At 35.5% G+C, this 576,369-nt stretch overlaps 3 protein-coding genes, 4 long non-coding RNA genes and 1 pseudogene across 39 annotated transcripts; 3 read left to right on the top strand and 5 right to left on the bottom strand.

Moving 5' to 3' along the window:
• Positions 1–44,011: 44,011 nt before the first annotated feature.
• CSRNP3 (cysteine and serine rich nuclear protein 3) lies at positions 44,012–221,266 on the bottom strand. Of its 10 annotated transcripts, XM_072961098.1 has the most exons (9): positions 199,221–199,307; positions 182,024–182,185; positions 178,689–178,777; positions 127,099–127,163; positions 125,852–126,198; positions 109,182–109,352; positions 60,485–60,744; positions 47,517–47,813; positions 44,012–45,520 (listed from the first exon to the last, which is right to left on the bottom strand). In XM_072961098.1, exons 6-9 carry the CDS (start codon positions 109,327–109,329, stop codon positions 44,465–44,467), a joined length of 1,761 nt encoding a protein of 586 aa, XP_072817199.1. In that variant the 5' UTR covers positions 109,330–109,352; positions 125,852–126,198; positions 127,099–127,163; positions 178,689–178,777; positions 182,024–182,185; positions 199,221–199,307; the 3' UTR covers positions 44,012–44,464. The 10 variants fall into 10 exon arrangements, with proteins under 10 accessions (XP_072817199.1, XP_072817193.1, XP_072817194.1 ...); XM_072961092.1 differs by lacking the exons at positions 125,852–126,198; positions 127,099–127,163; positions 178,689–178,777; positions 182,024–182,185 and adding exons at positions 201,310–201,648; positions 202,820–202,950; positions 221,136–221,266 and having other exon boundaries at positions 199,221–199,391; XM_072961093.1 differs by lacking the exons at positions 125,852–126,198; positions 127,099–127,163; positions 178,689–178,777; positions 182,024–182,185 and adding exons at positions 201,310–201,648; positions 202,820–202,936; positions 221,136–221,266 and having other exon boundaries at positions 199,221–199,391.
• Positions 221,267–222,621: 1,355 nt separating this feature from the next.
• LOC140696607 (uncharacterized) lies at positions 222,622–224,830 on the bottom strand. Its single transcript, XR_012073108.1, has 2 exons — positions 224,534–224,830; positions 222,622–223,973 (listed from the first exon to the last, which is right to left on the bottom strand). It is a non-coding gene; the product is annotated as an uncharacterized lncRNA (long non-coding RNA).
• Positions 224,831–230,260: 5,430 nt separating this feature from the next.
• LOC140696608 (uncharacterized) lies at positions 230,261–244,313 on the bottom strand. Of its 2 annotated transcripts, XR_012073110.1 has the most exons (3): positions 244,214–244,313; positions 239,521–239,679; positions 230,261–230,478 (listed from the first exon to the last, which is right to left on the bottom strand). It is a non-coding gene; the product is annotated as an uncharacterized lncRNA (long non-coding RNA). The 2 variants fall into 2 exon arrangements; XR_012073109.1 differs by lacking the exon at positions 230,261–230,478 and having other exon boundaries at positions 239,347–239,679.
• Positions 244,314–244,461: 148 nt separating this feature from the next.
• On the top strand, positions 244,462–251,364 carry LOC140696606 (uncharacterized). The gene is made up of 2 exons (XR_012073107.1): positions 244,462–244,666; positions 250,999–251,364. It is a non-coding gene; the product is annotated as an uncharacterized lncRNA (long non-coding RNA).
• Positions 251,365–260,500: 9,136 nt separating this feature from the next.
• LOC102528082 (sodium channel protein type 2 subunit alpha) lies at positions 260,501–533,034 on the bottom strand. Of its 8 annotated transcripts, XM_072961091.1 has the most exons (33): positions 532,796–533,034; positions 521,079–521,258; positions 459,652–459,756; positions 418,845–418,971; positions 390,232–390,351; positions 387,523–387,679; positions 381,074–381,201; positions 343,992–344,309; positions 342,974–343,092; positions 333,970–334,059; positions 333,089–333,217; positions 332,427–332,518; positions 331,271–331,543; positions 328,401–328,464; positions 326,718–326,859; positions 326,374–326,580; positions 324,817–325,104; positions 319,925–320,272; positions 316,083–316,215; positions 311,530–311,768; positions 305,855–306,028; positions 303,606–303,962; positions 297,221–297,700; positions 287,451–287,571; positions 284,020–284,174; positions 282,253–282,426; positions 278,136–278,258; positions 276,870–277,151; positions 275,386–275,439; positions 272,472–272,609; positions 272,004–272,108; positions 268,223–268,493; positions 263,116–266,707 (listed from the first exon to the last, which is right to left on the bottom strand). In XM_072961091.1, the coding sequence occupies exons 8-33, from the start codon at positions 344,256–344,258 to the stop codon at positions 265,512–265,514; spliced, it is 6,021 nt and encodes a 2,006-aa protein (XP_072817192.1). In that variant the 5' UTR covers positions 344,259–344,309; positions 381,074–381,201; positions 387,523–387,679; positions 390,232–390,351; positions 418,845–418,971; positions 459,652–459,756; positions 521,079–521,258; positions 532,796–533,034; the 3' UTR covers positions 263,116–265,511. The 8 variants fall into 8 exon arrangements, 3 of the variants coding, with proteins under 3 accessions (XP_072817192.1, XP_015093067.2, XP_072817190.1); XR_012072636.1 differs by lacking the exons at positions 342,974–343,092; positions 343,992–344,309; positions 381,074–381,201; ... (4 more) ...; positions 521,079–521,258; positions 532,796–533,034 and adding exons at positions 260,501–260,673; positions 262,111–262,373 and having other exon boundaries at positions 263,176–266,707; positions 333,970–334,054; XR_012072639.1 differs by lacking the exons at positions 342,974–343,092; positions 343,992–344,309; positions 381,074–381,201; ... (4 more) ...; positions 521,079–521,258; positions 532,796–533,034 and adding an exon at positions 261,853–262,373 and having other exon boundaries at positions 263,176–263,268; positions 265,219–266,707; positions 333,970–334,054.
• On the top strand, positions 442,139–522,466 carry LOC102526612 (sodium channel protein type 3 subunit alpha). 14 transcript variants are annotated; one of them, XM_072961082.1, is made up of 27 exons: positions 442,154–442,417; positions 447,748–447,866; positions 449,364–449,453; positions 452,320–452,448; positions 453,126–453,217; positions 454,012–454,284; positions 454,489–454,552; positions 459,427–459,568; positions 460,654–460,860; positions 464,863–464,872; positions 467,280–467,566; positions 472,991–473,287; positions 474,342–474,474; positions 475,811–476,049; positions 483,306–483,479; positions 484,515–484,871; positions 486,667–487,137; positions 497,841–497,961; positions 499,069–499,223; positions 500,002–500,175; positions 513,237–513,359; positions 515,648–515,920; positions 516,769–516,822; positions 517,661–517,798; positions 518,827–518,931; positions 520,252–520,522; positions 521,033–522,466. In XM_072961082.1, exons 1-27 carry the CDS (start codon positions 442,154–442,156, stop codon positions 522,226–522,228), a joined length of 5,958 nt encoding a protein of 1,985 aa, XP_072817183.1. In that variant the 3' UTR covers positions 522,229–522,466. The 14 variants fall into 14 exon arrangements, with proteins under 14 accessions (XP_072817189.1, XP_072817183.1, XP_072817180.1 ...); XM_072961079.1 differs by having other exon boundaries at positions 472,991–473,338; XM_072961074.1 differs by having other exon boundaries at positions 472,991–473,371.
• LOC102526349 (ATP synthase membrane subunit K, mitochondrial pseudogene) lies at positions 510,636–510,992 on the top strand (annotated as a pseudogene). The gene has a single exon (XR_001458834.3). The product of XR_001458834.3 is annotated as an ATP synthase membrane subunit K, mitochondrial pseudogene (transcript).
• A 761-nt stretch (positions 533,035–533,795) lies between the features above and the next one.
• LOC140696605 (uncharacterized) lies at positions 533,796–562,084 on the bottom strand. 2 transcript variants are annotated; one of them, XR_012073106.1, is made up of 5 exons: positions 561,882–562,084; positions 551,671–551,791; positions 547,977–548,038; positions 536,996–537,032; positions 533,796–534,153 (listed from the first exon to the last, which is right to left on the bottom strand). It is a non-coding gene; the product is annotated as an uncharacterized lncRNA (long non-coding RNA). The 2 variants fall into 2 exon arrangements; XR_012073105.1 differs by lacking the exon at positions 551,671–551,791.
• Positions 562,085–576,369: the final 14,285 nt, after the last annotated feature.

The following is a 576,369-nucleotide window of genomic DNA, read 5'->3' as shown; positions in this document are numbered from 1 at the left end:
ATTTTCAGATATAAAGGTCTCAAAAAATGTGTGCATCCTGAACCCTTCCACAGGAAGTTACTGAGTGGTATACTCCTCCACAATAAAGAAGTAAACCAAGAAATAGGGAGACACAGAATCTACAAAACCGGACACCCAAGGTTCTTATCCTCAGCTTGCTTGGTGTTTCCCGTTCTGGAGACCCTCTCTGTTTTATCCTCTTCCGTGAGTGAATTTCTAGGCTTCTGCTTGAGTGTAAGAGATGATCCAGTGGTCTAACTGCCGGGCAGATAGACTTTTAGCCAGTCCTCGTCTCCCAACTCCATTTGCTCCCTCATTTCCAGAGGCAGGTGGTACCACCAGGTCTTGGTCCTCTCAGGGGCCTTGCAGTGCAGAACGGATTACTGCTCTGCTTTCTCCACTCCCAGCTTTGAATTAACCTTCCTCCATTCTGTTGACACTCACTGCTAATAGGCCTGCTTTCCAAACTCCGAAAATTTGTCAACAAGCCTCTTCTCTTTCCTATGAGTTTATGGATTTTCTCTGTATCTTTAGTATCATTTTCATGGGATTTGGGAAGGGACCAGAAGAGAATGAGGGTCAAATCTGGTTTTCTTAACAAAAACCTTTCATTCATTCTTCAATGACCTCCAATCTATCTTTTGTCACTAACAACTTCCAAGTTGCCAAAGCCAATATCCCTTTTTCTGTTCTCGTACTTCTAAGCTCCACAAAATTTGAAATGATTGACTACAACCTCATTTTTGAAACTCTCTTATCTTGGAGCTTTTCTGGTACCAGATGCTTCTATCTCCAGTCTCACTGCCTTTCTCCAAACCATCTCACCATATATATCTCACATGGACTAAGATGATCTCTTAACTAAATTTCCCTGCTTTTTTGGTCATTCCTCCAGCTGAATTTTTTTCACGGCAGCTAAAGTTAGCTTCTTAAATAAAAAACACATTGCTTCCTTGCTTTTGTAATCTTCCAAGGGTTTCTGGTTGTTCCCAGAATAAAATCCATGCCCTTGGCCACAGCCTCCAAGATCCTGGGTGGCCCAGCCCTCGCCTCTTCTCCAGCCTCGTCTATGACTACTTGTTCCCTGGCTCACTGTGCTCCTGACATACAGGTTGTCTCTTCCATTTGTCTCATGTCAAGCTTGCTCTTGTCTCAGAGCCTATGCTTTCTTTGTCTGGATGCTCTTCTTAACAGTATCTTTTACATGTTTCAGGTCTCAGATCAAATAATCTCAGAAGAAATTACCTATATAAAGTAACTCAATCACACGGCATCACTCTTTTTCCTCTATTACATTTACCACTACCTGAAATTATTGTCTGATTTTGTGTGTAAACTTGTCTTTTTTCTCCACTAAAATGTCAGCTTCACGGGGGCAAGGAAGGAAACCATGAAATTCATGTTATGTTACAGTTTAGGTAATGTGTACATCTTCTACATAAAACAACTCTGTATGTTTTAAAGAATATTTATTCTAAACACAGAATGGGTGCCAATGGGGAAGGGCTCCCATTGGCATGGAGGATGAAAAAGAACAATGGGAAAAAAAAAAGAGCAACAACAAAAAGGATTTTGCTTGGACTGATGAAGAAAATACAAACTTTAAAAAATCTTGATGGGAAAAATTATGAGTCTTCTTCAAAAGAGAACATGGACTTACTTATAAAACCCTCCAGTACAAAAATAATAGAACAAAAAATAAAAGCACTAGTTCACATAGCAAACAGTAAGTCTCTAACACTCATTACCTAAAGAGTTCATATAGGAGGAAATTTTGAGTAGATACAAAATAGACTCAAGAAAATTGATGGCTGATAAATTCATAATTGATAAGGAAAGGTAAGATGTTTAGCATGTCCCCAAGCTTTCAGAGTGGCACAAAAGATGACAGTATCTCCCCAAACCTATCCTCTGAGCACTAGATCAGTCACAGGCAGACACTTCCTGGAATGTTAGCTATGAGACTATTTGTTTCTATTGAACAAGTTCTTAATTTTACAGTATTCCTTTAGAATCTCAGTGATCCACTGTGTAAATTATTACAGGAGAAGTCTAGTTTTTTCCAGTGGATATTTTGAAAATGTCTCCCTTTTTAAAACATGACATTGATTGTGAAAAACACTTCTTTGAAAGCATGAGTGAAATCTAGGATGTTTTTAAAAGTTGCTTTCAAAGGCTTAAAAATACCCAACCAAATAACTACTTATTTGTAAAATTTTTGTTAGCTAGAAGGAGTATTATTTTGCTATTCTGTATTAGAGTGCTTTCATTATTTTATTTTTCCATCAGAGTTCTTATTTCCAGCAACAGAAATTAACTCAGGATGATTTCGATGGAAAAGGAATTTGTTGAAAGGACACTGAGTAGTTGACAGAATCATTTGGAACACTGGAGAAAAGGCTAGAAAAATGGGCAGGAGAAAGCGAAGCTTTGAAGCGAAAATTATGCTGCAGAGCCATCTGGTGAGGATACCGTTTCCACTGCCACCAAACGCCAAACCAACAGTTTGTCCCTCTCGTTTGCCTGGCAATGGCACCGCGCACTGCTGACACTGGCTACCCCATGACCCTCCTGCTGTAGTTGTGACTCAACGCTCGAAGTTACTGCCGCCGCGGATGCCAGGACGCATTCCCACTTCCTCACCAGCTCCCAGGTCAGCATCCAGGCGGACTGCAGACTGACTGCGCCTGTTCGTGTGCCCCGCCCTCCGGGCAATGGAGCCTATGGAGGTGGGCATCTGGCTTTGGGGGTTCTGCAGCAGAAGGCAGAAATCTTAAAGGCATAGGAAGGGAGTTCAGATGCCAGGGATATAAAAAATAAAAAAGACAAATGACTTTAGTACAAATCCTAGGACTTGTAAACTATATCGTGACTTGCATTCTTTCCTCATTACCTTTTCCTTTAAAATGTAAGGCACACATATTTAAATGACTGTGCATATAATATGTATAAAAATGCTTCCACGTCATCATATTGCGGGCACTGCTTCACTGTCCTTTTTTTGCCTCTCAATTAGGTCAAATATATTTTATTTCAGTACTGTGTACAGCTAGACAATTTGTTTTCTCCCAGCAGCAATTTTTAGTTTGTTTTAGAAAGTTAATTTTTATTGAGATATAATTTATTTATAATAAAATGCACAGAGCTTTTGTTGTTCATCATGTTTTTGAGATTCATCCATGAAGTTTTATGTTATCCATAGATTTGCTTTTTAATTGTTGAGTAATATCCCAGGTGTGGATGCACCACGATTTGTTTATCCATCTTCCATTGATGGATATTTCTCTTGTTTCGAGTTTTTGGCTATTTCGAACAAGAATGCTATAAACATTCACATACAAGTCCTTCTGTGAATGTATGGTTTTACTTCTTTTAGATTGACTCCTAGGAATGGATTCATAGATTTGATGTATGTTTGACTTTAAAAGATACTGTCAAATAGCTGGGTATTTTTTTTTTAATGGTTGAAATATTTTATATTCCCACCAGCAGTATGTGAGAGCTCCCAGTGGCTCCACATCCTCACTAACATTTGGTATTTTCAACCTTTTTGATTTTAGACATTCTAGTGAGTGTGGAAGGGATTCTTATGGTGGTTTTAATTTTTATTTTTCTGAAGAGAAATTATTTTTGAACACCTTTTCATGTTCATGTTGGACAATCATATTTCTTTTTTGTAAGGTGTTTAAGTCTTTCATGCAGATTTATTGGGTAGATTTATTTTTCTGTATATATATTTTTATTGAAGTATAGTCAGTTTACAGTGTTTTTTTATTGATCTGTAGAGATCTTTATATATTATGAATACAAGTCTCCTTTATTTAAGACATTATTTTCTCTCAGTCTGAAGCTTGATTATTTTCTTAATGATACGTTTTATCCACAGAACTTTTTAATGAAATGTAATTTATCGCATCTTTTAAGTTTAGTGTTTTGTATACTCTAGGAAATCTTTGCCTGTTCCAAGGGTTTGAAGATATATTTGTTTCTTCTAGACACTTAATTTTTGTTGCTTTTATTTTAGGTGAATAATTTATTTTGAAGTACTTTTAAATATGGAGTGATGAAGGAATCTGAAATTTACTTATTTAATTTTCATAAGGATATCTAGTTGTTTCAATACCATTTGCGAACTTTCTCTCCCCAAAGAATTGCATTGGTGCCCTTGTTAAAAATCAGTGGACTCTGTTTGTCTATTTCTGGGCTCTCTAGTCTAGTTTTTTGAACTACATGTCTTTCCTTATGGCAATACTACCCTAGCTTGATTACTATAGTTCTAGAGTAGGTTTTGAAACCCTGTAGAACAAGCTGCCCAACTTTATTATTCTTCTGCAAAATTGTTTTGGCGATTCTTGATTCTTTGCATTTGATCTTATGTCCTGTATTTGCCTTTGCATTTATCTGGCACCCTGCAAGCTTGCTGAACTTGTTTACTAGTTCTAATAGTTTGTGGAATGCTTGGGATTTTCTGTACATAAGACTGTGTCTTCTCTGAAAAGAAATAGTTTTACTTCTTTCTTTCCAATCTTAATGCCTTCTGTTTGTTTCTCATCTAGTTGCCCTGGCTAAAACCTCCATTACAATGTCCTTTCTATGCTTTGAAAGATTTAATTTGCCAATATTTTGTTAGGGATTTTGTATCTGTGTTCATCAAAGATATTGGTTTAGAGTTTTCTTGTAATGGTTTCATTAGGTTTTCTAATCAAGGTTATGCTGGACTCATAGAACTGTTGGGGATGTTTCCTCCTTTATTTTTTGAAAGACAATGTGTGATAGAAATATTATTTCTTCCTTAAATGATAGGATTTATCAGAGAAGCCATCTTGGTCTGGGCTTCTTTTTTTTTTTCCCCATTTTCCCATCCCCATCCTCCACTTCTGACAACACCAATTTGCTTTCTGTATCCTGGAATTTGTTTTGGATTCTACATGTAGGTGAAATTGTACAGTATTTCTCTCTCTTTGTCATACTTAGTTCAGTTAGCATAATGCCCTCAAAGTTCATCCAAATTGTTGTAAGTGGCAAGATTTCCTTCTTTTTTATGGCTGAATAATATTCTTATGTGTGTACACTTTCTTTATCCATTCATCTGTTGGTGGACACTTAGGTTGTTTCCACGTCTTGGCTATTGTAAATACTGCTGCGATGAACATAGGGATACAGATATTTTTTGAGATAATGATTTTGTTTCTTTTGGATATATATCAAGAGATGAGATTGCTAGAACATATGGTAGTTTTAATTTTTTGAGGAACCTCCATACTGTTTTCCATAGTGGCTGCACCAATTTACATTCCCACCAGCAGTGTACAAGGGTTCTCTTCTCATCCTTGCCAACACTTGTTATCTCTCATATTTTGATGTAGTCATTCTAACAGGAGCGAGCTGATGGCTCATTGTGGTTTTGACTTGCGTTTCCTTAATGATTACTGATGTTGAGCACATTTTTCATGTACCTGTTGGCCATTTGTATATTTCTTTGGAAAATGTCCCCTGCCCATTTTTAAATCAGGTTTTTTGGGTTTTATTTGCTTTGCTGTTGAGTTGTATGAGTTCTTTTATATATTTTGGAATTTAACCTGTTTTTAATGAAGGGTTAATTTAGTATTCTTTAGGTATTCCAACTTTTCTTATATCAATTTTGCTGTATATTTTTTCAAGGAATTTATTTTCTCTAAATCACAAATTTATTGGTATACATTTGTCTAAAACATCTCCTTTATCATCCTTTTAATATGTGAAGAATTGTTAGTGATGTGCCTCTTTCATTCCTGATACTGGTAATTTGTACTGTTTTTTTCTTTCTCTTTTTTTTTGAATAGTCTTGTTATATGTTTATCAATTTTATTAATTTATATCAAAGAACCAAGTTTTGACTATTTTTTCTATTTTCTTTTTCATGTATTCCAATTCTTATTATTTCCTTTCTTCTGTTTAATTTGGCTTTAATGTGTTCACTTTTTTTAGTTTTTCAAGGTGAAAGCTTAAATAATTGATTTTAAACCATTCTTGTTTAAAAGCTATACATTTTTCCTTTAATACTTTATCTGAATTCTACAAATTATGATGTGTTGTGTTTTTACTCAGTTCAAATTATTTTCCAATTTATCTTGTGACATTTTTGACCCATGGGTTCTTTCTAAGTGTATTGTTTAATTTCCAAATGTTTTGGGATATTCTAAATATCTTATTACTATTGAATTCTAGTTTGTCTTTTGGTGACGAGATACCATACTCTGTATGACTTCAGCCCTTTGAAATTCATTGAGACATTTTATGGCTTAGCATATGATCTATCTTGGTCAATGTCCATGTGCTCCTGAAAATAACATAGAGTTCTATAATATTGATTAGGTCAAGTTGGTTAATGATGGTCAAATCCAATATAGCATTGCTGGTTTGGTGTGGGGTTTTTGGTCCACTGTTTTCCTGTGTCCATTCTACTGTTAATCAAATTAATTATTTTGGATATTGAATTTTTCATTTTTCATATTTCCATTTGGATCTTGAAAGTTTGCATTCTTCTCCTGAATTTCCCAACTTCTGATGCATGTTTTCCACTCTCTTCACATATTTACTTTAGCTGTTTTAGTGTGCCTATTATTTTCAATATCCATCCACTCTCTGTGTCTACTTCTATTGACTATGGGTGACATGTTTCTGCTTCTTTGTCTTTCTTGTTATTTCTATATTTTATGCTAAGCACTGTATATGAAAGAAAAATGAAGCCTGAAGTGATTAATATTTACCTGAAGAAAAGGGCATGCTCCTTCTTTCTAATTGCTGGAGTGGGAGACTTGGTCAATCTAATTTGTTAAATTGCATCTGAATTTTGTTACAACTTTAATAGGATTCAATTCAATACTGCCTAAAAATACCCTGAGGGCAGGATTAGGGTCTTCTATTTAGCAGAGCTTGATGTTTCATCATCAATGAGATTTCAGAGATCTCTTTACACTTTACAGTGCAGGCACCTGTTTTTCAAATCATGAAAACGCTCTCCCTACTTTATAGCCTGACTCTCAACAGTTTGCGTCACAGGGAGTTACATTTTCTCTCTAGCATGGCCCCCGTTTTCCGCAACTTGAGTTACCTGTCTTTGGCCTGCGCCCAGTTTTCAAAGGGCAGCTGCTGAAGCCTAGCGCGCTCAGAGGGACTTCGCTCAGCACACCTGTCCCGCCCCCACACTCATATCTGAGCCGGCTGCAGGTTGGCTCACTCAACTCCACTTCCAGTCTTTGATGTACTGCTGCCAAGCACTTGGGGAAACACCTTGCCCGCGGGGGCGGGAGGTGCCCTGCTCAGCTCTCTGCCCCGCCCCGGCCTTCACTACGCCCTCAGCAGCAATTTCTAGGACTGAAGGGCTGACTTTGCCTTAATACATTATTTAACTGAAAACCACTAATTCTTTACTTTCTGTCCTTGCCAGTTATTTCTACCAGTGTCTTCCAGAAGACGGCAAGGACTTCTGTTTGAAAAAATAGGTGTTCTCTGTCATCTTAAAAAGCACAAATTAATATTTTTACACTTGTGTTGTACATACTAGGCAACTTCTAGTTTAAAAAAATCACATCAGTTTTAAAGTGCTATGATTCTGTGCTCTTTGGGCACTTTTAGATGCTAAGTATGAAGAATTTGTACATTTTCCTTTCATAACCTATTTTCGTAACAGATTCCTTAATTGAACACATTTTCATCTATTTCCTTTGGAGATAATAAATAAAAATGTCTGAGAAATATCTTGTTTTTATGCACTGTATTTTTTGAACTGTATTTTAGTTGAATTTAGTTGCATTGTATTTTCTATGCTTAAAATATTTTTTAATTACTAACGTTCAGGCTTGAACTCATTATTTGCCTACCTAAAAGCCTGTAATGGTTTTTCACTCTTAGATAATGTCTAAAGACCCAGTGTGGAAAGATTTGGCCCCAAATTGTATTTTCAGGCAGTTCTTTTCCTCACTATCTTTCTCCTAGTCACACAGATCCAATGTATTGACTTCATTATTCCCTGAAAATGCCATTTCCTTCTTGTTCTTCTGACCTCCTCAGCCCCCAGCCCACCTCCAAGAGAAGGGGAAGGAAAAGGAGAAAAGGAAAAAGAGGTGAAGAATAAGAGAAAACAGCCTCCTGTTTTTTTATAAGCACTTCTTAAAACAGAGAATAAAGTATTTGAAGCCAAACTAGACCACTTGTGTTTTATCAGTTTTTTTCTGTTTCACTGTAGTTGAGAATAGAAGAAACATAGAGAATGCATTTTAAAAAGCACAAGTTATAAAGGCCATTCTGGTAGCTTTGCAAAGATTCTGTATATTACAACAGCTCAGCCATAAAAAAACAATGAAATAATGCCATTTGCAGCAACATGAATGGACCTACAGATAATCATGCTAGTGAAGTCAGAGAAAGATAAATATCATATGATATCACTTATATGTGGAATCTAAAAAGTGATACAAATGAATTTATTTATAAACCATAAATAGACTCACAGACATAGAAAAGAAATTATGGTTATCAAAGGGGAGAGTTGGGGGAGGGATCAATTAGGAGTTTGGGATTAACAGATACACACTACTATATATAAAATAAACAACAAGGACCTACTGTATAGCAAAGGGAACTATATTTAATATCTTGTAATAACCTATAACGGAAAAGAATCTGAAAAAGGATATATACATGTATATGTATAACTGAATCACTTTGCTGTACACTGGAAACTAACACAACATTGTTAACCTGAACTATATATACTTCAGTAATAAAAAAATTCTGTATATTAAAAATTGGGAAAACATTTGCAACATGTGTGTCAGTTTCCTATTGCTGCTATCACAAATTACCACAATCTTGGTGGACTGAAACAACAAATTTAGTACCTCACAGTTTTGGAGATCAGAAGTCTGAAATGGGTCTCCCTGGACCAAAATCAAGCTGTTGGCAGGGCTGTGTTCCTCCTGGAAGCTCTAGGGGAGAACATGTTTCCTTGCCTTTTCCATCCTCAAGAGGCCGCCCACATTCTTTGGTTTGTGGCCTCATTCCTCCATCACCAAGCCAGCAGTGTAGCATCTTCAAATCTCTCTCTGAGTCTGATCCTTTTTCTGTCCCACTCTCCCACTTTTTTTTTTTTATAAGAACCTCTATGATTACTTTCAGTCCATTGGATAATCCTTGATAATCTCCCTAGTTTAAGGTCAGTTGATGAGCAACCTTTGTTTCCATTTGGACCCTTAACTCCTTTGACACGTAACACAGCATATTTAGAGGTCCTAGGGACTAGGCCATGAATGTTTTGCGGGGGCCATTATTCTGCCTCACACAGTATAACACAGACAGAATTTGGCATCTTTAATTATAGAAAAAGCTCTTACAGATCAGTAAGAATAGTGTTCTAACAAAAATAAGCAAAGAATATTCACAAATAATAAAAGAAAAAGTAAAAAATGGCTAAAAAATTTTAAAAGATTTACTTATGCTAGTAATTTAAGAAATGTACATTAGAAAAAATATAGAAGACAAGTTTTCACTAACCAAATTGGAAGAAAGGGTTTTTTTCCCTCCATAATTACACTCAGTGTCGGTGAGGACTGAGCACAAAGGACACTCACATGATGCTGGTGGGAATTGAAATTGGCATAATTTTTCTGAATGGTGGTTCAACAGTATGTATTAAAGGCCTTAAAATTGTGCAAACCATTTGACTCTGCAATTCTATTTCTAGAAATTTATCCTAGGATGAAAAGAAAGGTATTTGTAACATTTTAGAATGAGAATATTCATCAGAATTTTATTTGGTGACAGATTTGAAAAATATAAATGCTTATTGGAAAAAGATTGCTTGAATAAATTTTCATATATCTATAATATAAAATAGTATATTTGTATATAAATTTTATAAGATACCTATGGTATAAAAAATAATGAAAAAATATTCATGTCTTTAAAGTTATGGCTAGACCCTTCACAAATCCAATTTTCCCTGCCCTATAAAAACACCCACTTTTCTGATTTGTTTATTTTATTTTGTTTTTTATTATAATTTTACTACACATGTGTAGATTCGTATACAGACAATAAACATTCTTTCTTTTTAAGTGTGTTTATTGAAAGCTGTTATATTGTGTGTGCTCTTAAAGATAAAAGCTATTTGGACTACAATGGAGGTTTTCATATCATGTTAACTATTTACTTAATAAAATAGCAAAACATCTAACAACAACAACAACAAAAAAGAACTGTATTTATTGAGATGGGAGAACATCCAGGACATACTGTTGAAAAAAATCTAGTTAAAAAACAGTATATTCAGGATGATCCCATTTTTTTGTGGGAAAAAAGTTAAATCTGAGAGGACACACAGCAGTGTAACATGGTTAATTCTGGGTGGTGAGGTAATATAATCTAGAGATCTTATTTTTACTAATTTTTATTTTTTTGATTAGTAAATCAGTAAAGGTGCTTACCGTCATAGAAAACTATAGTTAGAAAAGATTCACCTTCTAATTATAAAGTAAAAATAACTTCTAATTGTGCTAGAAAAAAATAGGAGGTGATTAAATCATATGCGTAAGTAGTGTATATATTTATACACTCGTGTTTGACTCTAGGCACAACTGAAGGCAAAAATGTATCTGTAACATCTTGATTTCGTGTACGTCACTGTGGAAAGTTCTCCTTACCTGTGCCAAAGACAATAACTGAAATATCAGCAGAAGATGTGATATGCCCAAAGCCAGGAGAAGGCAAGGAGAATTCACAGAAGCACTTTAACAGGAGAGATACCCGCCCCCCAAGCCCCCATCCCTAATAAGGACAGGGTAGCAAGACCACACACCACACATTCTGCCTCATGCTTATTAAGTCTTGCTATTTAATTTCGGTGAAATGTGTATGCGTCAGGAAGTTAGACAAACACTAGATGGCTAAATGAGTGAGATACCGTCTGCTCCCTCAAGGAGCGTCCAGTTCCCTGGGTGACTAAGCAGATGATTGCAGCTGGAGTGAGAGTCAGGGATGGAGGTTAGCACAGAGTGCAAAGGGAGTTAAGGGGGTGACCTGCACACAACAGTGGGCGTGTGTCAGGGAAGTTTTCCTGAAAGACAGGACCGTGAGCTCTACTCTAAAGGACAACCTAGAATTAGCCAGGTTGACTGCCCTTTAGCTCCCCCCAGGCATCTGGAGATTATTCTTTGGATCAGGCAAAAGAGGGCGCTCTTTCACCTACTTTTAAAAGCAGGAGGTGGGCCACGTTGAATTTAGAGGCAGAGAAGGCAGATTTGGCCCCTCTTCTGACTCTATTCTGACAGACCTCCAGCTCCAGACTCGCCCCCCAGATGCCCCAGCTTGGGCAGTCCCTCTGTCCTAGTCTGTGTCCTCTGCTTCCCTATTAGTGACTTTTGTAAACTCCCGGGGAAACTGGAGCCACGCTGTGACAGGGAGCCTCTGCCGGCTTATCTTCTGGGAGCTGCTCTCCATCAGGAGCAATATTGACCTTTCTCCTACTCAGAGAGGCTTGTGATGGCCACTGAGGTTTTAAAAGTAAAACTATGTATTGTTATAGAGATAAACCATAGGTAGAAAAACTCTAAAGAGCAGCAGAAGTCAGTGATTCTCACTCTTTCGGGGTTTTTTTTTGGGGGGGGGTTGTAATTAGGTTTATTTATTTATTTTTGATGGAGGTACTGGGGATTGAACCCAGTCCCTTGTGCATGCTAGGCAGACACTCTACCACTGAGCTATACCCTCCCCCAAATTTCAGTGATTAACAAGAAATTCAGGACAGTGTTTACTTCAAAATATGGAAGGATGGGGCCGCGACTGGGGGGGAAACACAAGGACCGTCTAAGGTACAGTCTATTTCTTAAGGTGAGGGCTCAGGTGCTCATTTTATTCTTCCTGAAAATGAAGACTTTTATTTCATACAGTCTTCTGTATGTATGAAGCAAGCATTTCATAATTAAAAGAAAAAATGTTTCGGTGAAGAAGGCAGGACAGTGAGGATGATGAAGGTGGGGGGCTGGTGGAGGTGGGCAACACATCACAATGGTTTGCTTTTCTTACCATTATTTTTTCATTTTCTCTAAAATGGCCCTGTTGTCTCTAACATGTCCTAAAGCATTCATGAGAAAAATTTATTTATCTGTATAAAAGGCTTTGCTAAGCAAAATGCTCAGTGAATTAGATGGGGAACATAATACTTCAGAAGGGCCTACCGGATGTGAAGGCTGTGGAGCCAAAGAAATGAGCGCTGAACAAATGCAGGATAAAAGGATTTGCATTATGTTCCAACCACAGAGCAAGTGCATTTGATGGAGTTCTAAGGGAACCATGGGAATTGCGTGTTTATCTGAAGTAGAGTTCAAACGGAGTTGCCACCGTTTCCGTTAGGAAGGGCTTTGTGGAGGAGCAGGATGGCTGGAGCCATTTAATAGAAGCAGGAGAGTTTGAGTTGGAGAAGGGGAAATGGTTTCAGGCTTTGAATTATTTGTGGTCCTGTTGCTATTTTGACTCTTCGGGAGCAGGAGCTGCCTGCATGGTGATCTCCCCAGGCCTGCCGTGGGCTGTCCAGGAATGCTCCACTGTGGCTTCCACGTCTCTCTGGCAGTCCTTTCCCCAAACCACAAAACCCCAATGAATGTGCTTTTCTTCTAAATGGGCATGGCTTTGAATATGAAACCAAAATTTTTAGTTCGAGGAGAGTCAACATTTTGATGGCATTTATATTGCTGGTGTTTATTTTTCAAGTGTAGCAGCGACGATGAGCTGTCCTCCTCCTCCACGTGTGCTCCTGTCTCTCTGGAGTCAGCTGAAAAGTGCTGCTCATCCTATTTATCACTCATTTTGGGTTGCTTGGTACTTAGGTTTATATGCATTTCTCCCCACGATGGAAGTGAGCCCGCCTGTTGGCATTCAAATTCACTTTGTGATGGGAGAAGAGAAAATGTTACCAAAAGCCTTATGAGTCTGTGTTCAGAAAGATTTCAGCATCCTCTCACTGTTTTAAATGCTTCCCTTTTACTTGTCCTTCCTCCTCCTCCTGTGTCCCAGCATCCTCTGGTTCTTCTACCTTCACTCTAGCAAAAGGAGATCCAAACCTGATCCAAGTTCCTCTGAGAGATGACTGAATATAATCTATCACTCCTACCCTGTTGTCCATCACAGAGGGTTAAGAACATACTTATACAGGGAAGTTTAAACCATTGCTTAAAACTGACTCTAATAAAATTGGAGTCAATTTATTTTTTAATAGAAATTTGATCTCATCATGGTAGAGTATGAAGAAATTATTTTTATATACTCTTTGTAGAAAATGACATTAAAAATCATCACATGGAGAGAGTATGCAGCTAAAAACTGCAGGAAAATGTATTATAGAAGCATGTTAGTTAATTAACCTAATTTATTTTTATTGATTTGATGACATAATTATGTCAGCTTTTAGAAATTTATTTGTTGAGATTTCAATTCTCATTTTTATTGATATTTGTACCTAGGTGTATGCACTCTATGTTCAGGATTCTGTTTCATCTTCATAAGCAGCAGCCCCAAATTGTAAAACACTGGGATCTGCCCTTGGTGCTCAAGAAAATGAAAGGGTGCAAATGCGAAACACAAATAATAGATGGAGACTGATTTCCATGTCCAGTAGGAAGATGAAATCTAGCTTCTCTTACATTGTATTTATGATGGTTCTGATTCTGCTTTTTAAACCATTAGAAAAAAAGGATTTCTGCTATTGTGTAGAACCATTTTTCCAAATTGTCAAGTTCATGTTACACTTACTTTTCTCAGAGCATCAGCCACCCTCTGAAATCCGAACTGTGCATTTCCATTTACTGGGAGCCTGCCCAGTGGGCATTGCCCTTGTGTACCCATTTGATAGAGTGCTTCCACGAAGTGCTGTTTAATAAATATTTAATAGGGTGTGTTCAGCTAAATTAGGTCAGCAGCTAAGGTGGGAGGGAAACTTTTTTTTTTTCTTTAAAAACACTGGAGCCTCTTTGGATGTCGAAAAGCATTAGAAAACAAAGGCTGTGACAGGGTAGACAATAGTTATTGACCTCTTTTTCTCTTCAGGGGACTCCAGGAGCTGCTCCCAACTCCCGAGGAGATATTTCAGTCAATAGAAGCTTGGGTCTAATGCTGATCTGAAAACCCAGGGAGGGAGGCATTAAAACCCTCCATCCTGTGTGCTTCAGAGGGTGTAGGGGCTCCCCCAGAGAGGATCCAAATCCCAGGGGATCCACCACTGAAGGATTTAGTAGTGAAGAGGCATCATTTCTGCAACTTTACTCAAATGATTCAGGAGGAAAAATATCTGTTAGAGAAAGCAAAGATGGTAAAATTTCACACTTGAGAGATCTGGGTGAGTGGTAATGTGGACATTTTCTGTACCACTCTTGAAATTTTTCTATAAATCTGAAATTATGTAAAAATAAAAAAAAAAATAAAACAACAACTACAACAAACTAAAACAGAACAAGACAGGAACAAAGTAACCGTGGATCTCTGTTTCAACCTGATTTTTTTCCCTTAGTATAAAGAAAACACTGACACAAACAATTTAAATAAAGGAATGGGCCCATCTCTGTGGGATATATTACAGGAAGCTGGGCATTACTGAGTTTTTGGTGATTTAAATTTTAAATGCTATCCATTTGAGAGAATTGGAATTATATGTGAATGACCTTTCAGACCACACGTAACTACTACAAGGAGTGGTACCCCTTAAGTTTTTTTGAAAAGTGGGATAAAGTTAGAGGTCCTAGCATTCCTGCCTGTGTCTTGATTTCACTGTCATCATTGTTCTTCTCTGTTTTATATGCCCTCAATCATATAAGTGTGTGTGTTTGTGTATATATATGTTGGGTGACAGCCTTTGTAAGACAAGGTAGATGCCAGTGAAATGGTAAAAGGGTTATAAATGAATTTAAGGTTTTCCAGCTAAACTTAGCAGAGATTTTTGCACTGTGCTGAAGAAACAAGGGTCTGTACTCTAAGTAGAGGAGAGCTTTGCCTAGGGGAGGGCCAGCCGACCTGTGGTGTAGCTAGAAGTCCACGTAGACCAAAGAGGAGGGGTTCAGAAAAAGCAAAGAAAGATGCAAAACCACTTTCCTTATGGTGAACCCTGCATTCAGAAAATAAGAGGAAACACACTTCCCCTTTGTTTCCTCTTTTCTTGCCTCTGGTGTCTTTTTCGTTCCTTCTCTCCATGACCTATTTCTAGAACTTCAGATAGGTCTACTGACCTGTTCTTCGGCAATGTTATTTTAAATAGACATTTTATATGCTGCAAATATCTAAAATTGTTAACTATTTTCACCATTTACTACATCTCCTAAAAGATATTTATGTGATTCTAAGCAACTAATTCAGAGGAAACTTTCAGAACAAAGACTGCAAACATTGTGCATTTTTACTTCTGAATCAAAACAACTCTTCAGTTTTGCACATACTCAATTAGGTACACTATGGAAGAGGAAATGTGACCTGACTGGGAAATTGGACTCCTAGATTTCATGTTCTACATACAACAGCATTTGATGAAGTGTGTCCCCAGAAAATCTTTGCCTTCCCTGTGCTTCATACAATCGATCTTTAGCAGCTCATTCTTACAGTCCTGATGAAAGTTCCTATTAAATTATTTAGCATCATTTCTATCCCAGCAGTTAAGCCAACTGTCTTCAGACTATCTTTAATGTTCAACTTTGAGCTGTTCAGTCTTTAGGCAAAAGAAATAAAAGATCCAGCATCAATTCTGTATACTTGGTCAATCACTAGGATCCTTGAAGAGCTTGTTAAGACACAGATCTCCAGATCTTCCTACCGGGAAGACCAGAGCTGATTCCAGAATCTGCATTCTCCAATAATATCTCCTTCTCTCGCTAAGTTTGAGAAACAGCACCAAAAGAAAAAGGAAATTGGAAAGTCTCCAAATGGTACCAGATCCCCAAGCCACTCATGCAGTGAAAGAGCTTTATTTATTTATTTTTACTGAAGTATTCTTGATTTACAATATTATGCTAGTTTCAACATAGTGAAACTAGAAAATGTACAGCATAGTGATTCAGTATTTTTCTAGATCATACTCCACTTAAAGTTATTATAAAATATTGGCTGAATTCCCTGTGCTGTATATATATCTTTTTATCTTATTTATTTTATACACAGTAGTTTGTACCTCTTAATCCCTTATTCTTATCTTGACCTCCCCTTCATCTGGCAACCACTAGTTTGTTCTCTATGAGTTGGTTTCTGTTTTGTTACATTATTCATTTATTTTTCAGATTCCACATATAAATGATATCAGACAGTATTTGTCTTTGGCAGTAACTCAAAAAGTTATACATAGGTTATCATATGATGCAACAATTCTACTTCTAGCAAAAGGAATCAAAAACCTATTTTCCACACACACACACAAATGGTGCACAAACATTCATAGCAACATTATTCATATTAGCTAAAAAGTGGAAATAACCCAAATATTTCTTTACTGATGAATAGGTAAAAAAAAAAAAAGTGATATACTCATATAATGGAGTATTATTCAACCATAAAAAGAAAAGAGATCCTGATACATTCTACAACATAGGTGAATCTTAAAAACATTAAACTTAAGAAGTCAGCTACAAAAGACCACTTATTAGATTATTTAATTTACATGAAATAGACATATTGATAGAGAAAAAATTGATTAGTGTTTGTCAGGGGCTGAGAAAGTGGAGGGAGAATGGGGAGTGTCTATTAATGTTTACAGGGTTTCTTTTGGGAGTAATGAGAATGTTCTGGAATTGGACAGTGGTGATTGTGGTACAACTATGAATATACTAAAAACAACTTTACAATGGTGAATGTTATGGTATATGAAGTATATTTTCAAGAAATATGTTTAAAAAGGCTATTACTTCACTTAGATGTAAATACTGAAGTTGCCATCTGTAAGTCAAGGAATTGAGAAGATTTTAATTATTGAAGAAGGAAAATATTTATCTAGACTGACAAAACAAGTAATTCAAGTTCATTAGTTATTTATTATTAACAAGTTGCTGAAATAAGTTAAACATAATTCATAGAGGTAGAACTTGAAAATCCAGGTGCTCAAATTGGATTAAACATCTTTAGTTATCCATTCCTGTCTCAGTACTATTTTTTTTTAACTTTTTTTTTTTTGTGGGGAGAAGTAATTAGGTTTATTTATTTTTATTTTATTTATTTTTTAATGGAAGTACCAGGGATTAAACCTAAGACCTAGTGCATGTTAAGCACACATTCCACCATTAAGCTATACCCTCCCCACTCAGTATTACTTTCTAGATTATCTACAAGCCCAAGAGCTAATCAGATCATCACACTGAGGAATAAATAGACTGGCTGGGGAGTCTTCATCTTGATCTCTACAGAGCAGCTGTACTGACGCCACAAGAGTTCAGAGGTCAATGCACATCTGATGCTAGTTAGCTCAGGAAAAGGCAAGACTTGACCTTAATGGACTTTAACATTCAAGAATGTGAGGACTTAAGGAAGAGGGAAGTGTATGTGCTAAGGTCGTGAAACAGAAATCATGGAGGTTATTCAGAGGGAAAAACAAGTCTACTGGTTTGTTCGTGCACAGGAATAAGGATACAGGAGTACTGGGATAATGTGGAAAAGGTTGGTTAGACTAAGGAGTTACACACTGAATGCCAGGTTAGAGAGAGAACTAAACTAAGAGAATTCCACTTTTGTCCTGGACTTTTCATAAGTCCATGAGTGAAGTTGAATAAATTACTTCACTCTTTGTGCTGAAAGTCATTTTTTCTATAATGGGAAGTATTTTTAAAAATTGAAGTATAGTTGATTTACAATGTTGTATTAGTTTCTGGTGTACAGCATAGTGATTCAGTTGTACATGTATATATTCTTTTTCATTGTAGTTTATTACAAGCTATTGAACAGAGTTCCTCGTGCCATACAGTAGGACCTTGTTGTTTATTTTATACAGAGTAGTTTGAATCTGCTAATCCCAAACTCCCAATTTATCCCTTCCCACCTCTCCCCTTTGGTAACCCTAAATTTGTTTTCTACGTCTTAAAACAAACCACCCCTGGGCCCCTTTCCTAGAGATTCTAATTTAACAGGTTTGAGAAGGGTCCCTGGCATTTGTATTTTTTAAAAAGACTCTTCAAATTATTCTAAAGTGAAGCCAGAATTGAAAGCCACTGAATTAGGGCATCTTAGATGGGTCCAGCCTGCGTAGTATGTAATAGTTACTGGTCATTATCATGTTTTTCAACATGCAGTACAGTTAAGAATTCTGTTTTTGCTTGTATGTAAAGCTCATTCAATAGTGGTTTAAATACATGGCACTCATTTTAGTGATAATTTAGGTTTGGAAGGGATTTTGGAAACATTCTAATGATACTTAGTAGAAAGAACTTGGGCTTTGGAGACAGACTTGAGATGGAATGAAGTTTGGTTCTTCCAATTCTTGGCTGAGAAATCTTAACCACTTAACCCTACTAAGCTTCAGTTTCCTCATCTGTACAATGTGCATAATAAACCCTAATTTATGAACTTGTTAAAAGGAATAAATGAGATTTAAATAAAGCCTAGTCGTGTTAGTAAACACACAGTAAAAATTATTATCCCCCTTTTCATAGAGAGGATAAATTTTAGGCAAAAACTTCTGTTGTGTGTCTTCCTGTCTTCCTTAAGTAATACAGTTAACTAGCATAAACTCTAGAACTAGAACTAATGACTTCTAGTTAGGATGTGGTTCTTTTGCAGAATCACAGTAATGTGACGAATATATTATTTAGAAACAGTAACATCTTTCCCCTTTGGCTGGCTGTAGGTGATTACACCTCGCTGGGCTTCAGTGTGATTCTAGAACCATGCTGTTCAATAAAATCATCCTAGCCACGTGTAGCTATTTAAAACAAAATTAAAATGAACTAAAATTAAACAAACTTTCAATATTTAGTTACCCAGTTATACTGGTCACATCTCAAGTGCTGACTAGCCACGTATGGCCAGTGGCTACGGTGTTGAACAACACACACATAGAACATTCTTGTCATCACTGTAAGCTGTATCGGTCAGCGTTGTATTAGACGACCTATATGTTGAGGTTGCTCTGTTAATAACTGTTAATTACATAACTAGAAAATGGGGAAACAGATGGGCTGTGATATACAAGTGAGCTGAGAGGAAGAGTACAGGTAAAAAGAGAAAATAGTTTGTCTGAATGGATGTCTGGAAATTGACAGTTCAAGCAAGAATAAACCGTCCCCTAGGATCGAAAGCAAAAACACCCTGGCTAAAGAGTTCATTATGAAAGGCTGGGGATGGGTACACCGTCTGATACTAAGGTCTGGCAGCCAGTGCGCCTACTGGACTCCCAGTGGGTTCCTGCTGCCAGCAGTCACCATGGCAACGCTCAAGATTAAGGCCGGAGCTCTGAAAGCAGCTGCTCTCCCGTCGTTGCCTCTACCCTCACACTTATCCTGAGTGGCCCAAACCACACTCTTATCAATCAATCACTGTGAAATCCCTGGAGAGCTCAATTTAAGTACAATTTATTGCAGTAAAAAGTAAGACTTGGAAAGAATTTCAGGCATTAAATCTAATCAGCAAATGTTAAACCTCTTTCTGTTAAAAAAATCAAAACATAAATTTCACTGTATCTTGTTGCTATATTTGATTCTCAGGTGGGAAGCACTGTCTCCTTTTCCTTACATTAAGATAAAGTCCCCCATTCAGTGCAAGTATGGTAGCTATTGGTGCTGCTCACCAGGGTTGGCTCTCTTTCCAAGCACACAGTAGGATGGCATTACCCAAGCCCCCTTTTTCCATGAAAAATTAAAGTCTCTTTGTTGGGAATCAATTAAGACAATAAGAAGTAGAATGTAATTCTATTTCTGTCCATGTGATTTATTTTCGTCAATGCAGTGATGGTGGAAGTGATGTATTACGTCCAGCCATAAATCTTTTTTTCTTTTAGAGTTGTCCCTTCTTGTCATTTTTTTTTAGCATTTTTTTATTGAGTTATAGTCATTTTACAATGTTGTCAAATTCCAGTGTAGAGCACCAGCCGGAAATCCTTAAACAATGCATGGTCAACTGCCTTCCTCCCGCTGCCTGCAATGTTTCAGATGCTGGAAGACCCCATCAGTTCAATACTTGCGGAAGGACACCTTGGAGCAGAGTGCCCCGCCTATTTAAGATGGATGTGAAGTTCATTTGTAAATAAGTTCTCTTTTTTTTTTTTTTTGGTGCCACATATAAGCAATATCATATGGTATTTTTCTTACTCTTCCTGACTTACTTCACTTAGAATGATAATCTCCAGGTCCAACTTATCTACAGAACAGTAACTCACATAGAGAACAAACTTATGTTTACTAGAGGGTAAAGCAAGGTGGGAAGGGATAAACTGGGAATTCAAAAATTTGCACCTTTTGGGGAGTGATGGAAATGTCAGCTATCTTGACTGTGGTGGTGGCTTCATTGGTGCACACATCTATCAAAATTCATCAAATTGTACATCTGAAACGTGTAGTTTACTGCAGGAATCATATCACAATAAAGGTGTTTTTTTTTTTAAAAAAAAAAGAAAAACTTTGTCTACTGAAAAAAAAAAAAAAGGACCTGAAGTGAGACTAGGTTTTAAACCACTGAGATATAGAGGCTTATTTGCCTCTAAATATAGGATCATTTAGAATCTCTTGACTAACAGAGTGGATATACTAAAATAAAAATAAAAGAGTGAAAAATCTAATGAGAATGAATAATTTCAATGTAAACTATTGATCTTAAGAGTAGCCTATCTACTGCGGGATCAGCTTAAATAAGAAATACAGTTTAATAGTGTGATTATTTCCATGCCAATATCATTTGTCTTGCAAGCAAAATTTATTAGTCTTGGTTTAGATTAAAGTAAAAAAATTAGTTTTGTAGTAGCACCTGAATTGGTCTACTCAGACTTCTTGACAACAAATGCACATAAAGGTATTTGATGATACTATATATAGATATTAAAGAACACTTTCTTAATAAAATTTTAAAGTATAAGTCCTTATGTTTAAATTTTAAAAAACATATACACAGCCTGTGGGAAAGGTGGGTGATATATAGTTGGTAAATTATTTGACAGTTTTAAGATTTTTTGGGGAAAATACTAGGGAACAATGTGGAAGACATTTTATTATTCTAGATGCAATTGTTCAACTTCACTAGTTCATTCATGATTCAATGTAGTTGATTCTGAATGATTTATGGATGTTACAAAATGCCAAATAGATTTCAAAGCATTAATATTTGCCACTATTAAAGCTATTCTAGACAGTAAAACAAAACAAAACAAAATTCAAGATTTCTTTGAACAGTGACAGCTTTCCTTTTGCAGGTGGAAGGTCTTTCTCAAAATTCAGCTTGTTGAGATGTATCTATCCTGACGTATGTTTCTGTGTATATGTCATCCATCACCTCAAGTAGTTTTTGAAATTAGATGTAATACATAAGTTTAAAAAATTAAAACATTTAAAGCAGTCACATTATTGTCTAATCACAAATCCTAACACCCAACTTGAAACATCCCCTGATGATAATGAATATAAGAATCAAAGAGTAATTCTGGAGGGTTTTATAAATGCCATGGCTGAAATTTCCCTTCTTTTACTTTGATACTCAGAAAATAAAATCTATTTAGCAACATTTCTTTTGTTAATGCAAGAAACTTCAAAGTTAAATAAGATGCCTCCCTGGCCTGTATGTCCTCCCACTTCTCTTCAGAATCTAGAACTTCTGCCTATTGGCCAGTAGGGGGAGCCATCACAAAATAATTATTAACGCATACACATGACAACCTTTCCTCTTAGAATGAAAGCTTGTGAGGGTTTCTCTAACGTGCATCTTGCTGTTCTGTGAATTTTCTAGGTCATCACTAACCACGTTTTGTCTTTTCACTCCCAGGCTGTTAAAGCAGCAGGCCCTCAGAGAGTAAATGCTGTGGAAAAGCTCAGGTGCTGTGCTGTTTCTTTGGAGTCCTCTCCCCATGTCCCATGCTGTTGGAAAAAGCTTCTATTACACAGGATCCAGGCCAAAGGCTCTAATCTGAGTCCTGCTGCTGCTTTAATGTCTGCCCCTACTCAGGTCTCTTTATTAACTCCTCTCACTTCTGCAATCATAAATGTAAATTACACATTTCTTTCAGGTCCACCTACCCACTTCTTTCAGGAAAAGCCATTTGTTTCCCTGCACCTGGAGCTAATTCTCACTTCTTGCATCTTATCCACTGAGCCGACTTCCTGCCCTGCCGCCTCCTCCCAGACTCCCCTCGATGCCATTTTACCTCTTCTGAAGGCCTGAGCTCATGTGTTTTCGGGTTGGCCCCAAGTGAAAGAATTCAAGCTTTGAGTTTTCCCAGGTATGGTGTTCCTCTGCATTGTTTCCCATACCTAGAGAGACAAGGTGTAGCTCTCGAGTATGGCACCCAGCCACGCGTGGATGTTTCAAGAAAAGTCAATAATGCATCTTACAAAAATGTTTTGGTGACCAAACACAGCCTCCCAGCTATCGGTCTCCCCTAGAAAAGTGAGGCAATTATCTCAATCAGTCAAGTGAAAAGGTCCATTTATGCTTCAATTCTCTGGCTAATTCAGGCAAAAGTAAAATTTTCATCTGAATGATCTCAGTAATTGGCTTGCTGCTCTGCTTTACCAGTGAAAACTTGACAAAGCAGCGGAGGCTAGGCTGTTCCATACCAACGGGGTGGTGCTAATCACAGGGAACTCGTGCATAGCAAACATCTATGAGAAAGCGCATTAGCAGAGACTTTGTTGAGAAATTTCAACAAAGGTAGCTCCTAATCGCAGCTTATTAGGTGAGCCTTAGAATTCAGTCTTTCTTTCCCTCCCTTTCCCTTCCCTTGTCCACCAGTTACTCCTCTTTTAGTGCTTCCAGTCTAGAGTACGTGTGGTGCAAATCAGGGAATCAGTGTATTATCCTTCACTCCTTCCTCTCCCTTCACCTTCCTTCAGCCTTTTGACATATGTTTTGAACAGACTGCCCCCCTCTCTGTTCCCTCGGCCATCATCTTGGTGCAGGCTACTGTTGGTACCTGGCTCGAGCATTCACTCAATAGTTACTTACTGAGGCTTTTCCATGTGCAGCTGCAGTGCCAGGCACTGTAAATATAATGATGAGCAAGATAGACCTGGTTCCATCGATCGTGGCCACCCTTAATTGGCTTCTCTGCTTGCTGTCCTGTACACCTCCCCTAATTCATTCTATTTTGCTTTTGGACTTACTCTTTTAAAACTCCAAGTGGCATAAGCTCACGACTGCCTAATAGTCAAAGTCTTAAGTGTGACATACAAAGACCTTGATGATCTGACATTGACTTCATGTTTATTCTCCCTTTTTGCCACTGTTGAGGTCTTACATTTGGCGAATCTGAACTTTACGCAGTTGTCTGAGATAGCTGCTTTGATCAGAAATGCCCCTTCCCTCCTTCAAGGGGCTAATTTACAGCAACATTGCTTTTTTACTTGGTTTTAATTATTAAAATTATTCTCTCCATATTATGAAAACGTCTACCTTCTTAGACTTTTAGCTATTAACTCTGCAGGGAATAATTTCAAGCCTCTTTAGGCATCTGAAGAAAACCTCTCTTCAGTGTAAACATCAGTTCTTTCACTAGGTCTCTCCTGTGATAGATGTTACCCCCTTTACACCTGATTCCTCTCCTCTGAACGCATTACGTTCCAGAAGTGGAGAGTCTTCTTAAACTGTAGTAACCAGAATTGCACTCAGCACTCCACAGGGGTGGAGGTACAATGGGAGAGTCTATCGTGAAGGACAAATCTTGTGCAGGTCAATATATGCACATTTGTTAAGCCTAAATTCAAGACTTTACCTATAGCTCTTAACTGTTACATGTCTTCAATTCCTTCTTTAGAATCTTAAATCTGATGGACATGGAGATGTACCACCCCAGTTCTTTCCAGGGCTGACCTGTTATCTCTCTTTCAAGGATGGCCTTAGCTACAGAGAGATGCCTTGCTTAGAAGTGTGACCAACCTGGGGCACTTACCTCCAAGGACTGAGCATGGCAGGCTTAACTACCTGACATTCTTGGCTCACTAGGTGACAACTCCAATGGGCCACGTTGGCCTCGGAGCCCCCTGTGGGTAGTGCTGAAGCTGCATCACAGTTTGACTTATTCCTCCATTTAATTGTTTCTGCCTCTTTGCTCCCACAGGTGTTGACACCTAGTAAATACCCTGCATGCCAATCTCCATTTTAGAGTCTGTTTCTAGAAAACCCAACCTGATATTTGGTACCAAGAATGGGCCAAAAAAGCAGTCAATATGATAGAATTTTGGAGCTGCACTTGCCACTTGGCTGGTAATGTGTACCCCATCCCTGATGGTGTGTGGAGCACAGATATTTCTTGGTCCAAGGTGGCAGTCCAGTGGGGCTGGTAGAACTCTAAAATGGTGGAGGAGAACTGGTGGCATGTAACTGAAAGGGAGCAGGACCCTGTGGGACACCCCCCACCCCTGCCTCTTGTTTATAGAAAAGCTGAACTCTCCCAGGCCTCCCTGAGTCATAGAAGAACAGGCCCCAGCAGCTGATTAGGACAAGCCTGCAAGCATTGGGGGAGACAATGACTCTGACCACCTATCTCACCATTAACTGAGATTATTCTTCACTTCCCTTTAAAACTTTCATGGCTGAACAGAATCTTTGGAGATGGTTTTTTGAGGGGATGCTGGTTCCACCAGATTGCAGGCATTCTGGTTAAAAGCAACTTTCCTTTTTGTTACCAAGGCTGTTACCCCCAGGATCGTACCTCTGGTTCTCCCTCAAATAGAAACCATTACTCTTATCTAAGTCCCAGGAGGCAACTGCAGAGAAGAAACAAGAACTGCTTAGAACCCAGTCCAAGATGGTGGAGGATCTGACTTCCAGTGGACTTTGAGCCTCATTATACGCTCACTGTAATGTATTAACATGTTAAATGACACACCCACCAGCACCATGGCAGTTGATGATTGCCATGACAACAACCAGAAAAGCCCATACAAGGACTGAAAAACTGGAACAAGAACCAGTTGGCCCCTTCACACCTGGAAGGAGGATATGATGGCCAAAACCTCCAAAAAAAGTCCACGTGGCCCGACCCAGGCCAGAGCCATCCCTACCACTCATCTTGCCTGATGGCTTCCCGCTTGAGCACCCCTGCTTCCTCGCTCGAGTGCTTTCCTTCCATTTTCCCTTCTGAGCAATAGAGGAGCTGTTCACTTCCTCCCTCTGCCTCTGCTGTGCAAATTCTTTCACAGCCAGCAGCAAGGACCCACACTTTGGTGGGCTTTGTAATTTAGGGGTTCCTTCATCTGCTAACATGACTACTAAAAGCCAAGAGGATGCAATTATCATAATAAGCAGCAAAGTCAGAGTGGCAGTGAAGGGGTCCTGACCCACAGAGAGTCATGGAAATGGTTAATAGAAACTGGTATAACTAGAGAAAAAACAGATAGGCAGCCAACATGGGTACTGTTCACTTTATACCATTATAAGAAATGAGGATGGATAACCAGGAGCCAGAAGGTAATCACAATACAAGATCATAATATCCCCAGTCCTTCTGAAAAGTGACCTACAACCATTTACTTGAATCATTGGCACCAGGAGAAGGGAAATACCCTAACATTTAAGGACTGTCTGACACTGGATTAGACTTGACAATGACCTGGAGAACTGAAGCTCCCTGTCCAAGAGGAGACATGTAAGCACCAGGAAATAAACAGTCCTGGTCAAGGGCTGGCTTAAGTCCACTAGTTCTGTAGACCCACGCAGCAGCCATTTCCCCTGTCTCTGATTACGTAATTGAGATCCGCATATTTGGTATCCATGCAATCCCCACATAGGGCCTTTGGCTCATAGAATAAAGGCTCTAAGACTGAGGAAAGACAAGAGGAGTCTCTGAAACTGTTCCTGTCTCCTGCCTCCAATCAAGGTAAAATAAAGAACAAGTTTGCATTCCGGGGAGGGTAGTGGAAATTAGTGGTACTGTTGCCAAATACAAGCTTGTGTTCCCGATGCACAGTGAGGCCACAAAATACCAAAAGGTCAGGGTTTGGAGCAGCGGTTTATTACTGGGCCGAGCAAGGGGGTACAGACGGCATGTGCCCCAAAACCCCAAACTTCCCCAAAGGGTTTCAGCTGAGCTTTTTTAAAGGCCAGCTGAGGGAGGGGCAGCCCAGGGTATGTGATTGGCTGTGAACAATTCTGATTGGTTGGTGATCAGTCCTTAGGCACCAGAAGCTTTGGAGGCTACATGCTCATAATCATCAAGTAGTTAATTTCTTCCATTTGGTGGTGGTCCTTAGCATTTGAAAAATTCAGGAAATATGCATGCGATACTGTTACCTGGGTACTGCAGAGGAGCTACAGCAGAGGATGGGGGGAGGGGTCTGTCCTGGGAAGGCCCCACAGGGTCCTGCTCAGTTACAACTCCCCCCTCTTCTGTGATACTCCTCAATCTTGAGGAGAACAGGTGTTGGACAAGAATAAGAATGATATTTTGGATAGAGAGGTTAATCAAACTCAGCAGAGGAACTCGATTTCAATTTCCAATCCCATTTCATCCCTCACCCAGTCTTTCAGGGAATGGGGCAATGACTGCTCTGGCTAATTCCTGCTGGAACATGGCACAGTCCTACCCTGATCAGGGGAATGGACACTGAGTTGGAAATATTCCTGAGTTTCAAATCCTAGATCTGAGTCTTGTATGATTAAGACTTCATTCCCTGAGGAATTCGGGAGAATAAGCCTGAAAACCAGTCTGAATCTGACACTTTCGGGGACACTTGTAGACAGGTGGCCAGTTATCTACTTTTATCTCAGTAGGTTTTAACTTCTGATGTGATGTGACAGAAGTTACACATATGACAAAAGTTATTGGCCACTACACATCTGTCCTTTTTTCTGCTAACATTTGATCTAAAGCAATTTTATAGTCTACAAATTTAATAGTTACAAGAAGAGATCTTGAGATAGCAGTGCCCATCTGTCAGCAGACACCGCTTTGAAAATGGCTGGTTGCATCCCAAGTATGACACAGACCAGAAAATTAGAGTCCTCAACAACACAGGAAAGTGTCTGAAATCATGTCCACAATGACCACCAAGTTTTGGCTTGGATGTCTGAACCACAGCTGCTGCATTGTGACTTTCAAATGCATTCCCCTCCACAAGGCCAAAGCAGATGTGCAATGCATGTCGAAAAGGCCTTAAAACAGGCCACTTTGGTCAGTGAAGTTTAGTCAAACCAGGCATGAGCTAGAATGACTTCCTCATACCTCAATATGTGTGGATTTCTCCCCGATTTCCCCTTTTGATTACTAACTACTAGAAAGCATTGATGATCAAAATCTCTGTCCCTCGATGCTAGGGTGGTGGCTCTTGCACCAGGATCAGACCATGTCCCTGGTGCTAGGCCTCCTTTATATTTGCCTAATTATTGAAGTTGGGGGGAAACTAGATTAGACAGCAGCCTCAGGGAGATGTTAATGGGGAAATACTTTATAGGCCATTCATTTTATCACTGATATCCAGGTGCTACACAAGCATCGTACATGGGTTTTAGCAACAGGCTTGCAGCAAGCATTGTTTATACATTATGAGTAGTTGCACTCTGTGACAGCTCCATTAGGGAATTCTCTTTTCTAAACATTGGGGGCAATACTGAAAGGGAGACAAATATTTGGTAAACAGTCAGTTAGAAAACAGATTAAAAGCCAGTAACACTTCAGATAACCCCCCCAAATTATAATATTCACCAGTTCACTCAATCCTATGCAGTCAATCCCTTTTGCTAAGTCTTATGAAATCAGAGTTTTCATTAGACTTCTTGAATGTCTTACCCAGCTCAGCAGTATAACCGAAAAGAAACTTGCACCCGTCAAAAAGTCCTTTTTATGAGTCCTCCTGAAGCTGAAGCAGTTCCCCAAAGCATTAGCTGAACTGTCCATGAATGGCAAACCCAAAAAGGCAAGGCAAAAGACCCGATCACAATTTTTTTTTAAACAGCTTAAAGAAGCTTAAGTTGCTGTGATAAACAGCATTCCAAGATAACAGCCAGAAATATGACTGATAGCATTATACCAGGACATACCTAAATTTTAGAAACTTTATATAATTTCTAGAACGTCCATACCAACAACATTCACCCATACCATGTAATCTGAGACTTATCGCCCATTTGACAGTGCATTCGGTGTCATTCAGCATTCCAACAATCCTAGTTGGTTTGGTATTTTTTTCTCTGAGATGTCTCAGAGCCCTCTACAGCATCCCAAAGTTAGCTGAAGTCAAAAGAACTTTAATTAGAATTTGATAGAAATTTTGTCAAAAAACATCAAAAAGTTTCACATCATCTGTTATCAGAAGCATTCTAAGTAAACTTGTTCTCTGAACAGAGGAACCAAACCCAGTCCTGTACCAGCTCACTTTTAATAACAAAATCCATTTCCCGAATCAAGTTCAATCCAATCTCAACCCGGCCATGCACAGAACTCCTTTTTAGGTCTCCTTTTCTACAAACTTTCCACAACTTTCTCTAGCCATATTAACTTGTGCCTTATTTTCCCATTTTGAAACAACAAGCTCTAGGACCAAATCATTTTCTTTTTTCTTAACAAAATGCAATTCTATTCCTCATAACTTTTGTTGTTGTTGAAGTATAGTCAGTTCACAATGTTGTGTTAATTTTAGCATAGTGAATCAGTTATACTATATATATATTTCTTTTCATATTCTTTATTATAGGCTAGTACAAAGTATTTAATATAGTTCCCTGTGCTATACAGTGAGACCTTGTTTATCTGTTCTGTATATAGTAGTTGGTATCTGCAAATCCTGAGCTCCCAATTTATTCTTTCACCCCTCCTTTCCCCCAGGTAACCAAAAGTGTGTTTTCTATGAGTCTGCTTCTGTTTTGTAAATAAGTTTATTTTTGTCTTTTTTTTTAGATTCCACATATAAGTGACATCATATGGTATTTGTCTTTCTCTATCTAACTTACTTCACTTAGTATGACAATCTCCAGGTCCATCCATGTTGCTGCAAATGGCATTATTTTATTCTTTTTTATGGCTGAATAGTATTCCATTATATAAATATACCACATCTTCTTCATCTAGTCATCTGTTGATGGACATTCAGGTTGCTTCCATGTCTTGGCTATTGTAAACAGTGCTGCTATGAACACTGGGGTGCATGTATATTTTCAAATTCGAGTTTCTTCCAGATACATGCCCAAGAGTGGGATTGCTGGACCATATAGTAAGTCTAGTTTTAATTTTTAAAGGAATCTCCACATTGTTTTCTACACTGGCTGCACCAAACTACATTCCCACCAGCAGCATAGGAAAGTTTTTCTCCACATCCTCTCCAGCATTTATTGTTTGTGGACTTTTTAATGATAGCAATTCTGACTGGTGTGAGGTGATACTTCATTGTAGTTTTGATTTTTCTCCGAGCATTTTTTTCATGTGCCTATTGGCCATCTGTATGTCTTCAATAGAGAATTGCTTGTTTAGGTTTTCTGCCCATTTTTGGATTTTCTTTTTTCTTATTGAGTTCTATGAGCTGTTTGTATAGCCTAGAAATTAAGCCCTTGTCAGTTGCATCATTTCCAAATATCTTCTCCCATTCCATAGGTTTTTTCATTTTGTTTATAGTTTCCTTTGCTGTGCAAAAGCTTATAAGTTTAATTAGGTCCTATTTGTTTATTTTTGCTTTTATTTCTATTGCCTGGGTAGACTGCCCTAGGAGAACATTGCTAAGATTTATGAAAAAGAATGTTTTGCCTGTTTTCTTCTAAGAGGTTTATAGTGTCTTGCCTTACGTTTAAGTCTTTAAGCCACTTTGAGTTTATTTTTGCATATGGTGTGAGGGGGTGTTCTAACTTCATTGATTTACATGCGGCTGTCCACTCTCATACCTTTTACATGCAAAACATATACCCTACTTTCCCACTGTATACTGAAGTGTTTCCCCCATTATTTTTTGTGACTTCAATTATATATTTAAGTTAGAATTCTCACTGCTTAAAAATTTTTAATTTCTAGTGAATATTTCAGTTTTGTTTGGGAACTAACTAGCTACTCAACTATTCAATAAACTTCCATCACTTAACTTAATGTAGTACAACTCTAAAATTTAAGTCACCAAATAACTGGAGAGATCATTTTTAAGTAGACATTCCTAAAGCTGTTATCTCATTTGCATTCAATTCACCTATAAGAATTTCATCACACCCATTTAATTTTTTTCTTTCTGCTGACAAACTCTGCAAAAGAAACATGAACTTACCGATCTTCAGTAAACCTAGGTACAATAAAAACGTGTCTGTATTGATTACAAGCTTCAGCTAGTTTTAATATCTGTTATCAATTCAACATTGAGTATTTCCTATATTACATAAACCTGAGCTTTATTCTATATGGCTACTTTTATACTTAGAAGTGTTTAATTTGTAAGCATTTAACTTTAAGTCAATTAAACAGAGCTCATCCACAAGTTAGTTTTTTATGTAAAGACAAACAGAACCAGAGATCTCAGAGTTTTACTGAGTTTAAAAAAAAACAACTATTTTTTTTCATTGAGAGTCCAGGTAGATCATCTACATTTAAAAGACTCAGGAAAAGAGATGCAAATTCTTCTTCTAACTGCTTTTACAAAACCCAACCATCTTGGCTGTTTTCAGGGTTTACTTTTTCCAGCTCCCAAATATCCACTTAAGTTTAAAGAAACAACAGTAATAGATAATTTTATATATATGTATCATTTGCACATATTCACATGCCTCACTTTCAGCAAAACCAGGGAGACAGAACAGGATTTGGACTCAGGTACCAAGACACCCCCCCACACACACAAGGTAAAAGCTGGAGCAATTGCAAATGTCCCACTTTGACATAATGGCAGAGCTATTAGGGGCCATTGTTCTCCAGCTCTCAGGGAGTACTGAGCCTGCAAAGTGTTACAATAAAAAAAATAATTTTCTTTCATTTATGGGCGCATAGCTGAAGATCTCCCAGTTTGCAAAATATATGCTAGGGGAAGATGGAACAGAGCTCTGATCATCCATACTTAATTATTCACAGCTGATGTTATCAAATTATCAGGCAAACAACAATTCAAAAAGGTCTCTCAGGGTCCCAGCTCCCTAGTCCCAAAAAGGAGACTCCCAACCAATGCCCCGTCAACACAAAAGGTGAGAACCCCAACAAATGCCCCATCAGAGATGAAGCTGAATGAACGACCAAGGCTAGTCCTAAAAGGGAAAATCCCAACCAAAGGCACGAGGCAGCGCAATAGGAGTGTCTTCACACGTGAGCCCAGTTACTCACCAAAGACCTCTCAACAGGCCAATGCAAGTGTTGATACACACACACAAACAAAATGTCAGAGGAGGTGTAGTCCCAAAATTCCACTTCCACAACCCCCCCCCAAAAGGGCCTTCAGCTTCCGAAAGAGAACATGCCCAGAGTGGCTCCCAGTGAGCCCAGAATGGCTTACTTCCTGAAAGGGAACGAGCCCAGGTAGAATGGGTAGAACTTCTCCATCCTGTGGAAGCAGGAATGGCTCACTCCAAAATGATACACACAAAAACACAAACAACAAGTAAGCTATAGTTGCATTAACAGACAATCAGAAGAGGTAGAGTCTAAAACTTCCACTTCCACTCCCTGACAGAGGGCCTCTAAACAGACTAACCTAGCTCTCGAAAGAGCACAGATCCAGAATGGCACAAAATGAGCAAGGGAACGAGCCCAAATGGAGTGGAGAGAATTTCCAGCCTGCACAAGCCGAGTGACTCACCCCCAGGCAATTCCAAAAGTGGGACTGCAGCTCCCAACAAGGACGTTTCTCAGCTCCAAAAAGCTTCATGCCCTGGGGCAGCCAGCGCTGGTCCGGACGAGTCCCTCCCACTTCCTCTGAGTGAACTGAGCTCAGGCAGCTGCTGGGACCCAGGGAAGTGGCTGCCCCTGGGCGGGGTTGGCTTGACTGGCTTTGCCAAAATTGTTACCATGTGCCCGCCACAGAGTGAGGCTCCAAAATACCTAAATATCGGAGTTTAGAGCAAAAGTTTACTACTGGGCTGAGCAAGGAGAATGAGTGTCACGTGACCCCCAAACCACAAACTCCCTCAAATGGTTTCAGCTGAGCCATTTTAAAGATCAGCGGAGGGAGGGGCAACCAACGGTATGTGCTCAGCTGTGCACAATTCTCTGATTGGTTGATGGTGATCAAGCCTTAGGTGCCAGAGGGTCTGGGGGCTACGTGCTCATGATCATTAGTTAATTTCTTCCATTTGGCGGCGGCTTTTAGCACCTGAAAAACTCAAGAAATATGCGTGAGATATTATTACCTGGGCACTGCACAGGGGAGCTACAGCAGAGGAAATGGGGGAGGGGTCTGTCCTGGGAAGGCCTCATAGGGTCCTTCCTGCTCAGTTACTGCACCCTTAAGGACCTAAAGGATGCAGGGGTGGAGGACCCATCATATCTCCATTTAAGTCACCTTAGCCCTGGCAGAATGCAGATGGATCCTGAAGAATGAGGGTGGATTACTGCAAATTCAACCAAGTGGTGGCCTTCAAGGGTTCTCCTTCAAGGAAGGAGTTTCCCAGCTTCTGAGTATGCTCTCAGCACACAGCCTCCAGCTTTGGGCCCTTCTCAGGTATTTCTTCTACGACAGAGCACCAGCTCGCCTCAGAGTAGCCCCTTCCCGGGGGCAGGACCACATCTAGTGACTAATTGTGGAGTGGCTATAAAGGCCTAGCCATTTTCAGCCCCCAGGCTCAGAGGAACCCTTTATGTTCCTGAGCATCCCAGTGGGGCTGGCCAGCCAGGGTTTTGTTGCATTGTAGCTTTATTTCTCCCTTGTCCGCATCTGCGTATTCCAGCAACAATTCAATGTCCAAAATGAACACATCTCTTCCTCCTGAATCATCCTAATTTCTGTTAAAGATACATCTTTTTTTCTTAAATCCTTCCCCATACTCCACTTGCAGTATTTTAAGCTCATCATCTTTTTGCTACTCAGTGCCTCACAACTAAGTAGGCCTTCAAATGACCAACCTTTTCTTTGCCATAATCATCTTGACCTCATCCTTGTTTGTCTGGAGGGGACCTGTCTGTCTCGCTCATTGCTGCATCCCTGGTTCTCTAGCACAGTGTCCTAAACAAAGTAGGTTCTTGAAAATGATTTCCTGAAGGAGGAGTGATGGCAGTAGCCACGAGGAAGGAAGACTTTTACCTTGGCATTCTCATCTTCCAAACTGTCTGTGTCCTGCAACCACTCTGATTCCACACCACTGAACATCACTCTTATTAGGTTGAACTTCCTCTTCTAACACCTTCAGGATTTCTCCATTTCCCCAAGAACACAAGTCCCACTCTCTAAACTGATCTTCTGAGCTTTGCAATCTCTGAATTGATTCTCCTCCTCTGATTGCTCATTTGTTCCGGAAGGTAAATCATCTGCTTTTAGAAACGTCTGCGGGGGGCCACTCATGACCTGAGGGCTGCCGAGCACAGAAACTGGGCCTAAACTCCCAGAGTGCGGGGCGCCAGGCTCTGAGGTTGGGACTGCCGAGCACAGAAACTGGGCCTAAACTCCCAGAGTGCGGGGCGCCAGGCTCTGAGGTTGGGACTGCCGAGCACAGAAACTGGGCCTAAACTCCCAGAGTGCGGGGCGTCAGGCTCTAAGGCTGACTGAGCAAAGACAATCTCTGTCCCGCCACCCCTTTGTTAGAAAAACAGCAGGTGCATTTGGAGTCGGAAAAACATCCTGATGCCATTGAGTTATTAAGAACAGGGGCTTCTGGAAAGAGAGATACAGGTCACACAAGTTAGTGATCTTAGTAACAATCACCTGAGTTACCAATACACAAGTTACATATGTTAGTGATCTTAGTGACAATCACCTGAGTTACCAATACACAAATCACGATGTTAGCCTAGAGGAACAATAACAGTTATCAATGATGTTAGCTCATGGGGAACGGTTAGTCTTGATTGATGAGAAATATAAACAATAATGATGTATGTAACTATGCACAAGTTACTGCTTTTAGTTCACATTGTTAAGAGATCATAAAAACAATACCGTTACCTACGATACTGTTGCCTATGGGTTAAAAGCATATAAATTAACTGCTGGAAATAAACACGAGGTCCACTCTTGACCTAGCGTCTTGCGGGCTAGAGTGAGACCCTCTCCCCCAGCTTTTAGTCTTGTCTTCCTTTTAGTCTTGTCTTTCTTTTCTCAGTCCTGCAGCACAGATTTCTGGACCTGATCGATTGTCGGCTGGCTCCGACAAACGTCCTTCTGCCTCGCACAGAAGGGGATGATTTGTCCTGACTCAAACTTTTCCTGAAGCTGTTCCACATGTGGAATACAGAATGTCCCCTACCAACTGACTTTCTCTCTCACCCTTTCACCAGCCAGACTTCCCTCGTCTGAACCCCTGCAAATGCACACTGATTTCTGTACTGCACATACATCAGTAAACATATTTTAAGCCTCTAATATGTTCTAGGCACTAAGCTGGATGCTGAGAAAACAGAAAGTAACAAGACACATTTTCTGTTCTCAGGGCATCCCATAGAGGGAGTAGTTGTTTACATGTATTAACTTGATGAAAGGGTTGACTAGAGGAAGAAAATGTTATTAAAAATCTCCACTTAGAGATCAATCATAATAAAGTTAGCACATCTTTGAGATGATTACATAATGAGCTATTTCACAGGAACTGGATTCACACACAGCTTTTCAGGAAAGTATCTGTTACACAGAAGGAGGGAGGTATTCCTGTGTGTATGTGACAGCTCAGGATGTTGAGAACAAAGGATTTACACAAAACGCAACAAAAATGCAACAGCAGAAACAACTTAGAAACCGGTTTTACTCTGCTGCAAACAAATGGACAAGGTATTGTACAATATATAATAAAAAGTACAGCATAATACAAGTGCCACTAATAAAAGAAACTTAAGGATAAGACTTAAAAATGCTTATTTGTTTTATATATATATATATACAGACTGCAATAAAAAGCCACAATAAATACACAAATTTCCATGTCAGTTATAATAAATACTGAAAATATAAATACAGAAGGCTACAGCTAATATGAATAAATCATTACAACATAAGGTCCAGGTTAAGTTCTGTTGAATATTATTGTAGCTTATTTTATATACCCTTTGGCATCTTTGATGTTATAACTTATACACAAGAGAAATCAATCTGGAAACTATGGGACATACAACATGACATCTTAGTGTAAAGTGAACGTATGTATGAATTGCAGTTTGATTTTCTTCCCTTTCAACCTCTCTAAGTAGTAAGATTGAACATATCAGTAATAAAATATGGAAATACTGTTGAAATTGAGTCAAAGTAATAATAGAAATCAACTAAAAGATAAAACCAATCACAATGTTACAAAAACATTACAGTGAATTGATCTCACTGTTTTTAAATTACTTTTTTTGTCTTGCCAGCAAAATCCAAAAGACAAAACAACAAAAGAAAAAACCCACAAAAGACTTCCCTTGTGTAAAGACCATTCTCAATGTCTGAATGTTTCAACTGAGACTGAAGAATAACACCCAAGTGCTTTGGATCATTTGATCAGCTATTAAATTCAGCTCACTACGTTTCACCAGAATTTGCAAACATGCCAAATCTCTATGGCAGCAGGAAAGTGGAGACACAGTTGATATCTAGGACTATGATCAAGATAAAGATACTGCAAAAGGTGATATGTGTCTATGCAACCAATTATACATGTATATTTTAAATGGGGAAAATGCAGTTTTGACCAATGTCAAATGACCTTTTCCTATCAAATTTTTATACCCTGTGACATTAAGGGAAACACATTGAAATAACAAAGTGCCATTTTTTGCATTAACAGGCATTAACCAGCACATGTATTAATAGTTCTAGCTTAAGAGGCTATTACACCAGAAATGCAATTAACTAAAACAAAAGCAGATCAACTTTACTAAGACACAATAAAGGCTGAGGTTCTTAGGAACAGAGTTGTAATCTACAGGTTTTTTTTAAATCTATTTCTGTACTGTAAAGGTCTAGCGTTTATTTTACATCACACACTTTGGAAACATGTTTCACAAACTACGCCTCAGACTTATTTCCATAGAAGTGTCTAGAGTCAATTAAAACATGGGCCAAATGATTCAACATTCTTTACACAAGCATTCTATAGCCTTTTTTTTTGTTTTAAAGCAAAAAGGGTTATTTCCCCTAATGGTTGTTTGTAGAGAGCAACCACACTGATGTGGCCATCAATTCACAAGTGCATGTGAGTTGGGGGAGATAAGCAGTTGTACCTAGATTGAAAAAAATCCCATGGATAAAGGAAACACTGGTTTTGAGGGGTGCTCCTCATCTTCGGTGAGTTCTGACTCTGAGTTGGAGGCAACTCTGAGCAAACAGAAAAGGCTCTCTGCAGAGGGTGTTGGGGCCAAGTGATGTCATCAGAGAAAAATCACCACCCTCCCGAACTCCTCCTTCCGTTTTCAAGGTGACAAAGTCTTAAATCATTTTGCTGATCCCTGAGAAGACAAGCAGCCACTGTTTGGATAACATGGAGCAAAGGCTGGGGTCACATGGTGGCTGAGTAATTCTCTGGAGTCTTTCTATGCCACACCAGACTCTCCACAACAGTTCACGTCTTCCCCAGAAAAAGTGGAAAAACTTGAGATTCTCACTTGTCATTTAAGGGTAGAGTAAGATTAATGAGAAGGTACTTATTTAGAAGCAAGAAGTTAGAAGATGCTCACTTCTTATAACTGTAACTTCTCAGAAAATTGGACAGATTGAAAGTTGATTCACTTGATCCTCGTGCTGATGTTTGTCCCTGGGAATCTGAAACAGTCAATTTTCCTGACATCATAGCAATGGTAAAAACAAGCAAAAAAAAAACAACAACAACAACAACAAAAAACCCCAACACTAACCAAACAAAAAACTACAGTCATATTTGTTGAGAGGAGGTCAAGTTACTGAGTATTGTCTCAATACCCATATCTTTATTTTTTAAACTCTAATATCTTAGGAGACTTAAGGAATTATCAAATGTAACAAACATCAAAGGTAGGGGAAACCCAACTTTATTTGAGCCCCCCAATACAATGGCCCAAATCACCACAACTGTTGCCAGGTGCCTAGCTCACAAAGACTGGCCAAGATATTTTCTTATTGTGAAAAAAAACCTAAAAGAACTGGACTGTGTTGCCGAGGAAACCGCCTTCCCTAGAGATGTTAAGAACAGATGAGTATCTATCCTGTAGAGCATGCCTGAGTGACAGTCCTCCCTGGAGGTAGATGGATGAACCAGATGACCTCTGGAGATCTTTTCTAGTCTCAGGGCTATAAAATTTGAAGAATACATAAGAATTTCAAACTTTCCATTATTCACACACAGTTGGCCATTGTGAGTATCTTTGAAAAGATTAAGCAATTCTGAGATACCCGTTTGGCATGATTAGTGCCTAATGAATCAAGATTCAGATAGTAACCTTTGACAGTGGACCCTATTTGATTATGGTACAAAGGAAATGACTTTGCCAACTACTAAAATGTAAAATCCATCAAGTTTAGATATCACTTAGGTATTATTAAACCATCCAAGGATCAACACTAAATTAAAAAAACAAAACAAAACTAACTGCAAGCAATTTATTTTCTAGGTTTAGGTATTTAGGTTTTTCCTCTTTAGGAGGATTCAGATTTGGATTTTATTTCATTTCTTCATTCTCTTTCATATTTAAGTATCATTTCAAAATGGTATATAGATCTTTGGATTTTTTTTAAGGACAGGGGCTTTACTTATAGCTAAGGAGGAAAGCTTGGTGGCTAATATAAAAAGGAGGAGCAAAACAAAATTGTATAAATATGCTACAGATTTAGAAATTTCAATCTCATTTTTTATAGGTTCCCTATTTAGAGACAACAGTAAAAGCATGTGAGGAGTCCACACCCCTGACAAGGGGGTTCAGATCTTACCTAAGAGTGGTGGTAGGACTTGACGAAGATCTCTGGTGAATGAAGCTATTAGGTAATTTATAAAGAGATACTTTCCAAATCAATTTCCTTCCAAATACTCATTAATAAATAACTTGCAGGATACTGCTAGGCCAGATAAAAGGAACTGTGAGAAAGCCACAAGAGAAAGTAGAGGAATACCTCACAAAGAATTCCATAGTTACAACTAAAACCATTCAAACAGGTCATAAAAATTAAGGTAGACAAAGGCAAAGCTAATTTCTACCATAAATTTGTTTTCTCCTAAATCCTTCTAATCAATATACATTATCTTAAAAATATTTAAATGGTCTCACACATGCCACTAAAAATAAGAGTCACTGAGCTGACTTGACCATCACCATGGTAATGAGTAATGCTTGGCACCACTAGCATGTTGAATACAAATAGTGTCCCAAATAAATTCTATCATATTCTTTTGAAACTTTAGTTCTGCCAGGAACTTTTGTGAGATGAAATCAAATGACACACTAGAGTTAGCTTTTCTTGAATTATAACCAAGTGTAAAGTACCAAGTACAAACAATTACCCTGTATAGTGGTATATTTATCATAAGTGAAAGAAAGTAGTCAACAATCTGACTTAAATTCTTTGAAATGCATTTTCCATGAATGTAACAAATACCTGTATTGTACTAAAATCTTGGGATATACGTTAATTACATTACAAAAATTGCATATAAAAAACCACACTGGTTTAGGCTTTGAATCTGGTTGTATCTTCCTGCTTCCCATCATTCTGTCTGAATCCCCACTGTCAAGACACATAACTCAAGGCATTATTACACTTACTATCCAGACAGCACAAATTAAACTAACACCAGGGCTACTCACCAAGTACAACCCAAGTCATATCAAGCTTTTGAGTTTGGACTTCTGGTAAGAAAGGAGAGAAAAAAACACCTGCATTGGTTAGAAAGGGGGAGTCTCATGCTCCCCTTTCTATGAGAGGAGTTGAAATAAAACTTAGAAGTGATTTTTTTAAACAGTCACATTGAATGTTCAGATTTGGCAGGCAAATACTTTCATTTCCATATTCATTACTTTTGACAAGTCTATCTGTCTTTTTAATACAAAATGTGTTTAAATCTTTAAAATAGTTTCTTTAGCATGCTGTAGCTCTGTGTTTTTAAAAGCATCAAATGATTTTTAGATGGTAAGGGATAACTGATGGGGATGGTGCACTGCAGATGTGAACCAACAGGGCTGTGAAGGTATGCACACTGTAACTGACCCTTGTGGGTTTTGGGCTGCCATTTGTGAATTTAGTTCTTCCAGCATTATAAAATTCTAGTTTTTCAGCTTTGGTGAAACTTTATGGGTCCCAGGAGACACCACAACTTATTAAGCTTATATTACATCCTTGCCCCACCCTGACACTTCTAAAATTCTAGTGAATTTTTCAAATTGCTGATATTCAGTTAAATTAAGTCAATTAAATTCTTTAACACTACAGAAAACATCTGATAAGCTGTGCTATTGGTGCAAAGCTGTGGCATTTGGCTTAGGCATTTAAGTTACTCCAGCACAAGTTAGCAGATCTCAGGAAGAATAATGTCATCAGTAGTTGCAAATCTGTGTTAAAATTAAGAGTTAAGGCTTTAAGCTTTTGGTGGTGGTTGTGGTAAGGATACACAGATAGTTGAAGCTTCAAATTATACTTAAGTCTTGCCTTTGAAAGCACAAAGGTACTTCCCGTTTCAGGCTGGTATTTTATCCACTGACTATAATAGTGATACTCTTAACTCTCTTCCAGACCAGGAGCAGGTGCCATTTTAAAGAGAAAGAGCCAGTCAGATTTGGAGAAACGAAGGCTCATGGCACCTCTGAAAAAGGCAGTCTTTCAACGTTTGAGAATGTCAGTTTTCTACCTGCTAATTCAATGGTTTGTCATGCCAGGTAAACGTGAGGGTGCCGAATGACCTCTCTGTTTGCTACAAGCTGCAAGGCAATGTCTTTAGAACCTGGAACTCAGGCTTTGCTATTTTGATAGGCTGTTTATAAATAGAAGCAAGAGTGATGGTGTTCCACATTATAGCTTCAAAGGTTTCCTGAAATGTTTCCTGGGTTATATGTGAGTCAACCCGCCTCTGAAACTGTCTGGTAGGAGTTTGCTGGTATAAATTTAGCATCACTTACATAGGCCTAACACTGAAGAAGCAATTATCTGGAAAATCTCTTTTTCATTGGATTCAGTTCTTCTAGCTGAGTCCAGATTTAATTCATAAATTTCAGATACAGAGAGAGAGGCCAGAAGGAGGATCCAGTGAGTTCCATTACTTTAGGCAAAGGAAGTGTCTTTTTAGTTGTAGTTTACATATAATTAGACAAGAACTGATGCCACTTTTTCTAATATCATGTTATAACATCACAAATTAAATGGATTATAATGAGGCTTGATTATTTCATGTTACTCTTCATCGTCATCATAATCCCTTAGAATCTGTAGTGTTTTCCTCCTATTTTTAACCACCTAGGACAGATCTCCTATCATTGTAAGTATTTAATAAATATTTGCTAGAAGAAAGAAGTGATATTTAATAAATCCTAACTATCAAGACCAAAGGACTTTAACTTGTATAACAATCTCATAAGTTTAACCAAAAAATCAGTGATACAGCAATTTATTTGAAATTAATCACGATATATTTTCCTATTTAATAAGCAAACCAGAATTTTGCCTAGAAGTAATCTTTTAGGGTATAAAATTTTCAAGAACATAATCACTTGTAATCTCCTTGTTTCTTGATTAATTTGTGGCCAGTGTTCTGTAATTCATAGTTTTTTATTGGGGGAGGTATTACTAGGCCATATATGATTGTGAAGATTTTTAATAATAAAATTAATTGATAAGTGTTCATTTCACATTTATATGTGATTGGCACTCTGGGAAAAATATATTTTCATCACATAGAAAAGACCAACTTTTGAAAAGTAAGCATATTATTCAATTAACCAAAAGACAGGAGACAAAGGGATTTTTACTAATGTCTTAATGATCAAGAGATGGGGGGAATAAAAAACTTTAAGAAAATCTCTTTCATTGACTTCTTTCTCCCAAAAGAAACCTAGAATGACAAAGGATATGCAAGCTGCTCCAGCCACTTGACTTGCAAATCAATTTGGCCTGGATTATAACTGGGAATTAAGCCCTAATAAAAGGTAGAGGGGCTGGTGCTAAAACAACAGGGACCAAAGCAGAAAGCTTTGCCACTGACGGTGAATGACTAAAAAGCTGTGTGCCAAAAAGACTATAATTTGGCTAGCTATACTATGGGGCAATATAACAGCTGCAGGTCAGGCTATTGTGTGTTGGTATAAAGATCCTAAGTGTCCATAGGCTGCATCTAGCTTGATCCCCATTTTAAAAAGCTTAGAAAAACTGTAATGCTTTCCTGGCATGTGGGCATTTTTTTGTTGAATAGAAGGCCTATTAATGGAAAAAAAAAGTCAAATGGCACACTGTGCTCTCTCAGCTTTTCTGGGAAAGGAAGTAACAATGAAGTGATTCCACCAGTAGTATTATTTGCAACTTTGACCTAATATTTTAAAACTACAGCTTTAAAAATGATCTTCATTTCTAGACCACATTTTTAGATCATAAAACACAACCAGATTCTAGGGTGGGAAAAATTCAGTACCCGTTATTGGCCATTGCCTCAAATCTCTCCTTCTTCGGTGTGTGGTGTGTGTTATACATCTATTGTGTGCGCATGTGTGTGTGTGCGCGTGTGTGACTGGTGGGGGTGTTTTAATAGGTAATCTGTATATGTAGTTTGTGGGAGATATTTAGGGGCTACGTTATGTACAAGAACATTGGAATGGAAGCTGTCGTGGCTGCAAGGTTAATCAACTGTGTAGCAGTGACTTTCAACCCCAGTTGAACAGTCAGGGGGAAAATAGTTCTGTTTTTGTTTGTTTGCCTGTTTCTAGGTTGAGCATCCTTTTGGAAATAAAGCTACAAAACAGAGACCCCCCTCCCCCCTAGCCAAACATAAACAAGTAGGCATCAACTTTCTTGTGAAAACAAATCTGAACTAAATTAAATATCTATCCTTTCAGAATCCAGACTGGCATTCTACCCTTCAACTCTGCCCAGCCAGAGCCACCTCTGCCCTACTCTGCCATACTGCGCTCCAGGAGCAAGCTGAGTGCTCCACAAGAACTGCCCCAAGGACTTCTAACAGCCCAGGCAGTACGGCACGCACTGCTCTCTCGCGTGCTTGAATGAAGGAACAATGGCCTCTTGTCGTTTTCTCTTTGGGCCCGTACTCTTTAGGTTGTAATGCTAGGGGAAGAAAATTTGGAGATCAAACACTAAAAACTGTAACTTTGTAGACAACATGCGATATACTACTGAGATTGGAGCAAAACCTCAATCTGATTAGCCCAAAGGACTTGTCATTCAAAAGGAACATCCCTGCCCTCATTGCTGCTCCCTCTAGAAGGACAAACCCAAAGCTGCTTTAACCTTAATACTAACGGTTCTAAATTTGGCCCAAGTGTGGGGTCGGGCAGGGGCAGGAACCGACTGCACAGTGGAAGAGCTGCCAAGTAAACATGTTTTCCCCAAATCAAGTTTTAGTAGAAACTTTTCCATAGGAGGACATTCTCTAGATCAAACATTTTTAAGTTCAATTAAATAAAAGTGTTTTTTTAAGAACTTTAGATCTACAATATATTTGCATCCACATTTCTAAACATCCAAGTCTAAAAGACATAAAAATACGTAGTGATGCAGTCACCGAATAGCAAGGCATGTCCACATTTCAAAGAGGCATAAAATGTGAAATGATATAACAATAGAAGGTCAAAAATAATGAAACAGATTTAGCATAGTCATATTGCATTGGGGGGAAAAAAAGGTAGAACACACTATTTAGTTACCTAAATTAATTTACAGGGAAACGGGATCTTAGAAGTCCTCCGACAAACCAAGTGCAGATAATCTAAGGGTGGGGAGTGCATGTTTTATTTCTATCTGTCCCCTTTAATAAGAGAACGTGAGGTAATTAGGAAGTATTCAATGCATTCTGGACTGTTCTGCTAATTGTCCCAGGCAAGGGAAATCGAAATGCTTCAGAAAAGTAAGGCCTAGTTGAGTATCTGGGTAGAGACCCCTCTTCAATCAGCTAGTGCCTAAGGGGAAATTTCGTTACACACTCACTTTGTAGAGATGGATTGATCATGCTGTAGAAAAGGCTGGTTGCTGAGGCTGTGTCTCTTCCACGTTTCCTCAGCCTCCTCTGCTGTTACCGAGTTAGGTCTTCAGAGTGGCGAAGGAAAACAGGTCATTTTTCCTTCATAAATTATCATTGGATGATTCCTCTATTTAATTCTATGAATCTTATAATAGTTACAGATTTTAAAAAAAATTTTTAAAATTTTTCATTTCAAAGAGTTCTCAGTCCCCACCCCTCACAAGGTACCATGAAGGGGCACTAAAGTGCATTTTGACGTAGGGGAGTAGAGTTTGAAGGTGCTGTCCCAGCTAAGAACCAAGAGGATGCTGTTTACAAAAGAAAGGCAATTCCTTTTACCTCCATCTCTGCAGTCAGCTGAGGGAGGGCAGTGAACTCGACCCTCACCAGAGGATTGTCCTAACTCTTAACTTTAGAGAAAACTGTGTAAGGACCTGCACATATAGACTCATTTATTTGTCCAAAATAGCAAAAATAGGCCTATTTCACCCTTAAGAAAGTATTTGCAAATCTGATCAGTCATGATCATAAAAACGTGAATAGATTCCAGAGGCAGTCCATGTGGGCATGCTCGGTGGTGCTAACTAGGCATCTTCAGCTTAAAAGAACATGCTGCTGTTCATTTTCATCAAAACATGACTTCTAACTACCATAAATAAAATACACATGGAACGATTAAATCTTTTTCTTACAATAGTTACTTTTACATTAAAAAGTCACCATCATCTTCAGATATATCGAAAATTAGGACTCTAAATCTTATCATTTCCCAGTCTTAGTTAACAATCTTGCACAGGCCCGATAATCCAAAACTTGGAGCTCTGATCGACACAGCTTGGCAGGTTTCACACAGTTTGACAGGTAGGCAACTGTGAGATATACTTTTTTAAAATTAGCATTTTTCTATCAAAACAGTCTGAAATCGTTTAAAATCCTCATAGAGACTGATTTGTGCAATGGCACAGTCACACAGCTAGAAAGGAGAAAACAAAATACAGTCTGGAAGATTCATCACAGTCCAAGTTCTCTTGGTCCTCAGTTTACACAATGATGAGCCCAGGAAATCCAATTAAATACAGTGCTTTAAATAGGAGACCAGTCGGTACTGGAATAAGTTGAGCTACTAAACAGGGACAGTCTCCACCACGGGTGATTTGATGCACTCTTCGTGCAATCTGCTCTTTTCTGCAAGACTCAAAGAATTTTCAGCAGGATGCTCTGAAATGTGACTGTCACCGTTTAACGTCGAGACAAACCCTTCCGGGGAGGGGCCTTTCAAGTAGGAGTGAAATTCCACTTGGGGGTGACTGGACCTGTGTTCGGGATATAAGCTATTGCAGGGCACACCGCTGTCATTCTCCGCCGAGGAGCAGCAGACGATGACCGAGGGGTTGGCGGCTGGGTAGTGGGCGGTGCTGTAGGCTTCTTCGGCTTGGCGGGCATAGTCGGCGAATTGCTCCGGGGTCATGGTGTAAGGCACCAGCGAGAGGGTACCATTCTTGACAGTGTCTCGTTCCGAGTAGTTCTCGGAGATTGGGCTAGGCGCTCCAGGAATGTGGCTATCTATTTGGTAATATAGGGTGGAAGAGTTGGCATAAAAGGACGCATTTTTCGCGTGGCTTTCATGGACGGCAGTGCCATCTGAGTAACAAAGGACGGAAGGAAGAGGGACAACTTCGGCGTGGGGCCCCAAACCTTCCACGAAGCTGTCCCCTTTCTCATCATCGTCCTCCTCCTCCTCCTCCTCCTCCTCCTCTTCCTCATCTGACTCGCTCGGGGCCAAGCTCTGCGTGCTGGAATCGGTGACCCCGCTGCAGAAGCTGCTGCCGTCCTCCTCCTCCTCCTCCTCTTCCTCCTCCTCCTCCCCTTGGCAGTCTAGCTCCTCAGCCGACTGCAGGTGCAGCACGGCAGCCTGGGGCTCAGTTTCAATCTCAAAATTGTCAGCGATAGAATATTCCACGGAGTGAGCGACCGGGCCCATGGAGCTGCTGTGGGCCCTTATCTCACCGTGGCAGCCGTTCAGCGTGGGGATCTGCTGCTCTCGGTTTTTCTCCAGTTCAAGCTTCATGATTGTGTGCAAAAAGTGAGTCCGGACACGGATAGGATTAAATTCAATTCTACCTGCTGTGTTACTACATCCTTCTTTCGTGCACCCACACGGGAAAGACATTCGATCCACCTTGGGAGGAGAACACAGATTAGCCCCTGGGAACTCTCACACACTAAATTAAAATCCAGGACCTCATGGCAACCCCTTTGACTCTGGGAGGACTGCAACCCACTTAGGCCAGAACAAATGATAATCGAACTGCAAACAGGAATAAAAAGGGTAAGGGAAGGCTTAAAACGTAAGAGTTCACCTATATTCAAAATAAAAATGAGTTACGGTGTGTAGTTTTAGTTCATTCATCCCTCCTGTGCTTTCTTCACTCATCTCCGTTTCCACTTTTGCCCGCTCCTCTCCATCCCATTAATTTTGCTCCCGTTTTTTCCAATGCTTCTGTCTTTTCCCAAAGCTTCCTTTTCCCCTGCTGCATACCAGCTCACATGCCTAATTTTAAAAAACTTACTGCCCTCATCTCCACCTGCTAATTTTAATCTAAATTACATAACATTCCTCATACTAGATATGAATCTTTTTCTTCGCTTATTATAAAATGAACCTCTCCGCCAGAGGAGTCCAGATGGATACCACTTAGTGTCAGGCAGCCTGATAATCCACTCCCATTGGTTCCCCTCTCATTCCTTTGGATCCTTGGTACCTGATGCACGTATGTGTACTGCAGGGCCATGGTGGGTACGCACACTGGTGACTGTGACTGTGGCCTCGTGTGTTTGGCTGCCGGCTCTCCCCCCGCCCCCTCCCTTAGACTACAAGCTTCCCGAGGGATGTTCATCTAGTCTAAAGCCTACGACTGTTTGAGGGACTGGACTCTGTAGATAGAGTGACTGGGCTCAGCAAGTGTTGCTGAGACTGAGCTCTTCACACAGGTGGAGAGTGGAATTCTGGGCAATCCGAGGAACTCCTACGACATTTGCTAATTGCCTCAGATGCCACAAACTGACCTGAATGCGACCAGAGCACAGGCAACCATAGAGAACTTGCCCTTCCTGCCACATCATTCCAGCGCAGGGAACTTTCCATGCTACAGAGGAGAAGGCAGATTCCACGGTTATCCTGGTCCCAACAAAAAGTAGTGTCAGAGCCAGAATCCATAGGTGCTTCTTACTCATGAAGCCCTTTTCTGTGAATCCACCTCAAGCAACTGCTCAACTGATAAGAACTGTCCTCTCTTTTTGTCTGCCTAAGGGGCTCTTATTGAAAAGGTTGTTTCTGCATAAATAACACCACCTAAATAATCATGGAGCACCAATGATATCACAGATGGGCAAGGACCTAGGAATCATCTAGTCCAGGGGTTGGTAAACTCTTTTTTTTTTTTAAGGGCCAGAGAGTAAATATTTGGGGCTTTGTGGGCCATACAGTCTCTGTGGCAACGGCTCAACTCAGCCGCAGAAGTGTGAAAGCAGTCGCAGGCAACACGCAAACAAACAGAACAAACAAACAAAAACATGGCTGTGCTTCTGTAAAACTTCACTTACAAAAAAGGTGGCAGGCCAGATTTGACCTGTGAGTTTTAATTTGCCAACCCCTGATGTAGTCCAGCCCGTTCATTTTAGAGATTGGAAAACTGAACCCAGAAAATTTACCTGACTTGTCAACTTCACATAGCAGTGAAAAGCAGATTCAGGAGGAGAACTCAGTTTTCTTATGTCCCAGGCTAGTAGTTTTCCCGCTAGTCTACACTACCTCTAGCCAGTCATCATCTTATACCCCACGGATGGATCAGAAAGTACAAACTCAAATGTTAGGGATGTCATGATCTCTCTGAATGCTTGTAAAAAGCCAAAATAAGCTAATATAATAAATGAATTGAAGAAAAAATTTCAACTGACAACTGCAGCTTAGATTGCCTTTCACACTATATCTTATATAATAAGCATATTATAAATATCCATAAATGTCCTTGAATTGGCATTTCTCTCTTCTTGAATCACATGCCCCATAGTTTTCTTCTATGGGTGAGAAACTTCATTACATGTAACACAACCACCTCTTTAGGGGATGGCGTATAATGTCTTGTCTTTGGATTCCCCGAAATCCTGGTCCTTACCTGACACTTAATGCCTGCCAGGCTGCAGGTACACGTTTCTGGGTCACAGAACACCCGGCAGTCACAGCCACAGTCCTCTCGAGACAGGCGGATGGCTCGCAGCTCGTGCTTTTCCTCCACATCAATCTTTTTCACTCCAGAGGCCCGCAGCAGTGCTCTCCGTTTTTTTGTTGGCAGGGGTTGTAAAAAGAAGTACTCGTCTACTTCTGTGTTGTCTAAATCAATATCATCATCAGAAATGTCGTCCACTGTAAGAGTGCTAGCTTCTTCCGATTCCACGGTGCCGTTCTTTGTCATCTAGAAATGCAGAGCAGCAAACAAGAGACTTAACTGGGCAGGGTCTGAAATCCCTACTTTTGCACGTGGTAAGGATGAAGCTATTACATAACATCATGTCCCCATAATCAGTAAGTGTTTGTGGAAAGCTGAGGGAGATTAAGAGAAGTAAATTTCCAGTTACAAAAATAAATGATTCATGGGGATGAAGAAAATGTGTGTGTGAGGCAAATCGTTTTCTTTTGAGAAGTCACAGGAAGGAAAGTGAAGGCATCAAAACGATGGGCTTTTAAATGAACTGACTGGTAACAGAAGACTTGTTAATTGGAACTCTTAACCTCCTAATGTTAGGAGCCATAGTTGTTGGAGCTTTTAGCCAGCCTGATGTGAAAAAGGCCAAGGGTTACAGATACCCATCAGTGAAAGCTATCTTTAGACTCAGTTCGTGACGGGCAGATCTGATGCTGGAATAAACGTGTCCTTGTTCAGAGGTGACTGCATCTTAGTGGAAGCCACTGCCACCTAAATCAGCAAACATGTCCTTGAAATAACAACCCTGTCTTTTGGGTTCTAGAAAAACCATGTACTAGGAAATAAAGTTGTGCTGCATTGTGCTGTTGGGCTTACAAACATGGTTTCCCTACAGAAAGTTCCATGAGGGCTGGATATGAAGCCATCAGTCAGGTCAGTGTGCTCTCAGTAAGACAAGGAGCAGAGGGCAGCCCGGCAGGCTCTCACCAATGGGCAACCTCAACAATGAACCGGCCCTCAAAGGAGTTCACAGGAAACCACCCAAAGCAATACCTTCTGCATAACAGCGCATGTGGACAACTGTCTCATACCCGTGACTACGCTGCTTCTATTTGTATTTCTTTTCTAAATTAATTTTATCCATCAGGAAACTCTGAGTCAGTATTTCACTTCTTAACTGCTATACCACCACATAATATGTTTTCTTCATAAAAAGCATTTAGAAAGAGACATTTTCTCTGAATATGAGCAAGAAATATATTTTGAGAAGCAGCACAGGAATAAATGCAGAAATTCAGTACGGGATATTCAAGGAAGTTCTAAATAGGGAAACTATTTTGATTCTTTAACTTTTAAATGTATTACTTCATAAATTTCATTAATTTTAATTATTACAATGCTTTCTGATCTTAACGACTATTCAGTTATCAAACTGTTAAATTACTCTGGTGACATCAGACATCATTCTCTCATCTTCATAGGAAAAAGTCTGACTTTTAGATAAGAATATTTATTACTGACCCAAAATCCCAATCTGGACAACTCTGAACATACTGAAAAACAAATAGAAGATTGGTCTTTGCGTTCAAGTAGAGGAAACAACATAGTAGCAAGTGTATATTAAAATATATTGCAAAGGATCCCTGAAGTATATTTTCAAAAGCTACTGATTTATAAATTGTTTATACTTTAGAGCTCAAATCTGTGTTCTCGCAAAGATGGGCATTTCCTTTTATTGGGTTTTGTTTCTTGGTGTGATCTGCAATTCATTTCCTCCCTTGCAATTTCTTTATAAATGTATTGGTTAATCTGCTTTCATTTTTCTGCGATGTCTACTAATGGGATGTTACTGTGATTGGTTGCCGTTATCATTTTTGTTAATTCTTATTTGCCAGCAGAAGCATCTTTCTATTTGAAAAGATTTGATTTTCTAAGGAATTCAAGTGTGTAATTATTTAACATATATTCAATCCTCTGTGATAGGGAAAGCTTCATTAACAAACAGGAAGAGCTACCTTTCCCATCTTGTCACCTCTGTGGCATTTAAATTATGTTTTCACTAATTCTTGGCTTGTCTATGTGAACCTCATGAAGCTTCTGACTCCACAGCCTATGTAGAACACCCAGGACTTAGCACGATTTATTTCAATACTTCCTTCCTACTTAATCTCTGTGCTCTAGGATATTTATGCTTCCTTGTGTAACTGGTAATGTCACAAGAAGAACTAAAAAACTTCATTTCATATCCACAAGGTTTGATTTAAAAAAAAATGGCTGCTGTCATATAATATATGAAATCTAAAAGTCAACAAAAAACTAGATTTCAGCAAACATTTAAAAACATGACAATTTTAGGGCAACATGAATAACCAACTGGCATCTAAGAATTAATAAGGAAAAACAGTATCTCGAATAAACTACAGATGATGCTTATTCCAAATATAAGTTAGTGCCCTTAGAAATAAAATCTGCATCTCTTATTCCCATATACTTAAAGTATAAGAAACAATTTCATTTTAAAATAAAAATTCACTTAAGAATCTTAAAGTCCTTGACATAGAGCTGCATACTGTTTCACTCTTGTTCAAAACCCCCCAGGGGCCCTAATCTAGATTTTCAAAATCTCACACTATCATTGAAGTGACCTGGAAAGGTTTTCTCCTCACCTCCCCCAATATTGAAGTCTAATGAAGACTGGCAATATTCTAGTTCATCCTGGTCAACTGGCTTATCTCCTCCTCCTCAGTTTCTGGTTTGGCATGTAGCCACTGACAGATACTATTCTCTGCTGTCCCCTCAGAAGTCCTACCCAGTCTTCTCCTCCAGTCTATGCCCATTTGTTCCTTTAAAAGTCAGGCCAAGCCTACTGAGCTTAAATACTCTTTTAAATCAGAGTATCACATACATTATTTTCAAATGCCCTTTTCTATATTAGAGCAATAGGGAAATAAGTCCAAGAACTCCCTATTTCTGTCCACAACTCATGTTTTATCATGCTCTCAAGATCTCGTGCAATAAAACCTAGGGAGTCTTCCAAGATCTCCTCATTTGTTTTTGCTGACTCCTTTACCCTATGACCCATCTTTACAAGAATATTTATTTTGTACATTTTTTTCTCTTTGACAGGAGTGATACTTTTAAATGTCTTTTTACTAACTCAAAATAAAATCACTGAATTTTCAGATGTTAGTTCATCAAATGCAACCTCCTTATTTTATGCATTAATGAAGCTCAGATTAACTGTGACCTCTCCAAGACATGCTTATAGAATCTAATTTCATGATCCCTATTCTAGCATGCGTTTCCCTTTATCAAACACATAGATTCCAAGTTTCTGATGGTGCCCAATGCAGTACTTGGACTATAATGTGGATTAAATGCAATGTGTCTAAAAAGCTATTTTGTTTATAAAACAAATGCATATAGGGTAACCAGCACATTCAAAGGAATGCTCTCCTTTGAAGTAGACTCTTCAGAAGACAATCTGGGACTTCGACCATTTCTAGCTCAGTGTTCTTTTCCCAAAGAATGTTGCCTTTCCAAGAGCACAAAGAAAACTTGCCAAAAATGTGGTTTAAGGAGACCACCAAACAATACTCACCCTCAAACCTGCTTTTGTTGTGTGTGTGTGTGTGTGTGTGTCTGTGTGTGTGACTGTGTGTGTATAAGTGTGTGAAAAAGAGAGAGACTGGAGGTGGGGGTGCAAGGGAGGTGAGAGAAACAGATATGAGATGACAATCGTAATATTAATAACAAGAGTTTTGAATCTGTGTCAGACACTACTCCAAGCACTTTACCTGCATTAACTCATTGAGCATCACGAAACTCTCATCAACTAGACATTAGCACTATATCCATTTAGCTGGTGGGGAAACTGAGGCACAGGAATGCTAAATAACTTGTCCAAGATCACAAGCAGTGAGGTGTGTGGCCCATCACAATCCTAGACATTTAAATCTACAGCCTGTGCTGTTAGCTGCCTTGGTAATTACATAGATACACTGTTTTTATCTATTTAATGTACATTTAATAGTCTTTTGTGTTTATTTTGTATTAGGCTCTAGGTGTACAGGTGCAAAAGACATGAGTCTTGATCTCAAAGGACTAGAGTAAAGAGAAGAGGAATCTAGTCATTTTAATCCAGTTTATAAGGATTTTCCAGCTGAGGGGTGACACAGGGCATTGGAGACTGTGTAGAAGGGGCTCCTAGAGGTGGGGCTGGTCATGGGTGAGGGGGGTAGACTTTCACATCTAAGCTTAAATCTAAAGATGGAGTGGCAGCTAGAGGAACAGGGGGAGGCAGAAGGAATTCCACACTGAGCAACAGTAGTTTCAAAGGCCTGAGATGGGACACAGCATGATGATTTTACTGGCCTGCAATTTATCTAGATTGGCTGAACTTGTGTGGGATCCCTTCCTGTCTTGGTCCATAAGCAAAGAACAAAAAGGTAATAAGCAGGTTTTTACAAAGTAGCTCCTTCATTCCCCTGCCTCGGCCATCTTACAGGTGATAAGTAATGACTTCACTCATAATTCAATTTAATGATTTTTATGTTTATCCCATATATGTGTGCATTTATTTATACTGCATTGGAAGTATTTCAAGGGATGTGTATATGTGTGTGTACATGTGTGTGTGCTTGCTCTGCTCTAATGGTGATACTTAGATGAGACTTAGTTCTTGAGCCACTGTTAAACTTATCCAGAGTTACTCTACAAATGAAAGGACTATAGCTTTTCTTCAATAGAACTGAAACATTTTACTTTTGCAAATCTGTCCCATATGTATCAATAAATTTGAGTAAACAGTTCCCAAACCTCAACAGAGTAAAACCTTTGTCCATCTAAATGCACTTGAGGGATGAACACCTTACACAGGACTGTTAGAATCAGTGCAGTGATTCTCAGATTGCCCTGGGTCAGGTACCGGGAGGGGGTGCGGGGTGGGGGCTGTCAAACCAGCGTTCAATCTTTTTTTTTTTTCCGCTGTATCATGTAGTGGATGTATTCCAGTACAAATTCCAATGAGATTAACTTTTTGGTGAATTAAGTGCTAGAAAAAACCTAATTCAATGCAAAATGATCGTGGAGAGGGAAACAATATAAAAAATGTGGATTGACTAAAATGTTAAAAACAAAACAAAACCCCGCAAAAATAAAAACACTTCCTTTCAATGGTTGAAAGGCATTCTTGGTAATAAAATCTACTGGTTACTACAAAGTTATTAACACATGTAAAAATTATAGCAGAAATAAGTGTGAAGAAAAGAATTTCACAAACATGGATTACTGCCTATTAAAATGATAATGATGTTAAGAATGACCCAAGTTATCATATACTGAAAACCAGGTAGTGAACTAAATACTTTACATTGATTATCTCACCTAATTTCACAACAAACAATCTTAGGAAGTTATTTTTTTTTTAATAGTTGAGAAAATTGAAGCCTTGAGGAGATAATTTGCCAAAGTCTAGCTATATAGATAATTAGTGACTGTACTGAGAATCAAACTCGGGTCTATTTGACCCCAAAGCTTGAGCCAGGCTCACAAGACCAGTTTGGAGTGAAAATTCTTAGAGGAATAGAAAACCTGTATTGAAGGAAAGAAAAAGATATGGTTGCAGCTATGCTCCAAGAACTGATCTCAGCACTGAGGGGCAGGAGGCAAGACAGCAGACAAGCTTCCTTAGATTAATCTCTCAGAAATTTTATATATATATATATATATTTCATACAGAGAACAAGCTTAGAAAAGAAAACAGGAAGCCAGTTGAAGATAAGACTTTCTCACCAGTTAGCATTTCCTTTGAGTATCTATCTTGTGGGCCTGCGGAGGTGGCCTTTCTAATAGATATGCCAGCAGAAGAAGGTGGCCCAAGTGATAGCTGCTGCTGTTGAACTAATGTGTTGCTCTTGATTTTCTCAGCTGGCTTTTAATTCACTTTCTCTGGCCTGCATTTAATCAGCATAGCTTACTAGCTATCTAATTTTGTAGTAATATATTTGTTCTGGTGATTGGATTTATGTATATCTCCCCCATTATAATGTGAATACACTGAGAACAGAGACCACATCTGTCCTGCTCACCACTGTATCTCCAGCACCTTGTTAAACTGCAGCCTCCCAGTAATTGATTAATAAGTACTTTTTAAACAAATGAATGAATATCCTTAATCATTATGCTATAATGCCAGCAGCTATGCTAGGGATCAGGGTTTACTGGTATGACAGTTCTGCCATGTAAGGAGCTTACAGTCTGCTGGGGAGATGATCATGTAATAAATATGACATATGTGGTAAGTGCAACAAAATACATGTGCAAGTACAGAAGCAGCAGGGAGGAGGAAATAACTGACAGACAAAATCTGAGCTAGACACAAGGACACAAAGCAAACTATTTATTAATTCTGATTCCATAGTCTCTATCAAAGAGAAGAGCCTTTAAACCAGAAATGGGAGAACAGATATGTTAACAAGGAGTTCATGTAAAAAAAAGAGGTGGGAGACAGTGAAAGAGCTGTTTCGTGTACGAATCCCCAGGCCTAGATGATGCAAAAGCTTAAAGTCATGATTGCTCAGTCTAACATCTGTGAAGTCATGGGGAAAGGAATTAAAAGATAACCAAAATGGGAGTGAACTGTTTTAAAAAAGTGCTGATTCTAGATAAAATTCCAGAAGAGACGATTTAAACAGACAGTTTCTGAACATGTGAAAACTGGGAGCAATGACTATCAGACTATTACTTGGGCTCACTAGGGAGAGAATGTCCATTTGTCAAGTTGAAGTCCATGCAGAATCTTAACATATAAAACAAAAGCAAGAGTCAGGTACACAGACCCCATGGAACACAACTGGAAAACCAGAGATCTAGTCCTGAGATTCCCTAGCAACATTTCTTATGTTGTACACATGGAAGGATGGAATATGAGCTGATTAATAAGGGTATGGTTGAATGCATGGATTTTTAGTTAGCTGAAATGTTGAAAGAGCAGTGATGCTCTTTTTGCACCACCAATGTGGAATGTGGCTCACATACATCCCAGCAGCAGCAGTGGCCTGCCCTAGCAAGGAGTCTCCACGGGGGTCATGGGGGGTGGTGACACGGGAGGCTCCCTCTTTTCCTCTTGAGGGTCACTACTCTGAGAGGGTACTTGGTCCAGTCTTGTTAAATATAGTTTTTAAATCATATCTCAGATGAATGCTTAAAAGGCAGGCGTATCCCATTATCAGACAACAAGTTCGAGTTCATTCAAATAAAAAACAAAACTTTATTGCTTGCCCTCTGCACCCCAGGTCTAGCATGAAAGAGGATTCTTGCCCAGGAGACGTTAAAAAGTTTTAATTTACATGATGATGCAGACCTGATTTACTTGGGTTTTGTGTGTTGGCTTGCTTGCTTTTTGTTGTTTTATTTACTGCCAGTGTAATTGGAACAAACAAATTGACCAAGGTCAAAAAAGCTATTGTACCTTCAGCGTACACCCATGGATAGAGTATCCATAACTTGGGAGGGGGTAATGTAACATTTTCCTATACATTGAACAAATCCCATCTGGAGTACAATGTGTATATTTTGAGGTAGATATTAATAAACAGCATTATATCCAGAATAAGGAAACCAGGGCTAGACAGTTTCTGAAAACCATGCCCTGAGGGATTAGTGAAAACAACTAGGGACATTTAATCCTATAGAGAGCAGAGACACACGGGGCCCATGTGAACTATTGCCAACTATTTACATGCCTATCAACACTGCTTTCAAACATCTGGGGTTTGGAGAGCAGAGACAAGATTTATTCTATGTGCCTAGAGCCCAGAATTAGGGTCAAAAGGTATAATTAGATGATAGAAGGTTGATCAATGTAAAGAAGAGTTTTCTAACAACTAAGCTGCATAAATGGAATGGGCTTTCTCAAAAAGCAGTGTGCTTTCGGTTGCCAGAGATATGCAAGAAGAGGCTGAATAGACAAATCTGTATTTGTATATCCAAATACCCACAGGATATGTGTTTGAGGAAAGGAATTCCTGGTGTCATGGTATGAGCCAGGTGGATCACCGGGTCACTGAGGTCTCTGGCAAACCAAAGTAAAACATTCATATCATTTTGATATTCAATCAAATCTTACAGTATAATTCTTCGATTCATTAGTTGTTAATTGCAGGTGGCAAATTGGAACTGGATTAAGTATGCCCTTGAAGAACCAGAAACGTTTGGCTGTTTTGCCAGCTGATAAGAATTTCAACCACCTGAATTTACAGTAAGAGTCCCTGGTTTACATATCACCACAAAAAGTCACCAGAAAAGATGGTAATATCAACATATAAGACATAAATTTTTCAAACATTCCTTTATCCTCCTTTCTGGTTTAGACAAATATTGCCTCTTCTAGCAGCAGCTAATATGCTAAATGAATCCAAGAGTGTGCTGGTAAATATTTAACTGGGTCTCTGAAAAAAACAAGGTGGGGGGAATTTTTAATTTGTTGGCTAGTTTGTTGTGTTTGTCTAATTGTATTGTGTGTGTTTTGTGCTTGTCAAGTCTTGCGGTGTGAGCACTCCCATCACAGGTGATTTCGAGCTACCCCGGAAGAGATGAGCACAATGCACTATAGTGAGGAGTTTTTACAAGCTGGCTCCAGCACACGTTTGAATCAGAAGAATCAGTTCGATGGATTTCTCCTGAACTAGGAGAAACTCTCAGCAACTCTTTCTTTATGCGGAAAGAGAACAACCAACTGTTACTCAGGGAATACATGACCGAGAAGTTGAGAAAAGTGTATAACCCTGGAAAGCCTCCGGAAATGGTAGCAGAGTAGAAAGCATCTAGATCTTAGAAAGGAGAGGAAGAATAATGAAAGTTGAAAAAAACACTGAGAAAGGGAGTCCAGTCAGAGCTGCAAAAGCCAAGTTAGATTTCCTACAACAAGGGGTAGAATCCAGTAGGATATAACCCCAGCGGCAATCTGAATGCCAAGGTTCTTTTGAAACATATAAATAGCTGCCTAATGCATTTTACAGATACATGTGAGATGCGAATAAAGGCTAATGTAATTATTTCAACAATGTGATGCAGAAGATGAAATCTAAGCACTTAATTTGGAAAAAAGTATAGTATTAAGATGACTGCATTGATTACTGTGAAGAGTATGACACATCTGAATGGGCTTGACAGGGAAAAAGAACTGTGCTCTGTAATTTAGAAATCTGAAGCTGGTTATTTCTTCTAGAAACATGCACTTTATTCAATAAGCTTTCTCTATTAATTGTTTTTAGACCGTGTTTGGAACACCAACACCACCAACAATAAAGACACACTTGAACTCCCCTCCACCCGGATAAGATTGGGTTTGTTCTACAAACCTAATTGTCTGTATTTTTTCTTAATCTATCAACTCATAATTTGATTAAGATGATTCACTAAATAAGAAGACATTTTACAATGAAAAACTACATTTCTATTTTATTTTTCTAAAATATTTATTATAAAGAAATTTCAAGATGCTATGTCTGTGTTCTTTTTACTAATCTTTCACTATTAAGGCCCCACTGAAGGAGGTGTCAGTGTATAAATGGGTTCACCGCTTGGATCCTACAGACAGAGTCACCCTGGGAAGCCACACAGGTACAGTGGAAAGAGAAGCTTCTCCTAACAGATCCAAGGCTGTTGGTTCTCAAATAAGTAGGAAGGAAACCACCCAGTTCCACGTCCAATGAGTTTCCCGGGGTGTTTTATCCAGACTCCATAGTGAGGGCTTTGGATAGTGTTTCATCAGATGCTGCTTCTCTTTCCTTACTCAGTAGGAAGTTCACTGTCACTCAGAGGACCACCTCCAGGTAAAACCAATGTGGAAAGTTTGTCTTTAACAATCCTCCTCTCCTGCCAGTGACCCTCTCCTGCTGCCCCAGCCAAAGAATGGAATCAATTTAGTCACGTTTTGCTGCTTATCCTGGAGGAATATTTCAAAACAAATAACGTATTAAAAGTGAAATTTCAAGTATCAGAGTGAAATTTTGGGATAGATAATGCTTTTGAATAGCTAACTTTAGATTTTGGATGGCTAAACCTTATACAAGTATAGTCAATGATATTTTAAAAATCATAAAAGTGTTATGCTGTACACCAGAAACTGACACACTGTAACTGACTATTCTTCAAAAAAAAAAAAAAGTCATGTCCCTTAAAAAATCATAACAGTTGATAGCCTAGAAGAGTCACAATTAAAATATACAAGTTTTCCTCCATTAATTCCCCTCAGATTTTTTACCCAACAGGTCCACACTGTTGTGGTCTTTTATTAGTTTTATGTGACACGTGTTTCTGAGTTTCAGAGTACTTTCAGTACAGTGTGGCTTAGATCAGTTCACCTTAAAAAGCCCATTATCTTTTTGCTTGATATTCATTTGGAAGGAGTGATGATATCCAAATGCCTTTCATTTATATCTTCACCAAAAGGGAAAGCTGCACGTTTTCAGTTATCAATGACACACCAAGACATGACACCCACTCAGATGACTGCCACTCCAGCATCTACCACTAAGTACAATGGAAAAAGTGAATTAATAGTAGAAGCCTCTTTTTGCTTCTTCTTTAGCTTGTTAAAAAAATACAAGGGAGAAGTAACTGACTCCAAATTACAGTACCAGAATATATCACTGCCTGACATGGAGGAAGGTTCCAGGAGGTATATACCCCCACGCCCCAACAGTCATCACATGTACAATGTGCTTTAAAGTTCACCACAATAAATCTTTTGGTTCTCAGATAGAATTACAGTTTCCCAGCTGTTAACAACCATTGCACACAGTACCAAACCCCAGAAAGGGACGACTCCCTGTAGGTACAGAGATTGTCTTTCTCAACACCTATAGGGGATAATCAATTAATTTTAGAATAGGAAGTTAACAAGATAATAAAACCACTTTTCTGTTGAGTGAGCCAGTTATTTAGAACCATGTGCTTCTTTAACTTCGGTTGTACACATGGTCTCATCATTTACCTATCCCACTGGGTTTTTGTAAGAATTAAATTAAATAATGTTTATAAAATGTCTGGCAAATAAAAATCACTTGATGAATGCCATTAACTATTGCCATCAGTGTTGTTCTGCCAATATCTGAGTTTGAGAATGACTTCACTTTTTGGATGGGGGTAGAGTTGGTTTGCAGTGGGTCAGAAAGGCAGAAGGTGCATTTCAGAAGTAAATCTGAGAATTATTATTAAATTAAGCTACCTGCAAAGCAATCATGAAAAACAACAATAATAGTGGCTTGCTACCAACAAATCTTAAGGGACTTTCAATGAAATCTGTCAAAAATACCACCAAAGGAAATCTGAGACATGCTCCAGGCTAGGTGGTGTCCAGCTTAGTTTCAGCAACTGCCTTGATGTGAAAATGGAAACAAAGCACATACATAAATTGCAAAACACATAAAAACAAGCTGTTTGAAACACACATCATACCTCTGCCAACCGACTTTTTACTGGACCCTAAAGATACAGGTAACACAGGTGTGCTTATGGTGCTTCTGCTATTTAACCAGTGACCCTTTATGTTAAATACCCTCGATTACCTAAGAAAGATTTCCTTTGTCATTAGATAATGATAGGAGAGTATTTTCTATCTATTGACAGGCGGATGGATCAAGGCAAATACAAAGGGTCTCTCTGGTTGATGAAAAGATTTTCTAAGCCAGGCTTCTCTCCACTTAATCTCTAAGGTGACACAACAAAGGTACCTCCACCTGGATACCTCCCCGACATCTCTTCAATAACTCAAAAGCCTCTCAAAATCAGCATGTCTAAAAATGATCTCATCACCTCCCCCTCCCCCACCAGCCTGAACCCACTTCTCTTCCTGGATTCCTTGTCACAACCTCATCATAGAGAAAGGTACTATCACCCACAACCTGTTCAGTTTTGCAAGCCAGAAATTTAGGAGTCATTCTTGACAGTCCCCTACTTCTCCTTCCAAATCTAACCCACCATCAAGGACTGTTGATTTCATATCCTAAATTACTCCTTCTGTCCATCTCTTCATCTCCCCTACCATCAGTCTAATCTAACCCACTATCATCTCTCTCCTGGACTATTGTAATAGCCTCTTAAGTGGTCCGACTCCATATGCTCCCTCAACATGGCTGCCCCTACCCCGAAATTGTTCTCACACCATAGCATGAATCAGATCATATTATCCTGCCACCCTGAGCCCCGTACTTAAAACTCCTGGATGACTTCTGATAGTGTTAGGATGAAGAGGGAAAAAACAAACAAAACAAAAATGCCTTAACAGGATCTACAAAGCCCGCACCGCCCCACCCCCCGGGCCATTCTACTCTTTTCTTCTCTGCTCCCGCCACACAAGCCTTTGTGCGCTCACAAGCTGCCCACAAAGCAGCTCCAGCTCCCCCTGCTGCCTAAACCACTCTTGCCAAACTTTCCTGCTGAGTCATCTGTTCAGACTTCATTTCAATTGTCACTTCCTTGAGGAAACATTCCTTGACCTCCAGACCACATCGATTCTCTGTTACATACTTTCATAGTACCTTGCAACTGTCCTTCATAACATTTAATGAAGCTGCGATTTTGTCTACATGATTAATATTTTTGTTTCCTATTGATTATGTTAAGTTCCAGGAGAAAAGGGACCACATCTATTTTTCATACCAGTTAGCCCCTGCCTAAGCACAGTGTCTATGATTTAGCAATACTCAGTGATAAATATTTATCAAATAAATAAATAAATGATGTCACGTTAAGTTTCCCACACTGCTTTCAGTGAAGAGACTATACCGATTTCACTTTTAAAAGCCACCACAGACAGTCTGTTGTGGAAAACGCCTAGTTTCATCTGTGGATTTAAGTATGAAAATGGCGAATTCAACCAAATCGAGGTAAAGATAGGGGATTTGGCAAAAAGTGAGTTTCTAATTTTTTTATACCTTTAGTTTTAAAGAATTCAGTTTTTCCTCCCTGAGGTGTTCTCTCAACATCTCCCGGTGGAGCCTCTCCTGCTCTCTGGCAAACTCGCCCAGGGTGTACTGGCGCACGCTGTTGTGGCGGCTGGACATGCCCAGGGTGCTGCCGCCCTGACTGGGCACGCTCGTGAAGCCCTGCCTCCTGGTGAAGTAGTACACGGTGACACAGCTGAAGTGCACATTCTTCGTCCTCAGACGCTTCTCCCTTTTGAGGATGGAGGAAGCTGAAAGAGAAAGCGACAATTCAATGAGCCAAGGCAGCAGTTTTGAGATGAAGCAAAGAATTAGAAAATGCCACTCGACGACCTTGAATCTACGGTCGATCTTTCTGGCTGGGAGACACTAAAAATGTTATCAGAGTTGGCACAGATCTTTATTTCCTGTCTTAAATTTTCTTCTAGCTGTGATCGAGTACACTTTTAAGTCCTTCTCTAATGGCAGTCTGGGCAAACTTTTAGAAGAGTTGCCAATAGTCTGTAAATCAGTGGCAGAATTTAATTTCTCATTTCTCCTAACCTTTTAAGTTTTGGTTTTATGGTTTTCACATGAGTCATATCATACTATAATCAGAAAAGACATACTACAAACCCTCATACTTTGGCTCTTATTATGATAGGGAAGGCACTTGGCATGAAAAAAAAAGCCTATTTTTGAATTTCAGAAAAGTCCAAAAAGCAATAAAAATTCACACAAAGGCGCAATGACACTTTTTAGATATTTTTTATAATCTAAATCTAATCAAGCTTTCATTTGTTGAAAACTCCAATTAATAGCATTATGGACAGTGGAATTTTAATCCAAGCATATGTTGAGAAAATTGAAAATGTCATGAGATACATCAGAACCTTTATTATTGGTTACAAGGACATTGAGATGCACAGTGCACCACAGAAGGTTGAGATACACACTGTAGCTGAGAGACAGAGAGTGACACATTATAATCGTAACCTTTTGGAGCTGGAAGACATATAGACATCATCTAGCCCAGTCTTTTTATTTTATAGTAAAGTAACTCAGTCTTGCAGAATTTGAGTGATTTCTTTCAATGAAACAGACAGAATCATTGAACTCCTTGGACATAAATATATATATATATATATATATATATATATATATAGATAACATTTACGAACTATGAAAAGAACTTTACATGAATTATCTCATTTTATCCTTACAACTTCTTGTGTTGAAATTACCTATGTCTCCATTTTGAGGAAACCAATTCACCAAAGTTTAAATAACATGGCCAAGGTCATATAACTGGTGGTGAAACTGGGATTCTTTATTCAAGAGCCCAGTCTTTAACCATCATGTCCCAGTAGAGAGCTGAGCTCACGCTAAGGGAGCTGAACAAGGCAGAGATTTGGTGTCACACTGCCTCAGGCAGATGTGAACTGCTGCAGACTCCCAAGATGGTTTTTATCTGGAAAGAAAAGTGACCATAGTATCAGTTTGGATTTATATAAGAATATTCTTCCAAGGGAGTTCACATTCATTTGTCTCATTTTCCCCCATAAAACATTCAAGCCAAATACAGAGAGGCTGCTATGATACAACTCATTTCGTGGGTTTATTTATTCAATAAATATAAACCAAGGACCTATTGTATGCCAGATATTTTCTAAATGACTGGATATATTGGCGAAAAAAACCCAGATGGTGATCCCTGCCCGCATGGAACTTTCATTTCCAGTGATGAGAAACTCAGACAATAAACAGACTCAAAAGATTATAGAGCAAGAGAAGTGTGACATTTGGGCAAGAATTTAGCCCTCCCTACTTTCCTTCCTCTCTACTGTCTTACTTCTCCAGAAGAGACTGCCAGCAAGCGAACGCTTTCAAACGTATGTGTAGTTTTCCCATTTATTTATGTATACACTCACGGCAACATACTTGTACACCTGGCAGCAGAGACAACTTTCAACTTAGATTTAAAAGCGCTGATCTGCTTCATAACTGTATGTTTACATCATCTCAAAACAGAGAAGAATTTGTCAAAATGTAAAAGATCACCATAGAAAGCAAAATTCAACAGTCTGCCCAGCAATCTGCTCTTGTATCTGACCTCATCCGTCACCACCTTACAGCAGGCTAGAGCCTCTGGTTTTGGGGTGATAACATCCAACCTTTTTCACTATTGACATCACAAAAATTATGCCCTGAAGACATTATCTTTCAAGGCCACAATTTACAAATACAGTTAAAATATTTTAATATACTCATTTAAGATTATTATTATAAACAGCTCTGACAATTGTATTATTTATTTTTTAGACAATTCTTAGTACTTTAGACACATTTCCTTTTTAAAAACTTATTTAGGTTTTTTTGTTTGTTTGTTTTAAATGGAGGTACTGGGGATTGAACCCACAACCTCGCGCCATGCTAAGTATGCGCTCTACTTCTTAGCTATACCCACCCCCATTTAGGTTTTGTACCTGTATTTTTAGATAAGAAGAGTTCTTCAACTTTTTGGATGAATTTATTATACCATCCTTTCTCCAAAAGCTAGATTACACCTTCCCAAAAAGACAGTTTAGAGATGATTTTCTAAGGCTTTGAGGAAGACAGGAGTCACAGAGAGCAGGAGCCTTTTACCTGGGATCTTGGCATTTCTAACACGGTCAAGGTGTGCTAGGCTCAATGCTCCTGCTACCCACTGCGGTTTATGATTCAAACATGTGCTTATACTTGTTTTAGTATTTGCATATTGTAAGTGGCACTGTAGCAACAATGATCAAAAAGCCTATGGAATATATTTAAAAGGAAGGCTTTGATATGCTATAAGATTAGCCTTACGAAGGATATTTTAAGTGTGGCTTTCCTAAACTTAGGAGCCACCCAGGTCTCTTTTCTGATGATTGAATTGGAGCCCTAGAATGGGCCCTTGTGGGCTATCACCTGCCTCCAGGCCCCAGTTTGACTAACATCACAGAATGAAGTTATCAAGAAAGAGTCTATGTTCTTCAAACCTGGGAGAAACAGACTGAATTCACTTAGCACATCTGCCTTAGGGAATCTGAAACCTCCCTCATCCACCTATCTAGTAATCATGCCCGTTACAGAATGACTGAACTCAGCTTTGTGTTTCTGCAGAGTTCAATGCTCACTTTACTACTGTGAGGTCAAGAGCAAGAAGAGAAGAGGAAGGAGAGGGTGGCTTTCATCACTGCTTTGAAAAATAACTAGTATGTTTTCATACTAATTTCTTGCTGTCTCTCGGCATCTTTTCTTTTCTCCTGTTCACAGTTACTGTCCTGAAGCAGAAGTGCCTAAATGCAACAGGGCTGTATATCCTACCCAGGACATAGCCCTGGGGACCACACATCGGGGCATACTGGCGTTGCTGTAAAATGATCACATGTTATGAAGATAATATTGATCGTTGTAAATTTAAGGAATAAACAGCACAGGGTAACTGATATTAGCTATCTGCAGAAGCTACCCACCCTTAAAAATGCTTTTAAAAATGAATGGAGACGAGAAGTGAGAAATTGACTTATTCACAATGCCAGGGTAAGAATGCAGGAGATAAAACAAAATGAGCTGTGTCATACATCACATAAAGAGTTCAAGACCAGAGTGGATTAAAAATGAAAGCCAAGACTAAGAATTAAGACTGTGTTTTCAGAACCATCCAGAAGAGCCAGTGCTCTGAGAAGACAAATATTCTGAATGTTCTGATCCCACAGAGGGGGTGAGTATATCAAAGTATCAAAGCTGAATTCATCAAGTTCCAAGAAAATTCAAATGATTTTACTCCATTTCCACACTCATAAACCATCCTGTTTGCTCACACTGGAATATACCTTCATATCGACAAGACCATCTGGTTGACTCGTCAATTTTATTTCTTATTGAAAATAATCAAATTTGCTTTCAGATTTATACATCAGCCATTTGTGAATGTGGTCAGTGTGTGTCATTACACCTGAGTCTGCCTTCTCTGCCTGCACAAAGACCAGATTCTGGACCATTGATTCCACCATAGTGCAGCCACTCTAGGGCTAATGTTTCAGCAGCAATCCAGTTACCCACTTAAGGCATACTTGGTTTTTGTTTTTTTTTTTTCAGTGTCAACAACCATAAGCAAATCCCTGTGATAGCTGGAAAGGCAGAAATCAGTTAACAGAGCTATGTATTTTGACACTAAACTTGGCATGTGGAAGTTGAGAGTTCATGGTCCAGTCTGATGTTAAACAAAGGGGAAAATATTAATTCTATCATTTGGGCATGAGGCTAATAGTATACTTATTCTCTTATGCACTTTGCTCAACAGGGAAACCCAGATGATTTGTAAGTCAGTATTTTGAGTTTATTTTTCATTTCTTTGGGGGAAATTTAGTAGAAGCAAAGTGAGAGAGCTGAAATTAGTTTATCTTCGTAAATTCTGGGTGATAAATATTTGTGTTTTAAAATCATACAGATCAAATTAATCAGGGGCTTGGAAAGTGTGCATGTTGTTTCTTACCTTTTGAAGCACAAATCAAGATCAAATCAGATATGAAGTCATGAAGCCTAGCTTTCAAACAGAAAATCTAGTTTCATCAGAAAATATTTTGCATAGAAATTATCATAACAGCTTGGATAGTAAATCAATTTCCAATGGTTAATGTTATTAAGATTAAAAAAAAAAGTCCTCAACTTTTACAAGTGACTTCTGCAAATTTCCTGTGATCATATTCTTAAATCTTCTCCAGTTTGACACGATTGTCAAGGTTTGCCCCTCTTGATCATGGTGTCAACCACATGGTTTCCAATGTCAACCACAAAAAAGGAGTAAAAATGGGGATCTAGCAACCAAGAAACATCAGAGCAGTCCTTTTGAAAATGAAGCCAAGCTTGCTATCAAAAGCAATCCTTCTTGTTCTAATTGTCCCCTTTTATTCCTTTCACTCACATTCTTAAGTTTCTCAAATACACTTTTCCCAGCTGTGGGTTTTGTTTTGTTTTGTCTTTTTGTCATTTTGTTCAAGTAAGGTATTTAGGGCAGTAGTAAACCATTCAAGTGGGATCAATTCAAACATTGATAATAAGGAAATATCTTAGAGCCTAGGTGAAAGAGAGGCGGCAAATTGAAAGTAAAGAGTGATTAGGAATATCTTCTTTCCAACCACGAACAAAATACAAAGTACCTTAAGTATGTAGTGTAAAGTGATCTACTACCAATGGCCAAATGAATGTTACATTATTTTATACTCAGTATGTTATTTTATACTCAGTTATGAAGGATATAACACATGCAAAAACAGTAACAAGCAAAAGGAAGAGACTCTCCCAAACAGTGGACATGTTAGAGACACTATGGTGTATTCCCAATATATTGGAATTAAAAGTGCTTTGTGTTTCCAAAAAGGTTATCAGAACTGAGAGTCAGTAAATGTAAGAAAATGTCAGAATCCAAATCAGGGGCTTTTTTTTTCCTTTCACTATTGTCCTTATTACTATGAAAGCAGCATTCAAAAACAAAAATCAAGAAAAAGTAGCTCCCGCATGAAGTGATGTTTGAGATATCAAGTTCAAGTTTGTATTTGGTTTCCTTTAGATGTAGCACATCTCTCTCCCCAGCTCCTAAATGCCATTCTTCCCTATTTCAAACCAACCAACCAATCCATGTACTAGTAAAGTGGCAAACAGACTGGAGAATATAAAATATGATAAACATACCTAAGAACAGTCATCACTCTGATGTCTTTCTGTAGAGGAGGAACAGGTTTATAATTCACATAACTCATAGACAAGATTAGGTAGTTTAACCATTTAGCTGTAAGTGTTTTTCATTCTAATAATAAGTGAAAATATTCACAATGGATGGCTCTCAAGACTAACAATGTCTCTCATGCATTGCAGCTTCTGAGTGAAATAATTTAAGATGAGACCCTTTGTTTAAATCATTAGTTTACAAAAACAAAACAAAACAAAACCCTCTCACATAGAGTTATGTGAAATAATAAGTTTTCTATCAAGATATGTATAAATACTGCATTAGCATTTAAGCAAAAAAAATTAATAACAAGAAAAATAATATAAAAATACGACCCTTGAGGCTGGACGACTAAAGCTTTGTTTTGGGTCATGAACATGCCTGTCACGCCCGCATCCATTTAGTCTGTCAGCTACGTCCACACCAGCAAGTGAGAGAGCTGCACGGAGGGAACCCGCTCTCTCCGGAGCTCCTCCTGACAGTGACAGCCCAGCCGCTCAGCACACCACAAGCTGAATTTAACACGATAGGGGTGGTTTAAGAGTGCAATCACCTACTTGCCACTCTCCACCTGGGGAAAAAAAAAATCAGGTTTCCTGCCCAGGATTTTGATGTGGATTCTGAAAGCTGCATATAAAAACTGAGTGCAAACTCTGAACTTCCAGCTTTGATGTCATAAATAATTAAGAGGATTAGCTCACAAAGAGTGGTCATTTTTCAAAAGTAGCTATTTTCCATCCACACATTTTTATTTATTTAAGATGCCCCCTGCACTTTCTCCCTAATTCTTGTGAGTAATCTAAACAAATAAGGAGGGGGCCATTTGGTTCTCATACTTGTTAGGACAAAGCGAATAAATACTATATTTTAAAGTTATAAACTTGAAATAAAAAAATTGAAAGAGCAAAAGTTTAACAAAGAAATCATGCTCTCTTTTATATGTAATCATGTATAACTGACTTAGCACAGACCCTCTTCTGCTTACATTGAACTCATGTCCCACTGAAAATGTGATGTGACTTAGAACATCTTAGCCATCAATATCAAATGCAATTAACACTGGGGATGGTCACTTGTTAAACTAAAACAAATTTAGATTAAACCATAGATTAAAATAGTACCACTAAGTGAGTGATCTACCAAGTTTCACTGTAATTTTCCTTTTTCATTAATTCATCCATCAAATTTACAGTACTAGGCATCATGAATCTCAGCGTTTCAATTCTATATTGGAGACGAAGTCTTCCTTCTGGTCTTTATATGATAAATTGTGTCTTTATATGATATATCACTTAAAGTTTATACATTGAAATTCTTCAGTAAAATATTTGAAACACAATGTAATATTAAAATGTTTTGCTAAATCTGGGCCCTGCATTCTGTTCAGTTTTACCCAAAATGGCCTGAAAGCTGGGAATTTTTTTTTCCTGATCCACATATTCAACTAGCCATCTGATATTATTACTGGTAAGAACAATTTCTCAGAATTTTGATCAATGTTATCAGCTCTTTTCTCTTTTTACACTATGTATATTCCTTTAGATAACATTAAAATTTTCTAAGGAATCTAAGATTTCTGCAGAACTAATACTAATATTTACATAGGGAACATACATTCTTACTGAGGTATTTATTTGTCTTCTCACTTTCGAAGGATGCTTCTTTATTGTGAGCTTATCATATTACTAATGAATTAGAGGAAATATTATCCTATCCTGATACCTGGAAAATAATAAATTATCAGATAATGCAATCAATTCAAAATCTGAATTCTAAACTTGAGATCCATTATACAGATGACATTAATGGAATCTGCATTTCTCAGTCTCCTCATTAGTATTTTCAGAATTATGTTTATCTACCTCACAGGAATATTATCAGAAATAATTACCTTTGTAAAAAGCCTTAAGAATCACAGATGGGAAGCGTTACATACATATGCAGAGTACTATCTTAGTGTTGCTGTTAAACCAAAGAAGAAGTGTGTTTCTTTACTATCAGTGAGAAAATAAGTACCACCTACTTCCCAGCTTGTTTCCTTAATCTCTCATATGGGCAATTAAACCCTACAACTTCATGCTTGAGAAATACATTTCACTGCTACTAAAGTAACAGCCATTTCCAAAATATATAAACTTAAGCTCTCATTTTATTAAAATCTCAACATGGATACCATCTCAAGACCATACTGTTTCTTATTGGGAAAAAAGGTAGTCGTTCCTAAACATAAATATTCGCAGTTCTGGCTGCAGTCCAAGTTGTAAGCACTTTCCTCTGCTGTCTCAGCGATTCTCCTGATGTCAAAGACACATTAAAATAAATGGGAACCATATGGCTCCACAGCAGAATACCCGCGCTCTTACAACCGAGAGGGCAATGCAATTCATTACCACCATCGGAGAAATATTTTGGGGACATGGAATATCTCAATGCAAAATAAAGCTGCATGCGGCAGGCCATTTGATTAAAATGCTCACACAATGACAAAAGGAGACATTTGCGATTCTTGGGCTCTACCAACCTGTTTTGCTGCTTTTTACATTTTCTCAGTACCACCATGAGCCTCTCCTGTTTGAAGGATTAAACAGCACTTTCCACCTGCTCACTGACTTTCCCACACAGTATTTCATCTGGCACAACAATACAGTCTCATCAAGCCTAATATATCATGATAATCCAGGTCAGAACATCACTGAACAACAATAACAACAAAACAAAACAAAATCTTCAAAAACAACAAGAGCAACAGAACTCTTCTAAGATCAAGTCATCCTGGAGAACAACACTGGTCAAACATAATACACTTGAACTTTGAACCCTGCCAGGAAGGATGAAATCTGAAAGCACAGATTGGTTTTTTTTCAATCCTTAAGCCTAAAAAGCCTTTACTATATTTACTGCAAATAAAAACCCAAATCATTGAAAAACACAAAAGGAAGAAATTCATCAATGCTGTATTCCTGGCTCCATATGTCAGAAATTCTAAATTTAAAAAAGAGAGTCAGGGCTGCAGAGCTGGGATTAAAACAGAGGCTGGGAAGGCAGCTGGGAGAGGGGCAGCTGGGGTTACTGAGCTACCTTCTGCTTCCTGGCTGTCAATGAGTGGTGTGGGAGGGTTGTAAACAAGAAAGAAAGGAGGGAAAGGGAGAGAGAGAGGAAAGAAAAAGAAACACTTTATGATATTTTCTACAAACATACATATTTTTTGATTGAGCATATGCTTCAAGTTCTCATAAGCTCCTTGTTGTCTGTTTTAACACTTTTAAAAACTATGAATAAAGAAATTGCTTAAGCACCATGTCTGGCATAGAATTATCACCCAATATCTACCAGAAACATAGAGACTCAGCTCACATGTCGATTTTAGGAGGCCTTTCATAGAATCCCTAAGATGAGGTAAGTGCTCTATGCACACATTTCTAGGACATCGCTGCCTTGGTATTGATAACATGAGTGTGTGTGTGTCTCCACCACTGCCTTGTGAGGACCTAGGGAACGTGGGCTGCATTGTGCTCCCTGGGGAACCCTCAGCGAACAGCACACGGCCTGGTACTGAGGACTCGCTTGATAAGTGTGTGTAACTAAATCAGATGAATGAATAACAACTATGGGCTAAATAAGTAAATATTTACATTTCCTCAATTTATTGTCCTTAATTTTAAATGGTAAGACGACATTTTGAGTTTTCCCCCAAAGCCTCGTGGTCAACATGTCTTCCTTTCTCATCAATTTCTAGTCACTTTATTTTCCTGAAGTACCTTTCAATGAAAAACATTATATATTGTAGAGAGGACATGCCACCCTCATGGCTTGAGGGTACACATAACTTTTGTGTTACAAACCATTTGAAATACACTCTACATTTCAGAAGATCTAACATAAAAAACAAACTCTGACACCATAATAAACCTCTAAATAATCCATTAATAATGGGCTTGTAAACCCATCTCTAAAAAGTAAGTAGCTGGTAGGAGAAAGAGTTACCTGAATATTATAACATGATGTGAAAGAGAAATCCTGCTGATAAAATACCACTAATTGGTACTGACCTCTAGTAAAAACATGACTGCAATTCCTGCCTTTAGCAGTTCATTAGTGATACATCTACACATGATTCTGTCTCTTAGTGTGTAAATTGTTATCTTTGCTTTAGAGCAGTGACTAATCTGTAAAAATAAAATCATATGGTACAATATTAATTTCCTATGAAATTTTGTAATATACAGCCATGCTCTGAGACATCAGATTTTTGTCTTTTTACTGGTAGTAGTGATGTAACATAACGAAAAGCCCTAGTTGATGAGCTCTTGAGACAAGGAGTAGAAGTCAGCAAGGATGATTTTAAATTTTCATTGAATCTCAAAATAAGATAGAACTGATACAATACGGGCTAGAATGTCAGTTGAATGAAGGCAGAGATTTGTCTTTTCTGGGATGATTTTTACCTTGAAACTGAAGAGTTATCCTGTTACTGTTTCACAGATGGGGCAAAAGACATGAGACCCTGACATGGGTCAGAAGCAAATACTTCATTGTTCACAGTACAGCAGGGAGCATGAGCATCTTGTTTCTGTGGGTACTCCTTGCCCCCTGAATTCTACAGGGGCAATGTGGAGGGGCCAGATAAGTGCCACACACACAGTAGGTCTGCATTGTACCAAAAGCATAAAGAACTTGGGAATCCACTTTTTTTTTTTTTTTTAGCAAGCAGTAAGTAAGCCTGTTCTTTGTCATAGAAGGAGATATTACCTCACTCTTCAGGGTTGCTTGCTACAAACACAACACAGAAATGGCCCAGGTAAATAAGAGACAGGGCAGTGCCTTCTTGGAATCCTCAGAAAGACATGTAGGAATGACAAAACCCACAGCTAACGTCTTCCAACAATTTTTATTTATCCCTTTTATCCATATATCCTAAACATCTAGAATAGTGTGGCATACAGTAGATATTCAATACATAGCTGTTTAATGGATGAATGGAATTTATTGATAGGTTCCTACTTTTATTAAACTCTGTAATTCTTATAAAATGATAATTTCACAAGAACCTATGCCATAACTATCTATTGCTTAGTATGTGAAAGCAATATTCAAAACACAAAAAGAAGCAATCTTTCACTATAAAGAATCTATGAACTAAAGAATTTCCTGAAGAATGCTTAATGAAGTATTTTTATTCCTATGAAGTATAGCATTGTTTCTCTAGGTTTCTTCATAGCTCACAGATATTTCCCTTTGCAAACATCTTGCTGTAGAAGAGAATCAGTTGAAAGATCTTGAGAATGATTCTGGCAGCTCCCAGGAGTGGTACCGGCTACAATTTGCTATCACACCTATTGGGTATGTAGGCGAATACAGGTGTCCCTCAGTATCTATGGGGAATTGGTTCCAAGACCCCCACAGATACCAAAATCCATGTATACTCAAGTCCCTTATGTAAAATGGCGTAATATTTGCACATAACCTCTGCACATCCTCTTGTATCCTTTAAATCATCTCCAGACTACTTATAGCACCTAATATAATATAAATGCTATGTAAATTATTATACATACAAGGTAAATACTCTGTACATAATTGCCAGAGCATGGCTACTTCATGTTTCTCTTTTCGAAACTTTATGGAATTTTATTTGAATAGTTTTGATCTTTGGCTGGTTGAATCCACAGATGTAGAATCCGTGGAGATGGAGGGCTGACTGTGTGTGTGCGTGTGTGTGTGTGTGTGTGTGTGCACGCGCATGTATTCTCAGGTACCTCTGGATGTATAGAAACAGTCCCCAGGGATCTCTGTTTTCCTTATTCTATACTACTTTTAGAATATAAGGGCTGTTACAAGAAATATTTTTCCCAAAGCTAAATGCAACCTCAGGTTTGGACTGTGTAAGGGAGAAGCAAAGGTGTATAAAGGTTTCTTTTCCTTCTACATTTTAGGATTTTGTGTCTCTTGGGATGCAAGAGAAAAAAAATGAACAGATTGAGCATACTGCATTTTATAAAAGCGGAATTCAACCTCTTCTATCTTAAAGAGCACCACTTCTCAATGATTTCTGTTTCCTTTTTCATCCAGAGCAAACTCAAATTACAAACTTTGGTTCTTAGCATTCTCCATTAACCAGTTCCTCTGACCAGCCCCCACATCATGTACATACAGTCTTCAATGTCTCTAAGGCCAATTTTAAAGTGACTTTCACAAGGAAAATATTCATCTCTGACCCTTGCCAGAGACCAATTCATTCCCCAAAGGGGCTCCTAGACTTTAGAGTTGGAAAAAGGAAAAAAAATGAAAAGCGGAATCAATTTGAAGTAGACCCTGCCTTGACCCCAACTTCTAGCCTTTGATCAAGGATTCAGCAGGGATAATAGAGGATGTTTTTTGAGTATGAATAATCTTAGGAGAGTTAAGGGACTATTATTGTTCCCAGATGGTAATGGATATAATTACTTTCCTTCAGCAGAAGTTACCCCTTTCCCTTTAGTAAGTCATTGAAATTGAGAAAGACTGGAGGAGACCATAGGTAGCTTTGAGTGAAGAACTCTTTGGGGAGGAGAGGTCTGGACACAATGCTCCAGGGTGCCCCAGGGCAGCTTAGGGGCATTAAGGAAAGATAAACCAGGACTTGGTGGACCACTGCTGTAATCTAGTTTAAAATTTCAAGCAATCTATTGCTACACACTTAGATAATCTATATATAAAGTAGGGATATTTCTACATATGCCAATTTTAATGATAGAGGTGTATAATCCCAAAAGAGATGAAATTGCAAAAGACAGAATTGGATAATTTTGCTTCTATCAGTGAAGTTTTATTCGAATGTTTACTGTGTGCCAAGGACCTTTCTTGGTGTTTTATAAGCATTAATTTATTGAATCCTCACACAACACAAGCATGGTTTCAGTAGGTAGAACTGTTCATTTTATAAATGAAACTGAGGTCCAGTGAGGTGAAACAGTTTACCAAAACCTCACAGTTGGGACCAGAGCAGCCGTATCTGAATGCAGACAGCATCAGTCCAGAGCTCAAGCTGTTAATCTTGACAATACACGGCCTCTCTTTCTTAGTTCTGGGATGGACTAATACTTTCTTTGTCTTTCTTGTACTCCATGAACATCTGCTCCCTGGACTCAGGAAAAAAATCTAGAATTATGTCAATGATAATCTAGCTGCATTACTAAGAAAACAGGAAGAGAGAAAACGCATGCTTGTGTTTTAGAAGCAGTCAGAAACAACCTAAGTAGTAAACCATTGAAAGCCCCTGCTGTTTTATTACCAGAATGCTAGCGGCCTGGAGCTATAAATTCCAATGACACAGGCTTCGGAGTCAGACACACCAAGTAGGTTCATTGCCAACTTAGGTCAGTTACTTAACCCCCGTTTCCTTATCTTGAATATCCCAGGGCTGTTGTGATGAAATAGAGGTTATAAACATGAACTCTGGAGTCAAAGTACTTAGTTCAAATCCTGGGTCTGCCATTCACTTGCTGTGTGACCTTGGACAAGCTACTTACTCTGTGTCTCATGTATAAAGTGGTTCCAATAATAATACTGTATAGTGTCATTACAGGGATTAAATAAATTAATATTTGTAAAGCATTAAACAATGTGTAGTGCATAGTAAGTACTATGTAAGTGTTTGTTAAATAAAAATAAAGAGATCAATAAATCATTCATATAATCTGAATTCACATAGATCATTTATATAGAGCAGCAGAGTGTCTGAAGGGGATGATCAATATGTGTTAACTATTCATTGGCAGGGACTAGTTCCATATCACAAAGGTTTTACAATGAAAATGCCTTATTCTGGACTTAATGTACTATATTCTAGACTCCAAATACATTTTTTGTTCATTTTTGGCACATTTTGGCCATCAAGTATCTGACATACACATATTGGACAGATAACTGACATGTATATTTTGGGAAGTATGCAAAGTCCTAGTGTTGTAACTATGAATAAGAGACAAAAGGGACCCCTAAGGGACATTTAGTCTAAAGAGGATATTTTAATCTTGATTTTGTGGAGGAGAAAAATGGAGGCTCAGAGTGGTTCTCATCCAAGGTCACAGGCTGGTAAATGAGACTCACATTCAACTCTGTCTGGCTCCATGCTGGCTCCATGCCCTCCACACTCCCCTGTTTGCTCCTTCTCAGGTGTCAGCACGCTGGCTTCACCGTTCTCAGTTTTGCTCTTTCCTTGCTGTGGGAATGGCGATTCCTGTCTATATTTCAAAATTACAGGATTTAAAGGACACTTTTCTTTCTATTTGTTCCCTATAACATGAATCAATTTGTACTTACTCGTCCATTCATTTCTTTAAGCACTCAGATTTACCACCATTCTTCTCCTGTGGCCAGATCACTAAGACACGAAAACCCAGTCAATCCTCATTATTCACTGATTCCGGATTTGTGAATTCACCTACTCACTGAAACTTATTTGTAACTCCAATCAATACTTAGGACACTTTCATGGTCATTCAAAGACATGTCCAGAGCTCTGGCTCAACAAGGTGACTGTCTGTCTCCCCATTCAACTCTCCTAGTGTAAACCAGCATCCTCCACGTGGTATGCACCTTTGGGCTTTTTGTTGGTCATTTTGCTGTTTAAACTGGCCCTGAAGTATAGTGCTGAAATACTGTCTAGTGTTCCTAAGCACAAGGCTGTGATATGCCTTACAGAGAAAATACACACATTAGATAATTATTTGAGTATGAGTCACAGTGCTATAGGCCATGAGTTTAATGTTAGTTAATCAATAATAAATATTAAATAAGGTGTCAAAACAGAAACACACTAAACAAGGTATGTACTGATTGGTGGATGAAAATGTTATGACCAGAGGCTCCCAGAAACCTAACCCTGTATTTCCTAGGAGCTGAGGTTCAGTATTTGCTAATTTAGTGTTTGTTGCAAATTTATAGAACATAACTACCATGAATAACAAGAATCGGATGTCCTTTTTCTCTGTTCATGGGCAATTTTTTCTAACAATTGATTGGATGAGCAAAGTTAATAAATAGAAAGGTGACAAAAATGATATTCAAATGATTAAAATATATAAAAAGTGTTCAAACTCACTAATAATCAAGTAAATAAAAAATCAAAACAATAACAAAATACAGTCTTCTCCCATTTAATTTGGAAATAATACAAAATTATAACTACCTTAAATTGTGGTAATAATAAAAAGAGATGTGTACTTTTCCTTACTACTGATGGGTATATAAATGATTACAACACTTTCAGGAAGCAATTTCTCAATGTAAACCAAGAACCTTAGAAAATCTTCATCTTTTTTGAATAAAAATAATTCTGAATCTAGGAATTGACCTTAAGGATATAGTAATCAGAAATTTAAAAAAACTGCTTATGTCCAAACATGTTCATTAAGTTATGTATAATAATGACAAATTGAAGACCACCTAAATTCTTGACACTGTAGAAGTGGCTGAGCTAAAACAGGGCTTTATCTATATGAAAGGAGATTTCTGTAGCCAATAAAATTAATAATATTTTGCAGCTGTTTTAGCAGTACTAGAAGATGCCTGATATAGTATTCAATAAAAAAAAAGTAGCATATTAGGAAAAAATGTTCAATAACATGTAGCAACTATAAATAATACATGAAAGAAATATTGGGAAAATGTATAATACTAATATTGATCATCTGGAGTATAGGATTATTGTTTTTTTAAAAAAAATCAATTTCCTTACCCTGTTTTGAATTTTTCAACTTTTATACAATGAACATCACAAAAATTCTGTAAATTCTTCATCTTGTACTTTAAGAACACTTCTATAGCTTTCTGAACATAAGACCGTAAAACTGTTTAATGCATTCATGAAGTGGCATTACTATAAATGAGTCATCATATACACTAGCACTTACGACTATATGTTTCACATTTTGAAAATTCCATTAAACATAAGCACAAGTACATATACACAGAATTCCATGTAGTATCTTTAAGCGCATAAACTACTCCATAATGGTTATGTGCCATTCCATGCCTGTCCCATCACAGCCAGTTGTGAGTACTAATTCAGAGCCAATGAGAATGAGCCTGGAAATATATTAATAGCTTCATCTCCATTAGCCTGCCAGGTATACAATTAGTCTGTTCTTCCTCGCCGGGCATAGTCACATCCACTGGATAGCAGCATTTCTGCCAAACCTCTATATAAAGACCCAGACAGCCTCACTCTTGGTTCTGAATTTGCATTCCACTTAGAACAGCAGCTTTCCTATCCACAGCTCTCATCTCATTTAGCTCTTTCCTCCTACTTGGGACTTAGTTTTATTCCTTTAAGTCCAAGCTATTTTATGAGTTCCTGCTATATAGCCTTGTTGAATCAACCTAGAATCGTAGCTCTGTGGCCTGCCTAGTTCCTTGATTCCACACAATATTTTCTGCCACATTTCTTTTCACCATGTCAGATATTTAGCTAAAAACAAGAAACAAAAAGTTGTTTCAGAACAGTATGCCATGATATCTATGCTACTGTGAATAGGACTGCTGATTGTCTTACACAGGGGTCAACCCTACTGCCCAGTCACTGCCCTCTGTCCCAATCCATCAGCCATAAACCAAATCTCTGTGTGCTCTGCTCCAGTACTGGTAAAAACCAAAAGAATTTTCAGGTGATGAGTCAACTAGTGCTTAATTCTCTAGTTATTTAAAAAATGATAAAAATGTAGCAGAATTAGCATGATGGAATGGGTGGGAAAATATCCAGAGTCTAAGTTTTGCTAGAATTCAAATATACATGTACTTACATATACAAATAACATAGATGGATATTTTTATAGTCATATGCCCATTTATGATAAGAATCTGGTTGATCTTCTAATTTGGTCATACATGATAATACTAATCACTGGTAATCACTGGTCCTGTCTTGTACATCAATGCTGTTAGTTATGAGAACTAAATGAGAGAGACAGATTTGAATAAGGCAAAGACATGAACATTACTGGGAAAACATCTCAAGACACATGTCGTATCGTTGGAATTAGAACGGTTTTCCTCACACACAGATTTCTAAACACACACAGATCATCTTCCTATGTTATTCACTCTTCAAAGAGTTCTTCACATATACAGTCATAATCTTTGCACCCAATTATACAGGCATGCATTCATATTTATTCATTCCCTGAATAAACATATACTAAGCACCTATAACCCAGGCAATTTCTCAGTGGTTTCTGCATAGTCAATCTGCTTACATATGAGTTCACCACTGGCCACAACTAATAAGAACAAGGAAGTTCACTTGAGCCAATGGAAGACATTGTTTCTCTCAATGTTCATAGGAATGCTCTTAAAAGACTGTCACGTGTTTACATAGATTCAGGAAACTGGGTTACAACAAAAACCAGGTTTCTTGACCCTTTAGTCTGCTACTCCTAAGCTGCCTTTGAATAAATTTGAGAGCAGAAGCTGGAGGGAGCTAAAGGGATTTGTATAATAAAAGGATGTCGCTTGCTGGGCTCAGGGGAGCAATTTGGAGGGAAAAGTAATGGGTACGCAGTGAGGAAGAGCAGAGCCAGGGAGGGGCGCAAGGCTGCGCATTTTGTCATGCAGTGATAACCTATGAGTCTGAAACAGATTTTCAATTCTACAGAGTCCTGCAATTCTCATCTGCAATGCTGGAGAGCTGCACTGGACCGTGGCCACCTCATCTAGATAACTACTGTCATGTCATACAAGATCTAGACCAGTCTAGACTCATCGTGCCATTAGGTGAGATACTGTGTGTAGATAAGACAATACTGTCTCATATGTATATGATATAATAAATAAGGTTAGGGATCTAAAATGGGCACTTGTCCTGTGTGTACCAGCATTCTAGGATGCCAAGTTTCTACCTGTACGAATTACTCCTTAGCTCTTTCTCACTTGCTCTCTTCCTTTCTGTCTTACCAAACGCCAGCCTCCTTATTCAAGCAGCTGATTATCCCAGAGAGTAGTTTCAGATGTGCCTCTGAGAATAAGGGTAGAGGTTTCTGAAGACTTTGGAATTTAAAGTTGCCATTTAAAATGACTTCTTTTCCTAAAGGAAAACAGAGGCAGGCTTTTGTCAACCAAGAGCAATCAAACTGTCCCCGGTGGTTCTGGGGTACATTTTTGATATATATGTAGAGAAAAGAGTAAGAGTTTCTCTAGATTCCGCCCACTCACCTCCCCTGTGATCACAGTCAGCTTTTCAAACAGAAAGGAGGAGGATGACTTCACAGGCGCCCCAGCGGACAGGGCTGGCTGCACTGCTTTGGCAGCTCTCCCAGCATCAGATCCGCTGCCGTGGGCTCCTCAGTGTGGACAGGGATTCACAGGGGAGAGCCACCAGCTCCCTCAGTGGAGAACACCAGATGGGAGCTCCAGGAGGTTCCTCCCAGAGCTCCAGCCTCAGCGCTGAGATGGCCCCGCTCGGATGGCACTGGCTGAACTGGTGATGGGCCTGGGACGCACCGGGGACTGTGAGCACACTGGGGGCTCCAAGATCAACACCCCACAATGCCTTCCTGGACAAGGTGACCATGTAGTAAGGAATACACCTGAAATAGCAAGGCAGCCTCACTGGCGCTAGGATGGCCTTCCTCTACAGGTTGTCTTAGTGTATTTTCCAGACACTAGAGTGCAAGTATTGTCACCTAACAGGTGAGTTTCTTCATGATGTGGAGAAAAAGGAGCAAGCTTCACTGGTCCTTACCTTCTCAGTCCCTAACACAGGCCTCGTACTTCCTAACACTTCCTCCCTGTATGGAAGAGCCACCCATCCATCATTCTCCATTTCCTTTCCGTCCTTTATTTTTTGTCAGAGTCCATATCAGTGCCTGATGTCAAGCATTCATATGTTCGTTAGCATTATGACCATCAGAATATAAACTTTTTCAGAACAGGGCCCTGATCAGTCTTTTCCACCACTGTATCTTCAATGCCCGGAACACTGCAGAATAGGTGTTCAATACATATCTCATAAGTAATATTTTAAAACAAATAAAGACTTGTAGAATGAGTGAATTGCTTTACTACTGTAACAGATGTAGGGGATGCTATGAAAACTCCAAGGAGAAATTAATCTTGGCTGAAGGATCAGGAAAGGTTGCAGGGAACCTGAAAGTGTGGGTAGGATTTTAATGGTTCTGAAAAGAACCCCAAGGTGGCCAGGGCAGAACACATTCGGAGCCACAAAGAGTGGGTGGTTGCAGACGAAGTTCTGTTTATACTTTGGTTATCCGTTAATTTAACAGATATTCATTGAGCACCTACTAAGTGCCAGGCACTATTCTCATCACTGAGGAAATGAACAGAGGAATTAGACACAAGGCCTTGTATCCAACATGTAACAGGAGAACAGACCAGCTTGGTCTTAAACTCTAATCTTGTGATCAGGAGACTGGATTTTATTCTGTTCTCAGTGGGGAGTCTTGGAAAGCCTGTGAGCTGAGGGGACTGAAGTTATTATGTGGAAAACAGAGAAAGGCATTAGACTGTTGAAAAAAGCAAGACTAAAGAAGCTGCAATTCTCAGAAGAGATTTTTGTCTTTTAGTAATTAAAAAGTAGGTATTTCCTGGGCAGGTTCATAAGAAATCCTAGAAAAATAACAAGACCGAAATATTATCGAGGCCAGAATCTAAGGCTTCATGACAGACCATTACATTCTTTCTTAAAGATAGAAATTCAAAACCTGCTGACTCTGGGAGGTTAATGATCTCTATTTCAACATAGTTAAAGGTGATTTAAGTGATAGAAAGAAACAATAAGAGACAGTCCTGGCTGCCTTCCTTTGAACAACATTATTGCATTATCAGTCCTCTGGAGTAGGGCATCCCCAGGTTTAAATCACTTGAAATGGAATTATCAGGTAATAACAGAGATAAAGGCTTTTAGAGACATGAAACAAGCTTAACCACACAGTCAGCGTCTGGTTCACTTGGGTGGTCCTTTTGCTACGTTTAAGGTGACAGGAACATTTACATTAAGTGTGACATGAAATAATGGTCAAATATTATTACAGAATGTATCAAAAAAAAAAAGGGAAGGAAAATAACATTTCTCATATGTCTACCACAGTGCTAAGGGTTTTTCAGGTTTTCTCTCATTAATTCTTGGCACAGCCCTACACATAAGATAAAGGGCGTCTACCCTGCAGATAGGCAATGGAAACTGACAGCTGCTAAGTCACTTAGTCCACGTTGTTCAACTAGACTGGGGAGTGCAAACTTGGCTAAAAATAGCAGCAAAATTAAAATGTGGGTGAGTCACGGAGTATGCCACAATTATATTTATTCGAACTATCCCATGAAGAGATACTCATTTAATACAAGTTTTTTTTTAAATGAATCACAATGAAGTATTCTGCTGGAGAATTTATTAAAACATAAATGGTTTAGAATTGTTGACTTCTAGAGTTAGATTTTAAAAATATAAATGCAAGATTTTGAAGTCCCATTGCAGGGAGACTGTTGAAAAAAGAGAAAACATTTGGTTTTTCTTATTTCACTTTTTTTTTCTCAGCAGGATGATGGGCTTGTAGTGTTGATAAGAAAATAAAAAAGAACATTTTCTCACTAAATTCTGAATTAGCTAGGCAGTATTCTAAACACTCATACAATGCTTAATGGTTTTCTACTATTGTGGGGATGGTCATATATCATTATCCTTTCTAGGCTTGGCCTCACAGCACAAAAATTGTGAAAATACTCCAAGCACGTCTTGAGTCAAATGCTTTAAATGCCAATGGTATTTGAACCCACCCCTTTGAAATAAGTTCATACACATTTTCTTGCAAACCTTTTCTGTCTAGGGCCACATAATAAACACTTTGGTTTTGCAGGCCATTCTATATTCTGCAACTCTTCAACTCCGCCATCAGAGGACAAAGGCGGTCGCAGACAATGTGCAGTATGGAAATGGACGAGGATTGGCTGTGTTCTAGTAAAACTTTACTTATAAAAGCTGATGACAGGAGAGGTTTGTCTTGCAATGACTGTAGTTTGTTGAACTCTGATTTACAAAATAGGTTATTGCTATATAAATATCATTGAAACACAAGACACATTCTGATTGCCTAATTACTGATTTGTGTGACTTATCTGTTTCCACTTCTGCTTCTTCTGCTGGATTGAGGTCTTTTGGGGCATGGAGTGCATGTATAGCTTTTCCTTAATATTCCTACTACATTAAGGACAGGACAGCTGGGTAGTTGCCAAGGGTTCCTATCCATAACAGGGTATTAGAATATCACTGGAGTAAATAAAATACAAGTGCCAGTAAAGCCAGATTTCCAAAGGAGACTGGTAACTTGGAAATGGTCTTGTTACCAACAAAGTAGACAGCTCTCATGAGTGAGAATATACCAAAGCCTTCACTGTCACCACTCATTTTTGCTGAGGATATGTGCAGCAGGAACACTAAGGTGATCTTTGCAGGGACAGGGAGAGCAACTTTCCTGCACGTGCGCTGCCCCCAGCCCCTCGTCAGTGGCCTAAAGTAGCAGTCACTGGGAGCTGAAATTCTGAAAGTGCCTGATGCCTGCCTGGCATACCTGCTGTTTACCAGGAACATGTGATTTATTTTATCATTTAAATTTAAAACCCTCTTACATGCCTCCTCAGAAGTTATCTGGTTCAGCAAGTTTCAACAGCAAGGCAACTATGTTTAAGTTATAATGTTACATAATGTTTAGTGCAGGTAATAAATCTCTCATTTTGAACATAATAAAAAAGGTCTACAAATAATTGAAAACCCTGGCCCTAGTAAGAGAATGCTGAACAAACGATTAGCCTCCCTGGGGCATCTGCATGTCCCCGGATGTCCCCGGGTAGGCTTTTAATAAATGTTTGTTGAATGAATGAGGGCAACATGCCTTTGCTCCTCCAGCTTTGAAGAACTGAAGAGCTGACTTTGAACATGTTGAATATTAGCAATTTTATGAAATGAGAAATAAAGGAATTCCTGATAAAATGCCCACTAGAGAATAGCTAACCAAGGTCAATGTCTCCTAAAATGGTGCTCAAATTCACAATGAGGGAGAGAGAGATCCATGTACGGGGAAGTATAAAGTGTCTACTTTGTCTTTCATCTGATATCTGGGAGAGAAAGAGATGCAGTGTGAGAGCAGTTTTGGAGAGGATCCTGGGGACCCAGGCTGGAGAAGTTGTAGGTGTCCAGCTGAAGGGACAAAGCCCCACAGCAGGCTCTTGTGGGTGCCCAAATGTGCCCATTGTTCACCACAGTTAATGCACCAGGGAGGCCGCGGGCTAAAAAACAGGAGATAATATGGTAGATTTCAAAGTGATTGAGGAGAAGGCATAACAAATGGGTAAAGCAAGAAAGGCAACAAAGCAAGGTGAATAAACAGTGGAGGAAAGGGAGTCAGATTTAGGGACAGAAGAAGTAAAAATTGCAATTCTAAATACTGTCTTAGTAGAAAACAAGAAGACCAATCCAAAATACGTATGCATGATTAAGATTAATACACTGTTCCCTAAGAAAACTAGATTTTAATTTTTCAGGCAGAAAAGGAGACCAAAAGGAGCTTTTTCACTTCCTCAAAAATCTAAGAACAGGCACCCTCGGATGGTGCACCGTGGTCTTACTTCAGCCTACATACAGACACGATGGTTAAGCTTTTGTATAGTCTGTTGAGATTCTTTGAAAGAAAGATTGTTTTAAACAATCAAGCCCATCTGACTACAAAAGAAAAGGCTGCAACCTTTCTTTTAAGTGGTTTAGAACCAAACCATAGGAAATCAGCTTGGCGTCTTCTAGATCTGAGAGAAGAAAGTGTGCTGAATGCAGCAGGCAGGACATCCGGGATTAAGAGGGACTCAATGAAAAGCAGAGTGCAATCTGAAGATAAATAAAGGTGAAAACTTTTAAAGGGAAGAAAGAGAGGGTGATCGCATAGGATTAACACTCAGCTGCTGCTTCAGGTTTTCACAAACATCATTAAGTTGATGGTTCTGGAGTTCAATGTGTACTAATTCCATTTCTGAATCAAGCATGTCTAGAGATATCTTCATTTCTCACTGAGTAGACTCTATTATGGGAGAGGATTACACTCTGTCTCCAACTCTGCCCTCTCTCCTAACTTGACAAGAAACCAAACCACCTTATGATGCTTCACTACTTCATACAGATAGAGAGATCATAAGCACATTCCTGAATGTACAGCATTTTGGGGAAAAATCATGGGACCTCTACCTGTGAGAATGAGGTGAGAATGAGACGCATGAACCAGGGAATGAGAAAGCATGGCTCCTCCGAATTAAAAGGATGTGGGAGAATTCCAGGGCCACAGAACCTGCTGCTGTTGCATATTACTGAGTAAGTCAGGAGGGGGCAAATAGTGAGTGCACACAGTAGTCCTCTCTCTGTCCCTGGGACGAGGAAGGAGGGAGGACCGTCAGAAGAACCACTTGGCAAGCACCTGAAGAAGCAGATGAAGCCTCCTGAGCAGAGTCACACGTGATCTACAAAGTGTTCTCAACTCTTAACGTGTATTAAGCTCTGATGTGTATTCATAAAGTGAACAGGCTGAGGCTGAATTCTCTTCAAGAATTCCACAATGGCTCCAAAAGAGTGTTTTGTTTGTTTGTTTGGGCAAGCATTGTGAGGCATGAAAAGCATCAGGACAATGTGCTGGGCCAAGTATTGAAGGGCACTAGAGAGGTAAGGGTCTACAGAAGAAAGGGTCCAAGTGGCAGCTCTCTGCTTGCCGGCTGTATGCTGGGAAGCAAGTTGCAAAACCTCTCTGGTCCTAGTTTTTCATCTACGAAAAAATGAGAGTCATGCCCTGACCATGTCTCTGGGTGCTGAGGATCAAATAAAAGAATTTGTTCCGTCAAATTTACTACTGGGTGGGGCAGTATTTGTGAAAAGTAAGGTGTAGGTTGTGCGGCAAGTGGAAGAAAGAGTTATTTACTGGACAGTCTTCTTTTAGGTAGAAAGTGGCTATAACTAATAGAGAAAAGTGCCAAAAACATGGTTTGCATGTGGTTCAAGATATTGGTATGATCTGAAGGAAGAAGATGGGCTTCAAAAAGGAGAGAATATCAGTGTGTTCTTCTAAAGGAGGGAGAAAGGGCTACTTCTAGCAGATTGCCACACATCATTTCTCCGTAAAGGTAGGCTATGCCTACTTTAAGGGTCCAGAATGAAAGAGAAGAGAACTCAGGGAAGCTACCTGTGGCCATCACAGACAGAGCAACGAGTGCAAAATGGCTTGCAGGGGAAATGGCAGAGGATTTCAGGTGATGGAAAGAAAAACAAACCAGCCCAGCACAGATGATATAGAAATCAAGAAAATGGAAGAAAAATGATCACACCTGCTAAAGAGAAGAGATGGGTGGGCTTGTGTCAGAGGGAGAGGTCTTCTCAGGTAAGAAGGAGAAGGAAAATGTCGGGGTGGAATATCCAGCCAGTCAAGTGTCTCCCAAGGTCTCAGCATTGTCAACTACTAGGTGAGAAGAAGAGTCTTTAAGAGACTATCTGAGATAACCAGCAGGGATTAAAAGAGAAAAACCAGGAGGTGAGGAGGTTCAAAGGATGACGTGAAGAACCACTTCTCTAAAGTGCATGGCGGGTGCAGCCACTATGGAAAACAATATGGAGATCCTTAAAAACTACAAATAGAGTTACTATAAGATCCAGCAATCCCACTCCTTGGCATGTATCTGGAGAAAACTTTAATTCAAAAAGATAATGCACCCCAGTGTTTGCAGCAGCACTATTTACAATAGCCAAGACATGGAAGCAACCTAAATGTCCATCGACAGATGACTGAATAAAGAAGCTGCGGTATAGATATATGGTGGGATACTACTCAGCCACAAAAAATGAAATAATACCATTTGTAGCAACATGGATTGACCTAGAGATTATCATACTAAGTAAATCAAAGACAAAGATCATATATTGTCACTTATACGTGGAATCTAAAAAATTATACAAATGAACTTACTTACAAAAGAGAAACAGACTCATAGACATAGAAAACAAATTTATGGTTACCAAAGGGGAAAGTGGGAGAGGGATAAATTGGGGGCTTGGGATTAGCATATACAAACTACTATATATAAAACAGATAAACAACAAGGTCTTACTGCATAGCACAAGGAACTATAGTCAATATCTTGTAGTAACTTACAGTGAAAAAGAATATGAAAAAGAAAATATATGTTATAACTGAATCACTGTGCTGTACACCAAGAACTAACACATTATAAATCAGCTACACTTCAATTTAAAAAAAAAAGTAAAATGCATGAAAGCATAAAGCCAAATAAGCAACATGTATCACACCAGAAACAAGGAGACCAGAGACGCATACTACATGATGGTGAAGAAAATGCTACTGGAGAAAGAAAAAAAATCTGCTCATTGTGTTCATGGGTAAATGGGTTGTGATGGAAGGTATGGAAAACTAGAGGCAGGAGTGGGGATTTTCTCTGGTTTGGAGACAAACAGAAGTAACTTTATCCTATGTTCAAAAGCCTGGCAGAATCAAGAGCTTTCACTCAGGGGAGAGACTGGTCCATGCTGGGGTGAAGCCACTTGGCCCCTGGGTGCAATGAGGAGAGAGCAAGGCAGTGAAAGGTGGCAGAATGGGAGGAGGCAGCAGCAGGCGGTCCGGGCTGACCTGTTTGGAGGGTCATGAAGAAAATGCACATCATAGTGGTGGAACAAAATAGGAAGTTTTTAGATGTGTTCAGCTCTCAGACATGCTTAGGACAAGGAAACACTAAGTGTTGGCAATATATGAAAACTTTGAAGGGAAAAAGAAGACATTTATGTACCTGAAATATACCAATCCATATACACTTGTAAGATAACCATTACAAGCTTTTGAGTTAGTTATTACTAAATCTAGCCTTTGGCCCTTGCAATTTCCTTTTGCCTGGAATATTCTTATCCCAGATTTCCATGTTGCTCCCTCTTCTACTTTGGGTCTCTGCTTACGTTCACATTTTTGTAAAGGTCTTTTCTTCCCCTCTTTCACACTCTCCTTCCCCGTTTTATTTTTCTTTAGCGTGCTTACAACCACATGATATATATATATTCATTATCTGTCTTCCCACTAAAATGTTGGTTCCTTGAGTTCAGGGTAATGTCTATCTTACTCATGGCTGTGCCCTCAGTGCCTAGAATTGTGGCCAGCACATAGGAGATGCTCGGTAAATTATTTATTGAAAGAAAGAACGGATAATTGGCTCCATGTTACAGGTGAGAAAATGAACTCAGAAGTTTATTGACTTGGCTAGAACACAGACCAAATGATGGAGTCAGGATTTGAAACTGGATCTTTTGGACTGTCATGCTGTTTCAATTACTTTGCATGACTTTAAAAACATAACGTGACAAATACGACTGAAGGGCAGTGTGACAGAGTGTTGGCTTCAGAGTGGGACTGGAATTTCAATCCTGGCTCAGCCACTATTTCGTTTCCCACTGTTCTGAGGCTTTGTAACCTCCCTATGCTTGTTTCCTCTTTGTAAAATGAGAATATCTATCTCACTGGGTTATGGAGATTAACAAGTATAACATCTGGCACCTAAGCAATTCCTAGTGAGTGGTGGGTGAGACTACTGGAGTGGACAGAATAAATAAAGGAATGAGGTGTTAGGAAGGAGGAGGAAATAGGGAGAGGCTGAGGAAGGAAAGGTGAGAACCTCAGTGTATTTGGCTTTCCTTGAGGTCTGTAGGATGGAAAGAAGGCTACTTAGTTAAGAAGAGGAAACCAGGCAGCTTTTGTGAAGAGGGGAGGACCTCTAAGGGGAAATTTATGAGGTACCAGTTTAACAATGGATGAGAGCAGCTGGCCAGCCAGGAACTCCGTAGGAACCACGATGCCTCAGAATGGATGAACCTTTACAAAGCTGCACAGGATGAATGAGCCTAGAGAGCTACGTACAGCATGATGACTTTAGTTAATAATACTGTTTTGCAGACCAAAATTTATTAAGAGAGTAGATTTCAGGGGCTTTAACCACACACACACACACACACACACACACACACACACACAGAGAGTTGGTAACTATGTGAGAAGATGGATGTATTAATTAGATTTACAGTGATCATTTCACTATATATGTGTATTAAAACATGTTGTATATCTTATATATACACATTTTTTAATTTAAAAATTTAAAAATAAGAAAAGCAAAAATGAAAGATGTATCTTGACCCTTCATGATAAAATGAAGAAAATCAAAGTAAAATTTTAAAAATACATCCTACCTTGAATATGGTATATTTTAAAATGTCTTTATTTTATGTGAATTTCAACTCAATGAAAAAAGAATACAAGGAGAAAAAAATCGAGCAAATCCACAGAAAATTTGTAGACATTTAAGTCCCTGAAAGAGAGGAAATGGTCGGCTTACATCAAAGGAAAAAAAAAAAAAAAAAAGGCTGTCTTTGGCGGATGTTTCAGGAAGAAGAAAGGACGGCGGGACGGAAGCCCTCTGTGTGATGCTGCCGAGCAGGCACCGGGGCCTTTGTTCGCTCCCTTCGGAGGCTCATGGAACCAGGATGGGGTGTCTATATTCCAAATCCCAGCCTGGCCCTGTGATTTGATAATGATTATTTTACCTTTAGCTTCTGAATATATATGGAAGAGCTCAAGATAAATAAAATAGTTAATAAAACTTCTTTATTAAAAAGCCAAAGTTACATAAAATGACTGTTTTCTTTTTCCCCCCTAAATTCCTAGATGGCTTTCCTGAATCACCTTTAGGGCACAGGATGAAAGAATAAACAAGGTAACTGAGCTGGTGTCACGGCACAGGGTTAGCTGGGACTCTTGTTACTATTTGTCGGGGTTGGGGGCGGGGGGCAAGAAGCTCCAGAGAAGAATGCAAAAATGAGCCCAACAAGGAGACCACGGCTTCTGTGGAGAGGAGACAGGCAGTCACTTCACCTGAGATTGCTCTAATGTGGAAGGGGAGAGGGAGAAAGGCCAGACCACAGCCACCTGTAAGAGGACTCTGAGGCTCCACAGTGGAACTCGGAAGAGGGGAGGGAGACCACCAGTGACCGCACAGCATCTCAGTATCTGCCTGCTGAAGACTGCTGCACAGGGGCGTCAACAAAACAGTAAGCGCAGATGTACAAAAGCCTGATCATGTCAAAAGGCGTCGGCATGGACACTCTTCAGAGGGGTGGAGGACAAGTGGATTTAAAGACCAGGGTCTGGGTGGGAGGAGAAGAAAGTGTGATACAGGAGTGTAGATTAGCATAGAGACTGGTAGTTCTTTCATCAATATCTTGACTTCTCTGCTGATATAACTGTAAGCAGTCACCCAGCCTCCCCAGCAGTCACCTGGGTCATGAAGTGACTAGCTTCTGACCAACGGGTATGAGTAAAAATCCCACGTGCGATTTCTGGGTCTTGCTTTTAAAAGAGGTATCTTTCCGCCCTCCATTCTTCCCTTACCCCTTACCCACTAGAGAGAATGTGAACACCGCGGCAGGAGACCAAATAGTCAACCCGGAAATTGTACATAACCTGAGTTCCCACAACCAGGGAGCTGTCATATCAGCAGTGAGTGACCTATATTTTAGGGAGAAACAAATTCTACTTTCTTTAAACTACAGGATAACTTTAACCATAATTGGTACTATGGAAGGAATTGATGATTGTGAGATTATTATTTATTTCCTGACTAAATGAATGATACATTGCCTTAAATTTTATTTCAGCAATCTAAAGTAGTTAAAACAATTTCTTCAGGGTAAAAAAGAATAACCTTAACCATAAACTGTAATCTATAATGTAGCTAAAGTGGCTATTATTTTGTTACATCAGCCAAACACATACATAGATACTAAAGAAAAGCTATTTAAATATATGCCTGTCTTTAATATATTAACTATAATACATTAATATTTATTATAATATATACTATATATAATTATATATTATAATAAGTATATATGTTGACTCTTACAAAAATATACAGACCCAGAACTAACCGATCAAAAGATCTATAAAGCCAGATGAGAATTAAGGAGGCTTAGCTAGATAATAACATGGTGGAAAATACATGTATAAAAGAAGGAAATGGGTCGCTAGAATCACAAATATTTATTTGCAAGGAAGAACTTTTTGAATTCAATTTGAGACATACTATCTTTTCTGACCGCCACAGAAATTTCAGAAATTATTTTTCAGTGTGGAAAATATGGCAGAAATATAGTAAGATGCCTTACTATAGAAAGGAGACATTTCAAAATAGAATAGAAAGACAACCACAAAGAGAAGTTCTACCTGCATTTCAAGATTTGTTAAGAGTAGGGGAACCTGTTAAATGATCCAAAGAAAATTCTCCATATGGTAAAGCTGATGGCTCCAAAGAGCAAAACAAACATTTGAATTGTCTGTGGAAACATTTAGTAGCACACATAGGTAGAAATATCAAGTGGGAAGTCAAATAGCAAGAGTCAAGGAGAAAGTGAGGCCAAGACAACAGGGGAAGAAAGATAAATCATGTTTGTGTTGTATGTGCACATAAGTACATACAGGTATAAAGACTAAAATGTGGTGAGATTAAGTTTTTTCAATGGTACAAACTGTATTAAGAACAAGAAAAGATAGAGAATTTGATGAGAATGAATACTAAGTTATCCTTAACAAAGAAAGGTAGGGGGCTGGTAATAGCTCCGTGGTAAAGCACATGTTTATTAGCATGCATGAGGTCCTGAGTTCAAGCCCCAGTACCTCCACCTAAAAATGGTAAAATAAAATTAAAAAAAAAGCTAAAAAAATGCTATTATCTGCAATTAAATAAAAACAAAACAGCTCAAATATGCCCTCATTCTGGGTCCATACCCTTTTACACAGTAATATTCTGCTTCTGTGCTGCATCACAGAATTTCCTTATTCCTACTGACTCATTTTATGCTCTACTGAATACTGCCTGCATCTTCTTTTTCCATCACTAAAACTAGGAGTTCCTTGAGGGCCAAGCTATGTTTTATTTTTTTGTGCCTTCCATTCTTTGCATATCAAATGAAAGAATACTTGAGGACAATTTTGCCTGCTGGGAGAAAAGTGAGATGAAAAGCCAGAAAAGAAAGCGGGAGCTGGCATCGACAGTATTACAAAAAAGGGATTGAAGGAGGCAAGCAGAGCACAAATAATAATATTTTGGTAGGACGCCTGCAGGAAAAGCTGCCAGGAACAGCTGTGGTTGGACAGGACTCAGCACAACAGCCAGGACTACAGTCATCCAAGACTATCCACCAAGGCCGGGTACTGGTTTGGTTTAGTTTCTGAATCCCAGCTTAAGATGTATCACATGTGACCACAGCATTATGTTCTTTTACAATGGGGAAATAAATGAAAATAAGGTAAGGAACGTGAAGTAATTATATAGTGGTCATTGCTCTCCTAATGTGTAAGTTTGAAAAAAAGCAAACTAGAGAGAGGTCAGCTAAAGAACAGATCTATCTACCTACCGACCTACCTAATCCATAAATCATTTTATATATATAATGATCACACACACATATATGAAAGAGAAGATAAAATTGAGGGATGGTAAACAAAGCTTGAGGCCATTTAACCCATAGGCAACATTGACATTTTGGTTGTAGAAAAGGGATTATAATGTAATATCCCTTTTAATATCAAAATTACCATTCCTCACATTATCTGTTAACTGGGAAATACATACACAAAAAGCCACTTTAGATTTGTAATTACTTTAAGTGAATATGTTTTATTTAACTGTAGCAGCATCTGCATAGATTTGACAAAAAAAAGAAAATTAAAAATATTCACTTAACAATATTTCATTCTTTTTTTTCTCTTTTTTTGAACAGTAGAGGACCAGATAACTTAGATCATTTTTAGAAGGTTTATATGGCATAACTCTGGCTGAATCAAATTGATCAAAAAGAAAAACTGTAAAAAGTTAAAGTGCTTATATGCTTTATCAATAACACTTATAGAAAACCATGTAATAAGTAATTATTAATTACAAGGCTCTTTTAATTCTACTTTTTAAAAAATGTGCAATTAAATATTTTTGCTTATGTGATACATAAAATCTTCTAAAAATAAGGGAAGAAAAAGGTTACATTTCCTTGGAGTGCCCACTGCAGAGAGATATATGCTCTTCATCTGAGAATTTGTATTTGATTTCTAAGCCTTGCTCCTACTAAGTCTATTCTTCCAATCAGAGTAGCAAGTTTAGCCTTATTAATAATCAAATGCATAACTTAACTAAAAGTTTGAAAGAACTCTCTAAACTCTTTATCCCTGTAATTTCTTAGTCCCTCTGTTATTGGATTGAGCCAGTAGGGAAATACCACAGGTCGAAATTACCTATAATAGGATATCTGCCAGTGAGTAAGCTACAGGATACAAGGCAAGAATGTCTAAGGCTCCAACTCTTCTCTTTTTGATAATGCTTTACATTGTGTGTGTGGAACTTTATAACTGATTTTAAAAAGATATATTCTTTCAACATTTTTGCCACCTTCTTGATTTTGTCAGCATCCACGAGGTACAATATGGAGGGTGGGGGTGGGAATCACATGTGGCCCCCAACCACCTAACTCAACAAGAAGCACTATTTGCTCACTAACCTCACTCCTAATGTAATAAAATATTCTGTGGTCACAAAAAGAGTCAGTATGATTCCATAGTATTTAGATTGTGTGAATCTGAGTCAAAAAGAGTTTTAGTAAGAAGAAAAAATACCTTGTCAGTTTCCATTTCACAACTCCGTAAGTGGAAAATTAGGACATAGAAGACACAATTTTAGGTAAAATTATAAATTAGGAGAGATTTGCTCTTTTCCCTGATTTTATTGTAGTTCTGCGATGCAGAACACTACTGGGACTCCATGCACCTTCTATTAGAAACCAAGTCACTCACACGACATTGGCTGTAACTTAGGGCTCTATGGCTTGAAAGCCCTAATATTAACCATTCCCAAAGAAAGAATGCGGAGGGTGGGTCTAAATGAAAAGGAATGTGTTCCTAACATGTTACAACACTTCTGAACAGCCTCCCAACCTCACACCACATAAATAACAACATTCATAAGGATAATCCAGCAAAATCCTGCTATATACTTCTTTTTCCAACCTCTAGCACGTTACCAAATCATTCTTTTAGCCCAACTCAAATTTAGTTCTTCTAATAAACCCTTTACAATTAACCTGAGAGCATTTCCTATCCCTACGAAGGCTATTATTTCTAGCACTCCATAATCCTTACACATATATAATTTGCTCTGTGTGGGCTGCAGACAGGGTGAAGAGATGAATGGATAGCAAAAATGTCCTAATGCTGGCTTCGCAATTATATGAAGTGGTGTAACATGTGTAAATGTCAATATGTTTAGTTCTTGGTTCACACTGTCTTCCTGTTGCTATTGCTTCTCCATAACAAGGGTGCCTAACTTTGTGAATTTCAGAGTCCAGTTCATTAACAGTAGCGTGCTAGTGTTAGTAAGTAATAGCTAACGTTGATGACAAACAAGGGCTATGTTACTAAGATAATACACTTCCATTTCCAAGAGGGGAAAAAAGACACTCAGTTTTTCAAGCATCTGCTTAAAGACAACACAGCAAAAAGAACTGCTACTACTGTGTTGAAAAGTCGCAGATGGAATATTTTTGTTGGTGTATAATATACGACTACAATCTGTGTACAAAGATCAGAGAGCACCACACATTCTGAACCATTTGTCTATTTCTGTGGTACATTTTCAATTGCTTATTTATCTTCTAGCTAGTTACTGCAGAATCAAAGAATAGACAGTGTAGCTATCTGATCAAAATTGGGGCTAGCCTGTGTCCATGGAAGAGAGAGAAGTTGATGCAGTGGGCAGTCTGAAATTGTGCCTGATATCCACACTCAAATTCTAACTGAGCTAACTGATCACAAGTCAGACAAAAGGTTACAGCATAAAAGGACTGGAAATGGGTTGAGAAACTTAAGAGAAAGGATGGATTATTTTTCTTAAATACTTAAATATCTACAAATTAGTACTCAAATTCTGTTTTCATTTTATTGTAATGAATGGCTTTTCCTCCCAATTCTTACAGTTTTAAGAATTTGTAATGAGTCAATATTTATGAAAATTAACGAAATATCATGTTATCAGTTAAGAAACACTAAAATTTTATGCCCAGGGCATTCAAAAGAATAAAGGAAAAGTGCAAAAAATTTAAAAAACACACAAAAAACTAGTGGGTTTAACAATAATCATAGAGCTAACTGATTAGTTAACAATTGGCTCCCCAGAAAAATGCATAAACTTATTATAAATTTTATTTATATGAAGAATGCATATCACATGATATCATTTACATGTGGAAGCTAAAACAATGTTACAAATGAACTTATTTACAAAACAGAAATAGACTCACAGACATAGAAAACAAACATATGGTTACTGAAAGGAAAAGATAGTGGGTGGGATAAATTAGGAATTGGGAATTAATAGGCACATACTACTATATATAAAATAGATAAACAACAAGGACCTACTTATAGCACAGGGAACTATATTCAATATCTTGTAATAACCTATAATAGAAACGAAATCTGAAAAAGAAATATACATATATATAACTGAGTCACTTTGCTGTACACCTGCAATGTTGTAAATCAACTATACTTCAATAAAAAAGAAAGAGAATTCAAAAGGTACCGGCTTAAAAAAAAGAATGCATAGTGCACGATTTGCAAATAATAAAATATAAATACTCTATTGTAATTCCATTTAATCAACTGATTTTTGCCTAATTTTATATCCATTGTCAACTCTGGTTGCAACTGATAAATGAATTAGTCAAGATATTGGTTGCCATTTTCATCAAAGTAAATGAGTAAAAGGAAAATGAAACATCAAAACATGTTGAAACTCCACTCATTCATCAGTGATGTGAATGACTTCTCTGCTAAGTAGGATAATAATTTTTGACTAGAAAAATATTTATTCAGCTTTTTGTGGTATGCACAATGTAAAAGCTGCAGAAATGACATAACTTTAAGTTTAATTTGCATTATTCAAATTTTTTCCATTGTTTTCTTAAGTCTACATAATCTACAAAATAAATTGATAGCCCTGATGTGTGGTGTTTGCCAGTTTCTGTGGTGTAAATGACCCCACCATGGCTGGTGAGTTAATACAATTTTATGTCAATGTAATATTTATGGGAATAACTCAAAGTACAAAATAAACATAAAAGCAAAAGAGCTATTATGATAACCATCAAAACAGTGCAAAACAATATTTTTAGAATTTCACCATTTTAATGGTTATGATGATATATGTAAGATCATTTAAAAATGAAAATGGAGTAACTATAATTCAGCATCCAAAATGGAGCCAGATTATTATTGTGAATGTGTTTTCAGACATATTCCTGCATCACTAAGAACTTAAATTTTCTCTAAACTGTGTCAAACTCAAGGACACCACCAGCCATTTTCAAAACAGTATCTGCTAGCAGGTGCTAGCTGCAACCCTGTAGTTTCAAAGCCCCACCTCGACCTTTGCAACTATGTCATTTCAGACACCCACAAATGCTTGCTTAACAAGCACCCTTACTTCTTGCCAGCTCCAAAATTATTGACAATGTATATACTCTTGCAGTTTTTTGCCTTTATACGCCTCTCTCATTCTGTAGTCCTGGGGCACACAATTCAAGTGCTTCTAAAATCTGTGTATCCCAGGCTGCAGTCTTAACAAACCTCAAATAAATGCCTCTTTATTTCAATCTAGTCTCCACTTCTGAAATTTTGGTCAACCAATATTTTCACCCACATGTCCTCAAACCTTTGGAAAAATGAATGCAAATCATATAGCACTCTGACACAGACTCCTTCAACATGCACAGTTCTATTATCCAGGAATTCTAAGGTGATCAATTTTGCTACTCTATACAAAATACAATTTCGCAAGTTGGAGAACTGATTACCAAGAATAACCACAAAAATAATGTTAGAAAACTTTGCATATGGCAAATATGCATTTAATACTTTGGCAAGCACCTTGTGGTTTTGTAACTATTATGGAGACAATATAAGGTAGTCTTTATTTTAAAAAAAGAGTTAAAGGCAAGAGCAAATACGGTAAAGTATAAATGTCTTTATGTTTTAGGCAATACAAATAAAAGCTGTACAATGAAGACTTTGGGAATAATGATGTTATTTTATACTTAGAAAATTAAATCACACCCACAAAGATTTCTGCAAAGGTTAAAATCAAGCCTAGATTAAGAACTGTAAATCAGAGAAGAAAAGGGCTTTCATTGAGCAGGTCCTTTGAAGCTTCCATAGAAAAGCAAAGATGTATGGTTCAGAGATCAGGCACAAGGTTTGAACGTGGTTCCACCACGTACTAACAGTAGGACCCTGGAAAAGTCATTAACCTCTGAATTCCAGTTCCTTCATATGCAAAATTAGGATTAAAAGTAATAGTCATTTCCTAGGATTGCTGTGATAATTAAATGTATTAATGCATGTAAAGTATAGTTGTAAACATCATTTTTTAAAAATCTCACATCTCTTTTACCATTCAAAAGGAAACCCACCCTTATTAGGTTGCAATAGATTCTGTCTCTTAACTGGAAACTTCAAGAAATGCTAACTGGAATAGCAGCCTTTGGTTTTTTTAATACATATTCATATGCATTAAATATGAATATTATTGCTTGCTTGCTATCTGTGCTGTGGACCTGAGCCAAGTACAGGCCGCCACACTGTGATGCTTTTCCTGCTTGCTACCTTTCTTCTTTTCCTAATCCCACGTTCTGAGTATCTAAGTATACATTTTCAGTCCAATCAACTGCATTATCTTCTTTCTCCCTCTCTTCCTCCCCTGCCTTCTCTCCCTCTCTGACTTTTAAGCCTCAAGTTACTTATCCATTTCTTTTAGTAAATTGTCCTTGATAAATGTTACAGAAAAATTTCCAGAAATACCTATGCCAAAACTTATTTCTCTGTCCTGGTATTTACACAAAAGTCACACTTTATTGATGTTCTGATGGTGCCTAGAATTCAGGAGAGTAAGTCCAAAAGACATCAAACACCTGCTGTGACTATTTCCCACAAATCCTCTCTTGGAGTGCACTCGTGAAAGCTCTCACGTTTCCATTAAGATGTTCTACAAGAGAGCTCTGCAAATGGCTGTTGCTAATGAGCCCACAGATATTTTTAAAGCCTGATGTGGTCAATCAAATGAGAGGCAGCTGCCAAGACACCCTCTTCTCTGCAGCTCTGAAGTACTTTCTGCAGGGAAGTGGGCCTGGCTGGGAGGTGCCACAATGCCCAGTCTTACACCTTCAATCATAACAATGTCAGCAACTCTTCCTCTCTGCTCCCTTTACTCTAAAAAGGAAATATCACTCAGAAAAAGACGAAGGGGTTCAGCTTCAGAAAAATCTAAGAAGACAAGATTCTATCAGCCCTGGAATTTGTATACAAAAGAAAGAAGTAGTAAGCAAATACAGCTTATTCACTTTGAACTCGACTCATGTAATATTTGAGCTTCTTTCATTTGAAATGGAATCTATGTTCTATTTCATTAATTAGCAGTGGACTTGACTATATTTTTCTGAATTGGATACTCAGTTGGAACTCTTAATCATGCACCTTTACCTTTCTATGGAAGCCTCAAAGCACCTGCTCAATGAAACCTTCTTCTCTGATATTCAGTTCTTAATCTAGGCTTGATTTTAACCTTTGCAGAAATCTATGTGGGTATGATTTAATTTTCTAAGTATAAAATAAAATCATTAATTGCAAACTGTTAAGATGTTTTCAGAAGTCTGAGAAGTGATGAGAAGGATTCATAATGCTGTTTCCAACAATAATTATGGGAAAACAATATAATATAATAATATAGAAGTATAGGGTCTAGAGTCACACTGACATAAAGATCAAAAGCTGGCCCTACTACATATTAGTTTTGTGATTCTGGACAGCTGCTTAAAATGAGCATCAGATACTTCATAGGTTATGCTAATTAAGTCAGATAACACAGGAAAAATGCAAGCGCAGTCCCTAGCACTGAATGTTTAATAAAAATTCAATAAATGCCAGTTATGCTGCTATGATTATTATTCTGAACCCTTATGGCATTTTAGGACTACCGCCAGGAAGAACGGAGAGTATACTCTGGAAATTCTTACTTCTATCGCTGTTGTGTTGAATCTCATCATGTCCCCTAAACAATGTTCCAATGCCTAGACCAGAAGTAGCAAACAGGCAGTGAGTAAACTGTATATAGCCTCAAGAAGAATTTCATTGGCAGAGAGGTTTATTGTCATCATTAAATATAAAGCCTTTCAGGAAGGTCTATTCTAGATCTGCCATGCATTCACATCACACATCTGGCTACTTTCTCACAGTTCTATGACTTGCCTGGATCTGAAGATATTTGGATTTGCCTCTCTCATCTAGACCTTTTCCAGACTTCTCTTCTACTCTACCAAAAACACAGCTATCATACATCTCTTTCCTCTGGAGAGCAATTCTCCACGTAGGTTGTGCTCCAGAATAACCATTAATAAAATTGGTGTTGTCCCTCATTGGAACCATCATCATCATCATAGCTAACACTTCTTGAGCACTTACTAAATATCAAGTACAATCTAAAGTATTTTGCCTGTATTTGCTCATTTAAGCCACCATAAAATTTATAATGTAGATATTATTTTTATTGCTATGTATAGATGAAGAAACCAAATGTCAGAGATATTACATTACTTTCCTCTGAGTAGAAAAATCTTTGATGAGAATGTAGGCAATTTGAGTCTAGACATTACATTTTTAAGTACTAGAGACTAGATAGGCCACTGACATGTGGATTTTAATAGCCATCCCAAAAGAGTCAACCCAAAGTGATGACATTGATGGTGGGAATTTCAGTCATGTGGTAGGAGATATTTTAGGGCAGAAAAGCCTCTTAAAATATATTGCCTCAATGCCTGTACATTCTGTTGACAAGCAGGGTTGACCTCACCAATATTAAAACACAATTAGCACATAAGTGAGACAAATGTAGATATTTAGTTTCATAAGTAACATTCCATGAAATCAAATGACAATGCGTTTTAGACATATTCCAGATAAATCATTCCTTCCAACTCTTCACTCTTTTGTGGTTTTCATTAGAAATTTTCAGTTAGAATATTCCTGTGTGGTAATGAGATATTCCAGTGTTCACTCATACATTTCAGCTAAAGACAGCTTTGAAGATAATTTTTTAAAATTGTCTATGTACATGAATATTCTATTTATTTCTCCAATATTTCACTGTCAATGGAACAACCTTATTCCAATATCACCACTTATTTTTACTCAGTCTTTATTAAACTGTCCTTTTTACAGATCTAGTGTATGATACCTGGAGTGCATTATCTCTTTAATCAAGGCATCTCAAAATGTAACCAATATAACATAATTCACATGATTTTCTTTTTCTTCCTTTTATTTCCTGGTGTGGAACCTACAAACTAAAAGCACCAAATGGAATATTCTATTGGACTTATATATAGGTACGCTAATGGTACACAAGTATAAAAATAAACACTGAAAACATATAGATGCTTTCAAAGAAAACATATAGATAAACAACTAAAACTAAAGACCATCAGAGGCATAGTATGTTTGGAGAGAAAAGGAATCCTATGCAATTTAAACTACCTTGAAAATCAATCTAATTTCACATTTTTCAAACGAAAAAACAGGATATAATCATGGTCAGAGTTACCAGTAACAGAACCAAAACTAGACTGAGAATCTTCTAGATCCTCAGTCGTGACTTTTTTCGATCATAAGAAACTGAAGAAATCTGCAGTAGAGTTTCACTCTCACAAATTCAACTGATGCATAGGGAAAAGAAAAATCATAGCAAACCTAAATATTTTTCTTCTACAACAGCTTCCAAACACAAGCAGCTACTTTGCCAATAATCAACTAAAAGAAACAATATTTGATTTTAACACCATAGAGGGGAAGAGGGTTATGTGGGACTTACTGCATATAGAGTATAAGAGTGTAGTGTATTTTATAAGCACGAGAAGCAAATTCCAATGGTGGTTTTTCTAGGTATCACTGTGCAGCCTACAGCCTGACACCTGGGAAAGAAATGGCGCCCTACATTTTAGGACACAGGCAATGAATGTCTGTGAAAGGATTTTAGGAAAACATTTGACAATGTCACTTGGCTATCACATGGACAAGAGGAAGGCTCTGAAGAAATATATTCAATTTAGTTCTACTTAATGACTAAATTTGGCCTGGAAGTTTCTCATGTGCCACAGGGCTCTTCTGCCTTTCCCTATTAGGAATACAATGATAAAGAAAACTGACACACAAAAGTAAACAAATACGCTATAAAAGAGTCGCAAATTGTGGCATGCGCTATGAAGGAGAAAAAAAAAGGTGCTGAGAAAGAAAATAATAGAAATGGAGAGAGTGAGGTGATCCATAGACTTTCATCCCAAGAGCAAGATATGTACAACTTGTTAAAAATTATAAAATATTTCAAACTTCCAGATGTAACATGTACTCACCATCCATATTTAATGGATGTTAATATTTGACATATTTTCTTTAGATGGCTCCTTTTAAAATATAAGTAAAAGTGAGAAAGTACAGCTAACGCACCCACCACCCATTCTTACACCCTTCATCTCCAGAGGCAACGATCCTCACATTGTTGTCTGTCGCTTCTTACATATGTTTTTACTTCTGTAAAATAGAGCGTTGGTCTGTATTTTAATTATGTAAGTACTGTCTTATTTGCAACTTGTGTATTTCACTCAACTGTGTGTGTGTGTGTGTGTGTACACACATGTAAATGTGACTGTGCAGTTCAATCTGTTACCCAATTCATCATTATAGGAACAAACTACAGCTTATCCAATCCTATTCTGAGGGACGATTAATCTTTCTTTTGATTTTTCACTACTGGATTTCCTAGATGGTTGAACCATCTGACACATACACTTGCATTGTAAGAGCTCCGTTTCAATGCATTCTTGTTGATACATGATATTGTCAAACTTTAAAATTCTGCCAACCTGATAATGTGTAAAATAGTGCCTTCTTTCCATTATAATTTCCCTAATAACTAACAGAATTGAACATCTGTTCATAATTGTATTAGCCTTTTTTTCTGTGTATTGTATGTTTACAGTCTATGGCTATTTTTTTTTTTTTACTAGATAGGCTCTTTCTTATTTTTCAGGAGTTCCTTTCCTGTTGAAATAGTAAGTCCTTGTCAGCTAATGAATTGCAGATATTTTCTTCCAGTCTGTGGCCTATCTTTTCACTTTTCTGATGGCCTATTTGGTCATATAAACAAGCCTAATTCAATATACTCAAATATATCATATTTTCTTATGCTTTGTGTTATTTGTATCATATCTGACATAAAGACATTCTCCTAAATTTTTTCTACAAGTTTTATAGTTTTTTTATCCTTTTTTTACATTTAGTTATTTAGTTCATTGAAAATTTATTTTCATATATGGTATGAGGTAGGGATGTAATTTTATCTTTCTCAATGTGGCAGGCCAGTTGTTAAAAGGACATTCACTGGAACAGTCTCTCCTTTCCCAACTCATTTGCAAGTCTCCTCTGACACAAACTAAGTTGCCATTTAAATGTTGGTCTGTTTCTAAGCTATTTGTTCCATGTGCAGTCATGTGTTTTAACTATTATAGCATTTTAAGTATTGAGATATGTTAGGGTAAGCACACCTTCCCCTTTTCTTAATCTTTTTCAACATTTTACTTGGTCATTTTTTTAGCCCTTGATCCTTTCACAGAAATTTTAGGATAAGTTGTATCTACATATTTCTTAATATGTAAAATTTTAATTAAATAAACAAGTAGAGAGTGTATTTTTTTTAAATCTCATTTCATCGACCTCTTTCTTTTTTCTTTCTTTTTTTTTTTGCTGGGTTATTGGAAAGTAACTACAAGACAGCTATCATTTTTTCTGTAAAAACCTCCACACATATCACTAAGCAATGAAAACTCTGAACCTGCATGCCTTGGATGGGGTGATCAGAGACAGCGACATTAAAGAGCAGATATTTAAGCTGGAGCCTGAAATTTAAAGAGTCAGTCATGGGAGGACTGTTCCAGGAAGGATCTTAGGGCAAGAAAGGTTTCCTACATTCAGAGAACTGAGTCAAGGTCAGTGTGGGTGGAGTTTGGAGACAGAAGGAAGGTAGGAGGGGAAGCTGAGGAGGAGAGCACAGGCTCAGCCATGGAGTTTTGGAGGCCGAGGTAATGAATACAACTGAAAGCAACCTAAGGACTTAATAGGAAAGTAATGTGATCCAATACACGCCTGCATCGAGAAGAGGCTGAGCTTCTAACAGGAGAGGAAGCACAGAGCAGCTGGAAGGCTCCTGCAGCAGTCCAGGAGAGAGATGGCAGTCATAGGTACAGGGAGGGGAGGTGGGGTGGGGTGCAACACAGATGGCGGTAAGTGGACAGATTAGAGATATGCTATATAACATGTGATTGTGGGGGGAAAGCAAATAAGAAAAAGCAGAATTTTTGCCAAATCTCAATAGGCTGAAATAAAGAGCTCAATCTAATAAGTTACACTTATTAAGGCTAAATGTGAGGTCTTGATTTTAAATTTAAGCCAAACCAAATGACAACTAAAGGAACTGTACTTATGTCAGTGATTTGACTGGGTAATCTTTTCTTTCTAGCCGATTCAAAGGGTGGTGAAGGTGAAAGCAACATGGATTCTCTCAAGTGTGTTATACAGCTACTGCCTAAACAGCCACACAGCGTCCAATTCAACAGCGGTGTGTCTGCCTAAGAAAGCTGTATAAAAGCAAATGAAATCAGACAGGTACACGTGCATGTTAGGAATACACAATTACTCTGAGACCCTATTTAAAATACAGTTCACCATTATACATATTCAGATATGATAACCGAGAAATCAGGATTCTGATATATCACAATGACACCCATCAAAATCATAAATTACAGAGTTAGCTTGTAAATTGGTATTTATTTCCACTAATGTCCATGTCATTATGAAGTCCTACAACAAATGCATCTTTTTTTTTCTTTATGCAACTTAGTTGTATTGAAAAAAGAAAACTCTTTACAAAGCTAAGTGCTATTTAACAAGTATTTAATAGTAGCTGAACCAGCACCAGTCTCAGTGCTGAGAAGACTATGTGCTTAAGCTCTATAAATCTCCAAAATGATAAAGTATGTGCACAAATAACACTAATGTAAAAACAGAATGTGATAAATTTTGGAGATGGGCTGAAGAGCTATTAGACTGTAAGTTTCTACAGATACTGGATCATATGTTTACTTTTGTATTTCCAGCTCCGAGTACTAGTGCACTGAATGACAAATGGTAAAGGCTTAATTAGTGTTCATTCATCCATTCATACAGATACTTAGTTAGTGTTTACTATACGCTAGACATACAAGGACCTAGGTCCTGCTTTTGATGAGCTTACACTCACTCCTTTAAAACTCATTTTGAGCGCCCTGATAAAAGGTGGAAGTTAAGGACATGTGGATAAGGACAAGTAGGAAGGCAAGGTGATCTGCTGACTATGAGGTAGGAGGTGGAGGGACATGATGAGTCTAATAAATACTCAGTGCTTTGAGATATAAGAGAAACTGACTGGGGGCACCTTAGGAGGATGGTTGTGTGGCAATTAGGGGCAGCCAGGTTTGAGAACACACAGGTTTGTCATTTTTTCCAAAACTTCTTTAAAAGTGTTCAGATGTTTTGAAAAAAAATGGAATATGAAGTAAAGGATATGGGAGGAAAATGGTTAACAGTCCAGGCCACCAAAAAAAAAAAAAAAGCTGAAATAATGGAGCAAATGTAAAGGATGGAAACTTAAGTAAAGACAAGAAGTGAGTGCTGTGTTGGGGAAAACAAGAGGATGCGGTTAAAAAAAGTGGGTAGGGGGAAGAAGGAAGTAGAAGGAAAAGGGGAAACTTGATATTTCAGTAGTAGAGCTGCATTAGTTTATAAAACTCTTCTGGGTGAAGCTGTGTACACAAGCAGCTAAATGAAGTGGAGGTAAGGATGTGAATGGAACAGAAGACTTTAGGACAAAGGTGCTCAAAGAAATACGAGGCTAATGGTGCAATGAGCCAACACAATGCTACTGACATCATGGTTTGGTGGGAAATGCTGGGATGGAAAGAAGATAGAAAACCACTGCTCAAGGTCTTGAATACTGGTGAAATACCAGGAGATTTAGGCAAAAGAGATGAGTAGAATGAGCGACTTAAAGTTTTCACGGAAAAATATTTAATATGAACCTTGTAGCAGGTACAGAACTTCACTGTCAAGAGATTGAGAGGCAAAAGAGAAGACATTTCAGCCTGAAGGATGGTCTAAGTAAGATCACAGGAGGCAGCAATGACTATTTCTGATTCATCGTCCTGAATCTCTCAGATCTCTCAGATGAAATGATCTGAAAATAACTCCACTGTATCAGTCAATAGCCTTTATCGCATATTCAAGTGAGTACTTTCCAAGAGGATCACTAACTCGTATCTATCTTCCTCTACTCATAATTGTCCCAACTACTTAACTCCCATATTTCCACTAAACTAAACTTAACATTTAATGATTCAACTCATCCATGTCTGGTGTTCAGATAAGGACATTAGCTGGTATAACAGACCTGCAACTGGTTGAAGGTCTGATCTCACAAGGCCAGGCAAACTGTTTCTTTTCCAATATAAGGAGATGCAGAGAGGCTGAGGATCTCAGTTTAACAGTAGCTTTTCAGAGGTGCCTTGATCTATGCTGCTTATCTTTTCCTACTTGTCTCTGATGTAACTTAAGATACTTTTTTGATCCTTGTTCTTAGAACCATATTACCACAGGGTAGAAAGGAGCTTTTGAGGGTTGTGTGGTCCTATGTCCTGTCCAAAGGCTTCCCTAAAATTTTTGTGTTCAATTTCTGCCTAAACACTCCTCCATTGATTCAGGGGTAGATTGCTATTTGTCTTTGCTATAGTAAGTTGTCAAATTACTGCCACAATGCTGAGTAGACATGATCTGTCACCAAATCTCCGAGTTATATTTATTACTTGCAGTCTATCCTTTTGACATGTCTGAAAGCAACTACCATGGAGCAGGTAATGTAAGATAAGCTGTATTTCTTGAAAATGGATCTAAATTTTCAATGCATTTTAACTGCTTGGTAAAAAGAGTAGGTATGTTCTGGTCATAATTCCAGCACAAACTTTCATGTCAAGATCTGATTTTTATTGATGATTTATCTCTAATCCCACTATGAAAAGTGCAGTCAGTGGGAGGGAAATGACATTGGAGAAAGACTGTGACTTGCATGCACATGGTAGCATATTTATGCCCTATGTACTCAGAGAGAAAGGGAGGGAAGTAAGAAAGGGAGGAAGGAGGGAGGAAAGGAAACAAGGGTTATAATCTCAGCTCTTGGATAAATTAATAATACCTCTCTGAATGTTAATTTCTACTTTTATAAGATGAGCACAATGGCTCCTAATCACACAACAGTCTTTGGATACCAAATAGGTCAAGAATGTGAAAGCATCTTGTAAATCAGAAAATCTTATTCCTATGTAAGGCATCCACTACCTGTTTTCACGTGCAATTTAGACTACCTATCATTTTACCTTTTGATAGTTCTATTTCCTAAATACTTTACATTTACTTGTAGAAACACTCCATTTCAGGAAAAAATATGACTTCGTTTTAGAGGCTGTTTCATCATACAGCTTCTCATTACTTGCGTGAAGTGCCAAGAACCTTGGAGGGCAGAAAAAAATCATTCTCTCCAGCTTCTCTGTAGCTCTCCTTTTGACAGCCCTCAAGCACAGGCTGATTGGCTGTAGAGCCACAGTGATTTGATGAAACAAAGCGCTCCACAGCAATACAGAATCCAGCTGCTTCTATCTCAAGGGAAGTACAAGATATGACCTTGGTTGATCGCTAGTAAGTATGCTAGTTGCCTAGCGAAACTCAAAAGTCCAAGGAAAAAGGCATAATGCCTTTCCTGATTTTAATTTTGAAGCTTTTGTTTTCATAATGTGATGTGCTGCAATTTGAATATCTTTCCAGAAGGCTTAGACTAGCATGGAATTTTCTACCATAGCTGCTAACATGTACCACACACTCTTATCAAGTCTTAGATTTGCAATGATAGCAAAATGCTATATTACACAATATATTAGTGCTTATAAAGCACTGATTGCATGTGACATTTTAAATTTGAAAGATGAGCTCATGAAAAGTGTGATTTAAATAACCGTATTTTAAAAGAGCTCAATGTGAAGCTAAATTTGGTTTCCTAATACTACACAAATTTGATTGTCATCAAAAATCCTTCTTTACTCTAGGGTAATTCTTATTTTTGAAAGTAGGAAAATATATTAAAGAAATAAGATTCATCAATAACAACATTTCTAAAAATTTATGTCCACAGATTCACATGTAAATAAGACTGCAGATAAGTACATACTTTAATTTAGCTGAAAAATAAATGAAGTATCTTATAAAAAGTTCATGCATCAATTTTTAGACTATCAAATAATCTGAAATACATTTCCAGAAACAAGAAATCCTTTTAGCCATTCCTCTCACATTGGTTAATATGCTCAGATCTTTTACACAGCAAATATTCTGGAGAGAATTTGTCTTTTTATTGCTTTTTCCTCCTTTAATTATCTTTAAAAATCATGAAAAACCTCTGCTAGATTTCATTTAATACAAAGTTAAATCAGCAATTAGTAAACTAATCACTGCCAACTACCACTGATAATAGATGATGAGTTGAAACATTTCAATTACCTCTTGGATATCATGAAATATGTCTGTTTTCTTCAATAGGGAAAAATTAATAAATATGAAAATTCATCTATTATTCTAACATGTCGACAAATCAAATCACTTTCAGTTTTTAGAGTACCTGACCATTTACTGCCCATGATGCACAGACTTCCCTTGACGGTGTAAGTAAAATTTTGTGTTCTGCTTTTCTGAACATTATCTCTTAAGTCTTCATAACTCTCATGAAAATAATTTTATAAGCTACCATAACTTAATGGCTGATTTCCCCACTCTTAGACATGTCACCTTCCTCTTCCCTGCCCCAACTCCCATTTTTTGGTACTATCCATTTCAGCAACCAACATTTTCAATTATGCATTTTCCCCTGTGTTTTTGGTGTTTCCCCCTGCAGATAAGTTCTCTGAAGTACAGAGAGATGAACATTACTACGGCTCTTACCACTTCCAAAGTGCTTTCTAAATTTCAGTGCCATCAACATCAATATGTATGATCGCAAAATTTGTACTGTGACCTTCACCAGCACTTAAGTATTATTATTTTTTATTGGAGGAAGGAGTGCTAATTTCTATGGAGATGAAATTTCCATGATTTTATACTAATGAAATCTTATTAGTATTATTTTAATCTTTGCTGTTATTACTATTGTTGTTAATTGCTTTAAAATATTTGCTAATCATATTTCCTATCATGTGGATTATCTTCAGGGGTGTTTTTTAAATGCTGTTTAGACAATAGTGCTTCACTGTATTAGCTGCAAATTTTTTTTCCCCAATATAGATTGTTTTACTTTCACTTTGGGCTTTTTTGGGGGAGTAGGTATATTTAATATTTTTATATTATTAAATATGTTAAGCATTTTGCAATGTGACTTTTTTCTGTTACTTCAAAGCTCTGCTATTTGTTAGAAATGTCTAACAAATAGCAACTTCCCCCAAAATTTGATTAAAAAATATTTTAGCTATTTAATCCATCTGGAATGTATTTTGGCATATGTTGTGAGATGTGTACCTGAATTTCTTCTTTTTCAAACTCTAATATCTCAACCATTTATTAAATATTCCTCTTTCCCATTGTTTTATAATGCTTTCTTTATATATACATGTATATATAAAATTCTTATCTATAGCACATTGAGATTTTCTTTATTTTCCTAGATCTAGCACAGTATCAAAAAAGTTACATTATATAGTTTTCTACTATAGTTTGCTATCAGAAATGGCTTTTCAACATTTATAGCTTCTTTTAGAAAATACCCCTTTATTCTCATTAGCTTATGTTTCCAAATAAATTTTTATCATTCCATCACCTTCTGAGAAAATCCAGCTGAGGGTTTTATTGAGATTATACTTTTATATTTATAAATTAATTTAGGAAGCTTTAATGGATTTACCTTTATATCCACAAACATAACCTGTCTCTTCATTAATTCAAGTTTCTAACTCACAATAAATAACATTTAAAAGCCCAATATTATATAATTAACGGGCAGAATGAGATAATGGAAAAGGTGAAGACTGTAGAGTGGGACATATAAATATATACACATATATTTATGATACACATATATATGTAAGTCTTGGCTTAAATCCTGTGTGATCTTGGGCTAGGTGCTTAGCCTCTCTGAGCCTCAGTTATTTCCTCTGTAAAATGAAGGTAGTGGTACTTCCAAGGTTGCTGTAAAGTGTAGGGATTATGTATATAAAACTACTGCAACATAGCATGTACCCAATAAAAGTTAACTATGAGAATAATTTTTAATATAACATGTGCTTAGTACTTGACATTTTACAAAGTTCTTTCATGTGTATTCTCTCACTTGCTCTTCAATCTTTACAAAACCCTATTAGATGATCATGTTGTTGCTATTATCACTGTTAATATTAAAACTAAATAGGTAAACATGTATCTTCTTTCGAATCAAAACACAAGCCCATTTCATATCATCATGACATAGTATTTGTAGATCACCTACATCACACAAAAACCTTGTTCCTGAATATTTTACAATTTTTTCCTGTTATAACTGTAATTGTCCTTTTATTACATTTTCTCTTACTTTCATTTGCTTAAGAAATGCCGTTGATTTTAGTATGTTTGTTTCATGTTCAGCAGTTTTATTGAGTTCCTTATTAACTCGTAAAAATATGGTTAATTCTTTTGGTTTTCTGGGTTGTCACATTTCTGTTCTATGTTATGGAATCATATATTAATAAAATCAGCTACTAAATTGAAAAACAGAAAAACTAAGACTACTTATCTATCATGATATCATGATATATTAAAATCTTCCTGTTGGAAACATAAATTCAAGATTATTTAGCTATTACTAGTCAGTTTCCTCTAGTCTGTAGATTGTATTACCTTATGACATTTTCTCATCAGTCCTTCAAACTTCACAGTACCTTGCCTGACAGGAAGGGATGATGTTACCGTGTGGCAGAAAAAGGAAAAAGAGAAAGCATACATCTTTTTTTTTCTTTGTGGGCTTTAAATATTATTCTTAGAAATAAGAGAAGAAAGAGAAGAGTAGAAAAGAGGTAAAAATTGCACTCACTCGCCCACTTGGGAGAGTTTTGCTGCTTTTCCACCTTTAAATGCACGGTTGGCCATGCTCATTCTCATTGTTACCTCGACCTCCCACTCCCAAGTACATTCTTTCCCCTTATTTTCTCCTAGAGTATCATTTCTGCCATAGTAGGATGCTTCCTTCGAAAAGTAATAACAATATTATATTTTCATTGAATCCATTGGTTAACACTATTAAATGCTTTAAAATATTTGCTAATCATATTTCCTATCATGTGGATTATCTTTGGGGGCATTTTTATATGCTATTTAGACAATAATGCTTTACCATATTAACTACAAATATTTTTTTCCAATAAGATTATTTTACTTTCACTTTGGGCCACTGCCAAAAGCAGTCTAAACAAAGGAATTCACTGATGCCTCAAAAATATTTCATTTTCACTTAATCATGTTTTTTTTTCAGCTCAATTATAAAAAACAAAACAAAACCAGTAATAGAAGTTAAAAAATGACCTAGGTGATACAATTGCTTTCCCTGTAGAACCAGACAATCAGCTTCAGGTATGGTTTCCTTACTCACGGGGAAAATGATTAGAAGTGGACGGATTGACACTGTCCCCGCTGTCAGCACTTTCACTGCTGGAAACTTCATCATCGGATTCCCGCACAGAGGAGCAGGGTGAGGAGCCGTCAACTTCTTCAAACTTCCTCTTTAAAATTCCACTCATCGCTGCAGCACTGTCACATGTACCTGTAACAGGAACGGGAGCAACAGAGCATTGAAACATTTGACCGCTGGATGTGCAGCCAAGGTCGCCGGAGTCATTTTTATGTAGCTTTTTTTACACGAGCTGAGCTTTCCCTTGAAAGGATCACTAGTTTTTTTTTTTTAAGTTTCAAATTAACAAAAATGAAATTAAATGAGATATGAGCATTTGACAATTTGCTTACCAAAATGTATCATTTTTTAAAAATTATTCATTTTAATGTAATACCTCTATTCTTTTTTGTTGGCAGATTGAGAAAATCCACCTGAGTCCATAAAATTCTTTAACAAAAACAAATGCCAATGTTCCCCAAAGGCCTAAATGATTACTGGAAGGAACACAGATAAGTATGCAAAAATTTCATACTCAAATTTTAAAATGCAAGAAACCTAATTAGTTGAGCACAATGAAGCATATGAAATCAGGTCTAAATTTGAGATAGTTTCCATTTAAGTATTACAATATCCCCATGATTCCTGGTTGCTGAAGCGGTTGCTGTTTCAGAAACCTCCTAAGGCTATTTAACTGGAATGTAGCACTAATTGGGTGGGAAGACTAGTGTGGGGAGTGGGCATGGTTTCTCCTAAATCCAGTCTCTAAGATAAATGGGCTTTCCCCTCTGCTTGAGCTGCCCTTCTCCACCTTCCCCATTTACCCTGACATGTGCACAGTCAGCTGATGGGCATAAACTTTCCTTGCAGTATAAGGATATTTTCAGGAATAGCTTACATATAAACTAGCCTGGATATATGCACATGGTCTCACATTGTTAAATTAACTTAGCTGAAAGTATTACTAAGTTGATTCCATGCATTCTATCTTCCACCTCATTTACATCAGCTGATTTTAACTTCCATTTGAGTTCTTAGTTACATTATCTAGGTACTATCCTCAGAAATCTCTGAAATCACCCCTTCTCTGTGTAGATCACAGGGGGGCAGTCTGACCAGATCCCCTCAGTGGGGCCAGCTTTCCAAATCTAACTCAGTAGTTTTCAGTCGGCTACTTGGGTTAGCAGCATCAGTATCACCTGGGAGGGAAATGGTTAGAAATGCAAAGTCTCAGGCCCCATTCCAGATCTACTGAGTCAGAAACTCCCAGGGGGTAGGACCTAGCACTCTGGGCTTTACAAAGCCCTCCAGGTGCTTCTGATGCATACTCAAATTGGAGGACCACTTGTCTAATTTCTATTCTGTTCTCCAGCAGCTCCCTCCTTGGACTTTTCCTTCCTTGGGTGTGTCCATACACCAGCCCTGAAGAGTTATATAACCCAACACTCAATTCCCAGTCAAAATCTTCTTTGTCCATCTCTGGTGTGATTTTTTGTAAAATCATAATAAATGTCTCTTAAGTATCATTAATTTCAATTTGGAGTAAGGGATACAAAAGGGAGTAGAATGTGTTACTTGCCCTCAAGGAGCTAACATCCACTATGCTGGGCTCCATGGAAATGATAATACCCCCAGATTCTTGTTCTGCTTTGTTTTACTAATTCTTGTCTTTTTCATGACTTATATTAACAATGGAGACAACTGATAGCAATAAGATACTATGCTGTCCACTCTTTTGAGAATCAAATCTCTACTCTGACACTGATTTTACCACTATTCAGATTAGCACATTATTTTTCTCCATCTTAAAGAGTGTGAAATGCATAAAATGTTCATGCATATCTGAGTAGGATGGAGAGAAAAAAAAAAGATATTTTAAGTAAAGTTCCTGAAATAAAAGTAGGACAGGATATAAATTTTAAAATGGTTCACTTTAAACAAGATGCAAAGTAATTCATGAGAGAGAGACTCCAAGACACAAAGTAATACAAGATGGAAACCCATGTTTAAAAAGTACATTTTTATAACAAGATATTGCAATGGGAACAGTTCAAAACCATGTCCTTGAGCTCCACTTTCTTATCTGATCTTCTCCAGCTTCCTTAGGAAAGGCAGATTCCTTAAGAATCAAGGACACTTAATTGGACTAAAGGAAATTATGTTCCAACATGGTGAAATGTGGTACTTGGTTCTCTTCTCTTCCTCTCTCACTGCCTCAGGAATGAGGGGGCGAAACTTTTGGAGGGGTGAAAAGGGAATTTAGTAGTCTCTTTTTCCTTTTGTTACTACATTCGTACTGGCAAGACTGGAAGCCATGGAGCTGAAGGTTGGCTGTAATTTCCACCTACATCTTTAGGGCTGAAAGAGCCTGAGCTAGACCCAGGTCAAAAGAAGGAAAGAACTGACTGTTCAAGGTGGTATTAGTTTGTATGCTGAAAATTAAAAATTCAAATAATTACAGGAGGCATAACCTTAACATATAGCCATGAAACTAGTTAAATGCTAACGTGCTTGTGCAGCAACCAAGCATAACACTTGTCTAGTTTCACTGCCTTTGAAAAATATTATGTAAACATAACAAGATATCGTAACAGATTATGAGGGCCAAATGACCCATTGCTTGCCAGTATATAAACTGTGATCGGGACCCAATAGTAAAGTTGTAAAGGGAGCATGTGGTTTTCTCCTACATCATCTATACTAGCTCACGAGGGAAGAAAAGAATGCAAGAATTTAGGGAGAAGACCCTGTTATACAAGGGGTTGTATATACTTGGTTTGCTTGTACCCAGTATTGGTTCTCTTTGAATCTGAGGGCAATAATATGTGACTAGCTAGTTACAGATGCAAGTGAGTAGAATTAACATTTGTCCTATGGCTGCTAGAGTTCCTTAAATAGCCACTTAATATATTTTTGTTCCTAAAGACGAGGCATAATTAAACTTGGTAGATCCTAAGCCAATGAAAAAGTGGTCAACATTTCAAACTGGCTTCATACAGCATCAAATCTCAAAGAACAGAAGATAAATCTGGACAGGCATTAATTTACTCTAAATATGAGAAGCAGAAAATCTAAGTCTCATTAACAGAGCCATCTTAACCTAGCTACCATTTTCCCATTCATGAAACACATGCTAGGCAAGAGCATCACCATTTCTCACTTGGAGTAGGACAACCACCTCCTAATTATTCTCTCCCAACCACTACTGCTTGCTTTCAATGTGTTTTCCAGGTTGGAAGGAGAATGATAAATTTAAAATGCAAATGTGATCATGTCAGTCTATAGCTTAAAACTCTTAAGTGACTTTGGATGGCCTTAGGATTCAGTTCAAAATCCTCCAAATGGCTTATAAAGTCCCTAACAATCTATTCTGGCTAACTTCTTCATCTTCATTTTGAGCCACTGGCCTTGTTAACCAATATTTCAGCTCTAACATTCCTTCAGTTTCTCCAACCCATTTCCTCTCTGGCCTCTAAGCCTTTTGATATACATACTGTTCCTTCTACTTTTAAATTTCTTTTCCCATAGGACTTACCGCCTTCTAAATCTTTATTATTTATTTATGTATTTTTAGGTTTACTATTTATTTTTTCATCCCCTGCTGAAAGATACAAGGGCAGGGATCTTCGTTTTCTTTACTGATGTTCCAAGGGTCTAGAACAATGCTTTATGTATAAGTGCTCAATAAGTATTTGTTTGAAGAATGAATGAAACCCTTGCATTTCCATACTTTAATTGCTTTGTCAGTGTCTGTTTTCTCTGACAGACTAAACGCTCCAAAAAGCAGAAATCATGTTCATCTCATTCATCACTCTATTTCTCCTAACAAAATATCTGGCATATTTGATTGAATGAGAATCAAAATGAGATGAAATTGACCTCAAAATGTCATACAATTTTTTTGGTTTGCAAGAAACCCAGAAGCCAATTCTAGCTAACTTAAGCACAAAGACATCTGTTGGAAAAATCCTGAACTAGTTCATGCAATCTAAGATAGAGCTGAAATGCAAAATTGAAGAACTGCAGGAATAAGGATAGCTTCTAGGATTATGGCTGTGGAAATTTCTTGCTCTTTTATTTTTTTATTTTTATATTTTTAGAGCACCACTGTTACTAGTTTTAAGTCTAGCAACTTCTACATCTCTCAGTTCAAGTTTAATGTTCCAAGGGGTTTGTGACCTTTCAGTCCATCTTGGGTCAGGTGTCACCCCTAGACCATTCGACTAAATGGCCAGTAGGCAAGGAGCCACCTAATTAGGTATCATTCCAGAGAATCTCACTCAGAGGCTTCAGTAAGTTCACCTGCATTCCAAACCCAATATTCTCTCCCTGTCTACACTGATTAATCTAATTTTTTCATTTATTAACATTGTCTGTGAACTCACCCTTTGGCCAGGTTCTCAGCTTGGGATTCCTCTGTCCCTATACCCAAGTGCCCTTTATATTGCCCAATTCAATTAAGAACTACTTTATTTTAAAACTCTAATAAATATCTTGTGATCCTGAATATGTTATTTTTAATTAACATACACTATTTATTTCATATTTGTGTCAGATGTAACCATTGCTCAGAAGCCTCTGAGCACATTTAATAAAAGAGTAGTAGAAAAATAAAATGTTTCCACTTTTCTCCTCAAGAAAGATACTGATAAAACTACATTAGATTTTCTGTGGTTATACTTACAATTATTTTATTTAACATATTGCTAGAAAAAGTATCGGGAGCCAGAGGATATAGGGTGAAGACAAGTGGGAAAGCTTGGCTAAGAATGCCAAATCAGGAGGTTGGATAAAAATATACATTTTAATGCCTTTGGAAGAACAGCTGAAGCTAAACTTTGGTTATTTGTTGGAATCTTGTTCATATCACCCTCTTATGACAACTTAAAAATTTCACAGCTTTCCTAGGTAACTCATTTATACTTACTATCCCATTTATATTCATCTAACATTTAATCCCTATTTCTTCTTACATTCTGGTCCCTATTTCCTTAAGTTTTGTTATGTATTGTAAGGAAATGACCACAGAAAAATATTCCTTAAGAATATCATCAATCTCCTTCTAAGAAGCAAGTTGTCTGATTTGCAGAAGAATCATTTTAGGGTTGTCAGATTTAGCCAATTAAAACAGAGGGCACCCAGTTACATTCAAAGTTTAGCTTAAAAAATAACATTTGGGATATAATTTTACTTATTATTTGTTACTTATCTGAAATGTAAATTTAACTGGGCATTCTGCATTTCTTCTGATACCTAACTGGTGCTCTTGGCTCTTGGTGAGAAAGCAAAATGAGGATGAAATCAACAAAAACATCTATACACACACAAAAATGCCACCTACCAACCAGAACTACCATACATGAATATTCCTGTGCTTTATCATTCAGATGAAACCCAGTAAATAAAATATGTAAGGTCATTAGGGTGACTCATGAGTTTATCCAACAACTGGGAAAAAGGTGAAGGGATGGGAGATGGTTAATCAGTTAAGGACTGGCCTGGTCTATCACTGATGCAGGAAGAAATGAATTTAAAAGGAAGCAATTCTGGCATGGCAAGAATTTCCTTATATGGTAATGCAGAGGTCTTTTTGGTGAGATACTGTCTCTTCTCTGCCCTGATGAAAGAGAAGGTGGTGAGCTGCGAGTTCCTGGTTCATTTGACCTGGCAGGCTTATTCCATGGAGGCTGCCTGCACCAGGGGATTTCCATGGTCCTTTCTCAAGAACAAAGGTGAGTATCTAGAGCCCCTCTATTCACTTTTACCTGGGAGTCTGGGTATATCCTTTGGATTGCTTGCTTGCTAGTTTTGTAGTTAATCAAAATGAAAGTAACCTTTAACTGCAAAGGTCATTAACAAACACTCTTCTGCCTTGGTGATGTGGCATACATCAAAGGTGCATGTTAACTAGCATTACAACCTGGCATGAAGGACAGTTCTTCATTACTTGTCAAGGAACAAAATCATTTATTTTGTGTCCTCATCAAATTCTTCCAGCAAGTACAAAAAGCTAAGAAACTATGATAAACTTCTCTCCCAACGAAATGATAAGCTCAGGCTGCTTGCTGCAGTCAGCAATGGGCTCCGAGCCTAGGAAACACCAGTGTCAAGATTAAGTTGCACAGAAAAAGAAGCTTATTCTTCTTTACTTTCATGCAGAATGGAAAGCAATTTTGATGCTTCTTCTGGTTGCTTCACCAAATTCAAATGATGAGATGAGAAGCATTGCAAAAAGGTTGATGAAAACACTGGCGTGTGGCTCATCTGTGATAGCAGGTGGGAAAAGCTTAGCTGGCAAAAGCAAGATTATTCACAATGTCACACTACATCAACCAGATTGTCTACAGGGCCAGATAGAGGATGAAGAGGACAGTTGCTCAATTGATAGTGTGTAGGTTTTATTCCAATATTTAAGAAAAGAGGGCTTAAGCTAAAACATCATACATACTGTGTTGTTCTTTTGGTAGTATATCTTTAGTTATCCAGAAGCATTTCTATCAGGATACAATTTTAAATGAGTTAGTATCAAATCCTCTTCATTCTCAATTTTTTCACACCATGAATTTGAGCAATCTGGGATGTTCTGCCCTAACCCTCACACCGCTCCTGCGTGTACACTATTATGTTAACCAAACACTGACCACAGGCTAAAGTCTCTGCTAAATGAGATAGCTATAGTCTGAAGGAGCTGGCATCAGATTTTAATGCACTGAACACTTACCATGCCCACATTCTCAGAATGCTTATGCATTTCTCAAAAAAAAAAAAAAAGGAAAGGGGATATCTTCTTCCACAACACGAGGAGGGCCATTTCTGCCTTAATCCATTTGGCAAGAAATTAACATATCGGCTGCCAAAAAGATAGGGATTTGGCAATGAATTCACAAAGTAAAATTCTGCAAGGTGTTTCCATGGGGTACCACCAGTGTGAAAAATGCTGCTGGTGGCTTGCCAATTCAAGAAGCACAAGTTGGCCAAATGTACTTCTCTTGTCCAGGTGTCTGCTTAAGCCAAAAACGCTGGGAGCACTCCTGTCGAATGAATATTTTTGTTGGAGAAATGATTGTAGGGTTCTCCAATTATGTTTGAATTCCCTGTGCCAGAATTGTCTGTGACCTTGAGTTAAAGGTCTGAGCTGCTTTATTTGCCTTGGATTTCAACATTACAGCTTGATGATTTGCAGTTTGAGAATTTGATGAAAAAGATGAAAACTTTCCCCTGAAAAAAACTGTGTGTAAGTACAAATGCATGCCATTTATCCATGGACTCCTTGGTAAAGAACTTCTCTCTGGTGACACACCATTTCCTCAACTTTGGTGGATATCCAGAACTTGAAGAAATGATTCACTGTGAACACATCAGTTCAAAGTATCAAAGAAGTTTGTACATCTGTTGCCTCCTGTTCCCTTACACCAGGGTCATGAACTTCCTAGGGCAGGGTGCTTCCTGGCTCCCCTAGGTTCTTCTCCCACGTGTGCCACAGGGTCTAGTGCATCTCCCGTGGACATTCCTTATTGATTTTAAGGGTTCCTTTCTTCAGTATTCTCTTGGCTGCAACACACTACTCTACAACAACTACTCAAAACCGGCTTTGTCTTTAACTTTATGGGTTGGTAGAATACTTGACTACTATAGTCCTAAGTTGAGATACACATTCCCAAAACAGTGTCTGTCCTTCCTAAAATGTAGTTAAGATTGCCTTGCTCCTTTTATAATAATACCACTTGGTGAGCACCTACTATGGGCCAGATACTTTGCACTTATTCTCTGTAATCTTTTCCCAAATCTTGCAAAGTAATTTTAATAAAGGAAACTGAGGTTTCAGAAATCTAGATCATTTGCCCAAAAGGCTGGATCCTAACTTTCTCTGAGAACTATCCCCTGACCAGCAGCCCATTGGGTCCAGTGACCTCTCTGCATTCACAGCACCCAGAAGATGCATTTAGCAGTACTTACTATAGTACATCAGAATTACTGGTTTTCCTGACAGTTCTCACACTTGACTGTAAGGTTCTTCCTGGACTGAATGAATATGGACTCCAGTGCCTGCTCAGTAAATGAATGGTCATCACTTTGAGCCTAGTCCTGGATCAACTATTAACAAGTGGTCTAATTCTGAGTAAGAGGATTAACTCCCTGGGTCTCAGTTTCCACCTCTATCAAAATAAGGCACAGGGCATAACTAGTAAGAAAAGACTCTAATGCAATGCAGTCACCACTACCAGGGAGTAAATGATAAAAGTCCTGGCATCCATCAAAGGCAGGTGTCTCTGACTGTCCATACCTTCTTTCCTCACTGTGTGCAAACTGCCTGCAGTGGCTAAATTGATTTATGCCTTGCTGATAAAGGGATGGAAGGCTACTCTACTTACTAATGGTAAAGGGGTTCTTTATGACAATGTCTGGCTGGAGAGACCCCAAGGAGCTTTCTATAATACCTGCCATTGGGATTAGCATCCATATAAGATAGCCAGAACCTGGTTTTTAATGCCTCTTAACCCTAAACATTGTTCATTACCTGTTATTTGGCAACATGATATAATAGAACACATATGGGCTGAATTCAAAAGCCCATCCCTAAAGTTAACTTTCAGGACGCTTTTTTTCAGTTAGCAAGAGCAGGGAAAACCAACCAAGAACATGACGAGGCTTTTTAAACTGTTGAAAATTGATCAAGTGCCTGTTGTAAGCCTATTTTCCTACCCCAACAACAAAAGTACCAATGAAAAATTTATTTTATATGCTTGCTGTTAAGACTGAAGAGCAGTACTTAGCCTAATTTCTTGGACGACTGGCAACACTTACCACATTAAGGGAAAAAAAAAGATCACGTAGACGTGGAAGAATTTAGAATTATTACTGCAGCACTGAAAGAGACATTTTTTTTTCTCCTTAGCACTTAAGAAGTTTCAGTCTTTCAGAAAGTTTCTGATTAAATAATAAAGTAGACTAGCCAGTGCAGATCAAAGGATATTTAAGAGATATGACATCTTTTTCCTTCAGAAGTATCATCAGAATAGTCTGAAGGGAAAGGATCTTTTAAAAATACTTCCCTCAGAAAGTACCCTAAAGTGGACATCAGAATAAAATATGGCCAAGTTTCAGGACCAAACTCATACAAGCACTGGGATTCTGACAAAGATAGTGTGCAAAAATAAAGAAGATTTAAAAAATTAGAATAAGTATAAAAAAGTACTTTGGACATTCTTTAAAATGAATCACTACCTTAGACAAGATATAGATTTTTACTATCTAAGGCAGAGAACAATAGTTACTCAACCTGCAGCTGACACTGCATTAAGCAGCAATTAGTAAAAATAATTTAGAGAGTAAGATTAAATACCTGAGTTTTCAAGTCTCAGTGAAGGTTATACTGGCATAAATTAAAACTGATTCACAATAGAAATAAATCACACCAAACTCATACAATCTTTTAAAATATGGAAAACCACTACTTAGAAGAGCTTCGTCATTCAAACAAGTTTCACAAAAGCAGAGTCATAATATTCCTCCCCATCAACAATTGTTACCAATATATATTCATCACAAAGCACTTCTAGGCATGCTACTATTAAAATAATGTTTAAGTAAAAAAAAAGAAAGGAGATATATTTTCTAAATTTCTTCTGAAATTTAAATCTAAAGACAATCATTTGATGCAATATATCTAAACATTATTCTGATCAGATGAAGCTTCAAATAGAAAAGTGTGTGAATGGAGATTGTTTCATGATTCAAATTAGCACTTTTAAGTCATTGGATAGAATTGGGCTCTCATGCTCCAATGACAGCACTGGCTCAGCAGACATTTCTTGGGCACCTAACATGTGCCAGGCTCCCTTTGTTATTGACAAGTCCGTAGTCTGTAAATGAGACCAGAACTCTGGACGGAGCAAAGATGAATAATTAATGCCATAACTGTACAAAGTCAACATGGAAATGAAAAGATATCTACTATCTTATGGGCAAAAGCCCAAAGCTGAAAAATTTTGAAGCAACAAAGGATATAAAATAAGACAGCTCATAAAAATGCATATTACCACATCATATGTGAGGATTGTGCTTCTAGTTAGAAAGGTTTAATGTATCTATGAAGACATACAGAGTTTGAACCTTAATGACTATAATGACTGCCTTCTCTACTTGTACCATCTGAATATAAGATATCAGCTGCTCTGTACTTCCTAGGGATGACCTCCAATAAACTCCTACTGGGTTTCTATTTTTGGAAAACATATCTCTTCCTCATCCATTGAAATTTAAGATTGTGATTATCTATAACTCTAAGCTTAAGCTGAACTTGTCTTACCAGTACCAGGGAATCAACTCTTGTGGGTTGAAAAACAGTAATATTAGTTACCACTTTTAATGCTCTTATTTTATGCCAGTCATGCAACATGCCATTTCATTTTCATAAAAACCCTTTATACAGGAACAGTTATCCCACTGTACAGATAAAGATGAGGCTTAGAGTTTTCAAGTACAATGACCAAGGCCACATGGATTGTAAGTGGCAGACTATGTCTTAAAGTGACACCAGGGTTGGAACTTGAGTGTAAGCTCCAAACCACTGGTTTGTTAAAGTAGTTTTCTGGCATTTAAAAATGCTAATGGGCAAGAGAAAACAATATGGACTATTTGGACTATTTTTTCAATACTTTGGACTATTCTAATTCTTACGAAATGAGAACCGAAATTCCTTCACTCTCAAAGAGCTTCAGAAGGCATGAGAACGTATTATTAACTGGTGTGGTATTAGTCAACTTTGTGTATCTTACTATGTGCATTATACTAATGAATTTTCAAAGAAGTGAGGATTGATGGCTCCCTTGTCTTACTTACTTGTATGTGATTGGGGAGAACGTAAGGTGTGCACACATGCATACACGTGCGCACACACACACACACGACTAAATGCATTTCTAAATGAATATATGGATTCATAAACTTGCATGGAGACAAGGGATTGCCCAAGTAACAACTCTTCCTAGCTAGCGTGGTGGTGGAAGGTGATGTGTATCTCAAAGCCTCAGGATTTAGAAATGAAATAGACTGGAACTCCTGAAATTGGCAAGAATAGCTATATGACACCAAAAGATTAGTCAAATGTCACCAAAACAATTGCTCTGTGTATTTTCCTTGGTATACCTGCTATAGACTCCTCATTTCCATATTAGACAAAGTATTTTCAAATTTCTATCTATGGTTTAATATGACAGATTCTCATTGTAGCAACAAGAACCAATTTCTCATTTACCTGGAGTGCAAACATGATTTTCAATATCTTGAACATAAAAAAACAAAGACAAATTTTGTTGATTTTCTATGTTTCTATGCTCAGTATACTACATATATGCATTGCCACAAGTTCAGTACATAGGAGAAGCATAGAGGGATATTTATCTCTCTCCCTTTGCCCACCAAAGTCTAAATGATTTAGAATTTAATGTAAAACAAAGTGCAAAAATTTGATTTTTGAACTGCTCTCAGATAAGAAGCAATTATTAACTGTATTAAAATAATAAATATTAACACGAGAAAAGAAAGTAAATTTTAAAAAAGGCTATAAAGTATATAAAAAGCATATAAAATTATATGATAAAAACATAAATAGTAACACCATTTAGTGTTGGGGCACAGTTGGGGAACAGTCTTATCTTTTGCAGTAAGTCAATGTAATGGTGGAAATAATGATTTTTATGCCAAGAAGAAAAGCCTAAACTGATTTCCACTTTGCTCAACAAGGCAGAATGATATGTACTATATTTTGCTTCTGTGAAAGCAATTAACATTAAAAAAAAAAACTGGCCGTTTCAGTTATAAACTTTACTTACTTAGAAAATTGGTTAATTTAGTACAGATTATTTTCCAACTGTTCTGGACAAAGTATTACTATAACATTGCCATGTGTCTAACAATATGGAATAAAAATAAGACCTTAAATTCACAATTTTACAATTTTAACATCCTTATACTTTTCAATAAAATTAATACCATTCTATTTAAATTACAGAATAGGTGATAAAATTTAATCATTTGTTCTGATTGTTTCTTAAATGCCAGGTTAAAATAAAGAAAGAAACATGATTGTTTTGAATACTCAATTATTTTCAATGTTTTCCTTCTATATGTTTAGGTAATTTTCTTTTTCTTTCTATTTCATAGACATTAGAAGTTCAGGAGAAAGACATGCATAGTGATAACACCACTTAAAACCCACACATATGATTTTGAGATGACAACAGTTATTTGTAGATTTTAGATTATGTTCCATATTGCTAGACTGAGTACAACATGTTTGCCCTAAAATCTTTTCCAAGCTTACAATATGGTCTCTAGTTTCAAGTGATGACAAAGACAGACTCGTAATCAAAAAGCAGGAAATTAATTTTTGAAAAATCCTTAAAGATTCCTTTGAAGTCTAACACCATCTATCAAGTACACCAACCGCATGTCCTTCAATGATTTGTTTTTACGTTACTCTATTTACACTTTAACTATCTAAACTTGATTTGAATTGCATTTACACAAATGCATTTTTCTATATACACTGACATATCCAGACCATGAACTTACTAAGTACATGCTACTGAGATTTGTATGGAAGCAGTATGGCTCAAGTGAATGCAAAAAAGACTTCAAAGTTTTGAGTGAATTTGCATAGAGACATAAATTATCCAGGATATTCAAAGCCGTAAATTTGCTGCAGGACATATATAGCTCTCTTGTGGCTCACGGAAGCACAACAATTCTCTTTATTTTACATTTGTCTATTACCACGTTTTCTCCAAGAATCTTCACAGGATTTCCTTCTTTGCCTGCATTGTTTTTACTTCTGTATTCAGAATGTGCTAACTGGTAATGGGTGTATTTATCACGTTAATAATACTGGACAGCTAAATAAATTTTAAACCCAATTCTTTCCTCTTTCATGTGTCCTGCCTAGAACACACAGAGGTTGGTAGGTATAAACTATAGGCACAACTTGAGTTAAAAGTAAAATAAAGAATATTTGTTTTTCAAAATTGTTGGATTAAATAAGGTTGACCAGATTTTATTTGGCTGTTTAAAATACATGTATGTATGTATTCATACATAATTTATATATGTTATATATAATATACACATATAGAACATATATGTATACATATATATTTCATAAAAAAATTATATACATATAATTTATGTCTACAAATATGTTGTTTGGACCAGAGGGCAGTATTTTCCATTCAATATAAAAAGGAAATAATTTATTTAAAATATACCCCCTTTAGTTTTAGTCATTATTGAAAGTTTCCAAAAAGACTTTAGAAGAAAATAGCAGTTCTTTCGTTGTTTAAAAAACTCACACAAAACATGAATTTCTTTTCCTAAATTAATCGCGGGTTCCTGGATAAATGTCACAATGTCCCCACAGAGTGATAAAGGATGAGAATCTGACCCTGAATGACTACCATGAAGTGATTTCATAAATATTTAAAATAATTGTCCTTCATCATTTTAAATGGCCCTCCTCCTGTTTTGGTCTGCCTTTCATGCTCCCCACCCCCCACCTCCCCCCCATTTTAAAATAAAAGATACTATTGCCAAACTACCAAGTCTTAATCATTATAATAAAATTAACACCCCCTTTTCAGTGCAGAAGAAAGTAATTAAGTTTATCTAAACATGTACTAGCTCTTTGTATGTAAGCTTCATATAATTCATTTTAAAAGATCTTATGCAAATATGAAAGCATAAAGCAGTTATTTCATGACAAAACACTATTTTGCCTCATCTTTCCAACTTATTTTCAGATACTTACAACCTATAATGTAGACAGATGCACACTTGATGCAAATTGAAATAACATTTTTTTCCCATCAGCATTGTAACTGTTGAATTGATATACTTAAAATTTTTAATATGGATGAACAGTCTGATCACGCTGTTCTAATTAAGTTTATTTTAAAATATGCTTTGGAAATAAAAAAAAGCAACATGAACAATAAAAGTGAGTATACATTTGTTTGGTTCAGGTCAGACTTTACTACGATGTAATTGCACATTTTACATAAGTGTGATATTTAGTGCATGGAAAAAGACTTTTGTCCTGCTTGTGACATTTATGAGGATCACTTTACAGTCCAGACTTGACTACAAGGAAAAGTCATAGGAAGTTGAACATGTTGAGTTCAAAATAGCATTGTCTAAAAAGTCCCAAAGAAAAATTAGTAACAATTAATGAAAACTAAACTATTTAAAGGATATAACCTCCAAATAAGAATTTATTTCTTTGATAAGGTGTTTACCAATAAAATATAGAATGAAGACTCTCAAAACTGAAACCCTCTCTTCAAATGAAATGAAAATATAACTTATTAAAACTGTCCTTATGATATTGTGTGGGATATGAACAAAAGAACTCCATTATTTAATTCAAGATACTTCACTAGAATCTTAGGCTAGGAACCCAGTTCTTATATAAAATACATTTCTTAAAATGTGAAAATCCTCTAAAAAGTTGAAAGTCTTGATATTTATCTAGATGTTTCAACCCAGATATCTCTTCAATTAAAAACTTTCCAAAAAATTGAATTTTTTTCTCTCCCAATCCAATTTTTTTCTCTCATGACATTATTCCATTGGAACAAAACATCTATGTTTAAAATTGAGAAAACATTCAGAAGGCTTAATAAACTAGTTAAGGGACGCTGAAAACGGAGGGCACCCTGCCAAATTCCACAATGAATTAAAATAGCCAATCCTCATCAATGTCTTTTATAGAAATAAAATCAGGCGCATCATGAAATCTGCCACCGTACCTGCGTGCACTTTAAACGACTACGGCACACACGCTGTAAAATCTTCACTCTGAGAAATAAACCACACTTCATGTAACTGCTGCAAAACACTGCTGCATAGGAGCCCAGTGCATTTTTTTCAGCGAACTGATCCAGCTTTCCACCAGACCCGTGACCTCTGAACTCCCTTCTGCCCCCTCCTCTCGCTTCTGCAGTCAAAGCCTCAGAGCTGGTCTCATTTGCATAAGGCTCAGGCAGCCCTCCAGCAGCTGAAACGGAATGCTGGGTAAGGGATTGTGGAACTGCAGCTCTGCCAGAATACCTGAATCACCGGAGAGCTGGAATACGCAATGGGGAGTGGGCGCGGACTGCCGCTGGGCTGTCGGCATCAGCGCTCCCCCTCAACCCCCGCCCCCCGTGTCTATTAATGGATCCGTTTTTTTAACTCTTTGTTTTAGAGTCCTGCTTCCCCCCCCCCCCCCCCACCAAAAGAATCTGTCAGCAGCGACTACGGTAACCAAGGAAACCCAAATAGTCAAATCCTTCATTTAAATACATGTGGAAGGCCAATTTAAAATTTTCATTAACTTCTCTTGTTTTTGAAACATAGCTATTTTTTTCCTCTTGGAATACATAGTGCACGCATAATCAGGGACATAGGGTATTTCTTTTTGTTGTGGTTTAAACAGCATCTCACAGGCATACATTTATTTGAGTCACTACACAAATGCATGAAGTTACTGGTAATTCTGTAAAATGTTAAATGTGCCCTAGTGCCTTAGAGAAGATCATTCTAAATGGTGTCCAAAAAATTAATTGTAAAGAATTTAGGTCCCAGGATGCCTTTAAAACAATACGGCAGTAAAAATGTAGAGCAAAGTTAAACTATGTGTTTAAATCTAAAGATTCATGCAGCAGAAATGCTTGTCTGTCTTTGGCAGAGATGTTCAGTGTTGTGCTATTATTTGCTAGAGTTATTTCTTCCCTTGTCTTCCTACACAAAGCAGTTTCTCTATTTAAAACATAAATTCTCTTGCTCATAAGTGGTTATTTTCTAGATACAGAAGGTCATGTGTGTACGTATTTTTATAAATACCCATGAAGGCACATATTCTTTTCTAAATGGTGAGTCAATGGAAATATGCATCACATAATTAAGCCACCCTTCTTTTTTAAATTAAGCTAATTTATTTTCTCCATTAGTGAATGAATAATATTTATGAAATAAAAGGTTTAATGCAATATATTTTCTATCAAAAGAAAAATCACATGAAAAATAAAAGGCACATAGCCTATTCATATAGAGATATAACATATTATAGTTGAATATAAAATGCATTGTTCTAAAAGATAGCATTATGAACAATTTAAAATTTTTCTTGTTTTCAAAATTTTTATTGAAATAATTAAATGTACCAAAGCTTCCTCTTGCAGTACACTGAAAGACATCGGTAAATTTTGAATGATATATCATCCAATTTATAAGATACATAAACTATTGCAATACAGGATTTTTTAGTACTGGAAAAGTAAATGTAAAGTTTTTTATGTGAGCTATTTATTGGTAGTGTTTTACTTTATATTATTTCTGCATTATAGAATATTAAAAATTATTGAATGATTTTTTTAACCCATAAATTTTTAAATAGGATAAATAACTTGTCAGTTTACTATAATCATGTAAACGTTTCTCTATCACATCTGACAACATCAACAATGTAATCTAATTGGGTCAATTCAAGTGCATCCTTCATATTACACGCTGTAAATATCTTGCAAAGTTTTTATTTAAGGCAAAACACACATCAGCCCATCTTAATTTAAATCCAAACACAAGGAAGTGTTGGAGTAATTTATAAAATCACTGACCTGTTCAAATAGCTGGAGTCTTAGTCCTTGCACTCTTTATTCATTAGAATCCAAAAGAAATTGATTATCATTTTGTAATGTGTGTCAGCATCACCGAAGGCACGGTTCTTCCTGGTTCAGCGGAATCTTCTGAAATTTGCCAGCCCTGTGTTTTATTGCTGGTACCGTATGCTTTATTGTTCAGCGACAAGAGCTTCACTCTGCACAAAGACTCATTACCTACTGCTTGCTGCACGGCATCAGCCTCACTGAGGCTGCCTATATGTGATCACATGGGAGTTTTGTCTGAGAAAGCCAGGCATGCCACTGACTTCACTGTGTCTATGGATATTTTTATCAGCTGAGGTCTGTTAGGAGGAAGGAATAACAGATTAGGAAGCTGCTCCAAGTCATTAATGCAGAACAACTTATGGAAATCCCTTCACAAGATTTTTTTTTATTATTATAAAAAGCTTCGAGCAGGCATTCAAAAGAAGTTCACTAGGTTTTATTTTAATAAGAGGCTGAATAATAATTTAAAAAAAGGGGAACTAGCAAAGAGCTGTTTCCTACCTTCTGCTTTCTGAAAAATACTTTTGCACAAATGTTATTAAAGAGCCTTGCTCAACTGAATGATTTGACAGTAGGTTTTAACCTTTAGATTGCTGGTGTTTCTTTTTCTTGGAGGAGGTTGTATTCTAAAAGGATAAGTGGCTGTTTTCCTCAAAATTTCCTCAATGAAAATCTCAGTCACTAATAGATACTATATATGCATAAAAATAGAGATGTTCTAATTACTTTTGATAAAGTAAATGAGAGGGTGAGTCTCTTTTATTGATGTATGTAAGTGAGGTAGATGATTAATTTATCTTCTTAAAAGATGACACATTCCTAGAACAGCTGACTTAAAAGAACAATGAAGATTTCAATTTAAAGATCTAAAGGACATGTGGTTCATATTAATTCTTAAAATTGCAGTAACTTATTTTAGACAGCTTACCTCAATAAAGCATATGGTTTACCTTATCTGATTTCAGTGTTAACAAGTAGTTTCAGAACTGATTACTCAATATTTATAGGAATTTTCTGCTACATAGATACTGAATTAACATATACACATATACACATATGTATAGTCAGATTGTCTTTCTAAAATGTTTTTGAAAATAATTACCTAAAATCACTTCTCAGAATTTGAAAATGGACTGTGGATTTCCAAATGAAAAAGCTGTTTAATAACTGGAATTTTATGAAAAAAATAAACTTACCTCTTTAATAATCTAAATTGAAATTAGTAATTGAAAGCTTATTGCTTATTGATCTCAGTGGAAATCTTGTGACAAATACATGCAACATGCAACAAAGAGCACAGAAGAAAAAAGTCAGAAGCATCATAGTGAAGATCAGAAAATAAATTTTTTTGTACAGTTAGATATATGGTACATTTTAATAGTGTTCATAAATAATATAGTAATCTTAAAAATAGTAAATCTATAAATATTAAAAATAGTAAATTTATATTCCATTAGTGAAAAGTTATTTTTGCAAATAATTATAACTTAAAAATTTTTTGTGTCAATTGAAATTTTTAAAACTAATTTAAAGCCAGAATAGGAACTTGTGGCTAAGTACCCAGTCTCTAAATATGATTTCACATCGTTCTTTATATTATTTCTTTTGTAGTATTAGCACTGATTTAGAATGTTTCTTGACTTAAATAAATGGCTTTTCATGGTTTTTTTCCTTAACATTGAAACAAATATTCAGATGTTTTAAATGCCACCATTTTAATGCATTTGTTCCAAAACGCTCATGTTCATTTTCCCCCTGCACACAAGAGCTACGCTAAAGCTACAAAACCTTGGGGCATTAAAAGAAAACCAGAGTGTTTCTGGTTGATAGTGTGCCTCTGGGTTCTTGAAGATATGTACACTCTAGCTAATATCTTTGATGATGTCATCTTGTTAATGTACAAGGAAATAAACAAAAGGCAGCCATTTTTCTCTTACTGTATCACTTCAAAAACAGTGAAATAAAATGGTTGCCAAAAGGAAGGAAAGAATCAGCAAAAAACTAAGTTATTTCCAAATTCTTGGAAGAGGGAGGGGCAAAGGGTATGAAATTAGAAATAAAAATCCATGTATGTGAATTTTGTATGAATGCATGTAAAGAAATAATTTACAAAAAGAAAGAACTGTAAATAAATACAAGGGATATAGAGATAGCAATTTTAAAAAATTATCAGTAAAATAATGAGTCTCCAATGGAAAGACTATAGTTTATCAAGTTAATGTATTAAATATAAAAGCCTATCAAATTCATTCATGTTGAAAAAGGAAGTTAAAGGTGGACAACTGGAAAGACCTAGAAAGACAATCACGGAACAGTAATAAGCTTTCTAGGTCTACTATTGTCTTAAATGACCTTGGTGAGTTACTCTCTCATCTTATGCCTCATTTGTCAAGTCTGCAAAACAGGAACAGAAAAATCTTTGGAAAGCATGTCATGGAAATATATAGCAATATTTTTACACATCAATTCCCTAAGTTGGCTTTAACCAAGAATTATCATCTAATATTAGTAAAGAGAGAAGAAATGATGTAAATAAAAATTATTAAAATAATTTTTAAATGCATTATCCTAATAGTAGAGACAAACAGTTATAAAAACAGATAGGACTTTTGGAAGAAAGAGGTGATTTTTTCCCTAATACATACAGAAAAAAGAAATGAATTTAGCAAGTGATTTGAAACAAATCTCATAAAATTGCCTCAGGATTAAAATAAATAACAAAATATACCCATCCTTCCGATCAGAGTTTCTGAGTCTCACATTACACAATGAACAACAGTGCCTCTGCTTATATAATAATTTCATCAGCCAAGAGTTCTTTAAATTTGAAATTAACTGAAAAACATACAATCACAGTTTAAAGAAGCAAATTCCATCCAAGATAAAAGGACGTTTTATTTTGTTATACTAAAAGCTGTGAATTGAAAAAAGATATTTTGACTCTTACTATTTATTGACTCCATAGCTTGGCTTTTCTCTAATCACAAAGAGACCATCACAGAATAATCTTGTTTGATCCACTTTTCTACAAAATAACTGAAGTTTGTCATAAGTAATTCAGAATGTTTGCTATTCAGCTCATGCAATAATGTGGGCATAGACATACTGAATAGTTGATCCTTTGAAAATTCTACTGCACGAAGGAAGATGGAGAAGATATACTGACACCATCACTCGTGTTCCCTGGAACCGTATTAACTGGCATATTTATACCAGTACTTCCTGTTGGATTTACCCTTGATAAGGCTGGATTTTCTTGCTACATTTCATCCTTCTTTACAAACATGTTCAGAGAAGTCAGTAAGTTGGCCATGTCAGTCTCAAAATCCAGGACTAATTCAATTCAATTCAACATTTATTGAGAGTTTACCATGTACCAAGCTCTGAGACAGGTGCTACAAATATAAAAATGAAATATATACTGTACCCAAAAAGATTATAGTCTAGCTAAAAACAAATTGCTGCGCAAGTTACGGGAGAGGTGGTAAAGTAGGGATATGTTTTTGTAAAGTCTGAATATTTTATTGACATAACATGCATTTTATGTATAATGAATACAATTTCTTTATTTTCAATATTATTTCCTAAAACCTGAAAATCATTACTGCAATTAAAAATCATTTATCAAATGTCATACATATAATATGCATATAATAGCTACATATTCCTATGTTACCCTTCTCATCAAGAGGTTGAATCTCCTTTCCCTCCCCTTTATTCTAAGGTAGTCTTAATGATTTGCTTAACCAACAGAGACTGCAGAGGTAATGTTTCAGAAATTCCACAGTTAGATCCTAAGAAACTTTGCAGCTTCCACTTGAGCCTCTTGGCGCCTCTTCAGTCTTCCAGGAGCCCTGAGCTGACATGAGAGAGGATTAACTACCCTAAGGCTGCCATGTAGAGCCACATATAGGCACTCTGGTCAAACAGCCCAACCTGAGCCCAGGGCTCTAGCCATTCCTGATGCCTAACACGTATGTAAAGTCATTTTGGACACTCCAAACCTACCCACCCACCAAATGAATACAATGAAGTGATTCTAGTTGTCACTATGTGGAGAAGAACTGCTGAGCTGAGCTTTTCTCAAATTCTTGTCCTACAGAATTTATAAGATACAATAAAATGGTTGCTGTTTTAAGCTGCTAAGTGTTGTGGTAGTTACTCAACAACTGATAACTGGAACATATTCACATGTGTATGACACAGATACCAAAATAAACTTAAAAGTACATGAAAGGACAGTCTCATCTACATATTCAGTGAAATGGATGAATCTAATGAGTGCATTAAAAGAAAATATATCTTAGGAGGGTGGTGGAAAAAGCAAATCTGACAAGTAGGAATCATTAAACTAGTTTTGTTAGACAGATTTAGTAATTTCATGGGTATTTTGATTTGTATTGGCCTCAGTTTGTCCATTTTCAAATACTGTGAGAAATTGTTAATATCAAATGTTGTTAATGTTGTGTTTGAGAGGCTGCAAAAATTATGAAACAACAGGACCTTCCTTAGAGTACACAGAGGAGACTATATTTCTTTCTGCTATCTAATTCCTAAATTGGGAAAAGACAAATACGTCTTAGTTCTGCAAAGATTAAAGAAATAGATAATTCTGGATAATGCAAACCAAGACTTAAATACCCCTTCCCATCCCCCAAAACCACACACCATTACCTGTCATAGTAAACAAGCCTATTGGAGTTTAATTCTTTTGAGTTCTCATTCTGTCTGGTTACTAGATTACCAAAGCAGCAGATGTTAAGCGGCCAGTGAACGGGCACTCAGAATGATGCAGGTAAAATGGTAGGAATAGCTCTATAATTGCTGCCACTGCATATACAATATGTACACAAATCATCTGAACACGGCTGTAAAGAAAGTTTTATGCAAAATGACCCAAAGAAGAAAGTATCCAGGTTCCCGCCTCCTTCAGTCTCTATCACCACAAAGGTATTAGAAAACAGCATTTATCAAGAGAAAAGAGTAAATGAAGCAAAACCTCCTCTCTGAGAACACAAAGGATATATTTATTTCCTAGTGACCATCAAAGTTGATTACAATGATTTTTTCTTATGTGAATTAGATGTCTAACCTGGGACAAAAATATATGGAATCAAGCGGCATATACAAAAGCAAATATGAACTGAGCAGGCAGAATAAGGAAAAAAATAATCATTTAATAGGATCAGTGGCTTTTCCATGTCAATGGGAAGGTTACACCATAAACAAAAGGGCTCTGACACTGCTTTTGGGTTCAAGGCACAAGAAAAAGAGTTTCTATATTTTATTTCATCAACACAAGTCTACAGATTCTTGGCTAATAGATTGAATCTACTTTGATTTGTGCAACAGAGACATACAGAAACAGTTTAGTGTACTCTTTACCTGAGTTCATTCATTCACTCGTACGTTTAGTCATTTTTACATCTACTAAATACTATATGCTCAGAACCTGGCTCAGTGCTCTGACAGGTTAAAGACATGAAAAGTCTCTGCAAGCTAAGTGGCTTTCCATCTAGCGGTAGGGACAGATACAAAGAGATGGATATAACATAATGGGATACCTTCTCTAATTGAAGAATATATAAGAACATAAAGACAGGAGTGAACAATACTATATAAAAGTAGCTAATAGTTATCAATCACTTAAGACTGAAGTGTTTTATTTCATATGTATTCATCGACTCATATAACCACTGCAACAAGCCTATGAGGTAGCTACTTGTACTGCCTCCATGTCATTGATGAGACAACTAAGGCATAGACTGGTTAAGCGATCTACCGAAAGTCAGTAACCAAACCCAGGTAGTATGGTTTTAATGCAGTGTGGCTCTACAGAAGCATATTATTTAAGGTGGTCATGATGGGCTTCACAGAAGAAGAGACACGGGAGATAAATCTTAAGGGACGTAGGAATTCTTTTGTGGGAAAGAAGAGTATCCTGGGCAGAAGGGCTAGAATAGATAGATTCTGAGGCATGACTAATGTATGTGTGAAAGAAACTAAAAATTTCACTGTGAAAATGCTAAGATTATTTGATCTTGGTGGGATTGTGCATTTGTAATTCTGGGATGTTTGGAATTAATCTTGGTGTCAGTTTGTATTTAAGTGGCTTCACTACAACTGTGTTTTATTTAAGTAACTCAGAAGAATGAATTGGAGAGAGGGTCTGGAAGAAAGGAGACCAAATGAGACTGTTGAAAGGCCCTAGAAAAAAGTTAAAAAGCTCTGAATGAAGACAGTGGCAGCCCTGGGGATGGTGAGGAAAGATATTAAGGAAGTAAATCAACAGACACTTAGGCTGGAAGTGAAGAGGAACCCTGAATCCAGGATTTTTAATTTGGAAGACAGCATGGATGATGATACCAGTAAACAAGGTTAGAATTACAAGAGGAAGATTAGACATAGAGCCATTCAGTGGTAAATACTGAATAATTACCAGTATAATAATGGACCAGGCAAAAGTACAAGGTTCTAAGGATACAAAGATTCCATCTCGACCTCTGAGTGCTCAATGCCTGGGGAGAGGCGCTCATACACAAAACCTATTTCCCAGATACACAATTTCCTCCGTCACAGCTAATTTTTAAGAGTATAGAATTCCTCTCAGTAGCCTGATTAAAGGTAAAGAAAGAAAAATCAACTTCACAATCAAACTTCAAATCTGGAATACCATCAGTTGAACTTAATTGTAGTACTCATAAAGAAAACTATGTAAAATTGTTCTATGCAGATTAAAATCATGATCCAGATCACAAAATCCACCTCCATGCTTTATATTAATCATATGACATGAAGAAATACAAGTAATAAATTAGATTTCTCCTTTAGGCAAATGTTTTAATGAGCTTAATCCCATAGCTTGCTATTAATGCTAGTAACTGGCTTCTTTGAAATGAGGCATGTGTTTTCTTTCTTGTTCATACAGTCAGCTTCCTATTTAGTATTCATTATTCATGTCTATTTTTATCAAAGAGCACTTTTACATGAAACCATGATCCAAGCATGTTTGCCTCTAATTTTCATCTCTGGAGGGAAGGAAATTATACACCCTTATGATACTGGTATATGACTATGAACTGTTATACACACATGGGATCATAATGCATATGTGTTTCTTCGTATTAGAAGGTGAGCTACTTAATTCAGGCCCACAGGCTAAAGAACATTTTCACACCTGTCTTAGTTTAGAGCATCAACATGCCACTGAAGAAAAGCCGTTAGCCTTATAAGCAGTAAAAACAAGTTTTGATCACAGTCTCAATTAAACTATCTATATATTCTAAGAAATTCTTATGTGGGATTAAGAATACAGAGAACGGTAAATAAATTTTATCTGAATATTATGACTACTGATAACTTTAGCTCACAACCATGGATACCACAGCTATTGCTACTCTCTCAAAGTCATGGTAAGATTTGGAACTTTGCCTTTAATTGCTGATAGTTATCTATGGAACATGCCACTATGATGGCTGAGACAACATTGAACATTACATTGCTACTGTTTCCCAGCCACTCATAGTGAGGTGCTTTTAATATTGTCTACATATGCTTATTATGTGGTATTTATACAATATTTCTTTGACCTAGGAAGCCTATGGCTACATTATTCCATTTCTCCATTTCTCTAATTTACTATATTCTATGGCCACTGTGGAACCAGGTGGCAGAAATAAATTTATGGTTTAATGGACTACAAGAAAAATAAAGGTTTTAAATACAAAGATATTTTGGAGGGAGGGTATAGTCCAGTGGTAGAATGCATGCTTAGCATACACAAGGTTGTGGGTTCAATCCCTAGTACCTTCATTAAAATAAACTGAATTTATCTACCCCCCAAAAAGATATTTCAAGAAACCACACTTATAATAAGTAAAACTTTAAATTACCTAAATATACTTAATATATATTCATCAATGTAGTAGAAAATCAGCCATTAAAATCAGAATCATTATGACTATATAAAAATAATAAAAATGTCAAAATAATAATTAATGAAAAAAATTTACCAGAAATATAAACAAACATAATTAAAACTAATATGTATAGAAGAAGATTAGAGAGGAATTAAAGGAACTAAGGGATTATGTGTGAGTTTAAAGCAATATACATACTATGAGCTCAATATTTTAAATATATATAAGCATAAGATAATTGGAAAAGTAGAATCAAAATCATAAAAAATAGTTATCTCTTGGGCCTTAGATAGTAAGTGATTTTCATTTTTGACTTTGGCTTTTTTAATATTTTACAGGTATTTTGCTTCCTGTTACTGATACAATATAAATTTAAAATATTAGAATTTTTATATTAAGATCAATTATGATAAAACTTAATAATAAGAAATGGTATTTAAAAATAAGAATATTGTTCAAACAATTTCAGCTGCTGTAAGTTTAAGCCTTTAGATATCAGGGAAATCAAACTCTGCTTCCACACTTTATCCTTAGGCTGGATTTGACACTTGATGCCATCCTGTCTACTAGGTTTTTTAAAGACATGATTTCTTTTGATTTATGAACAGATTTCTTTTCAACGTTTTCAACAAGCAACCACACACTGGGCTGTTTTTGTAAATTCGCCTTTGAGGTACTGCAAGGAGGTTCACATATCTACTCCCACGCCTTCTGTAGGTGACAATGAACCAGAAGGGGTGATTGGAGGTGGCACAGTAAGGTCTCGGTGAATAACCCTCCTTCTGACCCAGCTGCTAAGCCCTACGTTACGATAAATTCTTTCACTTGCCTGGAGGAGAGACTGTATTTTCACAAAAAATGGTAAGGGCACTAGAGGGAAGAGATACATGTTTAAATTGAAGGAAGATCTTGAGAATCAAAAAAAAAATTGTAGTTGGGCATTATGTAGTTCCAGTTGAAATTTAACAGCAGAAAAATTGGAAAGCCTGGGGTGAAAGCATCTCATTGGGAAAATATTAATGTCTTCACACTGCACTGTTTTTATGCTGGGAGGGTGCCTGCAAAGCAGAAGTCCAGCAGTTGAACTCTTGCTTTCTTACTACCCCAGAGAGACATGATGCTGAAACTTCCAAATCTAAATATATTATTGGTAGGTTTTGTTATAGTTATTAATTGTATACTGGAAAAGAACCAATCATAACATAGCTGGACAGTGTTTCCCAGGCAACAATTTGAGAGGCAACTTTTAATCTGTAATGAACCATAAATCTTGGCTATCAATAGGAGAGTCTGAAACAGAAGCCCATTCTCAGTCCACAGCACTTAATTATAGTACAGTCGCTTTACAATATTGTGTTAATTTGCAGTGTATAGCATAGTGATTCAGTTATGCATATGTATATTCCTTTTCATATTCTTTTTCATTATAAGCTATTACAAGATACTGACTGCATTTCCCTATGCCATACAGTAGGGCTTTGTTTATCTATTTTATATATAGTTAGTATCTGCAAATCCCAAACTCTTAATTTATCCTTCCCCCTTTGGTTACCATAGTTTGTTTTCTACGTCTGTGAGTCTGTTTCTGTTTTGTAATTAAGTTCATTTGTGTCATTTTTTTAGATTCTACATAGAAGTGATATACAATATTTGTCTTTCTCTGACTTAAATTAATTTAGAACGATAATCTCTAGGTCCATCCAAGTGACAGCATAGTATTAACTGTGAGATGGTCCTCTAGTTTCTTATACTCTCTTCTTCGCCATCAGGTCAACTCTGCTCCTTCTTCAAGACTCAGCTCAAATTGTCCTCTCTTAAAGCCCATCTCCATATCCTTTGCACAGGGAGAGAAAAGACTATTCCTTTCTTTCTCTTTCATGTGTCTTTGTTTATTACTTCACTATCCATTTTGTAACATCATATTGTATTAATGTGTTTGCATTTCTAGAAGGATACCAATAAACTGGGATCTCAAAGATAAAGGTTCTGCGTTATTCATATTTATATCTTTAGTGCCGACCACAAGCCTTTCACACTGGAGATGCTCAATGCTGCTGAATGAGTTCTTGCAAAAGTGTTTTTAGATTATAGACATAAAGTGTACACAAGCTTTTAGATAGCTGTCTTTAGAATGTTTGATAATGCTGGTCCTAACATGCAGGTTGTAATTCAGAGGACAGAATTATTGTTTGAAGCCAGCTTCCAGTTTGTGTTTTTCAGCTTGTCTCAATGAAAAACAGATGAAAAGTTCGAAATACTGCAAACACTTCCTCCTCCCACCCCTCACAACAGGGTTATGAGAATTGGATCAGACAGGGTATCTTGCAATTTTTCTCCTCTAGTAGCTGTTCCACAGCTGATAACACATTTTCAGCCTTGTTAAAAATTTCTCCAACTGATAAAACTTCTTGGGCCTTTTCCTTAAGTACCAATCACCCTTACTAACCCCTTTGCCAACAATAATTCTCCCTTCCCTCCTTTTCTTGCAAATACAGAAAAGATGTGCTTCAACTCTTCCCATGTCCAAGAGCAGCACCTCTGATTTTGCACACTTACTTGTCTATCATGGTCTCTTTGGAGGCAGAGGTAGATTTCTGTTAGAGTGCAGACACTTGCACGTCAAGGGGTATTCGGGCTTTGCTAATGGGCCTTCACAAACATTTCACATTTTGGATCAACACATCTGCCAACATGTAAGCCACTTTAAGAATACTATTTCTGTCAACAGAAGCTTTCTGTCAATGCATGGCATGTGTTAAATTAAAGTATATTAGCTAGACTAAAATGTCTACATGCTAATATTACATATAGGAGAGCTCTGTATTTATATTCACTCAGCATTAAGTTCACTACACTTTAATGGTCATTAACATAAGAAATACTTACTGAGACATTGACTGATAATGAGAATCCTCTCCCCCATCAAACCTACAGCAGATGGACCAGAAAGAAAAAGGGTTTACAAAGTAGAAATTTGTTCCTCAGTTTTTGTCTATCACAACTGTCTATTCTTTCCTCTTGAAGCAAGGGACATACTGTGCTGTGGAAAACAGTAAGATTTCAGTTCAGCTGTGGAGAATTTCATATAACAAAAGAGATAATAACGTGGCCTCTATTGCAACAATTTTATAAACATTGGCATTAAATTCATAGAAGAGAGAATAAATGTAATTTTATAATATTTACAGAGAGAATAAACCCAAATGAACAATCCATTTTTGGATTCAGTGTGTAGGTTGCCAAAATTGAAATGACTTTTCATAGAGTATCAAGAACACAGAATAAACAGAAGAATCATTACTGAATTGGAAAAGAAAGAAATCATTCTTGGAGAAGAAAAATATTTCCATCATTCTCCCTTTATAAGTCCAATTTCATATGGCCTTTTAGGGAGGTTGTGCTGTGTAACTTGAATTTATTCAACTTTTTGATGGACTTGAATTTTCTCCTGAGATGTTTTAAACATTTCTTTCATCCTTAAGTAGCCATGCAAGGAAGAAGGACCACTTGTAACTTTATCCCATTTTACTGGTGGGAAAAGTAAGGCATAAATATTTCAAGTGGCCACTTTCTTAGCTTAGACTAATGCTCTTTTCACTCAGGCACTCTTGCCTTTTACAGCCATTTCTTCTACAGAAATGTATTTGACAAGTGGTAGTCCTTAGTAACTAATATAAGGATTTAAAGCCTTTCCTTTTATATGTTAGATAAAAGGGTAGTGTTTAAAGGGATGTTTCCTGATCCTAAATGCACTGTGTGAAAGTAGACAGCCATATCTAAATATGAAAATAATAGCATTTTTTGCCTCTGAAAGGTTTAAGCTTCAGTGAGCCAAATCACATCATAAATACCAGTGAACCAGTTTAGAGATTAAAGACAAATCACTAACAATGCAGATCTGCAAGCCAAGTACATAGCGAGAAAAAGTCTGGTTCGCCATACGGACCTGCATTTCATATCTGATTGAATAGTTAACCGAACTATACATAGCTATTCTGAGCTTTGCTTTTAGACAGTACTTTAGCACCTGATCACTGTGTTGCCTGCCTTCCTGTCAAAAACAGAACCATTTGAATAACTCGAGCTCAGCATGGCAGCCTGGCTTCTGGTGGTTTGGTGGACACTGTCACAGGAGATGGGAAGGCGTGGGGCATGGGTGGAACCACTTAGAACTACATGGCTTGAAGGTAGAGAGAAGAAATAGCATACGGCTTGGGTTGGCTATAGAGTAACACAATAGACAAGGACACAGGAAGAGAGATGGAGAGAAAAGGATTGTTCACAGGTGTTATGAAAAGTATGGCTGAGGTGAGTGCTAACCATGGGCCCAAACTACCCAATTCTCTTACTACAAAGACCAGTTCCATGACTCATCTTCAAAAATGATGTTAGTTTTGAGAAAGTATTACGTGCAGAGTAATTCCCTAATATGGGACAAATAGGATTCTGGGAAGATGGCCTAAAATGCAACCTTAATATTTTCCCTATTTGTTCTCATAGACATCTTAATTTAGTTACAGTCCCTTAAATTCCAATGTGTCAAAATTAAATGGTGTCAGTAGAACCTGATTTTGCTCATTAGTACAACTATTAGTTCTATTGTGCATCCTTTTTCTTTACTTGTGAATAACTGGAACTCTTTCTAAAGAATAGTCTGCTAATAAATTATGTTCTTTTCATTTTTTAAAATGTTAGCTTCCCAGCATTCATCTTGGTCTAATGCATTTGAACGTTGTTTAGTCAGAAAGCCTAAAATAAGATACTTAATAAAAAGCCTGTTCACCTGACAACCATATCCTATTCCTCCTAGCCTTTACCTATGAGGTGTTTGATACCATTTAGAACAAGTGATTTTAAAGCTGCACCTCTGTCAGTAGAGATCAACAGTCGATAGACTGCTTTTATTGCTGTTTCGCTCACCTTCACAGACCAAGCACTGTTTTGTTTTGTTTTGCTTTCTGGTACCAGAGTGATTTACTGAAGAAAGTGGCAAGGAACCTAAACTTTTTATTTGTTGAAAAATAATGCAATCAGAAAGAAGAAACAAAAACTCCCATATTTCAATCCCTATATCCCATGTGAACTGATTAACAGGCAAAATATTTTGCTTTTTTTCCCTTTGCACATGTTTCCCTCCTCCTCTCTCAACAGCTCCTGACACATCACTTTATTGTAAGTTTGTGCGGTACTTTAGATGAGTTCGACAAGTTTCTAGATGAGAGGCTACAGCATGGGCATATGAAAATGTGCCTAGTTGCTATTATGTTGTATGTGTAGATACGTTCTCTGTGGTTGGGCTCTATTATGCTATCGTCACTTCAGAGTATTCTTTTCAGCAATATTAATGATAAGGATGATCACGCCAAGATGAATATCATTGTAGGTCATCACATATATATATATATGCCCCCTTTGGAGATGCAAAGATTTATTGGGGGGCTAAAGAACATTAGATAACTGAGCTTGCAAAATTAATTGTCACATTTACAATAGATTAATAGGTAGTATCACTGACACTTTCACATACATGCTGTTATTTTTTTTTTAAATGTTTGTGCTTATTTATTTATTTATTTATTAAGTTATAATTGGCATATAACATTGTGTAGGTTTAAGGTATACAATGTGTTGGTTTGATATAGTTATGTATTGCAATATGATCACCACTGTCAAGCTGCTACTTTTTAAGTAAACTAGAGAGATCTGATGATTTGGGTGATTGGGGTTAACTTATGTATATTCAAATAATCTTGTATTTATGTGTATGCATGGATATTTAAGTCATGACAAAAATAAACCTCAAACTGGTCATTTGTACTGTTCTTATGCTTTCAGATAACTGTTCATTAGCAATTACAAATTTAAATATTTTTTAGGTCCAGGCTGGCAATGTATTTATATGAGCAGGTATAAGACAGTAGAAACTGTGACAATGGCAGTGAAGGAGTAGTGTATACCCAAGGGTGTTAAAATTCAAACTCTTAAAACTCACGATGCTGGCTAAATAAAATAACTAAGGGCTGCTATATATCCTACTCTGTAATAATTTTTCCTCCTTAACTTTTCAACTCTTCTTTGTTTCCTATTTTCTTTTTACATTGTTAGTAGCTTAAAAATACCTGTATACCTTATATTGTATAGTACCTTATATTTGTATAGTATTTATTCTTAAAACCCCTTAGTGATTTACAGAGCTATTCAGGCTGAAAAAGGGGAAAAACAGGCCAATTTTAATAAGCATATTAACTCTCTCTGACTATACTGACTCCATTTAGCAAACTGGAAATTAACTGAATAAGAAGCCAGCTTCCATTTTCCTTACACCTCTAAACATAACATCAAACTTTAATAAATGCAGGCTCAGATAGTAAGAGAATTAAATGCAAGGCCCTAAGGGCAGAGGTTTCTAGGAATGTGCTTATAATAGAGTTTCACCTGGGATTCAATTAAATATTTAGTGAGACTGACTGAAAGAAAGGCGCTGTGCTGAAAAGCTGTAGGGGAGACAGAGATGAATATGACACCGTTTTTGTCCTCTAGAATGTCATGATCGAAGGCAGCTAACACATTTCACTTAGAGTGTGGGGTGTGTGTGGTGGGGCGGAGCTCCCCTCTCCTCCTCCAGCACCTAGAAAACTGTTTACATTGGCACAATCGCATCAGCCTTTCTTCGTCTCCTAGGATGAAGCAGCCTTTTTCCTGTTCAAGGCCAACACCTCTGCATATGCCCCATCCCATCTTCTCCCTCTCTCTTTGCACAAATTGTACTATAAATTAGTGGTCAACAAGTTTTTTCTGTAATAGACCAGACAGTAAATATTTTAGGCTTTTGCGAGACATATGGTTGCTGTCACAACCACTCAACTCTGTGGTTGCAATGCAAAAGCAGCTGTAGACAGGATGTAAACAAATCGATGTGTCTATGTTCCAATACAACTTTACACATGGACACTGAAATTTGAATTCATAAAATGGTTATGGGTCATGAAGTGTTCTGCTAATTTTTATTTTTTCAATCATTAAAAAATGTAAAACCATTCTTTGAGGGTCATATGAAAAGTAGTGGATCAAATTTGGCTTTCAGATTTAGTTTGCTAATAACCTTTGCTGCTCTTCCATAACTTCAACCACTCCTTTTCTACTTTCTTCCCCTTAGCCAAAAATCACACTAAGGAGAATATTGAAAATATTTAGCAATAACTCTGTGTGCTGACTGTGATTCTGGATTCTGACCAATCAGAATAGATAAATTCGCCAATCAGATCTAGTAGGAGCCATAAGCAACTAGTGAATAATTTTGTTGAGTATAGGATAAATACCAGCCCAGCACACACCTTCTCATCTCATTTGAAAAAAAAAACCAAAGCTTTTGTACACTGCCATCTTGGTACTGCTCCACTTCTCTCTTCATACCCAGTATCTTTGTAAGTTACTCTAATTTTCATCTCCCATCTATTCTTCAATAAGGCATCTGCTTCCACCATTCCTTTAAAACTGACTTTTCCAGAAGAAACTTTCCCTTTATTTTTTCAACCTTTTTAAGTATTCTATTTCTGTCACTTGTATTATATTCCCCCAGCCATCTTACACTTTCCCAACTTGTGACTCTTGGTTGCTATGGCAGGCTCCTCTTCATCCAGCCATCTTTCTGGCAACCATGACCACCAGGTATTCCCCAGCGTTTTCCACCCACGGCTTCCTGTTCCCTGTTCTCCTGTCCTTGGCAGTCTGATTCATTCCCAGGATATGACTTTCCCTTTTATGCAGACCGCCTCTATGTCTCCATCTCGAGCCTTGACCTGTCTTTAGACATCAGAGTCATTTTACCACTTGGATTTCCCTGAGGTATCTCAAAGTCACCATATCAGACAATGAACCTGTAGTCATTCTCATCTGATACGCTTCTCTCTTGTTTCATATCTTAGTCCAGCAACACCACCCCTGTTGCTGAAGCCAAGAAACTCAGAATCATTCTCAATGCTTTCCTGCCTTCACTGCTAATTCTGTTTAATTAGGCACTGACTTCTTCACCAAATCTTCCTTAGTTCTACTCCTAGTGGCATCCCTACCACTGCTGTCTTTCCCCAGCCTTTTCACTGAGCTAGACCATCATGCTGGTCTAGTCCCTAGTCTCCCTCTTCACATCTGCCACCGGGTGGGCAATCTCAAAACAAATGTAATCAAAGGACTCTCCTCCTCTCCGCTGCTAAATTCCTGAGTGACTTACTATCAGGATACTTAGCATGGTCCCAAGACCTTCCACCATATGGACTCTGCTTTCTGCCTCAGTTTTACCTTCTATCAAGCCCTGTGTGCTTTCCCCCCTCCCACTAATAGGGCACTGAACATAAAATGCAACTATGTATACCTCCACGTCTTTTCACCTTGCTATTCCTATCACCTAAAATATCTCCTCTTTTTTCTCTGGCTATTCCTACTCATATAATAAAATTCAGCCTCTAAATGCATAAAACTGTTCTAAGAGCCTTTCCTCATTGTTTCCTTTTTATTTTCCAATTTGTGTTCAAAGTCCAAATTCTCTCTTCTGTAACTGTCCCATCTTCGCCATGAATTAGTAAGCAAGGTATGGTTGGTCACTGCCACTCTAGCTCCTACTCCACTATCTGGTGAACAGGTCTAGGTGAAGAGTACTTGGTAAGCCATGCGGAGTGTGGACAAGGCATGGGATTCAGCATGCCTGGGTTCCATTCCCAGCAGCACAGTTCACTTGCTCTATGGGTTTGGGTTTATGCTTTCTAAGCCTCATATTTAAAATGGAAAGTCAATTCATTCATGAAAAAATACTTATAAGACATAGACTATGTTTCAGGCATTTTTCTAGGCACAAAAATGCCTTGCTTTTAAGGAACTTTCATTCTAGTGGATGTAGGAGAAGAAGGGGAAAAAGAATAAATAGGTAACAAGAAAATAACTAAATAAAATATGCAGCATATCATTCAATGATAAGTGCACAGTGGATAGGGATGAAGTGTTGGGATGGAGGAGGCAGTTGTCAAATTTCAGATAGAGTGATTAGGGAAAGCCTCACCGAGAAGTGGTATTTGAGCAAAGACCTGAGGAAGGGGAGGAAGTGAGCCATGAGGATATCTGCAGTGAAGAGAGTTCCAGAAAAAAAGAAATAGCAAATACAAAGGATCTGGCTTGTCTCAGAAATCACAAGGAGGCGAGAATGTTGGAGATGCGTGAGCAAGGGAGGGAGTGAGGAGGAGACTAGGTCAGGCACATGGGCGAAGTGGTCAGGGTGGGAGAGAAACAGCAGACAGTGCTCTCACTGTAAGGACTCTGAGAGTCACTGGAAGGTCTGGAGCAGAAAAGTGAATGATCTGAATGTTACAGATGACTCTGGCTGCTGTGTTGAAAAGACACTGTAGGAGAGTAAGGGTAGAAAGAGGGCCAGTTAGGAGGCTGTTACAATAATACAGATGAAAAATGGCAGAAGCTTGAATCAGGTGAAGGTGATAAGACATGGTTTATTCTGAATATATTTTCAAGTAGCATCAAAAAAGACTTCTTAGATGTTGGGTGAGAGAATAGACAGGAGACAACCTTGACTCCAAGGAGTCTCACCTGTGCAATTACAAGAAAGGTGTTAGTGCTTCATGCTGGGAAAGCCTGCAAAAGCTTTCCAAAGGATGAGTAAGAATAGGAATTTAGGTTAGGTCAAACTTTGAGATGTCTATTACATATTTAAGTGGAGATGTCAAACAGGTAGTTCTACCTATATACCTGTATGTATGAGTTAAAGTTTATGGAAGGACTTTGAGCTAAAGATAAACCTTTTCCAGTGAATAAATAAAATGTAAAGTCTCTAGATTGTGGATAGAGAAGAAAGGCAGTCTGTGGACTGAGTCCTGTTTACCCCAATGTTTAGTGACTGGGGAAATGAGAAATAACCAGCAAAGGAAACTGAGAAGAACCAGCAAACGTGGCAAGAGGAAAACCAGAAGTGTGCTTTCTTGGTAGCAAAGTAAAGTAAGTTAAATATATATATATCACACAGGAGGAAGTGATCAACTCTCTCCAAAGCTACTGATGGGTCAGGTAAGTGGAAGACCGAGAATTTACAATTATATTTAGAAACACGAAGGACACTGTGACCTTGATGAGCAGTTTTGATGAAGTGGTAGGGCAACACCTGACAAGAAAGTATCAATACCTATTTCAAGGAGTCTCACTAAGTGGGTGGAGAAAAATGAGGCACAGATGGAAGGTGAAGTGGGAGAAAAGAGACATCACTTTTAAAGGGACAATAAAAGCATATTTACATGCTGATAGAAATGATATAGGAGAGGGAGATAGTGATGATACAGGAGAAAAGAGTTACCTACTTGAGCAGTATTTTTATGTAGGTAACAAGGAAAGAGATCAAGTATATAAGTTGAATGTCTGGCCTTGGATAGGAACATAAACAGTTCATCCATAGTGACAAACAGAAGGTAGAGATTTGGAGGAGAACCTATGAAATTTCTCTTCTGCTTCTATTTTCTCAGTGAAATAGGAAGCAAGATGATAAACTGATCATAAAGATGGCAGAGGGAGGTGTTGGGGTTTTTTTTAATAAGAAATGAAAGAATGTCTTCTGAATAGGAAGGGACTTACTTGATCTAGAAAATAAGATAGGATTAGTGGCTACTACCAAGGTTCAGTTGAAATTAGTGGTTTTGAATTTAAATAGAAATAAATCAGCATAGTTGTACATTTTTCTCCAGTCCTGTTCAGCAGGAAACAGGTCTGAAACAGGCAGCATTAGATTGAACCTAGACTGAGTTCATGCCAGGAACGTACTATGAAGCAAGAGAGATGGGCAAAGGGCATTGAGAGTCAATTTAAGGAAGTGATTACAATGATAAGCCATGGAATCTAGTTTATGTCAGAAAGAAAAAAGACATTAGTAGAAGGGTGGTGGGATCCCTGCATGGTAGTTCCTAGTAGGGTTGGAGAATTTTAAGAATCAGATTACTAGACAGAAGGGGCTAGAAAGATAGGAGGAAGTTAGAGAAATGGGGTGGTTGAGATTGAAATCATAGAAGAGTTGTAATTATTGGTTATGAAAAATTATATGATATGGACACAGGAGGAAAGTAACAGTAATGCTCTTAGAGAAGGCAGTCACAAAACTACCACTGGAAGGCTTATCTACGTGGACATTGGTATAACCAAGAATTACGAAAGGATGATGTTAGAAAGAGTAACAGTGAGACAAGAACTAAAATTTTCAGGGAAGGAGGGGAAGATATGGAGTCTGTAGATGGCTGCATAGGGAGAGAATGATAGTTTGTACCTTTTAGATTCAAGGAGACATGAATATAAACTGATTTCCAGAGTGCTCAATAAACATTCACTTCTATTACCCTAACCAGTCCATAGCTGACAACTAAGTTGCCAACACATCTCCCCTATGTACTGACTGATGGAGGATGAGCATTATGCTAGGATAAATGGCCGGCCTGCTACCCAGATTACTGATGGAGACACCTGCAGGAGCCTGAAGAGGGTGAGCCTGTGAGCTCCAGGAAGTAGAATTCTGTGATGAGATGATTTTAGTATATTATACACTTGCATTAATGAGGAAGTCCATAAAAATCATGATTTACCTATTTGCAGAAAAAGTAATAATTTTTTTCTTTTAATTAAGTTTCCATTTCAGCCAGTCTGTCCAGCATGCTAATAAATGAAAAATGTAGGGCAAGAGAATTGATCAGAGATTTTTGTCAGGACACTAGCCTTCCCAGCAACGTGAGTTCTCAATATTTTGGAGGAGAGTGTTTTTCATAAAGTCTTCATAAAGCAAGGATGTAGACCCTCTTGTTGTTTATAATCATGTCACGAGGATTAATAGGCTGGACTCCTCATTAAAAATAAATGTGAACACTTCTCACACTTTTCCTATTTACTGAATTTCTGTATTTCTTTGGCAACTCTTTAAATGCTCTCTGAAGATTTCCTTTCATGTATCTGGCTCATTTGAGAACAGGTTGACATTACAGCCTAAACTTGTATGGAGTTCTGAGGTGTTCTTTCTGGAATATCTATATATTCCTGTTTTGCTCCCAGATCCAGAGTGGCAACCCAATATTTCATGATATAGCCATAGGGTTTGCAAATCAGTGAACATAATTTTTTCTTTGCTATGAAGTGCTACCATTTAGATTCCTCTGGGAATACAATTTTATTCGGCTCTCAGCTTTCTATTTTAGCAATGAACAACTAGAATTAGAAAGATACAGTTATCAAGATCTGCAGGGCCTTTTGACTCTACATGGGGGTTTTTAATGTGTAATTTCTCCATCTCCACTTGTGATGTGGCACTTAGGAACAACAGAGGAGAAAGATGAGTGGTAGAGAGTCAAACAGCAGGAGCCCCCACTGTTCCCTTGGGTGTTAGGAGAGACAAAGATTTGGGGAGAAACAGATAAAGCACTATGGAAATAAGGTGTGAAGGCTACTTCATTTTCTCTTAGTGAGAACTTTTAAAATTTTCTGTTTCAACACTCTTTTACAGAGTTCACATTGGGGTGGGGAGCACACATAACAGCGTGCCTCCCCTAGGGCTCTGAGTGGAGATGAAATGTTGAGGGGATTAGCCTGATCTGGCAAGTGCGAAACCAGGAGCTTCCACACTCCATGGGGGATGACCTTGGAATTACACTTAAAGCTCAGGCAGATTTGGAATCAAAGAATGAGAGCACAGAAAGGGACAGTGAAAGCTGTCTAGCTCTGGAAGCAGAAGACAGAAAAAGGTAAGAGAAGGTGGATCTGAAAGAGCAACTTCAGAGGTAAAAGAAAATAAGTCTTCTTCAGAAGGTGAGGTGGAGAAGGTGAGACTGTGTGATAAAACAAAAATGCAGAGACACTCTGTTCGAGGAAAAGCGGACCACTGTCACTTTATCAAATAGCTGTTCTTGTCAGAGCCCTGAATCCAGTGCAGAGCAACTGATGAGCGAGCATGACTCACCTACAGAATGACAGTGGCCTCCTAAGACACAGCCAGTGAATGTGTGCTGGGGACAGAGGGAGAAAGTAGGACAGCAAGGAATGGGAAAGATTTGGAAGAGCTGGTCCAGATTTCTCCAGTGAAAATTTATCTACGTTAGCCTAAATATAGAAACAAAAGAATTTGTGCCCTGACAGTGTTCTAGAAAACAAAGATGGATCAATCTTCATTTCCACTCAGGAAATTAAGCCTTTTTTGGCTTGCTCTGTTGTCAGCAGGAAAGATGTAAGCACATTTTTGTTCACATTTATGTGAAACATAAAGCAAGTTATTTAGAACAGCTAGAATTTATTTGTCCCAGGAAGACAATGACTCTTAGCTAATTCTAAACTGCTGGCACTTAATTGAGCTGTTAATACCATTCCTACTCTATTCAAAATAAATTGTCCACTCTGTTCCCTTTGATTTTTCTTTTTCCCATAGGATCACATCATAATTCATCCACAGGCTCACTGATGTATTGCACTGCTCTCTAAAATAAGGCTTTATTTACAATAATATTCTACAATATCAAAGTCACATTTTTGCCTTCTCATTTAGCATTCATTTCTTTCTTTTCTTTTTTTGTTCATGCCATGGCCAGTGACATTTGAAAATTTTGTGGGTTTTTAAATTAATGTCTTTGTTTTCATCCTCAAATCATTAATAATGATTATTATGGTCTGGGAAGAATGTTTATCATTTTACTACATCTTTCAATCCTGGCTAAAGTTTGGGTTATTTAGCCAGATCTTAGAATATTCAAGGTCCTACACATATAATGGTAATTGAATTGCTAAAGACTTGATAAGCCTCCCACTTTAAAATGTTATGATTCTTCAGTAAGGAGCAACAGACTGCAGGAAAACCTGTGGGCTGGGCTGATCATTTCTTTTCCTCTGCACATTTCCAAGGTCATTTTGATGATGATCTCTAGACATCAATACAAATGTGAGAGGACACATCATCTGCACCCACCATGTGGACTTGAGAAAGACCGAAAGCTCCTTTAGGCTGCCGTAACAATGAACCTTCAATGAACTCTAGAGGCTGTGTGGCCTTGTAGGGGGTTTTAATGGGTAGAAAATATACGGTCTCTGTCATCTTATCATGCTAGATTGTGTCATGTTCCCCACCCCTTCAATTCTTCCCAATTTGAGTGCTAGTAAGGAGATGTATCTTTCAGCAATTTTGTGAAGATTTAAGTAGAATAACATAGAAGAAAAGTGAAATAGCTCATTGAGAACAACAATGCTATATGTAATTGAGAGCTACCACATTTAAGCTTAAATTAAAGTTGAGTAACTAGAGTATGTTTCTTAAGCAAAGCAAAAAATTGACTCTCTGGCAGGGAAAGCCCCGAACTTTCTATACCAGAGAGACCAAGTTCTGTATCAGCCCAGTTTCATTAGCAGACAGTTACTATTAACTTGGATTAATTGACTATAGGTGTAAACTTTCAAATTGGTCTCTTGAATTTAAATACACATTACTCCCACTTTCAACTCTCCCAAATAAATATTTAGATTTAGTTGTGTATCTTGGAAAAGCTTTGATATTTTCACACTGAAAAACTGAGAACCATTTCTGGTACTTCCCAGATTTAATAGGGCTCTGAGATGTAGACTTCACAAAAATGTAGCCTCTATTAGCTCAGACTATAAATAGAATCATCTTCACAATATGAAACACTAGCTCAAAATTATTTTCAGAAAATCTCTATATAACTAAGAATAGATTAAATAGTCAGATTCAAAGAATTCAAAATAAGCCATAAAACTCTTTACTACTTAAAATAAATACATATATATATAGTATATATAAATATATATATAGAAAGAGAGAGAAAGAGAGAGGGAGAGAGACATTACCTCAGTTAAACAATTACTAAAAAAAGTTGAAAGGATAGGAAAGTAAGTAGTGGAAAAATAGTTTTAAAAGCTAATTCCCTTTTTATTTGGACTGGAATAGAAATTCCTAAAGGGGTAGTTTTGAAAAATGCCACAAATATGGACTGTATTAATTTTTGACATAATTCTGGCTAAACCTTCTATTTAAAGACTATCCTGTCCACAACAGATTCTTCACAGGAATACTGAGATACCATGATTAAATAAATATGCTATTCTAATGTCGCTTTATGAAAAAAGATGCTACCAATAGGTTTTATGTGCATGCTCATATTTATGCCTCTCAATTTTTAGGACATAATGATTTCCAAACAACTGAGACTCCCTTTGCTTGAAAGTAATAAATGTTATGACCTAGTGAAGCTCTTATGTTTTATGTCACAACACGTTAAAAAAAGTCATTTCCCATCTATGTAATAAGCCCAAAACTCTTGGTTATAAATAAATGATGTGAAAATAACATTATTTCCTGTATAAATCTAGTTATAAGATAAATCTAGTTATAGGGAGTAGTTTGGATAATTCAAATTCAAACATATTTATTGGGCACTTTGCCATGTGTCAGGCAATAATGTCACTTAATCCTCAGAGTCTCTTGGAGAGGGATGTATTACTAATCCCAGTGTACATCTGAGGAGGTGTGAAGTCATTTTTAATGTTGGACTATTAATAAATGGCAAAAATGGGACTCCAATCACGTCTTCAAACCCAAAGGCTATGTTTTATCCATGATACTTCAGGAAAAGCAAAATTCATGATTAATTATTACCAGTGCATATTCTGAGGGAATTTCCACTTCACTATTGCTTAAGTAGGCTTCCTCCATGGGTCTGAGTACCAAAATAACAAGGCAATTTTTGAGGAAATAATTCAACAAACCAAAAAATTATCTTGTGCAAGGGTTGGAATGAACAGAAACTTCTGAGTTCCTCATCACACTTTTCTAGGTATTTGTGTGATTTACCATGAGTGTGCATTATTTTCACATTAAAACAAAATTATTTTCACATTAAAAACAAAATAAATTAAATTTTAATATACTTCAGGTTTCAAAACAACATGTACTATCATCTTTTATCACTTTTATAAAATGGTATGCTACAAAATAATATAAAGTATATGTATGTACCCAAATGTTGATAGTGGGTACCTCTGGGTTGTTATTATAAGTGATTTTAACATTTTTCTTAAAAGTGTTCTTAACAGTTTTTTAAAAATAGTTTGTTTGGTTTTTTTGCACACCTGGATCTTTTTTCCTTATCTTTATCATGATTTACTTTAATAATCAAGAAAAAGATCCACAAAAAGAAATACACTTTCCATTTTGAAAATACATTTGACCTGTACATGTACTCCTATTTCCTAGGTAAAATTTGGGTACCCTCTGGAATATTTCAGTCAAACCTAGAAGGAGAAATCACTGAGAAAGTGGGCATATTTTGAATTCTCTGCAGGTACTTAATAGAAAAAAGAAATACCAACTGCCAATATACATATGAAGAGATACTCAACTTCTCTAATAATCAGAGAAATGCAAATTAAAACCCAGAGATATCAATAAAGCATGTGTGCGTGCACACACACACACACACCCTACACTGTCAGATTTGAAGACTGATGATATACAGTGTTGGCAAAGGGCTGTGATAGCAGACTTTTGCCTACATTGCTGAGGAGACAGCTTTTTTTGCTCAGTAATTTGGCACTATCTGTCAAAACTTTTGAATGCCCAGTATTTTTGGCCAGTAATTCTACATCTAGGAACATATTCTCTGGAAATACATAGGTACTTATTGTAGCACTTTTTGTAACTGAAAAACTGAAAAAAATTTTAAATGTCCTTCCATATGGAAATAATTAAATGAGTTACGACACATGTATAACATGGGATGCTCTGCCGATGTAAAAATGAGTGCAGTTCCTAGGTGTATTCCAAAGCAGAGAACACCAAGACAACTTGTTTTTTTTTTTTTTTTTTTTACTGTACACAGAGAAGGGCTTGAAAGAAGACACGGTCAGCTTTGATTGTGCTTACCAATTAGGAGAGGGGAGGTGAAGAGGAAACTTTCACTTTTTACTTAATATATTTAATAGTATTTCAAAAGATGTTTACAATGCTTAATAATGTATTTCAAATTAAAAAAAATCAGAATATAGCTAAAATAATCCCAGATACCTATCCAATGAGTTGACTTAAATTCTATACTTTTCTCTAAGTCAGTAAAAATTCCACTTTTGAAAAAAGGATTCTGCTTTGTAATGTTTTCCAGGTTCCTAAACTATGAATGGGTTTCCATATTGTAAGCTCTTTCTCTTGCTCCACCTTCCCTAGGTAGTAAAGATAGGTACTTACCACAAAAAGCAATCTGGCAACACATTATGTTATTTAAAAGAAATTCTTTGAACTCATTCAAGTGTGCTTTTACATTTCTTAAAAGGCTCCTAATTAAAAATACTTTTTTAAGCCAAGATAAAACTGCTAGAAAACAATTCTGAATTTATGTAGTGAAGAAACTGCTTAGAAAGAATCTGATTCAAAGAAAATGCTGCATTAGGTTTTTGCATAATATTTTTATGCAGGGTACCAGCATTAGAGCAGGAAGTCAGACAGACCCAAGTTGAGTCCATATCTTTCACTTCACATTATGATTTCAGACAAGATACTGAACATCTCTGAGCCTCCGTTTCCTCATCTATAAAATGGGTTAACTGTAATATCTTACTACATAAACCTAAAACCCTACCACGTCATTAGCATCTAATACATATTATTTTTGTTTTGGTTCAGAATTACACAGTATTTAGCAAATCAACTAAGGTAGACTGTTTTTCAAATACTGCATTTCCCTTGAAATCACCAATTATAGATTCCTGGATCCATTTATTTCTTTAAGATTAATAAAGTTTACTAATTTAAAAAGTAATAAGGGTATATACCTTAAACTTTATGTCAATTATATCTCAATAAAACTGGAAGAAAAAAGTAATAAGGGTAAATTATGCTAAATATAAGAAGTACAGATAAAAGAGAAGAAAACAAAATATCTCCTTCACCTAATCAGTCAGCTGGAAGATGTTTATTAAGCACCTCTTTAATGTGCCAGGACCTATCCCAGGCACTAGGCACACACAGGATAAATAAGATAGATATGGTCGCTATCTTCATAGCCCCTGGTTAAGGATTAATAGCCTAGAAATAAGTGACAATAAGCCCAGGTACCTATCCACATGCCCACCCCCCCACCTCTGAATCTTGGACTCTTTGAACTATTTATAATGACCTTGTCATCTGGTGTCAAAGCAGTATATTAAAAACTTCCCAATGTGCTCACCTTCCTTATGCACTAGATCCCACCCCCTCTTGCTTACTCAGGGACATTGAGCCAGTAATTCTTTCCTTCTTCTACGTCATTAATTTTCCACTCTCCGCTGGATCATTCTCATATAAATATGCTGTTCTCTCTCCCAGTTAAGAAAATGACAACCTTCACCCAGCACCATGTCCCCTCCAGTTACTGGCCCCCTTCATTGCTCCCTTTTGTGGCATAACTCCTTGAAATAATTATCTACATATACACTAAATCTTCTCCATCCATTCTCTATTAAGCCCACTCAAATCGAGCTTTAATTCCACCAGCCCACTAATGCAGCTCTCATCAAGACCATCAGTGGTCTCCATGATGTTAAATGCAATGGCCAAGTCGCCATCTGCCTCTACTTGGCCATCAGAAGCAACTGACAAAACTTAACCTTAACACTTCCTTCCCTTTGATGTACATTCATGTGACACATGATGCCACATCTTTTGTGTTTTCTCCTATTTCACTGGTCCTTCTCAGTGTCTTTTGCTGGTACTTCTCTTCTCCTCCACCTCTTGATTAAATTGGAGAGGGTTAGGTCTCTATTTTTGGGTATTTTCTGTATTTACATTTACCACCTTTCTAATAGGCACATGAAAAGATGCTACTATTGCTAACTATCACAGAAATGCAAATCAAAACTACAATGAAGTATCACCTCACACCACTCAGAATGGCCATCATTAAAAAGTCCAAAAATGATAAATGCTGGAGAGGGTGTGGAGAAAAGGGAACCCTTTGTTGGTGGGAATGTAGTTTGGTGCAGCCATTATGGAAAACTATATGGAGATTCCTTAAAAAACTAAAAATAGTTTGACCCATATGACCCAGCAGTCCCACTTCTGGGCATATACGCAGAGGAAACTGTAATTTGAAAAGATAACTGCACCCCAGTGTTCACAGCAGCACTGATTACAATAGCCAAGACATGGAAACAACCTAAATGTCTACCGACGATAACTAAATAAAGAAGATGTGGTATATTTATACAATGGAATACTACTCAGCCATAAAAAGAATAAAATAATGCCATGTACAGCAACATGGATGGACCTGGAGATTGTCATTCTAAGTGAAGTAAGTCAGAAAAGAGGAAGAAAAATACCATATGATGTCACTTGTATGTGGAATCTAAAAAAATGAGACAAATGAACTTATTTACAAACCAGAAAGAGACTCACAGACATAGAAAACAAACTTGTGGTTACCAGTGGGTTAAGGGGAAGCGGAGAGATAAATTGGGAGTTTAGGATTTGCAGATACTATTACACATAAAATAGATAAACAGCAAGGTCCCACTGTATAGCATGGGGAACTATACTGAATGCCTATAATGAAAAAGAATATGAAAAGGAATACATATATGTATATGTATAACTGAATCACTATGCTGTACACCAAAAATTAACACAACATTGTAAATCAACTACACTTCAATTAAAAAAATACATTTGCTGCCTTTATGATCTCATGTTTTCTCATGGTTTTATACATCATCTCCATGCTGAACGCTTTCAAATCTGTATATTTGGTCCAGGCTGTTCTAACTCCATGCCCCAATATCTAACTGCATCTTCAGTATCTCCACTTGAATGTATAATAGATATTTTAAACTTACTGTCCTCATCTGAACATCTGATTGCCCCACTCAGTCCTGTTATACATGGGCCTTCTCCATCCCTACTGGTCATATTTTGATCCCAGCTGCTGTCTTATCTTTGTCTTCTCTCATTTTCTAGCACCTCACAACCAGTCAATAAATCCCACTGGAACTATCTTTAAAACATCCAAAATTAGACCACTTCTTACACCTCCACTACTATCACCTCAGTCCAACCCTCCTAAGAGGTCTCCTTCATCTGCCTTTTTTTCTTTTTCATTGTCAGTTTTTAACACAGCAGCCTGGCAGATCCTTTAGAATATCTATGTCAGATCATGTCACCATCTTCTCAAAACCCTTCAAGGGCTCTTCCATTTACTCAGAGTAGTGGAGTTTTTCATTAATCAAAAGGCTCTATATAACCAGGACCCCTTTATTTCTTTGACTGTATCACCTACATGTCTTTTGTTAGTCATTCTTCTTAATCATTCCAGCCATACATGTCCTCATTGCCGTCTTTTAAATGGGGTTCCCTCCCACCTGAGGGCCTCTGTTCTGGTTGAACCCTCTGCCTGGAGCACTGTCAGGTAACACTTGATTACCTCCTCAATTTCTTTCAATTCTTTCCTCCTGTCAGCAAACTGTTCTCCTTATTTAACACGACAACCGCCCCCTATTCTGCACTTCAGATCTCCCTTCCCCAGTTCTATTTTTCTTTTTCCCTTATCACTTTCTAACCTATTATATGATATTCTGGATAGTTTACATATATAGAATGTGTATTATTTTATATAAAAGCATATACGATGTATATAATAGATAGACATAACCTAATATGACATTAATTGCTATTGCTAGTCTACCTTCTCCTGCTAGAAAGTAGGTTCCTGGAGGGAAGGTAACCATCTCTTTTGTTTGTTGATGTGTTCAAGGCCTTAGAATAGTTAGTGTCTTGTACATAAAATAGAGGTTTAATCGTATTTATTGAATGAATGATTTAAAACCACTGATTTTATTGCAACTTCAAAATAAGCTAAATCCTACTATTTTAATCAACTTCTGCCTTCATCAGAACATCAACACAACCCTGAATAAGAAGAAAGTAATTGAGTGTGATGACAGAAATAGTCCCCTCTCCCCCGGTAAAACAGCGTTTTTCAAATAGATAGAAAATAATGTATTTGACCTTTTAAAGCTATAGCTAAATGATACTGAAGATGTGGTAATATCACATATCTAGTTTCAAATTCTGATTAAAAAATAATTTAAATGTTCTCAAGATCTTAGTTAAGTCATACCAACTAACTTTTATTTCTATCTTCACTGACTAAATGTACTTTTACATTGCATGATCTTTGCTACAAGTATCTTCCTTTATTAATAAAAAAGTAGAACAATTAGATAAAAATTCCAATAATAAAAACACTAACAAATATGAGAATCCAGGAAGACCTTAGAGACAAGGGCAGCTATAGCGCTGCAGTCTCCAGGTAGATATCGGCACAGTTAAGGAAGACAGATGTCCAACAAAAGAGAACAATTCCAAGGCCTCAAGTTAAATGTGAGTCAGTTGATGTTCCAGACAATCCAGGGAGCCAGGTAACTCTCAGCCTGTGCAGGAGAGGACACAGGCACAACACATATTCCAATGCCTGTTAAGAGCTGACTGGCTGTCTGATCTGTTTCAGACGAGTCTGCGGGTGGATCGCAGTTTCTACAGGCAGATATGGTCTAGCTTGTCTCTGGACTCCATGGGGTGTGCCTCCTAGGCAGATGCGCCATGGTGTTCCAGCTGTGTTGGGGCAAGAATCTGTATGATAAAGTAGGCAGAACACACTGACAGGAGGTACTGCCCACTGCATGGTAGGCAGACCTCCAATTTCAGGTCATCCTGAAGTGGCTAAAGACAGAGGAGAGAGGCCTTAGGATAATCAGTGTCCTACAGGATGGCCTCTATTCATGCTCACATCAGAAACCCCGAATTCTAGAAGCTATGTGAAAAGTCACCAGGTAGAGAATAAGACAAAAGGGCTTTTCCTTTATAAATGTCTATAATCTCCAATATGCCAGTTATACAGTAAGTAAAAGAAACTGACAGCCCTTTCTCACTGGCTAAAAAAATTCATTTGGTGAAGAGGATGTGATTGATTCCCCAGCAGGTAACCAGCTAGAGAGGGGCCAGAAGCTCTAGACAGGACTGAGCTGAACATTGAACTCTGAACATTAATTGATCCTTTAGATGGATATTCAAGTAAAAGAGGTTGCTTATTTGATGGAATATAAAATACTGACTCCAAATTCAAGCAGTCAGAGCAATACAAGATGTTATAATGTAACATATTTTTTGGAAAGGCATGCTTTTCAGAGAAAACCTTGCCATACAGAAATATTTGATTTTTAAAAATGTGTGCAAAATGTTCCTCTGATGTTATTTCTAGATGCATAAATTATACAAATTATCCAGAAACTATGTTAAAGATAAATACAGAATGACTACCAAACTACCAACCACAGAAAATGGCTCATCCTTCCAGGCTGGCCTGGTAGCTAAGCTCCCTCTAAATTACTAGAATTCAGAGTTCAGGCTTTGGAGATTTAAACTAAATAGGTAATTCAGAATGCAGCCAGAATCCTGTAGGGACAAGCCAGCAGGGATTCCTGTGGAAAACAAAGAACCTGTGCAATAAAACTGGAAAGATCAATGAGGTGTCTTGTGGAATAGGAGGGGAAAGTCTGCGTGTGTCTGGGGGCTTGGTGAGCAGAGAGGGGGGCAGAGAAGCTGCCTTCACAGTTAAACATTCTAAGGAGATAAAGAAGAGAATGCTTTGCCCAGCAGTAGAGCAAAGGACAAGTTCACAGGCATTAATTACGTTTCCCATAGAATTAACATAATTTCAAATGCAAAAACAAAGACTTTCTAGGTGCTGGGTAAAAGAATTCCAAATAGAGGATGAAATAAAATTTATAAGCTTCTTTCTCAGAGAGAATATCAACTTATCCAATATTGTTTACACTACTGGAAACGTTAAACACCGGCCTACAAACTAAAATTAAAACACCATCAGTACACTGAATTTAACAATAAAGACAGGGAGTAATTTGCCAAGGCAAGCCACTGAAGCAAATAATATAAACAAGTTCAACAGCCTATTCAACGCATTTTAGAGCAAAAAGAGAGAGAAAACTGGTTGCCTGCCAACACCTTGCCTCAGTGAGACAATGCACTCTGCTCTCCAGGAATAGTAATAGGTTAGAGGTTTGGGCTGGAGAGTATTGTAATTTCATGTTGTTTTATTAGGGATGGACTACAGGTCAATTACTTCTGGCATTTCATCCTTTGGGTTTATTGGCATATTACCAGCAACTTTGGAGATCTCTCAAGTTCAAGGATTAGGCATCACCTGTGGATTTATTCTGATTTCCACTACCTCCAGTTTTAAGTTTAGAAAGTTTCTTACAATTTGCTCCAGCATAGTCACTAACAGACACCCTCAACCAAGAATCAGTCTCATATAAAAATAAAAAAGCCCAGGTATGTATTAAATTAATTTTTTAAATTTATGCCATTTTTATATCACTATGGTTATTGGCGATTTCTTTCTATTGTTAACCATATCTCTAGCAGGTGACCATCTGGAATGCAAATATAAATCCACAGTCATTCAAGCAAGAAGGTTATGTAAAGAAAGCTGTGGAAAAGAAATTTTAAAATCATCACCAAAATGCATTTATCAAACATCCTGTTAGACATTAGCTGTACAAGTCACACTATAAATTATACTAAGAAACAAAATTTTTGTCTTCCTGGAGTTTACAATCAAAGACATCTAGAATGATCTATGTCAAGATGTTAAAAATACACAAGCATGAGGGAAAACTAACCAAATACTGGACAGAGAGCTCAGGCTTTTATATCATGTCAGGTGAAATGTCATACAGGAGTGAGGGGAAAAGTTGAGTGTGTACATGACTGGAAAGAAAACCAAGTTGATTAACCAAAAAATTAGTGTCCTAGTTGGTCAAGGTAAAGTAAAAAGCCAATTCTTGTCTATTCTAGCCTCTCTATCAGGGGAGGCATGGTAGATAACATGAAACCACAGAGCAAAGGAAATGCATATTGACCTGTCAGTTTTACTGAAAATACTTACAGAAAATGCTGTAAGTAATCAAAACACTCTGTTGTATTATAATAAACATAAACATATCGTGGAGTTGTATGCAAAGATTTGCATGAATTTTAAAGATAAAGGACAAGACTCAAAGAAAATTTAAGCCTGTCTTGGTTTTTTGAGTATCACTTCACCTTCCCAACCTGCTACCCCATGATAGTTATTTCTTAAAATCACTAAGAATATTTCTTCACCAAGGAAGAAATACAAATGATCAATAGGCAGATGAAAAAAAAAAGTTCAATATCACTAATTATCAGAGAAATGCAAATCAAAACTGCAATGAGGTATCACCTCACACCAGTCAGAATGACCATCATTCAAAGTCCACAAATGACAAATGCTGGAGAGGCTGTGGAGAAAGGGGAACCCTCCTTCACTGCTGGTGGGAATGCAGTTTGGTGCAGCCACTGTGGAAAACAGTATGGAGATTCCTCAAAAGACTAGGAATAGACTTACCATATGACCCAGGAATCCTGCTCCTGGGCATATATCCAGAAGGAACCCTACTTCAGAATGACACCTGCACCCCAATGTTCATAGCAGCACTATTTACAATAGCCAAGACATGGAAACAGCCTAAATGTCCATCAACAGATGATTGCATAAAGAAGATGTGGTATATTTATACAATGGAATACTATTCAGCCATAAAAACCGACAGCATAATGCCATTTGCAGCAACATGGATGTTCCTAGAGAATGTCATTCTAAGTGAAGGAAGCCAGAAGGAGAAAGAAAAATACCATATGAGACTGTTCATATGTGTAATCTTAAAACAAACAAACAAACAAAACATAAATACAAAACAGAAACAGACTCATAGAATACAAACTTGTGGTTGCCAAGGGGGCGGGGGGTGGGAAGGGACAGACTGTGATTTCAAAATGTCGAACAGATAAACAAGATTATACTGTACAGTACAGGGAAATATATACAAGATCTTGTGGTAGCTCACAGAGAAGAAAAAGTGACAATGAATTATATATATGTTTACGTATAACTGAAAAATTGTGCTCTACACTGAAATTTGACACAACATTGTAAAATGATTATAAATCAATAAAAATGTTAAAAAATAAATAAAAATGAAGATTTAAAAAATGAGTATTTCTTCACCAAATGTGGGGGAAATTCTAAATATATTTCAGGCGATGCTGAAGTAAGTAGTGATAGGAATGTTACACATGACAGTTTTTTCTACTTGAGAATTGCTAAGGTAGGTACCTAGTGATGGCAACAGGTGTAAGAGCCTTCATGAATGAGGTGTGGGTCCCTAAAATAGTATTTACCAATATATTGTCACATTCCAGAAAATATGTCAAGATTCCATGAAAGAGAAGCCATTTCATTTTCTTTAATTGAGGGGTGGGGGACACTTCAACTGAGGCAGGGGACTATTTCTATCCCTGGAGATAATTGTGAAAAAAATAGAAGAAGTGTCAAGGCAAGATACTAAGGAGGATGTCATTGAAAATGTCAATGCCCATTTCAAATGCAATTTAAGACCATATGAAAACAATAACAGACTAAACATATCCCCGTACTTTCTCAAGAGTTATGGAGGAGGAGATAGAAGTGGGGGCAATGGGAAAAGTGGGGTAGCACAAGGAGTTGACAACAGAGACAAGTGAAAGCAGAGGCAGCTAAAGTCTTCAAAGAAGTAAGAACACTAGTGAGAGGGATGAAGGTATCACAGGAAGTCAGACTCCTAGAGCCTGAAAATGGTCTGTCCCACTTATTTCCTACTGGTTTTGGGGAAATAACACAGTTTGAAGCAGGACAATGTATGATGATGATGATGATGATGATGATGATGATAATAATCACACCATAGGAATCTCAAATAAGGAGAACATAATTAACTAGATTTCTCTCAGGAGTATTTGTATTTACAGACATTCCCATAGCACAGAATGAAAGATTTTGCCCCTTTAAGGAATTGTAGTCACTACTGAACTGTGGGGGAACCCTGCTGGTCCTTGCTAATAATGCTCAAGGTAAGGGCCAGACCAGTCCTCCTCCTTTATCCACAAACATTCTGGCTTTGTTTTTCTTACTCCTCCTCAGGAGCCAAAGGGAAAAAAGCTCCAGTTTCCCCAAGGCAGAAGCTATATTTTCCTCACTTAGGATTGTGCACATGGTAGACAATAAATGTTTTCTGAATTGAAAAACATCAAAAAGAAAGATGGAAGGCAAACAGCATTTCTAGGTCATATATTTAAGTAAGGTGAGGGAAGGAAACTCCAAGATCAACAAGAAGAGAAGAAAACAGAGAGGGAAGGATGGAGAAAAGCAAGAGAAAGACATGAGGAAACATTAGGAGGACACAGAAAAGGGAGTTCTGAGTGAATAATACAGTGATATTTCTTTGAGGTACCACAAGTGAAATGTAAAAACTTAGGAGCTCTTTGAGAGGAGGTGTTACATTCTGAACAATTTCTAATAATTCATAACAAATGAGTTTGAAGTTAGTGGTAAAATTTTTTCTCCCATTTACAATTGTAATATTGACAAATGATATTCATCGATGAAAATAAAAACTCTTTCAGCTTCTCATCGTACAACATTGAGGTGAAAGGTAAGTATCATTCACTCTATGCTTAGGAACCAGGGATATTTGTCATTTGTAAAATTTAAGGTGAGGTTTCTGCAGTAAAGGGCCTTTGGTCCCCTGTTGTTTAGTCTCTGAAAACCTTTACCATGTGGCCAACAAATCCCTAGAGCTCAGCATTCACAACGTCAGGATGTGTAAACCTACTGGCACTCAGTAAGCTGCTTCCTTCCCCCTTGTTTTGTCCCTTAGCCATAAACACGAAAAAGCAGCACAGCATTGAATGTATCAGTAATAGCTGAGTTTGTTATCCACCACCCTTCTCTCCTGACATTTGAAAATGTTGCTTTATCTTCTGTCCTGGGCGGCAGAGACAATAAAACGGTGTGAAAAACAGAAATCTGGACCGTTGTGGATAGTACTTTTGGAGAATCTATTGAGATAGGGAAGGCAAAGTTTTCTGCTTATTTGTTTATAGATTTCAATGTCCTGTTTTCAATTTCCCTTTGGGTACTACCATACATCTGATACAATACGGAAACAATGGCTGTACCCAGTGTAACATATGGTCTCTTTGCAGATCTTAATTAATACACATTAATTAATATTAATGCATATTATTTATTCATCTATTTAATTGAAAACAATTTAAAATCTTGTTCTCATGTGATGTAACATTTAATGTGTCCGATGACTGACACACAGGAAAGAACTACATATGGTGGATCATGTCTAAATATCACTTTTGGAAGAATGAGCAGATTCTACCAGACTTGTGTCTGTGCCAGTGTCTCTGGGACAGACATGGGGTACAATCTTACATGCATGTCTGTTTACTGCATTGAACCGAAGGGCTCAACACATGCTTAACATCACACACTCTAGAAAGTCTATGAGTAATTTCATAAAGGTAAGGTCAAGAACACCCAGAATAATATAGTCTTAAAGACAGTTATTATCTATTCGACACCTGACAGAATTCAATATGTTAAATGATAAAGTATGGTTTCATGCGGTCATTGGATATTGGCATTTTCATTGATGAGTGAAAGCACGTTCCGCTGAAATTTGTGGAAACTTGTGGAAAAGTTGTGGAAATTTGTGGAAATCTTAGTCAACTAACTCTTAGGAAAGAAGTAAAAAGCATGATTAATAATAAATAGATAAACAAGAGTAATGAGTTCAAATGAACCTGCATTTTAAAACTCTGAGGCTGCCTGTTGTGAACTAACATTAAAACAACAATAACAACCAAAAAAACTACTATTGTTTGTAAAGTAACCGGAATATTTGACATTTCATATTTAAACTGACAAATGCACAGTAGGGTGTGTTGACATAATTAAAATGAATTTTGGGAGCATATTTCTGGTGCACAAACATGCAAATACTGTGAAGTTCAAAACCAGATTGTCCTTTTCACCTTTAGTGTTAACCTAAGAAAATCCTTACACAGGAAAATCAGGGATCTATGGATGAATGAACCTCTGATTTTACATGCAAACTTTTGTGTGCATTTTTATGAGAAGAGTCATAGTTTCATAGGAAACAGAAACTTTTGAGTGTTATCAATTCTGGTGATGTCAAGAATGACTAAATATACCATTAAATCAACTGTGTAAATATATATCATTCCGTCAGCCTCTCCGGTGGGTTTTATAACATCAGCTTCACCACACTTAATTCAATGATTTTCATCTAGTGGGTTCTCACTATATGTTTGCAATTGACAATGATGACAATAGTCCAAGCCATGATCTTATTTTCCAGAGCATGATCCTCTCTTTATTTCAAGTTCCTCTCTAGGCCAGCAGGTTTTAATTCTCTCTCTTTGTGGCAATAAAGCTGTCATTGTGATCAGGTCAGACATAAAGTTCTCCAAGGCTAGCACACAAATCCCTTCTCCTGCAGGCAAGCTTGCCTCATTCTTGATCCTATCCTTGATAACAAGAAGGTCATCTTATACATCATCTGTCCATTTGTAGACCAAACAGTCTACAAGGACAGAGCATCTAAATTTTGCTAAGTTTACTTTGTAACTCACTGCCTAGTTTATGATTAAGGCAGAGATGACAAATTTTTCATCTCAACAGCAGGAGGAATATGATTTTTCTTTCCTTCCGAAACAGGTTATTATAGAATTTTAAAATATGAGTCAGAGGAAGAAATATCTAAATCATTGAGAACAGACCTTGTACCGAGCATAAAACTTTTTATGAGGCTCCAAACATATTCCTCTTCTTAAATCTATGAAAAATATATACCTAAATATTTAAGTGATTTTCTTCTCCCTAAGAATGAGTTAGATTTTAATAATTTTATCTATGTCTCTAACCATGCATTTTATTCACTTAAATAAGAAAACAAAGAAGTAAAAAGCTGGTAAAACATAATCCAATGAATGTTTACAATTTGGATCATATTATATATCGCTATTCTTACTATATAAACAGCCAAGCTATGCCTAAGGTATAAATAATATAGGAACGTGGTTTCTTAACTGACAGTTTCTATAGAAAATTTCAGTGTTTTAGATGTCTGTAGTTTTTATTATGTGTCACCTATGCTTGCTCTAATAATTTAAATGTTACAGGAATATGGGTTTAAAATATAAGAAACCCATCAGAATCCCACCCCACCAAAGATAGTAGCTTCAATGACTAGTTTGGGATACGTTAGCAATATACTCATGAACTATCATTTTAATAATATGAGATAATTATTCACAGAAACATGAAAATATTTTGCCACCATCTTTTTTTCACTTAAAAATACTTACTTAATATCTTCCCATACTAATGTGCATTAGAATTACCTCATTCTTTTATTAAAGAGCTATATAATAACCCATTATATGTATTTGCTATAATGTATTAAACCAATACATTATTGACATGTACTCGAAAGGGTTCCTATTTTTCACTCTTCATCAATGTGTCAGTGAAAATCTTTTACGCACCTATATGAGTGTTTTTGTAGAATAACTTCAGAGAGATGGAAGATTCAAAGGAATTAATGTTTTAGTAAATATTGCCAAATACCCTCAAAAAATATTGTAAAGAATTTTCATGTCTACCAATTGTAAATAAGAGAATCTGTTCTACACACTTGCTAATGTTTCTAAAAATCAGGCAATAAGAACTTTTTAAAACTTGGGTTACAAACCCAGATGACTTCAGGGCCAGACAGATAACAAAATATGTAAAATAGCACAGAGTAAGAAAATGAGAAGTAGTGGAAATTCAGCAAATTTAATTAAAAGAAAAGCCAACTATGACAGCCAAACAAAATATGTCTTCAGTTTTCAGACTTCCAGTTTTTAGCCTTTGCCTTAATGAAGTAAATTTGTTTTGATTCTCTAATTTTAAAGCATTTTGTTTTTGTTTTTTACTAAAGAAGGCAATACAATCTGTGATAAGATGATTTCACCACACACGTCTTATTTTTACCTTATTTCCTTTATATTTTTTCTTTCAAATTTTACATCTATGAGAAGAATTAATTCTCTCCTAGATCTAGGATTTATTTTATGTTGTATTAATTTCATCAACACAAATTTTTATAATTGACATGTTGAAAACAATAAAAATATAGTCATATTTTGTCCATTAATACAAGCTAAAAATCTCATCAACTTGGTGTAAAGCTTTCAAATTTAAGTTTTATTTTAATATTCATTATTCATAAATCAGTAATAGAGGGAAAGAAATGGAAATAAACTACTTGTTCTGAAACATAAGTGATATTCTGCTAAGATTTATATTTGACCTAGTGAAACATCTTTGAGAAGAATAAAGAAATCCCATTATTTTAGCTTGACAAAAAACAGAAGAGGGAAATTTTACTTTTCCTTTTGATAACGGTGGTTATCTGTGTTCTGTGGGAAAGGGTGAAGGCCATGGAGAAAATTGGTTCTGCCCTAATTTTTCTAGTCTGACTGCATCAATAAAGCTCTGAAAGTTTCAACACAGAGCACCCCATGTGAGCATGAGGCAGCTTGGCCTCCTTTAGCACTTCATTATGTCCTTTAACCTGATGAGATCGTCAGGTAGAGGTGGCTAAATAAGGGGTTCCCATTGTTACAGGATGCATCGAAAAGTGGATTTCAAAGCAGAATGCTTCCCAATCAGTCTCACATGAGGGTGATGCTGATTAGAAGGGAGAGTTTGGAAATATTCATGTTATTATACTTGTACTCTTGTATTGTCGACTGTTACTTATGTCATGTTTCTTTCTTTAGAAATTGAAAAAACAGAATACCTAGAGATAAAATAAAGCATAAGATTACAGCCACCTTTTCCAACACTTACCATCTATATTTAACAGAAAGGCCGAAGCTACCATCTCTAATGGATGTAACAGAAATTAGTTACATGATGTTGACAACTGGAAATCAAACCTGTGTTGAAGACAATTTCCTAAACTTTTGTCTCCAAAATACAGCATAGTATCCTGTTTTGAAAAACCATTTTAAAGATCATAAGAACTTTAAAACTAAGGGATTTTTTATGTGTTCTGAAATAGGTTCCATCTGTCAGTTTTTATTTTTCTTAATATATGAGGTTTATGAGAAATACTGCATACCATATATTCATTTCTTTGATTCTTAAAGGAAATCATGAGTGAGATAAAAATAACATTGTTTCAGGAAATGTATGCCTTAGAGTATGACAGAATTGTCCAAGAGTAACACAAATTTTTAGATGCTTGTTTTTGGCTTGCTGTTAAAAACCTAAAAAAACAACTAAGTTAGAATCAGCTCTACTTAAAATAAAGGAGGGACAGAAAAACACAGAGCTATAATATTTTCTAAGAAAAAAACTCCAAGAGGGCCTTTTTATTTATCAATTTCATAAAAAAATTTTTAAACTAATTAAAAGAGAAAAATTCCTTTCCAACAGCTGATGTTATATTTAGACATATACCTTCACATTTACCCTGAAAACAACACCAAAACACAGCTCATAAATATTTTATTCATTCGTGGACCCATTTGTCTTTATGCAAACCATGAAGATGACTTTCCTTACAATCTTTCTCTGAAATTACAGATAACTATGACTACACTTTTATTAAAATTAGGAGAGTCATTCCCTATAAGGTAATCAAACTTATTTGATGAGATTTTTCTCTCTGGTTTAGACTTTCGGTTCTTCTATTAGATTAGTATTAAACCTGATTGGCTGATATCCCAATGCATATATAAACTGGGCAGCTCCTTGTGAAGGAATTTTAAAGGACCTGCGAGTTCTGGACTTGTAGAATCGGGTACACAAACACACTCTATCCTCAAAATTTCATTTGCTTTGAAAGGCATGCTCCCTTTTATAAATCCTCACAGACCTTCTTGCTTATGACAATGTTGCATTCTATTTTAGCTAACTTTGGGAAACTGTAAGCATACATATGCTAAAACTTCGCATTCCTCATAATTCAAATCCATTTGCAATGATGAAAGTTACTTTCGTATGGACTTTTTTTCTCTACAGCTTTCTATTTTTCTCTCAAATTCCCTCTAACTCTCGTACATAGTAAGTTTAGTAAACAAGAGAAAGAGAATTTTGTACCTTAATTTAAATTTTTAATCACTTCACAACTAACTTCACAAACATGAATAAGAGTTTGCTAAAATTTTACTTTCAGTTAAGTTCAACAGAGAGCCCCTATGTGTCCAATACTTTGCTATATGCTCTGGATAAATAAGGTATATTTCTTGCCATTGTGAAGTTTCAGAGTGATAGTCTTCATGCATTGTAAATCATACATTCCCACCAGCAAAAAAACCTTTCTGCATGTACTTCACTCCTATATATGTATGTATATGCATTTATATATGATATAATTTATTACTGTACAAATATATTACCTAAATTATATAAATACTTAAACACAGAAGTTAGAAATGATGAACTAACATAAATAGAGATACAAATAGTTTTACTTTGCATCTCAAAAGATCTTCCTGCTCACCTCATAGGGTATATGCATTACACTTTGGAGCTCACTGGCCTTGAGGGGAGGATAACATGTAAGTAGATAATTTGAATAAAGTTGTCACTTATCTGATAGACAGTAAACATATGGTGCTAGAACATGAAAAATGCTCAGAAAAAAACTTCCTCGATGAGGAATGAGGACTAGACCTAAGCCTTTAAGTATAAAGAGGAGTTAGCGAAGCCAAGAAAAGGGAGGAGGGGATGAACAGAAAAGCATTTCAATCCAAACAAGCCTCTACATCAAGGCACAAAGTTATGGAACCAAAGATGTGAGTATATGATGAAATGTAGAATTAAGGTTGAGCATGATAAGCAAAGATATTAAAGAAGGATGCAGAAGCAGGTATTCGAGACAAGTAACTTGGATCTTGTCAATGTACAGGAAATCTCTGAAGGAATGTAGGAGGGTGAATGAAGGTCATGGTCAGACATTTGTTTTAGACTGAGCTGCCGGGCAGCTGTATTGAGAATGGATTTAAAGGGACACAAATGGAATTGGGGAAACTCATCAACAGACCATCACTTTTTCCAGCTGAGAGATGAAGAGCAGCAGAATTGAAAAGGTGGTACTAACAGTGCAGTTCTCAGGAGGGGATGAGAAGTAGTATGAAGAAAAGACTCCATCAAATTCGGTCATGGTTTTTGGAAATGAATGCTGAGTGAGAAGCTTCCTGACTTACATGACTGGCTATTTTTAAATGAGATGATAAACATGGTAGCAGGAAAAGGTTTGAGTCAAACAGGAGATAAGCAACTTTAAAAAAATTAAGATTTACATGAAAACTATGAACATTTAGTGTTCATCAACAGATGAATGATAAAGAAGGTGTGGTTTACATGTATGTATGTATGTATGTGTATATATATATATATATATATATATATATATATATATATATATATACACAATGGAATACTACTCAACCATAAAAAGAATGAAATTTTGCCATCTGCAACAACATGGACTTGGAGGGCATTATGCTAAGTGAAATAAATCAGACAGAGAGACACAAATACTGTATGATATCACTTATATGTGAAATCTAAAAGTCAAACTACACATTGTAACTGACTATACTTCAATTAAAAAAATAAAAATTAAAATAGTTAATATAATAAAAAAGAAACAGACTCACAGATACAGAGAACAAACGAGTGGTTACCAGTGGGGAGAGGGAAGGGAGAAGGGACAAAATAGGGGTAGGGTATTTAGAGGTACAAACTACTATGCATAAAATAAATAAGCTACAAAGATATATTGTATAGCACAGGGAATAGAGACAACATTTTATAGTAACTATAAAGGGAATATAACCTTTAAAAATTGTGAATCATTATGCTGTACATCTGAAACTTACAAAATATTGTACATCAACTATAGCTCAATAAAAAACTATGAACACTTAGAAATAAAGGAAAAAAACAAATCACTTGTATTCTACTTTTGAAAAAAATCTGTATTTCAAATACTATTTATAATATTTACATTATTATAAAATATTTTAAGAATATTTTAGTTTAATTTCTCCCAGTCTCTGATTTACTTTAATGCTCCTTTTATATATTTAATTTATATTATTTCCACTTTTTCATGTCTATTTTTCTCATCTAACATTTTCTGAGTATTTTTCACATCACTAAAATTTCTTGTAAATGAAATTTCAGTGGATGGAAAATAAATCTCCCAGATGTATCACAATTTTAAAAACAATTCTCCTATTATAGAATATACATGTTATTTTCAGTGTTTCAAACAATTATATATAATGTGTGATACATTTGCTTCTGTCTGGAAATCTATTGTCTATTTAGGATAAGAAAGCATAAGCATATGAAAGTTTTTTTAACATATTTACTAATATATTTCCATCAACAGTATATGATGGTGAAACAGACATGCAATAAAATATCTTTGCTAATTTGATAGACATAAAATTACAACATTTTATCCCCATTTCTTTTGAGATTCCCATTTCTTTTACTGTTAAAGATAAAGTTTTTTATGTTTGTTAGCTGTTCATATTTTATTTTTTCCACAAGTTGTTTATCCATTTTTTTTAGCCCATTTTTCTCCTGGAGTCTTACTGATATTCATATTAATTTGTGAATTTCCTTAAATAATAAGGCTTATCACTCTTCACTGTCACTTAGGAAATAATGTTTTAAGTAGTTGGCTAGTTATGTTTTTATGTAGTTTATGATTTTGTATTCCTTCCATGTTGTAAATTTTTTTTGTAATAATGTATTTTCAGGAAATTTACAAACTACTGAAAAACACCAAAAAAGCAATAAATTAAATCTACACCCAATCACTCAGACATAATCACTTTTATTATATGTATGTGTGTTTATGTGGATACAACCATACACATATGCATTTACATAATCACCCTTTCTCCCATGCATACACATCACTTAAGAACATCATACTGTAAAAGCATTTTTATAGCCTACTTTTTAATTTATTGGTATATATCAGATAGGTCTCCACTTATAAAATATGCTGTGGAAACACTTAGCTTTACCAACTCAGGATATTACTTTGCATGGATATTTAATAATTTATTTAATTATTTCATTACTTTCAGACATGCAGATGTTTCCCATTTTAATTATTTTAAATGTTATCTCAATAAACATCTGTATACACAGCTTTGTGCTCATAATTATTTTATTAAAGTTTTTAAAAATTTGGAATTCTGAAGAATATGCACAGTACGATTATTTGATACGCAGTGACAAATGGCCTTCTAGAAAAATTGAACCAATTTACTTGTCCATCCCTGTAGTATGATACAGTTTATTTCTCCACATTTTCACCAGTAATAATCCAATTTGTGTTTACAATATGCCAGATTTTATATCTACTTAATTGATAGAATATCTGAACGTTAGAAAATTTAAGATTTGCTAAATCCTCACAGATAAGTAGAGAATGAATTCAAAGTCCAGTCTGACTTTAAAAATGATGCTCTCTGTCAGTATGTTATATTATTTCCCAGAGTTTTATATGTTTATATGATAATCACACATCAAATGTCTTTGATTACTTAGTTATGTTAAATATTTCTTTTTTAGGTTTAGAGGTCACCAGAACATCTTTTGTAAAAAGTTCCCACAAGGTCTTGCCAATTATCTTAACAGGGTTTATATTTTCTTAGAAATATTTAATAACTCTCTATATTTTAATAATATTGACTGTACCTTATATACACAGTGAGAATATTTTTTCAAGTAGTTTTTCTTATTTAAGTTGAATTTAGCATTTTTAAAATATATATCAATGAATTTCCAATCAAAATCCCAGCAGGAATTTTTATAGATATCAACAAGCTGACTAAAATCTACAGAGCAGAGCAATATTGAGAAAGAAGAGGACATACACTATCTGATCTCAAGACTTACTACAGAGCTACAGAAATCAAGACTGTGATAATGGGAAAAATTACAAATACATATATATCAGTGGGACAGAATAAAGAGGCCAGAAATAGACCCACACAAATATGATTGATTTTTGACAAAGATGCAAGGCAATTTGATGAAGAATAGTGTTTAAAATAAATAATGTTGAAACAGTTGGATAGCTGTATGCAAAATATGAAACCTCACCCAATTCCTTACCTTGTACAAAAATTTACTCAAAATTGATCACATGCCTAAATGTAAAACACAACATTATAAAACATTTAGAAGGAAAATAGGTAAAAATCTTTGTGACCTTGGGATAGGCAAAGAGCTCTTAGATATAATGCAAAACCGTAATTCATTTTAAAAATTGATAAATATGACTTCATCAAAATCAAAACCACTCATATGCTGTGGGGGAAAAAAGTTAAGAATACAAAAAAGCAAGCCACAGAAGGGGAAAATGCTTGTAAACTGCACATCTCCCAAAGGATTTTTACCCATTGCACATCTCCCAAAGGATTTTTATCCATTGCACATCTCCCAAAGGGTTTTTATCCAGAATATTTATAAAGAACTCACAAAACTAAACAACAGAAAACAGTTCAATAAAAAATTAGGCAAAAATCTCTATACATATACAAGAATTCTTAAAACTCAACAATGAGAAAAAGATTAAAAAATGGGCCAAAGACCTGAACAGACACCTCACCAAAGAGATATAGATGGCAAACAGCATATGAAAAGGTGTTCCACATCATATGTCATCAGAGGAATGCAAATTTAAAAAATGAGATACCACTATACACCTATTAGAATGGCCAAAATCTAAAACACTGACAACACCAAATGCTGGATAGGATGTGGAGCAACAAGAATTCTTCATTGTGGCTGGGAATGCAGAATGGTACAGGCATTTTGGAAGACAACTTGGTGATTTCTTAAAAAATCAAACATACTCTTACCATATGACTTAAAAATTACACTTTATGATATTTACTCAAAGAGTTGGGAACTTAAGTCCATGCAAAAATATGCACCTGAATGTTTCTAGAAGCTTTATTCATAATTACCAAAACTTAGAAGCAACTAAGATGTCCTTCAGTAGGTGAATGGATTAAATAAAGTGTGGTACATCAAGACAATGGAATATTTTTAGTGCTAAAAAGAAATGTGGCTTTTCAAGTTACAGAATGATATGGAGGAAACGTAAATGCAAATTACTAAGTGAAAGAAGCCTATCTGAGAAGACTCTATACTACATGATTCCAACTATATGACATTCCGGAAAAGGCAAAACTACGGAGATAGTAAAAAGATCAGTGGTTTAGAGGTTGAGGGCTGGGGGAAAGATGAACAGGTAGAGCGCAAAGGATTTTTAGGGTAGTGAAAATACTTTGCTTAATACTATAATGATGGATACATGTCATTATATATTTATCCAGACCCACAGAATGTACGACACCAAGAATGAAACATAATGAAAACTACAGACTTTGGGTGATAATGATGTGTCAATGTAGGTTTATCAGTTATAACAAAGATAGCACTTTGGTGAGGGATGCTGATAATGGGGGAAGCTATGCATGTGTAAACGGTGGGGGATATTTGGGAAATCTCGTACTTTCCACTCTGTTTTGCTGTGATCCTAAAACTGCTCTAAATAAGTCTTTTTTTAAAATTGCACAAAATATTTGAACAAACACTTCACAAAAGTATATATGTAGATGGTGAATAAGCACAAGGAAAAATGCTCAATATTATTATTTATTAAGGACATGTAAATTAAAAACCACAAGGATAATTAGAATAGCTAAAATAAAATAAAATAAAAACTGACAATACCAAATACTGGTGAAGGTGTGGAGTAATGTGAATGCTCATACATTGTTGATGGAAATGCAAGATGGTATAAGCCATTTTGGGATATATTTTTACAGTATCTTAGAAAGTTATAAACATGTACTTAACATGTGACACAATATCCCACCCAGGCATTTACCCATTATAAATGAAAACTTTGTTTCTCACAAAAAATTTCTACTTGGATCCTTATAGCAGCTTTATTCAAAATATCAAGAAATATACAACCCAAATATCCTTTAATGGGTGAATGGATTAACAAACTGATACATCTACACAATGGAATAGTACCTAGTAATAAGGAACAAACTATTCAAATGTGCAACAGCTTAAACCTATCTCAAATACATTATAATTAAAGGCCAGATGCAAAATTCTTCCATATTCCAAAATATGTTTCCATTGATATGCAATTCTGAAAAAGGCAAAACTTTAGTGATCCAGAGCAGATCAGTTGCCAGGGACTGGAGTTGGGGAAACTGACAAAGGGGCATCTCAGGGGAATTTTGAGGGAGCTGGGACTGTTCTGTACCTTGATTGTAGTGAAGGTTACATGATTCTATGCAATTGTCAAATCTCACCAAACTGTATACTAAGAAGAGAGAGTTTTACTCTTCACAAATATAAAAAGGAATAAATGATTTTTCATTTTTCTTTCCTTTCCTGCATTGCTTAAAGGCTTACCTAAACCAAAGGCACATAAATACCTATTAAGTTACTGAATTTACTAAATGTTCAATGATAATTAAAATTAAAAAAATATTTAAAGTAATTTTAAATCTTTTAAAATATATTATAAATCTTTATCTGCAATTTACTTCAATATAGTATGATGTATAGCTCACATCTTATTTTTCTCCAAGTAGTTAAAGAATTGTTCTAGTACCTTCTACATAGTGAGCCATTGTCCTTCCCTTTTTCTTCTAATTTAAAATATCTTCTTTATCAGACACTGATTGTGTACTTGGGGTTGTTAATAGCCTTTCACTAGAAGGCCTCCCCACTGACGTATGATTATTTCTTTGTTGCATTACATGATCACATTTACATATGTCTGTTTTTGGACTTCGTGGTCCATTTCTTTGATTTGTTTTTGTGTCTGTCCCTACTAGGCATTGATATCCTGTACACATGTGTGTATAATATGCAATTATGCAGTTTAATCAAAGGACAGGATTGGAGTCACTGCCATCTATGTCATTAAGAAAGTCACAAAAGTGGCTTTGTCTGATCAGGGAAAGCAGGGAGGAGAGCTGAGCAGTCAGCTGAGTGTGGGTCTCTAGGGAGTGCTATCATCTAAGCAAGAGTAAACTATCAAGAACTTTTGTGGGCATGTTGTTTGGCTTCTGCAGTGTTCATTGTTTTCAATTAGCTAATTTCACTCATTTGTATTATCTATTGCCACCCATCAGTATTTGAGTTTTGATTCCTGAATTTGTGAAAGAAGAGACAGAAGAGGTATACAAGGTATGAGGCGAACCAAGAGGGAGGGGTGTCACACAGCCCAGGGAGTGAAAAAAAAGAAAAATGAAGTTAACAGTGTCAAATACTCCTGAGAGAGCCAGTCAAGATAAGGACTGCAGGTCACTGGAGCCTTTAGAGAGAGCATGCTCTGTTAAATGGGGTTAGAAATCAGATCACACTATGCTGAGGCATGACTGGATCTTGGAAGTTAGAGATAATGAATGTAGACGGCTGCTTTGGAGAGTCTGAATGAATTGGGGAGCAGAGAAATTGGATGGTGGTGGCGGTGAAATCTAGTGGAGAGAGAGGTCAGTTTGCTTTTGTTTGTTGGTTTCCTCTTTTTGGATAGAAGTTTGAAAAGCATGTACAGCTTGAAGAAAAGTGGCCAGCAGAGAAGAAAAAGTTGAAGATAAAGGACATAAAGGGAATAACTAATGTCAAAAGTCTTGGCCTCAATGTTAGGGAATAAAATCAAACACAGGCTTTGCCTTGGGCAGCAGGAAGGACTCCTGATCTCTTAAGACTGGAGGAAAGAAAGAATGTTGATAGATGTTGCTCTTTGATGCTGGAGGGAATTGCAAGGATGCACAAGTAGTTTCCACACAATGACCTCAATTTTCTTGTCAAAATAGCAGGTGCATGGATAGTGAGGGGAGAGACTGTATGGCTTGAGTTGGGTGACAAACTTTTGAAATGGTGGCTGACTGTGGTCAGAGTGAAAGGATTAGTAAATGCTACTGAAGGCTAACTCAGATTAGAAAACCATCCATCTGCAGAGTGGTATAATTTTCTCCTGTGGCACTCATATGCCGGCATATAAGAAAAGAGGTTTCCTATACAGATTAAGGTTTGCATGTACGGTATTAAAAGGACAGGCTGTAGAAATATGGAGGGTGAACTGCTGGTGTCCAAGCCAAATTTCAAGCCAGGCCTGAAGAACACGGATAGATTCATGAATTCAAAGAAAAAAAAAGTGAGGGGTAAAGGGTTTATTCATCTGTAACCTAAAACCTAACGTAACTCCTGACTTAATCTTATGTTTTTACCTTCCTTTTCCTTTTCCCTAATTCTTTCATTTATTTTATATTCACTCATTATTTTGTTAGACATTTTAGATCCAAGGTCAGGTGTAAGCCAATAAAAAGAAGCTTAAAACATACAAATGGTCAGAAGTGAGTTTCACAATAACAAGAGGAGCTGGAATTTAAAGTGCCCTAGTTGAATTTTAACTGAGAACAAGAGGTGGTTGGGAGGTTTTGTGGTTGACATGCAGTGGATATTTACTGAGGTTTTGGAGGATCAGTGCTTCTCATCTTGGGATAATTTTATCCCAAGGGGACATTGGGCAATGTCTGGAGACACTTCTGGTTTTCAAAACTTGGCAGGTGGAATATTACCAATGACTAGTGCCAAGGATGCTGCTAAACATCCCCCAATGCACAGAACAGCCCCTACAACAAAAAATTATCCTATCGAAATATCAGTAGTGCTGAGGTTGAGAAACCTGTAGTAGATCAACTATTTATAAGGAGGATGGAAAAACAAGAATAGTAGATGATCATCTAGAGAACCACTGGGGAAAGGTGAAGAAGGAGGAATCACCTAGAGCATGGGCATGTCAGGTGATGTGAGATTCAAAGATGTATATTTGTATATGGTGGTTTGTGAGAGGATGGAAGAGTCATTATTTGGAAGAGTCCCTGGGGTACTGGATTTGTGGTACAAATCTGCAAAATATTACTGGGTTTAGATTTTATAAATATATGGGAGATGAAACAAAAGTTTCTAGTCTTCCCTTCAAAGTTTCCAGATGAATGAAACAAAGGTTAATGTTGGTTTGGAAGGAATCCATCTCTGACACAGTGACATCACATGAGAAGTCTTTGTTTTCCCCCTTAATCTTCCACTAGCCCTCTGCCTCTGTTTTTCTTTTTCTTTCAGTTTTCCCGAAACAGGCAATAATGTTGTACTGATTGCCTCATTTTGGTCAGTCTCACAGAGCTGACCATCTCTTCTGTCTACAATATAACATGTAATATATACTCTTTGTTTGGGGTTAATTAAGATATGCCCTCTAAACGATTGTGACCTTAACTTTGTACTTCTTTTGCTACTTCAATACCGGAAATTTATTTCCTTTAGATGATATACTATCTATAATACTTGTCTTTCGGAAGGTTGAAAGGCTTGCAATGTTTAATAGGTTTTGAAACCTTTTAATCTAAATTTTATTTGGATGGCTAAATATTCCTCTCACATTAACTTATTAACAATGAAAAAATTGATTTAACTACTTTTCTCATACCACATTAGCTGAAATTTTCAGTTTTATCCAGTAAGTCAAGACTAAATGACATTTAGATAATGTCAATTTATGTGATGGGTTCATCTATAGTGCAGATTGCAAAAAACAGGCAGGGTTATCTAGGCTGTAAACAACTTCAGAATCTTGTGCTCAGAACCTAGTATTTCACAGAAAAAAATTTAACCAGATTACCTTCAAAAGAAACCTGATGACTCATTTGTTGATAATCACAAATAGCGATATAGCCAAATGTCCATATTGCTTCTCATAAATGTACAAAGAAAGACATATGTCCTTTAAAAAATTAGTATACTATGTGAATGAGATATTGTTAAAATAATTCCCTTTGTCTTCAATCCCAGTACTCAGTACTCTCCTAAAATGATAATAAGACTGACGATAAAACAACAAGATGAAAATTATATACAGCCTTCTAGCACCATGTATCATCTATATGTGTGGTCATAGAGAGCTTTCACTATTAGGTTTATGAAATTTATTTAATTCCTGAAAATGGACTGCTTTTATCCCACACACCGATGAATACCTACAGTCTTTACTCTTTAGGAAGTGAATATACTAATCCATGTTCAATTGTGTATTTCTTTATTGAAAACATTTTGACAATATTTCATGTACATGTAGTAAATGTATTATTTAAAAATGCCTTTCTGGTAAAACTGAGACACATACTAGTTATTTTACATACATTAATGACATTTACCTTAACTAATGATGAATAGAAAATTTACCATCAGATGTTATATTTCACTATACCTGTTTTTAGTTGGCACTATGTGGGCAAAAGTGGCACTTACCTCTTTTGAATGAATTATACAGTACTAGGTCATTAGGCTTTTAAAAAATTCCACCCCTCCTTACATTCTGTATTCCTTTATCTGTTTTCTTTTTCTTCATAGCACTACTAACACCATCCAATGTAACATAAAAATTACTTCGCTTTTTATTGATTATATATTTCTACCCTTTAAAATGTAATTTCCACTAAGGCAAGGTTATTGGTGTATTCTATTTACTGCTGTTGCCTCCATGCACATAGTATGCACTTAATATTTGCTGAATGATAGTGGTTGTTATATAAATTAATTTAACCACTTGTCTAATGGAACAATTAAGCAAGGGGCGTCTTCACTGACTTTTCAAAAAGATGTTTACTATTTTTATTTACTTGACTTGCTTTAACGTCTTAAGATACCACCTTTTTAAAAGCTTTATCTGAGAAACACAGCACTGTGCAATTCCATTTCAAGTGGAGTTTGTACTCCCATTCCATTACAAATCTCTTTACTCATCCAGCTTCAATTTGCATATGGATTCCTTAGGGGTTTATAGCACTCAAATCTACCTTACAAGCATTGCAAACCTATATGCCTTTCCAGGTCATTGAGGAAATGACTTAATTCTCTGGTGAGCTTAATAAAGAAATTGCATGTACAGAAATAAAAAAATACCAAGTAGGCATTGCTCACCTTTGTTCTTTTCATAGGTGTTTGTGTAAGTATTTCTACAACATTAAATTTGTAGTTGTGGCAGAAAAGAGATTTTTCTTTCTTAGAATCTCACATTACTTACTTACGTTGTACTTGAAGCGCTACTTTAATGAAAGTCATTTGGGTGTGGGTTGTAATGGAGCATCACTCCCATTGGTATAAACTCTCAGTATTGTAGGCTAATAAAAGCCATAATGTGAAAATACAAATAATCCCCAAATAATTCCCATTGCACTTTAGAATTCATTACATGCCCTTTTAAACCTAGCCTGTCTTTTTAATTATGTGTTGCTTGCATTAATAATAAAATTAATTTCTGAGTAACATATTGGTTGGGCAATTCTTGAGAACAGGAACCAGATCTTACTCATTTTGAAACAACCAAAGCAGCACTCAGCCCACTGTCTTGCGTATGGTAAGTCATAAATAAATTTTGAATGAATATATCCTTGATATGATATGATGAGTGAGGAAACGTAGACACTGAAGACAAGCCTGACCAAAGTAATCAAAATAAAAGATCATTACAGAGTAGTGGTTATCAGAGAGGAAGGGATTGGGACGCAGCGTGGCGGTGGGGGATGTGAAGGAGGGTCAACTGTATGGTGACAGATGGAAACTAAAGTTTTAATGGTGAGCACACTATAGTGTATACAGAAGTAGAAATATAATGTTGTATACATGCAACTTGTATAATACTATAAACCAATGTTACCTCAATAAAGATAAATAAGTAAATAAACACAAACACAAAAATAAATAACAGATCATTAATAAATTTCATTTGAAACTATGAATACTTGGTATTGGGTCCCACAATATAAAGTAGTCAGAAATCATCCACTTTCTCAAGCTATCCCATTAGAATGAACCATGTTAACCAGCATTGTAACTCAGACTTCCAAATGAGTATTTTACATTTGTTCAATATTATAATAAAGAGTTTAATACTACTCTTATTAAACTCTTTATTATAATAGGCTTATTCTGCTTTTCTTTTCCAGGCTTATGACCCTAAACAACTTAGAAAAGTTCATCAAATATCCTTTTGCTCATTCATAGCAACTGTCATTCTATTGAGGTCACATTTTCCAGGAAAAATATAATTTCTTTGACTGTACCTAGAGAAAGTCAGGGAATGGGCATCAAAGAATTTCAGGATTGCTGCTCAGCTATCCCTCTAAACTATGTGTATATATGTATGTATATATGTATGTTATAGCCAAAGATACAAAAGAAATTTAAAGATTTGCTAAACTGATGTACATTTCTTAACAAATCAAAAATAAAATTTTATAAGACTGCCTAATGTATATATTTTATGCTAACAGCACTAAACTTAAAAAAGTGAAGAAAATGTTATAACCAATGGATTCTCTACTGAAACCATATTTTCTTGTAACCATACCCAACTGAACAAAATAAATAAATGAATTTGTAAAAAAATTTTTTTTTTGTGGAGGGAACATAATTAGGTTTACTTATTTATTTTTTAGAGGAGATACTGGGGATTGAACCCAGGACTTCGTTTATGCTAAGCATGCGCTCTACCACTGAGCTATACCCTCCCCCATCAAATTTCTAAAAATCTTGAAAGATATTGTAAAAAATATGTGTTTTGTATAAAAGCAATATTCTTTATTAACCAATTAAACACTAGCAATACCAACACAGAACAGTGACACAGTTATATCTCAGATGTGTAAAAGCATGAAAACAATAATGTATGCAAACCTTGAGATCTCATGAACTCCAGTATCTTCCTGAAGACTCTATGCCTCTGAAAACATTTTTTCAGTTTGTTGATATCTCCTTATTTTTTCCTTAAAAAAGAAAATGTTTCAATATGTCACACAAGGTTATATTTTCAAATTGTAAAGCTGACTACAAGATGTAAATATAATGTGACACAGAGGAAAATCAATAGGAATCTTGGAATATAAACAAGGCATTAAATTTAGAACTGAATGATTGTACTGTATATGAATTAGTATAAAAAGAATATCTATCTTAGAAGAATGTAGTAAATTTCTAATTATTCATACACTTTCATTCATTCAATCAACAACTGTTACTATGGACAAGAAGTTAAAAACATTTTATCTTATTAATCAGTATTATGCTAGATTTAAGTAATTTTCTAGTCTCCAGGAGATTCGTATTTTCAAGTCACCCAAAAAAAAAAAACAGGAAAATCAACCAAAATCTCATAGCTAGATAGCTGATGAAAATCACAATGAATATTTTTATGTTTTTTGATTTACTTAAAGGAAACTGGTTATAAAATTAACACAAACACTTATATATTCAGGTTTTAAGATGACCTAAGCTTTAAGAAACTAATTTAAGCAAAACATTCTCTAAAGTAAACATGCTTTAAGGAAAATCTTGTTTTTAAAATTACAGTGCCACAATTCAAAATGATTAGTGCAATAATTTATAGAGATAAAAATCCTGGGAGTAATTATATGCTTTTATTTTCCCAGACTAAAATATATATAATCAGTTTTTCTAAAGAATTAATCAGCTTTCCATTCTAAAGTTAAGATAAATCTTTATGTCCATACAAAAAAATAAAATTTTTTCTTAAAAAGGAGGTAGAGAAACTTGTGAAGTGTGGTTCATTATTGTGTTTCCACAACAGCCAGAAATGAACTATCACTGATTGTAGCCAATAATAATAGCTAATGTAGAAGTACTACAAATGAGTTACTTGAATGAACAAATAGACTGAGCAAGCAACTTATGCTGTCATTCAAATAAGCTTAAAACATCAAAAATCTTTAAGAAAAAATTGTCTTAGAACAACTGTGTCTCCAGCCTCTTTCTCCATTTAATCTTTATGGGTAGCTGCATGAATGTGCATGGGGACATGGACTTAGAAGAAACTAGAATATCTGCAGTACTCACAACAGTAGCAGTGTTATCAAATTGTGGTTAGAAATAAAGAGCTAATAGAGGTTACTGGGTCCAGTTTGGTTCCGGGGAAGCCCAGATTCAGCAGAACTTGAGAAATTTTGGAAAGTTTGATTCAAAATTCAATTTTAAGTATAATTTAAAATGTCTTAAAATTCTGTTGAGAATATTGTGCACTCAAATGATGACATACTAAAGACTGCTAAAGCAATAACTTGTATCACCTATTACTCTCAATTTGAGGACTATTTCAGAAACTAACTTTGTTTTCTCTGTTAATGATACATATCCTGAGGCTGCAAGTCAAGGAAGCAAAAACCAACAAGCAAACATGCTAACAGATCTCTATCTGCTTGTAATGCATCCAGTGAATACAGACTCAAAACTTCTTTGCAATTAAAACCAAATACTAAAAATAAATTAGATGCTGAGTTGAATCTGTCTATAAATGTCATTCATAATCTCAACTCTAATTTTCTTGTTAATGAAAATTAATCCCATATTATTTAAATGTCATTTTTATCTATTGAGGTAGTGTTTAAGATTTTATCCTCAAAATAAAGTAAGTTTTTGCTGCTTTATAGCACTTTTTATAAAGTGGGGAAGCTGCTGTCTAGTTCCGTTCTATTTTACAAATAAGAAAACTGACTACTATATATTTGTGACATGTAGCTATCTCTAAAGGAAGAGACTATCTTTTGACTACCAACTGTTAACAGTGAAATTTAAAACATAATTGCATTTTACAACCAAATAAATAAAAGACTTTCTTTAGGCATTTAAGATAGTCTACTGAGAAAAGCAAAAGCATTGAGAAATGTAGTGATGGAAATTTACATACCTGTAGTTAACCTGTAATTTGGACAGAGGCCAACGACCCTTGGTAAGGGAAAAAAATAGGACTCAAATTCTGACCTGTTTGAAAATCAAGGATGTAAAAATATATTTGATGGACAGGATTTGCCCTAGCTAAGGTCTGTTAAGTCCTTGGGAGGGAGTCCATCACAAAGGAAGAATAATTCCTGGAAGAACAAGTCACATTCAGTGCAAAGTTCCAAGTACTGGAGAGTGAGGATCAATGTCAGTTCTGGGCATTGCTGGACACCAGTCTGGTTCAGCACCTTGGCTCTGTGGATGTGACTTGGTCTCACTAGCTGTATGAGACTTTGCAAGGAAGTGTGTGTGCACATGTGAGAGAGTTGTGAATCTAAGACCTATTGATCAATAGCACTCACTCTGAGACCCAGGCAACTGTGTAGAGAAAGGATGCCTAGATAATGCGCCTCAGGAAGATCTACAGGCTGCTAGTTTTCCTCTGCAAGCCCTCTGGGCACATCAGTGGTGGTCTACACAAGACGGGTGGGAACTCCCGTTTTCCTGGAATCTTACGTCTATGAGGTAATCATGACCTGAGCAAGCTACCCTCAGCATAGCCTGCTACATCACTACTTGAGTGGAATTGCAGTCCCATGGGTAGCCTTAGCAGTGACAAGTGACACCTGGGACTGATTTGTGGATAAATATAACTATCTCAGGTACTATGAAAAATATTTAAGGAGGGTGAAATTTATAGAAGACTTGGGACATATATACTAATATAAACATAATGTCTTTTGTTCTTACATACCCTGTGCTCATCTAAAGTGAAAAACAAAGTTGACATAAACCTATATTATCATTTTAAAATGTGCACTTGCAGCTTATATCTAGTTTCTTCTGATATCTGGGGTTCAACTGAGAAATGCCCTGAGAACTAGTTTTCACTTTTAGAAATTCTTGCAAAATTGCAGGGCTAGAGGGAAAGGTGGAATTACCTCTCTTGCTCCAGGCCCCATGGCTTCCTGGTTGCCCATGCACATTACTGCAAACCACCCTACAAACCCTAGCAGCCATTCAGAGTGGCAAGCAAGGGTCAAAGTACTCTCCCAAGTTTGTCAACATTTTCTCCAAAGGGCTCTTTCAGCAGGTCAGTGAGGCACAAAGCTCTCATTGGCATGTTTTAATCAATGGCCGTGCTAGACTTCACTGATGTCACTGAAGGTCACATTTCACTGGTAGCCTTGACTGAGCTGTAAGATCAGCTTGTGCCATTTTTAATGGACAACTCAATGATTAGCTATAATGAGATATAACTTATTTAAAAAACTCTTAACTTGCTCCTATCTTTAAAATAAAAATCTTTCTTGCAAATGTGGGGGTTTTGAGGATAAACTTGCTTCTCCAAGAATCACAGAATTTGAGACCCCCAAGCTGGTAACTTCTGCATGTCTGGAAGCTTGGCTCATATCACAGTTCCCAGATGTCAAAAGGAAAGTCTATGAACACAAGTGAAGAAACGTGAATTTGCTGTTCCATGTTTCTAAGGTAATAATATGACTTATAAGTTCAGTGCAATAGTTTAATTGCATCTCGAAATACAGTATTGCATGATTAATATGCCTGCAACCCACAAAAGCATCATTCACTATGAAGGACAGTTCCTGACAGAAGCAAAGGGCTAGGGCAAAGGAATCTAGCAGGGAAGACAAATCTGCCATAGAAAGTTTACCCTTATTTTTTTAAGAGAATAAAACACCACTGACAGTCACACTGATTCTATCTAGAATTATTTCTTAAGTAGCAATAATATTCCAATTTTTTTTACTTCATATACCTGCTGAAGGGCAGTTACCAAAATATATACAGCCCTTAATTCACTCTAACAAACAAAAAATGAATTTTCCTTTTTTTCCCTGAAATGTGTTGAACTATAATAAACAGTATCACATGACCAAAAAGTTTCTAAAATAATAGTACCACTTAGTTATTCTATTTCAGTAGAGTGGACAAGAGTTATTGAAACAAATTAAATCAGTCCTAGTTAGGCTATTTACATATCAGGTCGTCACCATGGGATTCTTCCACTCAGTCAGCTGTGCTCTAAAGTGTGCAAACAATTCTCAAAATGGTTCAGATAGATCTCTATTTAAAGGCATGGGAAAAGACATAATTAAAATTATTGGGAATTTTGTAAGAAAAACAAGAAAATCTAGGTGGAAATTTAGGTGAAAATGAAAAAACCATAAGAAGTAGCTAATTTCCAAGAAAAATTGTAAATTAGCAAAACTGACCCAAGAAGAGGTACAAACTTGACAGATTATCATAAAAGAGATTTAAAAGGTGTTTCTGGTTCTACCATCACAAAAGCAAACAGCATCAGTAGGGCAAAGGGAAGCCTTAATGAACCTTTACTACAAAAGTCTCCAAGTTGTATAGATCATACACTTTGCCAACAAAAAAGCTTCTTGACTTCTACACAATTTTCTCTCATTCCACTCATGTTCACCCTTCCCCACTGACTGAATTTAGGGTCATTATTCACCATTGTTGTCTCTCCTTTGCACAACACTCACCTTGGAAGACTTTTTCTCTCTTTTCCAAGTCAATGTGACCAAAACAAAATCACCGGGTTAAATTCAGCTCTCTTCCCACTATGAACCTGCCCTTAATAACTGAACAGATAATGGCTAGAAAAAATGTAGGTTATTACATTAATGGCATAATTATTTATATATAACTGCAAACTTCAAATGGGTCCCCAGTAGTGCCTGACAGTCTTACCACATTTCCCTTATTAATTCATGTTTCAGTTCTATGATGCCACAAAAAGGGGGCACCTTTACTTCTTTTCAACTGTCCAACATTTCTTCCCATATTTTCCTTTTCACTTTATGATAGTGCTTATAAGAAAATTGAAAGGATCCTGATTTAATTTCATCTTCTTAACATTATATTCTGTATACTCTTGATATCTGCACCCATATAGTCAGCATTCAATCCTGTTATAATGGAAAAACTGTTCTTTCTCCCACCTAGGGTCAACTCCTTCTCTGAAGCTTTGGATTCTATGTCCTCTCACTAATTCTCAGTCTTTGCTGCTTCAATGATTCCTTCTGTCTCCTGCACCATCATTTCTCCTTCATTTTACTCAATTATTCCCACTTGCCGGCAAATACATTGTAATGTCTCCCAACTTTAAAAAAATTCCTTTACAGCGATTCCTAATCTCACTACCACCATATTTCTTCACTCCATTTTATAGCCACTACCCAAAATAAGATATTCTCCATTCCTTAAAAGTAATTCTATATTGAACTCCCCCAAATTAGGCTTCATTTTCAGAGCTCCACTGAAATAGCACTTACCAATGTCCTTAGTGAACTTGAATATTACCAAATCCAATGGTAAATTTTCAGCCCTTCCTTAAAAATTCAAGACAGTCTGACTCAGATAGCCACATTTCCTGTTCTGAAATATTTCTTTACTTGGCTTGTAAGATACCATGTACGGCTTAGGCTTTTCTTCTGCCTGATTTCTTCCATTTTCTCTAACCTCTATATCCATTTGTGGTTTGAAGTTTGAGACTTCTCTATCTGACTCTTTCCTAGGAAAGCAGACCCAGTCCTATGTTTTTAAATACCACCATTTATTTGTGAATTTCAAATTTAGATCTGTAGCCTGAGCCTCTTCTCTGAGATTTAGAGTCTTATACACACTGCCCACTCTACTCTACAGCTTTGCATAATTGGCTAATAGGCTTTTCAAACTTAACATGTCCAAAAATAATAACGATAAAATAAAAGGAAGGAAAGAGGAGGATGGAAGGGAGAAAAGAAGAAAGAAAGAAAATAACATATTCCAGGCTTCCTTCTCTTACTCCAGTCTTTCCCATTTAAATGGCATCACTGTTTGCCCAATGACTAAAGTTAAGAGCCTAGCTCTTTGACAGCCGCATGTAAATCAATGAAGTTAGAACACTTACTCACACCATATGCAAAAATAAACTAAAAATGGCTTAAAGACAAATATAAGACAAGACACTATAAATCTCCTAGAAGAAAACATAGGCAAAACATTCTGACATAAATCTTAGCAATGTTCTCCTGGGGCAGTCTACCCAGGTAATAGAAATAAAAGTAAAAATAAACAAATGGGACCTAATTAAACTTCTAAGCTTCTTTTGCACAGCAAAGGAAACCAATCATAAGCAAAACAAAATGACAGCCTACAGAATGGGAGAAAATATTCGCAAATGATGCAATTGACAAAGGTTTAATTTCCAGAATATATAAACATCTCATACAACTTAATAACAAAAACCAAACAACCCAATACAAAAATTGGCAGAAGACCTAAACAAGAAATTCTCCAGTGAAGACATACAAATGGCCAATAGGTACATGAAAAAATGCTCAATATTGCTAATTGTCAGAGAAATGCAAATCAAAACTACAATGAGGTATCATCTCACACCATTCAGAATGGCCATCACTAAAAAGTCCATAAACGATAAACATGTATGGAGAGGGTGTGGAGAAAAGAGAACCCTCCTACATTGCTGGTGGGAATGTAGTTTGGTGCAGCCATTATGGAAAGCAGTATGGAGATTCCCCAAAAAACTAAGAATAGACTTAATATATGATCCAACAATCCCACTCCTGGTCATGTATCCAGAAGGAACTATAATTCAAAAAGATACATGCACCCCAATGTTCATAGCAGCATATTTACAGTAGCCAAGACATGGAAACAACCTAAATGCCCATCAACTGATTACTGGATAAAGAAGTTGTGATGTATTTATACAATGGAATGCTACTTAGCCATTTATAGCAACATAGATGGACCTGGAGATCATCATTCTAAGAGAAGTAATTCAGAAAGAGGAAGAAAAATACCACATGATATCACTCATATGTGGAATCCAAAAAAAGAAAAAAAGGAAAAAGAGGACACTAATGAACTCATCTACAAAACAGAAACAGACTTGCAGACACAGTAAACAATCTTATGATTACTGGGGGAAAGGGGATGGGAAGTGATAAATTTGGGAGTTTAAAATTTGCAAATGTTAGCCACTATATATAAAAATAGATAAAACAAATTCTTCTGTATAGCACAAGGAACTATATTCAATATCTTGTAATAACATTTAATGAAAAAGAATACATGTATAATGAAAACAAATACATGTATATATAAATGCATGACTGAGATATTATGCTGTATATGAGAAATTGACACATTGTAACTGACTATAATTCAAGTAAAATAAAGAAAATGCAAAAATAAACGAAGTTTATTTTCCATTGAGCATTGATATTATGAGCCAATGAACTGGGGGGGAAAAAACCTAGCTCTTTGAGAAATGGGTGATTCCAGGATTAGGGCAGTATGAACCAAAAGCATTGTATAGTGAGAAAAATAAGGAAGGGAAAGAAAAACAATAGGCACAGTCATGTCAGAAGGACACAAGAACTGACCCAAAAGAATTCTCAACGGTCAAAGTTAGAATACTTTAAGCAATAAAAATAATGACAGTATTACATTATAACCCAAAGAATAAAGTGAATATCTACGAGTCTATACTGATATAAATAAGTGACTGAATAAATAAATAGGAGATAAGGAACAAATCTTCCTTGCATTAAACAAATTCCATGACATGAGATTTATGACATCACATAAAAATGCATGTGTGTCTGCATAAAGAGAATTATTCAGGGAAACCAATTTTGAAACACAGAGTGGTTTTTGGACATTAGGCCCACATTTTTTTCAAGCAGAAAGCAACTTTTAAATATAAAATTGATTGCAGGGCTCCTTAATTTCACAGAGAAAATAGAGAATCGCTGCTAGAATTGATCGGATTCCCAGGAAATGCATAAATTCTTACAGATGGTCCTAGGAACACAGCTAAATTACAGACTATGTTAGTGTACTTTCACGCTCAGCTGCAGAAAATAGAAATTAAACCTAAAAAAAGAAAAAGCAAAATCCACTAACAGGAATAAGAGGAAGATCTTTACAGCATTTGTTCCCTGAACTTTTAGTTAATGAAGTAACCTAGGGTATCTACCTAAAATGTTTTCACAGGCATTCTCCCTCATGGAAACCACACAGTTATCATCCTGCAGGGTAGGAATGGCCAAATAAAGTCTTAAAGGGTTGCTAGGGCTGCTCTGATGACTTTCATCCTCTTCAAAAAATGAGAAACAAATCTTAAGTCTGTTTTATAAAAATATGTCCTTATCTTCTCTGCCACAGTAAGATCTGAGAAGTTTCACCAATATTCTCTGTAGAAAGTGCCCAGCACTTAGTAAGTAACTAATGTGTTTATGTATTTTCCCCAGATTTCAGAAACATTGCATGTAGTGGCAGACAGAAATGGGGTTTATATATTCATGCAATTAATCTGGTCCCAAATCTGTCTGCTCGTAACACCACGGAGCACATTGTGCTAATATCAAGTACAGCATGTGGATAAAGAAAAAGAGGGATTTATTCTAGATACTATATGAGGAAATTTTGTTGCATAAGTCTATCTGTTGATAGACTTCATAATAGATGACTTAATAGTAAAGTGATTTTACCATAAAGTGAAAAATGAACGCTAAGGGAAGATTTTTAAATCTATGAGTAGAGAAATGAAGATTCAGTGCAGTTCAAGAGAAAAATATTAGTAGCATGATAATGCAATAAAAAATTGTTTAGGCTCTGGAGTACTGAAAAACAGAGGTTGGCATCTTTCTGATGTTTTCATCTTTCTTCTGTGACTTTGGGCAAATTACTTAACATCAGTTTTCTTCATCTGTTAAGTGGGCACATGAATGCCTACTTTGCATTCTGTAGGGAAGCCAACAGGCAAGGCAGTCAGGGAATGCAATTTTCAGAGGAAGGGCAGAGACTGGATCTGAATACAAATGGGCATACAGTTGACATACTAAGACACTCCTCATGAAATGAGACATGAGTTATTTCACCGTCTACGTTGGAGCCAGGGATGGAAGATACTGTTCCTTGTCTTCAAGAATGTAGCGCTAGGAAGAAGTGTACGTCTACGTGTACAAATGGCCAATAGGTTCATGAAAAAATGCTCAATATCGCTAATTATCAGAGAAATGCAAATCAAAACTACAATGAGGTATCATCTCACACCATTCAGAATGGCCATCACTAAAAAGTCCATAAACAATAAACATGTATGGAGAGGGTGTGGAGAAAAGAGAACCCTCCTACATTGCTGGTGGCAGATACCTTCCACAGATGTGAAGGGAAACCCACAATCCCATATGCAGCGGGAGAAAACGAGGCCAAGTGAGAACAGAGCCAAGTCACAAGTGGAGGAGCACTGAGTTTGTCATCTGAGCCCCAGATCCACTTTTTGCCTGATATGATTTCATCTATGTCTTTCTCAGTTACATGAACCAAGTTATCTCTTCTTTGTTTCAGCTGGATTGTGTGTTATTTCCACTTGCAATAAAAAGTCTTGACTCGCATAACCATTACCGTTAAATTTGGTCTGAATATTTTAAAGTAGTGCAAGGACAAATGCAATTAAAGAACTGGATATAGTTACTTATTACCAGTAAGAGAAATTAGTGAATGTGGTTATGTTGACAGGTCTTGGTTGACCATAATACTGAATGAATTCTCTCTCTCTCTCTCATCTTAAATAGAGAATTTAAATGAAAAAAAAGGGAAAGAAATCTTAAACGGTAATTTCTCCCAGTCTTTTAAGATAGAGAAACCAGTTGATTTCTTTGATTCATGCCTGGTAATCAGACTATAAAACAAAGGCAGATCAACGCCAGATGGAGGCTATCACAACAAAAATTGGCCACAAAGAAACAAAAATGTATTTAAATTTAATCTGCAGTTACAATATGTGGGATGCTAAACACAGCAGTTTCGTTCTCTTTTACCCTACTTCAACACTGAAGAGAGAATTTTTTTTAATAAAGTAGATGATTTATCCTTTAGCTCATTTGAAAAATAAAGGAGACCCAATGAACCACTATATCTATTTATTTGTATTTAACACTGTTTCTAGCTTTTCCTTTTTTCACACTAAGCAGTATCTACACTTTATCTTTTTACTACTCCTCAATTAAGTGGAAATAATATAGTGCTTTTTGCACCATTTTTTTGTCATTTGTGTGTGTGTTTGTGTGTGTGTGTGTGTACATGAATTTGAAATGTATTTTGAAATATTATATTTTATTTATTTTTTTGTAGTCTTTGACCAATGTTTCCATATTTCTCCCACTCTCCAACCTCTGGTAACCATCAGTCTATTCTGTTTCTATGAGTTTGTATGTTTTTTAATTTCACATATATGTGAGATCACACAGTATTTGTCTTTCTCTGCCTGACTTATTTCATTTAGCATTAATGTCCTCAAATTTCATCCACGTTGTCACAAATGGCAGGATTTTCTTCTTTTTGTGGCTGAATAATATTCCATCATATGTATACCACAATTTATTCATTCATCCATCCATGGGTACAGGTTGGCTATTGTAAATAATGTTGCAATGACCATAAGAGGTGCATATATTTCTTTGAGATAGTGATTTTATTTCCTTTGGGTATTTCCCAGAAGTGGGATTGCTGGATTCCACTGGGTTGCTGGTTTTAAATTTCTGAGGAAGCTCTGTAATCTTCTCCAAAGCGGCGGTACCAGTTTACATTCCCACCAAGGGTGCACAAGGCTTCCCTTTTCTCCACATCCTTGCCAACATTTTCTATCTCATGTCTTTTTGATAATAGCCATTCTAACAAGCATGAGGTGATTTCTCATTGTTGTTTTGATTTGCATTTCCCTGATGGTTAGTGATGTTGAGCACCTTTTCATGGACTTATTGGTCATTTGTATGTCTACTTCGGAAGAACTCTACCCAGATGCTCTGCCCATTTTTTAATGGATTATTTATTACTGAGTTGCATGAGTTCCTTATATATTTTGGATATTAACCCCTTATATATTATTTGCAAATACTTCCTCCATTCCATAGGCTGTTTTTTCATTTTGTTGATTATTTATTTGCTGTGCAGAAGTTTTTTAGTTTGATGATTTTTGCTTTTGTTACTTGTACTTTTGGTGTCATATCCAAAAACTCTTTGCCAAGACCAATGTCAAGGAGTTTTCCCATATATTTTCCATAAGAAGTTTTGTGGTTTTAGGCCTTACATTTAAGTCCTTAATCCATTTCAAGTTAATTTTGTGAATGGTGTTAAGATGGGGTCCAGTTTCGACTATTTTTTATGTGAATATACAGTTTTTCAAATACCATTTGTTGAAGAGACTATCCTTTCTACATCAAATGTTTTTGGCTTTCTTATAAAATATTAGTTGACCAAACATGCATGGGTTAATTTGGGGGTCTTTATTCTGTTCCATTGATCTATGTGTCTGTTTTCATGCAGTATAACACTGTTCTAATTACCATAGTTTTGTAATATGATTTGAAATCCAGAAGAGTGATGCCATCAGTTTTGTTCTCTCTCAATGAAACATATTTTGAAGTGGATTTTAAAATAACTTTAAACATTTTTAAGGATCTCTTAATGCACCACATTTCCAGACTAAATTAGATCCTCATGTGAGATTAAAGAAATTATTTAATGATAAAATAGAGTCAAAGGCAATAATAGTTTTATATTAGGAAAAATATTTTTCAGTTCATCATATTAAGAATCTGAAGAAAAAATATGATTATCTTGATATATATGTATCAGTGAGGAATTGGATGTTACTTCATGTTCATTATTAATTAAAAACTCTTAATTGAAGGGTACCTCCTTAATATAAAGGACATCCAATGGTCAATTAAAGGTGAAACCCTGGAAGCTTTTTCATTTAAAGAAAAAAAAAGCCTATGCCTTTCCTAATACTAGAAATAATCTATTAGAACGTATATAGAAAAGTCTCACTCATAAGAGGCACAAAAGTATTTTAAAAACTTAGGGACTCAGCAAGAAAAAATGCACTGCCAAGAAGAAAAGCACAAAACTCTACTGTGGGTAATATAAAAGTTAAATATGGAAAGATATCTGGCATTCCTGGAACGGAATTGTAAAGATGTCAGTTTGCCTTATGGACCAAATTAACTCATAAATTTAATGTAATTCCAATGGCATAGCAATGGTTTGTTTGGTAGCTTGACAATATTCCTCTAAAATTCAAATAACAATCATGTGAGAATAACTTACAGAGTCTTTAAAGAATACGGTAGTGTATTGTGTTTCTGTTTATAGTAGTGGGTTAGGGCAAATTGAGAACACCTATGTAAGAAAATAAAACTTACTTGAGAGTCATAACATAACACCATTGTTAGGTTAGGAAAAATCATCCAGATGATGAAATAGAAAGAAAACCACAGATGCTGATCTTATTGTATATGAGAATTTGGTTCAAGATAAGAAAAGAATTTCAAATCAATAGCAAATATTATATTATTCAGTACATGATTTTGGAAAACTGGACAATTATCTTCCTATTTCACACAATATCCCAATGTAATTTTCAAATGGTCTCAAGATTTAAATATATATTAGAAATTTATGAAAGTTCTAGAAGAGATTATTTGTATGCAATTAATCTTGGGAGCAGAGGTCTGCCTAAACATTTTCTAAAGGCCAATTCCATGATATATTTGACCACATAAACATATTTCTATGGCAAACATAAACACAGTTAAAAAACAAATGACAAAAAAGTTAGAATATTATTGCATACATGTTAATTAAATAATCCTTAATATTATAAAAGTGAAAGAGAAAATCACAATAAAAAAGAACCACAATAGACAGTTTATACACACAAAAAAGGGTAAATAAATAAATACATAAATAATTAGCTTCCTAGTATTCAGAGAAATTCAAGTTAAAGCACTAAAGGAGTATCAGTTTTTACCTACCAAATTGGCCAGGTCTATTTGTATGTATGTACGTATATAGGTATGCACACACATACACAGAGAGAGAGAGAGAGAGAGAGAATACCTAGTTAGTTTGGCAAGACACTGGGGAAATAGGCACTCAACTACTTCAATTACCAGAATATAAATCGGTAAAGCTTTCTGGAAGGCAATTAAAATGATACCGTTTGAACTATAATTTCCATCTTTAGGGAAAAATTGATCTACAAGTGTGTTATAACAGCAGCAATTATACTAGTGAAAAATTCTAGAACACTATTGAAATGAATGAACACAATAAGTCTTCTTAGGCTGAAATATATGAAAATAGAGACTATATAGATATTGTGAAATATTGAGAAATTTATAGATAATGAAAATTACCCATAATTCCACTTTCAGAGAAAGCTTTTCTTAAGGATTTCTATGTTTGTATAAAAAATATGTGTTTCTCTTTTTGCTTCTGGATATTATTACATTAATACCTCATGTGTAAGATTTCACAAATGGCATGAAACTAATATAATTGTACAATTAACGTGAATTATTTATTAATACGAATATATTTTCATCTCAACAGATACATTTGTTCAACTGTTTTTAATGGCTACATGGTAATCTATTGTAAGGGCTTTCCATAGACTATTTAACCAATTGCGTAGTATATAGGTTCTGTATAATTTTTCACCATAAGAAAAAAATGCTGCAAAATAATCTTCAAAGCTAAACTTTTTAAGCTTTTTTAAAGTAATAAATGAATGTTAAATATATTGATTCAAAATATTTCAATGTTCTAATTTTAGATCATCGAATTCTAACTTACTAATAAATTTAAAACTATGTTAGGAGTCTGGAAATTATTTCATTTGTACTGGCAATATTATATGCTTAAGGTGGAAACTTCATGAACATCTGACATGAAAACATTTTTCTTATGGGTCTGTACCTACTGAAGGAGACCCTAATTGTATCCAACAATCTTAATTAATTTCTATACAATTAGCCTATTTCAGTTCACTCATGTCATGTTTAAGATGACAAAAATCATCTCATCAATTAAGACATATCCTTTTCATAAAAAAGTAATGAACACACCAATCAAAAATAAACTTATTTAGGACTTAGTGTTACAAGAATCAAATAAAATGATTTGTTTAAAACATCTAGCACAATGCCTGAAAAATGATAAAATGTTTAATAAAGCTTGCTGTTACAATTATTAACATTAAGTAATGTGAGGGAAATATAGGACCCATTCCCTACCATTAAGGAGACTAAAATAATTGTAATTATAAATTTTAGCCATTTTCATATTCTAGCTGCAAACCTAGTGAATGCTAAAAAGTAAGAGCTGTTCTGTTGAAAATAGCAGTGCTTATTTAGGCTCTTTAACCTAGATTTCCTGGATTTCATTCATTCTTTAATTTTTCATCAAAACATTTGTTTATCTCATATTGAGGGGTCTTTTTAAAAATATATGCTTCTTTATTAGTGTCCATAAATTTTGTCAAGTTTATTCCCTCGGTTTTCTTTTGTGGCTCCTCTAACTTATGCAGATTCTTTTAAGAAATCTAGGCCAAATGTATATACCATACATTATATATGTCTTATGTACCATGATCTTAGCTTAGCATTTAATTTTAGTACTGGTTAATAACCACCACAAATGTCAGCCTAATCATCAATTCTTTTGGTAAATGAAAATTATTAAAGTGCGTGTGTGTTTGTTTGTGTGTGTGTGTGTGTGTATCTGAAATTGTGTGTGTGTGTATATATATATATGAAATTTGTACTACTCTCTCCAAGCCAAGGTGATGGTTGTCATAGAAACAGCAAACAGCAGAAAGTCAGATCTGACATAGCAAGAAGATAATGGACAACATCTCTGGGGAAATTATGAAATAGAACAGGCTAAGTTAAAAAAATTAACTACGTTTAAAATTAATAATCCTTATTTCTTCCAAGCCAGGTTCCTCAAAGACAGAATTAAATACCCCAAACTCTGGCATTGTTAAGATTCAAAATATACACGTTTCTTTAAATGCAGAAATTGTAGGCATCAGAGCACATTTAAAGATGAAACATATTAAGTATCCTTAATTGTGAATATTTAAAAGTAATTTCATTAATATGATTTAAAACCAAAATATGTATATTTTTATTACCACTATCATCCAATCACGGCGTAAAAATATATAGCATTGATTGCATTTCAGTCTCCACAACAGCACAATTAATGGGACCCACTACTGTATTTCAGCCAGAAATATCTAGTGCTTTTAGCACTTGGTGCAGCAATCTTCACCAGCTTTCACAGTGCTTTGGAAATCATTTTAATAGAATTTGGTTTGAGTTTTTTGTTTTTGTTTTTTGCCATGCTAAGATTACTGAACATATCCATTAGGATCTTCAAGTGATTTAATAATTTATTATATAAATCAAGTTTCATAATACTTCATTCAAATTTCTAGAGCTATAATTTATATAAATCAATCTTTATTACTGCTCCATTATTATATTTATGAGATAAGATAAAACCAAATGCAACAAATTGAGTGTCCACTTTAATTTTAACTCACTACAAATACTTTCCTACCTAAAAATTAAATATCATTAAAAGAAAACACCTTTCTAGTTTTTATGTGTTGATCTTTGGTTAAAAATCAAATATTTATGTTTTGTTATATTTATTACAATTGCTCTTTCTTTATTACATTTAAAAAGCATACTTCAAACCTTAATCTATCAGTGGAATTCAGTAAATTTGAGACATTTAACTATTCCAGTTCATGCCAGATCACTGTAGCTGAACATATAAAACATATGGTACAATTCTGTGGCCCTAAAACATTCCCAGTTTATTCCCAAATGCTTCAGACAAAAAAGAAGTAACATTTTCAGAGTACAAACACATACTTTCCAAAGTGAAATGGTTAAATATTGCAGCCAATTCAGAAATAGCACCAACTGGCTTTTTTTTTTCTTCAGCCGAACCAGGTTTAATTTTTTTTCACATTCACATGCGCACAAATATACTTCCCTCGAGCTGTCAGAGAGCATCAGATTGCCTTATTTGCAAGATGAATTTTAAAATCTTTTGAGAAACACAAGGACATTTGCTTCAGGCACTATGATTTTATCATCACCATCATAAACAACGAGTATAAAGCCAGTCAATCTCTGGTATTCAAACCAAAGCCAAAAGGTTATGGCACTTTGAAAAGAGTTAGCAGAATTTTAATCACCTAAGTTCATTCGGATCCGTTTTTCGAGTCACAATATTTTGCAGTTGGGTAATCATCTCTTTATTGTCCATGAACACTTCTAGATGACCCCAAAGTATGGATATGATTCTTACCAAGAAATTTATAAAACACAGATACTAGGAGAAATGTTTGTAAAAAATCACATTGTCAGATGATAATATTCTGATCACTGATATAAAGATGGTATCTTTAATATCTAATAGAAACTTTCATTCTTGTACTTTATGAAATATAACTACAATAACAACTCCAGCTATAGACATTCTGAATTAATAAGAGTTATGGGAAACTGGAAGATTTCCTATGATGTACTTTGGATCTCATTCTAATAGGGACTTAGGCCTTGAATGATGTAAGGAATAGTAACGTGAACACCACCAGAACTACCTTTGTATTTAATTTTTTGTGGTAGCTAAGTAAGAATTGAAACCACAAGCGATGTGCTGTTTTTCTAGATTTATTATGATATCAATATATAAAATTTTATTTGAAATTCATTCTGATTGTGCTCCTACATTTAAAGTCAAATTTAAGTTAAGCTTTCCAGGGCTTAAAACAAACAAGCAAACATAAAAGCTAATTCTGTACCTAGCCAGTGAAATGGAATATAATTACTGCATTCAGTCAGAAGCTGTGCGTGAGTCTCATTGAAATACAAGTTAAGAGGGTTTCCTGAAGTCTTGAATTATTGAATAAGTAATGTAGGGTCCTGGAGTTCAAGGGTTGGAAAGATATCATTATCATTTTCTTTTTCCAGGGGATCCAGGATGCCCTTTCACCCTTCTGGCAAAAGTGGAATGTACAAAGGTTTTGCTTCTAAAGTAAATGAAATAATTCTCTATTTGTTAGCTGCCGTTGGTGATGCACAGCGTATACTGCATCTCACCTACTTTTCATCGTAACATTTTCACATTATCACAAGAAGCATTAAGTCACAAGAAGCATTATGTCACCAAGACAAACCAATTTCCTTCATGTAAATGTAAAACAACATGTTTGCAGTAAGATATTTCTATCAATGTCAGGGACATACAAGCAAAGACTCAATAGTCTGCCCTGTCACTTACTTACAGAAAGAGAAGGAGAAATTGTTCATTCACACTCAATTGAATTCTCGGTCCACTATTTTTCTAGGCTCACTGAATTTATTTATAAATTCATCACTGGCATTATAATACCAGGAGATATTTGAACTTTCATTGGAAACCAACCGAGAAAAGGGGGGGTGGCAAACAGGAGATGAGATGCCAATTACCTTCACCAAAAAATAGACTCATTCTGTTTCTAAGAGAAGCTGGCACAAAAGATACAGCCATGTCTTTCGCTTAATGATTTGGTTCCCTCTGCTTAGTCAGTGATGTAACAGATTCATCAGAGAGCAGCACAGTCTAGTAGAAAGGTCAGTCCCCTAGGGATCTACAATAAAGTCCTCTGCCACTAGCTCACATCTGGATTGTTGTTAAGGCACTCTCCCTGGGCTGTGGTCTCCATATCCATAAAATAAGGGAGGCAGTCTAGATGTTTTCAAAGGCCATGCTAGCTCTAACATTCTTTAATTCAAAATGAGGGTTGATTCTTTACTATAGTTTTTGGTCTTACTCTAAAATATAAGATCGTTAGATCCTCTCAAAAAAACTAAAAGCATTTTCTTCCTCAATTTGTTCAACATTACAAAATAGTAATGTTTTGTACTGGAGATCAGGCTGAGAATAGCCCACAGTAACCGGAATACCCCAGAGGTCACATTTTCCTTCTGTTCTTTTTTACCCCTCCTCCCCACTGTTTATCCCAAATCATAGTTTTGATCACACATTCTGTTCAAGTTGTTCAATGATGCATATCACCATTTCCTTATAGAGGAGTATCAGTAAATGTTTTCCTCAAAACCCTTGAAAACTCACAATGAAAAGTGCTGAAAAAGCTAATCAAGCTTTGCTGCTGCTTTCTTCACGGGCCTGACCCCGTGCACAGCAGATATCTCCACCTTCACAGACTCTTGCCATGGTGATGAAACAGAAAAGTTATAACCAGATGGCAAAAGTTATCAAATAGCTCATTTTATCAAAATAAAACCACTCTCCACTCAAACTTTTACCCATCCAGGGAACTGATCAGGTGCTCACAAAAAGTGCCTGATCTATAATTTTCAAACCCCTCTAAACCACCAGACCATAACTTTCAGCTGCAAAGTATCTTGAGCCACAATTGCAAGACCTGATGGTGTTTAAATGGACATTATAGGTACTTCGTGAACTCACAAGCTATAGAAATCAATAGGCATCTTGCATAGAGAAGTCCTGCAATTGATTTTTCTAGGAGAGTCAATTTATAACTTTAGGAGAAGGACAGACACCAGGGAGGTTGTAAGCATGCCAGAGGTTTGAAAAAAAAGAATCACAGGTGTGTGGAAAATGCTGCCCTGCACTAGAGGAGGTGGATCTCAAAGAAACAGGGTCTACACTGACGGTTGAAAAAGTTGAAAAATACTAGGCAGCTCCTTCTGTGCTGGGGGATTAGGGAAGGAGAACTCTCAAAGTACGCAGAAAAGGTATTTAATAGAGTGTTCCTGGGGGTCTTGAATTTAAATGTGTACTGTTGCTTTTCTAAGGATAAGCACATCCAATAGACTCATTCTCTCCAGTTTTAAAAAAAATTTCCTGAAATTTTAAAAATAAAGTACTGCATACTTGAAAAAAAAGAGAAAAGAATAAAAGGTAACTTTGAGATGATGGAAATGTTAATTAGCTTGAATGTGGTAATCATTTCACAATGCACATGTATATCAAAACATCACGTGTGCCTTAAATGTATACAACTTTTACGTGTCAAAATAGTGTAAAAATTGTCTAAAAATTTATCTGTTCACTCAATAAAGAAGTCGAAGCGTCATTCACTCTCACCGACATCACTGCTTTTCCAGGCACCATAGGTGACAGCAAGGCTTGTGCCTGCCACAAGGGTACAGTCACTTAGAGGCAGAGGCAAAAAATTTTCAACAAAACTTATCCCCCCAATCCACTGATTGACTGACAACAACCTTCCTATGTAACTAATCTTATTCTCAAAACAGCTATTGTTTTTTCCCTTCTCCCAATGCTCCTTTTTTCCTTCTCCTTACTTTTTTATACTTTGTACAAGTTCATAAAAAGTAAGTTTTACTTTAGTCAAGAGATAAATAATGCAGATGCTAAACACTTATAAAATTATACCTATTTTTATTTTCTAAACGCTTCTGAAAAAGACGAGGGAGAATTTATGAATACTAAACAAACTTCTGAATTCTCGGAGGTGGGAGAGAGGAGGGTTAAAAATGGAATTAGAGGGGGTCACATCACATTATATAAACTTCAGTGTGAATTTTAAAAGGCTGTTTTGGTGAGGTAAAAAATTTCCAAACACAAATGCCCTAGAAAAATAATGCTAGGAAATACTATTGTGGAAAAAAAAAAAACACAACCTTTTTTGTATTGGAAAATTTTTATGTTTACTTAATGAATGCACCTTTAAAAGGAAGTTTATACCCATCATCCTATGAGGGGAGGGTGAATTTACAGTGCTTTTATTGACTTTGGTTTTGCTTTGCATGATGTTAAATCATCTAAAAAAATAATTTGAAAATCTCTCTTTCCCTAATGATTGGGGTTGAATGGACATGGAGACATTGGAAAAGATTCACCTATTTCAAAATCTTCATATGTGCATCTGTTACAAGGAACACAATTTGAAATGGCTACAATTTTAAGTTTAAACTTTAAACTAAGTTAAATAATGTTCTTCACATTAACTGCTTAGGAGAAGTAAATACATGTAGAAAGCTGTATTTTCTGTAGTGCATGAACCTGGCCTTGGGTCTGCAAGAGTTTACTGGTGTCCAAACAACTATAGAATCTCAAAGCTTTCAAGGCTTTTATTTTAGAAGAGCATTTTTTAAAAACAAACATTTTCTCACGTAGGAAGTGAATGCGTTGTGCTCAGCACTGCACATATTCCACGATTCACTGACCAGTATTAGACTTTCAGAAGAGCTCAAATGATTAGATTTCGAAAAGATGGATCTATTTCAGAAAGCTGAAGACACATACTAAATTATCTTCAATTGCTGTTTGCTTACCTGCAACTGGACTCACTTCCGATCCGATACTCACTCTTTACAGAAAAACAGGAGTACACTACTGAGACTTAAATAAGCAGAATGGTTATTCGTATCATGTTTTGCAAATTAAGTCTGTTATGATAAAAAGCTTGGATGCAGATATAAGCCAGTGGATAAAGATAAAAACTCCAAGAATTGACCATACAACACAATTTAGAGTACAACCTGAAATACAGCCTCAGATACTCACCAGTGAAATGATGAAAAGTGGACGGACTGACACTATCAACACTGGCAGCACTGTCACAGCTAAAAACTTCATCATCAGATTCCCGCAAAGAGGAGCAGGGTGAGGAGTCGTCAATTTCTTCCAACTTCCCCTTTAAAATTCCACTCATCGCTGCAGCACTGTCACATGCACCTGTAACAGGAATGGGAGCAACAGAGCATTGAAACATTTCACCACTGACTGCATAGCCAAGGTCTCCATATCATTTGGGGGGATTGTAATTTTTTGACCCGTCTCTACCAGATTATCATATCCGTGCAGAAATCATTCTTCCCATCACGTTTGAAAGCACTGAAAACAGTTCTACCCTGATTCATTGCTATTTGCTTTCTTATTCTGACAGCAGTATTTTATAAGCAAAAAAGTCAAAATTAAGAATGAAATCAGAGGGCTGCATAAGGAAATTCAGTTCAGGGTTTTGAAACGTCAAAACAGGAGTCAAATGCATTTATTTGATTTGTTCTAGTAAATCATGTGCTGTCATTGCCAGAGCCAGGGTTCAGAACGAAACAGATCACTCACTTGCATGCTGTCATATCCAGGGCATACTGATTAGGACATGTCTATCCTGCCTGGGGTTTCTTTTTTCTCAGGTACAAAGGCATCTACATTCCTGGGGCTCTTTGTCTGTCAAAAATCAAATTGGTTGCTAAGAATGGCTATACCTACAGAATTTAGATGTCTTATCATGTTTCCAGTCAGTTCAGCAAAGCTACAGGGAGTACTTGAGTCCTATGTCACGGAGGTTTGCTGAAAAGATTTTATACAGGGTAAACCAGTCCGTAAGCCTTTTGCTGGATAAAATTTTTTTTCTTTTTTTTTTTGCTGAAATATAGTCAGTTTACAATGTTGTGTCAATTTCTTGTGTACAGCATAGTATTTCAGTCATACATATACATACATATGTTCCTTTTCATATTCTTTTCCATTATAGATTACTACAAGATATTGAGTATAGTTCCCTGTGCTATACAGTAGGACCTTATTATTTATCTATTTTTACAAATAGTAGTTAGTATTCGCAAATCTCAAACTCCCAATTTATCCCTTCCCACCCTCTTCCCCCACAGTAACCATAAGTTTGTATTCTATGTCTGTGAGTCTGGTTCTGTTTTGTAAAAAAAGTTCATTTGTGTCTTTTTTTTAGATTGGATAAAATACTAATTTAGGTCTCTTCATTCCTTGTATCAACAAGGTAGTGAAAGCCAGCAGAGGTAGCCTGATGCATTTTTTAAAATTTGTTAATGTCAATTTAGATGAGTCATTAGACCTCTGAGAGTAATAATGTCTTCATAGCCATAAAGTCACTCTTAAGGTGATCTGCAGTTGTGAAAACAAGTTCTTGCAATGGCAGTTACCCTCAATGGATAAAGAGGGTCAGATAAAATAAAATCATGTAGTCATCTCAGTCTTCTCTTTTGCCTACTGTTATTTGCACCAAATATATCAAGAAATACTTCTCTACCCTAAGGAAAATGATAGCCTAGGAACAATAACAAATGGTCTTACAATCAAGGAGACAGTGGGTGGTAAGCAGTGGGAACTGTGGCAAACTGGAGATGCATACCCAGGTCAAAGGTGGAAGCCACTACCCAGGTTCAGACCTTTTCAGCTCATGCTTTCCCAATTTAATCCACTCTAAAATCTGGCCAATGTCCCAATCATATTCATAAGCACTCCTTTACACTGTTAGCTTTCACATTCCCCATTCTCCTTTTCCTTATTAATATTGTTTATAAAATTAAAGGAGTGGTTTTTAAATTACACATTGTAATTTAAAGCCCCATTTGGGTTGACTCTACGAGACAGAGTCAGAATGGCTCAGATCTGACACTTGGAAGAGTTAACAGACTAAGGGATCAAAACATTCTTCCCGCTATTAGCCCAACACAACATCTAAAATGCCTTTGCTAGAGATACATAAATTGGGGGAACAAACTTATTTTACAAGAGACTGCTTGCATAATACATGCTACCAAGGGGAAGTGACATCTTAAGCCATCAAACCTCAGCATGGCAATTCTATCTCATAATAAGGAACAAATCTCACTTTAAAAAGTTAAAGTCACTTTAACTTTCTTCAAAAGACTGGCCACTTTTCTTGCACTTCTCAGTGACCTCATGGTCTCTCTCAATTTTGGTAGCTATACTTTCATGAGGCATATCTGCTCCAAGTCTTTCTGCTGACTGGCTTCCTTGGTTTCTGTATTTTCTGCTTCTTAGTCTCCCCAGCTGGCATATGGCTTGGCTTCTGACAGAACATCTTCTACTTCATTGTATCCTGAAAGCCTCAACAGTAAACACCAGTTGTCTCATTCTTTTAGTATATCTCAGTTCAAATTGTTGAGTAAGGGAATCTGTGTGTCCTCATTCAGATATTTATGCCATCCTGTAGAAAAGAGATCTGTTTGTCTTCTGTACTTTGTTAAGGGGCCATTTATTATTTACTCAGTAAACATCTACTGAGCTTCTATCATGTCCCAGTGACTATTTTAGATGCTGGAGAATGATAAAGTAACAACACAGAAAAAAAATTCCTTCCTCTAATGGTGCTCACTTACTGGGTGTTGTTGAAGGGAAGGGGTAGACAAATAATAAACAGATAAGTAGATTAAACAGATAGTATGTCATGCGGAGATAAATGCTATGAAGAAAGATAAGTAGCCCAGTGATACAGTGACTACTAGGTTGGCTGACAGAGAACATTGCATTTTGAATTAGTTGGTAAGCTAATGTCACAGAGGGGAAGGTGAGGGAGCCAGCAGTTTTGACACCTGGGGAAGAGCAGGCCAGGCAGAAGGAATGGCATATGCCCAGGTCCTGGGCTGGGCACAGTAGGCAACGAGGTTAAACAGGTATCTTCGGCTACATTGTGTAGAACCTGTAAGGACTTTGGAGACTACTCTATGTGAGATGGAGGTTTCTGCAGGGCTTAAGTAGTGGAGTGATGAGATCTGACTTATACTTTCAAAGGACTACTCATTTGCCTGTTACTTGATTTTAAAAAAAATAGCAAAAACCAGAGGGCCTATGGTGAAGGTAGATTTGACAGAAGAAAGGAAATTAAGGAGGAACTTGCAGCTCCGATGAACAGTTAAAATCAGAACCTGACCAGGCTGAAGAGGTAGGTTCCTTTTGGGGGGAAAGAATTCAGAAAGATGTTAGAAGGGGAGGGAAAGTCAAAATGCTTCCCAAAGCAATGTGGTTCCTTAATTTTACCTACAACCGTCTCTGGTCTCTAAATTTACCAAATATTTGATGATGGTGGGACCACCTTACCTGCTAGATTTCAAATAGGACCAATTCTGATACATCATACCATTTTCTGGTACAGCTTTTGCAAATTAACAATGACAAAGTAAGCTTTCCTTTATTATTCTAAAGGAATATTTCTTTTGATTTGGTAGAGAAGAGGCATTATATGGATGGTGATCACTATCAAAAATTTATTTATTAGTGGGAAAACGGAGGTTAAGAGTTAATAACTATTTACCCACCACTCTCCCTAAAAGTTACTTATTCAAGATTTTTAAGAAGTAAAATCCATAACCACAACTTACTACTGCAAGGATTATAGGACTCTGGCTCTCAGAGTTGACCTTGCTTGAAATCCATTGAAGAATCTCTCTTATCTTCAAGTGACTTATGGAGGTTTTTAAAAAATTGCAGAAAATCTCCTAAAAAAAGAGAGCTGTTGAAAGATTTTTTAAAATGTTGATGTAGCTTTTTTATTATTTATAGGAAACTATTTGGAAATTTTTCCTTAACAGGTATGAAATCAAATAAATAATTTGTGTGGATTTGCTCACATCTGTACTTTTAGTTCTGGTAGCCTCGAAGAAACTTGCACAGCCATTTGAAGAGAGACTGAACTGTGTAATTAGATTCCGAATAAACACAAAGAAAGGATGGGGAAAAAGGTCCCAAAGCATAAGAAATGCTTGGAGACAGACAGACAGAGACAGAAAGAGAGGAGAAATAGATTCATCCTACTTTGTGTTTGCCAATTTGATTCTGTTGTGGTGTGCTCTGGTTGTAGTGCTAAAATTGCAATGTTACAATTATTTCCATGACAACAGACAGAGAGATCTTGCAGGAGAAGTTAAATTGTGAGAGAGACTAAGACACTACCCCCATTTAGATGTCTGCAGTAATAGGTGGGAAGGGAGAACAGTTATTATGAATGTCCTTGACTGAGTTTGTGCCCTCTACATAGTCCAGTGAGAGCAATCCTAAACAATATTCAGTCACCCTGTAACACAGAATGCTGTTTTGAGAGTATATGGCTGGAAGAAACTGTTAGGAAACAGAGGCAAGTATGGATAACTTGATTTATATTTTTTTTGCACCTAAAAATGTATGATATTTGTTAAAAGTCAAAAGTTTTAGAATTCTAATTCAGGGTCTCTTAATGGACCTCCTAAAGGTCCTGTGTTTCCTACATCCAGAAAAATAGAGTCTACTCAGATTTTCTTAGTCTATCTAACAGGAATGCTGTATTCTTACTGATCCTATATCTAGTAATTCTTTTTGAGAAGTATACAAAATAATAGAATTTTTAAATGCTGTTCCTAATATGAAAACTTTTATAAATTTGTGTATTAGCCAAATAGATGAGTCAGATTTTGAATTAAAATATTCAAAATAATAGTTGAGTGCTTTTATACAAATTCATTCAAAAGACAGAAGAAATTTTAAGAGTAGGGGAAGAAAATAAATTATTTTATGTTCAATTTATGACACAATGAGAAAAAATTGAATTAAGACAGCTCACTAAGTGAATCTAAAGTTAAAAATATAATTTGCTATTTTGAGGTCCGAACTACTATGAATGGTGGATACATTGCCCTTTCTACAGATGAATATTATTTTTCTAAAAATAATAGTTCAGAGCTTATATGCATCTCTCTCAAGAATTTAAATATTTGTTGTCATTAGGCAATTTTTACAGAATAAAATACCCAATGGTTGATTTTATTATTATGAAACTATGACACCAGAGAGCCCAATATATTAAATAGTAAACCTCTAACGCCATGTATATATTTTTAAGTTCCTTTTTATTCCCCCATGACAAGGACACTTCTATGAAACTAGGGTAAAATCATGGGCTTGGGTTGGTTACCAAGGTTAATTGGCAAAGACTAGAACAAGAGTGGGGACAGACTGTTGGATTCAGAGGTGGATGCAGAATAAAGGTGAATAAAAGTCAAAGTAGGTTGAATGGTCCTGGGAATATGGAGGGAAAGTAGGAAAGACTTTGCAAAGAATGGAGGAAAATCCCCAAAGAAGAAATGGAAAATTGGTGAGTTGAGAGATCTGGGCATTGATAGTTATCAAGAATTTAGTAGCAGAAGAGCAAGATGTAGAAGAAATCAGCCTGGGTTGTAGTGTCTATGGAGAAACGCTAGTTCCAAAGATTACAGAGTTTGGTATATCTCCTTTTGGGTTGAGAGAGAAATGGGAAGAATTGCTTTAATCTGAACTCATGGTGGTATCTGGATCCCCCATTTAAAAACACATTTTAATCTGAAATTCAGGATCTGAGAGCCCAGAGCTGGAAAAAGCTTAGGAGAAAAAAGCAGTCTGCGCTGTTACCATGAATTTGCCTCCAGGTATAGGGAAGTGGTGATGTGTCCTAGACCAGGCTAGTCATTAAAATTTTCTGAAGAAATTTAAAAAAATATAAAAGAGTCCCAGGAACTACCTGGAATCACTGGTATGGTGAAAAGGGTGAAGCCACTTGCTTGAAAACCCGGTTTTACTATTTCCTAAATGCGAGTTCTTCAGCGAGTTACTCAATTTGTCTCAGCCAAAATTTTCTCTCTATTAAATGGGGTTAATGGTAGCTGTTTTACAGTGTTAGAATGTGCATTGCAGGTACTTTCCTAATAACTGTTAACTTCTACACCCTCCACTGGTACGTATTATGAATTCCAGATGCTTTGCATTATAACTAAAAAGAAACAAAAACAATACTCTAAAATCTTGGCTGAGAGTATAGTTTAGCCAGTTCAGTATGAAGGGGTGCTATAAATTGGAAGTGAGAGATCCGGGCATGCCATTTACACTCTGGGGTATGGAATGGATGGCAACAGAACAGAAAACTAGGGGAGATGCTACAAAGTCTCCTTTTGAAGGTGCCCTTGTTCTTTGGATGGATGAGCATGACCAGACAGTGTCAGGGTAAATTCCCTCCATTGTCAAGTGACCATCTTGCCAAAAGGCTACTTCACACTCCAGAAAGGAGTGTGGATTGATTAACACTATACATTTAATTTTGCCACCTATAATTTGTCCACTTACTAACATAAGCATGTTCCCTTCTCATTAAATAATTCTCTACACCACTTGTTTTTGTTTTATTTGATTTTTATCTTTGTGTTTTAGGCTACATAAGATTTCACTGAATGGCCATACAGTAATATTTAACTAAAACTCAAAGGGAGATGCTTGGTTTCTTTTTAAATTTTTATAAATCACCATATAACTAACATTTTCTTTCATATATTTTTGTGTACATCTCTGACTGTATCTTTAGGACGAATTCCTAGAAGTGGAATTACAAGGTTCTCAGTACATGCTGCCAAGTCACCTAGTGGAAGGTGAAGTTATGTCTTTAATGGGTACATTAGGATGTCATTTCACTATAGTCTGGTCACTACTGTGACATTGCTATTTTTTTTAGTTCTGTGAATTTTTCATATACTCAGTAAGAATCAGAGCTAACACACATAAATCGTGCTTACTATGCACCAGGCACTGTTCTGGCATTTTACATGGGTATTCTGCTGGATTCTAAGGTAGAATACAGGATTCCCCACCTTCTTGTGTGCATTCTTTGTATAACCCCAGGATTATACGGTGAAATATCACTTTGTATGTTCACATTACATGGCAAAGGGAATGTGTATATGTAATTAAAGTCCCAAGTCAGTGACCTGGTAGATTATCCATGGGCCTGACCCAATCACATAAAAACTTTAAACTAGAGGACAGAAATTAAGGGTGAGAAGGATTCAACACAAGAGATTCTCTGTAGCTGACTTTGAAGATGACCAGGAAGTATGCAGACTCTAGGAGCTGAGAGTGGCTCTGGGTTCAGCAAGGAGGAAACAGGACCGCAGTCCCAGAACCACATGGAACTGAGTTCTGCCAACAAGAATGAGATTCGAAGTAAATTTTTCCCCTGGAGTGACCAGACAAGAATTCAGCTGAGCAGACCCGGTATTCAGCCTTGTGAGACTCTAAGCTAAGAACTTAGCCATGCCCTGCAGGACTTCTGACCTACAGTACCATAGGCTAATAAGTGGGCATGCTTTAAATTGCTAAGTTTATAATACATCAACTATACTTCAATTAAATAAAAAAAGGTTTAAAAAAGACCCAGATACTATTAGTGACTCTAATTCAAACTAACTGCACAATCATGGAATCTCCCTAGTCACCAGCTTCTTCATTCTATGAATGTTATTAATAAATATTACTTATAAAAATAAATAGATAAAGGCAGAAAAAATTGCTAAGTTTGTGCTAATTGTTGCAAGGGAACAGAAAAGTAAAACATATCAATTTATTTAATATTCACTGTATCCATATGAGGTAGGCATTATTATTAATACCATTTTCAGATTAAAAACTGAAGTACAGAGAGGTTCAATCTACCAAGGTCATAAAGCTAATCAATCTTACAGGCAGCATTCCAACCCAGGTATTTTGGCACTTGAAATCATACTTTTAATCATCACGCTCTTCCTTGACTCTTGATGGTATCTCACTGCTTCAATTGTTTTCACAAGTTCATTATCTCATACAATACTAATTTAGCCAGCTGATATCCAATGAGTTAACTGTAGTTAACATGGAAAAACTGAGGGGAAAAGGAATTTTTAAGCTCCCTAATGAGGAATAACATTTAGGACACCATTAAAAACCCTGGGGATTATTTTCCTCCTTCCATTCTCGGTTTATTAACAGAAAAGGATGACTAGAAATAACAACTAAAATTGCACACAATTCCTGACTATATCTCAAATTCTGTGGTAAAAAACATTCTACGTGGATTTATCAATCTTTACAATATCACATAGGTAGATAACTGAATTTCACAGAAAGGGAAGCCAAGGCTCAGCTGAAGTAACTTGTCCAAATTTACACAGGCAGTAAGATGGCAGAGTAGGCATTCCATCAATCATTATGCTGTACAATCTTAAGACCTAATAGGTTAGCCAGTTACCACCAATACATAATTTGTACCAGAGTATGCATTTCTAGAAGCAGACGTACTGACTGACTGACTGCATCATCCATTTAAGGGGTATATATGTACACCACAGTACAGTCCCCATATACATCAGCATATTTAAAGGCATATTAGCAGTCACTCTTCCTCTACAGACTCCCTAGACATGAGGGCATGACATTCTTTTTTGTGTGTGTTGGTAAGTTCTACCTTGCTATGATAGACTGAGACTTCCACCCATCTCATATTATTTGCTTATCTTTACCTTGAGACATATTAAACCTCAGTAAGATGGGTATATTAACTCTCAGCACACACCCTTGGTTTCTTTGTAGCTGATTCAGCATTGTCACTTGCCAAGCATGATGAGTTAAAACTGTTCCCCCAGAACACAGGATAAATGACAGAAAGTGGGTTCAAAGTAGAAGAGAAATATTGCTGAACAATTTAAACTTTAATCTAATATTGCTGAACATCTTTGACTCAAGACAGTGGGGATTCATTGAATAAGAGCATATGTATAAGAGCACTTAAAGATTGGTAAAATACATATTACTCTATTTTCTTACAGAAACAGTATTTATCATGTATATTACATGTTAATATAAACATAATTACATTAATTTACAATTAATCCATTGATTTAATATGTGATGATGATGATGGTGTGTGTGTGTGCATGTGTGTGAGATCAGGAACAGAAGAGTAGTAAAATGGAACAGCACAGAGCAGGGGGTCATGAAACGGGCACTGCATACAGATGAAATCCTCTGTTAAAATCAGAGAGCTTGAAAGGAGTTTATATGATAAAAAGTCTGCAATCCAGGTGGAGGGTATAGCTCAAGCGGTAGAGTGCATGCTTTGCATGAGGTCCTGGTTTCAATTCCCATGTACCTCCTCCAAATATAAATAAATAAACCCAATTACTTCTCCCTCATAAAAGAAAAGGAAAAAAAGGTCTGCAATCCAAAATTTTGCATGGCTTAATGACATTTATGTGAAATGAACACTGTCACGTTGAAGTGTTAACAAAGAAGCACATGAAAGAAAGGGACTATGCTTAGCATGTGATGAGCGGCTGTCACTGGGAAGGTACAAGAAAAAAGTAAGGTGACTACCTGAAGAGATTATTCACTTATTTATGCAGTTAGCAAAACAATTTGGGGGCACATAAAAGGTATCAGGCATTATGGTAGATGACAATATAAGACAAAGAAACCCCCTGTCACAGAATTATAATTGAGATGGTTGATGAAAGACTAGAGAGAAGTCAAGGAAGTGACTGCAAGGACCACACTAAGAAGCCACGGCAGGGAGCACAGGACAGGGTGGAGGCCCTGAGGCTGTGCCCTTTGGCCCTGCTCATATAGTATGTGAAGATCTCTGAATATAGAAGCTTGGAATAGAGACCCCAAGCTCAGTTTCCCATTTGACCCTCCCCTGGGGATTTCAGTGGACAGGATGGGAGAGTCCACTTGGGGCCCCTTACTGATTCAGATGTCACAATGGCCAAACAATCTAGTTTTATGTATGAGTTTTATGAGCTACACGAAAGGAATTTGAGAAAGCAAAGCAAGAATTTTTAAAATAACTTCTGAAAACCTTTCCCAGAATCTTTCTGCCTTAATATGCTGACAGCATCAAAACCAGTATTACTTGGGTAATGATTGATGACAAATATTGATTTTCCATGGCTAGCCTAACCCTGAGATAGAAAAGGAAGTGAAAATCTTTGTAAATACATTCAGGAGTCCTGTTTAGGAAATTACTTGTTTCATTTATTAAATATATTGTGATATATCCACAACATGACAGCACCTAACTGTATCAACACTTACTAGAAAACAAAACTGAAATGCATTTTTGACCCTGACAGCTAATTTATTTAAAGTCAAGGAGATTACGAAGGTAAGTCAAAATGATCATGCTGACGGGAAACTGAAAGCAGGTCTGAGATGGAGAGTTCTGTGAAACTCTAACATTCTTGTGTTGTTACCCATAGGGGACCATCTGGCCCCACGTGCTTTTTCACCTTCTTCCAAAGTCCTCCTAAACTCTGCTTTTCTTTCATCTAGTATTTAATGCATTATATACAATATTTAATACAAATTCATAGTATTTGGCTATTGTTCTTTTGCATGATGTTCAATTTCCCACTAAAAAAATCACTGTGGGAATTCTTCTTTGTGCCTTACTTTTTTCAGAGGCAAAATGAGCATTCCAGGAAAGAATTATCTCTATAGGTCAGTCCCACACAAAGAGCATAATAAAAAGCAAATGAGTGTTTTCCAAAGAACTTTAGAATTAATATTGTTTAAAGATATAAAATTTACATAAGAATTACTTTTACCTGGTGATCGGTGGTTTTTGTTTAAAATAATAGTTACAAATGTGCATGTGAGTCAGGAGAGATAGAAACGTGCTGTGTGCCTTACCCTTTGTTGTATTGGAAGATAATGTGTTAAGCTCTTGATCTAACTAAAGAACAAAGACTTTCTGGAAATAAATCAGATGGCTACTATTTACCTTTTGGGCCATTAGACTAAAATGAATGGTTAGCAAAGTTGACCTCGTGTCAAGTAGTTTTCTTGCTAATGTGTGATCCTTGGAATTAACATTGACATGTATCGAGGTAATCATAATCTTTAATTAAATGCTTGAAAAGTTACATCGAGTCTGTATTCTCTGCGTTTGCACATTCAACAATTTTCACGTCAAATTATTTAGTCTATTATGACAACTGAGAGCTGAACAGTTGACTGAGAAATCAAACGATTTGCCCAACTGATTCACTGAGATACGTGAAACTTCCGAATGTGGTTATCAGCTTGATAAGCAAGTTCATTCCTTACTCCTTGATTTACAAAACAGCAATTAAAGAGTAATAATGCTGCTTTGGACCAACTCCTTTCCTATACCTATATAAGCCCTATGTCATACTATCAAGTATTAGATACATACTAAGTCAAAAATAAATTCTGATCAATAAAATTTTTGTTATGGTCTACCATAGTACAAATGGTAACAAGAGTTTCCATTTGCTTGAATCAGCCTAAGTACATTTCACAGTTTGAACACTGTGAAATCTGACCCGAGCTTTCTTACCCTGGTGTGATTTCCGTTTCTTTTAAATCCCATCCTTCCATTTCTAGCATTGTAGGGTAATTTGCCAAACTAACGTATTTCCATTATAGATATAGAGCTGTCTACCTGTATTATAGGGGAAGCTATTAATATTTCCTCTTCCAGAACACATGTTGTAAGACTTAAGAGACCCACATAGACTCATCAATGAATCTGGAAAGCTACTTGTAGCAAATAAGAAGCCTGAAGCAGCAGAGACGCTACTAACAAAATGTATTTAAAAACTACCTGTAGTAGAGAGTAATTCCATGCAATATATTACTTTCAGGAAATTGAAATATTCCTGATAATTCTGATTGTGCCTGAAATGAGTTATTCACCCAGGTTGCATAATCCACATACTAGTCTGATTTGTTGTCAGCATGCTCTTTAATGCCATCCATGTTTATGCTGAAAGTACTGCCACTGAAGTGCTTGTTAATTGATAAAAGCTAAATATTTCCCATTATCTTAACTCTTCTTGAAAAATAACACAGACAGAACAAATTAATTTAATTCTAAAAAATGTATTGCCTAGATATTAAATATATTAAAACATAGCTTAAGCATGTAGTACTTTATTTACTACATTGCTAACAATAAATCTAATAGACTAAGGTTAACATTATGAAAACAAAGTATTATACGTCAAAAGCGTTTAAACAAATGGTAAAAGAGAAGACAGAGGTAGGAATCTCATTTGAATGATAAAATAGGAAAGATATAACAGCTTTATGCTGATTTTCTCTCTTGCCAAATAGCTGAGAGAAAAAAGTTTATAGTGAAAATGCTTTAAGAAATTGACTATGGCAAAATACGATGATAATTGTGATTTTTTATTTCTTAAAAAGAAAAGCCACATAAAATGAATTTTATGTCCAAAAAAGTAAAATTTTCAAATAAAACAGAGTATATATGTGTATTTACAATAATTCCTATTAAATTTCAAATGTATTACATTAATAATATTTTAAAAAACATTTTTTAGGTTGTTGCAACATGCAATTTTTATATATTAGATTACAAAGGTAAGGAAATGACTGCATTAATAAAACATGGTCTGGACATTAACTTAAAAAACATTTTTGATCTAATATGTCAAAATATGCATTTGATCCTCCTCATTACCCATAGCTTGAACATAAATGTCAAGGTTTTCTTATGATTAAAATGACTAATATATTAAAAAAAAGTTTCTTGATTTATTGTCTTAGTATACTGCTAACCACTACAAACATAAAGAGGAAAAGGAAAGACAGTATTGTGCAGCAGCAGGAGACAAGCTGGATGTAGTGGTCTCTATTAAAAACCTATATTTGAAACTTAATGTTTGCACTAAAGGAAAAACAAATGGTCTTGCTTTGGTGTCTCTCACAGAGCAGCCTTACATGGTTTTCATTTGCCTTTTTTCATTCTTCACTTGGACAGGAACCTCTTAACTGTTTTCTTTCATGCTTTTTTTTTCTCTCTCTCTTGCACGCGCACACACACACACACACACACTCCCTCTCTCTTTTTCCTGTAGTCTCTGCAGTAAAAGCTACCATGGTTATCTCATGCAGACGTCTGCCCGTGGATGATAGGAAATGCTGATTGAGAAAGAGTTTATCTACTTTTCATCCAAAATATGTGAGCTATTAAGGAAATTATAAAAAGCAGCAACAATATACTTTGGTTTTATTCAAAACCTTTCCCTTAGCAATTATTAAAAGGATGATATTTTTAGCCAAAGAAAGCAAAATGCATCTGCAGCAGCTGGTTTCCAAGGAAACAGAATAATTTAAAACCATGTGGAACTCTGCTCTCTAATTTTCATCAATTCCCCTTCATTCCTGGAGGTAGATTTACTTGGAATTTATAATTTCCAAAAAATATAACTGCCTTGACTCATTTTCTCTACCACATTTCAGGAGGTGAATGTCTGTTCTTACATAGCACCTTAAATTCCAGTCTAAGGGTCAGTTAATTTCTACCATCATTTTGTTTTGAAAACCAAGATCAGAACACTCCATCAATAATCAGAAACACGACAATTTTTTAGTATCACAATATTTTTGAAAACCAGAAATAGTTCAAAATAAATCATGCAAGAATATTTGATTGGGTCAATGTGACACTTATGTGTATAAACATATTATTAACTATGTTTAGTACATTTAGGAAATTAAAGATAGTTCTCCATTCATTTAGATAATCTTTACCCAATATTCAGTAGTTTTTTTCCCGTTCTTTTTTCAATTTTTGCAAGAACTGTTGTGTTTTTGTCTGCTCTTCAAAGACAAAATCCATCTCTCAAACAAAAACAAAATGTAAACACAAGACCAAAAGAATCCTTAGAAATTATGCATATTCATTCTTATTAGTTTGTGACTCATTCAAAAGAAGAATTTTTAAAATAGATGAACAAATCATTTATATCTTTGAAAGACTTTTATTATTATAGTCAACAAGTATTAATTGACGGCCAATGTGTTCAAGTCAGTAATAACCTTTTTTAAAAGAATCTCTATTTTAGTGAGGTTCCCCATCCTTAATTGGCCTATATTTATGAATTAAAATCACTATAAAATTAAATGGACTTAGAGTAAAATTACTTTTCATATGTCTTTACTGTGTGTCATTGAGTCTATATATTTAGAACTCTCCCCTGTTTTCCCTAAGGGTAAATAAAAGACAAAATTAAGATAGAGAAACAACTAATAAAGTAGAATCTTTACTTTTGAGCTGTTAAAAAAATATTGCCCTAGGGATATAATCACAATATAAATGCTGTGATGGAATTCTTACCTAGGTATATTTGATTGTTAAATGAAACTACCAGTAAAACTTGCCTAATAAGATGCTATTTTTTATAGCAATGTTTAATTCTTAACAAGCTTCTGAGCTCTGAAAATGGAAAATGGCCCCATGCATGTTGATAAAGACAGTTGTTTAATTATCATATAAGCTTACAATTTACTACATAAAAGGATACAACTACCCAATAGCATAAGCTTTGTCAAGAGAAGTGAGTTAAAAGGGTGTAAATGCGTATAAATCATTCATGCTAACTTAGTGTTAAGAGTCTACAACCTGCAAAAATTATTTTCCTAAACCATTTACTGTGTTGTAAATATTTTAAAAACACCACATGGAATTTTACACTGTATATTCAGAGAAAACTCCATTTTCTCAGGACCTGTGGAATTTACCAATCTTTCCTAAGCCTTCCTTTGATTTCCAATAAAATAAGCTTGAATAGAAACAAACAAAAAAGACATAATGGCTCATTTTATCTATTAATTTTTCCTCTAACACTTGCTAGAAAGTTATCCAGGATAAGACATGCCTCTGGTGTTTTTATCAGTCAAGGATTTTGCAGGGGAAAAGAATAGCTCATAGCAAAGCTTTCTCAAGTAATGAAAAGGATCCACTTTCAGGAAGTGTCTTCGGAATAATTTCAGTATCCTAAAACTGTCTTAATAGGAATTGAGAAGCATTCTCTTTCAAAGAAAAATAATTTTTTCTTTCTCTTTTGCTCTTACCTGTAAATATGGTTTCTGCACTTCGGCTCCGTCAGAACAGACTGAAGAGTTCACTCCTCCCTCGTCTATCCATCAGGCAGCAGCCAACCAATAACAAAAGCCAGATCCTGGCATTCTCCGGCTCATGCTCCCTGTCTGCTTTCATCCCTCGTTCCCTCCCACCCCCACCCTTTTAGAGGACAAATCCTTGCAGCTGGCAGAGAGGCAGGGAGTGGAGAAAAGGAATATGGAGAGGAAAGGAATAAAGAGAGAAAAGATATTTCAAAGAACAGCTCCAAGCTATGGAAAATATCTGCAGGTGAACTCAGCTGAATTGAAGTGTCTTGCTTTGGATTTAGGGAAACAGGGTTAATCAATGCCTCACCCAGCTGAAATCAAAGCAAAACACTCGTGGTAAAACTTAGGTACACTGTCTATTCTGCCTGTTTTTCAGTTCCCACTGATTTTGTTCAGTGAAAAAAAATGATCTTCTCATTGTACATTTTGGTATGTAGATAGAGGTGGTTGAGACTGAATGTCAAGATAACATTATTCACATTCAGTTTGCAAAGAGATAAAATTAAATGAATCAAGACCCTTCACACTGACATATAATACTATTTGCATTTCAACTACTGTTTGCCACTGTTTTCAGTAAAAACCAGGTTCAAGCCTAGTCAGTATGAAAAGATAATTCATCCAGAGAATTAGGCTATTTAAATATTTCAAAGTTATGTGGTTTGTATTATTTCATATTCCTTAAATGCTGGCATCAATTTCTCTAGGTGAATAATGGAACTTGTTAAAGATTAAAAAGGAATCAGCCATTTGGTTGCCATGTCTCAAAGTGACTAACTGAATTTCAATATTATTCTAATAACCTTGGGCAAAAATCATTTCACTTCTGAACTAACAGGCATAATATGTATAAAAGAACAATTGAGGAAAATATCATTAGACTTCTTTAAAGGAATAAAGCTCATTTGTCCACAGCTTAAAGGAAGTTAATCTGAGACTGACAAAGAATTTAAACTATATACAGATTGAATTCTTACAAAATATAATACAAATTATGGCTATGATAAAAAGTGCTATTAACTGAGCTTTCACAAGTGAGAGTCTGAAAAAGTTTCTGTGGGGAGATATAAATTAATGAATGTTATCGCCACCTTAGAGGTACGTACTGCCTACGTGAGATATTTATACGCTTTGCTATTCAGTTTCTTAAATCAGTAATGTGTCCTTATGGAACTAAGACCAAATGGAGAAAAAAGAGAAGTGGCAAGAAAGTATTCTTTATCTCCAAGAATAACTGGTGTGAGGGCAAATTATTGGTAGTGTAGGAATAACTATGGAAAGGTTTTAGGGAGGGTCAATCTGGCTGAGGGGTGTGTCTGTCAACTGAAATTGACTTTACGTAGACGTACACTGATTTTACCGCGTGTGTGCAGTTATTGGGGTAGCTCTGGGAGGCTCTGCCAGAGATAAGAAGGTTAAACTATCCCTGATTCCCATTTCAGGTCCTCTCATGGGGAAGATGCTTGCAAAGCTTCTGTGGCAAAGGCGTAAAGAATCTTGAGAAGATGTCCTATCAAAGGCTGTGGCAAGTCTGGTGTCTTGCTGTACATAGTGCTGTCCACTGAGGGCAGAACAGGCAGCCCCTGAACAGTGTCATGATGCAGAATCTCAACTCCATCCCAGTAAAGTGAATCACAGTCTGCATTTGAACAAGATCTCAGGTGAGTCATATGCACATTCAAGTCTTATTTTGTTTTAGTATTTTATTTATTTATTATTGTATTATTTATTTTATTTGGGGGGGGTAGGGGGTTGTGACTTGGTTTATTTATTCTTAGAGGAGGTACTGAGGATTGAACCCAGGACCTCATGCATGCTAAGCATTAGTTCTACCACTTGAGCTATACCTTCCCCCTTAGTCTTATTTATTTACTTCTTTCATGAAAATATTTTTGACACGTAACATTGTATAAATTTAAGGTATATAACATGTTAATTCGCTACATTTATATATCATAATATGATTGCTATTGTGGTACTAATTAGTACCTCTATCATGTTACATAATTATCCTTTCTTTTTAGGAGTTGAAAGAATTAAGTTCTAATCTCTTAGCAAGTTTGATGTTTATAATACAATATTGTTGTTTATATTCACCGTACTGTGCATTGCATCTATCTCTAGGGCTTATTTACTCATAGATTTGGACCTTAAATGACATCTGTCCTGTCCCTCCATTCCCCATCCCCTGGTAACCACAATTTCAGTCTCTGTTTTTACCAGCTTGGCTTTTTACAGTTCTACCTATAAGTGACATCATACAGCACTTGTCTTTCTCTATCTGACTTAAGTTTTGGAAGCACTGTTGCCCATTGAATTTGATGTTTAGTTCTTGGTGAACTGACAGTAAGCAGTTCCTTTCAGTGGAGTGGTTGTGGCAGGAGGCAGACTAAAGTGGTTTCAAGAATGAATGGGAGATAAAGAAATGGAAACAATTTCTCTGCGTTATATACATACAACCAGGACAAGGATCTACTAGCACACTGATCACCAGGCTATCTCTTCATTTCAAAGAAGCTGAGTAAGAGCAGAGGCATTGGGTGGCCTTGCTCACCACTTCAGGTCTCTACCTAGACCACTCCTCTGACAGAAGTGATGGGAACAGTAGAGGCTGGTAGGGACAGAGGAGATGTTCTCCTTAGCAACGTGACTGCTGGACCCTTGATCACCATGGGAACTCAGCTGCATGCTGCCAGAAGCAAAGGTAACAGACCTGAGGGTAGTCTGAGTGACTTTAAAAATCTTTCCTGACAAGGAAATATTACAAAATCTCTAAAGATTTAAATACCATTATTCAATAATTTAGGAATTCTTAGAGAGTTGGAAAATGAAGATAACTCAAAAGAGTAAGAGAATTGCCAACCTTTGTGGAAGTCTCAAAATTAGAGCAGATTGTAATAGGAAGGGACTTCAATAATTTATGTATTAACTGAGTAGAGGTTCCCCCATTTGAGCTGTAGGGATAAGGTTTTAGGATAATACAAATGACCACTAAGGAAACAGGCTTAGCACAGACCAAACTATTAAATGAAAATTAGCTCTGCTTAACTAGCTAGAGACTATCTTTATAAAACTTGTATTTTTGAAAGTCAAGGACTTTCCAGGTGAATGGAATTGGGACGATTGTGAATTGGGAGGAGTGGCAGTCCAGATGCATCCACGTATGTAGTTCAGAAGCAAGAAGCCCCATACAAGGAGCCAGACTGTCCAAAATAAAAGACTTCCAGATATACTAATGTAAGCTGAAGGATCAGTGGAGCTATTTCATGTCTCTGTTCTCATGAACGAAACAAGAGATTTAAAAAAATATAGAAAATCATTTCTTCATTCCGATCCTCACCGAGGAAGTCGTTAAAGGATTCCTAAATTGCCTTTTGAAATTGAGATTCAGAAGCATCAAATCAAAAGGTAATAAAGAGTACTAAGACTACTCTCGAGCTAGCTGGTCCACAGGAATGAATGGATCAGCAAAACTTGCTGGCAATCACCCAATGTTTGTAAGAACTCGAGGGTAAAATTTGGTGCAACTGGCAAGTATTTTGCCTGTTGCTATAAATCACCCAGGTGCCAGGAGACCAGCAGACCATCAGTGGGGCCTCTACTCTCGTGAGAACAGCATGATAATCACTGGACAGTAAGAGATGATCGAAGGTATTTAATAAAATCATAAGGACCAATACAACTTAATAAGAATCTATTCATTAGCTGCTTGTGGAAAATTAACAATGTACTTCTAAAAGCTTGAATTCACAAATATCTATTGAGCAGTTCTGCCTGAAAAATACTGTTCTTGGTATTAAAATACTATAGGAAACAAGACCAAGCCTCCGACTCTGTGGAGCCCCACTCAGTGGAGGCAAACTATGTCTTATATGTACAGACATGCATGGTCTGCACCAGAGAACTGGAGGTGAGTTAGCAACGTGCAGAGATATAAACTGAACAGCAGATGTACCCCCTGCCCTGAGAGCATCCCAGCAGGACACTAACAGAGAGGAGGGTTGTGGACTGTAGCAACAACTGGAATAGCTATGGGAGCAAAGCTGACAACATATTTTTGTGAGGGAAAAATGTGCCATGTGATCTCTTTGTTAAAGAGCTTCAAGGGCCTAAATTTTTATATGGGTAAGTGGTAATTTTTAAAAATTGTTTCCAAAACTATCACAAAATATAGGAGAGGGTTGTGGAAAATGATGTATCAAAAATAAAGAATTTGCTTAGTGTTAAGATGCTCTGGAAAAAAATTAAATTGATAACATGCTTTCCTCAGGGATACACACTGAAAACCATTCCAAATAGGGTTGTTAGTTTTACAACAACTAAGTGATATTAATATAATGTTCTTGAAATAAGTTGTGTTCTGATTCCCCACACATTTCCCAGCGAGTTCCATAATAAATAAAACTATAAGAACTTTACAGGTCAGCATTAATGAACAATAAAGTAGTAGGTGGTTTTCATTAGGGGTAGATACAAAGTTATAATTTAAGAAAAAGTAATTTAAACTTTAAAATTGGATAATGTCTGAACATCAGCTATAACTCAGGAAGAGACTGATATCATTGTGGTTCCTAAAGACATTATTTCATGTTGCCAAAAGTGCCCACAAAACTACGTGTCTTCTAGAAGCACAGCAAATGAGAAATATTTAAAAGAAATGTTTTTATCTTATATAAAATTTCAGTTTTTCTACACTTGAATGCCACATTACTAGTTATCACATATTAAGAAAGACATAAAATAAATAGAAAATGTCTAGAGAAAGGCAAGTCAAGGGATCACTGGAATTAATAGGTGTCAAATGAATCTGACCATGAGATTTGGTAACTTGCAACCTATAAGACAAAAATAGAAAAAGGATATAATCCAAGTCTTTAAAATATTGATGATTGTGGATAATGTAAAGAGAAATTCCTTCACCAAACTGAAAGGCAGTTTGAGCACATTAGAGGGAGACCATTTCATGATCAATAAAAACAGCTTCCTCTCCTCCCAGACAATCCACATTTTATTACCCAAAATGCATGGGAAATTCAGTGATTTAGATTGGACTGGTTTCAAAATAATCTGAGATCTTTTAGACTTGGAAAACGTGAAAGAAGTATATTTTATTTAATATTTAAATATACAGAGCATAGCACAGTGATTGGCAAAAAAAAATGATAAGAAGTATCAATAAATATGCAGAGATATGAAGCCACAAGGAGAGGAAGTGGAGTTGGGAGAAAAAGTAAATAAAGAAAAAAACAAAAAGGAATGAGAGAAAGAGAGAGCACGTGCAAATTACGCTCAATAATGATAAACTGATCTTGTCTTAATGTTGGCTACCCTTCAGACTTACATGGAATAAGCATTGCTCTCTGAGCAATGCCAACTCTGGAACATGGAGGTGAGATCTAGATCCTAGAAATAAACAAGAAGTAACATCCTCCTGAACCAGATCTGATACCACTATCTTCTTTGGTATTCATCTAGCTAATGATTCCCTGTCCAGAATATTCTGAGAAGAATAAAAGTAGAGGAAAGCAAAATAGTGCCAAACTCCTTAAAAGGAAACAACTTGGCAGGTGATAGTGAGAGATCACCCAACTAACATGGAAATATGCAATGCATCTCTAAGATCCCTGCTGATTTTTTGGTTAGGTATCAAAGCCAAGAAGTTGAAAGGATGCTTGCATTTACGGCTGGTGAAGACTACAGAGAAAGCCTTTACTACAGAGTGAGTTGGCTTTCCCCCAAACATTACATTACCCTTGAATGGAAAATTGATCGGATGACATATGGTGATAACATCTGCCACCCATGGATAAAGCCGTAGTGCCATGTGGGTGGTAATGGAAGCTGTAATAGTGAGGGTGGAGAATTTAATGACAGTAACACTGAGGAAAGTAACAGCAATCTGAAAGAAAGGAACAATTGCTGTAAATCTCAGTGATGGGTACTACAGGACTATACATCCTGTTCTAAAGTCATCGCAGAGGGAATGATGAAAATGAAAGATACTTTGTCATTTTATCACCTCCAAGTTCATCTCAGCCATAGTCCCCAGGGAGGCATTTCTTCGATAGTGCTGTGGGTAGGCACTCTTTCCTTATCAGTACATATATATTTATTACAAATCTGGCATGAGCATAGCAAGAAATCATAGCAATTCCAGGTTATTTATATAAAAGACAAAAATGAGGGCCAACACGTTGCTTCTAAAGATTTCTTTAAAATTTAATATTATTTAAATATGAATTTCTGGGAAGCATAAGAAAACAAGTAGCAAAATAATAATGTTTTTTAAATGAAAGATTTACACTCCTTTGTTTTGTCCTACTCAGGAAGGAAGAAAAGAAATAGTACTTACAGCTGCACATTGCAAACAGGTTTATTTGCAAACTAGCAAAAAGAACAAGAAAACTCTTGCCATGGTTATATGACAATGTGGGGTTTGGCCGAAGTTTCCCATGGAATTCAAATATCTGAGGTGGCAGCAGGTACTCTGAGAAGACTTGGACAGTTAACTGTCCAGTTTTCAGGCGGCCTTTCTGTTCCTCAAAATGGCCTTAAAATCTGAATACTGTTTTTAAGTGTTCTTGATTGGTTCAAAGGTAGTTCTATGTTTCCTTAAATCTCAAAGAATAACTTTTGGTTTTCCTCTCTCCTAAAGTGAAGAAAAGCAGCAGCTGGTTCACCGTGCAGCTTTTGATACTCAGTAGACCCCAAACCGACTCCGTAGGGCAATGGAATGCCGGGGCCAATGTTTTTTATCCACTTAAAATTTTGTCAACCAGTTTAAACCAGTCCAGCTGAGATCACCGCATTCCGTTACCACTCACACAAACACACACAACCGAATTCTGAGGGGTTTTTACCCTCCCAGGTTTTTCCCTATCTCCCTTTTGAGAACAAAAACAACAGTAAGATTTTAAGTTTTGATCTTACCAAAGAGGATGCTGTAGCCTTGAGACAGGAGAGAAGAGGGCAGGGCAGTCTTTAAAAGAATGACACAGTCCTTGAGAAAAACAGGATACAACCAAAACGGCTTCGAGCTGACTAGGTCCAAGATGGCGGCGGTCGCGTCCCGTGGGCCTCGCGTTCCCGTGGACCTCGCACCTCATTATGCGCTCATTGTAATACATTAGCATGCCGGGCGGCACGCCCACAGGCGCTCTGGCAGTCCCCACGCTGACCCGGAAAGGCGGGAAAGTGGGCGCTGGCCCATCCTCGGGAATCCCCGCCCGTTCGCCAAAGTAATTAGACTATCCCTCCCATCCTTAGCGTATGAAAGTACGCAGCCCCATAAAAATTAACCATCCCATACCTCGGGGCCGGGCTGCTCTCACCTCACAGGGACCACACTCTACCTATGGAGTGTGTATCTCTTTAAGTACACTTGCGTACGCTTGCGCAAAGCCGGGGACCCTCTCGTGGCACCCGTCTGGCCTGAGATCTGGAGTGGGAACATTCTCTCGTGCCCTCTTCTCCTATTAACAGGATTCATATCATTGTTGTTCTTATTTTGATAAAAACCAGTCTGCAGTTGTGATCTTATTTAAAGCAAAGGATTAAGAATAAACTTAAGCTTATGAAAGGGCAAAAATGAATAGGGTAAATTTTAGGATATTTTTCTCACCTAAGTGTTTGAAGCAAATAGCAGTTGATCATATAATTAGCTTTAAAATGTCTCATCATCCTACTTTTGTGGATTTCAGGAAAAATTCTTATGGAGTAAGACACATACATTCTCATCAAGAGGAATAACCGAAGTTAGAATGTTTGAAGGTCTCTTAGACAAAGGAACTAAATATAACAGAGAAATAGAGAAAATAGGAATAGGAGTAACATTGACTGTTGTCTAGTTGTGATGATAAAAAAGACATCTTAACATCATGGCAAATCTATGTGCCAAATACTCTTTCATAATTCAAGTGCTAGGGAGACAAAGAAGTGAATATTTTTCATAACCTGTGAGAGAAATTTTTGGGACCCAAACTAGAAAACAAATTCCTATTTCTCATTTCAGATTTTCAGAATCAAAATCATGGGTCTTCAGCCCAAGAAATCTGTATTTTTATAAGGTAAAGTACATTATAGTCTTTAACTTATTAAAAGATAATTTCTAACAATTTTAGAAAGAATAACTCCAATGTATCCATTACCCAGCTTCAACAATAATCAACCCATGACTATTACTGTTTCATTCGCACTATCCACTTCTTAATTATATTAAAGCAAAATGTCAATCTAAGTAAGGAAGTAAACTGAGGCGAGCTTGGATTACCAAAAATTAACTTTATTCAGGAATAGCAGAGGAATTGCAATTTGAGATTTAAGGAAAGGGAGAAAGAGAGACAGAGACAGAGAGAAAGCTGAGGGGTTGGAGTAAGCTGTATTTATGGGCAAGAAGTACAAAGAGGGGGAGTCTAACTATAGTGTATGCAATATGTTTATTGGCCTGAGGATGGCAGAGATTCTTGGAGGGTGTTCATTGGTCAGGAGTTCATTGATCAGGGGTCTCCATTTTCTCCATTTTCTGTAAATCAGGCATTTATAGGAAATTAGTCTCTCAGTCCTTAAGTTCTGTTCTTCTGAGGACTCATGTGTGAGATCTCCATTTCATATCCTCTGGTTCCTTTTTAGATTGAAATCCTTTCACAGTACAATACTCGGGAGAAAGTTTTGGCTGAGTTTTTAGCTGAGACCCTTGCAACAAAAGACAGATTAGCAAGAGAGAAACAAAACACAAGTTTTTTTAACATGTATACCTCATGTATACATGAGCGATACCCAGGGAAAATGAGTAACACCCCAAGTGGCATAAGCCACTGACTCAAATACCCTCTTTAGCTATAGACAAAAGAAAGTAAGGTGTAGGGACACCAGTGACGGAGAGATTACCAGGAAAAAGTAAGGTTTGTTTTGCAAACTTAAGTCCATGCCTTTGGAGGGCAGGAAAGGTATAGCTCAGTGGTAGAGTGGGTATTTCCCAAACACGACGTTCCCCAGTACCTCCACTTAAACAAATATATAAATAAACCTAATTACCTCCCCCCTCAAAAAAATTTTAAAAAGTCTATGTCTTTTCCCTTTACAAGAGGTTTTTGTAACTCAGTCATCTCCTCGGTGCAGGAAGTCCCTTACAAATGGAGATTGCCTTTTTAAGTATAAATTTCCTTTACAAAAGGGTAACTTCTACTGTTTTCAGAGCTTCTCTGTGAAGTGTTTGTTTTTTCTCAAAATAACCAGCCCAAAAGAGTCTTTATCCCAAAGAAGGCATATTTTGTGGTGGTATACTCTGCTACCCTCATTCTCTGCCTTTGACCTCAAAAAGTTTCTCAGCTTAGAAGTTGAGTTGGCAGATTGCTTCGCATCTCAATGAACCAGTCTCCTAGTCTTAAGAATAGGTCAGTTAAGCATGTGTGTTTCATTTCAGGAGGTGGTGAAGCAAGTGGACTCCCAAATTTAGGCTTATATGGTACAATCAGGTATTTAACAGGAAGCTTTTCTATGGAAACAAAAGAAAAATAAAAGTTAGTGATTGGAACTGATTATAAACCCAGTGTGAGTCTGGGGTAGTGGGGTCAGCCAGGTGAGAAAATGTCTAGATGCTGGGCTCAAAGCATGTCTTGCAGTTTGAATGTCTCTGGCAATGTCATGGGCTATTCTCGTGAACTTTGATCGGCCCCTACTGCAAGAGGCATGGGGGTTGTCCATACATGCGCCGTTGTGGCGATTTCTCCTAAGTTTATATCAAGTTGTCCAACTTTAGCTTGCAGAGCACTGAAAAAAAAAGGGGGCAATTTTTGTTCTTAGTTATCCCAAGTCAGAAGGGTGGAAGAAAACTGGAAATGTTAGTTTGGAGAGTCACTGCCAGGTATTTGAGGAAACTAAAAGAATTCAGGGTCCAGCCCAGCTTATAGGTAGGTAACAAAACCTCAAAGACAATATTCAGGACTAGAACCTGATACCCACAAAGATGTGCAATAGTTTTCCATTTAAACAATTTTTCTATCTGCAGTCACAGCCATTTCTATCACAGTGAGACGAATTTGCTTCAAATCAACTCTAGTCTCACTGAATGTGTCCTGATTGTTAACACAAGTGTAGCAAGGGTAGCAATGACCATACAGGCCCTTTTTAAGTTGGCTTTGCTGGAACTTCTCATGAGAAATCTCAGATTGGGCTTTTAAAAGCCTTTCAAAGTAAGATGCCAAGCCCAGAACTCACAATTAGACTTCACTTATAGTACATAGAGATTTGGGTGAATTTCTCAATCTTTCTGAAGTCCCCAAAATATCCTGAGGTTGCTGGCCTGCCAGTAATTAACCTTTCAAACTCACCTCAAAGGATGTCAGAAACCCTGAAGGGGGCTGTCAGCCGAGGGAGGCTGGAGAGGGATACGAGGTGAGCTGCCCAACTGGAAAAATGCAGGAGGAGCCGACATGCCACCAAACAGACTGCGCAAGAGGCCCACGGGGAGCGAGACTGCACTTCACCCTAGGACAAGAAGACCGCGCGCCGCCAGCTGGTGCGCTCGTCCTTTTAGAATGCTAGTGGCGCATGCGTAGTATTCATAATGCGGACTCACTCAGCTGGTGCATACGTATTGTTCATAATGAGGACTCACGCTACCAGCGCACGCGTACATTTACCTCTTACCAGGTGTGAGCTATTGTGAACATTGGCCTGGGCCCCAAGGCCTACTCACTTAAGGCTGCCGACAGGGGCTTTACTATGTCAACCCTAGTCCTATAGGGTGTCTGGTCATATCTGATTTTATGTACATCATTCTCAAATATGACATTCCAGTCAAAACCTTGATAACATAACCAATATTTTCAATTGTGTCCTGTTACAAAGCAAATAGATTCTTATTAAACGTATGCAAATAACTATATTGCCGTGAAAATGAGAATACTCGGTAAGAGTTTCCAATTTTGCTGATTGCAATCTGCGTGGTGTGATTTAACATGTGCCTCTGGTATTCAGACCTAGAGGTCTGATCACCGTCAGACTTACTTCCTAGGTTGGTTATGTACTTGTATCAGTATAAGGTTAGGTGGACTCTTTTTGGTGATACTAAGTGTTCATAACCGTAACTTAAGTTCATTGTTTTATTAGAGCTGAAAATTGGTGAAAATCTAATCCTATCATTCCTTGTACATTTGTTAACTAGAATTGAAAAACTTTCTTCAACTTTTATTCTAGTTAAGAGAATATAGGAAAGGCAGGATAAATCTTATTTTCCCTTTATTTACCGCTTTTCAGAATAATAAGATATAAAAGGTTAATAATAAGATATAAAAAGGCAATTTTGCCAGAATTAACAAATTCCTGTTTTTAGGAGGTTCTGCCATCTTGTGTGACCAACAGAAGCCATGTTTAGAGTGTTTGCTTTGCCACAGCCTTGCCAACAGAGGTTTTTGTCAAACTTTTGAATTTTTGTCAATCAAGTGATAAATGAAATGTAGGATTTTTTAATATAGAATTTATAATATATGATGAGATCTAGTATTTTGTGGATATTTTTCTGAAAAAAAAAATAGCTACCTGCTAGAATTCTAAATAGAATGTGATGGAGGATGCCTTTGGTTTCTGTGATGAGGTTGGGAGATATGTTCAAAGGCAGCAATTGGAAGAAGCTAACTGTAAGAAATGACAGGAGATACGTTTGGAAAAATGGGAAGATCAAAATCCATTCTCCTCTACATAAACTGGGGTTTTTCTCCTTAAAGAAGGAGGGAGAAGAAATGGAAGAGAGTAGATCTTGGGTTTGGGGTGGAAGGGAATTTTTCCTAGGCTATAGGAATAAGGGAGCAGAAGTGAAGGGATTCAGGGTAGTTTCTGAACAGCTGAAGGCGTGTTGGGAGCCTCTTTGGACCCAGCCATGCGGCTGGTGTTGCAACTGGGCAACGGGGTATAAATAAGCAAAGTCCTAGGTCATTATCAGTCTCCTAGCCCTCCACCTGAAATGAATCCCCATTAACCTGTTGGTCCTCTTTGCGTTTAGCATACTCGTCTGGTTCACATAACTACCAAAAGAGATCTTTATCCTGTCTCTAACTTCTAGGGCTTTCTTTAAGGTTACTTAAATGACCGTGCATGCTAAATATGGGCGTTTTAGGAGACCCTTAGTTCTAGACTCCTTCTGTTTATTATTTCTTTCACTTCCATCAAAAGGGTCCTGATGCAAGAAATCTGCCTATAGTTGTGTAAGAGATAATACTTCTCATTTTTCTTCATTAATGTTTCTTTCTGTGCACCTTCTTCCAACCAAAACAGGATCTTGAATTGGAAATGCTGAGAGTTCCTCTGGAAAACCCGATTAAAACAATCTTTTTCTTCAGCCTGCCAAGGCTAACATTTTATGGGCTTCCTAGATAATTGGGCCTGAGAAATAACTTTTGGCAAGGAATAAATTGGTCTCAGGCCAATCCTAGGTCTCTAGGAAAGATTGCCTATAAAGGAAATTCCAAGAGAGTTATAATGTGAGAGTGGCCAGTGACCAAATAGGCACATTTCCCTTTTAAATGCCATTACGAGTGTAGAAAAATATGTATTTTTCTACAGCTGAAAACACTGTTATGTCATGGTTTACTCCTGTTTTAAGGCTTCAGGCCCAAATTATGGAGGGAGGAAAAACCTCCATTTTCATGAGACATTGCCCAGTGTATTCCATGCTCTACTTTCAGTTCTGATGTGTGAAACAAACATCCATGGCCAGATAGCGCCCCAGTTACCACGCAGGTGCAGCTGCTGAACATAGCACGACTGCAACTAGCTTTGACACCAGCCATTTGTGCTTGAAGAAATGTCTGGGTTTTTTGCTTCCCTCAGATGGTTTCACACTCCTGCAGCAAGCAGGGGCGTTTATTATAACACTCATTTTGGGTCAAACTACCTCCATTTTTGGGAAGCCACCAACACAAATGTTAATGATATGCAGATCTGGCCTTTCCTCAGATGGCATTGCATCAGCCAAACTTCACTTCCTGGGGAGGTTGCTAAGACAATTCATAACTCTTGCCAAATTTCATTAATGTGCTGAGTCGACCCGACTTTATCATATGGGTGTTTTGTCAGGAGCCAAATTTATGAACACACATATTGATCATCTCCTTTCTGTGTGTTTTTCCTAACTACTAATTTCCATAAAAATAGAAAGTTTGAGGAGTCTCAACAATGTTTATTCCCTTCTGGCAATATCGATCACAACATTTTTATGTAATTTCTCACATGAAAGTCAAATAACTCACCATTCTCAAGAAATATTCTCTGGATTCAACACAGACTCTAGTTCCTCTGCTGGTCTTGGGTCCTTTGTTGTAATAGGTCCTAAAATCGGCCTCTGTGAAAAGGAGATTTCTTTTCAAAAGTTGGCATACAAGACACTCCCCCCTCCATGTCTCACAAGCTACATACCTGTCCTGGCTGATCACTTGCTGTGGCTTTTGCTTATTTTCTGGAATTCTAAGTTCATCGTAACTTTGTAATTATGCAAAATTCTCTCATCTCCATGCATTCATACATTTTATTTGCTCTGCTCTCTTCCACTGAAAAACCTGGCAGAATTCCACTCAGCCACAGTCTCAGACCAGACCCTGCCTTGTCTGCAGCCTTTTCTGTTTCCTTCAGTGGCACATGGGCAGTCTCTTTAACCATCCTCATCTCCATCATACAAATGTGTTGTGTGGTAATGGTTTGCTTCTTGTCTGACTCATGCAATGGCTCTGAAATATTTTTTGAACTTGACCCACTGGGGGAAAAAAAAGACTTTCAGTATATTCTGCTATGGCCACATTCCAATGTGGAAGTTAAAAAAAAGCACCTAATCACAACAACAAAGTGTCTCCTCTTCAGAAAGCCTGGGGAGTGGAATTATGTACACTTTTTCTATAGAAATGTGGATAGCATCCTCATAATTGTTATGGACAGAAACTTTGTGTCTCCCCCAAACTCATATGTTGAAATTTTAACCCCCAGTGTAGCATTTGGAAGGTGATTCGGTCATGAGGGTGGAGCCCTCGTGAATGGGATTCATGCCCTTACCAAAGGGACCCCAGCGAGTTCTCCCGTTGCTTCCACCAGGAAGCAGACTCTCAGCAGACACTGAGTGTGCTTACACCTTGACCTTGGACTTTCCAAGCCTGCAGAATCGTGAGAAATACATTCCTTTTGCTTACGCCACCTGGTCTGTAGTATTCTGTTATACCACCCTGAATGGACTAAGACAGAATTTATACTACAGCATGTATTAATCTTGAGGTAATATTTTAAAAATTATAGACCAAAAATGTTACTGATGCAAACACTGGACATTCCAGATGGACGAGGTTAACCCAAAATTTTACAACCCACTAAGTATGCAATGAAGATAAGCTAAAAATAATTAAAATGTAAAAGCAATAAATACCTTCAAATAAAAACCCCAGACAACTGAAGACATACTTATAACAAAATGTTCTTCACAAAAATTGAAGACATTTCAACTGTGTTCTTGTGTTTATGTACAGTAGGTTTGAAACATTTGCCAAGGGTTTTGAGGTAAATAGAACTTTAGAAACATAAAATCACTGAATGGATTCTCAAAGTGCCCAGGAAGAGGACAAGCATTCCCAGCATTGCCTGTGGTCTGGCGCAATCTGGACTCCAATACTTCCCAGGTTTCATACCAGTTTCTCCTTGCTAGAGGTGTCTCGGCCATTTTGCATTTCCTCAAATTCCACCATACTCCCTGCCTCACAGCCTCGTCCTGTCTACGGATGCTTTATTTATTTGACCTCCAAGTCCTTTTCTGTTACATTCACTAATTTAAAGCTTGCTTATACTTCAGAAAGCAGCGCAACTAACTTTTTCAGGGGTATTTTTTCCTACCCTGTCAGATTGTATCGTGTTGCCCATGGTAGTTTTGTTCTAATATCCTGTATCTGCACCTCCAAGTACATATTACTATCTGTGTTTATGTACTTGTGTGATGACTTGGTTAATATCTGTCTCCCTAAGCTCCACGAGTTCAGGGGAAGTGTCTGATTTATGCATCACTCAGACCCCAAAATCTGGTACAATGTAATTAAAGTGTGGACTCCAGAACCGGACCCTGATTCCAGTTCTGGTTCTATCATGTAAACCTCTCTAAGCCTTAGTTTCTTCTTCTGTATAATGAGATTAGTAACAATATCTTCTTTGTAGAATTGTGTTTTTTTGTGTTAAAGAAATAATATTTATACTTATATATACAGATGTATATTTAGTATAATGCATATTAACAATAGTAAATATATGCCAAGTATTTTAAAAATAAATATTTGCTGAAAGGATATGTAATAAAAATTGATAGAGTCATATATCACAGTACATATCAGCAGTGTCCTGATTTTAGTTTAGGAATACTTAATTTCAGGAACCCTTAGTAACTCAGTTTTGAGTCTGAAATCCAACCCCTGGGTGTATATAAAAGGGGAGCCCATGGAAGTTTCCATAGTTCTTCCATCAGTTGGAAAGAAACAGGTTAGCCTATAGCTTAGCCCTGAAAGCTTCTTGAGGGCTGAGATTTTTATTTATCATCTGGCCTTCACTATTAAGTGCTGTGCCAGATGTGTAAAAAGGTGTTCCAAAATGTAACTGAAGAAATAACATGACTTCATGTCAATTTACATGTGGGTCCAAGACCAAATGTATAGGTTTTTTTCTATCAGTTTATCTCAATTTATAGGAAATGGGGATTTGTTCAATAAGAATAGGTCAGTGAAAGTGGTTATTACATTGACTACTTTTAAATCCTTCCTAAAATCTGAAATGATGAAACAGAGTCTAAAAGCTTACACTCTTTTCTGTCAAAGTTCACAGAAAGGCAGAAACCAGTAAATCTCATGAACCAGATACAGTGGGCAGCAAATTGAATGTAAGGTATATATTGAATGTAATACTAGAAGTGTGAATACAGATTTTTCTTTTTCCAGAAGTGAGAATAAATACACCTAGTAGGAAGAATTTAATATCAGAAGTGAACACTTAATAACACAAGTAGTATCTGGTGCACAGTAAGCACTCCAGAAATACCCATGGAGGAAAGGAACAGAATGTGTTTATTTTGACCTCTCTTTCAGGCCTTGATGTTACAGCAGTAGTGAACAGTAACACAGCTTGAGCAAGTACAACTCTAAATAGTAAAACAGCGTGAACACACAATTTGTACCAAAGGTAAGAGCAGACACGTTTACCACAGAAAGTGTAGATAAAAGTCGCCACCTACTAACTTCTTCTGGAAATATTCAGACAAGCCCACCTAGGGAAAAAAAGAAAAAAGAAGAGGATGTCTGGCATTAGAAGTGCAAGGCTTGCAAATAAAGATTAACCAATTCCCACCTAGCTGGGGGTTTTTTATTATTGTTATAGGATGGAGAAATTTTAAGAAATACAGAACTGAATTTTATGTGTACAAAATCACGTCTGTGTATACAAGTACACCAAGCACACATATCTGTTTCAGTGCTAAGTCAAGATCAGTGGTGTTTTCTATCCTGAGAAAGAAACCATTTCTGACAAAGGTAATGCAACGGATCAACGTAGCATTCCTTAAATACAATATCCTCCTGTGGAAACTGTTAAATGGGGGGGTGTGTTTGTGTGCGCGCGTGTGTGCGTGTGTTGTGTGTTGTGTGTGTACCAGTGAGGAGGGACAGAAGTTTTCTTGCTTTATTCCATCACTTGCTGGGTAGGTGCAAACAAAACTGTGAGACTTGACCAGACTTTCTAAACAGCTTTGTCAAAGAAAAGCAGCCTCTTTCCAATTATTACTTGAGCTATTACGGAAAGGGTGTGGAGAATGAGCTGTCAGAGTATCACATCATTATTCTCTTTTCAAAACCCGAACAGTGTATTCCATAAGCACATGGTGAGTATCAACAGAAACTGAAATCATATATTCCTAAGCCAACAGGACTTATTTCATGATGGCTTTAATGACTTCAGTAGTTTTTCAGGTAGGAAAGGATTAAAAGAGAGAGAAAAAAATCAGAGGAAGACAAAAATTGTAAAAATGTATAATGCTTAAAATAAACAGATCAAAAGCATATTGATAAAAGCCATATGGAAATAACAGCAGTAAGCATGGTTTACTTATAATTGTACAGTTCAATAAAATACGTTAAAGCATTTTACAGAGTTAAACACATATTATTTACTTGTGCACTCAACTAATGTGAAGAATCATGGATTATATTTCTGAAAATGAGAAAGTTGCATTTATAAAACAGAAAATAAACTCTTGGTGCTTTTATGAACCAGGAGTTTTAAAAGCATGATCTTATTTGATTCCAATGACACAGTAAGGTAGATATCCTGACCTCCCATTTACAGGTGGAAAAATGAGATCAGAGACGTTAATAAATTGCATGCACTAACCTAGTAAGGAATTAGAACACAGAAACATCTGCTCTCAAGAATATGTCTCTAACATCTTTGAAAACCTTGAAATCTATAGAGTCTCTTGCCAGTAAATGACATACACACAATATTTTGAACATAAAATGTGTCTACAGATCCCTCCAGCCCCACCCACAGAGTAATAAGAAACCTGTGCCATTTCGGGGTTCCCTGGAGTGAATACTCATATCAAGCCAGGTCGTCATGATTTTTCTTCCTTAGAATTGAAAACTTAATGGTAAACATATATATATCAAGTACTTAGACAAAAGTGGCTTGCTCTAAGATTTTTTTAATGTTTGAACAATTATTTCAAAGGGAAATGTTAAAATGGTTTAAGGAAGATATGATTTGGTACTGTCATCCACATTAATATACAACATGAGAAAAATACAGTAAAGCTCATATCTTTTTTCAGCGTATTAGGATCTCAAGCATATAGTACCAATGTTTAATTATATGAAACTTGTTAATAAATAATAGAACACTATTATGACATTTAAGTGATTACATATCCACAGCAAAAAGTTATTTATTGATATGAAAAGAATTCATAATATGTACTTTATAAGCCAAATTTTGTGTGTGTGTAGAAAGAACTTTAGAAAGATACATCAAAATGTTTATAATTTTATTTCTGGAGGCAAGATCATGTCATGTAGGGTTTTTTCCCACTTTCTTTTGCTTATTTCTGTTTTAAAATTTCTATATACTAAATACACTATATACAATTACATAATAGGTTAGCATAGTACATCATTGCTCAAATGTCAATACTTCATGGACATTAAAAATCCTTTGGTTAAAGCCAAAAATTCCTTTATGACATGGAAGCATTTTCAACACAGAGCTATTCCATCAATTTAGTTTGGAGGAGAAATAAAAGTTTTTGGCCAGGAAGGTGAAGTGTGCTCTGTTAAAAAAAGACATTAATCCTGACTCAAGTGTGGGGTGACATCTAGTGAACCATTTCTGCAGACAATTGCTGGGTTCTCTCCTCTAGGGCTCCCTCTCCTGCCTCTTTTCAGCACACAGTCCTCAATATCTGTTCTTTTACAAAGCAAGCATGTTTCCCCAATACAGAGAAGGAAATATCTGAGTCATGTACATATGTATCAGAGATGCCTCATTTTGTGGACCTTGGCAAGAGGGAGCTGTTCTGTTTGCTACGTAAATAACACACACTCCTTTCTGTGGGAAACAATGGTAGAGCTTCAGAGTTTGGATCATGACTTATCTAGCTTTTCATCCGTTAGTTTAATAAGATGGCTCCTTGTTTGCAGGTAGGAAGTAGGTGTCTCCTACAATCAACAGGTCACAGACCAACTCTCCCCCCAACTAAAAAGCTTGATTTTTGAAGAACAGACAACTATCCCCATGGAGTGACAAGAGGCAAAACAAGGAAGGAACTTAATCCCTGGGTTCAAGACAAGTTAGTTAACAGTACTGAAGTTCAAGACCGGACTAGCAGGACCTGCAACTCAGTGCTAAGCTATGGATTAGTGAGATGGAACCTGATGTCTAAAGTCAGTGTTGGTCCTAAAGAACAGGGTAGATAGTAGCCAAGCGGCCTTGGCAACGGGGGAAAATGTTGCAGGTAGAGCTTGGCATTATATGAAACAGTCCTCTGTATTGCTTTCATAATTATCAAGTCCCTTTACACTTTAATTTAAAAACTACCAGGATCCAAGTTCAAGGTTTTCCATGCAATAAATTACTGATGTAAATTTAGGATCATGGCTCTTCTGGGTTTTTAGAGAAACTTAAATACTTTTGATCAAACATAAGCCAAGACGTAAGCACTGGATATTCTGTGGTATCACTCTTGTCCAAAAAAAAAAAAAAAAAAAAAACAACCAAAAACAAAAATACCTGAGATCCACTAAATTCTACAAAATTCAGAGAGTAGGATGAGGATGGGAAGTGGTGGAAGAGCAAAGGGTAGGAGTCACATAACAAAGCTTGCTAGTTAGTCATCCTAAAGCAGCATTATCATGTGTTATCAATATCTGCTCTAAAACATGAGGTTGGCTGAAGATCCTATAACATGGAAATTCAGATCCTACTCAATAAATGTCAAAGGAAAAAAAAAACAGCTTGCCCACTTGCATAAAAATAAAGACAGTAAACCAGCATACTCAAAAATCCACAGTATTTTGGAGATGAAACAAAATTGCCTTGGAGCAAATTTAAGGTATATCCCCATTAAACTAGCAAAACAATAAAGATCCACTGGTGACAGGTTAGGGTAAAAAGGTCCGCTTATATATTTTAAGTGACGTAAACTGGTTCAAATTTTCTGCAGAGCCATTTGTGACAAAAGCTATACAATGATTTCTTTCCTTCGATCTAGTAATTTCACTTTGGGGAATAGAGTCCTAGAAAATAATCTAAATGCAAACAAGTAATTTGTTCCAAGTTGTTCATACAAAGCTTTTTTTGAAAAGGAAAATCTGAAGATAACTCAAATGTCCAACAATAAGTAATAGTCTAAGGAAATCGTGTTTAATATCACGGAATACTAGCTGGCCTGGTAAGTTGTGTGGACTATGTTAACTAATTTAATCTCTGATCAGTCTCGTGAGACAGATATTATTTATCCAATTTCAACTCAAGAAATCAATCAAGTTGCTTGTCCTTGGTCACATTTATGGACAAGTGACAAAGCTGGAATTTGAATCCTGTCTGCGAGTCCAAAATCCATGGCTCTTCAGTACATGATGTTGAACACATTTTCTGAAATTCTTTTTAAAAAAACCAGTCTCATCACATGATCCTCCAAGGAGGATTGATTGGTTGAATAATTCTTAAAATGTGCTAAAAATATATCTTTATAATGTTAACTGGCATAAGCTTTTGAAGTTTTAGAGTAATTATGCCAGTTTACATTTACTTAAGACAGCATTTCCCAATCCAGTACATTCTGTGTGTGTTTACACCAGCACATGAGTGTATGGGGTAACAGCTAAGAAGCCACAGAACTCTAGATCTGCAGAACACAGTCTGGAAAATAACTGATTTAAACTTTTGGGTTCACTGAACACATTCTTTTGAGGTTAAGTATTAACATTTAAAATATTAAAATTTATAAAAGTTAGTTATCGTTACTGTATAAACCTCTATGTGTAGGCTTTCAGAGAATTAAATGTAAAATAGAGAATTACTCGGAGCTTAAAGGGAAATAAATGTATACATCTATATTTTCTCTCTTCCTTAAGGTGATAAGGTAACTGTTTAAATATTGGCACAGAAAAACACCAAGGAATCCCTTACGTTGGTCTCCCTTAAAGAAGCAAGTTCATGGCAATTTGTCCTAGTTCTCCTATAGATAAGGATAATAAAAATTTTGATGTTCTGAGGGCCCAGATACTAGCTGTCAGAGTGGACACTGAGAAAGAAGGAGAAGATGAAGATTCTGAGTTCATAAAGTGGCACATACCGGAAACACTGACCCAGCATGCGAGGAGGTGACTGTGCTGATGGACTTAACTAAATGAAAACTAAGAGCTGGTGTCAAGTCCAGTCAGGAAGCAAATTCTCACTACTGACTGTGATTCAGAGGACTGATGTTCTTCCCCAAACCCGTTACTTTAAGACCTGTGACAATGGCCATACTAGAGCATTCAGCCTCCATCTCTGGGCCTGAACTTTTGTGTTCAAGAATTGCTTTGACAACCAGCCAGCTCTCTTCTCTTTCTTTCTGTCTCTCCCACCCTGCCTCCCTCCCTTTCCTCCTTCCTTCCTTCTTCTTCTTCTTCTTTTTTTTTTTTTTTTCCTGCTGACACTCAGCACTGTGTAAGTGAGGAGCTGTGGTCTGGGAAAGGGGAGGCAGGATGGACAGGACAGGGGTGGACAGGAATATCTGGGGGATATTCCCGGATATCAGGCATTCCTTCCCTGCAGGTTTAGAGGAAACACCTGCATGGATGAAATCCCCAGAACGCAGAGCTTTGACTGCTAAGGAGCAGGGGTAGGAGGGGCGCCCTAGGCCCAGCTGGGCCCCCAGGAAAGCTTCCAGGTGAGGCTTAAGGTCCATGGTCAGAAAGCTTCAGCTGTACCTCTGCATGGGCACGCCGTCCAAGCCTCCCGGGAACTTCTCGAAGTTCCAAGCGACGTCCTTGCGGATACCAGGAGACGAACTTGGGCTCGGTCATGAGGGTAGTGGCGACATCACTGGGCGTGAGCAGAGCCTCGCGAAGGAAGGCGAAGAGTGGGTGCGCCTTGGTGCCATTCACGTCGCACTTCTCAAAGAGCTTGAAGTTGGGCGCGAACCTGCCATCAGTGGAACGGACTTGAAGCCCTTCGGGATCTCCACGTTCTTGGCGTTCTCCTGATGCACAAACTGGTTGCACCAGAAGTCGAGCATGAACAGGGCCCAGGCCGTGTCGCCGCTGCAGCTCATTCTAGGTGTAGTCCGGACCGTTGTGCCTCGGTGACGAGGCCAGGTTCTCTGTGGGCGGCCCCTTTCACCGCAGGAAGCCCAGGCTCCTGGGCACGCCGGCCAGAGCGCGGAGCGACGCACCTGGCGCGGGCGGAGGAGAGGCGAGAAGAAGGGAAGGGAAGGGAAGGGAAGGGAAGGGAAGGGAGGGGACGGGAGGGGAGCCCCGCGGGCTAGAGCAGCCCAGCCAGCCCTTAAACTAACCATCACAGGAGCCATCCATAGATGGCTGGCTGAGGTATTTGGTTAATTCCTTAATCGCCATCAGCCTTTCATGGCTCTAGAACTTCTTGTATGGTAAATAAACATCTCCTCTAGGGAAAATTAGTGATTTGTTATGCAAATACAAGTTTAAGACCGGTGCCAAAGGGCTATTCTCATCCCTGCCAGCCAGGAATGAGAATTCAGCCTCCCATGTTAGAATTCTGGTGCTGTCTCTGGAATGCTCTTGTATTTTTCTCTTAGGTGGACCCTACTGTGACCATGTCCCTAAGCATGTCCAGCAAGTGGTGCTTCGTTCTGTCAATATCCTAATCTCCTCTACTGCTTACCTCTGAGTCCTCAGAGAATTGAAGGGACTTTAGTCTTAGAGACACAAGCCACTTTGTCTGGAAACCCTTGGGCTGGCCAGGGAAATTGACACCTGAACAGAAATCAGCTTTGGTACTTAGGATACAATTAACTAAGGCTCTAGGTTTCCTCTTCTGTAGCCAGCACATCACTATGGGACTGAGATGGGTTTTCACTTCTCTTTAGTTATTGATACTGAACATCCTGGGGTGTACGACAAGGATTGATGTGAGCATTAGAAGAGAATTTACCTTACATCTGGAACCACTGCTATTGCCCCCAGGTGCCAACACCACTGTGTGGAGATGGACTGGGATAAGATATCTTTGTGCCCACCTCCCAGATCAATTTAATCAGAATACTTTGTTGAGCACTGTTTTTTGTTTGTTTGTTTGTTTTTAAGTTTCTTGGATAATCTGAGCTGAGGACCACTGATAGTCATCTTTATTAAACATTTGAAGAGTGCCTTGGGATGTGTTTTGTGATTTAGGCCTTCCTTAATCTTTGTATGAGTCATACTCTCATCTTCAGATTGTAGCCCTTTCTGGTTTGGTTGATCCTTTTTCCAGTCTTGGGTTGTTTGTGAAACAAGGACAGAGCATGCTGGACCATTTGGATATAAAATCCCTACAGTGGATTTTATCTCAGGAAATTTTATCTAAGGAAATAGAAACCTTACTTTTTATGAGAAAGTTCTACTTGATTTCACCAGTGATCTATTGGAAGTTTCTTGAGCCTTTAGAGAAAGAACACTTTAAATGCAGAAAACAAAATGCAATGTAATATTATAAATGCAGGAGAGAGATTATTCTTGCAATTTTAGTAGATAATTTTCTCTTTCTCTAAATTATAAATAATCCCTAAAGCATTCATCAAAATAATAATCTAATAGAAGTAGTATAATACTTATCAATTCCCTAGCATTAACAAAATTTTAACTGAAATTCAAAGATGGCTATGTTATTTCTGCACAAAAGATCTTGGGGTTATTAAGAAATGCAATGAACATAAATTAAACATTATTCCTCTACGTTGCCAGTCAGATGTTGGACCACATCACCTACTCAAATAAAGCCTTGTTACCACTTTCTAATCCACAAAACAGATGCCTTCCTGCTTCCATGATCAAAGATATAAAACAGTTTCCAGACACTCCACCTCCACAGAGAACATGCTTGTAAACCTCATTCCTGACGTCTTAGGGAAATACCTACATCAAGTCACCAGCACCTATGGTTGAAGAACTGGAGTTTTGTCTAAGATCCAGGATGGTCTTAGGCAAGTTTTTACATTAGTCTGAACTTGAGTTTCCTCAGCTGTGATATGAAAGTTTGGTCTAACCACATTTTGAGAACTGGTAGCTCATGGACTAATTTTGGCCTGAGGATATGTTTTATTTGAAAAACAGTGCTTTTTTTTATGTCCATCAGTTGCCAACATTTGAAAATTGTGATGCTACTGAAGAGCAACATGTAAAAGAATGAAACTAGAAATTTTCTCACACTATATACAAATATTAACTCAAAATGGATTAAACACTTACATGTAAGACCTGAAACCATAAATCTCCTATAAGAAAACATAAGTAGTACACTGTTTGACATCAATCTTAGCAATATTTTTTTGGATCTTCTCCTCAGGCAAGGGCAAGAAAAGCAAAAATAAACAAATGGGACCTAATTAAACTTCAAAGCTTTTGCACAGTGAAGGAAATCATCAAAAAAATGGAAAAGCAACCTATTGAATGGGAGAAGTTATTTACAAATGATATGCCTGATAACTAGGGGTTAAATTAAAAAAAAACCTCTCATACAACTCAATTCAGGAAAACAAAGAACCTAGTTATAAAATGGGCAGAGGATCTGCACAGGCATTTTTCCAAAGAAGACATCCGAGGGCCAACAGGGACATGAAGAGATGCTTAACATCACTAATCATCAGGGAAATGCAAATCAAAACCACAATGAGTTGTTACCTCACACCTGTAAGAAATGCTATCGTCAAAAGGACAAGAAATAACAAGTCTTGGTGAGGATGTGGAGAAAAGGGAACCTGAGTATACTGTTAGTGGGAATGTAAATTGTTGCAGCCACCATGGAAAACAATATGAAGGTTCCTCAAAAAACTAAAAATAGCCCTACCATGGGATCAAAGAATTCCACTCCTGGGTATTTTTCCAAAGAAAATGAAGACACTAACTTGAAAAGATATAAGTACCTCTATGTTCATAGCAACATTATTTACAATAGTTAAGATATGGAAGCAACGTAAGTGTCCATCAATAGATGAATGGATAAAGAAGATGTGGAACACACACACACACACACACACAATGGAATATTGCTCAGCCTTAAAAAAAATGAAATCTTGCCATTTGTGACAACAGGGGTGAACCTGGAGGGTATTATGCTGAGTGAAATAAGTCAGACAGAGAAAGATAAATACTGTATGTTTTCACATATATGTGGAATCTGAAAAAAAAACAAAGAACAAATATAACAAAACAGAAACAGACTCACAGATACAGAGAAGAGGTGGTTATCACAGGGGAGAGGTGTGGGGGAAGGGACGGAATAGGTGAACAGGATTAATAGGTACAAACTGCCAGTTATAAAACAAATAAGTGACAGGGATATAATGTGCAGTATAGGAAATATAGTCAATATTTCATAACTTTGTATGACATGTAATCTAGAAAAATTGAATGCTGTACACCTGAAATTAATATAATATTGTAAGTCAACTATAATTTTTTAAGTTTAAAAATAAATATTAAAATTGAGATGTTTGCATAAAAATCAATTTTTGAATTTTCTTGAAGAAACTGGCAGAACCAGCCTGCATTCTTTCTTGGCAATAATTGCCTGGAGCCGAGCCTGCACGTTGCCTTGTCACCTTTAGACGCAGCTCGTGTTTGTGGGGACACCGCAGTCCTCAGCAAGCCCACTGCGCTCACTGCAGTGTTGCCGGGCTCCCAGAGCCCCAGAGGTTGCAACCTGTGGTCTCATAGTCTCTTAGGTCCCTTCCAGTTCTGAAATCCCGAGTCTCCTTTTCCTAAAACACCAAGACATAGAGCAGGAGAGGATGAGAAGTGGGTGGAAAGCGGAAGAACAGGATGAGGAGAGAAGGGCACTCTTTTCTTTCACGTTCTGATTGAGTGTGGGTGTATAATTTCCCTTGGATAAACAATCACTTCAAAAATTTTCTCCATAATTTCAGAGTGGGTGGAGAGTGAGAAAAACATCCAAACACCACTGTCTTGTTTACCAGGTGATGTGGAACTGAAAGAAACAAGGCAGAAAGGTAGCTACTGAATTTCATTTTTGTCGTTGTTTTAAAACGTAGGTTAGTTTCCCTGTAGATTCTGAAAATCATATGATTTTTAGAATCTGGAAAATTCAGAAATGTAGAAAGCCATATCAAATTAACACCATTCAATTCAAATCTCCAGGGGGATAAAATATTTTATCTCAGTTTATTATAACAAGCATTTGTTGAGCACCTATGTATGTGTTAGGTACTACAAGGGATACAAAGACAAATCAAAGAAATAATATTGAACTTTAGGAAACACGTAATATATGAGGAGGAAATAATACAAGTACATACCCCATTGATACAGGGCAATAAGGTACAACTGGTAAAAGAAAAATACGAAACACAGTCATTTCAAGGTCTATAATTCAGAGAAAGTTGCCAATGAAACAATATAAAGAATTTTATAATTTCCAGTACAAAGAGAAGAGAAAACATTTTCAAATTTTCACTGAGTTATAACAAAGAATGCAAATTCAAAAAATAATTGATTAAAACAGAACAATTGCCTATCAAAGTGATGCATATATATGATTGTTTTAATCAAAATTATTCCAAAGCAAAAAATACTAAAACACTGCAAAAACAAGCAGAAAATGGAGCCCATCCCCAATCATGTTTATAGTAGAAATGCACTTAGATTTCACAGCTTACTGGATGAACATCATACTTTGACCCTGACTTCGTGGGACCTACAACTGAAAGTAATTACCATAGTTTAAAATACCTCTGAAAAGATTTTCATTCTCATATAGGTCATAAACCCACCAGAACATGATTTCAGTACGTTATGAATAATTCTTGAAAGAAAAATGATCATGTCCAGACATACACTTTTAGAGGGAAAAACCCCACAAAACTTTCTCCTGATTTAATTTAAAAATGATAATTGGTTCATTTTTCAAAGGACCTTAATTCTGAAAATATTTTGCCATAGCATTTTTGTGTATGTAAAACCTAATGATACCTTAAATAACAAGTTCCCAAATGAAATTACCAACAATTAGATGCTACATGTATTGCTTTCAAGTCTACAATATTATTAAATTATCATTGCTTTGCAAATTAATACTTGCTTTCGTTTTGTAAAGTGACCAAGGGGAAAATAGGTTCAAAATGAGTGTAAAACAGTAACTATGAATCACCAAAATTTGTGGCTTTTTTCCCTAGAATCATTTTCTCCTACATGAAAAACATGGTTTATAATAATAATACAACATTTCCCCCAGCTTTTTATAGTTTTTAAAGACTGATATGCTTACCACAGGATCTTTATCTGTCTAGAAAATTTAGTGGAAACAGCACACTGTTCCCTGGATAAAGCATGTATAATAAATGTAATCCTGCAAATTTACTGCTGATTTATCAACTGTACAGTTGTCAACTGAATCAATCCCTTTGATGGATCAACATTTCCATTACTAAGAAAAAAACGTACACCTCTGAGCTGTACTATTCTCTGCAGACCAAAAAATGTGGTTGTCATAGCAATTGCAAACCGTGCAGAGGCTGTCATGACCCAGTAACAGTATAATGGAAAACATCTGCTGGGAAATCACGGACTGGCGTGAGGTCTTTGGGAGGAAGTATTTGTGAGAATTTAACCTTAAGAGATTTCCTCAATTCTGATCTCCGACTCCCCCAATGCAAATATTTAAAATGGTACTCTTTTTGCCAAAATCTGCAGCACACAACATAAAGGGAAACACAGAGAGAAAACGTGAGATTTTAATCATTGTCAATAATGCAACTTTTAAGAAATTAAATTAGTTCTTATATACAAAATTATTATAAAGTTCTCCCCCTAAAAAATGGGACAGGTAATATTCATTATTTTACCTCAAACAGCAGTCTCAAACTTAAGTGTGCATCAGAATTACATTTATGGCTCCTTAAACACAGATTGCTGGGCCCTCACCCAAAGTTTTTGATTCAGTGGGTTAGGATGGGGTCTGATAATTCATATTTTTAAAGTTTCCAAGTGATGCTGTTGCTGATGGTCCAGGACCCTCATTTTGAGAATCACAGATCTAAAGTAAGAACCTCAAAGAACTCTAAAAGCTTGCTAGCAATAGAATATTGAGAGGAGTAAGAAAAATATCAGTTCTTATTACAAGCTCACTTCACTGATACAGACTGCAGTGGTTTCTATCTATACTGGGTCCTGCATGAGAAATCACTTTAAAATTCCAGGTCCTCCCCATAGAGATTTGGTTTTAGTTGGTCTTGGATGGAATCCAGTGTCTGGATATTTTTAACAAGCATCCCGAGTTAATTCTGATGTAACCCTGTTTTTCTACTTCGCTTGGGAATCACTGATTCAAGACAAGTTGTCGCTTTACGGTGTATAATAATCACCTGTAAAGCTTGTTTTAAAACTCTGATCATTGTCCCGAAATGATCTCTGTAGGTCTGGATGGGACTCAGGAGTTGAAGTTTTATCAAGAACCATTAGGTTTTGGTGAAGGTGAAGACAAACTTCAGTCTTCGAAGTGAGTTGTTCAAGATATCTATTGAAAATAGGGGAAGAAAAACCAGAACTATTTTATTTCATTTGAAAACTAAGAAAGGCATTAGGCTTTACTCATACTCTGGCCCCCACAATAAGCCCATCATTAGGGGCAGTCATGGGCCACCTATTGTAGGAGGCAAGGTGGATCTTTAACCTGGAGGAAGGGTTGACAGCAACATTTTCATTCAAGTATTATTACAACAAAGCAATTCATTGGGACTCATTTAGGTGGACATATGGATTTTTTCCTCTAGTTTTCACTGACCTAACCCTTCAGAAAATAGACTAGTGGCTTAAAAAGAATTGCGATTGATTGAAGACATTGCAAATAATGCAACCACAAGTAAGACACTTGAAAATGGCCTAGCTGACACATTTCCTATTCTTAATGCAAGCTGTTTCCCAACGTAATTAAGAGGAATAATTTACTAAGATCCAAGAAGTTGCTCAATAAAAAGAAAATAACTCTTTTCTGAAATAAATGCAGGCTGCAGAAAGAGCATTTTGAAAACGGATGTTTCCATCATTACATAATTTTGTTGCTAAAAATCTGCACACTTAAGAACATGGAAAACAAATTTTCTACCCTGATTAAAAATCTTCAAAAGAGTTTCAGTGGGTTTTGAACCATTATTTAAAGGTATAATTAACACTTGATTAGTTTACAAGAAAAACTAATGGACTTAAGGGAAGATTAAATGTGCTTGAATTTCAACAAAAATTTTTAGTGGACTACATAGAGAAATGAGTGGGATGATTTAGTAAGCAAAGAAAAAACAGACATGTTTTTTCCATTTGGATCTGCAACATTTTTTGTCAGCTAAGATGGACTAGGAAACCCAAGTATCTAAGTAAACTGAATTTAAACTCATACTTGCACTATACTATAAAGTGTTAGGCCAAAATATTTTTATAAATAATGAGACATATGAAATATTAATTTTGTCCCTATAACATAAATATATTATTTATTTTTAAGGAAAAAATATTTTGTTCTCTTTAAATTTATTATTAAAATAACATTTTTTTCCTCAGTTCATTTTTTAAAAAATTCTATTGCATCCTTTGTAATGTAAGGCTATAGAAATATTTTTATTTATAACATAAATAAATTTACATGCACTGAGGATATTTGTTTGAAAATATCTTACTGATTTGAATATGTAGGTTAAAAAATTTGCAGATCTGACTTTTGAAAAATTGGATTTGAGAAAATATTTTTCCTTAGAAATCTAGTCAACAAGTTAGAAATTCTTTTCTTTCCTATGAAGTAGGGATATATATCAATTGATGATAATAAAGTGAATATTAATTATCTGGGTGTTATAAGCATTGTATTAATGCTACCTGTTGTAGATGTTAAAAACTTTTATAAATACTAAATAATTCTTGGACTAAAAGTAATTGACATTTATTATTCTTTTTGTGAGTAAATAGTCTTTAGTGTCAAAAAAGATTATGGCATTATAGTTGAGTGGCTATTAATCAGGATCTTGAAGTTGAAAGTCCTAGAAATAAAATGAATATTTTAAACTAAATTATATTAGCCATCTTTGGGAAATTGGTGAAAGACTCACCAATGAAAAAAATGTCATTTGCTTTTCTATTATGCACTTGAATAGACTTTAAACAATATGCAGCATACTTTTTAAATAGTTACAAAAATTATACAACACATGCTCCCCCTAAACAGAATCAAATGGAATGTATAATCTAGTTGGAGAGAGAACACATAGAAATGTACCCCATATATCTTTTTACCTGAAGGGAAAAGCTATCACACAACTAGGTTTTTGACAGTTTCGTTTGTACTGGTGGAAGGTGTGCACTGTGGGTAGAGAGGGAAGTTCTCACCACTTCAGAGGGAACAGTAGCACTGGCATCAAATAAATGCTTTCAGAAAGTTTATGTCATAATTACCAGAATGGAACTCCAGCACCTCCTCTAGATAGGCTTATTAGTTTTCTATTGTTGTGTAATATTACCACAGACTTAGTGGCTTAGAACAACGTCCATTTATTATCTCAGTTTCTATAGGTCCAAAGTCCAGTCACCACATTACTGTATTCTCTGCTCAAGGCTGGCAAAGCTGCAATCAAGGTGTCAGCCAGAGCTGGAGTCTCATCTGAGGTCCAGGAATCTTCTCTTTCAGGCTTATATGGCTGTTGGTGGAATTCATTTCCTTGTAAAACTCATGGTGGCTCATTCCTCAAGGTCAGCAGAATGGCTCTCTTAGACGCCACCTCTTTTTAAAGAGTTCATCTTCCTTAGATCAGATTTAGGAATGATAATCTCCATTGTTTATTAACTCAAAGTCAACTGATTCATAATGTAATTGCTGGAGTGCCAACCCATCACATGCACCAGTCCTATCCACACACAAGGGGAGGGGATTACGCAGGGTGTATACACCAGGAGGCAGTGGAAGTGGAGACCAATCACATAAATTTTGCCAATTGGTATCATCTCACAAGTCACAGATTCTCTGTTAATCGTTTTTCTCTTTAATCTTTATGACCTTTTTACCTGTGATCATGGCTCCATCAGCCAGCCCACCGTGGAAATGCCTGGTAGCTTTGATCTGGCTGCTTCTGCCAACCATGTTAACAAAGAAGCAAATAAAACTTCCTTGCAGAAAAAAAGAATAATGAAGTCTGTTCACTGAGAAAAATAGCTCTGAGAAACAGAGAAAGCATGCTTTCCGAACTCCTGATTTTTTTCCATTTCCTGAATTTCCATTTCCAGGTTTCTCTCTGAGGCTTTATTAATTCTCACCCTTGGAGTAGCAGGCTCAATTCTTGCCCACAGTTTTGTCCTTCATTTCTGAGAAATGCCTAGTTTCTTTATAATAAATCATCTTTATCTTCCTTAAGCTGGATAAATTTAGTTTTCAACAACAACCCTAAAACACTGACTATTTTTTGTTTGCTTCAGCAGTGGGAAACTTTTTCTTTCAAAATAAATTACATATGGAACCCAAGATGTATAGAAACCAAAATAAAAGTGCTCTAGTTTTCCAGGTGTTGAAGGGCCCTCTGAAGATCCAATTACTTAGCGTCCCTCCCCTTTATCATGATACTTAATTTACTTCTACTCAACCTTAGGGCTTCCTGGAACACAGTTTGACAACAGCTGTCCTGTAGGATCTTTCTTGATTCTTACCATTTTCCATACATGCTTTTTGCTTCCTTATATTTGTGTTTTAGCCCATTTTGTTCCTTTGTTCTGTTATGTTTTTTTCCTTAACATTTTCTTTATCTATGCTTTGGCCATTCCAAATATGTTGATACATCAGCTTTCCAACCTGTCTGCATCTTTCGGATATACATGTCCAATAATAAAGATTAGTAATGCAGTATTATTAGTAATAATACCAGATGTGGAATTATGCTTTGCACTGGGAGAGAAATGTAATAGATATAGTCTTTTCCTTAAGAATTTATAGTCTAAAACATTCAATTTGAGAAAACACACAAAAAGGAAAAGTGCTAAGATCCATGATAATTTCACTATTACACTAACACACATTTAATGTAGTAGCTTATTCAAAAGCTCAATTTTTTAACTACAAGTTGCTTAGTTTTTAACCATATTAAGTACTTAATAAAAAAGGAATCTACAAATGGGCTTTAGGAAGCCCATAAACAACTTGAAATTGCTTTGGAATATTTGGGGGACAAGGGAAGCAAACACATTTTGCTGGAGAGAAGGTATATGGCCTTTATCACATTCTTAATTAGTGTGTTACCCTCAAAAATTTTAGAATTATTAATATAGAAAATCAATTTGAGTACTATTGTGCTGTTTTGTATAATGTTGTCATAACAAAAATCTGCTGAAATGAAATTTAATGATATGGAATTAGACCTAGCTCTCTGTTTAGGATGATATTACTCAGACTTTAGCAGGTATCTTACAGTTATCTTGAGCAATCTAATTAAAATCAGAAGACTCTTGCTTAACTGTCTTCAAGGGGCTGGAAAGTTATTAAAAATAAGTAAGAGGTAAGATGTAAACACGTAGGACACTGAAGCATAGTGAGAATGATATGAAACCAGAGAAAATGCCTCTCCTAAAGGTATTCAAATTCACTATTTCTTTTAATAATACCATGGGCTGAGGAAAAACACCAACATGTGACCCCTGAATGGTTAAAGAATCAGCGTCAAGTAAATGCACAACTAGTGTCCCTGATGCTAGTTCAGGCTTCTTGTGGTTTTACTGATTACGCAGAGTGAATTCACCTCACATTTGCCAAAATTTTTATTCAATAAATAAGTGTATGATGGTTAAATCATATTAAGTCTGGTTTGAGTATGTCCACCGTTTTAATACCAATTTAGAATGCCTCAAATTTGGTAAGTGAAAAATTAGCAAGAAGAAAAACAGATTTAATTACATATGTACACATGGGAGTTCACAAAGGAATGTGACTCAAGGAGGCAGTTGAATTTGGGGCTTAATATACCCTCTTAAGAGGGGGTGGGGAGGGGCAGAGTGGCACATTTGGGAGAACAAATGACCCCTTAGACGGGAATTAAAAAGGCCACTTATGGAAGAACAAGTAACTTTTTGAAAGATAAATGGGCATTAGGAGAATAGATGGGGGTTGGGATGGTTTTATAGCAATGTCTGGGTGTGTTACTGACTTCTGGTCTCCAAGAGGAGATTAGTGTTGCTCCTGGGGATGTGATTTGTGATCATTGGGTTCTTTTTGGGAGGCAAATAAGGGATTTCAGGAACTCAGATGTCTTCAGCTCAAAATCATTTTTATGCCACAGTGCTTTATTCTGAATCCCTTTAATATAAAGTAACAAGCTATAAATATATAAAAAAAAAGACAGCTTCCATTGTGAAAAGTCAACATCTAAGGCTCCTTAGATCATCTGTATCAGGTTCTTACTGAAGTTCATATTTTTGCTAAGTGTAGTAAGTTAGAACTGCAAGTCAACAGTTCAATAAGCATAGGGAAAAACACTTTTTTGTTTTTGGAATACACTTCTGAGTTGCTAAATCACAGATCACAGACAGATAAGCTGAAATAAAACAATTAGAGTAAATCAGTGAATCTGAGCAGAGTAATCTGAATTCTAATAGGTAAGTAGTTTTCTTCAACAGCATACACTTTTTAAAAAGCTAAAAATAAAATTTGTTCTATTTTTCATGACAATACAACAAACCTTAGATGTCTTGGAATAAACCACTCACAACTGCAAGCATCTTTCCTCTGCTGTGTTGCTTTACCTCTTCCTCATCCTTCCCAGGAATCTTCTCTTCTTACCTTCACAGTCCTTCCTTCCTCTGAGGAAGGATGGAGATGAGGTGTGGGTTTGTTTTCCTTTCCAGAAAGATCTCTGTTACCCACTGGCAGAAATTAGAATCACAAAACAGTCCCAGATCACAGATCTGGGATTGTAGCTGCTCTAAAGAAAATGAGAGAAATGGATGAAGGTGATTTTTGAGAAGTTAGATCAGTGCTTTTCAATCATTAACAAGCATACAAATCTCATGAGAACTTTGTTAAAATATATATTTGGGGGCTAACAACTGAGATTTGGCATTTCTAATAAACTCCCAGTGAAACTAGTGCTGCTGGCCCGTGGACCAGTCTTTGCCGGCAGGATAAGGAGATGAACTGTTCTCTTTATGAATGTATTCTTTCCTTGAAGTTTCTGGGAAACCCTGAAGAACTGAACTACCTTTTTCATTTTTCTTGCTACTTTATTATTTCTTTGCACTTACTCATGGCAAGACTGGGCCATGGATTGCCAGGATTTATATAAAAAAAATGTGATTTTGTAAAATTTATGAAATCTAGTGATTTTGTGTGCATTTGTGAAATATAGTTTCTCTTAGGTGGTAATGCTGTACTGGAGTGTATCCCGATGTATTTGCATCATAATTAGATGATAAAACAACTTTGCTGTGATTCTCTCAACAGGATAATGATGTTGACTTAAAACAACAGCAACAACAACAGTCCCAAAGACCATTTGTTAAACATCTGTTCTGTTCCAGGTACTGTACCAGGTCCTGTGGACTCCAAGTTAACAATTATATCATCCCTGCTGGTAAAGATCTAAAGTTCATTGTGATAAGTGCTACAGTATGGTATGTATCAATAACTTGCATATGGAGAAGACAAAGAGAAGAGGTGAGACTGGAGTTAAGGCTTGAATGACGGGTAATGTTTTACCTGTCAGGAAAGGGGGAGAGAACATTCTCTTCAGAGAAAACAGCAGGTGCAAAGGTGGGGAGACACTTGCCCTTGCAAGTGTGGTTTTTGATGGGGATGTTATGCTCTCCATCAGACAAGTTCACTATAGACCAAATACAGTTAGAGTTGCTGTGGTGAGAAATACTCTATTGTTCACAGCCACTAGTAATTGAAATAAGAAGCAGGAACTTCGGCTTTAAAAAAAAAAGTACTTGAAAAGGCAATTGGACATTAAATGTTTTATAATTACCCTCCCCACTGCCTTTTAAAGGAAGCTTTTGTAAAAGAAAGAGAAGGAAAAAAAAAAAAAGGAAAGAATGTGTTTTGCACCATTTGTTACAGAGGTTGCCATGGAAAAGCTGACCTTCCATTGCAGGGCTCAGTGATGGGAAGTTACCAGAGCATGCATCAGAGGTGACTTCTCTAGCTTTCAGGCACAAGACTAAGTTGCTCTAAGGAATTAGAGAAAATCTCTTCTGACTTTGTAATTTTTAGGATATAGTCACATGCAGGGAAAGCCTTTTAAGAGACCAGCTTTATAGAGTCTGGTTTTTGTTTATTTGTTTGTTTGTTTTACCGTATCAGCCAAAATAACTGATAGACATTTATCAGGGGAATAACTGATAGACATTTATTAGGGGAACACTAAAAGCAAAACAGTGAATTGCCGGCTTCAGATACAACTAATATTAAATTCATTCATTAACAAATGTATATTTGTATGTATATTTATTTTGTACTATTTTATGCCGAGCACTTTTCTGGGCTATGAAACTAAAATGACAAATAAGGGAAGGGTATATAGCTCAGTGGTAGAGCATGAGCTTAGCATGCACAAGATCTGGGGTTCAATCCCCAGTACCTCATCTAAAAATAAATAAATAAACCTAATTACTCACCCCCCTAAAAAATGTTAAAAAATTAAAAGGACAAACAAGACAAGAATAAACCTGACTCTAGGAAGCTTATATTTTAGTGGAAGCACCACTAAGCAACAAGGACTGCTATTTGATTAGCAGTTCTACAGAGTGTGCTGTGGAACCTTGGGTTCTCCAATACTCTTTCAGGGGTCCATGAGGTCAAAATGCTTTTCATAATATCACTTAGACATTGTTTGCTTTTTTCTTACTTTGTTGACATTTGCATAGATGATGCAGAAGCACTAATGGGTAAAACTGCTGGTGCTTTAGCAAAAATACCTTCAGTGGCATCCTGCTGTTCTCCATTTTTAGTAATTTTATTTTTATTGCCACAAACTTGCAGGAGAAAGAAAGAAAAAGCCAGTTTCACTTAAGAATGTTCCTCATGAAGCAGTAAAAATTAATTTTATTAAATACTGATCCTTAAGTACATGTCTTTTAAATATTCTGTGTGATAAGTAAAAGACAGATCTAGGACTTCAGCAAGAAGGCAGAGTAGGAAATGCCAGTTTTCACCCTCCCGTACAAAACAGACTGCTATTCATGAACAAAAAGAGCCCCGGGAGGGCTCAAGAGCTCAATTAAGAGTCTACAGCAACACAGTGGAGAAAAAAGAAATGGAGAGTAACCACACAGAATGGATGGCTGGGGAGACTGGCTTGGCTGAGACATCTGGAGAAAGCTGGGAATGAAGTAGGTCAGGGCCATCAGAGTCAGTACTGGCACCAGCCACATAGTGGGTACCATCTAGATCCCCGTGGCCTGTCCTACGGGGGGACATTGGCAGCCTTGGTCCCTGAGGCTCTCAACAGCCTAACCTCATAAAGTTAACAGTCAGGTGAGTAGCTTATAATCTTTTTGAATATAAACACTATCAGTTGATTTTAAAACATATCCCTAGTTAAATGTCTACTTAATAATTACCAATCTAATAATATATTAGTATTAGTATATTGTATACATTATAAAATATATATGTAAACCAGAAAATCAGAAGAATAAGTTACATAATATTTCTTCCAGACTTGATAATTTCTAATGTTTTTTGGCCAACTTCTTATCAGATATAATTTTCTTATCAGACAAGTTTTTCATTGCTTTTACTTAATTATACGGCTGAAAGAGAGGTCTAAATAATAATAGTGAAAGTATCATTTTCTTATTGTTATATAAATTCCACAGTTTCTTGCAGAGGTCTTTTAAAGTTATTTAGGCAAAGAATCCAGCATAATTCTCTTACTTTAACTTAAAATGCCTTTAACACATTGTCCCCAACCTATGGTAAGTTATTTCTGTATTCTCCAATCCTTTATGTGCACAAGGTGGGTTTCTGTCTCAAAAGCAAGGAAATCTCCAAGCATGGGTAACTCATGAAGGCAGTGAGATCCCTTCTCCTGAATTTATCCTAGGAAACAGAGAATCTGCAGGAGCAGAACGTGTGGGAACAAAAGCTGAGAAGGTATCCAGGAGGCCGCATGGAGGTAGGGATGTGAGAGCCACGAGTGAGGTGAAGACATGAAGAAAAAGCTACAAATGAGACGAACAAGCTGGTCAGGGGCCGGTACCAGCTGAGATAAGACTCCATAATCGCCCCAGAAGGATGTGCTCAGTTAATGAGATGACCAAATAAATAAGCCCTAATACTCTGTGGATAATTCTAACTGATGGTGTTCAGTTTCACTGCCTCTCAACCATTCAGCTGTTCCTGAGTTCCTGTGGGGTTCTTGCCTCCCTAATTTCCATACACATCCTTTTATTAAACTTACACAACCTAAGGTAGTCTGAGTTTCTGTTTCTGACCAACAGATGGTATCACCCACTGATCCAGGGTCACTTGTCAGTGACTTGATTACTGACGAGTAAAAAGCAAAGAGAAGGGAGAGGTGGTGGGGGTTGGAAGAGTCATGTTTTTTATGTTTAAGAAGCGCGATCCAGAACTAAGGCTAGGGGATATACTCAGGGCCTCTGTAATCACATAATTTAGAGAAAATCATGGAAGCAGGGAAACAGAATGAATATCATACCCAGTAAGAGGCTGATGTACTTCTTCCTCTCCCTGATGTTCCACTTTGATCAGTCTGAATGAAGCCATTCAAGAACTATCCACTCCTATTAGGAAGATATCTTGAAAAAAGGCAAACAAGTGAAAGAACAGATTGGAACATCCTTTAATAAATCTACTAAAAACATTCTATTAACAAAAACCCATGCTTGTGGCCAAAACAAAATGATCCAAATGAGTATAATATAAAAGATGAAAGTTTCCAGGCCAACCTCTAGCCTCTATTCTACCTGCCAGGAGTAAAAAATTAACAGTTTCATGTATATCTTCTTTTTTAAATTGAATATAGTCAGTTTAGGATGTTGTGTCAATTTCTGCTGTACAGCATAATGTTTCAGTCATACATACACACACATATGTTCCTTTTCATATTCTTTTTCATTATAGGTTACTATAAGATATTGAATAGAGTTCCCTGTGCTATACAGTAGAAACTTGTTGTTTATCTATTTTGTATATAGTAGATAGTATTTGCAAATCTCAAACTCCCATTTTATCCATTCCCATCCTCTTTCCCCCCTAGTAATCATAAGTTTGTTTTCTATGTCTCTGAGTCTGTTTCTGTTTTGTAAGTAAGTTCATGTGTTTCTTTTCTTTTCTTTTCTTTTTAGATTCCACGTAGAAGTGATATCATATGGTATTTTTCTTTCTTTTTTGACTTACTTCACTTAGAATGACAATCTTCAGGTTCATCCATATTGCTACTGCAAAGGCATTATTTTATTCTTTTTTTATGGCTGAGTGATATTACATTGTATAAATAAATCACAGCTTCTTTATCCAGTCATCTGTCTATGGACATTTGGGTTGTTTCCACATCTTGGCTATTGTAAATAGTGCTGCTGTGAACATTGGGGTGCATGTATCTTTTCGAATTAAGAGTTCCCTCTGGATATATGCCCAGCAGTGGGATTGCTGGATCATATGGTAAGTCTATTTTTAGTTTTTTAAGGAATTTCCATACTGTTTTCCATAAATGGCTGCACCAACCTACATTCCCACCAACAGTGTAGGAGAGTTTCCTTTTCTCCATACCCTTTCCAGCATTTATCATTTGTGGATTTTTAATGATGGCCATTCTGTCTGGTGTGAGGTGATACCTCATTACAATTAGAATATGTCTTTTTATATATACATTTTTACACAAATAACTCATTCTAAATATGCTATTCTTTAACTTTATTTTCTTACTTACAGCAACTATACATTTCTGTTAATACAAATCTGCCTCATTCTATTAATAGCTGCATTGTATCATATTAAGCAATTGTCACATTATTTAACCAGAACTCTACTGACAAGCATCTAAGCTATTTCTAGTTCTTTGCTCTAATAAATAATGCAAGGTGACAATTCTTAACGTTATCACATATATTTGAGTGAATCTATTTATAGGATAAACACCTAGTAATGGATTTGCTGAGTAAAAGATATATGTTAATTTAAAATGAAATAAATATTGTGAATTTTCCATCCCAAAATGTTATTTCAGTTTACAAGAACCTTGTTAAAAAAAAATGCCTGTTTTTCCACACTCATACTAGACTAGATGCTATCAGATCTTTTCATCTTTGCCAATATAATGTGTTAAAAAGTAGTGTGCTGTTTTAATTTGCATTTTTAAGCACTAGTGATGCCAAACATCAGATGTTTATTAGTTTTTTTTTGTATTTTGTTTTCTGTGAACTATTTTTTAAAAGAAATTCTTTGTCATTTGTGTTGAAAATATGGTTCCACTTTATTATTTTCCTGTGGATTTATTTATTGAATGTTTTCCTGCATATACATGTCTTTCAAAAAATATTTATACATACTCAAGAAAATCAGTAATTTGCCTTGGACTTTTGGGATTTTTGCATACTTGGAAAGTCATTTTCTATTCAAGGATAACACCAAAAACAGACTTGTGTTTTTTTCTATATTTGTATATTTTTATTGTAATACTTAAAATTTTTTGGATGGAGGTAATTAGGTTATTTATTTATTTATTTATTTGATTTTTAAAATAGAGGTACTGAGGACTGAACCCAGGACCTCATACACGCTAAGCACAGACTCTACCACTGAGCTATAACCTCCCGCTTAATATTTAAATTTTGGTAAATCTGGAATTTATTTTCTTATAAGGAGGGAGATTGGGATTCACTTCTTTTTCAGATGACTATACAGCTGCCTGACTATATGCATTAAATAATCCATGTTTTCCCAAATGATATGAAATATCATCTTTCATATCTTAAATCCCTATGCATATTTAAATCTATTTCTGGATTTGAATGAATATAATTGTATTATTATACCTATTCCTGTGCCACTACAAGTTTTCCATAGCTTTGAAAAGGCCTTAATATTTAGTACGAGTTATATTCTTTTTCTAGGGCAGTTTGAAAATGTGTGTCAAAAATGATAAAATTAACTATAATCTTTGACCCAGCAATTTTACTTCTGGACTTTTTACCTAATAATAAAATGTATAAAAATACAAAATGCATGATCCAGATTCCCCCAGGTCTAATCAGAATATAGGACCAAGTAGAATCTAGTAATAGTTATAACTAGGGTGGCCACCCTTCTCCCGGGACTGAGGTATTTCCCAGGACATGGAACTTTCAGTGCTGAAACTGGGAAATTCTCAAGTCAACTAGATGGTTGGTCACCTTAGCCATCCTGTTTCTAGTTCTTCTTCTTCCTGCTCAACATAGTCTCTAGCCTCAGAGATATTTCTCTCCACAAATATTTCTAAGAGGTCCTAAGTTTCATTTGGGCTTACAAACGTGTGTTTGCCGCTGTTGGCACTGCCACAATTCCTCCTGGAAGTCCCTAACTGATGTTACTCTAGTCTGTGCTACTTCACAGTCAGACTTCACTGCTTCTCTACTGGGTATAGTGGGCAACACTGTCTCTCTGCTTAGTACAGTGTTACTTACTGGGTGTTAAGGTATCTAACAAGCTGTATAACCCCATTTTCCCTAGCTCTATTACTGCTGCTCTACAGCCAAAAACACAGACTCTGAGAGACGGACTGCAGACTAACCCTGAGACATCAGGAAGACTACCCGGAGGCCATGGTGTCAGACCCAGGTTACCCAGGGAACAGTTACTTTCATGTTTACCATTAGCTAACTGGAAAGGCTTCCCTCACCTATTCCTAGCACACGGCCACGCTTCCCCACAGGACTCTGCCTCTCCAGCCTCCAAGCTGCTGAGTGAGCACCACCTGTGAACTCAGACGATTACCCAGGGGTGACAAGGATCTCAGGCTCTCCAGTTTGGGCTCGTTGCCAATTTACATGTGTGAGTGTGTATCCTGCCACATTTCACTGCTGAGTTTGGCATGAGAAATGAGTGACAATGGAGACTTGAATCACTCCTCTGTGTTGAGGTAAAGTGTGGGCAGAAAACGAGTAGTCCAGACTGAGCAATAACCACTGGCAGTGTTGCCACCCGGGAGGGCAAAACAGGCCCCGAGGCAGACAGGCCCACGTGGCCCACGGCAGCATGGCAGGTTGGGGGGACATGTGCTTCTGTGCTATCAGTAGTTGTTATTCCAGTGACTAAGTATGAAATACAGTGATAACTTCAAACAGAAATACATATAGTTGTTGGTTTTTAACTATTCACTGTAGCCTATTTGGACTTATATTTTTTAGCAATGAAGAGCAAGAATCAGCAATCTATCATATATCCAACTTTATACTCTCTAAAGCAGGTGAGTTTCATCATAGGGTATACTTTTAATGCGTCTCAAAATATTTTCAGCATATTAAGAAACATAATGAAAAATATCTAAGGAAAAAGTAGTCTCAGGTTTTTAAAAAAATGATGTTATAGAAATGTTAAAATACTATCAGATTAAAAACTTTCAAAAATAATATCGTGTAACCCTTCATTCTTTAGGGTTCTATAATTGTGAAAAATCAGCAAAAGATAAAATGTTAAAGGGCAAATTTATTTATGTTTTATTAAATCTATGTATATGGTCTTTTAATACATGTATCTTGAAACAAAGTAGAGTCAGACAATTTATGAACTATGGCTTATACATAGAAAAGGTGTATTGGGGGTGAGAGGGTATAGCTCAAGTGGTAGTGTGCACACTTAACACACACGAGGTCCTGGGTTCAATCCCCAGTACCTCTTCTAAAAACATACATATAAATAAACCTGATTACCGCCCCCCCCCAAAAAAGCCCTTAAATAAATAAATAAATCACTGTTTAAAAAAATTTAAAAAGAGAACTACTTATGAAAAAAAAAGCTGTATTGAATACTCAATAAACTCATTCAGCGCTACTGAATCTCTTCACGATCCTTAAAATGCACTTGTCACTTTCTTTTATGTTAAATTATTTCTACTGAAAATTATAAGTTTATATTTTTTCTCTCTCTGTTAAGCTGCAGAGCTGCTGTGGGTGGTTTCAATGAGTTTATACTAAAACATTCCCCAGAAAATAAATTTATCTAAGTTTAAATCTGCTGTATCCCTAAGAAACTATGTAAGGTGAGAGTGGAAAAGGAAGCTACTATAAGCTATTAAAAGTTTAAAGTTTGATAGGTATCCTCCTTGAAGAGTGAGAAGTGAGGAAACAAATTATTTACCTACAGATGTTTTGTGTTTCTTTCCTTTCCTTTCCTTTTCTTTTCTTCCTTCCTTCCTTCCTTCCTTCCTTCCTTCCTTCCTTCCTTCCTTCCTTCCTTTCCTTTCTTTCTTTCTTCCTTTCCTTCCTTCTTCTTTCTTTCTTTCTTTCTTTCTTTCTTTCTTTCTTTCTTTCTTTCTTTCTTTCTTTCTTTCTTTCTTTCTTTCTTTCTTTCTTTCTTTCTTTCTTTCTCTCTTTCTTTCTCCTCCAGAACATCTCAAAAACCTATTGATGGTCTTACTTAAGACGTCTCTGGTTAAAACTAATATAATATTCAAAATTGACCAAACAAACAAAAATGAATGAAAAGGGGATTTATTGAAAAGATGTTTCACAGAATCCAAAGAAATACTGAGTGCAGCCTTGTGATGCCCTGAGCAGAGGACCCAGGTAAGCTGTGCCCAGATTCCTGACCCACAGAAACTGGGAGATAATAAATATGTGTTGTTTGAACCAGTATGTTGTGGTTACTTATTAGTCAGCAATTGAAAACCAACATGCTATCTTAAAAATATCTGAAAGCTATTTCATGGAGATGACAAATGGATATTTCATTTGTTGGTTTTTAGAATGTCTGAATTGAAGCACCGTAGGAAAATCCACACATGATTTGTTACTGACTATAGAGTAGATTCTCCTGTATTTCCAGGTGTTCCTAAGTAAAGGCCTATGATTAAGCTTATGTTTCTGGATTTTTGGATTTTTTTGCCAGGCCTCACATTTTGTCTTGTCCCAGATCATCTATTCTGGTATTCCTGCTTCTTGTTTCATAGATGACTTAGTGGTGATATCATTCTGATTTTTACTACAGTATGGTCGTTATAGCCTTTATCAGCTAATTCCTGAGGAAGGCTTTGCTTCCTGCTAATGTGCCTTGGGAAATGCTGACTGCTCACTTTACAATACTATCATTATATAGTACTAATCGGGATGCTTTGGATCAGATTTACTTTGTGGACGATGTTTTCTTGGGCTATTTTTTCCCTGCTACAGTTGGGAGGTGCTGTGTATGGTAGCAGTAGGACTTTTGTTTCATAGGAAGAGTAACTTATTGTGTGGTTTTGGAGCTGAAAATAAAATTTCCATACGTGTGGATACATGACATTTTCTGGATTACTTTGTTAAAAGTCCTAGCCACAATAGCTCAGGAGGATGATAGTCTATTTTATTCCTCACATGATTTCAACAAATGAAGCTTTATTAATTTTAATACATGATTAATTATTTCATGAATCAGAGAGAGAAGTTAAGATATGAGCTACGTTGGAAAACCAAACGTTACTGTGTTCATGAAAATATGGGCAAATACTTTCAAGACTCTCTTACAGTAATAATGAAAAAGTATTTGAAACTTTGTGTTGATATGAATACCTGGACACTTTGCTCATTTAGTTTTATATGAGTCTTTGAAGTGCTTTCCATTAACCTTTTCTTTAGTTTCATAATTTATTCATGTTCGTTTAATTTTTGAACTATGAGGTCTACTATCCTCAAGGAAGGGGATCTTATCTTAATACGTATGCTTCACAAACTGGTTTTTTCTTCAAGAGGTACACTCAAATGTAAAACATTGTTTTTCCAGAAATGTTTTCAATGTACAATTGTTAGTTTCGTTTTTGTTTTTGTTTTTTTACATCCAAAATAGATGGAAAATAAGCAGAAAGTGTTTTTACAAGTCTAACTCCTACTCGGCCAAAAAGTACTAGTCATATTTCTTAATGGAAGCAGCGCCCTCTAGTGGATAAGGTTGCAGTAACGTAAACTTAAAAATATATATATATTCTTTAAGGTGAAATTCATGTAGCCATTTTAAAGTGCACAATTCAGTGGTATTTTGTGTATTCAAATGTTGTGCATCCACCACCTCTCTCTGGTTTCAAAACTTTTAACCACTCCATAAAACACCTCGTAACCATTAAGTAATCACTCCCTATTTTGCCCTCTTCCATCCATTTTCTGTGTCTATGGATTTGCTTATTCTGGATATATCATATAAAAATAAATATACAATATGTGACCTTTTGTGTCTGGTTTCTTTCACTTAGCGTAATGTTTTTAAGGTTCATCCAAGATGTAGTATCTATCAGTACTTCCTTTTTATTGTTGAATAATATGTTATTGTATGTATATATCACAATTTATCTGCTCATCCAATGGTGAAATTTGGGTTGTTTGTACCTTTTTGCTGTTACAAGCAATCCTATTATAAACATTTGTGTACAAGTTTCTGTGTGAATATTATGTTTCCATTTCTTGCAGGTAAATACCTTGGAGTGGAATTGCTGGGTCATATGTTTGTGTTTAGCTTTTTGAGAAACCACCCCCCAAAAATGCCAACCAAGACACATCAGAATCTGGTATCCTAAAATATTAGAATATTTTGCAAGAGAATGCTTGTTAGTATGAAAAATAATGCAACAGTTAAGAGTTACTTATAGTTCCCTCTCATAATGACAAACTTTTATAGAAAGCCTTTCTAGAATTGAGCATAGGGCAATAACCCCTCCTACCTCATAGGGATTGACTTCAATGATATTCTATAAGATTTATCATTTAAAATACATATAATTATTTACTTTTATCAAGATGTTTGAGTTGTCTCCTAATGCATTTTGACTTCTAATTGTTTCTCTCCTCTTCTTGAATCCTTTCCATCTGAAAAACATAAGGTTTTTATTATTTGTTTTAAATAAAAGAATTCAGATATCAATTACATCAGAACTGGGAAAAAAACATTGCTTACTGCCAAATTTGATTTTTATAAATTTATAGTAATGTTGAGTTTTTGCTTATTAAGACTCAAAATTCAGAGAATTGAATAAAATATAGGCTCTAGAATAGGAAGAACTGTATATTATGTAAGAATTTCCTCATCTAAGTTAATTCCACTCTTACAGAAATTCTTTCAGGAATGAACACGTCCAAACTTGTTTTATGAAGACAGTATTATCCTAATACCAAAGCCTGACAAATTATCCATAAAGGGCCCTGAAAATAAGAGAGAGACATTAAGAGATACGGAAGAAAGATTTAGAAATTTCAGTATATAACCCTCAAAAGTTCCAGATGGAGAGAATAGAAAAATATGGGATGAGAAAATATTTCTAATGCTAAAAGCTAAACATTTTCCTAATTAAAGATATTAGTAAATATCTTCAAATAACATTAGCATAAATTCTGAGTCAGATTAGTAAAAGTAATTTCATAATGACACAAAAATTTTTAAAAACACCAAAAATAATTATAATCTAAGCTAATCTATTAAAATTGTGGCTGAAAAGTCATTTTCAGAAAAAGAAAAACTGAGTCAGTTTAGTATCTACAACCTTATTAATGGAATTCCTCATATATTTCAAGAAAGAAATAGAACACGAAATGAAGTAGGCCGAAGCAGCATATTTGAGGGAAGAAATTAATTAACATCTAAGTAAGTCTAAATAAGCACTGCCTATATAAATACACAATAATAATATTGCTTAATTCGTTGGGTGTCAGATAAGGTAGAATTAAAATAGTAGACAAAAGTAACACATGAAGTGAACAATGGTATGTAATCAGTCTAGGGAACTTCAACGTTCCAGGTAAGAGTACAACTATTGATTGTAGTTCACTAATTAAGTATGCATGTTAAAGTTTAAAGGTAATCACTTATAAAAAGAAGCAAGAAAAAAGGAAGGAAGAAGGCAAGCAGGCAAGCAGATAATGTGTATCTTTGCAACTAGTAGAGATGGGGAAAAGAAAATAGAGATAACAAAATTGTTGCAAAACAGGACAAGAAAAGAAGGAAGAAACGAAGAAAAAATAACTTGAAAAATAAAAAGCACAAAATAAGGTGATAAAAATAAAATCAAATGTACCTGTACATAAAATAAATGTAAGTAGATTAAGGTAGGCTATTAATGGAAAGTGTCAGACTGAATTTTTTTAAAATTCTAGGTATATTCTTTTAAAAATACATATTAAAAGATAAGAACACAGACACCTTTACAAATAAAGGGATGGGAAAATGAGATCTCTGTAAAACATCCGTAAGAAACCCAGCTGTGTACCCTTACTACTGTCAGCTTACATAGGTACAGATGTATCTGATTTCACTGCTCATTCTACTGCTGAGGAGCAATCAATCACTACTTGTTGCCAACAGAAAAAATTCCAGACTCGATAGCATAATTTTTAAGGTTCTTCACCTTTGACTACAACCTTCCTTTGGACAGTTAAATTCATCTTTGATCTTGCAGCTCCTACCATAAAGCTGATATGTAGTAGACACTCAAATATTTTAGTTCAGATGAAAGTAAAAAAAAAAAAAAACAAAACCACGATTTATGCAATCATTGTAACATTTACTTGCATAATGTCCTCAACTTTTTCATCGGTGTTTTTTCCTTTAAAAAAAAAATGAGGAGAAGCACATTTATATTGTGGATCTAACATATAGACAACTAAGCAAAATTTCTTCCCCTGGTGCCTCTTCCTTCTCCCTTCTCCCACCATTGCTGTACCTTATTAATAGCAAAAGACATTTTTTAGAGGATAATTTATGAAGCATCTTCTCCTATTTCTTATACTCCCTTCCTTTCCTCTACCTTCCCGTTTTTCTTCCTTTTTCTTCCTTCTCCTCTACCTTTTCATCCCCTCCTTCTTCTTTGCTCCTCCCTTCTCTGTAAATTAATCTGTATCATACCAGAGGTTAGAAAAACAAGTGATGAGGAGAGATGTCCAGCGACAGAGAGGTTGAGAATGGGAGTCTTTCCTGTTTAGATTTGAGATTTGACATTGACAAATGGAGTGAATGTTTTATGGTGGTCCATATGAGTACCCATTTGTCCAAATTAGTGGTTCTTACCCAACAGGGCATCTGAAAGACTGTTTTATGAATCCATACTGTTTCCTAAACCATCCCCATAGGCACTAGGGATGGTCAGGGTGCCATTTTGTTATGTGTGAGTTTGTATGTATAGTTTGAAGAAGCTTTCTAAACTATTCTGATAGACTTCTCTTTTCACCAGCTACAGTCCTAGAAGAGAACTCCTGCTATAAATGGGTCAATGTCACCCTTCAGGAGAAGCACCTCTCTCACTACAAGATAAACACTCTTATAGCTATTATACAGGGAACTTATACATGCTGACATAGACAATGAAGCCCTGAATGGGACAGGTGAATTTTCTATAGAATATTTTTTCCTATTGAGCAAGGATACCCTAACTCATTGACCCTTAACCATAAGTATAAGTCAGCATCAATGAGGAGCCTTAAAAAAATCAGATGCTTATTTCATCCCCAGAGATATGAATTCAATTGGTCTGGTCTTGGTCCAGGAATTGGCATTTATTTAAAAAAGTTTCTCAGATATTTCTAATAGGTAATCAGAACTAAGAAACATTCCCCAAACTGCTCATAATTAAATGGAAAAACTAAATCTGTGTCATTTGGGAATTTTGTTTGTATATTATGAAGGGTGGGATCTAAGCTCACTTAGAATTTTTGCCAAAAAAATGGTAGAAATGAACTAAAGATATTAAATGAACTCCTTGTAGTACAGCAGATTATTAGGGGCTTAAATGTACAGATCTGTTGTCTACAAATTGTAATAAACAAGATATTTGGTGAACAGAAAAGAAACAAATAAAATATCCTGAATGAAAAACATTGAGAGTTCAAGAAAGGGTTGGAAAAGTACATAGAAAAGTAGACAAAAAGTGCTGGAGAAGGTGTGGAAAAAAGGGAACCCTCCTACACTGTTGGTGGGAATGTAGGTTGGTGCAGCCATTTATGGAAAACAGCATGGAGATTCCTTAAAAAACTAAAAATAGACTTACCATATGATCCAGCAATCTCACTGCTGGGCATATGTCTGGAGGGAATTCTTAGTTCGAAAAGATACATGCACCCCAATGTTCACAGCAGCACTATTTACAGTAGCCAAGACATAGAAACAACCTAAATATCCATAGACAGATGACTGGATAAAGAAGTTGTGGTATATTTATATAATGGACTACTCAGCCATAAAAAAGAATAATATAATGCCATTTGCAGCAACATGGATGGAACTGGAGACTGTCATTCTAAGTGGAGTAAGCTAGAAAGAGAAAGAAAATGACCAATTTATATCACTTATATGTGGAATCTAAAAAAAAAAAAGAAGAAGAAACAAATGAACTTATTTACAAAACAGAAACAGACTCACAGATATAGAAAACAAATTATGGTTACTAGGGAGGAAAGAGGATGGGAAGGGACAAATTGGGAGTTCAAGATTTGCAGATACTAACTACTATATATAAAATAAACAACAAGTTTCTTCTGTATAATACAGGGAACTCTATTCAACATCTATAGTAACCTATAATGAAAATGCATATGAAAAGGAATATATATGTACATATATGAATGACTGAAATATTATGCTGTACACCAAAAATTGACACAACATTGTAAACTAACGATACGTCAATTAAAAAAAAAAGAAAAGTAGATCAAGAATACATAGGGAAGGAACTAAAATGGAAAAGAGAATAACAAAACAAAACAGGGGGTAGACAGGAAGAAGAAAGGATGCACAACTTAAAATGTTAGTCAATTTTTTATTAATTTTTACAATTTTCCACTACTCTATCCAATACCATATCTAGGTGTTTGGCCAATATTAAAACTAGATATCCAGTATACTCTTCTTAATTATTTTCCATTCCATGAAAAAAATTTAAAGATGAATTATCATATTTAATGTGTATTTTTACATTTTTTTCTGATAGACCATTTTACATGATAGAAATTTACCTTTAAATGGCATTTCAAAGATAGAAACAAAGACGGAACAATTAAATACAAAAACAAAAGCAAAACCTTTATTCTTTTGGCTTGATTGTAATGTGATTTACCGTTCTTTATGGTAATAGCATTTTCCTGCATGCATTTCACCAACACACTACAAGTCAATAGCTTCAGTATAAAGAATCTACATTTAATGTTGCCTGTGAAAGAAACACAAAATGTTTAGCTGTAACTGGTAATATAATTTCACTTATATAATTTTTGTGGAAAAAGCTTAGATCCCATATCATATCTGATAAAGTTCTAATGCCTTATGGGTTGGTAAAGATATGATCTATCTGTGTAAACAAACACTGGAAAAGACTGATGATTTACTGAGTAAAAAGACTAGGTGGAAACATCTGGTTCAAGCAATGTCAAGAATATCAGCTGATCTTTTCTTAAGCCTCTTTCGATGATAAGGCATCACTATTTGAAAGCAAATAAATGCTGGACTCAGTCTGAGATTTGTTTCACATTGAAATGTGTGCAAAGTTTACAGTACTAATAAAAAAGCAGGAATCTACACTGCATGTTAGTCTTTCTTATTTTGTGAAGTGCTTTAATTTAAAAGTGCTAGGAACAGAAACTAACAATAGTGACTGTGACATCAACCTGAAGATACTTTTAATTTCTCATTTTATGTACAAAAGGCTGAAAAATAAAATAAAATGAACTTTGTACAGTATTTATATTTTCTTAGAAAAACTCTAACCGTATGTTTTCAACAGAATTTAGCAGCTTGCAACATGTTTATACATTGGGCTTTTTACCATAGAGTATTCAATTAAGATTGGAAGGATAAAAAGCAAGAAGCTCTTCATTGTTTGCTGCAACCTATTGCTTAAATGACATGAAGAATGAGGTCTTGGTTGAACAACTTGCTTCACTTTACCACTGACATATGGCTTCCCATATTTGACTTCTGAACAGTGGAAGGAATAAGATGCAGCAGCAGAGGCAAGATAAACATGCAGCAGTGACAGCTTCAAACTATAATGGAACCAATTACATCATATTACCTGTTGAAAGCTTGCAAACTATACTTACTGTGGTACATATTTGATGCAATAAATACTGTGCTTAAGTCGTCATTTTTGTTTGCTCAAACATGCACCACTGGGTAAAATTACTATTTACAAAGCAGACTTTTATTTTTTTTAATTGACATAATACTATGTCAACGTTACCAAGAGCAGAAGATGGCTAAACAATACTGCAGGAAAAAGCAGAATCAACTTTATAAAGTGGTGGTAGGGGATGCTTTTTGGTCAGTTCAGGTTCTTAGAAAGGACTGATAGGATACTTTTACTTTATGCCAAAGGACACTTATCAAAAATGTTATAGTCATGCTGTCAGGACTCTGAACGACTATGTAATGGTATGTGTGTCTGTGTGTGCACGTGCATGTGTGTGTATACACATATATGTATATGTGCCTGTATATACATATGTATATACATATATACATGTACATATAATGGATTATGTAAAAATAAAACAACTTTTTAATGCTTGTGAATTCTATGGAACATTTACAGGCACAGTAAAATTTTTCTGGATGAGACACCTTAAAAACATGAATAGCTATTTAAGCACCTCAAAAATCTAAAAACATCCTGACATAAGAAGTAAACTCTTTCCGTTTGTGATGTGATTTTTTTCGTGTGAGAATGAGAAGTGCAGCATGCCTTCATTTAAAATATACCCAGTTATACGACAGAAACATAGAATTTCCTACCTTTACTCCCTCTCCCCAAACATAAATCCATTTACAAAAATAGTCACATATAATAGTAAACAACCTGTGAATTAAAAAAAAAGTGATAAATTCACAGCATACATTTTGTAAAAATATGGCAGATGTGGCAGTTAAAACATAAACAGTGGTGACAGTTAGTGTTATCAAGTGTCACGTGTTGAATTTACATAAAAATCTAACTTCCCTCCCCCCTTTAAACTGGTTCCTATCATCTGAGTAGCCATAACTCTCTGCTCTTCAGCAGCGTCAGCTGGTTGTGAACACAGAAACCTCCTGTTGATGCTGTTTCTCTGGTTTGTTGAGTCCCAGTTTGCTGACCAGAGGTCCCTGTCTTGTTATAGGCACTGACCTTATGTATACATTTGTAAAAACAGTCAGTTTGGCATAGACCTCCTGTGGGAGTCCTGTTGACACAAACACATCACCATCACAGGCTGTAAACAATTGATCACAAAATGGAATTTTCTTTTCTTTTCTTTTCTTTTCTTTTCCTTTTCTTCTCTTTTCTTTTCCTTTTCTTTCTTTCTTTCTTTCTTTCTCTCTTTCTTTCTTTCTTTCTTTCTTTCTTTCTTTCTTTTCTTTCTTTCTTTCTCTTTCTTTCTTTCTTTCTTTCTTTTTCTTTCTTTTCTTTTCTTTTCTTTTTTACTTTTTACTTTCCCTGATATCTTTCCCTTTGTCTTCCTTTTCTGATTTGTCTTTTTCAAATTTTTCTTTTTCTGGTTTGGTCACACTATCATAGGAAGGTGGAGATGTGGTGGAGGGTGTTCCATCAGTTTTCTCTGGAGTTGAATTCTCATTTAGTTTATCTATGAGGGTATCTTCTTTGATGGGTGTTCCATCACCTTCTTTGCCTTTGTCTTTCTTATATATACATGAAACTTTTTTAACTTTTTGCTTCAAGAGGTAGCGTCTATAAGCCCTCTGGATAACAATAGCAGACACTTCCTCTTGTTTGCGTTTCAAAGTGGTTGTAATGGGCTCATAGGAGACTTTGGAGGGGTTCGATGCCATGAATCTCTCTTCCATCTGTATTCGAAGGGCATCCATCTCTCCACTTTCACCCAAAACACGCTTTGTAAAGGCAAATAAGATGTCAAGGCAGTGGATCCTGTCCCCACTGACCATGGGCAGATCCATGGCAATGAGCTGGACTTTGTTTGGTTTTGCTATGAGAAGCGGAGGATCCAGGGCAGCCGCAAAATCAGAGAGCTTGGAGAACTCTATGAACTGGGTGGCATCTGGGTCAAACTTCTCCCAAACCTCGTAGAACATCTCAAAGTCATCCTCACTCAGGGGCTCTGCACTTTCTTCAGTAGCAACACTGAAGTTCTCCAGGATGACAGCGATGTACATGTTCACCACAACCAGAAACGATATGATGATGTAACTGACAAAAAAGAAAATCCCAACAGAGGGGTTCCCACAGTCTCCCTTAACAGAACTTCCAGGGTGATCTTTTTCAGGGTCACAGTCTGGAGGTCCACTGTTGAGAATAGGTGCTAGTAACCCATCCCAGCCAGCAGAGGTGGTGATCTGGAACAGGCAGATCATGCTGTTGCCAAAGGTTTCAAAGTTGAACATGTCATCAATTCCAACTTCCCTCTTAACATAGGCGAAGTTGGACATGCCAAAGATGGCGTAGATGAACATGACCAGGAAGAGCAGGAGGCCGATGTTAAACAACGCAGGAAGGGACATCATCAAAGCAAAGAGCAGCGTGCGGATCCCCTTCGCCCCTTTGATCAGACGCAGGATTCGGCCTATCCTGGCAAGACGGATCACTCGGAACAGGGTAGGGGACACAAAATATTTCTCTATCAACTCAGCCAGAAACATGCCTATAGAAAGCCAAGATACAGCAAAAATCGTGTTAATATTTAACAGCAGCAAATTAAAATTTACATTCTAAGATAATCACTAACCAGTTTTATAAAATGTTGATATGAGAATTAAGTATACACACATTTACATGTACACACAATCTGCAATGTTTGTTTAGCAAAATGAAACTAATATGTTTAGTGTTACAACATTAACACTTTTATGCAAACTGAAGGTATTAATGGTCATTTTTCCTAGTTCAAGTAAAGCACCTATCAAAAGACACGATGTACGTGGCAGCCAAGTTCAGAAATGGATTTGTTTCTAAAATACTCTAATAGTTTAAGTATTTGCATAAGAATTGATAAGGCATGCATCTGGCACCAGGAATACGAGAATTCTTATTCTTCTGAGATGGTTTGTGATCCATTTTATTTGAGAGGTGACAGAATAATGTGCAGGAGACAATCCAGGCTTTGGAGACAGACATACTTGGGATCGAATCCTGGCCGGTGATTTTACACATTGCTAAATGGTGATAATATGCCGCTCTTTGGTTGTTGTTAGGCTTAACATTTACTGAGTCTTTTCTTTGTGCTAGGCATAGTGCCAAGTGCATTTACTTTCATAATCTCATTTAATCCTCAGGACACCACTTTGCAAAAATATTTCCTGGAAAACCAGGGATTGGAGAGGTGAGGTAACTTGCCATAGGTCACAGAGCTGGGTAAGTAGTGAAAATAGAGAAGCACCAGGCCAGGTCTGTGTGACCCAAGAGTCTCATCCCTTAATCACTCTGTTACTCCCGCATGTCACGGTCGTCAGGATTAAATAGAATGGTATGTTGTTTCAAAGTTCTATTTAACCAGGAAAGTGTATAAATAGTGGAACACTACTTTTCTATGTTTATGTTCTCTTTTCTCAAACAGGAAGAACTTTATCTTAAATTTCTTATATTTACTTCCAGATTTGCTGGCCTACACATAAACACTTAAAGTGTACTGACAAAATGAATCTGCTTTGAATTTTTGAACAAAATGTTTATTTCTGAAAAAGAGTATTACACACCATAGAAAACTATCTGAACCCAAAGATAATGTGAAGCCTGTATGAGTGTGAATATATATAAACACACAACATGCTATTCCAATTATCAAGGACAATTATTTATGAATGATTTGACTTCTCCTAGTGATTTATATGTGCAGGTGTGTGCGAATTGTTTACTCAAACCAATACTTGTCTGTACTACAAGAGTATGCTGAGTTCTGGAGTATTATGCCAAAGTTGTAGTTATTGTCTTCTGCAATAAGACTAGCTGATAAATGAAAGCTGCAAAATATGAATTCTTTTTTTTTACACATCATTTCATACACAGCATGCAATTAGAGAAGCGGCAAGCTGAGAATGGACTATTAATTAGACTTTCATTTAAAATTTTGGGATGAATGAGTAAGATAACACTTTAAAGTTTCAAAACACCAATTTTCACTACTTAATGTCTGTAGGTGAGTAAAAGCACTTCTTCTTACCTACAATGGAGAGAATGACCACCACAAAATCAAAAATATTCCATCCTATGGTGAAATAGTAATAACGAAGAGAGATTAGTTTCAGTACACATTCTCCAGTGAACAGAACAATAAACACCAGATTAATCCAGTATAGGATGTTTGTCATTTCTTGACTCTGATCATCGGTTTCTACCATCATGGTGACCATGTTGAGGCAGATGAGGATCATGATGCTGATATCAAAGACTTGTTTGGTTACAAAATCAAAGACCATTCCTTGGAATTTGTTCTGAAACAAAGAATATGTAAAATTCACTTAGAAAATGGAAAAAAAATCAAGTTCAACTTGTCTGATTTTAACATAGCAACATGAAAATGCAGCTTGTATAAGGACACTCCATGTTTGTTTTATACTTGGGAGAAAATTCTGTATATTGGAATATCTAACTCTTTCCAAATGTGTTTGTTTTGTTTACACTGTTCATAATACCAATTTTATACACTGACCTTATGTTAAGAACCACCTGTTAGGTTCTCAGTGCCCAGAATATCACCATGCGTATGATGAACAGTCAGTCTTTGTTATCCCATGGGTTGTGGATGGGTATCAGAATTAACCCGGTGTTTATTTCCATATCAGCATGATCAACAGAAAGCTTCTTAGAGCCTCTGCCCATTTAGTTTTCCAGTGGGTCACCTCAAGGTACAACTCCAAACCCTGGTCACGGATCACTAGCTACAATTTAAATCCCAGAATGTGCTGGAGTAACCTATATAACTTTGGAGGACTTGTTCAGCAAAGGTTTATGTTCTTTCACTTCATCCTGGCCCTTGATAATGATTAGCAATCCTTTGTCCCTCATTTGCTCCCAGGATAGTTTCAAACTTCTCAGAAACATCCCATTCTCTTGCCCTCTGTTCTTACTTCTTTTTTGAGAATACCAAAGTCAACCAGTAGAAAGAAACTCTTCTACTTCCGTTTGCATTTTATATTACCTTGATTTCCACACCTATTTTTAAAAATATTACTTTAAATTCATTGGAGGAATCAGTCCCTTTTCCTCTCTAAATCTAACCTAGACTACCCTATTCTTGAGCCACATCCTGTGCAACTTTATTCTATATTTATTCCCTTTCTCTTCAATCTCTTGAACTCTCCAGAATCTCTGGCTTTCAACCTAATCTCTCAATCTTAAGAAATTTTATTCTACTACTTCTTCTAAACATTCATCCTCTTTCAGATTTCCCTTTTGATTGTCAAATTCTGCAAACTAGTGTCTCCAATTTTCTCTCTTATGTTCCTACTTCATATTCTGCATGACATCACTACTCTTACAGTTGTGTAAGGCAGAAACTCATAAGTCATCTTTGTTGTTTCCTTCTTCACTTCTCATATTCAGTTAATAAACCTTTTAATTTCATTCCTGTGATAGCTCAGAAATCCATCCCCTTTAATCATCTCTGGTTCAGTTAACCTACCATCAATGAAATGGTTCCAAAATGAGTCTACAATGCACATACTGCCTCTGTCAATACTAGTTGAGTGATATTCACAAAACCCAAACTGACCAGGTTCCTTTCAATGGTTTCCCACTGCTCTAAGGACAAAGACTACTCTTGAAAATGGCCTACAAAGCCCAGAAAAGTCTGGCCAATCCTCACCTATTCATTCTCAGCCTGTCCCAGATGACGTGCTGCACTCCAGCATCACTGGCCTTCCTATCTCGGGGCTTTCACATGTACATTCCTTTTCTCTTCCCACTTTGCCTATTGACATCTTCTCATTCTTCAGTCCTCAGCTCATGCTTCAGGGAAGCTTTCCCTAGCTTCCTTGATTAATCATCCCCCTTTCCCTTATCAGCTCTCACAGCCAAATGGATTCTTTCCTTCTTGGATACTTCTATTTGTTGGCGTGAATATTTGATCACCAAATAACTCTATGTTGTTCAATATTTAATTCTAAATGCTCAGCATAGTACATTGTTAATGAATGACTTAATGGATGGATTTTACCAAACCGTTTTCTAATTTGCTAAATTGTTGCCAATAATATTGTAGCTAAATGCACTGATTATTTCCCATGCATCCCTGCCCCTTACTAGGTAAATTTATGCATTTGACTGAAATAAATAGCCTTATAAAATTTTGCTTTCAATTATACATCTATTTGTCTATCTAAATGCTGCCTTATTGATAAACCTCACTCCTTCATTGATTTATCTCTTCTTATAATGGTGACGTGCTCAAGGTGTCATGCTTAGCACTTTTTGAGGGTTTTATTTTTTGGTATATTCTAATTGTCTTTCAAAAAATGAATCTATCCTTCAGAGCTCAACTGAATTATGCCTGACACTCTAAAATCCTTATCTCATATCCATAAGACGTAAATCTGTATTTCCAAATGCTTTACAAGACTTTCGTTTATGTTAGTGGAATCAATAATTTCACATTAACTGTTTTAGATTCTTCATTATCTACATGTCCTCCCTCTTTTCCTATATTTATAGCTGTCTCATCCCACTGAGACTTCTTATTGGCTCATTTATCTCCTGTGTTCCAGTCCTATTGGCATGACCTCATATTGTGGACTTATATTCTTGTATATAAGGGTTCATCTTCTTGTCTAAGGCTCAGCGTTATTTTGTCTCTAACATCTTCTCATATCCATCCCTAAAATCTCTTTTTATTCAGATTATCATTCTGTTCACTTAATTATATTGCATTTTCATTTGTGTTAATTAAAATAGATTTCTTCAGATTCATAGTGTTGATCTTGACTCAGAAAATTTATATTTACTACTCACTATTTCAAATACATCACTATTCTTGCCTGCAATATTTATTTCCATGACTTTGCAGTATACATGTTCTCATGGAGGGTTATTACTATGTTTTCCTTTCTACTCATTCAAGTTGCAATATTTCTCAAAGAGTAGGCTCAAATTGTACATTCCTTATGCTGTGTCCAATATAACTATCCATCTTCTTCGGGCTTTTGGCTAACTTACAAACTAAACACAGGCATGGTCAGTTTTAGCTAGGCCAGTTTTACATCATCACTAATGAATTCATAGAGCCAGGATTCCTGGGGAATGCTGCATTGCCTTATACCACGTACACCTTGGGGGAGGAGTTCTGAGACTTAGTATCTGAGCCACACTTCCAGGAGTGATGGGAGAACTCAGGGACTCTCCTGACAACATTTCCCTGCAGTAACCAAACAGAACCAGTAGCCACTGGCAAATAAGCAATTGGAATAGCCATAAAAAGTCATTAAAAGAATTATGTCATCTGATTTAGGGGCAAGATGTTAGGAGGAAATAGGAGACTTTTCTTAAAACCAGGAATAAAACAAGACCTGTGACTTGTTTCATTAGGGAGTCCATTCAATCTGCACAATTGGACATAATATGGGGCATATCTGATATGTACCAATTATATCAATTGATCCCCACTGCAGTCTGAGAACATTCAGTATTCCCCACACTATTATTATGAATATGTTTTCTTCTCTACATTATTAGAAGCTCCTCAATGATATCGATCCTATGGAATAATATTGTTAGATAAGTTTCAACGTTTTCTAAATATATATTTTATGTCTATATAAAATATATCACATGGTCTATTCATACTATGTATATATAAAATACAAATACTTAGGCTATTTAGGCTAGCTAGTCACATTGCGAAGGCAAAAACTTTGTTTTGCAAATTCCCCAAAACTAGTATCTAGCAATTTGGGCTGTAAAAGTGGTAGATAACATAGCTTTTACTGATGATGAAGTGTTATTCTTACAGCAGGTCGAGGTATGGGTTTTTGTGGTTTCTTTGAACCCAGTTTTTTCATTGCATTGTAGTATTTCTTCTGTTCTTCCGTCATAAAAATGTCTTGACCTCCAAAGTAAAGAAATGAAAGCAAAACTTGTAAAAATCATGTTCTTTGCTAGCTATAAAATCCATCTTAGTAATTGTGTGAAAATTAGCCCCACATTCTATTCTCATGTTACTAATTAATACATGTATTTTGGAGATGCATATATTCAATACATAAATTATGCCATATTGGTCAGATTTCTACACTGGAAATATCAATATATGCTATCTGAATTCTCACTTACCGAAAAACTCATAGATTATTAAGTACCTCAAATAATTTCTGAATTTATATTCTTTCTTTTTGGTGATTGCATTTACAGCCAAAAGGAAACAGTGTGATATGTTAAGTTCACATTTTAGAGCAAAGATGAAATTTTAGTATACTTATCTTTTTTTTCTGTTGGTTGAAGTTATCTATGATGACACCAATGAAAAGATTGAGAGTGAAGAACGAACCAAAAATAATAAAGATAACAAAATAAAGATACATGTACAGATTGTCTTCATACTTGGGTTGTAATTCTACCTATAAAATATGAAAAATGTTAACTGTTAGACCTATACTTTCATAAAAAAGATATTTGAAGAATTTTCAATTCTCAAAGCATGTCTCAATTACTGGAAATTAAAAAAATTAAATAGCTTTTATGAAACATCAAGTTTCATAAACATTCAAACACCTATTGAAGAATTCCTAAGACTGTTCACTGACTTGAAAGAATGAGACAACTCATAGAAAAGTCTGAATAATTAAAATTAATTTCACCCAATAAATGCCTAGATTATGAACGTCCTTTATATGCAAAGACTTCAATGAGGCATGCAAAGTGAGGATTTCCTCTTCCAACAGACAAATGTTAAGAGTCACACTATTTTATGTTAAAAACTTTCAAATTTTACTCTCTAACTCGGTCTCCTCATTTGCAAAATGGAAATAATAGAACCTACACCTCATAGAGGTTGGGAATGTTCAATATGTTAATCTATGAGAAGTGTTAGAACAGTGACTGGCCAGTAGTAATAGCTAAGTATAAAGGTTTGATCTATATCACATATTTCTCTTGATAGACTCAAATTATTAATATATGTATGGATATAGGTACATCAGTAGGATCCTTCCGTTCTGAAAATGAGTCTATTGATTCATCCTACTAGCAGGCCTTAAGCACTGTTTCTGTAACAATGATGCCCTCTCTTATTCAGCACAGGTCTGATTTTTTAAAAAGTATGATAGTTGGTTTGAGCTTTGGCTGTAATCTATAGTTTAGGTCTCAAAGGACATTGTCCTAATCGATGAAGTTAAACAGTCACAGATGTAATGAATGCAGATGATGACCAATTATGTCATGAAATCAATTTAGAGGGTAATGTACTATATCATGGAATTTTTTTCCTAACGAAAAAGGGTAAAATAGAAATATTGTAAAAGTACCTGCTCTTTGATGAGACTTCCATTTTATTTATGTGTGTGTGTAGTGGACAGTGATATAGAATGATACTTTTAAAAGCCTTAAAATTAAATATAATACATACAGAAAAGTGCACAGCACATAAGTATAAGATGTAATAAATTGATGTAAAGTGAATTTCACAACCCAGGATATTATCAGGGTGTCAGAAACCCTTGGTGTATTCTTCCCAAACATAAATTCTACCATCCTTGCTAGAGGGAATCATTATCTTGACTTTTATAGCAATTTTTTTTTAGAGTTAGTATCTAAGTATGCATTCTTGAACAAAAAGTTAGTTGTGTCTGCATTTTATCTAGCAGATACATTTGTTATAACTGTTATACTTTTAAGATTCATCTACGTTATTGTGTATACTGTATTCATGTATCATTTTCAACACTGTGTAATATGCAATTATTTGCCCCTTTTCTACTACTTTTGAGTTGTTTACAGTTTTTGTTAGTGCAAAAAATGTTATGTTCATTCTTGGACATAGGTTCTTCTATATATATGAAGGTAAGTTTCTATATAATATATTGCTAAAAATGGAATTGTGGGGCTAAAGAATATCTTGAACTTTAATGAATAATGTTGAAAGTGCTCAACTTTTAAAAAGGAATATTTACCCATTTTTCTCCCTACCAGCATACTTACCGCTATTTATTCTTGGCAGTACTTGATACTGTCAGACTTTTTAATATTACCAATCAAGAAAGTGTGTAGGTGATATCTAATTTTGGCTTACATTTACATTACTCTATTAACTAATGAGAGTAACAATGAATAACTTTTCATAGTTTTAGTGGCCAACTGGATTCCATCTTTCTTGAAATACTTGAATGCTGAAGAGTTATATAGCAGACAGCATATGCTAGGTTTTTAAGGAAAAAACTGAAAGTAAGTTCCAAGTCATGTAGGTTATTGATAAGAAAGATAGAGAACTTTAAATGAATTAATCAAATAGGGAGGAACTGTCTGCAGAAAATGATAATGTAAGAAAGCCCTTAGCACAGTGAGTGGTAATAAATAATAAATTATTACTCATTCAAAAAAAGCTTATAACTGGGATTCCTGATAGTGATCATGGAGACACAATACAGGGCGTCAAGCTCTCACACTCTCTTTTTTTAACAAGGTGGGGGAAAAAAAATAACTCAAGAATTCTTTCTAAGTTACCACCTGGTATTTGGTGCCAGGGATAGAACATTTGGAGCTTACTTCCTATGCTCTGGCAATACACCAGAAGCCAATCTCTTTTTTCCAAAGTGTGATTTCTTCCTTTATTGTTAAATAGTGAGAAATTATGGAGATTACACAAAAAATTTCAAAAGTGCTGATTTGTATAAGGTAGATTATGAAAAGCCTTCTTTCTACCACAAAATCTCACTTCCCAGAGAGAAATATCATTAGGTTTTTTGTTTGTTTGGTTGGTTTTCTGTTTGTTTTTTCACCATTAGTCAGATTCCTCCTATCAACAAGAAGGAGCAAAAGCTAGAGGAAATCTGTGACAGATGAAGAAAGTGCCTGTGAGGGCCTTTATTTCATAGCCAGAACTGTCAGAACCAAAAATAAAATGTCTCATTTAAAAAATACAGTCAACAAATTTTTAAGTGCCAGGTGCCATGCTAGATACTAGAAAAGATATGTTAAAAGATTCACAGTGAGTAGAGAAAGACATTCAAATCAAATTTTGGAAGAAATAATGTAAGGCTGTGTATTTTAGTTTTCCAATATAGATGTGCTCTTTAAATGGACCCATAGTTTTATTTTACTGACAATACCACTAAATTACAACACTGTGGAAATAGTCACTGGATCAAATTAAACAGTTTTCCCTCTAAACAGACTTACATTTCGTGAATCAACAGCTGCATACATGATATCCATCCATCCCTTAAATGTTGCCTGTAAAAAAGGCACATCATTTAATTTTTTCCCTCACAAATTACAATTCTAGAAAAAATATTAAATATCAGAATGAATGGCCAAGATTCATCCAAAAATAGGTATATAAAATAGTTTGTAATTAGTATTTAAACTCTTTGGGGAGGATGGTATAGCTGCCTGGTAGAGCACATACCTAGCATGCACAGGGTCCTGCGTTCGATTCCCAGCACCTCCATCAAAACAAACAAATACTTAATTACCTCCCCCCAAACAAAAAAAAAAACAAAAGAAAATTAAACTCTTTGAGCAAACATATGCATTGAAAAGAGTTCAACTTCGTATTCTTCTACAACACCTTTATATACAACTTTAATATCTGTAAGTAAATCATGATGGATTATAACAATACGATATCATAAAAGCAATTACCAAACAACCTTTGATTCTGATGTATCTATAATAATATAACACAAAATAGTTTCACATATATAGTACTAGTATAGACAAACTGAAAAGTATGCTGCACTGTTTGATCTTGATACTTTCTTTTCTACTTATTCTTTTCTAAATGGTATTATCAACAATCACCAATCACGATGGTTTGTTCTTGAAACTATCCTCAATATTATTGAATACACTATTTTGAGGCAATCATTCTATAAGAAGCAGTATTATAACCTGAAAACAAACATATCTAACTGCAATTTACTCTTTTAAATGTTTGGAGGGGGGTGTTTGTGGACACAGTAATCCTGAAAATAATTCTTGTTATATATTTTTTCAGTTCTTTAGTGCTAGAGGCTCCTGCAATAGTTATATAGTGTTGGATACTGTGCAGGTGGATCATCTTAGGGAGCATGTAGACATGACTTAGAGTGGTCAGTTGAGAAGTTGAATGGATTTTTATGAAATTATAACAGACATAATGGACATGATAGGAAGGTTTTCACTGGCAAGAGAAGAGTCTCCCTGTCTGAAAGTGTTCAAGCAGCAGGCAGTAAGATGGGAATCGAGGTAGGAGTCTGTCTGAGGCATACATTTGGTTATGGTGGTGGTAAAGGTTGGGCAGGTGGAGACTTGGCGAGGGTTTACATACTGTCTGGTACCTGAGAAGGAGGACAGAAATCAACTACCCTCCACACCTTTCCAACTCCACCCTCGCACCAGTGCCTCTACTTTGCTTAGATTAGAGATGGCCAAAATGGGGGGTTCCTCACAGAGATCTCAATAACAAAGACCTGTGCTGGGGAAACTAATGCATAGTCTGGGAGGCTATAAACTTTGTAGAGCTGTCCAGTGTCCAGCATGGTGCAGAAAAGTCAGTTTGGCCATGACTGAGGAAGAATCTATGCAGAAGAGCCTGAGGAAGTATGTATTTGCAAATACCAAGAAGAATTTTGGAGTCATTTTAATAACACATCACAGTGAATAATAAAGTGGTTACTCACTACTTGAAGCAGGGAAAGATACCCAAGTCCCACATTATCAAAGTTGACTTTCACATTCTTCCACCGGGCAGTTTGGTTGCTCTCTATGAGGGCCTTACATTCGCTGTAGTTGTTGACCACACTGACATCAAACATTTCTCCAGTGGTGTAGTTAATACAGTGATAAAATTTGCCAGCAAAGAGATTCACCCCCATAATACTGAATATTAACCAAAAGATCAGACAAACCAGAAGTACATTCATTATCGATGGAATGGCTCCTAAAAGAGCATTTACAACAACCTGGCACAGAAATGAGATGGAAAAAGAAGTGAAAAGAGAGTCAGAACTACGGAAGGACTAGGAATTTAGGTTATTATAAATGCAAACTATATATAGAAAATACGAGAATCAAGCTAGTCCTGAAAGTTTGATTTTCCTTTTTCAAAACTAAAACTGCTACCACAGAAAGGATGATTTTTAAATTGGTAAAGTGAAAAGAATTTAATAGCTAGCCATTCTTTTCTATGCAACCATGTGCACACAAACACATGAGCATACACACCTACATACATAATCCGTTTCTGGTTGTGTCTGCAACATTCAGAGAAAGTCCTAAGTATTTTAAAACACCACAAAAAGTATCTAAGAGTTTCTTTTTGAATAGCTCAATCTACCCAGACAGGGTATCATTCATTCTTCAGTCCTGAGGGTATGTGGTCTCAGGTTTTGAGCCCCAGATGATGACAAATGGCAGCACAGATTCCTCCCCATTCCTCTGTACCACCTTTCTAAATGAGTGTTAGGTTTCCACAGCTGACCTACTTTTAGCCATCTCAGCCTTTGTTTGAAAGCTGAAAGGCCAGGTTTGGACTTTAAAAGGTTTCAAAACACATCATAAAGAACAGTGAAAAAAATGATGAGGAATGATTTGGTGGTTTTAAATTACAGTGAGTGGGACTTCCTGCACATTTATAAATGGATGGAACGTAATAATCTTGACTCACATCGGAAGCCTACATAACATGCTAGAAATTTCCCAGAGTGGAAAATCTAGTTAGAAGCAATCTAATTGCTTCTAATTAGAAGTAATCATTCAGGCTTTGTATTCTGTGAGTGCCCCCAACAGTGTCAAGTTTATGGATGTCTGACAAATATTGATTGATTGGTTATGTGCGCATGAATGTTAAAGACACAAATTCCCCATGGATTTGTCATTTCTAAGGTTCAAAACAGCAGTTTGTTCTCAATTATAATTCCAGCAAATTCTAAAGCATTTAGTCTTACCCTCATTCCTTCAAAGCGGGATAAGGCTCTCAATGGCCTCAGAGCTCTTAGTGTTCTGAGGGATTTGATGGCACCAAGTTCTGAGTAGCCCAGAGCATTTGCAGTTAAGCTAACCAATGAGACCTAACAGAGAAAGTAACACAATTTTCTTACTTACAGTTAAAAATGTTTACACAATTCAACCTTGCTCCATGCAATAAACCAGTAGTTCTCAAACTTTGCTATCAAAATCACCTGGAAGGCTCATTGCAAACAAATCACTGGCCAAGGTTTGGGGTGGGGCCTGAGAATTTGCATTTTTCAAATTCCCAGGTGAGGCTAATGATAACTGGCCACACTTTGAGACCCACTGCTATAAACTTATGAAAAAGAAGAAGCTATACATGTTCCTTTTTTTCAAGATTCTTGACAAGAAAAATTTAAAAAAATCAAACGTAAAGCAAAGAAAAGTGACAGAAATGAAATCTTCACCTACAGATTTGTAAACTTTATCATTTCTCATATTATTTATCAGATCTGAAAGAGTAATGAACATTTAGTACAAGTATACCAGTAAACTATGCAAGCCACTGTGACTTGAATATAAACACATTCAGAAAGATCTAGGCTTCTAAACAGTGGCTTAGTCTTTCGGTAAATGTCAGTGTGAGGGCATAAAATCATTAATTAGGGAAAATTAAAATAATTATGTTAAAAAAAGAAAAGTTGATATTTTTAGTATAACTAGAAATTATCAGAACAGTATTTTCTTTAGTCATTTATACAGATGACTAATATAGTTGATAAAAGTTGTAAAATCTCAGCTAAAAAGGGAAAGAACAGCTGCCATAGGTGGCATAGAAATGTCTGATTTTCTTTAAAAATACATGGAAAACTCATTAAAACTATATAAACTAAGAAAAGCTATTTTCCCCTAAAGTTCATCTAAATTTCAAAAGCAGAAAAATGAACATAGATACATAATATAGCTTTTACAAGTATGGTGTTAATGGACACTTGAAAAATACATTTAAAAAAATAAGTGAAGTACATAGAAACATTTTACAATAAAACTTGACTTCTTCAAACTGCCAAAGAAAAATTGGCACTTGCCACCTGCCTCTACAAGGATTGGATCATGCTGGCACTTGCCATCTACCTCTGCTTGGATTAAATCATGAGCCGCTGCTGCCGTTGACCTCCAACACTCCCTGAAAGGAGTGCAGGGTAGAGATCAGCCATGAGGCCCTCTGTGCTCTGGGGAAACTGGCAGAACAGGCCTTCAGATAGTTAGATATTTTCAGGAAAAGATTTTATGAGCCCAAATTCTTGCGTCTTCTCATAACTAGAAAATCACTAAAATCAGTAATGGTGACATCTGCTCCTCATGACCAGCAGCAAGCCTATGCCTAAACGTGTGCTTGACTGCACGTCCCCCCCTCGCTGAAATCATATATAATACTGAGTTCCCCCGCCTCTTTGGACCAGTTCCTCAGAGCTATCTGAGATGCTGTCTCCCGGGCTACAGTCCTCATTTTGCCCCAAATAAAACTTAACCCACAACTCTCACGTTGTGTGACTTTACTTCAGTCAACAAAACTAATTTTGCACATGTGATCTGAAGTAGCAAAACCTCTAAATTTGGAAAAAATTAATCTATAAAATTTCTTAAGTGGTTTATATACCTTTCCTAAAATCTAAACTTTTAGGCTTTGTAAGTCTCCTTTTCACAGATAAGTGAAAAATAAAGTTAATGAATTATCATTTACTGTGAAAGATTTTACACATATAAAATATGAGGACCTATAGTACTTTATCTTCTCTGAAGACAGAATGAAAAGAGATAGGCATAAATTAAAGGATGAAAGATAAAAGTTAGACAGAAGAAAGAAATCCTGAACAGGGGCAGTATTTATTGGCTAAAGAAGTAGTAAAATATCCAATTTTACGTGTCTTGTGTAGCTAAATGTGAAAAGGAGGTATATTAAAGCCTTCTTCTCTTTCTGGTCTTAATTGGTCTTTTGGCTTCTAGATAATTCCCTTCCAGTCCATCACTCACACCTCCACCAAATTTCTCTCCCTAATAGAGAACTTTTCTTGTCACTTTCCATAGATAATTCTTTAGCGGCTTATTTACTAATTCTTAGATCTAAACCTCTTTGGATGGCATCTCATGTTCTTCAACCTCTTCTCCAACTTACCTGTCTTACCTTATTACCCAATCACAAAATGTTTCCCCTCACCCTGTGACACTGTGCTTACTCTCTAGGACTACTTGGCATGCATCAATCAACGCTTTGGTGTCCTTTCCTTCATCTGTACCTGCTGATACTGTCATCCCTCAAGTGACAGCTCACACTGCACTGAGCTCATGAAGCCTTTGCACCTTCCTCAGGGAAGTGACTGGCACTTCAAATAGAGATGCCATCTTCTTGTTGTATACATATCTGTCTTCACGAGTTGATTCTAAGCTCCCACAGGCCAGAAAAACATCATTCATTTTTATATATTCCATAATGAAACAGATAATCAGTAAATATATTTGACATAAAGCAAAGTATAGATTAGTTTGATATATTATCATAATAGTTTTCTTGAATCTAAGAAGGTAAATCTTAGAATGTGCTAGATAATATGAGCAGTAGCTCATAGATTTCAATTAGATTTCTCTTAAGAACTGCTTCCTATTCAGGTATTGTTGACTTAATGCCTTTATTATCAAATAGATATATTCAATATCAGACATTTTTATCAAAAATTTGCTAAGTATCATTACCACACACAGAAAATAAAAGTATCATCTGTAATCTCATTATACAAATAAAGAACAGGTATAGTCTTGGTATATTTTTCCGTTGTAATGTCAAAACATATGAGGTTTTAGTATTATTTATTGTCTTATATTATTGCCAGTAAACTTTGGATACAATTCTGCATATAACTTTATATGCTATTTAATAGTAGATTTGCTTTAGGCAGATTCGGGAGAAAAAAAAGATATTTTTGTCTCTTAAATTCAAAGAATTCTCTTTGTCTCTTATAATTTCTCTCTTCTGTTTGGTGATTAGAAAGCGCTTATTAATTTAAAAGTTGATTTTTTTTCACCTGAAACTGTGAAAAATAATTTGCTCCATGAAAGGGTTCATTTGTTTCTTTTACTGGCATCATATGTCCATTTTATATATCAAAATATGCCCTTAATTGCCAAGGAATTATTATGATCAACAGAATATTATCTTTAAAGTGCACTATTTAACACATTGTCCTTTCCTGAAAATTCCAGCACCTTCCTCCTCTATTAGCTCTGAACATCATCTTGTCCCCTCCCCACAGGTTTCCTATCCCTTGTTCCCTCTGACTTGTGTCGTCCTTTCTAGACAAAAGGCCTTTAGTTCTCTTCTATTCACTCAAAATGGACTATTAATTTAAAAGACATTTAAGAAGTCAATCTCCAAAACTAAATAAAAATGATTTTTAAAATTTTGTTTAGTTAAGATCTTATATCCATAAAAAAGATGAGATCTTCTTCAAAATTCTTCATCAGAATTCAGGGAGTAACTTCATATCCACATTTTTTAAACTCTCATATTCTGGTACTGCATCTTACTTCATTTCAACACCAATGTAGTTTCATAAAATTGGTCCATAGCCAATCTGTTTCTACCATTATACAAATCAAAAAGTGTCTCTTGCTGTTTGGACTTTCAAATTTCTTTATAATTAGTAATTTATCTGTGGAACAAACACTTTGCAACAGGCTCTGGCAATGACAAAGATGCTAACATCAAAGATGCCTGTGAAGAATTTAAATACAGTTATTGTGTGAAATGTGAGAGTGAAAAAAGCAAAACTTCTACATTAATATATTATTTTGTAGAAGTTGGGGTTTTAAATATTAATTTAAACCAAATCAATAAACATAATAAGTTGCATCTGACTGTTTCATCTATGAAAGCAGATGCATTTAAATTGGCAAAAAATGTTTTGAGGCATCTTATTGGGAAGATGGGAACCATCATGTATATTTGGGCCCATGCTGTATTTACCGAGGGCCTTCTATGTGCCAGGTACCATTGCTAGGACTAGCATGTACCATCACATGCCAACAGAATGAAACAAGAATGTGCAGAATACTCACATCAACAATCAGGAAATCTAGCCAGCACCAGGCATTGGTAAAATACACTTGAAAGCCATATGCAACCCACTTGAGAAGCATTTCCAGGATGAATATGTAAGTGAAAACTTTGTCAGCATATTCTAACATGGTCTTAATGGTTTTTCGCTGTTCAATATATATATCTTCAAAGGCCTGTAAGTGAAAAAACTCCATTGAATTTCACTGTCATAACTATCACTAATTATTATCTTATCAGAAAAAAAAACATGCTACAAGCCTCTTCTCAGGGGCCTAAGGCTTCATGCTTTCTAGAGCTGCAGTTTGCTTTGTAGCTATCTATATGCAAATGACTACTGACTAGGCATTTCAGTCAACCAATCGGTTCAAATAATTTTTCAATTTTGATATCAGGGTACCCCAAAAGAGCTTAAAATTTTTGAAATATTGCCAGCTGCTTCTCTACAGCAGGAGGCAGAAAGTCATCTGCAAGCAGATCTGTTTTGTTCAGTGCAGAGTTGCTGGACTGTACCCCTTCAGTAATGCAGATGTAAGGAGCCCCCTTAGCCCAGGGAAGGGGAATGGGTTATAATCTCTCACTTTCTCATCTATCTCTCGCTCAGTCTGGGTGTGTATGTGGTTATATGTCTGGAAGCTCCCTTTGCCACCATTTTGCAGAGCTCTTTGGAAAGGGACGGGGAACTCATCTGCAAGAGCCCCTGGGCTTCTGGAATGAAAGGAACATTTATGTAATTCTGTCCCCTTACAGGAAAAGCTATCAGGGTAACCTAGCGGTCTGGATCTAGGAGAAAGAAGAAATTTTGGGGGCAGGGGGATGGGGAGAAAAGGGAGATTTGGACTTGTGACCAGGGCTCAACACAAGGGTGTAAATGCGTTGCAGCTCAGTGTATAGCTGAAGCTGGAAGCTCCTCAGAAGCCAGTCTTTGTGCCAGAATGTCAGTGTACTTTGGTTAGCTTGAACTAGGTGTAATTGAGAACCATGAGCTGCTATAGCAAGGGCACTAGTCACTGACAAGAAATCACAATTCCTTCTCCACTTGGCATTAAAACACAGAGCTGACCCTCTTTGCTCTAAGCACATGACAGGATGCAGGATCCTTAAGTCAAATCAGAGGTGGGCTTCAAGGCCTCCAGATATAACGCCATTATCCTCCTTCTGAAATTAACTCACCAAACACCGGTGATTAATTGAAAAAATAAATAAATAAAAGAAATGCCACCATGTATGTATTACCAAATGGAAAATGAGTCACACTATTTTCATATACTAATCAATATTAGACCAAATCGACCATTCTGTTGATGGAAATCAGACATAAAATAAGTTGTAATTCTTTCACTTTGCCACTAGTCAGTAATTTAGCCTACTATTTGCCATTCAATGTGGTTGGCACTAGTGAATCAGCACGAACAACACAGGTGAGTTTTATGCGGCAATGGAGCTTATGTTCATTTAGCTGATAATCACATATCATGTCTACATACTCAATTCTTAGCAGAAACTGGCTCTGATGACTAAAAGTTAGAAAGATCCTTCTTTAACTATTACAAAAAAATCATACTGATCTAATTTGATTCAACCTGAGGTCAATTTCAGAAAAATAAAAATTTCTACTTACTGAGCCTCTCACAATTGTGCTAAAAATATTATAAAATGTCTCTCCTCTTCACAAACACTTTATGGTAAAAGCATGTAATAGGAGATTCACTGAGGGAAGAGGTAAAGGGTTTCAGGTAAAAGTAAAAGAGCAGATCATCATCACCTACCAGTGCCCCACTGCTGAGCAGAATCATGAAGACAATGAAGGTTTCGAACCAGTTATGCTCCACTATCTTATAGCAAGTTTTTCTCACGTTCCACCAGAGTTTCCCTTTGCCTTCTTCTATGCTTATCTGACAACATTTAAACTTCCGCACACAGTCTAAAATATGTCAAAGTAAATGAAGAAAAAATTATTCTTTAATTATGTACATTTGTGTTGGTGGGAGATTCATCTACATTGTTACCGGATACATTATAAATAAATTTATTTTTTAAGATGGCTTCTACTTGTAGAAATAGAAATTATCTATACATTTTTAAATCATTCTTTCAACAACTGATTTTTAGTGTTTATGGGACTATTATAATGGATTACTTTACATTATAAAAATGGTATAAAAAAGTACTGTGAGAGTTCACCAGTAGAGATTAATTTCTAATACTTAGCTTTACAGAGGAAATGGATTTGGGGCTAGACTTTGAAGGATGTATAAAAATCAGGTCTAGTATATGGAGCTGTAAAGAAGTGAAGAAACAATGATATAAGTAAAACTTGGTGATGGAAAAGTCCGCAAATTGTATGAAGCAGAGAATTGGGATTCAAGACTATAAAAGATACTCAGAGCCAATCTGAAACAGACCTGAATGATTCAGTTAGAGAACTTGGATTTTATGCGCTGTCTAATGGGGAAAACATTGAAGGATTTATTTGGGAGTTATAAAGAGGATTTATCTGATAAGAATATTTATTTAGAATGATCTATGCCTTACAAGGTATTGGATGGATAGAAGAGAGAATATGGAAAAAGAGGCAAGGGTCTATGAGATTCAGTCAACTCCACATTAAAGAAAGTGAAAGCAAGGGTAATGCTGGTGACAGTGGTCAGCAATCAAAAGATACTGCTGAGTTGACAGGACCTGGCAGCACATAGAATATGGTGGCATGGGGGTGTGAGAGACAGGGTAGTCATGACATAGGGTTTTAACCATGAGAGAGTTCTTGTTCAGTGAACAGAAAAATGGAAACCTCATCTTGAAGGAGTATAATATTTTAATGCATAGATATTTATCAGATGCTACTTTATAATGTCAGCCAGATCATATCTTTTGTTTCATGAAAATTTAACTAAGTCCTCTTAAATATTATTAGTTTCTCAACTAAGAAATAAATAGCAATATATTTGTTGTTTCTTTGAGGGCAAGATGTTTTTCACATTTCTGTCTCCCAAAGGATCAAGAAGAATTACATGCCCTGAAAATATTTGTGACAATGAGTTAAATGGAACTGAATTTAGGGTTTTTTTCCTCCTAAAGAGGATATGAGATGGAAAAACACTGTTTAATAGAAAAAGACCAATGTTAACGGGAAGAATAAATGTCAAATTTGGGATAGTGATTCACTTCTGAGAGGGAAGGAAGGGAATGGGATAAGAAAAGTGTACAAAAGGGGCCAAATCTCCATCTATTTTATACTTAAATAAAAACTCTGAAACAAATATGACAAAAATATTCAAATTGTTAAAGTTGGTTGGTGGGTGTCTATGTATTATTTATCATTATTTTCTATAATGGTATGATGGTGATACTTCATACTTAAATTTTTTTTAAACTTCACAAAAGACAGTATTACCATAAATATTATCATGCATATTCCGTGACCCTAAAAATAAGGTAACTGTCTGGGAAAGAGTAATGACTAATACTACAGAAATTATTTTTGTGATATACCACTTGAATGTTTTGTGAAGTCATTTTTTCATAATCAAATAACTTCACTGAAATGTGTACAGAATTTTGAAGGAAATAGCAAAAAAAAAAGGCTTCTCTCATAACATGCTGTCAAATAGCTCTTCCTCTGAAACAATTTAAAAATTGACAATTGATATATAAATATTTGTTTTCACTAATGCATTTAAGTCCAAAGTCAATAGGTGTATGCAACATAATCATCAGTAAAAGCCTTGAATCTACTGACATCAATTGTGATTGCTAACATTTGTATAATCACATATTTTTAAGATTAGCTTAAATTAAGTTAAAACAGCTTGTGAGGGAGGGCATAGCCCAGTTGTAGAGTGCGTGCTTAGCATGCACAAGATACTGGGTTCAATCCCTAGTATCTCCATTAATAAATAAACAAACCTAATACTCTGCCTCACCTGCCCAAACATTTTAAAAAAAGAAAAAAAAACAGCTTTAATGTTCTTAAATGAAGTTCTTTTAGAATTAGTTGTAATTAAATAGCATCACTAGGAACAATTTAAGGCAGTCATTATTATTAAAACAAACTTTTCTCAAAGCAATTACTATACAGTGCTGAATTTGGAGTTAAGACATCGTATGAATTATTAAATAGCTGTTTACTAAAAAATAAGTTAAGAATGAAGTGATTCCTATGATTTTAGAGAAACACCTCTGTACCTACAAAAATATTTCCTTTAAGAAATATAAGGAATTTCATACTCTGTGCTATTGCACTAATTTTTAATGCTTCTTTGTATGTAGTGCCTTCCCACACTGCATCTAGACTGGCGGCTTTGCTCTGGTGAACAAAACAGGAGCAAGCCCGATACAAGTGGAGGACTGACAAGTCCTTGCGTTTAGGCTTCCTCTCTTGCTCCTTTGCCTTCGCCACAAGACAAACACAGGCCAGAGTGTGGAGGATGATTCAAGCTGTGTCAGGCAACTGTCTCATCTAAGGCCTCAGCCGTATGACAAGTCCTAACCAAGATCAGCAGAACTGTCTAGCCAGCCATGGGCTTGTGAGCAAAAATATGTGTTTTTTGTTATATGATAAGAAGTTTTGGGTGTTTTGATATACAACATTGTTGTTCAAGAGATAACTGATCCATACCACAAATAACATAATTTAAGCTTTCTTCAGAAGCTCCTCTTGATATTACTCCAATTGCATGGTGCCCTGTATTATATAACTCAGTATATTTTGGTATTCCATTATCTATCATCTAGTATCATTCAGAACTAATAAAAAATATTTGACCTTGACAGATACAGCTAATTGTATCTGGACAGTTTTAGATGTACATTAATCAGTTCGTACCCATTATGACCTGACAAAATAGTAAACAATAAATTATGCCTTTGATTTAAACTTTTTTTCTTTTATTTTTTAAAGCTAAAGAGAGATATGTATGATTTGGCTTTCTCTCTTATCAAAGACTCTAGAAGGCCACCAAAAAACCCAGATAGCTAGCAGCATTTCTTAGAGTTGAACAGGAGCCACAAAAATAAGAATATCTGATTACATAAATTAAACCTTACCTTTTCAAAAATCATCTTTGTTTTGATATAGAAAAAGCAACAAACAGGTAAACAAACAGCCATTGGACAGATACAGACGATTAGAGCTGGGGAGGGAGAGAACAGACAGCTAGGACAGAGCAGTCTGATGAGCACACACACATTGTTTCCTCACCTTCCGTAAAACAGGCTTCAGGTTCCAGAGATTCTTCAGGCTCAACTTCAGGTTGTTCTCCCTCAGCGGGAGCTCCTATATCAACTGTGCTGCCTTCAGATGAACTAGTTGCATTTAACTTCTGAAAATCAATTCCACAGAAAAGCTTTTAAGATATTTTCTTTAATCTATAATATAAAAATTCCAAAGGCGTGCCCTTAAGTCTTCTGTATGCATTTCCTTGATCTGTAATTTAAGAATATCTTAAACATAATGCCAGTCCGCTTTAGTAGAGGTGGGGGGTCACAAGATTAGATACAGTACCACAGCATTTTTTTCCTTTAAAAATGTGGTGCTAACAACTTAATTTTCGACTGAGCTCCTGTATAGAGAGAGATTCCGAAATAAAAATCATGCAGAGAGCTTATGTAAGCTGCCAGAGTTATATGGTGGTCTGGGATCTTGCTTTTGTAGATTAGTTTGCAAATGGTGTAGTTTGCTTTACTCTAAAATTGTGACCCAACCAACGAAAGCTGCACAAGTGTATTTTCATGTCAAATGCAGAAAAGATTTGATCAAATGCACATAAACAGCAACAGTCTAAATTTATCCACTTTTCATTGACATGAAAACATCTACCACTGGTTGTTATTAAATATATTCTATAGTTTTCTAATTCTGAAAAGAGCAGCACATTGTTAGCTTTATAGCAAGAGCTGATATTTTGCATTCTCTTTGGCCAATGCACTCCTGTGTTTCATTGTGCATTTGGAAACTACTTGTTACTCTGGCACTCTTACCTTTCCGGTTAATATAGACAGAAATGAATCTTTGGTTGTTGTTTTCCATTAGGTTAAATCAAATACCACCAAAAGAAAAATATAATAGAAAGAAGTTGTTTTACATCTTGAAATGCAACAAACTTTAGCCAGGTCAGGTTGTTCATGGGATGAGCATAAACGAAGGAATCCAGTCTTTAACCTGGTCTTAAAATGCTGCAGAACAGACACAGGGCCAGGTATGAGTGCCACATGGAATCAGAGTAGTTTGGGCCACAGCATTCTCGGACCTATTACAATGTTATTACCATCAGTGCATAACATTTGGAAATGGCTGAGCTGACAAGAGCTACTTTATAAAAGGGATGAGGTAAGCACATGATAAAATGCACACTGAAGTATGTTGAACCTACTATAAAATGGATGTTGTAGTCAGTACTGGAAACATTTTACTTATATCTGGGCTAAGGATTAATAGATTTCCCTAGGAAGAGGGTTACTTTATTTTCTGAAAATAATTTTCTTTATATAAAATATTTCCTTTGCATTGTGGTGCTGATAAAATAAAAACATTTATATATGGTATGGATAAAACTGAAAATGCTTTTGTATGTATAATTTAACAATACCAAAGACAGAAGCATAAATATCATATATGTCTCCTCCATTAAAATTAGTTTCAGACTAGTTTCAGGATTATTTTAAAACTCAACCAAACTACGTGAAGCAAGGATTACAAATTAAACAGTGCTTGAAGGTTGTTGACTTCTTTTTCTACTCACCAAGTATATCAATACTAGACAGATACTTGATGATACTATCTCTGTTATTAAAATTTGAATATATTTTGTTTTAAGATAAAATGTTACATGACTTTTTTCTAATTTCCTATCCTTTGTCTTTCAGTTAAACTCTAAGTGTAGCTGTGTTTATAAACATGTAATTGACTAAGAAAAGACAATTTTATCCTATCAGTCCCATCCACCTGGTTCACATGAAGTTGCTACACATTAGGGACCTAAAAATACTGATCTTATCATTTACTGGATATTGAAACATGACACAGGTAATCAGAAAAAGTGAAACTTGGTCATATCTGATCTAACTACAAACAACCCACAATAAGAAATGGAAAAAATTCCTTTTAGGAAAAATGATCACACTGTAGCTACAGATTAGGGGGCGACCTGGGGTAAATGAGGATTCTTACTCAGGGGGCGCTGCATGCTTAGGCTGGCACTGGTGAATGACTGCATCAGAGCCTACGTCAGCGCTGGTGTGTTACAGGTTAGGTATTCAACAAATATTCCTTAAAAATGAATGGATTTCTTCATAACAGAATGAACGCTAGTCTTTAACAGTGATTGGGAGAAGTCACCATACAGCATATTCCAGGGAATCCTGGTTCAAATGTTCAAAAGTTTCCAGAGGCTCTCTGTAACATCAACTCTAATACCTTTCATTTATTATGCAGTGCCTTAATACTGACATGGAATTAATAGATGCCTTTTTAATTAAAGCCAAATATTTATGTATTTATAGGTCAGATTATTACTTTTTCAGAAGTGCAACATAAAAGTATTTTGTGTTTCTAGAAGTTGTATCTCACCAGACTTAATCTTTTGAAGTTAAGATCATGCTTTTGCCATCTTTGCATCCCTAGGACCTACCACTGATGTTTGTGTTTAATAGATGTTCATTGAGTAAATGAATGAGTGAATGGACTCTTATTCCACCACTAACTACTTCTAACACCTCCTATCTAAGACTTGCTTTCACATTCAAGGGAATACAAATAATTTTCATATAAGTGCAGAGAAACACAAACCCTTCAAGAGTCTAAACTGTGTAAGTAATGACTAACAACCCTTAGAATTAGAAGTGCTGTCTAAACATCAGACCGATTAATCAGACTTAAGATGAAACAATGAAATAAACTGTACTTAAACACTGGAATCAGGAAAACCAAGGCTGACTCATTTTGACAATGTTTTTCCGCATTCCACTCTATACACTTGGATCTACACACCCAGCAGTGAACGGAATCACTCTAAGGAGAGGCAATCTCATCCTTTACCATCTTCCCCCTGATGTGGAACAGCACAGGATCTACCTGTCACATGTTACTGAATACCTTTACTTGGTTTACAAATCAAGAATCTAAGGTGCATATTAATCCTCAACACCAACCAATTCAGTGCCTAGTTAGAGAAAGAAATGCTGCTTTAATCATCCTGTCAAAAATCACAGTGAGTCAGTAGCTGGACTCTAGATCTTTTGTACCCCATTTTTCTAGGATTCCCTAAACAATTTCTTTGATGATTCATAAGTAAAGTCAATCTTTATCAATTTAAAACATTTAGTACACGTGATATTTAATTAAACATTGTAGGTCAAGGCTTGGGGTACTGTTGATTCCCATGTTTCATGACCATGAACATAGTTCATTATATTCATATTCTTATATATATTAACCTAGAGTATAGCTAAATATACATTAGGATAGTTCATAAACAAAAGTTTACTTTAAACAAAAGTCCTGAGATTGTTGACAAGAAACTCTGATTTATGAAACCTTTCTTGGTAACACCAATTCAATGACTCTTAAAATCACATAGAGGCAAATGTCATAATATTATAAAACATGTTGACTAAAACAGCTAAAATGTATAAAGAGCCTATAAAAACCAAATGAATTAAATTAAGAATATAAAACTCTTCAGCTTCAGATTAGGTTATAATTATTATTAATCCTAACTACTGTGCAAATTCACTGATTAGAACTGTCAAATTTACATCATTATATGGAATTATTAGTACTTACATACTTAAAAGAAGAATTTTCAAATAAAGATTGTTTGTAAATGCTCCAATCTAGGCATTATTCACTGCAAAATGCTACATGAATAAGAGGTCAACATATTAACTAGCTAGCAGTAGAAACAATTCATTTTTTTTTTTTTAGAATCAATTCTTTATTTTCAAGTTCTACTCTTCCCTTTGGTAAAATTTAGATGTTTAGGTTCTTTTTATTATCTGTGCTTATTTATTGGAAGACAATTGGATTGAATGATATTGTTAGAATAGCCCTTCCCTAGGCAAACTTTAACAAAATATGGATGTCCTCCAATGGCAGGATAGTAAAGAGATCAAACAGGAATAGTGAATTGTTATTTGCTATGTCTAGCATTGGCAATCATTTATTTTTAGCTGAAAATATTAGCTAAACTTTTTTTTTTAGTGAAACCTTCAATATTAGGGGCTCTTACTATTGAAAATCTTCTTGATTCTTCTAAGTGCTGGGTAATTACAATCAGAGGAGTTAAGCAGAGAAGAATCATATTTTGCTTAATGACCTAATAAATATCAAGACAATATTTCACTTTGTATTTTTAGTACAATACTTGTTTTACTTTCCACATCAATGATAAACTATTATTAAACATCTACATGCCAAACTCATAGTTCTTCTTTCAGGAAGTAAAAGTATTTTTGAAAATAATTAATCACAACAGAAAAAGGGAGAGAAAACATCACTTCCTACTAAGTTTTTCATAGCCATGCTTTTTTTCTCATTATGAAGTTGATGTATTTTTTTAAAAATGTAATTAGTAAATATTGTATATAATTTGGAAAAAGTATATTCGAATCTTAGTCAATAAAAGAAATTGGGTTTTTTTAAAAAAAAGAGATAATTCAAATCTAGATTAAATCAAGTTCCACATCTAACCATTCTGCTCTCCAAGAATGGCAATCCTTTGTTCCATGTGGATCCTAATTCTAATCTGTACTTAAGGAAATCTAAGCCATTTTATGTGAGAAATCTTAATACTGAAACAATGAAAGTTATGATCATGCTTATTTTGGGATGAGCCTAAAGCCAAAGTGACACATTAATACTAGAAAAGAATTTTTCTTCTTAATAAGGAAGCAAAATCAAAACATCATTATCATTGTATTACATTATCCAGAAAATAATTTGTCTTTATAGTAGGTATATTATAAAATTCTATAATCTATACATAGCAGGGTCTTGATTTTCTTGAGATGGAAAAAATATGTTGTGTTGGCCAATCTCTCAGCAGATTACCAGTGCCCCAAAGACACACACGTTTGGCCAATTTTGTTCCTGTAGTAAGGATATTTAGAGCTTTCTTTTCCCTTAATCACTCTCTCACTGGAAAACTTTCCCTTGAGAACTATACATTCTTCAAGATAAAATCATAGATGGGTTTCCATTGAACCCACTTCACCCTTGCTTACCCAAACCTTTCTTACATATCTTTCTTTCCTTTCCTACCGCTTGTATTGGATTTCAGTATACTACTCTTTCAGGGAACAATGTTTTCTGATCAGAGACATGGTCAAGGAGATTGTAAATTGCAATAATGTGAAGGTGAGAAAAGTGAAGTTACCATTTAATTTAAATCAGTTCCTACTTAGTTTGTGTTCCACCACACATATTCTAGCTACATTTCCTAAATACTGGTAGATGATACACATGACTGTCATTTTGCTTCATATACTGCTCTACATAGGAACTTGGAAAATGATACTCAGAGAATAAGGAAACTAACCTTACCTCTTTTTAAGAAATTGGGAAAAACAAGCCATTATCCTAAGGAGTCAAGTCTCATGCTTTTCTGAAGAATACAAACTAGGGGAAAAAAATTCTCTCTAGTCCCTGTATATACGTGTATCTGTGTTTAGTTGTGAGCAATTTTACATCTTTGGTCTCATTTTATATGACAACATTCCTCCTATATACAAAGCATTATCTTTCATGAATCTAGAGTGCCAGTGACTGAATATTTTGTTCCAAAGTATTAAAAAAAAAGCTCTAAAAATGGCATGATCATTGCTCTTTTCAAAGAGCCAGATATGCTTATGTTAGGGTTGTTTTATAGTTTAATGGCAGAAGAAGAGGAAACTGCATCTATGTGACAAAGGATTTAAGTAACATTCCTTGAAAAAAATTAAATTGGGTTGAACAATTCAGTTAACATATTTTAGCACAAAAAATGTAATTTCAACATCAGGAAATGCAAGGTCCTCCAAACAGAGCCCATAGAAAGGTGTTACACTCACTGTCTTAGTTGCATGACTGGTGTGTGTGTGGGGGGGTCCCCTTCACTTAATACACATGAAAGGAGCAAGAGCTCACATTGATTCCCTTCCTATATGAGTTTGCAATGCATAATATATTTAAATAATATTCAATAAAAAGTTTCCCAGCAGGTCTGCATGAAATAAAGGAGCAATAAAAACACAAAGGACAGAGGAGCAACACGAAGAAGAAAATGGATTCCAGATCTTTTTTCAGAATAAACATACCACCTATAACACTGTTTTTCCTTTTTTTTCTTTCTTTTGGATAAAAAAGACATTTATTCCCTTTTCTTTCAGTCTCAGGAGTTACAGGGGTAAATAGCAACAAAATCTCCAAGGGAATTGTATTCTAAATGCAAAGTACTTTTGGTCAAGTGCTAAACAGAGTGATGCCATTTTCTCTGAAATGAAGCAGATAAAAATTGTACCCATGCTGCTAGCAGCCAAAATATAACATTCCAATTCATTTACATTATTATCATATTAAAACAGCCTTTAGGAAGTTTGCACATGAATATGGGATTGCTTTAATTTGCAGATTACCCTTCAGAAAATTTAATAGGATACTGAACAAAAAATTACCAACAGAGTACACTCATTGGGGCTTTATTTGTTTAAGAAAAGGGCATTGGAGAGAAAGCTTTCTGCAAGAGATTTTCAAAGAGCACCCTGTATTTCTCCTTTAGGCCCTTAGCATGTTCAAAACTCTGTAATTGTTAAATGGAAATTAAATAATCCATAAAGGCATGCACTTTGCTTTTCACTGAATATAATTTCTATAAAAAATCTATGTAAGAAAATTAGCAGCTAACTCATGTTTTAGAAAAGTTAGGGTTGCCAGACTTGCCTGACCATGCTTTATGACTCAGCGTAAGAGCAGCTGTGCATGTTTTTATTTTACTGCCAATGGATGGGCAAGGAATGTAGCTGAGTAACATGCAGGCCAGTCAAAATTCATTTAGAAACTAATTATATTTATATATGTACAACTTGCTTAGGTAACCTGGGTAAAAGTGGTGGCACGAGCCTCTGGCTGGTTAAAAAACACCAGAGCTGCATTCTCGATGGCTCCAGCTTGATTTTACCCCTGTGAGAAGTAAGAACGGTAAGCAGTGAAGGTTACCATATTGCACTAGTAAATTTCACTTCGAAAAATAATCATTCAAGCATGGCTTCAAAATTATTAAAGTTCTATAAAAAAATCAATCATTCAAAATCACAAAATATGAATTAAATTATGTATAGTCAAAATAACATGAGTTAAAACATATAATTACAACATCAATTTAAAATGATATACTCTAGAGAATCTAGAGAAAGCTATCAAATAATCATGCAAATTTGGCAAAATAGAAGAGGATTTAGTTCAAACTTTTAAACAAACTCTGGTTCCACTTGGTTAGTCTGTCCTATAAAAAGGAATTCATTTAGGAATTTGAAAAAATAAAAAGTGCTCCACTTTTTCCTTTAATTTTTCAAATCATTTAAAAAAGAGTATCAGCAAGCTTCATACCATTTCTTAATACTTTACATCTGATATTAATAGCACAATCCAATCCTACCAGTTAAGAAAATGACTAGACAAAACTAACTTGAAGACAGAACACTAAATAGATATGCCAGGTGGAAATATTTGGAATTCTTGGATAATTGTTTCAATTCTCTTTTGTTTTCTAGCGTAGAGCTACCAGGTAAGATACCAAAAGATTAAAACCTGCACATATTCCCTTCCTAGACTATTGCTCTAGTCCTTTATTAGTTTTTGAGTTTTATTTAGGAAGTTTGAAAAAGCCATAATTGAAAATTTCACCAAATAATAAATTTTAACACACGGGTAACAATATCTATGATGGGAAAGTATTGAAAGGACTCCACAGATAAAGGAATAAAATAATTTTCGACTTTCAATTGCCAGATCAGTTCTCTGCCCCAAATTCCAAAGTACTGACTTCACATATATTATTTTGGAGTACTTAAACAGAAAACGAAAAATCTTAACGTTAAGCAGAGAAACTGAGAAGAGAATTTGGATTTTTCTTACTATAAACCCTGCCTTACTTGACATTTCTCTAATGTCAAACATAATGGGTTGAGATGAGGCAAAATACATGCTCTTTTAGAGAAGACTGAGAGTTTAAAATTTCTGAAAATTAAGAAGATTGATGTCAAGTTAACCATGCCTCAAAAGATACTCAAACTCAGCTGAAAGTTTAAATTGACTGATACCTTCAACATTTGATTCTTCATAATTCCTTCTTAGTTTATATGACACCCTAAAATTAAACATGTGTAAAATAAAAATTGACTTCCCTTACTGTAAGGGAAATATTTACTATTAGGTATAATGTCAAAATAATGAGAGGGGATATATATTAAACTTTAATGGCCCAATTCTGTTTTCTAAATGCTGACTTCAGTTTCTGGCAATAAACAATAACAGAAATTAGGCCCCACTCTTTCAACATAGCCCAATCAAGTATGCTTATCTAAAATTTTATTAACTAGATCTTAAGATATTATTCAGTTTTAAATAATAATCTTATTAGTAAACATTTGAGTTCAACTAATTACAGCAATTCTTTGCCCTAGTCTATAAAGTTTTATAATTTTACCCTTGAATTTCAACTGTTATTTTGTAAAACTAGTAGCTATGGCCTTGCTATCTATATGTTCATTTTAGTACCTATATTTAAACTTTCTTTGAATTTCATGTTTAACATCTACTTCTACCTAATCACTGAATTAGCAACACCACCTATCTTACAAACAAGAATGAATGGAAATAGCATATTCTTCAGTAATTTTGTGGAATAAATATAGGAATACTGACTGAAATATCTAAGGTTCCTTTCTCATACATTTTTGCTCATAATTTTATTAACTGATCCCTACTTTTTGTGACTTTGTTACACTACTTAAATTGTATCCTTCAGTGTCTCTAACTCCCCAAATAATCTTTCTTAGGATGACAATAGAAATAGTGGCCCTTTCTGTTCCCTGTCAGTCAAAATGACAAGAATTTGTTTTTGGTTGTTATTTTTATTGGTTTATATAAGCTTTAATTGCTGGGAATTCTGTCTTCATTTTTGTGTAGTTAAACAAACATTAGGGGTTAAATTCTTCTCTTTACCCCCAACTCTGCTTATTAACCTACAAACAAACCAAAAACATATCCTGGTATTTATACTCTAGTAAATCAGAGAATTCTTTAAACTACCAAGACTCGTACTGTAGTTGGACACTTCAGAATTTTACATTCTATAATGTATCAAGGCTTTTTGTTTGTTTAGACAGCATGCACTGGGCTCAGTAGGGTTAAAAATATTTTCAGCCTGATTCCTCATGACTACATTCACTTCCTTTAAAAAATTATTTACTTAAGAAAACATGACACTATATGTAAATACCAAGCCAAGATCTCAATCATATTTTCCATGAATAAATATATCTGTGAAAACTAAATAGGATCACATTTTATAAAGTATTCCGTAAGAGCCAAGAATGTAGCAAAATGAGCATTGGAACTGCCTTCTCACCAAGTATTTTTCCTATACATAGAAAAAAAAAAAAACACCATTGTGGAAGAATTATAAGGAAGAAAGTGGATAAACTAAGGCATTTTCAAAAATTAAAAATTATTCAAAAATCCTTAAAAATTCATATTAAACTGAATATATGTATCACTAATTCAAAGTGGTGAATATTTGAAAAAATTAAGTCAACATTATCATTTGTTTAGCTATATTTTAATCTACTGTCAATTTATCTATCACTAATTTTTCCATAGATACTGTATAAATAGATATTTCCTATTTTCTTGTAGAAAGAAAATATAATTTTTAAAAGTCTGATAGTTTAAAGGATACATAATGCCAAAATATCTCCTTATGCAGAAATTCCTACCTCTTTGCTTTCCTCCATATCTGACTCGCTGCTGAATTCTTCAGTATTTAAATTTTCAAAGTCAGATTCTCCAACAGCAATTGGTACAGTCACAGTGAGGCTGGGGTTGTTTATAAATGACATGTAATCACTTTCATCCACGACATATTTTTCTACGCTGCTGCCTATGCCACTTGTGGTTCCATTTCCATCTTTGAGATAATTGAGGTCTTTGCCTATTTCTATGGTGGTATGGTTGGAAATACAGCTGTCTTTTTTGTTATTTAGGTCTTCAAGAGGTTTAATTTCATCTAAAGCTTTTTGCTTTCTAACAAAAGCTTTCTGAATAAATTCACGTATTTTTCTTTTAACATAATCGATTCCTTTCTGCATCCTTCCCACAGCAATCTGGAGGTTGTTCATTTCATTATCATCATCAGTGGCAGCAAGATTGTCAGAACTGAATGAACTCAAGAGTAAGGCCAGGAAGAGGTTCAGAACCTAAAACACAATAGAAAAACAGGTGATCAAAACATTCTGTTGCATTTTCCCAAACTGTCCTTGCACCTCATTTTTTGCTAATGGCATTCTTTATAGTTTATGATAAACTATTCTGGAAAAAAAGGTGAATGAAATAAATACCTGGCCGATATAGAATAATGCTATTAACACTATTTCCTTTGTAGTTACTGCAAAATTACTGAAAACACTATTGCATAAGATGTCTAAATTAAATTCAATTCAAAAAGAGAAACCTTAGTTATCCAGATAACTATATAGTAAAAAAGAAAAAAAAAGTTTTAGTTGGGATATTATTTTCCCCATGTAACCTGGGTTTTCCAGGACACTGATAATTTATAATTTTATTCCTGAAACCGAAAACGATTCCAATATATATATTGAAATATGATTTTATTTTCATGTGTTTGTACCAATTTTTTCACCTTAGATAACTTGCCAATTCAGAAAAAAATAAATGTCTCCTGCTAGATCAAAAGTCCCAGTTTTTGGTTCAGAAAATCATGGCCACTAGATTGATACCGTGGTTGGAAATACAATAAAGAAATAGTTTTATCTTCTTCCTTATAAGAAGGAAGAAATGATAAAATAAATATTAAATCATTGAAATAGAAAACTAAGCCATTGATTCACAAAAGTCTGAGTTGATTCTTCTCCACCTCCACTCCCCACACAGACAGAGTGCACGTAATGTAAAAAGTGGTGAAATTTGAATAAGGTCTGTAGTCTGGTTAAGAGTATTGTATCAATCTCCAAGTCCTAGTATTGCCACTGTATGATAGTTATAAGATGTTATCATTGGGTAAGTTGGCTAAGATACAAGTGATTGTGTATCAGTTTTACAGCTTGTTATAAGTCTCTAATGATTTCAAACTAAGAATATTTTAAGAAGTTGACTTTTTATGGAATTGGTAAACTTTTTTCTTGACGGCACCAAACTATAAGCAGCTGAATGCCTTTCAATCGGAGAATGGAGAACGAAATTGTAATGTTTGTTATATACTGGAGTGCTTTCAATACTTAAAATGAAAATAAAAATGGCTTACAGGCAAAAGAGAAGATGAAGTTTAAAACATTATATGAAGTCCAAAGTGGTAAGAGAAAAAAACAATGTAAACCATATGATTCTAAATTTCAAGACAGGGCAAAACTAACCAAGGGTGTCGAATAACAGAGCTGGGGTTACTTCTGGGAGTGAAGACATTGACTAGAAAGTGATTTTTTTATTTTGGAGTAGTGCAAATATACTTCTCTTGGTACAGAAGATGTAATTATCCATTCATGCATATTTGAGAATACTCATTGGACTGTATATTCAGATCTTCACTTGTGTCCATTAATTTCAATAAAAAAATCACACAGGTCTATTTATCACCAAAAAAAAAAAAATAGTTATAGACCATTAGTTAGTCTGTAATTTGGGTCTCTAAAAATGGGACCCACTGATATGAGTGAGTGAAAGATTAGTGACCATTAACCCACTGTGTAAACTCAAAAAGAGGTAATTTACTAAGGAATAGAGCACTTCCATGGGTAGAAGACAAAGTTATATAATTTTTTTCAGGACTTGATTAATAATATCCATGAATCCCTGATTATTTAGGCATACAGAACAGAAAAAGGATACAGCTCTAAAGGGGTCCAAAGACAAAAAGTAAATAGTGCAGAAGAGGAATCCTAGGAAAGATTTTAAGTAAAACATCAGTGAAAAGTATGCTATATTTTTATTATATTCCTTTGTTCCTAAGCTAATAAGGGTTAGAGTTCCTTTGTCTAACCATTTACATGTTAGTCTAACCAAAGGTAGAAGAAAAGTAAAAACTTATAAGATCCAACAAGGACTGCACATAATTTTGTGAGTCTAAACTGGTATCTTTCAACTGCTATACCATGGCTGCTGACACTCACACTAAGACCTGCTCCTTTACGTCTGAAATTTACCAGTAGTTAAGTTTTATTGTGATTTGCTTTGAATTTATTATTTGGATGAAATAAGAGGTGAAAGAGAAAAAATTAAAGGGTACATTTTGGTTTTTATTCATAATAAAACTGAATTTTGGTATCATAATTGTTCTCTAGATTCGATTTCTTAAGGTTTGTTAATGAACTGTCCTTGTCAGTTCATTAGGAACTTTTTCTTGGCATATATTAATCAACCTTCCCAGAGTGAGATCTAACTTGTAGGTCCTCTTCAAAGCACTGAAATAGGTATTTATTTGTTAGTGTGTCATTTACTGTTATATTTATATGGCCCTCTTCCCTTTCTCCTTAGAATTATTATAGTTTTGGGTAAGAATCAAGTTTCTGTCAATTTTCTCAGTGCAAAGCTTATAAAACTGCTGTAAGGAGTCAATTAAAGAATCCATGAGGCCGTCACAAAGCTTCTGGAACATGGTAAACCCTTGAGAAAGTTCAGCCGTGAGTATTATCGCTGTTACTATGATCCAACCCACCCTACACAATACTATCTTTCAGTTTACCTTTTTATTCCAGAAATGTTTGTGTGACCCAAGCTAATCTCTTATCTAGACCTCCTTGGTTACCAAAGGATATCAGTCTGCACAACAGCTGACTAACGTGGTTGGTGTGATCAAAGGCAATTTAAGGAGATACAGTTCAACAAGCTTATTCAGGGACTGAAACCTGAAATCCAGTTTCACATGTGTTCATGGACAGACCTGATAACTCATTGGGTAAAAATGACTCTTTCTCTTGTCCCCCAAATTAGTCTCTTGGCATAGAAAATTTACCATAATTTGCATTTTGGGTTCAAGATTGAAATATATTGCATGCATCAATACTTTTTCCATCCTGATTCTTAATTTCCATCCTAATTCTTAGTTGTGAGAAGAACCCCAAATTTTCACATCCCTCCTATGTGCTAATTGTCCCTGCTTCACTCAGAGATAGAGGAGGCTGGTCGGCTACTTTTAGAAGTAGTAATCTTCAAAAACTTGTATTCTCTTTTTGCATTACCTGCCTTGAACCTATAAAAAGAATTTCTGGCCATAGTGTTAGCAAAGCAAAAATCCTTGGCCTGAGAAAAAGCAGTCTGTGGCCTCTGTCTTGTCTGTGGACTAGGCGGTGATTCCTCACTGTGGTCGAGCAGCATACGGGAGTTTATGTGTGTTAAAAGGGAGTTACATCAGCTTGTCTTTGGGGGACTTTACCCTTTTTGGTGAGGATAAGAAGGAAGCATTGTAGGAGGCAGTGCATCAAGTTCATTCACCTTATTTAAGTAAATGTGATATGAACACATTTCCTTAATAGTGGTAAACATGACAGGTATTATTACTATCTTAGTTACTACAGAAATATAACCAGGCTATCACAAAAGGAGGAATATTTTTAAACTTACAGTAAAAAAAAAAAGGAGGTTCTTTAAATTTTTTAAAAAAGGGTACAGAATTTAAATTTATGTCAGTAGATGGAAATTATTATTTTATGGACTATATCCCTTTATGCATATATAGCAATCCAAATTAGTATTAAATGTCATCCATAGGTATGAATACCTCCTGAAATTCTCTTTTCTCATTCTCCTTGCAATTACATGTTAGAGAGATGTGTTTTATTTCAGTAAACTAATAGATAATATGTGATATGTTGAGTTTCCTTCCTCTTTAAATTCATTCTGGTTTTTTTACTACATAAATTCTGCCAAAATTCCACTTCTTATTGTCACTTTCCTGATAAAAAGCCATCTGTAGCTTTGAATTGTCTACAGAAAAAAATCCAGCTTTGTTATTCACAGTCAGCCTTTTCATAAATTAAACTCTACACAGCCTGGCCCCTAACTTACTTTCTGCTACTCGCTCTATGAATTCCCTGTTGCTGTCATAAAGGATTCTGTTCTTTTTTATTCTCTTCTTCCAGTGTATGCCTAATATACAAATGAAATCAAATCAAATCTATAGTACAAACCTAATGACCTTTTCTTTGTTTCTCTTCTCTGTAAGTTGACTTACAATAATTGTGTTAGTTTCAGGTGTACAGCAAAATGATTTGATTATATCTATATATATCAAGACATTGAATGTATTTCCTTGTGTTATTCAGTAAATCCTTGTTGTTTATCTATTTTATATATAGTAGTGTGTATTCGTTAATCCCCTACTCCTAATTTATCCCTCCCCTTCTTTCCCCTTTGGTAACCATAATTTTGTTTTCTATGTCTGTGTGTCTGTTTCTGTTTATAGATAAGTTCATTTGTGTTATTTTTTAGATTCCACATATAAATAATACCATATAATATTTGTCTTTCTCTGTCTGACTTACTTCACTCAATATGATAATCTCTAGGTCCATCCATGTTGCTGCAAATGGCAATATTTCATTCTTTTTTATAGCTAAGTAGTATTTCATTGTATATATAGATGTGTGTATATGTATATATATATAGGTCTTCTTCATCCATTCATATGTGATGGACACTTAGATTGCTTCCATGTCTATGCTATTGCAAACAGTACTACTAAGAACATTGGGGTGCATGTATCTTTTTGTATTAGGATTTTTGCCTTTTCCAGATATACAACAAGGAGTGGGATTGCTGGATCATATGGTAACTCTGGCCAACATTTTGACAGCAACCTTATGATAGAACCAGAGCCAGAACCACCCAGATAAGCTGCTCCCAAATTTCCAATCCACAGAAACTATGAGATAATTAATAAATGTTTATTGTTGTAAGCTACTGTTCATAATTTGGGATTATACACTGCTTATGTTTCTTGTTATTTTAATAGGTCAGAATTACCTAAACTAATACTAAGGAGGTTGAAATCTTGGGATAAATAGAAGTCAATGATGGCCTTTTGCTTATTTTCCCCTCCCTTTCTTCTTCCCCTGGGGAATTGAAGGTCACTTTTATGTAAAAGAAATTAAGGCTATACATTGCATACTTTAAAATGGTTATGACAGTCCTCATTCTATTCCACTGGATTGGGACCTAATCAAGCAAATTCTTTGTAAGAGCCTGATCCCTCTCACAGAATCTATTGTCCTTTTTTCCTCAACCACTGTGTCCACTGCTCCCTGGCTTGGGACAATCTACCTTTCTTCTTACCAAGCAAAATCTTACATCCCAATTAAAGATATTTCAAGCCTGAAGCCTTGACAAAGTCTTCCTTGATTATCCTTGCCATTGTAAAGCAATGTTTCCATCTTGTGAACTTGACATATAACACTTCACTTTCACATTTTTTCACTTACTAGTTCTATTTTTACTCCTGTTTGAGTAAATGTCATATCACTGTGCCATATATATCTTCCTATCATTCCATTGCCTCTAGGAAAGCACAGATGTATTGGGCATGATTCATTTTACACAGAAATAATAAATGATTCTTGAGTCAGTGTTACTTGTTCATACTGTAGTTTCTGGGCACAAAATACCTTATGTGCTTTTAATGGACTGAGATGATCACTAATTTTTTAACTCTAATGTGTTAGGAAATCCAAATTTGAATCATTTTCAAGTGAAACTATTGTTAGGACTTATAAATAAAATGAATGACTGTTCTTAGTAACACTTCAATGCTTTAGTACGAGAACTGAAAGATAAAAGCTAGAAATGGCCCTCTCCACAGAACAATAAGAGGTATAATGATGAACAACTTTGGATCAAAATATGTTTTAAGAATTTACATTACATATCAGCTGTAGATTAATAAAATAAGAAAAAATAAAAATAAAAATAAGGAATAAACAAATATTAAAAAGAGAGTTTATGTGGATTTCAATAGTCTGAACTATATCTGATTTTGCCATCATGAATAATTGAGAATTGATTAAAAATATATATAAAATATTTCTCAGTTGAACATACTTTTTCACAGTTACATTATCTTTTACTGAAAATGAGAGAAATGTTTTTACTACATACCACTAGGTTTCCAATCACCATGACCATCATGAAGACAGTAAGGCACATGGTTTGACCAGCAACCTCCATGCAGTCCCACATGGTCTCTATCCACTCTCCACACAGAACCCGGAACACAATTAGGAAGGAGTGGAAGAAGTCATGCATGTGCCAGCGTGGGAGTTCACAATCATTGGAAATCTTGCAGACACATTCTTTGTAGCTCTTACCAAAGAGCTGCATGCCGACCACGGCAAAAATGAAGACAATGATGGCCAACACCAAGGTGAGGTTACCCAGAGCTCCCACTGAATTGCCAATGATCTTTATCAGCATATTCAGAGTTGGCCAAGATTTTGCCAGTTTGAAAACTCTGAGCTGGAAACAAAAGCAAGAAGATTGTTACTGCCCTGCATTCTAAAGAATCTGTATATCTATTTATCTCAATTTCAGAGTGATGGATTATTTGTGTGCCATACTATTATCTAGCAAATGTATCAGTTTGATACCATGGGGTATTATTCATTCTGAAATAGTATATATTATAAATAAAATAATTATACAGTATTTATTGACATTTTAAAAATAAGATACACCAAATATTCCAGAATCTTACATAAGCATTTATAATATTCTTTTAATTTTTCTGTAAGGAACATAGCTATCTATGATTAATGGTGATTAATTAGCAGAGGCTGTTTCAGAAACATTATTTAAAACCCCGAAGTGGATATATTTTTTGGCATGCTTGAAATATCATGCTAAAATGACAAGTGCAGACAACATAAACACTTAAATTATATAAGGTACAAGAGAAAAGCCAATTAACTCTTTAAATCTCTTGACTGCTTTAACCTTGCTATATTTTTAGCTTGCTGTAATACTACCCTGTATTTTAAGGAAGATTCTTTATATTCAAATAAGAAATACTTGGACTTGAGTAAAAAACTGTATTTTATCAACCTTTATGTCTTCAGTGACTTAATCAACTCATCATAGTGGGTAAATGGCTCTCCACCACTGTGCTTGACATGTTGGTTGGATTAGTTTGTAGAAGCTTCTAGAATACTATTTATCATTAAACAACATCAGCATTTTATTTCTGATACTTCAGTAAATGTCAGGCCAAGAGCAGTGCATTATTTAATGGCAATTAAGTGACCCAAAGGAGCAAATGTAAGCATGAAAATGTTTAATTTATTCCCAGAGAATAATTAAGGCAGAAGAGTCTGATATATTAAGCAAGATACTAATGATATTATATGCTTTCTATATCCCTAAACTACATTACATTATCACAAAGATTTACTAAACTTTTTAAAAGTAGTTGCCCATATTTCCTTGTTATATAATCATTTCTAAAAAGTTTTGCTTTTTTTGTATCTTTCTAGATTCAACTTAGATTCATAGCTATCCATGAAGACTAGGAAAGGAAATCATAGCTCTAAGGCTCTTGAGACAAATAGTGGTAGGGGAATTTCTAAACAGACTTCACAACAAAATCTTGAGGCTAATCATTATTAAGATAAGTTGCCTATAGGAACCTGTCTTTACTAACTGTATACAACCTCTGTTATTTGAAAATAAAATCACAAAAAGAGTCAACTCAAACAGCACAATAAAACATATCGAACTTCAAATGGAAAAGTGTCAAGTGACATTCTGTTTATTAATTTTAAAAGATCCATAAACTTATGAAATATAAAGACCAAATGAAAGACTCTTTCTTTAAAATTAACAAAATAAACAAAATTAAGCAACTCTTCTTGAAGAGTGGATTTGGTAACTTCCTGACTGGCTGAAATAGCAGACATATGGAAGCTCTGTCCCTTTTCCTTGTACAACTCTACACAGTCCCAAGTCTTAGCGTCTATGGAGACAAAGTGGGCAACTTCATAATTCCTGAGCCTCTGGTAGAAAGATGAGCCCATCCTAAGTCCCAGTCAAGCCATATTATGGTTAAACATACCCCTCAGAGCTGAGAGATACATATCGTGTTAATTGTGATTTGGGTTTATCTATCACTCCCTTTTTCTCCCTCCTCATTAGCCTTGCCATTCAATTACTAAGGAGAGAACTGTTGGCTGTTCATTTGAATAAACTTAATCTATTCATTAAAACTATGATGAAGAAGAAATTACCATGTACTATGTTAGAAATGTATTCAAATCATATTAAAACTATTGGAAACCTTGTAATTTTTACTAGATAAGAGTGACAATTAATTAAATTATTTATAAAAATATTATGTTTACTCCCAGTTAATTTACCAGCCGAAATGATCGAAGAACTGACAATCCTTCCACGTTTGCTAAACCAAGTTCCATTAAACTAAGGCTCACGATTAAACCATCAAAAATATTCCAGCCTTCTTGAAAGTAATAATATGGATCCATGGCAATTATCTTGAGAAACATTTCTGCTGTGAAGATCCCTGTGAAAACCTAAATGAGAAATGTTTATTACATGAGTGAAGACTCTTGAAAACAAATAACTATTGAGCAATTTAATTTACTTCCAACAAATCATAACTTAATCCTGAATTTCAAAAATTGGTTTATATATTCAAATCCATATTTAATTATTTACTATTTTTAAGGTTCACAAAGTGATGAAGAATACAACAATTAAGAAAATAAAATTATTATTATTATTATTATATTCTTAAATGAAAGGTTCAGCTAACTCATTGTGGTCAGCTTCTTGGGTCTCTCCCTAGCCTTCCAAAAACTCACCAAATAATTACCTAACAGTTTGGTTCCCTCTCGTGGCCCTGCAGGCAAGACTGGTGCTAAGAAGGTTGTATTGGCTGTAATAAACAAGATCACCACTAGCCCTATAGATTAAGAATGCGTTAAAAAAAAGTTTATTTTCCTGGCCAAGGAGAAGCAGCATTCTCCTTTCTCCATTTCCTTTCTCTACAAGTATTTCAAACTTTCTCCTCCATGTCTTCAATCATTTTTCTTTATCCTCCACTCTCAGTACTTCCACATCTTAGAGGTAATGGAAGTCAGCCAACCTGAAATTACTTATATCTTCATTATATCTACCAAATTACTTACACTCGTACCATGTTTTGGTTTGGTTTTTTCCTGTTAAAAATGAAAGACATGTCCCTGCTTTGCTCTAGTTTCTCCAACTGCATTATGTATTTCCTTTGGTCTTCTCAACGAATTCACTTTCTCAATTAATCTGTAGTTTTAAACTTCTTCCTGTAATGACTGCTTTCTGTTGGATTTTACAGGAAGCAATAGATATTCAGTCCCTCTCCACCTTAAAACTACCACCAGCATTATCAAAGAAACTCTCCTTGTATTCTACTTCCCCCGTTAGCTACCACTATCTGTCCTTTCCTCATGAGCCAACTTCTTTAAGAGTTTGTGTGCTCGTCTATACTCATTAGTTCATTTCTTTAACTTACTCCATAAAAAGTCCAGAATTTACCTTACCACTTTCTCTACACAACCTTGCTTCTCGTCTGTTATTTGCTAAGTCGGTAAATGGAATCACTCTCTCCCTCAGTGGCCAACTCAGCAACCTGAGAGTCTTACTAACTTTTCCAAATACCTCTTGAATACTTCAAGTTGAAATTCATCCATGCACATTATTACCAGTTTTTTCTCTCTTTATCATTGCACACAATTCCATTGTTTGAATATTCTATGAATATTTCAATAATTTATAGAACTTTTTGTCTCTTTTCCAAGAAATCTAGGCACCCAATCACATGTGCTAATATTTTCATATATTTTACACTGACATATGCTATAAACCCTTGCTTTAAACAGTCTTTTAAAGAAATTAAGGAAAAAAAGACAGTATTTCCTATTTACCCACATCTATTCATTTCTAATGACCATTATTCTCAGATTCAAATTTCCATCTGATATGATTTTCCCCTCCAGCCTGAAGAACTTCCTTTAGCATTTCTTGTAGCACAATTCTAGTGCAACAACTTTCTTCTTGTTCTGTTTATATTAAAATTCTTTGTTTCATACTAGGTTTTGAAAGATAGCTTCCCCATAGAATAATGGCTTAACTTCTTTTTTTTCTTTCTTTCATCAAGCCACTTTTTTTTAACACCTTTTTTCGTGGTATGGTTACTGAACAGTAAACCGCACATATTTCAAATGTACAATCTGACGAATTTTGATAGATGTATACACCAATCAAACCACTACCACAATCAAGATACCTAACATTTCCATCATTCCCCAAGAAGTGCAGTTTTTGAATTCCATCAGGCCACTTTCTTATGTCCTGAACTGTTTCTGATGAGATGTTAATCCCTTGTATATATGTATATTTTTTCTGCCTGCCTCCAAAAGTTTCTTGTTTTCACAGCTTGACTAAGATGTGCCCAATGTAGTTAATTTTATTTATATCTTTGTGATGTTCACTGAAATTTTATAAATTAATATTAAGGTGGCTAAATTAACACTTCTCATCAATTCTGAGAAATTTTTGGGCATCATTTCTTCAAATATTTGTTTTGTTCCATTCTGTCCCTTTTCTCCCTATGAGATGAAAATGAAAATGAAATATGAAAATATTTTGCAAACATTAGACAACTTGATGTTGTTCTATAGATTAATGAGATTTAGTTCATTTTTCCTCTCAGTTTTTTCTGCTATTCAAATTGGATATTTCTATCAATTTGCTTTAAGTTCAACAACACTTTCTTCTGATATCTGCAATTTTCTTTCAAACTCATCCAGTGAATTTTTCACTTCAGAATTCATACTTTTCAGTTCTAATTCTTTTTTATAGTTCCCATTTTTTCCTGCTCATGTTTTCTGTTTATTCTTTATGACCATTTTTCCTTTAAGTTGTTAAACATGTTTATAATAGCTCCTTTAAAGTCCTTTAATGTTAATTTTAGTAATTTGGTCATCTCTGTATCTATTTCTACTGAGCAATTTTTTCTCTCAACTATAAGTTATATTTTCCTGTTTCTTCATGTATCATGTAATTTTTCATGTGATGAGAATAATGTGCTGTAGAGAATTTTGATTTAATTATTTTCCTCTGAAGAGTACTGACTTTTGTTCTAGCAGGCAGCTCAATTATAGGTTGGCCAACTTGAACGTATGGTAGCTTGGTTTAATACTTAACTAGGGCACAGCTATTTTGGTTTGCTCTTTGTTCTAGTTGAATCTTCTGGTTCTCTGACATAGCCTTTACTCCTTAAGTATAATCCATCTGGGGCTTCAAAGGAAAGTCCAAGGTCTCTGCCCAATTTCTCCATCTTGGTCAGCTTTGAATTCCAAACTCTGTTGGGAAGTATTCTCTTCTGTTCTATTTTTTGGAAGAATTTAGGAAGAATTGGTGTTAATTGTTTAAATACTTAGTAAAATTCACCAGTGAAAATATCTGGGCCTACACTTCCCTTTGCGGGAACATTTTTCGATTACTAATTAAATTTTTACTTGTAAATTTTTTCAGATTTTCTACTTCTTTCATCAGTTTCAGTGGTTTATTACTTCTAGGAATTTTTCCATTTCATCTAGGTTATCTAACTTATTGGTATAAATTGTTTATAGTACTCCTTACACTCCTTTTTTATTTCTGTAAAGTCTACAGTGATGTCCCTTCTTCATTCTCGATTTTAGTAATGTGAGTCTTCTCTCTTTTTTTCTTGGTAATTCTAGTTAAAAACTTGTCATTTCTGTTACTCTTTTCAAAGAATCCTTTCGAGTTTGTTGATTTTTTTCTAATGTTTTCCTATTCCCTATTTCATTAATTTCCACTCTATTCTTTATTATTTCTTTTCTTCAGTGAGCTTAAGCTTTAGTTTGCTCTTCTTTTTCTGCTTTCTAAAGATGAAAGTACAGATTATGGATGTGAGATATTTTTTTTTACTACAGGCATTTATAGTATAAATTTCTCTCTAAGCACTGTTTTAGCTACACTTTGTAACTTTCAATTTTGCGTGTTTTCATTTTCATTCATCTCAAAGTATTTTGTAATTTTTCTTGTGATTTCTTCTTTAACCCACTGGTTATTTACAAGTATGTTTTTAGTTTCCACATATTTGTAAATTTTCCAAATTTATTTCTGTTTATTGATTTCTAATTTCATTCTATTTTTGTGAGAAAAAGTACTTTGTATGATTTCAAATTTTATGTAAGTTTAATGAGGCTTGTTTTATGACCTAACCTAGAGCTTATTCTGGGGAATATTTTATATGCACTTGAGAAGAATGTGAATCCTGCCTATGTATCTTCTACTACTCCAAGATTCATTTCAAATACAGATATTATTTTCTTTAACACATAAGAAAAGACCCACTATGAATTGTCCATTTGTTGTTTATGTCTTTCCAGCATCTACTCCCTCTTCTTCTAGTAATGGCAGACCTAATTTTTTTCTTCATAACTGTACTCACTTACTCTGTCCAATGATGAGACAGGTTCTGGTTTGGCCAAATAGGGCATTCTAACCTTAGAATCAGGTTAACTGCCTGGCTTAGAAATGGTCATGTAACTCCAACCAGGCCAATGATATTCAGTTCTTGGTCGTTTGTTAAAATTACTAGTTAGGACACACAATCCCTCTGCTTAGGGAGCTGTGTTGGTAGGATAAAAGTTAATAGAACTTTGCCACCAATAGAACACCTAGCCAGAGATGAAAGAAACATATCGGGGGAGAGTTAGCTAGAAGCTGACTCCCAGTGATATTGACTGAAAACCTGAATCTAGCCAGATTAAAATCTGGAGGAGTGCCCAAATGGACTTTAGTTACCTGAAGTAATGAACTGTCTTTATTTTTGCATAAGCCCATTTGAGTTGTTTCCTAATACCCACCTTCATAAAGCTTCCTTTCATCCCTTGTTCACTTTTGAGAAATAATGTTGAAGAGATTCCTATATAGGTGAAAATTTGGACTAGGTAACGTTATTGTCCTTTCCTAAAGTTCTATGATTTTTGACCACAGCTTTAAATAGTCTCTGAAATCTTTCAGAGTATCTGATATAGTATTCAGAGCTTCCATAGCTCTGTCAGTTTCTCATGGGTACAGTTTTCCTCATTGTATAATGGAGACATTCATAGCATCTGCCTTAGGACTGATTTTATGGGAACCAAGGGAAAGATTTTATGTAAACCATTTAGTACAGTGCCTGGTACAAAGTAAGCGGTCAGTATATGTTAACTCAATCAGTTAAGACCTATCTGGACTATAATTTTAAAAAACAGTGGTTACTTCAGAGCCTAAAAATATTGTATACTATACTTCAGAATATATTATTTACTATCTATATATAGCCTGTTTATATGTTTATTTATTAAGTTGGGAGGTTTATGAGAACTTAATAAGCCTCTTTTATTGATATTAATAAGTTTTTGTTCCTTGACTTTATTCATTTTGTTTCTTTGTAAAAGAAACACTTTGATTTCTGTCACTCTACCATGTATCCAGTGAATGTTAATACAAAATTTTAAATAAAATATATGCAAAAATTCATCACTTACAAATTCCTAAATTTACAGGACAATTCAAACAGAAATAATAACCTCTATATGATATTTCCTCTCCCAGAAATCCATCTTCAGGTATGTACAAATGGTATTTCAAAATTATCTGACTTGGCATATTTTATAATTTGTTTGGCAAATGTAGACATGTCTAAAAGAATCTATTTTAAATACCTGAGGAATACATCAGGGTTTTATCATAGACCAGTGTCCTTAATTCATAATAATCTTTCTAATGAATGGGCAATTTAAATTTAATTATAAATCAAATTATACATAAAATCTTTGAATCTTTTCCACTGCTTAATTGTAGCAATATATTTTTGTTATTAAAAAAGTGATGCTAAACTTTTTCACTATCCAGGTATACATGGCCAATTAGTTCATATTTAGTTTAAGAGTGATATGTGAAGTTCATTAAGGCAATCATGAACTCTTTCAAAAGCAGAGAAACCCTTAGTGAGCCTTACCAGGTTCCCAACAGACAGCACACTGCTGAACTGCTCTGTCATGGGATAGTGCTCCATGGCCATGAAGAGGGTATTTAAGACGATGCAGATGGTGATGGCCAGGTCAACAAATGGGTCCATCACGACCAGATTGACGAGATGTTTCACTTTTAGCCATGGCTTACAACAGTCCCAAATCAAACACGTGTTAGCAAATTTATACCAGCAGGGTGGGCATTTCTGTCTGGATTCTTCAAGTTCTGGAAGAAAAAAGTTAGAATACTTATGAAAACTGCTTACTTCCTATTTAGCAGACTTTGGTTTAAATTGAAAGTAATTTTAAAAAAATCTAAAATTGTTAAAAGGCATTATAGGTTAATCTGATGGTGGAGCAGAAAAACACTTAGAATGGATTAGCTGTCAGAAGTGTGGGCACAGAAGGCTAGGAAGCATTTCAAATTTATCTTGGCTAAACATAATTTCCAAGATTCTATCTACAATTTAAACTGATAATTATCTTCAAGGCTATCAGAAATTAATGGGTAGGACTTATGTTAAGTATACTTAAAGCTTATCTATGTTCCAGATAGAGCAAGACATATATTATCAAAGAACTCCTCTTGGAAGATGTCTTAAGAACCTTTATCAGTCTTGCTGAATCTCAGTTTCTTGGATTAGATGTGTTTTATTGGATATTTTAATGAGATAGCTTTGTCAATGTCACTAGTCTTAATTTTAATTTTTTAAAGCTTTTTAAAGTTTCTAGTTATGCCCATTAGATACAGGCCTGTATATTAAACTCAACAAGATTCCTTTTCTCTACATTTCTTAATTTAACTAGGGGGCACAGAAGAAGAGGAACTATCCATCTTAAGAAACTGAGATATTCATGGTTTCATAAAATGGGACTTATATACTGCTGGTAAAATATGAGAGGATTTTAGGTGGAACATATGTAGAATTCATAAATTTTCATGGTATGCATTTATTTTAATGTATTAAAAATATATAACTATCATATCAAACCTAGTATATAAAATTTCATACTAAAGTACATTTACTTTAGAAAAAATTATGATTTCAAGAATTTCAAGTAAATAATAGGAGATTGAAGACAGAAATGCACAGATCTTTAAAGTGATACTGAAAACTCTGAACCTTAGTAAATACTGGCAAAGAATTTGGGGGAATTAGGAAGTGGGAAATTATCTACTATCTTCCTTTGGCATGTTCATCTCTTAATCAACTCTTGAGTGGGAAAGGATGCAGAAGTTGTTTTCTGCCAATAGCATCGCTGCACATTCTTTTACCTCCTCTGTCAAATATGAGAACACCACTTATTAGCACTAAAATAGAGGGAAAGATTCTTTGTTCATCCATAGCATAGTTGACTCTGGTTGGTCACTTAAGGATTACTACTGTGGCAACTGAAATATCCCTCCAAACCTGGTACAGTTTACTAGGAACTGAACTTTTTAAGGGAGTTTATGCAATGGACAAATACAACTATAAGTAGTGAGTTTTTTGCTTTGCTGATAAACACTGACTACTAACTAACTTTACCACTTCCCTAAAGCAAATTAATTTTCTGATTATTTTTAACAGAATTTCATTACAGATAGATTCTTCATTTGTCTCTTTAGATACTGAAATTCCTAAAGCACCCAGTTTATTTCCATTTCTCCTATGTAACTTTGTAAACAACAAAGAATAGCTGAGTTGTAAATCAGAAGAAAAATATAAATTTAATTATTATGCAGTGTTTTGTAGATGCTCTTAGGACTCCCAAATAAACTCATATTTATACTAAAGGTAAAAAGACATTATCACTTACAGTAAACAACAAAAGAGAATTAAAAAAAGCTCTTTGTGTATGTAGTGAGAATAAATTTTTTTTTAAACACTACTTGTAGTTTAGTAGATAAAGAGAAGCAAACAGAAACTCTGTGGGAAAAAAATAAATCAGAGAAAAGTTTAAAAGGGAAAACTCAGCCAATGTTGCTCTTCTTGACATCAGGAGAAAGCGGAGCAGAGTTGTTAAGTTCTAAAATAAAATCATTCAATTATTCATGCTAAAAAAAAAAGAACCTCACATTTTGAAACAAAACAAAGCACTCAGGAGAGAACTACAGCCATGTCTCCATTATTCCTGGGTGGGTTATCCCCACTGAGAATCATTTACAGCCCGATTTAGATCTTTGGCTGGCTCCCCTCAATTCCTCAGGTGTTTCTCACCTCACCTTCCCATCATATTTCCCAAGGACGTGACCAGGAAATATTTCCATGGTTTATGTATTTTAAATGCTTGAAAAGCAAACAATTCATTTTTGCTTATCTCCTGCAGTTTCATTAAGTAGGAGGCTATTCGTTACCCTGGACAATGGAGACCTAGCTGTAGTTCAAAAGAAGGAAAACAAAAGTTGCCAGCCTGGATCAATAAGCCTGGTTCAAAAAAAAGGAGAGGTGAACTAAACTGTGATTAGACTTAGAAGAAAGGATCCCCACATAAACAGATTATGTCAACTTAAGACATCTTTTCACCATTATCACAAACAGAAAAGGACTATATTAAAGACAGTTCTAGTTGCACATATATGTTATGTATTGCTAATAGCCAGCCTTGGTCAATGCCACATTCAAAGTGTTTAGATAAAGTTGAATAAAGAAAAGTATGCTTTTCATTCTATATACAAATGGAAAAACAGAATGAAAACTCAGCCATTGTTCCTCACAAAAATGTAGTTAAAAGCTTTGCAGATGTTAAAACCAAACACTCAGTCTTCTGCTTCCTGAGTTACACTTATCTCTAGGACATCCTTTTCATTCTAAGCAATTCCATGAGGTACATTTTCATGGAGGGTGATGCGGGTGCTCTCATTTTTAACTCCATATCTTAATTAGTGGACCAGTCCAATCTTGTGGTGGGCTGATGTTTTTTAAGTAATTTCCTAAGTTAGCTCAAACTTAATGCTATCAGAAATGCAAAGTAGGACTGTTGATTTAGACTTACCCTGTCTCCTTCTCTGCTTCTTGCTTTAGGGAGCAGACATGCTGCTGACATCGGTAGCAGAACCACTGGCAGCTTCCTCTCAGTGGTTTTGCTATGGCAAGGAGCAGAAGACCAGAGAATCTTCAAAAGATTTACCTGGAGGGACAGGGAGGAGCAAGCTACTGGCAGCTGGGGGGGAAGAGGGAGTGCAAGCTAATGCAGGCGAGGTTGGGGAAGAACGTACTGAGTTTAATATTCCATAGGAATCAGTGAAAAGATTTCTGATATTGCATTAGGACATTACGAAAATTGGGTCCTGTAGTAACGGACATGGCCATCTACACTGTGAGATTTTCCTGGATGTGACTTTTAGGCTTTTGGTACTTATATTATCATGAGATCTTTGCATTCAGACTAGAAAAGAATTATTCCAAGAATCTTTCCAATATCAAGAGGAACTATAACTAACAGTAACAAAGCATATGTACATGCTCGCTGGTTCTTTCATTCTCCACTTTCTTTTTCCTCTTACACATCTATATACACACACACACTCACACACTTGGGAGGGGAAGAAAAGAGAGGGGCTGTAAAAGAGGAAGGGAGAGAAGGGAAAAGGAGGGCAAGGGAGGAGGATAGAATATATTTTGTATGAAAGCATTTTCCAAGTTGTTGAAGCTGATAGTTGATGTTTGAATTCACTTACAGTATGAAAAGGTGCAAACATGTGAATTAACAAAACAACAATAAAACAACTAATAATAATATTTATTGACTGCCTTCTACATGCCAGGTGCATAAGTGCTTTATGTATGAGGCCTTATTTAATCTTTACAACCTTATCTTAAACATTATTATCCATACCTTACTGATGAAGAAACTGAAGTATAAAATCACAAACTAACACACAGAGCCAATAACTGATCACAGATCAAGCTGTCCCCAAAGTTTTTATTTTGGCGTTAAGATTCAGACCTCTAAACATTATATTAACTATTCAGGTATAAGCTGTAACCAAAGAGAAAGCTGATATATTGTAATACTCTGGTCAAAGAAAGGCATAAGTAGTTCTATAAAATTTTGAAAACTTTGCTTCAAAGAGGTTAATATCAAATCCTAATTCACATTTTAAAATTTATATTTCTGGTTAAATTGAATGATTTTATAGCTTTTATAGCTCATGTTATAATATAATTAATTGTATTAATTACAGTTAATACAAGCAGTATTGTATTAAGCAGTTAATACAATTCAAATGGGTAAGTGTCACTATAAAAATAAGCATTTATCATTACACTCCTTTTAATGTCATGCACATAACAAGGTTCAACAGTTTAGAACTTAATCTACAAAAGTGGTATTCCAAGTATACTTTGAATTTGCAGTAGCTTCCTGGAGGATAAATATAAAAATCTATGAGACCACAGAATCCATGTGTTGCACATGGATTTTACTTTTATTTAGTGAAAGACATAATGATGATGTGGTATCAAGTCAGGAAGAATTATCTTGGAATGTATGGAATTTTTTTGCCATCATTACCAAAGCACCACCAAATAATTGTGCTATAAGATTTTTGACATACCTTCCATGGTGTTGGTCAATATACTAGCCATGCTCATTGCTCTTTGCCTTGCTGTAGGATCTTCCAACAGATCCATGGAAACATGATAAGAACTGGACCGTCTCTTTCTTATTTCTGTTTCAGTAGTCGTGCCCTAAAAATAAAATTTCATATGAAATAACTATTATTTTTAAGGGCAGCAAAATCCAAAGTTGTTCCTGTAATAGAAACTTCTTAACTAAATGTTTAACTAAATGTTTACCATGCTTTCTCAGATGTGAACAGCTCATTAAGACATTGCTGGAATCATCATTCTTGGGAAGTGTTTGAAAGCCCATCAGATTCTCAGCTTTCAGGGATGCCTGGGTTTGTGATTAAGATGGACTTTCTTAATTCCTGCATCTTGGAGCTCTGCGTTAGAGGGATCATACCTATTATTGGATAGATAACCTTTTCGCATGTCAGCCAGTCCTCTCTAGGAGTACATACTGAAACACATCACTTCTTGATTTACTCACAGGGTGAGTTATTAGATCTTTATATATGTATTCATGTGGCTTAATGTACAGAAAGAATTGTTAAACTTTCCCTAATAAGCATCAGTAATAGTTGTCCTAAAATATGAATTGCACTTGTAAAATGCTTTTATTCATTATAGACAGGTAACATTTCCCAACTTCCTTAATAATAAAACTAAATTTTAGAAGTAATCTACAATTTTGTCTTACACTTAGAAAACAATTTCATCCACAAAACAATCCATCCTTGGCACTGAAACTCTGATTTGAGGCAAAACATCAAGTTGTGGGGAGGGCTGATTTTTAGCAATGATGTAATGACTTTCTACTACAAAAAAGAGTCACCAGAATTTCAGCATAGATAGAAATTTATTCCTACTTCAGGAGATCAAACAATGAAGTTAATTATCACAGGGGGAAAAAAAGGGCAAAACTCAAGCATTTCAAATGCTTAATAATAAATAAGAAGTCACTTTCAGTTCTCAGAGGATTTTTTTATTTCTAAAATAGCAATATGAGTCTTGTTCATCTACTTAATTGTGTTATGAGTGGTTAAAATTATTTTTTATTAACCTGCATACCTCTAATGCATATGTATTCAAAAGCAGAGTTTCCACTCAATTGATATGATTGTCATTAATAGGGATAACATTCATAAACATCACTCAAAATTTAATTTTACTGTAAAAGAGAAGTTAAGTTAATGAGAAAAGAAATAACCCCTCTCTCAAACTAAAGCTCTTTAAACCAAAAAGTAGTGTCTCAGAATTTAAAATATTTTGCCTCATCAGAGAAAGGTAAATTTTGAAGGAAATAATGGAGTCGCTTAAAGAGATCATCTAATCCCTTCTGCTCTATGCAAAATTATATGTGTAATCCTAGATCTCATTGTTAGTGATTAATTCCAAAACCTCTAATGATATTACCAAGGAAATTCTTTCTTAAGTCAAGTTGCCTCAGTTGAATTTATGTGTAGAGTACAGGATAGTGTGTGCTTTGGAAGGTGGCATTTGCTTGCAGCTGTTTATGGTCTCTTCTCATTCCCTTCTGCAGTTTTTCAAAGCCCCTTCTTTGGTCTGCACCTTCAGCTCATGCTGCACTACAGTGCAGTACTCTGCTTCACAGCACCTAACTGCAATATTGACGATGGACATGAGGGAGCAGGAAATAGAGATCACACTAGGTTTGCTTCAAACTGGCCTGAATTTGCCTTTAGAGATCCACCCCACTCTCTCTGATAGGATAGGAGTTTTGCGGTAATAATTGATAAACGCTAAATATTTTCTGGTAGACTGACATTCTCTTTGTATTTATGCAAAGAAGTTGTAGATTTGTTTCTTCTGACTCACTTAACGTTAATCCAGATCAGTGATACTCATACTTCGCTATATGTAAGAACCTTGTGGGATGCTTGTCAAGGAAGATTACCTGACTTTGTTCTCCTTGGCCTTTTGTCTGAGTAAGACTGAACGGCCCCGAAATCTCCATTTTTTTTCCTTAAATCACTTTATTGAGAAATTATTGACATGTAAAATGTCATGTGTGTGTGAATGTATATATATACACACACAACTTGATGACTTTGGGGTTAAGTATACACTCATGAACCATCCTAACCATAAACACTTCTATCATATTCTAAAGTTTCCTTCTACCCTTTTCATTGTTGTTTTTGTTATTTGGGGTAAGAACACAACATAGCATCTACCTTCTTAGCAAATTTTAAGTTTACAATTTGGTACCATTAGCTGTAGGCACTCTGCTATACAGTAGATCTCAAGAACATATTTATCTTACATAACTGAAACTTTGGACTCTTTGGCCATCAGACTCAGAAGCAGAGAGTAAAATGGTGGTTGTCAGAAGTGGAGGGAGTAGGAAATGAGGAATCTTCATTTTAAGAAGATCCCAGGGAATTCTGATATAAGTAGTCTGAGGGTGAAATACATTTTGAGAAACACTGAATTAAACTGAAAGTATTTGTTTCTTAGCCATCTCTTCTTTTCCATTTTAAGAACAATTTAAAGAAATTAATAGCAGGTAATACTACAATATGGATAGAATGCAGGTTCAGTAACCAGTATACCCAGGGTCAAATCCTAGCTCCACCATGCACAGGCCTCAACTTCCTCCTCTGTAAAATGGGGATAATATTAGTAACTATAATAAAGGGTTGTTGTGAGGATTAAATGAATTAAAATGCATGTAAAGTGTTCTGGATAGTTTCTGGTACATAGTTAACTATGGTTATTTTTTAAGAGGAGTTGATATTCCCTCTGCATTTTTCCAGGTTCCTTCATAACAAAGTTCTAATTTTTTCATGATTTGATCTGCCTCCAAGATACTTGGACATTCTGGGAGAAAGTCATGGGGAGAGGCCATGCAAAAAAGTGAAGAAGACAATGGCTATTTCTATAATCCAAGGTAAGACGCTCCTCTATTAGGTGACTGAAAGCTGACTCCATATGATTTTAATGTGGCTTAAAGAGCTTGTCCAACCATAATGAGTGGAATCGTGTAAAAAAAAATCATTCAAAGAAGATTTTAATAGGATTCAAACTATAAAGTACAACCAAATGACATTGCTTGAATATTTTTATATAGGCAAATGAAATCTTATTTAATACCAAAGTTAAAAATCACCTTATGCTTTACAAAGAAAGTGTCCCTGTAAGTGTCTGGTATTTAGTTGAAACCCTTTTCCATATGCATGGTTTAGGGCCACTATGTTTATAAAAAGAACTAATTACAGTAATATAAAAACTGAAATCTGCTTTAAGAATTACAACACATGACTTTAGCAGGTAGTTGAGTGGCTTCTTTACCATACAAATGTACAATGGTCATCTGAGTGGGTGCTAAAAATGTTACAGCACTCTGACCTGTCAAGAAGGATGTTGCATTGTAGGATTTAGATGTACTTAGTAATACTATCTACTTCAAGTGGCAGTATCAAGTTCCCCTTTTAAAGGAGCAGAGATAACAAATCCTTAAGATGAGTATTTATATTTCTTCTTGCATTTATTCTGCTTATATTTATTAAACATAATGCATGATAAATTGTTGCTATACTTTTTGGCAAGTTTCATACTGTAGTAGTAATGATGAAGGGATACTTCTAATTATTCTATGATACCCAACTTATGTTTTTAATTAACTTGTAGAAAAGTCTGAATGAAACAATTTGACAATATAAATTCATAATTTGATTAAACCAATCCCCCGCCTCCCGCCACATCTGAACAATAGACTCAACAAAACTTATACATGTGGAAATGGAAAACCATTTCCACCTGCACCAGCCACAGCTCCCTTCCCACCAGCTGCAGGTTCCACTGGCCTCACCTCTGGCAGGAGCTGCCCAGCAGGAGATGTGAGGGCAGAAGGGCCCCCGACCAGGGAGACCACTCCATTGCAGTCCACAGCACTGTGCATCTTCCCGTTCATGGGCAGAATGGGGAGCACCCTGGAGGCACGGCTGGCCTGGCTGACGTTGCTGTGGCGCCGCTCCCCATGTCTGTGTGGCACAAACAGAGAGTCTCTTCTGCTGTCATTGTCTTCAAAGGTACTGTGCTCATCATCGGCAAAGTCATTCTCAGAGCCGATATCCTTGGCTCGACCTCTGAAGCTGAAAAGGCTCGCCCTACTGTTGCGTCTTGGAGAGAAAAGGGAGCCACGGATGCTCAATAAAGACTATGAATAACAAGAAAGGAAACAAAAAGCAGATGAACACATTTAAGAGTTGGTGCCCTCAAAAATAAGTCTTGACCCAATGTTTCATAGTTGTTGACTTAACCTAAGACAAGCCATTGGACAGGTAGAATCAAGGCCCCCGTGGTAGCTGCTGGTGGGGTTCTGGCACTTTCTACTAGGTCCAGCTCTTTTGTTTTGCTTTCCCTTTTTCTTCCTTCCTTCATTTTCATCTTCTGAGCTCTCATTTTCTGCCATTTTCTCCCACTTTACCCGTGACTTAGATAGTCAGAAGTACTTCTCAAGACTGTTTTGTCTCATTTCTGGAACCTAGAACTGAAATTTTTGCCAGATCCTTCTCTAGAAGCTAATCTCATCTAACAATCCAATGAAAAGCAATTAAGTATACAACTACAATTTGATCCTTCAAAGACAAACACATACCAGTCAGAGCTCACTAGTGACCACACCCTGATGCAGAGGAAAAATAAAATTAACCTTGCTAGTAGGTCTGTTTAATTATAGTATAAGGAGCAGTTTCTCCCCTTTCCTTTGTATATTTTATAATGGTCCTTATGAATAATGTAAACAAATCAATCTGAAAGAACTGTATGATCCATTCCCTGGTTTTCACTCTTCTGTCCATCTCAAGATCTGAATAGCACCATATTTACAAAAACCTGGTTTTCACTAAGTATCTGGTCACGGTCATTTAACAGTTTTCTAGATGGCTACAATGTCATTGCCATTATTCAGTTTACTTTGATTATTAAGCATAGTAGCACAATGAATTCCTGTTTATTACTAGTCTACTTTTCCAGCCTCACTCTAATGAGCACTTGTTTCTGCTTGTCCAATATCCATTTGTTCTTTTTCTGTTGACAGTACCCTGTTTATCTCCAAGAAATGCTCCAAGACCATGACCCAGGCCTAGCCGGTGAGTGTATTCTGTACCTCTGGCCATCAAGAATGATTTAACGATGGGTAGGGGTTAAAGATGACTGTCAACAGTCAACTCTTTCTTTTATAATTGTTGAGAAAGAGGTGCATTTTCTATTGGGGTTGCTAAAAATACTGAATATAAGTTTAAAGCTATTGTGGGCATCTTATCACCCTATTGGAGGAACGTGGAGATATGGAGAAATACTTGGCCATGATAGCATGTTTTTGAGCACTTGGATCCAGCCATGCCTAAAGCTAGTCATCCACATTATTAACATAATCTAATCCTCTTTTGCTTAAGCTAGCTTAAATTGGATTTCTATGATTATTAGTAGAATACAAACTTCATCATTTAAACATTACTAATTTCATCTTTTTCTCTCTAAAGGATTTGAAGCTAACTAAAATTGTTATTTCAAACCTATATATTTTTACATTCCCTGAGTAATAAATATGCTTTTAACTTCCTTTTCTGGTAAAAAAAATGATTTTCTCAATGACATCTATAAACATCTATAAGCTTTAAACACTATCCTATGTTATATGATCTTATTCATTATTTACAGAGGGAAACACATCTAAGAATACTGATCTGCTCCCCCAACAGAACTCATTTCTTTTTTTCTTGTACCCATGGTTTTTATAAGTATTTTTTTAAACCTCTCCTACATAGCCCAGTTTCTTTCATGTCTCTTTTCTGTCTTTTCATAAGGGACTTCAAATTAGTTATAAGGACATAATAGTTAAGGAATTTGTGACCTACCGGTTATCATTACCTCAGAAAGAGAGGCAGACAAATGCTTGGCAATAAGAAATAAAGTAGAAATTATGTATATGTACCACTCTTAGTAAGATTTTATATTTTAACTACAAGTATGCCCCTTAATTAGAGCCACTAGAAAGGTTGGAGACAAATAAGTTATAAAATTGCACACAATGTTTCTCAAAGTTCAAAGGTGAATTATGCCACTATGCAAACTATGAAAGAGCATAGTTTACACGTGGCAGCTATATTAAAAAATGATTGTGTCCCATCTATTAGCATCAGCTTCCATTGCTTCCATTAATTACGTAAATCCTAGCACTCAAATGCCATGCCACAAATAGAGAATGGACGATAAGAAAAATCTGCCATACCAAATCAATCTCTAAAAACTCCTTGTTTATCACAAATACAGAAGGAAATAATAACTTAAGAAGGTCAACAATATTTTATAAAGGTTTCAAAATAAAATATCCAGATTGTCTTGAGATATGATTAGAGATTATACTCTTGGCTTCCTTCCTTCCCCTCTCCTACACTAACAAGTCATGTTGAGGTTTAAAAAATATTTCATCAAATCCACCTCCTCTACTGAGAAAATTATAATCTTGTGGTAATAGCATACATTATATTTTTTTCAATATGAAAGTAGAAATGGTTACCAACACAATCACCTTTCTGTCATGTCACTACAAAACAGTAGTTTTTAATACTTTTGGGCCTTGGGCCCTTTAAAAATCTAACAAAAGCTATGGACCCTTCATCACTGTACCCAGGTTAAGAACTTGGCTTGCTATTTTCAGTATTACTTACAGAGTCCTACAAAGTGAGATTAGTATGATTTCAGGATTCCTCCTTTCCTCCCTCCCTTTTTCCCCCTCTCTCTCCATTGCCTTCTCCATCTTCTTAGTTACTTGTTTGACTACTTCTTTATCAGATCAAAAAAAAAAACTCTTTAGTTCTATTTTTATACAAATCCCTCTTCAGAAACAAATATCAATTTGAGCCAGATATTACACATTGTGTATATCAGTGATCACCTACAATGCCCACTAGAAGTAGAGGTTTTAAGATGACAGTAGGAGGAAATGTTATGTCTTTGAACAACATTTACAGAAAAGGGTAGGATTGAACCTAACATTTTCAGGCTTTACTATTTTGCCTATAATTAGTTCTACTGGATTTGAAATAAAGCAAACTGGAATAACTCTGTGGTATCAGTTGATTGGCAGTTTTAAATTTAGGTAGTTTTTCCTCATGTTACCTACTTTCCTTCTTTCCTCCCTCCCTTCTTCCCCTTTTCCCTTCCTTCAAAATGACCAATGCCATAAAAAGGAGATTTTATTTTTTAAAAATTCATATTTATTAAGATTAATATCTCCACTAATAGAATCATAATGATGTGGCAACAATATGAATAAGGTGAATAAATGTTGATATCTATTTAAAAACAAATTTGATTTCAAATTTGACTTCAACCCCACTAATCCTTTAACATATCCTACCTTATAATGTTATCTGAACTTGGAGTGAATCAGGCTGACCTATAAAAATTTTATATATATTAAACACAGGTTATATGAGACTGTAAACTATAAAATGTACAAAGAGCATGTATAATCCTAAATATATGTATCTTTTAAATGAAATCAAATTGTAAATTTCCTCATCAGTTTTTTAAGGATATTCTTTCCAGTCAACCTGATACAGTGGGAAGTTTAACAGTTTCAGTGTCAGGTTAAGTTTGAATGCCACCTCAACCTTTAATAACTATATGACATTTGGCAATTATTTAACTTCACTGAGCCTAAAAAATAGTTAAAACACTGCTATGCAGGGCTGTTAACATTAATTATGATAGAATAAAAAGAAAGCCAAGCACAAACAGTCACTCAACAAATACCAGCCTTCCCCTTCCCTTCACATCTGCAGACTGGGGATGGAGATTATAGGGCTGTAGTGAGGGGCGTGATGAGTTTATACTTCAAGTAGCAATGCACCACAAAGGTGTTAGCCATTATCACTGCTATAAGTGCTGTTCAAGTTGTTACTGTTAACTGTATGGACATTAAAGTTTCACTACTGAGACACTGTATTTCTGGTAATTCTCTTGGTAATTTCAAAGAAAATTATGGATCCTAAATTTTGAAGTTTCAGCAGCCTGTGTTGATACATAAGCCAGAAGCATCCAGTGAACATTTTCTGCACTATATAAATCAAGATATTCTTTCCAAGCAGGTCTCATTAAACATGAGACACAGATAATCAAGTGCAATTAAACACAGCTGTTTATTTAGTGTTATAAGTCTTTCTTAGTGTATCTCTAAGAATTTTGGTTATACTTATAGAAAAATTTTGCTTCGGTTTCCCTTGAAACAAGGACATAAAGAATATTCGCCTCATATGAAGTTTGCACATTGATGGAAACAACTGTATAGATGGACTGGCAGAATCACTCTTTACTTCTAGGAAACTGCCACTCAGAAAACCCACAGTTCACTGGGTCCACGTATGATAGCTAAGAAGGGAGAGGAACCATTTGCTAATTATTCCTCATGTGGAAAATTGCCCTAAGATGATTACGAGTCTTTAATGAAACTGCAAAATCACAAGCCTTCCCAAGCCCAGTGGGATCCATGCTCAAAAAATGTTTTCCTGGAATTCCAAAAAGTTGTAAAACTCAAATTCCTTGAGGTGATAACCAAAACACTCAATGATCATTACCATCCAAAAGCACTATGCCATCCAGAAGGAAGGCAGTTTTATCCTTAACCAAATTCTGGCATATCTTAAAAACAGTATTTGTTATGAAAACACAATTTATATAATCTAATATTTTTACCTGGTGTGGAGAGGAAAACCTCTTTTCATATGTCAGCCTGCTTCCTTCTAAGGAAAACCGGAAACCTTTTCTTCTTATGCTGTCTTCAGATTCAGATTTGTGGACCCCATCTTCCTTCTCTTCTTCTCCAGACTGTTCTTTCTGTTTCTTTTTCTTCCTTCTGTTTTTCAGCTCTTTTTCACTCTTCGAGCTCAACTTTGATGCTACTGAAGAACTCTCTGAGAAAACCCCAATCCCACCAGCACCACTGAAGTCTCTTGATTCAGCAGATGCTGCTGCAGCTGCTGCCTAGAAGGGTCCAAGGGAAATGGTAGCTGTCTATAAACTTTGACAAACGCTATCCATGTTTCTGCTTAATTTATCTTTGGTATCGTGAATATGTGATCTTGAAAAATTATTCTCCACTCAAGTATGTATTTTGGAAAATAATGCATTGTCATTAGGCCAATTAAAGAATTAAAATTAACAGAAAAGTGGAAGATGATATGTGACTTTGATGAAAATCTTCAAGCTGTGGCCTCACACTATGCTTTCTAATTATCTAATAATATGAACAAGACACTCAAATATCATAATGATTTTTCCTGTGATTTAAAGTATCATGAGAAAGAAAGAATTTAAGAAATAAAGGTTTCCTATTTCAACTTGACCCATCACACTTCCACTTGACAGTGACTTTTAGTGTCACTCTAAATGATTAAATTTAATTCAGTCAAGAATTTTGTTTTAATAAACTTTTCTTCTCTTTGACTTAAAATGGTTATTTCACTAAGAAATGCACAATAAAAACATATTATAGATTGTAAATAAGAAAATCCCAGATCATGTCATCTAAGTGAATTTGTAAATTACAATAGCACTGTTGTTGGAAAGATAACGTTTTCAATATTATTGCTGCTACCCCAGTATATTTTATTTATCTGATCTTTATTACATATTTAGGATACTCAGTGTTAAAAAGGAACTGTACTCTATACCCAAGAAAAGCTGAGTGTAGGCTGTATTATAGAATTTACAGGGTAGTAGGCAAAGAATGTAATGATTTCACATGTTTATGTACCAGTGTTTTCTTTATGCAAACCACAAACTTGCATTTAAACACTCTTCAAACAGAAAATAAATACTACATAGGTCTTTATCTTTCCAGACTCTCTGAAATAATCTCATTTCGACTCTGGTTTTCTGACATTTCCCACCTCTAGTAGCACTAATGAAGAAGCAACCCAAGAGATTAAAATACTTTGATTGAAGGCATGTAGACCTAACTACTTTGTAAGCTTGAGTGAATCAGGGGTCACAAGGAAGAAAAATGTCAATAAAGCAATTATAATTCTCCATGTTTGGATGCCATTATTATTGACAGCAAGTAATCATCAAAACAAAATAATAATCTCCTAATAACCAAATAGGTTCCTAACACTTACCAAACACACATGACATGTTTCAATTGTCAATTACCACTGCTGATTTTGTATGCTAAATGCCTCTGATCTTGATGGCGTGGTCAGAGAATTGAGATAAACAAACACAAAAGGGCTCAATGCTTGCTTACTATACCTGAGCTTCTTCTTGTTGCTTTTTTAATTGTTCCAGCATCTGCTGAAATTCAGCTTCCTTCTGTTCAGCCTCTTCCAGCGTTGCTTGATTCTGTTCCTCATAGGCCATGGCCACCACAGCCAGGATTAAATTTATAAGGTAGAATGAGCCCAAGAAAATGACCAGCACAAAAAATATCATGTATGTTTTCCCAGCAGCACGTAGTGTCTGCAAAAGTGGAAGAGATATTTTATTAAATTTTATATAGGATGTTACATGCTCACACTCTAAGTAATAAAGTATTTTACAGCAATTCTATCTCAGTATTTCGTGCTTTCCAGAAGAATCATTTTATCTGTTCTCACCAGTTGATAAAGGTTTTCCCAGAAGTCTTGAGTCATGAGACGAAATAGGGACAAGAAAGCCCAGCTAAAGGTGTCGAAGCTTGTGTAGCCATAGTTGGGGTTTCGACCAGCCTTCACACAGATGTATCCTTCTGGACACTGGCTATGATTAAGTTAAAGGAAAAAGAAGAAGTCAGTAACTGCAAGTTTGACAGCTGGCTTTCCCGTTTTTATAGACATCAATGTCTATTTTATATGACATCAGGGAAAGCAGATTTCTCTCACTTTACCCAGTGCTCAATCCAGTACCGAGCAGACTGATTTACATAACAACACAATCTTCTAAATCTATTTATGGATTCCTCTGTGAGTCCTGGCTGTTGTTATTATATTTATCACATCTCATATAAAAGCAATCATATTATGATTACCATCTTCTGGGATTTGTGGACATGAACAGAAAAATAAGTCTACAGGGAAAAATTATAGATTTTCACTGAAGACGTCTAGAGGCAGAAGTGTGCTTAATGTGGTGGGAGGGAAGAGGGGTGAAGAAAGAATGGGTGGTGGCACACTGAGAGGAATGAATTAGTCTGCAGAATAAAGATTTCATAGTGTAACCTTAATGATTGAGCTGACCTTGCCTCAGTATTGTGTCTGACACTTCTGGACTTCATAATTCCGGGCAAGTTTCTCAACCTTGCTAGTCTTGGAACACCTTGTATGTAAGAAAGGGCTAATAACAGAATCTGCCTCCCAAACTTACAAGCATTGAATAAGATACCATACGTAAAGCATTTAGTACAATACAGACAAGGGGTTAAAATTAGTCTGTTTTACTTATCACTAAGATCTGAAGATAATGGCAGCCCAATCTTTAACATATGAGCCAAATGCAAAGCCTGTTACTACTGGGAATTTTGCTGCGGGTATTAGTTACTAATGTCCACAATATCATCTTCCACAGAAAGAACATTACTCTTGTTTATGATTCTAAAGTCTCGTTGAATGGAAAAAGGTAACTATTTCTCTGAATTTTCCTCCTAGCTTTAGCTCCAGGTACAATGCTTTTTAATAATAAGCATTCACATGACGCCAATCATAATAATTAAAAGCATTTATTTAGTGCTATAATAGCTATACATTTCATTAATCCATTTAATTCTCACAGCCATCCTGTCATTATACTCATTTATCTCGTGTGGAAACCGAGGCAAGGAGAGACGACATTATATGGTAGAGTCCCAGTTTGAATCCATGTAAACTCTCTAGTCTACGCTCTTAACCACTTTGCTAAAATATGCTAGATGTGTACTTACTACACCTTGGATGTTGACATTATCTTCAGATAGCTTACACTTTATGCCATGGGAACTACATTAGCTTATATAGAATATCACACTTATAAAAGAACATGCTTATGAATTCGATTAACTTAAGCTTCTTATGTATTTCTCTCTATTTTCCATTGAACTAATTTGGAAGATTAGCTGTGACCTAGTATGGAAAAATAATTGCTGGGTATGAGTGTGTGAAGGAGGTGAGAATCCACACTTATCCCAGCTATTTTGAGAGCCAGCGTGAAGTGGAATTTATGCAGGGCTCTGAATGAGGAGCAAGCGGGGGCTGGGTGGGTGGGAAGTGGCAGGTTACTGAGGCTGATGCAGCAGTGCAGACTGAGACTCAACACCAAACATCACTTACCCAGCATCTGAGCTGTTGCCACAAAGCAGAGCATCATTTTGCCCTTCCAAAAAATAAAAGTGACCTATATAAAAGAGCAAAGAATAGAAAGAATCATTAAAAAACAAACAAAACAACCCTTGAAACACTCCAGCCATTGTGTCTAGGGAATAAAGCTCACATTTTAAAAAACCAAAATGAAATTGAGTAAAATAATAAATATGTGCATGGCTAAATGAAAATATTTTAATAATAATTGAATATTAAACACATGTTAAACCATTTTGAATTAAACAAATGTTTAGGAAATCTGTTGTAAAAAGAGATTTTTTTTGTAGGGAATAACTATTGTAGCATTTTCTATCAGTATTTCTTGTAAATAATTTAAATTGCTTGGGATAATTCAAAAAAGAGCTGCCAAATTAAAGCTGTTTCCTTGGCACAAAAAGTGAGAGAAAGGAAAGCCTTGTTGCTTTTGAATGGTGCCATGAAATAACATTTTGTTTTACAAATACGTTTTGCCTGTACTCAAAATAGATTCAGACTTTTTTGCCCTACCAATTTTGACTTAATTTCTTGTGAAAGTGGGCTTATGTGTTTGTTCTTTCTATGATGGTATAAATAACTGTTTTGTTTTGATATTTGGCTTGATTACTTCTTTCAAGATAAACTTGCTTCTTTAGAGATACATATTTTCTAAGTATACCTAGTTTTTTACTTTTAAGGAATACCTTGTATATATATAACTTTAATAAGTTACAAAGATGATCTCAGGAAACATACATATGCATAAGCATACATATTTGCATATTCACATACGAAAATACACAGACACATACACATTAAAACACACACAGATATATATTCCACAAAAAATTTTATGATAGTTTTCAAGAATATTTAAAGCTTATTTATACTCAAGGAATACCATAATATATTATATAGGTCAATATGGGGCATAGTTCTACAAAAAAATTTTAGATCCTTACCTCATAATATATATCAAAAATTATAGATGTTTAAAGATTAAAGACTTACAGACAAGTCCATTCATATAATATAAGAATATATAGGTTTTCTTTTTAATCTAGAATATATAGGTGGCTGTTTTATATGTAGAATATCTATGTGAAAAATTTTATTATCTCTGAATTGAGAAGTATTATATAAACTTAAATATGGAAAAAAGAAAACAAATTTGATGACTTAATTGCCTAAAAATCAAAATCACTTAGGCATCAAAAACAAACAATAAGAAGAAAAACAGGCTGGAGAATACATTTGCCAATAAAAGACAAAATGTTAATATACTTGGTAAATTAAAGAGTTCTTATGAATTTCCCAAAATATAATATCACCTGATAGAATAATGGGTAAAAAAATCAACAAATAATTCACATTATAAGAAACATATAACTTGCTAATGATACTAATAAAAATACTGTAAATTCTACCACATTAATAACTAAAGAGGATACACTTTTCCTCTACTAAAAGATTTTAAAATATGATAATAGTCAATATTAATGTGAATCCAGTAAGATGGCCATTGCTATCACAGGTATACAGTGGTATGATCCCTCTGGAGAGCAATTTGATAGTATGTGTCACTAGCCTTAAATTGGTCATACCTTTTCATTCCCCAAAATTCTATTAATTAAAATATATCTGAATGAAACAATCAGAAATAGAAAAAAATTTATGTTCAAAGATTGTCCATTGTGCTGTCAATTTATAATATTGAAGTATTGGAAACCCCATAAATAATGAAATCATTTGTTTTATTTATTCATTTATCCAGTGAATCTTATCTGTCTAGTATAAATCTTCATAAGAACACTAATTCTTAAAACATTAGTAAGGTAAACAAGGGCCTACTGTAAAGCACAGGGAACTATATTCAATACTTTGTAACAGCCTATAAAGAAAAAATATGGAAATACATATATATGTATAACTGAATCACTATACTGTACAATGGAAACAACACAACGTTGTAAATGGATTATACTTCAATTTAAAAAAACATTAATATAATGTGAGAAGTGATAACATTTCATATGGTTCTAAAAACCACAGCAGATACCACAGACTAGGTATCCCAGTGGAGTACTGATAATCAAGAGACCAGTGGAAGTTGGCTAGCTAATTGTGCATAAAAAGGGAGGGACTTGGACATGCCAATGACAGGGGCTGGCTTCAATGATAAGAAATTATAGTAAAGTACAACATAAGTATATTCTGATGTCTATCTCTACAATAAAAATCAAACTATACTGATAAACAACTCACACAATTACTGGTACCACAGAGATAAACTAGAGTAAGAATATTACAGGGTTAGGTTTTGAGTTTACACTTTCTTATCAATAAGTGGCTTGCTAGATTGAGGTTGCTTAACTTTCTGATGAGTACACCAATTCAGATTTCATCCTGGTGAATGGTTTTTCTATTTCCAAATATATCATATGCACTCAGTACATATACTGAGTCAAGCACATAGGGCCAGATTATTCTTCCTGAGTCTTCTTAACAATCCATTTCGGCAAAATGCACTGAATAGTTCAAACTACTGATTTATTTATTAAGATGACTGAAAACTGATTAATGCCTACCAAATAAATATTTTTGTTTATATAGCATTATATTGTACTGCTTTCAACACTGGTTTTGGAAAAGAAAACATTTCCAAATGGCAACTTTTATTATGTTGACTGACAGATAAGGAAAAGTGAGTAAGATATCATTTGATTTCTGTATCACATGTATTAAGTTATCTTAAATTGGTCTAAGTAATCTTGTTCATATCAAAATTGAGACAATTTTCCTTATATATATTTTTTAATATTTAAAGGACTAAACAACTTAATGGTTGAAAGAGTATATCTTACTTTTATCTTCAATATAGTCATCCCAGTTAAACATGCTCACTGTCCTATTGAAAGTGGTACCATTCCCATCCAATGAGTTATTAAAGAAGGAGGTGATGTTTATTTCCAAGGAAGAATTATCTGGGGGCCACTGCAAACATTTATTTCTCAGGTTGCCCATAAACAGCTGTAATCCTATTAGGGCAAACACGCTCAGACAGAACACAGTCAGGATCATTACGTCTGAGAGCTTCTTCACCGATTGAATTAGGGCCCCCACAATGGTCTTCAGACCTATAAATAAAATCAAGGGGAGGAATATAAATATATTATGCAAAAGCTACTTTACAGACAAAAACATCATGAGCTTGTCCTGGAAAATAAAGATGTCATGCAGAATGCCAACAATATTAGTTTAATGTTTGTGATTAGATAACATTTTTATGAAAAGCCTGCTAGCTGGTGAAAATGAATGAAAGCAGAATTTGTAAGTTCATTAGAAAACTGTGAATGGAAATAAACCAAAAGTGTATTTCCAAATATTCCTTAGAGCAAAAGAAATGGTTTTGTTATTCATGCTTAAACATTAACCTTGTGTAAATATTTTGCTTTTATTTGCAGATGTCTTACTCCCTAACCTCTTATTGATTTTAGAAAAATCTATATGAATAAAATAGTAAGAAATCTTGAAGTAACTGAATTATGAGGTTATATTTTTGTGAATTCTGAAAGCTTGAGTATGGGTTAAAAAAGGAAGACATCTGAAAACTGAGCCCCATGCAGCACCCATGCTATCTTTTGCTTTTTCATTTACCTGCAGTTAAGAAAATTACCAGTTTTACACCTAATTGGTCAAATTTGCTTCAGTTTGAATGCCTTATAGTGTAGCTTCTATGCAGAAAGCTTGATGTTACAGGACGCAAACCATGTAGCCTGTTACTGCAAATGCCTCATGCAAAAACTTGTTAAACTCAAAGGCTGATTTAGAACAATTAATTTTAAAGAAAGCAACTAGTAAAAACAAAGAATCAAATCCATCCAAAATATGATGTACTGATTCTTTCTTTTTTACAAATTTTTTTGCAATAGGTGACAAGCAACAAGGCTTACACACAAAAGCTGTGATTGTAGCACCAATGCTGCTAAACTCAGCCTCGGTGTTTAACCTAGCTCTCACCTGGAATGACTGAAATTGTTTTCAATGCTCGGAGAACTCTGAATGTTCTCAACGCTGAGACATTGCCCAGGTCCACAAACTCTGTCACATATCTGTAATAGGGAGTTCACACACAAACACAATAACAGAACACAAGAAACAGTTGGAGATATAAGGGGCCTACCACCTTATACCAGTTTCTTCTTACCTGGAATTACAGAAATAGTTTTCAAAGCTCTCAAGACTCTGAAAGTTCGAAGAGCTGAAACATTGCCTAGGTTTACAAATTCTGTTACATACCTGTAGAATTAAATCAGAGTTATTCAGAATTTAGGGAAATCTAAGTCGGTCTTTTATCAAGACCTTTTCAACTTCAAAGAGTGTTGCCATCAGATTTCCCAATTAAGAGAAAAATGGCATTATCATCAATCATAATCTCTATTACTTGAGAAACTTATTTTATTGCTTTACAGCTCTAACAGAAATCAAAGCCATATAATTTACTATGATAGTCCTTAATTTCTCCAAAGTGCATAATTTGATTGGAAGAAAAATATCCTAAATTCACATGATAACTAAGAAAAATGCTTGATCTGTTAAGGGAAGCCACCAAGGAGAAATATAGTGTTGGCACCCGCCAATAATTTACTCTTCCCAGACAGAAAATGTACTAAGATACTTACGCAAAAGTAATGACAGTGAAATCCAACCAATTCCATGGATCTCGTAGAAATGTGAAATCTTCTAAACAAAATCCCCTTGCAAGTATTTTTATAAGTGATTCAAAAGTATAAATTCCTGTAAAGGTGTACCTGAGAGAAAATAGCCAAGCCCACATTAAAGATCTAGTAGGTAATTTACATGTACATATCTTAAAGGAGACTTAAACAACAAATACAAATTAAAGGCTTCCATATTGTTCTATATCAGTCTCTCTATGATGTGGAGCTTAGGTAGAGTTTAAGGAAAAAAGAAACATTACATTCTGAGAGACATTCTCATTGACTGTAACTAAATGAGTATTGTACTTGCTACATTAATTAATTTGAAGACCCAAATAATATGGTTTTATATGAAGATACTATCTGAAATACACTGGCTTTTGGTCTGATTTAAGCCAATAGTTATTAATACAAAAATAAATGAAGGATTTTTATTTAATAAAATATGCATCTTTAAGAGCCATGATATACATTACTAATAAAACATAGAAAGGTGATAGTCATGAGGAAAAGAACATGAAAACTAGGTATAATTTTTATCATCATGCATTAGCAATCACTGATGATCTTCAAAAGAGTATTCAGACTCAAAAGGAAGATAAAGGACCACAAGTACTGCAGTCAAATCAGTGCAGTACTTTGAGCAACTGAATGAACCAGTGCAAGCTTTGTCCTACAGAAAATTAGTGGTTAAAATGAACTTGAATCATTGTCTAAATGGTATGAAGTAGCTAGTATGATTTGCTAAAGAAACCCTGATGAGGTTGCAAGATGTTAGACGCACAATATGAAAGATAAATGGACAACAATATTGAATGACTTTTTTAAAATCTTCTACTTACTCCACATTCTTTGTCCAGTCTGGAGGGTTACTCATGGTCATAAACACACAGTTGGTAAGAATAGTGCACATAATGAGCACATTGAATAAAGTAGAAGAATATCGTCAAGGAAAACAAAGTTCACTGGAAAATTTCACTTTCATACACCATCATATCTTTCACCACCATGAAGTTAGCAGTTTTATGCTCCTATTATTTTATTATTGAGTTTGCTTTTTCCATTTCTGTAATTTTAACAAATTCATATCCAAGCCATGTCAGGCCAAACCATCAACTATTTTGATGCTATTTATGTGTTTTTAGTCATAAAAAACATTAAATGCAAAGAAATTAGTTCACCTGTAAGTAATTTATTGATTTAAGGTTTTTTTTTTTTTTTTTGACACGGCGACTAACGTGTAAGCTCAGCATGTATGAAACACCTGACAAAAACTGAACAAGAGAATTCAACCGTCTCTCAGTATCCGTGGGAGATTGGTTCCAGGACTCAGCGGATACCAAAATTTGTGGATGCTCAGGGCCCACAGGGCCCTCTATAGCTGTAGGTTTTACATCCTCGATTCAACCAACCACGGATCCTGAACATTGTACAACGTCTACTGCTGACTGAATCTGCGGGTGCAGAACCTGTGGATATAAAACCCCTGTATTTGAAGAGCTGACTGTAATTGAATGTGTTATAACTCTATCCTAAGGGTTTCTTAGGTGGAACATCTTCAGTAAGATTCTAAGTGGAATATATAATATACAGTTCAATTGCTCATTAAATTCTGAATAGAAAGATAAGATGGCTGGTGTTAGTACTGGCATTTCTTGGGATTGTAACTGTGGCCCAATTACTTATTAATTTCCCTAAGCCTTGGTTCACTTTGTTATAAAAATGAGAAAATACCATTTTCACAGGATTTCTTTCAGGATCAAATTAGTTAAAATATGTTACAGCTACTACAATTTAATGTGCCTTGTACATGGTAGATACTCAATAAATTGCTTTTCTAATTTCCTGAATCAGAGAGGACACTACTTAAAACCAACATGTGGTTTGTTTCACTTTATACCACTTTGCCTTTGCAGACGTAGTCAATGCCCTTCACTCTCTTTTATGTTGAAAAACAGCAACAAAAACTCTTTAAGAAAGCATTCAATAGTCGGATAGTTGAAATAATTTTCTTTCATGTTTAATAAAAATCGCAAAAAGGATTCATTGTAGTTATTGCAAAACAAGAGCCTTTATCAATCTGGATTTAGAAACAATAAAAATTACAGTGAATAAATGCTATTAATATACCATCTTGCTCTTTATTTTTATTATAAATCTTCACATTACTTACACATAGCAAAATATCAGCATGATTTTAAGTGCAGTAAAATACAACAGTGAATAGCCAACATTGTGTTAATCTATAGAGGAAATTTATTTGCACCTACAGCTGACTTTAGTCAAAGCAATTATTGATTTTTCATTTTGACTAGCAGTGATTTAAGGCATATGCTTAATTCTCAGCTTGTTCAAATGCATCCACATGAAAAGTCATAAGTGAATGATGTGGATCAGCCACGTGAGGGCACTACAACCTAGAGAACACAGAAAAACACCATTTCAAAGAAGAAACACATGTTTTTCCTTTATTGCTAGAAACAAACACAAAATAAGATAAAATTAAAGATGACTTTCTATTAGTATATAAAGCTAGAAGATCCTCTGTGTCTGTGTCTGTTAGCCTGCTAGGCCCTGTAACTCCCCATGGCAGAGTGGCACCATTCAAAATACAAGGTTCCCAGCCTCAAACATGCACAGTCTTAAATTTCTCCACTTCACTGTACTTCCTACTCTGCAAAGATAATTTCAAATATTTCCAACTCTCATCTCATCTCCTCCTTCCTTCCTTCCTTCCCCATTTCAAACTGATGACCTTATTTCCTACTTCACTGAGAGAAGAGATAGCATCAGACTGCCACATCTTTACTTCTCACTCCCAAACTGACAAACCTTTCTGTGCTGGGATCCTTTCCTTCCTGTTTCAACGGGGGTAGTTTTCAATCCCTCTACCCATACTCTGGACACCTCCCACTGGTCCAGAACACTTCAGAAATCTCTTCTCTCTTCCTTCTCTCATCTTCAGTAACTCCCAGTCAATCCACGTTTCCCTATCAACACAAACTTGCTTAAGCCTCTCTTATCTTGGAGGAAATAAAAGAGAATACTTTCCTGTAATCCACAATCTTGTAACTACTCACAGCTCCACTTTTCTTTTCCATTTCACAGTCAAACTTCTTGAAAGATGTTTTTCTTTACTTTCCCTCATTTTTCTCTCACATTCTCAGCCAACCAGTTTTCTTTCTAGAATATGACAAACATCTTCATGTTCACTAAAAACAGAAGGATAATTTTGAGTTCTTATTTGGTATGCTCTCTCAGCAGCATTTGACAAACAATTATTCTTCTCCCTTTCATTATACTCTCTTACTTTTGTGTTCTTGAGGTCCCAATCCTTTGATTTTTCATGCCTCAGGGCAACACTTTTTTGGTATCCTTTGAAATATTTCCCTTTTTTAAAAGAAGGGCATAGGATATCCAAGCCATTTCCCCCTCTTCTGCTATATTTATCTGAGTAGAGCTCATCAACAAACAGCTCCAAGTACCATTTACATATCCACTGATCTCAAGTATTTCTTGAGAATCAAGAGAGGCTAGACCTCTCTTCTGAACTCCACACACCCAATTGTCCATATTATATCTGCACTTATGTATACTTATCTCATCAACACCTCAAATTTTTTTGTATTCTAAAACTAAACTAAAAATATTTTCATCTTATCTCTCTGCTCCCCTCAAATACTGCTCCTTTGAGCATCTCTGTATCACAGAAAATGTCTCATGATCCAGCCAGGAACCTAGGAGCAATCTCACATTTTTCTCTTCCCTAAACCTCCACAATCAACTCAACACCAAATACTGTCAATTCTACCTGCTATCCCTAGACTCAGTGCACTTTCTTTTCCAATCCTCATGTCACTACATTGTCCAAGTGTCCATCAAATCTAACCTAGATTACAGCAATTTCATTCAAACTGGCCTTTCTAAATCCATGTCTGTTTCCTTTCAATTTTTTTTCACACTGTACCAAAATGATCTTTGTAAATGTAATTTGGACCATTTCAATAACTTTCCTTTACTCCTGGGATGATGATCAAATATCTTAACAAAGAGTGAAGAATTTAGGAGATCTAACTCCTGTCTACTTGTCCAATTTCATCTTCTTTACTCTTCATTCCACTCTCCCAGTCCAATATTATTATAATTGTTTTAGGTCATGAAATGAAACATGTTCTTCCTCAAGTCAAGGTCCTCACAAATATCAATTCTTTTTCCAGGAAATGCTCTCTACTTCACTTTAGCCAACTCATACTTTTTCTCTAGTACTCAGATTAAAAGTTATTTTCAGTAAAACCGTTGCACAATAGCACCTTGGGCTTCAGCAAGTTAATTCTTTAAGGCTCAGTTTTCTTATGTAAATGAAGATAATACTATTAATACTTTCCTTAGAGGATACAGTTATTTTTATTACTATTAATCATTTATTAATTATAAAAATGTAGGGCATTTCTTCATTATTCTTAAGAAAGGGAAAGCCATTGTTTGTTCTGTTCAAGGACTTTGTAATAATATATAATTTTCAGAGAAGTTGCAGAGAAAATTTTAACTAAATATGTATATGAACTAGAGGTAGAATATAGTCTTATGTAAGATGTTTTCTAACATAAAAACAGAGAATTCAAAGCAAAGTAGATAGGCCTCTTTTTACACATTGATGCATATGTGTGAGACAGCAGAAATATTGACTAAATGTCATATACATACATACATATATATATAGAGAGAGAGTTAACTCTTGAGTTGTTTAATTTTGTTATTAACAAACTCCTAACTATGTCATAATATGTGATAACTTTTGAGCATTGGAAGCAGGAGAAATAGAAATCGTAAGTTGTTTACCCTCCTTTCCCACAGATCTATATAATTCTTGCATGGAAAACCATGATGTTTTTGATTTCTACATATATCATATAATTTGGGGATAAGCTCACTTCTTATTTAATGAATTAGTAAATTTGCACCACTGGAAATAACCTTTGAAATGCACAGACAGATATTGGTAATGCCCTAGTACATTATTTATATCTGAGGGTTTAAAAATCAGTTTTCTTCTGTTAGGTGGAAATTGCAAAGCATATTGAGCTGAGAATCAAAAACCTAGTCTGAAGTTTTAGCTCTGCCACTTAAATAAAATGTAGCCTTAGAGAAAGACTAAACATGTCTGGACTTCAAAGAACTCATCACAAATTGAGAAGGTTGGGACTGACCACATTATGCTTCCGTCATTTAACAGCTCCTAACTCTAGTGCTGTATAAGCATTCTGTTTGCAAAATCAAGCCTCAAGAAAGTAGTGATTTGTAAGACTTCTTTGTGGAATTCCTTAAACAATATGAGAGCTTTCCTTTGCTAATCTCACAGCAGCAGCTGCTGCTAGAATTATAACTACTACTGCCAACAATAGCTGTCTTAGCTAACATTTATTAAGTTCCTACTAAGTGCTAGTTATGGTGTCAGGTAGTTACATATATTTATTATTACTGATTTGTAAATTATGATTGCAGTTTTATAGATGGAGAAACTGAGATTCAAAAAGTTGGAGTAACTTGGCCCAAGGTCATACAGCCAGAAAGTAAATCTCAGAGGTGGTGTTTGAAATCGTTTCCTGACACCAAAAGCTGTTTTTATATTTTCCTACTCTGTGTGAATGATAGGCAGTTCTGCATTATTGTGTGATTTGGAGTGTTTCAGATCTTTGCCATCGCTTTAAATACAATCTGTACACTAACATCTCTCAAAGTTATACCTCTAGCCCAACTCTTTCCTGAACTCTAAACTTGCATTACATTTAACTCTTCAATTCCTCCACTGACTAATAGTCACTTCAAAAAAGTATGCTCAAGTTTAAACTCTTCTTTTTATTTTTTAAAGTGGTATTTATTTATTTATTTATTTATTTATTTATTTATTTAGGAGGAGAGGTAATTAGGCTTATTTATGTATTTATTTTTTAATGGAGGTGCTGGGGACTGAACCCAGGACCTCGTGTATGCTGATCACCCACTCTACCACTGAGCTATACTCTCCCCCAAATCCAAGCTCTTGATTTTACCCAGTATATCGCTGCACCTGAAGTTGTCCCAAGCTCAAGCAACTACATTTTTCTTTCTTGACCAGACTAAACCCTTGGAGTCATCCTTAGCTCTGTTCATTCCCTCACACCCCACATCCAATTGCTCAGAACATCCTGTCAGCAGTTCTGAAAAACACATCTAAATTTGATGATATTTGTACCCTTATTGTTTCCACCATAGTCCCCTGCCTTAATAATGGCAGTAAGTCCCCAATCTATCTTCTTGCTTCCACCGTTTGCCCCCAGTCAGTCTATTCTCTACCCAGCAGCCAGAGTGATCTTTTATAGATTTGAGCCAGGTGATGACATTCTTGTGCTGAAAACCCTTCAGTCATCTCTCCCCATCTCATTCAGTGTAAACTTGGTGTCCTCACCATGGCCTACAACTTCAGTCCTGACCTCTGCTCTCACTGACCTCATCCCCTCCTACTCCCTGCCTTTTCCACTTCTCCTCTGGGTTCCTTGCTGATTCTTGAACATACTTCCACTTCATACTTTGCCTTCACAGTTGCTACTCCCCTTTTTCCTTTCTATGTCTCACTCCCTCACTTCCTTTGGAACTCTACTCAAACGCTTTCTTTTCAGAGAGGACTTCCCTGATTATATGATCTAAAACAGTACATTGCCACACTTCTTTTTTTACACTGTTCTATTTTTCTTAATAGCCCTTATCAATAGCTGACACTAGCTGATTTATTTTTATTATTTTCTCCTCTCAAACACACACATACACATGGATGTAACTACATGAGAGTAGGGACTATGTTTGGCACAACGTTGTATTCCAGTGTCTAGAAGAATGTCTGCCACACAGTAGGTACTCAATAAACATCTGCAAATGAACAAGTGAATGAATAACAAATGCAAAATACAGGAGAGTGTATATTAATCTAAAATAATAAAAGCTGACATGCAACACATTTAAAATTCTAATAGGGAATTTTAGGAATATGGACTATTTTTGACTTTTTTACCATCAGAAAATATAACCATATTTTATTTAACTATCAAAACAAGATCGTAGGCACATCAAAAGCATTTTCAGTTTTCAAAATATACCCTGGCGAAAATATAGTAAGCATAAGATTTTTCTGCCAAAATCAAGGAACAAAGCTAATTTGATATGCAACAGCTCCTAATGAATATAATAGCTTTTTAAGAAACAAGTCAGGATTTTAGTTGCAAATAGAGATACCAGTCTAGAGTTAAAATACAAATTTCTTTATTGTGAATGGCCATTTTCATGATTATAAACTAATGATAATAAATACACAATGACCCCTTAACTGTGTCCAAAGCCCACCTTTACTAACTCCAAGCATTTTAAACTTATAGCAAAAGGCACTGTGCTTGAAGTCAGAAAACCGTGACTTGAGCCTAAGATTTGCATTATGAGAAATAAGACCAAATCACTGGGGAAATCCTCTACAAGCTGTATTATTTACATTAAAGTTTACTAGGATCTCCAGTCAAATGTGCATTATCACCAATAGACTGAAGAACTGTCTATCTTAGACTATTAGTCCACCTGCCTTTTTTCATATTTCTACTACAAGGTGCGATACCTGAAATATAATTTAATTCAGGCAGTCAGAGATTTTAAAAAATCTATTCTACATCGGAAGAAATATGTAGCTGTAAGCCCTTTGTAAGCTTCTAGGAGAGCCAATTGTTTAGTTTGGCAAACCTGGCTGCCTTCCCATCTCAACTTGTACTGCAGACCTCTTAACAACTTTGACCACTGGAAGTTTTTTTTTTCTTTCTGGGAAGCAAGCACAAACCCTAAAATTCAAATTATATCTTGATTCCTAGGGAGCTCCCACCATAAACTCAGTCCTCAGAGTTTATCTCTTATCTCCCTACAAAAGTTTTAAAACAAAACAAAAACCTGCCTTTTTCTTTAATATTAGGCTTTCTTAATTTTATCTTATCATTCAGATTCCAAACAAAATAGATTTTTCTGACCTATTCAAACTTTCCATTTTGTTACTTGTTTTGTATCTGATTCTCCAACCTCTGTCTCATTCGTCACTTTTTATTCAATATATACTCGCCCAGTATTGACTACACACAAAGCGTTGGGCTAACTCTGAATTTTCCACATAATTTCATATATAAATTGTGTTTACATGGGATGTACAATTATTTTTAAATATAATGAATAATAAATGGAAAGACTTATTCAGTGCACAGATTTAAATACGCAAACAGACTAATGGATCATAATTTATAGTTCAGGAGACCCAAATCTAAATCTCAGTTTTATTATTCATTCCTAAAGCTAACTCTAAGACATTTTTTTGGGTTTTCTTACTTGAAAAACAGAAGTAAGGAATCATTATTGCTTAAAATAATTCACAAGAAATTATTAAATCTTAAAACAAAATGAAATTAAAATATGTTGATGTTTATGCAAAACTGAGGAGGGACGAGAGTAGAATGACCTAAAGATTAAAAGGAAACTAAATTCCAGAATGCCATGCTTCTAAACACATCACTTGCCACATTGCCAGCCAAGTCTGGCAATATGCCTTACAGCCCCTCCACCCAGAACTGTGATGAGTTCCCTGTACCAAGCTTATTCTATCTCTTGAATTCCTTATCTTATCTAATTCCCTACCATATTCAATTCAAATATTTTCTGGGCTTGCTAGGGGGAGCAAGCTTTTACATTGTAAGCCTTAAAGCCAGGCCCTGGGCTGACCATGTTGTAAATTGCAGGCAATGACTCTTTCTAATTAGGAAAACAAAATTTATAGTTGTCCTATCTGAGACTTTGTTTAAATTTCAGTTTCCCCTTCCTTACCTTTGGTTTCTGATTCATATCAGTCCCTTATCCCAAGGCTTCTGTGCTCTTCTTAGAAATGCCCCTGCCTGGCACAACCCCAGTCTTCCAAACCTTTGCTTCCTTGGTTTTTCCAGGGCTGGCTGTCAGCCAAACCACTGTCCATGGACTGGAATAAAACTTCTCATTCACAACTACTCTATTTAACTTCCAGAAGTAAATCAAATTACCACATCCCACCAAGGTGTCATCAGTCCCATTTCAAGGAAGTAGATACTTCATAAGGATAATGAAGCATGAAATGAGGATGTATACGGAAAAACAGACATTAAGCCTTTGGAAAGAGATAATTGTAGCAGGACCTGTGACTTGAATAAAAGATAGGAACAACTGACAAAAAAAGAAAGAAAAAGAAAATAGAAAATTAATGGGTGTGCTGCTGGGAAAAGAATTTGAAGAAATATTTGAAAGGCTAATGTGTATACAGTCATAACTGTAACATCTGTTAACTCAAAGCTTTCAAACACTCAGATGAAAAGCAGAAAGGAGTAAACTTCAGACCAAAAAGATATAAAATTGTGTAATTCAAATTATGCATATATTTTCCAAATATAAAAGTAGTAAAGAAAATTATCTCATGGAGTTTACCCATTATATAACATTGTAAAATTTGAAGACTTCTAAAAGGAGAGCCTGGTGATATTATCAAAATTAATGGAGAAATCTTGGATGTAGCAGGCAATTCAGAAGGAAGCAGAGGAGGAAAGAAGAAAGAAAGGAGTAATGAGTCAGATAGAGAAGAAATACTCAGAAGATGGGGAAAAGTGGTTCACTTACCTATGATTCCATTTTGCAATGTGCTAACTGTTGAGTAAGAGGAGGGAAAAAAGCTCATAACATTGCCAAGTACATATATTTTTGAAAAATTCCCAACTCAATAAGTCAGCCAAAGAGCAAAATCATATTAGTGACTATTTGAAAAAAGGATATGAATGTACCAAAATCTTAATAGCTAATTTTCTAATAGGGTTGAAGGGAGTTAAAATGTATAGGGCAGGGGTGGCACTGAATCGAGAGATTGCTTTCCCTTTATTCAATACTATAAATGTCTGAAAAAGAAAACAAACACATTAGACAGAATTATTATTAAAATTAAGAATTAAGAACATTTTAAGAGAAAAGTGAGACCATTTTTTAGAAATAATGCCTTATAAAATAATATAAAATAATATAATATACTAATTGCCAATGTATGACATGATGCTATGTGCTTTCTTTCTGAGCGCTATAAACTCCCCTAAATTTACTAAGTGACATGAGTATTTAAACAACAAAATAAAGAAAATTTGTAGTCAGTGCCATAGGAATTCTTAGCATCTTTATCAAGCTTTAATATCAGTATTTTAAAGCTGTATTTATAATTCACAAAGACCTTAAAAATGAGACTCTGACTACTTCAGTTAGATAAAAATCTTCTCACAAGAACTTCAGGGTTTTCCAGACATGTTGTTTGACCAAATTCTTTTTTAGGCACTTAAAACTCATCCGCTTTTATTTCTTTCGGAGAAGAGCCATGGAATGGGCAGAGTTTATGGTATGAAGGAATAAACCTACTGAAGATAAAAGTACCTTAGGTAGAGCTGGATATTGGAAAGAGGAATTTGGACACTACTCATGGAAATAATTTTTTTAATGCGTAAAGAACAGTCTCTTCATCTTCACTTTTTGCTTCCCCACACTGTAAGGGGAATAGATTTTTGCCCTTTCTCATTTCCCCAACTGCAGAATGCCTTTCAGTTCTCTGCCTGTCCCAGACATGGGTTCAAATGGGTGCTTCCAAAAGATTTCTAGGATAACAAGGCCATTACATGGTTAAGCCCATCCAGTGCCCTAGTGATACTTCAGACAGAGAGAAGGAGGCACAATATTCTTCACCAGACATCCCTGGGACTAGCCAGGGACTAATTAGGACGTAGGGGAAGTAAAGGCAACTTGACTAAGTACTCACTTTCTTATTGATATAGTACGGGTCCAGGTCCTCCAACGGCTCTGACACCATCTCTGGAGGGATGTCTCCATAAATAAATGGAAGGGATTTTCCTGCTTCCAAGTCACTATTTGGCTTTGGGCCATTCTCATCATCCTCATCTTTGCGCTCCTGTTTGGGTCTCTTAGCTTTCTCTTCTGCAATGCGTTGTTCAATAGCAGCAAGGGATTCCCGGGTAAAGAAGCGGAAGCTGTCAGGTCCTGGCGGTACCAGCACTGACTGTGCCATCTTTTCATCCTGCTCCTTTAATCACTGTTTAGCTCCTTGCGTAAGAAAGTGCTATGGAAAAAAGAGAGAAACAGAGAAAAAAAAAGCAGTGGTCATTAGGATAAAAGGTGACTGTGGCAATTACATGGTATTGAGATAAAATATATAAACCAAGCTATCTGCAATATTTTACTAAGGAAGCTGCACTTGGCGTTCAGGGGATTCTCATGCATGCATTCATCTGCTTGCATGGAGATCTATCTTTCACATTCAGTAGGTGTCTATGAGGTAATCTAATCTCCCACTCCCAAAATGTTTTAAGTGAAAATATCCAATTCAAAGCTCAGAAATAGAGGATACTGGTTTGTGCTTGCTCTTTCACTTGTGTGAATATTTTGGCAGCCATCTTTTTCAGCATCCTCTCTGAAAATATATCAGAGATCCATAACAAGAGATGAATAATCACCCAAAATTGTAGAATCTGGGCTGTGTGAGGCTCTTGCATGTACCTCTCCATTTTTTTCCATGTTCCCTTTGGCCTACTTTTCCACCTTTAAGAGCTTATTCAGAATCAACGCACCTGGTAAAGAGCTCTGGAAATCCTAAAATGCCAGGCTGTGGAAAGATAGGTAGATACTGCCTGAAAGCAAGGGAGCGGGAAGGAGCAGGGGATGCCCGATTGCATTTGGAACTGCTTGGAAGCTGCACAGGAAGGGATCCAGCTCCTGCCAAACCAGGCAGGAAGTCACCCACGTCAGAGGTCTGGAGCTTGGACCCCCTGGTTTAGTAACCTGCTGCTAGCTAGTGTAATTGCTTCTTAAATTAACAAATTTTCAGTATCTTAGGAAATACTGTAGAGATAGCTCATTTTCTCAAATAGTGCCCATTTCTTAAAAATCACCAAGTAGATTTGGACTTGGAAAAAATTATCTAAGTTTAAGATAGTTTATCTTTTAAGTGAACTCCAATTATGTTGGTCTTTGTGATAACATAAATGGAGTCTTACTGTATTCTAATCATATTTTACTGGACTAACATATATAACTCAACAGAGCACACCAGTTATTCCAAATGTTATCTCTGAACTAGTGGCAGGAGTCTCTATGCTTTTTGAAATAATACTACTAAAATCTTGACTCCTGAATGCCATCTGTGTACAATCACTTATTTATTTTTCCTTCTTTTTAAAATAACAATCCATTTTAACCCCTACCCTACAGGAATGAGAATTACCATTTAATTATAGGAAGTGCATTTTCTAAGAGTAAAATTCATTCATATCTAGAGCATTTCTGCAGCATATGCCAAATCAAACAGGGAAATTTAAAATAACATAAGTTACTGCACCATTTCCATTTTTTTTTCTGAAGTAGACCAGGACCTTTCAGCCACCAGCTAGCAGACTGCCCTCTCAGTATCACAGTACCACCAAAACATCCCTCATTTTCCTTACCCATCCCCAGAGACCCTTATGCCTAGCGACAGGCATATGCATGAAGAAGGTCCCTGTACACTTCAGGGAGGGACCTGCCATGCCTGGATGCTCTAACAGAAGAGACATGCTAAAACATGCAGCCAGCAGCTTCAAAATGAAAGTGGTCCTCTGCAGATTCCCCCAAGGATTTTTACTGTAAAGGTAGAGAAGCATCACAGAGAATAAGCATAATAAGAATATTAAAACATTACCCCTGCAGAATCTTTTACACCAAGAGTTTAGGATTGATAAGCTGGCACCAAGAAGACTGCAGCTAAAATTCCATCATGCTTTTTTTCTTTTTATCCTTTTTTTTTTTTTTAATTCTCCTTCAAAGACCACACCTAACTTCCTGTAAAAGGATTCTGGTAGCTGAAGTAAGAACAGGCATTTCCTGTGCGGGGACTACAAAATGGCATTACTATAACTACCAGTAGAGGGCGGAGGAACTGTGAAGAGAAACCTCTCAGTGTACACACACAGGCATTTTTGAAGCAGCCCAAAGCTCTCAGCAATGGAGCTCTGATCTACAGGCTTTTAGAATAGAACGTTAAGACTTTGCTGTTTCAATTATTAATTTTGTTAACCGATAATTCTTCTGTTCATGCTTTTAATTTGCTAACCCAGAAGTCATTGAATAGATACAAACAATTCAAATTAAAAGTAAAAAGAAAGTAAATAATGAAGCATTAAAAATAAAACTTCATAAAACATCAATTACATTAATGAAAGTCTTACACACATGGAATTTAACATTAGACCTACCCTAGAGTATCTGAAATCCATTAAAGAGCTTTGCTATTTCAACAAAGAGATAGCTTTTGTGCTATCCAAGTTAACTTTCCCTAGAAATAAAATTAAACTGATGGTACATCAATCTTATATTATCTCTAATTCAAGTGACTGAAAAGTGACCAGGAAAAAAAAAAAAACCTGAAAGCCAGTGGGATACTAAATGCCAGTCCTTAGATTAATTAACATAGTTAAGATCTGAGGGTGTACTATGTGCCAGTCACTGACTAGGCTGAGTCTGCATGCACTGTATCATTTCATTCTCCTGCAACCCTATCAGATAAACACTTTTGTGATCCTTATTTGAAAACCAAAGAAAGGAAGTACACTGAGGTTAGGAAAAGCTAAGATCATATAGGCAGGATTCAAACTCAGACACCAAAAATCTGTGAGCTTTACTCATTCATAAACAAAAAACACAAAAATAAATCACCTGTTTGTGCAATTAAAGCCTAAAATAAGAACTAAATAAAAATCAAGCAGTGGCACCAATTATAATCAGAAATAGTCATAATTATTAAATCAATACAAATTTTTGCATATTTTCTAGCTTTACCATTTTCATTAGAAAATGTATTTATTTGAAATGAGCAAGAAGAAGATACAGCCAAAAAGATTTTTTTGTCATCCTAGTAAGTTTTTTTGTTATAAAAGCAAAAGAATGACCCAAAATGGCTTAAGAAAGAAAGAAAAAGAAAGAAAGAAAGAAAGAAAGAAAGAAAGAAAGAAAGAAAGAAAGAAAGAAAGAAAGAAAGAAAGAAGGAAAGAAAGAAGGAAAGAAGGAAAGGAACATGGGAGTTTATTGTCAAGGTTTATTGTCTAAGGCTGGCTTTAGGCATGGAATGATTCAGAAGCCCAACTAATGTTACCAGCACCTAGTTATACTGTATCCTATAGCTCTGACTTCCATGGTGATAGGTTTTCTTTATTGTAGTAAGATGCTATAGCATCTGGCCTCCCAACCTCCCAGACAAATCTAATAGGAACAAAGACACAAAAAAACTCTCATTGCATCTCACTGGTTCCAGGTGGGTCACATGACCATCCCTGAAGTAACTACTCTGTCCAGGGTGATATCATGCTTTGTGGTTTGATTGATTTCTCCTAAGCCAAATGCCTCATCCTGAAACTAGGAAGAAATCTTACTGAGACCTATGAACAGTCAGGGTTGTGGTGGTGGTACAGAAACATTCCTCAAATGCAGAGTTGTGATGCTATTACTGGAATAAGAGGGGATTGATGATGGTTAACAAAACAAACAAGCAAACAAGTGTGCACTCTAGTCACATAGTGGTCATATTTGCAGTGCCTCAGTATTTGGAGAGTATATATATATATGAGCGTGTGCACAGAGAGTGTATATATATATATATACTCACACACACACACACACACACATATATAGCATATATTCTAGCTTCATCATTTTCATTTGGTAAATTTTCATTATTGCCCATGTATACCATCTTGGAAACCAGGTAAGATATTTAGAAGATTACTTCCTCAAAATAAGTTGTCATACTGTAATAAAATATTTCACAAATCTCTATGGTGAGCATTAAGTTCATTTATCAAATGAACACAAGCTTTGAAGGTATTTCAGGTTTGGTTCCACACTACTGCAATAAAGTGAATACTGCAACAAAGTGAGTTAAAGGAATCTTTTGGTTTCCTAGTGTGTATAAAAGTTTTGTTTACACTATTACTGTAGTGTAAGTGTGCAATAGCATTATGTCTAAAAAAAGTACATACCTTAATTTAAACATGCTTATTGAAAAAATACTAAAAATTTTAATCTTCTGAGCCTTCAGTGAGTCATAATCGTTTTGCAAAAGTAATATCAAAGATCACTGATCACAGATCGCCATAACATATATCATAATAATGAAAAAGTTTGAAATATTTTGAAAATTACCAAATTTTGACACAGAAACAGGAAGTGAGGAAAGGCTGCTGGAAAACGGTGATGATAGACTTGCTTGACACAGGGTTGCCACAAACTTTCAATTTGTAAAAAGAATTGGCAATAAAGCAAAGCACAATTTATAAAAAAGCAAGTCGTGCTTGTATCTGAATATTCTGGTCTTTACAGATATGCTAAAAATAGGCTAACTTGTTATATGAAAGATTCTAATTCAAAAAAGTAAACTAAGGAGTAAAAGATTTACAGAGTGATTTGCCAAATGTTTTGGGGGGAGATTAACTATAATACTAATACATAGTACTTACTTCTTGTCAAGGACTATTTTAAGAACTATAAAATCATTTAATTCTTATAAGACTGTGATGAAGTAGATAGTGTGATCATCCTCATTTACAACATGAGGAAACTGAGGCACCAAGAGGTTGCAACATGCGTAAGTTCTCACAACTGGAAGTGGTAGAGTCAGGATTTGAACTCATGCTCCCTGGCTCAGAATCCATGTTCTAACCATTATGTAATGCTTCTTAATCCTTCTTCTGGAATCATTCACTATCAGGAACACACAAGATAACATGTATTTATATTAGTTGTAGGATCACCCCTTTCTCTCCCATTGATCCTAGCCAGTGAATGTGTATTTGGATATTTTAAAAGGTGAATACAAAATATTTTACCCAAACATCCCAGACAATGATGAGCAACACTTGAATATTTTTTCCATCTCAAAAAGACTTTTGTGAAGCATAGGTAAGAATTATAGTCTCTTGTTTCTTCCCAGGAAGAGGTTTCCACAAGTCATAATGCACATTAGTTTTTCTTGCATTTGCTCTACCCTTGTTAATACCACACTGATATTTTATGAGAATGCTAAATGGTATACGTCACATGGCTTTTAAATTTCATTCAGTTCTGTAATTTTTCAGACAGAAGATTTTGTATCATAACTTTTAAGGCCAGACACAGTATTTGGAAGATCCATAAATAATAGGAAAGGCAAGCAATATTCTTTTAAGTAATTGTAAAGGAAAGAATATTAAGAATTGGATTTCTAAATTCTGATAACATTTGTTTCCCTTTCAAGGCCTTCTTTTTAATTTTTCTCACTTATAGAAGAGAAGCATGAATTTTCTAAATTAAAATACAGAAGAAAAACTAAGCCATGTTATTACACATGATGACACCTACAAAAAAAGTAGTTAACAATTATATGAAAGGTCAATAACAAAACAAGGTAAGTAGTAATAAATAGTGTATGACTCTCATTTCTTTCCACAAAGATTCACATTTATAATACTAATTACTCAATAGTTAAATTTATACTAAGAAAATTATTAGGTTATTACATCATATAGATATAGAAATAATTACATAAAATAGTTTATATTATAATTAATGATTAATGGAATATTACTGAGCCATAAAAAAGAATAAAATAATGCCATTTGCAGCAAAATGGATGGACCTGGAGGTTGTCATACTAAGTGAAGTATGCTAGAAAGAGAAAGAAAAATACCATATATCACTTAGATGTAGAATCTAAAAAAATGACACAAGTAAACTTATTTATAAAACAGACACAGACTCACTTACATAGAAAAAGAAAACTTATGGTTACTGCGGAGGGGGAAGGAGGTAGGGAGGGATAAATTGGGAGTTCAGGATTTGCAGATACTAATTACCATATATAAATAGATAAAAAAACAAAGTCCTACTGTATAGTACATGGAACTATACTCAATATCTTATAATACCTTATAATGAAAAAGAATATTAAATATATATATATATATCTGAATCACTATGCTGTACACCAGAAATTAACACAACATTGTAAACTGACTATACTTCAAAAAAAATTAGTTATTATAGATAAGTGCTCAAAAAACTTAGAGGATTTTGTACCCAAGAGTTAAAAAAGCCGAGAAAGACTAATGCATCTTTTTTTGAAAGTGATCTTTTAATCCTATTTTTACAACTGTACTTTTTGGTTTCTTTCAGTACATTAGAGTAATGCTAGGAACATAAGCTAAGGAAAGATTTGCTAAATATTACCTGAAGACTTATTTTCTGGTTTCCTTAATATATAAGTTTGAGTCTATTTTCTCATGAACTTTTTGATTGTCACTGTGTTTTTGCATATCCTTCTCTCTTTAACCTTGATCCACTAGCTCATTTCTGTAACTAACAATTTCCATAAGAGGGAGAAAGTTCTGAACAACCAGACTTACATGTTTTCTCACTACAGATTAGAACAGAGCATAATAGAAAATAAAAGACAGGCTCAGTATGTACTGTTCACTTAAACTGTCATTTTTTCTTTAAATGCTAGTTTTAGTTACAATACTTTAAAAAACCTTATTTTCAATATTTTATATTCACATTATGTTGAGCAATATTCTTTATAAAAGTATATGTATTCCTTTAAATGACTGTTGCTTTTTAAAATACATTTTGTTTTTCTTTAACAGAAATGCACTCCAATGTTATCATGATCTCTGGGAAATATTATTCAATGTGAAGATAATCACTTTCATCAAATTTTCCTGAGAAAAATAAATTATGTATGAGATACGCCTATACAAGCATTTTTTTATTTTATTGCAGGTAGAGTGGCAACTCATTTCTATATACTTTCTTAATCTTCAGATGTATTAAATGCATATTCACATCTGACCTTGCCTCAATAACTTATCAACTGTAAGGTCACTCTAATCTGATTATACAGCAGTTTGTTTTTGATGGATGGATCATGCAAGAATGACAGAATTCCATTTCTGGATCTTAACAGTCAGGTAAGGAAGAAAATTTCCTAAGGTATGGTCTACCCCATGGGAGTGAGACATTTCCATGTATTCCAAATGCCTGAATATTTCCAGCTTAATTTTCTTCATTCCTTCTGTTTCATTGAGGACTGCTACCTAAAACTGTACCACTCAGCCCTCATTCTCTTTTATAGGGAGAAAAAAGCAGCCTCTAAACTCTTAAGTGGGATCGTAGATCTGAATGTCTGGGCATCTTCCCCAGGAGAGAAAAAGCAGGCAGAGCCAGGAGCAGAAGGTCTTTGGAATGAAAAACAATGCTCAGAAAATAGCTATATTCCAAAGTGTCCTAGATACAAAATGTGTGCATACTTCTGTATGTGTATGTGTGTGCATGTGTGTGCCTCAGAGAGAGAGAGAGAACTACAGATGAGAGAATGAGAGCATAAAAGACCATGGATTGCTTTGTTCATGTCATGTTAACATGACCTAAATTCTGGCACTCAACCTCGTTCTTGCTATTAGTTTCCACACTTAATTCTTGCAATATTTTGTGAAGGAAGTAGTATTTTGGCTCTAATGTGGTGGTGATCCAGGCTTATGTAGGCTGTGTCACCTGACATGGCTGGGCAGAGCCAGCATTTAAATTCACATGTGTCTGATTCAAATTCTAAGTACACTTCACTATCCCATTTTCCCTCAAGAGTGGGAAATGTACCACTGATACCAAGTTGAGAAGGGTAATGTGAAATATATCTGATTTTTTAAGTCACTGGGTTCCCCATCTATACCTAAGATATGTGTAGAATATCCTAGGTCCACTGCTATTAAGCAAACTGGTGGCCCACTAGGAATAACTCAGTCTCCCCTTCATAATCTGGCTATTGTGGGATTAGCTTGACTTCCACTAGAATGACTTAAACTCTGAACATCAGTGTTCTCATCAGTAGAAACGAGGGCTCATTTTGAGTTTTATGAAATAAATTTATGAGAAAGAGCTAAGCACTATGACTGGGACGTAGTAGATGCTTACTAAATGCTGGTTTCTTTTCCTTTTATCAGAGACACCTTAGTGCTGTTTGTCATTTCAACCTTTTATTGAAGTTATTCATGTAAAGCCTATCTCTCAATTATCTCATCTTCCTAATCTTATCCCATCTTTGTTTGTGGTTTCCACAGTATCTAGAGTAGTACTCACTTGAGATAAACTGTTCAGTAAGTCACTGATGAATTAACAGCTGTAACCCTGTATTTATTCAGGAGCATTCTTGTTCTTTTCACTGAGTAGACTTTCTTTTCTTTCAGGATAATTTATGTGTCATGACACTAGAATAATTCTAGGTTTCTGATTTTGTTGTTGTTTCAGTTATACGGAACTTTATAAGTGACTGTATACATTTATGGCAACACCATAGTTTGAGCTTAACTTAGATTTCCAAACATATGTCCTTAACCTAAATGCAGACTACTATCCTCACTGCCTCTCCATCTCACATGCCCACTCCACACATATGCACATGTGCACATATACACAGATATGTTTGTTTTTGTTTCTCAAGCTTATTTCACCACCCAGAAAGTTCAATATTCATTTATTTGACTTTTACTGTTGTATCAATTCTTCAAGTGCAGTTGCTCTTGAAAACTTTAAAACATTTCTTCTTCATTTTCTGAATTTCCATTATATTTAAAGTAGAAAAGTAGTATATAGTATTAACTTCCTAATGCATACATCTATATACATTTTTCTTTGTTTTTATTTACCCCTGAAACTACTTTCAGGTTAATCTTAATGAAAGAATAGCATTATATTTGTCACCCTCATCCAAGAAACATCAATCATTCTCCATCCATATAAAGTACAAATTCCTCTCCCGGACATTTAAAGGACACTCCAAATTTCCTTCGTTTCCAGTCTTATCCCCTGTCGACTCCTACCAGTATCTTATTGTAAAGACAAAGTAATTTTTTCAAGTTTTCCTAAACCTGCACCCTGATCCAATAGTTCTAAGCTATTGTTTATGCTGTTTTCATGACCTGAAATTCACTATATTACCAATTTAACTGGATGAGGCAATAGCAGTTTTAAATCTCAGATACTGCACTTCCCATAAATACTTCCAGATCCTTCTGTCTGGTTATGTCCTTTTACTTTTTCAAGCTAAATAGCCCTGTTTTTAATACACCATTTGTTGTTTTTATGTAACTGCCTTGAGGTAAGTCCATGGTGTCCTCCTCTTTGTAACTCTTGAAGTTCATAAAGAATACCTTGCACAAACTAGATACTCAATAAAAGAACTGAATAACAGAAGATTTCAAAGAGGCACAGTATTGAACAAGCTGTCATGCTGAAGAGGGCGTGGATGTACAACAGGCTCTTGTGACTCAAGAGGACACATCTAAGATGAATACGAATGTCATAGAAAAAAATGATTCGATGTAAATAATAATGTTCAAACTCTTAGACCTTCATAAAAACAAAACAATTACTCTTTAATAAGAAGTAATTCTCAGTTACCAGAGGTATTCAAGCAGATACTATAGAAAGGATGCTTGTCTGGACAAATGATTGGAATATATAATTCCAAAAATATTTCTAACCTCCAGATACTGTGATTGCCTAAAAAAGCAGAGCATCAAATTATCTTTTGCTAAAGTAAGAAAAACAGAGTTAAATTAATCATTATGGTCTTTTACATAAATTCTGGATTAGTGATAATGAAACATCTAGAAGATGGTGATAGAACATATTGTTTCCCTGATTAGTGGGTGCTGCTGCTTGGCTATGAGCTGCTTGAGGGCAGGGAGTTTGTCTGGGCCTGCTAACCACTTTCTCTAGTGCTTATTGCATCATATGTTTTCTCCATAAATATATGGAACTGAATTAAAAATGAGACAATTTGCATTTGCATAACTAGACAAAAAGAGATCAGAAAAAAGACACAGTAAAAAAGGATTTTAATAAAATCTGGCTGTTTTAAAAATACAATCAATTACTGCTTCTTGGACTGCAATAAGAAAACATTAAAAAGCAATGGTAAGAAGTTCTTGCCTCTTTTTAGGATCAAGAATGAATCTATTTGCCTTTGTTGAGTTCACATTGTACACAATGTATTTTCAGCAAATATGTAAAAATATGCATCCAGATACATGTTTTCCCTTTTAAACTAGTTAACTTGGAGGTCCAGGCACTTAAGCCAAGAGGGTTTGGCTCTAAATAGTTTTGGTTTTCCAAAACTACTGGGGTTGCTGCTTATTTTTCTGGGGAGCTAATTTCAGTTTTTTTTTTAAACAAATGTTTTTGGCACTCAGTTTCTAATTACACCTGATTTATGCAACATCATTTATTTTAAAGAGCTCTAACTGACTTACTATTATGTGGTGTGTACCAGGCTTCTGAAGAAAAGGCAGTGACTTTGGAGCCAGACAGAACTAGTTCACATCCTTACTCTGCTACTTTCTAGCTGTGGTTCTTTGAGCAAAGTACTTGGATTATAGTAAGGATTATAGAGGGTAAGTAAAATACCCAACACATATAGAAGATGTTAGTTATTCCATTTTTTCCTATGCCCTTCAAGTTCTTACAAATAGCATTGTGTGAATCAGAACAAATAAAACTAAATATAAAGCTAGAAGACTGGTCTTTTGCAATTTACAATCCAATTTATCATTTAACAAAGATTTTTTTAAGTGCTCACTAAAGACCAGCATTCTTCCAGATGCTTCTAATACAACAAGTAACCAAACAAACAAATCTCTACCCTCATGAATCTTATATTCTATGTACCTTAGTAATATAGATAATACACAAGAAAATTAAACATAGAATATAGCAGGTGATGGTAATTGCTATGGAGAAAGATAATGTAGGAAACAAAGAGAGAGAGAGAGGGAGAAAAAAACAGTGTAAGAGGTGAGGGAGAAGAAGGCTGTGTTGTAATTTTAAATAGAGTAGTCAAGGAAAGTCTTGCTGAGGAAGTAACATTTAAGCAAAAGCCCTGAAGGATTCAAGGAAGACAGCCACGTCATGAGCCTTCCTGGATGATAGGGTTCCAAGCACAGCAAATGCATCAAAAGAGTTACAGAAAGGTATTCACATTTGGAAAGGCCTATATAGTAAGGTAAATAACACTGAAAGGAAACGACAGTACAAGGCAATACCACATCAACAGGAAGAAGAAAGTGGAGCAGGTAGCAGGGACAGTGAGTACACCAGCAGATGCTGCCAACCTCAGTTAGGCCTGCCATCTGGTCTCCCAGCAGTTTCACCAGGGACACCTGTGACATAAATGTCAAGATCAGAGTCCAAGCCAGACCCTGAGAAGCAACAATCATACCAGAAATAAAGGAAAGCTCACTGCCACTCAATGTCCTTAGCTTGAGCACAAAAAGGGGATAATAAAAGCAGGATAGCCATACCTGGCAGCTCAAAAAAATCTAAACCTGGATGGCTGTCTGCAGGGTGGACCCAAGAACGGCCTTAAGAATAGATATGGAGAGTACAGGAGCCAAATTTAGTGGCTAGAAACAGCTCAGTGTCAGAGAAACAAAGCAAAATGTTGCCTATCCTCAATGCCTAGAAACATTTATTGAAATTTTAAAAGATTAGAAAAGGGATGCTCTTTTGGACCATGATGCAGTTTTAAAATAGACCAATTAAAAATACAGCACCAATTAAAAATACAGCTATGAAACAGGTATTACTACAAAACTTCGAGTTTTTTTATGTGTGAAAAGTGTGCTGGTAATGCATTTGTCTATTCAACATGTTGGCAGCTCTCTTCACTAGTGTATTTCCTGACTTCTAATCACTCCTAATACATTTTAGAGAGAACAAATAGGGAATTAGCCACTCTGCCCTTAAGTCTTAACAGCTTGAACCATCCTCCCTCTCTCTCTCCCTCCCTTCTCTCTCTCTCTCTTTCTATTTCTTTTTTCCCCCCTCCCTTTAGAACAAGGATAATTCCTGTCCTGATCAAATCCATAAGGTTGCTGTTGGAATGAATTCAGATTATTTAAAGCAACTCATTTTTTGAACTGTAAAGCATTAGAACATTGCTTATTCATTTTCTTCTTTTTCTTAATTTTACTAAAATATCAAATTTGCCTGTAGAAATGAATGGAGAAAGAATATTTTAAAGAAAAAGAAATGATCTCTTGCATTCTGTATTTAAAAGTTTCCCTATATAACTCCATGTATGTGAATTATAAAATTATGGTTAGAACTTATAAGATGGTTAGATTTTGAACAGCTTTCTATCCAGGCACATGGATGCAGAAGTCCACATATGTCAGATCATGTGATTTCCATCCCACCATATTGCTGTACTAGTTTCATCTGCAAACTAAGCAGGAAAAACAGCAGGCTTGAGAAGGGAAAAGGGCAAAAGACTCAGGAAAACACATCATCTCCCCACAATAAAGTGATCATTTGCCTTCTACATATTCATTTCTAGACTCATATCCATGAATGACATTTCCTATTTATTTGTCTCACTTCCAACCAAACAAAATATACTGAAATCATTAAAAGCAAGGGCTGATTTGTAAAAGGAGCCTCATCACTTGGAAATTATCAAAGGGCAAAAAATGACTCAGACTTTTTTTAAAAGTTCAAATCATGGTCACAAATTGCAAATTGAATTTTCTTTTGGTTTCTCCTAAAACATAACACACACACATACACACATACACACACAGGGAGAGAGAGAGAATGATTTGAGTTCTGTAAAGAAAATGTGCTTCCAGAGAAAAAAAATTGTAAATTAGAAGATATCACTTAGATTTAGAATTAAACCCCTTGTATTGGCACAATAACCAATGTTAATTAAAATGATAGGTTTGGTGTTTGGAAGGGGGCCTCCCAAGAGATCATTTAGTCAGACTACTTATATTCATTAAGGAGTGAACTAAAATCAGAGACAGATGGCAGAACTCAGCACAGAGATTTCACAACTTTCCTCGGTTGTCTATTCAACTCTTTAATCACCATCTAACTTACTCTTTAGTTATAATCTCTGTTAATATTAACACTGTCTAGACTCTTTCTGCTAGTGGTTCATTGGATGGAAATAGAAGCACCATACACATCCCTATATGGGATTTATCAGGGGAAAATTGCCAAAACATTTATTTAGCATTCTGCTTATTTACATTGAAAGGATATTTACCTATTAGTTCAACCAAGATAGAGTAACTCAGTTATAACTGTAGTAGAATAAAAACACTGGTTGATGGTGGGCATGATCTCTATAATCCTCAGCCTTTAGTCTGCATTTCTGCCGATGCCCTTCCCCAATTCTTCTGAAGAAAATGTAATGTTAATTTGATTACTCAGTTCCTGAGACAACATAATAGTTAAAAGGCATAAACTCATAGACTTTTAACATGTTGTATTCTGTCATTCAGTATAGAGCACTTTCTAATTTTCCTTATGATTTCTTTGATTCATAGATTGATTTAAAGGTGTGTTGCTTAATATCCCCCCAAAATGGGCTTTTTCTAGCTATCTTATTGTTATGGGTTTCTAATTTAATTCTATTGTAGCCAAATTATCAAATAGATTGAGACTTATTTTATGGCCCAGCATATGGTCTTTGGTGAAAGTTCCATGTGCAATTGAAAAAAATGTATATTCTGTAGTTGAGTGTTAATATTCTTTGTGCCAATTGGATCTTCGTGTTTGATAATTGATGATACTGTTCAAGTCTCCTATATCCTTGTAAGTTTTTTCTACTTGTTTTATCAACTACTGAGGGAAACTGTTAAAACCCTCTAACAATAATTGTGCATTTGTCTATTTCTCACTTTAATTCTGTCACTTTTTTCTTCTATTTCAGTATGTCTTGTTATAAATCTGACCTTTTACACCAATGAAATGACCATTTTTATCTGTTATTGAAGAACCATTTTTATTCCTTGTCTTGAAGTCTACTTTATTTGATATCAATATAGACATACCAGCTTTCTTTTGCTTAGTGTTTACATGCTATATCTTTTGATATTCTTTTACTTTCAATTTGTCTGTATTACTATACTTAAAATATGTCTCTTAAAAACATCATGTCATTGGATTTTATTTTGTGTCCAGTCTGCTGATAATCTCAAGAGTGTGAAAATATATACTCACAAAAAGACCTACATAAGAATGTTCATAGCACCTCTTTCATAATAGCTAAAACCCAGAAACAACTCAAGTGTCCATCAGTAGGCTAATGAAAAGTAAAGATGTTTTTTATCTAATGGAGTATTACTTAACAACAAAACGTTATAAGCTACTTATATATATGCAACAAAATGGCTGAATATACCCCCCAAAATTGCGTTGAGTGAAAGAAGCCAAGAAAAAAACACTACATACTTTATGATTTCATTTATGTAAAGTTTTTGATCAGGCAAAACTAAGCTATGGTGACAGAATTTTAGAACAGTGCTTGTCTCTGGCAGCAGAAGGAACTGACTGGGAAGAGGCACTGGGGAGATAGATATGTTCTACATCTTGATGAAGACAGTGGTTACTCAGGGAATAATTTCGTCAAGACTCAAACTAATTTATATTTTATTTTATGCAAATTATATTTCAACTAAAGAAAATTAGATGAGCTCAAGCCCTGGTGCTTTTCCTCTATTTCCTGTTTTCCAACAAGTCTGTGTAACTACACCTATCCAGATCTGGGTAAGCTGAAACAAGCCAACCATCTTGTTCGCTGTCTTGCTGACCCTCTTTCAGTTGATAGAGAGTTCTTATCCGGTATCTTCAATTTATTATCTCCATGTGGCCAAGATAAGAATATAGTTCCTCTGGTACAGATTCACACTTTAGGGGGGAGTACAAGCCCAATGATGCATCTAAGATAAGTAGCTCTAAGACAACTGGGAGTTGGCTCTTTTGGGGCCTTTGCTCATATCACTACCAATACTCCTTGCCTCTCAAAGAATTCAGAACTTAATTAGGTAGTCCAAATAAATACACAGAAATTTAAATGACAACACTGAATACATTAACAGCATAAGAGGACAATGTACAAAAACAATACAACTAACAAGGCAGTATATTATTTGTTTGTGATACTTTTTAAAATTTTATGAAAAGTTTTTATATACATTATTTCATTTATCACTTACAACAACCCTAAGAGGTAGATTAGGAAAGTATGACTACTTCATCTTATAGATGAAGAAGGTAAGTTTTGAGTAAGCCTATGTCACTGGCCACAGCAAATACACAAAAGATGCAAGAGTGCAAGTATTTTCACTCTCCCCACAGAAGAATTTATTTTATATCCCTTGCTGTTCATAAAAAGGTTAAAGGAATTGAGGGCTGAAGTGATAAACAAAAGCTTCTTAAATGAGGTAGAATTTAGGCTGAGCTTTAAAGGCTGGGCCAGAAGAAGAGGATATTCCTGTTGGGAGGGAAATCATAATCAAAGGCCCAGTGCCAAGCAGGGCTTGGCTCTGACCTACAAGTGACAACAAGGCAGCTCAGGGCAATAGCAAATAAGAAGATCAGTTGGGCTGGAGTGTAGGTTCTCGCCTAGATCAACTTGCAGATTTAATCAGGGGAGGAGAAGGATAATAGAGGTGAAAGCAGAGATAGTGTCAAATAGAATGCCAAAGGTCAGTGCAATTTGATGAAGCTTTTAAGAAGGAAAATAAAATGTCAAGAAGAAAAATATGTATTATAAAATATTAATACAAAAATGTTAATACATACTTAAGATGACAATTATAGTATGGTAGTTAAGAGTGAATAGCAACAAGTAGGTTATAAATAAATAAAGGAATTTGGTGCACAAAACTTGTTTAAGAAATTCACTTTAAGGGAAGAAAAACAGTGACAAAATAGAACCAAGAAGCTCATCTTTCACTATAAGAGAAAGCTATGCTTGCATGAAGGCAGAACAAAAGTAGTTAATGACGAGGAAGAAATTACAGATATGGAGAGAGTACTTGCTTAAGGGGACTTTCTCTGCGAATATGAGGATAGTATGGGGTCAAGAACAAAGAAGATATCATTAAGCCTTGAAATCAAGAAGAATAACATTAAGTATTTGGAAAAGTCAGAGTAAATGGATGAAAATACAGTTAAATTAATGTTAACAACAGAGATCAAATTCGCCTGATTACCTCAATCTTTTGAGTTACGTCCTATGCCAGATATTGTTAAAAAAAAAAAAAAAAGAAGAAGAAAAGAGTTTGGACTGGAAAATTTAGGACAGAATAATAAGGTAATTTAAATTATCACTGATAAGAAATGGATTTTGTGGGTTGTTTACAAAAGAAATAAGATACTACAATAATAAAAATAGAGAAATTATGGAGACAATTTTAAGTAACATTTAAATTTAGGTAAATATTCATATACATATAATATTTCTCACCATTAGAAATTCTTTTCCCACTTACATAAAAGAGAATATGATGTCTTTGTGTGAGGTCAAATGAGGCTTAAAATTAGGAAAACATTTTTATCTGAATTCTCCAAAAATGTACACAATGGAACATCAAAATAACCAACATTTTTTTGGATAGTCAACAAAAGCTAATACTTGTTGAAATCTTACTAAGGCCAAGTATTGTTCTAAATGTTTCACATGTACACTTTATTATTTAATTCAATCTTCATAATAACCTATGGGATAGTAATAATTAGTAACCTTATTTTACACAAGGAAACCCAAAGAGATTTATTTCTCACTCAAGGACAGATTAGTAACTAGAAAAGCCAGAATTTGTTTGGGGCAACCTAATGTCTGAGTCCAAGTTCTTAACTATGCATGTCACTAAAATCATCTATGTAAACTGTAAAATGCGAGTTATGAATCAATTTCCTTCTACAGCATTAAGATTTCAAAATTTTATTTTAGGTCTGCTATGACCAGGTCAGACTGTGACTACTGTCATCTCCCCAGGCTTTATACCCAGTAGAACCTCATGCTGGAGTATAAAGTTCATGGGGTGCCAACATAATACTTAATGGTAAAAAGTTGAAAGTCTTCCTGCTAAAATCTGGAACAAGACAAGGATGCCCACTCTCACCACTTCTATTGGAAGTCCTAGCCATTGTAATCAGATAAGAAAAAGAAATAAAAGGGATCCAAAGAGGTAAAATTGTCACTATATGTGGATGACATGATACTATATATATAAACCCCTAAAGTTTCTACACAAAAACTACTAGAGCTTGATAAAAGAAATTGGCAAGGTAGCAGGATACAAGATTAACATACAGAAATAAGTTGAATTTCTTTACACTAACAATGAACTATCAGAAAAGGAAACTAAAAAAAAAATCCCTTTTAAAGTTGCATCAAAAAATAAAATAAAATACTTAGGAATAAATCTGACCAAGGAGGTGAAAGACTTATATGTGGAGAACTATAAAACACTGATTAAGGAAATGATAGATCATTTAAAGAAATGAAGAGATATCCCATGCTCTTGGATTGAAAGAATTTAATACTGATAAAATGGCCATACTACCCAAAGCAATCTATAGATTTAATGGTACCCCTATCAAATTACCCAGGAAATTTTTCACAGAACTAGAACAAATAATCCTAAAATTTATATGGAATCACAAAGGACCCAGAATTCCCAAAGCAATACAGAAGAAAAAGAATGAAGCTGGAAGAATAACCCTCCAAAGACTTCAGACAATACTACAGAGCTACAGTAACCAAAACAGTGTGATACTGGCACAAAAACATATGGTTCAAAGGAACACAATAGAGAGCCCAGAAATAAACACAGTCTTACCATCAAAATAATCTTCAACAAAGGAGGTAAGAATATACAATGGAGAAAAGACAGAGTAAGCACTATATACGATAGCTGAGACATGGAAGCAACCTAAATGTCCATTGACAGATGACTGGATAAAGAAGTTGTGGTATATTTGTACAATGGACTACTACTCAGCCAAAAAAAAAATAAAATAATGCCATTTGCAGCAACATGGATGGACCTGGAGATTGTCATTCTAAGTGAATAAGCCAGAAAGAGAAATACCATATGATATCACTCACATGTGGAATCTAAGAAAAGAAAAGAGAAGATACTAATGAACTCATCTACAAAACAGAAACAGACTTGCAGACATATTAAACAATCTTATGGTTACTGTGGGAAAGGGAAGGGATAAATCTGGGAGTTCAAGATTTGCAAATATTAGCTATATATAAAAACAGATAAAAAACAAATTTCTTCTGTATAGCACAGGGAACTATATCCAATATCTCGTAATAACCTTTAATGAAAAAGAATATGAAAACAAATATATGTATGTATATGTATGACTAGGACATTATGCTGTACACCAGAAATTGACACATTGTAACTGACTATACTTCAATTAAAAAAAAAAAAGACAGTCTTTTCAGCAAGTCGTGTTGGGAAAGCTAGACAGCTGCATGTAAATCAATGAAGTTAGAACCATCCCTCACATCATATGCAAAAATAAACTCAAAATGGCTTAAATACTTAAACATAAGACAAACACTAAAAACTGCCTAGGCAAAACATCCTCTGATATAAATCTCAGGAATATTCTCCTAGGGCAGTCTACCAGGCAACAGAAACAAAAGAAAAAAAATGGGACCCAATTAAACTTACAAACTTTTACATAGCAAAGGAAACTATAAACAAAACAAAAGACAACCTATGAAATGGGAGAAAATATTTGCAAATGATGAGACTGACAAGAGCTTAATTTCTAGACTATACTATACAAACAGCTCAGATAACTTATTAACAGAAAAGCCAAAAACCCAACCCAATCCAAAAATGGACAGAAGACCTAAACATCAATTCTCCAATGAAGACAAATAGCCATCAGGCACATGAAAAAATGCTAACTATGGCTAATTATCAGAGAAATGCAAATCAAAACTACAATGAAGTACCACCTCACACCAGTCAGAATGGTCACCATTAAAAAAGTCCACAAATAATCAATGCTGGAGAGGGTGTGAATAAAAGGGAACCCTCCTACACTGTTAGTGGGAATGTAGTTTGCTGCAGCCATTATGGAAAACAGTATGGAGATTCCTTAAAACACTAAAACTAGACTTACCATATGATCCAGTAGTCCTACTCCTGGGCATATATCTGGAGGGAACTCTAATTTGAGAAGAATCATGCACCACAATGTTCACAGCAGCATTATTTACAATAGCCAAGACAGGGAAACAATCTAAATGTCCATCAACAGATGACTGGATAAAGAAGTTCTGGTATATTTATACAATGAAATACTACTCAGCCATTAAAAAAGAATAAGATAATGCCATTTGCAGCAACATGGATGGACCTGGAGATTGTCACTGTAAGTGAAGTAAGCCAGAAAGAGACAGAAAAATACTATATGATATCACTTACATGTGGTTAAAAAAAAAAGACACAAATGAACTTATTTACAAAACAGAAATAGACTTACAGACATAGAAAACAAACTTACCAATGGGAGAAGGGACAGGAAGGGAAAATCAGGAGTTTGAGATTTACAAATACTAACTACTATATATAAAATAGATAAACAGTAAGTTTATACTATATAGCAAAGACTATATTCAATATCTTGTAGCAACCTATAAAGAAAAAGAATATTAAAAGGAATATATACATGTATGACTGAAATATTATGCTGTATACCAGAAATAGACACAACATTGTAAACTGACCATACTTCAATTAAAAAAAGAGGGAAAAAAAGTCCATGGGTGGAGTTCATGTGCAAGTTAAGCAATTTGGATTTTACACTAAGGAAAAAGGAATCCTTGGGGAACATTATTCAGAAAAGAAACCCAACCAGGTTTATTTCTTAAATATTTCTCTGATAGTATGGAAGAGGTCTGGAGTGTGAAGCCTTTTAGGGCAGGAGATAAGATAAAAGGCAATTGTAAGAGCCCAGATCAAAGACAATGAATACCAAAATGATGCAGAAGCAGTGGGATAAGGAGGGATGATTTGACCATTTTTGATGTTGCCTCAGTAAAACCTAAAGTTTTCACAGCAGTGAAGGAGAGCTGCAGAAGCTGAAGATGACTCCAAGGTTCTTGTCTGGAGGACTTAATGCACAGGGGGTAGACACCTTCTCTGGTTTTCCCAGCCCTCACTAATCTTCATCTTCTTTGAAGTCTAATTGCATGTGAAACCATCCGAAATTTACAGTGAAAAAAAGAATGAAAGTTGTATTAAAGAACAATTATTCAGCCTTGAGATGTTGGAGAAGAGGAAGTCTAAAATAAAGGATATTAGCAAGGAATCTTTTGCAAGAAGAAAGCCAAGTCAGCTGGAAATTGAACTGCAAGGTGAGGGTAGGGCAGGGAAGAATGAATATTTCTCAGTATTTTGTAAAGGAAAAAAGTGAGTGAAGTTTGAATGGCTTATTAATAACCTTTGTTAATACAAAATATATATGCTTTTTAAAAGTAGGTGAATATTTCCACAGTTCATTAGACTATTATAGACTGTTTTTCCTATAATAAGGAATAAAATCATAATCTTTCAGAAAACAGAGTTGAAAAATTAGATTCATTTTTAACTAAAATGAAATATAAAAAATTTATAGTAAAAAGAAATGTAAGAAAAAGTAAAAAATAACTTTTTCCCTTTATTTAAATTTTGTTACCCTGGCAGAAAATGAAAACAATATTAAGAAAGAATATTCTGATATTTTAAACAATTAATCAATGTAAAAAGTAAATAATGGAATTTTTGTTCAAAGGAAAGTTGAATTAAAGCTTCACCAAAGAGGCCAATAATATTTTTTAAAAGCCACTAATATTTTAAAATTCTACAAAAGGCAGCTTTATTACTAAGGAATAAAGTGGAAGAGCATGCTAAATGAGTCCCAATCATTTGGACATGGACATAAAACACATACATAGAAAAGCAAAATGTTAGAACTTGGTATTTTACAAACCATAGTCTGCATCTTTTTTACCATTTCCAAAAACAGGATAGACATCTGGATAAAACACTAGTTGTCTTTAAGATTTTGAATTGCAACTTTTTTTTCACTTGCAATATTCTTCATTAATTAACAGTTAAAAAAATACAGGCCATTCCATTTGAGAGATAACCAAAGTACTCAAAAGCCACTTTTCATTGTACAGAATAAGCAATATCCAGAGAAGCAGTCATAGTGGTAGTAAATTACTATTTGTTACAAATCAACACTTTAGTAAGACTGAAAGATCATCCCTTTTCTCTTTTTCAAACAACTAAAACACATTCAACATTACATACAATGAGGCAAAGTGATAAAGTGATGGGATGCTCAGGCAAGGTATGTGATGAGGTAATGGAACCACAGGAATATTCTCTGTTAGAGATCTTTTGCAGCCAAAAGAGGTTTACGTGAGGCATTCCTCGAATCACTCTCATCTCATAGATGTACCCCAACTTGAGGTAGTTCAGCATATTTTATTTCTGCAAACAATACAAAATCAATAGCACAGAGAAAGCAGGGCACAGCCAAGGATAAATCATTTACAGCACACTGTTTACCTACTGCATAACTTCTCTGTTTCACTAGTATTCCAGATCTGGAGTGCTGAGCAACCTCTCGTCTTCTAAACAAGGAAATAACCTCGTCCATCCTTTTTGTTTACTCTATAGTATTTTAAACACATCATTATTAATGGTTCTATTAATGTGGACTAGAAGAATTATACAGCACTTCAGAGAAAATGTAGCCCTTTCATTTTTCATTTTAATGTTGATAAAATTGAAGCTTATAGAATTTAAGAGTATAGGTAGTTAGTACCAGATCTGGGACCAGAGCTCTGTTTTTCTAACTCCCAGTCCAGTCCTCTTTTCACTGGTAATGATTTATTATCACTAAAGAATAGAAAAGACTATGAGGTTTTTTAAAAGAAAGGGAACAAAAGGTATTTGAAATGAATGATAAAAAATAGGAATTGTTTTCTGTTAAGTAAATAAAACTACATATTTATTAAATTCAGTGAATACTTCTATTGTATCTCTTTCCTTTATTCATGAATAATCTTAGGATTTGAAGGCATTTACTTTGGGTGAAATAGTCTCTCAATCACAGACATCTAATTCCTCTCTTTCCTATTCACCACCCTCTCATCTGCCAGATATAAGTGAAAAGAGCACTGCATACTTTGAAGTGAGTGATGAGGGAAAATATGTATTTTTGCTGGAAACTAGGAAGACAGATCTTCACATGTCATTAAGTGTATTTTTCTAGACACAGTCCAGCAGCAGCAGACTGAAGGAAAGCCAAACATATGCAGAACTGTGGGCATAAGGAAGATCAGTTTTCACTCAGAAATAAATGAAAGATGTACCTGTAGAACAGCTTAATCACTGCTGCAGCCTGTGGCAAAGGATGGAGGAAGAGTAGGTTTTGCAGCAATCATAGGACACTGCAGATTTCACCAATATTTCTGAGACGCTCATTAGATGGCAAAGTCTGTGTGTAGCTGACAACAGTTGCAGACAAAGAACAGGAAGGAATGCTGCTTCCCATGAAGACAAATGAATTCAGGACACAATGCCTTACTTCCCCAAGTTCTGTCCTTGTTGCCAAACCTACAAGTACCTGCTGTAATTAGCACTTATTTTGGGAGGCCACTGGACCTTTCTAATGGCAAAGTTATAACAACTAGGAATTTAAAACTTTCTCTTCTGCCTAAAATATTTTTAGATACATACAGGAAACCAACAATAATTGATAGAACTATCACAAATCCCAATATCATACAGCACAGAATTTTCTTTGTAAGGATGAATAAGCAGAGAAAAATCACCAGACATAATTAAAAATAAGGTGTATGTTTGTAATAATTGGTGCATATATCTTCTTACAGAATTACTACAAGAAGCTTAAGAGAACATGCTAATGCTATACTCTGATTAAGATTAACAGGACAAGTTAAATATGAAAGTAAAACTGACAACAAGAGAGTCCAACTGGTAACTGCAAGGATACTTCCAAAAATAGCTAAGTTCATAAATACAATATAAACAATAAACAGCAGATTTGAAAATGCTGAAAATTAAATCCCTTAAACAGAAGACAAACTCAAGAATGTCTACAGATTTAAGAGGAAAAGAAAATGAGATAGAAATGATTATTAAAAATATTAAAAATGTATGAGGCAAAAGCCCACAAGGTGTTATAATTAAAGATAGCAATTTCAGGAGAAACTAAAGCAAATATGGCACTTGTGACAATTTCTAATTTCAAGAAAGAATGGAATCTTTATATCAAAAGTCTGTATATCAGAAGGGAACAGCAAATAACATGTACATTAATGAAAATAAACCCAAATTTGGATATATCCTGTTAAGCTCAAGAAGGTTAAAAGATAAAGATATAAATCTTTCAAATTTCTAGTAGAAAAAAAAATGGTTAGTTTCCAATGAGGGGAAGACATCAGCAAAGTTCTAGCTCTATCTTACCTTACTCTTATTAAATGTCAGAGAATAAAAGAATAAGACTTTATATAGAAAAATATTTGCATACCAACTGAAACTGTCATTCCTATATGAGGACATTAGAGAAAACAGTCTCACACATCAAGAGGTAAGAAAATATATCAACAATGTATCCTTCATGAAAAGACGGTTTTAAGATAACTTCAGTTCTACAGAAAACTGATGGAAAAAATGGGGGAAATTGTAATATGAAAGAACTCTCAGGACACAGAATTAAACCATAGGGCTATGATTAAATCACTGTTGTTAACACAGATATAAAACAATATACTTATTAAGAACATTTATTTAAATTCGTATAAAATACCAGATTATATGTTTTTTAAAAACTTGGAAATAGTTGGGCAGAGAAGGAAATTTAATATTTTTATCTTATGGGGGAATAGTTAATAGGTACTGTTTCATTCATGATGCTGATAATTTCTTTTAATATAATGGAATAAAAACAGGCTGTATATGCATTCCAAATAACTGAAAAAAAAAAGAGGGAGAAAAAAAGAAAAGTAAAAAACTTCAGTTGATATAGTCCAATAAGTAAATCAGGAAAAATAATAAAGAATAAAAGTAGAAACCACAAAACAAGTTAACAGAAAAAAGACCAAATATACCTAAAATTTATGCTAATAAATTGTGAATTGGTTTATTCATATTAAACAACAAAAAGTACCAAATTAGATAATTAAGCAAAAGTTGAACAGATGCTGTTTATTTAAAAGAAGCATGGAACAAATTGCCAAAATTAAAAATAAAAAATGGGCAAAAATATATTGGGCAAATACAAATAAAAATGTAGGTTTTGCAGTGTTGTCTGAGATAAAATATATTTCAAGGCAAAAATAACTTAAAAGGATGAATAAGGTAATTGTATGTTTATAAAGGTAAATCCCCCAATAAAGTTATACTAGTCATAAATTTGTGAAGTTAACAGTAGTACATCATTATGCAAAACTGCTAGAAATTCAACATAATTCAACACAGTTGTAAAAGACATCAATTCATTTCTCTCAGTTTTAACAGATTAAGTATAAAGTCAAGGTAAAGGCATTGAAGATTTGAATAAAATAATTATTACCGTTATTTTAATAACTAGGTACAAAACCTTGTACTATACAGAGAAAAACGTCTTTTATAATTTCTTAAACTGATCAATTGCACAGTAACAAAGAAACAAGCAATAAATAAACAATTAAATAAACAAAAAAAAGTCCTTCTCAATAATCTCTAGAAGGTAGAATTTGTAGACCTAACCCACATTCTTTGATTACAATATATTAAACTTATACAACTTACTTCAAGATTTGTAAATCTTTGAAATTCTCCGTGAAATGGATAACTTGTATGAAAGTGAAATTGTCAAAATGCTATAAGTAGAAAACTTGACTAAGCAAATTATAAGACAATGAGTTGAAAAATATGTAAAACTGCTTTAAAATAACAAGGTGTTTTTTTACAGATGAGTTATTTATGTCTTCTAGAAAATAAATACTGACATTTTCTAGAAACACTGTATTTCCACATCTTTAAACTAACTCAAAGCATAGAAAAATACTAAATTACTCAAAAACTTAAATAACAAGTATAAACTTGATAGTAAAACTATCAAAAATGGAATTGAATAGATAAACAAGTTTCTTCTGTATAGCACTGAGAGCTCTACTCAACATCTTGTAGTTACCTATAATGACAAAGGAATATGAAAATGAATATATGTATGTATATGTATATATTATGCTGTACACCAGAAATTGACACATGGTAAACTGACTATACTTTAATTTAAAAAAAATGGAATCAACAACCAATGCCACCAATGAATACAGATATAAAAATCTTAAATAAAATTCATTAGCTACTTAATAACACACCAAACAACATCCAAAATAGCAATGCAAAAATGGTATAATATTAGAAAGTATATTCATGACATACATTATATCAACAGATCAACAAAGAATATGAACTATACCCAGATGTTAAAAAGGCATTTAATAAATCTCACATTTACTCATAAATTATTATAAATGCTTTTTGTCAGAGAAATAAAAGAAGCCTCCTTACATGATAACGTCTGTCTCGAATCAAAATTACATCAAGACAATTATATCACTACGGATACCAATATAAATCTATTTTAGTGATGAAATATTAAAATATTTTTATCAAGGTAAGGAAAAAGCCAGAAAGTTTCACTATTAATTTTTTCCAGGATAATCTGCTAATAGAAATTACAAGAAAACAACAGTTAGAAGTAAACAGAGGAAGCACTGGTTAGAAGTATTGGAAAAGAGTAGATATAATTACCATAATTATTTGCAGACAAAATTATACACCTAGAAAAGCCAAAAGAATCAACTAAAAATGGTAAAATTAGTAGATTATATCTATAAGGTACATATACCAGCACATTTCACTGTATAAGATCATTCATCAAGAAGTTTAAATACTGTCAAACATTTGTACTTTGCAATTATAGTGCACCATGAGTATATAGGCCAAGAGGTCTGCAACTCAGATCGTAAAAGGGCCATTTAGTAAATGCTTCAGGCTTCGTGGGGTGTGTGGTCTCTGTTCCAACTATGCAACTCTGTCTCTGTAGCATGGACAATATATAAAGAAATAAACATAGACACTCCAATAAAATTTTATTTATGGACACTAAACCAAATTTCATGTCATTTTTGCATATCACAAAATATTTTTCTTTATTTCCCAATTATTTTAAATAAAAGAGGCTATGAAAGACCATAGTTTGCTGACCCTTGATACAGAGTACTTAGTGATGTTATCACACATCAGTCCAGTAAGTATTATGCAGATCAGACAGCATTGTCAGAGTCTATGTCATGTCATAAAGAATTTCATAAATTTCATGGAAGAAAGACTTTTTATTACCAGATATAAGTGGGAAGAGAATTTTGAGTATGAAGGTTAGGAAGGGCAGATGGGAGACACTAAGGGGTTATTTAAAAATGGCTGTAATCTTCTTCTCCAATTTGTATAGATAGAATAACAATAAATTCTCACACACCCCTACATGAAGATCATCAAGAATTTCCCAGATAAAATTTTTATCTTTTTGTTTTAAAAGCATGATGCTTTTTTAAATTAAAAAAGTCAATTAAAAAGATTGTGTACTTTCAGGGAGATAATTAATAAGTTAAATGCATTTATTGATATTACATTTACAGATATTTAGAAATTTAAGTAGTTTTTTCATCTTTAATTCATCCATTTTTGATCACTGAAAAAATAATCAGACAGCAAATACATTATTTCAATTAATTTATATGATATATTTATATTAATAAAAGGTTTTCTTTGTGTATTGAAAAAAAGGCTGTCCTTCTCAGTTCAATTTTTCATAAGAATTAAGATACTGAATGACACCCTGAAGCATTTAGGTATGCATAATGCATGTACAGACTATTTCCAAATCCAGATCTCTGTGTCCTATGTATTTAGTTTTATTACCTATGAACTATATTTTCCTGTCTTGTTTCCACTTATTCTATTTTTGTCTATATGTAGTCTTGTTTATGGGACTTATATAGACACCAAAAATACAAGATTATCTTTAAAAGCACATTAATTAATTTATTACCACTTCTAAGTTCAGTTCTGTAGTCAAACTCCCTAGATTCAATTTTGGCTTAGACATTTCCTAGCTATGTGACCATAAAGTTATTTAAACTTTATGTTTTTCAGAATCCTCATATTTTCAATGTCATCATAAGAGTATTTAACTCAGGGTCATTTTGAGGATCAAATAATCTGATTTTTGTGAATTTTAATATAGGCACTAGTGAATATTGTATAAGCATAAAATATTACATTAAAAATTACATATTAATGAAAATAGCTATAATAATCAACAGATTTTCAGTATAGATTGAAATAGACTTCTATTGAAGAAAAAGGTGCCATCTAGGACTTTCATAGCTAGAGAAGAGAAGTCAATGTCTGGCTTCAAAGCTTCAAAGGACAGGCTGAATTTCTTTGGGACTAATGCAGCTGGTGACTTTAAGTTGAAGCCAATGCTCATTCATCATATTGAAAAATTCAAGGGTCCTTAAGAATTATGCTAAATTTACTCTGTGCTCTAGAAATGGAACAACAAAGCCTGGATGACAGCACATCTGATTACAACATGGTTTATTGAATATTTTAAATCCACTTTTGAGAGCTACTGCTCAGAAAAAAAGATTCCTTTCAAAATATTACTGCTCTTTGACAATGCACCTGGTCACCCAGGAGCTCCGATGAAGACGGACAATGAGATTCATGTTGTTTTCACATCTACTAACACCAAATCCATTCTGCCGCCCATGGGTCATGGAGTAATACAGACTTGCAAGTCTTATTATTTAAGAAATACACTTTGTAAGGCTTTAGCTGCCATAAATAGTGATTCCACTGATGAATCTGGGCAAAGTAAACTAAAAACTTGGAAAGGATTCACCATTCTAGCTGCCATTAAGAACATTCCTGAATCTTAGAAAGAGGTCAAAATATCAGCATTACAGTTTGGAAGAAGTTAATTCCACTCTTCACGGATAACTTTGAGAGGTTCAAAACTTCAGCAGAGGAAACTACTGCAGATGTGGTGGAAATAGGAAGAGGCCTAGAATTAGAAGTAGAGTCTGAAGATGTGACTGAATTGCTGCAATCTCATGGTAAAACTTTCATGGATGAGGAGTTGTTTCTTACGGATGAGCAAAGAAAGTGGTTATTGAGATGGAAGATATTCCTGGTAAAGATGTTGTGAAAATTATTGAAATGACAAAAAAAGATTTAGAATATTGCATAAATTTAATTGATAAAGCAGCAACAAAGTTTGAAAGACTGACCCCAATTTTGAAAGAAGTTGAGTAAAAACCTATCAAACAGCATTGCATGCTACAGAGAAATTACTTGTGAAAGGAAGGGTCAATCAATGTGGTAAACTTCACTGTCGTCTTATTTTTCAAAATTGCCACAGCCACCCCATCCTTCAGCAAACACTATTTTATCAGTCAGCAGTCATCAACATCAAAGTAAGACCCTCCACCAGCAAAAAGGTTATGACTTATTGAATTAATCAGATCATGATTAGCATTTTTTAGCAATGAAATATCTTTTAATTAAATTATGTAAATTTTAAGACTTAGTGCTATTGTATTCTTAGTAGACTGCAATGTAGTGTAAACATAACTTTTAAGTGCACTGGGAAACCAAAAAATTCGTATGACTTGCTTATTGCTTGTTCACTTTATTGTGGTGGTGTGGAACCAAACCCACAACACCTCCGAAGTCTGCTCGTGTTCTTGGCAAAAAAAAAATAGATGATACAAGAGAATTTAATTAAAGAGATAAAAACAAAAACTGACTTCACAAAGGCAAGTTAAGGTTAAGGAAAACCAACAAAGCAATGGTACACTATGCCAGGGCTAGTGGCAGTAGGAAGCAAGAGAAGGAAGTAATTCCTGCAATCAAGAGGAAGTAGGGGCTTCTTGGCTACAGCAATCTGGCTGGGAGGGCTGTGAGAAATAAATACCCTAACTTCATTGTCTTTCAACTCTCCAATCCCTGCTAGCACCTTCCTTTGGCCATCTCAGCCAGAAGCCACAGGCCAAGGGTGCCTCTTGATACAGTGCCAACAAAGAACCTCCCAGGTCTCAGAGCATGGTGTAGAAGAGCAGAGGAACAAATGATGTGTATCCAGCACAGCTAGTATTCCATCGTCATTTTGCAAGCCATCTATTTTGTTCAGAAGTGTGACTATGGCCTTTCATTGCCATGTCTGTTTGCCACTCCAAACCACAAATGACAATTTATTTGACAATGATAATAAATATGAGTTGAATATGAATAACCTAACTATGCCTTAAGTTCACCTAATAGCCACTGATAATGTTGAAAATTAGTCTTCTTTTGACTATAAAGTAGACAGCATGCTTCTCAAGTTAGCCCCCAAAGAATAAATAGCAGATGCTTACTGGTAATATTTAATGTATTCTCTTCCTTTAAATCACCAAAAATTGGCTCACATAGAAAAAAATACAGGTTATTGACATTAAGGATTTTAATTTACTGAATGCCCTAGTCATTTCATACTTAATAACAAAGTGTATTAGTTTTCTATGGCTGCTATAGCAAATTACTACAAACTTGGTGCTTGAAACAACATAAATTTATTCCTTTACAGTTCTACAGGTCAGAAGTTAGATGAGTTTTACTTGGCTGACATCCAGGTATTAGGAGGGCCATACTTTCTCCAGAGGCTCTTGTAGTTCTTAGAGGCTGCTTACATTCCTGGTTCTGTGAACTCTACCTTGCATTATTCCAACCTCTTGGCTTCTGTCATCACATCTACTTCTTTTGCACACAAATCTTAATAAGACGCTCTGTCTTATAAGGTGCTCTGTCTTATAAGAACTCTTGTGATTATACTTGGGGCCTATCCAGAAAATTCAGGAGAATCTTCCCATCTCAAAATTCTTAACTTAATCACATTTGCAGTCTCTTTTGCCATAAAAGGTAACATTTACAGAATCCAGAAATTAGGGCATGGATATCTTTGGAGCCATTATTTAGCCTACCATCAAAGGCCATGAAAGTTCTTAGCTTACAAACTGAAAATTACATACTATAATCCATGTACTTTTGAAGTTGCCTGTCACTCTCTCCTTTTAATCTGTCCCCTTCCTTCCAGGAACCACTAAGTATAAAACTAACACATTAATTTATACTATAACTCAAAAGAAATGCAGTAGAGAAGTTAATCTCTCTATTCAATTTGACAGAGTTACCAGTGGCTAGTCTAAAGGAAAATTAAGGCTTCTCAGATCAATTCTCACTGCTAAGCTATGAGGGCATGAAGAAATTTATGCTATGCAAGGAAAGAGAATCAGTGGGGCGAAAGACACCAAACATTTCAACACATGCAGCACTTCGCATAAAATTCCTGATATAAAGCATTGTCATGCTTTCTCTGAAAGACTAAATGTAAAAAATATATCCCAATGACTTTTTTCTTTTCTTATTATTATTGTTATAGTTTTTTGTTTTGTTTTCTGTTGCCCACTTTCAGAATCATTAATGTTCCACTGGTTCTTACTACCTATATATTGGAACATCCCAGTATGTGTCGCTTCTTATGCTATGTCTTGAGCTACCCTATACCCTACCAACACATTCCATTTTTTTCCCTTGCTGACAATTTTGTTAGTCTTTTTCTGTTACTTGTAAAGAATACTTGATTCGCTTACAAAAACTAAGATATTATATACTTAAATATAGCTAAAATAAACTCATATCTTCTTAGAATGTTTTGAGTTGTAAAATGCATTATACTGATTTACTAAATCATATTTTATTATATTTATAACCCTTTCTGGTCTTTAATAATGAGCAAAATTTTTCCAGTGTCAGGAATCTGAGAAACCAGAAGCTGAGGGAAAAATGATTAACCACATAGAACCAGAGATTAAATTTACTGGCTGAGTAAAGTATTGTCTCAAACAATTCTATAATTAAAGATTTGATACATCCTATAAAATAAATGTTCATCACTATTATGATATTTCAGAAGAGGACTGCAAGCTACATTTCACTACTTCCTCTAGAAGCTTGGTCATTTTACTTTTTAGATTGCATTTTTAAAGATAGATAATAATGACTAGAGGGAAAAGACTGTGTGGGTTTTGTCTGTGTGTGTGTCTGTGTAGGCACATGCGTTTCTGTGACTACTGTTGATTAATTCTGTTATTGATTATAAACCTTATTTACTCATGGAGTAAGAGAATTCCTTATGAATGATATTCAGAAATAGAGATGACATGTGCGAGAGTGTGTGTCTGTGTGTGGGGAGGGGGAGATCTCCCTACAATTATATTTACTATTTAAGTTTTCTTTGAAAATTTTGTATATACTGCATCCATGTCCTTTTATAAATCACCAGGTAGTACTACTAAAACACAAAATCTTAAAGCTATTTAAGCTCATTATATTATAGCAGACTATTAAGAGCTATTTTAACAAGTCATTTGAAGTAGGACATAGTTATGTTGTGAAAGTAAGAAATTTCAAATAGTATCTTGACTGAAGTTTTAAATGACTAGAGCTCAGCAGATGGCTCACTTCCTATGGAAGACTTCCTATGCATATGTAGGTACTGGATAGCTTGGTAGATCGATAGACACGTCTGTCCTTATGTAATACACAATTTTACATGAGAGATGACCCAGGTGCACATATATCTGGCTAGTCCACATTATGACAAGTGTACATAGCTGCAGGATGCAATGGAAGTACAGAAAATATGTGACATTGCATATGAAAACATCAGAGAGAACATTATGAAGGACGTGACATTTGAGTTAGATATAACTAGGACAAAAGTTCACATATATCTTCTGAAGCATGGACTATTATAAAATTTTTTTCACTGGAATCGTGGGATCTATTGAAGACAAGTATATTTAATGGAAATTCTTTTGAGTATATGATCAATTGAAAAGTGATACATTTTCTAATAGCAAGTTGGTGCACTTATGTTAGACAGGACTTTCTATAAATAAAGTAATAAAGATATGCATTAAGCATTTAGCAAAGAAAAATATCTAAACTGAGATTTAGAAGAAGACATGCATGAAGACTCTTTAGGAGAGCTAAACTGGGTAATTTTAATGAAATCCTAGTGATTTAATGAAATGACATCAGCATCTCATCACCATAAATGTTTCTTGTGTTCTCCCACAACAACAAAAATGTGGCATCTTTCTACAAACAAAAGTAACTCTGTGGGAATCATGGATCCAGCACCACATGCTAAGGGATTCAGGAGTTGTCTCATGCACCTGTGCATCAGGTAATAGGCAAACACACCTTGGTACTAGCTGTGGTCCCTATAGAAGCCTATGAACTAGTTCCAGCCCCTCTCAGCCACAGTCTATGAGCACGTAAAGAACAGTGACTTGGGCAGTCATCCACATGGTCCCTGATGATTACATTGTGGACTCTATCAAGAAATTCACCTGTGAGCTGCTGGGAAAGCATCATCCGTGAATTCCTGCAATTTGCCTGAGTTCCTCACTCATACGCTGTTCCTACTCTGCAATCGGCTCCTTGTGCAGGCTTCTGAAGGCAGTAGCATGAGGGAGCTTTTGCAGACGGTTAGAGAGTACACGCAAAAGAATCAAACAGAAATTCTAGAACTGAAGATTTCAATGAAATGAAATAAAAAACACAATAGAGAGTATCAACATTAGAACAGACCAAAGAGAAGAAAGAATCTGTGAGTTAGAAGATAGGAACCTTGAAATTTCGAGTTAGAGGAGAATAAAGAAAAGAGAATGAAAGTGTGAAGAGAGTTTATGTGATCTGTGGGGTACTATAAAAAGAAACAACATATGAATTATTGGAGTTCCAGAAGAAAAAGAGAGGGAGAAGGGGGGAGAAAACTTATTTAAAGAAATAATGGCTGAGAACTTCCCAAACCAGGGGAGAGATCTGGACATTCAATTTCAGGAAGCTAACAGATCATCCCGTAATTTCAATCCCAAATAACCTTCCTTAAGACACATTAAAATAAAACTGTCAAAAATTAAAGACAAGGACAGATTACTAAAAACAGTTAGAGAAAAGAAGATTGTAACCTACAAAGGCACCCCCATTAGGCAATCAGTGGATTTCTCAGCAGAAATCATACAGTCCAGGAAAGGATGGAATGACATATTCAAAGTGCTGAAATAAACATGGCAACAAATAATACTCTATTCAGCAAAATTATCCTTCAGAAATTAAGGAGAAATAAAAACTTTCCCAGAAAAAGAAAAGCTGAGATAGATCATTACCACTAGACCTGCCTTATAAGAAATACTAAAAGAAGTTCTTTAATCTGAAATGAAAGCTCACAAATTAGTAACATGAAAATGTACAACACACTAGTAAATGTAAACGTATAATCAAATTCAGAATAGTCTAATACTGTAATATAATGTTGTGTTAACCATTTAACTATGATAAAAAGGTCAAAGGACAAGGATATTTTAAAAATAATTATAGCTACTGTAATTTGTTAATGAATATACAATATGAAAAGAGGTATATTGTGATACTAAAAACATGAAGGCGGAGTAAAAGGGTAGTTTTTGTATGCATTTGAAATTAACTTGTTAATCCCCAAGAATGGGGCACCTATAATGAGTTATATTAGCTTTCCTTCATATCATCTCCTACTCTTTCTTCCAATCTCAAAGAAAAAATATTCTTGAACCTTCCCTCTCTCATCTCCTGCAGGATTTTAATTTATTTTGTTTCTTCTTTCCTCACTTTCTCTCTATTGACTTTATATCCTTACTTTATGAAGGGGCTGAGGTTTCACCAATTCTAATTAAAATCGAATTTCCCTCAACAGTACCTTACCCCTGAAGACAAAAAAAAAAAAAGTTCTCTCTGTCTTTTCACAAGTGAATATCTTAAAATCTAAAATTACTTTTCAGTTTTCTCATTTCCCATTTAGTCCTCAGTTCAAGCCCCGATATCTGAGAATCTACTAAACCTTTTCTCTTAAACTCTATCCATGACCTAATAATAATAAAATCCATCACCTCCTACCCTATTCTCTTATTAAGCACTTTATAGGTTTGCTATTGATAGTCAATTTACCTGCTTTGTCTCCTTTGACAGTTATTACTCTAATTTTTCCCATTACTTTTCCACAATCAATTAATTTCCTTTTTAAACTTGTCTTACTCCACCTAATATTAAAGTTATATCCCAATCATCTTCAATCACTTTTATTCCCAATGGATGTTCATTTATGTGTGACCTATTTCTTGCCACAGCTTCGTACACATTCATGTATTTAGCTTTACCTTCTAATCTGATATTTGGATATAAAATTTTCACCTCCTTACAGAGAATCTGTATGTGAGAGTGTGTGTTAGTATGTCAAATGCACAACATCAAAAGCCAAATTCATTACCCTTATTTTTGCTGCCCCAGGGGAAAAGAATACAACACCAGTAGGCTTCAAACAGATTGGATTAATTACCATACTTTATAATTTCCCTATACAATGTCCAAGAGTTCACTATTTTTTTGTATTCAGGTGCCTCACCTTTGTGCCTGGAATGAGCAACTTTACATTTTTATTTATTCATACCCAATTCACTCTTAAAGGTCTAATTTATCTCCTTAACTATCATATCCCCTTAAAATCATTTTCTCTAGGCTCTGAGTTCCTCATGGACAGAAATTGTGACTGTTGGCTTATTCTGAATCTCAGGATGTAACACAGTGCCTGGCACTAGGTAGGTGATCATATACCTGTCCCATTCACTTTCTCACCTTTCTTCATTCTTCATTTTGATGTTTATATTATTTTGAGCTATAGTACTATCTGTACATGCACATTTCTCTGTCAAACTCCATGAGGCAAACTATGTGTCTTTGTTTACATCTCAATCCCTACCATGGACGGTCCTTGGTAGATGCGTAGTTTCTCCATAAAATATTATACGTAGAAGTGACACATTTTAATCTCTTTATTCCCCTTGAGATATTGAAGATGTAGGGTGTGGCCTGTGCTCAGTAAGTGAAAAAAAGGGAAGGCCAGGACATGAGAGGATGCTCTTGTAGGGAACAATAGACTATATGTATAGTCTGTTCTATCAAGTAGGAGGAATAGAGTTGTGAGCTAGTATGTGACCATCCATATCATTCACAGGCATAGAGTAGAATAACATCATCAAATGGGGAAAGGAGTATACTAAGAAACAGGGAATCTCCATAGTTGTTTCAGTTTTCTTAGATGTCTTGTTAAGAGCCTCAGAAAACTGAACCCTGTATATAATATGTTATTGAGTAGCATGTACACTGAAAGAAACTATTTCATAAAATTTACCCAGACACACACACAAGCACACATATACACACATACACAGAGTCAATAGCAGCACACCTGGTATATGCCATTTGGATATGTTCACACTACAAGTAAACTGTGTTACCACTATGAAAGATTGAAAACTGTCAATCAGTGTTCTAGTCTTGCCTCTGATTCTAATTATGTGGCTCTGGGAATTTCACTTACTCTCTCAGCCACAATTGTTTTTCTTTAAATAATGAGATAGATAAATGCTAAAAATCTGTCTCCCTAAAAAAATTTCATGTATATAGAATCAAGTGGAACTTAAATCTCTTTATAGATCCCATATGTCAAAAGAATGATATTTTTTCCTCCATGGTTTGAACCATTTTGTAAAATCATTCTCCATTGCCTTCACAACCTCTGACATAGCACAACTACCTCTTTACAGGAAAATGATGAGTAAGACAGAAACATCCTGATGCACCCCCACCACCTGCCACCTCCACCACCAGCATCTCTCTCTCTCTCTCTCACACACACACACACACACACACTCTCACACTGCTCTTTCGAAAGAGGGGGAATGAGACATTTCAAAATAAAATCTTCCAAAAATAATTTTAAAATATTTCAAAATTTCATTATAAATTCATCTAAATTATACTTTTAAATGAAAGACTTCTACATTGCTTTCTTCCTATTAATTTGATAATAATAAAAATAGAATTTAGGGAAAAGCATGAGAAGCAGCAGAATAGCAAAGCTGTTGCATTCAACTCCCAGCTCCTGAGTCATTCCACTCTTTAGCATAGCTAATGTCACATGACCAAAAATAATTTTAAATATGAACATCTTATACAATATCAACTATTTTAAATGGCCACATCCTATCATCACTAATCCACCAAAATAAAAGAAAAATCCATTTTCTCAGCAACTAATTTGTTTTCAGTTTATTCCTCACATCCATACTGGAGGAGGAGGCAGGGTCTATACCATCATTCCAAGTCTATTAAATACATTACATAAATCTTGCATTCAGATGGGAAAAATGACTTACATATTTTTCCTAAAAGGGGAAAAAAGCATAAATAATCCATATGATCAATACTGTCAGGAATTGTTCAGAAGGCCTTCAGGTTCAGGATGCTGGCGTGCCCCAGAGGCTGCTATCAGAAGGCTCAGCCCTGGGCTTTGGCAAAGCCACTGCCATGTTAATCTGCTTCATTACATTTCCACAATTTGTTCACCGCATTAAGAAGCAATATTTCCCTTTTGAAAGGAATACCCATCCTTCACTTTGAAAGCTTCGCTTTCAAAAGGTACATAAACATAGCCACAGATGGACACTAAAGGCCAGAAAGCCAAAGAAATATTAAAATGCAGCATGTCAGAGTCAGAGCCCATTTCAGTCTAGGAACATTTAAGGATGCAGAACAGCTAGAATTAGAGCTTCTGATTCTTTTAGATCTGATTCTGAGCTCACAAAGCACACACTTCCAATGTTATCCTTAACACAAATAATAAGTCATTGATAGGAACAGAATCATGTTCACTTACCAGAAATAAAGAGAATTGTAAATCATTGCTCAGAATCCATATATGGGTTAAATATAATATTCTCCAATGCAGTTCTTCAGAATTTTGACTGGAGCAGAAAGTAAAATCTCATATGTGTTCTATCCTCACTGAAAAAGAAAAAACAAGGAAGGACGACTGCAGCATCCTCTCTGCTTCTGCCTTGGCTTTCTGTTCTGACATTCACTCGATGGTATCCACTGTCTGTTAGAAAGCAGCATGCTAAATTGAAAAATAAATAAATAACTGTAAGGCAGCATCTTACATGACAGCTCCATCTCCTGGCCAAAAGTGGAATCATTTTTATTAAAGATCCTTTGGCAATGCTGCATCTAGCAAGTTTGATGTGGTCTATAGCTCATAATTCCACTGTATTTGAAATCAACTGCCTTAATTGATTGTAAATTAAACATTTAAGAATCACTAGAGTATGAATTTTTAAAGTTTGAAATCCTAATTTTGGGATTTAGTTAAATTTACTTACATGATTTTTAAACTAAATGGAAGCTTGTCATAGCATTATTAAAAACTTACTGCTTAACTTTATTTACCACCTGTGAAAACAATATGCATCACCTACAAAGTAATTTTAGTTGTCAAATTTATCTTTATTGAACATCTCTTTGTGGAAATGGATACGTTTTTTGTTACTAGAGAAATTCTGCACTATGTTATTGTTATTAATGTTATTTGGAGGGGTGTTGGAGGAGTAAAGTTAATGCAGGACAATAAAATTAATAAAAGACAAACTGGAAAATCTTTAATCAACTCAAGCTTTTAAAGATATTTCAAAATATACAAATATTAAATTACATGCTATATGAGATTTGATAATTATAGTATACTACAGTGTGTAGTTTTATCTTATTAGAAGGATAAGAGAAAAGTTAAATTATTATGAGAATGCATTTAGTCAGTTACATCAGTTATATGAGCATATTATTTGATCAATATGTATTTATTAATTTTTTCCATGGTTGTGATGCCCTGGTTAATTTTTAAATTTTGAAATAAAAATATAGATGGTCTTCCTTCCTCTTTTTCACAATACCATTTAAATTTGAGGACAGGTATATGAACTAAAGTTGTCCCTACCAAAGTCTTTTGATATTCCAAAGTCATTCTCTGCTACCACAGAAACACTGTGGCGCTGTCCGCGGTGCTGAAAACCAATTTCAGAATTCAAAGGTTCTAGATCTTAAACTGGTCTGAAATGTTGTCTTTGCAATATTTAATATAAATTTTATTTTCAAAAGTCCTACATAATCCAGGATAAGTGACAGTATCTAAGATACATATATCTAAGTAACATTTTATCCACAGAATATATAGTATTACATATTGACCAGACACCATAATGCAGATATCTAGTCAATAAAATTATGACTATCAGTCACACTTCCTTTGTATGTTTTATATAGTATTTTACTTATTCTTGATGAGGTTATATTATGCAGATTGTTCCCCCATTGAATAGAGGAGGATACTTAAGTCTACTCTTCAGTTACTTGTTCAGAGTTAATAAGCAAATCAGAAGAACAAACCAGGATCTTTAAATTTTACCTTACTCCTATTTCTACAATATCATTAGGATATATCTGTATGATTTTAAAAATACAATGTTAATTGCAAAGATAAATAATTAAAGTGACTTGGCAGATCAAATTATTTGAACATGTACACTCAGCTATTTCATCTTCTAAATTTCCTGCACAAACAGGATACAGTTATAAACTCTCAGGGCACATAAATTATGATAATTTCTCTCAAATTTTTCAGCATAGCTCTCCTAATAGGCAAAAGGAGTAAACTCATAAGATTAGAAGCTGAGATGCCACAAACATAAAATATCATTGAAACCTTGCCTTATCTTTAAAATTAAGGAAACTTTATAATAATTTATAGAAAATTTAAATATTTTTCTTAAAACACTAATTTCCCATTATTTTGGGTGTAAATGTTATCCTTTAAGAAGATGAGTTTAACTTATCCTGGACTTTATATACCTCCAGGCATGCCACCACATTTCCTGGGAACACAATATCTCAGTTTGAGGACTATGAGATTATATGACATAAAATAGTCTTCTCTCAGCAAATAGGTAATTACTTAAGACTTTCTTCATGTATTCCTCTCTAGCATATAACTTTAGTTTTGACTAATCACAAAACTAGGAGTTCAATATTAATGAGTGATACATTCAAAAAGTTATAAAATGTATTTGTATTCTTCATTTTTAGCATGCTCTGTAAAAGTCATTGTAATAAATTGTAAATATTGTCACAATCCTTTTCTCCTCTTTATATTCATGTCTTTTGAATGTGACTACCATTAAGAGATGGAGACTATTTTTCCATCTTTCATCTGGGTGACCTTGTTACTTGGCAATAAAATGTAATGAAAGTGATATTGTTCCAGTCTAGTCCTCAAAATTTCTTCCATGCTTCTCTTCCTCTCTTGGAACCCTCTCTGTCCACCATATGAACAAGTCTGAGCCTACCTGGTGGAGGACATGAGACCTCATGGAGCACAGACAGGTTTCCCCGTTGTGAATTTCTAGGAACAGGTAGCCCCAAGCTGACCTGGCAGCTAATGCGAGTGAATGAGTAAATCCTGCTAAGATCCAGCTGAGTCTAGCCAGGATCAGCCAAACCAAAAGAATCATGAACTAACTAAATGTTTGTTAGCATTCGATCCAATTTCTTCATGTTCAGTCAAATGGTGCATTTTAAATCATAATGTTAAAAGGCATTTGAACATTTGCTTCTTTGTTCCTTCTTGAGATACTTTCTTCCCTTGCCTTTGCTTGGCACCATCCTATAGTCTAGTTCTTCTGTACACAGCTGCTTCTCATTGTCCTTTGCTGGTTTTCCCCTCCATTTTCCTACCTTTGAACACTGACATTCTCCAGAAAGCAATCTTTGACAACTCCCAAACTGTTGTTCTAGCTTGGCCCTCTCTCCTGAACTCCAGATTTAGTATATTCAAATGCCATTCAACATTTTCATACCCTATTAAAATGAGCTGCTTCATCTCTAGTTAATAGCAATTTCATCTTGTCAATTACTTAGACCAAAACTTTGTCACTTTTGACTCTTACTTTCATACTCCACATCTTATCACTTTGTGATTACTGTTAACTTCTTCAAAATTATCTAGAATCTAACTCACTATGTCACTAGTTTATCTTGGCATAAGCCAGAATCATTTCTAATTTGTATTTTTGGAATTCTTCTCAACTAGTTCCTTTCTTTACTTCTTTTGCCTTTGCTACAATCTATTCCTAGCACAGCAACTAGAGTAATCCTATTAAACTCTAAGTCATGTAATGTACTCTTCTCAAAATTTTCCAGTGGAGACCCATCTTCCTCAGAATAAAGCCAAAGGCTGTCTAGATGCTAACAAGTTATGAACTATCTGGACCTCTTTATTTCTCTGATTTATTCCCTAGTTACCCTTGCCCTCACTCATTCTACTCCAACCATTCTGGTTTCTTTGCAATTACTCAAAAGTGATAGCAATTCTCCTTCTTCAGAAAATTCCCATTTTTTGATCTCCTTATATGGAATGCTCTTACATGAACTCCTCATGGCTCACTTTCTCTCTCACTCTGGGTCATGGCTCAGAGCCACTTCCTCAGTGAGGCTAGTCCTGACTCCTAACACTATACCCTAACCCTTCCCCTATTTTTATTTTTCCCTGTAGTACTTATATGTAGCCAACATACTATAAATTTTGTTTACTGTCTGGCTTCTCTAAGGAAAATATGAACTCCATGAAGGCAGAGATGTTTGTTTTCTTCAGTCACTGCTATAAATTTGGTTGATAAAACAAAACCTGGAACATAAAAGCTGTCCAAATAATGAATGACATAGAATATTTCTTAGACATAGAATATGCATTTTTATTAATACATCATGGAAATGTTATTTATATTTATGTGTGAATTCCTATGTTCTTATGAATATGTCTGTCATAGGGTGTGAAATCAATGAGATAAACAGCATGTTTTTTGATTAAAATCATTATCTAAACAGAAAGTGGTATATATAGTGAGTGTTCAATAAATAAATTGAGTTAATTATATAAATGTTGAAATTAAACTACCAAGCTTTTGAATTATTTTCCATAGAGTTCAGAAAAAATCTTGGTAAAATATCATTGAACAACTCTTATTTCATATTAGCATGTTTTGCCAGACTTTGAAGGAGACTTTAAACAGACTTTGAAAAGGCTATTATAACTTTATTTTTATTTTAAGTTCATTCTCATCTAGAATATTTTAACTGTTTAAAAATAAGGTGTAAAAATATAAGCAATATTTCCCATAGTGTGTGTGTATCTATATCTATCTATCTATGGAAAGAATAAATACATATTCTTAAATCAACTTGAGTTGACAACAAACCAATAACATAATTTCTCAGCGATAAATGTTTCTGGCACTGTTTTAATCAGAAAATCTACAGTTTTATTTTAGCAGCTTGATTTTCAAAATTACTTTAAAGTTTAGGGTTTAAAGCAAGTGTGGAGGTTAATTTTATGTGTCAGTTTAGCTGGCCATGAGAAGCCCAGATTGAACATTATTTATGGGTGTATCTGTTAGTATTTTTAACACCTTTTAGTTAGGATTCATCTAGCCTTGTAAGTTGAGAATAGAGTACCAGCACAGAGGCTTAAAATATAGGAGTGGGAGTTTTCCTGTCAGGACAAATTTAATGGCAGTCATGGTTACAGTAACAAAGCTCAGGTTTTCTGCCATGTGCCAACAATCTCAGGACTCTCTCCTGGTTCCCCATTTAGCACTCTGATTGCTCTTTTCCTTTCCTCCTTCTACTATCATTTCTGTCTGATCAGACATAGTGTTTTCATTGTAAAGGGCATCATGTTTAATTTGTTAATAATGATAATGGCCTAAAAGTCACAAATGATTACTTGCTTATATAATTTAAGGTGAATCTGAGATTGTCCCTAAAATAGCAGGAATCCCATTAACTTTCATTCAGTGAGGCTTTTTTTTAAAACTTTTTTTATTGAGTTATAGTCATTTTACAATGTTGTATCAAATTGGAAGAAAGTTAGATTTACAGTTAATGTGTTGTAATAGCACTTCACCACAGGTAGAACCATGAGATTGGCTCTTAAGTGTGAACAGCATTATTTTGAAGCAGAAAAGTACGGAATGCCTCTGTTCTAACCATAAGCAATAGTTCTTTCTGAATAATTTTTACTAAGCACAGAACTATTCATCACTGTCCCCTGATAGAAAACATTCAATGGCTCACTACTCTCCAGGGGTGATCCCAGCCTCTAAGGATAACAAGAAAGATCCTTTTATGATGTGATTTCTGCCTGCCTTACCTCTGCAAGTTTACCTCTACCCCTTCTCTATCATGTACCATTAGCTTCTTTTTTTTCTGACCCTCTGACTAGTTTTTATTTCTGCCTCCATCTTTTTTTTTTAATTGAAGTATAGTCAGTTTACAATGTTGTGCCAGTTTTTGGTGTACAATATAATGTTTCAGTCATACATATACGTACGTATATTTGTTTTCACATTCTTTTTCGTTATAGGTTACTATAAGATATTGAATATCGTTTCCTGTGCTATACAGTAGAAATTTGTTGTTTATCTATTTTATATATATTAGTTAGTATCTGCAAATCTTGAACCCCCAATTTATTCCTTCCCACTCCCTTCCCCCTCTGGTAACCGTAATTTGTTTTCTATGTTTGTGGCCATTAGCTTTTACACTACTGGATATTCCCAGTAACAATATACATTTTCATGTCTCTGTTCCTTCCTGTACATTGTTACCTCCACTGAGAACCTTCTTTGTTTTCCATCATCTGCCTGGTAGTCTACTAATCTTATAAACCTCAGGTCTTGTGCAGACCTGGTCAACCATCTAAAGCAGATTCATTACTCCCTTCTCCTTTGTCTTAGATACAGTGTTATAGCTCTATCACCCATATTCACATGGTTCTTATAAGGATCAATCAAATGAAACTGGAAAATTATTTCTGAAACAATAAATTGCTACAAAATTACTTTGAAATGATCAGTAGGCAGGGCTGGATAACAATCCCAAGAGAACTTTGAGCATCCTTGCTTTTCTTCCTTGGCATTGACGTAAGGGTCCATCACACTGTACTATCATATTTATTTAATTTAGACCTTTCGGCCCCTCCTTTTTTCAGTCTGCCTCTGGGAACACAAAGAGCAGGCTGCTAATCAGAAGAGTCCCAGCTGGAATGAAACTGACAGTGTGGGTGCTGAACAAAGTGTTATTAACACTGTGGGCAGAAGCAAAGGATCAGAAAAATGCTTTCTTCCTAGAAATAGCTCCTGGGCACTCCTCCACCTCATTTGCACCTCTACGTGTTAGTCATGTAGACTTAAAAAGATAGGACCAAAAATTCAAACCTACCCTGTCTCTTTAAATAAAGGCAACCCCAAATGTCTGAGAATATCGACTGTTGTGTACATCCACTCAACTGGATAAACATTTATTAGCAGGCCCCAGGTTCGGTGCTAGGGATGAAAAGATGAACAAGGCAGAATCTCTGTTTCAAGTACCTCACCTTCTAAAAGATAAGAGAAAAATGAAATCAAAATTAGCATAAAGTGGGATACATTTCATAATACAGGCAAGTATAGCAAATGACAGAGCTAAAATCTTCCCAGGTGGAAAGCAAGAGGGAGATCAAAAGAGATTTCCCAGGTGAAAAAACAACGAAAGAGTATTTACCAGTGTACTTACACAACTTTCCACTAAAACCTATTTTGGTTTTTTGCCCAGCCCTTCAGAGCATATAGTCTATGAATTTATCACTTACTTGAATGCCTTCTAAATTTGGAAAAATGTTATAACCTACATTTTGAATTACTAGTTGAAGTACTTTCCTTTCTTGCCTTCCATCTAGTCTGAATTTTGGATAAACCTGACATTTATTTAAGTATAATTTGATGTTATATTTAAACTACTACTCTGCATATTTGTTTTCCTAGTAAGGAATTCTTTTCTAGTCAAATACTTTCAATTTTTTGATACTCAATATTCAATATCATAATTTTTTATAAGTTAAATTTTATTTTCAGCTGACTTTGATTTTAAGTTACTTCTATACTCTATTACTTTCATTTCTGAATTTATGAAACTATTGATATTTTCTAGTCCTTTGAACAGATTAGAGACTCACTTATGCACAAAGAAGATCATGTTAAGTTCCACTCATATAATCAGTAAGGCTGTTTCAGATAGACATTGCAAGGTTAAACCCAGAACTAAGCCAGGATCAGATCTTGAGCAAAAGGCTATTTTATGAGCAATTTTGACTAGATTCTTGAGCTTCTTACATATTTTAAGGAATCCTGAAGCATCCTCCTTTACAAATGAAAATGATGCATCTCCACTGAACTCCATGGTAAATGCAAAAGATAGAAAATTGAAAATAAACCTGGTGCTTATAACAAATTTAAGAGGAAAGTTGATGAGAGAAAACCTAAATGGAAATTAAGATCCCCTGAAAAAATCCTCAGAAAGGTACAGGATGACCCTTGTACTGTTGCTTCCATTTGGGTAGTTGTCTTATATGCATGCACATGAGGTTGTCTGATGACAAATTTCATGATTAATTTCAATATTAAAACCCTGCTTTTGTTTGAGTCTGGTCATCAGGAAAGGAGCAAAAGCTTTTTGGCTACGCACTGGCTCTGCTTCCAATAGTAAGAAACATGAGAAAACACAGAACACCATTGCTTTTAAAAAAGAAAGCAATGAGGCTAAAAACAGAATGAAAGCCAGCAATCGCAGTGTGTCTCCAAGGGTAAAGAGCTAATTTAATGCTGCTCTTTTACAACAAGCATAAGTAAATAGTTCTCATTCATGCTTTAATTAATCAGATTAATGTAAGCACTAGTTGGATGGAATAAATGTTTGTCTTTTCCATTCTTGTGTGTTATGATTTGCTTATTGGTATCTCAGCTCCATTTCAGATAGCTTAGAGGAATAATTCTGTTCATTCAAGCATGCTGGCAGAGCTGGTTCCAACAAGAAATATCTCTACATATCAGAGTATGGCTCAAAGGTATCTGCAGAAAAAATACCATTTCTATTAAGCCAGTCAAGAGTATATGTCCCAAAGAGATGAACCAAAAAGAAATTTTTTATAAATCCCATAGTAAACGTTTTAAGAGACGAGTTCCTTATGCCATGCTATTCTTTATGGTAGAATACTTTCACCATGTCTCTTTAATCTTTGCTCCTCCATCATTCTCCTAAAGTTCAGGTCCAGAGTCTTCTCTTTTAGAACCTGTCCTGACTACCCTGGCCCACACTGCCTCTCTTCTCTAAACAATGCAATTTTTTGCATGAACTCTGACACAATAATAGAGTAAGAATACAGTCACTATTTTGATGTATGCCTGGGCTAGGAAAAATGTGGGCTTTGGTACAAGGCAATCCTTGGGTGAAATATCAGTTCGAATATTTACTTAACCTTTCTATTATTGTTTAACTCCTTTGTGATAGCCAACTGTTAACTATCTGGTAAGGTTGTGAGTATTAAGTTAAAAAAAAGGTAGCATGCCTAGAACAGGGTAGACATTCCATAAATGTTATTATGGTATTTATAAAAATGATATCATAGACTATGATAAGAAGGTTTATTCATGTTAACTATACTTTTGGCTAGACAATGAAATACATTTTTAATATAACTGGGAGTCAAAATCTATTCATTTCTGTATCTTCCAGCTAGACTAAACCCTAAATACTCCTGAATAGGCCCTTCTGAGATATTAACAGATTTTATTTACAGTTGACCCTTGAACAACATGGGTTTGAACTGCACAGGTCCACTTATAAGTGGAGTTTTTCAATAAATATGTACAGCAATACTGTAGAATCCCTTGTTGGTTGAATCCACGAATGTGGAACTGGGAATACAATATGGAGGGCAGGAGGACCAACTGTAAAGTTAAGTGAGAATTTTTTGACTGCAGGGAGGATCTGCAACCCTCCTACCTCCCCACCCTGTGCTATTCAAGAGTGAAATGTAGTTGTCTCTATTTAAAGACTATCTAGTGTTTGAATGCAAAAACAAAATATATACAAGAAAGTCAAAGTTCACCATACCCTCACTCTTCTTTGCTCCATACAACTTCATTTCTATGTTCCAGACTTTCTCTTCCCCTTTAATAGGATCATTTCCCTCATTTCAGGTACTCAGTCCTCTCCTTATCATTTACTTGCTTCCTAAAGAACAAATCAAAGAAATGGTTTCTAAGAATTCAGTCTACAAGTTTGTGAACAACTAAAGAACTGTACTTCAGATTTATTCTTTTTTAACAAGTAAATCTTTATGGAATAAAGTTGTCTGTTTCATGAATAAAAAATTTAGGGCCACACAAAAATATATACATGGATGAAGTTACATACACACACATACAAACACATAAACTACATATATATATTTCTTAATCCCAATGAGAACTAATAAAGTCCTAACTAAGGCAGAGGCAACAGAATGGAAAGAAAAATAGAAGAGAGAGATATTAAAATTTTATAATGTACAATAGTTAAAAACAAGATAAAGGGGCCAAGAAAATTCATTGGTCTTTTCAACAAATGATGCTGGGTCTATTGGATATCCACATACAAAAGAATGAAGTTGGACCCCTTCCTTACACCATACAGAAAAATCAAGACAAAATGGATTATAAATCTAAATTTAAGATCTAAAACTACAAAACTTTTAGGAAAAAAAATAGAAGTAAATCTTCATTACCTTGAGTTATGCAATAATTTCTTAGACACAACACAAAAAAAGCATGTGTGACAAAGAAATATAAGTAAATTCGAATTTATCAAAGTTAAAAACTTTTGTCCTTCAAAGACCACCATCAAGAAAATGAAAATGCAATTCACAGAAGGGAGAAAATATTTGAAAATTACAGATCTAAAAGGAATTTGCATCTAGCATATATAAAGGATTTTTACAAGTCAATAAATAAAATACCCAACCTAATTTTAAAAATGGGCAAAAGATTTCAATAGATATTTCTTTAAAGAAAATACACAATTCGCCAGTAAGTACAGGAAAAGATGCTCAACATCATTAACATCAATGGGGAAATGCAAATCATAAATCACACTGAGATACTACTTCACACCCACTAGGAAGACAATAATGACAAAAACAACAACGGATAAAAAAGACAAGTGTTGGTGAGGATATGGAGAAATTGTAACCTTCTACATGCTAATGGGAATGTAAAATGGTTCAGCCATTTTGGAAAACAGTTTGGCAGTCCCACAAAAAGTTAAAAATAGAGTTACCATATGACTCAGCAATTCCATTCCTAGATCTATATTGAAGAGAAGAAAAAAGAAGTACATTAACACATAACCTTGTACATGAATGCTCATAGCAGTATTATCCAGAATAGCCAAAAAGTAGGAACAACAAATGACTATCAACTATTTAATGGATAAATAAAATGTGGTTTATCTCTACAATGAAATAGTACGTGACAATTAAAATAAATAAAATCCAGATACATGCCCCATAATGGATGAATCTTGAAATCATTATGCCAAGTGAAAGAAGCCAGTTCACAAAAGACCACATAACGTATGGTTATAGTATATGAAACATCCAGAATAGGTAAATTGATAGAGACAGAATGTAGATCAGTGGTTGTCTAGGGCTGGAGATGCAGGGGTGGAGAGATGGGGGAAATGTAAAGTGACTGTTAATGAATATGGGGCTTCTTGTTGGGATGATTAAAATGTTCTAAAATTGATAGTAGTGATAGCTGCACAATTCCGTGAATATACTAAAACTCAGTGCATTGTATACTTTAAATAAGTGAACTGTATAACATGCAAATTATTTCTCTATAAAGTGGCTTAAAAATTAAATTCTTGGGAAAGGAATACATAAACACACACACACACACATACAGTGTAAGTTTAGGCTATCAGTTTCTGGTTTGGAAGACTGAAGATTGAAATCAAGGACTGTCAAGGTAAAAGAAGAGCCATTAAGATGAATAGCAAAATATGGGAAAACATTGCTTAACAGTGAGAATGTCTATGAGTGAGTGTCCAGCTAACATTTATCTGAATTTGGGCCAGAGAGAAAGGTTGCCTGCTTGTTTGGGTGTTCAGCTGACACAACCATATTCCCTACAAGACAGAATCTTTCAAGGAAACATTTCCGGGGAATGTAATTTTAGTGGCTTTTAGATGTCCACGACAATCTCCTTTTGCTTCACCATCCTCTTCTGGAAGTGACCAGCGGGAAAAAATCCATAGTAGATACTTGCTGTACCTGCAACTCTGCATACATCTCCTCATCTTTTTATGCACTCACCCCAGTTTCTCTCTAGAGATCTTTCTTGCCCAAACTCTTGGTACTGTTAGTACATGTGATACTGTCGCCACTTTCAGTTTCTGGTATAGATATGTATTCCTCTGGACACCAAGCCTGGTTCAAGATCAGACATTAGTCTCAATCAGAGTCAACTGATTAAAATACCAAAATTTTGGAATTGGACTAGGGTTGTGAGATTACAAACATATAATTCCTGGAGGCCATCTTGGCATAAGGGGAAAGAGCATATCTATGAATAAAGCCAAAAGTGAGAAAAGAAAAGGCAACAGCTAGAAGAGAGATTAGGTCCAGGTGATTTCATTAGGTTCCTGGTTGCAGGCCTGCCTAAAGTCATATCATCTTCTGGACTTTCCAATTCTATAAGCCAATAAATTCTCTTCACACTTAAGCCAATTATGGATGAATATTGTTACTTGAAGCCGAATAATCCCAACTAATTTTTACATCACTACTTCTAAAATGCCTGCTTCATGGCAGGCAAAAGAAAACTGGGTAGTCTTTTTCATAGCTGGCTAAGGCTCTTCCTAAACAAAAATAAATCACAAATTGAGGCTAGCTTAGCAGACATCTTTTCTTTCCAAATGATTATTAATGTGATTGATCTAAGTCTGTGTAAAACACATAAATGGAACAGCACTATATTAAAGAAATCTTTTTATTTGCAAGTGCTCAGGGAAAACATTATCAGATATGTGATAGCAGCTCTCAGAAAGCAGTTTTAGTTCTAACACTTGAAATTCTTGTATTCAATTACAAATTTGTTTTATTAAATGGTCTCATTTTATTTGTTCTTAGCACGCACTGGACTTTGTTTTGCTAATGCTTAGGACACACCCTGTGAATTAAGCCCTCAGGAAAATGCCTTCAATGCTTCTTACAATTGATCTCCATATTAAAAATTGCATGAAGATTATCCAATAGATATAGCATGTTACCCTAAGTGCAGTGCTTCCAACTTATAAAAGAGATATGGCAAACAACCTTGTTTGTCACCTCATTTATTTCCTCCAAGTTTATGATCTAGAGAATGGAGTTTTTCAATGTTTTCTTCTTCAGTAGCTAGAGATTGTTATTGTGTTATAACACATAGACTTGTAGGACTGAAGTTTCTAGAGATTATTTAAGTATTCCTCTCTAGTTAAAATTGTGTTTGTGTGTATGTGTGTGTAATCAGAGATTATTTACAGCTTGAATCTTTAATCTTTCTCCATCACACCAACCTATCATAATCAGAATAGACTTTTTTTTTCTGGCAGATCATTTTTGTCTAGATCCTTGAGGGTGATGATCAAGAATTTAGTTGATTTTGTAATTTTAGTTATGTCAGACTCTAGATTCTGGGACTGGTACTTTAGGAAATGAAAATTCTGGTTCATTATGATGGCTGTTTCTTGCTTGCTGAGTTGCCTATTTGTTGTTCAAGGCTCTTTACCACTCAGGTACTAGTAATTAGCAACTAATTTAAGAAGTAAAACTACATCCTTAATCTTCATTTGTTCTTAAAGTTACTACCAAAAGTTTAGGAATTTGTAGAACAAAGTTTGAATTAGTGAAGAAAAACTGTTCATATCACTCAAAAAACTGAACTGCATTATTGACAGTTATCATTATACTGCTTGTCAATGATGATATAAACAATGTTAGTCCAGTTAATCTACAAGGACACTCTTGAAACAGAGGAACCTAGCAAGGACAAAATCATTGTAGTGCCTGATCAATTCTGCTGGTAGAAAATTCAGTAGTTTACAGAGATATTGCAAAGTAAATGAATCAGTGGGGCTTTATACAGATGCAACAGCACACTACAAAGGATTTGGAGAGATGAAATGAGTATGGGTTAAACAGCAGGTGAATCAGGATGTTTACATTGGACATTTCAACCAAAGAACCAAGAATCAGTAAATGCAATGCTGTATTCCAAAGAAAGTTCCAGACATGCATAGTTGAATGAAGTTTCATGATTCTCATAGCCCTATGTTCACCTCAAGGGGACAAACTTTGGTCTGTGGAAATTAGAGGGTATTTTTGAAGAGGAATTGTTTTGAAACTTCTACTAATTAGTCCTCAAAACACCTTCCACCAAGAGAGAAGACTGAAGGTAGTCTCCATCTTCACCTCAAGCATAGTAATAGGGTTTTCAATGGCATTAGTCATAAAGCTTAAAACAGGTCCCCAGCATTTATTCAGGCCTAGGACACAAGAAAATCTAATAAGCTGCTTTTGCTAGTAAAAATCTGTGTGGTATTAAGCAGAACACTTGAACTTTTTCAGGCTCTGTCTTGTCTTCTGTAAAAGTAGTATTTCGATAGACTTACCTCTCTCACAGGATTGTTCGCAAAATAAATAAAATGACAATATGGTTTTTAAACTGTAACATACTACTACATCTCTTTACAAAGTCTATTTTTGAAACACATATTTTTATTTGACTTTGTATAAAGATTTCTTTCCACTGTATTATTTCTATCTGCTATATATACACATAAAAACTTTAGAAAATTAACATCCAATGAGATAATTTGGCCTCCTGTGCTTTCAAGAAAATTGACTTGGATTTTTCGTACTCCTCTATACTCTTCCCGTGGCTTTCACTGCTTATTTGTTAGTCGCCTATATGTTAGCCATACTTATTTGATTGTTTGGAAGCCTTTGAAATAAGATAACCATTTCGTTCATAGCTTAGTGGCTACTAAAATGCCTCGACAAATTATGTGCAACAACTCTTATTCAGAAGCCTGAGGAATAAGTATCCTCATGCACATTGTGACCATGTAAATACTGGACCAGCAATTTGTTTACAGACTATCCAGGGCTCACAAATTATGATATCTTATTTCAAAGTACTAATTGTTCTCTGACTAGCAGTTTCAGTCAGGTGTTCCATAGCACCTGTGCGTACCTCCATCTTCAGATGTGCATTGTGTTGAACCTGCTGGGCTGGCAGTTTCCCTCCCTAGTCCATAAATTCCTTCCTTAAGGTAAGGGACTCTGTTTTTGTCTTACTTGTGTCCCACTATCTAGCTTTCAGTGAATACTTGTTGAACAGACAAATAACTCAAGCTTCAACATTTTATAACATCAAAATTACTGTCATAAATAATTCCCTGAACTTTGAAAATGAAGTTCCTTGTCTCAACATATCCTCTAACAGTGATATTACATTATTTTTCTCATAAAACACATGAAGCAAGTCTCTGACCTCTTATAATAAGCACGATGAATGACACATTTCTTACCTTGAAGCTTCTACTCTTAAGAGATATAACTAATCAGGCTGTACAGGTTTATTTATGTTTACAAACCTGCCCAGATCAAGTGACCTGCAACTTTGCTTTAACATGACTATTTTTTTCCACTGTGTTCTTTAAATAAGTAAGTAAGTAGGTAAGTAAATAAATAAATAAATAAATGGCTAGATGAAGCAAATTAGTAGTATCTACCTGGAGGCTAGGAAACTGACACTCTTAAAACAGTGAGAATAAATCAACAACCAATATTTATCCAAGTGCTTATAATTGTCCAGCCTATGCAGAGCACCTGCCTTGGTGTTAACCAGCACTTAACTACTGTGTGAGCGGCTGCCAGGCTCTACTTACTGCTACGAATTATTTTAGATTCTAAAGTCTGTGTTTGCATTATCAGCCCTTCTATTTGGCTCCCCCCTGAGCTTACCATAGCCTGTTCCCGCCCACTCACTCAGCAAGGCTGCCTGGCACAGGAGCAAAGCACTGTGTGAAGTCCATTTATGTCCCGCAGGACAGCCCACCCTCATCACACCTGCTCCACTTGAAGCTGAACAAATGGGTCCAGGTGTGCAGTGACCCATAGCAACAGGGGACTAAAGCCAGGGCCACCTGTCTTGCTGGGTAGCAGAGGGAAAGATTTTTCTAGAAGAACTACACATTACCTATTTGGGGCAAATTAGGATCCCTAGCTAGAGCAATGCTTTGCAAGGGAAGTAAGGGTACTATTCTTTTCCAGATAGAGATAAAAACAACAACAGCAACTTGTGTTACTAGAGATAACTTATTGCAAGAAAAATAATGGAGTTGCTTTCCAAAAGACTTCAAAATATACTTACTTACATATAAAATAGATAACAACAAGGAACTACTGTATAACACAGGGAACTACATTCAATTTCTTGTAATAACTCATGATGGAAAAGAATTTGAAAAGAAAAAATATGTGTGTATACATATAACTGAATTGCTTTGGTGTACACCTGAAACTAACATTGTAAATCAACTACACTTCAATAAAAAATAAAATTGAACAAAAAGATACTTAGTTATCCACCATATACAAAAATAAACTCAAAATGGATTAAAGGCCTTAATAGAAGACCAGAAACCATAACGCTACTAGAAGAAAACATAGGTGGAACACTCTTTGACATCCATGGTAGCAATATTTTTGGATCTGTCTCCTAAAACAAAAGAAATAAAAGCAAAAATAAATAAAAGGGATCTATTTAACTTAAAAGCTTTTGCATAGCAAAGGAAACTATAGACAAAATGAAAAGACAACCTATTAAATGGGAGGAAATATTTGCAAATGATATGACCAATAAGGGGCCCACATCCAAAATATATAAATAGCTCATATAATTCAACAGCAAAAAAAGAAACAACCCGATTAAAAAATGGCCAGAAGACCTTAATATACATTTTTCCAAAGAAGATATACAAATGGTCAACAGACACATGAAAAGATGCTCAACTTTGTTAATCATCAAGAAATATGCAAAGCAAATTCAGAATGGCCATCTTCAAAAAGATCACAAATAACAAATTGTTGGTGAGGATGTGGAGAAAAAGGAAACCTCGTATGTTGTTGGTGGGAATGCAATGTGATGCAGCCAATGTGGAAAACAGTATAGGGGTTTCTCAAAAAACTAAAAATAGAACAGCATTATTCACAATTGCCAAAATATGGAAGCAATCTAAGTGTCCACCAACAGATGAAATGGTTAAGAAGATGTGGTATATATATATGTATGTATGTATGTATGTATATATATATATATATATGCCACCAACATGGAAGAAGCTGAAGGGTATTACGCTAAGTAAAATAAGTCAAACAGAGAGAGACAAATACTGTATGATATCACTTATATGTGGCATCTAAAAAATAAAACAAACTAGTAAATATAACAAAAAAGAAACAGACTCACAGATAGAGCAAAGCTGTAGTTACCAGTGGGGAGAAGGAAGAGGTGAGCGACAAGAGAGGAGTAGGGGATTAAGAGACACAAACTACTATGTATAAATTAAATAAGCTACAAGTGTTTATTGCACAACACAGGGAATATAGCCAATATTTTACAATAACTATAAATGAAATACAACCTTTAAAAATTGTGAATCACTATGTTGTACACCTGAAACTTATAAAATATTGTATATCAACTATACCTCAATAAAATTTTTTTAGAAAAGAATATGCAGTGTTAGTTATCAAAGAGGAGATAATTGTTTAGCTCTATCTGTACAACTGAGTAGATCTGTGGTAAATTATAGATTTTCTCCACAGAATCAAACTTTGTATGTTTAAAGTTACTTCTCTGTCTTTCCATTCTCCAGGCTTAAACACTATGACACAATTAACATTTGCCTATGGGATTTATACTCTCTGAACAATTGTACTATTACTCTCCTTTTCATTTGGGTCAATTTTGAGAATCATTATTCATAAGTTCTGTATCCTCCATTTTCAATTATTTGTCTCCACACTCAGCAATTAAAAATTTCTGATATAAGCACTCCTCTTGTCTATGGTTCTTAATTTTAGCACTTTTTTTTCAAGTTGCTTAATTAGGTCTCAGATTAGAAATGCTGCAGCATTACAAAACGCATAACTCTTTTGTTATCAAAGAGATAATCATTTCTCTGAGATATTTTATTGTAATTTATTTAATGGTTCTGTCCAATTTGTTTCTATAATAATTTAAAACATGAACTATTATGTGTAAGAGACTACATTAGAAAATTTAGAGATTACAAGGATAAGCAAAATATCTAAGCTTTCATGAAACTTACAATCTACTAGGTGATCTAAGATTTTTAATAATTATGCTACATGTCTACACATAGTAAATGCTAAAAGAGAGCAAACCGGTTCTTCCCCTAAATCCTTTACTGTAAGATTGAAAGCTCAGTAATATTCCACTGACACTCCTATTCCAGATTCACCAGGCATATGATCTTGATCAAGTTACTTGACCTCTTGAAACCTCAACTTCTATATCTTTAAAATGAAAACAACACCAACACTTAACTCGTAGAGTTGTGAAAATTAAATTTAAAAAATCCACATGAAGCACAATACAGTACCAATCACTGTGCCCACGAAATACAAGCCATTATATTCTTATTGTTATATATCCGTATGCCAAAATATCAGAAAGGTGAAAGGATGATAGACAAATCAATGAAAAACTGAGAAGCAAATTGTTTGGATAGAAGGCTAATGATTTTGGGTAAGATCTTGGAAACTTCACTTCCGGTAATGGGGGAGAGAGGAAATAAGTCCTGAAAATAACAGGATTTCCTGCCACTTCAGTGAGATAGGGCATCAAAATCCAAGTAGGTTTGTAGAGTGCAAGGAAATGTGGTATTTCCTAACCGCCTAGGTTGTGGGCTCTCAATTAGACTTACTACATATAGTCAAGGTTGATGCCATGGAGAGCTAACTGAGAGCATTTCTGAGTTGCATCATCTAGCCACTCAGCAGCCACTCAGGAAAGCAGATTCTCCTACCTTGAATATTGTGGTGTTTGTTTCTGAGTCCAAAGGAGAGAAACCTGGTCCAGGCAGACATCAGGCAAGAGAAAGAAGGGGATGTGCAAGGGATTCTGAGAAAACGAACAAGGTTTCCAGTAAATGCACCCCAAAACCTGTCCTGACTACTGAAGCTGGAAAACTGAATAGAAAATAGTAGGTTATAGAAGTACAGTGTGAAGAAACAAAAGGAGGCTAGAGTTTGAGGAATCAAGAGAAAGTTAAAGAAGCAAGAAACAGTGAGAGATTTCTGGAGTAACCCCTTGAAATGGTGCAGAGATTGAAGCAGGAATATGAGTTCTCTTTAGTAGCAGAGAGACCAAAACCTTAAAAAGGAATGGCTGACTATATGTAAAAATAGATTTTTAAAAGTTTCTTCTGTATAGCCCAGGGAACTATATTCAATATCTTGTAATAACCTTTAGTGAAAAAGAATATGAAAACAAATATATGTATGTATATGTATGACTGGAACATTGTGCTGTATATCAGAAATCGACATGCTGTAACTGACTGTACTTCAATTTAAAAAAAAAAAAAGAATGGCTGAATTTTACATCCAAAAGACGTGAACCCTGACACCAAGATTCCCAGCCTCACAAAAGATTCTGACAAAATTTTCCAAAGACATGTCATTACTTAAATGTTATTATCTTAATAAATCTTTTGTATGATAACCCAACTTAAAACAACAGGCAACCATGCCATGAACATTTTAATTCCTTCTATGTTTCAATTTTAACTTCTTTACTTAAATCTCATCATCTTCTAACATATAATATTATTTACTAATTTGTTATGATTATTGTTTATTGCCTATAACTTCTCCATCCCTAAAACATAAGCTTCATGAAAGTGAAGATCTTTATCTTGTTTACTGATTGATATGTTCTAAGCATCAAGAAAATTTCCTGGCAAACAGTAGATGCTCAATAATATTTGTTGAATAAACGAATCCTTGACTTGCTCACCTCTACCTTCACGCCTTGGTCCTATACAAGACTTTGGAACTTTAAGATGATGGGTGGAGGTGCCCTGATAATTACTGAAATTGAAGTCACTATTAATATATAATTTTTCACACACCTAGATATAGACTGAAATTCATATATACAACATAAATTCTATATTTCAAAACCATATACTTACTTATATCTAACTCCAAGTCCATCACCTTACACATACCATCATCTTTCTCTCAGGTTTACAAGAGTAACATCCATGTCTCTCCCTGCCTTTCTTCTTGACCCCCTTTTAGTAGATAGAGCCCCTTAAGAATGCAATCCCTTGCTTCCTTTCCAGCTTTTCCTTCATCAGCATCTCCCAATTCCTCCTACATCCCTGATCTTCACAGTTTTCTCAACAAACATCCCTCTTTCTGCTCACAGCACATTGGAAAGTTTCATTAATATATTTATCTTTGTAAAATTAAAACAAAGTAGTTATTTCCTGAAATATAAATACATAATAATTTCAATTGTGATTAATCTGATTAAAAATAATTCTTTTAGTTTCTTTTCTCCACTAATAAAGTGAACTTTCAAACTGTGAGGAACTTTTTTTCCAGCTAAATTCATCTCTTAAAGTCGATAAATTACATAAAAATACATCTTACATAAAACAAGCTTTTCAAAGGATTACACCCTCTAGACTTGGACATACATTCTACGTATGCCTTTCTATCTTATTGTTAGCATTAAATAATGCTAGACAAACAGCAAAAATTTAATGTAAGTTCAAATAAGTATTTTCAAAAAATAAGAGTGTATGTTAAATTTAAAAATTTAATTTTTCTTGTATTGACCTAATCATGCATAGATTTGGGCACAGTTATTTGCATGCATCAAATTTTAGAAGACAGAATGAGAAATTGTATAAGTGAATTTCTAAATGCTTGCTTACAATTAACAGGAGAGGTTAAGGACTTCCAGAAAAAACAACAATGTATTTTTCCCTTTATCTTAGCTGATCCCACAGCCTGACAGTGTCACACCAACAAAGTTTGTGTAGGAAAAAAAAAAAGGTCTGTTACTTAGTCACAAAGCCCTAGAGCAGAAAGTGTGTGTGCATATGGGTAAACAGATTATCCAGCGATCTTTTCTGCAAGAAGCAGAGAAGCGTATCTCCAATATCTGACCTTATCTGCTTCCTATCTGTCCTTTCCTAATGAAACCCCATGGTAATAATGGCATTTACAAGCACCTAAGAACATTTAGCCATTTTAATAGATAACATTCTCACTTTTGACAATATGTACAATAGTATGAAAGGTAACACTGAAAGCTTACAGTTAATTCTTTGCACTTAGGTATAGGTTCTCACAACTTGTTACTAGTGGTGAGGTGAAGTAAATTTTCCTACCTTTTTAAAGATAGAGTAGAGTAAAATTTTGTTCTCTGGTATTAGATAGCAAAGTTTTTCTCATAACTGGCTTTCTCAACTAAAGAGGTAAATAATATACCAATATATACATAGTGACACAATATCATTCTACATATAACAGATACATTTTGGATACCTACTATGTGCCAGGCATTGTGATAAGTAACAAAGAATAGGAAATTAAAAAGTAGAGTACTTACTCTCAAGGAACTCTTGGTCTTGTGTGGGAAAGTGTTGAAGAGGATAGTTGGAGATAAATAAGCTAACACTTACAATGTAATATAATATGAAAAACACTACCATATAATATGATATAATACAACCATCTGGGGAATGCAGAAGAGGGTGTTTAAGCCATTTATGAGGAGAGCACGACAGGATATCAAGTCCATTATACAAACTGAGTCTTCAAGGATAAATAGCTGTTGGTTAGGTGTTGGAGGGAAATAGGATTGAAAAAGTCAATAACAGAAAACAATTTCAAACTGAGAAAGGAGCAATTAAAAAGGCATAGTTGCCCAAGATACCTTTAGAAAACTGTAATTACATAGCTGTATAGTAAAAACATGGAGGGTAGTGTATGTTGGAAACCACTGAGAAATGGAGTATTTTTATTGTATTATTCTTTTATAATAAAGATAAAATAATTTAGTATTACTGAGTTGAAGCACACCTAAATAATATTTTGACAGTTGTTATATCTGGAATATTTGAGCCCTTGATATAAATCACATTGTCTACAGAACAGACTTTAAACTGACAATTATCCTGTTTTTTAGACTGACTTTTATCACCATGTAATTTTTGCTTTTCTGTACCAATTTTTCTCAGCTAAAAAATGTGAAAAATATCTACACTTCTCAACTTTTAGAGATGTTGCAAAGAAAAAAGGATGTAATAGATGTAAAAGTATTTCATTATCTTCTTTCAGAAAAACACCATTTATTCCTTTTTATAATTTACCACACCTTATATATCAAGCACTGGGCGAAAGTAAGCTAGTGTCAATATTTAACAGCAGGAGTATGGACTACAGAGGTGTAAAGGAACAGAAAACATAATGTAAATTAATTTAAGTTTTCATGAAATAATAATAATTAATAAAAGTAAATGCAAGCACAGTGGTAGGTAACTTTACCATTAAGGTGACTAAAGACAGAAGCATGGAAGCTGAGTATCATCATGAATGAGGTCTTTTGGAAGAAGACAAATTCCAAGGTCTTTTTGAATAGCAGAAGGGATCTATTCTAAACTCAACTTTAGAAGCGAACAACTGAGGAACAAATAAATATAAGCAGTATAAAGGTACATATTAAATGTATTTTTAATAATTTAAATATATTTTTAAATTACACTAATAATACATACATATATAATTGTACAGGGTTCAAACAGAACAGAAATATACAGAGCAAATCCTGAAATTTCCACACATTTGCCCTTCATTCCCTTCCTCCTCTGAGAAATAACTGTCAAAACCTTAATGTGTCTTTTTAAAAATGTTAGTATAATGCACATATTAAAAAGTGTCCAAAACATAAATATCTGGCTCAATGAATTATCATGAAGTGAATTCCTGTGCTACTGCCACCCAGGTCAAGAAACAGAATCTTCCAGCCCCCAGAATGGCCTCAGTCTCAATTAATCCTTGCCAAACATCACATTATCTCAAGAGGATTCACTATCCTTACTTTGAATATTAGCATTCATTTTACCTGCTTTTAAATGTAATAATAAGAATCATAATGTTTTGTTTTTGTGTGTTCATCTTCTTTCTGCTCAGCCTTATATTTGTGAAATTCATTATGTAGCATCAGAGAGCAGCTGTAGTTCTTTCATTTTCATCTCTGTGCAATATTACAGATAAATAACATAGCATAATTCTTTTATCCATTCTCCTGTTGATGGATCTTTGGGTTCTTTCTCATTTAAACTGTTTTCACTCATGTTGCTATGGACACTGTTGTATATTAGCATACATATCTATCAAGTATATACCTAAGAGCAGAGCTCATTTGTGCATAGGGTCTGCTTATGTTCCACTTCAGTTGATAATGCCAAACAGGTTTTCCAAGTGGCTATACTACTTTACATTCCAGTAATAGTATATGAGAGTTTCTGTAGCCAGATCCTCACCAACACTAGTATTACCAGCCTTTTAAAATTAAGCCATTCTGATGGGTGTAGAGTGGTACCTCATTTGCCCAGTAGGACAAGACTGTTCCTCTAAACACTGCATTGGAAATAATAGTCTTGGAAACAGGAAAATGGGGCCTGCGTCTGGGAACTTTTTCTTGAAGTTTATGAAAAAGCATTATTTGGCTATGATGCTTATGAAATCAAAATAGAGCCAACTAAAGTTATAGCTCTACCAACAAAGTTTCTGAAGATCTTGAGGAACTAGAGGCTGAAGGAATGAAGAGACTAACTCAAAATTCCTAACTGGAGGTTATAACTCTATTCTACTCTGAATTTTTGTGATATATGTCCAGTTAATATGCTTACAAAGTATGGCCAGATACCATTGAAGTTCCAGAAGCCCGACATTAGTAGCTAGTGTCTATTTAACCTAAACTTCAGGATCCACTTCCTGAAGACCTGAAGATCATCTATCATTCTATCTGCAAAGGCTACAGTGAAGCTAGAATTGTAGAAAATGATATCACCCTTCTAGTCACTTTTTCTTTTTCTTTTTTGTATTTAAAATGATAAACCCTGACAACATAAGAATGAATTTCTTTAGTAACAAAGGATAAAGGTTCTTTGTGGACATTTATTTTTCTTTTTGCTCTGAGGTATATTGTCACAGTAATCATCATTTATTTTTCTTGTTTTGTTCAAATCAGTCATTGAAATGTGGTCCAGATTGGTTCAACATTCAAAAATCAATTAATGCAATTCATCACATCAACAGACTAACAAAAAGGAATTAACCATCCCATTTATTTTTGGTCCTTACATCAGATTTCCTTTGTGGATGTCCTTTGTTTCCATCTTACAATGTGGGCTGATTGCATTTTCAGACTCCAGAAAAAAAATTATCTGGGGTAGGATATTACTCCACAACTAGGCAGATTCATGGATGAATCTGGATGTCATGTCTTTCTCTGCCTTGATTTTCCTACCTAACTTCCTTCCTTCCTCCCTTCCTTCCTTCCTACCTTCTTTCCTTTCTTCCTTCTTCCTTCCTCCTTCCCTCCCTTCCTCCCTCCCTCCTTACCGCTCTCTTTCTTTCTTGACTGGAATATATGCTCAAATGACTCTTTGAAAAAGTAAATAGGGGATTTAAAATTTCAGAGTTTAGATAATCTGAAATATCTTTTTTTTTTTGCTTCTCATACAAGATGTATTTGATTTTCCAACTTGGCTGGGAATAAAACTGAAACTATGTTCCCACACCTATTGATGGCCTTTCTTCCTTGCTATCTACCAACACTTATTATTCTGATAGTGATCTGATTCTTGTTTGTTCTTTCATCTTTGATGTTCTGAAATTTTATAATGCATCTTAATGTGTGTTCTTCTTCATCAAGTGAACATTTGGTGAGCCTTTTCACTTCTGGAAATTTGTCTTGCACTATATCTACTTGGTATTTACTTTAGAGATTGATGTTCTTTTTTTTTTCTATCACATCACATTTTTATATCCTTGGGTTTTATTCAACTTTCTAAAATATGTCTTCACAAATAGGCACATGGGAAAATTCTCAATATCACTAATTATCAGAGTAATGCAAATCAAAACTACAATGAGGTATCACCTCACACCACTCAGAAAGGTCATCATTCAAAAGTCCACAAATGACAAATGCTGGAGAGGTTGTGTAGAAAAGGGAACCCTTCTACACTGCTGGTGGGAAAGCAGTTTGGTGCAGCCACTGTGGAGAACAGTATGGAGATTCCTCAAAAGACTAGGAATAGACTTACCATATGACCCAGGAATCCCTTTCCTGGGCATATATACAGAAGGAACCCTACTTCAGAAAGACACCTGCACCCCAATGTTCATAGCAGCACTATTTACAATAGCCAAGGCATGGAGACAGCCTAAATGTCCATCAACAGATGACTGGATAAAGAAGAGGTGGTATATTTATACAATGGGATACTATTCAGCCATAAAAAACCAACAACATAATGCCATTTGCAGCAACATGGATGCTTCTGGAGAATGTCATTCTAAGTGCAGTAAGCCAGAAAGAGAAAGAAAAATACCATATGAGATTGCTCATATGTGGACTCTAAAAAAAAAAAAAAGAACATAAATACAAAACAGAAACAGACAAAACAGACTCATAGACATAGAATACAAACTTGTGGTTGCCAAGGGGGAGTGAGGTAAGAAGGGATAGACTGGGAGTTCAAAATTTGTAGATATTGACAGGCATATGTAAGATAGATAAACAAGATTATACTATATAGCACAGGGAAATATATACAAGATCTTGTGGTAGCTCACAGTGAAAAAAAATGTGACAATGAATATATAATATATGAAAAATTGTGCTCTGCACTGGAATTTGACACAACACTGTAAAATGACTGTAACTCAATAAAAAATGTTTTAAAAAAAGACTCTTCCCTGTGAGCTCACTTTTAGGAAAAACATAACAAAACAAATAGGCACATGGAAAAATGCTCAATATCGCTTAATTATCAGAGAAATGCAAATCAAAACTACAATGAGGTATCATCTCACACCAGTCAGAATGGCCATGATTCAAAAGTCCATGAACGATAAATGCTGGAGAGGTGTGGAGAAAAGGAACCCTTCTACACTGCTGGTGGGAATGCAGTTTGGTGCAGCCATTGTGGAAAATAGTATGGAGAATACTCAAGAAACTAAAAAATAGACTTACTATATGATCCAGCAATCCTACTTCTGGGTATTTATCTGGAAAGAACTCTAATTTGAAAAGATGCATGCACCCCAGTGTTCATAGCAGCACTATATACAGTAGCCAAGACATGGAAGCAACTTAAATGTCCATTGACAGATGACTGGATAAAGAAGTTCTGGTATATTTATACAATGAAATACTATTCAGCCATTAAAAAGATAAGATAATGCCATTTCAGCAACATGGATGGACCTGGATGGAGATTGTCAATCTAAGTGAAGTAAGCCAGAAAGAGAAAGAAAAATACCATATGGTATCACTTATATGTGGAATCTGAAAAAAAAAAGGACATTATGAATTCATCTACAGAACAGAAACAGACTGTAGATGTAGTAAACAATCTTATGGTTACCGGGGAAAGGGGGTGGGAAGGGATAAATTTGGGAGTTTGAGATTTACAAATGTTAGCCACTATATATAAAAATAGATTTTAAAAAATTTCTTCTGTATAGCACAGGGAACTGTGTTCAATATCTTGTAATAGCCTTTAATAAAAAAAATGAAAATGAGTATATGTATGTATATGCATGACTGAGACATTGTGCTGTACACCAGAAATTGACATATTGTAATTGACTGTACTTCAATAAAAAATAATTATAAAATAAATAAATAAAAGATGTCTTCAGTTTTTCCTCCCAAACTGTCTAATGAATTTTCACTGCTGTATCTATGATATATATAACTTATGAGAGCTCTTTATTACATTTTATTTCCCCAAGGTGTCCTACTCTCACTTCATAGATGTAGCTAGGATATTAAATATAGTATTTATATATTCATCTTAGCTCAAGATATTGTCTTGATTTTTCAGATTTACTATTTTTGTGTTTGGAATAGGCCAAGGGAACCACCATTCCAAATTGTAAGTGGGCGGGTAGGAGAGGCAATGAGAGGGAGATATCTAGGAAAATTTAAAAGAGAATTGGTAAATAAGGTTTGGATATCTGAAATCATAATTACTCACTGACAGATCTAGTGGAACAATTAAAAATATTAGCAATGAATATTTGAATCAAATAAGACTAATATTTTCATGATGATGTGAATTCTGTTAAATTTGGTAAAATTTATGTTTATAATTTATATTTTAATTTATATTCACTTATTATAATTATATAATTCTGTTAAATTTGCTATAGTTCTGCCCGTTGATTTGTTATAGAACTTCATTGTTTTCTTTTTCTTCCCCAAATTTTATCTCATGATAATTCCCCCTCATTGTCCTCAGAATAGAGTTTATACTTTAAAACACACACACACACACACACACACACAGCCCAGAGTCACCTAAAACAATCAGTTCCCCAGAAAAACACTACCAGGAACTCTTCTGAGTATTTGGATACTCAAAAGTGGGCATTAGAAGGAATATAGTTCTAAGTATCACTACTAGTGGAGGAATTAGTATGGATTGCTAGGGACTTCCAGAATTAACGAACATTTAGTGAATGGATAATCCGGCTGTGACTAGGGAAAAAAAGTTCCTAGAAAATAGAAATATCTCTGATGGGAAACTTATACAACAAAACAGTAAATTGTCTTGAATTTTCACTTAATGTGTGAGTAGCAGTGGTCTAAGTTAGTGGAAGCTCATTTCCCTTATGCTCCTCCAGCACTTGGTGCGTATTTGTAGCACAGTAGTTATTTTACTGTATTATAATTGCCTGTGTGGTAAGATATGTGAAAATGTGCTTTTACTTCCTTCTATATCTCATTATTTTGTCTATAAAATATATATAATGATCTCTTCTATAGGTGAGGGTTAAATGAATATATAGAAAATGCATAGAACAATGTGTATCACATAATACTAAATAAATGTTGGTTTTTGTTATTGTTATTAAATTCTTCACTATTACTTGAGGCTCTTCCCCCAGCCACTCCCCTCAAATTCTGGCCAGATTTTAAGGCTGTTATTTCCGAAGTGGAATTGTCATGGGGAACAGATAAAAGAATAATCAGATTCTTGTGTTTTAAATTTAAAAGGTTTTAATTTAAGTGTACGAGGTGAATTGTGTCCACTCCCCTTCAGGGAAAAAAAATATATTGAAGTCCTAATCTCCAGTGTCTCAGAATATGCTTTTATTTGGAAATAGGGCTTTTACATAGGTAAGTAAGTTAAAATGAAGTCATTAGGGTTTACCCTAATCCAAAATGACTGGTGTCCTTATAGAAAGAGGAAATTTGGACATAGAGACACATATGCACAGAAGGAAGACAATATGAAGTGATATAGGGATATCACCATAGAAAGATGGAGACAGAGGTTGGAGTTATACTGCCTGCCACAAGCTAAGGAATGTCTGGGCTACCTGAAGCTGAAAGAGATAAGGAAGGATCCCTACAGGTTTCAGAAGGGTCATGATCTTGCTGACACCTTGATTTAGGACTTCTAACCTCCAGAACTGTGAGACAATAAAATTTGTCTGTCTGAGCCACTCAGTATGACACTTTGTTACAGCAGCCCAAGCAAACTAACACATTAGATATAAGGTAGAAAGATTTCAGAGGAAAACTTGTGGATCCAGTTTACTACTGACATAGAAGGAAGAGATCCAAGCTAAACTCTTTGGGTAATGGAATAAAGTTTGTAAGGAAGCAAGGGAACCCAACCCACTGATGCCTCTGATAAGGGCTCCCCACATAGCCTGTCTTCCCAGGAGTAGCTAAAAAGGAATAAAGAAGAGAAGTTGAAGTATTCTAAAGTAGTAGGGATTGTGCCTCACTTGTCTGAAGCCCAAAGAACACATTACACCCCATGCAAAGGAAACAGTAGAACAGAGCTGCCGATGTGGGATGCTTGGGACGTGAGACTTAAGTCAGTCAATTACAGCCCAGAGCAACCATGTAAAGCTGCTACTTGTTTTTCTTCCCTCCTCCGCTAAGCACAGGAACAAAAGTTACTTACTCGAGAGAAAGAGCAGACAAAACCTGAGGTAACTAACTAATGGTCATGAAAAGGGGATGCTGCCATGCAAAACTGAATCGATAGTGTTTCTGGGGCTAAATGGGAATGTAGGCACACATTGGTAGATGTCTGCGTGGAGAGATGATGATGCCCAAGGATCATACAAGATTCTACATCTCACTGGATGCCCACATAAAACCATGGGAGGTTGGGGATCCTACTCTGTTTTCTCCATGTATGTAAGCATGCTTGGACTTAGACCAGTCTCCATGAGAAGAGTGTAAACCTGAAATCATTGTGAAGAGCCTCAAGTGACTCACTCGGATTTATTTTCCTTCCATTAGGCAAAATGGGGCTGGAATTTGCTTATGTCTTATGTTCTTCAATATCCTTATAAATCATGTTTTCTTAAGTAGTTTAAAGATATAGATATAATATATAACCGATGATTGAATTATCTCATGTAAGATGAATTTCAACTGTTCTTTGTGTCATATATATACACTAAATACTCCATAGATCTAAATTAGCTAGGCATCATTGAAGTTTAAAATATTTTTCCACATTCAGATATTATTTCTTATAAATATTTTACCAAAAAGCAACACAAAATGACTATCAGTGAATGCCTATTACACTGTTCTTTAAGGAGTCAGATTACTCACAGAAAAGAATTCTCCCGTGAAAAGAAAAAGTTTTTAGAAGACAAGAGCAGACCACAAGAGAGATTTTGTAAAACTCTACATGTAAGGTGTAAGGTAATCTAAAAACCTAATTTTCAAACAGAAATTTGTAAGGTTTTTAATTGTAGTCGTTTATGGTTGCATCAACTCTGTAAACTTAAAAAAATTAGAAAACTATAAAATATTAGAAAAAATCTGCATACTCAAGTAATTTAGCACACAAAAGAATATTTTTATACATACTCATATGCTGAAGATAAGTTACATTTTACCTTACGATAAACACTAATGGGGATGTTTTTCCCTTTGTTCAATTTTCTGTGTCTGCCAGTAGATGGCGGTACCATGTTGAGTGCTGTCAGCTTTCCCCCCCCACCCCCCCAAAGCTGTTTTCTGATATATGTTGGGTACCATAGAGTGAATCTCAGAACAGGAAGCGGAGACATAAGCAGAGAGGATTCTGGAAAGGTCTCTTTGTTTTCTTGTTCACAGAGAAAGCAAAGCAAAGAAAACAAACATTGTAGTTAATATGTAAACCTCTGTGGCCAAAAATCTGAACAACTGCAGGGGAAGACTCATACTCTAACCATCTTGGATGTGGGCTTTGTTATGCTGTGATCCATAAGGCTCTGTTGTATCAGGTAAGCTGGCAAAACATTTCATTATCTGAACCATAGAATCTAGCCATCAGATCATTTTTCTTATTTTAAAATCATCTTCATGCTGCTATTTTTAACCTAATGTTGTTATAATGTAAATTATAGGAACCAAAGGCTTCATTTGATGTGTAAACTGCTTACCATTCCTTTATCTCAAAGGAAATAGAGGCTGTGTCTGGAAATGGTGACTTATGGTACAGACTAGGCAGTACTGAGCTTGTATTTTTGAAACATGTAGATACTTATGGTTCATTGTAGTCAGAGAAAATATTTTTTTTTACACGAAGCTAACCTAATTGATTTTGTAGCTGTAAATTATCTATTTAAATGTCCAGTGTGTCAAGTATTTTTTAAACATAAATATGTAGTGAAATTGGAACTATCATTCTTGTGCTTTAGTCTTTTTTTAAACAGCTTTGAAGATGCCATGCATATAGGGAGTGATAACAATATAGAGGCATTTAGCTGTCTAAAAAACATTATCATTTGTCTCTAAAATCATCTATTCTCACCAATACTAACCATTAAAAAGAGATTTCACCTTTTAATAATAAAATGATCCCTATATGCTCCATTATGTTATTTCTTTATTTTAATATATTCATTTTATATTAAATATTTACCATTGAATTTATTGATTTAAAGGGTATTATATATCTTCTTGATGAATTGTTTCATAAGCTTCATATATTTCTGTATTTTTTTCTGTGTATATTTAATAACTGGTTATTATCATTATTATCAATTACCAGGGAGAGCCACTTAGACAAAAAATTATTTACTTTATCTATAATCTATATTTTCTGTACCTTTCTTTAAAAAAATTTATAGCATAATCATAAATGTTTTATTCAATTAGCAGTCATATAATTAGAACAGAAAATTACTGGCAGAAAAATCAATAGTATTAATTGAAAGAAGAGTTTTAAAAATCATAAAGTTTTTTTTTAATAAAACAGGTGGTGTAATGTAGCATATGAGGACAAAGATAAAGGTATAAGTGCATATAGGAATTTGCATGAAAATATTTCATCACAATCAGTCCAAGTAGTGAGTGCTCTGTGTGGAATAAAGACCTCTGATTTCAACCTGGGTTTCCAGTCAGTACTGGTCAAATTGGCCTGAAAATAGAACTTGAAGCCTCTGCTTTAAAAACAACTATAATCACTAATGACATGGTAAAACATACTGATTTTCATTTAAGATTTTACCTTGAGTAGCAATAATACTACCCCTAAAAACATTACAAAATAGCATTTCCCTCAGAGAAAAGTCCTGGGTCTTGTATATTTCAGAAGAACTCCTACCATAGGATATAAAGAAAACTGTTTCTTTGAAAAGGGTTCCCAGAAATGGATGTTAATGAGCCTATTTTACACACCATGCTTCTCTACAGGTAAATGTAACTTAGTTCTGTGTAAACACCAGAGCTGGTCTTTCTAAACAGTTTTACATTTATGAATGGATACTTATATGTTGGCCCTAAATATTAGTAATTTATCAGCATAGTTGCAAGAATAACTTCATTTCTGACTATATATATAGTCACAATGTGAAGAGCAAATGTATACAGAGTTCTTCACAAACCGTGCTCTTTCAAAATTTCTAGAAATCAACCTGTTTTGATTAAATGATAACTCAAGTAAGTTTGGTACCTTATTCTTTTGGAGAATCTAATAGTGACTTCATTTTTAAGGTCAAGAATAATACTATTTATTGGTATAGTAGAGAAAAGTAGGTTGAGCTCTGAACAGAAGTCCTGACTTCTGATTCAAGTTCTGCTACTAATGAGCTCTGTCACCTCAGAAAAGACACCTATAAGAGATGGGAACTGGAATCAAGAATATATAAGGATGCTTTTCATTCTTAAAATTCTATGATTCCAATGTATCTGGATTTTCACCAATTGATTTCTCAGCTTAATTGTAATCTGATACATGTTTGACTTTTACTGAGTTGTATTTTATCATGAATGGTGTGCTTAACACGGGGATAGAGAAATAGAGATGTTTTGAAAGTTCTTGGCCAGTTTCTTCTGTGGTGGAAACAACCAGAAAGCAATATGGAGAAGTGGCTAAAAGCAAGGGCTGGCAGAACGAATCCTAGCTCCACTATTAATTGGCAAAGATCTAAACTTTCTGAGCCTCTATCATTACCTATAAAATAGGAATGATAATACCTATGTTGCAGGATTGTGTAAATAAATAATGTCTGTCCGGTGTTTATTACATGTCCTGGGACATGATTAAGCGCTCACCCTCCCCTCCTCCCCTGTTTCCCAACCCCTGCCAAAAGGAACAGGTATCATTGTTAATACTGGTGATGGTAATATATCTCCCACCACAACAGGAAGGACGAATGAAACTGCCAAGAAATTCTGTAGTTGAAAAGTGAATAATTCTCATCCTGAAAGAGTGCCTTTGCTGAAACAATAACTAAAAATGTGTGTCCTATAATAATATCAATTTGTATTAACATCTTGGGCATTTCCTAGATTGTTTATAGAACTCTTATCATACTTTTGAGAAGACTACTCTTTAGCCCAGTGATACATTACCACAAACTCCACTTCAAAGGCTTTCTTCTTTTTAACAAAATAGGGGTAAGAAGCTTTATTTTACTTGTGCCTTATTAGATATACCTATTAGACAAAAGGCCTCTGTGAAGATTCACAAAGAAAATGTGGTTTTCACCAAGCACCACATTTATATGCCAAATAATTTCTACTATGACCTGAGTCCCAGAAATGATTGTATGTGTTGGCTATTTGATCAATTCACAAACTACTGCTTAAATCATATTGATGGTACAATAAAAGGTAGAAAGTCAAATTGTGCCTGATGACCTTGTTGACATACTGCAAAATCCCTGCTTCCCTCTGAAGATTTTTCTCTACATATAGCTTTGTACTCTTGACAGCCGTGTGCTACTGGGTTCTTGGGGAACTAGAGCTGGGATGTCTTTTTAGCACTCCAGGCCTCCTAATCCTTCCCTTCAACCACCTCGGGCCTCTTTAATCTGACTCAAATAACTGTGCTGTCAGTTTCATCTTCATGGCAGCCAAGATGACTTAATGGGCTCATGATTAGACAGATCTGAGATGGCCTTGAGTTTGAAAGGCTTAAAGACATGAGGGGAAGTTTTCTCAATTAGACAGTGCTCTGATTGGAATTTGTTGCTAGTCCATCTCCCTGACTCCAGCTCACTCCTAGATCTTGTGATTCCTTATTTTTAGGGATTAGCTGAAAGTACCCATATAGTAAGCATATAAAGACAAGTGCTTCTTTTTCATCAAGGAATGAACATGTGACTAAATAGTGAAATTTCTTCACATGGGTTGCTGTGCAGATTATTTTTTTCTCATTATCATTCATGTATAGGAACATTGTGAACTCACTGAAGGTTGGTAATTAATGTTTAATTTGTAATCTAAACATATTATGCATTCCACCTTAATATTGATGGTTATTTTACCAGTTTTCTAAAACTATGAGGATTAATTTACCCACTCACCCCTGAAATATAATTTAAGATATTAACAGTACACTTCTGTACTTAGGATCTATTCTTAAATGTTGACTAACTTCAATTCTAAATGATAATTACTTCCACTTGAATTTTACCCCACAAACACCTTTAATGGCAATCCAATGTAGAACCTAGTATCTGAACTACTAGTTCTTGAGGTAGATTGTTCTTTGAGGTAGTTATAAAATTTGGAAAGGATAAAAGCCAATTATATTGTCACTTTGTTGAAAGTTCACACATTTATTTTCAATTAGGAAGCTATTTTTCTTAGTTCAGCTTTACCTGAAAGTATTTGTCACACTGGGGTGAAGTTAACACAGTCTTTAGATGCATTTTAATGGGATAAAGCAAGCGTAGATACCTATTTAAGAGCAAAACAGTGTTAATTTTCATTTACTTGAAAATAAATTAATAAAGAAAATTTACTACTGCTAAGCAAAGATGGGCTTTGCTCTATGAACTGCTTGACAGGCACCAGCTCTTTAGATATCTAAAATTCGAATTTACATTCAGACACATAATTAGCCACAGAAGTTTTAAAAAATTATATGAATACCCATTCAACTGGATACCACAAGTTTTAATGTGCCACATATTTATTGATTGATTCTTTTAATATTCCATCTCTTTTTCCCAGGATTTGACGTGATAAGGGACTTTATAGAAAGAATTTTAAAGAAACTTCTGCCCAATATGTGTAACTAGAGAACAACTGCAAAGTAACTTATGAGCATGTTTACAAATTAAATGTACATATACACAAATACAGTGCATGTAAATATAGGCTAGTGGTGGAATTCTCAGGGGTTGTTTTAGTTCAGAGAAACCTTTTAAAAGTCTGGAGTTATTTCTGTAATAACTGAATTAGGTTTTCATCATTTTGGAAACTGCATACAGGGAGCCCTTCATGTGATTAAATTCTGAGCTGGAGGAAAGAGAAAGAAATGATGGTCCTTAAATTATTAAACAGTGGTTTAATATTGTTTTATTCAATGGGTGATTTCAAAGATGAGAAGTCATTCTTTAAATAACTTTGACCATTTTCTGCCAAGAAGCTCACTTTTGGGAATTTCAATCTCCTAATATTCAGAAGATACTTTATTCTCACTTGGGTTGTACAGAACATTTTGTCTTTTTCTTTTTCCAAGAGCTTGAACTGGAATAATTCACTGAATCCCAATTCTTATTGTTAAGTGACCTTGTGTTTCTAAACTAGAACCCCAGATATTCTTGGATAGGGCTTAATAAGACACATTTTATGAGCTCAAGCCTCTATTTGGGAACCTACCACCTGTTTCTTAGCTTCTCTGTGTCGTTGGTGTTTTTGCTTGTAACACTTTCTCTTTATAAGTTGCTTTTGTTCTACCTAAACAAAGTATTTTGATGAGATCAGGCACATTCAGGGTGATATAATATTCTGAGTAATTTCTTTTCATGGAATTTATATCATGATTGGAAATAACTTTAAGAATAAATTCATCAGGAAATAAGCCCAAATTCTACATGGGCTAAGCAGGTAAGAAAAATGAGTAAAGCTAGTCAGACTAGGACTAAGGAACTCCACAGCTCATGCCCCTTATAAAAAGGGGAAGCTCCTTAGGGCTAGGAGATTGTTGAATCAAATGATTTTTCCAAAGAAGCTTAAAAACCCAGATTTTTATGAAAAATATGCCTCTTGTTAAGTGTTGTCATCTATTTCAAATTATTTACAACACTGGGATAGATCCAACAAAACATACCTACAGGCAGGATATGGCCAAGGGATTTTTGGCAGGTAATTTTTCCTTTTGCCAATCCAACCAGTATTTTTACCAGTAAGGGAAAAGAAACTTCGGAGAGAAACTGGCTTGACTGTATTTGGAGGGACAGCCACACTGGCACTTCGATTTCTTGTCTGCTCCTTCAGGCTCACGCAACTGCCCACCGTTTTTCTATCTCTTTCATTTCAAATCTTTGAATATTCTATGTATTACCTCCCACATTTCTGCTTTTACTGCTATTTACACATCACTGAACTTTAATTCATTGACATAAAACTTGGTAGCATTAGATAAGACTACAAGTCAAATACATATACCTGGAATGAGAACTTCTTGGCCAGAATATGGAAACTCAGAAAGAAAAAGCAAAATGAAAAATGAAAATAAAATTATTAAAACCTCACAAAAAATGATAGAAGAAAAAAAATAGTTGATGGGAAATGGATCTGCAACATCTGAGAGAAAACAAAAAGAGGTGAAACATGATGAGCTTATTCACAGAGTGGCCCACAGCTCTGGCTGTGGAAACTTAAAAATGAGCAAAGCCAGCTTCCCCTTATGCCAGTTCAGTTAGATTCTCTGGGGCTAATCCTGGTTATCAGTGTTTGTTTAAAAGCTCTGCAAGTATAGTTCAAATATGCAGCCAGGTTTGAAAACCAATTGACTAAAGGGAGTCAGAGAAATATAAAAGAAACTAATGAAAGCTTGGCTAGAAAAGTGAAACATAGCTGAGAAATGACTTTCAAAATAATTTCAAAATTCCAATAAGTGGGTTGTGTTAAATAAAAAGACTATGTAAATACTTAAAATAACAAAAACACATTCATGTCCATTTCTCCCTTGGTTGAAAAAGACAGTATTTATTCTATATGTTTAAAGCAGTTTTATATTTCAAATTGTTCATTTCCTACCTTTACCTCTATTTGAAAGTTGACCCAGCTGCTGGTTGTGGTATATTTTGCAAACTAACAATATAAACGATTGTGCACACTCAGAAATAAGCATCCATGAACTTCAATTTGTACAGTGATTTGCCCTCTTTTTATCTGTACCTTATAAATTACTCCTTTGAAAATTAAGTCTTAAATAATCAAGTAAGTATCTACTGAAAGATACTCTTTGAATGTCCAGGTCATTCAGCTGGAAACAAAACACTGATTTCTAATTTTTGAAACTGCAATTGTGGCAAATTTACAGGAAAGGCAGATCCGCAAACCAACAAAAATTTTAAAGCCAAAATTCATTTTAAAATGCATTTTCAGAAAGTGGCATTTCTGAGGAAGAAGTAAATTAACCTAATAGCTAAGTGGAATTAATAATGAATTGCGTTTCCTAAAAGGAATTCCATTACCAAGGTAAAGTCAGCCTTTTCAACTCTTTAAGGAGGTATTTGCTGGGTTAACACCACAGTTGCTTTTCCTTGTTGATTTCCCGCAGCCCTACTCCCAACTGGGGGCAGATTGTGGTTGCCCCTACTGAAAAAATTCTCTATGTCCCTCAGAGCAAATTATATTCTAAAGTCTTTTCTCTAGAGAAACATCCTATAATATTACTATTCAATTATGCTTTCTTCATGACCTCTACCAGTCTGAACCAGGTCATGAAAATTATCACTATATAAAAGATATGTTAAATATTAGGATAAGAATATTTGTATTTTGAAGCAGAGGCTGATGCTTGCATGGTAAACAGAAGGAATATAATATTACGTTTGAGGCTAAGTCTATGATGGATGCCTATGAAATGGTGCTTGGGTTCTCAAACTGGCACTGGATCATTGAAAAAATTATATCCTACCTTTATATACAAAGTATTTGGGTAGTCTACAATGAAAATGTAAATAACCAACCAGTAAAATATTAATAAGAATGAAAACCTGAATCAGAAAAGGAATGTTTTTTGATGAAGGGTCACCTTATATTATGCAGTCAGTATAGAGAGCAAAAAGTTTACTGCTGATATGACCATTCCCTCCACCAGTACAGTGACAACTGTGAGAACTAACTTTACTCGTTAGAGAATATCATTCCAATTTGTTATTCAGAAACATTTAGTATATTTTAAAAAGGAAAAGGGTAATGCTTGGGAGTAAATGAAAAGTGGCAGAGCACATCCAAATCATGATGCAGATCCCTATGCAAATTAGCACAAGAGTTTAGATACACCCAGGAAACTGCAATAGTGCATTTGTTAGACTTGTTTACTCAGTGTCTCCTGTCATTGTAAGACACATTTCTTTTAAATATACATTAAACGCAGTATAGTGGTGCTACGTTTCAAACAACATCTATGAGACCAATTTAACCATAAAATAATACTCTTTTTTCCCCCTACAATCCATATCCCTCAGGAAAGCTAAATTTAGGGAATTTTATGCATGACAAAATATTTTCTATTTAGTCTATTAATTTTTTCCTGAATACAAAATTTGAAAACTAATTATTTAAGATGTAAAAAGGGACCCTTGATGTGGAAACTTCAAGTGTCTTTTTCCCTTTTTTAAAAAAATTAATAGACTATTTTTAGGGCAGTTCCAGGTTTACCAAAAAGTTGATTAGAAAGCTCAAAGACACTTGAAGAATGAGTGAATTCAATGACCAACTTTGCATAGGCGATTTTATCAGAATCCTGAATTATCCATGTCCTTGAGGAGTTAGTTCAGGTAGCACACATGGAACATTGTAGAAATGCCACAAATTCCAGTTTTGTCCTTCTGAGCATCTTCTCCATTCAGCTCTTACCTTTCTCCTCATGATTGCTGCCCTCTCTAGCCAAGGTCTTACTCGCTAGATCTTCCATCCTGGGAAGGGCTGGACAGGTTATGCCCATCTTGGCTCTAATTAGAAGACTGGTTGCTGCAATCTCTGTCTGAAATGAAATCATGTAAACAAAATTGAATATGCAAAGTTAGAAGGAATTTGAGGGATAGTTCTTTTTAGTAACCAACCTTCCAGCCATGCTCTACTCAAGGCATTCATACTATTGATTCATCAAAAAACATGGTTTAAATTTGAGCAAGCACATAGTTCACTAAAATATTCTGAATATGAAGAGAGACTCTAACAGGTATAACACAGCCAACCCCAATTACATGATTAGTCCAGTATTCAATGACCATTTGGTTTAGACTATAAGGTGACTGCTATACCCTCAGGTCGCTCAGAAGGGATGAATGTTGGAATACACCGAGTCCAGAGTCCCAGAGCTTTAGATATTAAAGAGCCACTGCAAATGAACTAGTCAATTTCTCCCGTCTCCCTCTCTATAAAAGATGTGGACACTGCCAAAAACATTGAGTGTTCAATATATCACAGCAAGTGATGTCAAAGACAAGCCTAGAACACAGCTTACCCAAATCACAGATTTCATTCCCCTCTTTCTGTTTTCCTTCTTCTCTTCCTTACCTTTTCATTAACTCTTGTTTCTAAAAAGATGGGGCAGGGCATACTTTTCCATTATGTTACACTGTCTTCTGCAGCACCACCTCAGGGTAATCAGACTCCATAGCATCATAACCATCTTCTTGGGGGGCATGCTTAATAGAGAAGCTACTCAGGTGGCTGAGTTCTGGCTGGTGAAGAATCATGTGACAGCTGAACCTCAGCCCCACCTAAATCAGCCTGTGCTCCAGTGGAGTTTACTATTAATAGTGATCTGAAGGCAGATCTTACAGCCTCTGTGTTCCAAGCTAGATAAATCTCAATCCTCTGTATTTTAAGCCTCAAAGGAGTGCAGGTAACTTGCGGAGAAGCAAGCACCACTATCCTGAAGTTGTACCTCAAGTTCCCTCAGGTTGCCAAGTGAAAAAGGCAATCGACTCTTAACACTCGGTTGTGAAAACAGTGCTCTGTCACTTTGATTACAGTCAGTAAACAGTCTGTGGTTGCCTGGAAAGAAACTGCCTAAAGCACAAGGCACCAGCAAGCAGGAGAGACATGGCTGGGGGCAACTCAGAGGGCTCTCTCTTACGGCTGAAGCAAAACTGTGTTACGGTAGGAATATGGATCAAGGATTGTTTATTGGGCTGAGAACTCTGTTTGCTTTCAATTTTCCGTGATACCAATTTACTTCAAAATAAAAAGCTTCCTATAATTCTGTTATATTCAGATTTAAATATGGTTTCTGCTCCAGAAACACATGCATGTGTACACACACGCACAAACACACACACACACACACACACACACAGAAAATTCACTTATGTTTCTTGGTCCAAAATCCTATGAGTTGAGGACAAAAACAACAATCTGACCAAGTAAAACCAAAAAATTATCTATCCAGAGAGTGCCTACCTTCCTTTTAGCACATCTCAGAACGGGGAATTGCCCCTTCCTTAATTCACACATTCATTTACGGGTTTGATCACTTGGTGGACGATGATGGAGTAGGGTAAAGGTATATACTAGACCAGCACTAGCTAAAGTAAATAGAATGAGACCCACATATGTACTTTGAAAATTTTCAGATGCTGACATCAAAAAAGACCAAAAAAAAATGAAATTAATGTTACTAATGCTGTTTTTTATTTAAGCCAATATACTCAAAATATTCTTTTTTTTAACATTTTTATTGATTTATAATCATTTTACAATGTTGTGTCAAATTCCAGTGTTCAGTACAATTTTTCAGTCATTCATGGACATATACACACTCATTGTCACATTTTTTTCTCTGTGATTTATCATAACATTTTGTGTATATTTCCCTGTGCTATACAGTGTAATCTTGTTTATCTATTCTACATTTTTGAAATCCCAGTCTATCCCTTCCCACCCTCATTTCAAAAATTTGGCACTAGTTACATTTCAAGTGCTTAGTTCCTGCATGTGGCCAGGGCTACAACACTGGATAGGGTATCTGCAGAATTTGTTTTAGGTAATTGTATTCAACAGATATCTAATAATCCTGCGTATTGTGGTAGGTAGACAATGAAATCTTTATCCTCAAGGAATTTAATAGTAAATGTGGAAGCAATAAGTTACATCCTTAGTAAAAGCAGAAGTTAAAATCTTATAATTATTATATGAGTTTTAAAGACAATATATGCACGCTTACTGGAGTTCAGGGGAAGGCAAAATCACTTCTGACTCAGAATTTGGGTATGATGAGCCTTGGAGTGTAGGTAGGATTTTAACAGGCAACAATTGGTGGTGAATAATATTTCAGGCAGAGGGAATGTTTCTGAAAGCCAGAAGCCAGATGGGGGGCTTTCAGGGAATGGCAAATAGATTACTTTGACCAGGGGTGAGCACATATGTAGGAGAGTGTGTAATATGAAGCTGGAGAAGCAGATAAGTAAAAAGAGACTCTGATCATTACTTTTTCTAAAGAAAAAAAGACACTGGATTTGGTGGCATGATTTACTAGCCATGTGGCCTTGGACATGTAACTTATCCTCTTGAACCCGCTTGTTTCCTTACCTGCAAAATGAGGACAAAAACAACCTTTATCTCCTTTATAGGGTTCACAGTAACCCTATAAAGGTTATTGTGAAGATAAAATGAGCTACTCAGTGCCTGGCACACAGCAAGTATTCTCTATTATCATTACTATTACTTCTCTAAGATATTTTGAAGTGTGGAATTCTTTAAGTAAAACATTTCAGTCCCCAGTTTGCTTTCTTTTAAGGAGAGTCTGATAAACTTAGCATACTCAGTCCATTATCTCTGAGGTAAACAGGATTTGAATGTATGTATTTTGATCTAGATTAAATAGGACTACATAATTAGGAGATATTGTGCCTATAGAGAATTAGGCTTTTGTTGTTCTTTTATGTTTTAGCATCCTAATGGCTATATGATACAAAACTAAGTTACTTTATTTACTTAGCTAATCCCCTATTAGTGGACATTTCACGTTTTTTCTAGAGGTGCTATTATAAAATATGCTGCCTTACATAGAATACAAGACTTTCTAAAGAGTACTTGTAGGTTGAATTTCTAAATAGTAAATCTAAGTAAAAAAAAAATTAAATCTTTTTGAGAAACTAAAATTAAATAATTCATTTATTCAGAAAATGTCTGTTGAGCACCCACTATGTGCTATGCACTGCTCTATGCACTTGGGATTCATTGGTGAACAAAACAGACCAAAAAAGGCAAAAATTCCAATCTCTGCAAGTCTTATGTTCCACCTAGGAGAAACAGAAAATGAATAATAAACATTGCAAATAAGTAAATTATAGAATACATAATAAGGTGATAAAAGTGCTTTGGGAACAATAAAGCCAGGTAAGGAACTGGAGGGGAAGCACAGTAGGTCTCTTTGAGAAGGTAAACTTTTGATCAAGACTTAAAGAACATGGTGGAGCTAGGCATTCAGCTATCTAGAGGAAGAGTACTCCTAGGAGAGGAACAGTATACATGTGTTTGGTAGGTGCAGAGGACAGCCAAAAGCCAGTCTGGCTAGACAGGAGTCAGAAAGGAGGTGAGCAAGATATGCGTTCACCTAGGTAAATGGAACACCAGGTCATAAGGTCTTAGAGGCAATTGTAAGGCATTTGGCCTTTTCTCTGGGTAGCTCCTATAGGCTCTTACACAGAGGAATGACATGATTTGCTTTCTCTTTTCTTCTAATCACTCTGACTGTTGGGTGAAAATAGGCTACATGGGAGTCAGGCTGGACGCACAGACACGGGAAGCTATTGCAGGCATCTGTGAAATACTATCATAAATTTCGAGATTTCAAGCTCAGAAGAATTACACCACAGGACATTAAACAAATGAACACATGAGACTGAAGAAGTTATGACTATCATCTTTGAGAAATCATGAAAATGAGAGCAGTATGACTAGTACATATGCTTCTATCTTCAAAAAAAACCCCATAAAATTCTGAATTCTGTAAGCCAGTCATTATCAGAATGTGATTCCTGGGCCAGCATCATCAGCATCCTCTGTACACTTATTAGAAATGCAAAATTTGGGTTCTCACTCATATCTACAGAATCAGCAACTCTAGGGTGAGGCCTGGTAAGCTGTGTTTTAATGAAAGCCTTACAGGTCATTCTGATGCTAAATTTTAAGGACCACTGCTATAAACTCAAGTGGTGAAACAAGATAGCCTGAAAGATCCTTCTCAATTTAGGATACTGGGCTTCCAAGTTCAACGTTTAACATTTATTTTCATTATAAAATATAGTCCTTGACAAAATGGTTTATTTGTAAGAAACATACACATGCTTAAGAAAAAATAAATTTTTTAAATCATGTATTTAGAGAAATATGACATTTATTATATCCCACCTCTATAAAAAGTCATGTAAAATGGTATATTATTTTTTTCAAAATCCATGTGCAATAGTTAGTTGAAGACAAAGAAAATGGAGAAAATGTAGATGATAAAGCTGTTAAAGATGGTGGATTAATGCAGTTACTGTCTTAGAATATACATTTAGCTCTGAGCCTCCTGGGCTCAACATTTTTAGAGTAAAGGCAGAAATGAATTTTATACAACTCAAAAAAAGAAATTCCAGATTTTAAGTTAACATAGACCCCCATGAAGCCTTCTAATGGTCAAATTTGATCCAGGAGAATCTCTGGAGTACCCAGAAAAGCAGATGTATGGTTTGCTTCCTAGACTAACTTCCACTATTTCAATTCATAATATCTTGGTGATTTGACCACTGAAGTTATATCCTTGATAAAGAGCCTCAAGTCTTAAAATCAAATGAGCAACTCATAGGGTACAGCTATTACAGAGACTGAAGAGCCAACCAGCGATCCCATCCAAATGGAAGGCTACCTCTTGGGGAAACTCTGCCAGGGACCTGCTGGCAAAATCTGTGAGTTCCTCAGTGAACAGCTTTGGATTTGCTTCAGTCCTTGCACAAAGAGCTAACTGAGTCCCCAGAGTTTTATAGCCTAATGCCTGCCAGAAATAGTTTTGATCTGGAAAATTCTGAAGCAGGTACATCATGTTGTCAGCATAAAGGAAAAAATGGATTGAAAGGAAAGAAAAAAGCATAAATGGCTAAAAATAAAGGATAAACTAAGGAGGCAAAATGATGGTTAAAACCAATGTAGCTGGAGTAAGAAAATAAACTAACACTGGACTCTAGAAGGTATTAAAGGATAAATTGTTAGGGTAAACTAACACAAAAGGAAATGTAAATAAAATTAAACTTGTCTCTAGAAAATTCAATTATTGGTATTAGTATTACAACTAAAAACATTAGTAGTAAAAACAGAAATAGATTAAGAAAAATAAAATTAAAGCAACTTTGTCCAAAGTTCCTTTGCTGGTGACAACTACTCTTTTCAGAGTAAAGCTTCTGTCATGCTCCTTGAACTACCACTTCTTCATTCATGGTATGAAGAATTTCCCCTTAATTTCCAAACTGCTGAAATTCTATTAAGATAATTTCAAAGGCAGGCTATCCATTTCGGGGGTATTTCCAGGTCCAATACTTTTATTAAATAATCTGAAAGTACAGTTTCTGAACCATCTTATCTCATCACCAACTTAGTGGAAATCACCAAGTTTGACTAATTTTAGCCATCATTAGAAGACTTATTTGATTAAACCTTGTATGGGTCTTTCATGAAATTAAATTTAAGACATCTGTTCAGCATGTTACCTCGTGTCCTTTACGCTATGGTCCTAAGCAAAATTTCTTCCCTCGGTTTAGTTCTTAGAGAAAGTTAGTCTTTATACACAGCTTTTAGGAATTGTTTTTGGTTTTGTTTCCTAAAATAAGATCAAATACATGTGACCCAGTGTGCTTTCACTTTTTCTTACCTACCAGGAACATCAGAGCTAAATTCCAACCTTGATTGTATAAAGCACCCTTCTCGTATTTGTAGCTATCTCTACTCTTTTCCTTCATAGCAACCTTCTCAAATTGTAATCCATGTGCCACCTCCACCAAATTCATTTAAGGAGCTTGTTTAAAATGCAGATCCCTGGGCCTTGCTGCAGACCAACTTTTTCACAATCTCCAGAGACTGAACACAGAAATCTGCATCTTTAACAAGGAGTCCAAGTGATTCTTATGCTCACTGAAGTTCAGAACTGATTTAAAGAACCCTTATTCTTGTCTTAACTCAAGTAGTCTAATTTTATTTTACATTTAATCTATAAACCATGGTCTACTTGGAAATATGAGTGAGATAGAGATCTTATTAAGACATAATTCAACTTAAAGTATGAGGCCTAAATTGGAGCATGAGGCCATATGCAGAAATCATTGCTATTTCCCATGCGTACTTGAGACTGAAAAAAACCTCTCCCTTTTGGAGCTCAAGCCGTGAGATACATTTTCACTGATCCATAGATCAGTAATTTTCACAAGGGGAGGGAGAAGAGAGAACTCAAGCAAATCAGAACCTTCTGGCATGCTTTCTCAAACTCCATTCTTTTGTTTCTCCTTAACCTCTTAGGTCTTATTTGATATGCAGCCCTCCCTACCTCATCTCCCCTCCATGTCCCCAAAGAAAAGACTGAAAATAATATGGAATATCTAAATTGATATTTTGCTTATTGAACAGCATGCTCATTATATGTTGGTCTGGAAACCAAGGTATTTAAAACCCAGTTACTTGTGTGCTGTGAAGGATAGAAGCAGCAGTATTTATTAAGCTGTGGCTTTAAAGTAGAGAGAAGTAACATTTATTTAAGGGCTATAAATGTATTTAACCATTTAATGCTTAAGGCTCTGATGCATGAATCTGATAGGTGTTATTTAAGTAATAATAACTATAATGCTATTATTACTATTATTGCTACTTCTATTACTACTAAAACCTCCAGCTTTTATGGAAAATCTACTTTATTTTTTATTTTTTTGGAAAATCTACTTTAAATCAGCTATTGTACAAGTGACTTTACATGCATGTGTGTTTGTGTGTGTGCACAGATGTTTAAGATCATTCAATTCTAACAACAGCTGTGTTTCACTGGGAATTATAACCCCCTTAATAGATGGGAACTAAGTATTGGATTGGTTAGGTAATATGTTAAATGTTACACAGCTGCTGAATGGCAGAGTCAAGTCTGTGCTGCTACTGAGTGAGAAGTAAGAGAGGAGAGGCAGAGGCCACATCATAAAGGCACCTGTACACTTTGCTAGTGACTATAAGTCACTGAGAGCCACTGACAAATTTTAATAAAGGTAAGATATACATTTTATAAAAATCATTCTGATGACAGATTAGAGAAAAGACTGGTAGCTTAGGAATGAATTTAAAAGACTCTATAGTAAATAAAAAGGTGGCATTTAGTGTTCATTTTTTTGGTCATAGTAAATTGTAAAGGAAGATTTATTAGTGAGAGTCCAGACCAGTCTGACTTACAAGCTTTGTATAAGTGAACGGAATTTAAAAAAAATACCAACTGCTAATTTAAAAATTACATATATTATGCTTTCAAATAATCCTCGGTTTAATTGGGCTAAGGTGAAAGGAATATGCTATCAGACTGTTATATATTACACCTTGGTAGTTTTTCTACCTCTGCTTATCTAACATTTACTCTTTTTTTTTTTTTAACATTTTTATTGATTTATAATCATTTTACAATGTTGTGTCAAATTCCAGTGTAATACAAGCACAATTTTTCAGTTATACATGAACATATATATTTTCATTGTCACATTTTTTTCTCTGTGTGCTACCATAAGATCTTGTGTATACTTCCCTGTGCTATACAGTATAATCTTGTTTACCTATTCTACAATTTTGAAATCCTGTCTATCCCTTCCCACCCTCTGCCCCCTTGGCAACCACAAGTTTGTATTCTATGTTTATGAGTCTGTTTCTCTTTTGTATTTTTGCTTTGTTTGTTTATTTTTGTTTTTGTTTTTGTTTTTTTTTTAAGATTCCACATATGAGCGATCTCATATGGTATTTTTCTTTCTCTTTCTGGCTTACTGCACTTAGAATGACATTCTCCAGGAGCATCCATATTGCTGCAAATGGCGTTATGTTGTCGGTTTTTATGGCTGAGTAGTATTCCATTGTATAAATATACCACCTCTTCTTTATCCAGTCATCTGTTGATGGACATTTAGGCTGTTTCCATGTCTTGGCTATTGTAAATAGTGCTGCTATGAACATTGGGGTGCAGGTGTCATCCTGAAGTAGGGTTCCTTCTGGATATATGCCCAGGAGTGGGATGGCTGGGTCATATGGTAAGTCTATTCCTAGTCTTTTGAGGAATCTCCCTACTGTTTTCCACAGTGGCTGCACCAAACTGCTTTCCCACCAGCAGTGTAGGAGGGTTCCCCTTTCTCCACAGCCTCTCCAGCATTTGTCATTTGTGGATTTTTGAATGATGACCATTCTGACTGGTGTGAGGTGATACCTCATTGTAGTTTTGATTTGCATTTCTCTGATAATTAGTGATATTGAGCATTTTTTCACATGCCAATTGATCATCTGTATGTTTTCCTTGAAGAATAGCTTGTTTAGGTCTTTTGCCTATTTTTGGATTGAGTTGTTTGGTTGTTTCTTATTAAGTCATATGAGCTGCTTATATATTCTGGAGATCAAGCCTTTGTCGCTTTCATTTGCAAAAATTTTCTCCCCTTCCGTAGGTTGTCTTTTTGTTTACCTTATGGTTTCCTTTGCTGTGCAGAAGCTTGTAAGTTTCATTAGGTCCCAGTTGTTTATTCTTGCTTTTATTTCTATTGCTTGAGTAGATTGTTCTAGGAGAACATTTTTGAGATGTATGTCACATAATGTTTTGCCTATATTTTCTTCTAGGAGGTTTATTGTATCTTGTCTTATGTTTAAGTCTTTAATCCATTTTGAGTTGATTTTTGTATATGGTGTAAGGGAGTGTTCTAGCTTCATTGATTTACATGCTGCTGTCCAGTTTTCCCAACACCATTCACTGAAGAGACTGTCTTTATTCCACTGTATATTCTTGCCTCCTTTGTCGAAGATTAGTTGACCAAAAGTTTGTGGGTTCATTTCTGGGCTCTCTATTCTGTTCCATTGGTCTATATGTCTGTTTTTGAACCAATACCATGCTGTCTTGATGACTATAGCTCTATAGTATTGTCTGAAGTCTGGGAGAGTTATTCCTCTAGCCTCTTTCTTTCTCTTCAGTAATGCTTTGGCAATTCTAGGTCTTTGATGGTTCCATATAAATTTTATTATGATTTGTTCTACTTTTGTGAAATATGTCCTGGGTAATTTGATAGGGATTGCATTGAGTCTGTAGATTGCCTTGGGCAGTGTGACCATTTTAGCAATATTGATTCTTCCAATCCAAGAGCATGGGATAGCTTTCCATTGTTTAAAGTCTTCTTTTATTTCCTTCATCAATGGTTTATAGTTTTCTGTGTATAATTCTTTCACCTCCTTGGTGAGATTTATTCCTAGGTATTTCATTACTTTGGGTGCTATTTTAAAGGGGATTGTTTCTTTACTTTCTTTTTCTGTTGATTCATCATTAGTGTAAAGAAATGCCACTGATTTTTGAACCTTAATCTTGTAACCTGCTACGTTGCTGAATTCTTCGATCAGCTCTAGTAGTTTTTGTATGGAACTTTTAGGGTTTTCTATATATAGTAACATGTCATCAGCATATAGTGACACTTTTACCTCTTCTTTTCCAATTTGGATCCCTTTTATTTCTCTCTCTTGCCTGATTTCTGTGGCTAGGACTTCCAAGACGATGTTGAATAGGAGTGGTGATAATGTGCATCCTTGTCTTGTCCCAGATTTTAGTGGGAAGCTTTTGAGTTTTTCACCATTGAGTACTATGCTGGCTGTAGGTTTGTCATATATAGCTTTTATTATGTTGAGATATGTTCCCTCTATACCCACTTTGGTGGGAGTTTTTATCATAAATGGGTGTTGAATTTTACCAAATGCTTTTTCTGCGTCTATTGAGATGATCATGCGGTTTTTGTCCTTTCTCTTGTTGATGTGATGTATTACAGTGATTGATTTGCACATGTTGAACCACCCTTGTGTCCCTGGGATGAACCCCACTTGGTCATGATGTATAATCTTTTTTATGTATTGTTGGATTCTATTTGCTAATATTCTGTGAGGATTTTGGCATCTATGTTCATCAGTGATATTGGCCTATAATTCTCTTTTTTGGTAGTGTCTTTGCCTGGTTTTGGTATCAGGGTGATGGTGGCTTCATAGAATGAGTTTGGGAGTATTCCCTCCTTTTCAATCTTCTGGAAGAGTTTGAGAAGGACTGGTATGAGTTCTTCTTTGTATGTTTGGTAGAATTCCCCAGTGAAGCCGTCAGGTCCTGGACTTTTATTTGTAGGGAGGTTTTTTTATTGCTAATTCGATTTCGTTTCTAGTGATCAGTTTGTTCAAGTGGTCAGTTTCTTCTTGATTCAGTCTTGGTGGACTGTATTTTTCCAGAAATTTGTCCATCTCCTCTCGGTTATCCAGTTTGGTTCCACATAGTTTTTCATAATATTTTCATATGATATTCTGTATTTCTATTTATTTTATTTGTTGTAATTCCTCCATTTTCCTTTCTTATTTTGGTAATTTGTGCTCTTTATTCTTCTTTGTGAGTTTGGCCAGAGGTTTGTTGATTTTATTTACTTTTTCAAAAAACCAGCTTTTGGTTTGATTGATTTTTTCCTATGGTTTTTTAAATCTCTATTTTATTTATTTCCTCCCTGATCTTTATAATTTCCTTTCTTCTGCTGCCTTTTGGGGATTTTTGTTCTTCTTTTTCTTGTTATTTTAGTTGGTGGGTTAAATTATTTATTTGAGATTGTTCTTCTTTTTTGAGGAAGGCCTGTATTGCTATAAACTTCCCTCTTAGCACTGCCTTTGCTGTGTCCCATAAATTTTGTGTGGTTGTGCTTTCATTTCATTTGTCTCAAGGTATTTTTTCATTTCAGCTTTGATTTCCTCATTGACCCATTGGTTTTTTAATAGCATATTGTTTAATCTCTATGCTTTCCTTTTTTTCTCCTTTGTTTCTCTGTTGTTTATTTCTAGTTTCATGGCATTGTGGTCAGTAAAGATGCTTGAGATAATTTCTATCTTCTTAAAATTGTTGAGGTTTCTTTTGTGCCCAAGTACATGATAAATCCTAGAAAATGTTCCATGTACACTTGAAAAGAATGTATATCCTTTTTTGGGGGGGTGTACTGCTCTGAAATATCCACCAAATCTAATTTTTCTATTGTATTATTTAGTTTCTCTGTTGCCATATTTATTTTCTGTCTGGAAGATATGTCTAGTGATGTTAATGCAGTGTTAAAATCTCCAACTATGATTGTATTCCCATCAATATCCCCCTTCATCTCTGTTAGTAATTGATTTATGTATTTAGGTGCTCCTATATTGGGTGCATATACATTAACAAGTGTAGTATCTTCATCTTGTATCACTCCTTTAATCATTATAAAATGTCCCTCTTTATCTTTCTTTATGGCCTTTGTTTTAAAGTCTATTTTGTCTGAAATCAGTACTGCAACACCTGCTTTTTTGGCTTTTCCATTTGCATGGAATATCCTTTTCCATCCTTTCACTCTCAATCTATATGTGTCCTTCTCCCTAAAGTGGGTCTCTTGTATGCAGCATATTGAAGGTTCTTGCTTTATTATCCAGTCTGCCACTCTATGTCTTTTGACTGGAGCATTTAGTCCATTAACATTTACAGTAATTAATGATAGATGTGTGTTTATTGCCATTTTGAACTTATCTTTGCAGTTGATGTGGTATTTCCTCTTTGTTCCTTTCTTCTACCTTTTGTGGTTTGGTAATTTTCCTTTGTATTATCACAGATTTTATTTAGTTTTTGTGACTCCCTTGTAAGTTTCTGGCTTGTGGTTACCCTTCTATAAGTCTATTAGCCCATTACTATATCTCAAACCCATTCTACTGAAAACAAAAAATTTAAAAAAGAAAGAAAAAAACCCCTGTATTTTCTTGCTTCCCTCTCCCACTCTTAATGATTTAGATGTCTTCTTTTACAATTTTGTGTTTATTTTATTTGTAATTCATGAGTTATCACCTTTCCAGTTATGAGTCTCATATCTGTAGCATCCTGCTGCTTTTCTATTTAGCGTAGACCTTTCAATATTTCTTTTAGCATGGGTTTAGTGTTGCTAAACTCTTTTAGTTTTTGCTTATCTGTGGAATTCTTTATCTCTCCTTCTATCCTAAAGGATAGCCTTGCTGGATAAAGTATCCTAGGCTGCATCTTTTTTTTTTTTTTCAGGACTTTGAATCCATCTTGCCACTCCCTTCTGGCCTGTAGTGTTTGTGTAGAGAAATCAGTTGAGAGCCTTATGGGGGTCCCCTTGTAACTCACTCTTTGCTTTTCTCTTGCTGCCTTTAGGATCATTTCTTTATCCTTGACTCTGGCCATCTTGATTATGATATGTCTTGGTGTGGGTCTGTTTGGGTTCTTCCTGTTTGGGACCCTTTGAACTCCCTTTACTTGGATATCTGGTTCCTTCTTTACATCTGGGAAGTTTTCAGTCATGATTTCTTCAAAAACCTTTTCTATCCCCTTTGATCTTTCTTCCCCTTCTGGGACTCCTATTATGCGAAAATTGGCATGCTTTATATTATCCCATAGGTCCCTTATGTTGCTTCCATTTGTTTTTATTTGTTTATCTTGCAGTTGTTCTGACTGGATGCTTTCTGTCATCCTGTTTTCTAGGTCACTAATTCGTTCCTCTGCATTATCTAGTCTGCTTTGCACAGCCTTTAGATCCATTCTCATCTCAGCCAATGAGTTTACCAGTTCTACTTGGCTCTTCTTTATAGCTTTGATTTCATTTTTGACATATTTTATATCTCTAAACACTATCTCTTTTAGATCCTTCAATACTTTGATCACTCCTTTTTTTGAAATCTTCATCTAGTAGGCTATCGATGTCTATTTCATTGATCATCCTTTCAGGGGATTTCTCTTGTTCTTTTAATTGGGAATGGTTTCTCTGCTTCTTCATCTTGCTCATATCTCTCTGGCACTGTGGCTTATAGAGTATCAGTTATCTGTTGTGGTCCTTAAAGGAGTTTATTTATTTATCTAATGCCTATGTAGGAATAAAACAGATTTTTGGCATTTTTGTCTTTTGAAGAGGACAGTGTTCTGTTGGAGTCCCGCAGGTGCTCTGGTTGGCTGAGTGGGTCCATGGATGTGAGTCTTGGTGTATCTGTGGGAGAGGGTGAGCTACGAGCAACCTACTACTCCGCCATCTTGGCCTCGTCCCCTAACATTTACTCTTAGAAGCTACTGAATAAGATTTATTGTTCTTAGTCAATCAATCAAATCAGCTTTAGATGGAGAGGAAAAGAGACTGAAAAGGAACTAGAAAAATAACCCACAACATCAATGCTGACCACATGGTCCACTGGTCTACCTCTTCAGTCTTTCTGGTATTTCAAGAAAAGAAACAAAGAGGAAGTAAAGAAGGGAAAGGGGGGAAAGGAGTAGGAGTGAAGAACAGGAAGATGCTCTAGAACTCCAGCCTGCCTTCACAAGGAGTGACTGCATCAAGGCTGTCAAAGAAGAAAGGTGAGCCTCACCCCAACTCCCAGAATCCTGAAAGGGGTTCCTGGCCCCATCCTTCCATGAGCTTATAAGGGCACAAGGGCATGATGCTTATACGGGTCAAACAACCTGCTCTGCATTGGTTCTGCTTTCTTGACCTAGGACTATAAGTATACAAAGCACAAAAGCGGAGACCCAGACCAGAGCACCCACGGCAATCTAAATGCCAAAGACGCTGGACTCACTTCATCTGTGTTCTCTTTCCACACAGATCATGGAGAAAGAAAGCTGATGCCAAGCCACATCAGAGTTCATCAAGGATGAGATACCTGTCAAGGATGTGTGGTAGAGTGGCTTACCGGAATAAAAACACAGAATCTCTTATAAGGATAGCATAAGGACAAATGAGATAGCTCCCAGAAACGGCCTGGAGCTTTTCCGGAAAAAGGTGCTGTGACTATCTAAGGTGCCTAAACTGCTAGTGGGTATAAATTTTTGTTTGTGGAAAGTGAACTAAAATCTTTATTAGCTAACAACAGCAGGTATTTCAAGACAAAAAGAAGGCGGAAGAGTGACTTCCTGCCTCTTTGCTGGTTTGTTCCTCCAAGGAGGCAAACATTTAGAGACACGGCAGAGATGACCTCAGGAAGTAGAATGACAAAGGCTATTAATGTAAGAAAGAGAAACTAACCCAGCTTTTTATTTATTTTTATTTCAAGAGTGACATTCATCCTGTGTATTTAGTGAATTACCCAGGATTGTATTTACTTGAATTTTATTATATTTGTTTGGTAACTGGATCCATAACTCACCTGTTTGTACAGGGTAAAGGACATCCAAATACGTGGTCAGTATTTGGTTGTCAGCCAGCTTTTGGACTGGCTAAGTTTTCGAACCTACTGAGGAGTATTTATTTGTTTGGTGTATCAGCTGCAACTAACTAGAAAAGCTGTCTAAAATGATCTAAGTCAAGAAGGATGTTTATTGAACGTAACAAGCAGTGCAGAGGTTGTTTGGGTCCAAGAGATGAGTGAGCCATCAAGAGCCTAGGGTAGATCTGTCTCTGTGATCTGCCACCCTCCGTGTGTCAGCTTTGCCCTCACAGTGGCATCCCTTCTGGTTATAAGTGACTGCAGTAATGTGATGTATCATATCCTGATGCAATAAGGTCCAGAGGACACAGAATTCTGTCTCCTCCTCAGCCTTTCTTATGAGAGAAGAAATCTTTTTTACACCCACTTGGCAGACTTCCCCTCAACTTTAATTGGCCAGAATTGGACCAAATGCCTATTCCTTTAACCAATGATTGGCAAGGGGTTTGGAGGAGGTGTCGAAGTGGAATGGATGTTGCAAAACTTACTTTAGTTTGCAAACAAATAGAAGAAAAACTCAGGAGCTAATAAAACCATTGATGCTGATTTGTCTATTACAGTGTTGGCCAAGTTGTTGTTATTAGTTAGCAGGTGTCTCTCTGAGCTTATAGCTGTCTGATAAAGAAAGACAAAGTCATAGGAAACATCATCTCCTAGAAGAGACTTATTATTTCCGAGATAAAATTCTTCTGAAGACAGAGATGAACTTGCACTTTCATACTCAGCTATTGTTTCTGGAGATATTGAGTCCAGGAAGAGAAAGGCAAAAATAGATTCTTTTATTAAACTGTAAATTAATAATCAATAACAACATTTGTGTATGGACAATCATGTGTTTAGATAATGGGAAAAGAACAATGGTAGAGAAAGTCTGATTTCATTTGTATTTGGCCATGGCATAGTGATGTCAATACTATAGAGCTGCTTTCTCAATATGTTTGTCCAAACCAATAGTAATGCTGAATTCCTTGACATCACACTAATAACAAGAGGTACACAGAAGAAGCAGCTAGCCTAGGCTTTTAATTTATCTTTAAATAAGTCCAATGCTTAACTTACCTTTAAGTAACTCCATGCTTAACATACATGTGAGCAGGTATTTATTAGAGTAGGTTTTATGTTTACTATTAATTCATTCGTATTTATTTTGTCTTCTACATTAAAACAAAGGTGAAGACTATATTGCTACATTTCTTAGGTTGTACCACCCCATTCCTAACACAGGACTCTATACATAATAACCTCCTAATAAGGTAGCTGACTCATCCTAATTCTGTTTCTGAAAAAAATGAACTAAAATTCTTCCCATTTTGTAGGCTTAGGGCCCAGGCTATTTCCTGGGCTATCTGAGTTCAAATTCTGGCTCTTTGCTACTTTTGCAACTTGGACAAGTTATCCAACCTGCGTACACCTAGGTATTTTGGATCTATAAAATGGGAATAATAATATTACTAACCTCACAAAATTATAATGACAATTAAATGAGTCAGTATGCATAAATTACATGACAGAGTGTCTGAGACAGTAATAATTCAGCAGAGTTTTATCTACTATTATTATTTAATCCTCAAAGTCACCTGGTTAGGTAGGCATACCAACAAGGTATTATTTCAAAACTGCTTTAAAATACAGACAATAATACATAATTCTGCCTTGGAGAGTGTCCAGTGGCTATTATTATAATGTGCTGAATGCTGTGTGTATGCCTTTGATACTCTTGGTCACACATGTTCCTTGAGGATATATACTAAATACTAGACAATCGTTAGCCCTAAATGAATAATTCCTTGGAAAAAATTAATAATTTTCTTCAATAGGACAGTAGTTAATTGGTCCATTTTGTCTTTTAGATTATGCCCTTCCCATAATAATCTCTTTTTGATACCAAGAAAACACATACAGCATCTTTTCTCCTCAGAAATGGACCCAGTCTTTCCATGACAACTAGCTCTCTTGTCATCAAGAACATGAAAAATACATTTGGATTTTTTTTCTCCTGATCTCTCAAGTACTAAGACACAGAGCAACTTTTCATTCTTGAAGATGGCAAATTTATGGCCTCTGACATAATTTTGTTTCCATGGGAACAGACCAGAACTAATTGATTTTGTCTGTAACATAATTATAAAAATCCCTGCAGAGAGAGACAAAGACTATTGATACTAACAGGTTGTAGACCAACACAATTTACCAAACTGTCTTCTATTCTGGAAAATTAGGAAAGATGAGAATTCATGGGCTATATGACTAATGGAAAAAAAAATACATTGCTGCAGTAATGCCACATCATATCCCAAATACTTACTGTACCTTTTTTTCTCAGATTCTGATTCATTAACAATTATTAGTTTTGTATTAATTGGTTTCATATAGTTTCAGCAGCTTATGTTAGTATCATAGTTACATGTATGTGAGCCTGGAAAACTGAACAGAGCTACACAAATCTATTTTTCTGTAATTATTTATATGCTGCTTAGCTCTTTAATATTAAATAACAAAACAGTAAGATTCAAGATAAAAATGTCAACAATAATAGGAAAAGTCAGTCAAGAATAGAATCTGTGGAAAATGTTTTGCCTCAGAGCAGCATTCTGTATTTGTCAATAGACACTTCAGTGAAGATTAGTTAGCTTCTCTGCACCTGTTTCTCATTTATTTTAAAGGCAGGGAATTGGACTAATTGTCAAATCCAACATATAAGTTTTGATTAGCATCCTGGAAATTCCTCTTTTGGCATCTACGTAACTGTTCTGATTCTGTTGTCTAATATCCTCCATGTTCCCTTTCCTTAAAAATTGGTGGTCACAAGAGTCCCACCTCTTCATCTTTCTATTTTTTTCCTAAATTAATGTAATGCATATTCTTCAGTTTCAGTGTGACTCCTTAATCAATACATTCACAGCGCAGACAGCTTTCTTGAGTCTCACACCCATATCTTAATTATACACCCAGTTGTTTCAAAGGCATCTCAAACTAAGAACTCAAACAGAATTTATTATTTTGCCCTACAAACCTCTCCACTTCTCAGTTGGGTTAGTGGCTCAAACCAGAAATTTGGAAATTAACTTACCCCCTAACTCTTTTCACCCTTCATATCAAGTCATCCCAAAATCTTACTGGCCTTACACCTCTTCTAACTGTGCCTGAGCACAGTGCTTGGACCATGGTTTGTTTGCTCACTAACTTATTGATGGCCTATTTTCTTCCAGGCACTAGCTCACCTCTAGATGCGTTTCCTCATTAAAGGTCACATTAACTCTAGTGAAGTATATGTTATCATTGCTATCATTATCTTCATTATGTAATAGGGAACCTGAAAACTATAAAGGATTAAAAAAAATTGTCCAGGGTCACAGTGCTAGAACATGGCAGAGCCAGGGCTTGAATATAGTCCTGATTGCCAAGTCTGTGCCCTTAAATAGTAGAGCTATAGTCAAATTCTCTTGCGCTGTGCTCTAGACCACTGGTGCCCATCTGCTTCCTTCTAGGAAAGCTGTTCTCAAAGGTGGTTTGCAGACAACAGGGTGTTCCTGAGTTCCTTTCAGAGGGGCTGTGAGGTCTAAACTATTTTCTTAATAATCCTAAGGTATCATTTGCCTTTCTTCACCATTTTGACATTTGCACTGATAGTGCTGAAGTCATGGGAATAAAACTGCTAATGCCTGAGTGGGAATCAAGGTAGTGGCATCAAACTGTAGGAGGAGTCCTTATTTTCCTCACCACCAAGCACAGTAAGAAAAAAATGCCAGTTCACCTAAGAAGTTCTTTGATGAAGCAGTATATATTATTAATTTTATTAAATCTTGACCCTAAAGAACATGTGATTTTTAATATTCTGTATGATGAAAGGGGAAACATACATAAAGCATTTCTGTTCCATACTGAGCACCATGGTTGTCTCAAGGAAAAGGACTTGTGTAATTGTATCAGGAGCTGAATATGCCAGTTTTCCCCCATGAAACACTATTTCCACTTGAAAGAAAGAACTGACAAACTATGGTTATTCAGACTAAGGTATTTGGCAGATATTTTCTCAAAAATGAACAAAGGAAAAACCTGTCATTTCAGGAAAAGCAAATGACAGCATTTGTTGTCGATGTTAAAACTGGAGCTTTGAAGTGGAAATTGGAATTTTGGAAAACTTACCTGACACTGGGAGCTTGACAGCCTCCCAGTACATTACGACTTTTCGCAAGAGATCAATGGTGATACTAACAAATGTGATTTTTGAATATTATATAATAAAATTTGTCAAAATTTGGAAAATCTGCGGAATAACGTGCTGGTATTTTACAAATGATCCATGCATGATGATGCAAAATCCATCCAAAGGGCAAGGTCAAAAGTTCACTGATATAGTTTCAGATTTTACACTGAAACTAATTTAAGAAACTACCATTTGTAGAGTTTTGGTTTTCATCAAAGAAGAATATTCACAATTGCCTGACTCCTTACTTTCCAGCTACATATATATGTAAGAATTTTCTTTATGTACCTCAATCAAAACGATGTATCTCAACAGACTGAACACTGACGCAGATGCGAGAATCTAGCTGTATTCCATGAAGCCAGACAGTAAAGAGATTTGCCAAATGTAAAACAGGTTCATTCTTCTCACTCAATTCTTTTCATTTGAGATAATATGGCTATTTTCATTAAAAATCTGTTTTATATATAAAAAAAAAGGGGTTTATTCTTAAGCTAATTAAAACATGTTTTAAAATTTCCTTAAATTTTGTTTAAGGAAAGTCTTCCCTTAAACAAAAGCTCTTTGAGGTCGTCTATAATTTTTAAGAGTATTAAGGGATCCTGAAACAAAAATGTTTGCAAACCATTGCTCTAGGATCACTCCCTACCTGCTTGTCCTTCATACTGCCACCATCTTCCTAATCTCCAAAGTGAACAGTCCACCCCCCACCCACAGCTTACCTTGGAGTGCTGAGTGAGACTTTGGTGGTCTATATCCTGCCGAAGTTTCCGTTCCTTTCTCCTACCACACCCTTTGGTCGGGTTGGTCTCCACCCATAATGAACTGCATATAGTTCCTCCCAAACAATCCATGCTGACTCTCATGTCTGAGGCCATATACATTGCTGCCTCCCTGCTTACCTAGCAGGTCTCTATTGATATGTTTTCCTACCAACCTTCCTCCAACTACCACCACCACAACTAGTCGGCCAAATGCCAACTAGTCTACAAAACCTAGCCCAGTATTACTTCCTCAGGAAAACTTCCCAGAACCATACTCCTCCCTGGGCCGAATAAGTTGCTACCTTTTATGGACCTCAGATGATAACCAGCTATATATAATTATTTGTATAAAAATCTGGCTCTCCCAGTGGAATGTCAATTCCTTAAAGGCTGGGACCATGGGTACCTAACCTAGTCCAAGCACAGCGTTGATACATAGCAGTCCCTCAATAAATATTTCCTGAATAAATGAGCCTAAAGTCCCTTCCAGGTTTGAAATTCTGCCATCCATCCCTATAATTGGATATTTTGAACCACAGTCTTTCTTAACAGAGGATGCATTTGTTTTACTCACACACTTTTACACACACAGACACTTTTTTAATCAAACAGATCATCTCCTCAGATGTTTAATCCTTTTTGGTCCTTGCAAGGACAGTTCTGGAGAAAATTTAGTATGTTAAATTTGATATGTTTTAATAAATTATAATACACATATATTCATTAATAATATATTTTCTACACCAAGACATCAGTAGGAATTAATTTTTAAAAGCCTGCTGTAATAGGAATATAAAATTATGTAAGAACTCTGTATAATAAGCTCACAGAGAACAAGAAAGAGAGGAAAAAAATTAAAATAGAACTGGCAAAGAACTATGAAAAGTTTCTAAACAGCAACACTGTAGATGAACTCCTGAGAAACTCAGTTCACTGCAATCTTTAATGTCTCAGCCTATCCAAATATTGAGCAAACCCTATCCCCCTTGCAGATAAAAAGCTGAGAGTGGAACTGGCCTATCTTCTCAGGATTTAGAGTCAGCAGCATGGGAATTTCAAAGAGACTACTTCCTTTAGACCAAGACCCAAATTTTTTATCCTAGCCCTTGATAAGTGAACAAGAAGGTAAAGGATCACTTATTTTTAAATAAATTTTCATGATTTTATGATGGTACTTGTTCCATGTCACCTCAGAGAAATCAAAGTCATCAGGAAAGATTACTGAGAGATTTCTACATTAAATATGTTTAAACAAATTTCATTTTAAAACTTAGGAACCAAGAGACACCAATTAAATGAAATATAATTAGTTATTTCTTTATGGTAAAGTGTAGCCACATATATGATAAAGTATTTCAATGACACAGGTTGAGGAAGGTTAAATTATAAACTATTAGTAACAGACTCAATACTCAACCAGATCTCTGATACCAACTGCTGCATGGTTTTCATTCCATTGTCAATAAAGAAACCAAAATCAGTTCAAGTAAATGCTCAAATACAAAAGTAACCTTTCTTCTCCCTTAAGAAAGCAACTATGTTCCACAGAAATTTCTAAAGACATTTTTTTTCAAGCTGTGTCATTTTCATTTAGCACTTGGGGAGAACCTTATCCATTCATTTCATGACAGGTGATGAGACAGGTGGATTACACATCCCTGGGTATTTAAGTTTTGTAATTAAGGGCAAACTCTTCCTACACTGAAAAGTACAAGAGCTGTGATTATTCCACAGCAGCCTAGAGTTGAAGTGACTATGTTGCCATTGAATTGACATAAAATGGCTGAAACTATTAACTCTACTTTGTACCATTTACCATGAACTTAGAAGGCACACAATAGTTGCTTGATTTTTAAGAAAAACAGAATAAATGTTCCCAAATCTTCTGGTTCATGTAACACTTGATGGAGCTTAAAAAAAGAGCCTTGTCCCACCACAAAGCAGAAATTCTTTTTCAGATCTAGTAGGGAAAATAGCACAGTTTTTTGGTAAGTCTGATAATTTATGATTTATTTAGAATATACCTGCATAATAGCAGGAAATACAATAACAATGTCATAATATAACTATGAATTCAATGAAAAGACACAGACAGCTATTAAAATATTTTTTGTCACAGGATCAGACCAAGGAACCAGTAATTCAGGTATGTACTCAAAAACATATAGTAAACTATGTTATTTTTCTTATGTTACTATAAGATCTGGAGTTTCTCCTTGTTTAGAAGCTCAGTATATCCATGCAATGAACTGCCAAGAATTAGAAGGCCATTTATGGATAAACTACTATGGAGACTAGAATAAGTGTGGGGGCAGAGGCAGGTGGGTGGTTGGGGATAGGGAAAATGTCACAGATGACATTGATGATTATTTTGATGCCATGGTTGTAGACCATCCTACAAGATGACTGATGTACTCATTGTTTTTTGTTTTTATTGTTTCTATTTTCTATCTTGATTTTTTAAATGAGATTTTTGGCACAATGCAAAATAAAATAACTGTTAACTTACGTTTCAAATTTATGTAGCTGACTTCCTGTATTTTTGACAGTTCTGTCACATTTTCAGCAGATAGAACTTTTTCCCCTTCCCTAGGAAATTGAGCAGGGCCACTGCACAGGTCTGCCTTGTCTCCCGTTCTCTCCCAGCCATGTTGTAAACATGTGTGAAATGTGTCCCTGTACTCTGCACTTCCCAGCCCATTCCTGACCTCCACGGTCAGTTATAGTTCCAGCAAGACAAGATTTTATTTAAAGAATTGTGGCTTGAATCATGAGGATGCCTGAAACCACAGCAGAAGAAATGGCTGGACGAACTGAAGATATTTAGATTATGATAACTGGCACTAATATAGTGCTTACTAATTCTGGGAACTATTCTAAACATTCAATATAAATTAATTCATTTATGCCTTACAATACCTGAGAAGTTGGTTCTCATATTATCCCCATTTTACAAATGAAGACTGAAGCACCAAGGGGTTACATTTTGCAAAGTCATACAGCTCGCCAGTGGCAGAGCTAGGGTTTAGAACACAGTCTAGCTTCATAGTCCATGCTTTTACTACACTACATCAAATGGAAGATTCAGGAAGAAGATGAAGATTGTCTTAAAAATAGTTAAAGAGCAACAGACTGGAAAAGGAAGTAAATATATTCTGCACTGCTTCAGAAGATGCCTCAGAAGGATCCAAGGTGAAAAGCTATAAGAAACAGAATTTTGACTTCTCTGTTACTGCTGATGGTCAGACACTGTCTGGAGAACCAGCGGTCAATGATGCTGGTAATCAGAATAGTGGCTGAGTTAGGCTACACTTCTTTCCTATCCTGAGATTTTTCTGAGTCGAGGATATATCACTGCATTGTTACCAGGATTTATTTATTTGGAGAGTTAGTAAGTGATAATAAAAGAAGGAGGGAGAGAAATAATGAGTTAATTTTATTGACAAGCACCACTGGCATTATTCTTTTTTAAAAGTATACTAAACTTTGGCTCAAAGGTCTCAGAACAGACTTCTGACAGACATATTAAGTTGGCTCATTGAAAATTAGATTGAATGATGTTTCTAAGTTAAAATTTGTAGTGCAGCACGAAAAGCACTACTTAAAATTTATACTTAAAAAAATTACTAGAAGAAATATTACATGGCATCTTGGTTGATTTTCTTAATCCCTCTCATTCACTTGCTTTCCTAACCCCCATGCATTTTTTAATTGTAGGCAATTCTTATGCAAGAAACTAAACATAATTAAATGTGCAGGATGAAAAGATGGCACAGGCACTACTGGTACCCCCAGGACCTGAAAGCTTCCGCCTTTTTACTAGAGAATCTCTTGCTGCTATTGAAAAACGTGCTGCAGAAGAGAAAGCCAAGAAGCCCAAGAAAGAACAAGACAATGATGATGAGAACAAACCGAAGCCAAACAGTGACTTGGAAGCTGGAAAGAACCTTCCATTTATTTATGGAGACATCCCTCCAGGGATGGTGTCAGAGCCGTTGGAGGACCTGGACCCATACTATATCAGTAAGAAAGTGAGTGTTGATTTTATTGCTCTAATACGTCTTTAACTCTTAACTTTAATTTGCTGTGGCTCATATATATATACTGCACCATAACTTTTCTACTGTTAAAGATTTTATAATATTTTTTATTTCTTCTTACTTTTAAGCACAGTGTAACAAGCAGAAACATTTATAAGAAATGAAGTCATGATGTGGCTACAGTGAAGAGACATAAAGAGATGAATAATTTCTACAGTTTCACAGTAATTGATATTGTCAAAATTAAAACTGACATCAAGAAAGCAAAATATCTGTTATTGCTGACATGTCTAAGCACACAGTAGACAACAGAATAATGGCTAAGTGAAAGAAGAGTTATGGGGCACATACACTTATTTTTTTATTTCTTATTTGGCTTGAGGTTTCTTCACGATAGATTTGTATTCTAGAAGGTAACAGATAATCTTTTACTTAGACTCCTCCTATAGAAGATATACATTGAGAAGCAAGTTTACTCAAAGATACATTTTTTGGCCCACTAACCTAGAATATGATTGGGAGCTCCTCTTAACCTTAATTTGTAACAGGCTAGATTCTGGAACACCTACATTTTGTTAAAACATCACTCTGAGAAAAAAAATATCAAGAACAGAGGCCAAAAAATAACCCTCAAAATTTTCAATATATTGCATAAATCAACTGTTAAGACTGTGCCTTCCTATGCAATAATAACCGCATAATTTTGTCAGAATTAGCTAGTTTTTGATACCAGCTGTGCAGTGTTTTATAGGGAATAAAAAAATGGATGATAGATTCTATGCTTTCTAACTGGGTATTTTGGCATCTTATAACCACAATTTGTATTTCACATTCACAAGCATAAAAGTGAGCCTATTTAGACACTAAAGATAAATTAATATCACCATGAGTTACTGGCTTACAGATTAAAGGATATATTGATCACTTTTATTAGTTGAAGCCAGCCCTTTAAAAAGGAATGGCTAAAGAAGTTGCATTCTTTAAGCAGCAAACAACTTATAAGATCAATGATGGCTAAAAGAACTGACAAGTAACTACTCAGACATAGAACTAGCCCTATTTCTCTAAATAAGTGCTTCTCAAACTTGCATATACATTCACATCATGGGAGGATCTTGTTAAAATACAGATTCTGATTCCATAGATCTGGGGTGGGACCACAGATCCTGCATTTCCAACAAGCCCTTAGGTGAGATTCATGTTGCTAGTACATGGCCACACTTTGAATAATGAGCCTTAAAATACTTTATTTAAAGTTACAAATTAAAGCAAATTTAAAAAACAGGTCCTTTCTTTTTCCTTTTAACGTAGTTTCATGAAAGATGGTATGTAATATGTATTCATATATTTTTAAAAGTAATTTATTCTACTACTTTACTAAAGAATTGATAAAATTTGAAATTTAGTTACTGTAGTATTATATACAATGAAGACAGTGAGACATCCCCCAAAAAACTAGAAGAAAATTTCCCTCTAAAAATTATTTATTCAAACTGCATATTTGCAAAGATACCTTCAAGAGATGGGGGTATGACTTATACCTTGACATGATTAAAAGTATTTACTACATGAAGAAAGGAGGGAATTGGTAAAATTAAGGGGGAAAAAAGAGAATAATAGAGACAAACAGCATTTTCCCAGAGAGACAGATCTTTAGTTAATAGTAGCCCTGAAAGCATTTTCCTCCCAAATGTCACTTCATTGTACAGGGGCTACACTAGGCTATCTAACCAAGATGTCATCAAATGTCTGTATTATTTAATTAAGTCAGTTTATTTGGACTCTACCTTTGGTAAAGAATATCTGATTATAATTTGTTTTCCCACTGATCTGCTTAAAAGGAAAGAATGTGTTGGTTATGCTATAGCAATTATTTCAGCCCATGTGACAGTTATATACCAGGTTTTAAATAAATAGATTGGTATTCTAATTTTAAGTCAGGCTTTCAAGCTTGGTTAACGTGAGTCTGCTGCTAGGAAACAGACTGTTTATGTACTAACAAAGTCAGCTTTTATTGCCTCCCTGTCTGAGAACCAGATTTGAACACTGACTTATTCAGTAATGGCTGTGACCCATCTTGAGAGACATCTAGACTGTTTACTGTTGGTGACACTGCTTTCCTTTATGAAGTGTCTATAAAGATGAAGATTGAGGTGCTATATAGTTTGTGGTTCTTAGGATAGAAGGACCTAATATAGGAAGCTAATGGAGAAGTTCTTATATTTAAAATATGGTAGAGAGCTTGTTAATCTTAAGAAATAATGCAGGTGAAAGGCATTTTAAAAGTGTAAAGCATTATGTAACTTTGCTTCCATTAATTAATGATACGTTTACATACCTAATTTAATCAGATATGCAACATCACAATGTATTTTAATGGCATTCAAATTGATCAGGTAAAAACTTGAGAATAGTGACAGTGATAATAATAATAGCTAACATATGTTATGCTTATAGTTTGTCAGGTGCATTTGAGTGCTTTACCTGGTATTAACTTACTTAATATTCAAAGAACCAGTGGGGCAGGTACTATGTTAACTTCATTTTGTAGATAGGAAAGTGAAGCCCAGAGGAGTTAAGTAACTTGACCAAAGTCACATTCCGTAGTGGTGGATTCAGGATTTGAACCTAGGCAGTCAGGCTCCAGAGCCAGAGCTCTTAGCCACTAAACAAAACTATATATGGTGTTTATTAATAGAATAAAACAAAATGTTAAAAATTGGTTGTATAATTTTGAATTCGCTGATGGATGTGGTTCTACTCAGAGATGTAAAGCTTATTCTTGCCTCAAGTAGTGAAAATTTTAGTGAATCTGGAAAAATGAAGTAGAATTCCAGAGTGGGTAATAACCAGTTTAACATACTTCCAGATACAACATTCGTCACCTTAGTAACAGTATAGTAATTATTACTATTTTTTTAAGTCACATTATTACTTATCATTTCTTGGAGAACAGATTTTGGAATTGACACTGTTTCTCTCTCTCTTCTAATTACTTGTCATTCTCTCAAATAATTTTCAGTTCAGACACCTCTCTCAATAATAGAAGGGCCCCAAATTCCAAATGCCTTTCTTATAATTTTTTCACCATACAGGACATTAATGTTTTATTCCTCATTTCTCAGGTTTTCTTTGTGTCAGAGATTGGTCTCCAGAAATAAACTGAGATTGTGTTCTTAAAGGTCTGCTCTGTTCCAGAACCAGTAAATTCACTAAAGACGCCCTTGGCATGTCACTTTTAATCCCGTTAGTACTGCAAAGGCTAATCTTGAGGGACGAGCAGAGGATTGCAGGTTTAAAGGGACAATTCATTCCTGTTCATTGTTTTTGGAGATTTTTCAAAATAAAATCCTCTCTTAATGTCACAAGTGGCAACTGCTTTTTCAGGGATATTGTTTCAAAAAAGCATGAATAAATGCACTTTAAATTATGGTAAACTTTACATGTTACTGCTGTCATTGAATGTCTAAATGGATCTAGATTATTCAACTTTAATACTGAGTAATTCAATCCTGTGAATTCAAGAAAATCCTTTAATGCATGTGTGCTTCAAGGGCAGTCTTCCCAATGTCCACTGTTCCATGTGGATAATCTCAATGTTAGTAAAGAATAGTTTGCTTGCCTTCTTCATAGAATTGGTCAAATTTACAGAGTGCAATTCATGGAAAATGGTTGGTTAGGTAATGGTTGTGTCCATGGTCTTGAATACAAAAAAGGTAATGTACAGAGAAGTTGTTTTCTGTACCCTTTATACTCATAAGTATTTTATATTTGTAAAATATGAATATTGTACCACAATATACCCATTCAAACAGAGCATGTTGTCAGTGAACATGAATATATGGAATATAGCACTTAGTTAATGGAAAAAAGCATATTATTAAGTAAATGGTTATATAGAATAGATGTCTTAAAGGTAAATGTCATCTTAAAGGTAAACCCACATTTAATTAAAACAAGTATTTATTTGTAAGCCATGCTATTAAATACTGTGAAAAAATGTAGAAAAAGTAACTAATAGGCTCTTTATGCACAATTATTTAGAACAACTTCTAGCCTAGTCCTCAGTGGAATGAACCCTACATGTAAATTGCTACTTGACTATAATTACAAGCAACATGCCAGTGTGTATATTAATACACTAAGACTTACTGAAAAAGGGAAACAATTAGGGGAGTGATCAGAAGGCAGTACGATTTATCTGGAAAGACATGAGAGCAGAGGTGATTTTGATAGCTGAGGACATCCCAAGAAAGTAGGAATTTTCAACCTTGGCTGCATATTAGAATCTCCTGAAGAAATATTTTTAACATATAATTGTCTATGCCAATCCTCCAGAAACTGATTCAATTGCTCTCACATGGATCTCAGATACTGGCAATTTTAAAATCACCCCAAGAGATTCTAACATGCAGACAGGACCAAGAACCTTTGATATTAACAGTGGGTCATTGTAGGGGGTACCTCATTGTCAGGTCTGTTGTGGACCAGAAATGGGAGCAATTTTATATTACATGACATCTCAGGTGCCTCCTTCCTCTAGAATTCTATGACACTTATTTTCAGAATCAGGGGAAGAAGCTGACAGAGTGAGTGGGACTGACAAGTGAATTGAATTGGCTGAAACAGAGATGCTTTGTTGGGAAAAATGAAAGATGATCCTAGAGAGACCTAGTAGTAAATCGCTGGGTAGCATAGCTTAAATACTAAATTGATGATTATAGGTTTCAGGTCGTAGAATTTTATCTATGGAATGCCCTTTGAAATGATGTACTTCAGCCTAATTCTTAATGCAGCTGTTCCTTCTCAGTATTACTAGCAGATCTATAGAATCAGCAAAAACAGATTATTCAGTCTGTTTGAACATTTTTAAGTAGGACAACTACCATAGGGAAAAATAGAGAACCTTCCTAAACTTTGTAGTTAAAAGACTTGATGTAATTAAAATATGTATAAAAGATTATTTTAGTGGCAGTATGTAGCAAATAATCTGAAAAGTTATCAAAGCTGAAGACAAATGGTAAGCTTTAAATAGAGTCCGGAAAGTTATTTTACAATTTGGTAAAATTTTTATGTAGGATCATCAATTTGTATCAGGAAGTTGATACCTTAGAGACAGATTAGATAATAGTACACCGTATCTTTATTTGTAGCTATATGTTAATTTAGGGGAGAAACATCTAACATGTTTATAGTCATGATATACAAACCGGTTTAAACAAAGAAGTTCAAACAAATCAGGTAAAAAGATTTTTATGTGTGTAAGCTCCTCAAATAAAACACGTCTAATCTAGTTTTTTTCCTCCTATTTTCTTTTTCAGACTTTTATAGTATTGAATAAAGGGAAGGCAATTTTCCGATTCAGTGCCACCTCTGCCTTGTATATGTTAACTCCGCTAAACCCTGTTAGGAAAATTGCTATTAAGATTTTGGTACATTCATATCCTTTTTATGTGGATTGTCTAAATACTGCTTCTAGTAGTTGATTATATAAAAAATGTCACTTTTTAAAAATATATATAAAATAACTCTGAAGTTAAGGATAACATTTAACCTGTTGTACTTATTGATTTTCTGCTATTTATAACAAGATTATTGTAGAATGACTATAATGATTCTAAAAGTAAAAATGCATCCATAATAGTGAATGTTTAAATGAAACATGTATTGTAGAAATGACAGCAAACTTTCATTAACCTCAATTAGATCATATATAACCATTATTAGAAACACAGTCTATTGTGCTTAGTATTATTATGTATATTACCAAATGTTCAAAATTTTGTGCCTTAATTGGTTTTATATCTTCATCACTTCCTCCTTCCTTCTTTCCTTCAGTAAATATTTAACTACTATGTGCCTATGTATCTGATAATACGTATTTAAAAATCATTGACCTTAAAATTACTTACAATAATAGTCAAAAAGTACATGTAAAATGACTTAACAGGTGTGGATTTCAAGAAAATTCTCAAGAAGTGATCATAAAATAGAAAGCTGATCTTCAGAGGCAGTGTTCAAGAATGGGCATCTTATCCAAACAGATTCAAAACAGGCTAACATAAAAACTAAGAGACAGAGTTAACCTAGAGACAGGGAAAACAGGACTGATAACTTTTGAAGCATTTGAATTCTCCCATTTTATGGTTTGATATTGGAAAGTATGTTTTAAAATAACAGATTTACCTCAAAATATGTAATCATAAGTTTCTTCGAGTAAAGTCTGGATTGAGATTCTAAGAGAAATTACTACAGCTAATTCTTAGGAAGGTTTTAAACCAGTGTTTGTTTAGGTATGGTGTGGACTAGATACAGGAGGATAACTAGATGGCCTGATAAGCTCCTCAACAGTCTAAAGTAAAAATAAAGTTAGAAAATAATACTAGCTAATTAGCAAAAGATTGTCTCTCCCTTTATAGTCATGTTGTAAACATTAAAGGAACGAGTTACATCATTCTAAGACTACTACAGTTTCCAATTACAGTAGAATTGTCAATCAGTGTAATCCTTGAATATATGAAGCTAAATTCTCAGGCTTATTATACCACAGTCATTAACCTTTTGTTTGTCAGTTAAAATTTTAAATGACATCTGAAATGTAACTTTTACATTTCTACTATAAACTTACTAAAGAATGGTCATTTTCCCTTGCAGTGCAATTTCACACAACTCATTGAAATGCAAAATTTTCATTTGCTTCAAATAGAGGTCTCTTTCTACTGACTTCAGTTTTGTATGGAATGATGTAAAATAAAAAAAGAGTGGACCAAGATTATATTACACGCTTTGAAGTTTCTTACTGTTTTGCCATTATTTTTAAACAAACACATAAGATTAATTTTACAGGTAACTTGTATTGATGACTTTTTTTCTGTATTGGATCATTTGTAAATGGCCACAATATTGTACTAGCATTTATTCCTTAACTATAATCTACTTTATTCAGCATGCTTATCATGTGCACTATCTTGACCAACTGTGTGTTTATGACTTTGAGTAACCCTCCAGACTGGACAAAGAATGTAGAGTAAGTAGAAATGACTTCTTGGAATGAGAAATGCACACTCAAATTCTCTAGCAATCTCCTTACAGTTATGGTCTGATTTATGGTTTCCACTTTTTAAAGTCAGGCTAAACACTTCAAAGAAAAAGTTATTTCCATAATATGAAAAAAAAAAGGAAGTTCTTTGGGAGAATTTTCTTACATTTCCAACAAATGATAGTTATCTGTTTAAGAAAGGTTATTAATTTTATACACTAGCTGATAAGCTATACAATCATTTAGCATAAAAGTTAAAACTCGATCACAGTTAATTTCATTTTAGATAAAACACAAGGGCCATTGAGTAATTTTATAAATAAAATTATTTTATTCTATTCTATTACTATTACTGTTATATTCTGATAAAAATAGATTTAGATGTTTAGCTCTGTATTATTATATTAGGCATTTCGGTCATATGTTATATCACCACATTTAGGAAAAATACATTTAGGTATTTAAGTTACTTTGATGTTTAATTATGTTTAGATACATAGTTTAGACACAGCATGCATGCTAAAACACCATAGATATGTTCTGTTAAAGGAAATAGAATGTCTTTGCAAAACCATGCTCAAAAAATAACAAGGCCTAAGGGGAAAACATGATTATAGACAAAGCCCTCAAAACTTATAAAACTTTGTAATTAGAACACTAATAAAAACAGTAAGAATTCCACTAAAAAGATATTGGCCTAGTTAAAGCTCTACGGACATTTGTACCTAAAATCTCAGCCAACAACCTCCCTGAAGTCTCAGACCCTGGGCTTTGTCCTTTCTCTCTTGAAACGGAGACCCTGGGGACATCTGAATGATGTCATCAAAATAAAACATTTGATTCAATATTTTAATACAGAGGGAAAGGTCTAAGCACAGTAGCCTTGGGCATGTCAAACTAGCCGCTGCTTGCACTAAAGAAGAAACTTCTGGTAAGTTTTTTCATTAGTATTAAGGTCTTTTATTGTTAAGTATGTTCCATGAAAATGTATAGGAAAAGGTGCCCCTGATTATTTCAAAACATCAATATGCTGAGGAAAACTGGGCTTTAACTAACACAATTTCTGCATTATAACAACATTATTCCTCAGTTTGTCAGTCACATATGAGATTGTGACAAAGCAACATGCTTTTTAGGGAAACAGAAGGTATCTAGGTTATACAGGCTATTTACGTATGGTATAATACTATGATCAGGTATTTTGTTTCAGTGAAAAAGGAAATTTTATTACGTTCTTACTGCTATATTTTTTAAAGTAATGTCTAACAGGAGATAAGTTATTGTGACAAATACTTTTATTTCTATTTATTATAGATGTCTATGAGGATTTACAGAATCACTCTAAGCCATCATTTGTCAGTGTTTTAACACAATAAAGATTTTTTTGATAGTAAATTGAAAATGTTCCCTAGAAATCATTTTAGTAAAGAATCCAGTTTTTATGTTGAGGCAAGCCATTCAACAGAATTCTCAGTTACCATTTATGATTTGGGGGTTACCAAATGGACATACCTATACAAAACTATTCTGTATTAATTGTTGTAAAAAGGAGGAGGTATATCAGGAAAACTAGACATGAGGATTTCTATATACAGTTTCCTCTGATTTCTTTGTTCCCTCAAAAGAGAGAAATTTCTACAGGAAAAAAAAACAAAAATAACTCTCCTTTTTTCACACATAAAATACTAGTAGGCTGGAAAATATAATGGATTTTAATGAAAGTAAATTAAATCTTTGCGGCTTGAGTGAAGTAAACTGAAGAACAAACTTAGACTGTACTTTTTAAAAGAATCCAATGTTGAAAAACAAATATTCTCACCAAACTATTTTTGGAAGAAACAGAAATAACTTATGCTGTCAACACTGAAAGGAGAGAGGGCTAGAAATGCATTACCAAACAGCAAATGGAAGAGTCTTTCACCATTTTGGAGGCTGAAATTTGGATTTAAGCATGTTTAAATGATTTGGCCCAATTGCAGAGAGACAGTAATTGAGGCAAGGTTAGATTGAGGAATTTTGTTATCCATGAGTTTTGGTAATTTTGGTAATTGTGTAAACACATAAACATAAAATATTAATGAACTGAAAGTTTTCTGGTGTGTGTGTGTATATATATATATATATATATATGTACATATTATAATATATATATATTTAGGGAGAGAAAGAGGAAGGGAGGGAGAGAGAGAGAAGCAGATTTATAACTCTGTTCCTGATTCTTAAGCATAAAAAGGGGAAGTATATTTTCTAGATTAGACATGTAAATATCCCTAAAAATAACTCTAATCATTAAGAAGTTTAAATGAAATATTTTATTATAAGTAAATTAATCCAAGAAATGTTATCTCTAGAGCTATACTGTCCAGTGAGGGAGCCAGTAGCCACAAGTATCTGTTGAAACTTGAATTTAGCTAATCTTAACTGTTGAGATGACAACACTTTAGATATACTGGTTTAAATAAAACATAATATACAAATTAAGTTTACTTATTTCTGCTTACTTTTTTATTTGGTTACTAGAAATTTGAAAACTACGTATGTAGCCTGTATTATATTTCAATCGGACAGTGTTGCTCTAGAAGATCAAGCCTGATGATTATAAAACACATGAAACTTATTCTAAAACCTAAATATTTAAACAAAATCAGATTCTTTGTGGAAAATATCTGTTCAGTTTAACCCTTTACTCAAGCTCATAAGATTAATTAAACCAGTAGGCTTTTTATAAGCAGAAATGAGGAACAAGAGCTTAATGAACTAAAAAACCACCAAAGGATAGGATTTGCTGTATTTGAAAACATGTATTTTAACAGTTCAAATAAAACTGTTATTTTTGTTTGGATGCTTTTCCTAGGTACACATTCACTGGAATCTATACCTTTGAGTCACTCATAAAAATCTTGGCTAGAGGGTTTTGCTTAGAAGATTTTACATTTCTTCGTGATCCATGGAACTGGTTGGATTTCAGTGTCATTGTGATGGCGTGAGTATTTTTGAAAATATGTTAAGCTCAAAGGAATGAAAACAGTCGGTGCATAACCCAAGTAGTTGTGACATATTTTAAATGTAGTTTGCTTATTAGCCAAATTAACCATATGCCTTATATATTCTGAGGATACCTATTAGAATATATATTGCAAGGTAAATATATCTGGTAAATGAGCAATAACTGGAATTACTTTCATGTCATTCAGTCTTTCACTTCATCAAAATGAAGTTATTCATTGACTATAATTTAATACCACCAACTGTACTTTGATTAGTTTTGCAAACTTGTTGATATTAGTGAAAATTTCATTGAAATAAAGCAACACAATTTTATTCCTTAAAGGCAGCTTTTAGCACATGATACCCTGAAGTCTATAGCAATTCCATAAAATTCAAACGGCTCTATATGTCAAACCAACCCACCTTTCATTCTTTATTTAGTATAAACTTTGCCAAAACTATCAGTAACTCTGATTTAATTCTACAGGTATGTAACAGAATTTGTAAGCCTAGGCAATGTTTCAGCCCTTCGAACTTTCAGAGTCTTAAGAGCTCTGAAAACTATTTCTGTAATTCCAGGTAAGAAAAAACTGGTGCAAGATGGTAGGCCCCTCTTATATATCAAACTTCTATTTTGTGTTATTGTGTTTGTGTGTGAACTCCCTATTACAGATATGTGACAGAGTTTGTGGACCTGGGCAATGTCTCAGCATTGAGAACATTCAGAGTTCTCCGAGCACTGAAAACAATTTCAGTCATTCCAGGTGAGAGCCAGGTTAAACACCGAGGCTGATTTTAGATATACTGTAATAACACTGAGGTTGAAATTACACTTGTAACATTAGCCTTGTTGCTTATTATTTTTGTTTGTCATCTTCAAGAATGCCAAATAAAATTACCTGCTTTTTTATAAAGTCAGCCTTTGAGTTTAACAGAATTGCATGAGATGTCTATAAAAAATACTAGTTTTGCTCTCTTTCTCACCCACTTTTTTTGCATTTATGATGTAGTGTATTCTCTTTTACATTCTAAAAAAGCTTTGCTAACATGGCTTTACTAACTGATTGAGATTTTACCATTTACTGCAGATCTATTTTAAAAATGGGTCTCCTTTTATAAAGGAGAAAAGATTATTATTGAACAGCATATTAATGGCATGGGATTTTTATTATTTCAAGATTCTTTTCTCCTCTAAATCATTGCTACTTGGAGGCTAGTATAAAAAATGATTGGAGAGAAACAGTCTCATGAAACACAAAGTCTGAAGTGGAAAATAACTTCAGGTTTGTCTTTATGTGTTTATGGCAGCACATAAAACAATACATTAAAAAAACTTCCTGCTCAGATATATACGCTTTCATTTTGAAACTCCAGAAGTACACTGTTCATAAATAAAATCTGCTCTTCATCCATTTCCCAAACCATCTGGCTGTCCATAAAGCTTTGGAGTCTAAACAGTCAAGCAATTGTTTGCGGGGAAAGAACGTGTGTGACTATTAAGAAGACACTGTGGCTTAGGGCACTCTTCCTCAGCTGACCTATCATTCTCTCTCCTCAGGTTTAAAGACCATCGTGGGTGCCCTGATCCAGTCTGTGAAGAAGCTTTCTGACGTCATGATTTTGACTGTGTTCTGTCTGAGCGTGTTTGCTCTAATTGGTCTGCAGCTGTTCATGGGCAACCTGCGGAATAAATGCTTGCAATGGCCCCCAAGCGATTCTGCTTTTGAAACCAACACCACCTCCTTCTTTAATGCCACAATGAATACAAATGGGACATTTGTTAATGTAACAATGAGCACGTTTAACTGGAAGGATTACATTGAAGATGACAGTAAGAAATACTACTCCATGGTTAATCTTAGTGTTGCTGAATGAGTTTTCAACTAAATAGTTGAGGCTGTGGGCCTGAAGCCATCTTTATAAATTACTTTATTGGTGTCCACTTTGGAAATAACTGAGATAGCCAAATTCTCATTTATTCCTAATGTCAATAGGATTGATACAAAATGAAATAATGTATTCTTTATATTAACAGGTCACTTTTATGTTTTGGATGGACAAAAAGACCCTTTACTCTGTGGAAATGGCTCAGATGCAGGGTAAGGAACACTTTTTTAAAGAAAAAAAGCAAATAGAAAAAATATACAAGGGTAGCCTTACATGTATATAATAGAGTGGTGCAGCCTACTTAGGAAGTACCTTCTCTGTCTTATTGGATTGGTATCAGCTCTAACTCACAGCCATTAAAATTATCCCTTTGGGTCAAGACTTTTTCTCCAGAATTTCAGTTAAAAATGTACCTGAATTATGGCTCCAAGTGTGAAGACTCAGAGTCTGTCTTATCTATAAACCCATCAGAGCCATTTAAGAATTACAGGGAAGGAAACATAAGATGGACACATTTTGATTGGTGTGAGTATATGTTGATGGGATGAGTTTTGCTGTGGCTGGAAAAGATCTAGACTGTAACACGGTTTTCAGGGTGCAAACCCAGTTGGGAAACTACTTTGAGAGACTTAGGTATTCTTGAAATAGCATAAAACCCTATGTGCAAGGAAGTCACGTGGCAGATGAATGTCAAAGGCATGTGCAAGTCTGAGTCTGCATATTTTGAAGTTCTTTTTTGTCACATTCTACAATAAGAGATGCTGTAATATCTTAGTCATTCTGCTGGTCTCTCATACTTAACATATTTTGCCAAGAGTACTGTAAATTAATTTTAAGTCAGGGTAGAGACTGAATGTTTTAGAAGCCAAGGGATAGCAATAGTAACTGACTCTCAGATCACAAAACTTACGCAGAACATATTTTGAGTCATCCTAGAAAATGGGAAACTAATGTTACCGTAAAGATCGAAGAGATCACAAGATCTTATTGAAACCATACACCAGACACACAGTTGGAAATTTAGGGAAATTTTTTTTTCCTGATAATTTTCCCAAACTTTGTTAGGAGAGTGTAGTGAATAAGAGTGTAGGTTCTATGATTCATATATACCTGGGTTCAAATCCTAACTCCACTATTTACAAACTTTTTTACATTGGAGAAGTGTCCAAAGCTCTCTGCATTTGAGTTTATTTCTAAAATGAGGAGAGTAATATTGTCTCTCCCTTGGGGCTGTTATGGTGATTAATTACTTAATCCATATAAAGCACTTGTACTAGTAACTGGTCCATCATAAACATTTATTGCATGTTAGCTATTATTTTTAATATTATGGTTAATTTAAAAGCCTAGATAAAATTTTGGATAAGATTGGTTAATAAATACTTTGTCCCTATTAAACCACAATAATCATTTCCCTTTATTGAGTACCTATTATGGGTCAGGTAATTTACAAAATAAAACTGATAGTCCCTCTGTTGTTAAATGTCAAATAAATTCTAAAGAAATCTACACAATTTCAAGACTTCCTATAAGGCTACAGTAATCAAGACAGTATGATATTGGAAAAAGAAGAGATTTACAGATCAATGAAACAGAACAGAGAGCCAAAAAACAGACCACACAAACGTAGTCAACTAATTTTTGGCAAAGAAGAAAATGCAATTCAATAGAGATAGGAAAGTTTTTCAACAAATGGTGTTAGAACAATTGGAGATCCATTATGCAAAGAAATGAACCTAGATTCAGCTTCACACTTTACACAAAAATTAACTCAAAACCAATCATAGACCTAAATGTAAAATGTAAAACTATAAAATTTTTTTAAGAAAACATAAAATAAAAGCTACATGACTTTGGATTTTGTGATGAGTTTTTAAATGTAACCCCAATAGCACAATCCATAAACGAAACAATTAATAATTTGGACATTTTTAAATTAAAAGCTTCTGCTCGGCAAAGACACTTTAAAGGGAGTAAAGACAAGCCATAGAATGGAAAAAAAAACTGCAAAACACATATCTAATAAAGGACTTGTATCCAAAATACACAAAGCACCCTTAAAACTCAACAAAAAGAAAATTAATAACTCAATTTAAAAATGGACAAAAATCTGAACAGACACAAAAGAATATACACAGATGGCTAATATGGATATATATAAAGATGCTCAACATCATTTTTAATTAGGGAGTTGAAAAGTAAAACAACAATGAATTACTATCATATACCTATTAGAATGACTAAAATTAAAAAAAAAATCTGACAATACCAATTGCTAGTGAAGATGCAGAACAACAGGAATTCTCATTCACTGCTAGTTGGAATGCAAAAATAGTACAGCCACTTTAAAAGATAATTTGTCAGTTTCTTACAAAATAAACACAGCATTACCATACAATTCAGAAACTGCCCTACTATTTAGCCAACTATTATGAAAATTTATATCCACATAAAAACCTTATCTGAGTATTTGTTTATAGCAGCTGTATTCAGATTCACAAGAAACTGGAAGCAATCAAGATGTCCAAGAGGTGAATAGATAAACAAACTGTGGTATACTCATACAATGAAATATTACTGAATAATAAAAAGAAATGAGCTATCAAGCTATAAAAACATTGATGAACATTAAATGCACATTAATAAGTGAAAAAAGCCAATCTGAAAAAGCTACATTCTGTATAACTACAATTACATGACATTCTGAATAAGACAGAGATGATAAAAACATCAGTGTTTTCCAGGAGTTCAGGGTAGGGGCTTGACTGGGTGATGCACAGGGGATTTTTTTTAGGGTGGAGAAACTATTCTGTATGATTCTGAAATGGTGAATGTTAAGCATTTGTCAAATTCAAAGAACTTTACAGCACGAAGGCTTAACAGTATATGTAAAATTTTTTAAAATCGTGTTTAAAAATGTTTTAAATCATGTCAGGTTAGAGGATCCCAGGTTGAAATACAGAACGTGACAAAGGTATCTAAATATATTTTATATGTATAAAATAACCACACTGAAGGAGGAGAATAGATGCTAATCTAAGAAATTTTGGAAATGAGTGGAGTCTGAAAGACTAAAGTGAAAAGGAAATCTATTTGATAAAGTTGTTTCCCATGATAGTGTGGATTAACAATCCTGAAACAACTATGCATATATACTTGTCCTGAACAATTAAGTATTTATATAGCAGATGACAGAAGCCAGGTTTCTCACTTTTGGAGTGAGGGGGTACAGAGAAGCAAAGCGAAGAGTCTGGAATGATCCTGTAGTGATGAAATAAAGTTGGAGAAATGAGTATGAGCTCATGTTTAGCTTAATCTAGGCACAGATGGCTACATATAGAAATATACATACAGTATTAGAAACCCAGATCTGGGTACTGCATTTATTGCCAAGGCAGTGACATTGCTTCTAGGCCCTCAGCTGACAAAGTGAGGAGATATGTATGTAGACACAAATACATACACACATTTATCATGATTTCTAATATGATTCTTCAATAAAAGAGCTAGGGCTCCTTGGAGAAATGGCTGGTTCTAGGATTGGGACAGGAAATGTACAAGATATAAAGTAGCTTTTAAAAAAGGAGGAGTGTAGCTCAGTGGTAGAGCGCAAGCTTAGCATGCACGAGGTCCTGGGTTCAATCCCCAGTACCTCCACTAAAAAAGAAAGAAAGAAAAAGTTGAGCCTGGAGCATCTTTTAGTGCCAGAAGGTAAGAAAGTGCTGAAAACAAACAGAACACACACCACTATGGGTCATGTCAAAGAGATACAGGCGTCAACTGAAAAATCTCCAATGGCCAAAACTGGAACAATTTGAACAAAAAATTACAATCATTATATTATAAACATAATATAATTGTATTATAATTCAAAGTACAAAATGATTATCCATGAGCACACTTATATAAATAACTTATTGAATCTATATATATATTTATTTATATGAGAGATAATAGTCATTTATTTAAATGAGAGATAATAGTTAAATCTCATGCAGAAGAATTCCGAATAATTTATGTTCATATTCTACTCTTAAGGAGGTGGGTCATAACTCCTGGCTCCTTATGTGTAGACTGCACATAGTGACTTTATTGCAAAGAGTGCAGTATGGAAAAAGAAGGAAAAAAAGAATAAATTTACAGTGGAGAAACCTGACAAACACTATCTCAAATCAGGTGATGAAAGTTAGCATTAACAGTGATAAGAACTATTGATAGCATGTACCCTTGATGATGTAAGGATAACAATACTTTATGTCTGTGCTCTTCCTCCCCCAAATCCGTAACCTCAATATCTAATAATGAGAAAAACATCAAACAAATCTCAATTGAAGAACATTCTTCAAAATACCTGACAATTACTTCACTAAACTGTCAAGGTAGTCAAAAACAAGGAAAAGTCTGATAAACTGTCACAGTCAAGAGGAGCCTAAAGAGTCAAGATGACTAAATGTAATGAGGTATCCTGGGTGGGATCTTGGAACATAAAAAAAGTTATTGGGGAAAAACTGGGGAAATATGAATAAAATTATGGACTTTGGTTAATAATAATGCAGCAATATTGATTGAAATGTACCATACCAACATAAGATGTTAATAATATGGGAAATTGGGCATGGTATATATGGGAAGTCTCTGTCCTCTCTTTGAGATTTTTCTGCAAATCTAAAATTGTTCTAAAATATAAGTTTTATTTTAGAAAATTCTATAGAAGTGGCTAATGAAGTGGCTAATTAAGTTTTGGCTGTTTTCTGGCTTTTCATTTTTAATCATTGATTCTTGCCACTTTGAAAAGAGAGGGATATTGATGGTGTCAGAGGCAAAAGTGTGTGGTTGCTGCCTCTCTGCCATTCTAAATGTCTATAAATATGACTCCTTCATACCTTAAGTTTTTTATTGGTTTTCCTAATAAATTTCATCTGATAACAGCTTCACTGTGAGCAATTATTCAAAGTGCTCTGGAAATGAAGGCAAGAAAATTCATCACAGACAGCAACTCTGGGTTTTGACAATTTCAATAAATCCACATGGATTGAAATAGCTATAGTTGCTATGCTGACCTCAGCTCCATTTTTCTCTCTTATAGCCAGTGTCCAGAAGGATACATCTGTGTGAAGGCTGGTCGAAACCCCAACTATGGCTATACAAGCTTTGATACTTTTAGCTGGGCTTTCTTGTCTCTATTTCGACTCATGACTCAAGACTACTGGGAGAACGTTTACCAGCTGGCAAGTGTCTTAGTCCCTTTGGGCTGCTATAGCAAAATGCCACACATTAGGCAGTTTATAAATAACAGAAATATATTGCTTACAGTTCTGGAGGCTGGGAAGTCAAGATCAAGACATCAGCATGATTACATTCTGAGAAGAACCTTCTTCCTGGTTCATAAGCTGACATCTTCTTGCTGTGTCATCACCTGGAGGAAAAGGGGCCAGGGTTCTCTCTGGAGGCTCTTTTTATTAGGCACTAAACCCATTCATGAGGGCTCCATTCCCATGACCTAAGCACCTCCCAGAGGCCACTTCTAATACTATCACATTGGGCATTAGGATTTCAACATATGAATTTTGGTGGGACACAAGTATTCAAAGTAGAGCAGTAAGGTTCAAAGTATCATGCACAAAATAGCATGAATATATATTAAATAACAAGTATGGATATTTGTTTATAACACCCTAGAATACAGAGAAGGGTCCAGCATAAAGCAAATCTGCCTAGGACCTCAACTGTTCAGTCAGTACACATATATTAAGAGTCTTTGGTAAAAGCATTCTGCTAGGGGATATGGAGGATGCAAAGAAAGTCCATGACTTTGAACATATAATATAAGCTGTGGATATAACAAAAGCATGTGAAAAGATTTTAAAACTCAATTATACAGAAATTTCAAATTAAACCTAAGGTTAATTGGAGCTAGAAGAGGAGAGAAGAAAGATGTTATCACTAGATGATGTGTAGAGACGACATGGAGAGTAGGAACTCCACTGAAAGGAATTAAAGATCATGTTCTTACTTGAAATATTGCCCAAGAGACTCAAAGAAAAGCATTTTAGTGTGCTCAAATATATATCCAATGTATTATAATTTGAAATGTGTGTACTTATATCAAATGACACTACAGTGAAGCCTCAAATAACTTAATTATTATTTGTTTTATGTCTTTGTGTGTGTGCATTTTAACAACAACAACAAAAAAAAACCTTTGTCAAAATACATTGCATGCTAAAAAGCATTTATCTTCTGACTATCTAATGATGATGGTAATCAGATCTTTATTTGGAGACATTTAATAAAATAGTTTTTTTTTTCCTAGACGTTACGTGCTGCTGGAAAAACATATATGATATTTTTTGTCTTGGTTATTTTCTTGGGCTCTTTTTATCTGGTGAATTTGATTCTGGCTGTGGTGGCCATGGCCTATGAGGAACAGAATCAGGCCACCTTAGAAGAGGCCGAACAGAAAGAGGCTGAATTTCAGCAAATGCTTGAACAGATTAAAAAGCAACAGGAAGAAGCTCAGGTACTAAGTGATAAATAAGAAAAATGTATTATTATTATTATTATTATTAGATTATTACTATTAGTTAGTTTTAAGTAGGAATATTGTTGTACCATAGAGATCAAATTGGAACTGGCTTTTTGTTTGGTATACAGGCATTGCCATCGAAAAGAGAAAACTATTCAAACCTAAAATTGTTTCTTAAGTTGGAGTCAAAGTAACTTTTTAGACACTATATATAAGGAAATTAACTCAAGGTAGAAAACACATTCAGACTAAGGTTAACTATGCAATTGTTTCACGAAATCTTGGGAGAATCTGATTTTCAGTTAATGTAAAAATGATACATAACTGCTATTTCCAACTATTTCTGTTTCACTCCTAATTATAACATTTGAAGTTTTATTCTGTAGTTGATTGATCTCAAATGTAAACAAGAAAACTTTATGCATACCTACTCTTAACCATCCTTTGGGGTTTCTATAGCACAACAGGATATCAGGATATCAGGAAGGCATCTGCTATTAGATTCTGACTTTAAATTCTCGTTAATATTAAAGGCTGCTTGGGGTAGAGGCACAGTGAATGGGTCTTGAAGAGAAGAGAGAGAACAGTATTTGATTAAAAGGAAAAAAATAACTTAAGTTGGAAAGTGAAAGTCATGGGGAGACAAAGTGAAACCCGTTTTATGTCAGCGAGAGTTATAGTTGCTCTATGTCTTCGCCAACATTTGGTATGGTCAGTCTTATTTGCGATTCTACTAAGCATCTCATTGTTGTCTTACTTTGCATTTTCTTAATGACTAATGAAGCTGAGCATCTCTTCATATTATTATTTTCTATCTGTATGGCTTCTGTTGTAAAGTAGATGTTCAGATATTTTGCCCATTTTTTAGCTGAGTTGTTTTGTTTTCTTATTAAAGTGTTTTGAGTATTTTTTATATATAAAGGAATTAAGTCCTTTGGTCCTTTATGTTATGCTTGGCAAATATCTTCTCCTGGTCTGCAACTTGTCTTTTCATCCTCCTGTTTTTTTTTTTTTAAAGTAAAAGTTTTTAATTTCAATGAAATAAATTTTATTAAGTTTTATTGTATGTTTGATCATGCTTTTGGTATTGCATCTAAGAAATTTTTGCCAAATCAACATCACAAATATTTTCTCCTAATTTTCCATCTGGAAGTTTTATAGCTGTATTTAGGTCAATGACCCATTTTAAGTTAATTTTTGTGTAAGGTGGTATGATTTATGTGTTGGGTTTTTTTGCATATAGATATCTAATTATTCCACCACCATTTGTTGAACAAAACATCTTTTTTCCACTAAATAGCCTCTGAACCTTTGTCAAAATCAATTGTTCATATGTGAGTGAGTCTATTTCTGGATTCTATTCTCTTCAGTTGATTGATTGGTTTCTTTTTAGACCAATATCACAATCTCTTAAATCACTGTAGCTGTTTAGTAAATCTTGAAATCTAGTAGCTCTCCAACTTTGTTTTTCTTTTTTAAGGCTGTTTTGACTATTCCAGGTCAAATATATATTAAAAATGTATAGCTTCATATGAGTGTTAGAATCAGTTTGTCAATTTTAGTTTGGATAGTTTCTATTGCTATGTCTTCAAGTTTATCATCGTTTCTTCTGCCATTAATCCCCAGTGTAATTTTCGTCTCAGACAGAATAGTTTTCATCTCTAAATGCTTGATCTGAATCTCTTTTTATCTCCCACATAGCTAACATTTTGAACATACACATTACAGTTATAATAACTGTTTAAAGTCCTAAAGTCCTTATCTGCTGATTCTAACATCTGTGTCAGATTTTGGTCAATTTTAATAATTTTTTCTTCATTATTGGTCATAAATTTCTGAATTTTTTGCATTTCTGACAAACTGTAGTTAAATTCTAGGCACTTGTAACTTTAGCTTTCGGGCTGCTGGATATTTTGTATTTCTATAAAAATTCTTGATCCTTATTAGGAAACATAGTTTCATTACTCATAAACAGTTTGATCCTTTTCCATCTTTAAACCTTTGAAGATTTGATAGGTAGAACCAGAGCAGCCTTTAGTCTAAGGCTAATTATTCCCTGCTACTGAGTGAAGATCCTTCTGAAAACTCTCCGATGACCCATTCGTATAATGTCTTCAAAATCACTGTTACATGTATTTAGTCTGTTTTACTGGTTGTTTCAGGAGGAAAATCAGATCTGATCCATTACTATATCCTGACCGGAAGCAGAAGTCCAAATAACTCTTGTGCATGGTGATTTTCTTTTCAGATGGATGTTTCCAAATATTTGAAGCATTATTTGAATGACAGTATATCCTTGGAATTTGTAGGTTGAAAATTTAAGTTTTTAATAAATCTGAGTTTGAAGATGCAAATCATATAGCATTAGATCCTTTCTATTGAGGCTTTTGTGTGTGTGTGAGATGGATTTGACAATGAATTCCTTAGCTGGTTACCCAGCCCAACCATATACTTAACATTTGCTGAACATGCTGGTTCTGCTATTTTCATCTTACCATTGGGTACAGAGCAATATCATGGTTATAGTTTATTGATTTTATAAGAAAAGCTATAAACAAATTTGGTGATACTTGAAAATCTCATAATGTATACTTCATGCTTGCCAGAAATTTCTACTGTATTTCAAGTATTTGAGTTTATCCCAGATCACTACAAATAAAATACATTTATAAGATAATGAGATAAGATAGCTATTTACAGGGCAAAGAATTTCTTCATTTCAAAGCTTAAAATAAATGTTATAGGAAATAATATATACATAAATATAGATAGATAGTGTATAGTTGTATTTTAAAGAATTGGATTATTTTTTTATCATTTATAAAAACAGAGAAAGCAATGTGCTTGAAAATACTAAGCAGACACACAGTATAAGAGTAAGAATGTATTCTGAAATCCAGCCACTTTAGGGTAAAATATGGCATCAGTTAAAAGAATATGTTTTAAATGTAGCAGTGTAAGTGCACTATGTCTAACAGAAGTTTAAAGAACCTAGTTATCTATATCCTAATTAGGTCAGCTAAAAAAATGTCAATTCTTTTCATTAAAAAGTCAGTTATTAGATTCTAGTGATCAAATCATGATTTGACTCAGCTTTCGCTTCATACCTACAAAAATTTAAACTGATACCAGGGTAACTTATCCCAGTGTTTTAATATTGACTGGGATGGCACAGAACTAAGCTAGCTATTTTAACTCCTTATTGACAATGCAGGTAACAATGGCCAGTAAACAGCCAATGTTGAAGGCGAGGAGGGAGCTGAAGGCAAAGAGAGAGGGAGACTTAGTCCACCCATAAGACCATTGGTGCTCCTGTAATGTGAGTCTTCCTAACCACCTGTGACTCTTCAAAAGCTACTATCTAGCTAATGACTTCATGAAGCCCAGCATCATTTCCATTTTTATTGAATATCTGCTGAGGGACCCTCTAGTGCTAGTCATTATTCAGACATGAAAAAAATGTCATATTCAAGCTCTTTTGACTCACAAACCAAGTGTAACTTTAAAAGATGAAGAAAGAAAACAACAAAGAAAGTTTTGTCCTATATCATCATAACTGTGTTTGGCATTTAATATGTGATCTTTAAATGTCTAATAGTGTCCAGCATAGCATATTCCACAGCAGTGTATATTGGTCTGATAGGAAAAATTTAGGAGTAAGCTTTGGAACAAAATTAGAAATAGTGGCATTCAAGAGATCCAATATAATTAGGGGTAGAATTGTAATAAGTATAGTTAATGTCTTGTGATTTTAAAATGGAATTTTAAAACTGGATTTCATGTTTACAATGAAGTATAATCACACAGTCATATGGTTTTATTTTTTTAAGGACACACAGAGACAGTAAGTCTATGATAGAGCCTATTTTAAATCACACAGAAATGTTACAAGAAAAAGAAGATGTTACTCCCTGTGGAAATATTAAGTACATATTTGTTATCTGTTACAAGAGAAATTCAGCAAGCCTGTTGTGAAAGTAACAGTATTAGTCTAAGCAAGCAGGACGTTGTCCACGTCACAGTGCTGGGTATAAACAGGTACACAGACATGGGAGGTGACAGGAAACATCTGCCTTTGAGAGAACTGGCAAATCCCTGGAAGTGGAACAAATGACAGATTTGACGAGTGACACAGAAAATGTGTTGTGTCGGGAGGTTACCGTTGTTGCTTTAGAAATCTGTTTTGGCTTTGAGTTATTCAAACTGTTACCCAGAATAAGTAGGGAAATCATGTCTTATGCAAAACAAATTCCGGAAGTGATTTAAATGAACATGAGTTTCAGAATTATGGCAAGGGAATATTACTACCACTTCCACTTCCTTTGTTTCTAACGACAAATAAGTCAATAAATGATTAGCACTGTGTGTTGTATTTCTGCCTATACAAAGTGGAAAGGAGGATTAAGAACTTTATTTAGATAAAAAAGAATATATGTATACATTCATTCTTTCAAGGAGTGGTGTATATTATGTATATCCTACTTATCAAGCACTATGCAACTATATTTAACTTGGTACAAATTAGTATTTCATTTATCTACCTTATTTACACATAATATTATTAAACTTATTCATATTTATAAAGGGCCCTTAATATTTCTCATCTTTCATTACTGATGATATTAAAAGTGATGATAAGTGATGATCCAGAATTCAATTTAAAAATTGGGTTATCTGATTATATGTAATTCTATAAATATCTAATTTCTGAATTAATGTTTCATTTTAAATGTTGAGCATTGTCTTTTATCAAGTCTTAGATCTGGTTTTCCATAGTATTCAATATAAACAAATATTTGTGTTACATTTCATGTGTTGCTTAGCCCAACACATATACTTAGTACTATATGTAATACTATGGTTCCCATCCCTGGGGTCATTTTAATCCCAGAGAATTTGTATCATAGCACCTTTAGTTTTAAACCTTTTTTAAAAAAAAATTAGTTGAGATGAGATTCAGAAGTGGAAGCTACTTAGGAGGGTTTGCTTCTCCTCAAGAAGGAGGAAACATAAAGTATAACATGTTGTCAAAGCATTAAATATAGGTTTTATCTTCTTTCCTAAAATATGTTTCTATTATACAGACCATTCTGACACATAGTTTAATGTTGAAAAGTCAAGCCCAAGTATGTCTTGATCTTCCCCCTCTCCTGCCCCAGTGTCTGAGACAACTGACAGCCTGATGACTCTTTTCACCTTTATTCACGAAACATTTACGAAGCCTTTTTTATGTCAGGTGACATAGTAGGCAATGTGCACACAGATACATATACAGACACAAATGACAAAATTCCTATCTAGCTTATAGTCTAGTAGAGAAGATAAAATAAAATGGTAGCTAAATTTGAGTTGTTTGTATTTAGTAATCATGTATGTAAAGAGTTGAACCAATATCCTCATAATTTAATCATTTCTACTTCCATTATTATGTTTATAAACAGGAATATACTTAGTGAGAACTCAGCTTTGAGTTTCATATCTTCTCCAGTAATGGTAGATCATTTCCAGTCTAAAAATACTATTCATATAAATGAAAATACAAAACATCTGGCATGCCATGTTTCACCTCAGAGCTTCTGTGTTTCTTTAGTAGGTACAGAAATTCAAAATGCTTAAGTATACTTAGTGCTGAAAAATGGAAACAAAATATTTGAAGAAGTACTCATAATCCCTTGAATGATTATTTCATGCACTTATTAATATGTTAATCATTTGTTGTTATTTATAATAATAAATACTATATAAACATTTAAAAATTTCAAACTAAAAGTATTATGTATAAATTAATCATGTTAATCTCTGGGATTAATATGATCCCAGGAATGGGAACTATAGGACTGAGTATGATTCAAATGAAGGATAGGGTAAACTAGCCAATACATTCCTACTATCTCCATCTAGAGGTAAAATAGTAGACACTTTAAATGCTTTGAGTTCCCTCAAAAAAGAAAAGAAAAAGTCTTTTGCCCTAGATTTAGAGGGAAAAAATACCACTTAGTTGTCACAATTACAAGTGGGAGGAACAAACCTATGGATGGAATTGGAATAGTAATCAGACCAGCAACCACCACTAAGAGAACATTTGCTTTTAAAGTGTAGAAGATATTTTTAAGAGAGTAACTGTTCCTTGAAATGAAGCTAATCTCAACAGTTTTTTAAAACTTTAAAAAAGATTCCTCAGAAGATGTGCCAAACCAGAATTTTCTAATCTTAATGCATAAACTAACACTTTGCTTTATACTGTTTAAAGTTGGTCATTATTAAGTAAACTCTCTTGTAGTAAAACACAACAAAATGACCAGAAGACATTTTCACATATAGTTAATAGTCTCAAATGGCAACATGTGTACCAGAGCCAACTGTTTTGAAAGTTCTGTGTCCTAAATAGTGCCTGGTTTTGTTTGAACAGGCAGTTGCAGCAGCATCAGCTGCTTCAAGAGATTTCAGTGGAATAGGTGGGTTAGGAGAGCTGTTGGAAAGTTCTTCAGAAGCATCCAAATTAAGCTCCAAGAGTGCTAAAGAATGGAGGAACCGAAGAAAGAAAAGAAGACAGAGGGAGCATCTGGAAGGAAACAACAAAGGACAGGGAAACAGGTTCCCCAAATCTGAATCTGAGGACAGTGTCAAAAGAAGCAGCTTCCTTTTCTCTATGGATGGAAACCGACTGACTAGTGACAAGAAATTCTACTCCCCTCATCAGGTATGGTTTTTCTAATTGCTTCAGTTTTTCATTGCTATATTTTGGTATATTTCTGTAATATCTGATTTAAATGAGGGACAGGGAACCAACTTTTAATATGGTTATTTAAATTCATATCAAAAATTATCTTTAAAAGGAACTTTTATTAAATCATTAATAACCTTTACTTTAAAGTAATCAGCGTTAAACATTGCACTAGTTTGAGACAACCTTTCTTAATCTGCTTTTTTGGGGGGTGGGGGAGTGGGGTAAAACCTATCAGACTTTTCTCTTCAGTGAGATGTTTTATAATCTCTTATTTACCGTTTCCATTTTGAGACCTCAAATGAACTTTCTTTGCATATAGGTTTCTGCCTTTATTATCTGAGGTTGTGACTGCAAGAATTTTGAAAAGAAATGTCTTTGAATTTTTCTTTTATCTTTTGATATGAGAACTGTACTGTCATGAGTTTCCATTATACTGATATGCTGTCATGCCATGATACATTAGAATGAAGTTATGACCTAAATGCTCTTGAAGAGAACTAAATTAAAAGCAGTCTATTTTCGCTCTAATTTAATGCCAAATACACAATTCTTCAGAATATTTTCCAGTCAAGGAAGGAAAACAGTTTCAACTCTTTGTTTATAAGCTTTATCAGTTGCATAATGAAAAGTAAATAGTTATAATCAATGATAAGCACAGTTATGGCTTTGAACTCTATTTGGGTCTATTAGAATTTCATGTGCTGTGAATTATTAACTCTTCTAATTATATTAATCTAGGTCAGAATTATGCTGTAAAGATAATGCTTTGAGGGACATGCTATATAATTAAGTTAAAGCCCAAAAAAACACCAACTGTACATCAGTCAAGGGGTATAATATACTTCTTATAAAGATCAAAAAATTTGGAATAATAGAGTGATAAGCATGCAATTCACTATGGTGTTTAGCTCTTCGTTGGGAGGAGAAGGCATATGTTAGGTATAAGTAGATGTTTATTTTATAATTTATATTGAATATGGAAGTATGAATTTTAAAAAGAAATAAACTCTATATTAATAACATAACTTGAATTCTCATGTTAGGACAAAATAGATATGAACACAGAAAAATTTATAAGATTAAAACCATTTTCCTACAGAAAATGCCAATATCAAGAGATTCAACTATTATCTTGCATAGTACAAATATAAAGTATGGTACTGAATATAATGCAATTGGGACTAACTTGAAGCTCAATAGGGAAAATTAGTTTCTCAAATTAGATTTTTTTGACTTGAACTTCACTCGATATTTTAACATTATTAAGACAATTAGGGTCATTAGGATTAGGAATATTTGACACTATAGCATGATGATTGATGTCACAAAAGTTTGTTCTTATCTCAACTCCAAAGTAGTTCCATGACCTTGTTCGAGCCATTTCTACTTTGTAAGATTTCTGTAAAATGGGGTAATAATGTCTACCTTAAAGAGCTGTGGATTCTTAAAGAGATCTATGTATTAAGTAAAATACAAAAACTTTCTGTGACAAAGAGTGGAGCTCTTATTAAGTTAAAATGGATGATTGAATTCCAAATGAGAGAAACTAAAAACGTCTGAGTAGTTTGAGTTCTCACAAATGTATACACTTAGTAGCGATATTTACATGAACGTATTTAGGTGTTTTTGAAAATAGTATTATTTCCATTATTGTGTCATCATAATGCTCAAAGAAAAACTTGTGGATTAGTTCACTCTGCCAATCAACAAATATTTATTAATCATCTACTGCATAGAAGAAATAGTTCTAGAAAAAAATCTCAATGAAGAAAAATATACAATTCTCTTATTTCATGATACTTTAAAGGAGGAGACAGACAATAAATAAATAACTTATAGAATATGTCAGAAAGTGATAAGTGCTATGGGGAAAAAAATAAGCAGGAAAGGAGATTAGGAGCACTAACCAGAGGTAAAAATTTTAAAGAGTGTCTTGAGTGGCCCTCACTGTAAAGGAGACATTTCAGCAAAGATTTAGACGAGGCAAGGGAAGAAGCTATCTTAACGAAGAGCATTTCAGGCTCACTGAAGAGCAAGTGTAAGGCCTTCAGCCTGGAATGCTTAAGAAGCAGCAGGGAGGCCTGTGTTAAGTGAACCGCAGAGAGGCAAGAGCAAAATGAAGTTAGCTGACAGCCAGAGTTTAAATACTAAAAACAGGATCAGTATACACATATGTTATATGTAGTTCATTTTATATTTGTAGATACAGAGATAGCAGGATAGGTAGATAGGTAAGTAGGTAAGTAGGTAGAGAGAAAGAGAAAGATTGACAGATAAACTAGATAGATAGTAGATTTTCAAAAGTAAAAGGAATAGCCTATTAGCATTGATATTTACATATCTCAATAAAGACAGGCAGACAGCATTAACACAACTCACAGGCAAGAAGTTTACAATTTCTGATTGTATAAACAAAAAAGGACTCTCTGAAAGGTAAGAGAATCTGTGGACGTGGTGGGGATAGGAAGCATAAGATGGGCATCGCATAATATTCAAAACAAATACATCTTCTAAAAATGTCAAGGCCAAGAAGCCATAAATTATGGGTATCCTGTCCTCTACTAACATGAACTTTAGATGTTATTTTACATTTATTACACTACTTTATTTTAAATAGATAATATATGTCCACAGTACAATATGAAAAAGTACTTAAAGATGTACAGTGGAAAGTGAATCCCCCATAAAGATTTTATCTAGATTGTTTGGACACAAAGAGACAATGTATTTTAAACCAGAAGCTTTGTAGCTAGGACCAAGCATAGTTGTTGACTTATTGAAAACATTGATAAGTTACATACATTAAACTTATGCTATTATTTCCAACAAATACTCACTTTACATGCTTGAACTAGAACATTTTCAAATTCCCTGCATCGTCTTCCATTTTGATTTCTCAATCCACTTCAAGTTCAGTCCCTACATGTAGCATTGTGTCTTACATTCCTAAATTCTTCTATTTTCCCTTTTGTTACTAAAAATTAAGAAAAAGAGTTCAGATTTACCTTCTTGAAACAAGGCAAAAAAGAAAAAAAAAGATACCTGGAATTCATGTTTTGGCATGTCAGAGGCAAAGAAAGATGGCCTTTTGGTCCTTAAAACATAAAAGCTTATTTTCCTTAGAGGAAAGGCTGTCAGAGCTGTGGGTATTCCCTCCACTCTGCTGCATCTTCTAGTGTGTTATTTTTGGTTTATTTTCTCTCAATACTATTTTTGCTATCTTCTTTTTTAGTCTCTGTTGCCTTGAAAGCTATGCTCACACCCATTATTATACTTTCCAAAGAGTGAATAGAAGTTTCAAATAAGCTCAAGGATCTGGAACGTCTTTAAAAACACCCCAACATAAAAACATGCAAATTAAAGGCATGTACCAGACACATTATGGATGTACACACATGCCACATACTCTCAACCAATATTGTGTAGATAGATTTTCAGTTTCTAAAGACAGTATCCTAACACAGGTATATTAAGTTGCTTACATTAAACTATTCTAGGAATTAATATAAAACAAAATTAGTTCTCCTCTGAGTGTTAAGATGAGGTCCACTTGCATTAAAATTACCTGGAATCTGTGTTGAATATTCAGATTCCAGAGTCCTCCACCCTGCTTACTAAATCCCAATTCCAAAAATCTGGGACCTAAAAATACGCACTAAAGTCTCAAAACATGAGACTGAACATACCAATATTATACTGATAATTTAAATTGAGACCGAGGAGACTGAAAACAATACGATTCTTTATAATGAAGGTTGAATGTCTTCACAATGTCTAATTTCTTGATCACTTTGATGACTGGAAAATTAGTCTAACTACTGTGTAACATTGGGTAGACAAACCTACTGCATGAACTGAGTGTCACACAGACACAGTCTCAGGCTGGATAAGCTGGGCAGTTCAGTAATTCCTGTGAATATTTCTAACCAAATCCAAAGCAACAGCACATTTCTCAATGAATAATATCCTTTGAGAACATCACTGAGGCAGAGGGCAACAAAGATTATTCTAGTGCTTTGCAGTCTGGAAAAAGCCACAAAAATAAAGCTAAAAATGGGGCATAAGAAAGTCAACATGACCTATTAGGCAGAGGGACCAAAAATAAATTTGAGGGAGTCTGCCTTTCCTGTTTTTTTTCCCACTAAAATTATTTTCTTTAGTTTTATATTGAAGCTTGGAGGAAGAAAGGGAAGGCCGAGGCATGTTTACTGCTGGCATATAGATTTGTATGCATATGTATGTGTATATATGCAGATACATTACCCTGGCTGTGCAGAGAGGTAGAACAGGCCATGAGAGAGGAAGTAAGCAGGGGATACAGGGAATGTCATTGCTAATGAGAAGGGGAGTAAACAAAGGTTCTGCAGGTGAATAGAGATGTTTTTGAAAATTATCACCAAGGCTAGAATAAACACAGAATTATTTGGTGCTGCTAATTTAAAATCCGTTCAAAAAGTGAAAGAAGGGACTGCATGCTAAATCCTCATTTTCCAGTAGCAGAAGCTGTTTACTTGGTTTATTCATTAGTGTATGTAAATTTTAAAGTTTTTGAATCATCCAGTTTTTTCAATAAAATTAAAGTGAGAGCAGAAGAATAAGCTGTCTTCCACATCACTCTTATTGGTAAAGTCATGTATAAATCATCTTACTTTTTTAAGCGAGTGTTAAATTTTAAACAAGAATAGTAATTTACATAGCAGTCTAAGAATTCTCTCTGTTGTGTTTGCTATGACATATATTCTCTCAAACAAGGTGAATCATTAGTAGCCATTTGGGAAACTGTTAGCAAATTTAGAACACAGCATCATAGTTAAATTTCATGGCTTATTATGCCCATGTGGATAGAGACAAGCAGGTCCAGAAAAAAACAGTACTTTCCTTTTAGAATTCAGAAACAGAGAATGGAGAGAGAATGGTTTTGTTTTTAAATCATTATCCCGAAGTGAAATATTGGTACAAATATTTTAAATTTAAGTTAGTAGTCTCACTTGAACCAAAACTTATTTTCCACATTGCATGCCTTTTCAGATCATAGTATTTAGGAGTGAAAGCCACCTACAAAAAGAATCATTTGACCTCTCCAGCATCAGGTTCTGCACTTCTAACATTATGATAACAAAATCTACCTCACAGAACTAAAGATTAAATACAGTGGTAGTACACTTAGTAAATTTCATATCAGGATTCTTAGTCAGAAAAACACTCTTTTATGTTTAAATTTGCATTGTGGTTTTTAATAAAAATATCAAAACATACATGTTCTCTATAAACTTGATTACCTGTGTTTAAGAGCAAGACTATTCTAACCCAAAAGCAAATAGATTCTGCAATATTAAGACTTTTACTAAATAGTTGTGTCCCCCATCCCCATTCTTTCCTTCCTTGCTCTCTCCTCAGTCTCTGTTAAGTATCCGTGGCTCCCTGTTTTCCCCACGACGCAATAGCAAAACAAGCATTTTCAGCTTCAGAGGTCGGGTAAAGGATATTGGTTCTGAAAACGACTTTGCTGATGATGAACACAGTACATTTGAAGACAGCGAGAGCAGGAGAGACTCACTGTTTGTGCCACACAGACATGGAGAGCGACGCAACAGTAACGTTAGTCAGGCCAGTATGTCATCCAGGATGGTGCCAGGGCTTCCAGCAAATGGGAAGATGCACAGCACTGTGGATTGCAATGGTGTGGTTTCCTTGGTGGGTGGACCATCAGCTCTAACCTCACCTACTGGACAACTTCTGCCAGAGGTGATAATAGATAATAAATTAGCTACTAATAACATTCTACACCAATTTGAAATCATCAAGGCCTGGGCGATTTAGCCTCTTATATCATCCTATTTCCCCAAAATGAAAGTCCTTAAAAACAATATACTATTGAATGGAAAACAACAGAATCTTTAGAACCAATTTATTGCTTGGGACCATTAACTTTCAAATGCTTTAGGTTAAAAGAGCCCAGTTTTTAGAGTCTGGGGTGAAACTTGTATTTGCAAATTCAGTAGACCTATCAACAGAAAATTATGGACACTACAACCAAATTGCTATTATAGATGTATGTTCACTCAGAATTGTATAATTATATATTCATATTCCGAAGATTTCATATGCTTAAAACTATATATTGTAATGACCAATATATTGATAATGGGCAGTTTTCATACAACTGTCAGTATTACAGTGACTCTAAAATGTTTTGATTTCTTACAGGATAGCATATAGAAATAATTAAAGAAATCTCAGGAAAGCACACACATTTCATTGTACATCTGTGTTTGTGCATGGAAAATAATTGGCCCATATATGTCAATATTTTCAATATAGCCTCAAAGAAAATAATTCAGCCTTGAGACTATATAATACTATTAATTGCTTTGGGGGAAGATTGATTATTAATCATTGAGATAAGTTAAAAATACTTTGCATTTGAATGAAATAAAACAATGTATGACTTTAGCATGTTTATGAAAATTTTCCCTGAAAACTTGAACAGGTAAATTAAAATATTTCTGCAAATAATTGCCCTATACAATTGCATTGAACTGGTGAATTTTCGTTTTAATTCTTTAGAGTATCACCTGTGATTTTTTTTAAAGCATTTATAACTTAATAATAAATTCAGTATTTTATTATTACTTGAAAATTGTTACTTGGAAAAATTGCACGTAGCATGATTTTCCAAAGAAATGCTATGTAATGTTGTATTATTCATTGAAAAGGGTGGTTTGAGCCATCAGTATTTGGTTTGCAGGGCACCACCACTGAAACAGAAGTCAAAAAGAGAAGACTAAGTTCTTATCAGATTTCAATGGAGATGCTAGAGGATTCCTCTGGAAGGCAAAGAGCCGTGAGCATAGCCAGCATCCTGACTAACACAATGGAGGGTAAGAAGGCCATGGGATAGTCAGCTTCCTATGATGATTATATACTTTGTGGAACTATTCCTTCTTCCCAAAGAATTACCAAAGTCAGTTACCCAAGATTAGAACTGTATAATAGACCTAAGTAGATGATGTATGGAATGCATTATCATCACATTGATTATAGAAACCAATATTGTCCTAATTTCTTTTTGAGTCCATTCTCAATATCAATCTGCAGGTTTTTATCTGCAGAGTAATATTTCACCACTTGATATCTCATCAGTGAGGATTTATCCTTATATTATATTATCCTAAAGCAATTAAACATTTTCTTTTCTTAAGTTTTGTTGTGTAGAAGCACAAGGAAACATCTCTTTCAAGCTTTAATCTGTTCTCCAGGCATGGAGGTGGTGATAGGTTGGGAGGCATATGAATGTGTTGGAGAAATCAAAACCTGTGCTCTACTGCAACAAGGACCCTAAAAAAAATCTTCCCTCCATCTTCCACATACACAGAAACCATTACATTCCTCCAAAGGACAGTTCACACAACTGCTTGTAGATTTTGACACACAGGAATGGGCAGCAACTGTTACTCCCTTGTTCATTCATTAATTAAGTCCCCACTTCTTCAAAGTTTGGAGGAATGTTATACCAGCATTGCAATTTGATAAATCAATTATAAATCATTTCTAACATTAGTTCTTTGGAACACTTCAATTACATTTTGTATTTTATCCTGTTGGTGTACTGGATATCCAGTTACATAATAATTACTTTATAACAGGCTTCACCCATTAAATTACTAATATCTTTTTTATATGTTAGGCATAAAATTCTTAAAGATATGAGTAAGCATGAATAACAGAACTAGATTTAGGTCGAATATATACTGAGATGAAGGACACACTAGATTCTTGTGTGCAAGATCAATGTATATGTGGAGAAAGGGAGAGGAAAGAATGCATCACACATTAATAAGGATCACAGCTTTAGACAGGTTTCTTAAAAAGATGATTTCAAAAGAAATAATAATTGATACATTTAATAATTCTGTAAAGCTTACTTTAAAATTCTGTTTTGATAAAGAAAATATAGCAATTTAATGACCAATTAGCTAGATATTAGGTAATGAAGTTAGTTTGAGGCAAAATTTTAAATTCAAAGTATTTATTTTCTGCTTGATTAAAGGAGAAAGAAGTTTATTTACTTGATGTTTTTATGAATATTTTGTGAAAATATTTAATAAAATTTCCATCCCCAAGTAGAAGCATCAATTTTATCAAATAATGTATAATGTAAACAACAAATAATTTGTTTTTGTTATTTACTACTCTTACTCTTTATTGCTCCCCCAGAACTTGAAGAATCTAGGCAGAAATGTCCACCATGCTGGTACAGATTTGCTAATATGTTCTTGATCTGGGACTGCTGTGACACATGGTTAAAAGTAAAGCATCTTGTGAATTTAATTGTTATGGATCCATTTGTTGACCTGGCCATCACCATCTGCATTGTCTTAAATACCCTATTCATGGCCATGGAGCACTACCCAATGACTGATCAATTCAGTAGTGTGTTGACTGTAGGAAACCTGGTGAGTTCATTTGAAGTTTTCTTATTTCTTTTGTCAGAGATGGGACAGATAGACCAAAGAAGAAATCCATCTGTGCTGTGTGGAACCCCCAAATTATACCCTCTTTCTTCATAAGAAGAAATATTTAAAGGATTATTATAGAGAATCTCAGTGATAAGTTCTAGAATTCAACTGGTATGAATGCTAATTGTTGAAACCAACACCCGTGCTGATTGATCATGGTGTCTTAAACTTTGTAAACTTGTTAAAATTTTTATTGTAATTCTTGCTGGAAATATAGGTTCAGAGAAACCATGAGATCTAATTCTAGCTCTACAAGCATGCAGTTTTAACAAAGAAAACACACAGCTTCTGAAGAAATCATGTCTTTTGAAGGGTATACACAAAGACTGATTTCTGTACAAAAGAGGGCATAGTATTGAACTGCCTAATCAAATGCTTCAGTAGAATTCACACAAGAGAATAAATAGGGGGTAAAAATGTATTTGTAATTTAGCCACATTTTTACTTCAAATAACTTGAGCAGACATCTATGTATGTGTATGCTGACATGTTTATTTCCTAAGTCTATATGAAGAAATTGAAATGGATGAACAAGTAAGAAAAGAATTTATGTAGTTTATTAATCAAGACTTTCCTTTTTGGCACAAGGCAGAAAAGAACTCAAACTCAAACAGAACTAGCTTAAGAGGAAAATAAAAGACTGACTCATGGAATGGAAAGAAAAAGATGAACTACCATATGAAGAGTAATTTTCCAATTGGGCTTCAGGAAATGCTTTAACCAAGGGCTCGGATGTAGCACAAACATTCACTGCATCTTTTATTTGTAGGTCAGGAAACATGCTCAGCCATAGCTCACTGGTTTTAAATTTTGTAACCTCTGCACTAGAAAAAGACTCGATCGCTTTTTCAGTTCCAGTTCAAAAACTCTCAGGAAGGACTCTATTTGGCATATATAGCTTGATGCTTGCTCATCTCTGGTTTAATCAACATTGGCAGAGGGTGGAGTCATGTGAAAATGGCAAACTTGAGGAATTATACACATAGAGGAGCAAGTCCTAACAGAAAAAGAAAAGAGAATACTGGGCAAACAATTGCATAAATGTCTACCCCTATAAATGACTTCCACTTCGCTCCATTATTTGACTCAGTAGAACACCCACCAGATTCTTGAGATTTTATTCATTTTTTGGCACCTATGATACTGATTCTTTTTTTTTTCCATTTGTTCCTTGATCTTTCCAATTACTCCATCTCTGCCTCCTTTTCTGGACTTTTCTTCTTTTGCCTATTAAGATTATGTTTTTCACTCAATATTTCTATGTAGTTCAACAACTCTAGGAATTATCTACTCTTATGGTATAAGCTGTGTTCCATTCATGTATTTCTAACTGTTACACATCATTGCTCCAGGATAACTTTAAACACAGTATGTCACATCTGAAAGATTACCTTTCTCATGGTTTATTAAAAGTCCTAAAAAATCTCAGTTCAGTCTTGTTACCTCCAGTAGTAGCTTTCTAGCTTCAAAGAGCCTTCTAGCTTCAAAGATAGAAATTCTATAGCCATTTGATTTGCTTTCCCTTTATTTCTTATGTACAATTTTACACGAAGACCCATTATTTCTTTTTTCCAGGTATCAATTTTTTAATCCTATTACTATTAAAATTATATTTTTAGTACTCTGCACTCAGTATGCCTTCACCTTGCTAAAGTATCTATTGTCTATATTTGTGGTTCAGCACTCTTATCTGGTTTTCAAGACTCCCCATCTGATTCCATCCCTCCTATACCATCTTATTTTCCATTGTTTCCTAATCAGCCACCACTAGTCGCATCAGAACAGCCTTTTCACTGTACCACACAAATGTTTATATGTTTATATATGGGAAAATGTTTTCTACATTCAGATTTAAAGTGTTCTGGCTCAGATCACTCCATCTCAATTCTTCATACTCTTCAAGGTCTAATTCCAGCCTCATCTCCTCTAATATGGTACTCAGTCCATACTGAACACCCTTTTCTTAACTCCTAATGCATTTGTGAATAAAACATCATTGAATATTAAATATTGTCTTATTGTATCATAATTCTTGTTTTTCAAATCAACCATAAATTACTCCATAGCAGAGATCATATCCCATTTTTCTTTTGTATCTCCCATAGTGTTTACATGGTTGTAGCCCAATAAATAACCATCCGGTTGTTTCTAACCCAAAGGGCTGCATCATGTAGCATGTTTTCACGAAAGAACATGGGCTTTGAATTCAGGTGGAACTAGGTTTGACCTTATTGCCAGTGCTTACTAATAATGTAGCATCTGGATAAGTCTGATAAAAAATCTGAGTCTTTGTTTTCTATTATTGAAACGGATATAATAATACTCATCTCCTAGAGTTGTTGTGAAGGTCTAATGAGGTAATATGAAAACACTTAGCACTGTGCCTGGCATCTAGCATGTGCTCAATAAATAATTTCCTTCCTCTTATATATGCTATTAACCTTTCTTTGAAATACTGGCGGAAAATAGTTCTGCTCTAACTGTTGTATTTTTTCCAGGATATTGGACAGTGAAGGAAGTTAAATAGTTTGGAAGAATTTTTGGAAATTTGTCAAAGTGAAGCAGGAAATTGAGGTTTTATAGAATTTCAAAGTTTAAGCAATTGAGTATGGTAGCACAGAATAAGAGAGTTTAGATTATAGGATGATCAAATGGAAAAACACTAGACTAAAGCACTAAATCTGGGTCCAAGTCCAGTTGTCCATGTCTGGGTGATCTTGAAAAAGTCACAGATCTTCTTTTCTCAAGAGTATGATGTGTTGGACTAGATGATTTCATGGCCCTCCCACTTCTAAAATTCTATAACTTTGAGTAGCAATGGAGATAATGAGGTAGGGAAGTGGTGTGAAAGACTGATCACTGATAGATTGTTTGTTATAGAACAATGAGGTAAGTAGTATTGGGGAAACAAGACTCATCAAGACAAAGAGCATAGATGACAGAGTTGACTTGCGTTAACTATTTCTAACCATAAGAATAGGAGAATGTGTAAACTGGCTGTTTCTGTTGACTAAAAGCTCATTATTAGCAGTAGTGATAATGTTCTATATGTGTAAGGCATCTCATAGTTTCTTATATCTTATTTTATACCCATAACAAGCTTTATAATATTTATACATGAAAAATAATATATATACATATACACAGAGAGAGAATATATTCCTTATAAAATACTATAAAGAATTCCTATAAGGTACACAGCTGACTTTGAATTTATATTATACACCATGGATGGATGTTGCATTGCATATTTCGTGGGGAGTTTATAGTTTGCTCATTAAAATAAATTTAAATTTTCTGTGGACTAGTTTATTACTGCTCACATGATTGCATATTGCCTTATAAATAAGGACATCGAGGTTTTGGTTAAACTGATAACAAAAGAATGTACCATAAAAGAGTTATGGAACTTTCAGTCATTACTTAGATCAGAGTACCCTTATGTACCTGTTTCTGGAGCATATAAAATTATATCACTTCCCTGTTGATTAGATTGATCAAATTTGAGTATTGAGAACTCAAATCTCTGTTGAGTTTTTTGAAGATGCTCTGTTTTGTTTTGTTTAATTTTGCTTTAACCGTTATAAAATCCATGCACCCACCATAGGGATTCTGGAAGCAAGAAATCTTCCATCAGTCATAGTAGGTTAGATAATATCTTCATCATACAAATATTTCCAACTAACTTGCAATTTTTTCTTCAGGAAATATCGATAGAGATTTGTAGCTCCTACACTGATTACTTTCCTCATTATAACTCTTGTAACCAGTAATTAAAGATTCATGATATCCCTTTATTCTGGTAGACCCAGAGGGAAACTTAGAAAAGGACATGTTCTAAGGATGCTACCGGCTATTTGCAAATAAAAGCCTAAAGAAACACAATTAGCAAAATTATTTTAATTAAATGGTGTGGTGTAGGATATGAACTCAAAATCTTAGGAAAGGGACATGATAACTCCTTGAAAGAAAAAAAAATGGCTCTTGTTTATTGAAAGATAAAACACTTGGGAACCAAATCCAATAACTCATCTAAGAGGCCTCTTGCACCAATGAAAGAGTGCTATTTGGCCTTTCCTAGTGTAATATAAAACTGCCTTGTTGTCTCCCTCTAACAACTACTAATAAGGCTCTTGTGTAACAATTATTATATTTACACCAAAATTTCTAATAAAAATTGCTAAACAATACAATATTGATAGAAAGCCAAGAATATTAGACACAGACCTGATGAATCATCTCAATATCCTCATTTGATGAGGGAAAAGAAAATCATAAATGTTAAACTATTTCCCACGATTTTTCTCTAAGTGTATTTCAATTTCATCCTCCAAAAAATCAACAACAAATAGTTAAAAACACAAATCCAAAAGGCATGAGGATGATAAAAATATAACTATTAAAACAGAGAATACAGACTTATGGTTACCAGGGGGGTGGAGGGTGGGAAGGGATAGACTGGGATTTCAAAATTGTAGAATAGATAAACAAGATTACACTGTATAGCACAGGGAAATATACACAAAATGTTATGATAACTCACAGAGGAAAAAATGTGACAATGAGTGTGTATATGTCCATGAATGACTGAAAAATTGTGCTGAACACTGGAATTTGACACAACATTGTAAAATGATTATAAATCAATAAAAAATGTTAAAAAAAAAAAACAAGAAGCTAATAGTAATGGAGCAAAAGGAGGCTATAGTTACATTAAGTTCACTACAAAGAAATGGAATGTCAGTCCGGGCGAGTACAGGTTCTGTGGAGCAAAGACCCAACATTCAAATTTCAGCCTTCAGAACAAACATTTATACCTTTTTAATGTATCAACAGAACTTTTCCATAAGTTCTCAATAAAGAAACTTCCCTAGTCCTAAATTGAGACCTTAACCTCTAACATTTGATCATGCCAAGTCCTGTACTCCCCAAAACAACTCAAAATACTCAAAATTTGTTTACGCTTGGTCCAGATTCCCAAGATGATTCTAATCAATACCTTTAGCATTTATACTTTTACTAGTTGTCTTCTGTCATCACGTACGATAGGCTAGGAACTTTTCACTGAACTTATCTCCTCATTAAAGCAGCTGGCTTAGGAAAGCTATCTGTTGTCCATAAGAAATTTATCAGCCTAAATGAACTAGGTTTATGCAATCTCAGGTTTGTATTTCCTAATTAGTATTGTATTTTCAAAGCCTAGTACAATGTCTAGTAAGTGCTCAGAAATTTCTTATGAATGAATGAATAGTTACTTTAGCATATAATTCAAAGTTTCAAAAAACAAAATGCCTCTGCAGAAGACAAAATATAATTAGGCTAAATCCAAACAATGAACATGTAATATGTTTTTATTAATTGTCTGAATCTTAAAAATTCTTTGTGATACAGAAATTCAATGGCAGCAGAATGTATGTTTATAAACCACACATTAGCATTGTTTATAAACCATGCATGGGCTTTTTGTACAAAATTGTGTACATATCCAGAGGCTGCCATTTTTGATGAAGTTTTAAAGTCATGTAAACATAGGCATCATAATCAATATCCTGGGTTGACCTTTGGTAGAATGAGGAAGACTCTAAAAACTCTTAATCATTGACAATGATAAACTAGATTAAAATGTACCAAAAACAGTACCAGTGATTTTTAAGGCCTGAATTGAAAACATTTAAAGAGATAGATATGATATTAAATTGCAAATTGTAATTAAAATGTTATTTTTAAAGAGAAGTTTCATGCTGGGATTAAATTTTAGATAAAAGAATATAAATTGAAGGCATAGGTTTTTATAATGCAGGACATTTTCTAGTCATTTCAGAAGAGCTGAAAAGTTCATCTTATGATTTTCTGTAGGAAAAGATACTTGTAGATCATTTACCTCAATCATTTCTACTCAATTTAACTAATATTTTCTATAATAAGGCTGCTTATTTCAAATAGTAGCTGCTCCTGAAACTATATGAGAAATACAATTTGTATGAATAAGAACTGATTTTACACTCACCAGGGGAAAGGACTCCATGGTGAGTCCTTCTATAAAATGAAAAAATTCACCTTTTAATGTGCATTCCACCATATATGTGGATTTTCATGTACTAGGCTTTCTTGAAATGTATTTTATTTCTCTTTGAGTGAATGAATGATGAACTGAAGTTAAGCCATTTTTTCTGAGATGGATATTTCCCTTTCTGTGATTAGGAAATGAGATATTAGCTGCATTTACTCATTTGTAAGAATGAATCAAGATTTTGTTTAATTAACATATTTAAGAAACCAAATAATTTTGATACTGTTATTTTGACAAAGTTCCTTCAAGGTAAAGGCTAATTCACTTTGGTAAGTGGTAAGCTTGACGTTACAGTCATAATATGCAGCTTTTGCCTATAATTAATTAAGATAATTACTTGAAATGATTTTTTTGCAAGAGTAATTTCATAGTTCTTCATGTCCTTGGGTCTCTTAGCCTGTGGTTCTGAGTTTAAAAACAAAACCATTTCCTTTCTATTGTCAAACAGACATTTACCCAGCCACTCAAATAATTTATTAATACTAATTATGGGTGCATGCATACTGAGAATGTTCTCCTGCTGCTTTCAATTAAATCTTCAGTCCTTGCTCTATTTATCCATTAACCTTAAATCTGAGGCATGAATCCAGAAATGATCATTACAAAACATCTGTGGCAAACTCACTCTTGTTTCAGGAAAGTTTATAAAACTATAGAAGATGGTAGAAGATGGTGTGCCTTTAAAAAACACACACATACAAAAATCAAGAACAAAATGTTTTTTTTAACCAATTTGAAGTAACTTTTGAGTGACTTCCAATAACATATAGATTTGTTCCTAATGCAATACTTTTAAAAAGTTGGTCATGATTATGTTGGAAGCATAATGTACCATAAAGGGCAATAATTCAGTAGCTATCATTTAGTATCAGATTTCAAATGTGAAAAAATAAAAGGTTTTAAAGTCAGCATTGTCTTAGAAATCTAGCAGATTCATTAAATAATACAAATCCATTTAAAATACTCCCCTGGAAAAAAATGCTAAACTTGTATCAATTTGTCACATTTCTTCACTTTAAATTTTAGATATTTTTACTCATAACTGTTTAATATTCCTTACAGATTCTTACAGAACCAAAAGTTTTCCAATACTTGTGAAGTACTGATCTCTATTTTACTTTAGGTCTTCACTGGGATCTTCACAGCAGAAATGGTCCTCAAGATCATTGCCATGGATCCATATTATTATTTCCAAGAGGGATGGAATATCTTTGATGGAATTATTGTCAGCCTTAGTTTGATGGAGCTTGGCCTGGCAAATGTGGAGGGACTGTCTGTACTGAGATCGTTCAGACTGGTATTCTATCTTTCATAGGCATAATATTTTGAAAAGCTGAATGTGACTATTTTTCAAGAATGATAAAAACGGTTGAAACACTTCAAATAATTACCTATATAAGGCACATTTAAAAACACACTTGTGCTTCTAAAATTATGTTTTAAATTTACTTTAAAAATTTTTTGCTTTAAAGTCTGTAAAGAAATGCAAATAAAAATTTTACACCCAATTAATCTTAGCTTTTTCTCAACCTTACTCATATAAGTGGGATCTACTTTAAAGGAACATGTGGGAAAATATTTGATCCTATTAGCACCTTAAACAATGGTATAACAATTTTTTTAACTTAGTGAAAAAATATTTTAAAATATGTAAAATTTTACTGGAAATTAAGTAAAATGTGTATTTTTCTAATTGAAAGGAAGCATCTCTATAAGTTTGCCAGATTAGTTCATTTTACTTTTAAATTATAAATGTCCTTTAAAAATATATAACTCATACTTTTAATATTTCTTTTTACTCTCTAAAATACAGTCTGAAGGTGACATTAGTTTACTAAATTCACAAATGTCTCTAATTAAAATATTAATTTGTTTTCATGGTTATATCTGGTGATGAATCAGAAATGTTTTATTTATCACCTCTGACATATTTTATCTCTTTTATTTTTTCATTTAAATGATATTGGAGGGTATAGCTCAGTGGTAGAGTGCATGATTACCATGCACGATGTCCTGGGTTCAAACCCCAGAACCTCCACAAAAAATTTAAAAATAAAAAAAAACCAAACAGGACTTTAGAGATGAAAAATCTAATACCAAAATAAATAGATAGATAGATAAATAGACAGACAGATAGACAGATATGATTTGGTTTACAATTCCAGTATTATCAACACTTTTTTTCTGGATCTGAATTTGTTTAGTATGGTTTGAGATTTTTATATTGCTCAGAGGTGGGTTTACAATATAGCATACTGATAAAACAATGTCTAACTAACTTTTAAAATTATATTGTGATTACTACTAAGAGTATGTTTTCACTTGATTACAGCTTCGAGTTTTCAAGTTGGCAAAATCCTGGCCCACCCTGAATATGCTAATTAAGATCATTGGCAATTCTGTGGGAGCTCTGGGAAACCTCACCTTGGTGTTGGCCATCATTGTCTTCATTTTTGCCGTGGTCGGCATGCAGCTCTTTGGTAAGAGCTACAAAGAATGTGTCTGCAAGATCTCTAGTGACTGTCAACTTCCACGTTGGCACATGAATGACTTCTTCCACTCCTTCCTCATTGTGTTCCGAGTGCTGTGTGGAGAGTGGATAGAGACCATGTGGGACTGCATGGAAGTCGCTGGCCAAACCATGTGCCTTATTGTTTTCATGTTGGTCATGGTCATTGGAAACCTTGTGGTACGTATGTATTGCAAACACTCATAATTAAGAACAAGATCAAACAGTACCTAGGAAGGTGGCCTGATGCAGCAGACATGTGTGGTTTTATCAACAACCTACACTCAAATCCCAACACTAGCACTCTGAGCATGGGCAAGTTACTTAACTTCTCTCAGGCTCAAGTTCCCCAACTATGATACTGGAATAACAAAACTAAAGTCTTATGATTTATGTGAGGATTAAATGAGTTGTATCTGTGAAAGTCTGGGAACAAAAATATTAGTTTTTTGGTTTCCTTCTTCAAAGAAATGTTTTAATCATCAAGATTAACTTTGTCCTAACATTATTTTTATGGCCTGCATTATTTTTTGTCCTAATATTATTTTGATAAGATAATAACCTCCACTAATTCTAAAAAAAAATACTACTCTGTACTGAAATTGTTCTTTACACATTCATAGTTCATACTGTTTGCTTACACAGAGACATGTCTCATATTACCAAATTCTGAAGACAAATTTCGATGAAATAGAGCACTCTATTTTAGCTATGTATTGTAAGTATCCAAATGACTTGGAAGGGGACTAAATATATTCTTCCCTGAATTTGTTTTATTAAAGGAAAATAAATTATTGCAGTTTAAGTTATTCATAGGTATGGACATTGACCAGATTTAAAAGACTTACTTCTAGCTCATTAAAAGCAGTAATGTAAAAGCACAATTTATATGTTTACATGTTTTAATACATAAATTTCTCAATTATGTATGGACAAAGTGTTTATGCTGTCATACTGAACCTTCCTTAGAGAAGTACATTTCAAATGAGATTGCTTAGAGGCTTGTGGTATATTGTGGACAGGCAATATTTTTTCAGAACAGTAAATTAGGAACCTCTAGATTCTGAACAAATCTGATATAAAAATAAGAAAACAAACTGGGCTTCTGGTTTAGTATGTGCCTTCCTACCATGTAGCATGTTTTGAAACTCAGTAACTACACTTAAAGCTTATAGTCCTATAAATATTATTTTGAGTCAGCTATTATGAATTATTCTTGTATTAATCATATTTTATCAGATAATTGGGTAATACTTTCCCCATGTATCTCAATGATACCCTGAGATTTATTCATATTTTCTGTGAAAATTAAAAAGGAAAAAGAAAAGTAATTTACATTATACGGGTCTAGCCTAAATCCGGGAGTAATTTTAGATATTTCTCTATCTGTTAAACTATTTGGACAAATACATTTCACAGTCTATTGATGGGAAATGTGTTAAACTTTATATAATTTTCATTTAGAAATTTCTGCTATAAAAGTTTGTGGCCATTGGACAATGAAACTTATATTTCTAGTATATTGTTTTAACACTTACCACCAGGCTATTAAATAAATAAAGTTATTATTTACATACATGAAGCTAGACATTCCATAGACAAGCTGATAAAATGAAGTAAAATGACTACAATGAAAATACTTCTTTTTTTCTCATTGGCCAAAACCACAAAAATGGGATTTTGTCTTTTCACTGGCAACCCTGAGAAGACACAATTTAAATCTTAGAAGCTCTGGTTTCCTGCTGTCCTCAGTTCGAAAGAAAAGGTGCTTGTTTTACCATTTTGCCCTTACAGCAGGTAGAGGATATCAGGTCCTTTAAATAGTGTATGATTGAACAAGGTGTCTGAAATGTAGTAAGTATTCAAGAAGCATTTGTTGAATTAATTTTAACAAAGACTTATGAGTTCCCTGTTTAAGCTATATGTTTTTACATACTTCAATATTAATGCATCGTATTTTCTTTTTTTCTTTTAGGTTCTGAACCTCTTTCTGGCCTTATTGTTGAGTTCATTTAGCTCGGACAATCTTGCTGCTACTGATGATGATAATGAAATGAACAATCTCCAGATTGCTGTAGGAAGGATGCAAAAGGGAATTGATTACGTGAAAAATAAGATACGAGAGTGTTTCCAAAAAACTTTTTCCAGAAAGCCGAAAGTTCTAGAAATCCATGAAGGCAACAAAATAGACAGCTGTGTGTCCAATAATACTGGAATTGAAATAAGCAAAGAGCTTAATTATCTTAAAGATGGAAATGGAACCACCAGTGGTGTGGGTACCGGAAGCAGTGTTGAAAAATATGTAATTGATGAAAATGATTATATGTCATTCATAAACAATCCGAGCCTCACTGTAACAGTGCCAATTGCTGTTGGAGAGTCTGACTTTGAAAACTTAAATACTGAAGAGTTCAGCAGTGAGTCAGAACTAGAAGAAAGCAAAGAGGTAAGAATGCTTTTAAAGTTTTGGTTGCATTTCCTATAATACCCTGCACTACAGTTATCTGATATTTTACAGTGTTTACATGCATTATTTAATGGTGAATTGAAGTTTATATATATATATATATATATATATATATATATATATATATATACACACACACACATATATATATATGGTAATGTTGAGAAATTATGACATATTCTTTATTGGGAATTCCATGCATTGAAATTCCAGCTTTCCATAGGACGTCATCATTCTGAATAATTAGTATATTTATCTTCTTGATAGTTTGAAAGTCTGATTTAAAAGGTGGTCCTCCAAAAAACAGATGTTATTTAAACATTCTATTCTTCATTACATTGTGCTCTCTAGAAAAATCAATGAGCCACGTTTTATTGATCAGTGTGAAAGAGTCATCTCCTTACTCTCTATAACATACTAAGTTTTGCTATGATTTTTTAATATGAAAGTTTTGTGTAGTTTTTGTTCACCTCTAAAAGTTTTATTGATTATGATAAGAGTGTTATTCATTTATGAAAATGTTACACATATTAAGTAAAAGTAGCACCGATTACATTTAGCCCAGTCAAGGATGAGCAAATTTATAGTCTTCCAGATTAACTTGAAAACACTAAGAACTACTTAGAAAAGCTCCACTTGAGGATTATAGTTAATCTGTAGTCTGAAAAGCTGTTCTTACTATTATATTACTATTTATTTAAAATAAAGAAGAAAGGAAACTGTTCTTACTGTATGATTAGAATTCTTAGGATCCTATGATAGTAGCTCCATGGTATTAATTCTGCAATTCTGTGTTATGGAGAATAGAACTAATTTTTTTTACTATTACTTATTAATGAACTTCTAATATACCATGAGGAAGTAAGTATAGCACAGAATTATAAAAGACAAGTTTTAGCTTGAGGGTATAATATTGACACCATAGAAATCAGACAAATGATGTCTGATTCTGTGAGAATATTTTGGAACCCTCTTTCTTTAGTAACAGTATCAACAGAATTTGTATAAGTAGTAAGCAGCTGACATTGTCACAACTCATAGCTTCATGATCCTTTTTTCAGGCATTTCAGAACTTCCAAGATATATTATAATAGTAAATTTTAAAATAATTTTAAAAAGGCAAAAATACATACAAAATGAGGTATAACATTCTTTCTCTAAAATTCCACTCGAAGTCTTCTTAATGAGTTCAATTCTAATTTATGTGTTGTTCATTCTGGTAAAATAAGAATTCAATTGTAATTTTATTTTCCACCACTTGATGTAGATTTATTTAAGAAAATCATCAACTAATTAATAAGCATTTATTGAGCACTTCTGTGAACTCAGCAGTCTGCTGGATACTAAGGGTAAGAAAGAGTTAATGGAGACATTCATAACATAACCCCTCTTCAGGGAAATCTCAACACCTTTGAGGAAGCTAACACTAACTCACAAAATCATTAAAGATGTATTTAAAAGTTTAATCCTGCAGGACTGAATATAAATAAGTTTATAGATATTGAGAACACGAGAACATAGCAAGTTGCTAAATGGAAAAGATAAAACTGAAGTAGGCCTCAAAGTTTAGGTCAAATACATGAACAGAAAGCAAAAAGCAGAAACCTACTAAACGAAAGCCAGGGGTGACAGTGAGCTTAGTATTAGAGTGTAATAATCAGCATGAATAAAGTATTGGTTGAGAAGACAGTGGAAAATATGTTTGGGTGAGTAAGGCAATTTCAGATTATATAGATTTTGAAGTAAGTCAAAGAGCTTGGAATTGGCTGCACAGTCAATAAGGAGCTATTTGTTCTGAAGTGGGGGAAAAGCACAGGGAAAGTGATGTTTTAGGAAAATTTACTTGATATCAATGAGTAAAACAGTTTAGAATGAGGTATAAGGGTTTTTATCTTATGGATTGTGGTAACAATCATTTGATAATAATGAGGTGATGAAATTCCAGGCTAGGGTAACAAGTCTGGAAACTGAGACTAACAGGTAATTTGAAAAGCCCAGGAAATAATCTGGGAAATTGGGAAAATGGTAATGCAACTGTCCGAAATGGCCTTTTTAGGAAGGTTACCAGGTTTATGGGGGAAGAGAAGGAATTCGGTTGGGACATACTGAATTTGAAGTGGGATATAATGGGAACCAGAGCCTGGATGAGCAGTCAGGGTTTAAAAGTAGATTTGATTACACAGATTTCATAATCATCTGATTCCTTGAAAATACAGATCACCAAGGAATTGATCACAAAGGGAAAATAAGGGAAGACTAAGGACAAGACTAGCCTGGGGTCAAGAAGAGACAGAAAAGCCAAAGAGGTAGAGAAACTTTTGTTACATTAGTAGCGTAGGTTTTATCACATTGGACTTAAGGAAATTACATAGCTTAATTTCTTTTTACCAAACAGTTGGTTTCCAGAATACTTCAAAAACTCTATAATGAGCACAAATATTTCAAATTATTGTTTTAGATGAATACTGCCTTGTTGTCATATCTTTTTAATAGCTAAAAAATTAAGTTTGGAATAATGAGCTATAATGTCTTCATTTTCAAGCCCTGGAAAACATTTTATTATCTGAACAAAAATTCCTTATTTTTAAAATTTTTTATAGCCATTCTGTTGTCTTCCAAACTAGTTTTGGATACGTAGAATCCAATTACAGAATGCAATAAGCTTGTTTAAAATGTACAGATATATTAGAGGGAAAATACATCAAAGTAAATATAAAATTAATACCTCTATGAAGGTAGAACAAAATTTCAAATTATTTTACACAGTAAAATTAAATTCAACAGTAAGTTTTCCGTGGATGACTTTCTAAATTAGTACCCAAAAAACCTTGAAAGAGTAATAGGGCAATTCTCATACATGCTCACACAAAGATTAAAAGTACGGTTGACCTTTGAACATGAGAGTTAGGGGAGCTGACCCTGTGCCTAGTTGAAAATCTGAGTATAATTCACAGTTAGCCTTCCACATACATGGTTCCATACCTTCAGTTCCACATCTGCAGATTCAGCCAACTGAGGTTTGTGTAGTACTGTAGTATTTACTACTGAAAAAAGTCTGTGTGGATGTGGACCTGTGTAGTTCAAACCTGTGTTGTCCAAGGGTCAACTGTACACTGATTTTAAAAATAAAAGCAAAATACAGCACTATAGAGCAAATTTAGGTAAATTCCAGCAAAGTTCAGTTAAGAGCTGAAAAGAGCTGGTATTGAACACAAGTCACACTTCAGATTCACATTTATGTTAGCTGGGTTATTCTTTTTTAATAGCCATTTCACACACACAAATTAAAAATAATATATCCATAAAATGACATTTTGGGTCATGCTTCTTAGCTTTTTGAACACAAGTTAAAAAAGAACATTGGGTTGGTCTTTGAGGAGCCCACAGAATAGGCTTTCTCTTTGCTGACGAAGTGAAAAATCATACAAGCTAAACCTAACAGAATGATACATTTCGAAAAAAGGAAGGAAGAAAGAAAAGAAAAAAAATTTTGCAACACATTTCTGCTTTAAGAAGAGGCAGTAAATTAATCATTAATTTAGATGATATCTGAAAACTCTAGCTACTCTATTGCTTCCAGTTATTTTCATAATAAAATATATTTAGCTATAGCACAGTTGGGGAAAATGATCTCTAGAAGTTTTTAGAGCTAAAAATATGAATTGCTGTTATTATATACATTATATAATATATACGTTTCTATTATATGGACCACTAACATAGATTGGTTTGGAAATAAATATTAAACTTTGCATGAAAAAATAAGAAAATTGAAGGTATGGATTTCAAGATAATGATCTTTATATTCTGGAAAAACTTGGAATTATACATATCTTGTGAAAAGATATAAGGGAGAATTTTGTCTGCTTTTATATATTTCAAGCTCACTTGAACATGATTTCTTGACCTTTTTATATAAATATGGATTTTTATAATTTAGTTCTTAGAAGGTTTCATGGTCTTCCTAGGTGGAAGACACAGAATAAATGCTCTTAAGAATCATTTTTGAAGTTGAATTCCAAAGCACAATCTAGCAATATCATACTGTGACCTTCACTGCTTACCATTCTTACTTCTCACAGGAGTAAAATCAAGCTGGCGCCATCAAGAATGCAATTCTGGTGTTTTTTAACCAGCCAGAGGCTCGTGCCACCACTTTTACCCACGTTACCCAAGCAAGTTGTACATGTACAATCACTTTCTAAATAAATTTTGACTGGCCTGCATGCTTCTCAGCTATATTCCTTCCCCTGCCATGGCAAGGAAGTGCTAGACGTGCCCAGCTGCTCTCTGCTGAATCGTGTGACACATCACAGCATGGTCAGGCAAGACGGGCAGCCCCAACACCATATTTGATTCTGCTAATGATTTTCCAGTTTAGCCTTTTTAGGCTTTTAAAAGTAATCATTGCATGCTCTATACGGCTTATATCTATTTTAAAACATGACAGAAATGTTTAAAGTTCAATATAGTCAAGAACTTGAGAGCATGCTTTTTTTTGTTATTCTGGTTTTACTTTCATTAAAATAAGACCACAAATTTTTGTTGTTGATTCAGCCCTTATAAGTCGTATTACCAAAATGAGCCTCACAGGGTTTGTTTTTTTTTTTACAGTGCTGCCATTTTCAGACCATTATATTCAGATATATGAATATAATTTTCAACCCATCCAATTTATGTGCTCCAGATGGAAATGTTTGCTTTCAAGTTTTGGGATAAAGCCTCTGTTAAAAAAAAAAAAAAGGAGTAAGGTGATCATGAGTTTTTGGATATGAAGGGCCATAGTCTGTATGCATTTGGGCACCACATAGCTTGGAATTTCACGTAGTTTGGGAAAGTTGTTAAGTCATGTGTCTGCAAAACCCTAAATGATCATTGTAAAGTAATTAAAAGATGAAAAGCATCTTCAAATGGGATAGGAAAAGTTCACTGCATCTTCATTATTAAGTAACTCATTCAGTGTACCTACTATTTTTATATACCTGATCTATGAATTTCTCCCTAAATGTTCTACCCAAAACTGAGCAGGCAAAAAAGGGACTTGGAGAATTCCCTACTTTTGATTATCAATTATTAATTACAGTTTTATGAGGAGTAAAGGATATATCCAAAATTATTATAGGTTTGTAGATTAAATAAATCTTTATTCTCTTGACACAACTTTCTCCTATCTGATATCATTGCTTATTGGAATCTCAGCCAGACTGAGAGTTCTTGAAGGGAAATTATAAAGCAAAGGTGCAAAGTTCATGAGTATTGGCAGTTTTCAAGGCTTTTGGTGAAAAAAAAATGCCTGATTAGAGTCTGAGGTTTGTTTCTAGGTTTAATTTATACATACTCTCTTCTTCTTACGGATAAGTGAGAATTAGTTGTAGAATGCAACAAATTCAGACATAAAATTACTAATAAAAATAGAAAAAATACAGTCCTGGAGATTTATGTAATTAACTTACCAATGACTTTTTAGTTTTAGGAGTAAAACAATATTATTAGTCATTGAAGAAAATATGACTTTTTTTTTCACAAGCAGGATAGAAATAAATGGTGCTGGAAAATTTTCATTTAATGTTTACAACAGGACTCCCTCCTTTTCAAAGCCTTTACGGAAACTTTGAAACTGATGCTTGACTACGGTCCCAAGCTCACCCCTCTGTAGAAAAGGCCCTGTGCTGTGTTTTCAGAATCTAGAGAGCAATGGGAGAATACCTCTAGCTTCTAATTTCTGTTACATTCTCAGTGTCTTCCAAATGCTCTTTTGAAACTGAATGTGAGACAACTCTTCCAGACCCAGATGGGTGTGTGAGTAGCCATTTTAAACCCATCTCAACCTTTAGAGAACTGTTTTGCTGCTTTAGTGTACTTCTGTTGAAATAAAACTCAATTAAGGCAAGTGTAGATAGAAATTTTTGTGTGTCTTAAGACAACTTTTTCTTTTACCTGCTGGATGCTCCTTAAGCTTATTCTTCAACTACTATCTAATTATTTTCAGTTTCATATATTGCGTTCTCAGTAAGGCTCTTCTAAAATAAAAGGAGCACCAGGGCTATTACATATTTAAAGTATGCTGAAGTCAAACCGAATAGAAATGGCTTATGTGTTTAACCATTTAATATGTGGTTCAGAAAAAAGAGCTATTCGTTTTAGTCCTGTTCTTCCTGCTTTGGACAGGCAGCCCAACGGACTCACTATGCAGCTACCTAGTCTTGAAGTGAAATATCTTGAAGTCAAGATATGGATAGACATATCCAAAAGATCAGACTAAGGCCCTGATAGAGTATGTGACCAAAAGATTTTCGTCTTCTACTTGCAAGACAAAACCCAGAAGCTCTGAAAGAAATGGCTAGATTTTAAAGGCAATCTGTAATGGCTGAATCTTTTATTTTTGCCTTTTGAATCATACAGCACTTTGTGAGAGTCAAACATTTGATAGCTGATTGAAAATAAATGAAATGTGAGCGCATTTCGGTGGAAGTAGGCCAGTTGCTAACATTCTCTTCTGACTCTGAAAGCTAAATTTCACTATTTAATTGGATAAAAATCAACAGCCACATTCATCATAAGGGGGAATTTCTATATAAGTCCATGTTATTAGGGGGAAAATGGTCTTTGGGGTACTGATTCTCTCATTTCCTATGAGTGGTATTTGCAGCTGACATTCTTGGAAACTTCGTATTCAGGTACCATGTCATTGAGAACATGGTTCTTGGATCAACATGCGGCTTCCACAGCATTGCGCCGGGCTTCTGCTACAGCCAGGCATGTTTTCTGTGGCTGAATTAGGCCTGGAGAATGTTGCATCTTCAAACCTGCTTTCCAATATGCATTTGTACAGCATAAGCCATCATCCCTCTGTAGACTCAATAATCTCTACAAGGGATGGAAGATTTTAGCCTTAAGTGCCATAAAATATTGAGGTATAGGGAGAAAACAGTAGAAGAAGATAAGTGATGAGCTTGTACTATGTGATTTTATATGCAATCTTTCTATTGTTATGCCTATATACCTAATTATATTTTTCTAACTACTTCAGAACAAGTATTATTTTTAGTTATTTAGCATAGTCATCAAGTTCCTTAATGTGGAAAATTTCATTTCAAGTTTCTTTGCTTTTTTTTTTTTATCGTTGTAGTATCACAGCTATGGCAATTTAAAGAAAGTAAGTTATTCTTTGTATTTATCATCAGTCACCTGCTTTTAAATCAGTTACATGCTTTTAAATAAATTTGGAAGTCATTTTGGTATGGCTATGATAAAATGTATCACAAACTACCCTCTATCAGAATATGAATGCCAAAATGTTGGACTTAATTTCCAAAAGTTTAAATTATGTATATAGTATTATACCTATGTATAGAATTTTAAATGCTTAAGTAGTTTTCTAGGGTATAAATTTAAAAATTTTTAAATACAGCAGTAAAATTCTTTACATATCCAGTGACTACAGCTTATCAGGCAGTACATCATAATTGGTAAGTTGCTGTAACTTAATAAGAACACAATCTAAACTTTAATTTATAAATGTAGGTAAATTCACAACTTTAAAATTTTTATGTAGTGGATACAATATTTTTATAACTTCACAGAATAAAATGTATGTCCTTTCCTATGACAAAAATGTGGCCTATGAAGATTATACCATGAATAAGCCTGAATCCTCCAACTAGGAAGAATTAACTGTATTAAACTCCTTTAAAGGGAAAGGAGCCTCCCAAAAATGCATCTTAGTGACATGAACACCAGCTTACCAACTATTATTTAGCTTCGGTGCATGAGGGTCTACAAGTCTCCGAACATTCCTTAAGGAGCTTACCTTCCTTAAGACTAATGAGCTTATTAGCCTATGATCAGAAAAAATCCTGGATAACAGTGAAACAGTTCTCCATGTAAAATGGATTCTGCTCATCTGAGAAGAGCAAAAACATGCAGAGTTTTTTTCCTTATCTGTTTTCAAAAAACATACTATGACTCATAATGCCAGGCAGATGGAGGCAAACTAACTCACATACTGACACTGTCTGCTTTACAATGTATATGACAGTCATAGCAATTTAGAAAATTGAAATTACTTATTTTAAACATGTTAACCACATTCACAAATGTTTATAATCTAAAGCCAGTACAAAAACACATCCAGAGGTCGATACTTGGTGAAGAGTGTCATTAAGATTAATGGCTACTGTTACTTGTGCTGTGAAAGATTTGCTTTAAATAAGTATTTGTATTTAAACATAAGACATTTGTATAATATATGGCAGAGAATTATAATGCAAAAAATTGAACATCTCACAACTGTATTAGCAGTGGTAAAATAAGAAGGGAAGGGTGAGTATACTTTCTGAAGTTTTCAAATGGAAAAGTATATGTGTATTCGCACCTATATACATATACACTTATACTTTCTTCCTTCAGATTTCTTTATTGACTGTCTGCCAATATTTTAGAGAAACATTTTGGAAATATGTTTTTTATCACTAAAATATTATTAATTAAATAATTCTTATTAGTTAAGAAAATGCATTTTCTAATACAACTAAATAGACTTCTGTAAAGACCACAGTTGAGTTATGTATCAAAATTAAAAGATCAAATTATCTAAACACTATAATTCTCTCTATAACAGTAATAACAAAATGCATTCAATCATTCATTCACTTTTCATAAAATCACATAACTATTTAGTGTCTATTCTGTGCTTGGATCTTTTGGTGTATAATATACGTGTATGTGTGTACATTTTTATATATCTTTATGTACATAAACATATAATTTTATGTACATATATAATTTATAAATATATTTACGAGACTATTTGGTCAACACAAACAAGTATTATGGACTAAATGTTCTATAAAATTAAGCATGGAGAAATCATGCAAGAAAGAAAGGTTTCATGAAGGAGTGGATCATGACAAGGCTCAAAAAAAGTTATTCAGCTTTGATTCGGCCAAAAGGAAGAAGAAATATGAAGCTTTTTATAACTAATTTCAAAATAATTTGGTTTCTTACTGGTTTTCTTTATGCAGTGGATATTATTGCTGCCACTTATCAAATGTCATAGTGTCTACCCCATAAACCACCAGTGAAATTAGAAGGGAAGAGTTCATTGCCGAGTCCAAACAATTATCTAGTATTTTCTTGGTTATATCAAAGCTGCTACAATTGTATCCAGCAGTAGCTTTCCTGGGATTTTCTTAAAAGAATAAAGATATTCTGGCTGTAAGAAACGGAAAAATCCTGAGAGAGAAAAGTATGTCTTGGTCTTCCACCTCTCCAAAAAATAGCAGAATTTAGTGGTAAAAATTCTCATACTATAATGATCCTAAGAACCATCAGCCAGAAATTTTGGCCTCATGCCTCTCTTTAGTATACTCCAGACTAGAAGATATTTTATTATAATATTATATGTTGACTTGAGGTAACTTTCATAATATATTTAGTTGGACATGGTTAATCTCACCCTCAAGGTAATACCACAGAAAGTATCATCTAGTTACAATTCTTCAAATAGTTCACATTATAAGGCACTAAACTACATTTGCATTATGATTTCAATAAATCAAGAATTTTGAGCCAAGTTTCCTCCAATACAACCTACATTTAGGGAGTCATCTAGGCACTGTTCAATAACACATTTATGCTTTCAGGGGCTAGGGAAGAGTGACCCTACTACTTAGCGACTAAAGTTAATGGGGCCTTGGAAATCATTAATGTGTCCATGTTCTTTCATTCTAAAAGCTTTACATTGCCTGGGTTGTGCTGTTTGTCATGTCTCTGCATCACTTTTCATAAAACATTGCACATCTATAGTGTCTTCCCAAGTAATATCAGAGTACTTATTAGATATTTATTTTTGCAACATTGAAGTGGCTCTTCCTAGCCATGTGGCATGTCACAATGATTTATTTAAAGGAAAAATTCACAGCCTGATCACATGTTGAATTCAGAATGTGCTCCTAATGAAAGTCTGCAGATTCTGGACAATGTCATTTATGAAGAAATTTCCATTTCATTTAGAATTCTTTGGCAAGTATTGGATTCATTTAAGCAGTTCAGAAATGGGGAGAAATAGAGAGCCATCATTTTTCTGCTAGTAAAGTGAGAGGGAAATTATGTAAGCCAGAGAAAAATATAGCTCAAAGTTAAAATATAATGACTGTGACTAATGTTAATGTGCCATTCTTCCTTTCTAAAATTACAGAAACATGGACAGTAGTTACAGACAACTGGTAATGTTCTTTGCCCTCTGAAAATTTCCATTGGAAAAGTAGAAATTACAATTTGATTTGAAGCATTTTAATTACTGTAATCCATAATGAATGTCAGTATACCAAACTTGCATCAAACTATTCTTGATTTGGCCTAAGTATTAATGTATTAAATTATTTTCATATGGCATCCATAAACAAATGGAGATTATAAATAAGTTAATCGATATAATCCATCATTCCCAAATCACCAAAGCTGAATGCTGTCTAACCTTTTTTTGTCTGAATCAAGTCAGTAGTTACATTGTAGAACTTTTAATTATGTTAAATTATTAGTATGTAATTATCAGTAATGTTAATAGAGTCAAATACTATCACTTCTACTACCATTTTTTTCACACCATGACAGAACATTTCCAAATTAGCTGAATAAAAGGGGAGAAAAATCACATCTTTGCAATGGGGTTTTGTTTCCAGAAATTAAATGCAACCAGCTCATCTGAAGGAAGTACAGTCGATGTTGCTCCACCCCGAGAAGGTGAACAAGCTGAAACTGAACCCGAGGAAGACCTTAAACCAGAAGCTTGTTTTACTGAAGGTAAACAAGCTCTAATATAGTTAAATGCAATCTCCCCTCTTCCATTCCAGAGACTAAATATACCTCATTTGAAAGAAATATTTCAAAGAAGTGGTGAGGGCATATTTATCTCTGTTTTCCTCTTTTCTTCTAAAAAGTTAATTTATCTGTATTTCCTGACTTTACTATAGCAGTTACTATGCCTGGACAATTAAGATAATTTGATATGTCCTTTTTTTCATCCTTCAGAATGTGGAGAAGTTAACTTTAGGAGATAAATGGAACTCTGGAACATCATCTCATTATTGATAAAGCAATCCCCTCAGACCTCACTGGCAATGTTGTGATTTGATTTATAGATGCTGCAATAATTACACCCCATCCCTTACAGTTTCAAATGTGGTTAATTTGGGCTATGATGTGTTTAAGAGCCTTGCCAGGGAGAACAGTAATTATTCTCACAGAGACCAGTACAGTGTCTAACACACAAATCAATAAAGATTTGCTGATTCAACGTGATTGCATTGAATCTGATAAGTAGTAACAGATAGAGCAGAAGATTGGATGGAAGTTAGAAATAACGTGAAAGCTAAGAGGAGGTGGACACAGGAAGAGAGATACTGACTGACAAGATGAGTCATAGATGTGACTAAGAAAAGCACGGAGGCTGAAAATAAATTAGCTTGGGAAAACTGACAGTGGATGATACCTAGGAAGACAGGGGTATTTTCTGTGTGAAAAGAAGTGAGCACAAATCCAGGATCACATGAAAAAACGAATAAACAATTTGAACATGTAGTTTTTCACCCCACCTGAGAGGTGTTCCTGTCTATCATTGGCCTTAAGGCAAAGAGAGATCTTAAACAGTGTTAAAGAATGAAACCATTTATACTCAAGCAACTATTGGTAAAGTAATTCCTTGAATTCTAGGTAGCTGGCTGATATTAAGTCTGAGAATGATGCATTATACAAGGAGAGATGCTGAAAATAACTAGGGAATGTAGTAGCCAGTTGCTCTATAAAATGATGATCTGAGAATAGGATGGGGAGGGAGCAAGAAAGTTTATTTCTTCCTATTTAAGACTGAAATAAATTTTTCTAATTAATTATATTTAATATTACTTTTAGGATGTATTAAAAAGTTTCCATTCTGTCAAGTAAGTATAGAAGAAGGCAAAGGAAAGATCTGGTGGAATCTCCGTAAAACCTGCTACAGCATTGTTGAACACAACTGGTTTGAGACTTTCATTGTCTTCATGATCCTTCTCAGTAGTGGTGCTTTGGTAAGTGAAATGCATATTGGCAAGAATCAGGTTCTAGTGAAACCTAAGTTTTCAGCTTATTCTCTGAAAACACCAAAAGTACACATTTAGATTACGGAGAAAAACTAGGAGGTATATTTGTGCCTTGCAGAGCTTGGCGCCTAGGGTTTAACTATGCAAAATTCAGAAAAACTATGAGTTCAGAACCATGAGTAGCCAGATGGAATTTCTCATCTTGTGTTTTTCTAGCAGATGTTTTTCCTCACTGAGAAATATTTACAGGGACATTCTGTACAGGAACTTCCTTACCTTCCATGTCAAATCCCACCCAGTCCTCCCTAATAATCAGAATAACATTTATGGACTAAAAGTGTATTTTGTTTTCTTTATGTATAATCCATTTATTCTTTCAAAATGAGCCAGATCATTCAGAGAATCATTAAAAGTAAGGCTGGAATAGGTCAAGTCTATCCCTCACTAAGAGAATTTCTAGTTATTTTCTGAGTTCACATTATTTCTCCAAAAGTATGTGTTTATAGCAGTAATTGAGATAGAGATTTGGGGGTGAGTGGCAGGGAAGAAAGGACATACTAAATCAGTAAAGATATTGACATTTTCTTATCAACATTTTTCATTAGTTTTAGTCTTTAGATTTTGTCTAGCTTCATGTTTATTTGTCTGATATTTGCCAATATTTATCTAATTATTGCTTTGTGCCAAGTATTATACTAAGCAATTTTATAAAGTATTTGGTGGAGGCAAGCCATTCAAGTAAAATAAAAGCATTCTTGATTCACAGGCTTTTGAAGATATATACATTGAACAGCGAAAGACTATAAAAACCATGCTAGAATATGCTGACAAGGTCTTCACTTATATATTCATTCTGGAAATGCTTCTCAAATGGGTAGCTTATGGATTTCAAACATACTTCACTAATGCCTGGTGCTGGCTAGATTTCTTGATCGTCGATGTAAGTATCCTGAGTGATTTTTATGAAATTATTTTTTGACATTTCATGTATTTCAATAATTAAAACCTTGACTTTGGAGAACCTCGTTTCACTAATGCCGACACAGTTATGCAATTATCTTTTTGAAACCTACAATAAATGCAAAAATGAGGAAAGTCCCATGGGAAAACAATAGAAGAGGTCCTAAAAATATGGACAGTGGTAAGAGAAAACACAGAGAGAGTTGTTCAATGCCACAAGCAGACATCTCTTCTTTTTCTGAAAGTTAAGGACCTCAGGGTAAGGAATAGTCAAAAATCTGTTAATTGACAGATCTAAGCACTTAGCTTATTAACAGCTCAATAAAAAAAATCTCTAGGAGGTAAAATCAAGACAGATTTGGTTCCAGGAGTTATCAGAATTGCATTCTAAACCCTTATTAGAGTACATGTTACTAAATAATGTTAAAATAACCTATTTACTGTACTCATTCAGCCACATACCCACAGAGACAATAAAATGCATTACCATTCTTAAATCACTAGTTAGATATCTCAGTAGCTAATCAGATATTTACCATGCAGAGTTAGGTGTAAAGCTGTTCTGAATCTGATTACCCTAAGGTGAGCAGTCATAGGAAACACCGCCAATATTGAGATCTGTCTGACTTACAGTCTGGTGTTTTTTTGTTTGTTTGTTTGTTTGTTTTTATTCCAAGCAATGGAGAGGCACTGGGGCAAAATGACAGTCAGCTGGTCCTTTGTAGTCTGTGATATTCCATTGCACAAGGCTTCTCAGCCTCCCAACCAAAAAAAAAAAGTACTTTAAGCACTATCTCTAACTGTTTTCCTACAATCATAAAGCACTTCATTTTTAGCTTTAACACTTGCCACTATGAATCAATGATTGCCGTATGTGTGCATTCATTCCTTTTATCAACTTTGACAAGTGTGGGCCTATCTAAATTCTACACCCCTTTCTCCTACACATACACACTCATAATTCTATAACCAAAATGTGTTTAACCCTTTGAGTTGAGAAGAAATCTGCTGCCAAGTCACTATTAATAGATTAGAAATGACTTGCAATTTCCATGACTGGTCTTTAATGAATAATAGAGATGAATCTCAATACTGTCCTGAAAAGCTTCCAAACAGGGAAGTTTAATATTCTTATATTCTGCAGCTGAAATAGACCTTAAAGAATATCTAAACTTTATCCTAGACAGTTTTCTAAATAGTTGATTGTAAACTAAAGCCTCAGTTTAAGGAATTTTCCAAAGATAGCATAGTTAGTAATAAAGTTGAGATTAGTGTCCTAATTCTGTAACTCTCAATTTAGTGCTCCTTAGTACACCTTTAGTACACCTTAGATTTCTTATCTAACTGGTACAAATGTTACATTTTCATACTGGCTTTGGAATTTAGCATTTATAATCTCCAGCTTCTCCCTGAAATGATGGAACACAGAATACATAAGAATCTTCCCTGGTTCAAAAAGATTTTATCATGTATGAAGATTGCTTACAAATGTGATACAACTTCTCCAGAAAATTCTGAAATTTACTGAAACATTTTCATTTACTGAAAAATTTACATTCACTGAAATACTTTCTACATTGTACTTTAAGTATTTCCATGTATTTCCCTCATATAGGAGAAATAAATATAATGCAAAAATCTCTCAAGGTTTTGTATAATGTTTGAATCTTTAGACACCTAATACAGACAGTTATCTACTGAATAATGTCAAAATGAATAAACTAATGACAAAGAATGGCACTCCCAAAATTACTTTCCTTTTAGTGGGTCTAAATTAATAGAATGGAACTGGTTACTTAAAGCCTTCTACCTTTGGGCAGTTATGTAATCTTCAATGGTTCTATTTTCTTCTTTTTCCCAAAGCAGGAGCTGAAATGCTTGAATTAATGTAACCTCAACTAACAACTTGTTCTCAGACCACTGGGTCCAGTAAGCTCAAGTAAATGTAGAGTTAAAACCGTTTTTCAAAGTACAAGGGTTTCACAGTCTATCAGGTATATTGTAAACAACAGCCGCAGAAAAGCTAAAAAACAAAACAAAACCAAACCCCAAAAAATGAAGTATTAGTGAAGTACTTCAAACCTGAAGAAATATGCTTCTAAATCTTGAGAAATGTATCTATATAAAAATGTAATCTCTTCAATTCCCTACCTGAAAGTAAAAGTAGTGGACTATCTGTCCAACCTCTGTTAACATTCATTCATTTACCTGATAAATATTTTGAATACCTAATAAGGGCCACATGTTCTTTTAGATAAAGGATATACGAACAAGACAGATCAAGCCCTGTTTGATCTATGGGAGAGCAGAACAGACAGTAAAGATCTAAACAAATAAAATCTAAAAATAAGATAAAGGCAGATGAAATAAAGTAAGGGAATGGGATAGAGAATGACTGCAGAATGGGGAGCAGCAGGAGAGTGTTAGCAAGAGAGTCTAGGGATGGTGTCTTTGGGGAGGTAAATGATGAGAAAGAGTGTCTCAGTCCATTTGGGCTGCTGTAACAAGACTGCCATAGACTTAGTGACTTATAAACAACAGAAATTTATTTTTCACAGTTCTGGAGGCTACAAAGTCCCAGAATAAAGTGCCAGCAGATTCAGAGTCTGGCAAGAGCCCACTTCCTAGTTCAGAGGCAGCAGCCTTTTTGCTGTGTCCTCACATGAAGGAAGGAGCAAGCGAGCTCTCTGGGGTGTTTATAAGGGCACTAATCCCATTCATGTGGGCTCTGCCCTCATGACCTAATCCCCTCCAAAAGTCCCCACCTCCAAATACCTTCACACTGAGGGTTAGATTTCAACATATGAATTTTGGGCGGACATAAACATTCAGTTTATAACAATGGGTCAGCCATCGAAGACCTGAGGGAACAGAAAAGAATAATCTGAAGGCCGTGAAGTGAGTATGAGCTCAGGACACTAAAGAGACAGATAGAAAACTGTTGTGCTTGTGTATGATGAAACATGGGCAAGAGTAATAGAAACTGAATTTAGAGAGGTACCTAGAGGCCATGGTAAGAAGTTCATGTTTTATTGTAATGTATTATGTATTGCATATATTATGTAATTTATTATATATTGATTGGAGTTACAATGGGAAGCTCAGGGAAGGGAGGGTGAGCAGGGACCTGATCTACTGTTTTTAAATGATCACATCTGGCTATGGGGAAGGAATGGCAAAAAGTCAAAGCCAGGAGATCAATTAGGGACTAATAATCTCGGAAAGACAAGATTAAGGTGATGAAACTTACTGAAGAACTAGATATGTGGTATAGAAGAAAAGGGAGGATTCAACAAATAGATTTTCTTTCAACCTGAACAAACGGGAAGAGAATGAAATCATTAACTGGAATGGGGAAGATGAAAAAACAGGTTTGACAGGGCAAGCAGATGGTAGGTGAGAGAGGGATGTACTAAGTTTGAGATACCTATTAGACATTTAGGATAAGATGTTGAATTTTATGCAAGTCTCAATTTTGGAGAGTTGCCAAGACCTGATTATGAATTTAGGAGTCAAGAAACAGATGACATTTGAAGCCATGAACCTGGATTTGCTCACCTAGGCAAAGAATGCAAGTTGACAAGGGGGCCTAGACCAAACTCTGGGGACATTTCAACATTTAGAAGTTGAGCAAAAGAGGAGTAACCAGTAAATTAGATAGAGAAGTAGCAGTTAGAAGGAAAAAGAAAACAAGAATATAGATAGTGTCACAGAAGCCCAGAGGAGATGGTTGGGTTTTTCTAAAGGAGGGGTGATCAATTTTGTCAGATGCTACAAGGAAGTCAAGTGACATGAGTACTGAGAAATGACAGATTGGATAAAATGGACATCATTGGTGTCATTTTTAAGAGATGTCTCATAGAAGTGATGGGGATAAAGTATTGGAAATACTGGAAAGATTTAGGAAAGAATGGAGATGGAGATAGAGACAGCAAGTATGATAATTCAGGCTAGAATCAAGTAGGACAACTTAACCCATGATTTTGTTTGCCAGAATACTATACTAGATGGACCACTTTTTCTGATTCTGTAAAACATTTTTTTCTCCTATCTAAAGGTCAAAAAGATACTATCTTCATATTAAAACCAAACTATCCTATACTATAACTATACTATAGATGCTATTTTTAGCCACAAAATGAACTAAACATACAATCATAATTTATTGAAAAAAGTTCACATTTTTGGGGTCCTTATGGATTTTTGCATAAATGTCATCCCTAAGAAAATTCATTGAGCAACTATCATGAAAACTTCAAATTTGGTTCTAAATTATCCAAAGTGCTAAGGTGTGCAAAACACACTCTTGGTAAAGAGTCAACCATCATGAAATAGTTATTGCCCACAAGTGATTTCCACTTTACAGACAGCACAAGTTGCTGATGTGGTTGAAATGAGATGCTTGATGTTTGCTGATACTCAGAAACTCTTTTCCTTCTTGCTTAAGGGCTCTTTACAGTACTCATCAGCTGCTCTGTTGAGGTGAACAAAAGCAGAATAGGGACATTTTCTGATTCTAATATGTATTTCAAATTGCCATCAACCTCTAGAATCTGGTGGTCCCTGCCTTAGGTTCTTGACATTCCATTCTTGACATACTGGCATTCTCAAGTAATGAAGCCAGAATTGTTGTTAGTTTTAGCAGCCACAATAAGATGCCTAGCACTTTCTGAGCACTTACTGTGGGAATGGTACTAATTAAGAGCCTGACCTAATTGATAATAAAGAAAATTAGTAACCCTGATTTAATGCTTACTGTGTACAGCTGCTGCTAAAATTACTTTGTATATGTTAACTCATCTAATCTTCAGAACTCTTGAGTTATAAACCATAATTATTCTCCTAGGGAAACTTAAGGCAAAGAAAGGTTGTTACTCGCTCAAGTAAACACAGCTAATAAGAGGTTAAGTCGGATTTCTTGCCTAAGGAATCTGGCTCTAATGACTGTGCTTTCCTAACCCCCACATTACAAACCTCATTATCGATAATGCTTTTTAATTATAAATTATTTATTAATCCTCTTAACAATTCTGTGATGTAATTCTTATTATCTCTATTTTGCTACTGATAAAATGAGGTTTAGAGATGTCATACAGCTGTTAGGTGGCAGAGCTACCTCTATCTAGCACTGTGCTCTTTCCCCCATATTTTGCAACAGAGCACAGATATATCTGAAATATAATACTGCACTAGTCAAAGAGTTCCTACATTATACTCTGAAGTTGGTTGCCTTTGGAGCTAGTGAATGAAAACAATGAGATGCCTTGCTAATATGTACACATCTGCCCTGAATTTTACCTGGGGCTCTTGTGGAAAGATGTGATTAAATTAAAAGAATTTTGAGATAAAGGAACTGAATAGCTATAAATTGTCACTTTATATCAATTTCTGATCTCTCTCCAGACATACTTCCATGCAAACAGTCTAGTATGTGCTTTGGCCTTTTCTACAAATGTTTCCTAGTGGGAATGATTCACATTATTCCTTTTTTGGAAGGATTTAATTCTCTTTCAGTATCATCAATTTATTAATAAGAAAAATTTCTCACTGGCCAGGTTTAAAAATATAATCCTATTAACTTAACAGCACAAATTCTATGTTCCATTTTTAAAAGATTACGACTTTTAGCACAATTCTGATCTTTCCTTAAACTCCCATTAACATTTCTTATTGCTTCCTAGATAAGACCTACTGATACTCCTCCTGAGTACACTCATTACTTTTTCCCTGCAATCATGCATTTCTTCCTGAATTTCCTATTGAAACTGGTGGTGGTATATCTATGAAGCTAAACTAAATGTTATCTTCAACTTATCCCTCTCTTCACCCCTCACAATCGATCAATCAGCAAATTCTACTCCATTTTACCTTCTAAAAAATGAATTGGACACTCCTCTTCAACATCACACCAACACCACAACGACTAACTGGACCAAGCAATGGTTTACTAAACGTTCTCCCTGACTCCAGTCATTACCTCGTTAAACACCTCCGTTAGGAAGATCCACACAGCTCTTTCTTTTTCTTTTTTTTTTTTTAAAGCCTTCCCATGGGATACCTTACAGTACATCACTGCTAAGATTCTAAGAAGTAATAGTGAAGGCAAATAAGGGTTTTCATATATAATATTAATAACAACTAACATTTGTCTTAATTCATTGAATCTTTACAACAACCACTGAAGCATCCACTGCTATGATCCCAATTTTGTAGATGAGGAAATTGAGGTACAGAGTAATTACTTAGCTAGTAAGTGACTATATATGCTCTACATATGTTCATTATGTAAAATGTCAAAAACAGCTCATTAAATCTAAGGATAGATTCATAATTACATACCCCATAAACAGAAGTAATCATGCTCACTATCAATCAGACCAGAACGTGAAGTATTTTACTATAGTATACTTGATTAAAGATGATGCATCCATTAATAAAGATACTGTATCTTTTCAGCATGAATAACGTAAAGTGTTATTTTGCTTTAATCATCTTGAAATTACTGAATGATAGATTTCAGGCAAGGAAGTAAACTTAGAAATCATTTGATTCAAAGTCCTCACTTTTGAAAAATGGTGTTTGGAATATTTAAATGAAATTCCTATTGAACCCATGGCTTCTATGTGCCACACAGCAGTCCACAGTGATGCACAAGCAGAATTTACTCATATGTTCCCCAGGAATGAACACTTAGATTATATCTAGCTTCCCTCGCCACAAACAATACCATAATGACCGAAAGATGTTTGCTTTCACATGTGTTTTGAGCACTGTGAATTTTCTGATCATATCAAAAGTTACAGACAAACAAATAAACTGTAAAAGCCGAAGGCAGAAGCAGAATGTCAAAGGCAAAGAGGCAGCCCTGACTTACAAACTCCCCTTATATAAAAGTGTTAGAACTCTCATTCCTGACTGACGTTGGATAAGAACTGCTCTTCACTTCTCAGACACTGGATAGCCTTCACTACATTCCTACTGTAAACCACACCCATCACAGCTGATCAAATCCTGCCATCTCCAGTATCCCTAACCTCCCATCTTCACTAAAATCCCTCTGCCACCACCTCCATGGCAGCATTGTACCTAGCCCTCACCACTACCTGAGCCCCTTTTTAGAAGCTGCCTAGCCAACAGGAAACAGGACTGTTCTGAAGTGGAAGGGAGGAAATGTGCGCTTAGCAACCTGAAGCTCTAGGTGCCTTGCCCTAAGAAATACTGAGTCCACATGCCATTTAATCCCTAAGGTGCTATTAATGGAAAACCCTCCATTGCATGATACATTAAAGAAGCTTTTCTGGTCTCACAGGGAAACTCAACCACAATGTGGATTATTGTTTCTACGTTCTGACCTCTGTAACAGATAAAGATTTTATTCTGTAAGCCGTAAAGGTATTATTCCATCCTGCTCTCCTACAGGGCTGGAGAGGGGTGGATGAAGGGCCTCAAGTGTCCAGTTTCCCTACATAGAGAATTTGAAGCAACTCTGTTTTCAGTGCCATCCATTACACCTGTTTTAGAGGAACATGGTGTCTCCAGGTCCATAGCCTTTTGAGAGTCCATTGAAACAATCTGACTTGCTTCTTCAGGTACCTGGGTTTCATGATCCTGCTTCTGCTCTGCTGAGAAAGTAATCATTCCAGTGCGCTTTACAGTCCAGAATTTAACTCTCTTCCTTGTCTCCTTTCACATTCTCTTTGTATTCTTTCATTCTCTTTCTAGTTGAATTCTAATAGGGAATATAAATAATTATGTTGTTCAAACAAATACATTAAAATGAAAGTTTAGAGGGAATTTCTATGCGTATATGTACTGTTTGCTAATGACCTTTTTGTTACTGATTTGTAGGAGTTTTTTTCCTATTAAGGAAATTTACTGTTTTGTCACATGTGGTATGACTCTTGCCTATTTGGGCTTTTGTCTCTTGAGTTTTTTGTTATGTAAAAATGTTTTCAATTGATTTAGTCAAATTTATCAGTCCTTTTGTCCCTTCTTGGTTTTTCTCATGCTTATGAAGACCATTTCCTTTTAAGATTATTAAACATTTTCTCATGTTTCTTTTCCATTTGTATTTGAGTTTTATTTGTTTCTCCATCCATTTTTATGTTTTAATTTCTGATCAATCTGTAACTTTTTTTCATTAAAGTATAGTCAGTTTACAATGTTGTATCAATTTCTGATGTACAACATAACGTTTCAGTCATACATATACTTGTTTTCATATTTTTCATTATAGGTTACTACAAGATATTGAAGTTTCCTGTGCTATACAGTAGAAAATTGTTGTTTATCTATTTTATATATATTATTTATCTGCAAATCTCGAATTCCCAATTTATCCCTTCCCATCCCCTTTTCCCCTCAATAACCATGTTTGTTTTCTATGTCTGTGAGTCTGTTTCTATTTTGTAAGTTCATTTGTCTTTTTTTTTTTTTTGATTCCATATATAAATGCTATCATATGGTATTTTTCTTTCTCTTTCTGGCTGACTTCACTTAGAATAATGATCTCCAGGTCCATCCATGTTGCTGCAAATGGCATTATTTTACTATTTTTTATGGCTGAGTAGTATTCTATCATATAAATACACCACATCTTCCTTATCCAGTCATTTGTGGATGGACATTTAGGTTGTTTCCATGTCTTGGCTATTGTACATAGTGCTGCTATGAACACTGGGTAGGGTGCATGTGTCTTTTCAACTAGAGTTCCCTTTGGATACATGCCCAGGAGTGGGATTGCTGGATCATATGGTAATCCTATTTTTAGTTTTTTGAGGAATCTCCGTACTATTTTCCATAAAGGTACCAAACTACATTACCACCAGCAATCTAAGAGAGTTCACTTTTCTCCACACCCTCTTCAGTATTTATTGTTTGTGGACTTTTTGATGATGGTCATTCTGACTGTTGTGAGGTGATACTTCACTGTAGTTCTGATTTGCATTTTTCTGATAATTAGCAATATTGAGTATTTTTTCATGTGCCTATTGGCCATTTGTATGTCTTCATAGGAGAATTGCTTGTTTAGGTCTTCTGCCCATTTTTGGATTGGTTGTTTGGTTTTTTCTTATTAAGTTGCATGAGCCGTTTGTATATTCTGGAAATTAAGCCCTTATCAGTCTCATCATTTGCAAATATTTTCTCACATTCCATAGGTTGTCTTTTCTTTTTTTAATAGTTTCCTTTGCTGTGAAAAAATTATTATAAAGTCCCATTTGTTTATTTTTGTTTTTATTTCTCTTGCCTAGGTAGACTGCCCTAGGAGAACACTGCTATGAGTTATGTCAGAAAATGTTTGCCTATGTTTTCTTCCAGGAGGTTTTTAGTGTCTTGTCTTATGTTTAAGTCTTTAGTTCATTTGGAGTTTATTTTTGTGTATGGTGTGAGGGAGTGTCTTAACTTTTTAAATTTACATGCAGCTGTCCAGTTTTCTCAACACCACTTGCTGAAGAGACTGTCTTTTCTCCATTGTATATTCTTGCCTTCTTTGTCACTGGAACTTATTTTGGTGTAAGGTGTGAGGTGAGGCTCCAATACTATCTTCCTCCAAATGGTTTCTCATTTAAGTTGTTTCTTTCACCTCTCATTCAAAATGCTACCCTTATCTTCATGCTAACTCTTGGTATGTCGGTCTAATTTGGATTTGCTTCATTCACTTTTTGTCTACTAATATGAAAGCTGTAATTATTAGATTTATAATTGGTTTTAATATCATGTGGGATCTGTCCTTTCTGATTGCTATTTTTATTAAAACAATAATAGTTTAGATTATTCTTATACTTTTATTTTTCCTTGTTAATATTTTTAAGTTTGTATAGTTCCAAAAGATACCTGTACAAACTTAAAAAAAATTAATATGAAAAATATATTAGTCAGAGCCTAAAACAATTATTACAATAGTTTTTCTCTTTATTCCCTTGTTTTTCTTTCAGGTCAACAATAACATGCATAAATAATAACTTCCACTTTTCTAATTCTTATAGCTTTTATTTTTTATAGCTTTATTTCTTGTTAAGTAATAACGTTGGTAAAGGGCACATTTTTCTATTTCTGGTTTTAATGGGAATACTCTTAAATTTCTCCATCAAAAATTATGCAAGCTTTTGCACTGAAATATATCATCTAAATGTATGCAGGTGACCATATGGTTTTAATCTTTTAACTGTTTATACCAAACATAAAAAATTATCATTAGCCATTTTTAAGGGAAATAAATTCACATCACTTGGTTCATTAACCAGTCACAGGACTTCCAGGGTCTTCTTCCATTCTCAAAACTAAAAAGCCTATGGGAATTGGGGGAATTTCGGGGTGTTTGCACTAGATAAGTAAAACAAACAAAACACGGATTATCCAATTATTGTTCATCCAGGAGCAAAATAAATCCAGTTCCTAAATTAAAAAAAAAAAAAAAGGAGGTGGCTTCTTCTGGGTGGGCCGAGGGGCAGCTGCGTACATTGAAGGACACAGGCTGCAGAGTCTGTGTCTTTTGGAAGACTGAAATCATGGCAGGTCCAGAAACTGATGCCCAATTCCATTCCACTGGCATCAAAAAATACTTCAACTCTTACACTCTCACAGGGAGAATGAATTGTGTTCTGGCCACATATGGAAGCATTGCTTTGATAGTCTTATACTTCAAGTTAAGGTCTAAAAAAACTCCATCTGTGAAAGCAACATAAACGGATCCTAAACTGTACCTCATCTGTTAAGTTCTCATGCCTAAAGAAGCTAATGTCAGCTCATCATGTGATACTCAATTTGTACAATAAATTATGAACCTGGAAAAAAAAATTCCTTCTCATTATTCCTTTCCTTCTCAGTCTCAAGAGAGGCTGCCACAGGAATGTGAAAAGGTGCGGATGACAATTAAGCCCCTGAAGCCTCTAGCACAGTCAGTTTCATGTATTTTCTGGGTAGTGAGGTACTTAAAATCATGTAAATTGTACTAAAAATTCAGTTTTGGGCAGATTTTGTTACACTTTGCATACATTAGCAAGAATGCCTTTTGTGTTTAGTATAAAAGAGAGGAAGATTAAAATACTATATATTGAAAGGTCGAGGACAAAGTTGCTGAGGTGGGAAACACACTGGACTCGGAAACAGAAATTCCAGTTATGTGCTTTCCCCCTTGCTACTTTTTCTTGGACTAGTCATTTACTACTCTGAGACACAGATAATGAGTGAAAAAGATCACTGTAAGTTGTAAAGCACTCTACCAATATAAGGTATTATCTTCAAAATTTAAGTATATTGCAACTCTTGTAAATTATTTATTTCAAATTGCCTTTAAAGCATATTGTTTTTCACAATAGTTAACTCAATAAAATGAGTTTTTGTCCTACACAAAATGATAGGAGGACCACTGAGAAGGCAGGCAGTTCACTAATGCCCAGATTCTCTAGCAACACACAGAGGGCCCCCAGTGTGATGGGGTGGTTATATCCAAGTGATGCCTCCCGGCTTTCAACCCACAACTTGCTGTCCTTCCAGAACTTCTGGTTCTGGCCTTGCAGCTATTTTCTTTAAATGCCCAGGGTCTAGAGAAATTTGCAGCTATCTTCTTTAAATGAATGAAGTCTTGAGAAAGCAGCTTCAAAAACTTGAAGCTGTGAATGCTTCCTGAGGCAGAGGAACCCAGAATATAGAAGCCTGTGTGTTCTCTAATAACCTTTCCAGTCTTCTGTAGCAGTGGATACTAGACAGAAATAAATAGCTCAATAAATTATACTGCCACTAGTCAAGTTTAACATTCAAGTCTTTTTTTTTTTCTGTTCAACTCTGTGACATACATGTTAAGTTAAACAATGAGAGGACAGTGGTTCCATTTGCCTTTAAAGCTTTGGTTCTGTCTTTTATGTAATCCTTTATACCATGGCCCTTAAGCCATCCAGTGGTTGTAATAATTTAACTTCTCTCCTGTGCATCAAGAAATGGACTAGTTATATACAATCCTCACAAGAATTAAGAAGATAATCATTCAAGTCATATTCTGTGTTCTGTGGTTCAGATTAAGAATGAGTTTTTGATAATGGGTACAAAAGGTTAAGACACAGTTTTGAAGTCAGATCTCTAGGATTCTAACTTCTTCTCTTTTTGCCTGTGTATCTTTTTTCCCTTTGGGGGGTTAGGGGAGCAGAGAACTCAACTTCCTCATCAGTGGAAAGGCAAAAGTAACAGTACATATTTCTTGAGATATATACATATAAGACACTCAGAATAGAACCTAGCATATGGTAAATTTTCAATAAATATTACACTGAAAGGAAATCAAAGCAAATAGTCTCTTCCTCCCAAAGACATGTCTTCTTTAACTTTTAATATATTTAAGTAAAATTTAACATGTGTGTAAATATTAGAAAGGTGTATTATCACTCTGAGAGGTACTGCATTCTAAATCCTAAGTCCAATAGTTTAAGTTAAAAATTTTTCATTATTATGAAACTACACGGTCTGATAAAATGTTTTTAGAGGTAATATTTTCTTCTTTTTCTATTTATCTAACATATATTGACTAAAGCATATTCAACCAGAGATTATTAGAAATGTTAAAAGAATGTTTCATCTCAGCCCATAAAAAGCTAATGTGACCTGGAAGGGGAAAGAAGATATCCAACCAATTGACTCTATTACCTGGTAAATACGTCCAAAACACATAACCAAGATACTACATAAATTTGGAAGAGAAAAGTGATTTCTAATCAATGATATTAAGCACAGATCCATGGAGGATATGGCTTTTGAATCAAATCCCAAATTATCAGTGGTATATGCAAAGGTTGAAAAGGGCTCCATGGGTGAAATATCTAACTGGAGGGGTTTACAGATGTTTATATAAACGGGCAAGGTCTCCAGTTTCACTGGTAAGATGAGATGAGACTGGCAATGTAAGATGATCGCACTATGTAGAAAATGAAGGCTGCCAAGGTATGTCTGAAATTATACTTGGTTGCCACTAAAGAATAGATATTACACCCTATGCCTTTAGTCAATAGTTTATTTCTTCGTGAACTGATTGACATTTTTTTCTTTTTTTAGGTTTCTTTGGTTAGCTTAGTAGCCAATGCTCTTGGCTACTCAGAACTTGGTGCCATCAAATCCCTACGAACATTAAGAGCTTTAAGACCTCTGAGAGCTTTATCCCGGTTTGAAGGCATGAGGGTAAGAATAAAAGTTCTGATGATTCATGTCAAAATTAAACGTAAGTAATGACTTAGGTACAGAGGGGTGCCATACTCTTCTGATACTTATTTCATAAGAATTACGAAGTTTCAGGGCAGAAAACTTAAAGATCACTAAGCCTAGATTCATGAAACTACAACAGGGCCCTCAAAAATTGTGGCAGAACAGAACTAGAATCCAGGTCTTCCTTCCAATCCAGGTCTTGAGTTGTCAACTCAAGGATGTTTCCACAACATCTAAAAACAAAGTGATGCCATTTATTTCTTTTCAAAGTTTATGTACTTTAAAATGACTAACTACTACTGGCATTCATTCTAGGAGAGTTTCCTCCTCTCAATAGATAGTTTGATTTCTTAAAAAATTACTAGTAATGAATGAAAGGTAAAATGGTTTTTGTGTTTTACTTTTTCAGTTAATATCAGTAATAAAAATAGTTGTTGTACAAGAAAACAACACTAAATTGTAGCCTCTGACAAAATATATATATCCTAAACAACCAAAGTAGAGGTTAGGATAATTAACTAAGCATTGCAGGCAACACCTGGGGTTTGTTTTGTAGATCTCCCTGTTAAGTGAGCATTCTCAATAAGGTTCAATCTTTCCAATAGCTGTTGTATTTTCCTCTCCAGCTCACTTCCTTAGTGTATATTTTATGCATCGAAATATAAAGTACACACTTATATACACACCCACTTGCCACGCCCCTCAAAGTATTATTTAGCACAAAGGCCAGCTTTGTTTAATCCAGCTTGCAAATGCACATGGATATTGAATTTCTTCTAGGCCACAGGGCTTTTACGTTAGGAGGTGGTTTGTTTAAGCAATAAAAACACTTCAGCCTTAACTTTGAGATTCACTCACCAGGGAGAATAAAATCACTTTCCAGATGCAGTGTATGCAAAGAAATATTTGGTTTTACATTATAATTTTATCTCATTGCTACCTAATAAAGTCACAAGATAAAATTAATAAAATTTATTATGTAATTTCACATTTTTTTCACATCAATCTTTTACCATTACTGACATTACATAAGCCTTCATCTGGTCGCACAGTTTCATATTAGTAATTCATTTTTGAGAGGAGATAGCAATTGAACAAAACAAAAAACTTGTAAGTTTGCTCTAATTTGAAAATTATTCTAAATTTGGCATTTTTAATTCAGTCATATGGCAGAATTAACATTCTAGGTATAAAATATTGTAAAAGGTATCATGAATTTATTTGATGATAAAAGAACTTGTGGAGGTCATTTTATATAAATTTGGGAGGAAAAACTGGTTTAAGTAAAATATATAAGAAAATTTCCAAAAGAAATAAAATTTGAGTAGCATATAAAATTTTTACCACTTTGGATTTCAGGCTTTGATATTAATTTAAAAATTCTTTGGTGTTGATTTCTAAAATAATGGTTACAGTATTTTAAAATAAAACAACAGTTTCACTTAAGTGCTTAACAAAATAGTCCAAATATGAACCAGATTAATTAAAGGAAGATACAAATCACTAGAGATCTGAAAATACATATTAATCTCTTTTGAATTTAATTAGAGGAAAGGTGACTGAATTTCTCCTTCATGAAATAGGTTGGCCTGCTTTGTTGAAGTAACATGTGACCCAAAGTGAATATTTAAGAGATCTAGAATAATAACAATGGGAATACATTCAGTATTTTTATGTCCAGATATAAATTCCGTCTCATTTCTTAACTTACTATACTTTTTTAAAATTGAGAATTAGTAATAGGGGAAAAAAGAACCTTGTAAATTCCTAATACTATTCTTCATAGTCATAAAAAGTTAACTTAATCTGGGGATACAAATTTAAGGCATTATTAATACTTTGTTTATTTGTAAAAGGTTTGTTTAACTACATTTTCAAATCATCACTCATTCATTAACACTCTTGAAAATCAGAATGTATTGCTGAATGATTATTTCTTCTGTTGGTAGTAAATGCATCTTCTTTTTTCTTTTTTCTCCCTAGAATACAATCATTTTCTGACTGCATCTTACTGTATCAGGTTTTTGTTTATTTCTTTTCACACTTTGGCATATTTTCATTTCCTTAAATCCTTTAACTCTTTAGTTGTGTCAGTTTGTTTTCCCGTATCGAATATGTCCCAGGAAATATCAGAAGAAACAATATGTCCACCTAGATTTTTATTTAACTCACATCAGAGCCATTTTAGTATTAAATAAATGATGGAAGAAATGTTTTCCATTTTAATGATTTGTAAGTTGGCTTATCCTCATCTCCTCCTCTAGGTGGTTGTGAATGCTCTTGTTGGAGCAATTCCCTCTATCATGAACGTGTTGTTGGTCTGTCTCATCTTCTGGCTAATCTTTAGCATCATGGGTGTGAATTTGTTTGCTGGAAAGTTCTACCACTGCGTAAACACAACAACAGGTGACATGTTTGATGTCAGTGACGTTAACAATCTGAGTGATTGTCAGGCTCTCGGCAAGCAAGCTCGGTGGAAAAATGTGAAAGTAAACTTTGATAATGTTGGTGCTGGCTATCTCGCATTGCTTCAAGTGGTAAGTGCCTACTGTGTGCATTCCGAAAATGTTTTCAAAATGTTTCAAGTAAGTTCATTTCTTTCTTCTCTGCTTGAGTGGTTAATATCTGACAGTACAAATGTAGTTGATGATAATACTGCTACTATTAGCTTGTCTTGACTGTAAAGATATTTTGCAGTGATTTCATAATGTATTTTCCCCAGCGTTCAGCTGTTCGTATGTTCTAATGCAATTTTATATTTCTGCTTGTTTTTTCTTGTTATATTATTGAGTGCTATTGTGTTATTATTGTTTTTAGTTTTCTGAAGCAATCATTGCCAAATAAGCAATTTTATGTATTAAAATAATGCATTCTATTGTGATTAATTAAGTGTATGGATTATTAGCTAGATAATTGTACCAACATTTAAGGAGTATGGGTCTACTATGTGTGGAAATGCAAATCTTATGGCATGAATATCAAAATGTGTAGTATTTAATAATTTTGACTTAATTGACAGTATATTAATTAATCAATAATCATTTAAAGAAAATGATTGAGTAGTGTTTAAACACGCCATAGGTTTGAATCATAGAGCTTACCTTTTGGTATGAAAGGGATTTGAGACTGAGATAAATTTCACCCAGTTAAATTTTAGTGTAGAAAAAACACAAGAATATCTTCCAAGACAAAGAAAAGAGTTCCAGATTTGAAATAAAATCTTGTCCTATTTCAATTTCACTTATTCATTCAATTAATTTCAATAGAATATTTCATAATATTGTACAAAAAATTATTTTTAATAACACTACCAGATTTTCACATAGTAAAATGCATATTTTGGGATTAGGCTTTTATGCAGAATTCAAATATATGTTGTTTACAGGCCACATTTAAAGGCTGGATGGATATTATGTATGCAGCTGTTGATTCACGAGATGTAAGTATCACTCAAATACTATTTATAGCTACTAGATTTTTCCATAGTGAACATTTGTGATAATTTAACTGAAAGGCCCAGAATTTTGTGTTAAATGCAATCAGAACATTTACAACTGCATGTAGAAATTATCTTTTCAAGTCAATTCACTTCAATATAAATGATATTTTGGTTAATACGTACCTATTATATATCTAATATGAAAGGGTATCTAACTGCACGGATTATAAAAATCAGATTGGTCCAGTAAATGAGATTTTTAAGATTGGGAAAGCTGCTCAGTGGGGAAGTAACCTGTCTCTCCTTATTCCTCAAGAGTATGATAAACCAGAGTCTGTGAAGCAGTTCCCAAAAATATCATGATAAAAAGCAAGCAAGTTCCAGAGTTTTTCAAGTTAGAAAACAGGAATAAAAATAATTTCTCAGAACATATCTGTTTATGCTGAATTTTCCTCTGAGAAGTAAATGTTCTATTATTAAAGCCATATCTCCAAGAGCTAGCATTTCCAAACCCAAGTTGAAAACACTGCAAAAAAGTTATAGTAAGACTAATAATAGGTTTAAAATGTTTGCCTTGTTTATACCACTGTTATTTACCCTAAAGAATATGAACAGGCAAGCCACAATGGGAAAACAGATTCAAGACCAAACATAAAAATAACAAACTTTCATTATACTAGACCATACTAATTTGAAAAAAGAACTGCATTTGCAGAACAATATCTCAGGTCAAGGCAAAATAGCTCTATAGTAAGTAACAACACTCACCAAATTTGTTATTTGGCTCAAGTATTTATTGTGTTTTTAAATATTATTTAATATTTTCAATATTATTTAGGTTAAACTTCAGCCTGTATATGAAGAAAATCTGTATATGTATTTATACTTTGTCATCTTTATCATCTTTGGGTCATTCTTCACTCTGAATCTATTCATTGGTGTCATCATAGATAACTTCAACCAACAGAAAAAGAAGATAAGTATTCCTCAGCTCTCACCTTTCTCCATTCTGAGGTTCTGTCTGTTATACATCCAAATAACCAGGATACTCATAGTCATGACAGACTTAGATCATTTTTAGATTCTTTTCCATTCACTATGTGGTCAGTTCAGTTGCAGAGGATTCCAATCTCTTATCGGTGGCTCCTCTCCAGGTTCATCCTCTGCAGATCTCCTGTAGTCTTTCTGACTCAAAAATTCAACCACTGCTTCAAAACATCCAGTGGGCCTCAATGTTTTATCCTTGCTTACAGAACCTTTCAGGATTATCTCTACCCAGTTTTTCAACTTCATCTTCTCCCACACCACATTTTCTATACCTACTTCCTTACTCCGCAGTCACCACCCACCCACCATTAATACTATCACTTGCTACACGCATAGCTACATGGATTTTCTGCCCTTTTCTGAACAAGGCATGCTCTTGTCCCTCCATGACCTTACATAGGATATTTTCTCTTCCTAAAATGCTTTGCCTAACAAACCTTTAATAATTATTTAAGGTCTAGCTTAGGGGTACTCCCCTATATAAAGCCTGTTTCTGAGTCTTGTAGTTTATTGTTTTCTCTGCAGTGCTTTTTTTCTCCCCCATATAGACACTGTGTCTTATACCTATGTAATTCCAATACTGGGTACATTGTCTAGCACACAGGAAGTGCTTAAAAATTGTTGAATAAAGAAGTAAAACTGTCAACACTAAAATAGCTAGGAAAAGACTTTTTCCTTCATGAAAATATATTTGAGACCCCTAAGCCTTCTCCTAAACATAATATAATCAAATTAGAATCCTGTACTAATCTAAGTTTTATGTGATTATGGGTTTTACATAATATTAAAATATTCAGAATTTCACATAAATAGAAAAGGCAGGATAAATCTATACAAAATGAGATAATATTCTTTAAAAATTGAAAAAAGGATTAAGGGAAAGACTCAGAAATACTTTTGTAAAAGTACTGTGGTAATACATGTTGGATTGTAACCAGTTTTATACTATGTCTTTACTTTGGAGGTCAAGACATCTTTATGACAGAGGAACAGAAAAAATATTACAATGCAATGAAGAAACTTGGGTCCAAGAAACCTCAGAAACCCATACCTCGGCCTGCAGTAAGAATTACTCATCTCCTTTAACATTCCAAAGACCTATTTCTGTATGATGAAATTAGACAGTGCTCTGGATCAGAACATATTGGGTGATATCACCAATATATAGTATGTCCTAATTGTAAAGTTCATATTGTGTAACACAATTCACAACTACTGTTCTCAGTAAGAATCGTTAAGTTCTTAAAAATGAGGCAATGTTCTTTAGATTGTCCATTGAAAACCTTCAAGTCAGGGTTCCCGATAACTGCTTCTAAAACAAGCTTCATGCTCCTGCTGCCACCTACTGCTGCGAACAATGCACCCGGCTCCTGCTCCTCTGCTCTTATTATATGGCACCCTCTTGTCCTTTTAAGTAGATGCAGTTTTCCAGACTTCCATTCTACACCCATGGCCTCCCTCTATGCTGTTGGTTTTCTCTATTCTTATGACTACTAGAAAATATTCTTAACCTTTTTAGGAAAGGAAAAGGGTGTCATCAAAATAGTTTGTTTCACCAAATACACTCACACAAAAGACATTCAGAATGCATACTCCATAGAGCTTCATTATAGTGGAAAGACATAAAAATGGAGGATTATGTTCACAGAGCTGTACTCTAAATCATCTATCCTCTTAGATAGGTAAGGAAAAAGGAAACTGAGGCCCAAAGATATGGTACCCAAAGTCACAAAGCCTGTAATCTCTAGAACTGGGACTTCACAAGGTCTCATGAATCCTAGAAATAACTTCACTTTAACACATTTTTTAGAGTAATTGGAGCAGGGAGAGGGTGGGAGGGAGGAGGTAGGGAAGGGTACACAAAAGGGCGTAAATCTGCTTTACTGATGGTCATTTAAATATTATAGTTAGAAGACGCAGAATTAAATAGTAAATGACTGACATATTTTGATGGATGGAGAGACAGAAATAAGATATAAATCAAAATTCCCAAAGTGTTGACAAATGAATTGACATATTCATCCATCTAAAAGTCTGTCTATTTTAACCTACTTTGTAAATCTTCATTATTAGTTGTCCTTATTTTTTATAAAAATTATCATAGTTATTAAAATTAAGCAAAGCCCATGCATATTATCAGCCAGTTGCCACCAATTTATGTCTAATTCAGTTCTGTCTTCCCATGGGACCCAAATAAAACAATTATGTTTTGTTTTTGTCATATGACATTTTTCATTTCTTTCTCTTTTAACAGATTTGTTTGGGGTAATGTGAGAAGGGGGCATATCTCCAGAGCCATATGTGGAAGGACTTCATCTGCAATTTTACTGGATCATTATTTATGAAATATGCCTATTAACCTTCTCCCTCCTCTCTTTCTAGAACAAATTCCAAGGAATGGTCTTTGATTTTGTAACCAGACAAGTTTTTGATATCAGCATCATGATCCTCATCTGCCTGAATATGGTCACCATGATGGTAGAAACTGATGACCAAAGTAAATATATGACTCTAGTTTTGTCTCGGATCAACCTTGTGTTCATTGTCCTGTTCACTGGAGAATTTGTGCTGAAACTTATCTCACTCAGATACTACTACTTCACCATAGGCTGGAACATCTTTGATTTTGTGGTGGTGATTCTCTCCATTGTAGGTAAGAATCGTTTGTTTACAAAGAAGAGCAGTTGTAGGAAATGTCCCCCAAGGCCTGCCAGCTATGTAATATGGAAATTAGATCTGAGAATCATGTTGTGTGTAGATCTAAAGTTTAACACTCTTGTTTTACTTCCCACTAACTGAAGAATGTCAGTATTCAAAAATAGAAAATATATTTGGAGATTTTAGAAACAATTTTTGTTTGCAATTGGCACATTTCATATGTGAGGATAACTATTCATAGTAATTGGGTATATATAATCTTGTCACACCACTGTGTGAGGTTATTTAATTTGTTGGATTTTGCAAAAGTCCATTTTGGTTTATGACATTATAGTATCATTGACTAAAACTCTGTAATCTTTAATTGGTAATATTAGGGAGTGGATCCAAATAGCAGAAGTTTATATTCACAACAAATTTGTTGTTTTCATTAACCTTGCAAAGAAAAAACATTCATATAAGTCTAAGATATTCACTGTTTAGCTGTTTTCTAATTTTTCCATAGGTATGTTTCTGGCTGAGCTGATAGAAAAATATTTTGTGTCCCCTACCTTGTTCCGAGTGATCCGTCTCGCCAGGATTGGCCGAATCCTGCGTCTGATCAAAGGGGCGAAGGGGATCCGCACGCTGCTCTTTGCTTTGATGATGTCCCTTCCTGCGTTGTTTAACATCGGCCTCCTGCTCTTCCTGGTCATGTTCATCTACGCCATCTTTGGCATGTCCAACTTTGCCTATGTTAAAAAGGAAGCTGGAATCGATGACATGTTCAACTTTGAGACCTTCGGCAACAGCATGATCTGCCTGTTCCAGATCACCACCTCTGCTGGCTGGGATGGGTTACTAGCACCTATTCTCAATAGTGCACCACCCGACTGTGACCCAGACACAATTCACCCTGGAAGCTCTGTTAAGGGAGACTGTGGGAACCCCTCTGTTGGGATTTTCTTTTTTGTCAGTTACATCATCATATCGTTTCTGGTTGTGGTGAACATGTACATCGCTGTCATCCTGGAGAACTTCAGTGTTGCTACTGAAGAAAGTGCAGAGCCCCTGAGTGAGGATGACTTTGAGATGTTCTACGAGGTTTGGGAGAAGTTTGACCCAGATGCCACCCAGTTCATAGAGTTCTCCAAGCTCTCTGATTTTGCGGCTGCCCTGGATCCTCCGCTTCTCATAGCAAAACCAAACAAAGTCCAGCTCATTGCCATGGATCTGCCCATGGTCAGTGGGGACAGGATTCACTGCCTTGACATCTTATTTGCCTTTACAAAGCGTGTTTTGGGTGAAAGTGGAGAGATGGATGCCCTTCGAATACAGATGGAAGATAGGTTCATGGCATCGAACCCCTCCAAAGTCTCTTATGAGCCCATTACAACCACTTTGAAACGCAAACAAGAAGAGGTGTCTGCTGCTATCATTCAGCGTAATTTCAGATGTTATCTTTTAAAGCAAAGGTTAAAAAAGGTATTAAATGAATATAATAAAGAGGCAATCAAAGGGAGGATTGACTTACCTATAAAAGATGACATGATTATTGACAAATTAAATGGGAACTCCACCCCAGAAAAAACAGATGGAAGTTCCTCTACCACCTCTCCTCCTTCTTATGATAGTGTAACAAAACCAGACAAAGAAAAGTTTGAGAAAGACAAACCAGAAAAAGGAATCAAAGGGAAAGAGGTCAGGGAAAATCAAAAGTAAATAGAAACAAAGAATTATCTTTGTGATCAACTGTTTACAGCCCAAGAAGGTAAAGTCTGTGTGTCAACTGGACTCTCAGAGGAGGTCTATGCCAAACTGACTGTTTTAACAAATACTCATGGTCAGTGCCTATAACAAGACAGTGACCTCTTCATCACTACAACTCTGTGAGTCAGGGTATCAACACTGACAAGAGGTTGCTGTTTTCATTACCAGCTGACACTGCTGAGGAGAAACTCAATGGCTACCTAGAATGTAGGGATAGTTGTGCAAAGTGATTGTTGTAACTACACCAAACACTTTTAGTACAGTACTTGCATCCACTCTATTTTTAACTTCCATATCTGCCATATTTTTACAAAATTTGTTCTAGTGGATTTCCCTGGTCGCTAATTCATAGTTTATTCATAATACTATGTCACTATTTTTATAAATGAGGTTTAAGTTGAGAAAAAATAGTATATAATAGCTCTGTGATACTACTCCACAAGTCTCTCAAATAATCAGACAAAAGGGTTTTGCCCAAGAGATGAAATTCTTGCTCAAACCCAGAAAAAAATTTCTAATAACAATTTCAGGTACCTCCATTTTCTAGACGGCTTTAATTTTGAAAGTGTTTTAGTCTATGTTTATATCTACAGTTATGTGCCTGTAAAGTCTCCTCTAATTTTTAAAGGATTATTTTTATGCAAAGTATTCTGTTTCAGCAAGTGCAAATTTTATTCTAAGTTCCAGAGCACTATATTTAATTTTGGTTAAATGCTTTCCAAAAAAAGTAATCTAAGAAATCTGTTCTAGAAAAGTATATCTAAAGTATCACTTTAGAATAGTTGTTCCACTTTCTGCTGCAGAATTGCTTTGCCATCTTCTGCTCTCAGCAAAGCTGACATTTTATGTCAATTAAACACATCCTCTGTTATGTAAATAGTTGTTTTATCCTGTGGTGCATGTTCAGATATATATATATATATATATATATTTATACACGTGTGTGTGTGTATATATATATAAATATATCTTCTTATAAACAACTTATATTAAATCAAATATGTACCACAGTGTGTATGTCTTTTGCGAGCTTCCAACAGGGATGTATCCTGTATCATTCATTAAACATAAATAGTTTGAAGACTATCACTAATGCATGTTAATTGCCTATGCTGCTCTATTTTACTCAACCCATTCTTCACAAGTCTTGGTTAGAAGTCACATGTTGGTAGTAGAGTGAATTCAACCAGCTCTATGTCTAGTATGTTAAGCAGAATAGCTTGCAGTTATTTAAAAGCCCCTTTCCTTTTGCATTTTTAATTCAACTAGAGTGTCATATCATGTCTCTCTAGATTTCAAGGAAACATACTGCATACTGCATACTGTCAAAACCTATACTTCACATTTTGCTAAAAATATGTCTAAAACTTGTTTAAATATAAATAATGTAAAATATGATCAATTTTATTTGTTGCATTTTGTACATAAAAAAATTATTTTCAGGTTGATGACATGGCAATTTATTTTACTTTATGCTTTTGCTTTTTATTTTTAATCATAACACCAAACTTTTGAATCCATAACACTTTTCAATGGAAACTTCCTAAAATAAATTTAGACAATAGGTTTTATGGATTTCTTTGTTACATTTTCTACCATTCCAGTAGGAGATACATTAGTCAAAAATTTAAGCCTTGATCATTTTCTACCAACTATGGTTGCCTCAATATAACCCTTTATTCATGGAAGGTTTTTTTTTTACTCAACTTTTGTAGTATTTGCTTATGCAGACTAGTCTTATTTTTTTAATTCCTGCTGCACTAAAGCTATCAGAGATATAACTTGGGCTCTGTCCCTTTTAGCCATGAACATAGTGGCAAAGTTGTGCAATTACCTAACATGATATAAGTTTTTGTTTTTTGCACAAACCAAAAAATTACTGTTAATTCCTTTTACAAAACTATTTACTCGTAGTGTATTGATGAACTGCATGCAAGGAATTGCTATTACTAAAAAGAATGGTGAGCTATGTCATTATTGAGCCAAAAGAATAAATATTTCATTTTTTTACTGTATTTAATTTCTTGGCTTCTGTTTTTTTATTGTTGGAAGTTTAAAATATATAAAGTTAAAGAAACTTGTACTTGATCTGACATTTGTATACATAAAAGTTCATATGAATTTTGTAACAACCTAGTGCATAGTGCACCAAGCAGTAATACACAATAAAGACTATTAAAAGCAGTTTTTGTGAACTTTTATGTGCACAAAAGTTCAAGCCCACATGTTTCAACTTGCAGGTTCAATAACAATAATAGTAGCCATCTACAATGGTTGTCAATTTCAGTTAATTTCCTTGGTTATAAATATTTTAATCTGAACTCCTTTCAGTGTAATTAATACCATTTCCAAATTTCTTGGTAGTAAATAAATGTTACATAGTTTGTTACTTAAATGTATTTTATGAACTCCTATTTACACATAAATATTAATGATGCAGTGATTGAGAATTTTTTTCAGGGTCCCTTGGATTTATGTCAGATCAAAACCAAATGTTTATTCTCAGTGGAAAATGCCAGTTGTAATGCTTATATTTTTGAAGATGAATTGGAACTAAATATGTGTATTTCATAATTTCCCCCAATGTAAACAGTATAAGATGACTTAATTGGAATTAATTGGCTTCTGTCTGTTCAAGTCAATTTTCAGATCAAATTTCAGATCAACACCATAAAGAAGTCAAAGTTCTTACTTGCAAAGTCCTTAGCCTTTTTAGGCATCTATTATATAATCATTAGCCAAGTAACCTATGAATTAATATGCATTATATCTAAGATCATATGTCCAGAAGAGTATCTTCAGTTGCAAAAAAACAAAAACAAAAAACAAAACTTTAAAAAATATATCTGGCTAAAGGATATTCTGAAAATGTTCAGAATACAGATTTGCTAATGTAATTTCATGGATTTTTTTTAAATGATTACTTTCACAAGAAAAAGCCTATTATTAAACCTCATGAAGAATTCTACTAAAAACAGAATTAATGAAGCTGGACATAGAAATAACAATACTATGAAATTAAAGAAGCTTAAATTCACCAATGAGTGATACTAAATGGCTGCCCTTCAATAAAGAAAAACCATTTGTGTGGAGAGAAAAATGGGTATTCTGCATTTCAAATAATGTAACTAAAAGATTATAGCTATATAAATGTCTGTGTTTAACTAGTTTTCAAATAATTAGAATACAATAAAATAACTTGAAAATCATTCTGATGTATTTCAAACCACTCAGTAGTAATTGTAAAGTTCTTGTTGACCATTTTTGTGGCAATGTAAAAAGTAAAAAGAACTGAACTGATAGTTCAAACACCTGGCTTTTAGTTTCAGTTCTGGTAAAAAATTAGCAGTGTAATCCAGGCAAATCAAATTCTGGTCCCTCACATTTCCCATCAACTGAATGGGAATGCTGGATTAGGGATGTTGTCTAGTAGTACTTTAACTCAACAATTTTATCTTCAAAATCAAATTCCCTATTCAAAATGAGTAATCTCTTTTATATGAGTAATAATGAAAATGTATACTGTCAATACACCTTTTAAAATAACATTCAGATAACTAAATAAACAGAAATACATTTGATCTTGACTTTAGCCCCAATAAGGAAAAAGTCTTCTTGTCCACAAAGATATTTTTTTTACCACAAAGTTGAAGGATGTTTTAAATAATTGAAAGAATGGCTAGTGTTTCTTTTTTATGATGCTACAGCTTTCTAAAAGACAACACTTAGTAATAACAAAAGAGATTAAAACAAAGGAATCATTAGTTATTTGTAATATTGTCTTAAACCAAAAGTGTACTTACTTCTTGTCATTAACATTTGCCACAAAACTTCAAGAAGATGGGCTTAAATCTTTTATTCCTTAGAGCACTATTTTCATTACAAAAAAGTAAACGATGTACATCATTCTCTTATGTTAGAATAACAGCTAAAATGTTTTATTCTTTTTACAAAGAAAGACATTAATGATTTGATGTTACCAAACTTTTGTTGTAACTGACTCCTATGTGTCCTTTCATCTGCAGTATTTCTCCTTTGCTCTTCTCCCCAGAATCTGTCTCCAATAATTCTGCCAATTGACATACTGAAGTACATATCTGAAATCTAAAACTGACAGCACCCTATTATTCAGATAATTCATTTTTCTTTCTTATTATGGAGTTAAAAAAATCCTACATAACCTGCCCCTTACTTATCCCATTACTATCATCTATAATTGGCTACCACTTCACAACTCATGCCTTCTCCCCGTAATCTCCAATTACACAATTTTTTTTTACATCTCTTCTGTCTTAGAACATGCTACAGTCTTTGCCTGAAATGTATTCCCCTCTCTTTTTACCCCTGGCAAATTGTTGCACATCTTTGAAGAACTGACTCAAGTATCATCATCTTGTAGGAAATTTCCTCAGATTTCCCCAAATCATTTCTCCTCAGACTTCCTACTGCACATCTATGATGGTATGTACCATACTGTGCTGTATTATCTCCTTTGCATTTATCTCTTCTAACAGATTGTAGTACATCCAAGATATGGGATGCAACTCACTACTTTTCTCACCCTTCTATCCTTTATCAGCAATGACTAGCAGGGTATGTGTCTATCAGTTTTCAGATACATTGTTAGAATTGATTCTTCCAGGAACACACAAAAATATTTAAATGACAACAATAATACCAGTAAATTTTTTCCAGCCCTTACTGAGGATGACTCTCAAATTTATTAGCATCTAAATTCAGCTAAATCACCATCCAGTTAGCTGAAAGATATACAAGTATCTTAGAAATACTGTATTCCTTGTAACAATAGTTTTCAAGTAAATGTCTAACAAAAATTTTCATTTCATTAATTTGTCAGTGAAAGGATAGTTTTATTTAGTCACCCTCAATTAGAAATATGTTGTATGGGTAACAATATAGTCAGGTTTTATTCCACATTCTTAATCAGGTACATATTCTTCACCTTAGTAACTCATGGGTACACTAGTAATACACTGATAACTAGGATTTTGCTTGATGAATACATAGTTCCAGCATTAATGAGACAATTATCGTAAAACCTTTCTGTCATAAAATATCTAAACACAGAGAACAAAATATTTTTAAAAGACCATTTTAATATATGGTTGGCCTTACTAGAAAACAAGGGAAATTCCTTAGGGCTGATAGTGAAATGTAAACAAGTACCGAAGTCAGAGGCTATTCTATGGGCACCTATTGATCCCAGTGACCTATAGCTTGGTTTCAAATTGCCTCCATACAGAAATAGAAGACAAAGATTTGGACTGAATATTAGTTAGAGATCCCATATAAATTCAAGACCCACAAAAATCTACCAACTTAATGAAAATATTTTTAAAAATCAACCTTGCAAAAGCAGATAGAAAGAAACCTTAGCAAGCAAATTCTTCTGCTTTGTCTTAGCTCTGGCTTACAGAAAAAGTCTCTCTTAAGATTTATAGTCTTAGACCTAGAATTCACTTGGATTTATGATCCAAATTTATACCATATGCCTAGTACAAAATACTGCAAGCGAAAAATTCAATTTAAAGTACGCACAAGTTGCCGGTGGTTTCAGGCTTCTGGTAGAAACTAACTGAAATCTTTTCTAAAAGACCACACCTCGGGTGAGGCCTTAAAGACTTCCCACAAATAAAGTCCAAGAAACATGAACTAACAAAAAGAGAAATAACAAAACAATGAGAAAACAAAGCTGCAGAGTGGAAAAAGGGAAAACATATTCACAAACTCTTCAGGCATAGGATAGAATTATGTTTAATAATATTAGAAAAGTAAACTGTGAGTAACAATTTAGTAAATAAATTTATGAGTAAAAAAAAACATCACTAAGGGATATTAAGGAAGGCCTAAATAAAGGAGAGATATAATGGATGGTAAAATTCAATATTATTAGATACTCATGTACACAGACTGAGATATATATTATCTCAGATATGTATAATGCAATCTCAACAAAACTTTAAATCCCAGTAGGTTTTTCCTTAATGGAAATTGACAACCTGATTCTGAAATTTGTATTTAAAAACAAAACCAAGTAAGGCCAAGACAATCTTGACACAAAAGAACATAGTTGGAGAATTTGATACTGCCCTAAAAAAAAAAATTATGAGGCACACTTCAAGAAGAATATCATGCTATTTATAAAAATAAAGGTAATAACTGAAATTAAAACAAAATGGAAGACTTAAGATCTGCCCTCCTGAAACAGTGTGCAGAGCATGCACTGAAATTGCATGCATCTCTGCCAGTCTCCCCCACACCTGGACTTATTCCAGTACATGCCCTGGCCTGAAGTGAGCACCCACTCAGGCCCTGCTTGCTTCATGACACAGCTCCACAGTGTGGCTAGGGCTGCTGTGGCAGAAGGGTACCTCAGCTGTAAGGCACAAAGGTGGCTCAGACCCAGAGCATCTTAGTAGGACAGAGGCAGACATTACTGGCACTTAGACAGGCAGTACATCAGAACTGGTCTGGGTCTCTAATGCAGCCACCCAGTCACAGCTCATGCCTCAACCCATGCCTAGCACCCACACAAGCTCTGCCTGCTCTACAGCACAGCTACACACTACCACCAAGGTAAATACTCTATGTTATCACTTGTATGTGAAATCTAAAAAAAATAAAACAAATGAAAACATATAATAAAACAGAAACAGATTCACAGATATAGAGAACAAACTATTGGTTACCACTGGGGAGAGGGAAGAGGCGGCATGGAATGAGTATGGGGTTAAGAGCTACAAACTATTATGGATAAAATACATAAGCTACAAGGATATACAGTACAGCACAGGGAAATACAGCCATTTTGTAGTAACTTTAAATGAAGTATAGCCTATAAACATATTGAATCACTGTTGGCACACCTGAAACTAATATAATACTGTAAATCAACTATACTTCAATTTAAAAAAAAAAGAATTCTAAAGTCTTTTGCATTGTTCAGGAGTTTGATAAAGACATTAACTTCAAATTTTGCTTAAAATGCTAACTAAAATTTCAAGAATATACATGCAAAGACAAGAAATGGAATAAAAATGTTAAAATCATTACAGGAGGAAAACGATATAACTTGATACTTAATAAATTCAAAAGCACAAGAGGGAAGAGAAAACAGAAAAAATAAAGCAAAGTACAAAACAACTTGGTGTAAATTAATAACAGTCAGCATGTAATGGACAAGTGCTCATTATGTTCTAATCTAATCATTTTCAAATATTCTGCATGGTGATGCTCACATTATCCCTACAAAGATAAGGATTATGAAGAAATTGAGATACAAGTAATATTCTTAACTTGCCCAAGGATGCTTTGCTGGGAAGAACAACAATAGAGATATTAATCCAGGCAAGCTGGCTGTAAAGCCAATATCCTCTCTCACCAACAAAACAACTATATAAGAGGTCAAAATTATTAAGATCTATTATTTAAGATCTCTGGAAATCGTCCTAAGGGCATACAGCAAATGGAGAAACATTCCTTTAGGAAAATCCACTAAATATGAGGAAGAACAATGAGGTCTGTGGCATTTGAGCCACAACTCACTCTCTTCTCCAGCCCCCAGTTCTATGTTACAGAAACTTTATCTGGGGCATTCTAAGAAGGCAGGACTGCCTCTGTCCCTAGTGCCCAGTCCCAGGAGAAACAGGCTGCCAATATCTTAATTACCGCATCATACTGTTTTATTGTCCAGGATGACTGCGTTACACAACTCTAGAGAGAAATAAAAGTCACACTATATTCCATAAAAAAGGTATACTCTGGAGAACAGCTCCAACACAGAACATAACACCATGGCATTGGTGATATCTACAGTAATATGTCAGTAATATGTTAGTAATTACCAGTAAATACATTAAACTATCCAATTAAAAAGCAAAAAATATCAAGTTGATTTTTATAATCTAGTTACTTAAAATAAATAAACCTAAAATACAAAAATGCAGAAAGGTTAAAAGTAACAGGATTGGAAAATTATCAGGCGAATACTAATATAATGAATACTCACATATTTATATTATTAGTGACTAATTTTATAACTCTAAGAAAATTTTAAACTGGATGCATCTATTGAACTTCTTTAAAATATATAAAGCAAAAAGCTGTTCAATCACAAGAAGAAACAGACAAATATATCATACAATGAAAGATTTTAACATATTTCCTGAATAACTGATAATTCAAGTGGACAGAAAGACCTATAAGGATATGTAATCTTTGATTACAATTAGCTTTTGCTATTAGACACATAAAGAGCTCTGCAACATTTGAAAAAGTCTGTTTTTTTCAAGTGTACATGTTGCACTTACTAAAATAAATCAAATGATAGATCAAAAAGCAAGTGTCAAAAAACTTCAAAGAACTAATTTCATATGGAGTACACCATGTTTCTGATTGACTTTACTTGTAAGAACAAGTGCAGAACTCCATGTCTAAGGGTGTTAACGAAAACAAGAGCAATCTTGGTGGACATTAATTAAGAGGAAGCTAGTAGCTCCATGACACAAGAACAGCAGAGCAGCCATTACATCAATAGAGTGAACCAACAAACAAGAAAGCCAGAAGAGCCCTGTTGAGGTCACAGTCAATTCTATTGGTCAAGAAAGCTATATAATATATATGCACTGGGCTTCATCCACTCAGAAGAAATCAGAACAAGAGATGGGGCAGATGTGAAAGCATTCCCTGAATTGCACGTAAACCCATCAAATAGGATGGAAGGCTCATTTGCATAAAGGGCTTGAATCCAGCCTCTGACCAAACACTGACTGAACAAGAAACACTCTGCCCAAGGGGTAACTCCTAGGAAGCTAGGATGAAAAATAAATTCAGACTCAACCCTGGCAGTCTGAAAGACTGTGCGCACGTCCAAGGTTGTACTCCCTCAGGAGCAATCAAAGAGCACAACTCTAAGCTACTAGTTCCTGGCTGAACATGGGGCTGAAAAACCTAAAGTCCCTGGCCTGGGATAACAGTCTTCAAGCCACACACATATCTAGTGGCAAAGGGTAAAAACTGAACTGGCTAAGGGGGCTCAAGTAGAAGCTTTAACCAATTAAGTGGCTAATTAATGTTGACCCAAGCATATCCAGGCTAAGAGAGAAAAAGAAAGGAAAACAATCTTAGCAAGAAAATTAGAAGCTGCACACTATAGAGGAAATAGACTTCACACAATTAGTTCAGCCAAATCACTAAACAAATAAAAATTAAAAGTTAAAAAAAACAAGCAAGAAAATAATAACCACCACCATCTTGAAGGGTAGAAGGAATGAGGAATTTCAGAGTTGAAAAACACAATAACTACAGTGAAAATGTCACTACGGGGTTCAATAATGAATTTGAGCTAGCAGAACAAAAAGTCAGCAAAGTTGAGGATAGATCAACAGAGATTACATAAGTTGAAAAACAGAGGGAAGGGAAAAAATGAAGAAAAATAAACAGCCTCAGAGAAAAGTGAGACACCATAAAGCATACCAACATGTGTCATGGCAGTAGAAAAAGAGAGAAGAGAGACAGAAAAAACAAAAAACAAACTGAAGAAATAACGGCCCAAATTTGATGAAAAGCATTAAGTTACACATACAAGAAGATTAAAAGTGTTAGCAAGCACGTGCAGAAATTGGAACTCTTGCACAGTATGGGTGGGAATGCCAAATAGTACAGCTACTATGGAAAACAGTATGAAAGTTCCTCAAAAAATTAAAAACAGAACTACCGTATGATCCATCAATCCCACTTCTGCTTATTTAATCCAAAAGAATTGAAATCAGGATCTCAAAGAGATAAACATACTCCCAATTTCACTGCAGCACTACTCAAAGCAGTCAAGATGTGGGAACAACCTAAATGTGCACTGACAGATGAATGGATAAAGAAAATGTGGCATGCACATACAGTGGAATACCATTCAGGACAGAAGTTCTACGGTATGAGACAAAATGAATGAACCCAGAGAGCATTACACTAAGTGAAATATTGCAGTCACAGAAAAGCAAATGCTGCATAATTCCACTTACACAAGGTATCTAAAAGTAGCCAAATTCATAGATTCAAAGATGGGAATGGTGACTGCCAGGGGTTTGGAGGAGGGGGAAATGGGGACTTACAATAGGCATAAAGCTTCAGTTAAGCAAGATGAATAAGCTCTAGAGAGCTGCTGTACATGAACTGTACACACAGCATTTTAAGAGGGTAGATATTGTTAAGCGTTCTTACAATGAAATAAAATTTTAAAAATAAATAAAAAATAAGATCTTGCTGAAACTTACTTCAGGGACGGCATATAGTCTTTTTGAGGAAACATTCTGCATGTATTTGTAAACAATGTCTATTCCGCAATCGTGAGGTACAGTGATCTATGTATCCACTGTTTAATCACCTCTGCGTTGACGGAGTTTTTGTCTGCTTATTCTGTTACTGAGCCAAGTGGGTTAAAATCTCCCACACAGCTGTGGATTTGTCACGCTTAGATTTGGTCATGTTTCTCTTGCGCACGCACCTGGCCCAGGACGCGGAGAAGCCAAGAGAAGATGCAGCGGGTGGGCGACCTGACGCAGAGGCAGGCCCTGACAGCGCGAAGCCGCACACCCGGCCTGGTCCAGGAGCCAGAGGTGAGGAAGGAGCTCCGGCGGGAGCCAGAGAAGCCGCAGGCCCCGGGGCTGCCCGGCGCCCACAACACAAGTTACTGCAGGCACAATTTACCTCACTGCTTGGGGCCACGCGCCTCCCTCAGGCGGCAAATATGGCAGTTGCTTCTGTTCCGCGTGTGGAGACCGCCAAGCTGAAGCCAGACCGCAAAGGGAATTCTGGGAAACCTAGGGGTTCCGCCGCGCCCCGCCCAACCCCCCCACCCCGCTTCCCTAAATTCATTCCACCTGAAGCCAGCATCCCGGGCTAAGGAAGGCTCCGGGCTAAGGCATTCTTCACACAACCGTAACTCACTGGATTCTGGATGCTTGTTGAAGCCACAAGACAGGAAGAGACTGCCTTGAAATAAAATGTGGAGAACATTGGGAAAATTACTGTACCAGCCCAACACCATTACCAAGCAGAGCCACAGGGCAAAATAAAAAAATCAAATACATATTTTCTAGGAACAGAGCTTATTTAAAGAAATAAGTGTATGTGTAAAATAATTGCTGAGAATTTGTGGCAAATTCAAATCAAATGCTCAACTCCCCGCCAATGAATTAATCTGGTAAATTTAGGTTTGCATAATGTATACAGCACACATCTTTGTTGACTAATGATAAAACGGTTTTTTGTCTGGTCTACAATTTTAAATTGTATTACTAAGTCTGTTTAAACAAAAAGCAAAGAAAGAAACTTTTTTTTGTCCTTTCAAATATTCATAATGTATAGCAACAATATTCCCAGGCTAAGGCAGTGTTTGTTTGGCTTTCCAATGAATGTTAATATTTAAATCATTTCAGGGAATTGGAGAATTAGAGACAAAGCTAAAGTTAACACAGGAGGGGGAGGGGCTTGTTAAACTAAGTGCCAGATGCTAGAAAAATCCTTGTGATTTGTTTTTTGTTTATGAAATAACGTTTTGGGTGTGTGGGTTTTGGGTACAGCATTATGTAGAGACACAATATAAGAAAGACAATTAAAAATTCTGTGCTGCAAAGAGGAGAAATGAGGTGAGATTTTCCTCAGAAACAGCCCTTCCCCCAGCTCTCAGAAGGTCTTTAGCTACAAGCAGCTTCCCGGAGGACACATGGTTGTCATGGAGACAGGAGAGGCCTCCTCCTCTGTCCTCGGAGTAGAAACAGCAGGGCTGGTTGGTGCAAGCTTGGGAACACAGTGGTGAGCCTTTTTCTGCTTGCAGTGGACATCAAGCAATGACCTAGTACACTGAAAGAGAAAAGAAAAAAGAATACAAGCAAACCCATCCCTTTCCCCCACAAATACACATTCCAACACAATGATATTAGGGACAATAAGGATACTCTTTGATCACCTATCTACTTAGCTAAAATTTAAATAGATGAAAGAGCTATTGTTAGAAAAGCAGTTTATTTCTTCTTATGATTCATAAAGGCATAGCTATTACTACTCCAATGAAATTCAGTCTTTCTATGTAATAACAGTAGTTATTACTGAGAAGAAAAACAAATATTATAATTGGAATATATAAATTTTTTAAGAAAGTTATATACCAGTTTAGTTACCAGAATCCTTCATTAATACCAGTAATGTATATAGAAAGATAAACACAAATATTTTAAAATTTAAAATGACTAAAACAGGCACAAACAGAAATACAAATCTATTTAGTACTTATAAAGAATGTCTATTTTATAAAAGTGCCCTATTTATATTATAAAACAGCAAATTAGTTCAACTAGAATTTTAAATTGTAATTAAAAGTGAAAATGTAAGTCAGTGTTATTTAATAGTATTTATTCTTCAACTGTCAGGACAAACATAAATGACATTTCTTTATTCTGCAATCTTATTAAATTCTAAGCACAGCTACTTTTCTAGAAAATCTATGGTCACATCTTCAATTTATGTTGACACCCTGTATCTTTTAGCAGAGAATGCAAACCTGAAAAAGGAGTATGTAAATGAAAAAGTTAATAATAAAATTAACAATAAATTTACATGAAAACTATTTTACATAGGGAGCAGGAGTAATATTCCTGCTAAGGGATTTAGTAGAAAGAACCATGAAAACTTGGCTTCCACCTTCTGGGCTCTGTTTTTGGGTCTTCCTGCCTGTAGAGAAATATTCATATTTGCTGTGAGTAGCAGTAACCCTTGTGGGCCAGCTCTGCTCCAGCAAAGACCTGAGAGTGTGCAGCTGTGCCCGTGATTAAGGGAAGTAAATCTGGCCTCCCTCAAATCTTAAATATATACGTGTGTGTGTGTGTCCCTGTGTGTGTAATTTTCCCTTTCTTACTCTTGAAATTTTACTTCAAGAAGTTAACCCAGCTTCAAACATATAATGATTTCTCAATTTGCAGTTATTATACAGAGAACAAAACAGCAGAACTTAATCAACGCTCCCAGATACTATTTTTAATTAAATCTAAAACAGAGGATGCCATAGAAATCTCCAGAATTAGGCTACAGTTTTTGCATCTACTATGTGCAAGATTATTTTCAGCTATAATTCCCTCATTTGCATGGAGATGTAATGACAGAGTTCAAGAACGAGATTTTAAGACAACTCATTCCCAATTCTAGTCTCTACTCCAAACAGCATGATTTCAATACTGCTTTTAAAAAATAAAAATACGTATTTTAAAAGATTTCTTTTCAACTTTAATATTGTGCTTTGAAAGTGTATCATAGGAGTAATCATTTCCTTTAAATTAAAATGACACATCCTGCATTCCAGTTTAAAGTGGCCAACTCTCCTTAACTTAAATAGGACTTTCTACAGCTCATTTTAAAATTTGAAGTTTTTAGTAGCCAGCTGATTAAAAGCAGGCTATATGCAGAGACACTCTGGTCCAGTCTCCAAATTTCTCCATCCATGGAGCTGCAACATAAAATTCATTTGTTTACTGCATGCACTCCTATGTACCCAGAATTATAAAGACCCAGAGGCTTTTACATTCATTTTAAAATATTTCCTTTTTGTAGAAGAAAATAGCCAATAAGTATGTAGACATAATATACAAATGTAAAGAATCTCCTGTTTAATCTTAATAAATCCTATAAGAGTTCAGAAAAAAGAGTACAACAATTATTATAGACCACTGTACTATGTGCCTGGTGTTTATATAATTTTATCTTATTTATCCATCATAAGAGCCCAATAAGGCAAGTTTTATAAATGCTTTTTTTATAAATGGAGAAAGTGAGAGTCAGGACCACAAAATCAATGGCAGAGCCAATATTCAAATCCAGATCTGGCTGGTGCCAAATCTGCCAAAATTCAAGCCCTATTTAGAATATTGCCTCTCTAAGACTATCAGACATGTTAACTATTCCACTGCTATCTTCAGTCAATATTTCCTTGAAATCACATTTTATATTACTTAATATTTATTTAATATCCTTTTTATGTAAAGAATCAGAAGGTATGAGAGAACAGTAAACTCTGTAGTTCCTGCCCTTGAGCTTAAAATAATTTAATTTCAGAACAAGTTGTTTTGAGTCTAAAGCCTTGATCACATGAACTGTTCTGTTCTGAATATAGAAAAAGATTGATTAAATAGACAATGTCTTACCCAATTAGGATCAGGCAGCACTGACACACATAGAAGAAATAATTAAACACAAGCACTAAAAAATGCAGCAAAGAATATAAATAGGGACAGTAGAGAGGTCAAAGCAAAATTCAGGCAAAATGATCATTGATTCAGTTAATATATTTATTGATAACCCACCATGCCTGGCACTATGCTAACTTCTGAGGAAACAACATGGGCCAAGAATGTACACACTCTGCTTATAGAGTTAACTGACTAGTATCGGGCACAGAGAAGAAACAAGCATTGTCAATGCTGTGTGTCAAGGGTAAGAAAAGGGGGACGTACAGGCTGCTATGGGGACAGAAAAGTGGGCACTTAACCCAGTCTTCACTGGTTTCCTGTACAAAAGGATATCTAAGTGAACCTGAGGGACAAAAGGAATTAACCAGGTAGCAAGGCTATAAGCCACTTGACGAAATGGACCATCTAATATCATGGGCCTGGCAGATTCCCAGCAAAGAATAGACAATAAACATTTTGTGACTTACCAAACTGACCAACTGAATGAATGAAGAGGGAGACAGTCTTGAATCCCACCAAGAAAGGAAAGATAAACCAGTGTTAGGAGCTTATATTTGAAGACAGGCTACTAAAAGATTATTTTTTAACTCTAGTTTTGATATTTTAAACTCAAAATAATTAGCTGCCTTCCTCCTATTACAAACAATGACACAATGATTAATCTTGTACATATGTAATGTTGTTATTTTGCAGGATATCTGTAGGATAAATTCCTGGCAGCATATGCTATTAATTAAGAAAAGGCAAAGTATAAAATAATATTACGGTATGATCAGTGTCTGGCAAACAAGTATACAAACAATTTATACCTCTGCATTATAGAAACATATACATAAGCACAAACTCACATGCATGTGAGGATATTTATGGGTAGGAGTTTAAAAGAGATTGGTAATATTAGCACAGGTTAATAATGGTTATTTCTTTATTTTATTTTTTCATGTTTATTTCATGTTTCTGATTTTTAAGAAATTCCTTTAATAAGGCTCCTCAAGAAACAGACACACACATACAGAATATATATTCAAATACACATGCTTATTTTGATAAATCATTATGCACAATTTGCTAAGAAAGAAACATATTCAGGGCACTTAAGTTTATGGTTTTAGTTAAATTAAGTAATATGAATGCCTCTTGTTCTGACAATGATTATTGTAATTGTACAAAAGAAAGAAAAAATTATCCCTGATAAGTGTATAATTGGAGGTATCCCACCTTTAACTTCAAAATACCTGAATGTTAAAACATTTTTGTAAGTATAAATGCCTAACATTTATAGGCCTTAAATTCATATACTTGGTGCTTTGCATAATATGTCAGATAATTTTCCCAGCAACCCTGTGAACAAGGCACACTATATTTAGCCCCACTTCATGGATGTGGAGACTGAGACATAGGTTTCAAAATAGAACCAAGGCGACACAGCAACTAGAGGGGAGGTATCTAAATCTAGGTGACTCCTGAGCTCATCATTTTAACCACAAGACTAGACTATACCTTTCAACTTTCTCATAATGCTGTAAAATTTGACAATATATAAAGTAAACTAAATTATGCTTGAGAGTACATAGTTTATGCCTCCTAAGATAACTTCTGCTTCTATCTCTGCATTTTAATGAATGTATATTAAAATTATGCTAATTAAATATCCAATTTAAAAGGGAAAATAAGATGAAATTTAGCATCTTAAAATAAAGGCTAAAATTTTGATTAGATTAATTTGATTCAGTCAGATTTGCCCTGTATGTACAGTACCTACATGAAGTTACTAAATAAGATTTTTCCTTTGATTGTTTTCAAGTATCTAGTCTTAGCAGAATGAAGTCATCAGAAGTCTGTTATATATTAAGTGGAGACCAAACCATATTCTTAGAAGGTAGTTGAGAAGATAATCTGTGAGGGAAGTAGAGCCTATCTTCTAAGAGAACTCTTTCATTTGCTCAAGTTCATTACCCCTATTATCTTAATTAACAACTTCCCAAGTATGAGGGATCTCTTGGTAATACTTAAATGCCCAAGAGTGTGAGATAGCAACAGAAATGGGATACACGCCTACAGATGGTTTCTGGCTAATTGTGAATGTCAAAAGGTTGACATCTAAATAGGAAAAGATTTATTAGCTACTTTTCAAACAGTGGAAGACAGTATTATAACTGATGAGACTGTTAAAAAGGAAACAGATTATATTTTTGGGAAACAATTCTTAAAGGTGCTTTATTTAACTGAGGGAAGGTGTTTTTTGTTGTTGTTAAATTTGTTAATTGTAAATTAACAATTATAATTGTAAATTGTTAATTTTGGTTGTCTTTCACTACTTAAACAGGGACAAATTTGAAAATTAGAATTACTAATAATACCAATGCATACAAATGACATTTTCATTAAAATTCTATTCCAGGAAAGGAAATTTGCAGTAGAGGCTGTGTGCTGCCTTGCCAGTTGGCAAGAAATCAAACACTTTACCCTTAGAAGTACTAAATGAGATCTGGAGAGGATGGTGCTTGTTAAACCACACTTATCTTTACTATTTAGACCAAGGTTAGTGAAGATACACAGGGGCATATTTTTTAAAAGATAGCAATATACTTTTATTTGACACAGGTTCTTAATTGCTTACAAATTACAGAATTTGTAAATTTCAGCCTTTATATCCCTCCTTTGTGTCTTCATGAAAGAAAAGGTACAAACTTACTGTATTTCGAGATGAAGTACTCAAATTTACCAACTAAAGTAATAAAAGTGACTTATCTGGCAGAGAACTTTTAAATAGTGATTTCCTATGTTTTATCAGTTTGGGAAAAACATTGTATCACTTCTGACTTGTCATTCACATGCAGTGCAAGACTTTTTTCACATCTGATTTTGGAGTTCTGCAGTAAAAGTTAAAAAAGAGCAGAAAGGTGCTGCTGAGCTGTGGCCGTTAGCATCACATGGTGAAATGGCGTATTGATGAGTACAGTAAACATTAGGATTAAAAAAATTTATAATGAGAAGGGCATTCTTCAGAGGATTGTCCCAGGAGAGCAAGTGGCCTCATACACAAGCTCTGGCCATCCAGTCTACCAAGATATAACAGAGTTTATGATTTGAGACCTGACCTAGGCATCACATCCAGCTCGTCAAGCAGTTTTTGGATTGAGATCCACTTACAACTAAACGATAATGCAAGCTCATCAGCAGTGAAGGGCAGCCTGGAGCAAAGCCTGTTTTCTGACACTGCAGCACTCTCTACCTCCACTGGAATAACCTCTTCAGAGAACTGACATGAATATGATAGCCAAGCAGAGGAAGAAAAAGTTCATTCCCAAGAAGCTCAAACTGGTGAAATTCTAAAAGGATCAGCTGAACTGAAACCACAGGGAATATTGGATACTTTTTGCCTGCTGTGAAACAATAGTATAAAATAATGATTATAGAACTATCTAATACTTAATGAGCTCTATGGTTTGGAGGCACCATTTAAGGGTTGTATAACTGGGTCACTGAATCCTCATGGAGACGATCAATGTAAGATAGGATCTACTGTGATTTCCATTATACAATCAGGGAAAATGAGATTCGGAGAAGCCTAAGAAAGTGACTTCTCCAAGATCACATTGTTTGTGGCAGATTAAAGATGGTGACAAATTCCTTTCACTCCTCCCATTGAGAAGTGGGTCTCTGTTCCCTCCCCTTGAATCTGTGACTGCTTTGATGAATACATTTCAGCAGAAATGATACTGTGCCAATTTCTGAACTGGGGCTCTCATTCCTCTTAGAAAACTCTGGCGAAAGTCAGCCACCATGTAAGAAAACCAATTTACCCCAAACCATCATGCTGTGAAGAAGCCCAAGCTAGCCAAGTGGAAAGGCCTCACAGAGAGCAAGATGCTTGGTCATCCTTCAGCTGTTCCAGTCCCATCACCCCAGGCAGACATGTGAGGGAATGCAATGGTTAATTTTATGTGTCAACTTGATTGGGCTGAGGGATGACCAAATAGCTGGTAAAATATTATATCTCTATGTGAATGTAAGTTAGCATTTGAATCAGTAGACAGAGTAATGAAGATTCCCTCACCCATTTGGATGGGCATGATCCAATCCATTCAGGACTTGAATAGAACAAAAAGGTGAAGGAAAAGTGAATTATCTCTCTCTGTTTGAGCCGAGACAGGTATCTTCTCTGCCCTCAGACTTTAATGTTTATGGTTTTTGGCCCTTTGGGCTAGGACTAGGACTTATATCAGCATCTCCCCACCCTCTCCAATTTTCACTGTTAATCAGTTTGCAGATGTCAGATTGTGGGACTCTCAGGCTCCATAGCCATGGGAGTCGATTTCTATAATAAATCTCCTCTCTTACATATACATATAGATATATATCCTCATGATTTCCCTGGAGACCTGGCTAATACAGGGTAGAAGCCTTTAGATGACTCTGCCCTAGCAGCTGACCTCAGCTACATTAGAAATCTTAAATAAAAGCCACCCTTTTGAAGTTAATGAGTTCACAGAATTATGAGAGGAAATAATAAATTGTTGTTTTAAGACACTAATTTTTTAGGTCATTTGTTACATGGCAATAGATAAGGAGAACACTGTTATTAAGTGGTAGAACCAGGGTTTAGATAGTAGCATAGAAGACCTCTGCAGGGGGTCTTCTATCTTCATAATAATACCAAGTCACCCATAATACAAGACAGTATTTGCCTTTTTCATCATGTTGACATTTACACTAAGGGTGCAAAAACTTTGGTAGACAAAACCGGGGATGTCAGTCTGAGTCAAGGCAGTGACACCAAATAGTATGAGTAGGCACTGTATTTTTTAAAAATCCAATTTTACTTAAAAATATGCTACATGAAGCAGGAAAAAAAATACTAATTTTATAAAACTATGACCTGTACTGCGTAAATGTATTTTGAGTACTGTGTGACAAAATGAGACTACACACACACACACACACACAAAATCCTTCTGCTTTTTTTCCTGTGTGCTATTTTGAGGAAAAGCAATAGGTAATTGAGTTTGGAGACAAACTACCTGCATTTTTCATGGTACAGCACTTTTACTTGAAAGAACAACTGACTGACAAGCTATGGTTATTCAGACTTGGGTATCTGACAGGCATTTTCTGGGAAATGAATGAAATAATCCTGTCACTTCAAGGAAAACAACTGACACTATTTTTGCCAGTGATAAAATTTGAACTTTCAAGTAAAAATAAAAATTTGGAAAACTTGTATCCACTGCAGTGAATTTGACAGCTTCCCAATACTTAAAAACTTTTTTGATGAGTTCAGTGATGATATTAACAAATGTAATTTTTTGTCCTGTATAATGAAATGTGTTAACATTGGGAAGATCAGCATAGCTCAGTGAAGCATTATTTTCCAACTAACCAAACTATGATGGTTAAAAAAAATCACATAGGAGTTAAGATCCATTCAAAGTGCAAGATAGATCAACAGATTTTAAATGTCACAGAGTATTCAAAGTTTATTGATTTGATTATAGAGTCCACATTGCAACTAACTTTTAAGAAACACCCACATGTTGAGTTTTAGTGTAGTATCAAAGAACAATATCCACAATATAGCTGAACATATTTGAAAAGCTATTTAATACTTCTTTCTTTTCCAATTACCTATCTATGTGAGGCCATATTCTCTTTATATACTTCATCCAAAACAACGTATTGCTACAGAGTGAATTCAGAAGCAGGTACAGAAATCTAGCTATCTTTTAGCAAATCAGTCATTAAAGAGTTTTGCATAAATTTGAAACAGTGTCAGTCTTCTCACTAAATTTCCTTTTTTTTAGAAAATAGAGTTGTTTTCACACACACAAATATGTTATTTTTTACCATGTAATAATCTTATTATTGTTATTTTAAAATAAATTAACAAATACATTTTTTAATTTCTCAATTTTAATTTCTAATACAATAAATAGCAACACATATAGTCCACATAAACCAAAATGCTGCATCCAGCGCAGCTCGGGACTGTGTCTGAGGACGGATGACGGAAGACTTAAGAAACAAAGAGACAAAGTAGAGAGCAAAGATGGGACCTGGGGACTCAAGATCTCGTGGATCTAGAGCACCAAAAGCCTGGTGGACATCATATTTATTACGAGTATACAGCTCAGAAAAAAATTCGATCAAAGAGGTGGGGCTTTAGATATTTCATGTGATAAGCACTAAATTCTGCTTGCTGGTTAACTGATTAATTTCAGGCCCATCCCTTCCAGGAACAATCACCCTCCTCAGGGTATGCAAAATTTCTGAGTCTATCCTGTCATTGCCTTTGGGACATCTCAAGATAGCAGATTCTTCCCCTGGATTCAACAGCATGCTTTCATGCCAGAACAAAGTTCTGTTAATGGATGAGCTGGCTTTCCAAGACCGTCCATTGTTTTACCCTAAGGAAATATCTGCCCTCCTTCATGCCTTTATGGTCAATCTCAGGATTTCTCCTCAAAAATTTCAGCTACTGTGTAAAACATTAAAACAAAGCAAGCATGTGCATTTTAAGCAAGTAAGTGTGAATACAATATTTTAAGCTCATGGAAATTCAGGTGCGGCTTGTTTTCTAGTTGCTTGTTTTCCAGCGGCTTGTTGTTCCAGCAGAACCCATTGGGGTTCTCAATAATTTTTTTAAGAATGTAAAGAAAAGTTTGAGAGTCACTGCTTTAAAATAAAACATCACTTCACATACCATACACAAAAGCACTGATCTAATTAAGCATTTATTATGAGGTAAAAAGATCATATGATTCAGGGAGTAAAGAAGTAGGCCCAGGATCAGAAACAGGTCTATCAAAAATCATCCACAGATGGTATCATAAGAGAAATTACAAGTATATTCAATGTAGAATGGCCTGATGGTCATATATTAGAGACACATCTGTAGTAGTGCTTTTTATTGTTGCATTTAACTATGCTATTTAAGGATGACAATGTGTACTAATCATACACAAAGACTTCACAATTTATATTTACACACAGAAACACACAGTATTATGTCATAGAGTTATCAAATATTAACACAGAAATTTTATCTTTTGTTGTGTTTTATTGTCACTAAGCAAGAAAGCTGAATAATAAACCCCTGCAACACATTTACAGCAATACTATATTCTTAGGTTGGCAGCATATCTCCTAAAAAAGTGTCACTGTCAGTATCCTGGATGTAGAGATATTTTACTATTCTCTGGGTTCAGGCACTTAATGCTCTGTAATATCCTTAGGACATATTATTACACGAGTGGCAGGAATAAGTCTACCGGTAATAGGCTATATGAAAAAAAAATTAATTAGAGAAAAATATTAGAAAATGTGCAATTTTGTGTTATGCTTGGATTCTTCTGTAGGAAAATTTCAAAATAAATTTTTCATTTGAAGCTCTTCTGGAACAGGGCCCTTGGTGAGAATGCTGTTGCTAACTCTGCAATTTATTTTTAGCCTGAATTACAGATAACCCCTTTGTTCTGTTTACAGCCCACACACTCATGGAACATGAAACATCCCCTCTTTTCCTAACACAAGAATCAGTTGCTGCAGTGCTCTGGAAAGAGAGTCATGTTGTCACTACCAGAGCATGACTCATTTCAATAAAGAGCCCAGAGCATTTCATCAAGATAGTGTTGCCATGGCAAACAGATGCAGTCTCTAGTTCTGTGTGAATCAGGGGGAACAGAATTAACACCTCAAGTGCATATTCAATATAAATGCATACGTGCATGCTAATTCAAATGCTACTGGAGTAATGCCTTCCTTCTCTGAGAAGCTTATAGGAAATGTTGTCAAATCTTTTTTTTTTTTCCTGATTGCATGAAGATTGTCAACCGGTTTCCAAAACAGACAAAATAACAATATTTTAAATATATGTTTTGCTAACTTCTCTGGTAAGTAAAGAATATTTCTAACGGTACTTTCACAGATATGGAGAATGACATACCTTCAAATAATTTATGTTTCGTAAAAGTCCCCATGACTACATCATCAATTCTGTTTCAAATGTGTACTTACTTAAAGAACTGAAGGCTTTAGGCTAAGAGCTATAGTAATTTAAAAAGCGTTTTCCCTTTTTCTTTTTCATAAATGGAAGAATGCTGTTTATGAGAAAGTACAAACTAGATATGTACTTGAAAAGAACCAGATATTAATGACAAAAATGTTACTGTATATAACCTGAATGTTTCTCTGAGCTCAGTGTAAGTATTAGTCCCTCCTTCCCTCACATCTACTCCTTCATACATATATACACACATATATATTGGAAATTAAATTTGGTTCCCTGGGAATGTTAAATAGCTCCAACAATGACATGGCTCAGATTATCTAAGGAAGTAACACTTGAAATAATAAAACCCAAGACTAATTTCCTCATTAAAAATATTAATTTTAATGAAAATTAAATTGCCAAATTTTTTAATTAAAGTTTCTCAAAAATTAGGAAAGTAACATAGTCAGCTCTTGATTCACTGGGGAAATGACTGTGAGAGAGGTGAAGTAAGAAGATAATATATAAGACTAGATCAAAGCTAAAATAATAATAAATTTCATGTAAATATATTTGGTTAAAATGACATACAACATTTCAGAACACTTTTACAGCTCTATGAACATCACACCAAAAGTAAAAGTAACATGGTAGTTTAAGAACACTCAGTATCACAAAAACTACTTCCAAAAATGACCAAAAGCTTACTATCTGTCTAAAATATTGTCACCATTTTTCACTTTTTAGTTGTTGGGTTTTTGTTATTATTGTTGTTTTATTTTAAATTTACCAGTCCTACTTTAGTTCCAGGTAAATTATCTTCCTCTAATCCTTTCTCTAGAGCCTAAGCCCTCCATCCTGACTCTGCAGTGTTTGTGTCCACAATACACAAGCTTTCCTCTGCCTTCACCATGCAGTCAGTCCAAGGCCCTCAAAGAAAATACCGGCGAAGAGTAGGAGCTACTGAGGTGCTCACATGGCATCTGTTGACCACTCAGTAGGTTCAAGTAATGGATATATTTCAATTTGTTGATAACTTTGGTTCTTAATTTTAAATCATGTGTCCCCAGACTAATGGAGTTGAATCAAAAATAGTCCATTCCAGTTCATTCAGCTCTTATTGGGGGCCTCTTATATGTCAATCACTGGCATCACTGAATTCTTCAGTGAGTAAGGGACTCACACAAGGAAAATCAATGGTTTTTAGACAGCATATTTGAAGTTTCATAATTAAGGGGTTTTTGTTTGTTTTTGGTTTTGTTTTGTGTTTTGGTTGTCAATAATGGCAATGAAATTCAGAGAGCTTAAGCAAAAAAGGGAAATTGATTAGAAGCATGGTGAAGTAGCTTATAAAATTCAAAAGGCCTGAAAAAGCAAGTTTCAGAAAGTAAAGAAACCAGGACATCCCAGTAACCTCCTTAGCAGAAATCTGCAATCTCCCTTTAAGTTGGTTGCCTTCCATAGTTCAAAATACCCCATTTCTAGAAGAGAGATTATCTCATTTGAATCGATAGAGTCAGGTTGTACAAGAACTACTGTTGAAGGTTCATCTGGAGGACTTAGTTCTATCTGGGCAGCACACCTGGATGTGAAATACCCTCTTTAGGATCATAAGAACTAGTTCTAGGACAAAAATCAACACACAGAGAGGAGATAAAACAACTTATCCTGGGAGTAAGGGCTAGGGGGAGAGGGAGTAGTTAGTAAACTGCTGAGTTTAGAAATACTACTGGCTGACTAATAGGTAGCTAGGTGGTTAATGAAAAAGTGAAAAAAAAAAAGGGAAAATGGAAAATACAGCCTATCTGAGAAAACTTGGTTCATTCTGCCTATATAGGAGACTACTTAATAAATAAGACGGGAGATCATAAAGGCAAGGATCTGGAATGCTATGAAGGGGGTTGGAATTTTATCTGCCTATCCTAGTGCATTTGCCTGGGATATACTTGAAAGAGTCCTCTGACCCCATCCTCTTGGCAAACTCCAGCTAATCTTTAAAGACCCAGCTGAAAATTCTCCCATAGTGTAATATCTTCAAAGACAAGCAATATGCTATCTCTGTATATTATTCATACTTTTGATTGCACTAATCACATTATATTGTTATAATTTTATCACATGTCTATCATAGTAAACTATGGATGTGTGAACAGGCCCAGCACCAAATTTAATTTCTGGTATACAGATCTATCGCCTAAAGTTTTCTATAAATGAACTGAAAGCCAAGGGAAATCAAAGATTTTGAGCTGTATCTGGCTTAATTAGATTTGTAGGATGGTTCTGTGGTCATAGATTGGAGAAGGACAGGACTGGAGACAAGGGTTATGGGAAAGTCCAGCATAAAAATGCTGTAAGTTGCAATGAATGCAACAGTGGGGGCAGGGGAGGGGAGAGGCTGGAAGAGAAGGAAGGATTCATTGTTAATACGTATTAGAAATTGGGAGATAAAGAAGTGGAGGCTTGAAAATGAGTTTCAGATTTCAGAGTTGGTGACTGGCTAAAGATGGCAGTACCAATGTTTAAGATAGCAAATATATGGAAGGGGCATTACTATGGTGAAAGCAACAGGATCCATTTAGAAAATGTTGTATATGGGATATTATTGGGATACCCTGGTAGATTCACACTCCAACCAACTAGCTCCAGAGGGTGTGCCCATAAGCCCTAAACTGTGCCACACCTCCTACGGTATTGTCAATATTAAATATGATGATGGTTATAAAGGACTTAAAGTTAGGAAGAGCTTATTGAAAGTTTGCTGTAATTGTTCTTAAAAGTGAGAGGCTGTAAAACTTCACATCAAGATTGTACTTTTATTGCTCAAAGCCAACTTTTGATAACTTTGATCAACAAGAGATATGATAAGCCTTCTTTAAAATCTGGCCCAATACTCTCTCTTTTACCTTAAAGTAAGTCCATATTCAAGGACAATGAAAAGCTTATCAGGTCAGAAGGTGGAACCAGAAAAAAAAAAACTCTAGAAATTATAGATTGAAATTAATCTTACAAAACTTTTTCTTATATGGTATTTCTATTATTTTCTAGAAACAGGAGTATTAGGTAAACATAAACCTTCAAATAAAAGATCTAGGAATGTGGCTCAAGTGAAATTTTCCAACTTTTATAATCATTAGTTTTTATTGAGCTCATATTTCACATTTATAAAGTTCAATAACTAAAAATAAATGATAGTCAATCTTTCCTTGGAAGCATTGCATTATTCAGATTAGTAGTACCAGTTTGGCCCATGACTGTCACATGGTAGTTTCTCAATAAATTGTTTTTTAATTAAATTACTAGTATAAATTAGAAAAGTTTTTGAAAAATCCCTTTAAAATATATTTAGCTAGCCAATTTATAATGTCTTGCTTCTTACTGAAATTTTCATTGAAAAGAAGTATAAAAGTTCAAATCATTTAAAGAAATAATAAATTATAGTGCAACTTTCTCTAGCTTACCTGCTGAAAAGATTTTTCCAGTAAACAGGGGACTCAGGCAAATTCACATCCTCCAGTCATTGCTAATAAATAAAAATAGGCAAAGAAATATTAAAAACTAATAAATAATAAAAATAATAGGCCATGTGTAGTTTGGTCCAACATACATCACAAAAAGCAACAAACATCTTTGATTTTGTTCTCTTCTTGCCCATAGATGTTTGTAAAATAAAAATGATGATCCATCAAATTGGGTTGGCTCATTATAAAGCAGGAAGCAGAAGCTGTAGCCTTCTGCAGGGTAATATAAGGGAAACGAGTCCAAAGTCTACATTTTAAATTACTAGCTCTAGCAATTATTCATGAAACCTGCTTTAAAACCACCTGGACCAAAGCAGGCACCAAAAAGAAATAATCCATAGAATGTGATGAAGAGGATTAATCCATTAATCTAGCATAATAATTCTCTGAAATATTTTATCAACTTGCTAAGCAACAGGAAAAAAAATTATTTAAATCACTTCTTGTAAACAATGTTGTAGAGTCCCAGAGACAGAGTCTGTGCACTACTACGACGACCTAGATTCTCATATCTGCAAATCTTGGCTACGAGGTTCTGAGTTTTTTCAAAGTGCAATTAAAATTTAAACAAACATGTGGGAATAAGCCCTTTTGCTTTTCACTTTCTGCAAAAGACTGTGGTATGAACAGTCTAATATTCAATGTGCATTCATTTCACAATCTAAAATAGCTAAATGCAATTAACTCTAGTATGCTTGGTGAAGTGTTCTCCCAAGAGAAACAAATCTCATCCTACAGAGCAAAGGATGTAAAATGAACCACCAACCACACAGAGAAATATGCTGACTTGATTTTTTTAAAAAAGTTTAATGGCATTTTATTGCAATACTAATCCTTGCTCCTCTTATTACCTTTAAATATTTAACTGTCTCCCATCATGATCTCTCCGAGTTCTTTGAGCTTGTCCTCAGCACAGCTGGGCCACTCTAACCGTTAGCTCCCAGTTGTATAACTAATGAATAAAGACCATGGGAACAATGATCTGGGGAGTATGTTGGGTTGCTGAATAATCCAAGTGCAATCAGGAGCTAATCTCAGCCTCTCTAAAGTGCCTATTTCACTTCGATAATACTTCCTTAGCTATTACATAAGGAAGAAATTTGAGTGTAAAACATGGAGTTCAGAGCAATTCAGGTCAGGCCATTCAAAAGTCCTGCACTTTGTATCCATCTGTCTGTGTGTATCTATCATTATGTCATCACCTACTTATCCATATAACTACTCCACCACCAGAGTCTCCACATTTAATGCGTTCTGGTACAATGCTATTGTATGGCAGGTACTGGGCAGATATACTAAGGTAAATAAGTCTCTGCCATATGTGGCCAATGTCTAACGTGGAAACTCGTGTTAAAAAAAAAATCACAATTCAATAGAGTAAGTAATTTAGAAGATGTAAATATGGCCTTTATTGTGTCCATCTTTCTTCTCATTTTAAAAATAAAACCCCATAATCTGTGAAGACTTCCTTGTAAGAGGAAAAAGAAAGTAAAAGTTCTCCCTGATCTAAAGACCTATTCACCTCTCGCCAAAATGTTAATCACTGAACTAAATGCATTTATACTCGTGGTTTCATTAATTCAGCTCTTGGCCATTTGGTTCTGTGTGCACTTTTATTATCTAGGTTTTTTGGTCTTATTTGATAGTTGCCCACATGGATATGGGAAGTACAGTATGACACTAAAGAACTGAGTCTCTGATGTCACACTATCTGGTTTGAATCCAGCTTGACCATTTACTAGTTGTGTTCCCTTGGAAAAGTCACTTACCCTCTCCAAGCCACCATGCTCATTTGAAATTTTGCACAATAATAAGATTTACCTCATGAGATAGTAGTTTAATTGTGGGGGGGTTTTCCCCTGTTATTTTATGATGCTTTGACATCTTGGGACTCAGTTTATTTGCTTTGAAACCCTGAAGAACTGTATCCCTGATTTGTTTAATGTTCTTTGTTCTGACAAGCTATAAAACTGCTGGAAATCATGCTTCGCTGGAGTAGTCTCTCAGAGCAACCTGGGAAGCAGGCTTCTGGGCTAGTCCTCAGTTTGGCTCAAATTAAACTCTTCTTTATTCTTATTATTGATTGTTTATTGATTTTTTTTCCCATCGACATGGGCTATTCACTGTTCCTTAAAAGTGGCAGATAGCACTGTCTCCTTGTTTTTGTTTATCCCTTTTTTTTGCAGTATCTTGACTGCCCTGGAAATTCTCAAAAGACTCAAATGTCATTTCATCCATGAGGCCTTCTTGGACTATATTTCCTGTACTCCAATAGCATTTTATCTGTATCCTTTATATGAAATATACCATTTTTAAGTTTTCTTTGTGCATTCCCACCCTCAAAATATGCTTATGTTATGGGCATTTCATGTTCAACTTTTCACTGTACCCAGTACCTAAGTACATGGTATTCAAAATGTTTAGCAGATAAATAAACATATTATCTTCTGGTAAAAGCAAGATATTTTATAGCACTCCTAAAATTGAATTTTACATATAATTAATGTTGTTTTTTCCCCCCACTGAGTCATCCAGTCACAAAACATAAAGTGCAATAGAACAAAGAGAGCTCTAAATTATATGCTACAAATAGACAATTTTCACTAGTTATGGATTTTCCTTACCTAAAATATGAGTCTATTGAAACTACTTATATGTTTTAAAAGATGAGGTAATGGATGAAAGATGTTACTAAATTATCTTCTCTAAAAAAAGTGCTTCAAGGAAAGGAGTAAAGTGGAAGATGGGTAAGAGATAAAGAAAATTACTTCCCTTTTAAATTTAGGTGATAGAAATAACAAAATACCCTAGGGCTCTATAAAGACAACAGAAAAGCTACATGTCCGAAATAATTTTAGGAAATTTCTACCCATGGCAAGTAAAATGAAACAAATAACCTTTGAGGGGTCCTAGCAGGCCTCTGATGCTCAGATCCTGATCCCTTACTGAAATCAAATACCCTGTTTGTCCCAGGAGACCTTATTCTGGACACAGTTCTGATATACACAAACTCTTGGGCCTTGGAGTTGCCCTATCTTCCTTGGACCATTTATGTATGTGATAACTTATGAGGTTGGAGTAAGCAAAGTTACTTTTAGTTCTTATAGTCTATCATTGCACATTTTAAAAATTATCTTTTTGTAAGAAGATTCAAATATAAACTACTCTCCAGTAAAATGCTGACAAAATTGATTTTAGACTGTTTTGATATTGTTTTTATATGTATTTGAGGAGACTTACACTTTTTAATATTGATTTTCTTTGGCATCATCATTCTATATTCTGCTAATGCCCACTGGTGATCACATAAACAAACATGCTGGCACTTACAGTCTGCTCAAGCAAGCTACTTCCTTAAAAATGGCCCCTGTGAGCATTTGCACCAGGATGCTACCTCTTTTTGCAGAATTCCAACAGCAAAATTCTCCTTTAAGCTTAGCATCCAGCTGACCCAGTTTCTCACACAATACTGCCTGCAGCTCTAGACAGTCTGCTGAAATAATGATCGCACCTCTCTCACCTTTCCCCTACTAGGCAAGGAGCTCCCTTTCTGTGAAGATTGCTGTTAATGAGAGGGAAGGATGCCCGTATGTCCTCCCACTTTGGTCATCTTTTCCCGAGAGCTGTACCTTACCTCACAGTTCTCCTCAGCACAGCCTCACATATATCCACTGATAATCAATTACGGTTGGCATCTGAGATGGAACTTGCTACCCCGGGCCAGATGGTCTCAGTATCTACCTCCTAGCTTTTATCTAAAATAACCAGAGAATAGATTTTTGCATGGTCATATGATTTGATTTTCACTGAACAAGTCCAGAAATATTATGTAGGAAAGACTGAGTCTAGTTTAAGCTAGTTCTCCTAGTTTCATTTAATGGACGTAATTAGAGGTTATATGATATTAAGAAATTTCTTAAAAGGCTATCTTCTCATTTTCTAACCAAGACTCAGTACTAGTGGAAAATAAAATCCAATTGCCTTCACTTCATTTTTTAATTATAATATTATTGACAATATAATTTATGTGGGGTCCACAAGTCTAAGGCAGAATGTCTAAAATTTAGCAATGTCTGAGGAAAAGCTTGACAAGTTTCTGATATCCATTAGGATGACAAAACAAATATCTCTCATGACCTACTCATGGTCATCTGGGGTGTAGACAATTGATATAAAAGTTTGGAAGCATTAAATTTTAGCTACCATTGTCTTGTATTTCTTGTTGTGATTAATAATTTCTTGGGCAAAAATTATTTTCAGACAAAAAGAATGACCAAGTATTTAAGTTGCTCTCTAGCCCAGAATAATTGGTAAATATTGGCTAAGTTTAAACCATGTAGAAATAAGTGAGCAATAAAATGAAATAAGCCATAGGCTTTCCAAGCTCAATGCATTTTGGTCTGGTTTCTCTCAGAAAATGGTTGGGTAAAATCTTACACATACAGCAAGTTATTTAATCAATGCTGTGGATAATCCCAAATATGACATAAACTAATATCCTTTAACTTCATCATTAACTACAGTATCTGACTTCACAAAAGAACACATCAATTTGGAAATTTTGAGTATGTGAAATAAGTTAGATAAGAAACTACCATCATCTTCTTGGCTGAGAGAAAACAATTAATTTGGGGGAGGTACCTATATTCTTCACTTGATTCTAGCATCAGTCTAAAGCTGTGCTGTTCAACATGGTAGCCGCTAGCCATTTGTGACTATTGAGCTCTTGAAATGTGGTGAGTATAAATTATGTGCTGTAAGTATAAGATACACATTGGATCTTGAAGACTTATTATAAAAGAGAACATAAATAATGGAAAACATTTATTGAACAGATATTTTAAGATCATATTCTAAGCACTTATGAGATCTCAACAACCCTATAATAGAGTGACCACTGGTCCCAGTTTGTCTGGATTGAGTTTTTAGAATGTGAAACTTTAAGTTCAGAATTTGGAAGCATCCAGAGCAAACCAGGATGTGCTGGACATCCTACCTCCACATCCAATATTATTTATCCCATTCAATAGGTGAAAAAACAAAATTGAGGCTCAGGGAGCCTTGTGCAAATTCACACTACTAAAAAGTGGCAAAGAAGGATTCATGTTGTACCTGTATTACACAGTATAGACAGTATATTATTACTCTCTTTCCACCAAAGAAGATTGTTATGTTGGTTTTTTATTCATTTCTCCAATTTACACATGTAAAATATATAATACGAAGTGTTATTCCAAAATCTGAAATAATAATAGCTAACATCAATGTATGTGGATTAATTCTAATAACTCTACAAGGAAGGTACTATTATTACTCCCATTTTACAGATAAGGAAACCAGGCACAGATAGATTTCTCATGGAGGCAAGTTTTCAGCAACTGGCCTTACCCAAGGCAGTCCAGTTTCAGTGTTGTTAACAACTGCTGTTAAGGTAGCTCTTCTAAACTACTTGTCAATGAATGTGGCAAGAACTTCAAATTTCCTGGTGCCATGAAGGGGCTGAAAAGAGCCGGGGAAAGTATGGAAAAGCTGAGGTGGTAACCTGGACTCCAAATCCACCTGTAAACATTTAATTCCATGAGATTATAAAATTTGAGGTCCACAAAAAGGAAGGGCGGGACCCTAAATACTTTCTATATGACACTGTCACTCTTGAATTCTTAATTTTTGTCTTTTCACTGATGTACATTTTTATGTTACTTCAAAAAATATTTGGGTAATGTATTTTCTGAGAATTTGCTTATGTAAAAATTACTCTTGCTGTGTTTATTTATGAAAGAACAGGTTTTATATAAAATCCTTAACTACAATATTTTTCTCAAAATTTTATAGAAAGTCAGGACAAAATGCTTGTTTCACTTTCTTCCTACGTACACATAGCAGAGAACTCATCTGATGTCATCATGATTTTTCTTCTGTTACAAAGAAACTATTTTTTATGGCCTCAATGCTTTTGAAAAATTCTATAACGCTGTTTGATTTTTTTTTAATTACTAATATGTGCCTAACTATACATTTCTTTCTACTGATTTTTGCCTGGAACATAGAGAAACCCTTTCAATCTGCATTATCAACCTAGGACATTTTTCATCAATTAATCTTTGACAGGTGCTTTTGATCCAATTATTCTAGTCTCTCCCTCAGAACATGCGTAATTTGGAGACTGACTTTCCATTTTGGGCTCTTCATAACTATGACTGTTCTCCTCGTCTTTTTCCTTAGTTTGCCTCTTTCCTCTACATTCTGAGAGAAATACTCATTGTGTTCACATTACTGATCAATTTTCTGTAATGTCAAATCTTGTCTCTAATGTGAATTTTCATCCAGATATTGAATTATCATCTCAGCTCCTAATATAGATACAATATATATACATTTTGGCATTGTTTCAGGGATGCCAATCATTTTTCTAAATGGACTACTTTTTAAACTACTTTTTAACTAACTTTCTTTCCCAGGTAATTTTTCATAGTCTTCAAGGCGGATTTTTTTCTTTTCCATTATTCAACACTGAGTAAATCATGCCTGTCTAGACTCTCAACATTTATTGACAGAAAACATTTAGTGATAGCAAATGAGCAAATTAAACTTTGTCCACCTTGTCCTGATACCATGTCTCTCTACAATCTACAGTGTTATGACAAGAATATAAACATGTTCTTACCCTCCACTCTCAATATACCAGCAGCTTTTAATCTAGTGAGGTTCCTCTGCACTGAAGTGGCACCTTCTACTACTCTCACTCAGTAGCTCTCTGATCCTCTTCACAGTGAAGTCAGGAACACTACAAGGCACAGAAATGACGGATACTGTGGCTCTGGACATCCTCTCTGCGGTACTTGCCTTGTGCGGAGCATGGTGGCCATAATGCCATGTACTACTGCCAGGAGATACACCACCAGGCTCCTTCTGCCTAATAGCCCTTCCACAGCCCTTACTATGTGTAGGTGTGTGTTTGGGGTGGGGGAAGACCAAATAATAGTTTAGTTTTGCTACAGGTTTTTGTTGGTTCAGACCTTCTGAAGTGTGTGTGTGTGAAGGGAAAACGTAATGTGATGACCTAAAGGAGGAAAAAAATAACATTTTTAACTCCTTTCAACTAGATAAAAACATAGTAAAACAGTGTAAAATTAAAAGTCTATTTTATGCACTTTAAATTCGCTTTTATGGTTCTTGTATGGTTCACTGAGAATTCCTCTCAGATTTTGGCAAATAGGTTAAGTTTCATTTTCATATTGTGATTGTATTGTTAGAATACATCTTTGTGTCTTTATAGGCACTGAGAGAATTCCTCTATGTCTGCATCTCCGTAGGTTTTCAGAAGTCATGAGAGGTTGCAGTGAGAACTAGCTAGAGAAATTTTAAACAAGAATCCACTAGAAGATCTTTAGTTCAGCCAAGACTTTATGCCTTATATTTTCCAAGAGTTCTTGGTATTAAATATAAAATACTTTGCATTCAACTTCCTTCATGATTTTCTATTAGTCTTTGAAGTTCAATAGAATAACAACACATACTGCTTTTGATCTTTGCTGTTACTGCATCGTGACTCTGAACACGCTGGGCTAGATAATTTACATATCAATCTCAATAGCATCAAAGATTTCTGAAGCATTCTGAGTGTTGTACAGGCAGTTTATCAGACATGGCTGCTTTCGGTTTTGACACTTCTGCTGAGTCACCTCATATGCAATTGGGTTACTGAAAATCATAATGGTGATATTTGATTCTACTGCTCTCTTTTAATAGGACAGTCAAATCAGAATAACTACCTTCTATATTAAAATGTATTTTTCCAGCACTATTAAATTTGACCCAACAGTGTCAAAGCAGTACAGACCCCGCTCTCATAAGCAGACTTCAGGAGTCTATTTTGCATTGGCAGGAGATGATCTAACAGGGCATTTTCATCCCTGCCATTACAGATAAAACATTTGCATTAGTAATATTATACATGCGGCTTTGAAAACAAATTCAGTTTAAAGGTTCATCATAAATGGAGGTACTGTGCTAAAACTACCGTAATTTCCTTTTTATCCCCTACCATTCAATCTATATGTACTTCTAAAATAACTGTACTTTTTGCTAATTCACTTTACACTGCCATTCGAATGAGCCTCTGATGAAATCTCGTCTTCTTGGGAATCATGTTCAGACATCTAACTTAGGGTTTTAAGGTGCATTATTTAAAGACCCCTACTTCCTAATATTCTTAGGTGGTACTCCCCTGGCGAGGGTGGCAGCATTTTCTTTAACTTCTCATCTCACTAACATGAAGTTTCCATTAATTGAGCTCCCAGTACATCAACCACAAATACAACATAAGTCATGATAATAAGTCTATGATAAAGGTCTTAATTCTTTTTTTCTTTTAATTAAGTGGATTGTTATATAAGTAATTTTTTTTTAAAGAAAGAAAGAAAAAGAGCACAGAGAAGGGCTAATGGGTTAATTGTGGTCGGGAGAGCTATAATCTTTCTAATAAATAAATGGAATCAAAATTCTAATGGGCTTTATAATATGCTTACTGGTGCATATCTGTTGCCAGTGAAAGTATTATGAACATCATAAATTCAGAATGTTTCTAGCTACACTTTAGAAAACTGACAAATCTCATATTCGCACCACTACACTAAACAGCCTTAGAGACTGAATAAATGAATTTTAAGTAGCATATTCAATGGAAACATCTGAGTTCAGTTCAAAGATCTATTTGTTTGGAGCATTTCTCTGACTATATCTCTGTTTGATATGTAAGATGGGTGTACTGTTTAGAAAATCTGAAAAATACTGGAAAAATGAAAAATAAAATCACTGCAGGGAGATAATCACAGTACACACCTAAACTAGGAATGATAACAGGTAAGATTATATAAAAAGTTCCCATTTCAATAATGCATTTGTCTTATTCACATATTTTACTTCACTTTTTTTTTTTTTTTTGGCTGAAAGTACTTATAGGTCACTGGCTTCCTCTACCACAACAGGAAGTTGGATCCCTGATTCTGCATCTACCACTAGCAGGGTAGAGCACAGTGCAGACCATGGTCCCAGCAGAGGATCATAGACTGAGCACCAAACTAGGGTCCTGAGCAGGAGTAGCCATGTCAGCAGGGCTGGGCAAGAGGGGCAGGAGTGGGATCCCACTGTGAGTGGGACGCAGCACAGCCCTCATCTGACTTCAAGGTCAGAGCCCGGCCAGGCACCTTCCCTAAGGCCCTAGCTATCCCCAGCCTAGTTCCTGCTGTGGTGACTGAAGAGGCTGCTGGCCTTCCACTTGAGAAGGAAACATCAGCGAACACCCATGAGCTCTGGGTAGGAAGACAGAACAATCCATTTTTCACTAACGTTTTTCTCTGCAGAAATTGCCTGTTGGTTAAGAAGCACATAATGTGACCTTTTGAAAGGCTTGAAGGGGTCAAACACTTCCCATCTTAATTCATTGTCATCAGTGATTCTATAATTATTTGTACTTCCCCTCAAAAGAAGTGACTGCTACTCTGGGTGTATCATGTCCCCACTCTAGTTCAGATCTCTACACTAGAGTTTCTCAACTAGTGTGCAGCAAATGGGTTACCATCTGAGCAAGTGGAGCTATGTCTTCACCTGTCGTGGCTGAGAGACAGGGACCTAGAGCAGCCAGGACTCCTGTGCTGGTAAGCCGGCTAGAAACACCATCCTAAGGTTATCTGTTTGCTGTATGAATACTAATATTTTCCAGGTCTGCAACATCCTGAAAAGACTGGAAGCACTACTTTAAACTATAATTATTAAGGTGTTTGGACTGTGGAGTCCACTTCTATATATCCTCAGGCAGGTTTAAAATGAGGACTCCAATGTATTCTCCATGTTCATGTTAAGTATTGATCCACAAAAATGCTTACTCACCTGTACAAATGCCCAACCAGATTTTTTACATTCAATTTAAAATCTCTCATTTCACATATGAGATAAACTGATACACCTTACCACAGCTTTATCATCTGTGATACTGTTTCTGCTTCTCTTTGCAGACGTCTCCCAGCAAGTCCCAGCATTTACTCATTGCTTGATCCATACTGAACTGCTAACACTTCATAAACATACCATGTTGTTTTTCTTTGCTGTTTCACCTGCCTAAACGTCTGCTACCTTCGGTAACCTGGCATATGCCTATACATGATTCAAGATTCAATGTAAACGTAAGTATTGCTGCAAAGGTTTTCTTGGTGACAACCATCTCCATAACTCACCAAGCATAGCTCTTCTTACTTCTTATGTCCATATTCTTAGGCAAGCTGGCTCACCTTCTCTAAGATCCTAGAGAACCGTGTGAAAGCTTTTACTACAGCACGAGGAACACTGCCTTCAAGGTATCAGTTTCTAAAACTGTTGTGCCACTAGATGGTGAGTTTTTTAATAAGCCAAGAGTAGGTCTAACTCATCTTTTTTTCCTGAAATTCATGGCAAATGATGGTAGTGATCATTTTTAGTTTTCTTTGCTCCTCACCTTGAAATTAACAGCATCACCATTCCTCTCCTCCCATCCCTCCTTTTCCAGTATTTGGAGCTATTATTTTCCTGCATTTCTCTACTTTTATGGCCACAGGATTTGCTTTTTGAAGAAATATGTGACTCAAGATTACCTTCTGGAGTCCTTTTCTAAGATAAAAATATTGGAAATTTGAGGTCTTTCCTTTCTGTTTAAACTAGGGACATATGGTCCAGGAAGCTACCAGAAGTCATGGGAACAGACACAAGATAAAGTTAATTTATGAAGCATGATGAGAGAAACAGAACTGAGGGGGAGAGAAAGCATTCTGGAGGCACTACAGACCCTGGTGTAGGGTGGTTCGACTCTACCAGGGACAAGCCCCCCCCTTTTTTTTATTTGCTTAAGCTGGTTCAAGCTGGACCAAAAAAAATGATAACAGAGAAGATGATCAATAAATGTAAAGTGGGATGACAGATAAAGGAAGAATGAAGGGAAGGAAGGAAAGAAAATTAAAAAGTCAAATGGTGCAGGAAACCCTTCAACCTCACTAAACTCACTGGAGGATTCAGGTTCCCAACTTCTAATCAGGATTATTAGTGTTGGGAGGCAATCATGTGTCAGACTGAAAGTGAGGGCAGTCATCAGTCAGATTCATTCAACTATAATTTGCTTAATAAACAATAAACTCTAACCTGCCCTCACTGCTCAAGCTCACTATAACCGTCTACACAAAGACTTGCATACCCGGCAAGCATCACACAGCCTAAATAGTAAGTAACGAGACCGTTTTACTGCCCCTATAGATAGTATCTCTGACACAGGAGTCTTAAGACGTTTCTCCAAGGTGTTTTTCAGGAACTTGGAGTCAGCCTTTGTCTAGTGTGAGTTTAAACCAGTTAAGACTGGTTGGGACCACCGACCTTGCAACTGGGCATGCACAAGGGTCCAATCAGTGACCTTTTGATGTCAGAGGGCAAAAAACTACACCTTCAGAACATATTAACACAGCCATTTTTCTGAGCACACGTCCCATGAAGAAGCATGAAGCTCAGCTGCATCAGCACAGAACGAGGATTACCTCACCTTTTTCTTATCTCCAATATCTTTCCCCATGCCCAAGGCCACCCTGCTTCTTCATCCCATAAATATCCCATGCCCCTCGCCTTCCAGGAGGTGGATTTGAGACTTGCTGTCCTGTCTCCTCGTTTGGCTGCCTCGTGAATAAACCCTTTCTCTGCTGCAAACCTGGAATCTCAGTGTTTGGCTTCCTGCACGTTAGGCAAACAAACATGGTTCAGTAACAAAACCTCCAGGATGGAACTTAAAAAAAAAAAATCTTTGTAATGAACACATGGATCTACTACATAAATCACACAATAACTATTAGAAGAGAATTTAAAACTTCTTGCTTTTAAGTTAAACTTCTCTATTTATGAACTCAGAAATCTTCCAGACTTTTTTATTAAAAAAAAAAACTGGTATTATGTGGCTATGTTAATTTGGCCACTAGCTTCCAAAAGTTTGTAACATTATTGTGAGATGAGAATAAAAGCAAATTGCAAATTTTGCTCTCTAAATTGACCAACCATTTGAAATATTGAAAGGTTAATACAAAAGGCTCTTAGAGTCTGATGGATATTTTGCAGTTCCAAGAAAGATAACTATTCTATATTGATTTTTGAAATTTTAGATGTGTAAGTTTTTAGATATATACAAATAGCACTGGCCTGTTTACACTGCTTTTTAAATAAACCAATCATATTCTTTAAATATTGGCCCTTCGAATTGACAACTCATTATACTTTATCATAGTGTTATATGCACTAAAAGCAATTTGCTAGGTGCTGGCTCGAAGCTGCAGATCCAAAGTAATTTTTCAAATGGAAATTAATTCAGCAGTCTAGGGAAATACTATCACAAAACAATACCCTGCTGAATCTCATTAAATCAATTTGGAAAGGCATATGGGTGGAAAGGTAAAAATAAATCAATAAGATTAAAAAGGAAGTATATTGCTCTGCAACAAAAAGAGAGGAGTTATAGTATCTGGTTGCTAAGTAACAGGATTTTAAGTAGGAATTATTTGTCTTCCTTATAGGATAAGGCAATTTTGAGGATTAGAGCAAAATACTGTTTGCATATGGTCCAATTTATACAAACTGCATTTCCCTCACCAAGACCTCACTCCATCTTTAAAGAGGGAGATGAGCTTTTACTGGAGGAGCCATTGCCTAGCAACAAGATGCTAAGAAGGCAAGCTGAGTCCTCTCCAGAAAGAGCTCTCTCTCTCTCCCCACCGCACTGCAGTGACCTCTAGCACAAACTGATGCCCTTGAGAGAACCACCTTAACAACCAGAAAGCTACAGGAGAATAATTTTGCTAAGATCACTACAAGGTCTAAGCTTCTTTTGTTTTTAAACAACCGATGACACAGTGCTCACTCCCAGTGCTTAGCACCACACAAAGCATTTTCACAAACATGCTTTTATTTCTTTTAAGTCCCTGGCTCTCATCAGTATTGACTCATATGACAAAAGACCTGACTAGCTATATATAGGCCTCAGGTCTATCTGGTCTTACCCACCAAATGGCCTCAAAGTTACACCCCACAACACCACCCTACAATAAGCAGGGTAGCAAATCCCCTTTTAACCTTTTCTTCACAGTGTGAAGAGTCCTCTCCTCCTCTTACCCTTCACTCCCACCTCCTTGATAAAGATTCTAAGTGTTCTTTTTTTTTATTTGGGCCCCTACTAAGTACACAGTGCTAGATTCCGGACATAAAATCAGGAGCTTACAGGGCTCCATGGAAGGAAATAGGAGAGGCACACAATGGCCAAGAAAATCGAGAAGCTGTGGGGCAGGCTGCCTGGACCTGAAGAACCTGGAGAATTTAGGCAAAAGAATTGAGTGGCTGCAAAATGAGGTGGGTTGGCAGTGGGGAAAAGGCACCTGGCTGAGAGAACAAAGGCATTCTCAAGAGATAGGGATCCTGAGGCCGGGGAGTATATTAACCTCTATCTTTATAGTTTAGTATTTGTAAGTTTTCAGTTACGAGTCAAATTAACTCAACAACTTTTCATTGCAAACTTGGATCCAGCTAGAGACAGTTCACAAATCTAACACAAAAGCTGTTCTATTTCACCAATCTTTATGCAAACTATATTTAATCAAAATGTGCTTCCGTATGTCTCCAAACAGGAGACAGGGCTCGGACGGTGCTCAAAATAATCATTCTTAAGGATGTAAGACAGTACAAGTAAGTATTTACTGAGTAAATCTTTTGTCAAATTGTAACTCCCCGGGAAAAATTAGGAAATGTATTCTGAGCAAACAGTGCTTGCATATGTCTGTATTCACAACTACTTACCTATTCCTAGACGCAGGTCTGATTTTCCTTTTAAAGGAGAAGGGCAGGTAAATCGACAACGATTGTTTAAAAAGGTAAAGGATGCAATTTAATTTTGGAAGGGGTGTTTCTGAAAACACTACGCCCAAAATTAGAGCTTCAGGCTTCTCTAATTTGCTTATCAGTGCCAGCGTCTACTCTGCCTCTCTGCTGCCCTCATGCGAGTTAACTGAGCATAGCAGCACAGAAAATGTGTTCTCTGAGAAACTTGCCAGCTCCTGGGGGTAGAACTAGAAGAGGATGACGTGACAAGCACAAGCCTTTCTCACAGATTCCAGGAATCTGGATTTGTTGTGACTCAATCACTGTGCAGATGGGTTGCTATAGAATAATATTTCTAGGGCTTGTTTCAAAGAGAGGAGAGTTTTTCCAACAACACAAAATATATATTTAGATAACAGTAAGGATGAGGAAAGCAAGATTTAATTGGCTAATTAAGGCTCCAACTTGTACAATTATTGCTCAGAGCTAAACCTTACTGGGTTTTTTCCCACTTTAGAAGAGTTAACATCATTCTTTGCTAGTGGAACAGTATACATCATGGACTTTAACTGTCCTATTTGACTTGAGCTAAATATATTTATTTCCTTTTTTAAAAAGGCTATTTTTGTCAACTTGTATTAGAGACATAATGTGAAAAAATTCCTTTTGAGCTAACTTTCCTAGAGTGCCCTTCAAATATGCCGTTTCTTTTTTCTTTATTCCTAGTCTGTGCCTCAGAGATTGGAAGTATTCTCATAGCTTCATGCATCATACCTCTGCAGGTGATTCTCAAATGGGTCTTCAGCTTCTCTTGTAAACTAGACACTAATCTTTGACTGTCTCAGCACAATCCTGAAATGAAAGATAATTCCCCCTGCCCTAAAACCAGCTTCTGTCCTGATCTTCCTACATTCTTGGGGGTATTCTTAACATTTTCCAGCCTTCCCACCCCAAAGCTTTTTTTGAATCCCCTTTTCTCTCTCCTCTATACTCATTTTCCAACCGGTCAATGCTAGGAACCCTGCCATGAGCTTGCTTACAATAAGTTGAAGATCCCTGATGAAAAGTAGATGCTTAGTAAAGATTTACAGAATGGATGATTCAGTGGATGGATGGGGAAGGAAAGACAGATATTAGATCATCATAATTTGGGAGGAAAAAAGGCTAAGGGATAAGTATGGTATACCAGGGGGATGAAATCTATTTTTGTGTCAGGAGTACAAAAGGGGAAGGCTTCCATGATGAAGTCATCTTTAAGCTAATGTTTATAAGATAAGAAATCGTTAATCAGGTCGAAAGAAGGAGGAAAGCATTCCATGAGAGGGAATGGTCAGTTCTTCAACTCTGAGGTGGGAAGGAGCTTGACGTCGCGAGACTGCAGCACGGCCAAGGGAAGCAAGAGGACAAGACGATGAAGCCGTGGCCAGAATGCAGTGCTGGTTTTCCCCTCTCCTTTGGCATATTTATAGTTTGCTCCTGTTTTGTTTTTGTTTTTTGGGTTTTTTTTTTCCCTTAACGGGGGCACTAGGAATGAACCCAGGACCTTGTACACACACTCTACCACTGAGCTACGCCTTCCACCCCTGTTCTATTTTTAATTGAATCTGAATGCCTTTAGACAGGAAATACAGGTACAGATGCCTCCAGGCCCCACTACTTGCTACACTCTTACAGGCAGGTGGATCATACATTCATGACCAACACCTGCTCCCCGTAAGTATTGGAGATTGAAATCTGGCCTTAAAACCCATGTGATTAGGGATTTTATTCTAAGAGGAAAAACAAATGTGGAAAATTTTTAACAAGGGAAGTGACACATTCTGATTTGAGTTTATAAAATACACTAAAACCTTTTCATAACATAGTAAGTGCGGCCCAGAATTTTCCACTGCTATTAAATGTGGTGTTATGTTACAGTTAGGTTAATGCAGTGACCCGGACAGGCCTACTAAGACAGTAGGCAGGCAGTCGCGGGAGCCCAGCCCAGGAGAGCTGTCCAAATTCCTTCCAGTCGGGCAGGGTCTGCATCCCAGCCTGGGTTTGGCACCATCTAGTGGCGGTTGTCCACTCCAGGTTAAATATTGGTAGGGATGCTTCTGAGTGCTATGGATGAGATTTACACGACAGGAGCAGCAATGGCAGAAGTCTCTTGTTTTGCTGATACCATCCAGGGAAATAGGACTGGGAGAAAACTGGGGGAGTGGAAGTTCCTTATCCACTTTCCAAAATAAGAGCTCCTGAAATTTCCTCCGTGGGCAGTCTCCTTTGGGCCTCTCCAACAAAAGATGAGAACTCTACCCCACCTCTGTTCGAGAATGGGGAATACCAACCAATCACGAATCACATTATACCCAGATTCTCTTAATTACTAGTGATTGTCACAGGCTTTTATGTAACACTCCAGCTCTTATGTGGAAAACGGACTGGAGGTGGAAGAGAGGTTATCTAGTGAGCAGATCATTAATCGCTCAAGTGAGAGGTGGTTTTTTAAACTAAAGTGGCAGTAGCAGAAATGGAGTTAAGGGGAGAGATTTAAGATCTTTAGGAAGCAGAATCAGCTTGAGTCAGTAACTGACTGGATGCCAGAAAAGAATAGTGTCAAGAAAGATCTGTGATTACCCCGGTTTCTAACATGAAAAACTGGGTTATAGTGGCTCAATTTACTGAAATACTTGGGAGGAAGAAATCTGCAGGAAAACATCACGAGTTCAGTTTTGAACAGGTGTTTGAAGTCCTATTAGACTTTGAAGTGGACTTGTCGCTTAAGCGAATAGATATGCATTTCTTAGAGTGGAAACAGAGGATTCTTAGAGTGGAAACAGAGGAGGTATACATTCGGGGCCAATTTACAGATGGTAATTGAAGTGGTTAGAAAGGAAGTGATTGCTTGGATAAACAGAGTAGATTAACAAAAAATGAAGGACTAAAACCCAAGAATGAGGAAAATGAGGATAATGTGGGATTATAGAAACCAAAGAAGAAAATATTTTCAGATAGAATGAGCAGTAAACGATGCTGAAGGCGGATCAGAAGTCAGTCAGGCAAGTCAGGACAGAAAACAGAGTGACTGGACTTTGTCTTCTAGAGGTGCTGCTGATTTTGGCCAGAGTAGCTGCATGGAAGAAGTCAGAGTAGAAATCAGACTGAAGTTATCTGTTAATTTATTAAAAAGTTAGGAAGTGCAAAGTAACCTGTTTGATTTTATGCAATTGGGAAGATGTGAGCAGTGAGCCTAGATACTTCTTTGAAACTTTGAAACTTGGAAAAAGTTTAGCAGTAGAGAAAAAAAAGGCAGGGCTACAGTGGAGAGGAAATTTTGTTTTTGAGATGAGAGTGATTTGAGACTATTGAAAGGAGGGGACCAATAATGAGAGGGGAAGTAATGAGAGAGGATAGAGGAATGTTATAAAAAAAAAAAGGTTCCTGAGAAAGTGGGAAAGACTGGCATTGAGAATACAGGTGAGACTGGCCTGTGAATAGAGGAGGAGGAGCTCCACTCTCGCTGTTGGAGAAGAGGGCTGCCAATCACCAGAGTCTCACAGATTTTGTAGTTGGACTTCCCTCTGTCCTCAACACTTTGGGTTTAGACCCTTCTGTTAACCTCCAAACTGGTTACCCTACATCTGGACACTCAGCACAGTTTGGCAAACTGCATATCACAAAGAACCGCTTCAATAATGTCACTTCTCCACTTAAACATCTTCAGCGACTATAGAGAAGGATACTGAAGAAAGGGTGCTGGACACTGAAAGTGAGAATCAGGTCACAATGCAGGATCTGACCTTACCTCAGCTGTTTATTTGCCCAAATCTCTTTACCCTTCTGTCCCTGTCTAGCCAAACTCCTTTTCTTTACACATCCTGGCTTCCCTAAGCTGTTGCCACTTATGCCATGACATACCATCAATCATCAAGGTTTATTTCTTATTTCCTCCATTACTTATGCTGATGACTCTCATAGGGAAGGCTGGCAACACCCATTTGGTTCTTCTGTGTACTAACTTGCATCTCAGTTGAACTTGTGACTTTGTCTAAAGCCTCCAAAGACAGGCACCACATTTCTATTAGTTGTTATAGCTAAAAGAAACTAGCAGACCACAATTTGCATTACACACGCACACAACAGATTATAAGTAATATTTTGCAATAGTCATTGAGAAAGGAAAACAAGAAACAAGACAAGGGATCTTCAAGAAGTCACTTGTGTTACAGTATTGTGCTAAAATTCCCAGTCATATTTTTACAAGAATGTTCAGTACATATTTCTTAATGGAAATATGCTCAAAAGAATTCTCTTCAGAAAGTCAGAAGAGTGAAACTGAGCTTAGTCCTAGTAGTTCTAATTAATTGTTTGGCCTTGGGCAAGTCAGTACCCCTCTGGGTCTCAGGATCCTCATTTGCACAAAGGAAAAAAATAGACCAACTAATCTCTTATTTTTCATCTAGTTAGAATATTCTATGACTCTCTTTTTGAGACTGAAGCTGATTACTGATGAACAGGCATTTTATGATTTAGAAATGGCTGCCACCATGTGATGATCTTAAAAGTCATAGTCCTTTCTTTACATTTGGATGGGAAAAAAATGCTGAATGATGCTTTAGTTCTTTTCCCTGAGCCACATCGTCCCTTCCGGGGAAAGCCTGTGCCACCTTTAGAATATTGGACATAAAGCAGTGAAACCATAATACTCCTGAATTGCTTGCTGAGAGGCAATGTTAGATGATAATTTCATAGACAGTCTCACGGTATTACCTAGTAGGGAAATCTGCTTTTAGACCAGACTCAAAGCATTGAATGCTCCCCATCTAAAAAAAAAAAAAATCAATGCCCCATCACTAGACAGTAAAAAAACAACTCTACTAACACTAACAATTATTTTGCCCCTGCAACCTGTAGCAATTTGTATCCCTGTAAAATAATCAGCTAACATTTTACAGAGTTTCTTGGAAGGAAGCACACTTCCAACAAAATAAATAACTAAGGTTCAGTGTATTGATTAAATGAAGGGATGAACTCATGAATAAATAAAAAGAGCTAAACCCTATTCATTAATAAATATTTAAGCAAAGACCAGGATTCGTTATTCCTTGCTTGCTCTGGACCAGCAGCTACATCCCAGCTCAAGGAGCAGTGGCACCTGAAGGAAGGTCATTATCACAGTGCGGTGGGCATAGCAACAGCCTCCCAAAGATGCCTACATCTTAATTCCTGGGATCTGTGACTATGTTACATGATAAAAGAGACTTAGCAGATGTGATTAAATTAAAATTTTTGAGGTAGAGAGATTATCCTGGATAATCCTGGTGGATCCAATATAATGACAAGGGCCCTTACAAAAGTGAGGCAGGTGGGTCACACGCAAAGCAGGCAATGCGATGAAGCAACCAGAGGTCGGAGAGACGTGGGCTCATGAGACAATTACAATATTTACCACAATCTGTTTTATTCTCCTTCTTCTGTGTCAATTCTACACACATCTTGAAAACAGTCAAAGAGCAAATGCAGCATTATGTGAATGTACTTGTCTTACTCCTTAAATGGCTCTGATAAGCCTTTTCATGGTTTATTTTTAGGTAAATGTACGTGTTTCATTTACCTTCGGGTAAATGTACTTATTTCTTATTCCTATTCCTATGGAATTCCTGTGTTCCTATAATAAATTACCACCAACTTAATGAATTATAAACACTGTTAAAGATTTTTATGCAAGGAGTCATAGTGCTTTTCTAGCACGTGTGTGTTAGTATGTGCCTAAGTTAACTTGTACAGAAAATACCCAAAGTCTGTACAAGTATGCATCTCAACACATTCTTTCATCATCCTTATCCTGAATTAAAGACCTCCTCTAGATGTTATTATATGCAGAAACCTGAGCTGTTCATATCTATTTATCACCAATAAATAAATGTGATTTTTTTCCAAAGCAAATAATTCACAGCTATCAATATTTGATGATGTCCTATGTTGTAGGAATTTAGAGGCAAAAAAGATGGGGTCCATACTTTCAAGGAACTCAGGTCATCCTAGAGGAGATGGCAATTTCAATTGTTTTTACAGTTTTCATGAGGATAGTGTATCAGAGTAATATTTTGAGTTATCTCTATCCAATAAGTAGTATTTTATCTGCATCAAAATATTATGTGCCATCATTTCATTAATACATGTCCACTTGGAAAATATTTCTAGACATATTGTGCCTTTAGATGAAAATTGTAGCTTCTAATAAGACACACAATCTATAGAAAACATTAATTTTGAAAATGCTTCCTGACAGTGCATGGCTAACTTGTAAGCCTAGACATGGAACGCATAATAAAGCTTTGTTCAGTCTCCAAATACACTGGGGAATACTTATTTTACCTTTTTCACTGAAACCACAAAACTAAGCATTGTTAAATGTTAGCTGCTGAGAAATTCCATGTAACAAATCACTTGAAGATAGGAGGCATCTCCCATTTTCATGGAGCCAAGGGTCTTATGGATCTGTAGCAGAAGGGTTTCAAAGAAATTTGTTAACCCTTTGAAACTGCAAGCAAGTGCATGTGCCTCTGTGTGTGTGTGTGTGTGTGTGTGTACATGCACCTGCATTCTTTTAGCTATAGGGTCAATAAATGTCATCAGTACTCAAAGGGGGCTGGAAAGAGAACTATATCCTTCCACAGGCTAATTTTAGTAAGCAAAACGTTAGGTACTTGAAGCAAGTTTCATTCTTATCCTAATTACACCATTCAGGTTATCCCTAGATCAAATAGTTTCATTTTTTATTGCATCACATTTTAACTTCCTAAAATAGGGCTAATGATTATTCCCCAATGCCCCATATTATTCAGGGCTCCATTTGGAGACAAAGAGAGGGAATAAGTACCCCGACCTCACTTTCTCCCCTCTCTGATCTCATGCCAGAACTCCGCATCAGCTGAACCTAACTGTAAGCCAAAGTGCACAGTTGCCTTTTGATGTGGGCCACACAGCCTGCTCTCCCATGACAAAAAGAAGGGTGGAGAAGGATGGAGAGTGCATCCTGGGGTGGGGAGTAAAAGGAAGCTGCCTGGCACGTGCCTTCAGGTATGAAGTTCTTCAAGTTAAAGGTACTAACGTGTGGTCTTTACATATGCTCTTTTATCTCCTTCAAATTCTTGCTCAGATGTCATCTGAAACCTTCTCACATCACCCAACTGAAGCAGCCACATCACACGTGCCCCTGACTCTCCATCTCCCTTCCCTGCTTGGAGGATGGTGGCACTATCACATTAGATAGGCTGCACACTTCATTTACTCTTGTTCCTATTGTCAGCCTCTCCCCACCAGACCACAAGCTCCAAGAGAACAGAGAATATTTTGCCTCCTGGAACATCACCATAGCCTCAATGCCTATATCAGCAACATCTGGTACCCAGTAGGTCTCTAAGCTACGGCCTGGGGTTGCTGTAAGTGTTAAATAAAATGATACATTTAAACGATTAGTAAATAAATGCTCGGTAAAGTGCACCTATTATTAGCCTAGCATGTGCTCAGTTTTTGATAAACAAATGAGTGGCTACAGTAAAATATGGAAGGATGAAATCCGTACAAGATATAATCTGTCCATGTCCTTGTTTAGTGACATATGAGGAGTCCTTAATGTAAACCAGAAAAGAAATCTGTGTTAGAGTGTAGGCTTTAGAGTCAGACTGCTTGCAATCAAGTCCATCCTTTACCACCTGTGTGACCCTGACCAAGTATTTAACTTTTCTACCTCTGAGTTTTCTCATCAATCTAACCTAGAGAGAAGAGGCCTTTAGCTTACTAAGTGATCAATATCACTAATTATTATAGGCACTGAAAGCCAAGGTGAAAAAGTTTTCTTTTAATCTGACAGGTTGTCAGACATTCACAAATTTTAAGAATTTAGTTTGCATGCTAATAAATAAAGAGCTATAATTAATCTTTTTGGAGCTGTTCATTGCCAAGGTCTTTCCTTTTCAAGATAGGACTAAACCACAGACATTTAGGAAAAAAGTGTTTCAAAACAAGCAATGTTCCAAAGAGGTAAAATATAACTTCAAAAACCCTTTTATGTGTTTGTTAAAAGTAATCGTCAAAGCAGCTGTTACTAAAACTTTCTACTTTCTGTCATCCAACAGTGTTATTTCACAATCATTAATAATTAATCATAGGTCTCTGATTCATTCTTGCACACTCTAAAAATAGGATACTGTGAATAGGCTTAGATCCTTAGCAACAGAATATTGAGTACTCTATTAGCCTAACCTGGGTACCTATTCGCACTTTGCAAACAGATCTGTCTCAAGATTGCTAAATTGGAAGGTATTTCATAGCAAAGTCAGATAATGTGTTTTTCTTATGTACAGTTATTTCAAACTCATCTCACTAAAAGCCTCAACAATTCTCCTGTTCTCTCTGCCTGGGGGTAGAGGGCAACAATGTTTGTTCTACCATCTTGAGACCCTGAACATGAAGACCACACATCAGAGTTGAAGCCTACCAAACCAGCACCAACCTGGCCACTACCTGATGGGAGTTCTGATGTCCACCATGTGGCACATATTTGAACCAGCTCTGATGACTGAGAAAATGTCATTAATACTGGCAACACCTAATCTTTTTATTTAAATTTTAATTTAATTTATTAATATAAATGGTGCAAGGCACTACTTCATACACTTTACAAATATAAGTTTATTTAATCTTCATTAAAAAACCCTGGGGAAACCTATACAAAACTTTAACTATGTCTCCAAGAGTAACACCGCTAATAAATGGAAGATCCAGGATTGAAACCCAGGCAGCCCGGGTCCTGAATCCAAGAGCCTAAGCCTTAAGCAATCCAACAAACCAGTAAACCATGGATGTGGTTAAAAAATTTCCATATAGCTCTTGGCTTAACAGCAAGACAAATGCAAGGATGGGTTCGGTGTGTCTATGTGTTTCTTAGCTTAGTATTCAAAATATTCAACTCACCAAGTGATATGTATGGATTTCCCTAACATGAACAATAATCAGGGAATAATAGAGTTGAGCATAAAGATGTATAACAAAGCCTGATATGAAAGAGTGACGGCAATAGCTTAAGATCCTTGACACTTTGCAACAAGTAGTTCTGGGCTCACCCAAGAGTAGAAAAAGCATTTCCTCACAACATTGTAAAATAACTATAACTCAATTAAAAAAATGTTTAAAAAAATCTGAAGAACAAAAAAAAGAAAAAGCATTTTCCTTTTTTCCCCATGAAAAGTAGTCATTCTCTTTCCTTTTTAGATAGATAATAGGTGGGTAGATAGACAGACAGGACCCTGACTTCTTCATGAGACCCAAATTCCTCTTTTGTTCTTTTTCTCTCTCCCACATTAGATATACTTTTAAGCTTGAGCTCAAGAACATCTCTCTGGATACCTGCAGTGTCCAGTATAGGAGCTACGAACAACAGTGGCTACATAAACTCATTAAAATAGGCAAGTTAAAAATGTAGCTCCTCATGCATTCAACACCTGTGGCTAGTAGCTATCGTTGGAAAGCACAGATTTGGAGCAAGTTCATCATCACAGAAAATTCTGCTCTAGAGAAAGATGGGCATCACTGCCCTTTCTGTCCATTGAAAGTAGTACTGATTCATCTTTTCTGAGTCACTCTATTTTTGTGTCATCCCAGAACTACACAACTAAGTTTAAGAAAACCATCTACTGTAAACACTGAACTTAGTTGGCAACATTTACTTTATCAGACATTTCCTTCAGCCTGCCAAAATTTCTTGATCAAAATCTTTGGGAAGATTCCATGAATTTCACAAATTTTTTTTTCTTGACATCCTTCCAAGTAGCTAGAAGTAGAGAACTTAGTATATGTGAATTTTTTAATCAAAGAAAATACAATTGCATAGCTTATTCTTCTCTTTACACAGAAGTTTCATTTAACTTCCTGCAGTATTAGGAGAAATCACCTTTACCACATTGCTTTCTATTCTGATGTGGCCTCACCTCACTTTGTCTCTCAGAATTGTATCCAAATAAATGAAACAACTTCTGTATTTAATTTCCACATTATATCACTGGTACTCTGGCAACAATAAAGCCACTGCGTCAGCAACTAATAAAATTTAGACAAAAGAAATGTCCTAAATGTTAGACTAGTTCCTCTCTAATCTTTCTTGCTAAAGTGAATTATAATCTCTACTAATGCATTTATCATCAGGTGTTTAACTAGCATTTACTATATGCCTGAAACTGCCCTGAAAGTTCTCACAATACAACTGGGCTGAAATTACTGAAATAAAAAAGTGTTATCCACTGCTTCTTGAGTTCCCATTGGGTGATAGTGACCATTTAAATTCAAATCTCTGCTCACTTTCTCCAAAGACCACATAGATTCGAAAAGGGAGCAAATAAAACCATTGGTAACCATGCCTACCACCATAATCAGGAGACAGAGAATGTAGCAATCTTCAGTTTACATCTAAACAAGGAGTAAGCCTCCAAAGCTGTAGGACCACTCCAGGGCCCAGGCCTGGGGAAAAATCAAAGAAAGGGCGGTGGGACCCACCAGCTACAGACCCTGAAAGATATAAACTCACTCCCAGAAAAAGAAATTCCACTTGGACTGAAGAAATACTTAGAACAAGGATGAGACCAGGGAGATCAGAGCATTGGATCCTGGAAACATGAAAGGAAAGGACAGAAAAGTGCACAGGAGCAGAGATGGTGGTCTTGGGGAAGGTAAGCCCTCTGGGGAGGAGGAAGGGAACCCGGTGGTGTGGTTGGGGGGCATCCCTGGAGGCTTGGTGATAAAGGGAAAGTAGGAGCAAGTGTTAGAAATTAAGAAACACTAAGAAACCAAAGAGAATCAGAACCAGAATATATACCAACTGGCCTCTCCAAAAAGTGCTACAACAGAATAAGGCATTCTTGAACTAAGAATCCCAGCAAACCACTCAAATCTCCCACCTCTGCACTCAGAGGATCAGGGTAATAGAAAATCATTTTAAACATGTGACAACCCAGAGAATACAGTACTCATGAGTCCTTCCTTAGGATCTACTAGAGGGGAAGCTTCGGCCAGCAAAAAGAACTTCTGGTGAGCACTGAACATATTTAATGTATGTATGTAATTATAGATCCAAGACTACAATAAAGGTGGGAAAAAGGTGAAAGAATAGTATGTAACTGTCACATAGCTTGATAAAATTTTAAAATATAACTAAAGAAATGAGAGGGAAAAGAGAGAAAGAAAGAAAAAAAAAACACATTTACTGAATACCATATAGTAACAGAAGGATATCATTTTAAGCTGACAAGCCAAGCAGTAGAAGTGTAACCACTAGAAAAAAATAGAAACTTTTCTAAATACCAAATTAAATACTCTGCCCACTCCAGACTCCTCCAAAAAAGCAAAGAAACAGACCACATGGAGAAAAGTAGTAACCATAACAATAAATATACACAGTAAATATAAAAAATAATGAGTTGAGACCAAACACATCAGTCCTATCAATATATGAAAGTGAAGAGGTTTTCAAATTGACTCACAAAGTAAAACATGCTATCAACACATGAGACAGAGATTAGGAAGCTAAAAATAAAGGGACAGACAAAGTTATATCAAGCTAATAGAAAAGCAGGGTTGACAATCTTGGTATGAAACAAGGCGCAAGTCAGCCCCAAGAGTATATTAAATGAGACAAGGAAGGGCATGTTAAAATGATGAATGTCACAATTTATAATGGAGATAATATTTTTAAATAGCCATAAGCACAACCACCAGCTTCATAAAACAGGAACTCCAGGAAATGCCTAAAGAAATGATCAAAAACACAATAATAATACAGGGACTTTACTGCATCATTGCCAGGCCAATTAAACCAAGTGGACAAAAAGAATGAGGGAGGATATAAAATACTTCTCACATCATGAATAAGGTAGATCATGTGAATCTATATTTAATTTTACCACCAATATAATTTACATATTTTCTTTTCAAATGCATATATAACATTCACAAAATTGGCCACATAATATATTGTGTAGAAATCCTCAGTAATTTCCAAAAAGTAGAAATAATCCAAACAACATTCTCTAATTGGAGTACAACATAAAGAGAAATTAGTAAGACAAATTTGTAAAGTGTCTTTTCCAGCTGAAAATGTAAAAAACTCTCTACTAAACATCTCTGTTTTTTTTAACATTTTTTATTGATTTATAATCATTTTACAATGTTGTGTCAAATAAACATCTCTTTGTTGAAAAGGGAAATGCTAGATTAAATTGTAGGATTTCTTTTTAAAATAATGATAATAAAAGCATACTATATGAGATATAATTAAAGCTGTGATCAGAGGGAAGTTCATAGCCCTTAGCATTTATAGCAATAAAAATGAAAAATAAATTAATTTCCCTGAAATTCTAAGGAAAACCATGCAAAATAAACATTGTAAACCATAAGAAATAACAAAAAAAGTAATAAAAGCAGAAATTATTAGAATTAATAAATAAAAATGCTGATTTTGGAGGGGGGAACCACTTGCTAACTTATTTAGGGATAAAAAGGGTGGGAAGCATAAATATACACAATAAGAAATAATCACTGAGAAAGAGGGAATTAAAATATTTAAGAAACTATTTTGTACAACTCTGTGCCAATATTGCAGAAATGAAACAGAAATTTCTCAGTAAGTTTAGTATATCAATATTGATCCCATTAAATATAGCTCAAGGAGACTAATTTCCATAGGGAAAATTAGAAAACTTTTCCAAAAAACTACCCTATTGAAAAGGCAATAGGCCCAGATGGCTTCACAAGAGAATTCTACCAAACTCTCAAAGACCACATAATTCGAATTTATGCTTAAATTATGCTTAAACATAGAATAAGAAAGGACACTTCCAAACTTTTCTTATAAACAGGTAGAACATGGCAAATTAAATCTAATGAAGACGATACCTCAAAACCATCTCACAAATGTAAGAGACTGTACTTCCTCAACCCAAGGCGTAGGGAGGAATAAGTATGAAGAGCCTTGAGGTCAGCTTCCCCCAAGCAAGAGGTGTCTACACTGACCTACTTGCCCTGCTGGGGATACCTGAGCTCAGAGCTGAGTTGCTGCAAGTTCTGCTGGCACTGCATCGTCCCAAAGAAATGGAAGAAGCTTTCAACTGAGCCCCATTGAGCTGAGCTGCCTCCTGCCCAGGGCAAAGGTATCATCCCGCACGTGTTCAAAACATTTCCCTTTCCTCCATACCTCAAATCCGCGGTTGCCCACAGTTTCCTCCGTTTTCTCTCCCTGTTCTTCCGGGGTGGATTTGGGGTGTGGGGAACGAGTCAGTAATCCTACTACATCCACCCCTTGAGTGGAAGTGAAACCTCAGCAGAGAAAGAACATTTGACAGGTTTGACTAAAACTCAGCGTTCCTGAAAGGGAGTGTGGGAGATAAAGTTAGAAGGCTGTATTAGAATTATAAAGAGTGGAAAATGACTTAATTTTGGCTTTAAACTATATTTGGTAGATCTGTGAATGTTTTCTAGCAAAGGAAGATTTTTATTTAAAAAGTGCTTTATGTACTTCAATTTTTAAAAAGTGCTATAGAGAGACCAGTCAAGTGACAGTCACATAAGATGCCACTGTAGTATCTTGGAGCGCCCAGTTACTCAAGGTATGACCCACAGGCCAACAGCACAGGCATCACCTGGGAACTTGTTAAAATGTAGTCTCCCAGGCCCTATCTCAGACTTATGGAGTTAGAATTTGAGTTTTAATAAAGTCCTCAGGGAATCTGTGTGTCCATTAAGTAAGAGAAGCAATGCCCTAAGACACCGTTAAGATAGCACCTGAAAAAAGAAGAGATGAATGCAAGAGAAATGTGCTTCAAAGATATGATAAAAGAGGGGAGGGTATAGTTTAGTGGTAGAGTGCATGCTTAGCATGCACAAAGTCCTGGGTTCAACCCCCAGCACCACCAAATAAATAAGTAAATCTAATTACCTCTCCCTCCAAAACAAAACAAAACAAACAAAAAAACCAAAGATATGACAAAGATCAGAGAAGACAAGTAGGTTTCAAGGTTGGGTTGCTGGGAATATGTGAAAACTGGCCCCAAAAGCAAATTCATAATGAGTCTGTAGTTAATGGCCTACAGCTGCATTGCTACTAATTTTCAAAATAATTTAAATTGTTCAATGATAGTAATACTTCAATTTGGAAAAAAATCAATGGAAATCTTGCTATTACTACTTTACCTCTCAAAGATTTTCCATGGCTTATGTTTTAAATGAAGCTATCCATCAGATTTTCCATTTTGTCTCTTACAATGCGGTAGATTTAGTGTCTTCCCCCAAATTCCCTTTGTCACTAACCTGGGCATTTCTCCAAGCCCAAAGATAGCAATGAAAATTACAGTCTCTTCCTACATACTTTTTTTTTAAGCAATGAGATCTGGGTTCCATATTAGCAAGCCTCAGTCTTTCCCTGTTTGTAGAGGGT

This window comes from Vicugna pacos, chromosome 5 (genome assembly GCF_048564905.1).
Source record: "Vicugna pacos chromosome 5, VicPac4, whole genome shotgun sequence".
Lineage (NCBI taxonomy): Eukaryota > Metazoa > Chordata > Mammalia > Artiodactyla > Camelidae > Vicugna > Vicugna pacos.
The sequence above is the reverse complement of the archived record's forward strand: the minus strand, read 5'-3'. Positions and strand labels throughout refer to the sequence as shown.

Coding starts and splice junctions, on each gene's coding strand:
- CSRNP3 (XM_072961092.1), bottom strand. CDS start 199,368: ATGAGTGGAATTTTAAAGGGGAAGTTGGAAGAAATTGACGACTCCTCA. Junction 109,353..199,220: donor CACTTTTCATCATTTCACTG/GTGAGTATCTGA, acceptor TTCCTGTTACAG/GTACATGTGACAGTGCTGCA. Junction 45,521..47,516: donor TGGCAGGCATTAAGTGTCAG/GTAAGGACCAGG, acceptor TCTCCTCCCAAG/GTGGATCGAATGTCTTTCCC.
- LOC102528082 (XM_072961091.1), bottom strand. CDS start 344,258: ATGGCACAGTCAGTGCTGGTACCGCCAGGACCTGACAGCTTCCGCTTC. Junction 328,465..331,270: donor TGACTATATTGAAGATAAAA/GTAAGATATACT, acceptor TCTTTTATATAG/GTCACTTTTATTTTTTGGAA. Junction 277,152..278,135: donor CCCGCTTTGAAGGAATGAGG/GTAAGACTAAAT, acceptor TTTCTGTGCCAG/GTTGTTGTAAATGCTCTTTT.
- LOC102526612 (XM_072961074.1), top strand. CDS start 442,154: ATGGCACAGGCACTACTGGTACCCCCAGGACCTGAAAGCTTCCGCCTT. Junction 474,475..475,810: donor CCTGACTAACACAATGGAGG/GTAAGAAGGCCA, acceptor TTGCTCCCCCAG/AACTTGAAGAATCTAGGCAG. Junction 497,962..499,068: donor AGAAGCTTGTTTTACTGAAG/GTAAACAAGCTC, acceptor TATTACTTTTAG/GATGTATTAAAAAGTTTCCA.